Source organism: Urocitellus parryii, chromosome 2, assembly GCF_045843805.1.
Source record: "Urocitellus parryii isolate mUroPar1 chromosome 2, mUroPar1.hap1, whole genome shotgun sequence".
Classification (NCBI taxonomy): domain Eukaryota; kingdom Metazoa; phylum Chordata; class Mammalia; order Rodentia; family Sciuridae; genus Urocitellus; species Urocitellus parryii.
In genome coordinates this window covers 205,203,008-205,779,723 of record NC_135532.1, presented here as the reverse complement: position 1 = coordinate 205,779,723, position 576,716 = coordinate 205,203,008, and the positions used below count along the sequence as shown (strand labels likewise).

Below are 576,716 nucleotides of genomic sequence, written 5' to 3'. Positions count from 1 at the left end.
AGCAGGACCTGAAAAGCTACTCTGCCCTTAGAAGACCACCTACATAATGGGAGGAAAATGATATAAATAATTTGCCCTGTGTAAATAAAACTAAAATACAGCAATACTAAATCTTCTTAATTCCAGTTATTAGGTATCATTGCTCTTAGATTATGGAGCTTTAGTTTTCTGGAATAAATTTAGAATTATACTTGGTATGCAATATCATTTTTGAAATGTGAAATCTTGCTCATTATTCTGTCAAAATGTAGGATTAGTGATTGAATATATATATATATAATCGATTTCTTGCTCTGAGTGAACTTCCACTTTATGAGAACTATGATATCGGCTCAGATTTCTCTTGAAATACAGCGTAAGAAGCTGGGCCAAAATTAATAATCACTCTAATTTGTAACTTCTCCACAGAGCCATCCATCTCATCTATGCATGAAACACACTTTAACGCTGATATTCAAAGTTCAGAAAAGATATATGGGTGTACAAAAAAAGGATTATAGGGGACATAACAGCATGCTGCATTGATGTAGCTTTCTGAATTAAAATTATTTTTATCCTTTTCAATATTATCTTGACATATCCATGCTTATTCCACAAAAGGTGGAGTGTAAGATAAATGAATGAATGTAGAATTTATTTGATGGTTGTATAGTGACCTTATTGACCATATGAATCAGGTAGAAGCAAACTTCCATAGTAAGGTGTTGCTTTCATCAGTACACAGAAAAAAAAAATGTTTTTGTAATACTATTTCCAATTTTCTATGTTTTTCCCTTAGATATGAAATAATAAATCAATAAATTTATAGTTCCCTGGAGAAGGAGTTCTGAAGTTAAATATGGGTGTGATTACAGAATGCATCAATACTTGCTTTTCATAAAAAATTCTTCAGAGTCTTTGAATCCAATTGTTAAAAGAAAGAGCTTAAACATAATTCAAATGTGTCTTGGACAAAAGGGCAGGTTTTTAGTATAATTTATGTACATTTCTTACAAAAAATCTTCATTTGATGAATGACAATTGTCAGTTACTAAGCAGCTGGCTAATGATTCATTCAAAAAAATCAAACACTGAATCCTGAGTATTTAGTCTTTAATTATATGTGAGTGTGCTCAGATCCTAGAAATCAGCAGTCCTTATTGTGTGTCTGTTCTTAAGTTATATTAGAACATGATCTGATCTTTGGCACAAGAAACACTGAAACACCTGTTAATGTTTTGCTGTCAGACTATCTATTTAATGGGCTACTGGGCTAGGAGCAAGATGCTTTGGGACTGAAACAATAGGTACATTTTCACTTAACCTTCTAGTCTCACTACATGTGTAATGCTATCATACAAAGAAGTTGTTTTAAAGATTCTAAAGGACAAAAATATAGATCTGTGTAAAAAAGTTCATCTGTGTGAATGGAGTCTGCCTTTTATTATACATTTAAGAGAACAAAGGCTTTACTTGTGATAGCTTTGCCTTTGATGATCTGATCCTCAGCAAACATTTCCTAACTTGAAAATTAAATCAAGACAGAGGTTGGGCTGGAGATGTGGCTCAGCCGTAGCGCGCTCGCCTGGCATGCGTGCGGCCCGGGTTCGATCCTCAGCACCACCTACAAACAAAGATGTTGTGTCCGCCAAGAAAAGACAGAGGCTTTTTGGTGAGGGAGTGGTTCTGGCATACTGGCATGTGGTTTTCTGATTGAGTTTTCCAGGTCAATGAATTCCCAATCTCCACCATCAGTATGGTAGTCCTTTTTATTTTCTTTCCATCATCAGACACAGTACCTATTTTAACTGTAGTGAGCTAAGCTTCCTTCCTGTAGCTAGAACTCTTCTCACATGCTTCAGAGTCCTGACATTACAGCCCTCATGGTTGTATTGAGGCAGCAATGTTATCCAAACAGGTAAAACTATGGTTTCTTGAATATAAGACATGCTGCCCCAGATTATAATCCAGGTGGATAATTTGATGATGATTGACTTTCAGGAAAATATCTAAAAAATGTTGTCACTGCTGTGGACCGACAAATCTAGGGGGAGGTGCTTTTCACTCACTCTATGAAATTTTTGTTTTCAAAGACAATGTAATTTGTTTCTCCTTTTCATTAGGGCTGATCTAAATTTTCAAAATTTAGATTTCATGTACATTTCTTACAAAAATCTTCATTTGGTGAATGACAATTGTCACTCATCTAAATTTATAAAACTTAGATCTTGCAAAATTTTATTGAATTACTAAAACATTAAATTTGTTAGGAAGGAATTGCTTCCAGACTTCTGCTACTAGGAACTGTAATGCCAGATTCGTGGGACCCCAATAGACTTCCAGGAGCCAAATCCTATGCAATCACACAAGAGTCTTTATTGCAAGCTCAAGCCTGGACTCACAACCTTTCCTGATATAGGGGTCCCAGGGAGTGAGTCCTAGTCCTTTGTCCAGTGAGATTTTATAGGTTTTGGGGGAATACTCTATGCTTCACAACATCACACAGCAAATCATTCCATACCACAGGAAAATCAAACAACTCTTAACATTGATTAGCACATTCACTGGAGGGAACAAGTTGGATAGGGGTGATTGGTTAGTACAAGAGGGGGATTCCTTTGAACTGATTGGTTTAAGCCACGAGAGGTGTACTTGCTAAACTACATGGTTTCCCAACATGCTATCAACCACCATAAACTACTGGGGGGTCATCTGGCATCCCAGGTATTTTCCCTGTCTCATGCTGATTGGTGGTTGCTAGGGGATTGCTATGGGTCCTTACCTAGCCTGAGTCAGGGACACCTGGCACCACAGATCTCTCCTGTTATTTGCAGACAAACAACTCAGCAGGGTAGGTGTGTGCCTAGGAGTGCTCTGTGGGTTTTCCAAGGACAAGGGTCACGCCCCCTTCCTTGGACAGGCTTTGAGGTAGAAGCTGTTTTCAAAAATGGAGTCACATCAGTTTCTCAGAACAAAATTAGCAACCAAGGAAAGAACTTTTGGCTCTATTAAAAAAAAAAAAAGACAAGAGAAATATGATCATGCTTATTTTCATTGTTTGTGCTATTTTAATTCTCCACAATTCCACTTATCCTTTTGAATACAAGGTGTCTGTAGAGAATAAGCCCTGTCTTCTTTTTGGGCATCGTTAAGTGTTTTAGTACATGCTAGATATATGGAGTTCAAGAATTATCAATCCTGCATTTATCATTACCTTCCAAGTCTCAGTTTAGAATCCAGTCTAATGCAAAGAAAGAAACTCATATATCAGAGAACTATGATGATTAAATGATATAACCTAGGTAAAATTCTTAGCTTAGAACCCGGTATATAACAAACAGTAAATGTTAGGTAAATCCTACTTACTGTTAGTACTTATTTTATAATACACATAAAAATTGAAAATTCAATTATTCAGGCTACCAATTAGTTTTTTCTTTATAATATGAAATGATTGGCTCATATTTTTCATGATAAAAAATCATAATTTTAAAATTACTATAATGATTGTTGAAAGATTTTTTCTTTTCATTTCAATTATAATGTTAAAAATCACATCTGTATATTTAGATGTATAACTTGACATATTTAAGACTCATATAGCCAGGTGTTTTGGCAAATGCCTGTAATTCTAGCAACTTGGTAGACTGAGGCAGTGGATTAGAAAGTTCAAGGTTTGCCTGAGAAACTTAGGGGACTCTGACTCAAAACAAAATAATATAGGGCTAAGGAAATAGTTCTGAGGTAGAGTGCCCCTGGGTTCAATCCTCAGTACTCATCCCCTGAGAAAAAGACAGAATATTATGTGTAAAACATCAGAATCTGATCCCTGAAATCAATAAGTGTGTAATTTAATTAAATTCAATCACTAACTTCCACCTTTTACAGACACCCATATAAATGGAGATTTATTTGGCCTTGAGGTGCAGAAAGGCCTGAGATAGGGAAGCTACCTCTTTCTTTAGGAAATGGGCCATGAATCTTTGCTTTTATCATTTCTATGCAACTATCACTTGATGGTAAATATTACAGCTGATGTTTAGAAATTGCCCTAGATGAAAGGAGTTAGGCTGGGCAAGGTGAAAATCAAGAGTTGTGAATACATTACAGGCTGAAAGAATTTTTGGAAACTATTTTCAACTATGTATAATGCACAATTTCTAAAATGAATAAAAGTTTGAAATAAGCTTTAAATAAGATCTTGAAAAGATGTAAGTATAGCTACTTTAATCTTAATCAATGCAACTTGTGATGAGGTAATGAAGAGCAGGCAATCAGTCAGAACCCAATCTACCCAAATGAAGTCTCAAACAACAACAGAAGATAATTTTTTTTTTTTTACTTCAGTTTGTGTTAAGAGAAATGGGCAATGTAAGTGCTATGCAGATTTAATGTGCTAATGAAATCAATTCATCAAGTTTTAAATTATGTAGGAAATTAAAATAAGAAACTGTTCTGTACACAAAAGAGATTATGCCCCAAGAGAATATCAAGCCTTGATAAGGAACAGTCCTAACAAATTTTAGATTAGAATTTAAAAATATTATATGTCAGCTTCTTCCAAAGACACTTTTTTTTTCTTTTTTAAAAAACATTTCCCCAGTGAGTCTCTAGAATTTCGATATGAAAAGGAGCCTGGAAATAGAGAATGGACAGCAAAGAAAACTATTATGAAGCTGTTTACCTAGATAGTGTCTCATTAGTCCTCAGATCAGGGGTCTGCCACCTGGGTTTTGCGTGCCCATTACAATATCTAGATGCACTCATGGGTACCTTAGAACAGATAGTTTCTAATTAAAAGTTTTAGTTTATGCTAAATATTTCATAAAAGTCTTTGATGCAGCTTCAGGTCAACAGTAAAAATTTCAAAACATTTCAAAATATAGTACTTTTTACCTAGTACTAAACTTCATAGGGGAGATTGTCCTGAAAAGTTCAAAACATCCGAGGCATCATGAAAGAACAATCAAAATATTTTTAATTGATTTTGAGAATATAAATTAAAATAAATATAAAAATAAATACATTAAAAAGCCAAGTGGTTTTAAATTGTTAGTTGTAAGCAAAACTAATGGGATTACCTGCTTTAATTATCAGCATATAGATTATCTACAAATCATAATTGTTTTGTAAAATTAGAACAAGACTTTACATAAATCATGAGAAGAGTCCAGATAATTGAGAATAGAATAGAGTAGAATAACATACCTATCCCTATCTAGTTATTTATGTTTAAAAGTTGCTTCAATACCTAGAGTTATAAAGATAAGCAAATAAGTAATAAGAAGAGAATGTATTCCAAAATTTGTCTTAGTCTAACAATCTTGGTTCATTCAACGTAATAGATTTGATATAATTAAATAGTCATGAAGAGATCTTTTAAAATAATTACTCTATGTTTATGAGACTATCTGATAAATTTACATTGTCTACATCAATTACCTTTCAATGATTACAATAATAATTATAGTTATGAATAATTACTGTAGTAATAACTGACTACTGAAATAATTTTTTCAAAATTAATAAGGTTTATGTCTTCAAAAAATAAGCTATATTAATAAAAATAATCCTGTATTAAAGTATATCATATATGATAAAAATTTAATTTGGAGAGTTAGGTAAAATTAGAAAATAAAAAATAAAAATTAAAAATGTCTGACTTGAACCAAACATTGCTGATACTCTTTTAAAAATAGATGGTAATAAATAGCAAGTCATTGTTATATTTTTACTCCATTGCAAATGTTCTAAAAAGTGATGAAGCAACTTTAATTTAAAATAAAATCCACATAGTGCTGAAAATTAATATTTTAACTATTAGAACTCATGATAAAATTGTAGCTAAGGGTTTCTGGTATATATAACTTACTTTAGTCTTACGTGAATTAATCAAATTAAATATTGATTTGTGATGTCTTGAGTATGTCTACAGAAATTTGAAACCTACTAAGCAGTGAATGTTGAAAATTTCCATTTCACAGCTGTGAAGTAGAACTCCCTGTGCATAATGTCTTTATTTACACTATATCTTTCAGTAAAGTCTTTAAAAATTATATACATGCATATCTCTATGCTACTTTTTAAAAATATTTGATTACCATGTGCTTTTCTTGCATTAGCTTATGCAAATGCACAGTAACTCCTTGAGAACAGTACAGTCATCACTGGGTTTGAGATGGAGACAACTAACACTTAGGATGGGTAGTGGAATTTTCTCTAATTATCTACCTTCAAGTGTGTGAGGAGGATTCAGTCTTCCTCCCAATGTGTGTTCTAACCCATTATTACTTTGTGTCTTGATGTTTGCAAATTTCTGAGACAGAAACAGAAAAGAAAAAAAAAATGCCAATTTGGGATGATTAATTTTATGTCTCAAATTCAGTGGGCCATACTATGCTCAAATAAATGATGAAATGTCATTTCTAAATGTGTCTGCAAGGGTATTTCTAGAAGAGGTTTGCATTTGAATTTGTGAACCTACAAATATGATAGTTGTTCTCAACATGACTAGATCACATCTAATTGGTTGATGATCCAAAGATATTAAAAGAGCTAGGGACTTCCAGGAAACTGAAGCAGCCTGAGGAAACTACACACCCAGCCCTCTAATGTTTGTCTGATTCTTCCAATCAAGGCAGAAAGACTTCAGACCTCGCTTAGAGCAGCAAATTGAGTTTGCAGAAGGTGCAGGAAAAGGGAAAGAAGACACTCTAAAAGGAACTAGTGAGTCCTCCTACGAGAGCGACAGTGTACCTCTCCTGTTTTACTGGGAATCCTAGAGAGGTTTCCAGACAGTCCCATCCAAAATAACCGCTTGACTTTTGACTGAGAGCAGAATGACATCAGATTTTTCAGTTCCCACTGCCATGACAAGTCTTAGTCACTTTGGTCCATGCTGACCAGTTCTTATTGGATTCTTAACCATAAAATCTTATAAGACTTTATGATTAGGAAGAATTATCCGTATCTCCATGAGTTTCAGAATCTAGTCTATGAAAGGGTCACAAAAGTCTCTCCCCTCAGGGTAACTTGGGGTCCTCTTATGTACATTATTTCCAGCCTGCATTTTTCCTGAATATAACAGGTAATTTGCTAAGAAATGTAACATATCCTCTCTACTTAAGCCAGGCAGGGCTACAGGTAAATTGCTTCGAGCAAAAAAAAAAAAAAAAAGCATGTGGGGTTCAGCTCTGTGAGCCCATTTTATAGAGTTATTCCCTTAACCTCATATTCCCACCACTTGCATCTCTTTGTCCCTGTCAATGAGAACAAAAAGACAGAGCAAAAGAAAATTCTCTGTCTTTGCCTATCTTCAAGCTAGAACATAAGTCTCTTCTTGTCTTCAGATTCAGGTACAGATGGGCATTTATACCATTGAGTTTCTTAGTTCTCAAGCTTTTGGACTTGGACTGGAACTATATAATTGGCTCTCCTGGGTCTCCATCTGATTTGGTTTTACCTACCTGTAATATATAATAGAATGACTGAACAAGTAAATGTCAGTAGCAACCACACTTCCATTAAGTTACAATAACCCAACTTTCCCATATGTTTGGGAGAAATGAAAATCATGCTCAGTAATTTTATACCTTGAGAGAAAGAAAATATTATTTTCTAAATATTTTAATGTAAATATACTCTTATATAAATAAATTCCCATATTGTAAATTATATTTATATTTAGTCCATAGAGACAATATAAAGAATGATAAAGGTTTAGAGTAAAAAACAAGTGAAAGTATACATATTAAATAAGAAATTTGTTTATGTTCTTTAATCATTTAAACTTCTCTTGAGAATAATCAAAATATATATCAAAATGGAATAATTTATTAAATTTACATGAAATATATATAACATTTCAAAGATATCATTTTATGCAAAATTGTTTTTCAAAGACACATGCAATAACATAAGGTATGTAAATTAGAGTTCACATAGATTTTAGCACTCTGAAATATAAGAAAGGTAATACAAAAAGGAAGGGAACAAAGAATCAAAATGTGTGTGATTTTCAGACTTCAGCTTAATAATTACATGGTCATGACCTGTAATTAACCTCATTTTGTTTTATTAATGTTAGATCTGAAAACAGAATTCTTTACAGCAATGTAGGTGGTCAAATTACAGTCAAATGACTTACGAAAACTAACTTGACAACTTTTTTTCCCAAGGAAATGAATTAAACTCACAATCTCTGACTTGTAGTCTACAACTTTAGTTATCATCAAACATAAAAATTTATGAAGAAATTTATAAACTTTTATCGGGTATAAAAGTTCATAGTCTGTTAAGAGAACGGATTTAAAGGGATGATATTTGACCTGTTCAGAAAACATCAACTGATTTGTCTCTAGAATACATTTCCCAGATGCAGTATATTCTTAGAAAGCACTAGGTCACTGAGGAAGACTAAAAGAAGGAACTTCACTGTCATAACCTAGGATATTATCTAATACATAGGTATATGTGTGTTGTGCATGCAGTATACAGCTATACATGTGTTTATACAGATATACCAATACATATCTTCATGTGTGTACACACATATGCATATACATATAATGGTTAATGAATAGCAAAATGAGTACTGTAATTTTCTGATAAAAATAATACAATAAATATAATCTGGAATAGATCGTTTTAAAATATACTTTTCATTGTTGATAGACTTTTATTTTATTTATTTATTTGCATGTGGTGTTGACAATCGAACCCAGTGCCTCACACATGCCAGGTAAGTGTGCTACTGCTGAGTCAAAGGCTCAGGCCTTGGAATAGATTTTTAACTAAGAAAAGCTGCTCTATTTCCTCTGAATGCTTGGCCTATCACCTCACCATATCCTATTGGCAAACAAGCACAGAACTAAAAATTACTTATGAGTCTAGCTCTCTTTTTCACTTCTATTACCATTTGCTAATCTCAGGCCCTTACTAAACTTCTCTTGAGAGTTTTCCTTGAACAGAGATGTTTCACCATAGTCAGACATCTTTCTAACATAGATACAATAACCAAATTCAACTTTTTATTAACTGACTCACAATGCTTTTGTCCTCACATTTTGTAATATTAACAGCATGTAAGTGTAAGGAAAATTAATTTGAAGGAAGGAAGCAATGATCAGTTTAGAAAAGCTATTTAGTGGGCCACTGCAGTAGTTCAGGCAAGAAGAATAATAGCATGAATCAAGAAAGTAGTGAAACATAGAGAAAGTAGTTAACATATTCTAAATATATTTCATGAGTAAACTGAATAGGACTGGTAATCAGTTTTATAAAGAAACTAAGGAAGAACATGAGAAAAATCTAACTTAAAAAATTGATTATTGAAAAGTTGAAATGCTATCAGGGGAAAATAATACTTGCCACAAAATCTGTAGATGATAATTCATAGAGTATCCTTTGGATGGGTGTAATTCATGGTGCCTCTGGAAAATAAAAACTTGGAGGTGTGAAGTGAGAATCTAAACAAAAGTCTATGAAGAGTAAAGGAGAAGTCAGTGCTTGGAGTCCCAGATGTAAAGGAAGAAAAGGAAGCAGTGGATATGTGGAAATGACCTTAAAAATATGACAGAATAAGCCAATCAATCTTTAGCTATATGAATATTTAAAGTTCAATACAGATGGATGACACCAAACAATAGAAATTAGAGAAGCAAAAGGAACAATGGAAGAATGTGTTAGAAAAGCCAAGGGGAAAGAATCATTTCAATGAGGTATTTCATGAGAATCTAAAATGGGATCCTATCTCCAACAAGTTTGCTGACAAGTCTGTTAATACTTTTTACACAGTGTGTGTGTGGGGGGGGGGCGGGGTTCAAACCATACCTAAAATCAGCATTTGGAATGGAGACAGTGATATGTTTGTGACATCTTATCAACTGTTAGATTTAGATATAGAAGAAAAGAAGATGAAAAAGTAAATAAATACTAATTGTAAAGAACTAGCTTTGGTGATAAGTTGCTCATGATAAAATAAGAAATAAGAGAAATATAAGAAAAATACCTAATAAGCTTTGGGATATAGTACAAATTTCACTTTCTTTTCATGTCACCTCTTTGTAGTGCTGTCTTGGTATTTTAATTGAACATTATATAGTATATCTACATGTTTTTATCATGTATAAGAAAATTTGAAGAAACAGTTGTGGAAGTATTGCTACATAAATGAAAATATTCTAAGCAAATTGAATGTACCAAAGAGTGGATTTTTTTGCATCATTTCTGTAGAATTATGAAAATATGGAGTTAAATCAGATTGGTAATTGAGAACATTTATCTATGTTCCCTACTAGTTCTTAAACTCACCTATTAATTACATATCTGTATGCACACATATATATTTCTTTTATCTATCTATCTACCTATCATCTATCTATATCTATATTTGCTTACTTCCCCAGCAGTGGAAGAGTGAAACAATGAAAGTGATACATAAGCATATTATAAAATAGGTTTCAGTAATGTCTGACATTTATATTCAAGCTTTCATTCTAAATGATTGGTATGTTCTTTGCATAATGTATGCATAGCAGGTGTTTCAACCTCCAAAAAAGAAGCTCCACTGAAGTGGGAATAAAGTAATTGTTCTGCCTCAGCAACTGGGAAATGAGAGAAGAATCATTTTTTGCAACCAAAATAGAAATGAGGAAAGCAATACAGGAACAGTCTGACCAATTATTGATACAGGACCAATGAAGTTAGTTCTCAAAGACCTACAGTTGTAAAAGTCATTTAATGAAATCTTTGCATCAGAAGTTAAAAGACAGATTCTTATTTGAATGTAGCCAAGTATATAAATATGTCAAGTTAAATATAAGAAAATCCAAATGACTGTCTTAATCACTAACTTACTATCTGTGTATCAGCTAGGAGTTTATTTTTAGTGAGGGAGAAGAAAATAAGAGCTTGCCACAATAATTTGAAAATTTTATTTATAGTGTGTATTATTTAACTGAAACTATCACTTGATTATTTCAGATGAATTATGATAGTGAAATGCATTCATATTTGTGAAGGATTAGAGTCAATTAATAATGTTGTATTGGGTAAGTAGCAATCAATATTTTATTCTCAACACTTAAAATGAAGATTTTGGAATTTTTCAAAAAACAGAAATGTTATCAGTGTTCAATTACTTTTACCAGTTAAATAACTTATCAGCTTATTATTTGTGGCTATGGGTTCTGTATTGCTGTAATTACAAATATTCAGATAATAGGACAAAGTTTTAAAATAAACTAATAAAGATGACTTTAAGTCTATGTAAATAGTAACATTGTTCATAAGAATAAAACAGATCTTCATTTTAACAAAAACCTTGGAGCATTTCTTCTTGTGTTCCATAAAAGAGAATAAGCATAAATTAAAATAAAACAACTTGGGTATCTTGAATCATAGAATTACAATAAAAATTAAGTGCAGACAATCCATTGATCCAATTCCAACTTGAAATGGTAAATCCACACCATACCTTCCATTCCAAAGTTTTCAAATTGGAACAGGCAAACATTGAGTTAATATGTAAATGCACTTTTCTCAATATTCACAGTATTTTTGTCTTGTAAAGTCACCATGGACACTAATGTAGGGAATACTGATCTATTGCTTCTAGGGAAGATCCAGGTTTAGGTTGTTGGGAGTCTCCAGTCAAAATATTTTATTAATTTTGTACATAGCCTTATTTTATGTATATTTTTGCTTAAAGGAAGTTTAATATATGTTGCTGATTCAAATACATTGACCTCACAGCCAACTTGTGCCTGAAATAAGCTTTTCCTACACATGTATTTTTTCCACAAGGCACATTACATCTTTCTTGAGCTCAGAAACACTGACGGGGCTTCAGCATTGTACTTAGTAACATTTGAAAGAGAGAATTCAACAGCAAAAAGCACAAGAATGCAGGAAACATGGCATTAAGGAGTCCACAAAAGACAAAAATTTTCTAGTATGTGAGTTGAAAAAAGAAGACTAAAAATAGTACTGTTGGAAATTAGATAAGGACCTAACCTAATATCCTTTTTTTTTTTTCCTGCTCTAGCTATATATGTGAATGATAATGAAAGCTCTGGGAATATTGATTTGGAGGTAAGACATGAATTGCAGCAAGTTGGTGTATTTGCAAATATTGAATCTGTACACTATATGACACTAATCCCTGAAAATGAATCTCCAATGAGCATGGCCAGCTGGAATTCATAAAAATATTGGAAAGAGTCAAAGGAAACAGCAAAAGAAATGCAAATTTAGAGTAAATTATTCAGACCACTTTAATTTACTAAAGACATAAAGACCACAGTTAAGAATTAAATATTGAGCTGTACTTGTTGGTACACACCTATAATCCCAGTGGCCCAGGAAGCAGAGGCAGGAGAATGGGGAGTTCAAAGCCAGCCTCAGCAAAAGAGAGGCAGTAAGAAATTCATCAAGACCCTGTCTCTAAACAAAATACAAAATCGGGCTGTGGATGTGGCTCAGTGGTTAAGTGCTCCTGAGTTCAATCCCTGGTACCCCCACTCAAAAAACAAGAATTAAAAATTGATATGCTACCTATAAACTTTTTTCTTCTGTTCAGTTAGGCCTGAGCAGGTTTTGTTCTGTCTTTTTTTTTTTTTTTTTTAACTGTGAGGAACACACAGAATTTAAAGGGGAATTTGGGAGAAATGTGTAAAAAGATTGAACTAAAACTTGCATACCTAGCTCAGGCAAATTGTGTGGGTGAAATCAACTGCTCTTTTATGGAATCTGGCCTGCCATCTCTTGCTGATTGCCAATAGATTTATTTGGTGAAGTGGGGCATCAGAAAGACTGCAAAAAGCTCTGGAACTTATTGTTCTTGGAGTTTTATGTTTCAAACTGTTAACTGGTAAAGTTACAATGTGACACAGCCTTTTGGGTTGAGTGTTTCCTAAGAGCAAATGATTTGATTAACTTACCAGGATTCCTGTGTGTACTTGCAGACCACTGATTTTAAGGAGATTCTTAAAAGTATAGGAATTATTCTGAAATCAGTTTTGAAAGTGATTGATGTATCCTTGACTCTAAAGAATGTCAGAGATATTACTAAACGCTGTTAACAGAAGCTTGGGGGCTCAAAAATCATTCAAAGTTATTTATAAAAATAGGGAATGCAAGAACTCTGGGAATACTAAATGGTAGATTTAAGGAACAGAAAATGAGTTACTTTAGGGACAACATCAAATACCAAGAAGAGTGTTAAAAAAAAGAATATTTTTAAAAATTAAAAGATTTTTCATATACTAAGGAAAATATACAACATATCAACTACATATTTCTCAATCATTTATTTATGTGACTATAATTTAAAATTTCAATTCAGACATCTATTCTTTTCCTATCAAGGTAATTGGAGACACTAACATTCAGAGATAAAAGTATACTTTCTAAAAACATAAGAAATTAAAGTGAGTAGTAGAAATTTTCAGACAATCTTAGTGGCTGAATCACATGTCACTATCTTTCTCCTATTCAAAATTAAAATGCAAATAAAAGGTTTAAGAAAATAAAAGTCAATATATACAAACCTTAATATGACTTCAATGGGTTTTTGGAAAAAAAGTCAGCATATAGAGATTTAGTAGCTGACTTAGTAAAGAAGACAGCAATAACCCAAGAGAGAACTCACACCATTGAAGCCCAGTAAGTTTCAGAATATGAGGCATTATGTAACCTGAAAACAAAACTGAAGGTGGAAGTTTAAAATTGAGATAGTGAGCTTTAGAAAGATCAAGAAATAAAGCTAAAATTGACAAATTACCTGATTCATTTGAGCATTTGGAAAACAATATTTCTAAAAATTATTTGTCAAGTTTGATGCAGCAAAGGAGTAAAACCTATTTGATTACAAATGAGTCACAATCATGCCCCCTCCTTTTTTTAGTCATGCATGAATCATTGGGAGATTATTAACATAGTCTAAATATTTACATAATCCAAGTAAATACTTATTCATTATTTTACCCAAAATCAATATTCTATTTAAGGGGAAACAGAAGTAGGTGGTTAGTGTCTCCAATTAACTTGATAGGAAAAGAATAGATGTCTGAATTGAAATTTTAAATTATAGACACATAAATAAAAGATTGAGAAATATGTAGTTGATATACAAAGGAGGTATTAACAGCCTCAAGATTCTTCCTCTCTTGTAATGCAATTGGGAATGAGGAGAGGTGAAAGGGGACCAGGCAGGAAAATAGCTTGTTTTTATTATAAGCTTTTGTATCATTTAGGTTTTTTTTTTCTCTTTCTTTTTCTTAAATACATAATGATGTCAGCAAAATGGTTTACTAGACATTTGGGTTTGCAAGTAAAGGTTCCCCCCAAAGATCACAAGTGAGACAATGCAAGAAGATTTAGAGGAGAAATGATTGGGTGAGTGCCCAATCAGTGAGTTGATCCCTGATGGGATTAACTGAATTGGTAGGGTGTGGCTGCAGGAGTGGTCTTGGTGTATATATTTATTTCTGGCAAGTAAAACCGCTGTCTGCTTCTTGATCACTATGATGTAAGCTGCTTCTCTCTGCTACTCCCTCCTGCCATGATATTCACCCTTACCTGAAACTGAGGAATGAAACCTGCATTCTATGGATTAAGACCTCTGAAACCATGAGCCCTTGAATAAACCCTTTCTCCTCTCTAATTGTGATGGTCTTGTCCTTTAGTCACACAGTGAAAAGGCTAACTAAAACACTAGAAATGGCTGAAATGCTTTCACCCACAAAAAAAAAAAAAAAAATGAAAAGCCAATAGTTATTCCCATGGAATATTTGAGAAAGAGCCCCAAAATGCAGCAGGGATATGGCAGAAATCAGAGAACTGAGACACACAGTAGTGGCCTTAAAAGGAAAGGAACTCAGCACTTTGCAACTATCATCTTGTTTCTTTAGTTGGTATTAACCATGAATCAAGAGGAACTTTGTCTAGCACAGAAAGGGTGAGCAGGAACCCCTCTCTTGTACTCCCTCCCCATCGTCCCTGTTAATGCCATAGACACCTGAAATATTTGCTGCTAGAAAACCCTGAATGCTTCATTTCCCTTACTCCAGTTTGGGGAGCTCTCAAGAATCCATAAGACTACATTGCCCTGATTAAAAAAAAAAAAAAAGCCTAGTCTCCATTGTACCCAAACTCACCCAGGATCTTTGTGCCTGCTGTCATCTTAAGACTTAGCCTATCCAGGGTCCTATGAAGAGGCAGAGTAGTTGCCCCCAGAAGCTCTGCACGTACAATCTTGCAAAGCAGCTAAGCAGCCCTGCCTATCCACGGTATCTCCAAAAGCTGTCAGGAGGTTTGACTTCATTGTCCCTGGTGGCACTCTGCTCAGTCTTCTTTAGTCCTAGAAAGAGCCAGGCAACCTGAATTAAGTGACTTAGTCTGCTGAAGCTATAGGAAGCAGCTGGGTGTCTACACTTCCCAAAGAAGCTTAGCAGCCCACTCTGAGTGCATTGGTCTGCTGATGCTTCCAAGAAGAATTCACATAGCATGTCTGCCTATCCTTAGACATAAAACCCTTTGGAGAGCCACTCTTAGCATCCTGGTCTCAAAAGGCTTATGAAGGAACTCACTCTGTCCTTGGACAGTGATAAGACCTACCTGGCTCCCAGACGTAGCTTGGTACCTAGCCAGCCCTCAGACACTGTTGAGCATATCTGACCTTGTCTCCTGGGTCCACGTTAGTGACTTTGAAGCCAGATAGGCAAGGGTCAGATCCAGAGAATGGAGGAATTGAACTGTTAATGCCTTCAGAGCCCTTCCTCTGCCTTTATCAAGTACCTCTCCCTGCTCCAACCTGCTGCTAAGGTAACCTGTGCCAGTAATTACCCCTCCCTAGAGGGAGTTATAAACTTGTTAATTAATGTGTCCTCAGCTGCTTCACCCTGCCCTTCCCCTTCAGCCCACTGTTTCCCATCTTTTGGCCATCCCACCTAGCATCTCCTGAGCCTAGTCACCTATAGAGGAAGGAGAGAGACAAGGGGGAAGAGAGCAGGAGATCAAAGGAAGCCTAGGACATATATAAAAAGGCAAAACAACCTCACTTCTTGGGATACCAGGATACCAGCTATGGCCCCCTTTTCCCTCCTGGGAGAAGTCTATGTTAGCCTTTTTAAATAAACCCTGCTTTATATGATTGCCTAAGCATGCTTCACTAATGTTATACTTCAACATGTGAGGGAGCAGAACTGGTCACCAGTAATGGCAGTATCAACAACACCTATCCATGGCCTTTGAAAACTCACAGGCACAACAGCCTCACTGCCATACCAGTCACGTTTACATGCTCAGGCATAGTATAATAGCCCTATCAGACATGTGACTCATGGAAACTGAGGGGTGTCTCATACCCACATCCAAATGGGTCATGACCTGGGATAACAGCAAACTCACCCACTTAGAAGAGGCGCATCCCAGCTACATCCATCTATCAGATAAATCCCATAAAGACATCAGAAGGCATAACTAAAATCGACTACAGTTTAAGAAACTAAACAGATAGTACACTGCTGTACTCACCTGAAGCCAAAGTCCATGTAGCCTATACAGACAATTCCTTTAATGTGAAGTCAGCCTTATAAAGTTAACAGAGGCAAAGAATAATCCAGTTGAGCACATCTCAACAAAGAAACACAAAAAGCCTGAAGAAGCAAGATAGTGTCTGTCCCCAAAGGAACATAACTCATAGAAATTGAATACTAAAGATAAAGGAAATTAACAAATTGTGTGAAAAAAGAATTAAAAATAATAATTTGGGGGTAGTCAATAAATATTAGTCAATAAATATTCAATCTGAAGAACTCAATAAGTAAAGAAAAACATTTAATAGCATTTATGGCAGACTAGATCCAGCAGAAGAAAAAATTTCTGAGCTTAAAAACAGATCTTTTGAAATAAAAGAGACCAAAAGAAAAAGAATTAAAAAGAAAAGTAAAGCTTACAAGATCTGTGGCACAATAAAGCCAACAAGTAATTACATTATGAATGTTTCAGAAGAAAAAAGAGTAAAAAGACATAAACCAATTTAGCAAAAAATTTTTTGAAAAATGTCCAAATTTAGGGAAAAAAAATGGGAATTCAGTTCCCCAATTCAGTTCCCCAAAAGCTCAAAGGACCCTGAACATATTCCAACACATTGTCTAAAATATAGGGAGAGAGCAAATTTTCAAACAACTAGAGAAACTGTTAAGTTACCTTAGGGGACCCCCATTAAACTCACAGCAGATATTTCTAAGCAGAAAATTTATAGGTGAGGAAAGTACGGGATAAGATACTCAAAGCCCTGAAAAAAAGAAGACAAACAAAAAAATCTGGCAACCAAGAATACTATACCTGACAAAGCTAAAGAGAAAACAAGCAAAAGTTGAGAGAATTTATTACTATCAGACTGGCCTTTCAAGACATAATTAAAGATACCTTAAACTAAAAGTAAAATGGCATAACTATCTTCATGGAAATATGAAAAATATAAAACTAACTAGGTAACCATATACATAAAAATAAAGAAAAAATAATAAAACCTTACCAATACAGAAAACCACCAAGTCACAAAGATGAACATCAACAGAGGAAGAGAGGAAAAGAGGATATATAGAACAACCAGAAAAACATTAACAAAACCATAGGATTATGTCCTTTTTTCATTAGTAATGCCGTTGAATGTCGATGGAATAAGTTCCTAAACTAACAGATGTAGCCTGATTCAGTGGGTAGGGAAACAAATGATATGATGCTTATGAGAAACACACTTGTACAGAAAGATAAACATAGATTGAAACTGAAGAGATGGAAATAGATATTCCCTGCAAATGGAAATAAAGGCGGGCCTGTGTAGCTGTACTCACATCAGATATGACAGACTTTTAAGTCAAAAACTGTCAAAAGTGGCAAAGAAGACCACCATACAATTGTTTAAAATTTATTCAAATAAGAAGAAATAACTTTTATAAATATATATGCATCCAGTACTAGAATACCCAATTACATAATGCAAACTTCGTTAGACACACAAGGATAGTCTATAATATAATAATATCTGAGGACTTAAATACCTATTTTAATGGACAGATCATCCAAATAAAAAATTAACAAGTAAACATCAGATTTGAACTTTACTATAGACCAAATGAACCTAACAGAAATTTATAGAACATTTTTCCCAACAGCTTCAGAATATAAATTCTTATCAACCCATAAAATACTCTCCAGGATGAATTGTGTGGTAGCCACAAATCAAGTCTCAAAGCCATAGTACCTATGTTGAAGTCATATTACTTATCTTCTCTGATGACAATGGACTAAAAACTAAATAAACAACAAAAAGAAATTTAGAAATTATACAGATACATAGAAATTAAGCAATATTGCTCTTGAATAATGAGCGGACAAAGGAATAGATAGAAGAAAAATTTAAAATTTCCATCTTTATGTATACTTACAGAGCATCAATTAAAAATAATTTATAGGTCAGTTTGATGTAGTAGCACACTCCCAGCAAACTGGGAAGCTGAGGGAGGAGGATTGCAAGTTCTAAGCCAGACTCAGCAATGTAGGCCCTAATCAACTTAGCAAGATCCTATCTCAAAAGAAAAATTAAAACAAACAAAAAGAAAAAGCTGGGGATGCAGTTCAGTGTAAATTGCCCCTGGATTCAAAAAATAAAAATAATATTTAAATAATAATAATAAATAAATAAATAGAAGGAAGATTAGTAGAACCGAGAAAAGGGAACTTTAGGAGGGAGGAGTGAGGGAAATTGTAAGTATTTGGGATTGAAATGGACAAATTATATTCAATGCATACATGAATAGGTCATAATGAACTCCATTATTACATGTAACTATAATGTACTAATAAGAACATCAAAAATTTACTGGGAAAACTTGATATCTATACACAGCAGGATGATATTAGCTCTCTATTTCTCACTATATATAAAATTGAAATCAAATTGAATCTAAGACCTAAATGCATGATCTTAAAATTTGAAATTAATTGATAAAAAAGAAGGAGAAACACTTAAGGACATCATTCCATGCAATGGTGTTTTCTATAATGCCACCCAAACATGGGTAGCTACATAAGAATAGACAATTAAGATTGAGAGATGTTTTGGCACAGCAAAAGACACAGCCAAGAAAGAGTGATGAAACAACCTAAAGAATAGGAGAAGATATTTCCAAACTATTTAGCTGACATAGGATTAATATTTACAATATACAAAAAACTCAAAACAATTGAACAGCAAAAAGAGCAAACAATCTGATTTAAAAATGGGTAAATACTCTCAACAGACATTTGTCAATAAAAGATGGAGAAAGGGACAACAAGTATTTGAAAATGTTCAACTTCATGAATTATCAGGTTAATGCAAAAAAAAAAAAAAAACAGGATGATATGTCTCACTCAAGTTCCCATGGCTAAAATCAAAATGACAAAAAAAAAATGACAAATACTAGTAGGTGTGAAGAAAAGGGCACTTCTTATACACACTTGCTGGAAATGTCTAGTAGTAAAGTTAATTCAGAGAACAATACAAAGTTTCCTCAAAAAAAAAGGTAAAAATTAAGCTACCATATAATTTAGTGATCTAATTGCCAACTATATATCTAAAAAGGAAAGGAAATCAGTGTGTAGAACACATACCCACACTACTATGTGTATCACAGCAATATTCACAACAGTTTGGATTAGAATCAACTTAATGAGTACAAGATACAGAATTGTTAGGCAAATATCATTGGGCAAATAGATAAAGAAAATGTGATATATGTCCTCTATGGAAAATTATGAATCCATAAAATGAATGGAATCTGTCTTTTGGGGAAACTGGAGCAAATTGTTTTAACTGAAATAAGGAAGACACAAAAGAAGACAGAAATGGCAAATCTTGCGTGTTCTTATTTATCTGTGGATGCTACAGATGTTAATTTCTTAGAAATAGACAGCACACTAGTGGTTAGTAGAGGCCAGAAATTGTGGAAAAGGGTAATAGAGTATGGATAATGAGTACAAAAATGACTCTTATGTTGGAAGAATAAGTTTTAATGTTCTTTAGTGCATGAGTGTGACTTAACAATAATTATAATGTATTTTATAAAATATATGATGGAACCATATTTTATGAAAAATTAGAATTTCAATGATTCTTAACACAAAGAAATGATGTTTACTTAAAGATAAAGGCTAATTATCATGATTCATCATTATACGTCATATACATGTATCAAATTATCACACTATACCCCATAAATATCTATAATATTATGTTAAGTTTAAAAATGAAAGAAACTGCTAAGAAGAAAATGTTCAATTCCTAAAAGAAAATTTACTTGAATGTGTTACTTCTGTATAATAGATATCAAAAACAGAAAGTAATGTTGAGAGTGGTTTGGGCAATTGCTTATCAATCTTTTAGGCCAGTGGCATGAATGACAAAAATTCATATCTTTGCCATACAAACCACATAGGTGAATAGATGCATAGACATAGACAAGATAGATCATTTTAAAATCACTTTATTAGTTACTTGGTTTCTTGTAGGCTGTTTATATTAATTTCTTTTCTATATTTCATTGCTTGTTTGTGAGAATCTCAATAACCATCTACAAACTGAAATTTTTTGTAAACTCAAGCTCATTTTCTTTTTGTACAACTTTAAATCTATTTCCATATATGAAGTCTATATTATAATAGATAGGGCTTTAAATTTTCTACTTGTATTTCTCTCTGTGTTAGTCCTATATTGAAAACACGTTTTTCATTGCTCCCTCTTGAGTTTTATGTTTTAAATATATTTGGCCTAAGGGGACCTCCATATGCAGAGTCCCTTATAAAATGAACTACAACCTAACTCTGTATATAAATTAACTGTAAGCCTTACTAAGGAGTATACTTTAGTTACAAACAGCTGAGCCTCAGTCAATCACAGTCACCACACTTCAGTCAATCACAGGTAGCCAACTGATTAGGCCACATTCAAATAAAGGAATCACTGAGCTATAACCAATCAAGCTGTTTCTATAGCTCGTTACCGTTTTCTGTGTATTAATGCTGCCTTAGCACTTCACAGAAAGGAGCTATCTGAACCTTTTCTGGTTCTGAGGGATACCTTATTAGTGACTTGTTCTTTGCTCAAATAAACTTTGCTGAATTTAATTTGTCTAAAGTTTTTTCTTTGCCCAGTCTTAAATAGCACTCTGGATTCTGCTCAAATAATTCCTAGAAACCATCTTGGACCAGTGTAATCCTCCAATTTCTGTGTAAACAATTGAACAAAGACCCTCTAAGTTTGGTCACCTCTAAGTGGCTAGTGCCACTGGCTCAATTTCTACCTGCTTAAGAATAACAGGGATTTATCAATTCACAGACCCGGAGAAGACTAAAATGGACAAGACTCTAGACATAGTGAGATCAGGAATTTCTCCCTCTCCATCTCTCAGTCCTGCTTTCTTTGGTTTTTGGCTGTGTTCTCAGAAGGCTCTTATACTTGTGCAGCAAGGACTACCATGAGAATTTAAATGACTTCATCTTAAAACACGTACCTACACAAAAATAATTGCCTCTCTCTTGTTCTAGAAAATCTGCAAGTAGTTTTGAAATCTGGCCCAGCTTTGAAACAGTCTAGATAGTGGGAATGGGTATGCTAATTAACCTGAGAGGAGTCACATAAACACCACTAGCCTGGAGAATTCAGTTTACTCTTACCAGATGGTCTAGGTGGGGAGAGGTATATTAACAAAGGAAAACTGTGCTGACAATAGGCAAATTTTCACCATAGATTCCCTCCTATTCTCTGTATCTATGGTTTCTATCAACTGACATTTATTATTTATCTAATATCACTGCAGTTACAAATCATCTGTCAACATATACTTATGGATATATGTGCTGTTTTTCCATCTAGATCATAAGTTCTTTTAGGAGGTTACATTTTATAGTTTCTTTTATACCTAGCAACTATTACAGTGATCTGTGCTTAGTAAGGGGTCAATAAATAATATAGAATTGTGAGGAAGGATATTCAGTAATTAATCAATTATATCTTATGCTATCTTGCCCATGAAAGCCTGTGATAGGGAGGTGTTTTAGTAAATAGCACATCACTCAACTTAAGGATCCATTATGAAAAAATGTTATGTACAGGAGAGTCCAGTCTATTAACTGTATTGCTATTCTCCTAAAGACCAAACATTGATTTAGTTGGTAAAGTTGCATATAAACAGGCAGAAAATAATTCTGACCTTATGCAACAACAGAGAATGGTATTTATGAAACCAAAAGTTTTAAAGAAACATATCATCTAATAAACAGGAAATAGTGGTGACATTTTATAGCTTAAATGTGAAATGAAAGGGCATTTAATCGACATTCACGATGTTCTAAAAACAAAGGAAATTACATTCTATAAACTGCATTTTGCAGCCAACTTCTGTTTCTCTACATTGTTGATTATTCATAAGCATCTGGATGCGTCTCAGCTGGCGGATGTACTGACCTGCCTGGTTCAACTGACCTGCCTGGTTCAACCCCCTACCCTGCTCTGTGGCTTCTACTCATTCAGTCATATTCAAGCATCCACTTTGTCCTCCAGGTTGTCCTGGGTCACATCTGGGGCTTCTGAGGTTAAAGTTCTCTGACTCTTACCCAGCTGAGACCTGAGCTGCTGCTTCTCATCTTAGGGCTGTGGGACTCTGCTGTTGGCAAATGGAATTGCGAGTTGGATACGAGCAGAGAACTTTAACATGGTACATGGTACGTTGCAGTTCCCAAAATGTATTCTTGGGAACTTTGTATGTTTCAAGACTGTTCCATGGCATATAAGAAGTAAAACATCTGGGCTGGGATGTGGCTCAAGCGGTAACACGCTCACCTGGCATGCATGCCGCCCGGTTTCGCTCCTCAGCACCACATACAAACAAAGATGGTGTGTCCACTGAGAACTAAAAAATAAATATTAAAAAAAAAATTTTCTCTCTCTCTCACTCTCTCTTTAAAAAAAAGAAGTAAAACATCTATTCTTATAACAATACTAAAATGTTATTCACCTTTTTTTCAGTTTTATTTTCTCAAAAATATATGTATGTTAGGTGTTAAAATTGAGTTCCATGCCCTGGGCCCATTTGGTAAGTGTTAGAAGGTAAAGGTAATCCCCTCCATTTTTCTCCTACCCTGGTTGGTGTGCTTGAGATAATTCTATTTCATACTTTCTGCTCTAGCTTTTGTTCTGACAGAGAATCTGACAAATCATCTGTCAGATGATCTTCACTTTGGGTGAAGTAGTCTGATTAGTGGTGGCATGAAAATAAGCCATGGCAGTTTGGATAGAACTAATTTTCCAGCTCAAGCAAAGTCTGCTATTGACATATGAGATGCATTCATAATGAGGAAAGATAACAGGTGATTAAAGATCACCATGGCAGGTAATAGTCTATCTTTTCCTGGCACTTTCCCATGCAACATACCTGAGGCCTCCTTTTTAAAGCGGCATGCAATGCACTCACGTATAAATTGTCTAAGAAAATCGTACCAGATAGAGTTTAAGTAGGCAAAGAGGACATTATTCAAGAGTTTTGCGATATGGAACCAAATTCACACCTTGGTATCAAACTCTACTTCCTGGTACACTTCAAACTGGCTTTGAGTGTGTTTGCAAGATAGATGATCTATGCTTTCAGTTTATTTTTTTGATATTGGGGCCTCAGCTACCCGGTTCATTTCAATCACTTTTAGTTAAACAGATACCCTTTCATTCCTAATTCTTAGTTATATTTTTAAAGATATCAAACATTGTATGCTTTTGTTGACAAAAAAGTGGAATGAGGAGTTCTAGCATAACAAAAATGAGGAACCACTTCTTCCCTGAGCTAGATGAGACTCTTATCTACTTTATTTGTCAAGTAGTGTTCTTCTAAATGATCTATCAGGTATAGTTTTTATCTAGGAGACAGTATCTTGTTGGTCAGCAATTGCTCATATGGTCAAAAATATTGAGGCATTGAAAATCCCTGAAGTTGGCTTAGGAAAACTGATACAATTGCTATCGTTTCTGTCATTCAAGAAGTGCATCCAGTAGACTCAGGCGTGGCTGATTCTTGGGATACAACTTTAAAAACATCATAATTTGAAAAGGGCAATGAGTCTCCTGGGAAACAGATTTGAGAGATCATCAAAATGTCAAACCTGTAGATAGTAAATCAACTGTAAAATGTGTCCTTGAATCCACTTCAGTTTCTTTTGGAGAGTTTTTTTTTCTGTATAAAAATGCATTTTAAAAATTTATACTCAAGTACTAATTTAATGAGCACAGGTAGTACTGAAATATGACTTTGATAACCAAGCTAATAATCATATTGGAAAAGGGTCATTGTATTTGTTTTGCTAAAAAAAATGTACATTTAGAATATTGATTAGCAACATTATTAAAACATCTCTCCACCTCTCTCTTTTGGAACTATAACTCTAGTCTCCTGACTGCAAGCAGTAATGAGAACTTCCAAGAGATCTGTATTATTGCTTTTCTATATACCTTTGTCAGTTTAGTTCTGCTTGACATGGCTTCACCACATAAAATTCATGCTTTGTGCTCATGTGATAAGGTGGTGAGCCTATAGCTCAATTTGGATACTGAGCAATGTTTACCAATATTCTAAGATTATTCATGAGAATAGACCATTGAGCTCCTGTTAACTGCATTGTGTTTGAGACATTTCTAATTCTGATCAAGTGAAACAGGTTTTTATTTTGCACCTAGATCTAATCAAAGTTGTTTACACAATCAAGCAAGAGACCAATAATCAACCAATATTCTGAAACCTGACATTAAGATATGTCTCACATTTCCTTGATAAATTAAGAGCTACCATAACAATGTTTTAGAGACTGTATGTCAAATAATTGTAGCTTTTACAATATGTTCTACTATATATTTAGATGAAAATATCGAGGTACCTGAAGCTTAACATTCTAATATTCACTTGATTGTTGGCCTCTGAAAATTTGCTGTTTTACTTATGTTTTTATATTAAGCACATAAGAACAGTCCAGTTTCTAATCCTTGTGTCATTCAGGTTGAAATGCAGGGTTTGTAAATATTGATAAGCTTGTACTTAATTGCAATTATTCCATTATCCTTAGCCTCCATTGTGATTTTGAAAACTGCATTTTGTCTCATATCAGTTATCTTTAATGTTGGTTCAGTACCCCAATGACTTCCCCATATCTTGGCTAAGAGAAAAGTGCACTCTTGTTCTCTCTCAACCACACTTGAGCTAGATCAGCTCTAATTTTAATGGTTTCAAAGGCTGGACATCTGTATAACCTTTCATTATAACAATGAAAAAAAAGGAGGTTGTTTTTTGTTACTAATACAAAAATCTGCAATATAATTTTATAGATCTAGATCATAGTCTGTGAAAGTCTAATTCAAGGACTTGGAAAAATAGAAACTTTATCAAATTGGTTTCTACTGGTCACTTTTACAATCCTAAACTTCATAACTCTCTCTAAGCCATGAAATTAGAGAGAGTACATAATGTTAATGTAAGGTCCCTTATTCAAAATTACTAGAAGTTCGAAAGAGTGACAGAGAATATAAAACCATACGTTACTAAGCATAGGGACCTGTGAAGTTGCATATGTTGCAGGCCAAATAAGCCTGCCGACACTGACCACAGGAAGAAAGTCTATATATTGGTATTCTAAATTATAGTTATTTGAAACTCTTTAAAACAGTCTTTTCCTACTTTGATGAATTATAAAAGTGATAGTCTTTAGTAAACAAATAAAATAAGCCATTCAGTTGCAATTCTTTATTGAGAGCTATACCCCTGAAACTCATGCAGAAAGACATGAACCACATCATGTATCTTGGAGTGCCAGCACAGCACTGTATTGACAATAAACTTGAAGGAGAATGAGGTAATTTATCAACCAGCTTTGGCAAATTGTCTCTTTAAAATTCTTACTTCCTTAACTGCAATAAATATCCAACTTTCCAATCTCTAGACCTGTAAAAGAGAGTTGTGGTCCACTGGAGGTATGAACAATAGATATTCCTAACAGGAATAAAAACCCAGCCACTGAAATAAGGGCAATGGCCACTTCTTGTTCCACAGGATCAACTTATATTTTGAAAGCAGTTGTGTCAATAGGAACTTTAATTAAGTTCATGTTATTTCTATTTTAGTGGATGTCCAGCTAGAGAAATGACTACCACCAAAAAGACTCCAAATGCATTTAATACCAGGGAAGAGTATAAGAAGCATTTTTTTTCTGCATAGGTATATTTTATACATTTATTTTCTATATAATGGTCATAATAAATAAGACATTCCACGTGGATTATTTATTTATATGAAATAAATATAAAGCATGACATACTTAAGTAAATACTTCTTTATTGTTCAATTAAATCATATCTACATGAAGTAATATTAAAATACAGTTATGATGAAGCTGGATTCAAACCCAAGACACTTTTTCCTTAGCAGTTAATTAATATTGTAGAATACTCAATTCAATTAACTCAACCCTTTTTATACAAAACTATCATTTTATGTTCAAGGCAGTTTGCAATTTCAAAGGAGATACAAAACTGCTAATGTTATGGTCTCTGAACTTAAGCAGATAATACTTTATTAGGTGAGGAATGATATAAACCCCATAGATTATGAGTCAATCTATGGGGTTTATATCATTGTATGTTGCAATTTATAATGCACACAATGTTATATACCTAATACTATTGGAAAAATATGGAAGCAATGAATTATTGTGAATAGGAAAATCAGTAAAGGATCAACAATGTTGGTGGCTTATCATGTAGGTATTAAAACTTAGCAGAATTTAGATACCAAAAGAAAAAAAAAAGTAAATTTTAAACATAGAGAATAGCTAAACAAAGGCATAGGCCACAAAAATAGTTTGACATCTATAGAAATACACACAGCTTCAAGGATTCAGACACTTTTGCTACGGCAAGGTATACATTGTTGAAGATTTCCTTCTCCCTTACTCCTTTCTTAATTTCTCATAGTAATTATATAATTCATTGTGTATGAAAATACAAAAATGAATATAAGGTGCAAAAATAAATATTATCAATCAGTTCATAAAATGGATGGCTTTGAGATGAGCATGTGAATTTCTAAATCAATTTACATTCTTTACACCCGAATCTCCCTTTATCAGATGCCTAAGGGGTAAAGTCATAAAGTGAAGTAGTTAGCTACAATGAAATTTTAAATTATTTATTAATTGGACTATTTAAAATCAGCTCTTTAGTAGTTTTATGGTTTCATAAAATCTTATAAAATCTTATTGTCTCTATATCCACTGTCCAATGTAATTTTAAAATAATATAATGGGAAACAAACTTTACAATGAATAATTTAAAACTTCAAACACACTGCCTTTGGATGGCTTTTTTTGTTTGTTTATTTGTTTTATTTTCCTAATTGTTTTTTAGGGGCAAGTTCTGATATCTAAGGGATTTGAAATGCCAGTGAAAGTTTTAAACACTAAGCATCCTTTCATTATTCAAGTGTGAATTTTGGACTCAAATTTTACACAGTTTTAGTAACATATTATTATTCAACTTGCTTGTGCCTTAGCAATTCAAATTAATACTTATTTGTGGTGAGTAAATCTTTTCTATAATGCAAGCACATTACATCTTTTGCCTTTAATCAATAAGACCCGTTAGGACTGCAATTCCCTGATATGGGGACTTGAGCTATTTCAACATCAATTCAATTTAGGATGTGTAGCAAAGAAAAGATATTAGGATTTTAGCTTGAGAAACTCATGAGAATATCAGTAATAGAGATAAGAAAAATAAATGGGGAGTGGACTGGATGTACAGAGAATGAGGTTACAATGACCGCATTGAATTTAAGTTTCTTGGAAACATCCAATTGGAAATATGAAAGAGATTCAGTTAAATTGGATTTTCTGTGAATATTTCTCAATGATTATAAGAATATCAATGGATGAGTAAATTAATAATTATAACTTTTATCTCAAAGTAGAATTTATAAAATTCCATCTTCATTCTGTTTTAAACTGTAGTATTATCTAATTTGGTGAATCATAAAAAGAAAAATAAAGACCAACAAAGATGGACCTGAAAAATATGAACAGATTTATTTTAGTTAGTGAGAGAAGGAAGAATCAGCAATCAGTTTTCAGAACAAATAGCCACAAAGTAAGAAGTATAGAGTGATTCAGAAGCCAAGGGACACCAAGTAAAATAAGAATACAAAAAAGGTTCACTAAGAATAGGCCTTGTTAAATACATGATGTATCTCAGTGTTGAAATACTGGGGAAAATTATCATTTTTTGTGGAGGGATATTTATTCATACTTATGTGGAAAGGTTAAAATATATATATATATATATATATATATATATATATTTAACTCAAAATTGTTTCAAGTTTTTATTTGGTTTGTTCTAATTATATCTCACTCCATCCTCCTCCACCTTTGTTAACCCCCCCCCCCAAAAAAAAAAACACATTATTCCAATTGCCTGTGTGTTGTTACCCTGGTCCAAATATAAAAGCTGACTTTTAGATAGAATTGAGCAGGGACATTGGGGAATTTATAGTGCCTATCTTTGAGTGGATGTAGGCAACCAGAACTTAATTTGAAACCACCATAACCAATATTCATGCTGCCATAACTTATTAAGGGTCCAGGAAGACTGAGAGGATTGTGTAATAAATGGTTACGGCCCTTGGATATACCCTATGCCTGTTGTCATGAGAAAGGTCAGAAAAGTTTTGATTAAATATTTTAGTCCATAACTTGAAACATACAATCCAATTAGAAAATGCTGTTGGAATATGTGCTGACAAGCACAAACCACACAATATATATGCTCAAGTTTTCAGTTCATAATTTTAAAGTTATGTAGATTATTTGTCTCCAAACCTAAACTCCCTGTTATGTGACACAGTGATGATAGCACCTTCCCCTCTTATTGCTGAAAAATAAAATATGTAGTTTTATTTCAGTATACTGTGAAATTCTCTTGCATACAAAGAGTCTAACAAATTTAAATCTGCATATACTGGATATCATTCAAATTTAATTTATTTGTAAAGTACAAACTAAATTATACTACATATCACAATATTGCAATTTTCCATTTTAGGCTAAAAGTCATTTAGACTGCCCTGCTTAGAAGTTTCATGTGCAGGGCACAATGATCAAGAAGCTCTAAGCCCTCATTTCTCCAGTGAAATATTTTTAAATAACCAAAAATTGTCTGGACGAACTTCCTAAGAATTTTGGAAAATAGTTAAATGTCTATAACATACAAGCCAATGTTTACTGAAGAAAAAGACACTTTTTAAGTGCTAAGAAAATTTATGATATATTTAATTGCTCTTATTCAGTGATACTTGTATATCAATGCTCATATCATCATCATTCACAGCAGTAAAAGTGTAAAAAAATTCTGCTATGGTTTGAATGTCTCCTTCAAGTTCAGGTGTTGGCAACTTAATCCCCACATTCAACCATGTTGGCAGTTGGAGCCCACAGGAGGTGTTCAGGTCATGGGTGCTTCTCCATCATGAGTGGATTAATGGCAAGTATAGAAGTGATTGAAGATGTGTCCTTGAATTCTTGCTCTCTTCTCCCTTCCCCTATTTTCTTTTTGCTCCAACAGGGTATGACATGACAAGAAAGTCCTTACCAAATGCTGACCCCTTAACTTAGGTTTTCCAGTCTCTAGAATCCTGAGGCAGTACATTCTGTTCATCATAAATTACTCAACCTGCATTACTCTGTAATAGCAGCATGAATGAAGACACAGCTCTGATGTCCATCAATGGATGAAAGTGCCCGGTTTATACTTACACTAGAATATAATTTAGCCTTAAAAAGAAATGAAATTCTCTTACATGTTACAGCTTGGATGAAACTTGAAAACATGTTATGTGTAATAAATCAGGCACAAAATGAAAAATATTGTGTGGTTCAATCTGTATGAGATATAAAGAATAATCAAATTCATAGAGACCAAAAGTACAACTGGGGTTTCTAGAAGTCTCAGGGAGGAGGGAATGAAAAGTTGTTTTTGTTTTTAGGATTTGTTTGTCTTTTTCTTTTAATGGCCACAGAGTTTCAGTCTGGCATGATAGAGAAATTCTAGAGAGAGATAGTAGTGAATGTTGTAGAGTAATACAAGTGCACTTAACGAGACCGAATAGCCTATTTAAAGATGATTAGAATGGTACATTTTCTGTTATGTATATTTTATGATAATATTTTAAAAAGCCTTTCTAGCACTCTTTTTTCTTCTGAGGTATCATTGCTCTCTCACACAATAGTATAGGCTTATTCTTGTGACCCTATCAATAATCAGAAAAAATTTTAAAAAGAGCTGCCAATCATTCTAAATTAGTTATTTCTCCTGGAAGTGAGTTTGAGATTTCAGTTTTATTTTGTTTTAATAACATCAAAGTGTAGTTTTCAATGTTTAAAATGGTATTACAGTGTTACCCATTAGCTTTACAAATTAACAATCATAAATTTTGTCAACAGAAAAACTCAGCTCATTCAGTCTTTTAAGTTCAACCTAGAAATTTTGTCCTATTTATAAACTTGACATGTTTAATATTTTACCTATTTCCAAATTTTAGAAACATTTCCTTAAAAATAGAAACTGAATTCTTAATATAAGTGAAAATGAAAGTAGCAATCTCAAGTAGAATCAAATCATGCTAATTGTGTAAACAATTATTTTTAAGGTTACAACAGTGGCCAAATAGGAACCATGGATCTCATTTGATTACATAAAATTTTAAAACTTAATAATTAAGTATTAACATAAATTTATTAATAATTTTAAATATATTGCTACTTTTAGTTGATTCACATTTATTTAAACAAATTTTAGGAGTAGAACATTCATTTCAATAGACTTGTTTTGGAAAATCATTTAGGCTGAGAGTAGTATTAAAATGTCATGAAAATATTGTTATTACAGTTATAACTGATAGAGGTACATTTAATAAAGTAACTTGGAAAGATTATGACAAATAAAAACTTGCAAATATTTTTCTGGTGATTAAAAGCTACCATTATATGGAAATCATATATTGTAAGAACTTTATTTTAATGAATTCATTATTTCCATCAATTTATTTTCAACCAAATTGCTTACTACAAATTTATTTTCCATTATTTCTTTTGGATCTAGACAGTTCAGAAGTATTTAGGTATTTTAGAAACCAATTTTGGTGGGGTCCTTGGAATTGAGATATTTCATAACTCAGTTTTTATTTTCTATTGAAGACATCTTCAGGTTTATCGTCTGTGATGGGCTGAGAGTGAAGAAAGTGGTTTCAGTGAACTTAAAAGCAATTTGAAAGCACCTTCCTATGAGTTAGAACCAAACAAAAGGAAAAAAGGTAAGTCAACTCAGATTTGAGAGCATAAACTTGTCAGCAGTACATTTATATAATACTGTGAACATACTAGTGAGTCTTATAACCTAAACCCATGATCCAGAGGGCTCTAGTTTGGGTGTTCTTCTTCCTTTCTATCCTCTTCAGACTTACCTGAGGTTACTAAGTTCTTTGTATAATGCATGTACCTTAAATTTATTATCATTGAAGAACGGCTATGGCTTTTCTCAAATTCCAGGTTTTGTTTTAAGCCAAGGCTGGTTTCCCCTCCATCCTTTTCTCCCCTCTCCATCTGATTCTCAATTTTCCTCCTCTTCTTCCACATCTAACCTCCACCACCCCCTTCTCATTCTCTTCCTCTTTTCTCTTTTCCCTCTTCCTCTGTCTCAAAATTCCTCTTCTCAGTGCCCTACTGTATTTCCTGTCGAATCCAAGGACCACTGAAGAGAAGGATTTATCTCCGTATTTGCAATAGAAATATAGGATTTTATTGTGAATCACTTCATCTAAATAGACTGTGGATAACAAAAGAACCCGGGAAATTTCTAGAAAACAGAATTCGCCAAAGTTACAGAGGTTATGAAAAGTATCAGCATAGATAGGTATAACCTGCAGACTTTTGAGACCTTAATCTATTCTATTCATACTGCTTTTTTGTTGCCTTCTCTTTGAAAGAGATGCCTATTTTTTGTTTGTTAGTTGCTGTTATTTTTTTCTTTTGTTTCCACTCTCTGTTTACATAGTTGAAACACTCACTTGCCCTTCAAACCATCTTTCCTCTTGGTTTTCCACTCCTGATGGATCAACAGCTTCCAGTGTTTCCATGGCACCTTGCATCTCTAAGGATCTTTAGACTTTTAATTGATGACACCTAGGATAAAAATAGTCTCCTACTATTTCCCCAAGAATCTTTTCAGTTATGAGATTTTCTTGGGAGTTAAGGATGTTCACATTTACATATTTGTATCCTCCAAGAGCATGCATGTTTTTATTTCTCAAATATTTATCAAGATAAAATATTTGCCAAGACATGTCTATGTAAAAATGTTTGTTGTTTGGAACGGTTGTTTTTATTTTCTCTTAATTCTAGTCATTGTTTTGTAAACTAGTTGTGTCCATGTACTTTTGGGATTATCTAGTGAGTGTTAAATATAAAGACTATTAAAATTTATAATTTGTAATTCCAGTTCAATATTTGAGAATCTGTGGCTCAGGTAAAGTTATTCGTAAATGATTTTAAATTTTGAAGTATATCTTTCCTGAATTCAAATTCACATTTAAATTAAAGTATAGGTATGTGTGTGTGTGATTGTTTAACATAAATGCAAATTTATAAACTCATATTCTGGACAACTGATTTCCTGTTTTTGTGCAATGAAATCTTTTTGGAGGAAACCTCTAGAATACTGTGAGAATAATATGATAAGTGGCTTTAGAAAATTTAAAAAGCATGAAGATACCAAATTGAATTTTCAAATCAAGCAAATTTCAACTTTGGATACAACCAGTAGCGTTTTCCAGGAAAATCTTTCCAAGACATTTAAATGGGCAAGTAAAATTACTGTTATTATTATTATTTTTTTCATGGCAGTTCAAAACAGTATAGTGAACCTTGAAAGGTGATACAATTTTAGGTGTGTTTCCACTGTTTATTGTCTTTATGTTACTAGATAACTTTAAAATCCACTGGTTTAGAATCTAACTTATAAAAATGGGACATAATTGAAATCATTCTTATTGATGACAATGAAAATTATTTCTTTCTCATGGAAATACAAGAGGTTCCTGCTCTGAAAAAATATATGACCCCAACTACTGCATTTTATTTCCATCTAAATTATTAAACAATTTTTCATCTATTAGAAAATTTGTTTCAGAATTATTAAATATATCTGTGTACATACACACACTCTGTCCTTCAAAGTCTTCTTTTTACAATTTTGACATTTTACTAGTTTCTACATTAGTGAATAAAAACTTTTGACCCATGTTAATTTTACATTTGTATGAGTATCATATTTTATGTCTTGTATAATTATAATGTAGCAGGATTAATAAGTCACAAATAAGTCAGAGATAAGAGTTTTCTTGATATTTCTTTTGCAAGCTCTAAAAGCGATTCAGAATGTAAGCATTGGTCACTGGTCATAATTTTAGGCAACTTGTAGTGAACTGTGGTGGTTACCATTAGAACTGCATTAGAGCTATACTTGCCATAGAAGCAGAAGTAGCTTGTGGAAATCAAGAGTAGCTCTGCACTGTCACTACTGTTATTTGTTCAGGAAGGAGCTTTAAATTCTGATCACTAAGAGTCTGGGATCCTGAGTAATTTATTAAAATTGAATGGTACATCATGAGCTTCAGTTGGTGATATCAGAAACAATAAAATGTAAAGTTCAGTTTTGGTATCCCTTGGACAAGTTTTTCTCTCAAAGGAAAAATTCACATTGAAAAGTTCTGATTTTCTCATAAGCTGCATTTTTTAAGTTAAAAAATATTATGTTATCAAGTTTTATCTGTTCAATAATTCCTGTTTTATACTTTTAACAAACTGCAGAACTGGTTAAGACTTAATTATTTTTTCTTTTGCTTATAATTTCTAAATTTTACTATCTTTTATCTATTCTGGTCTTTGAATTTAAAAAAACATATTTTCTTTATTCTAATATTCATGCCATAATTAACTTATTTTTGATATATGTAGTTTTTCGACAAATATCACATATTTTGTTACTCTTTTATGACACAGAGAAAAGTATCTTTTGTTATGTCCCATGTTCTTCTGAACTCGACTCATTTTAAACAAAATTATAGAATATAGTTATTCCTTCAAAATAATGACTTTCATAATACAGAATCAGGATGGCTGATTAAAGCTCTTTATATTATGAATAAATCCCAATGATACTCTCAAGTTTTTACCCAAAAGAACACTAGGAAGACTTTTATTTATTAATATCATTGGATGGAATAGTAATATGAAAGACAAGCTGAACTTATGAGAAAAAAAAACATGCAATATTCACATTTTAATATAAAATGAATTTGAGTGTTTTAATATATATTTTATCTGATTTTAGATTCTAATATAGTAAATCTCTAAATATACAGTGATTTACAAAATATTGTGTGTAGAAATTAATTATTTAAAAAATAAAATTTCAACAGAGCAAATAATAATATGGTAGTTTTAAGCAATGACATAACCTTGATGAAAACAAACTTTAAACACAAAAATTTCTTTTGGCTTCTAGGCAGTTATTTTTAATTAATCCATAAAAAATGGAAAATACAGCTATTGAATTTAATTTATATTAACAAAAACATTGAAGAACTACGATGAAAGTAAAGAACAGAAATATATTGGCATTCAAATTTAAATGGCTTGTTTAAAGAATAAGGAAAACATTGAAGAGGTATCCTGTATTGGTGGGGGGTTAAAATAATTTTTCATTTATTTTTCTAGTCAAAAACGTGATTATTAAAAAGATAAATGAAAGCATCAAACGAGACTCATAATTTCCCACAGTCATTTAATTATTTGAAATATAATTCTATAAAATTTTAATTTAAAATTATAATCAATTAATAGCAATAATTATAATAGCAATGATATTGTATTTTATGATGCAATGTGAATTAAATGTGCAGTATTTAAAAGTACAATTTTAGAGATCATGAAATATGAACTTGGTCACTAGTTCTGAATCTTTCTTGTCATTATCTTTGTATATAGGTCACCAGAGAAGATGTCAATTAAGCCTAAAACATGCATTTAAATTATCAGATGTATTTGAGCTGGACTGGAATAAAATTCTTTATTTTGACCCTGTGATTTCCACAAAATCCTGTATTTTTGCCAATTCTAGTTACCTTTTTGAAAATAATGACACTCTGTGCATTTCATGAACTAGAGACTACTTTAAAACACATGCTGAAAAGCCACTCAGGGACTATAGCCACACAGTTGAGCTTGAAGTGCAATTATTCAAACTGGCCCTTCATGTTGCCTTTTGACTCTATACTGCACACCACTCGGGTTCTTCATAGCTCTGTTTTATATGCAGAGAAAACATGGTAAGCTATCTTTTTCATGTAAATGTTTGAAAATATAACAATACAAAAAGTATGAATTAGGGCCAATGTAAATCCCTGGGAAAGCCACTCATGAGAACTCTTGTTTTAAGTTTTCACTGAATACATCTGCTTCATGGTTTGCTTGTTTGTTCGCTTATTTATTTATTTATTTTTCATTCATTCATTCATTCATTCATTCGTTCATTCTTTGTCTCAGTTCAAAAAACTGTTAGACTTAGCACCCAGCTCATTCTTTTAGTCTCCTGTACTCCAGTGAGTTTTGTAGTATTGCCAGAAGTGTACAACATTTTCACATGTAGTTCTGAAAGCCAGAAAGCTCTGAAGACTAAAATGTTTTTTGTTAAGTCATTTTAAAGCAAAACCTGACTTCAGTTGACCAGACATAAATTTTAGAGTTTTTATTTGTTGAACTTACTGTGAATATCCATTTGTTTTGTTTCAGAATAATATATCATGAGCCATTATCCTAGAACTTGTCAATGATTGCTACGAAATATATACTCTAATACCTTTATAAAATCTAAAAAATTCTATACTCTAAACATATCTTGGCTTGGAATAATGGCTTGGATAAAAGTTTGCAGAACTACATGGCTATTCCCTGATATTTTACCTCTTAGTAAATGTTTAAGTTAATGCTTAATAATCCATTAGCCTCTGTTACTCCATTTTAGATTGAACTTTCTTTGTACCCCACTGATAGCCACCCCCATATGAACTCTTCCTGTGGTGTACATCTCTTCCTCCATAAATGTTGGCTAACTCTGCAAAACTCAGGGGTTTAAAGCAGGAACAATTTATCGTTATTCTTACATCTGCAAGTTCACTTGGTGCTCAGTGGCCATTGACTAGCCTTTCACAGCAGCAGTGTGGGAGGCTAAGGTAGCAGAGGATGGGGACACTCAATTCCAAGTGTCTCTTCTTCCCAAAAACAAGTTAACTAGACCATGCTGTTTCTATGGTGACACACAAGTGCAAAGGAGCAAAGATTTAATAAAGCCAGGGGAATAGAAAAAGTGGGAGTACAGAGGAAATAAAAGTGATGGGAGGTAATGGCTGTATCTGATAGATTTTTAAAACACAATATTTCTGCTAGTTTACCCTCCCATCTATCACTATATCTCACAATAGTCTATATGGTCATTTGTGATGGGAATTTGAACACTGAAAATTGCAACATAAATAAAAAACTAAGTAATAAATGATCATATTTCATTATAACCAATACTCCTTTTGGAAATGAGAAAATAGAGATTTGTACCATTTAAAAAATACTTCACAACATGATCCTTGCATGCATGACCCTCAGGATAACACACTATAAATGCATTCTTATTAAAATTTTTCTAAGGGAAAAATATTTATTGATCCTGTTTTGAGAGTCAAATTTGTATATTATAAAAAATTTGATGAAGATTACAGTCACTAAACATATGAAAAATACCTATTTTATTTTAAATATTCATTATAGTTTTACATGATTGAGGTATTCATTTTGACATATTCATGAATGCATACATCATAATTTGCTCTATTTCAATCCCTCCCCCACTTCCTTCCCCTGAATTCCTATTGCTACCCTATTGATATTTCTTTTACTATTTTATTTTTTAATTAGTACATTATAATTATACTTAAAAGTGGAATCCCTTGTGATATATTCATACACACACACTGCATACTTTGATCAATTTTATTCTGAGGTTCCTCCCATTCCCCATTCCTCCTCCCTCCTGCTAAGTCCCTTTCCTCTACTCCACTCTTCTTCTTTATGTTTAAAACATGAGATAATGTGTTTTTTAAAATGTTATTTATCTCTAAGTTCCACATGAGAGAAAACATTCAACCATTGGCATTATGAGTCTGTCTTATTTTACTTGGCATGATGTTTCTTAGTCAGTTCCATCCATTTACCCACAAAATACATAATTGCATTCTTCTCTTTGGCTGTAATAAGGAAAGTAAAACTCCAATATGTATACATATATATTTTCTTTATCCATCTATCTTTTGAAGGATACCTAGGCTGGTTTCATAGCATGGCTATTATGAATTGCATTGCCATAAACATTGATATGCGTGTATCACTATAATATGCTGACTTTAGATCTTTTTTTTTTTTTTTTTTTTTGGCTCCATGCAAAGGGATTTATTGGGATCCATTCCAGTGCGCTGAGGCCCCATGCTCAATCAAGAAGGGAGAGCAGCCAGGAGCCTGACTTTAGATCTTTTAAATAAATGCCAAGGAATGGGATGACTGGGTTAAATGAAGGATCCATTTCTAGTCTTTTGAGGAATCTCCATACTCCTTTCCAACATGATTGTACTAATTTGCTGTCCTACCAATAATTCACTAGTTTACCTTTTCCCCTACAACCTATCCAGCATTTATTATTATTTGTATTATTGCCATTCCAACAGAAATGAGATGAAATCTCAGTGCTATTTCATTTGCATTTCTTTGTTCACTAAAGATGTTGAACATTTTTTTTTTCAAATATTTGTTGGCCAGTTGCATTTTTTTCTTTTGAGAAATGCCTGTCTAGTTCATTTGTCACTTTATTGCTTGAGCTATTTGTTTTTCTGGTATTATATTTCTGAGTTCTTTGTATATTCTGGGTATAAATCTTGTGTGAGAAGAGTAACTGGCAGATTTTCTCTCATTCTGTAGGCTCACTCTTCATGCTGTTACTTGTTTCCTCTGCTGCGCAGAAGCTTTTTAATTTGAAGTCATCACACTTATTGATTCTTGTTTGTTTTTCTTGAGCTTTATAAGTTCCATTAAGGAAGTTGGTGCTTGAGCCAATATGTAGGACTGTTGATTCTGTGATTTCTTCTAACAGTTGCAATGTTTCTTGTCTAATTCCTCAATTTTTGATCCTTTTTGAGTTTATTTTTGTGCAACGTGAGAGATAGGATATAACTTTGTTCTCTTATGTATGGATATCCAGTTTTCTCAGCTCCATGTTTTAAAAAGGGCTATCATTTCTCCTAAGTAGGTGCTTTTGGCACCTTTTTCAAGGATCGGAGGAATTGTTTCTGTGTCTGCTATTATATACCATTGGTCTTCATGTCTGTTTTGATACCAATGTCATGCTGTATTTGTTACTACAGTTCTATGGTGCAACTGTGGTACCTCCAGCATCAGTGTTCTTGATTAGGATAGCTTTGATTATTCTGGTTCTTTTATTCTTCCATATAAATTTTTAACAATTTTATTTTAGTTCTGCAAATAATGACATTGCTATTTTAATAGAGATTGCCTTGAAATCTCTACATTGCTTTTGGTAATATAGCCATTTGACACTATTAATTTGGCCTACCCAAGAACATGGAAGAAGATAATTTTATTTTAAATGAGTTTTTTTAAAATTCCACATTTGATGCATTGGAGCATTTTATTTACATGTATGCTGCTCAAAAATTAGTAATTTTTGGAAAGCCTATGAAATTCAATCTTCATATTGAAAAGTGTCAACTAATAAGATGGAGGTAACAAAGTTGCTTAGAAAACATTGGCATATATTTCAAGTAATGGAAAAGATACTTCTTTATGTTTTGAAAAATAAAGTTTTAATTTCTACTCACTAGATTTAATATAAATGTGTTTCTCTTGATGCAATTCGCAATAACAACAGGATGAGACTTTGGTTGAAAGAGTAGGTTCCCAGTCTCTTTTGTTCCTTCTTCACTGGGTATTCTAATGGTGGGACTAAGTGTTCTGTCTTTTTCTGAGCATTCTAGCAACTCTTAATCATATCAGTATTTAATGTCTCAGGGAGCTTTAAATCCAATGTAGTTTCAGTTAACACCACATATTTGCTGGTTAAACAAGTGCATCATTGATGTTTCAATAGAAAACAAATGCTAATTAAATCAAGGAAAGATTGCATTATGGTTCATGTGAATAAAAATCACATTTCCTCAAAAATATTTATAATTTTAATAAGAAGAAATGAAAGTTGAGTAATAAATTCTAACATCAACCATGCCTACAAAACTTGTTTGTCTTTCAGAAATAATTTTGTTTTAGTTGACTTCATCTAATGTCACTTGGCCAGAATATAAAGACTAATTAAAATCATGTAAGGAAAAAATAAAATATTGACTTTATCTAGACAAATATAGTAAGATAATGTGCTGGAACTCCTTTAGAACAAACAGATTAGTTATTCCCATACTAGTAGAAAAATAATTAAGAGTAATTGCATAAGGAAAATCTTAAAACAAGTGTCTAACCTACAGAATAATCTTAGGGTCAACTATGAATTATGCTTTCTGCTGTAAGGATAATTACAATGAACTTTGACCACCCATCTTTGTTTTTACCGTCTAATAAGAGAAAAATAAAGGAGTAATTCCCTCACAGCCCCCGTTCTCATTTTCTTTTCCACTTCCAAAAGCAAAAAATTACTCTCAAAAACTCTTTAATAAATGTCAGATGTGACAATAAAATTTTATGATCAATTTTTAGACTACTAATGTCATTGTGCACAAATGCATTATGTATTCAGGCACTTATTATTAGAAGTGCCAAATAAATATATAATAATAACAAATTCAGAATATCCATTGTAACCATTGCTGAATTCTATATTAAACATTATAACGTCTACTGTCTTGTAAGAGTTGTACTCTTAGATGGACATCTGAATCCATATTTCCTCTGGTCCCTCCTGAGTAATTACCTTCTCTCTTCACTTAACTCCTTCTCCCAAGGCTGAATCTATGGATATTCTATGTTATTGTCAGTTTTTCCACTGCTGTGACCAAAAGACCTGATGAGAAAAATTTTAGAGGAAGAAAAGCTTATTTGGGACTCCTGGTTTCAGAGGTCTGAGTCTACAGATAGCTAACCCCCATGCTCTGGGCCCCAGATGAGGTAGAATATCATGACAGAAGACTATGGCAAAAGAATACATGCTAGGACACAGTTCCAGGAAGCAGAGTTCCCTTCACAGGACAAAATATAAACCTGAGAGCATGCCAACAATCAGAGTTATACTTTCATTTAGATTTAAAGTGTAAAACATACCACATTGAACCAGAATTTAATGTTCTTGAGATGCAGCTGCTATCCTGTAAAACAATGGGCACATGCTTGAATGTGACAAAGTTAAGTAACATGAGGTAAATGCAACCTATAATATACCTCTTCATTTAAGCAGAGTGATGGAAGAAAAGGTACTCATTGTCAGTGCAAAAAAGACAAGGAGGAACACAGACTTCACAATCAGCTCACCGCTTTTATTCAGGAATACAGTTTCACACAGGAACAGGGAATGCAAAGACGAAATGACCCGGTGGTACCCCCCTTTCTTGGTGGAATATGTGTCCCCTAAAAAAAAAGGGACTGGGCTTATGTCGGTTATCCTGAGAGGTTATTTAAGAGGGTTCGGGATTAACAGTCAGTGGGTCAGATGGAGGGTCTGGGGACAGTGGTTAGTATTCATCTCTTTCCCTCCGAGGTCTCATTGTTCACAAGCCAGAATTATACAGGCAGATAGACAAGAGTCAGATCCAGAGAATGGAGGGATTAAAATGTTAATTCCTTCAGAGCCCTTCCTCCACCATAATCAAGATAACCTGCCCCTGCTCCAACCTGTTGCTAAGGTAACCTGTCCCAGGGATTGTCGTTTAGCAGGGGAGTTGTTAATTATGCCCTGCCTTCCCTGCCTTCCGCTTCTGCCCAGATCACTCCAACTTGGCTCCTCCAGCCCATCTGCTTCTTACAGTTTGGCCATCCCACCTGAGCATCTCCTGGGCCTAATATGCAGGAAGGAGAGAGATAAGAGGAAGAGAGCAGGAATCCCACTTCTTGGGATACCAGGATACCAGGGAAACTTTTTTTTCCTCCCAGGAAAAGTCTATGTTACCCCTTTTTGAATAAACTCTGCTTTATATGCTTGCCTTGGCGTGATTCTCTAATCTTATACTTCAACATGTAAGGGAGCAAAGCTTGGCACCCACCGGTAACTAGCGGTATCAATTGTACTGTCAATGAGAAAGTACTCATTTTGGGAAGGGTTAATACACTGATTTCTTCCTAGAGATCTTTAGTCTCATCTTGAATCTCATCTTTCCTCCCCAGGGCTTCTCTTGTCACTGGAAAAGAATGTACTGGGAAAGGATCAATTCTACCTGTGTATGGCTTTCTTTTGCTCTCCTTTTTCCCAGGCCTCATTCACTACTTAGGGAATTTTTATTTTCTATATCTAATACTCATTGATTAGCCTGTGTGATTCCTCCTACTCTTGCTAATGAAACTTGTGGTGGTAGAGACTTGTGGGAATTTTTCTCGGGATAAAATATTGGGAACTAAATATTCAACAGTTCACCTTTTTAGGATATTTGTGCCAAAAACTCAGGTCCTTGTCCCCAATACCAATCCAACAATGAGGACATGGTTTTGAGAAAAAGGACAAAGAAGGTATATTGCTTTGCTAGCAAAGGAGAAACACAGGGGACTCCTAAAGGCTGTGATTATGCCCAATAGGAGGAAGTGGGGGTTAAAGAGGTGATTCAAAGAGGTGTCTGTTGGAGTTGTAATTCACTTGTTAATTTGGGAGATAATCTGAGATAATCTGAGATCTGGTATCATCCCCACAGTCTTCATTCCTATGGTGGGTGTGTACTTAAGGACAGAAAATCTACCTAAAATGGGGAACAGAAGTAATTCTGTTTCCCCTGAGATTAAAGAGAGGGAGAGAGGAATAGAAAAACATGTCCATTTAAAAAACAAATTACAGGTGCAGAGCAGCAAGGGCTATATTCAAAGAATAAAGTGGACCATGGTTACAATATAAGCAACAATTATAAATGAGTTTTTAACAAGTTTGTAAAATTTCTTATGCTTTGAATTTTATTGTGTTAATTATTGCTTTATTCCTTACATTTCTATAATAATTCACAGAAATGCTTTAAATGGATCATTCTGGAGGGTTATATCCTTTAATAGCAGCAAACACTAGTTAGAAGTCTTGAGCCTGAAAGGACACTGAGACCTGGACAAAGGGAAATGGGAAAAAAATGAGCTTTAGGGTCCTCATGAAAAGACACAGTGAATCTACAGGCAATAGCTTGAGCCTAAGACGGAGTCTGGTCCTGAGGCTCAGAGAATCCTGTGAATTGCTCCTGCCATTCATGATAGATTCATTTGGTATGTTTACAACATTATCTCTAGGATTTTACACTTTGAGCATTCTTTGTCTCCTTTCAATTCTAGTGCTAGCACTGTCCATAACTAGCTATAGATAAGAGACTTACCCATTTCACATGTTCATTTACTCCTCTGTGATATATGGTTTACAGATCAAACCTTGCAGATCACCAGAGTCACTCAGAGTCCTAGTTAGCAATCTGAATTCCTTGAGTCCTTCACACATCTTAGTGTTCTTGAATCCAGAGAAGCTGGGGACCTTTAAATTTTTATTTAGATGTAAGTCATATTTCTTAGGCAGCTACATCAGAATCCTAGATTTTAAATGGCTACCTGATGTAGACCTCAGATCTATGTGATATTGATCTTGAAGTGATACCAAGTCAATCTTTACCAACTGTTCCAAGTAATTCCAATAAAGACTGTTATGAAAACCTGAGATGGATATCCTCCCATGAAGTAAAAAAATAATTTCTATAACATTTAATACTGTGATGAGGATGAGGGACAAAAAGATAGTCAATGTAAGTAATAATGATTGGGTCAGAAAGATGGAGGCTGATTCAGGGGAAATGAAATACTAATACCTCCGGAGCCCTTCCTCTACTGCAAACTGTTGTCAAAGTGACCATCCTCCAGGGAATTGTCCTCCCTACAAGGGGCTTTTAATGAATGCCTCTGGGGCTGCTCCCTTCCTGTCTGGACCCCTGAGAAGCTTTGGTCTGCGCTTGGCCCAACTTTTGGTCAAGAGTCACTTTGGTCACAGTCAGAATACAGGATGGGAGGTGGAATATGGGAACAGAGAAATTCTAAAATGTATAGAAAAGCAGCAGGATGCCCACACTTCATCAGACACCCAGTTCCAGGATCCCCTTGTTTGTAGAGAAGTTTATCACTATTTTATCCTTTAAATAAAACTTGCTTTCTACACTTGCCTCAGCATTTCTCGGATGTTCAATCTTCACATTTGGGGATCAGAACTTCGCCATGATTGATTCTCATTGCTGGAGGTATCAATGATTTAGAAAGGCAATGGTATTTAGTAAAGAACAATGAAACTCTCAGAGATTAGCCAGCATTTTCAATAGCTAAACTGTGTCACACCAGATGAGAATAACTTGACCCATTTTCCCTCCTCCGCAATTCATGGAAGACATATTTAAAGGAGTCTGGGGAGAAGAAAAGAATAACTAGAATTATGTGAGGTCAGTTAGATGGTCATTACTGTTATTTCAAATACTTCTGATTCTCCTTCTGGAACATGGGAGAATTGCACTTTTCTGTCTCATTGAAAGTAGGCAGGGCAATATGAATTTCTTTAGACAAAGATGGAATCAAAACTGTATGTGCCCTCTGAGCTGAGAATTTATGACTATTATTTTTTTTTAAATTCTTAAATGAAGTAAGGTGACTATGCCCTGACTAATACTTTCTGTTTGTATTACTAGAAAAAAAAAATGACTGTGTGTTTCTCTAGAGCAGAGAATTTCTTATGCAATTTCACATGTATTGTGTTTCGGATCTTTGGTACCCTACTTGGTAATTCTATAGTGAATTCATACATTAATATGTATGACTGAGCAAATTAAACTCTATGAACTAGAAGAACCACAAAAAAACAAAGAAGAAATATTTATATGTACTTAATGTCTTCCATAAGAAATTTCCCAGAGTGAGAATGAGATAATATTTGAAAATTTACTCTCCTCTCATTTATTTGTGGCTTTATTCCATGAATAATGACTGAATGCCACATATCAATAAATATTTTGGATAATTGTTGAACCCAATAAAGCTTCTCCCCTGCCTTGGAAAGCTTATGTTCTAGAGGAGGGAGATGCATTATAAATAATAAACCTTAATAAGTGAAATAAGTGACATGTTAAAATTGACAAGTGTTGTTGAAAATGGAAGAAGTGCAGCAGAATAAGGAGAATCAAATGCAGAATGATTGATTGGACCCCAAGTTACAGCATTACATTCAGTGCCTTAGGCAAAGATCCTTGAGAAAGGGTGATCTGAGAAGACAGAAAGGAGATGAAAGGATTAACTGAGCAACACTTCCTTGGACATAGTCTCCCAAACATAACATATGTTTGGAACATATATCCAAAGGTATTTTCTGACATTTTGGATCAGTAGATTACTAGAATATAAGGTCAGAAATTTACTGATGGTTTTGCAGCCATTGTGTGATATGTAGTTTCTGTGGGACTACTAAAATGGGAATTAATTCCAAGTTTTCAAGAAATAAAAGAGACAGAATCTGACCTAAATATTTGAGTAACTGATGGTAATTTTCAAAATAAAATAGACAATATGAGGGGAAAAAAGAAAATAGGGATGGCATTTAGCATGCAATAGCAATACTGTAGAAAAGCATTTGTGGTACCATAAGAAAGTAACAGTGAAATGACATTAGGCACACTTTATGTTGTCCTCTCCTCTCCTCTCCTCTCCTCTCCTCTCCTCTCCTCTCCTCTCCTCTCCTCTCCTCTCCTCTCCTCTCCTCTCCTCTCCTCTCCTCTCCTCTCCTCTCCTCTCCTCTCTTCTCTCTTCCCTTCCCTTCCCTTCTCTTTTTTCTTTCTCTTCTTTCAGTGGTACTAGTACTAGGAATTGAAGGAAACCAGGGACACTCTACCACTGAGCGATATCTCTAGCCATTTCATTTATTTATTTATGATTTTTAAATTTTGAGACAGTTCTTGCTATGTTCTCCAGGCTGTCCCAGGACTTGTGATCTTATTGCCTTAGCCTGAGTCACTGAGAATATAGGTGTATGCCACCATACCCAGCTGTTTCTTATATTTCATGAGAAAAATTAAAGATCAGATAATAAAATAGAAATTACATATATGAAAAAATGATTTAAGTTTAATTATGAAAGTATTTCTGAGATAGAATGATGCAGAAAAAAAGCAGAATCCTTGTGAACACACTTGTAAACTAGGAACGGTTTCCAAACTGTTGGAGAAATAGCAATTTATACTACTTAAAATGCATCTATAAACCCAGCATAAGCTTCATTTGATGATGTTTAGATTGTGTATAAATGGTTTCCTACTACATAGAGTAGGATAGAGTAGAAAGTAGGCTAGATAGATTCCACTACACCTTTTTAAATACAAATTTTAATTTTTAAGATTTATCCATGTTTATAATTGCTCTAGTTCACTTATTTTAATTATAGTTTCATTCCTTTGTATTAGTAAAATTTATCCACTCTTATGATCATGGATATTTTGGAAATGTCATGGTATTTAGGGAAATGCAAATTAAAATCACAATAAAGTACCTGAATTTTGTTCAGGGTTTTCCAGAGAAAATAAGAATCTGTGTATCTGTCTGTTTATTTATCTAATCTATCTATCTATCTATCTATCTATCTATCTATCTATCTATTATGAAGACATATATTGAAAGGTACTGGATACTACCTCACAAGATTTTCAAGCCTGGAAATTTTCAGAAATCTGAGGACCTGATTGCTACTGAGCTGATGGTGTAAATTCCAGGCAATGTCTGAAGGCCTGAAAACCAGGACTGCCTAGGGAAGACGGTAGACCTTCCAGCTCAGACGTTCAGAGAAAGAATTCAACCTTTCTCTATCATTTTGTTCTATTCGGTTTTTCAAGAATTGGATGATGATGCCACCGACATTGGAGAGGGCCACCTACTTTAGTCAGTTCACCATTTCAACCTGTTTGAACCTGTTTTGAAAACATTCTCACAGATACACCTAGATATATGGACAGTCTTTGGCCTAAAGTTGAAGTTGACACAGAAATGAACCATTATCTTTGGTATGGCATGTTGTAAAAGGTTTTAGCACATAGATGTTGAAAAACTTTAGCAATAATTAAAATTAAAATATGACAATTTCAAGCATTGGATATGGAGCTTGGGAATTAGCATTAATGTTGAGTGCAGTATAAATTTGAATTTCTTAGGACCAAATTTGGCATGATATGTAAAATTGAGGATTTATACACTAAAATTCCATATAATGCACGTGTGTGTGTGTGTGTGTGTAATGGAACCATTGCTTGTATACACATGAAGACAGACAAGATTGTCCCCTGCAGTTATTTTTAATAGCAATATTAGAACTCTTCCAAAGAACATTGGCGGAGAGTATCATTACCATTGCTATACAGTTGAACTTTGTGGAAAAAGCAGCAAGGGAGATCTATTATGAGCAAAGACATAGTGAGCAAAGGCATAGAACTATCAAACTGCAGGCACACATTAGAAAAAAACCCAATTCAGTTAAAATGTGTGATTTGTAAAGAATAAAATAATATATCTAAAAAGACTGGTAAACATCAATTTATGGGAAGCTTCAGATAACATGAAAAGAAATATTAACTTTATGCTATGGACAAAGAATAATAAAAGTGTGGGTTCTCCCCCCAAAATCAAAATCACATATATACATACACACACACACACACACACACATATGTGATTGTATACATATAAACATACACACACATATATAATATATGTATATATACATTTACATATATTTTATAAAGCGAATATATGTATTTATTAATACATTTTAAAATAATACATTTTAAAGTAAAGAGTAATAACAAATAGCACACAATTTGCACTGTGTATATTTGCATTATAGAGGCACACCGAAAGCAGTAGATATCATGAAAATGAGTAACAACTAAATTGTATTGGAAAAACGAGCACATGGTCAGTCTAATTTCTGAGCCTATACAGTTTCTGAAAGCAGCAGGTGAAATTATGAAGCTGCTGATTATAAGATTAGCACAATATTCCTATTGTGGGAATGTCTCTGTGACTTGATCATTAGCTTAGAAAGAAGTGAAAACTCACAAATCAAAGACATATGCTAAAATCATAAACACCTTGTTTCCAAAAACCAATAACAGGAAAATCATGGCATCCTTGGCTGTTATTGCATTGTATAATTAGAAAATAATATCAGATTTCATGGGAAATCAAAAAAACAAGGGTAGCATAAAATACCAAATGAAAATCCTCAATAAAGAGTGATGTTAGCATAATTGATCTCATCTTCTTTCTTTTTTTTTTAAATCAATAACAAAAGGGTCAAAATTGGAGAAGTAGATACAGTTTTTATATACCTAGGAGCAAAGCAGTTAAATTTGAATTAAAATATTATATAAACATTAAGCTTCACCGTAACAATATTAAACACTGAGAAACATGTGTTAAGACATTCCCAGTACATTTTTAAATATTTTCCTTGACATTTGGCCAAATATGTCTTTCTCTTTTTTGCTATTTTTTGTATGCTGGATAAGAGCCAATATTAATAAAGTGAACAAATACATCCCCATATGTTTTTCAAAGGGATATATTTCTTTAGTAGAATGTAAGATAAATTATATTAAAAACAACTTAAGAAGGTATAAACCATTGACATGACTATTGTTAAAATTCATTTAATAAATTTTTATCTACATAGTGCTTTCCTGTTTTCTGAGTAAAGAGATTTTTTTTAAAGAAAGAACAACAACAAAAAAACAAAAATCAACAAGGAAACAAAAAAAGAGAAATTCTCTGGCAAAAAAAAAATATATATATATATATGTAAGAGTAATGAATATAACCATTATTGAATGTGAGTGACTTTACAGTTAATTAAACTTAAACCTCATTGTCTTCCTCTGATTTTGATACCCTTCTGTTTTTTGTCAAAAATTAAAACTATACTTTGGAAGACAGTGACATCTTGGCCAGTACAATTAGTGTTGGATTCAAATACATGCCACTTTGCCCCATAATCCTGATGCTCTATGCAAATGTCAAAAGATATTAATCTAGAGATACTTGAATCTATCTGTTTTTGGCTCTAAAATATCAATCATTCAATTGTTCCCACTTCTAAAATTTTGAAAAGGTATCTTCCAAGGTACATTCCCTTCACTTTCCCAAATTACATTCTAGAAATGGTTGTTACACACAAAGATAACTGAGAAAAATATCAAACTTTTTCTTTGGTAGATACTAGAATAGAGCAAGCAATTTGGCATATCAGGCCCTGGTAGTTGACACCAATGCTGGTAACCTAAGAGTCTCACTTTGGAAAACACAATTGTTTCTAAGAAGCATTATTTGATCACTGATAAGCCTGACAAAGTTGCACCTTCTGTGTTTTCACATAATTGCTGATTTGAGTATTTATTTACAATTCTAACCACACTGTTGTTGCGATTGTCCACTTCCTCAGCAAGCCCCTTGACCTGATTTAGGTATTTCTGAGACAAAGCTCTATTATCAGTCTTTCCCTACACCAAACCCAGTTCATGGTATATAGTGAATGCTGAGTAAGGGTATGAATGAATGGCTTACTGTTTGAATGATAAATCCCATTTGAAAATGCCATCCAGAAAAGACAATGAAAGGATTTTTTTAAAATCAATTTTATCAATCAGATTTTTCATTCACAACAATAGAATCTATTCTTAATGCTTGAAGCAGAAACATAGTTTAAAAAGTACATTCGATAGCACAGAGAATCATTAGGAGGCCCAGACACACAGGATTGAGGCTTATCTCCTATCAAAATAAAGCAAAGAAATGCCAACTAAGTAAAGAATGTTGAACTTTGAATGAAAATACTTTTCAATTGTTACTGCTCCCACCCATTACTTAAAGCTAGGGACTTTGCAGCTCTGCAACCACTACTACTGCCACACAGGGGTGGCACTTCTGAGTTAAGACCTCGACCTTGAACTACCACTGTACCCAGCATCAGACACCTCCACATGCTTATTTCAGAAAACAGATGGCTTGATGTAAATTTGTGTTCTCATGTTGTTTATTTAAATCCAAGTTTCATGTACAACCTATCAGGGGAACATAGGTCGTATGACTACAGACTGTGGGATGACAGAATTTAGTTTTTTTCTCTCCTATGTCAAATGACATGGAAGCACAAACACACATCAAGTATATGATGTTGGGCAGATAAATTAAGTATCCCAGTCAAATATTTTTCTGCACCTCTTATGTGTGATATATTGAGTCATCTAGTTTGGGTTTGGGGCAGGGGATTCTCTTTTCATTTCAAAAGCTTAGGATCCACTCAGCTGAATAATTACAATGGTTTTTATCTGGTCTCAGTGGAACTGAATTTTTAGAACACCTGGATGTTACTGAATTGACACATTTGGATAATCATAAGAGAAAATAAATCCTCCAAAACTTTTTGATTAGCTGTAGGAAATAAATTTGAGTGGCACATTGGTATATAAGGGTAAAGCTCTTTCTGTCTCCTGATAGTATTAATAAAAAGGTGAAAATAAAAACTTGGAGAGACTGACAATAAAATTTTATGACTAGAATGAACTTATTGGTACGGAAATGAAAGTCAGGTGAAAGTTATTTAAAATGAGAAAAGTAGAATACCAGATCTTTACAAGAACATGAAAATGCCTAAACCCTGACACACAGAGCATGCAAAACTTTCTCAATGCTTTCCTGAATAAAATTCAAAATGCAGCTGCAACAGCATTTAGTTCATATTTTAGTTCACAACACATCGATGCGTTATACATGAAATTGATATAGAATACATTACTAAATATCCATGGCAGTTTTCATGAATTCATTCAGGTAAAATTTTCAATATTTTTTCTAATATTACTTTGTGGTCAAATATATTTAACACAAAATTGGCATTTTGACTATTTTTAAGTATAAAGTTCAGAAGTATTGCTATATTTATATTTTTATGGAATCACATCTAAAAAATGTGTTTATCTTCTTTAGCTGAAACCTTATACTCATTAGATAGTAATTCATCATTGCACCTTCCTGTAGCTCCTGTTAACCACCATTCTATTTTCCAATTTCCTATAACTCCTGCAAATAGCATCAAACAATTGGGCTTTTGTCACTGGCTTTTTTCACTTATCATAATGTCTTTACTGTGAGCCATGTTGTAGCATAGGTTCTGAGTTGAATTGTTGCTATATATTAACATTCTGCTTTTCTTAGGAATCTGGGAAATATTCACAATAAAATATGTTTTACATTCAACATCAAAGGCTACAACCCATCCTGGACATCTCCGGTTATGAAACTACCACACACACTTTGTATCGTTCTACTTCCCAACAATGTGGTCCCAAATTAGCACATACCCAAGTCAATGAAATATCTTCTATGCTCCTATAACTTTCCTACTTTGTTTGTTCATTTCCAATCCCTCAATTGTCACCATGTAACAGCCATAGTATTCTTTTAAAAACAAATTGTATCTCATTTCTCAGCTTAAAAGCTGTCTCAGTGATTCTCACTGCCTTTAGAATAAATCTGAGTTCTTTACCTTGATCTTCAAGGATTTCTGTGAAGTGGATTCATCCACCCTTCCTGAATTTATCTCTTGGCAGCCTTAGATTCAATTACTACCCTCCAGCAGCACCTAAGCATTCCAATCCAATTCAACTTGAGAACTTTGATCTTTGATTTACTTGGTGTTCTTGCCTTTCAGTTCTGTAGAAATCTATACTCTTTTTGTTTTCCTATAGAGTACTGGCTTATTTTCCACAATGGCATTTATTACAACTTTAAATTTTATACTTGTGTGTTTATTTGTTAAAAGCTGTATCTTCTACTACATTACAAACCCATGAGAACAAGCACAATGTGGATTTTTTTTTTTTTTTTTTACTATGTGTGAAATAGAAAGTTCAGTTTTTCCATTTTCAGAATAGAGTATTTGGACTTAAATGTAAAACTGTGAAGATCCAATCAGAGCCATTTTGAACTTCACAACCTCTATCTAATCATAGCCATAATTTTAAAACTAGGCAATGTGTGAATTGTAACCCTGAGCTCCTGCTATCAGAGCAAGGGCCAGTGCTGCATTAGGGAGTAGATACAAGCAGACTGCCCACCCAAGTGTGTTTACTTCCCTGATTTTGTTCAGTAGCACACACTTATGCAGCAGAAGTAAAGTTTGTCTTGCAGGGTAACTTTTGAGCATATGCCTGATTTCTTGTGGCACTCTGATACCTCTAACATTACCATATAGTCAGAATTGGAAAGAATCAGATATTCCTAAATGCTGATTCAAAAGATTAAAGAATAATGTTATGCTATGCAGTGGAAGAATAATTATGCTCTAGCACATATATCAACTATGAGTGATTAAAATCTTAAATAGAGTCAAAGTCAGACTGCAAACCCCAGGATGTGCACAACTCATGATCTTTGCCTTAAAAAAGTCTTTTGTAATCATGGGTAACGACTTCCTTACTGCCCATAAAGTTGCTGCCGCTAGAAATCGGGATTAGAAGTTCCTCTGCCTGCAAATAAAACCATGCAACAAGTAATCGAGTCTTTAATAGTAGAAGAAAAAGAGAAAGAAGTAGATATATGAAAATTCATTTTTTTAAAAAATTGGTTAAATAAAAAATGTCTTTCTCAGAAAAGTGCAATGATTTTTAAATAAGATTTGGTTCCAATATTGATTCTTCACTTCTTTGTGAGATGTAATATATTAATTATTTGAGATTTTGCTAATTCCAATATTAAATAAAATTAGCAATTCTTGCCAGAGCTACATTCTTGGATTGTTGACATTGTAGCATTTTGTACTATTTAGAGTGCTTTCCAAATATGTTATATTAATATGTCTTTGCATAAGGTTAAGTATTGAGGTTTTATAGGATCTTGAGTTTAATTCAAAATATACTTAAATCATAATTGCTTTATGGTTAATAGTTAGAAAAGTTACAGAAAGAATGAGTACATTTTGATTTTTAAGAGCAACACTGTAAAATAATGGAATCCTAACAGGTTTGTTAAAGGGAGAAATAGGTCAATTCATTGATTTTGCTGTTGAATTATTCCAGAGATAGTAGCTGAGAGCAACGGCCACATTCTGTTTGACATGCTCTATTTCACAACATAATTCCCAGTTTTCCACTTCTACTGAGACTTATGCAGACTGTTTTTCATTAAAACTATGGCATATTTTGATTTTCCCCCAAAGTTATCCTAGGGAGAGAACATCTCTGAGACCAGTCATTTGTGCTCAATTCCCCTTGAGAAGTGCCACTATTAATTGGAACAAAAATGTTTGAATAGCAAATGTCACTGAATCTCTCAGGATGTTTGAAGCCTCTGCAGCTATGAGAAAACACAAAGCAATCACCACTACATTATCTGAATGAGTGAAGGAAACAAGAGAAAACTTAAATTGTACCTCCGTGCTACAAGAAGCCTGAAAAGTTTGAATAAATTCACCAGTGAATAGCAATTCACTACATGTCTATTATGTGTGAGGCATTTAACCTGGTTATAAGGTTACAAAGATGAGCAGAAAATGACTTCCATCTCCACTGGATATAAGATCCACAGAGGACAAGTGGCAATATCAAGTCTTAGAAAAATGTAGAAAGTAGTAAATGTAGAATGCATGGCTGTTGGCATAGCATGAGGAAGGAATCTGCCTTGGGAAACTAGGATGCGTGGACTAGTTAGGACTCCAGAATGTAGTACCTTAACAAGCATTTTGTTACTTCTCAAAACTGCAGCACAGTTCGAAAACCAGTATTGCTTATGTGTCTGTGGTTGAATATGCTGAATCTGACTGGGCAATGGTAAGTCTGTCTTCAACTAAGAAATTAAGCTGACTCAGTTTTTACCTCTGTCATCGCTCATCCATTAGCATGTCAGCCCAGACTGGTTCACATGGCAGGCACAGAGGACAAAGTGAGAATATAAAGATGGGAAAGGACTATTGAAACCTAGACATGGAACTGGCATTTTGTCAGGTCTGCTGCATCCTATTATTCAAAACAATTTACAGGTTCTGCTCAGTTTCAGGGGGTAGAAAAGTTGGCTTGCTTTCTTGTTGGGAAGAGCTGCAAAGAATGTTGTGAAGGGGCAGGGAGAGAGGAAAGGGAATAATTGTGGCCATATATATATATATTTTTTTTTTTTTTTGGTAAATGATCTACTAGCACAGAGGGAAAAAAATGATTGTGATCTCTTTGTGAAAGTTTGCCAAAATTATAGGAGAGAAGGGCAATTTTTAATAAAACCAAATAAGAACAGGGATGACTCTGAATTGAAGGTATGTAATAAATGCTTTAATTTAACCCTTACACCAACACTATTTATAGAAAATTAAAATTTATCATTACAAAAATTGAAACAGTGAAAATAAGTTGCTCCAGGAAAGCTGAAGAGATAGTAAGTGGTAAGTAATAAATTGGTCCTACTTGTTTTGACTCTGAAGTGACAATGTTTAAATGTTACTGTACCATCTGTTTATAAACAATATAGGAAATCTCCAAAGATACCTATAATATGTCTCATATAGTTTGTTCTGAACCTTTTGTGCTACTTTTCATTTATTTTTAATAATGTATTCATTCCTTAGTCATATTTTCTACATATATGTTATATATTTGTCTATTATTTTTGCATTGGATATGTTCATTGAAAAGGAAAAATGATTGCTTACTTCAAATCATTTTTTCCATTTTCTTTCTTTTTTCTTCTATAATGAAAATCTAACTTTTTTACTTATTGACATCATAACCCATATGATTCAGGACATCTATCCTTAATAATAAGTCAACTAATGTATAATATTTTGATGACAAACTTCCTTAGTCCAAAGGCAGGGATTTGACTTAAATTGAACAGATCTTGCTGAAGGCAATTACTTCAGTAACTTGTTTATCACTTAGGACAATGGGATGTGCAGTTACAATACAAGCATCTAGCTGCAAAAGAAAGGATAGCAGACAGAGAAAATTGCTCATTATGGGACAAAAACAGGAGTGGAAATGACCTGATTTTTTATGATGTCACTAAGCAACTGATCTCGCTTATACTCTATCTCTGGATATCATAAGATGTAATACTTTTTTTTAAAAATCAGTTTTTGATGCTTTTGTAATTGTTGTTGTTGGTGGCACTGCACTTATTAGTTGTAGCTTCATTCATGATCTGATGACTATACTTTGTAATGTCCTCAGTACCATCTCCAAATTAGACCTTAATCATCAAATCTTTTACTGTTTTGTTCTAAAAGTGACTCCCCTTATTCATTCCTGAAAGAGTACAGCACCAAAGCAAATGTTGGCTCCTCTGCAAAAACACTTTCCTAGTTTTTAAAAAGCAAATTTCTTAAAAATCTCCCAAAGAAGGCAAATGATCAGAGTACATACATATGAACATGTAATATTTATATAACATAAATAGTTTTCTCTATGTATACATACACAATATGACTTTGCCAACAACTATTAAAAAACAAAGCCTGTAGGTAGGAAAAATAAAATAGACACTAAGTAGCTAAAAAGGTAGATGGCAATAGGTGACTTCATATTATTTCTTAACCCTTCAATCTTAGAGACTTTTTTTAACACATAAATCAACCAAGATACCTCCAATCATCTCCTGCCTTCTCCAGTCATTTTAGGATTCACATGAGAAGGAGGCTTTTGACTCATAAATACACAAAACTTAAAAGGATTAGCTAATAATATACATTTGAAAATGATTGACATGTGTAGTTCTAAAACAATAGGAGCACAAGGAAATGAAGTGAATCTGTATGAATTTTTAAAAGATATGTGTATATATATGCATATATATATTTTAAAAACAGCAAAAAAGGTCAAATACATACTTGAAAATATAAATATATCTTCTAAAAACTAGGCTGTTGAATAAATATATCTTATATCTATCAAAAAATAAGTGAAGCTATGTGTTAAAAATAAGTAGAATCACAGTTGTTCAGAAGAGTAGAGGAAAGGTTGAAAATTAGGGAAAAAATCAGAACATTTTGTTCAGTAGAAATTTAAAATGTATCTGTGACATAAACTTGCATTTATTGTTCGAGAGTTCAAAATTATTTACTTTCTCTCCTTTGTGGATATTTCAACCCACATATTTACAGCATGTGTTCTTTAGTATGTAATATCTTTATAAGGCATATGAATTATTTATCACTGTGTAAAAAAATTACCACAAAATTATGTGAGTTAAAACAACAAAAAATATTATCACTTAGTTTCTGTGTATAAAGAAGCTGAATGCCTCTGATCAGGGATCTTTACAAGGCTCAAAGAAGATGTCAGACAAGACTGAATTCATCTTAAGGGTTGACTAGACCAAGATCCCCTCTGAGTTCACTGACATGGTCTCTGGCCAGAAACACTTTCTAACCTTGTACACCTGTCAAAAGGTGGAACATTACTTTCATTATAGGAATCTGAAAGACAAGAGAGTGAGAGGAAAGGAGTGGAGAAGATTGTCATTCTATCATGATCTGGATGTCTAATATCACAATATATGCAGTAACTTCTGCCTTACTACATTCATTAGAGGGATTCTCAAAATTCAACCCAGGATTAAGAAAAAAAAAAAAACTACTAAAAGTCAGTGATCATTGAGGAACATCTTTTAGGCTGCATATTGCATGAGAATTGTAATTGCTGAATATGAAAATTACTTGAAGATAAATATTGTCAAAGTTAGGAAAGGATGGTCTATGTATTGGACAGAATTACACAAATAAAAACATGATTGTAAGTACTATATCAGATTCCATTGATTTCTTAGTGTATTTGGCTTGAATTATTCTGTTGCTGTTAAGTAAAACTTTGGCTGTAAACTCACGTTTCTGCAAAAAAGGGAACAAAAACAGAAACGATTCTTAACAAAGACTAGAGGTGTTGGAAGCATCTGTGCCTGCTCATACTGACATATATGATGTGACCCACAGTCAATTAAACTGGGCTTGCATAATTATCACTACAGTTGGAGAGTCTCTATCTCTCTCTATTTCCTCTTATCTATTTTTAACCAACTTACATGATTTATGTTTGAGGCATAAATCCTGGATCCATCTTTGAGACCCATGTGGAATGTGTTAAATTCTATTTATAGTCATTCTGTGAATTCATTCATAACTCCAAGAGTGAAAGTTTCAATGTGACACTTCTATTTAACTAAGATATTACAAATAACTCTTCTAGCAGAAGACTATAGTTCTAAACCAAGTTAATACCTCAGTGTTTTTCTACTTTTAAGATTAACACTTTTATCTTGAAAAGATCCTACTACTTGTAATTTTTCCCACAGTCTTATTGAGATAAATGTCACATAATATAAAATTGATCCACTCAAAGGGTATAATTCAATGACTTTTAGTCACAGATTTGTATATTTATAATGAAAATCTTATCTGAGAAAACACTTGTCACCTCAACAAGAAGGAACATTTTCACTAGCAGTTGTTCACACTTTCCAACCCTTTTCCAAATCCCATGTCTTTGGCAATCACAGTCTAATTTCTGTTTTATACATTTAACTATATTGGACATTTCAGGTAATTGGAATTATATAATATGGTCTTTTGTGACTATGTTTTTCCCTTAGCAAAATATTCTAAACCTTCATCCACATTATGTTAATATTAGAATTTTTTGATGGGCAGATAACATCTTATTGTATAGATGTAATACATTAGATTTATCCATTTTTAAATTTAATAGAGATTTGGGATGCTTCAATTTTTTGGTTATTATGAATAATGTTACTATAAATATTCATGTTTAGGTTGTTGAGTGGATTTATACTTTCAGGTTTCTTAGATTTACTTGAGAGTTGAATTGCTTAGTTATAGGATAAGTGTTTAACAATTCAAGGAACTTAGATGTTTACCTAAGCTATTTTACATTCCTACATTCCAAATCTATGTATCCATTTGTAATCTGTTTTTGATTATAGCTATCTTAGGAGGGGCAAATAGTCATATACCACTGTGGCTTTAATTTGGATTTCTCCATTGGCTAATAATTGCGAGCAGTTCTTCAAGTGTTTATTGGCTATTTATGAGTCTTCCTTGGAAAAGTTTTATTCGGTCACTTTGCCCATTTAAAGGGGTTGTTTATGTAAGTACTGGTTACATGTTCTCAACACAAATCCCTCATTAAATGGATGATTTTCATATACTTCCTCTCAATTTGCTTGCTGCCTTTTCAATTCCTTGATGCTATAATCTGCAGTACAAAATGTATTACTATGATGAAGGACGGTTTGTTTCATGTTTTCTTTTGTCAGTTATGCTTTTGGTTTCATATCCCAAAAGACATTACTTAATTCAAAACTATACTTTCCTAAGTTATTTTCTAAAAGTTTCATAATTTAAGTTTTTCCATTTAAGTGTACAATATATGAATAGTTAATGTTGGTATATGGTCTAAAGGAGGACTTCAAAAATCATAATTTCAAGTGTGCATTTCCAGTCATCCAAGCATCACTTATTGAAAAGGAAATTCTCCTACTGAACTTATTTAGGCCCCTTTGGAAAAAAAAAATGAACCATAAATATGAGGGCTTATTTTTGTACTTTTAAACAATTCCATTGATCTACATGTCTATTCTATTCCAGTATCACATTATCTTGATTACTATAGCTTTTTATTTTTTTTTATTGTTTGTTGTTCAAAACATTACATAGTTCTTGATATATCATATTTCACACTTTGATTCAAGTGGGTTATGAACTCCCATTTTTACCCCATATACAGATTGCAGAATCACATCAGTTACACTTCCATTGATTTACATATTGACATACTCAAGTCTGTTGTATTCTGCTGCCTTTCCTATCCTCTACTATCCCCCCTCCCCTCCCCTCCCCTCCCCTCTTCTCTCTCTACCCCCTCTACTGTAATTCATTCCTCCCCCTTGTATTATTTTTCCCTTTCCCCTCACTTCCTCTTGTATGTAATTTTGTATAACCCTGTGGGTCTCCTTCCATTTCCATGCAATTTCCCTTCTCTCTCCCTTTCCCTCCCACCTCTCATCCTTGTTTAATGTTAGTCTTCTTCTCATGCTCTTCTTCCCTAGTCTGTTCTTAGTTACTCTCCTTATATCAAAGAAGACATTTGGCATTTGTTTTTTAGGGCTTGGCTAGCTGCACTTAGCATAATCTGCTCTAATGCCATCCATTTCCCTCCAAATTCTATGATTTTGTCATGTTTTAATGCAGAGTAACACTCCATTGTGTATAAATGCCACATTTTTTTTTATCCATTCATCTATTGAAGGGCATCTAGGTTGCTTCCACAGTCTTGCTATTGTGAATTGTGCTGCTATGAACATCGATGTAGCAGTGTCCCTGTAGCATGCTCTTTTTAGGTCTTTAGGGAATAGACCGAGAAGGGCAATAGCTGGGTCAAATGGTGGTTCCATTCCCAGCTTTCCAAGAAATCTCCATACTGCTTTCCAAATTGGCTGCACCAATTTGCAGTCCCACCAACAATGTGCAAGTGTACCCTTTTCCCCACATCCTCGCCAGCACTTGTTTTTGTTTGACTTCATAATGGCTGCCAATCTTACTGGAGTGAGATGGTATCTTAGGGTGATTTTGATTTTCATTTCTCTGACTGCTAGCGATGGTGAGCATTTTTTCATGTACGTGTTGATTGATTGTATGTCCTCCTTTGAAGTCTGGTATCGCTATACCGCTTGATTCACACTTCCTGCTTAGTATTGTTTTTGCTATTCTGGGTCTTTTATTATTCCATATGAATTTCATGATTCTTTTATCGATTTCTATAAGATATGCTGTTGGGATTTTGATTGGCATTGCATTGAACTTATATAGGACTTTTGGTAATATCGCCATTTTGATGATGTTAGTTCTGCCTATCCATGAGCAGGGTATATTTTTCCATCTTCTAAGGTCTTCTTCTATGTCTTTCTTTAGGGTTCTGTAATTTTCATTGTATAAATCTTTCACCTCTTTTGTTAGGTTGATTCCCAAGTATTTTATTTTTTGGGGGGATATTGTGAATGGAGTAGTTGTCCTCATTTCCGTTTCAGAGGATTTGTTGCTGATATACAGGAATGCCTTTGATTTATGCATGTTGATCTTATATCCTGCCACTTTGCTGAATTCATTTATTAGCTCTAATAGTTTCTTTGTAGACCCTTTTGGGTCTGCTAGGTATAGAATCATGTCATCTGCAAATAGTGATAATTTAAGTTCTTCTTTTCCTATTTTTATGCCTTTAATTTCTTTTGTCTGTCTAATTGTTCTGGCCAGTGTTTCAAGAACTATGTTGAACAGAAGTGGTGAGAGAGGGCATCCCTGTCTTGTACCAGATTTTAGAGGGAATGCCTTCAATTTTTCTCCATTCAGAATGATGCTAGCCTGAGGCTTAGCATAGTTTGCTTTTACAGTGTTGAGGTATGTTCCTGTTATCCCTAGTTTTTCTAGAGTTTTGAACATAAAGGGATGCTGTACTTTGTTGAATGCTTTTTCCGCATCTATTGAGATGATCATATGGTTCTTATTTTTAAGTCTATTGATGTGGTGAATAACATTTATTGATTTCCGTATATTGAACCAGCCTTGCATCCCAGGGATGAATCCTACTTGATCATGTTGCACAATGTTTTTGATGTGTTTTTGTATCCGATTCGCCAGAATTTTATTGAGGATTTTTGCATCTAGGTTCCTTAGAGATATTGGTCTGTAGTTTTCTTTCTTTGAAGTATCTTTGTCTGGTTTAGGAATCAGGGTGATGTGATTACTATAGCTTTGTAGTAACTTATTAAATAAGGAAATTTGATATTTTCAAATTTCTATTCTTTTTTTTTAATTACAATTTTTTTAAAACTTTTTATTCTAATTTGTTATATATATATGATAGAAGAATTTTTTGTCAAAATTTTCAGTTGTTTCTTTTGTTTCAATTTCATTGATTTCAGCTCTGATTTTAATTATATTCTCTATTCTACTGTTTTAGTGTTGATTTGTTCTTCTTTTTCTAGGACTTGAGATATAATGTTAGGTCATTTATTTGTTGACTTTTTCTTAAAGAATGAACTTCATGCAACAATGAACTTTCCTCTTAGTACTGCCCTCATAGTGTCCCAGAGTTTTCAATGTGTAGTTTCAGTGTTCTCATTTACCTCTAAGAGTCTTCTCATCTCCTCCTTGATGTCTTTTGCAACCCATTTTTTATTCAGTAGCCTATTATTTAGTCTCCAGATGTTGGAGTAGATTTTATTTTTTATTTTATCATTGATTTTTAATTTCATTCCATTGTGATCTAATAGAATGCAGCATAGTAGCTCTACTTTTTTTTTTACTTGTTAAGAATTGCTTTGTTTCTCTAAAATATGGTCTATTATAGAGACGGATCCATGTGTTGCTGAGAAGAAAGTGTATTCAGTCATTAAAGAATGAAATATTATGTGTATATATATATATATATATATATATATATATATCAGTTAAGTCTAAGTTATTGATTGTATTATTGAGTTCTATTTTTTTTTTGTTGTTGTTCAGCTTTTGTTTGCAAGATCTACATAGTGGCGAAACAGGTGTGTTAAAGCCACCCAGAATTATTGTCTTGTGGTCAATTTGACTCTTGAACTTGAGAAGAGTTTGTTTGATAAACATAGATGCTCCTTTGTTTGGAGCATATATATTTATAATTGTTATGTCTTATTGCTGTATGGTTCAGTTGAGTAGTATGAAATGTCCTTCTTTATCCCTGTTGATTAATTTTAGCTTAAAGTCTATTTTATTTGATATAAGGATGGAAACCTCTGCTTGCTTCTGAAGTCCATGTGAGTGGTATGATTTTTCCCAACCTTTCACTTTCAGTCTGTGGATGTCTTTTCCTATGAGATGAGTCTTCTGGATGCAGCATATTGTTGGGCCTTTTTTTTTTTTTATCCAATCAGCTAGCTTATATCTTTTCATTAGGGAGTTTAGGCCATTGACATGATTTGTATTCCTGGCCATATTTGTTTATTTTTGTTATTTAACTCAACTTGGTTTCTCCTTTGATTAGTTTTTCCTTTAGTGTAATCCCTCTGTTGATTTTTATTGCTGCTTTTCATTTCCTCTTCATGGAATATTTTGCCAAGGATGTTCTGTCATGCAGGTTTTCTAGCTATAAATTCTTTTAACTTTTGTTTATAATGGAAGGTTTTTATTTTATCATTAAATCAAAAGCTTACTTTTGCTGGATACAGATTCTTGTTTGGCATCCATTTTCTTTCAAAGCTTGATATATGTTGTTCCAGGATCTTCTAGCTTTCAGGGTCTGGTTTGAAAAATCTGCACATAACTTAATTGTTTTCCCCCTATATGTAATCTAATGTCTTTTACTAGTGGCTTTTAATATTCTCCTTAATCAGTATGTCAGACGTTTTCATTATAATGTGCCTTGGTATGGATCTATTGAGATTTTGTACATTTGGTGTCCTTTAAGCCTCTTGAATTTGGTTTTCCAAATTGTTCTTCATGTTTGAAACTTTTTCTGATATTATTTATTGAATAGATTGTTCATTCCTTTTGTTTGGAACTCTATGCCTTACTTTATCCCAATAACACTTAAATTTGGTCTTTTTATGCTATCCCTTATTTCTTGTGAATGTTCTGCTCATGGTTGAAATAATCCTTTGCTTTGTGAAAGAGAAATCTAAAGAAAAAGGTCAGTAGCAGGAGAATAGAGAGAAAGTTATTTTGGGTAGACAACTAAGAGGAAAGACAGTAGAGTACATAAAACAAACATGCATATATATTAAGAAAAGTTAAAAAATATGTTAAAATAATAAAAATTGGAGAAAAAAGAAAAATAACAAAAACAAAAAAATGAATATACAACACAACTGTAATATACTATTCTGTTGTCTCAGACCTCAATGTCCTAATTCATCCAAAGTACCTGGTTTCACATATGTTGGGAATGTAACAGTGGGAGAATAGAGAGGGAAAAGAAAGAAAAAAAGAAAAAAAAATCTGGAAATGAGAAACAAGGATTGTTTTGGTTGGAGATCAGTATCTTTCCTACTTCCCTTCTCATTCAATAGGTGGGATCATCTGTTGTTAGCCTGTTCTTGTTGTGTGAGCTCCAGGTCTTATCATCTATCCCACCTGAAGACCTCCGAGTTCCTTATCACCTATCCCACCTGAAGACCTCAGAGTTCCTGGTCTCTGTTAGTCTCTAAATTGTCTCACACTCACCCTCTCCCTTACTGCTTCCAAATAAGGGACTGTTCTCTCTGGGGCTCTTGTGTGCAGCACTTTGGGTGCTCTGCACCTGCCCCACTGAGAGCTATTCTTTTTGTTGTTGTTGTTGTTGTTGACTACTCACTGTGCTGGGTTAGCGGCTACTGGGGAGACTGGGGAATTAGAAACTGGGTACCTGTCCAGCCAGAGTTCCAAACTGGGAGTTGCCCCCCCCCCCACTGAAGATGATGATGAAGGTGACCCAAGATGGAGGCATTTGCTTTTAGGGATGGGGTTTCCGGTTGGGTGGAGTGAACCTGGTGATGGTGCTGGATGATGAGTTCAGAGCCTGGGTCTGTGGCCTGCAGCTTGTGGCTGTGGCTGTCTTCAGAGCCAGTGTGAAGTTCTCTGGTGCAAGCTGGCTATGGCACATGTAGGGGACTGACTATCTTTGCTGCTGCAGAGTTACAAGATGGAGGTGACCAGGGGAGACCCACATTGGTTGATGGGGGTCCACACAGGAGTCCAGATGGAGACCCTGCAAGTGGGTAGCTTTCAGGTGTACTGTGTGAGAGCTGTGTCTGGGATTTCTGCTCCAGTGGGTGGCTGAAAGTTTTGGGCCGGTGCTGATGCCTATGGTTCTGCTTGGGCATCTGGTAGTCCTGTGTGGGCAAGTAGTTGGGAGACCTACACTGACACTGAGGCCTAGAGCCCTCAACTTTTATTCTTTTTCCAGATAGTTTAGTTTAGTTATTGTATGTCGTTTGTGGATCAATTTTCTCGTGTTGTATTACCGAAGCACCATGAACTGAGTCATTTAAACAACAGATAATTTTTTTTCCAACACTATAGGCTACAAATCTAAAATCAAGGTTTTTGAAGTATTATTTTTTTTTTATGAGATTTCATTCTTTGACTTGTAGATAGCCAAATTCTTCTTGTTTCTTCACATGATCTTCACTTTCTGTCTCTGTTCCATTGAGGCCAATGTGGGGCTGGTGAGCCTCAGTTTTCTTGAATGCTTTACTGGAAAATAGTTAGGTGGTATAAAAGGTCCTGGTGTCCTGAGTTGAAACTGTAGTCCTAGATGGCGACAAAAGCTATGGGGAGAAGGAGTCTATGTTTTTGGTCATACTAAAGTAGAGTAGATCTCCATCATATTATTCTGCAGTTGGAGTAAGAAAGTCATGATCCAAAGCTTCAGACACTGTTTTAGATCTCAAGACATATTTGAGTAAACATTTCTCCATTTGATGTAGGCCTAGCAAGGTTTCCTGGGACTGCAAATAGTTGCTTACGATTCTTTATGTTTATGCTTGTTTAGCTGGAGAATGTCTACCAAGCTCTTTATACTTCCATTCTGGAAATGTGCCCCTTAAAAAAAATGTAATTTTAATTTCCTTTGAGCCTAACACAGAGCTTCCTCATATTTAGTTGACTGAAACTTTTAAAACAATTGATAGAAATGCATTCCATCTGCTTCATCTTCATTACTACACTTGGTCAATATTTTATGTCTTTCATTATGGACTCCTAATTTTTCACATTCAGTATAAATTGGACAGATTAATTTGATATTATTTTTATCTAAAATTGTCTTTACTTGTGTAGTATGATTCTCTGCTAAGTTAGTTTCTGGGTCTTTTACATGAACCAATTGAATTTGAAAGACGATTTGTTTTTTTGACAGAGCAATGCATTTCAGGGTTACCTTAAACCTTTCAGTTTCAAACATCAACTGCTTCTCCAAGGATCTGAGATTCCATTTAGTGGAAAACAGTATTGGAGACAAGAATCTAGATGCCTGACTGAATCATAGGATTGAAATTACTCCTGGGAAATTTCAATGGATATAGCTAGAAAAATATTGAATTTAATTTTATTTTATGATATTATATTGACATTTACACTGGAGGCAATAGGGCGCTGTTTTGCTTAAATTCTTGATTTTTTCATTGTATTTCTTCTCCAAGTCAATTTTAAAAATAGATGTGGGAAAGCAAGAGGAAGCTTTTGCTGTGTATGTTTATTAAGCAAAATCATTTCTTTATGATGTTGAGACTCTGCAGTCTTATTCCAGTAAAAGTCACAAAAATAAAGGGCAGAAAGAAGAGCTTGGGAAGTAGCAGATTCCTTATGAGAATGACAAAACACACAAAAGGATAAGGATGAATTCTTATCAGAATTCATGTCCTTTTTGCTGTTTCCATCTCTCAAATCTCTGCTTGAATTGAGATACACAGATGCCTCCTTCAGACTTCAATTTTTGGAACCTCAATATCTCTGTCTCTAATAGAAGCAAGAGAAAGGTAACACAATGAAACCTGCAGATGCCTATTCTCTGCTTCCAGATGGGCCAAGGTCAAACTGAGTCTTTGTCACCTTTCAACTATGTGATTTGGGGAAATGTCTCAACAGGCTTGGCCAGTTTCAACACTTGTGAAAGGGAAAAAATGATGATAACTCCCATTTCAGACTATTGTTTTGAGAATATATGGATTTTAAATTCATAGTATTCAATGAATTAGTATTTATAAAACACAAGAATATCTGGCATAGGTAGTTAAATAAATTCATCATCATCATTACAGATATCTTCCTAAAATAAGAATTACTAACTGACTGTTTTTCTTTGTGATTGTACAATTTTGTCAAATTTGTTTTTGAGTTTTGGAAGCTTTTTCTAAGAAAACATGACTAAAATTATGAATGAATTTTTTAAAAAGAAAATACTGTGCAAACACCAAACACACAGATAAAATATTTGGCAAAAAGGTCAGTCGTAAGTATGTATGACCAGAATATTGTATTTTAAATCAAGAAACTTTATGATTTGGGAAGACAACACTTGAAAAATTTAAACTGTGTGTCTACTTACACTGACTATTTATGAAAATATATATTGCTTTAAGGGAAAATTTACACCAGCGTGAGAAATTAACATGAAGGTGAATGCTTTTTCTTCTATTTGTATTTTATAATGGGAATTGGCTCAATTGTTGTCTCTGATAGAGGCTTTACCAGATGTACTCTTGATGGTTCCTAAAACATATGAGGTTCCCGGGGGTTAATCTCTGCTTCCATGGAAACTACCCTGGTGTGCCCCAGTTTTAAATGACTTCCTGCAGGCTGACACCTGGAGGCACCTGCACAAAAAACATCTTTCTTAGGGCTGAAGCAACACACGGAAATTAAAAAAAAAAAAAAAAAGAAGTTCTGTGTCACTGTCCCTTGCATAAAATCTATCAGCATTTTCAGTTTTTAGGGAATCATTTCATTGGAATACTCTTAACTATGACTTTGTTTCTTAAGTTGTTCACTTAAGTGCTTAGCTGTGCTGGAAATTTAAGGACATTTGTTGTTACATGTAATAATGTGATGCTATCATTCTTACATGTAATAGTGTGATGCTATCATAAGAGATTCATCAACTGGTCATTTTTTTATTCATTCATTCATTCATTCATTCATTCATCAGAAGAGTATGATGAAAGATTGGCTGTGTAGGAAAAGTACCAATTAATAGTACCTTTTCTATTAAGTCCCTGGCATTTCCAACTGAGATAGCCAGTATTGCACATGGTAAAACAAAGATGCCTGTGATTTACCCAGGTAGAGGTGAACCGCAGGAATCCCTGTATCTGATTCTGAATGAAGGGGAAATCACCGAGCTAGACACAGAATCTTGGGACCCATAATATTTAAGCAGTTAATAAATTCAAGCAATGGCTAGTTACTCAGTTGTTAAAATAGGCAAAAACTGTCACAATCCAAGAAATTGGAGACATATTCATGCTGTCTCACCTTATTTATAGTAAGTATAAAGAGAAAAGCCACTTCTAAAACTTTTGATGAAGATGTATAGAATAACTGAGTGGTCAAACAAGATTTGGGATTATCCTAGTTTATAAAAGTATATATACCATTCACATGAAAATCAAAAGTCTTTCATTCTTCATTCTATCAGTAATCCTAATTCCAGAAGTGACTTATAATAATAGAATTGGTTTTCATTATTCCTTATGCGTAGATTGACAGCCTTTTTTTCTATTTCTTACTACATAACTTCCAATCAGTATGCATTAACTCCTCCCTACAAAAGCTAAGTTAATCTTACTTTTTAATCTTTTTTATATTTCTAATTTTTATGCTTATATTATTTCTAAAACAGCAATCAATTAAACTTATATTCTTAACTTGTTCTAACATTACAATGTACCTCTGGCATTAATAATACAGCAATTAAGTACTTATAACTCCAGAATCAAACTGTAGGATTGAACACATACTAAAAGAAAATAATCTTTGAACTTACATTTGTATCACTTAAAGAAAAACATTAAAGACAGTTTTAAACAGGCATTGAGCCAAAAGCTTTCTATGAGTTAAGGAAGGGGTGGTTGAAACTAGAATCCTCAGTATAATTTTTTGCTTGTTTTTTTTTTTGTTGTTGTTTGTTTTGTTTTGTTTTGTTTCGGTACCAGGGGTTGAACTCAGGGGCACTTAACCACTGAGCCATATTCCCAGTCCTTTTATATATTATATTTAGAAACAGGGTCTCTCTGAGTTGCTTAGGGCCTAAATTGCTGAGGCTGGCCTTGTACTCCTGCCTCAGCTGCCTCAATACAATTTTTAATCAGTCACTTTTCTTATTTTCTCATGTCATATTCCTGCTTTTAAAATATTTACTCTGCATTTGTACTTTTTTGTTTCTACCTTACAAGAATTGTTCTTTCTTTGATGTTCTATATAGCAGTTGATGTATCAATCTGATCCCAGTTCATTTCCATTTTCCCAAATATTCAAAATATGTAGTTCAGCTCCCTGTGGCACATTTGAAAGACTGACCCATTAAACACAGAAGCCAGTATTTTTCTGCAAAGCCCCATGTGCTGCACCATTGGGAGCTGTGAATGAATAGTGGGCATGTCTGAGCCATCTCTAAGTGGAGGTTAGCCCCTCGCAGAACTTTTGGTATTATTTCACCAATCTGAGACTGCCCTGTTGCCTTGGCAAACTTTCTGCTTAAAGAGAATTTTGTGGTACAGCAGAATTTATTGGCTTAGACAGCCCTAAGTTCAAACATAACTCCCCTGAGGTGGAAAGAGATAGCAGTGTACCCAACTAGCCTGGTGGTTCCAGATGCCTGGAGGAGGAAGAATCACTGCTCAAGTGATAAGTCCCCAAACAGGCCAACTTCCCCTCAGTCTCTTGCTTCGTATTTACCTTGAAGAACCCCTCCTAACAATAAATTCCTTTGGTGTGTATCACTATAAATAAAGCATTCCTTGGCTTTTACCTTTTGTTAGGATCAGATCCATCAGGTCTTTATAAGCAGCAATCCCTTGATTTAAATACTTTTCTTGTGTCTTTTGTTTTTCTTTCTTTCTTTCTTTCTTTCTTTCTTTCTTTCTTTCTTTCTTTCTTTCTTTCTTTCTTTCTTTCTGTCTTTCTTTCTTTCTTTCTTTCTTTCTTTGTTATTTTAAAGATGACCTTTTAAATTTTTTTATTTGTTCTAATTAGTTATACATAACAGCAGAATGCATTTCGATTCATTGTACACAAATGGAGCACAACTTTTCATTTCTCTGGTTTTACAGGATGTAGAGATGCACCAGAAGTGCAGTCATACATGTACCTAGGGTAATGATATTTATCTCATTTCACCATCCTTCCTGCTCCCATACCCCTTCCCTTCCCCTTCCCTCCCTTCCCTTTGCCCAATCAAAGTTCCTTCATCCTCCCCATGCCCCCCCTGACCATTATGGATCAGAGAGAATATTTAGCCTTTGTTTTGGGGGGATTGGCTTACTTTGCTTAGCATGATATTCTCCAACTACTTCCATTTACCTGCAAATGCCATAATTTTATTCTCTTTTAATGCTAAGTAATATTGCATTGGGTATATATACCACACTTTCTTTATCCATTCATCTGTTGAAGGGCATCTAAGTTGGTTCCTTCTTATTATTACTTGTTCAGCCTTTAATTTCCAGCTGGCCCTCACCTCTAAGGAATATTTATTCCCTTGCCATGCAGGTAGGGGTGAGACTGAAGAGGCTAGAAAGTTCAAAACAAAACAAAACCCTCCATTTTCTAAGTTTTCTTTCTGCTTACATTCTAGAACACTGAATGAACACACACAAGATCAGCCAGATGCCAGAGCTATTGTTTTTGCTGATGATTCAATTTCAATTTTAGTTGTCATATGGGAGGTCCAATAAAGTCTGCTTTTCTATACTTTCCTTCTTCTTCATGATAACCAAATTTCCTCTATTAAGTCCATTGTGTACAAATTATTTAACATGATATTTTGTTACCTGAAAATAACCTTTGTTCAACATATATCCCTTATTTTATAAAGCTGTAATTCTCAGTATGAATATTTATAGAGGGTCATCTTTTCTGAATTTTAGAAATTCTGAATTTAAATAAGATAGTAGGACAGTAATCAAATATTTTTACTGTTTCACATCTACTCATATTGTCGAATGTCTAATTTATTTCTATTAATAATCATCAAACATATACAAATCAAAGAATACATATCAGAATAAAAAATATATCTTGTCTTCCTAGATGCTTTGCATTATATGGACTTATATATTTCCTATTGTAATCTATGTTTTATGTACTTATCTCAGTAAAATAGCTATTAAATTGTGCTAGAATTTGAAAGGTAAATATTAACCTCATAAACACCCACTTTGGGACTAATGATTTACACTTCTTTATAAATTTGACACTCCTATTTATGAAGAGTATGTGTTCATTGTCATTTGCTCATCATTTCAGTGCAGTATCTTGACAGTTGCTGGAGACATATGTGTTACCATGGACTGTCTTGATTAAATGCTAATGAGCAATTTTTGCCTTGAAACTTAGGTCAAATAGACTGCTTTAAAAGGCATATTTTGCTGGATGCATCATTGGATACCATGAATGCCATTCTTACAAATGTTTCACACTCATTATGTTGCATATATATATATATATATATATATATATATATAATGAAAATTAGGATCAAAGTAGATAAATCAATCGAAAATCCTGCCAATTAGGAAGAAAAGAAATTAGGATTTCTTGGATTATACCTCATTTCACAGTTAATAGTCATTTTGAGACAGAGATGCACCAACATAACAACAAGTTTTCTAAGTAGTAACAAGGAAACTATGGATATAATATTTGATTTTAAAACTTGAAATATTAGTCAATTCTTTTAAATGATTTTCTCTTATGCTCAGTGCCTCAGATGTAAGATTTAAGATAACAAGTTGATTATATAGGACTGACAAGTTAATGAAGCCCCTGTATAGGCGCGCGCGCACACACACACACACACACACACACACACTAGTGTGGCACCTAGGAGGCTCAAGTTTCTATCTAAATAAAATTAAGTGCTTTCTATTAAAATTGCGTTTACTAAATTGAATGGAATTACAATTTACAATGATATGTTGGACACATTGCTTCAAAAATATTACTAACATCCAAGTTGATTAGGTAAAGACATTGTGACATCTGTGTCATACCTGGAGTCATATATACACATTTTAAAATTTATTTCTTTCTCAATTTGAATATCATGAGAACTACAGAGCAGCTTGTCTGAAATGGGTTTGTTAGTGACAGGATACTTTAGTTAATTGTGATATTTCTGCATTAGACTTTGCTTATTTTTTTCTGTTTTTCCTAGTTTTATTTATTTTTTATTGGTGCATTACAGTTGTACATAATGTTGTGATTTGTTTTTGTATATCCAGAAAGAGTTACCCGTGTGTATGTGTGTGTGTGTGTGTGTGTGTGTGTTGGACTCAAATACTTACCAGAAAACAATGGTATCTTCCACATGAGGACACTAAAACATGCCTACTTCTGTTGTGTCTAAAAGAGACGTGGCATTGGTGAAGCATCTGAGTTTCAAGAGATAGGATGAGCTTTTCTGTTTTATTTTTATTTTTAAATATCTTCTAGTTATACATGGCGCAATATCTTTATTTTGTTTATTCATTTTTTTTATGTGGTGCTGTGGACAAAACCAGTGCCTCACATGTGCAAGTAAGCCACAAGCCCAGACCTCTGTTTTATTCTTTCTAGGCTATTCATATGAAGGAATGCATGTGAGTTGAACCATCTCTAAAATGAAGAATACAAATCAAGAAGCTTCATTTTATTGACTACTATTATGAAAATGATTATACTCAATTAAATAAAAAACACACAATATTTTATTTTCAAAATCATGAAAAGAAGCCATTTCTGAAGTAATACAAATGTAAGGGTCACAGATCTTCTTAAATAAAAGTGCATAGTTTAAATCTTCCTGAAAGCAGCTGCAATTTGCCCTCTAGTAAGATAAATACAGTTTGATATTTGAATTTAAAGTTGAGTCAAATATTCATGTCACATGCTACTCTCCATTAAATCTTCCCACCCAAATTACTTACATTCGACATTCCTGAAAACATTTCATAGTTCTATTTTTCAGGGTGTTTTGGATTTAATCAATTTTTACTGAAAGAGAGAAAGAGAATTATTTTACCAATAGTTTTCATTTTTGAATTTTCAAAATTCTTCCATATATATTTCCATGTTAATTTAGCTACCCAGGACTAGGTAATAAATGCGTTGTGTCAACACATACACTAAAATATTTATTATATTTCATATTTCCTGTATTTTTAACACTGAATAATCTTCCCAAGACATTAGGAAAGAATTGCAAAGTTAGTACCAAGTGAAATACAAAGCAGTTAATGTTCGGGTGCATTTAAACTGATAACCAAAGTAGAAAACTTAGCATCAAGAATAAGCAATGATCCAAAGGAGTAATAAGATAGCATTTCTTGAGCATCTATGAAAAGCAAGATTTTGGAGGAAGGAATTAACATGGAATTATCCACTTTAGTCCTTGCAGTATTTCTATGCTATCAATTTTAAAACCTATGTTGAAGCAACCGGAACTCAGAAAGCCTGAGGTGTCCATGAGCATACAAGTAATACATAGAGTCATTATGATAATGTCTGTTCACCATATCAGCTATCTATTTTTCTGGCGAAATCTTTAAGCCTTCCTAAAGATTTTGGTGTTCATTGTAAATATCCTGATTAACAGACTATGAGGAAAGTGGCATTCACTTTTGTTGAGAGTCTGTTGAGAGGCTATTAGTTTTCTACATTTTCTTTTTCATTGATGCTGCTTGTCACTGAGACCATAAAATGATTTAGCATAGGAGTGAGATAGAATTAGTCTCTATCTCTGTGCTTTTGAAAAAATAATTGTATTGTCTCAAAATTCACATATTCTAATCTCAAAAAGATGGCTTTAGACAGTAGACCTTTGGGAGGTAATGAGGTCATGAAGTGTTAGGGTCTGTAAACAAGTCAGGATGGCGCCTAGCAAATGTTAGAGTCTGTAAACAAGTCTGGATGGCGCCTGGCATTTTGCCAGAGGGAGTGGTTTGTAAAGTAACTCCAGGGAGCCATTAAGTGTGGAGGTTCCTTATTGGTTGACTGCTGTATCCAGTTTATGTTAATTAAGATAAGCTGTGTGGAATGTATAAATATCTCTGTTGTCCTACAATAAAAGGCTCCCACTCCTGCTGTATCAATCTACACAAGTTGTTTTTCACCCCCTGCTTATTTTGCTGCAGCCGGAGTACAGTAATGAAGGGAAATTACTCATGAATGATATTAGTGCTCTTATAAAGGAGGATCAAGAGAGATTCCTCATCTTATCCACCATAAAAGTATACAATGAGGTTTCATCTCTGAACCAGGAAATGGACTCTGTCCCTGACCATAATTAGATGTGGACAGTTTAGCCTTGTTCTTGGAATTTCCAGGCTCTAGAAATGTGAAAAAAAATATTCTATTGTGATTAATCTACCCAATGTATGGTATTTTGCTATAGTATTCCAAAGGTACAAAAGCACCGAATCATATTGCTTTCTGAGCACATCCACCAAATAGCTTTCAACTTAGAATGATAGAGACCAAAATTGTCTGTTTTAAGTCAATGGGATTTTAGGTTAAGCTGATTAATTGAACAGACTAGACTATCTTTACTAAAATATAAAAAGAAAAATATTATCCTTTCCTGGTATCATTGTATAGCAAGCTGGAATTATATTTAACAAACTAGAGTAAGTATATTTTAAGTAGAACATACTGCACTGGATAATATGGTAGCAACTAGTCCTATGCATCAATTTAATTAGAATTACAAAATTAAAAATCTATATAATTATCTCTGTTGGTCAAAAGTGCTCAATAGACAAATCTTGCTAGTGGCTACTAAATAAACACTCAGAAGATTTCTAATACCATAGCTTTTTCTTGACTAGAGATGATATAGAGTATCACTAGGGCATGATTCCTGAGCCCCTCTTTTTGTATTCAAGGTACTGGTATCACCCCAGTATTAACAGGACATTGAAACAGACAGCTTCCAAAATTCCCTTGAATTATGAAATATTTTGAGAAAAGACTACACCTTAAATAATATAGAATAACTCAAAAAACTTTATATTGCACTCTTTAAAAATGAAAAATATGGGCATAATGATTAGCCTCAAGGAAATCAACATGGCAAGATGAATACTCAAAAGTTTATGATAAGCAATTATTTTCTTTCCAAATTCAAACTCTTCCTCCCCTCTTTTTCTGCTTTGTGAGGAATTCAAAACTTTGCTAATTACATGTCTCCAAATATAGATTTGAATGACCATTTTTTTTTTCTTTATCTCTGGCCTTATTTTGGAGTTCAGTTCAAAGGAAACTAAGGAATGCTGTGAGTACTGTGAGTCTCCAAGAGAAGAAAATGACTGAAGCAGCACTATTGAGTTAAATAAAAAATATATTTATCTTTAACTTGGGGAAGTTACTACAAAAATATAGTAGCTTTTGAACAATTTTTGATCAGTTTTATCTTAGGAATCTGATAGTATTCCTTCATGTAGTAGTACTATATAATAACGATATTTTATGGTATGTGCATAATTCTTTCCTGCTGTATTAAAGTATAATATAAAATTTAATTAGTATATATTAAATGACAGGAGAAACTGATCAGCAAATCATAGCAACTGAGAGAATAAGCACATTGGAATTCAAGAGAACAAAATTTAAATTTAAATTTACAGTGTATTACTGCATTTGTTATTACATATTCAACTTATCCAAATCTTTATTTCATTATCTGTAAAGTGAGGGTGTCACTAATTGCTTCATAGGACACTATTGAGGATTTAATTCATAAATGTACATAAAGTGCCACTTACAGGTTTCTATAGAACATTTTAAGTTCTAAAAATTCCTAGTATATTTTTAGTTCTTGGTTCTAAATTATGTGTTAATACTGAGAACAATCAATTTTAACATTCTAAATCAACTAGCTATAAACTTCATCAACAAACATGGCTATTTGATATTTTTAAATATATTTACTGTTGTGGTTATGATCCTTTGTGTAACCAGTTAAAGTAAAATCGTGCTGTGGTTCAGAGATTGCATCATGGTTTGAATTCAGAAAAAAAATGGAAGAGGTAGAAGAGCTTAATTATCCAAAGTGCAAATTAATATAGACACACTGAACTAAAATGAAATAAAACAAATGAAATAATAGACAGTATTTACATTTTAATTAGAATATTATCTGACCGCACTCCGCTTACTAACTTGTAACTTTCTTAAGAAGTACTGAGTAGTATAAGATTTCTATATTTGATGGGAGCATTAGTGAATGGATTGGTTCTTTAAAATGATGAGAATACATAAAAATGTTTTAAAGGATATACCTCATAGTAATAATGAACACATCTTGGATTAAAATGTACTTTGTTTTCAATAGCTTGAATCAAGAAGAAAATGGAAAACTTGCACTTTACTTCCAAACCCAACCCATTGATTTAACAGTTTGAATAAAAAAGCATAGTCCATTATATTTATTTAATGTTTTGGGGAAAAATCAAATAAATTAAATAGAAATAACCTACCTCATTTTCCTTGGATTATCCTTCCAATCATTCATTAATTTCAAAAGAAATGTTAGAAGGTAAATTGTCAGCTTTTATTTTAAAATGTCACGAAGTATATAGTAAAATTACAATTTATTATTTTCTTCACCATTGCTAATTCATGCCAGCAATTCCAAACAATATATTTGGGACTAGGGATAGTTTAAGTATCATGGCCATGTTCTTATCAAGTTAAATACAATATTATGGTAAAGTTTGATCTTTTTGGAAATGTTATTCAAGCAAATCCTAAATGGGGAAAACAGATTCCTCTTATATTCCTGGATATTCATCTTTCCTTTAAGCTATGGCCATCAATTTTATTGCATATTGGGCTCATTGGAGAAACTGACTGATAAAATAATTTTTCTGTATATCCATTTAAGTTCAAATACACAGGATTTTGAAAAATTCCCCAAACTCCACAAATGCTGTTTATTTTCTGTTTAAGCCTTAATAGGAATCTTCCCAGTACAATAATCTTGGAACCATTTTTACTTCACTGCATTATTAAAGAAATATTTCTAGTAAAAAAATGGGTAAAAAACTAGATTATGCCAAGTGAAAAAAAATCACTTCTTGTCCACATCTGTTTGTTTTAGCAATCAGAAGAAAATAAATATAATTATGGATGAGTTGTTATGAGAGTAGAAAGAAAGAAGTGACTGAGGCAGGAAAGGAAGTGAATGAAAACTAAATTAAAGAACCCAATGGAAAGTAACATGACAGAGAAGAGTGAAGGTCATCTGGATCATATGAAATACCATGGGAAGGTCATGAAGGCAATATGAATAGTGATTTCCTTCTGAGAGGATCATATATAGACTGAGTTAGTGAATGGGGAAAAAGGTTGGGCAGTTGTAACAAGTTTGCATGTATCAGACTATGGCATATGGAACTAGACATGTAAACCTCTATGAAATGGGATAGAACAAAGTAAGTTATTGTCCTTGACATGGAATTGAATCTTTTCCAAATGATCTCTCTGCTGGCAATAAAGATAATGTACTTGGCTTTCCATTGAGCACTTCTGCAAGATAACCACTAAGGAAAATGTGAGTGGAATCATTTAGTTACTCCATGGAATAAAATCCTGCCACTCAGTTTGACACTGCTATAACTGTGTGGCAATACAAAGATACATAAATTTTAAGAATAAATCAGTTATTAGGTTTTATTGATGACCTATCCAGTAATCTACAAGCAATAGCAATTTGAAATTATGTAATTGGGGCCAGACTACAGGTATAGGATAGTTTTTAAAACATCACTTAATTACTTTAAAATTGCAAATCTGGAAAGGCCAAGAATTTAAGCAGCATAATTATCTTTTAAATGTTTCAATTTTTATATAATTTATGTTGTTGAAACAAGTTTTTATGGATCATAATACAAGTGTATTCTCCCTAAAGTTCATTCCCATCTGGGATATCCTTTACTTAGAGTAAAATTTTAATAGCGAAACCTTAATGACATATTCATGTTCATAATCACTTATGGCCATTATAGCATAGGTCACTCTGTTATTTTCAAACCATTAAAGACTCTGCTGGGGCCTCTCATTGTTATTTGCTTGACATCCTCTTAATATTTACCAATGGGAACATCACAGATGGCCCAGTTTTCTTCTAATCTTTTTAATGAAGAGTAATCACTATTTTCATGGGTCCTTCTAGGATACCCTATTTCTAAGTAAGTAGCTACTGAGAAAGGGAGAAATCATATTTTAAAAGCTATCACCAATTCATACCCATTTAAAAAAATTGCACAGTACTTTGGATTAAAGCTTTCAAACTTTAATTCACCAGGAAAACGTAAAAAAAACATGAATTAAATATGAAGGCACATTATAATTTTTCTATTGCTTATGAATATTTAGGATACAAATATAAAAGATATCTTACTTATTTATACTTCTTAACCTAGGAAACGTATCATCTCTATAATTGAACATTCCATAGAAAGGGGTGACTCCTGGCATAGTATATTTTTGAAGTTCAAGTAATATCATGAAATTTGGTTTCTCTCCATCACTTGGTGCCTCTATGTCATTTCATTTTCACAAGGAAAATATGTGTGGTTTTGCAAGATCACCTACATTTGTAGGAGATTTGCCCTGGTATCACTGTTGAAATCTGTGTGTTGCTTTGAGTTGGATTGTATTTTATGCCCAGCCATGAACATACAGTATTAATTTAGATATTGTGAAAACTGATTATTTCATTCATGTCCAACAGTCTTTATGTGTGTTTAAAAGATGAGAAAATGGAGAACAGACCCCTAGTTTTGCAATGAAGCTAAAGTAACAAATTACCAGAATAATAAAATACAGTTTGAAAAAATTGATGATTGACCTTAGTAGTAGAAATTTAAGGCAAATGAAGTTAAAGATAATTAGTGCATAATGCATGAATCGTAAGTATATATATGTATATATTATTTATTTTGAATTTAAAACTTATTAGTATTTACATTTTATACCTGTCTTCTTGTGAAAACCCAAGGCAACTCTTAAACTATGTTGCAAATGATTGTTTTTATTTCCTAAAGCACACCCATGTACATATTCTTTCTCCATTTTCATTTTTTAAATATAGTGCATGGATTTAAAAATATTGGCAAAATAATTCAATTTCACAATTCTCTTTTTTTTGACAAATTTTCTGCCAGTTTTAAAGTAGTTTTTCGCACATCTGTGCATACACTGAATTTTTTAGACACTCATAGTGTTACAAGGTTGTCTTCTTTTCCTAAAATACATGAAGTACCTATTCTTAGATTTCTATTTTATTCCTTCAAATGGTGAAAAACTTCTTTTCTAGACAAAATGGTAGAGAGCTGTTTCTCTCTGTTGGTCCCTGCTCCTCTGCACTAAGTTAAACTATACACTCTAGAACTAACTATTGAGATAACAAAAGAACTCTAAATGGTAGTGAGGAGAATGGGTAGAAGCCAAGAGTGGAAGAAAACACAGAGGCATGTACACACAAACACACACACAAACACACACACACACACACACACACACACACACACACATACGCACACAGACTTTTTCAGTCTCCAACCCAGAAACAGAAGGCAGCCTAGGTTAATTCCTTTCCAGAGAATCCAAAGTTCTTTCTTACACCAGGAGGGGGAACATCTATAAGAAGCCCCACAAACTTCCTGTCAAATATAGCTGTATTCAAGGAACAGAGGAAGCCCCAATCTAAACCTGATTCTGATACTTCCTTTCATTTTCCAGAGAGATATTCAAACATTTACTGTAGGAGGAAGTAGTGGTTATTCCTGGCATATCACCATACCTCTCTACTGCAAACCTCATTCTGGGGAAACTTTCTTTGCCCCCTCAAGCTGCAGAGGAAAGCAGAGTGCCAGCTGCAACAGATAAACCAAGCAGCCTGCTATGCTCTGAATGTTGGTCTTTTCCAAATTCATGATAAAACTGAATCCCCTTTATGATAGTTTACAAAAATGGGGCCCCAGAGGGGCTTCTTGACGTCTTCCATCATGTGTGGACATAGAAGACCATGTGTGGACAACAAAACAAAACAAAACAAAACAATCAAAAGAGAACCCCCACCATACGGCAGCATCTTGATCTTGTACTTCTGAGCCTCTAGAACCAAGGCAATGCCTTTCTGTTATGTAAAATCCACTCAGTTCAGGGTGTAGATTTAACTTATCTGTAGCATTAAAGTAAACCTTGAAAATAAAATTATCTAAAAAAAAATTAGTGAAACATAATAATTCTGCACAATGTTTGCCTAGATCACTTCAGTTCTGTATTCAACTACCACTTTTATTTATGATCAGCAATTATTGAATATTAATGAGAACTTACTAAATGATGTTATTTTGTATTCTTTCTCTTTGGTTAAATTCCTTTATCTTCCTCACTTCCCTCCCTTCCTTTCTTGTAATGTTCTTCTTGCTTTTCTTCATTCATTCTTAATAGTGTGACAAAACTAATTTATTTTGCTTCTTTTTTTCTCCACTTGAAGTTTTAGGCTATGATGCAAGATTTCATAACCATAATTTTTTAAATATAACTTTTAAGTTACAACTTCTATTAATTTTAATGTTCATTTTCTAGAAAAAAATACATTAAAATATTTCCAAAAGTCAAAACAAATGCCCAACATCATTTAGAAAGAAACTCAATTTTCTTCACTTTTCAGTACCTCATTATAAAGAAAAGACAGCTTATTTTGTTTGTGATCAGGCAATTCTAATAATTGTGCATCAGTTCTCTGTAACTTGTCTCCGATATACATTGAGATAAATTTTGAATTTGAAGAATGGCCAATTTACACTTTAAAAAGTTAACCCAATTTTACTTCAGTGCCACAGATTTGTTATCTGAATTCCTGGTTGTCTTTTTCACCATATTCTATTCATCATTGAAAAGTCAAGTTTCTAAAATGACTTTAAATAACTTAAAAATGTATATTTGGACTGTTTGGAGCTCAAGAAAATCTTTTAAAGAATACAGAATGTGAAATTTTTTAATTTATTATCAATATTGTCAATAACATAACCTTTGACAAATAAAAAATATCAAAGCAAGAGAACTTAGACTAAATTGAGCAAATACTTTAAAGTATATTTCATCAATTATCCTTCTGCTGTTTTGATTCCTCCATAGGCAAATTGAAAGTCTTTACTTGGCTTTTAAAAATATCTTCAATTTAAATGTCTTTTCTTTGGAGGGGAATGACAATTTGACCTTATCAATTGTTCACAGAACTGATTTTGTTATATTTTGATAAGATATATAAGAATGTGTATTCTAATTAAATAGCGTCCTATCGCATCTGATAGACAATAAACTGAATGCTTATCTACAAAATAAGACCAGTTTTGTGAAATGTACACACATGTGAAAAGATAAAACCAATAAAGATAATGAATGCATCTTTTACCTCCACAAGTTTTTTGTAACACTTTGTAATCTTTCCTATCTTACCTCATTTTCCCCAGAAATTCACTGATCTTCTTTTTCATTTTGGATTTTTTCATATAATATATAGTATCATATAGCATTTTGTGTTTGTTTTTGTTGTTTCTTTTGTTTCTGGCTTTTCTTTACTCAGCCAAATAATTTTGAGAATCATCTATATTTTTTTGTATAAACATTTCTGTCATCGGTAGCTAGTATCATGACTATTTTACTAAACAAAAAAAAATTCCTTTCAGAGGAAAGCATATAATCAGGAATAAATAGGATTTTTAAAATCATATTAAAAGCAATCATTCATCCAGAGGATACAACAACCATAATAAAAAAATTTCAAAGTAAAAGAATTAAGAAGTGATAGGACTGCAAGGAGAAAAACAAATTAACAGCTAAAGATCCCAATTTTTATAACATTCTCTGAATAAGGGATAGAACCATGAGACAGAAAATCATTCAGGGTACAGAACACTTTGAACAGCATTATTCATCACCCTGACATAATTGACATTCACAGAATACTTAACCCAACTGAAACAGAAAACACTTTCTTTTCAAGTTAACATGGAACCCTCATCAATATAAATGGTGTTCTTAGACATAAAGCAAGTTTCAATAAATTTAAATATACTCAAGATATACAAAGTGTTCTCTCTGGACATGATTTGTTAGCTTATTCACTTATTAATGTGCAATGGAAAAATCACAAATATTTTTTGATTTATAAGAATGTTTTAAGGTCTGTATGATCTGTAAAAAGACTAATTTGGAATCCCCGGAAGCATATTCTAAATGTGGTTATTTTCGTCAATGATCTATGAACAACTTCTTGTCAGTAGCCGGAGATAGAAGAGAGATTGGAAACAAAGTGTGCATTTCTCGCTTTATAGAAATTACTGATTTTCTACTTTAAAGGAATGAGTTTCCCACACACTGTTTGACTAAAGAATTAGACTTTTAAAGTTCCTGAACATGCTGGGGTGAAAAAAAGTAGGCAATTATCCAAATCAAGTTTTTGAGGTAGACTATTTTTCCTTGAATATTGTTTACCAATGCTTTAAAACATAGTCTATATAAAGTTGTTCTTTATTTTTTATACTATATGAATTTTTCTTATACTTAAATATGCAATAATAAAGCATATTTTTAAAACTATGTACCTGATTAGATGTCACTGTCTTACAATCTAAAATATAAATAAAGATTATAACTAAAGATCTATCTATAATCATCCATTTCTATTTATAAGGTTTCTAATGCTTTGGAAAACACTAATACAAATTTTGGTACCAAGATTAGTTCTAACGGAACAAAATATTAAGGATGAGATTTTTGAATTGGTTCTATGGTTTTTGAAACTTATTGACTGATATGATTAGTTTTAAATGTATTTAATTCTTTATTTCCAACAATAAAGAAAACACTGATAGTACATGTTGTGGATTATTCATAGAAATATGCAAAATATCTGGGTTGTAAACTGCTAATGAATCAGGTACCAGAAGTAAGTAGTAGATGACTCTATATGCTAACTTCAAAAATAATGACTGATTAGTTGTTCCCAATGATACTGGGAAAGTGGAAGAAGACAAAGATAAGATTAAGCATATGAATTCTCAGCTCAGGCATCATACATGTTTTCAAATGGCTTTTTGGTTTACTGTGGTGAGCCGTTTCTGTGAACTGTGGCCGCCATTACAAGATGGCGCTGGTTTCCCCTGTAGTCTGTGACAAACAACTCCTTATCAGAATGAGTTGGCACGCTGTGACTTGGCACCCTGTGAGAAAAGTCCACGTGGCAGCTTCGCATTGGGGCTTGAGGTGATTTATTAAGGCTGGGAGGGGCATCCGGGGGAGAGAAGAAAAAGTATCAAGGACCTGAATAAACTGCTGAGAGAAGATTCCCGAGTTGCGTCTTCCTTGCGGGCAAGGGGTCGCGACAAGTGGTGCCGAGACCCGGGAACCAGAACTCTCAGTCAGTCAGGGGTGGTGCACAGGTTAGTCCCAGGTAAGTGGGATCTGCGATGAAAGCAGGGATAGTCCCAGTAAGTGGGATCCGCGTCCAAAGCGGGGTCAGCTCCTCTACAAAGAAAGAGAGAGCCTCATATTTATTGCAGCTGCACTGTGTACTTTCACTTTTGTTTTCTGTGTTTCTTTTGTTGTGTCATCTCGTTTTTGTTTTTTGTGGTATCTCTTGTTGTTTTTTGTGCGTCTTTTGTTGTTGTGTCATGGGTGTCGCATCTTCAAGTCCGCTCCTCCTGGCTCTAGATGACCTGTTACGTTCCAAGGGCCTGGAAGTGAAACGTAGTACTTTAGAGAGATTTTTACAGAAGACAGATATTGCTGCGCCGTGGTTTGCATTTTCGGGCAGCCTTACTATACCTAGTTGGGACAAATTAGGGAAAGATCTGGATTTCGCTTACAAACAAGGAACTTTAAGGGGCAGTACCATTCCGCTTTGGAAATTAGTGAGGGGGTGTATAATGGATGGTAAATGCCAGAAAGCTGTGAGCGAGGGCCAGGCTGTTCTTGAGCAATTGCATGAAGAAAAATCAGAGGGGTCACATAGCGAGGTAGCAGAAAGTCTTAGGAGTAAGAGTGGTGAACAGATAAGGGAGTCTGAAGTTAAACAGAGGAGAAGGCTCTATCCGGACTTGACTGAGTTAAAAACTCCCAAGGACACAAGTAGCTCGGACAGTTCTGAGGAATTAGATCCACCCTAGCCGCTCTCAACCCCGCCTTCTCATCTTCCCCCTCCCTATCAGGCCCACAGAAAAGTCTTATTTGACCTTCTCCAGAATATTCACCATGGCTTATTTTAGGACTTTCAGCAAAAGAATCTCTACAAAAAGGTTTAATGTAGATAAACTTCCTATTTTCATGTTGCCCTGTTTTATTTGGCTACTGTCTGAAAAAATCAGCATTCCAGGCACTGGACACTCCCTTACTAGTTTTTCACAAAAATATGTAACAAGGCCTCTGGCCTTGAGCTGGGCTTCACAGTGCTGACTACATTTCTAAGATAAGGGAGTTACTAACTGGGCTCCAGGGTAACAGCTGGCAGGAGGAAAAACTGGAAAGGGAGATAGAGGAACTGGAGGGTCGATTGTAAAAGTCAAGATTTAAAGCACCTACAGCCCCGATCGCTGTCACGCTCCCTCCTTATGACCCCGATTGGGACAAGGACAACCCCAGAAGGCTGGGGGGTGTTCAGTGGCAGCCTAAGACGGCCCAAACTTCCCAGTAATTGAAAACTTGGATGCCGATGGACAGCCGGCCAGAGTACATGTTCCTTTAGCCTTTAAGGATATTAAACAACTAAAGGAGGCAGTTACTAATTACGGATCCCATGCCCCCTTTACATTGACTCTCTTCGAGTCTTTCTCTGCCAATCAGCTGACACCTAGTGACTGGCAACAGCTTTGCATGGCTGTGTTGTCCGGAGGGGATTTTTTGTTGTGGAAAAGTGAAAATCAAGAGAGGTGTCGCGAGCTAGCCCGAGTCAATCAGGACGCCGGCTTCCCACGGCATAACCTTGAAATGTTAACAGGCTTGGGACTATATGCTATCATAAATCAACAAATTAATTATAATCCTGGGGTCTATGCTCAGATAGCTACAGCAGCCATTTAGGCTTGGAAGGCTCTACCTATTTCAAATGCTAAAACAAAAATTTCAAAAATTGCTCAAGGACCCTCTGAGCCTTATTCTGACTTCCTTGCCTGATTGATACAGGTAGCAGAAAAAATATTCCCTAACTTGGAACAAGCCATGCCGGTCATTAAGCAATTGGCTCTTAAATATGCAAATTCCTATTGCCAAAATGCCATTAAATCTACCAGAGCAAAGAGTGTTGATGACATGATTCGAGCTTGTAAGGATATTGATGGAGCTCATATTACAGGACAGGTTCTGGCCGCTGCCCTCAAAACGGAAACAGGGGCCCGGCCCGGGCCCCGGAAGCCTAGGTGTATGGGGCAATCCAGGGACGGAATGGTACCCCGGGGAGTGGGCGACTTCGTCACCTCCCAGGGACCAACCCCTTTCTATCTGTAGACTCCCTAGGGGAATGCCAGGAAGTACAGGATGTACAACTGCAACCGCAGGTCGCAGAGACAGAACAAGCTGCTACCGCAGTAAGATCTTGGCCAGGCGGGGGAAAATGCAGACAAAATCAAACAAAATACAATCGGCTAAGAAAACTCGGAGAACTTTTGCCCTGAAAATGGGCACCAGACTCCATGTTGTTTGCATCACCATGGTAACCATGGGGTGCCTGGCCGGCATAGCTGCTTCCTGGTCCCACCTCCCACACTTTTGCGGGCTTCTGATTGGTTCTTCCACAGTCACTCAGACAGGACTTCTAGTCCCGCTTTCCAGCCACTAACCTGTACTGCTGTGTTTCAGGTTTCTACCGGAGCTGCTCAGAGCCTGTATTTTTTTTACAACAAAATGCCTACCTGTAAATGCTAATGAAAGATATCTTTTTCAGACAAAATTTAATTCCACAGGTTTCTAGGTTACAGTCCTAAATTTAAGCTAATTCTAAGTTAAATAACCTGACTTTTTCTCTATAGTTGTGTTACTGAATAATGTTCTATTGATGAGAGATATCAAATATGCTTCTTTATATTTTACTTTTAATTTTGAAGGTTATGAGGATGCATTTGCTTGCCACAGGAACAAGCCGGCAAAGTTCCTGTGATGACCAAAAAATCCTTATTTTCATTGCTAACTATAAAAATAAAAATGTATACTCAAGGATCTTATTTCAGTTACATCAAGTGACGTCACATAGAAGAGTGCACTCCTAGTTAAAAAATAAATTTAAATGGATCCAAATATTTTAAGACCACGTGGTTACATAAAGTTAATACAATTATAAGTCATGTTCTTATTCTTAATATATATATATATATATATATATATATTTTAGATATTTAGATAACCTATATTTGTTAATCTATAAATTAATTAGCACATGCCTAATTGATTAGTTAATATATATTTGCCTAATTGTTTTTCTTCAACAGAAAACCTATAATTTAAGTTTTATATTTACATTTATCAGATACTCTGTTTTTTCAGTTACAGATATTTGAGATAAATGTGTTTAGTATAAATTTGCTTTTAAGTAAAAATACAATCAAGTAATTTCTAAATCTCAAAGCAGAATTAATCAACACATTTTATCTGGGATTTTGGCTGCTAATCAAAGGATAGAGTTACTTCAAGCTCAAGTTGAGGAATTGTCTGACCTAGTACATTTGGGTTGTATTGATCAACGAGCACATTTATGTATAACCTCTGTCAGATTTTATGATTCCAGAAATGCCTCATGCATCATCGGAGAATATCTATCCGGAACCTGGTCCATGGAAGCAGAAAACTTGATCCAGTCTCAACTAACTCAGATTGCTGTTTTGAATAACACCCATGTCAATCCAGTGACCTTGGGTCAATTTACCAATTGGTTGTCATCTGCCTTTTCCTTTTTTAAGGAGTGGGTGGGAATAGGCATTTTTGATGCAATGTGTTGCTTTGGTATGTTTCTCTGCTTGTGGTTTCTCTGTCGCCTCAAGGCCCGCAGTGCTCACGATAAGGCTATGATCATACAAGCTCTTGCAGCTTTAGAAAATGGCAATTCACCTCAAGTCTGGCTTGCGCATCTTAAACAGTAAATCTTTGACATGGTCGTTGCACCCCAAGTTGTTATAACATTGCACTGGGATCGACATGTCTTTCCTCGCTATTCTCTTAGTGTTGGAAAGTCCTTGCACTCTGCCGGTCTTGCTGCCATTGCACGCAGATGGGTTTCCACACTAGTGCTTCTCTATCGCTTTAAAGTCCGTGCCTTTCTTTCAGGGTGCTGTCAACTTGTTTGTCGTTGTAAACAGCCACAGTTCAGCCTCAGCTATCCCCCTCCGTCCACCATCGTCACGATACAGGATGCGAGGCAAGGCACTGCACTTGAGTGATCCTTGGAGTGGACCTCAAGGAGAGCATGTCCTATTGCATGCGGGTTTGACGTCCTTCCTTACCCCACCTTATCCACGCCCCGCCCCACGAAAAAAGGCGTCGGCTGATATGGCCTCAGATCTGGGGAAGGGCCCTCCTTAGGGCTGAGCCATACTATGCAGCCACTTCTGCACAGTGGGATAGGACCTCTACTCTCGCCTGTATTGTCATACAAAAACAAAAAAGGGGGAACTGTGGTGAGCCGTTTCTGTGAACTGTGGCCGCCATTACAAGATGGCGCTGGTTTCCCCTGTAGTCTGTGACAAACAACTCCTTATCAGAATGAGTTGGCACGCTGTGACTTGGCACCCTGTGAGAAAAGTCCACGTGGCAGCTTCGCATTGGGGCTTGAGGTGATTTATTAAGGCTGGGAGGGGCATCCGGGGGAGAGAAGAAAAAGTATCAAGGACCTGAATAAACTGCTGAGAGAAGATTCCCGAGTTGCGTCTTCCTTGCGGGCAAGGGGTCGCGACAGTTTACCTTTAATAAAACCTATCTACTACAGATACAGGGATGAAATTGTGAAAAATCTAACTCAAAACCTGAACCTATGATTTGCTGATTTACAAAGCAAGTTGAACTCACAATGTTGCAGGATGTCTACTGTTAAAATGAGAACACTTATGGTATAAAGATCAAGTAAAAGTTATTAATTCTGCATGTTCTTTGGAAAATAATAAATCAAAAGGATTGGAAAAATCCCAGAGATTAGTGCCAACATCAAGGTTGTAAAGGATTTGGGGTAGCATCATTCAGCTCACCACCTTGAACTCTGCAGATGAAAAATGGGCCTTGGAAAACGAGACTGGATTACCATATGCATAACCAGATAGACACTTGGTATAGCTGCTGCTATACCAGATGTTGTTCCATTGCTAGAGCAAATTAACTATCCCTGGTATCTGGTTTATACCTATCAATCTGGAAAATGCCTTTTATTCCATAACTGTCTTTAGAGTCCCCCAGAAGCAATTTGGTTTTAATTGGTAAAGCCAGCATTACACCATCATTGTCCTACCTCAATAGTATATCAAAGCTCCAGCCCTAGGTTATAATTTAGTTTACATGGATATTGATTAATATTTCTTTCCACAGGATATCACTCTGGCCCATACTTTTATAACCTTATGAAGATTGACCAATGAACAAGAAATGTCAACTACTATAGACTTATGGGTAAGACATTTGCATGTTAGAATGTAAGAGACAAATCTTAGTAAAATTCAAGGATTGTCTACCTAAGTTAAATGTGTAGGCATCCAGGGTATGAGTCATACCAAGATATACCTTCTAAGGTGAAAGATAAATTACTCTGGCCCTTCACATAACCAAAGAAAAGGCACAATACCTTGTAGGTTTTCTTGAAATTTGGAGGCAAGTTATTCATCATGATTACTCTAGAATATTTACCAAGTTATCCCAAAAGTTGTAATTTTGAATACGGCTCAGAACAAAGGAAGGTGATACAGAAAGACTAGGCTGCTATACAAACTTTTGTGCTGCTTGGGTCAATTAATCCAAAAGGTATAATGGTGTTTAAAGTGCTAATGGCAGATAGGGACTTTGCAGGTGAATCTCAGCACGAGGTTTCAGTGTTTTAGAATAAGGTCCTGCTGTCATTTAAACATAACTATTTTCCTTTTCAGAAATATCTTTCTGTATCTGTAGCACCAGAATATTCAACCATGATCCACCAAATTACCATGAAAATTAAGTTGCCAATCATAATTGGGAAGTCAACTGATCATTAGTTGGGTATGCACAGCAACATCATCGAATGGGAATGGTACATACAAGATCAGGCTTAAGTATGCCCTAAAGCCACAAGTAAATTAACTAAAGAATTACCCCAAATGTCCATGTTTCTGCTCTTGATCCACTGCTTCCTCTTTTCCAAACTGTTCGAATGACCTCATGGGAAATTCCCTAAATTTGACCAGGCAAAAAGATTTAAACCTGGGTCATAGATGGTTTTGCATGGTTCACAGGTACAGCCACAGAACTATAGTGCCCCTCTGGGACATCCACGAATGTTAATGAAGGAAATTCTCCCAGTGGGACAGAACTTCCAGCAGTGCACCTAATTACTCACTCTGTTGGAAAGGAGAACTGGCCTAACATACTACTGTATATTGATTCTTGGGCATGGCCAAAGTTGGTTGTCATGGACTTGGATGAAACTTGACTGCAGTATTGATGACAAAATAATTTGTGATAAAGATATGTAAATACATTTCTTTGAGCTGGCAAAAACGTAAAGTTATTTGTGTTTAATGTAAATGTTTAATAAAAAGTAATCTTAATAAAAGAGGATTTTAGCTAGTGGTCAGGACAACTCTTTCTGTGGATACAAGGGAGCATCTGATCTTAACTACCCCTATCATGAATCTATGGTCTCATGAACAAAGAACCTGGGGTGAAACAGAAGAAGGTAGTAAATATGGTTAACATCATGGACTTCCACTTACCAAAGCCAACTTGACTATGGCCACAATTGAGTGACCAACTTGTCAATACCAGAGAATAACACTGAGTTCCTGATATGACACGTTGCCTGGAAGCATCAGCAGCTCCCTGGCAAGGAGATTAATTATGTTGGACAGTTTCCATCATGGAAACAGAGTATTCTTACTGGAACAGATGCTTACTCCATACCTAGATTTTCTTTCCCTACTCATAATGCTTCCATCAAAACTACTATCTCATGGAATTATCGAATGCCTTATCCCCCATTAAGGGATTTCATACAGCATTGCTTCTGACCAAGGAATTTTTTTCACAGCAAAAAGTATAGCAGTGTACCCATGTTTGTGGAATTTGTTGATCTTACCATGTTCATTGACTGAATTCCACCACTGCATCTTCTGAACCCCCAAATTCATGAGATTTGAAGACTCCATAATCTCAAAGAAAGGATGTATAAAGACTGAATACATACATGTAACTATATATATATATATTTAATATATATATATACATACATATATATATATAAGTACATGTATTGAATACATATATATTTATGTACCCGTGTGAGTGTGAGTGTGTATGTATGCACTTTTTTCCTCTGGAGAACTTTTATTAATACATCAATATGTTGACAGCCCCCAACATACCAGGAGGGAAGAACAAGGCATAAGTTGAGACAAGTGAATTCTCAAAATCACGAGAAAAATATGTAGTTGTCTTATGTTAGTTTCATAGATGAAGAATCAAGTGTAAATTTTTATGTAAAGTGCTCAAGTACACTTTATTATGTAGGTTATAGAATTGGTGTGTGAACCTAGGTTTATGCTAATTGCATACCTGGGTTATGTGTTTCCAATATTACTTCAAGAATCTCAGTTCTATCCACTTTTCATCCTCTTTACAAAAGTGTGAAAAACATTTTCCTTATTTTTTTTTTCTGGTGAATAAAGGTGTAAATATCTTGGGTTTCTAGTTGACAGGAATTTCATGAATACTTTTCTGATGCTGTTTTCCCTTAAAACCTGTAGAAGTTCATCTATTTCTAACTTCCACAACTCCATTTGAGTAAACCTATGTGTTTTTCTGACAGGTTCACATTGATTCCTTTGCTTACAAATAAGATGCCTTTTGACTTCTCCGCAGACAATGCCTCCAATTGTAAAGAAAATTGTAATTTTCTTTTAAAACACTCCATTTTAAAATTACTCTCTCAGGATATTAAGTAATTGCATGATATCTAGATGTGATAGTATACAAACATTTTGGACTCATTTTTTAAATTATTCTCTCTTCTATATAACAATCTTTTCAACTCAGTTTCACATAGGAAAACAGGAAAATGAGGGAATTAGGAAGTGGAAACTAGAGGTGAAAGAGAAGGTATCAGAATGAATTAAATAATCAAATTAATCTTTTTCAACTATTGGGACATCTGAACATGAGTAATATCTGTGTTTATAGCATGCTGTATTAATAAAAAGTTAGCACGTTAAATTTTGTTGAATTTGTAATTATTCTAGTATAGTGTCCTCTGCCCTGTCAAAGATATAAATAAGGAAAACACTGTTTCAGAAAGATGATTTAAATTATTCAAAAAGAGTTAAATTCAGAAAAGCTAAAATGCACAAATGTTCTTTTTCTTTGCAAGCAGAGTTATGCCACAAAATAAGTGTATAAAAAATCACGTAAAATAGAAAATATTTGTATTTGGATAATATTTGTATTATTTGTATTTGGATAATATTCTTCCTTGTATATTTAAAATTTGTTAAGAAAAATAGGTATTTAGAATGCTGAGTACATAAATGAATGACATCAATCTTAGCACACATATGTGTGTTGCTTATATTACAAGTAAAAAATATATTATGCAATGTTTTGGAAAAATAGAATTTATTAAAATATCAACATGGTTTATTTCCAAAAACAATTTGGAGACTTAGTTTTAGCTTCTTTCTCATGGTACCCTTTTTCATTTCATTATAACTAACCTTTGAATAAATATTGAATACTGGAAGAACATGTAAATGTCCTCTTGTTCATTCTTCAAAGCACTTTTAATGTTATTTTTATTCAGTATGTGTAGATGCTTTGTGTAATTTGTAAAGATTATATTAGAAATCATCCCTTTGTTAAAAATGACACATATTATCATTAATTGTAAAGAATGAATCACATTTTACACTGGCTTTTTAAAAAATGAAAACACTTCATTCAGTGATGTGAAGAATGATTAGCTTCTCTACTTTTAAAACGCATATCTATAAGGTGGTAAAATGTATAATAATGGGAAATTAAATTCAATCATGAAGTAGAAGTTATTACTAGGTTACTATTCAAAATTTGCATAATATGTCTTTTTAACTGTTTTAATATTTCTTTTTAAGCCTTCATTTTTTTGGGGGGGCTCATATGTTTATTAGTGTTCTGGCTTCAAAATTGAATCAGTTTTGAGTAGCACATTATAATTTTATTATTTCTCCAATACTGTTTTTTAAGTGCATGGTTTTGCAGAATATGGTGTTTGGGGGCATACAATGTTGTAGTAAAGCATCATCTCCTATACTTAGTGTTGTCTAGCATTTATAAGTTGACAAATTTGGCAATTGAAAAAATATGTGCTTCACATCCAGTGAATTTAGGATTTAATGTGCATCAGAGTAACAAGAAAGACTTTGAGTCTTGATTCATCCAGTCTCTTTTGAGGTCCAGAAATTTAGACATCTACCAATTTCCTAGATAATGCTATATGCTGCTTGTCTACAAGCATCTTAAGGGATAATGCCTTAAAAGGTTTATTAATCTCTCTGAGCTGGGGACAGAGAATATGTCAAAAGATTGTGACTCAGGGTGATGTAAGATGGCAAAAATCATTTTTTTTCTTATGGATATCTAGAGATATGTTTGAAAAAAAAGTAAACCTAAAACTATTTGTCAAGTCATAAGCTCACTCTTTACAAAGGTATTATTTGAAATAAACATAAAATTCAACACTTTATTAAAGTAAAAGTATCTTTACTATTAATATACAAATGGTGAAGAGTGACAATTTTGATATACCATAAGCCATACTTTCAATGTCTCTCATAAATACAAAACTTCAACATTTGCAGTATAATTTTTACAGTTTAGACATATATATACAGCATTTCATAGGGACATACTATATTGAAACAATAAGAAAATCTCATGGTAGCTAACATAAGAATATAGAATTTGAATGGAATATATAAGATAAAGAAAATAAAATGTAGTATGTTTTAATGCATACTGTACACAGCATAGAATTCACATACCCAAAAAATTATTTCTAAGAAGTTCATCTATTTCTAACAAGGGTTAGAAGCAAATGCTAATCCATGAACATTTCTTTAAGAGCTGGAACAACTATGTTTGCTCTTAACAATACTATTTATTTTATAGTACGCATTGTTTTGTAAAAAATTTGTAGATTGAATCATAGGTTCTATCTCTGTTAACTTTCTCTTATGGATTTCAGTAGATTTTTCTCCTTACTATCAGTATTATTGGCCTTAACTTTCATGTATGCAATGTCTGTACTCCCTGGCCCAGCATTTCTCACAGCTAGGCCCTTCTTACTATTCCAAATGTAGAAGTTCAGTTTGCCTTTCTGGATCCTTTCATTTCATTTGCCCTCTACTCTCCTGTTTGCTTGTGACTGAAATGCTCCAATAGTTGTTGCTTTATTTATTCTCTTCCATGGAAAGCTAAATCTAGATGTCAAAGGAAATGTATTTTCATGTCAGAAAACAAAGATTAGGGGCTGGGATTGTGGCTCAGCAGTAGAGCACTCTCCTAGCACGGGCGGAACCCGGGTTTGATCCTCAGCACCATATAAAAAAAAAATAAATAAAGGCATTGTGTTGTGTCTATCTACTCTTAAAAAAAACTATCATTAAAAAAAAGAGAACAAAAATTAGAGTTGCAATATTTAAATGCATATGGACAATTTTTATAATAAAAATTAGAAATATTGTGTGGCCAGAAACGTGAAAATTTCCAAAAAAGAAAATTTAAAGAGATGATACCAATTAATAGTTTGCTAGTGAAATCCTATAGTGAATAATGAACTTTATCTAAGAATATTGTTATTAAATAAATATTTACCACTGTATATAATATAAAAGCCTCTGACTTTTTATAAGAAAGGAAATAATTAATCTTTTAACATTCTTGTATAACATCTTCAAATAGCTGCTTATATATGGGTAAATGCAATTTTTAAAAAAGAAAGGGTGGAACCTGGAAGAAAATTACATCTACTCAGCAACTACTATGGCTAGGCTGTTTTATCACTTTCTAATTGACACACATAATTGTTTCATCTTGGAACATCATTAAGACCATGCATAGAATGATTTCTTCAAAGATTTCAATTTGAGTATTAGAGCATTTCATTTATTTGACTTTCCACAATTTAAATTTACTATGTGTCAATATATCCATATGCAATTTCAATTTGAGAGACTATGTAAGACTGCTCCACAGAGTTAAGAATAAGATGTCAATATTTCTCTTTAGGCATAAATAATGCTAATAATATCATTTAAAAAATATTTTCATTTGCTCTTAAATTTTGTTGAATAAGCACTCTGAATATAATTTTGTAAAAGATTTCCATGAGGAATTCAAATTGAAATTGATGTTATTCTCCATGAAAAAGAACACTGCTGATTTCATAAATAATTATGTTATGCCAATATTTCCTAAATTAATAAATGAAAGAATATTCCTACCATTTCATTTGTAGATAGTTTCATCAGTGATTATCTTATCATCACAAGGATGATTTATGATTCCCAAATCAAATATATATCAACAGGAGTAATGAAGACCCAACTGACACCACCATAATTTTCCCTATTTTAAAAAATCAATTGCTGCCTTTGTCTTACAACTGTCTAGTGACTCAGTTCCAACAATATCCAGAATGTATTTATTGTCTAAAAGGATAGTGCAGAACACATTAAAAATATGTTTTGTACATATAAAAAGAATTTTCAGAAGTGCAAATGAATTAAAGAGCATAATTTAGATTTTATCTTCAAGGCAAATGAGTTTTAATTGAGATAATTCATTTAATGTAACTAAGTATAATGCCAGTGTCATAAGTGTAAGCAAAATATATCTGTAATGATGGCAGTTTTAGTTGTTCTTTTGATAAAGGAGAATATCATGCTAATTCAAAGGCACAAATACATATTAATTATTTAAAATACAAAGAATAAAATGAAGATATGATTAAAAATTTATAATTAATTATTGGCACTAAAATAAATAATTTGATTAATAACATCTATTTCTATAAATGTTTAATTCAAATACTAACACATATGAATTTTTCTGAATTAAATAGCCTTTGAAAAAATGACTTTGTAGGTATTAATATTAAAAATAAAGTAAAACATAGACAGTACATTGTTAGATATTAGTATTAATAAAATGGTAATATGTCTTATCCCACAAAAATAATAAATAAATCTGTAAAAATCACAATTTCTAATTAAATTCATTTGCAAATCATTGTTAAACAAGTTGACACATTAATTTGTGTCAATTTTTAAACAAAATAGTTATTAAAATTCTTATATTACTGTTTCCTTCTATAGGTTGTCATTATTTAAATGATTATAACCTACTTAGAAATATCAATGTTTTCAGTGACATTTTTGCTTCGGGGTTTAAAATAGCATAGGATTCAGATACCTTAACAGTACTTATATTCAGTCAACTCTTAACATTTTATACGAACATTTAAGAGTACTCCAGACAATAAAAATAACATACACACAGTTATATGGATGTATTTAGTCTAGAATAAGAATGAAAAATAAAAATAAGAAATAGGTTATTTCAGTTCTATTCAAATTTTGCAATTTACTACAAGCCATTTCTTATTTGGAAACTTACAATTAATGTAACTCAGAGCATTCCATTGAAATGTCAAAAAAGTAAAAGTTTTTCACAGTAATACCTTGTTTCTGCATGGCATGGATTTCAAGGACAAGGTGTAAGGATCATTCAGACAACTGAAATAGTGCACTTGAAACAGTCTGTTCACAATTATTTCCAAATTATCTATGAATTTCATATAATTTCTCCACGAGTGACAAGAAATTTAACAGCATATATATATATATAAAGAAATATGTAAGTCAATTGCTTCACATGGAAAGTCCAAAGAAAAAAACAGAACTTTCAAAATTGAGAAAACACAAAAATATTTTGCTCTAGATTATGATTTCTCTGTTCTTGCAGTGTAGCACAAACATAACAATAGTAAACATGCGAAATTGTTTTCGGTCGTGGAATTCTTTCAGTATCCTTAGTGTAAAATTGAGTGGCCCTATCCATGACAAATCATCATTCATGGCTATTACTTCATAAGCATTTTACTAAGCTTGCCACTTTACACAAACAAACTAATTCAAGTATTTTGACTAGTTTTAGCACATTGGTACAAATAAAACACAGAAAAATAAAACAAAACAAATGTTTAGACAAACATAAACACCAACCATCATTCTGTCAAAAACCACTGGATAATCTCTGTTTCTTCTGAATATGCCAGAATGGGTAGCAAGGAGAGATTCCTGCATAAAAACCTCGCATTTTATGGCAATGCTTTAATATGCAGATGATCATAGTATTCTGCTATCAGCCAGCAAAGTAAGGAACAGTATAAAATTACTTACTTGTCTCTCCTTGGTTGACAGTTTCAAGCACTTTGTAAATAAAAATATTCATGAGTGGAACTAATATTATATTTAATCTTCATGAAATCATCTCTATAAAAGTGACATTCTTAAAGTGGGTCCCTCTGCACTGTTAAAATTTTCTCCAATGTTCTATTGGAATATGTTCTCATATCAGGCAATATTTGAGCTATTCAGTCCATACCTGAAAAACCAAAGGTAACCAATGTGATGGGGTAAAAAAAAACCTTTGGCTGGTTAACTTAAAAGATAATCTAAAACCTGCTCCCAACGGTTATATATCTTCATAGCAATACATTTTTCCTTATATGTAAGTTAAATCATGTTTTAGACTTTTACCTCTGGGAGCTTGCATAGCTTGGAAGTTAATTTGTATTTTTATTCTGGTATAGGCCCTACCAAGTGATATTAGAAAGTTTATGTTGAATAATCCAGGAGTTTTGTCAACCAAAATTGTTTACCAAAATCTTAAAATGAATTCTAGCTACCACATTCAGCATAAAAATACAGTGGCAATTCAATTGTTGATCACTGACACTTTATGGCACATTTAAATGTTAAGTAACTTTTCTTCAACTAACATTTGTTTTTAATTTCCATTACCCAATTTCATTTAATGAAGGACCAAAAACTTTAAGAAAGACAACATATTTATATTGTTTCCATTTCAATTTATTTTATTTGAAGCTGAGGGCAAAAATAAATATTATTTTTACTTGTAATACACTTACTTTTTGTGTAATCCAATATGAATGAATATGGCATATATAAAGACACAGATTCAGGGAGTCTTTCTAATCTAATTTTGCACACAACTAAGATTCTTTCAAGTGGGTAACAATTTTGATCTGATACTTCAATCTATCAAAATCAATGTTGAAAATGTACTGTAATCATTAGTTGAAAGTGTTCTCCAAAGATTCCTTGATTTTTAATATCTGCTAAAGATTACTGGCTCCTTCAAGCCTGGGTTCCCTGAAATTCCCCTGATAAAAAGTGTAACCTCTATTACGTGCCTTCATCTTAAGCTGAAAGCCACTTTATAAATCCATTGGCCCAAAATAAGTTTCATAAACATGCAGGGCTTTCTTATACATTTAGATCAGAAAGCTTTTGTTTTCTTTTGATTTTCATCACACCCTCATGTGCTAGAGAGTTTGAAATATGTTTGTTGGTTATAAGACAAAGTTCTTAAGAAATAGAGCACTTTAGCCATATGAATAATTGCAGTATTTCAATCATAGAATCAAATTGAAACCCAAGAGTTGGTGTCAATCAAGTCTCTGTACTGAAATTCTTAACAAAAAGAACAATCACGACAACAACAACGAAAGGAAATGGACCATGGGCAGGAGTATATGATCATATGTATATGTGTACAAGCTATTCCAAGCTAGAATTTTCCAAAGAAATTAAGGTCAGTGGAATAGTTTTGGTCATAGGGTCACTGCAATCCAAATGCTCTTTTGTAGTGTGCGTCAAGCCTCGGTAATATTGTTATGCTTTGCTGTCATCTTCTTTTGATTGGATGATGTCATTAGAAACTTTGATTTCTATAGCTTCTGGATTTAGGACTTCTTTCCCATTTTCTTCTTTTAATGGTAATTTTCTGGTAGGAAATAGAAATATAAATATAATTTTTAAGGCATTGTTAGAGATATTCCTCAACATTTAAGTGAATGTTATATAAAGAATAAAACAATATTGTCTATTGTAAAAACTGTAATGTGTATTTAAAAAGATGTAGGAAAAAATGTATACATGGATTTAGATGAGTGAAATTATTCAATATAGGATAGCTTAGATTTGATAACTATTTGATACTAAAATATAACTTTTAAATTTTAAAGAAGCTTTTTTATATATTAAGTACATGAGTTATTCTCTCAAACTTTTCAAGTCAAACAGTTAATAGTTGCTGTATGAAACAGCAATAGTACTTGTAACTCAATGCAGATGAACATATTTTAGAACTTTTTTGTTTATTATGTGTTTCTTTGGCCTCTTTTCACTATTACATTTTTCTTATCATTTTTATACCATTTTTGAGAGTTGTTTCTAATAATAACCTAGAAAACAATAAAAGTCTTTGTCTATTAATATTGATAGTTTCACAAATGTTCCTGTGATCATATGCATATTCCAAGTAAGCCCCATGGGTCTCTGCAATCCAAATATTCTTTGCAATTTTGATAAAGCTACTGTAATATTGACTCAAGGTTTCCTTTTTTCCACTGTTCTAGCACTCACTAGTTTATCATTACATCTTTTGCATAAGACTTTTTTTGGGGGTAAAATTTCTTTCCTTGACAAAGTGTTTCTTTCCACATTGAGAGAATTAAATATGTTTACAAATCTTGTTCTAATTCCCCATTATTTTATAGCAGAGTTAACCCTCTATGCTAGCTGGTATTTGTAATTTATTTTATATTTTTGAATAAGGAGGATAAACAATTACTTTATGACAACCAAAGCTTTCACGTGAAAAGTAACCAATCAAAGGTAAGTTATAGGCAAAAAATTAAGATCTATTATTGGGAATGAGGTAGCATCTACTTTGTATTTAATGTGGGCTGTTCTTTTATGTGTGTTATTTAAAGTGCATTCATAATTTATTTTTTTCTCTCTTTTCAATGTGACGAAACTATGAAAAATATGAAATAGTGAAGCAAATAGGCCATTTCTGGCATAAAAATATTTAGAAATTTAGAGCTCAATATTACCATAATGTTTAATATATTGTTTTACATACAGAAGTCTGTATTTATTTTTTTAGTGAATAAATGTATTCAACTAATTGGTGGGTGGTATATTTCTGTATAATTTTTTTTACTTCATAGGTTTACATTAAATATTTTTAAAAGATTACAGCTAATTATATTATTTTTATGTTGAATATTCCTTTTCTATTAATTAAGATCTAGTGTGTGCTAAATTATAGTCTAGTTGCATGTAAAGGCATTTTGTTAAATAGACTGCACACATCAATATAAGTTTGTGTTAATAGGGTTTCGTGAGTGTGTGTGTGTGTGTGTGTGTGTATGTGTGTCTGTGAGTGTGTGTGATATTTTTCTTCATTAAAAAGACTTCTGATTTCTGAAAGGGAGATTATAAAACCTTGATAATCTCTCAGATAGTTAGCTTCAATTGAGAAAGTAATAAGCTCTAAATGCAATCACTAATATTGGCCTGGACATTTATATTGAAATATGAGCTATAGAATAGTACTTTCTAGTTTTCTACATATTACTACAGGCCATTGAGAGCAAGAAGCAGGGACTTCCATTCCTTCCCTTCCCTTTGTTTCCCTTTCCTTCCCTTCTCTCTCTCTTTCCCTCCCTCCCTCCTTCCTTCCTTTCTCTTTTCTTCTTTCTTTTTCCATACTGGGATGTGACCTAGGGGTGCTTTAACCTTGAGATACATCCTTAGAACTTTTTATTCATTTTGAGACAGAATCTCACTAAATTGCCCAGGCTGGCCTCAAATTTGTGATCTTCCTTCCTCAGCCTCCTGAGTCACTGGGGTTACAGGTTTGCACCACCATGCAGGCAACAAACAGAGGGAATATCTGGGAGAAAAATCAGTTTCTTCAGCTGTGAAAACAAAAAAGCCTATAATTGGAGATAAGAATGCCACATCAGGTTATACTATAAGGGAATGGAAGCTGGTAGGAAAAAAAAAAGAGAGAGTGATACTAATTTGAAGAATCAATGAAATTTAAAAGTCAGTTTTGTGAGTAGCAGAGTATGATAATCTTGCTATTGTTATCAGCAGCTGCATTCAAAAGAATACTACCATTACTTAATAATGCCTCTGATTTTAATCAATGTTATGTGCATGAATAAATGCACACGTTTACCTTTGCAAGTTTAATTAGAATATCTATTATAGTTGTAATGGCGCTATGAGGGTGCAAACATAAATACATGAGGGTTATAAATTATAACTTATAATGATGGGGTTTAATAGTAGAGTTTCTCTGACAGGGAGGCCAAGTTTTCATGAAAAATATCTCAAGAGGAAATCAACTTTTGATACACACAACCACTTCCATTAAAAAGAAATAATACAGTTCTTTCATAAACAATGATATGTGTAAATACATATAACAAATTATGCAAATGATCCATCATTTTGCTAATATTTGTTTGAAAACAAGTAACTATTTCATCTACATACTCAGGTTCTGTTAGTGGTGTGGTTTCATTTGGCTCATTTACTGGGCTCCCATCTTCATGATTGGTAATTCTTTCATCTTCTGTTCTCATCTCCACTATTGGTTCTTTTGATCCATCTTTCCTGAAAAAAAAAAGAGAGAGAGAAGAAAAGAAAAAGATCTTGACATATGAATGTAAAAATAGATGCAAGATAGAACACAGTTTAAAACCTGTACTTAATGCTACCTTCTTTGAATAAATCCAAAATGTTTGGGGTCAGAATACCAGCGAGATTTTTTTTCCATCTGAATTCATTTCATCAGATATTTTCATGCAGAATAAATTGCAATCGCTATTCACCCAAAAATTGTGGAGGTTTTTGCAGAAGTATTTTATATTTTAAAATCTATTACACAATAACTTTTGGAGATAAATGTATTTCTTAAATAAGATTTATAACATGAAGCATTTCTCCCCCAAACATATTTTCCAATATAAAAATATTTTTAAATGTTTAAGGAATATTGATTAATATTTTAAATATATCATCAGAAATATTGCTTATATTTTAAAATATGGAAGATTAAACATGTATTATACACTTCATTTTTAAAATATCTTTATTAATTTATATGAAAGATTTTAAATATGTGATCAATGACTTTTGTTATATTCATATTTTTCAAGATGATAATTTTTAAATAATCATTACATGATGTATATATAGAGAAAGATGTGTTTTATTATTCAAATATTAATCATATTTTTTAAATGAGTGGCATTTTTGCTAGGAGCCACAGCAAAAGTATTGATACATGGTACCTTTGGTTTAGGTGACTGCCAGCTAGCCATTGAGATGATATGATTATGTTAAGCTTTACATTCATATGGTAATTGGACTCCTGCTGTTCACCTGGGCCTGTTACGGGACTCAGGTTACTCATGTCACTCATGTAATGGGAGAGTTCCCATTGGTTGGGGAAGGATAGTAGGAGGGAACTTCCTGGGGGAGGTCCGGGTGCCGGTTCCGGTGACACACGTGGGTCCACCGGCTTGCTAGCAGGACTCACACTGGACGCTGGCGGCTTTTTTAAATAAAGCTTTGTTCCCCGCTTGAACGGTTCGTGTTTCTGTGCCCAGCTGGGTTGCGGTGGTGGCTCGTGCTTCTGTGCACAGCCGGGTTGCGGCACATTTTTAATAATTGGTGGAAACTAGAAAACTTACTGCCTCAAAAATGAACAAAAGAAAGGACAAAAAGGAAGTTATTTGGTGATTTTATAGGGAATTTCAACTACTTAGGACACAGTCTTATTACACAAATAATTATGATGTTACATAATGCAGTTAATTGAAAATTTACATCCATACCTGTATTCATAATCACCCAAATTTGAAAACAAAAAATTCTCCTAATAAGTCAATAAATAAATAAACTGATTAACATCTATATTTGGATATTAATCGTATAAATAAATTCACTATAACCTAAGCCAGTTTGAAAAGGCTATGTAAATATGTCTTAGCAACTATATGTCATTCTGGAAAAAGTAGAATATAGGGCCAATAATATGGTCAGTGGCTATCAGGGCTCAAGGGAAGGAAGAAATGAAAATATAAATCACAGGAAACATTAAGGGTAGCTTAAAATAATCTCTTTAATACTGTAATGATGGACAAATGACATTGAAATGAATGCTTAAAAACCATAGTAGATTACAAACAAAACAGAAAACAAACGGAAAAGCAACAATGACCCAAAGATCAACAGGCTACACAAATGCTGAGATTTTCATGATGATAAAATACATTTAATCAGTGGCAGGTTTGATATTGTTGCTCTAGTCTGGGCATGGCACATACACATGCATTGGAATGCAAAGTATAGGCAGAATAGGCATTGGTGAAAATTTTTTAAAAATCTAGATGTTAGTAACAAAGAAACTTATGATTTTTTTTTTCAGTGTTGGGGATAAAAACCCAGGTTTTTACACATGCTAGGCAAGCCATCCACCAGTCATCTGTATCTGAAGTCTTTTTTTTTTTTTTAATTAAGAAGCAGGGTTGTACTAATTTGTTCAAGCTGGCTTTGAACTTGTGATCCTCCTGCCTTAGCTTGCTGAGTAGCTGAGATTGTAGATATTTATCACCACACACTGTTAAAAACTTTCCACTTCTTAAAATCAAATGCCTGTGGGAAGTGATGAGTGCATGTTAACCACATTGTCTGACCAGGGGATTCAAGTAAATAAAATCTAGCACAATAATGAAGATTACTGAAGAGCTCATTCCCATGAGATATAAATTTTATTTTGTTCTTCATTCTGTGTCCATGATTTTCTGGCTAGTATTTAGGTAGCGCTGGCCTCACTGAATCAGCTAGGAAGTATTTTATTTGCTTCTAAGACAGACTGTGGAGGACTAATGCAATTTCTTCCTAAAGTGTTTTGTACAATTTACTGTAAAGCATTTGGGCTTGGAATTTTCTGTTTATAAATGTTATTAATTATAGTTTAAATACATTCACTAGATATGGGTTAATTCAGATATTCTATTCTTTGTTTTCATAAGGAATTTATGTATTTAATTGAGGTTATACATATGTAGTAATCAAGTTGTTTACCTATTTCTTCATTATCCTATCAATCATTGTGTACTGTTTTGTGGATGTTCTCTGGCTTATTTATGATATAAATTTGTGTCCTATCTTTATCTTGTTTTGACTGAGTTACCCTAAGTAGGAGCTCAGCAATTCTATTGATCTTTTCAAAGAACTACATTTTAGTTTTACTGTTTCTGTGATTTCATCTTTCAAATTCATTTATTTGTGCTATAATCTTTGTGATTTGTTTTCTTCTGCTTACTCTATTAATTTGCTCTTCTTTCCAATTATTTAGAAATTTAATTAATTCATTTTAGATTTTTTTAAATTTTCTAATATGTGAATCAATAATATAGATTTCTTTCTAATGATTACTTTTATCTATTTCACAGATTGTGATAAGTCCTGATTCATTTTCATTTACATCAAAATAATTCTAAATTATTTATTTATTTGGAAGTATGATGTTGAATATTGAAGCACATGAGGTATTTTTAGCTATCTTTCTTTTATTGATCTATAGCTTAATTCCATTATGGTCTCTAAGCAAATATTTTGTGATTTCTATTTTAAATTGTTTAAGGTGTGTCTTGTGGTTCAACACAAAAGCTGAGATTTTCATGATTAAAAATAAGTTAATGTAAATTTAACTTTTAATCAGTGGCAGGTTTGATATTGTTGCTCTATTCTGGCATGGCACATACACAAGCATAGGAATGCAAAGAACAGGTGTTGGTAAAAATTAAAGAAAATCTAGATGATAGTAACAAAGAACCTTTTGATCAACAATAGCATATGATAACACATTGTGTGCTGGCATTATGAGGTTATTTTGTCACTAGGTTATATGAATGTTTCAGTTCTAACATAATTTTATTGGACTACCATCTTATAGTCTGTCACTGATTGAAATATCATTACACAGTGTGCATTAGTATATTTGGCTATTGATTTTTATCTACTACACTTTTAATGATCTATTTCGACCACTGGTGTTTAAACAGATAATTGATGCAGTTGAATTAATACCTACTGTATTTGCTACCATTTTTCTATATCTTGCCCTTCCTCTTTATGACTATTTTTGTTTTTTATTAAATTTATGTCTTTTATAGTTCAAATTGATCATTTTATATAATTGTTTTCTCTAATTTCTGAGCATATTAGTTGTATCTCCTATTTTTCTTCTTTTGTTTTTACTTTTTAAAATTGTTGCTCTAGAGTTTACAAATAAGACAACTCTGCTCTCACATAACACTACACTGCCTCATGGGTAGTAGAAAAATACTTTATAATGGTAAGTTACTCTTCATTCTTCCCTTCCATCCTTTGTATCATTGTCACCATTCATTTCACATGTAAATATATTACATGAATATAAACTTAATGAAATACAATATTCTAACTAGTATCAGTTAGTTCAATTATGAAAAGGAAAAAGTTAAATTTACATTAACTTATTTCTTCTCTGATGCTCTTCCTTTCTTTATGCGGATTTGTATTTGTGACTGATATCATTTTCCTTTTTTCTAAATAACTTTTCTTACATTTTTTACAAAGGCCTTCCACTGGCATTTTTGTTTATATGACAGAGTCTTTATGTTTTCTTTATTTTGAAAGGGTAATTTACCAAAGCAGAGAATTCTAGATTGATGAAGGATTTTGTCCTTTGAGATATCTTATAGCTCAGAAATTCTTTTTTCAGCTCTGTCTAGCCTACTAATAAGCCCATCAAAACCAATTTTTTTCATTACTGTTTTTTTTTACTTTAGTACTTTTTGATTCTTTCTTAGATCCTTTCTTTTCTTCTACTGCCGATCTTTAGATACATGTTGTTTACTTTATCCATTAGAGTTCTTAACATCTGAATCATAATTGTTTTTACATTCTCAGTCTGTTATTTCTAGCATCCCAACCATTTATGATGTATGCTGTATCTCTTCAGACTGTACCATTTGCCTTTTAATATGCCTTATAATTTTACCTAGTCATCCATGATGTAATGATTAAAAGTAACTATTATAAACTAGCCTTTAATAATGCAATCCTGGAAAGTGTGGAAAGCGATTATAGTTTTATGATAAGATGTCTGTCTCTAGTGAGTGCTTCTCCAGCTTTCATCCCATTTAGTGGAACAAGATGGTCATAGATAGTCAGAATTAAGTATTTCCTTTCCCCCAGATTGAAGTCTATAGAGTAAGATGAAATTGTTTTCTTGTCCCTCTATTCAGTTAAGTTCAAATAAACTTCAAGAGATTAGGCTCTGTTTAAATAGTTTCTTCTGAATAAAGATATATTTAAGAACAGAATGCTTGTTGTATTTCAAAATACTTAAAATACCTGTCTCTCCAGAAATATGAAAGGATTTTTTACTATTACTTATTGTGGCAATATGGTTAAGCTCCTAGAGATAACATTTTTAAAATTTTGAGAGTCCATATAACTGGCTCCTCCCCTGGAGTTTTTATCTTTCAGATTGGTCCATACTGAGTCTACAGAAATTTATCAATTACATTTTATGTTTTTTTACCACCACAGTGGTTCCCAAAGAGGTATCTGCTGGTAGATATCTGCTTTACCAAGTTGTGAGTCTCTGTATATGCTTGTGTGTCCTTTCAATATGGAGGGGCAGTAGTTTATACAGAAAACTTATTTTTCTTATGGATCTAACAATGGCTGTTAATTTTTTTAGTTTGTTTAGTTTTTGACTTCTTAGGAAAAAGTGGCAACTTCCAAACTCCTTACATGTTAGGCTGGAAACAGAAGTACCAATTGGTTTTATCCATCAGCATTACCCAGAATATACATATTTGACATTTGAAATGTAATTCCTCAGTTCTTTTAGCAAGACATGCTTACTCTTATAACAAACTCCCCTGAACAGTTTACTTCCTATTTGAAAGGTTTTTTTCGCATCTTTCCCTGCAAACACACACATACACTCACACTTAAGTTGTTCTCTTCTTTCGTATTTTGGGTTTTTTATAACCTTCTCAGGGTAAACCTGACCGATAAGTCATTTCTTTTTTGTTTATTTTTTACAGAACATTTAAAATTATTAATTCATTCAGTTGTTTTACGTAGGACATCTCCTACCTAAATAAAAGCTCGCTGGTGGCAGAGATTGAGTCTTCTTTCCATCCCAGTTGTATTCCCAGGACTGAGAATGTTATGTAGATCTTAATTAATATTTAATGAAGTTAAATAAAGGCTTGGATAAGTAAAAGAATATTTTGATAAAATAGAATCGGCAGCCATTTTAAGATTAATCCTAATAATGCATGATAAAAGAATAATCTGATGAGAACTCAATAATGACATTCTCCAGAATTTTACACTAATGCTATTCTAGTAGCAAAATTAGATATCAATTTGTACTTGCTCTAATGTCATGAGTGACTAATCATGTAATTAATCTGTTGTATATGCAATTCACATTGTCTTATGCCTTTTGATATTATGAATGGGCTAATATCTAAATGCTTGGGGTCATGCTAATATCAATTAATATGATTAACCTGTAAATCAAACTTGTTATAGTTTATTTCCCGGAGATATTTTATATATCTTTTATGCTTACTGCAATTTTATTTTGTTCCACATTTTTATTGGTGTGTTATAGTTGTATATAATGGTTGGATTTGTTGTTACATATTCCTGCATGCACACAACATAACAATATAACTTGGCCAACATCATTCCCCACTGACTGCGTTTTTAAAAAGAGTTGAAAGTTATTTTTCCAAAGAAGAAGAAATTGTTACCTAAAATTGTGTGATTAATAATAAGCATGGGATTAACCACGTGTTTTCATTTTCCCAATTCTTTAAGGTTAATTAAACTCAGCAGGATTTATAAACAGAAGTGTTCATGGACAAATTAACACTTTGTAAAGTCAAATAAGAATAAAAAGCGGAACTCGCATTTCATCTTGTTGTTTCATACATGGTTACCATCATCCTTCCGGTTATTTAAAACAAAAACATGAAAGCATTTTTTGACTTCTTTCTTCCCTTTGCCTTAAATTAGAATCAATCAACAAGTAGTTGACATGACTTGAATGCTATCTAGAATATATATACTGGTTTATATATATTATAATGATACCTCAAATCAGAAAAATAAAGTATAAGATTTCTTCTGGAGTATTGTAAGATATTCCTATCCCAAGAATGTCCTCTAGGCGCTGGGGATGTGGCTCAAGTGGTAGCGCGCTCGCCTGGCATGCGTGGGACCTGGGTTCGATCCTCAGCACCACATACAAACAAATGTTGTGTCCGCCGAAAACTAAAAAATAAATATTAAAATTCTCTCTCTCTCTCTCTTTAAAAAAAAAAAAAAGAATGTCCTCTAAACCTTCCAATGCTTAGTAATCCATTCTTCTACAGTAGCTAAAGTAATTTTTATAAAAACCTTCTGGTAGTTTTCTAGTTCAAGTCAAATTCAGATTCCTTACTTTGATCAAAGACAATTTGGGGACCTTAAGTTATTCTCCATATGACATGTGTACCAATCTGTCTCAGCTGTACATCACTCATGTTCATTTGTCCTTGAACAGAGCAAACTGTTTTGCACCTCAAGACCTACATATTACTGTTGCACCTGAAAGAATGTTTTCCCCCTGATTGTTATATTGTAAAATTAATAATTCAGTCAATATAGCATTCTAATGAATAACTCTTCATTGGAGTAAGAGGTTGTCCTTAAGGTTTGCACAGAGTTACTGCACAAGCTAAGGGTCACCCTGGCACTGTAATCCACATGTCTGGATTTGTTCAGAACACCATTTACCTGGATGTATGCAGCTGCCTGAAAGGCCTAAATGTGAAATAATAAAGTTAGTTTTGAAATTCACTGCATAAGAAATCTGGATTTTTTAAAAGTCATATACTTTACTGTTTTGCAGCTTGAAATACTTTATATTGCAACAATATTGACCATACCCCAATAAATCTGGGTAATAAATAAATAAATCACTACAGCCCCAATGAAAATTTTAGTAGATTTTGTGTATGTGTATGTGTGTGTGTGGAGTAATTACAAGATGATTTAAATAGAAAGGCAAGATTTGAGAATAGCAAAACAATCTTAAAGTCCAACAAAGGCAGAGGATGCATGCTATTAGCTATCAGGGAGTATTTTAAAGCTTTAGTGTTAATAGCTCAGTATTGGTGAAAGGATAAAGTCAGCAAAGCAACAGAAAGCAAACATAGAAATAGACCTATTCTTTCCTTTGTAACCCATGTGAAATATGACAAAAATGACACTCCTGACAGTGAATAAAGCATGCCATTTTCAGTCAATGCTTCTATTGTCAAAACAAAGATTTTTAAAAAGCCAACTGAAAAGTGCCTGGACTCCAACCTCAGGTGGACTGCAGTTCTAAATGTGTAAAAAAAAAATTGCAAAGATTCTCATAAAAAATTTTCCAAAGTCTATGTATGAAGACATGAATTGGTGTGAATATATATGTATACAACCAGAGATATGAAAATTTGTGTTCTATATATGTAATAAGAATTGTAACCCATTCCACTGTCATATATAAATTTTAAAAAAAGAGGAAAAGTGCCTTAGTGACTTGGTATAGTCATAGATTTGTAAAATAGAACTTAAAAGTGGAAATTAAATATTGTATTACACTGAAATTAAACACTTCTCTTCAAAAGAAGCCACGTTTTGACCTATCAAAAGATATCAGAGCATTGAATGAGATCATATCTAATTGTATTAACTATACAAAATTTATAATATGAGCATTATGATATTCATATAGGATATAATGAGTAATATGAATTTAAAATAATCACATACACACACACACACACACACACACAGGGCCATGTATACAAAGTGTAGCATATTGAAAAACAGCTTCACAGCAGATCGGGAAGAAGACAGCCTAATGTAAAATGACTAAAATACTTGAATGAAGACCTCAATAAAAGATCATATCTAAGTATTTTAAAAGTAAGAGAAAAATCAATTTTACTAGTGCATATATATTGTCAATTTAAATCAATATGACCAACTACTACATACCCAGCAGAATCAAAGAAACAAAAATATGAAAAAGACTACTAGAGTGCCAATCAACCAAAATTCTCACTCTGGAGTAGTTAGAACTGACAATACCTTGGAACATCATTTAGATACCATACAAAAGCAGAATACATGTACATGTGGTGTATATCCCAGCAATTCCACACTAGGTTAAATACTAAAATCATATACATTTTGGAAACTACCAAAATCAATATCAATAACTGAATGGGGAAAGAAATTTTAGTATATTTATATCATGAGTTATTACACAGAGACTTGAATGATGATTATTTGCCAATAAAAAATAGCATGGATTGATTCTAGAATGGAATCGACTAAATGGAATGGACTAATAGGAAAAGAAGATGCATCAACAGTTTTTATAATACACAAACACAAGCTATAGTGTTAAACATCACATTATTGTTTAGTTTGAGATTAAAGAGGAAAGGGAAAGGAGCTTTAAATGGTAAAATTATTTTTCTTGATGTGATCCTTGAACACAGCATGTTCAATTTTTTTAGTAATTTTTAAGCTCTGTGCTTATGATGACTATACTTTAAATAATAATTTGCTTCTATAAGAATAAAAACATTAAAAGGGAACATTAGCAGACTATGTGCTTTCTGAACTTCTTGCATTGAGCCTATTGTATTTTTGTAAATCTACTATATATGATATCTTTTCTATTTTGTTGTATCTATTCAGTTAATAAAAACTGTTTTAGCCAAGAGGATGAGGCAGAAGAATCCCAAGTTTGATGTCAGCCTAAGCTACTTAGAGAGATACTCAGCAAATTTGGGAGACCCAAACTCATTAAAAAAGAGGCAGGGGTAGTACTGGGATATAGCTCAGTGATAAAAACCCCTGAGTTGTTCAGATGGGGTGGTAGCTCAGTGACAAATTCCCTGAGTTAGTCAATCCCAGTACCAAAACAATAAAAACAAAAGCAAGAAAATCAAGCTATAAAATAGGATGACTCCTGACATAGATAAATACATGCATAAGAAAAAATAATAGTAATTAGTCCACAATGAAAAGGAATTAAATCTTGATATTTAGAAAATGAATAAATCTTAAAACATGATGAATGAAGGATACCATATTTAAAAAAAATAGTACACATTGAAGTAAGTTCATTTACATGAAGCTCATTATCAGGTAAAAATTTTATGTGGTAAAAACCATCAGAATAGTAGTACACTGAAATTTAGGGAAGATGGGTTGGGTTTACTAGATAGTAACATAAAAGAACGTTTGACAAATGACGATTGAGGTTATGAGGTTATGCATAGCTGTAATGTATTAATAAAACATTTAAAAGTTTATGAATTTTGAAGAGTTTTGCATTACACAGATGTAAGCATCTGTCAGGACTCATCAAATAGAGTATTTGTGTATTTCAACGTATGTAGCTTTATTTAAAGAAAACACTAGAAATATTGAACTTCATGTAATGATATGGAAACCTTATGCAATAGCTATCTATACTGACTTTTTGAAATTTAAAAATATAATGCAGTGTGATGTATAAGATGTGTTATAAAGGAAATAAAATAAAATTTTAATTGTAAAAACCAACTGGTTGGAAAATACGTGTTTATTTGTTGTAAAATTCCTCTCTCTAAAAAACAAATGCCAAATGTCTTCTTTGATATAAGGAGGGCAACTCAAAACAGAGTAGGGAGGAAGAGCATGAGAAGAAGATTACCATTAAACAGGGACGAGAGGTGGGAGAGAAAGGGAGAGAGAAGGGAAATTGCATGGAAATGGAAGGAGATCCTCAATGTTATACAAAATTACACATAAGAGGAGGTGAGGGGAAAGGGGAAAAAAAGAGAGAGAGAAATGAATTACAGTAGATGGGGTAGAGAGAGAAGAGATTATTTTTTGAATAGAGGGTTCTCAAAGCCATTTGGCTCTTCAGGGTGTTATACTGAAGGCAATATAGACTTAATTCATAGACCAGGCAGTGAAGTGCTCAGTCTTTACAGTTAATTTCCCCTTGGAAATCCAAGTCCCCAGCTAAAGCACTCAGGTTTAACTGTGGTATTTGGTTAAAGTGACATGGTACAGATGCCTTATACTCACAGATATGCAGCTTTCCCTTCTTCCAGTTCTTTACTTTTGCCACTGGAGCCACTTTTCTTCCCACACATTCTCCTGGTGATGCACATCAGTAACCCACATTGTCGAATAAAGAAGCAGCTGACATCTGTTACCACAAGTATTAGCAAAAGTGCAGCAACTCCCAGGCCAATGACTGCTCCAAGTCCAAGACCATTAAAAAGTGTGTCTTAAAAATAAAGAAAACAATTTCATTAAATATTCTAATTAAAAAGCCTAAACAACCAGTTTAAAAATTAATCCTAACAAGGTACATATTCAAATAAAAAGGAAAAAAAGTCATAGTAACTGGCAGACTTCAACTTCATGATTGTTAGGACCTATTATCTGGCTTTCAAACCATATTTTAAGCATGACAAGTTAATGACTAAAATTTTTTCAAACTTTCTTTTCTTAAAAAAATTCTAAGTAACTCTTTTCAATATACTTCTAGATTCCCTGTGGGGAAGATTATGAATATTATCATATTCCAAACTGAAATTTATCAGAAAGTCAATGTCATTATAGATCATTATGATGTTAAAAGGAAAATATAGTCAAAGATCCTGTAAGAGAGATGTTACATAAATGTTCTTTATGGAAATATTTTAGTTTTAAGACTTAAACTTACAAAGGGATGGCTCTAAGCACTTTGACAGATAATACATTTTAAAATACTGATGAATATTTTAAAAATTATCATTTTAGAATAAATGGTTTGCTTGTATTTTTCAGTAAGTATTTTAACAAACAGATTCTATTAGAGGCTATTTTTACCAAGTCATGGTACTGAAGACCATGAAAGGTCATATCATGAAAACTCATAGAGAAGGAGTGTCAATTTTCCAAAACATATGGCTGCAGGAAATTCCCAATGATATGCATAAAATATTCACAAACAAGAGGACTGGGAATAGAAAGGAATATGCTGATTGACAAAATGGAAATTATAAGGAGGAAGCTAGTAGTAAAATAAATCATTACATGTCTGTACTTGAACACAAGGGAGGACCACACAACTATAACAATATAAACACTTGATAGTGTGTTATCTAAAAAAAGATGATAATGTAAGATAATTTTATAGACACTCAAAATTATTAACATATATATGTTAAAAAATTTATTTATACATTATAAAATTGTGATTATTCCTTTGGGTAATGAAATATATTCATTATCAACCATGATAATGGCATGCTCTTTTTATCAGATATGGAACAGAAATGACAGATACAGGTAGATATATAAATTTGGGTTTTAAGAAAATGACTCATAAATATATATATAACAACATTTTTCTGTCTTATTTTTAAATTTAGATTGCTTATTTTAATAATGACTAGAGAAACAGTGACTCGAAATCAGAAGAAATGTTTCTATCCTTAGTCTACCATTTGCAGATCTACTTTGAATACATTTTTCTTGCAGAAGGAGTTTCATATCCACATTTATTTTACTTTTCCCAGGAAATAAATATAACTCATTAATACTTTAAACACTCTTGGAGTTAAAAAATAATATTGCTGTTTTTGAATTGCTGGCCTGGCTTATTATTCACTTCCAAATAGAAATGATTGTCTTATGAATCTATTGTTTAATAATGAATATAATTCAGCTAAGAAATATGGTTGATTACATGTAAAGCTAAAATATTTTCAAAATATTTTAGATTTGGCTGGTTAGTTTTCAAATGATAAATATTTTATTTGTGACCTTTTAAGAATTAAATATATTGATCTGCTTCATTTCTAGCTTTAGAAAACTGACTTTGTAAAGCATCTTATAGTAAAGGAATATTGATGCTAAAAAAAATCTTTTATTCTTTTCTAGAGAAACATAAAATTTTTTAAATTGGCAATAAAATTTTGAAGGTTATTTGAATTTTATATTTATGTAAAAGTATATATATATCTGTGCCATTGCAGAGGATAGGGGTAAGCATCCAATAAATCTAAGCATCAAATCAGTCTCTCTCTCTCTCTCTCTCTCTCTATATATATATATATATATATATATATATATATATATATATATAATTTTAAAAAATATGTCTTTCATTCTTAAAATTCATATGAAAGAATAGCTAAAGCAATTCTGAACAAGAAAAGAGAAAAAGGAGGCATCACAAATCCTCACTCAAATTATATTACAGAACTGTAGTAACAAAAACAGCATGATATTGGCATCAAAATAGACATGAAGATCAATGAAAAAGAATGGAAGACACAGAGACAAACTCTGGAAACTATTGAAAACAGACAGCATTTTTAATAAATCGTGAAGGAAAAACTGGATATCCACATGTACTAATGAATTTTGATCATTATTTTCTACCTCTCCCCAAAGTCTAATCAAAAGGGATCAAAGATGTAGAAATAAAATGAGAAACTTTGAAACTGCTGGCAGAACACATAGGGTCAACTCTCCATCATATAGGTATATTCACTGACTTCCTTAACAAGACCCCCTAAGCTCAAGAAATAAAATAAAGAATCAATAAGTAGAATGGCATCAAAATATAAAGTTTCTGCAGTGCAAAGGAAACGATTAAAAGAGTGAACACAGGACTTTTGGAATGGGAGAAAATCTTTGTCATCTACTCCTCTGACAGGAGATTTATATTCAAATATAAAAAGAATGTAAAAAAAACTCACTGTGAAAAAAATAGTACAATTTAATAAATGGGCAAAATAACGAACAGAATCTTCTCAAAAGAAGAAACAGAAATGACCAAGAAAGATATGAAAAAATGATCAGCATCTCTAGCAATTAGGAAAAGGAAAACCAAAACTGCATTAAGATTTCATCTCACTCCATTCAGAATGGCAATTTTCAAGAACAATAAAAATAATAAATGCTGGCTAGAATGTGGTGAAAAAGCTACACTCTTTCATTGTTGAGTGGACTGAAAGTTAGTGCAACAACTCTAGAAAGCAGTGTAGATAGTCCTCAGAAAACTAGGAATGGAACTACCATATGAATAATGTATCCCACTCTCAGATATTTATCTAAAAGATCTAAAATCAGGTTACTGTGGCAATGTAGCCACTTCAATGTACAATTAACAATAGCCAAATTATGGAATCAACCAGATACCTGTGAATAGATGAATGAATTAAGAGAACATGGTATATATACACAATGGAGTTTTACTCAGCCATAAAGAATGAAAGTATAATATTTGCTGGTAAATGGATAGAACTGAAGCATATAACGCTAAATGAAATAATGCCTTTGTGGGTAAATGGAGAAAAATCATCCTAAGTACAATAAGCCAGACTCAGAAAATTAAGGGTTGAGTGTTTTCTCTTATACGTGAAAGCTAGAACAAAAGAAAATCAATGGAGTAGAAATAAGATAATGATAGGGAGGGAAGAAGAAAGGAGAAGAAGAAGAAATATGGAATGAATTTAACAAAATTATGTTCCTATATAAAGGTACCAAAGAAAATTTTACATTTATATAAGTGTAGAAAAAAAAAGAAGTTTAGTAAAGTAGATGAGGGAGAATAGGGGGAGGGAGGAGAGAGGAAATGTGTAGGGGGAATTTAATTGAAATGACTTTCACAAAATGAACCCAAAATACTGTTTAATTATAATGCTCTAATAAAGAAAAAATATAAAAAGTAGTTTTTATATTTAAAAAATAGCTTAAAAATATACTCAAATGTTTATATTTGTCCTATCCTATAAGGTAGACTATAATATTTATAAAAGCTAAATTTTTATTTTTTTCTCCACAAATTTACTGTTATGAAAATTTTATTTAAAATATTGATTTTTCAAAAGTATAGCCACCTATAAAATGATAGTAGTATAATGTGAGGACTAGCAGTGACTTTTTTTTAGAGACAAATTTTCTTCATTTGTAATTTAATTGTGCCTTAATTGTGGCTTAAATGTTCAATAAATTGGAATTGAGTATAAGTAAACATTAAGTACTTTAAAATTACTTTAAATTAATTTTTTTTCTTTTTCAGGTTTTTCAGAATATTTACAAAAGTTTTTTATACCATAATTTGTATGACACACTATTACCTAAAAAATAACAGTATTATCAGGTCTTCTTTACAGATGGGAACACTGAGGTCCAGAAATGTCAGTACCCTAAATCATATAATAAACCTTAAAATTGGAACTGTTGAAATGAAAGACTATTTAACTCCAGGTCCTATATTTTTATGTATCTGTTGTAGTCAATATTTTATATTGGATACTCACCATGAAATAGTAAAATATAGGAATATATTTTGGTAGATATGGTGAAATTTGTAATATTATTATACAATTTGTATCCATTCACCTTTTTTGTTAATCAAATAATAATTAACAACCATTTAATGAGATACCAGAATATCAATTATATAACTTGTGTTTCTGCTTCCAGCTTTTTGATATCATTTAAAACCGTTCTCATGAAACATGGACTTTACACAGGAATTGAATAAAAATAAATAATTTAGGAATCAAACAGCTTAGATATCTATCTTTGCCTCATATTTTAGTATTGAAATAAAAAATGACGAAGGGAAACGAAGAGAAGGGAGAAAGGGTAGGATTGGGAAGACAATGGAATGAATCTGACCTAACTTTCCTATGTACATATATGAATACTCTCCAGTGAGTCTCAACATCATCTACATCCACAAGACTGGGCTCCTAATTAGAATGAGATATTCCCCATGTTTGTATAAATATGCCAAAATAGAATCCACTGTCATTTATAACTAAAAAGAATAAATAAAAATATATAAAGAGAGCAAACATGAGGATCAGTCTGAGTTTATTTAACTTTTTGCTCACTGCATCATTCAAACTTCATTTCATTTGGCAATTAACTACCTCAATTGATCTAGTTTCTCAGATCTTTATGTCATTGTACTCTAGTTTCTATTTTTAAAAAGTATTAAATTCAGAAAACTAAGTTAATCAAATTTGTTAAATATATACATTTTCTTTTTTCTGTTATAAAATTCTCTACTGAAATGCTGAATGCATTTTAATGAAATTAATTGTATTTGACCATACCTGTATGACCATTTAGTAATAAAGTCATTAAACTCAGCCTTAACTAGGTGCCATGGTACTTGCCTATAATCCAAATCACTCAGGAGGCTGAGGCAGGAGGATTGAAAGTTCAAGGCCAGTCTCAGCATTTTAGGAGGGCTCTAAGCAACTTAGTCTCAAAATCTTAAAATGGCAGAGGGCAAAGTATGTGGCTCTGTGGTGAAGTGCCCTGGGTTCAATCCCCAATACAAAAAAAAAAAAAAAATCTTCCATTTTGACTCCTTAAATAACTACCATTTTCTTAAACTGTTTCTGTTTTTGTACATATAATCTCAAAGTAGACTGAAAATGAATTTCAGAATATGGAGTCACCATTAGACAAGGAGAAAAACTTAAAAGAGATCTAAGATAAAGATTGGTTGTTGCTCCTAGAAGAGTCGTAACTGTTTTGAGGAGCAATATTGCTCAATGTAGCAAGCCACTAGATTAAAAGTGTGAAAGACAAAGAGAACACCTTTTTCAAAAAGTTCCTATTTGTCCCTCATCATGACATTACATACTATATAATCTATAATGTGGAAAGATACATTGTATAGTATACAGGAAAATAGAGATGAGCCCATTTGTGTCTTACATACATGTTCATGGTTCATCCTTCTAGGGGTAGCTACAAAACATCAGATGGAAAATACATGTACAAATCTACACAAAAATAGGTATGTGAACGTATGTGGAAAGATCAAATTAATGAGACACAAAACTCTGCATCTCACTGCAATTCTATCTAGTGAATTATAATGACATAGAATATTTTGGGTTGTTTGTAAAGAGCAACAATATTGCTGAACAATCCTATAAAATAAATTTATTTAGATTCAGCAAACATGACAAATTATTCTTAGAACTTGCATCATTTAAAGAGTGCAGAGTTCATTCTTCAATTGAACAAATTCGATGCTTTTATAGAACATAATAAAGATACTACATAACTGTTTTGAGAGTTCTTAAAAATATATTTATATATTATATGTTATAAAACATACCCCAAAACATCATCTTTGAGACACTATGAAAAATCCAGTTTTAACAGCTTCAGTTGAAAATATTAGGAAATGTGTAAGATGCCAAAATGTTTATTGAAAACATTAAATGTACTGAAAAAATAAACACATAATAAATAGGCAATTTTTACTCATAAAATACTTAAAGTACTGGAAATCTTTTTCTTCAGGGTATATTTTCTTTACGATTTGGAAAAGACCTAAATATTTTCATTTATGGATATCTAGGAATTTTATTTTCATTGTTGAATTTCATAGTGATACCTAATGTATTTTCCAATCCTTTGGAAGTGTGTAAAGGGATATCTAATGTTACTTACAGGGATGATCATATCCTACTAAAAATATACTTAATTATTGAATAGTTTTAATTAGTTAAAAATTACATATGTTTGGACTTCAGTAATTTTCTTAATTAAACAAATGGAGGATGATAAATGTGTATAAATCCACATAAAAACCACATATATTTTTGTAATACATTTTAAGTGGTTAGGAAAAATTTTTCCAAAATTATCTACTTTTATTGGTGCATTTCAATTATACAGAATAATGGGTTTCATTATGACCTAATACACATATATAAAAACAAAGTTTGATCAATTTCACTCTCCAACACCCAATTCTATGTATTTGAAACATGATATTTAGACCTTATTTTCAGATTGTAATCACAAATAGAAAAAAAAAAGAAAAAAATTTGATTCACTGGGGTTATAAAATTCATTTGAATTTTATATGAAATCACTGACATTAGTAAACTGTGAATGATGTGTCACCATTTTCATTTATCTAAACACTACAATTCCCTTCTGTAACATGGGGAGGTTCTTCCAACATTTATGCTGTTCAATGTGCACCTCTAAATGGATGGGTACATTGAAATTTGATTTGTATTTAATTTCCCTGTATGAAAAAAAATGTTTGAACATCTGACGCTTTCAATGTCAACACTCATTATATCAATTAGAGAGAAGAAAATCATGGCAAATTGCGTGAGCAAGGATGATGTAAAATATGATACTCCTTTTATTCAAAATTAAATTAGCTACAAACTCTACAGCAACTATGATTGGATTTTAAAGTTTTGGGCTTTTCTAGGCTACTTTAAAAAATACTTCCTATATACATTTAGAGATAGATTAAGTGTACCTTCCCAACTACATTTTAATTTTTAGTGTAAACAGGTAATATAAAGTATTTATATGCATAAAAATGCAGTGCACTTTAAAAATATCAAAATTAACTTAGAAAGATGATATATACATGACTATATTTCTAATATCTTTGTTTTTTTACACAGTAGATTGTGTTTTTACCTATCAGCAACCCATGCATTATCTGTGAAAATATCTAAATAAAATCATTATTTTATCCTTGATTTTACTATTGATAAAATATCAATTTCAATACTCATGCATTCTAAAAAAAAAGCTCCTTTAAACTCATGTATGAAAGCTTTCTGAGAATTAGTAAGCTTTACATAAATGTCATTATTTATTTGCCATATCTATTATTACAGACATTTTTATTTGTAGTACCTTCTTGTTATTGTTTATAGTAGTTTTAAAATAGATATCTCTATTTTTACCTAAACAGTTATAAAATGTAAATCCATATTTTACAACTTCTAATTAAACTTAATTACTTTTCTTTTTTTTCTCTTTTCTTTTTTAATTTATTTTTTCACTGCTGGGTGCTGCACATTTTAAGTGCATGCTCTACTCTAAACTATACCGCCAGTCCAGAAAAAATTTGAAATACAGTTGTTTTTGATAAACTCTTTTTAAGGTCTACATCTTAGGATCATTTCCATTTTTTTTTTTTTTTTTTTTTTTTTTTACTTTTAGATACACATTATGGAGTAGACCAAGGGGAATGAAATAAAGGAAGGGACAGGTGGGACAGGGAAAGGCACTGAAATGAATCTGTCCTAACTTTCCTATGTACATATATGAGTAAACCAGAGTGAATCTCATCATCATTCACATCCATAAGACACTGATTTAAAACAAACAAAAACCCACCACCACCACCACCAACAACAACAACAAAAATCATATAATTAAATATCAGAAAGATCATTTGAAAAGAAGATGGGGATAGGGAAAGGAAAAGGAGAGGGGGAATGGAAGTACTGTGGACTGAATTAGAACAAATTATATTCCATTATTCTATAATTATGTCAAAACGAATCCTATCACTATGTATAACTAAAAAAAAAACCCAGAAAGATATTTCTTAAAAAGAGCATTAAGTATTAGAACCACCTTACAAATTGTTCATAAAAATGTATTTTTTTAACTCAAATAAAGAAAATAATTAAATTTTTAAAATATGATTCTTTTATAAATTTATTTATTTTATTTACAGTGTAAATTTTCTTTTTGGTAATTCTCTTACACTTAAATACCATTTAAAAGACATTCTTGATCTTTGTACAACCAAACTAAAAATAAATGACTGCCATATGATTATTAGACATATTTATTGTTGCTCAAATGTGATGTTGACTTTTGTTCAGTACGGGGATAGATGTATTTTTTTGTATACTTTTTAATTATAATACATTTTGTCTTCCTAGTGCACATTATTATTTTGTTATTGTCACAGTTATATTTATTTTACTGTTTTTTCAGACATATGCTTCTTCAAAAAGTAGAAAATAAGATACAAGCTATCAAAAGGTAATACAAAATGGATCAAATTTGCCTCCCTAAAATAAAGATATGTTTCTTTTATGTCCTCATCTTTTAATCTGCCATATCTTGGAACGTCATATCATTCATTAGATTCTTAAAAGAGTATTTATGTCTTTCAGTTTCCTCATGAAATAGACTTAGTAGCAAGTTTTTTAAGTTCACTGAAGTTTATGCTATTCAGATATAAAAGGACAGAGAATTCACTGAAAACTGTGTGGGCAGAACATGTCTTGTGCAATTTTCAATGAATATTTTAAAGGTAAAAATATGCAATGGTAATAAAATCTGTAATCATTGTTAAAAGAATGTTGTTATCCTAAAAAAAGCTACAGAAATCTTAATAAATTATATTCTGAGAAAAAAGTTTTTAAGTATAATTTTTTTTAAATTAAAAAAATAAATTTACATCATAATAATGAGTAAAGTTCATATTGGTATGAAATTAAAACAGCTTAGTCTGAGAATTTTTAGTTTTTAATATTTTTGCAAAATAATTTGTTCTATTTTCAAATGATCATATATATAGTTCATAGAGTTTTATTAATGGGTCTAGAAATAAATTGTAAAGTTCATGTGAAACATTAATACATTTAAATTGAAATCTATTTCTTATAAATTTTTAGTTTTCTTAATTCTTTTATAATAGTATTAGCAGTGTCCACATATTATTTGAGAGATTTGAAAACTTCAGATTTTAAATATTATAGGTAAAATTTACTAATAATGTTTTCAATGAACTTTCTTTCTTTTTTTTAAAGAGAGAGAGAGAGAGAGAATTTTTAATATTTATTTTTTTAGTTTTCGGCAGACACAACATCTTTGTTTGTATGTGGTGCTGAGGATCGAACCCGAGCCACACACATGCCAGGCGAGCATGCTACCCCTTGGGGCACATCCCCAGCCCATGAACTTTCATAATGAATTTATTAAACACATTTTTCTAAAAGAATACGTTTTAAAATTAATGTACCATTATATAATAAGGATTGATTGTTGCAGAACATTCTCAAAATATTTACTGAGCAATGACTATGTATGAGAACAATTGGTAATTGCTAATATTATATAAAACTAAATAATGCAGAATCTTTGTCCTAATGGTGCTCAGTAACAAAAGAGAAGGTAGGACTATGAATAAACTGATAAAGGAACAATCTGGTGAATCCCTTTCAGGGGTAAGCAGTTTCACACCCTATGAAGATCATGTAATAGAGAGATTGACTGCCTAGAATACCTAGGGATGTTTCATTAAGCAGGTGAAATCTGAACTGGTCTGAAGTTCTCATCAGAGAAGGGAATAAAGGCTCTTCTAAGAGAAGCAAGTGGTGTGTGCAAAGATAAAGGGAGTGAGGAGGTATTTTTTGGAGTACAGTGAGGAGATCACTGCAGGGGGAAGTGCTGCCTACACATAGGGTGAGTAGAGTGGTAGTGGAGGACTTAAAAGATACAACATCATATTATTTTATATTTTAAGTATGACAGGGTCAGGAATTTCTTTTATGGGAAAGAGTAGCATGATCTAACTTGTGTTCGAGGAGGGAGTATTCCAGAACTGTACAAGGTGGTCAAGATGCATGTGAAGCAGGAAGAGAAGCTGATCATGGCCCTTCAGGCCAAGTGGAGCCTGCATCAGGAACTGGAGTTCCTGCCTGTAGACAAGGAGAAGCTTCGAGCTGCGGGAAGCTAACCATAATGTTTTAACAGAACTTGATTATATTTGGTAAAGTAATGTGGTTATCCATGTATATTTTAAATCCTCAGGCTGCTTTCAGTACATTTTTATAAAGTATTCTTGTCTTTTATATGGACTTATTTATGTGCACTCAGATGAATAGGCTCATAAATTGTAAGCTCTTGATACAGACAACCCATGGCTTATTACCAAAATTTATTTTCTCACACCCCTGCTTTTAAGGGGCATAAAGACTATATTTTCATCACTTATTCTTCTCCATGGTGTCTCTATTCTCCAGTATTCCTGAGGGCTCATCATAATGCTCTGTTACATGTATCACTACTTATTTTACATATAAATAGCAGCCCAAACCTGTATTTCAAATCACTTTGTACTACTTGGAGATAGTATTTTGTAGGAAGAAGGATTAAAAAGGGAACAATGATCAACCAAACTATTTTTATCCCCTTTAATATCTGTTTCAAGGCAAGAAAATGTGTCTTACAGAGGACATTTGATTTAGTAATGTATACTGTTTCAATAGCATTTACATATTGTTTAAATAGCATTTATATTTAAAATTATATACTTTTCCCCATAACACTTTATCTTCCTATATATGGTTGTATACTACAGGAGAATTATAAACTAAATACACTTTCAAAGTATCTTTTGCATTATCATATTTTCTCATCCAGTGATAAATTAGTTAAAAAGTTTGTACTCATCATTTAATTCATCACAATGGTTATTTGAAAGCTCAAATAAGAACTAGACTGATGACTTTCTTCTATGGGAGATCATCATGTATTGGAAGTTGTAAGACACACAATTTAGAATGTAGTGTGATTCATTGCTTTCCTATTGGCAAAAACAAACAAAACAAAACACAAATCAGAACAAAAACTTGGGATAAGTATAAAGTTCATGGCTGGTGGTAACAAAGCAAGATAGAGAATACAATTGAGAAAGTTTTGAAGAGTGAGAAGAAACCTTCCATTTTATGGCAGAATTCAATTTCTATCACAAAACAGCATGAATTTAAAAAAAAGTATAAAAATATATGATATACTTGTGATTAGCAGGTATGTACAGATATTAAGGATGGGATATGGGAGATGAATGGTGGGAGCTGGGCTTCATTAAGTGACGAATGTGGAGATTAAGGAGAATGAGTTTGAAATTTAATATGTAATCAAATAAGTAAAAAAAATCACAAAGTAGCAATGCCAACAACAACAACAAAATTTAGAAAGTGTGATCATTTTCAAAAAAATGGTTGGAGGTCATTAAATGTGCTCAGCACAGGAAACAGAATCAGCTGCAATTTTAAGAACAGTTAGTAGAGGTCTGTGCTACAGCAGTGGCTGTAGAACGCAACTACTCTTAACTTCTCTCTTATCCATGCCCATTTCTTTTCCATAGTCTATACAGGCATGCCAATTCTCTAACTTATGTTTGGTTTGAAAGGTGAGGAAGCAGTTAGATCCAGCCTCTTATATGTGATCAGAGATTGAAAAAACAATAATAATTAATTGCCATTAAAATAGTTTAAAATGCACTGAATACCAGAGTCTTAATATTATAAAATTATATTACATGTATGTGTGATTATGTATAACTATTTTGCATACTTTTACTTGGAATGACATTTTAAGTGGTCCACCATGTTAACACTGCTATTTAAATATCTTCCCAATATGCCTTAAGGTTTTAGTGTTTCTTTTAAATAACTCTGTATAAAAAGCAAAAAATCTAAAATATAAATAAATACCCTCTCTAGAAATTTCTATGCAAATCTTCAAATTATTGATATCATTTGATGTGAGAAAATAAGAACCAAAATTAAAGAAAATAAATTGCTAATTTGGGGGGGGGAAGCATGGCTGAAGACAAAAGAGTAGAAAACAGATTTCTTGTGGTAAACATTTCAAATTACTGAAAACTTTAGAAATTATATTTTAGAGGTTATTTTAACAAATCTGGAGCAATAATAAACCACAAGAAATTTTGGAATATGTGAAGTCCTTGAACAATAAAATACTTATTACCTTATCTACATTGAATATCACATAATTAAACATGTGACAAAACTTCTCCTTTAAAAAAAAGGAATAAAGAGCATACAAAATATTTCCTATATCTTTCTCTCTCTCTTTTTTTGAGGGGGTGGGAGTACTCGGGATCCAATCCATGGGTGCTTTACCACTGAGCCACATCCCCAATCCTTTTTAATTTTGAGACAGGGTCTTGATGAGTTGCTGAGGTTTTTATCAAATCTGTGATAAACCCACCTCAGCCTCCAGAGTTTCTGGGAGAGTAGAAGTGCTGCACCACACCTGGCAATAAAGTTGGGCTGTTTTGTTTTTGTTTAGGTACTGGAGATTGAACCTAGGGCTTTATGCATGTTATGCAAGCACTCTATCACTGAGCTAGATCTCTTAATTATATAGTCAAATTCCTACTTTTGAAGTTTATTCCTACACTGGGTATTGTTTTCTCCGAGTAGTCTTCATATCTGATGATATGTATTGGAATGCATGTTAGATGTGTCTTATTCCCCATATGAAAAATGTAGTATTTATTGGCTAGTAGGAAGGGGAGGGAGCTTTGTAAATCTGAATGACTTGATCTGAAGAATACTGGCCAAATTGGTTAAAGAACTGAATAATTTAAATGTTCTTTTCTTAACCATTACCTGATCCAGTTCATTTTTCTGTTACTATAAATTTTTGCATTTTTTAATCATATAAGACTATAAATGCAAAATAGAGAAAAATACATGGATGGTTTATACTCTTATTCTCTTCGGAATTTCTGATAACAAAATTTTTAGTTTTAGATATTAACTGTAGTGTGTCTTAGGGACTTCAAATTTCTAGAGTTATGCCAAGAGGAAAAAATGCCTACATAATTAAAACTACATGTTTTAAACATGTTAGTTCATTTATAATGTCTCTTATTATATGGTTCATATTAATTAGTACATTTTATACTATCAATTATAAAATAGAAGTATAGATTTTCAATTTACTTCAAAATCTATTATGGCAAGTAACCAAGATATCCCTTAGTAGGTAAATGGATAAATAAATGAAGGTACATGAAATACTATTTATGAAGAAAAAATCTTATTAAACCATAAAAATACATGGACCCTAAATAGATATTACCTTATATAAATATTACTAAATGAAAAACTAAAAGCTTATTGAAAAGGGTGCATACCTTCTGATTTCAACTCATGAAATTCTACAAATAGCAAAAGTCACAACCAGCAAAATGATGCCTGCTTACCAAGGGTTAGAAGGGGAGTTAGGGTGAGTAGACAGCACTAAAGAGAGTACCCTAATGGTTGGTACATGTCATTATATATTTGTCCAAACTCAGAAATGTGAAATAGCAAGAATGAATCTTGGTGGAAATTGTGGATTCTGGGTGATAGGTTCCATTGCCAAAAATGTATTAATGTGGTGTTTGATACAGAAAACAGTAAAGCAGGAGTAACGTCAAGAGATCTGTGGAAATCACCTTCCTTTCAATTGTTTCTGTGACACTAAACAGTTCTAAAAATTAAAGTCTATTTAAAAGTACAAAAAATATTATGATGCTTGAGTGACTTTAAGGGAATGACTTTCATGCATGTGTTGATTGAGAATTCTGTAAAAACTAGGTTCATTCTTTCATGTCCTCTAGTAACTAAAACACGGTTATGTATTAATAATAAACATGTATGTCTTAAATGCTTTTAGCCTTGCTATTTTATATGATGGAACTCATCAGAAATCTATATCATACTTTTCTTTAGGGAAATATTTTCTATTCCCTCAAATAAACTTCATGACAGAGCTGGTCAATCACAGATCAGTATATTAAAATCCTAAACAACATTTTAACTGTTTTCTACCAAAAAGAACAGTGAAGCAGAAAAGTTTTCTTGTCATTATTTAAGAAACTCAGATAATTTTACATTTAACATTCCACACAGTATACATATCTAATTCAGCCTCTGTAAAAATAAGAGAAATAATAACCCCTTTAAGATTTAGTTCATGGATTACTGAAAGCAAATGTCAGTTTGAGAAAATAATTTTTATTTCTACTTTAACAATATGGAAATGAAAATATTCTTCTATTTTAAATATTTTATAAACATTTTCTCTTTGCAATTTTAAATAAGAAATGAATAAAGAAACTTTTATAAAAAATTATGAGTGTTTACGCTATATATTTTGACTTCTTAAAATAGAAATAATAGATACTGAAGTAGAAACACCTGATTTTTTAGATGATACTAAGTAAAAAATATCATTTTATAAAACTAGTATAAAATTACTTATTTCTACCAATAATATAAGTTCACTCTTTTAAAATGTTACCATAAAATGGATAAAAATAAGAAAAAATTATTAAAATTTATTGGATTCCACAGATATAGTGTATATTTGTTCACACTGATTATGGGAAATTAATGTATATAATTGTTTAAGTCAAAAAGATAACATTTATCTAATAGAAACAAATTGATTATACATGGTTTTTCCTCCAACACATAGTGTTTTCCACAGGCCAATTAAGAAAATAGCAAAGAAACAAGGTAAAGACACAAGACCATATAATTTATAGACTACAGATATACATATGCCAAGTTTAAATTATTTAATCTGATAAATATATGAGGAAGATATCCCAAGTTATTTAACTATGTCAGTGACTTGTTATTTGACTTCTCTTATTTTCAGGTTTTGATTTAATAGAGTTTATAAAAATAATACTTCTATCTTTCCACAAATCTCCTCTGAGTTTCTTCACATACAGCTCAAAATAACAGTTATAACAATTTAATAAAGGAATAAAATGCTTAACAGTTATCAAATTATTCCCATTTGATATTGCTTTGTAATGCACCGCCAGTAAAAATAAAAGTAATAAGAAAGAAAAACAACTGTTTTTCTCTAGGTGCAGTAAACTTTGATCAGTATTCAAAAGTATACATATCAATATCAAATACAGGTTGTACATTGAAATTTCAGTATGAAATGCATACAAATATTTTTAAACAAGTCTTAGATAGATAGATGATACATGACAGATAGACTGGAGTGGGCTGTTTTGGAATAAGAGATGAAGCATTTTTTAGAAGTCACTTCTAGAATAATTCAAATCCTGCAAACAAACATTTCCTTTTGTAATTTTTGCACTAATTTGTCAATCTTTGTCTAGCAATGAAACAATTGATTGTGTCTGCATGTGATTATAAATTAGTTTTCAATTCATGTCTATGATTTTTTCACTATTAAAAGTATTTGAAGAATTTCTGTAGTGAAAAGTAACAATTAGTATCTAGATCGGTACTCTTAAGAAAATGTTGGAAATGGGTTCAAATGATACATCTGTAACATGTAAACTGTTCATCTTTCTATGCCTTGCCATTCTCCTCTCAAACATGAGAGAAATACTACTTCCAATATATCTTATGAAGAATGAATGATATATTTCATTTAAGGCATTTCCAGTGTAGGATATAGTTGCTGTTCAAAATACAAACTGCTCATAATTTTATAATTCTTATTATATTTCAGACTTCCAAAGCCATTATTTTTGTTTCATACTTTAGCAGTAGATGAGTAGAGAATCTTAGTGATTTTTACAACTACATTATCATGCTGCCCAAAGTAAAAGAAATTATCATGCATGAATCAAAGTAATAGGAGAAAAATCACTTTAGGCATTTATGTCTGGTTTTATGAACTTTTGCCAACAATGGGTATTACTCAACAATCTTTACATTACTGCATTTATTCACTATGTTCATGTGCTTTATTAAAATGTTATCTGATTATTTTGGCCTTCCAGTGTGATTACATTTTTTGAAGATAACCTATAACCAGGATCCTATAAACAACACTGGGTATGTTTCTAAACTTTTTCACGAGATGATAATTATAAAAGTCAGAGGGCATATTTGTTGTCTAAAATTTGAAATCATTCAATGAGTATATGTTTATTACTATTTCCTGGCTATGTAAATAATTGTTGAGCTGTTGATTTTTATCAAGTTAGAAATGAAAACACACAAGGACAAAAAAGGTTGTACCAGTAATAAAGAAAACACATATAACAAAGTTTTTCCTCAGTTTTCTTTATTACAACATGGAGACACAGAGGTACAGAAAATAAAATGACATTTAATATACTATGAAACACATGCATTGGATTACACATAGTGCTGGATATTATGTTGGGGGTTTTAAATAAGGATGATACTGAGGACAGTACACTTATAACATGTACATTTTTTTTCAAAATAATCTGTGATGAAAACAAATGCAGTTAAAGTGATCAAAAATAGTCATTTTAAACAGAAGTGTTATACATAAAATCAACATAAGATATGATAAAAAACTTCTTAAAATAAGATTATGAATTGTGTATGTTATTTCAAACAGTAGTTTTCAATGTATTACTTTTAGAGAAAAAAAAGACCAAGAATTATTTCATAGCAGCTACTTAATACATACATGAAATGAAAGTGAACTCATTAAAGTGATGCTGTTTTATATTATGCAATTTCTGCAATGTGTAACATTATAATTTATTACGTAAATGGGATAATAAAGATTAAGTGAACTTAATTTGAGCATATACATAGTTTTTTCAGAAAGTTAGCAATATACCTAGATTTGTTACAACCAACATAAAATTAATTCACACTTAAAATGAAATTAATTCTATTTGAATTAATATATATTTACAAAGTAGATAAAAAGTCTATCAACAAAGGACATCAGATATAGTTTTCATTGTCTCAGATATACCAAAAGAACATGAAAAGCATGCACTTTTTATTTTCTTGGATAATGGCACTTTGTAACTAGTACATTGGCATCATAAAACAATTCTGCTTTATTTGGAGCGTTTTAGTGACAGAAAGTTTTGACTTAAAAATTAGTTAAAAGCCAGGGGACATGGAGACTTACAACATTGCTACCATCCTCATCAGGTTCATAGTCTTAGACAAAATGACAAAACTAAAAGAATTTGGAAAATAAAGTACCAAAGTCAAACACATTTAGTGTAATTTCAGAGCGATTAAATTAGATTTAAACTAAATGTATGATTCCTTAGATAAAATTCAGATTATTGATGTGTTCATCAAGGTTTTAAATAATATAGACTAAGAAAAGAGCATACCATAACTTTGTATTTAAGAACTTAAAAAACATCTTTGTATTTAAAAAATTAAAAAATGCGAACTCCAGAAAACTCTAATTTTGATGGTAATTTGAAGCAGAATTTATTAACATGTTAGAAAGATTATTTTTCTTTAGTTAACTTCAATAATTTAAATAGTAATGTTTTATGAAAATTCAGATTAACTATAAAGTATTAATACTTAAGTAGCTTGTCTATGACAACAGATTTGGAAATGGACTTGTAACCAATTTCAATTAATTTTGTAATCATTGCAAGAGTTCCTTGTATAGCATTTATATATTCATTTACTTGAAATATGTAAAGTTGAGCTACTTGCAAAATATATTAGACTTGTTGAAGATTTTATAACATATTTCTGTACCATTATTGGGCTAAGACTTTAAATTTTACCAATGATTATTAGAAAAAAATAATTGTAAAACTAAATCTTATTTATTCCTGGTCAGAAAATAGAAACACATACAGAGAATGACAGGAAAGGGAGAGAGGAAATAGAGAAATAGAAAAAATAGAAAAGAAAAAAAAATTAAAAAGAAGGCTCACTTTATTAGGACTAATTTAAAGATTGTTTAAAGGATGTTATATTATACCTAATAAATATGAACCCCATAATAAAACACACAAAATCTGACCTGTGTCTTTATTCAATCAGGGAAATTATAAGATATCAAATGGTAATATTTAATCTAAGTAATGTCATAGTTGATTTATTTCAAATTAATAATGCTACTGATAGTATAACCGAAACTACCAATTTTGCTTGTTTCAAATTTTTTTGTAAAAAAATTTCAAAATGTTACAACAATCTTAAATTATCAGAAATATTATTAATTTACTACAAAGTGAAAGTATTACCACACATAATATTGGCTGTTATTTTTCAAAACTAGACCCAAACATACTGATTATATTGATGTCATAAATTTCTGTCTCAAATTGCTAAAATATTTGTTAATTAAAATGTTATTTTCTGTTCTTAAGTAAGTATATTATATTAATAATTAGAATACTTTTAATTGATCTAAATGTGTTCATCAATATTCAAAATTATGTGGCTGAATTCTTTCATGCACATTATATCTTGCTGAATAGAAAATAAGCAAAGATCTGATTATACATAATTGGAACTAGCTGGAATTTTTCTTAAGTTTTAATTTAAGGCAAACATAAAAAATGGGTATTCTTATATGAAATACATTTGAATTAAAGGATTATATTTTTTCCAATTAAATCAAACAATATACCTTGTATACTATTATGCATACTATTAACTTTAATTACTAATTTAAGAAGAAATTGTGAATATTTTAAAAGTCTAATTTATATTCAAAAAATGTTTTCTATATGTTTGTTATATCTATATATAAAATTGAAATATGCACATATAAAAAGGTAATCCAATGTTCAATACATTTATGTATACTTAAATTCTTTAAATATTTGAGATATGTTAGGAAAAGTGAGAATAAAAGGAAAGAAATTAATAAATGGATTAAGCCATTGGATATTTCAACCTTTTTCATATCTACCAGTAACATATATATGTGCATCTACATGATGTTTTTGAACAGACTCTGAATACATAAAATTATACTTACTCCTAATGACCAATAGTATGGGGATAGAAAGTATTGAAACTGGCAGTTTATTTGAGGTCTTTTCATGTAAGAAAAAATTGCATAAGGAAGAAAAATATACAGCTACCTCCTGGAGATATTGTGTTAGCACTATTGAAGCATCATGGTGAATATTTGAACCTTATAATGATCTGATAAATAATTTTAGTTTTGATAGGGAATGAGGGACCATTAAGATAGATAGAGTAAAGGAGAGTATAGGAAAAGTTTGGGAGTCAAAAAAAGGAGATATTCTGAAATATGTAAAATAGATATCCTGATATTCCACATACTAATAATAGCAATTATTATTATCTCATGCAAAAGTAAATTAGTTTAGCTCTATAACTAGTATATATGATAAGAGAAATGATTTAAAATATTTTAACATTGGAAGATATGATAAAAAATCATTAGACATAGATACATATTTCTGATTACATATAATTAACTCTATACTTACCTTAATACACTAGTTCATATTTATACAAATTAAGACACTAAATTGTATTCAAGAATCCATTGAATGGAAAAACATCATTGCTTTAAATTATAGATATACTTAAAATAATTTTTAATTTTTATGTATTGTTTATGAATAATCACATTAATCCAGTCAGATACTTATAAAATAAACTGTCAAATTTCATGGTTGCATGAAGGAAAGGTAAAGTCCATGTAATAAAAAAAAATAATTCAGAAATGCTTATGTTATTAATAGTTTGAAATAATCATACAACTTATAATTTCTAAGGTCTCATTTATTGAAATGCAGTAAGTTCATTATTTACAGTTTTATGCTCTCTGATTTCTCATGAAAATGAAGTCAAGCACAATTCTGTTATTTTTAGATATCGGAATTTTTTTCAAGGAATTTATGCATATCTCAGAGACGAAAAATAAGCATTCACCTAGACTATACATTTCTCCAAAGGACATATTGTTTATTTATGTCTGAATTTAAAAAGATATATTCTTTGATCTTCAAAAATTCTACATGCACATACCCCTTAATAAATTATTCTAAGATGACATTTTTTAAAAATTATTTAATGTTCTTTTCCAAACTGTAAATGTTACAGTGCATTTCTATGCAAATCTGACCTTGAATTTTCTTTGTGTCACCATTGGTGACCTTGATTGGCGAAATGTCAAATTTCAAAATAAATCATCTTGTCTTAAATTATTAGGTGCATATCCCATGTACATCAAAAATAATATTTTGAGATCCTAATTCAAAATAATTTCCATGTGACTTTCTCAAGATCTTTCTCATGAAAATATTTGTAAGTTATTGAAAGTTCAAGTTAGATTATAATGAATAACGAAAAAACTCCTGGAAGTTTTATTAAAATTCCTTTCTTTTGCAACATTTATACATATTAATAATGAACATATCTTCTATAATCTCAAATATCAGAAAATATGATGTAATTATAAGTAGTTATCTGGTCAACAAAACATAAGCTGTAGTTATTTGAAACAAAACATCCCAGAAAATGATTAGATTTCCTTTCTGAATAAATTGGAAATCCTTTGGGGCAGAAAAAAAATGCATATATATATTTGAAAACAGGGAGAATATATTTGCGTTAAAAATACTGCCCTTGATAAATGAATTTCAAGGCCAGATCCCAATCATTTGATTCATCAAGTAAGTTATGGTCTCTTTGACAAATATGTAAATCCTGTTGCTTCTAATTCTCCTAAATGAGTAGTAAAAATAATTTGCTATGATGGAGTTGCAAGTAAAAAGATAAACACTATTCTCATTTTAAAATTATGAAAATCATTTTTTATGGTACTTACTTAAATTTAGTTCCACTTTAAAATTAAAATCTAGTATCACCATCTTCTTGAAAACAGTGACTGAAATATTTTTTTTTCTTCTTGATTCTTACAAGGACACTCACTGACTCCCAGGTGTCCAGGGAAATGCAATAACTAACTACACATGTTGTTAGAACAGAAGAACTTCATACTGGCTGAACATATAATCTGAATCCATTGAATCAAGGTCATCCTTTTAAACATATTCAAACTTAATGTATTTACTCTGGGGCAATTACAAAGAAATATTTTCACTTAATGAAAAAATTATTTGGTATTAAATTTTAAAAAGAAGCCCTATTCATATTTATTCCTTCTGATATTTTATATCAATAAAGAGAAAATATTTACAAAATAAAGATACATATATGATAAGATACCATGTTTATGTTTTGTATAAATGGTGGACACTATGAAATTTTAGAAATGTTCATTTAGTTAGAAGTTTACATTTAACAATAACAAACATCAATAGAAATGACTCACAATTATATCAACCAAATTATGACTTATATGATTATGGCCATGGATATTAAGTTGCATTTGCAAAGTAATCAAATGAAAAAAGACTAGATACAACACATAAAGTTTAAGTTCTAAGTACAAGTGACATGATACTTAACAAGGTCAACTTTAGAAATGCATGTTATTCCATGAAACTGGTACTAGAAGAAACAATTCTGTCTGAATTTCCTTCAGTGCTTTCTGATAAATTACCCTCACAAAATGTTGACAATTTGGGTAAGAGGAAAAGGTCTAATTGCTCCTGTGTTAACATACATGCATGATTAAAAGGAGTTTCGAAAATCTTTGATTTTTTTTTAGATTAGGCTTTTTAGTACTATTTTGTTTTTACTTTGAAGGACACAAAAGGAGATATCATATAACATAACAACAACATTAAAATATGCAAGACAAACTTATGGCTATAATGAAAGAAAACCCAGCAGCATTCAGCTGCCATGACTGGCTTCCATTTTCACTTTTATTCGCTTCACAGCATTTATCTGCATGATGAAGATTGTGTTTGAAGGTAGAAAAAGAATAAAATAATTAAGAAAAAAAGAATAAAGTTACAAATATGAAAATAAAGGAAGAGAAAAATATGACAGTAGGAAAGAAAAAAAGAGAAAATAATTAATGCAACATTAACACACAGCCATCAACAACTACTAAGATTAAATAACTTTGATACAAGAAGAAAATGATTAAATTGTTTACAAAATGTTTCTAAATTGTTGTAACCTATTAAAAACATAGATAGGGTCAATATCAGTAAGGTCTATTTCAGGTTATCCAGACACTAGTTCTATCATTGATTCTTTAAATGTAAACTCACATTTATAAGTTGAAAATACAAATTATAAGGGACAATTTACTAAGTTATTTCCTCTGCTACTGGAAAATTCACAGCCCTGTCGTAAGTAGGAACTAATAGATTCTGCAAGATTTGAGGTGACTTTTCTACCACAATATCTTAGAATGCATATTAAATAATTTCAGTTACATTTAAATAATATATTAATTACCAAAAAATATAAGTGCAAATTACCAATTCACATAATGAATATTTATTTGTAAAAAAATAGAATATAGGAGAATTCATTTAATTAATCATGTGCATATTGTGAACAGATATCATTGAACCTCTTCTACAATAATTTTGAAATCAATGGCATTAAAGTAATTTATAAACTTATTTTTTCACTATGTATTAGAGCAATGAAATATTATTGTGGATGTGGCACCAATTCTTGATGGACGATTCTAGAGAGTTAAAATAAATTTCTCCATGGTTAATCAGATTTTAATTTCAATATTGCTAAAGTCTTTATTTTATACTAAAATGTAAATTTCATATAAAGATCTGAGTTATTCACTCATGAAAGATTAGTGTTGTTTTGAAATAGTGAAGGTCACCAAAATTATTTTACTTTATAGTTCATTAGAAGTACAACTAAAAAGTCCATTAAAATACCAATTATCAATATTTGTTAGCAATTGACTTCTTAGTGGTAATTCATGTAATTTCTTTTTTAGCTTGTCAATTTTGAAGAACTAGTATATATTTATCACATGTCTCCAGATGATAGAATTATTTTACCAACAGAAATTGATAATGTATGAACTGAACTGTCCCCAAATTATATGAATAGTCTAAATTATACATCTTTTCAGTAACAGCAAGAGTAGAAGGAAGCAGTTACTAAAAGGTACTAAGTGCTTTCCTTGGTTAAATACAAACAATATCAAACATTGTAATCCAATAGAAATGATGGGACATTATTTCAAAATAAATTTATCTCTGAGAATTCCTTAAAGTATTAAATTAAGTCCAAGCTAGCAATTTAATAGAACTTTTAGTCATTAAAATTGTAAAACTAATAAATAGATACCATTTTGTCAATGTCTTTTTTCACAGATAAATTTGCAATCATTTATCTAATAATTTGCCATCTCAGTATTTGTAAAATACAATAAAATAGTTATGCTATATGAATTTTACAAAAGACAACATAATTGATTTTACATGTTCTATTTCTATGTTAATGAAGACACATATTTCAAAATATATACATATTAAATAAGAAGTAAAAATGTAAATATATTTACAATGATAAAATAATTTTAAAATTAAAAGTAAAGACAAAGGGAAAATGTAACCATTAATATGTACACATGGATAGAAACATTTTTAATAGAATATATAAATTTATAAGTGAATGTGAGAAGACCTAAAAAATGGTACTTTAATCCAACAAATTAATGTATTCTAGATTCAGCCTATTGTTTAAAAGAAGTTAAATATGTGTAAACACATATGACTAATGGCTTTTTAAATTCAGGATATGCATAAAACTCATTTGGATGGTATAAAATGTATGCTATATAAAAACAAATTAAAATCAAACTAACTTGTATTTTTTCCAATTTAAATGAAAAGATAGAATATCTGCTGTTTACCATAGATAACTAATTTAAGATAGGAGTTTAACACATATTTTATTTAAAAATGGAAAAAAACAAACCACATGCCTATCAGAGTAGCTTTAATTAAAACATATGGAGATCATTTTTCATATTATACAAATATATAATGTTAACTATATAGTATTCTGTTGATTTAAGGGCTCCAACTTCCCTATCATGGACTCAACAGTTGCCTCAAGGAAGCTACATCTAAATTGAACAATTCTGCATCTATTAGGATATATCTTGGATGTCTTGTAGTGAGGCCTTTACAACCAGTGGATTCAGTTAGTAAATTCAATAATATTTTTGCATTATTATAAATAAAGTATTTTATTTTCCCCTTTTCCAATAGGTTGTATAGAGGTTTTATCATGGCATGGTTTAGAGAGGATAGATTCCATCTGTTAGCTTCTAGGATTTCTTTATCTATGTGCATGTGTGACTTCCCTTGACTACGTGAATGATTTCATCAGACATGAACTACACTCTGTCATCAGCCTTTCTAATTCTGGCTCTTTTGTTTTCTGCTGCTCATCTTCAACTTCTTAAAAGCATCAAGTAAACAAGGTATCTAAATCTTTTAATCTCACATCCATCCTCAACTTACTACTTTCTCACTAAATCTCTTTAGCAAAGCTGCACACAGCAATGAAACTTCATATCACTTTGGTTGAGATCCTGTGAGCAGCATTTGACATATGACAATTTTTTTGTGTGTGTCTTGAGAAAAAATTATTCCCTGCTTCACATCCAAGACACTATACTCTTTTATTTTTTTACCCCAATAACTCTATAACATTTTAGTATCTTTAGCAGTGGAGTATTTTCATCTTCCAGTATGACAGTTCCTTGGGACTTAGTTCTTGACCTTCTACGTAAGTCACTCAGAAGCACTCCTTGAATATCTATACTGTACCAGTCACCCTCTTGTGTTGAGAAAATATCAATGAGTGAATAGACAGCAATCCTTCTTCAGAGCTTAGGCTCTGTTTGTTGAGTGGGTTTATCTTCACCCAGGTTTCATACACTTTTCACTTGGTAAGACTCACAGCCTCACACTGTGTGTCCAAGACAGCTATCTTCTCATCTCTATACCGGACACCTCAAACCAATTATTTTATGTTTCAAAGTTAATACTAAACTGGTCTTATGGTTGGTCTTCATTCAAGATTGTTCCTCCTATCCAGTTCTTCACTTAAGGAATGACATCAATAGAACTTCAGTTGCTGAAGCAAGAAAACTTAAAATCATCATTATCCAATCTATTAAGGAGGCAGTGTTAGTCTTCCTCTATAATGTGTCTGAAATGTATTCACTTTTCTTTAAGCATTCCTGTTCTTCCATCACTTGCACTTACTCATATGAATAAGAGTACTTTATAATGCCTATCAATTTACATAACTTCACTACTTAAAATTACTGAGGATTTGTATTAAACTTATTTACACGAATTTTAGAAGTCCTTGTATTCATTTGAAATGTAGATCTCTTTTCAGTAACTAAACTCCACATTCTTTCTCAAATATACTTTTTCTAATTGTTGAAGGAGATCAAGTATTTTCTTGATCATAGATTTCTTCATATAGCATACATCCTCTGAAAGGTTCATTCTTATGTTTCATTTAGGGAAAAAAAAAAACTTTTTTGAGGAGACAACCCTGCTTAATCCTAACTCTATCACAAAATTCAATACACTTGCCAAATGCACTCATGGCAGACACTGCATGGGCACATCTAATAGTTGTGAGCATTCATTGGTATTCTAAGTTATGATGAAATATCTGTCTTCTAGTGTGTGAACATTTTGATGCCAGGAAAAAGTCGTATTCTTCTCATAAATTTATCCTTTGTATTCATCTCAGCATTTGTCACAAAACAGGACTTCATGAACTAATTGTAATGAATAAGTGAATGGATTTTGACAGGGCAGAGCCAGAAGAAAATAAACCATAATTATGTGCATTCTTCTCCTAGGTCTTGTCTATGAAGTCCTGCCCCACAAGTTTCTCAAACTGATACAAATCATGTTTTTAGAGTTAATACATTACAATTCATCCTGGCCATTCATATGCATATATATGACATATGTATATATGTACATATGTATATGCATATATATGCAGGATCTATATCACTTATACCTGTAAGCGGCTTTTGTTTTCAATAGTTTCTTATAAAAATAGCAGGGATTCTAGGTTTGTTAACAATAAGATGTCAAAAATCTGTTTTTTGTGTTTTATCTATGAATTGTTAATAAAATTTACCCTCTAGTTCATAGAATACCAATTTTCATTTACTATATAATATTGGTATATATTATGGAGTACTGTGTAATATGAGGATACACATATACATTGTAGGATAATCTATCATTGTAAGTAACTTTTCTATCTCCAAAACAATTAGCATTTCTTTGTGTAGGGAACATTCAAAATTCTCTGTTATAGTTCTCTATAAAATACATAATAAATTGTTATGGACTATAGTCACTCTACTGTGCTATAGAATATTAGAACTAATTTCTTCTATGTAATTGTATTTTGATATCTGATAATAAAAATTCATAATTTCCTCCAAGTATTAACTAAGTTAAACACTCAGGAGGAGGGAATACACTATTGCCAGCCTCCTTTTGATACACTGACTTTGCTTGAAAGAGACTTTACATAGAGTATCATTATTATAAACATAATGCATTTAAATTGTAGAGACAGTTATTATATTTAAAAGTCATGAAGGAAAATATGTGGATAAATGATATCACATTCAACCACTGTTATTTAGGTAGATAATATCATAAGGCCATTAAATTTGTCATAGGACCTAAAGTAGCCTTTAGCATAAACAGATCATTTAACCTCTTAAAATCTTATTTGTAAAATGAGTGTCTCTTCCTTGTCTAACTCATAAACAAGAAAGAACTGAGACAATGAATGCAGAAATCCTCTGTAAATTAAAAAGAAATTGTCATCATAATATAAGATATCTGCATTATTTCTAGAGGCCTCTCAGTTTCCAATTTCATATTAGGATTTTTAGCATTTATTAATATTAGCAATTATTTTTAAATCCACAGTGTCAATTATTTTTAAACCTTATAATCAACAGTAATTATTTTTAATCAAAATATTAATTGTATAAAACTATTTTAAATTTTATAAACCCAATGTGTGATATAACAAATATATAAAAAATGAGATTAAAGTTGATTTGAAATTAGAAAAAGAATAAATAATATGACTGTACTGACAAGTTTTACTCGTATTCTATTTTCAAACAATTATGGACTAATGGTGGTACTCTATGATAATTAGACATAAACAAACCATGATTTCATGAATTAATATGCTGCTGTTATCTTTATATGTATACATAAAGAGATTAGACATACAGGCACACCCACATACACAGGCTCCATAAAATTTAATGCCATTTAAATGTGATAATTAAGAGAAAAATTTTAATGTATGGTCAATATGTCAACTAAAACTTAAATATTATTTTGAAGCAGGATATATTCTTGTAACATGACCTCTATAGTATGTAACTGAAACGAATTTTAATATTCTTCCTGTGGACTTTGATAATAGAAATAAAATATAATATGTAAAGATGGATGTAAGCACTACTACCTATCAAAGGCAGAATCCACTAACTTCAAACTTTAGCTATATATCTTTATGTTATATTTGTGACTATTTTTGCATTGCTCTGTGAAATTTAGAAAGGGGAGTTCATAACCCACTTGAATCTAATGTATGAAATATGATATGTCAAGAGCTTTGTAATGTTTTGAACAACCAATAAAAAAACATTGGACAGGGAGAGGTGAGCTCATCTTTATCTTTGGAAAAATTGAATCATAATTGGCATATCTCTCACAAGATTGAAAGAGAGGAGAGATTTTTCTTAAAAAAGCTCTTTATTTTTTCTTTTTTTCGGTCAACAGAAATTTTTCATATTGATTTTCTTCACTCATTCTCACCCTCCACCTTCTCCCTATGCTCATTTTTCTCCTCTTCATTTAATTGCTAAATCTGTGAAACAAAATAACCAACATCCTATGACAAGAGTAACTAAAACCACGTGAATGTGATGTCATAATAAGAATGAAAGAACATAGAATTTATATTATCATTTATAAAATCATATTTTGTTTATTGAGAAAAACCAGATGGGTCATAAAAAGATGATATCATACTTGCATTAAGAAAAGATATGGTTTTGCTTACCTTTAATAATGTTGGGCTTTGGTGGCATGCTGAACTCATAAACTGTCGGTTCAGAATATCCTAATCTGTTGGCAGCTGTAATTTGAACTTCATATCCCATTGTCCACTGTAGATGCTCCAAAATAATGTGATCTTTATTTCCCTGCACTTTCTTCTCTAACCACTGGTCTTCCTTATCTTTCTGTGAAGGAAATAAAAGTATATTTTGTAAATATTAATAAAATTGTGATTTTTTTAAACAATTAATTTTAATATGAAAAAAGTGGACACATTTCCTTATGCAGATGGATATATGAAGTTGCTATGTCAATGAAGTCAGTATTATTTTTATCACCTATCTACATAAAATGTTATGCCTATAGTACCCAAGTAATAATTTTATAATTAATGTTTGATAATTCAGTAGTTTTTCATTCATTGACATTATTTTTATTTTAAGTTTGTATATATTAGTTGAGTTTTAGTTCACTTGGATGATTATTAAGAATACTGTGAACTGGACATATGAAACAAAATATACCAAAAAATCTTATATGATCCTTAAAATATTCACTAGAGACTATTAAACTTTTGGGAGAGGAGTCTTGAAATTAAACTCTGGATATCATTATAGATTATATTACCACTGTTTTTTTTTAAGAGAGAGAGAGAGAATTTAAATATTTATTTTTTTAGTTTTTGGCAGATACAACATCTTTGTTTGTATGTGGTGCTGAGGATCGAACCCAGGCCACACGCCTACCGCTTGAGCCACATCCCCAGCCCACCACTGTTTTCTTAATGCTATGATATTTTATGATTCAGAATGAGACAGCTTAGAAGAAAAAATTAGCATAATAAAATTAAAGAAAGTTATTTCTATTTTTAAAGAAATGTATACATAGTTCTATTTGATTCATTTTCTAAAATAAGAGTTTTAGATCGTACACTATTTGAATTGCTAGTTACTTTTCACAAATATAAAAAACAATAACATGACTTCTACAATTAACACAGAAAAACAAACTGGTATATCAATATAATTTTATCAATTAATATTAAAATTAATTTATCAATTAATAATTAAAATGAGGAAAACCTAATAAACTGGGTATTCTATGACCTTAAGAATCAAAACCATTAAAAATGGTAGCCAATATTAATAAATCACCTCTTTTCATAATAACTATATACCAAATCAGGCAACTGGCAATGCTCATGGCATAGTCCAATTTTTATTGGAATTTTCCATGGAATGTTCTTATTACATCAAATTCATGTAAGGTGAAACTTTGATACTTTTTTATTTTCAAATTACAGCAAATTCCAAGTTAATGTTCAAATCATTTTTATACTTACATAAAAATTGGTAAATTAGAGTGTAAATATTTAGACAGGTATTTACTAGAAAGATTGATGATCTTAAGGATTGTTTTCAGTCTAATTACAAATACTTAACAAGTTGACTCAAGTTTTTAAAATTGTAAACCATATTTTCATTTTAAATCTATCAGAGTCAGTTCTTTGGAATTTCCTCCATATTCAACCTTTACAGTTGATGATGCCAGAACACAATAGTGAACAAGAAGTGTAAAATATACTTATCTTACTGTTTATAAACCAACACAGAAGAAAGCTACAAATTCTCTGAATAATCAAGCAAGGGAATTCTTGACAGGGAGATGTAATAGAGTCAGGAATCAGACAGGTCTCCTAAGAACATAATGTCACTCTTACTAGAAAAATAAACCCATGTGCCATTTTCTTTTCATTTTTTCCTAATCTAATAACAAAGGTGTAAGTCCTTTATAGTGCATAAAAACAATGATTTTATATCTTATAAAGATTCATAACCACTAGGGGATATAAAAGACACTGTAGACTAATTTTTTTTCAAGTAGATTAAAAATTACTAGAGGCTATAACGACAAGGGCCACCCAAGGCAGCAGAGCTGTTCATGCCCCTGTGGCTTCGGCATTACCCCAATATTTTCTGTATATTCTTTGTAATTATAAAGCATTTTGTATAATCTGTGAGAATCTGCATAGTCAAATTTTGTTTTGGATTTAAGTGTAGATTTGGGTGAGTCAGAAAATAAATCAATAGCAGATCTTTATTACCCAAGGATAACATTTATTCTTCAGAGAAATGGATAGGTTTCATGTCCTTCAAATAATCCTCCAAAAATATAATTTCTGAGACTTGAGCATTTGAGATGAAACTTCTTGACAAGTACAAGACACACAGGTAGTCTCCTCTGATTTAACAGTCATTTAACTCTTAATTGTGGAAGCCCTTAACGTGGTAAATTTAAATCCTCTCAATTATTTTAGACTGATGGTAAAAGGAACCAAAGGGAGATCTAATATTTCTTCAATATAAATCAATTTCATTTCCATTCAACATTAGACAATGAGGTATTTTAATCCCTTAATTGCTATTCCTAGGGAATAGGAAAAAAAAAATTAAAGTGGGGTGTTACCAAATACTCCCCTAGGCATGAAAATCTCAATTAGGCATTTGTAGAGTGCCTAATTTACAGAAAATTCCCAGGGAACAATTTAAGATAACTAGTTGCAAAACGTTCCCCTAGGTAAGTTAATGAGATGATTTGCTGAATGGGGCTATTATTAATAAGCCAATTACATGTTGAAGGGCAGCTACTGAAAAAAAATGGTCATTTTACTTTGATATATCTCTTATTAAGCAATCCTTTTTGTCAGAAAATAGATAGCAGGGCCATATGTGAATTGGACACTTCTTAGTAGTAATTATGAAGTCATAACATCATAGAGACAGATTTGCTATCCTCCATATAGGTAGGGGGTCAGAGGAAAGGTAGAAGGAGTCATAACATTTTTTAATTTGTAGAAGCTTCCTCATTGTGTTTATTCAGAACAAGCAGTAGTCCATTAACTTGCTTTACAGGTTTCATGGGATGTACAGCCAAACAAATCATTAATAAAAACTGAATAATTATAAAATCAGTGGACAATAAAGAAGATGAATTCATTATAGGTAGACTGATTTTAGGTTCTTCTGACTCTTTTGATGTATGATTTCCAATTTTCTATGGACATAAAGCATTTTCTAGGTTTCTGGATTTCCAGGCAGCATGGTTCAGTTGATATTTGTATGACTTTGTAAAAGGATACAGGATTCTGCAAATTCAGATTGCTACTGTGACTATAAGACAGGTGATTTAACAACCAGGATAACTCACATATATATAAATATTTATATATACATGTATTTTATATATATAAGCATATATTTATATGAAAATAAAAACATGTATGAAACATAATTTCTCATGAGATTTGGGAACATTAGAGTTTGGACAATTTTAGCACAAACCTTTTAAATTGTTATTTATTTTTTCAATTATGATAAGTAACTCAAATTGCCTTTGTTCCATGTCCTGAAATTTGGTAAAATTTTGAAAGATGAGTCCTATATAATATGTCTGTAAACCTTTATCACCCACTTACTACTCAAGGGAATAAAAATATAATTTTTTTTCTGGTCATTACATTCTGTGTTCTCACATCCATTAAAACCTTGCATATAGCAAAGCATCTTCTTCACAACTGATTTTTAAACTTTATTCTTTTTGCATTCATTATTTCTCATATTTATGAATCTATTATAAGACTATATATAATTGCATAACATGAATTGATTGATTCCCTGATGCACGTATTCCTTCTGACAACAAATACTCTATTTTATACTATCAATACAAACACGAACAAAACCATCCCCTTATTTTACAACAAAGAACCTCCAATAAAGCACTTCATACTTTTTAATGCTCAAAGTTATTCATGTTTAAAAATATTTCAAAACTGAGGCCAATAGCTTTAAATATATTTCAATGTGCACATTAAAATATTATTAACTAAGAAGTTCACTCAACAAAAGCTCAACTTTATTATTTATCATTTTAATGCCCTTTTTAAACTTATCTCTTCTTTCTGTTCCAATTGAGATATTATACAACCTCCCAGACTCCAAATGACTTAAGAAGGTCAATTAAGACATAAAAACATATGTTATAACCATTGTTGTTGGTCCCTAAGGCACACTCCTCATAATTGATTTTAACTTACCAATTTTCCTGAGCCTTTCTTAGCTCAAGAAAACTATTTAATGTGCCCCACTAAGTGATGGTTATGATCCCATAGCTATCATCAAATTAGAAGAAAAATTGTGAAAAACTCATGGAGTTTTAATTAATTTATTAAATTATGTGGAGTTATATTGACAGTTCAAGTACAAAATATATGTGAATATTCTGTATTAAAACAACTTCTGCATTTTTCTAAATACTTCATTTGGTTAATACCTTTGTCTTTACCTCCAAATACATGATTTAATCTTACTACCCTATAGTTAGAGGTGTTAATTTTCATGAAGGATCCAGAGAGACATCTCATTCAGATCTTATTATTCTAATTCTATTCTAACAAATTCTGTTGTCTTGATGTGTGAGTGAAGGAACCCATGTGCTTTATTTCAGGGTAACATAGGAAAACATGTGCTTCCTGATTCACAATCTACAGAAATTTACATACTATCTATCTGTATTTGTAAATGGGAAGTCCAGTGTTTTTCCCTTAACATATTAAATGCTTATACTTAGTGTGTGCTAGAAATCAAGAATCATATAAGGAGCATATTGTCTCTGTTATATTGCTCAGAATACAAAACATACTCTTGTGTACAATAGATTTGAAAGAAGAAATCTTGTGAAAATCTTAGGGGTGTTAATTATTTTCCAGATTCTCTGATTTTTTTTCCATAGAGGTTATCTAGTTAAAAATTGAATTTCTTACCTCTCAATCATTTTTCACATTATTAAATTGGAACTTTGCTCACTATGAAATTCATGAGGGTTTAGAAACTAATAGATGAAGTGGTTTTGAACATACCAAAAGAACAGATGCTAAAGTAAATCATTTCAATGCAAGGAAGAATATCAAGTCAAATGCCATTTTAAACACTTAGTGCCAAATGCTCTTGGAAAAAAAACCACATTTTTAAATGTCAAGAAAAATGTGAATAAAATTGTCCCTTTGTAAGATTAGCTATTTGCTTAAACACATTAATATAACTTCTTATTTAATCATAGTACCTTGAATGGGACCTTCAAAGCAAGAAACTTGTAGATGAGAGAGATAGAAAATATAAGATGGACAAAATATAAGAGTATGTAGAATAGTTTAACACATTGAAGTGGAAGGCATACTACTAAACAATATGCTAAGAGGAAAGTGTTCCAGAATGGCTGTATTTGGAAGCACAGGACCTGAGCAGCTAAGGTTAAATGAGGTGGTGGCTGAGGTGTTGATGTAATTTCACAGGCAGATGTTTATGTGGATACTATGCCTGCAAACTGTGTTAAGTTTGTATAGTCTTATCTTCTGTTATCTGCACCTTCTCTTCACCAAGTCACCCAAATTTTCTGTTTCAGTTTGTCCTTCAAAAATGTGAAAAGTTATCATTTATATTTGATTATAAAATACAACATTTACAAGAGTGAGCAATACTTTTCTTGTAAGTCAAAACAACATAGAAAACTTACCTTTTCAAAACTTTTTATAGGTGCCAAAAATTCTGTTATTAAAACAGTATTCACTATTAAAGTGCTAGTGGCTCAGGGACAAGTGATATAGTAATAGATTATCAGTTAATTTGGTCATTTTTAAATTAATGCAATAAATCATTTCCATTATAATATTGAAAACTGAGCCTTCAGTATTTTTTGGAATTTGAAAGGGTGGAAATTGGTAATGAAGAGGAGGGGAAGAGGAAAGAAGGAACTGGGTAGGAACAAATATTTTGGGGATAAACAAAATTGTTGGATAAATAGCAAGAAAAATAAGATATTATTGGAAGATAGACATTTACTTAAGATAAAATTGGTAACTGTTAAATTTTAAGCTAAGGCTCAGCCATATCAAGTTAATTCTGTGGTATCAACTATGTGAAAGTTACATGTATTGATAACCATTATGTAAACTTGCATCTTTCTTACTTTGCTAATTTCATTATGATTAACAACGTAATTATTTGGATCTAGATGTGTTTCATACAACCTTTTCAGAAAAGCTAAATTGTAACCCACATTTAAAGAAATCAAATAAGTGCAAAGTCAACTTTAAATATTAATTTGTTTTAAAATAAACTATATTTATATACACACACACACACACACACACACACACACACACACACCACACATATTCCTGAATGTCTGAAATGTCATTATTTACATTTTGTGACTATAACTGGCTACAAATCCGAGTAGGAAATTGCCTGGGGCTACTACCAGCAGTGCAGTGAATGGGAGGCAGTGATGTGAAATATTCTGCCTTGGTTGATAGTGCTTTAGATCCTCAAAATGAAACCTCCCCAAATGCCACTTCTGTGCCTTTCAGATACGCATTATCAGTGACAACCATTAAAATGATAAAAATGATCACGTTAACAGCTCAATCCTCACATTAGTAACACTTTATTTAAAAAGGTCATCCGATAGATTTCTATATGATGAGAAAAAATTTTCATTTGCTTGGTGGTATTTTACTAAAAGATTCACTATGTTGCTAAAACAGGAGAAGGATTCAGCTAACTGGCTTATCCCTTCTTTTGTTGTTTCAAGTCTCTTCACATTGGGAATATGTACTAAAGCCACCTTTTTAGGAACATCCTCTATATGGGGATAAAGGCCAACACACTAAGAATAAAAGAGTATGAACAAAAATAGCTTGGATTCCTGATCATATTTCTAAGCTACTATCCTAAGTCTGCATTATCTAACAAATATACTTATTTAATTCAAAAAAAACCCAAAATCATCTTAATTTAATTTAGTAACTTCAATTAATTATGTTTTCTATTGCCTGAAACCCAAATGTACATTATATCAAATAAACAGTCTATATCAACTTGAAGAGTAAAATTTACATAAAATCCACTTTCCAGGAATGAGATATCCCTTAAGTTTTGGGTAAATATGTAATAGTATTTCTTGAATTTGTATTAAATGGAGAACAATGCATACTGTGTGCTGTAGTATTCTTAGTTACTGAAGTATACTTTTAGATAACTGAAAATGTGAACAAAGATGAAAAAAGTTAATCCAACAGAAAAAATCACAGCATTTGTAAATTATGCCTGATTTCTTAATAAAAGGCACTAATAAAAGAAATGAAGAAAAGATACAGTGTAAAATAATAAATATTTTCTATCATCTTCAATTGAAATTAACAAGTCTGGTTTCACTGAATTTGTGCTATTTTCTACTATCAACTTATTAGAAAAGATAATCAAATATAGCTTTAATTTTAAATAAAAATTATATACATAAAATATATGACATATCCTCACAACTAGTTATTGCATTTTTTAAAAATATTATTATTGTAGATGGACACAACATCTTTGTTTATTTTTATGTGGTGCTGAGGATCAAACCCAGGGCCTCACGTGTGTGAGGCAAGCGTTCCACTGAGCTACAACTCCAGCCCTAGTTATTACATTTTAATGTTCTCTAGTGGATGTGACTGGAGTTCTTTACACATTGTCAGAATATACCTGTATATTATACCATCAGTTCTTCCAGGTGTAATTGTAGGTTGGCTATAACCTGCATGGAAGGCCTCTTGTTCCAGTACAATTCATCAATTTAATGCAAGCCAATGTGCCTTTGAGAGAGAATCTCTGCCTTCCATATAACATCCAGATGAACAAAAGAGAATGTTCAAGGGACTTGGCCTAAGTAGCAAGACACTCTCACACCCCCGAGAGACCAATAGTGCTTTCAGAGCTGTCTTGTTGTCAAGGAATGAAGCCTGCACAGCAGAGTAAGCAACAGACTCATGGCTGCCCATCACTGTCAGCAGGAAATCTGGACCAAAGAATTGTCTTGTGAAGGGAACATTTATAATAAATTGGAAAGACTGAAATGAAATGTAAAAGTAAACATGGAAGCAAGGCATTCACAATCAAATTCCCCTTTTATCACTTTTCAAAACCTAGGTGTTTAAATGTAGAAGAGCAATATTATAATTTAGAATATTGCGGATTGTAGGAAAATATTGATATTTTTTCCACATGCTATTAAGAAGCACACTTTATAACCCATTTATAGCAGACACAATCAATGTTACTTACGGAAAAGGTTTAAATGGTTTTTGGTATCATTGTCAGCTAAGGAGGTAAAGTCCATGGGGACACTTGTTTCTTGGCACTCCATAGCCAGCAAATCTTAGGCTTCCCCCATGTCTGTCAACAGTACTCGTGAAGCTCTGGACTTCATTTATTAACTACAGCTAACTAAACTTGAGGAAAATGAATCCCATTTCCTAAAGTTTATTGTGCTCATTCTTTGCTAAATGTTAAGGACAAAGTAATCTAATTATTTGATTATAATAACTTATTCTGAGGTGTGATTTGCTAATAATTCTACCCAAAGTATAAATAATGCACAAGAGGATATTGCCCGAAGTTACTAATATCAAGTGTAATGGAAAGTTAAAATGCACTGGGAAACTTGTCAGAAAAATAAGAAAAATGGTATGTTCTTTCTGACATGTTGCCAATTAATATTTCACACCAAGAAATTAGAATATGCAATCCAAGAGATTATTTTGAAGCTCCATTTTTACATTTCACCAAAGGGGGAAAAATAATAATTTATAATAATGAATATCAGGATTGAATATACATTTTCCTGATCTATTAAAGTAGTGTGACTCAGTGTCAGTAGAATTTGAAACATCTGATACAAAATAATAATAAATAAGGTACTTACACTTCTGTATTTCACTATGTATTCCAAAATAGGGGCCCCTCCATCATCCTGTTTGGTGATACTGAGTTTAAAACTCTTCCCACTGCTTGGCTGTCCGTGTATGGATGGAGGACTTGGTTCACCTAGATACGCAATACAACATTTCTTCATTTGCACACATGTCACATACCTAGAGAAACTGCATTTTAATAAGAGGAACAAGGTCATATTATCAAATATATATTTTCCTGGATTCTATACTTGATATTTGCTCTTTGTTATGAAGTGACCTCAGGTCTGATTTACTTATCCGAGAATCTTCAACATTCAGAAATCTGGAAGTATCATGCCAAAATTGTGGTGAGACATATTATTTATATTGATGTGCAAATACTCGAGGACAGTATTGATTATTCAAATGTAAAACTTTATTTCTCTTCTTATAAATAGTATATAATCCTAAGTAACTTATTAATGTAAATTTACATTGCAAAATTTGTTACCTGCTTTCATCAGCATTGTGTTCCATAGATATAAATTCGAACAGTTTGTAGTTTCCAATTCTTTGGACTGTTTTTTTTTTCCTTTTTTTTCAGTATTGTACTATTTTTAGTTTCATCATATATTTGCCTTTGATACTATTCTTTGTGAACACTTGACATAATAGAGATGCTAATAAATTTTGAATAAAACAAGGATTCACTTATGTGTAAAACTTTTCTAAGGAGGGATACCATTACTGCTTGGTGACTTGGAATGGGGACTCTCTGCTGTGTGTCACTGATTTGATATGCTTGGCATGCTCTGGCATCTATCTCTGTTTCCTACAGTTCCCTAAGGATATCGTTATGGCTATGAGTATGGTTACAGAAAGGGTAAGATTAAGGCTAAAACAAAACTTTAGTTTTCAGTGTTTCAGAACACTGTCATTACCCAGTTCACCCAGAGGAATGTAAAGGCAGACAAACAAGCACAACAATGAGAAGAGGACTGCATGCTGCTGGTCTGCAAAAACTTGGTTCTGTTTGATTAGTTTTGTTTTCTCAGCAAGTTATCTTTATTTCTAATGTGGTATTTATAACCTTTAGTAAGTAAGTAAATTCTTTTAGAAAAGGTTATGTCACAGCTGGGCATGGTGGCTCAAACCTGTAATCCCAGCAACTTGGGAGGCTAAGACAGGAGGATAGCAAGTTCAAGACCAGCCTCAGCAACTTCGTGAAACACTAAGCAATGAGCAATTTAGCAACACTCTGCTTCAAAATAAATAAAATAAAATACAAAGGTCTAAGAAGTGTTTCAGTGCCGTCATGTTCAATCCCCAGTGCCAAATAAATAAATAAATAAATAAACAAAAACAAAAAAAGTAGGTTACTAAAGCAATATGACAATGAGATTTGTTGGCATATAGATAAGAAAATAAGTAGAAAAATAGATCCACATGTTATAGCTATATTGAAATAGAATCAAGGAATTGTAGAATAAATTTCCAAAAAGTCAATTAAATTAGCACATGGGTGTAATAATCCAACATAATTTGTATGTAAGAAATAGAATAATATTTTGGCTAAGTGAATTGAAACTTCTGTAAAGAGTGCAATAATTTATTAAAAGTAGTTAGTTATCAGGGGAAAACAAAGTATTTAAAATGAATTATAAATCTCAGGTGGTTTCATATAATTTCTAAATCAGAACTGAGAATTTCCATGTTGTATATTACAAATTTATTTAATAGCATGACTATAATAATTTTAATAATAATATTTGAAATGTTATGAAGCAGAAACTATATTTTCAGAAGTGAATGCTTTACAAATATATTTTAAATATTGATGCATACATTTAACTGTTAAATAGATCCACTGTTGATGTTGATAAATCAAATTATTATTTCATTTCAATTGATATTTCCTTTGAAAAATAAAATTCAGAACAAATGTAATATTGGTTCTACTGGAATTAAACATACTGAACTAATAGTTTTTGTCTTTTATTACAATAGAATGTTTATGCAAAAGTAATAATATCAATAATAATCACTGACTATATATTAAGTACTTTTCATTTATATTTTTTCATTTTTACTTCAAAAAATCCTGAGAAGCAACTAAATACATACTGATTTTTTTAAAGATCCAATGTACCAGCTTTCAAATTATTCATGGTATTTGGAAGAGATATGTGCCCAAATGTAAAATTGGAGAGATCATCCAGACTTGAATGGAAGAGAACATGTTTTCATTGTAAACTGATTTACAGTGACCCTGGGTTTCACCAGAAGTAAAGAAATCAAAACAGACTGCAGAGTTTTATAGAGAAAGGAAACATCCTTTCTCTTATTCAACCTCCAGATGGAGAGGGCTTTGGGGCAGCAGTGGAGGATGAGTGAGGCAGAGGCCAGGCAATGCTGTATCTGGAGGGAAAGTGGGTAGGTAGGAAGGTGAAGGTATGGTTGAAAATTTTAAGAAGAATCAATAGAAACTTCTTGGTCAAAATTAAGAATTTAGTTAGGCCAATTTGGCTAATGTTTGTATCTGATAGGTGATTGTATGCACTTATTTTATAAGTCTTCTGCCATATTCATTTTGGTTTCTCATATAACTTCACATAAACTAAATACCTCAGAACAGCATAGTTACAAAGAAAAAGGTTACACAGTTTGTTTTCTCTTGCAGTCACTTTTGTAACTAATTAACTGAATGTTTCCTTTTTTGTGTCACTTAAGGGATAAAGGGAACAGTCATGGCTCAACAAAAGAACAGAATATTGGTTATATTAAATAAACATTTTCCACTATCTCACATCATAAAGTTTGAATTCTAAAATCCAAATAATTAGCTGGTGAATAGAAAATTTCCTGATAGCAAATTTTAGGCTATGCATTTCACTGCTCCTTTCCTTTTTTGCCTACCTTTAAAGCAATGTTATATTAATAACACAAAGATGCCACCATCTTTAGAAATCACTTTAAGAGAGGCATGATTTATTTTCCCAAAGTGTTAAAACATACTCCTGTATTTAAAGATTCCACTAAAATTGCCAATGAAGAAAAGGGCAATACAGAGCAAAACACAGATGATTACTTACGAACTGGCAATGTTTGGAAGATTTCTATTTTACTGTAGTCCCCTTGCCCTTTTCCATTTACAGCTGCAACCCTGATTTCATAAGTTGTATTTGGTTCCAGGTTGCTCAAAACAACCATTGCTGAAAGAAAAAAAGAAAATATATATATAAATATGTGAATATAAACCTATGTTTAATGTGTTTCAATAAGGAAAACAGATTAGCTTGTTACAATGTTGAATATATAATTTCACTGTAAATATTTCTGTGAACTACCTGAAAAAAAAGGATGGTCACATTAGAAAATAATAATCTATAAAATTCTCCTCTTCACTTCTATTTTAGCTTTCTGATCCCAAATAATAACATTCAAAGAAAAAAAATTTTAAGTTCCTTTTTGCGATACATATTCTTAGATAATATAAAATAAAATATGTTCTCTCATTTTTATATTGTCCAAGAAATAGGAATGTGGTAAATAATCTTTTCTGTATGTATCCCATAAGAGATGGCAAGTAGGATTAGGATTCTAAGTCAATTATTTCTACAGAATTTAATAGAGACATGCAATTCAACATACAGATTACTGGCCACTGATGTGAGGTGCTTCAGTTATGTTAAAGAAGTGTCACAAAATCAAATATACAGTAAAAGTGGATCATTTATTTTAGAATCTCAAATGAAATCAAACTACTTTTAATACTAGTTTAAAGTATTCTTTCCTCATTCTCACAGTATCTTTCCTCTGAATTTCTTCTCAAAACAGAATAGTTATGAGAAAAAAAAAGTTAGAGTGATTTTTCCCTGCAGTCAGGAAACAAAATGTATGTGCCCAAATGTATGAAGAAAAATAAAACTGGAAAGGTTATAGGTCAAATGGCAGAGATCATGTTTTTATTGCAACAGATTAACTTTATATAGATATAATATATAGTAAACTACCCTACTAGTTCTGGATTCAACATGACAAATAAAAAGGAAGAACCTGAAAAGATACAATGAAGTAAAGGTGATTTGACAATGTTGAATGCAAGTGTGAATTTCAAAATATTATACCTTCACAAGTTCTCTGATGAAATTTATAAACTTACATAGATGTCTTTATCTTTAGTCTCTTTGGATAAAGAGCAATAATTTTATGAGTTTAAATGGACATGTCTTAATGACAATAAAAAGGAAATCATGTCTGCTTTACATAACAGAAACAAGTCAAATGATAAATTAATAATAGAAGATATAATCAATCACAAAATAAAATATAGAATTATATAAGTAATCAGGACCATATTTTCAATGCTATTGAGTTTTTAAACTGTGGGTGAAAAATGATTGACATTTAACAAAATACCAAAGTAATAATACATTTTTCAGATGATTACATTGTCATATATATTCACTAGATGACATTTTCATTTTTACAATGTCTGAGGACACTTAATAAATTTGTTTTGGTACTTCTGTTCCATTCTTTCCCCAAATATTCCTTATCATTGTATTTGTTTAGTTTTTCATATTGGTAATTACTACATCTTCACTGAATTATTCATTAAGCTCTATAAAAGAAAAATAATTTGTTGAATGTACTGTAGAGATCTTTTCTTCACCTAAAATACGAAATTAAATATGTAAATTATGGAACTCCAGATAAATATTACTTAAGAGCAGAGTCTATATATCAACCAGAACTGATTTTTAATTCTTAATTTGTTTTATTGAAACAATATGCATATTTTAGGGGCACCATACTTTATTTTGACACATATACACACTGTTTAATGTTCAATAAAGAAAACCATGTTTATATCCTCAAATACTTACCATTAATTTGTGGTGAAAATATTTCAAATAGTTTCTTCTAATTTTAACCAGATTTTATGTAATCACATAGAGATGTTTTAAAATTGGCAGAAAGAATAAATTTCCAACTGAAAAATTCAGGTCTGTATATCTCTATTTCTTTAACTTACCAGGAAATTAAAATTGCTCTTGAGAGAGTGAATCACCTGTTAAGTCTCAGATTATAACACAAAATGTCATATTGAAGGGAGAGAAATTAGGGAAAACTGATTCACAGAGACATTTGATTGGTGGGAAGCTGAAAGGATAAATAGGAAAATAATGGCTTGAACACAATGATTCCTATTAGATTTTTCAGGAAAGCCAACTCCAGTTCATGATCAGGAATCAATTAATATATAATATGAGCTCCAGAAAAAAAATGTAGTTACAATGCAGAGAAGATGATTGCTTGCATGGGTCTTCTTATGGAAAACAAGAAAGAATCTAAATTAGATTTGTATCTTAAATGCTAAGAAGTTGGAATTCTGACATTTATAGGGAAAGCTTCTACTCAAAGCCAGCATAACCAAGAATTCACAAGTAACAGTGCTATCCCACTCCTCTGTTTATAACCAAAAGATTTTAAATCGGCATATGACAGTGATACAGCCCTATCAATGCTTATAGCAGCTCAACTCACAATAGCCACACTACGGAGCCAAACAGGTACCCTTCAACAGGTGAATGGATAAAGAAAATATGGTATATATACACACAGTGGAATATCAGTCAGCCATAAAGAAAGATGAAATATAGTATTTGCAGGTAAATGGATGGGGCTCAATAATATCATGCTAAGTAAAATAAGACAATCCCCCCCAAACCAAAGGCTGAATGTTTTCTCTGATATACAGATGCTAATTCACAATGGGGCCAGGGCTAGGGAAGAATAGAGATTCTTTGGATTTGACCGAGAGGAGTGAAAGAAGGGGAGGAATATAGGGGTAGAAAGAATAGTAGAATGAACTGGATATTATTACCTTATGTGCACATGTGACTACACAATTGGTGTAATTCCACAACATGTACAAACAGAAGAATGAGAAGTTATACTTCATTTGTTTATGTGTCGAAATGCATTCTATTGTCCTGTATAACTAATTAGAACAAAATTTTTTAAAAAGTTAATCTTATTTTGTCAATTTAATTGGTAACAAGCATAAGTAAAACTAAAAGCAAAGGGAATAACATCTGCTGTTCTTCAAAGACAGATTTTATAAGAATGTGTTTATTCTTCAATGCATAAAGCAAAAAGTATTCTTGTGGATAAACAGTCTGACATCATGGTGCTGTCAGTATTCGATGATATACTTCTTTCCCCCAGGGAAGCATGACTTGATGTAGCATGGACACATTAGGAGAGAAGACTCCAGGATCTCTGACTGCAATGACTTCTGAAGTAAGACACAGCAGTATGATGCATGACTTCTGAAAGAAGTCATGGAGCTTTGGGCCTGGTCTCATCATTGACTGGATCCAAGCAAGTCTTATAGCCAAGTTGGCCTATCAATTTTTAAATAGACTTTCATATTAAATGTCATGAACAAAGGCATAAAACCAAATTTAAAAAAGATGTAGATAAAATGATTTATAGTTGGTGAAAAAACCACCACCATGCCTCCTTTACCTATGAAAATGGGAATATTATCTGCTGTCTGTGAGATAATACAAAATCATATGTAGCTCCAAAGTGATTCATGTTTTACTATATGTCTGATGACTAAAAACTATGTATAACTGCTAAATATGCTTATAGTAATATTCACTTAAAATATTAATCACCATTTACATGGATAATCTACAGAGTATTAGAGTATTTGCTACATAAGAATATATGAGAGTTTACTGTTGCTAACAGCATCAATATTTCATGTTTCTCCAGATTTTTGTAATGTACAGTTGTAGCTGTGATCGTCATTGTAAGGGCATGCAGTAAATTGTTTCATAGCTACATCAATCAGGGCAATTGGAAATGTTCATACTCAATGATTCACCTTGAAAACAATTCAACTGGAAAACAACAGAATTTGAAGCACACGATTTTAATTGCAAACAAAATTCCTCATAAATCAGAAGTGTGGAGATCACATACTAGGTGTTGGCTAAAAATAGAAAATAACAGATCCATTAAAGTATCAGAACATATTTAATCAGAGGAAAATCAAGTTTGTACTTCCTTTAACAATAATAACACCCACCCCTCAATTTTTTTTTCACATTTTACTTGAATTATCTGCTTATTTCAGGCAAAAGTTCTTTCTAGCCAGCTGGTCAGCATTCTCCTTTTTCAAACATTTCATAGGGGCTATGACAAGTCTAGAGTGTCCCACAAGGGCTACCAAAGGAAACTACTTTTTTATTTACATTGTGATCAGATCAGAGTGAATTTGATTGTTTCCTCACCTTCTATTCTCCACATCAAGGTTTCCCTGTTACTAAGTTTCACAGCAAAGTAATTGGCAGGGGAGAGGAGCAAAATGGGTAAAAATAAAGGTTAACCTGTTATAACAGTGGGCTAAAACACTTAACCTTACACTGAATGAGGGGAGGGCGTATGGATGATCTTCAAAATTACAGGGGAAAGGCTTGAAAGTAAACCTCTTGATGCAAGTTTTACAAAGATCATGTATGAGATGTCAGTTTGGTTTTGAGTTCTGAATTTAAAGGTTTTAGTATAATAGCCCTTATTTGCGGCTTATTAACATTCTGTGAAAATAAAGATCATTGTATGAAATAGAAAGACTGCCATAAATGGACTAAATTAAAGAGAGGACAAGGAAAAAATTCCAGGGAGGCCAACCTGGAACTGTAATTTGCCTTGACTTTCTTAAATAAGAGGATATATACATAAATCATCCATAATTTACTGGCATATTACCAAACACAGGGTTTCTGAACATGTTCAAGCTAGGGCTTGAAAGCAAACCACCACTTGAAATACAAAAGGCTGTGTACTCTATAATAGAATCTTGCCTCAAATTACCAAGCTTGTTAATGGAACACATTTTTTTCCCTTAAATGTGACCATACAATAGAACAATGGAACTACAAACTGAGGTGTAGGGTGGGTGCTTTCCCTATAATTTATTAGAAATTCAAACTAAGAATTTAGGTGGAAGTAGAACTGGATTATAAAATAGTAAAAGTTCTGTATGGTCAAATTTTGTAAATTAATACACATTATAGCTATATTAAGCTAGCATGATTTAGAAATCATAGTGCAATTCTTCTGAAATTTATAGTCAACTAGATTTCATTGTTATGGCACAGGTATGAACTCTGCAAAGCAGCTGGTTTTCCTAATTAATTTAATGTTTTTCTTTGATTTAAATATTACTGAGTTTTATAAATATCCTTCGGGTATAAATGCAAAATGTATAATAAATAAATGATAAAAACAAGGCAATACAATTTTTAATTTTATTAAATTGGAAGGAAATGTTCCCTCCTGCAAGAAATTGGAACAGGCTTAAATAATAATAAAGCACTTTATACTGTTTCTATCCATAGTGTTGAATTTTTAAAATATTTTTATTCCAGTTACACATGAAAAAAATGACTACAGGAATAATCCATTGATATAGAAAGTGTCTTAAGATTTCTTTTAAGATTTTATGTATGTTAATATCTCTGTTCAATGTTTTTTCATTTACGTTAGAAATTTAAATTTTCACATTTGTACAAATTAGAGTGTATTTCAAATTTCCAATAGTTTTATTCATAAGAATATGATCCTTCATTTTAAAAGTACTTTCAAGACTTGTATGAGTCATATAATATTGTATGAGATACACCTTGATATAAATAGCCTTTATAGATGTATCCTCCATTATAATAAATTATATAAGTATATGTTAATAAATAATAGAAATAAATTAATAATTGTGTTATTTTTGTGAGGTTTTTATTTTTAAAATTGTTGATGACAATAAAATCACAGGTTAGAACTTCTAAATATCCAGTACTTACTTATTGTACTGTTTTAATGTTATTTTCCATCACAAGTATGTGTAAAATAAACAATTTAACAACTGAGTTTTAACTAAGGTGACATTTTTACACAAGGTACATATTACTTCTTGAAGTGAAATGGCTCTAGCTGAAATATACAAACTTCATCTATATGAAAAGTATGACTTGAAAACACTTTAATAGAACCAAATATGTTTTATAAAAATCATATATGTTGAGAGATTTTTTTTCCATTTCAAATGGGATACTTTTTAAGGTATATAACATTGTGTAACCAGGAAGAGTTCAATTGATAAATTTTTTTAAGATCCAGTATGTATGTAGTATATAGTTGATTACATTTCCTTTCATAGTCTAAAACAGTAGGTTCTTAAAAGTTCTTAGGACATTTATGGATGATTGATTACAAATCGAAAATTACTTTTCACTCATATACCATGAAGCCTTTTTGCTGAAATAAATCGATTTTTACTTTGGCAGATGGGCAGATTTAAGTTAGGCATTTGTAATACAATATCCCTTTTCTTCTGTGCCTATAAAAGATCTGAACATACTTTTAGTTATTAAACTTCCTAATAAACTATATGCATCACTTTTTCCTGACTTATTGATCATATTCTATCATTGCATTTGGCTATCTTTGAGAAGCTTTTTATTATAAAGATCATATGAAAATATGAATTGTATGTAAATATTGTTGCCAGCCTTCATGTAGTCTGTGCACTTTATGTGTAAAATATTAATTCAGTAAAGATTTTTTTTAATCTATCAAAAAAAACAGTGCTTTTAAAGAAATTGGCTAAAGGGCACATTTGTTAAAACTGTTGTCTATTATCACTCATTCACATTATTATTTTCCTGCTGAACATTTCAAGCACATTTTACTTCTCTAAGTAAAAATTATCTGGGGGAAACAAAGCCCACTATTTAAATCTCATTTCAAAGTGCTTCTTTTTATTGGAGCATATTAATTATACAGAATGTTAAATTCCATAGTGGAATATTCGAACATACATAAAACTGTAATTTGATCAATTTCACTCTTTGGAACCTGTCAAACACACTTCCCCTCCCTTTCCCTGATCCCCTTCTACTACCTGATAGTCTTCTTTATACTTTCATGGTGTCCATTTTTTTAATTCCCTCTATATTTACACATTTGATACAAAACTTAAAGAAATTCCCTGTGTTTGGCTTATTTCACTCAAAATTATGGTCTCCAGTTCCATCAATTTGTAGAAAATGACATAATTTCATTCTCCTTTGTGGACAAATACATTTCCATTAAGTATATATACCACATTTTCTTTATCCATTCATCTGTTGATAGACACCTACGCTAATTCCATAACTTGGTTGTTGTGAATTATGCTGCTATAAAAATAGGTATTCACATATCTCTAAGATATGCTGACTTGAATTCTTATGGATAAATATCAAGGAGTGGTAGAGGTGGATCATATGGTGATTTCATTTCTAGTCTTCTGAAGTTTGTCCATACTCACTTTCATATTGGTTGTACAAATGTACAGTCCCAGGAACAGTGTATGAATTCCTTTTTCCCTGAATCCTACCCAGTATTTATTGTTATTTGCATTCTTCATGATTGCCACTCTAATTAGAATAAGATGAAATCTCAGTTTTGATTTGCATTTCCTTGTCAGCTAAATATATTGAATATTTTTTTCATATAATTGTTGGTCATTTATACACATTCTTTTGAGATGTTAGCTAAGTCCATTTGTCTATTCATTGATGGGGTTGTTTTAATAATGCTGAGATTTTGAGTTCTTCATATATTCTAGATATTAATTCTCTGTTGGAAGGGAAGCTGGCAAAATTTTTCTCTCATTCCATAAGATTTCTCTTCCTTCTATTAAATTTTCCCTTTGCTGTACAGAATCATTTAAATTTTATGCCAACCCATTTAATGATTCTGTAATTTCCAAACCACCATGGATCCTATTCAGACCTATATACTAAGTGCATGCCTTATTTTTCTTCAACAATTGCAAGTATCTGGTCTGATACTTGGGTCTTTGATTCATTTTGAGTTGATTTTTGTGTAGTCTGAGAGAGAGGGATATAGTTTTATTTTTCAACATTTGAATATCCAGTTTGCCTAGGACCATTTGTTAAAGTAGCTGTCTCCCCCTCCGCCCCCCGCCTTTAATGTATGTTTTCAGCACCTTTGTCAAGAATCTGATCATTTTAAGTATTTGGTCTTGTCTCTGTGTCATCTATTCTATGTGTCTTCTATGGGTTTGTTTACATGCCATTAGCATGCTGTTTTTTTGTTACTATGACTCTAGTATAATTTGAAGGAAGGTATTGTGATGCCACTTAAGATGACTTTAGCTATTCTGGTTCTTTTCTTCCATATAAATTTTTAGATACATTGTTGTTGTTGTTTTCTAGTTGTGAGAAGAATAACATTGGTATTTTGATGAGAATAGCATTAAATCTGTAGATCACTTTTTATAGTGAGGCCATTTTAACAATGATCAATTCTGCCTATTCATAAACAAAGGAGGTCTTTTCAGCTTTGGGTGTCTTCTTTGATTTCTTTTTCTTTTCTTTCTTCTTTTTCTTCTTCTGCTCCCCCTTCTTCTTTTCTTTTCTTTTCCTGCATTTTGTAATTATAGAGTCTTTTCACCTCTTTAGTTAGTTAGAATTATTTCCAAGTATTCTAGTTTCTTTTTTGTTTACACTATTTTAAATAGCATTGCTCTCCTGAGTTCTTTCTCAAGAGATTAATTATTGGTGTATAGAAAAGCAATTGATATTTGAATGTTACTTTTGCATCCTGTTACTGCTAAATTTGTTTATTAGTTCTAGAAATCTGGTGAAGTTTTAAGGATCTTCTTACTATTCTATTGTAGCCAGAATTAGACAGGCAGTCAGTATAGACAGGTAAATCAAGTCAGGTCCTATCAAGGAGGCCAATTTTGAATGAGTCTGGGAAGTTGGAGACTTTCCCCTGAGGGATTGAAAAGCTAATTCCTTCAGAGTCCTTCCTCCATCCTTTTCAAGAACCTGCCCCTGCTCCAACCTGTTGCCAAGGTAACCTGTCCCAGGAATTGCCCCTCCCTACAGGTAGCTGTAAGGTTGTGAAGGTGTCCTGGGCTACTCCATCCTGCCCTTCCCCATTCAGCCCACCTGTTTCCCACCTTTTGGCTATCCCACCAAGCATTCCTGGGCCTAGTCCTGGGCCTAGTCTCCAATGCTGGAAGGAGAAAAATAAGGGGAAAAGGTAGGAGAACAAAGGAAGCCTAGGACACATAAAAAAAAGGCAGAACACCTTACTTCTGGGGACACCAGGATGCCAGCTATAGCCCACTTCTCCCTGGAGGGAAAAGTTTATGTTACTCCTTTTTAAATAAACCCTGCTTTATATGCTTGCCTCAGTGTTCTTCTCTAATGTTCAAACTTCAACAATTGAGGGAGCAGGTAACCATTGGTATCACTGTCATCTATACCACAGGGAAAATTTGACTTCATCTCCTATTGTTATCCCTTTAAATTCTTCTCTTGCCTAATTGTTCTGTTTAAAGTTTCAAGGACTTTATTGAATAGGAGTCATGAAAGTGGACATTTTCATTTTCTTTTTTGATTTTATAGTAAATGCTCTCAGTTTTTGCCCATTCAGTGTGATAATGACCTTAGGTTTGTCACACAGAGTCTTTAAGATAATTAGTTAAGTTCTCCTATCCCTGCTTTCCTAAGAGTTTTTATCATGAGGGAATGTTGAATTTTGTCAAAGGCTATTTCTGCATCCAGTTTATCGTGCAATTTTTGTCCTTGATTCTATTTATGTGGCATATTATTTTTATTAATTTGCATATGTTAAACTATTCTTATATCACTGAAATTAAACCAAATTGATAATGGTGTATGAACTTTCTAAGGCATTCTTAAATTCAATTTCTAATATTTAATAAGCATTTTGCATTTATGTTCATAAAGGACATTGATTTCTTTCAGTGAAGAGTCCTTATTGTATTTTGGAATCATGATGATACTAGTTTCATATAATGGGTTTAGAAGTTTTCCTTCCCTTTGAATTTCATAGAATAATTGAGGACCATTGGCATTAGTTTTAAAGATCTGGTAGAATTTATCAAGGAATCCTTATGTCCTGGGTATTTCTTTATCAGAGGTTTTTTTTATTACTAGTTTAGTTTCATTGCTTGTTATTCTTCTGTTTAGGTTTTCCATATCTTCTTGGTCTAATTATATGAGGTCATATGTGTTAGAAGTTGAGCCACTTCTGATTTTATAATTTTCCTAATATAAGTTTCAAAACAGTTCCTAATGATTACCTGGATTTCAGTGATGACTCTTGTAATATTTCCTTTTTCAACTTCAATTTTATTAATTTGGGTCTTTTTCCTCTTCTATTACTTACTTGTGTTTATTTTTGGGGTATCTTTTTAAATAGTCAACTCTGTTTCATGAATCCTTTGTATTGTTCTTTTATTCTATATTTTATTAGTTTCAGCTATGTTCTTTTTCTATTCTTTTTTTATACTGGTTTTGAGATTCATCATTTTGGATCTTCCTCATTTTTTTTTAATGTAGGCCCTCATGGATACTCTTTAAAACTGTTTTCACTTTATCCCAATTCAAGCATGTTATATTTATATTCTCATTTGATGATAATAATTATTCAATTTGTCTCTGATTTCTTTGATCACTCATCATTAAAAAATGTTATTAAATTCCCTTGTTTTTTTAGATAGTTTTTGCACATTTATCATGTTCTTGATTTATAAATTTGTTCCATTATGATCCAATGAGACATAAGAAATCATTTCAACATTTTTTTAAGAGAGAGAGAGAGAGAGAGAGAGAGAGAGAGAGAACATTTTAAATATTTATTTGTTAGATTTTGGTGGACACAACATCTTTATTTTTATGTGGTACTGAGGATCAAACCCAGGGCCCTGCACATGACAGGCGAGCACACTACTGCTTGGGCCACATCCCCAGCCCTCAACATTTTTGTTTTTGCTAAGACTTGTTTTGGGGCCCAATAAATGATCTATTTTGGAGAAAGTTCCATTAGCAACTAAAAAGAAAATATATTCAATTCTTATTAGATGTTAATAGTCTATAGATGAGTTCTTTTGACCTATAGTGTATTTTAACTCTCTAGTAACTTTGCTGATTTGATATCTGGATGAATTATTAGGGAGAGAAGTGTATTGAAGTTACCTGCTGATATTGTATTGGGGTCAAACTGAAGCTTTTTGTGTAGCAGTATTTATTTTATGAAATGAGGTACATCAAAGTTTAGGTGAAAATTATTTACAATTATTATATCTTGCATTTTCCGTTTTTCAAAATCTGCTAAACTTCTATGTTACTTCTGACTAATATGTCTTGAAGTCTGCTTTGTAGGATATGACAGTAGCTACTCTTTCTTGCTTTTATATTACATTTGCATGGAATATTATTTTCTATACTTTAACATTCATTGTATTGATATCTTTTCCAATGATGCTATTTCTTTCAGGAAACATAAAATTTGGCATTTTTAAAAAATCCAGTCTGATACTCTTCTAATGAGATTCATCTTTTCCAGAGTTTTTTATTGTTTTCTTTTTTAAACATGTTTTTTAGTTGTAGATGGATACAATACCTATATTTATATGTTTACTTATTTTTATGTGGCTTTGGGGATTGAACCCAGTGCCTCATACATGCTAGGCAAGCACTCTACCACAAAGCCACAGCTCTTCAGTGTTTTCGTCCTCTTGTCTTTGTTTAATTCCTTTAAGTCATTATTTTCTTTAGTTTATGCTTTTTTTTTTTTGAAAGGTTTTATTTTTCCTTCAGTTCTGGAGGATATCATCCTGGATGTAGTAATCTATGTTTGCAGAAATTCTCTTCCAGGATTTGAAATATATCCTCCGTGCCCTCTGGGTCTTTAGGGTTTCTGCTAATATGCGCTATTATTCCAAATTTGTAAGTGACTTGGGGTTTCTCTCTTGTACATTTTCAATTTTTTTTCTATGTTCTGTATTTTTGGCATTTTATCTATAATGTGTGTAGTGAACACGTTCCTTTCTGTTCTTGTCTATTTGGGGTTTGAAATGTCCCCAGTATCCGAAAATCCATCTTATTCCCAAGGTCTGGTTAAATTTCTGCCATTCCTTTCAGTATATGAGCCTGTATTTTTGCTCCTTTCTTAATCTCTATGAGCTTTAATTTGGCCTCTTAATTTTGTGCCAGACAAAGTTCTTATATATTTTGATCAATCATAGTTTATTAGTTTTTTTCTTTGTTATTAGCTGAATGTATAAGTTCATCAATTTTGTCTTCAAGCTCTGAAATTCTGTTTTCTAGTCTGCTTTTGATCTTGTCTACTCGAGAGACTTACAACAAGTTTTTTTTTAATATTTATTTTTTTAGTTGTCAATGGACCTTTGTTTTTATTTACTTATATGTGGTGTTGAGAATCGAACCCATTGCTTCACACATGCTAGGCAAGCCCTCTACCACTGAGGCACAACCCCAGCTCCAACAAAATTTTTATTTGACTTACTGTGTCCTTCATTTCCAAGATTTCTGTTTGTTTGTCTCAGAATCTCTGTTTCTTTATTGAAATGTTCTTTAATATCCTAAATGTCCCCTTCAATTCCTTCCTTAGTTCTTCTTTTGATTCATGAATCATTTTAACACCCAGCTTTTAAAATTATTTCTCTAGCATTTCCTTCTCTTCAGTATTCATGGAATTAGTTACTGGGGAGTTATGTATTTCTGGAAGTTTCTTATTACCATATTTACTCATGTTGCCTATATCCCTATGTTGACATTTTTACATCTGATAGGATGTCTGTCTCACTGTTGTGTGAGAACCCATCTGAAAGTAAAAGATAAATGGGAATTCAAGACTGCAAAGGCCAAGATTAAGGGCTTTGGGTGCAAAGAGATATGGTATGTTGTGATAGCTTTTGTCCTCTTTTATTGAAAGAAACAGTACAGCACTTTTCTTTCTTTTTTATAAATGTCCTACTCCCTTTCATAAAGGCTCTGTCCTCATCAGCTAATCATATCCCAAAGGCCCCACGTATAAATGCCATAATTCTGAGAATTAGATTTCAACATGTGAACTTTGGAGGAACACAAAAATGCAATCTGTACCAATTTTCTTCTAGAAGTTTTATGGATTTATGGTTCAGTTATGACCTTTAAATCTTTAGTGGACTTTGAATTTATATTTGCATACAGTATGAGGTACTTTTAAAAAAGAATTCAAATTATTAGAAAATATGATGCCCTTCTTGGAATACTTTATTTAATTATGTGTTTCTAAATTCTCATTAGACTAAACAATGTAAATGCATGGTGATGATTTTAATGAATTCCTAGCACTCTAAAATGAAAGTAGTTCAGTGATTTTCCTTATAGTTCACAGAAGCATATTATAAGCATAGTTAAAACTCAAGATGGGAGACTCAGAACAAAGACACATCAGACTGATTAATAAGAGACCTGAATCTTAGGCCTCTTGTAGAAAAGAGGCACTTACCAGCCATTCTGCCCTTTGTACATTTTGTAAAATTTATTCTGTCTTTTCTTTCAAAGTGCTGAATAAATCAATTTCATATATTTCATTGAAAATTCTCAAATATATTTCCAAAGAATTAGGCATAAACAATTCTTGCTTTATAATTTATATTCATTACTATAGAACTTACCAAATTACACAGAGAACCCTCCAAATATTTTTAGAATATTATCTTCATAATCAGTACATCAATGCTAAACTGGGCATGGCTATGTTTTGTGTCTTTATTTTAGTGTCTCTAAAAAAATTATCTTTATTTTTTATTAAAGTTATATGAATATTATTTTATAAAGTATCATAATAATTAAATTTCTTTCTATAAATATCTATCTCTATAGCTAGTCAAAGCATCTCCAATAGTTCTAATATATTTCTTATTATTTTTCAATAAAATTCTGGACACATAAATATACTACTCTTTCTAATTATTCAGAAATATGTAAACTCTCTTCTAACTTGTTACTGAATACAGGTTTATTTAATTTTCAATCTGAATTCAATTGTTTCAACTGAATTAATATAAATGGTTACCAAGATATTTACATACCACTAAAAATTGAAAAAAACATTTGTAAATAATTGTTCAAACATTTTATGAAAATATTATATTATATGTCTGGCTATTTTGAAAGGTTATAAATTATTTGGAACATGAACATTTTAAGATATGTCTTTGGAGAATTCAAATTATGAGGATGATAATTCAATAGCTAAACAATTGTAGGCATAGTTTGTTTTCTTTTGAACACTTCACACAAACTGAAGACACTTGTTTGAATGACACCTGAGACTCCCTCTGAAGTTTAAAAATATAGCCTGAACCTTGTGTTTTAATGCTCAAGTAATTAATGTTCATAAATTAGAGTTTCAATTGATTGGAACAAAAATTGATTGTGAACAAAAAATGAGAAATAGTGAAAACATCCAACTTCAGTAACTTTTGGCTTGGGATTGTCTGTGTATATTCAGTCATCAAATAGTAGAAATAAAATAAGAATTTTTCTTGAAAAGAAAACTTATTCTCTTTAAAGAGACATTGAGTGAGTAGAAGACTGTGGAATTTGGTTGAGGAGATCATATGATCTAATTTGTTGTACAAATTTATAATGCTGTGTATAAAAAGAATTAAAATATTCCCTCTTGACATTCACTTGTATTTAGTAAATCCTAATAAAATGCAAAGGAGAATGAATTACTAATCCTAATTGCTATCCTTAGGCAAATTTGTGATAATTTTTCCATGTATATAGAGTAGCAAAATGTGCATCAGGCCTATAAAAATGCAAATTAATGGTACTAACCACCTGCTTTATTAGAAGGGCAAGTACAACCTGGTTCTGTTATATAATTCCTTTCCTATTTATTAAGAAATTTGAATACTTGATATCTGCTACAAAACCACAGATCAGGTGTTTTGTCTTTAATGACTTGCTGTTTTTTAAGGCTTCTTGCTTTTGAATGATTGAATAGGCTAAAACTTATAGTAAGCCAGATTCTTTTTCAGAACACAACTTTTGAGACTATTTTGAAAATTCTTTAACTAAATATGACAAAGAACAAATTTAATAAAAGTTTATCATTTGAAACTAGAACAAGAGAGTTTATCATTTGAAAATATAATACCTATTCTTTTGAACACAATCATATATGAAATGCAAGGCAGGTGTTCATAGTTAGTAGCTACACCAATTTGTAAGGTGGGGATAGTAGCAACTGAAAGAATAAAACCACATCTCAAACTCACTGAGAGGAAAATAGAAAAATAAAAACTATGGAATACTGAGTGAATTTATGTGATTAAAATTAATTAGCACAAAATCAGGAAAAATAATTTTATAATATGCATACACACATAGAGATTACACTAAAGCAATTTAAGAAAGAAGATTATAGAGAAGGATTATTTTCTCATGCTCTCAGTGCCACAAACTCTGCTCAATGTATGGTAGACATTAATTGTTTAATGAAAGAAAGTCATCATATAATTTATAATTAGCAATGATACTGTGTGATTTTTGTGCATGTATCTGAGTATATGTGTGTATGTTTCCATAAAGTCAGATCAATAAATTTTCACAATGTGTTAAGTAGGTATCTTAGGCTAGGATGATTTCCTAGCCTAGGATACCTACTTAATCATGACTTACCATTACAATTCAGCTATTCCAAAAGAACATGCACAGGATGTTGGATTATTGACACTGTCAGTATTTCAAGAATCAGAACATTCTAATAGTACACAAGTAAACAAAAAAGCAATAACCATAAACATCATTTTATAAAGATTAATTCTAGAATATACAGAACCGAAAAGCAAATTTCAATAACTATCAAAAAAAAGGAAATTTCAAAGATACCATGGAAGTATTTATTTAGTTGAAAAAGAAAGACAACATATATGAAATGCTGCAATACACTAAGAGCTCTTCATCTCTACTACTAGCTGCATTTGTTTTTATAACACCATAATTTTGCTTCAAGTAATAAAGGAGAATTTGAAAAGGTCTACGTCAGTCACAAGATCACGTTTTATTCATATCAGTACTAAAAAATAACCTCACTGATTATGCCTGAGAGGATTACTTTTGAGACTGGCAATGCCTGTCCAGGAATCAGGAAGATTTAAAGTCATCCCATGATCTACAAGACCCTGCTGGACCTGAGGTTTGGCCATTGTGCTATTCATACTTCCTTCACTTCTACTCCTTCATTATGCCACTACAACCTGAGTTTCTTTCCTGCTGACCTCTTCCCAGGACAGGTTTCTTCCCAATTGTGTGATGCCCTGACTTCTTAACTGGCCCTGCCTAACTGTCACCTCCTCAGAGACTCCTATCCTGACTACCACTTACTAAATTGGTCCCCACTCCTACCTCTATTTTACATACCATTTTCTTGCTCTGTTTGAGTTCCCTTCATACTACATAGTACTACCTAATTTTTAAATGGACATTTTCATATATTAAATTTATTGTTATGCATATCAAATTGATATTTTTATCTGTAATTCATAAATATATTTTCTCCTCTTCATTATTTCTAGTCCTAAAAATCTTAAAATCTGCCTAGACAGATTAGGTATTTTCAAAATTTTTGTTAAATTAATCAGCATATATTATTTAACTTTAAATAATCAAGTAGGGAATCATTTTTTATCATATATAGGAATACACACATATATGTATATATACAAAACATGTTACATATGTACTATTACATATATAAATACTATATATATATTACACTGACATATGTAATGATATGCATGATTATATATATCACACACAGAGTTTCTTAGTTCTTTTGCAATTCTTATAATCTAATACCAGAGGATGTGTAATTTTAAAGAATGATGGTTCTAATGTCCTCATCTAGTGAGGTGTTTTGTTGTTGTTGTTGTTTTTGTTTTTGCTAATGCAAACTCTACAAATCACTGTGCAGTGTAGGGTATCACATAGTAAGACCAAGACAACTTAGTTTACGTCTCATCTCTTCTTATAAAGCCATAGTTTCTGGTTTTAATTCTTTGCACCAATAAAGAAGAGACAAAAGAAAAAAAAATCCACAAGCTCATTGTATTCAGGACCCAGGCTTATGGGTTTTAACTTTAGTTGTGTCTCAAAAGGTCCCATCTCCTATTACCATAATCAGGTTAGGTTTCCAATGTTTTAATAACTTAAATGGGGATAAATGCCAATGTTTGTTATGGCAGATTGTGTTCTCTCTCTCTCTCTCTCTCTCTCTCTCTCTCTCTCTCTCTGTCTCCATTTCATATTAGTTCATTTCATATGTACTACTCTAAATTACATGCCATAAGTGATGAGGTCACTACTAAATTATTTCCTAAGATGAAGAAACAGGAACATTCATTATTCTTAATTTGAGCATGAAGAAATTGAAGAGACATGACATATGTTTGTAGTATCAAGGGAGAATCACGGTTAAGCCAGGCAGGTGAAGAGATAGAATGTAGGATGAATAAATCCACCAAAAGATGGAGGCATAGGACAGAACTACCCTAAGCTGAATATCACATGCCTCTAGACTCAAATCCAAAGTTCTTGCTATGTGTTTCTTTGTCACAACAACACCCAATTGGGAATAAAGACCTCTGTCTTGGAGTTTCAAGTTGAAATAGATTCACAGAACATAATCATTGTTGTGTGATGTAAGACATACTATTTCCATGTCTAGGCAGTCAAACTGTGCAAATTACCAAAACTTGTCCTGTCACTAAAGGAGATTTCCTTCTTTCTTTAACAAGCCAATAGCAGCAGACATGCTACTTAATGGTTACTGCAGTTTTTGGCCTAAAGAGTGGGATTAAGATTGCATTTTAGGGGAAGAAAAACTGCTATCACTGTTTTACTACTGAGTGTATTTATGTGTAGCCTGGATTTTTTTTTAACCTTGACAGATATAATGTTTTATTTTTATGTCTTAGAGTTAGTTTTGGAGATCTACTAATTACAAAATATAAATTCCCAGAAGAGTTTGTGGATTTCATTTCTAGAAAGTAAAGTAAAATAAACAAAATTTTATTTTCTGGATGGTTTAGTTAAATTTGACCTAGACATGGTGAAAATTTATGTGTTCAGAAAGAGTTAATAATTGTTTACTTGAAAACAAAATCAAGTTATCCATTCAAGCATATAAACTAATGTAGAAGACTAAAAGATCCACACAATAAAGCTCTCTGGTGTGTCTTCAAGGTATGGAGATGTGGTTCCTCTGATTTATTAAGAGGAAAGTAACCAGGATGGTGGCACACAACTTGGGAGCCTTAGGTAGGAGGATCGTGATTTCAAAGCAAGCCTCAGTAAAAGCAAGGCACTAAGCAACTCAGTGAGACCATGTCTCTAAATTAAAAAATACAAAATAGGTCTGGGGATGTGTCCCTGAGTTCAATCCCCGATAGCTTTTCAAATAGTATATAAGCAATACTTACTAAAGAGTTGCAAAGAAGGGTAAAAATACACTACTAAAAATAATTTAGTCAAGGTCACATAAAAGCTAGAATTTATATTGGAGAGTGAAAGGAGTATTTAAGTAGCATGGGAGAAGGAATAGCATAAACTTAAGAAAAGCCATAAGAAAGTAAATTGCATTTGACATCTTAAGTTGTCCAGCTTGGATGTGCCAAGTGATAGTGTAGAGTGGCTTGAGATGAGACAGAAAAGAAAGGTTAAGATATTAAGATACATGAGGCACACAGATACCTGTGTATACAAATGCATATGCATATGAAAAGAGCATATACATCCATAGGTATGCAAATATATACAATGCTGTCAGCCAGATTTTATTGTGATTAAGATAATTTTACTAAAGAAATGGAAAACATTTTCTAGATTATCTTTATGTACTCTAATGGTTTGTCCTTTCGCACACTTGGGAATACATGTATCCTATTTTAGGCATTGCTGTTATTAGTGGTTCTCAAAAACGGCAGTGATAAAACCAAGGCAGTAGTAAGAGGTCAGTAATACAGTTATCAGACATTAATATTTGGACAAATAAAGAATTTATGAGACGGCAACAGTAAGAAAAGGTAACAGTATTTTCTTTATGGTACAACCATGAAGTAAAGTGATATAAGCTTCTCTAGAGTCAGAGGACCCTGTAAGATATGTCTTCAACTCCTACCACACTCTTTCATATTCAATTTCTCTCTACACTGTGACCTTGTTTCCAATCTTCAAATACAATGAGCTTGACCTTTTTGGTAATATTTTCCTTGGCTTTCCACTTAATCTCTCAAAACTGAGACTTTTTAATTAAAGTGTTGAGAACCAGTATGGGGTCAGTCTCTTATACCACTTCTGATCCTGAAGGTTCTTAGTGTTCACTCTTCCCTGTGACGGTACTAAATGAAAGAAGACATTAGAACCTTCCCAGTATACATACTCAGTAATAGTGGAAAGGTTCTATCCTCTTCCTTAGCTTTTGAGTATATTTATATACTACAGTAGAGGAAATAATTGATGCTCATAGTAATTCTAAAAATCAAATATCAAATAGTGTTTAAAGTATACAGACCATGATTTCAAAACTTTACATTTATAAAATTTAAATGTGTCTTCTAAAGTGTACTATCAGTAAAACTCACCATGGAAATAACCATGATGTTCAACCTATAGGGATTCTTAAATTCAGTTAAGAATGTGCATGCTAAATTCTATAAAATACATTTATGCTGACTTTGACTTTTAGTGTGCAGAAGTATGTATATGAGATAAACTCTTCTTTTTAAGTTTTGAAAACTGTGAATATTTTTATCCTCCTGCTGATTAAATTCCTATAACTCATGGAAGTCTTTTTTCTCTCATAAACATCTTTCCTACCTACATTAGTATCATTTCTATGTAATATTTTTCTGATTAATAAAATTATAAGCAGCATATAGAATTATGTATAAATGTTTGGTTTCATCTTGAGATATGTGGAGAAATTTCTAACAGATAAGTAATTTTACTTAAAACTGTTATTTATGTTAAATTTCCTCTTAGGTTAGTGTGGGTGTACTTTGAACTGCATAGTTAAAATTCATTAAGTTTGGAATTATATAAAATATTCTAATTTAGCTGAGTTTCTCTTTATGGGTACAATGAAAACAGTCCAAAATATTCTTGTTTTGAATGTTAACATACAGAAACCTTTCTACTACATGCAAATTTTAACAAATTTTCTTTCACTGAAAATATAGAATTAGTGTGGATTATGTTTTTTTCCTTTTCTTTGCAATTCATAAGAGTTTATTGCACTTGCATTTAACATATGCAGATGATATTTTACAGCCAATTTCTCCTTTACCATATGAAATATAGCCATTTAGAAATGATAGCCTTTTTTCTTCAGGCACATTTATGTTGGTAATAGTGTAATCATAGAAGATATTTCTTATAGAAAAATTTTAAAAGCAGTGAAACTCATTAAGATTTTAAAATCTGTAGTGGTTTAACACTAAACACTGATTATTTTAAATTGTTTCTATAGTAGTGAAATTGAACAGTATGATGGAAGGACCATTTTCACTCAGGCAACTATAAACAACCTGGATTAAAAGAAACACTGCAGAGTACATCTGGAACCATAACTTGTAAGAATGTTTCGATAACTTTTAGTTATTTGGAAATGAAGTTAAATCCATAGTTTTTCTATAGAAAAACCATCCTAGTATCATGGAAAAAAGGTTATTTCTCACTTATTACTTAAAAATAAAAATTTAGACATTCCTGAGGAGTCTTGCTAGGTACTTGTGTGCTATATAGCATTTTAAAAATGTAAAAGCAATCAATGCTTCATGTCATTTTACCATATGAATCTTTTACTCCTTGTTTTAAAAAGTTTCCTGCTAATATATTATAAAAAGAACATTCAGAGTAATATAATTTTTTTTTTTTAACAACACAAGCAGATAGACAAATGTCAGATCCAGAGAATGGAGGGACTGAATTGTAAATTCCTTCAGAGCCCTTCCTCTATCCTTATCAAGATAACCTGCCCCTGCTCCAACCTGTTGCTAAGGTAACCTGTCCCAGGGATTGTCCCTCCCTACAGGGAGTTGTTAATTACACCCCCTTCCTGCCCAGGAGTGCCACTCCTCCAGCCCATCTGCTTCTCACCTTTTGGCCAATCCACCTTTTGGCCATTCCTGAGCCTAGTCACATATGCAGGAAGGGAAGAGATAAGGGCAAGAGAGCAGGAGGACAAAGGAAACCTAGGAAATATACAAGGGAGAACACCCCCACTTTTCTTGGGATACCAGAATACCTGAAAAAGTCAATGTTACCCCTTTTTAAATAAACCCTGCTATATACACTTGCCTCAGTGTGCTTTTCTAATATTATATACTTCAACATGTGAGGAAGTCGAACTCATTACCAATAACCAGCGGTAATCATTTAGGTCTCCCATTCCACCAGTAGAAGTCTGTTCTGTTATCCTTTAATAGAGCATCTTACTTTGTACTTCATGCTTCCTTCTGTGTGCTTCTCTGGTGTTACACTCACCATTTGAGGAAGTAGGACTTGTCAAGGTAACTGGTGACAGGCAGTATCATTGCAGTGAACATGGGAGTATGGGTGACTCTTCAAGATGCCACTTGTATATCATATAGATGCTTACTCAGAGGTGATTTTTGGATCATATGATAGTTCTATTTCTCATTATTTGAAGAATTTCCACACTGTTTTTGATAATGGCTGCAGTAATTTACATTCTCATCAGTAATGTACAAGTTTCCCCCTTTTCTGTGTCTTCACCAGCATTTGTTGTCTTTTGTGTTTTTGACAGTAGCCATTCTTACTCAGGTGAGGTGATATAGCACAGTGGTTTTAATTTGCATTTCCATAATCATTACTAATGGTGAACATGCTTTTTGTATACCTATTTTCCACATGTATGTCTTTTTTGGTAAATGTGTATGTAAGCCTATTGCTTATTTTTAAGTTAGGTTATTTGGTGGTTGTTTTCTGTTTTTTTTTTTTAACTTTTTTTTTCAGAGTTTATTTATTTATTTATTCTGAGTTTGATAATAGTCATTGTAATAGATGTGAAATGAGAGCTTACGGTTTTCAGTTACGTTTCCCTAACAATTAGCGAAACAAGTCTCTACATAGTTCAAAAGATTTCTGCATAGGTTGCACCCAAGAAAGCTTTAAGAAAATCAAGTGAGTGGTGTTTGGAGCCCTAGGAGAACACTGTCACAATTCAAGGTGGAAACAACACAAAATATGGAAGTAGCTAGATTTTGTAACAATGGTGTGTGGTAGGATATTCCATACATAGTAATAAAATAAACTTTTCATAGATGGCTAGCGTGTACTTTGGGGAGTCCAAATGAAGAAGATGTTTTAATTCCAAGAGGGCTCCTAAGGCCAACAAATTTTGAAATAAAATTTGGGATGAAGGGAAACAGGAGGAAGAAGTGTCTCCTAAGTTGTAGCAATCATTTCCTCTATTTGAGATTCATCATTGCTGGCTAAATGAGGTAACTCAGAAACATGTAACAGTAATCTCAGCTATGCCTACAGCATTATTTTTGCCAATTATCATACCTAGACCCAGTCTTTCAGACTGATTTTTTTCTGACCTAAGTCAAGGTTCATCTTTGTTATATATCAAAACACAAAGAGTTCTAGAACTGAAAACTCTCTTTGAATTCCCAGAGAACAAATGTCACTTACATTAGAAGAACTGGGAATCAAGGTGACACAGACTTCTCAATCACATCTAAAACAATTAGAATGTAAGGGGAAAATGGTTTTTACAACATACTTTTGTATCTAAACTATCAGAAAATTAAGAGAGGAAAGAATTCAACATCTCACACATTAACATCATCCATATTTTTTATTCCTTCCTTTTCTTTTGAGGAAACTCCTGAGGAGATGATCACAACAAAAGTTACCCTAAATATGAACTGCAGTGTTCTCGTAGGGCTCCTAAGGCAAAAGAAAATCAAGATATAATGTTTTGAGTATTTCTTAAGAATTAGTGCCAATATTAAAAAATATGTAGAAGTTATCAAATAAAAGATTAAGTATTTATAAGGGGAAAAATTAACAATAAACCACCAGAACATTGAATGATATTTTATAAAATAATTTTTTTAATGATTTTACTATTTGTGGGCCTGTGACTACTTCTGAGCCAAAGGTCTTCTGGTTCCTTGCATTGTTAGGCTCCCTACAGGGATAAGCAGCTAACATGCAGGTAAACACAAAAAAGTGGTTAGCACAAGAGGGCAGAAGTGACCTTTTCCTTACTCACTCACATAAATGTTTCCAGATTAAGAAACCATTACTTTCTGTGAGTTTTGTCCAAATATTATGATATGAACCAAGTTTTAAGAATCTTAAAAGGCAGCATCATCTAAATATTCTAATTAATGTGTAAACTAAAAGTTTCCGTCTCATGCATGGGCCTTTTCTTTTTCTCCTCTACATCTATTCAATTGTTGACTTCACAATATTATGATGTAAAACATTTAAATGCCAGTGATTTATACTTGTATTCTACATCTATCTTCAGCCATTCTTTCACTGCCTATGAGGGAACTCTAATTGAACTAAGACATCTAAAGTCTTAAATAATAAGGGTCACTTTAGCAAACAAGATCCAGCTGTATTTTTTTCCTCCTTTCAGAAATTTTGAGGCCAGAATTAAAAGAAGCAGTCAGTATAGAAAGGTAAACCAAGTCAGATCTGATCAAGGAGGCCAACTTCAGCCTGGGCAGTTGGAGAGGAATGGAAATGTTAAGGCACTCAGAGCCTTTCCTCTACCCTTATCAAGATAACCTGTAGGGCTGGTAGAGTGCTTGCCTAGCATGAACAAGGCCCAGAGTTCAATCCCCAGTACCAAAAAAAAAAAAGAAAAAAAAAAGATAACCTGCCCCTGCTCCAACCTGTTGCTAAGTAAACTGTCCCAGGGACTGTCCCTCCCCATGAGGAGTTATAAAATTTGTTAATTAGTGCATCCTGGGCCCCCTTCTGGCTTGGCCCCTCAGCTTATCTGCTTCTCATCTTTGGACACCCCACCAAAACATCTCCTGGGCCTACTCACTTATGCAGGAAGGAGAGAGATAAGGGCAAGAGAGCAAAAGAACAAAGGACACATAAAAAGGCAGAGAGCTGTCACTTCTTGGGATACCAGCATACCAGTCTATGTTATCCTTTTTTAAATAAACCTTGCTTCATAAGCTTGCCTCAGCCTGCTTCTCTAATGTTATATTTTAACATGTGAGAAAACAGTACTTGTTGCTGGTAACTGGAGGTATCACTTTTAGTTGCTCAGGTATAAAATATTAGAGTTAAATTCAACTTATTATTTTTTTTATAAATTCCCCCCATATGTTCTATCCTTTGTGTTCCTTACACATTTAAGGGGGTCTTCTTGGTGCTATCTTTTAAAATATGCATAGAATCCCACCACTTCTCCCTATGCTCCTGACCTGCCTAGCCTAAGTGCTATGTACCTTTTGTTTAGAAGATGACCATTGCCTTTTGAGCTCATCTCCCTACTTATAGTCTTTTATCAAGAAAAAGCTGGAGCTGGAGTTGTGGCTCAGTGGTAGGGCACTTGGCCTGGAATGTGTGAGGCCCTGGGTTTGATCCTCAGCACCATATAAATAAATAAATAAATAATCAATTTATTTAAAAATAAATAGTATTTTTAAATAAATATTTAAAAAAGAAAAAGCTAAAATTATCCTAAAATATTTTAAGTCCTATACTGTATAAACACCAAAATGAGTTCCTATTTTACCCAAGAAAATGTTCAAGTCCTATGCTACTCTCCAATGTATTATATTAGTATTTTCAATGTTTAAAGTATCTACTCTCATGCATAACAAAAAGAACCAATAAAAAAATATAAAATACTAAAAAAATCCATAGAAGTTCTAATGGGCTAGTTCCACAGTAGAATGGCTATTGATAAAGATGTATGACATCTTCTTAAAAATAGAAGAAAAAATATTGAATATTTTCAGATAAAATAAATGAAAAAATGCTTTAGATATGTATTCAACCTGATTTAAACATTAAAATTTAAATGTCACCAAAAAAATTAATGCATATGTGAATACCTGAATCTTGTTAAAATAAGCAGGTTACTTAAATAGGTTTGAGAAAAGATTCAGGAGTCTGAATTTCTAATCTCTCAGGTCACATCAACACTGCTAGTTCACATCACTACATTACATACTGCCTCCCACTCCTCCTACCTCTCTGATTGCATCTTTTCAATCAATCAATCAATTTATTTATTTATGTCTCCAATCCAACCATGCTGAGCTGATCTCCATTTTCCTTAAGCAAATATGTCTACTCCAGCCCAGACTTTCCTCCCAGGCAATCACCCTCACATCTGTCAAGAATCTGCTGAAAAGTTATTTTTCCCATAAAACATACCATGACCACCTTATTTAAAATTAATAGTATCTCTTATTTATATATTTTCAATGCTTTTCTTTCTCCAATTGCTCTCTTATAAGAGCAACTTATAAAACAACACAGCATTTATCATTCTCAATGAATATTTTTAGTATCCAAATCCAAAGGTTAGAAATCAAGTTCCTAGTTTATTTTAAAGCAATATGTATTTTGCTCTCTATAACCAAAATAGTTCTAAAATATAATCACCATTTAGAAGTTATGAAATGTGTCATTTTAAAGTGGCTCATAAATGATTAAAATCATAACATTTTGAAGATTATTGACTAATTTGTGTATCATACGTGTGTGCATGCAAGCATTCATACATCCACAAAATAAATACTGAATAATTACTTTTTGCTAGATTTTGTTCTAGGTAATTGGGATATGGTAACAAGCAGAAAGCAACTAGAATGTCATTTAAAAGTGCTTATATTTGATATTTTATGCTTTTTTATTTATTTATAAATAAATAAATAAAAGTCTCTGTTTTAAGAGACTTATGAGGCACTGGATAGAACCCAGTGCCTCATTAGTGCTAGGCAAGTGCTATATCAATGAGCTACTACCCCAGCCTAGATTTGTCATTAAAAATTGCATTGTTTGTCTAGTACCTATGTAAAGAATTACTTCTGCAGAGAAAAAAAGTGGAATTTCATGGACCTATAAATTGGGAATGTAGCTTGGTGAGTGGGAAGAAGAATCATGTTTGAAATTTTTGATTTGGAGGGAACCGAATCATTATGAATTTAGTTAATTTTGATTTTAAACTCTGCTAATTCAAGTCATTTAAACAAATCTGATTATTAACACTGACTTATACTTCTACATAAATATAATTTTAAACATGCAGAAAATGATATTAATGTGTTTATTTAATTAGATGAGTAAACCATTTTTTACATGTTGAATAAAAATTTTGAAATTTTTAACAAGCACAAATTATTACAGAATGTTTCCTTATGTTTGCATTCTGAGCAATGTATTTGTTTTCAATAAAAGAATGCTACATTAAATAAAAACTATTTTGAAATAACATTTTATCATGAAATATGTAGTTTAATTAATATTGACATATGCATTATGATTTATTAATTTTGATAAAGTTACCATGTCATATTACAAAGAGGAGAGACTGAGTGAAGGGTGTATATATGAGTTCTCATTTTACTATCTTTGAAGTCTTCTGTAAAACTAAACATACCTATAAATGAAAATCTTGATGATAATGACAGTCAATGTCTTAATTGTCAAGTTATAAGATTTTTTTTTTAGTCTAGACCTCTACATCTACTAAACTGAGTTGAGCCAGAGGTGCTCAGAGAAACCTTATTACCTCAGCCTTGACTAAAGCATAGCATTGTTATCACACAATTATGAGAGTAGGAGTTACACATATTTTTTGGTTCAATTCATCTGTTTTAAGAGGCTTGGGAAATTTTTATTTGCTACATCTTACTTTTAACTAATTAAACTAATGACTAAATAGATGAACATGAATATTTGCTGTATTCAAATACACAAATATATTTTATTTATTTCCTGCTTTTTTATAGGAATGAAAGTCCTTTCCTATTCTATCTATAGATATTTTTACTTTTTTATTTAAAGAGATAGAGCAAATTTATTTCCTTGAATATTAGTTGTATTAATTGCTTGTATTTTACAATTTGCACCTAAGGTCTCAATATTTGACCTACTATTCTTTATTCTAATTCAGGATTCTATTCAAAATATATTTGTTGACTTACTGGGAAAAGGCTTCACATTACATGTCTAAATCTACACTTCAAAATAATCTCAGAAAAAAAATGTGGATTTAAAATGAGAAAGCACTGCTTTTCCACAAAACTTAAAATGGCTTTACCACATAAATTGATTGTTGTATTAGATTTTTATTAGAGTAAGAATTTTTGTTGAAACTAAAATCTGACAAAAAGTTTGGAATTACAATAATGTGACATGTATCTAACTTTAATTGTATTTTACTAACTTATAAAAAATAACATTATAGTTTCCATATATGGATTCAAATATACTACAATTACTTCCTATAAAATCCTACAGAAATTTCAGTGGACAAATAAGCTAAAATAAAACTGAAAAATCTAGCAGTTCAGTTATTTCCCAATTGCATTATTTAATTAGGAAAAATGGTAAGAATTTGAAACACAAAAAGTTGTCAATGAAAATTCTCCTTAGAAAATGAAATTATTTTCAAATGAAAACTATTATTTTTTTTTTAGGAACAAAAATAATTTTTAGTATAACCTTAGCCCTAAAGAAAGTAGAACACATAAAATTTTGGTTGAGACTAAAAGAGTTTCTAAATGCAATTCCAGTTGCCTAAGTATTTCACAAATAAAAAAAAAATAGATCATACTATTTGAATTGTTTAATGTTCCCTAAAATTATGTTTTACAATAATATTTTTCCTTCATTTTGTTTTGGAGACTGAGAAAAGAGTAGCTGTTTTGCAAGATCATTATTTTTTCTTCATTAACTACCCAATGAACTAAACAGAACACACAAAGTGCTATGGCAATAAATATTGCCATATATCTCCCTTTAACCAAAAAAGTCCAGTTACATCTGTGCTACATGTTTCTCACTTGACATTAAATGTCACGTTGATGTATGATCCATATGTGAGTAGTTCAAGATGTTGCTACTTGATTTGTTCACAATTTATTTTGAGACTAGTTGGATATCATATTGGAGATTGAGAAGATCAGTAGGGTTTCAGCTAAACTTTGAAGAACATAATAATAATTCAGGGCTCCATTGTAACCCTAAAACTAGGACTAGGAGAGAGTGAGCAGGTGCAATTTATAGGTACTTAGTTAATGTGTTATAGAGAATTGAAATCTACTAATAGAAAATTCTACAAAAAAAAACTTGCCTGCTAAGCAGCAGTGCAGCTAAACAAGAAGTGAATATATATGAAGTCAGCAATTAGAAGTAGAAACCTGAACTGAATAGTAATAAGATGCAGGAAAGGCAACTGACTGTCACATAAATTAAGATTAATAAATAAAGCCACTCTCAGGGCCAAAAACAGCTGAAATGTTCATGAATCTAAACACCTGTATTTTTTATTCAGAAACCTAAAATTTCCTTCTCCAAAATGCTTCAAAGTTGATTAGTATAATTGTATTTGCATAAACCTCTTAAACATTATGGTAAATATTAAAACAACCTAAATTTTATAAAATAAGGATTTCTTCACTATTTTGAAAATATACATGTGCTTTGAAACATGACTTCAGATTTTCAGCCATCTGTTCATGTACATATCCAGAAAAAGAAGCATATACTACATAAGTACACCACCAAGTAAAATGTACCATTTTCACAATATTTTTAAATGCACAGATTACCTCAAATAAAAGGAAGATATACTCTGCAGCATCAAAAATGAAGTGGAGCAGAGGAGAGACCTGAAGCTAGAAGTGCTGCCATATAATTATTTTTCTATTGGTTATAGAAATTCTGTTGAAAATATCACTTGGACACTCAGAAGTTTTGCACAGAATCTTGATAAAGAAGATTGCAGTTCAATGACCTCCATGAGGAGAGAAGAATTGTGATGGGGAGTTGAAGCTGGTACTATTGCATTAGGTCAAGACCCTCACAATTATTGAAAGAAATAAAAGGGTGGAGTAGAAAACACATATACACACACACATCTGCCTGCTGGTAACAAAAAATCATCTGGCTTTGTCATGAACCCATTCCTTGATAGATAGAGGGTGTAGTAAATACTTATTTGAAAATTAGTAAGCTTACACATACTTTCATAAAAGTGTCAAATAACAGAATTTAATTGAGTGGTCTCTGATGCTTCATCCTTTCCAATGTCCCAGGGCAACTATCAGAAACAAAAGAATATCTTCTATGTAGTAATGTGCCCCGAATTTGGGCTATGCATTATTTGTGGCAAATAGATAAACAAAATACAACATAATACAACAATACAACAATCAAAACATATGCAAGAAAATTAACCACTATTAGATTTAGCTGAAATAAATGAACAAATCCAGCAAATAATCCAAACACTAATATTTAAGCGTTTACAACTTCACGAACTTCAATAATCAAAATCCACACTTAAAGTGTTTAAAACTTTTTTTAAAATCAAAACTGGCAAAATTTACAATATGCCCAGCTAACTTGGAAAAGAAGTGAAAAGCAGGTGGATTAAAAAATGTGCTTATTAAATAAAAAACTGAATAGGAACAGTAGATTAAATATAAGTGAAAAAAGAGTAGTATGGAATATTGAGCTGAATAAATTCTCATAAAGTCATAACAAAGATGAATAGAATAAGACATAATAAAATATATGTAAATACATATGATAACTCAAGTTTCCCATAGAAAATTCAGTATACAGCTTGGATTTCAGAGTGAAAGTTTTGCAAGAACAGGGGAGAGAAAATATTCATAAAAGTAATGTTGTAACATTGTCCAGAATTAATTCAAGACATGAATCTTCGATGTATAAATCGCAGACTCTTAAGCAGGTTAAATAATAAACAGATATACTAAGTTATCGTTAAACCTCAATATCAGAGTTTAAGTTGATGTCATAAAAGCAGCCCAAAATAAGAGGGTAACAATATCTACAAAGAAATGACCCCTCCAAAACAGTAACAATGGAAACCAGAAGAGAATAAAATATTGGAATCTGATTGCTCAATGAAAACCAATATCAAATTTTATTATACAGCTAAAATAAAAATATTATTAAGATAAATCTTTTTTGAGATATTAATGAAAGCCATGGACCTCCTTCTTCAAAAAATTTATAATTGCAAATTCACTTTTAACTTTCTCACAGTAGCTAAAACCTGTCCTCTGCTGTAGATAATCAACTTTTACCCCTAAAGCAAGCTTCATCAGAGACCTGTGTACTGGGGCAAACTTCTTGAGATCTCTTATAGTAATGCTATTATTAAATTACCCTAATTCTCAAAGCTTTTTCCGATGCTCAAACACAATGAAAATAAGCAACTGTGTAATTATTTTCCTCCCAATTGTGATTACTTTGAAAACACCAAGTACAGACAACATACAAACCTATGTACATTCAGACAATATTTGTCATGCATGTTCTCTAAATAAGAGTAACTTGTATTCAATTTTCTCAAATCTTAATTGAATAGAGGATTTAAATTGTGGAATACTAAATAGCACAGGCTTTAGAATCAGACTTCTTGGTTTCAATTTCAATTTCACTATTATTTTTCTAGGTAATCTATGGAGAAGTTGCTAAACATCATAGTCTCTATATTCTCAATATGGATTACTCTCAATTTTGTAGTCAAGATCTATTATTTTGATCTACTTTCAATACTTAACACTGTGACAAAATATAATAAATATTTATAAAATGTTAGCAATAATTAAAATGCTAATAGCCAGATCATTTTTATTTTGCCTCAACAAGGAAGAATATGGTCACTTTAGAAGATTACCAATATAGCCTATGTGTGGAGTAAAACGTTTTTAGAGTAATTTAACTCTCAAGGCATATGGGTAGACCACAGGAGCTGAGAGCAGCCCTAGCAAGAGGTTGTAAATTTCAGTTTCACAGCAGCAAGAAACTATCTAAGCAACAAGGACGAGATCTTAGAAATATTTTTTTCAAAAGAAAACTCAAAAAATTAATACATTCCTGCCAATATTGTTATTTTTGCTGTGTAAAATCTGATGAAAAAAACTACTCACACCATGCTTGAATTTCTGACCTAAATAAGTGCAAACTAACAAATAGGTATTGTTTAAAAAAAGCAATTGAAAAGAGTAATTCATATCAGAACACAACACCTGACAAGTAAATTTCATGTGTTAAATGAGAAATTTGTTCACTTATTAATATGTGCCAATTTTGGTTTTTTGGATCAACTAAAAGTTGGCTTGGAAAATATTCATGAAATTTTTGTTTTGGCATTAAAGTGAAGGAGTAATGCTAAATCAAGGAAGATTGATTCTGTGGTCTATATATTCACCTTTTTAGCAATGCATAGACACATACATTGCAGAACCTTTTATTATTAACAGATATAATTCCAACAAAATTTCAAGATCTTAAATTTTTTAATTTACATTAAACATGGACTTAAAAATATACTATGTCACACGTAGAGATTTCAGCCTAAATATATTAAGGTCTTTCTCAGTGCAGAGAGCTGAATTGATTAGTTATACCTCTCCCAGAGAAGCCTGCATCTAGGAAAATGAGTGGACAGCAGTACAAAAGGACTATGCAGTTTTCCTGGGATAGACATTCCATAGGCAAACCTCATGCCACAGTTGATAAGGACAACCAGTGGACAGATCAACTTTCTTCTTTTAATCTAGATTATGCTTCCTTTTGTGAGATACTTGAAGTCCTAACAGTATCTCTACATCAGTTACTGTATAATAATACACAGAGCAATTGATAACAGAAGGAGTATATACCAAGGACGCCTAAGGAAGCCGGTTGTAAAATATGCACTAGTGAAGGTGACAAGTAAGACTTTTGTCATGTATGGAGGAAAGAGTAGATCATTCACTAAGTGGTACAAAATCTCATCATATTAGCTTTGAAATAGGAGAGCAGAAGGAAAGGGCTCTGAAGCAAGAATAATCTGTGGATCCAGCAGCGCTGCCACTTGCACTGTATGATGGATTTGGTGAGACTGCTGCTCTTTGATATATTAGAAGTGGGAAGAAATATATGGCATTTGTGCAAGCCTCAATGGGGGAATTGCAGTATGGTTCTTTACTCTCTTAGTCACAGGTAATGCCATATGTGGTGCAGGACTGTAGGCTCAAAAAAAAAAATCCAAAAAACCAAAAACAACTACTAATATTCTACTGAGCATTTGTAAGGAAGGAATGACTTGACCAAGGGATCCTAATTGGACCGTGTAGGTATGTGATCAGAACTATCCATCACAATCTGGCTCCTGACCAACTAAAGCATAATGTCTTGCTGCTCAATAACAACCTATCAAATGAAGTGGTGCATCTAAGATGGATAATGTTGTCTGCAGTTCTGCATTTAGTTGGGTGAGGATTTCTAGAGCCTGCAATGGAGCTTAACTATTTCATTTGCTCATTTCTGCTTCCTCCTCACCCTTTTCACAAGTATTGATCCCTAATATACACTTTAAATCTTACTCTTCATTTAAAATTTATTTTTGTACACATGAGTTTTAAATTCTTCACTTAAAATTTATTTTTGTATACACATACCTCCCAAGCCTCTAGGGTTACAGGCATGTGCCACTTGTGCCTGGTGAATTATCACTTTAAAGGACTTATTGACTCAATGAAATCATATTATTAACTTATCTTATGAAAAATTCAATCAGAAAGTCCTAAAATTAATATTTTCTATCCTCCTATCCCACTAAATTTCAAAATTCCCTCCACTGTAATATACTACTGACACTTGACATATTGAGATTGTTATGGTATCCTTGTTCTTCTTGTTGAGTTCTGATGCTAAGAGTGAAGCTAGATCAGAAAATTCTAATGGGTGCAATATTGATTAGACATGACATGAAAATAAATATATATACTGTATAGTATAAAGCAAGAAATATGGTATTGCTTCCTTGTCACTCATCCTAGGGAAATGGAATTTTAGTGTGAGATTACTTCCAAGAAGGAATGGAAGTAAAAGCACATTCTGGAAGATTCAGAATAAAAGAGCAATATCTGCCAGTGTTGAATGGCCGTAAGCCTTCCCGATGAGAAATATGTGATGAAAGTTGAATTATCTCCCCCTTTCTTTTTTTTTTTTTTTTTGTACCTGGGATTGAACTCATGAACTCAGGACACTCTAACACTGTGCCACATGCCCAACCCTATTTTTAATTTTATTCAGAGACAGAGTATCACCGAGTTTCTTAGCACCTCACTTTTGTTGAGGCTGGCTTTGAACTTTGGATCCTCCTGCTTCAGCCTGCCAAGCCGCTGGGGTTATAGGTTTGTGCCACTATGCCTGATGAATTATCTCTTTAAAGAACATACTGACTCAATGAAATCACCATCACTCAATGAAAATATGTGTGCTTAACGGAGAAAGTTCCATTAAAACTATGTTACACATTCTAACAATCAAATCATTGCTGTCAATTTATAGTAAACATAATTATAAATATTTACATTGCATTTCATATTTGTATAAACTAAATAAACTGTTATTCTAATGAATGTATTTACTATATATATAAAGAGATGATACATATTTTTAGTTAAGGAAGAGTAATGCCACATACATATCCTTCAATATTAGGAGCAGTTCAAATCGAGCTAGTTACAAAGCTGTATCCTTACTATCCATTAAATTTGTGTGTCCCTTTGGGTCACATATTTGTATCTATGCCTAATATCCAAACAGGAGAACTATACTAAAGAATGCTTAAAAATATGGTTCTCTTTAAAACATGGGATTTTATATATATAATGAGATCATAATGCTATTATAATATGTAAATTTGGCATTAAATAAATAAGATTGCAAAGGTTACTTAATCCAATTTTGGGAGAGAGCATCTGCTCAGCAATAGGTAGCTGTATAGGAAATGGAATGGATGTAAGAGAAGATGTAAGTGCTAAATTCTATATTTTAAGTCTGTGGTATGCAGGACTCAACTGAATTATTTTTATACCTACAGACAACAAAAAATCTATAATATCTGCCAAATATACTGCTAAATAATGAAATAAAAAAATCAAAAAACAAGGCTTAGAGCAGTAATCAAAAATATTTGTGCTACACTGAGTTGAAATTACACAATGATTTGATTACATTGTTTTTATGACCTTAATCTGGTTTAAGTTACTTGATAACATATCAGTGAAAGAAGAGCTGACTATAGAAACAGAAAAAAAAGAAAAGAGAAAGTATCAATGCAAATATTTTCCTCAAGTGAAAGTGAAAAAACTCATGGGTCAGGATTTTGAAGTCTCATTGAGAAGCTTTAAGCAATCTTAATCTGAGACTGTTAAACATCCTGTTCATGCTGTAATGTCCTTTGCTCATGCTTTAGATTCATCAAGCAAGTTTTAGTCATATTTTCTTTCCTATATTTTACAAGAAAAGAAAATGAATGTAACTATATAGAACTGAATGTCCTAATTTCTGGTATAGTGATTTCTCATTATAAATTAACAAATGTGCTTTGTTATTATATATCCGTCTCATAAGCATAGAAATCTGCTTCCAACAATTACCTGGGGTTCAAAGTCACATTTTGAACTTGGTGAAATTGGCTACAGTAAACCATTATAAATTGTCCATGAGGTTGTCACTTTGTAAGTTCAGGGAGAGTCGATTCACCTTCTATCCAGCCATGTTTAATTCCAGGAATATTCAGACTTAACATTACTTTTCTTTATGGTTATACTTGAGAACTCTACTGTATAAGAATTAATTTATTTTCTCTGTCACTCACCTAATATGTGCTATATTTTCTCTATCTTGAAAAATTAAATATATTTAAAAAAACATCATTCTTGAATCCAAGTTATTTTTTTTCTCTTTTACTAATGTCCTTGATTTCACTCACACTTTCCATTTTGGGCATAATACTATTATTGTTTTTATAATAAATCTTCTCTGCTGAGACACATTAGGTATGCACAAAGAATGTTAACTATCCAAAAATTTCATAATTAAAAGAAATAATAAGGATTCACCTGTTTGTGGGTATTGTTTGAAGTGTGTGGTAAATGAGTGATGATCAATTCATTAATATTTCTCATATTTTTATGAAAAACCTTGAAGTTGAATTCAGTTGAAACTGAAAAAACAAGTAAACACTGGTGGCCCTTGAGCTATTACATTTACTCTTCTTCATGTTCTCTAACATGGTTCCCTCTGTTCTTCTCAGAAGGGCTCAGACCTGACACTGAAACCCTATACTACACATGTGAGAGCCAAGGCAGAGTCCTCAAAGGAAGGACAGTATGCAGTATTAATTTCCTCAACATTTTATGCTATTCTTTTGGATGACTCAATGTACCTCTGTGTCCTAATCAATAGAATCCAATACTGGAAATTTCTTATTATTTCTTAATATAGTTTCTTCTTCTAAAGAACTGACAAATCACATTTTCACAATTCTACATAAGTGAATAGAAGTTTCACAAATTGTTTTGACATTTCAGAATCAGTGAATTCTATCATTTAAAAATGATATGGCTTGTAATAAAAAATTTAATTGTATAAAATTTTCAAAACACATTTTTGAAATAAATTTTTGTAGATGATTTTTTATAGATGTCTTCATGAATGGATACATATATTGCCTATATTTTATATTAAGAATTTACATGTATTTGTTGAGATCCACAGCCGAAGGGGCCCTAGCAAACTTCCAGCTGCCAGCTGATGATTGGCTCACAGTGGCCCCAGCAAACTTCTAGCTGCCAACTGATTGGCTCTTCTGCGGTGATGCTCATTGGGCTGTTTCCCCGCCCTTTCAGACCACAGAGCTGCTCATTGGGGGACTTTTTTTGGCTGTGCCCACACGACCCAGCCAATGGCCTCAAGAGCAAGAGGAGTGGGGGAGGTTGAGAGGCTTGTGGGAAGCTGGTGGTGGCAGTTGGGCTCTGAGGGTTTTTCCTGAGGAGCTGTGTGGTGTGGTGTGTGTGTTCTAAAAATAAAGTTCGTTTCTTTAGACAAGTGGCTCCTGAATTGTGCCCAGCCAGACTGAGGCATGTATTTGTGAAAAATCATTAGTAATAAAAAGCATACATTCACTCAGCAAATCTAACATGTTAGCAATTGTCTTTTCACAGGGAAAGTTTTAAAAAGGATAATTTCTCCAAGAATAAAACTTTGGTGATTCTGTAAAACCTTTTCATTTGTAATAATGGCAATTTGGGGTGTAGCTCTGAGGTGGATCACTTGCCTAGCATGTGCTGACACCTGAGTTCAATGCATAATACTTCAAAGCACAAGTGGAAAAATAAATAAATGGTAAAAACTTTCTACTCTATTTTAAGTTATTCTTAAGAAAATATGTCACTGGAAATGTCCTTCCAATCCCACTGCATTTCAATTAAAATATGGAAAATGAAAGGTTAATCACATAGATACACTGAATATCAGCATGATTTAATCAACATATTTTGTAACCATTGACTCACTTTGAACTCCATGGGAGCGTACTATTTTCCAGGTTTCTGATGCCACTTCCTTGACATCCACTTGATAGTGATGAATAGGCACACCTCCATGGGAGTCCGGCTTGCTGAAAGAAAGTTTGGCTGTGGTCTGTGACAGCTCTATAATCTTTACTCCATAGGGACTGGATGGCACATCTGTGAAGGAAAAAACACAATAGACACATAACCTAGGTTAACGTAGATGGACTTTATTAAGTCTTGCAGTGTCATGAGAATTAAGAGTGAAGGAAAATTGCTGAATATATCACTGAGTGTGTTTAAATTCCAATGTCCACTTAAACACTCCAATTGGCTCTTAATAGCAAGAAAATTACACAAGTGCATTTCTATTACCACAGCAAATAACAATCAAACATTCAGCAAATGAACTAAAATATTCACTTATTCAGAAAATATTTTATTTCCATAGTTTTATGTAAGAACAAGATTTTTTTTGATGTCAAGGAAAAGAAGTTTGTGCGTTATTATTAAAACAAGTTTGTGTGGGTGTTAGTCTGTGTGTGTATGTTTGAGAGAAATACTGACACAAATAAAGAGAGACAGATATCAGAGGTAAAGGGGAATAAGTAAAATGTAAAAATAAATCTATTATTTGATCAGTACAAATATTTTTTTGTGAAATGATTTAATTTTAGAGAAAATGTTAATATGTTTATTTTTAATGTTTTATTTACATTTTAATCAGTGCATTATAATCATACACAATGCTGGGATTGGATATTATGTATTCATACATGCACACAATACAGTATGATTTGGACAAGATCATTTCCTGACATAATCCCTTTTCTCCTTTTCTGCCTCCACTTGGTCCCTTTCCTCTATTTTATTGATCTCCCTTCCATTTTCATGAGATCACCATCAGAATTCTTTCCATTTTACCTCTCTAGCTTCCACATGTGAGGGAAAACATGACCTTTAACTTTTTGAATTACAGATTATAAGTTATATCATCATTTATAATGCACTTAATTAAAGGAAATTTTTAGTTGAGTTATTAAGGCTTTTTTTTTTTTCTTTTTTTCCTACCAGGGATTGAATCCAGGGGTGCTTCAGTACTGAGCCACATTCCCAGCCCCTTTTTTATATTTTATTTAGAGACAGGGTCTTGCTGATTTGCTTAGGGCCTTGCTATATTGCTGAGGCTGACTTTGAACATAGGATCCTCCTGCCTCTGCCTCCTGAACTACTGGGATTATAGGCATGTGCCATCATACTTGGTTTAGTTACTGAGTTCTTAATCCATTTTAAAGAACTTCTAATAATATTTCTTGAATGTATAACTCCATTGGTTACATTATTTCACATTTAATAAGATATACTAGGTGGAAAAATATTTTAGCTTCTAATGTACAAAACTTCCTTGGAAAGAGTTCTCTCAAAGGCAGAACAAGTAGAAAAAAATGAGAAAAAAAAGTCTCAATAAGGAAATTATTGAAAGTTATGCTCTAGAAACATCAAAATATGGAGTAACTTAAATCATTAAAGGGATTTCTCTCTTAATTCTTTTCTCTCTTTTCTATATTATGTCTGAAATAAACTTTGGAAAAAGAAGCAGATATAGATATTTTCAGAAAGAATCTATACACACAGATATTTGGTCAATGTACGTTTCTACCCTGATATCAATTAGGTATTCATGTAAAAATTGCTAAAGCAGTCAAAAGTCAAATGAGCCATGTTTGCAAGAGTTAGGAAAGTGCACACCAGAACACATCCAATTACGTCTTATCATGGTTCTAGGCAAAAGCTAGGAGTGCAGGATTATGGCCTTTTGGACCAATATTACAAAAAAAAAAGCCTCACTGTATAGTTTAACTGAAAGTTACTTAGAGATGCTATGAAGTACATTTTGTTATATCTATAATGTTCAAATGTAGATGTGTTGAATAATGATGGCTCCAAAGTCACAGTACTATTACAATCTTGCCTATAAATACAAAATTCAAGTCTAGATAATAATGTATTAAGCTGTCAGACATAAAATATTTTCTCAGTTTTCATATTTTTTAATGTCTAGGTTAAACTACAAATATTTTCGTATGTAGCTTTGATCTAAAATGAGCAGGAAATCAAACAAACATGGAATGCCCTTAGAAGACGAATGATACTTCAAACCATACTGAGCAACTGTCCTACATCCACTAGGTCTAAATTGGCATCCTGGCAATTAGCATAATCCCTCAATTCAGAGACATGTGTCAAAAGTGAAGGTAGTAGACTCTGGGGGATGAAGCAGAAACGTTTTACTTCTGACATTGGCAGAATATACATGATCTTAGTATGCACCACTCAAGAAGAGATGAACCCTGATGTGGTGCAACCGGAGAAAAATAAAGCCTCCACTCTTTTAAGCACAAAGTGAGCATCACTCAATATTGGCCATAGGCGTTCCTTTTCTAGTTATGTAGTCTATTTTCAGATTTATTGACTCTTGACCTAGATTTTTGAAATGTATACTACCTTTTTGTGCTCTTCTCTTATCACATTAAAAATGAAAGAATTCTTATATCATGCAGATCTTGTCTCTTTTTACTTTTTTCTTTTTACATTCTGAGTATATATGTTCTATTACTTACTGACTACTGAATTATGTTTCTTCCAGAAAGTAACAAAGCTTTTATACATAAACATATATTTATACATACATCTATATATATACAATAAACATTGAGCAAAATAACTAAACTAAGTCGTCAGAAAACATTTGATAAATGAAAAGTCAGAAATTAAAAATTATATGCAAAGTATGTGAGGTGTACAAACTATGTGAGACACTACATTTGTTACTCAGGTAAATTCAACCATTTCACATTGTGTGCATACTTCAAGACTTCATGAGTTATGTGGTAAGTGCATACAATTTGTCAACCCTGAAAGTAAAGAAAAAAATAATATAGATACAGAACATGTCCAAGTGTCTTGAATCAATATTTTGAATTTTTTTCTTCACTTTCTTAATTATCTAGTGATCACCTTAATCCTATTTTATGCATATAATAGTTATTCACCACATTATTTTAATAATATCTACATTAATCCTTGTAACTATCTTGTCCTCATTTCTAACACTCACCCCCAAACTTTGGACCTACCTGCCTCTGTCTATAATGACATTTAGCTTCCTTTTCTATTGGATTAACCACAAAAACTTCAATACGCATGGCATGCAAATGCAATGTTAGTTTTCCAAAGAATCACTCTAATTGCTGCCCTGAAGGGGACATTCAGGCATTTCATTCTCATTATAACATCAATCTTAGCCTTTTCTATCTTTCTCTCAATACCCTAGATCATCTAACATGCGGAATGTATGCAAACAGAAGACTACTGTGGAAAAGCTATCAACATAGTCCATTATGGGACTTAGTGACATTCAAAACCACACACAGTACTTCAGCCATTGTTAGCATGTATTTTTAAACCTCTTTCTAGCATCTTTTATCTCAATGATTAATGAATGCTATCCCACTGAATGAATGAATGATCACTCTTTCTTTTCAATTCTACTGGTACTGGCATAGCATTAGACTAAGAGATTGGATATGGGATCAGAATTTATGGGTCCAAAATGTGGCTTTGCCAAATTATCAATGGCAATCTTTAACTAATCCCTTAATCTTGCATTATTCTCTTTAAAATAGAAATTTGAATAATATCTATTACTAGAATTGGGGGGGGGTGTCAAGTAACAGAATGTGTAAAACAGAAACTGGAATACACTAAGCATTTGGTGGATATCACTTACTATAATTTCTGCTCTCTCCTGATAACTATCTGCCTTCTATTGCATCTCTCTCATCAATTTACAACCATCAACATTTCCATGAAATTGTAAATAATTGGTACAATACCAAGATTTGATATAGAAAATTTTTCTTTGCCTAATAGTAGAGAGATAGTGTCATGATCTGGGTTTCAGACAGAAACAATCTCTGAAGGCCCTGTAGGACCCTGGGCACATGACACATATTGTGTATTTATTTCCTAATGAGCAAAAGAGCAACAATAATATTAATATTAAAGCTGTGATAGTAAGTTGATGGTTATAAATCACTCTGCATTCACAAATGTAATTTTTCCTCATCTTCTTCTAAAAAAGTTATCTATATATAAATAATATTGGTAAACATTTTCATATTTACACTTATGTCTGGTACCATATATTGATTGAAGTATAAATGTGACAATATAAAAAAAAATCTGCCTTGTTGATAAGGTAACTTCATAAAATAAAGAGAAAAGGTGGGGGGAGTTTTTTTCCCATATTTGATAAAATAAAGGAATTCAATAAATAAAGAAGAATTAATAGGTGAAATGAAAGTATATGCAGGGCAATAATGTCTGGAAACAGATTTAAAAGAGCACATTGAGTGTGTATTCCCTGCTTAACAAGAAAGCATCTCAAAATGATGGTAACAAAATAAAGCAAAATATTAAAACCATACATTTGAATATACTATTGGTGTGGACAAAGAGACATGCAGCAGAGGAGATCTGAATGAGCACATTTTTAAAATGACACTTCTGTTTTACTCAATACCACTTTGGCTACCTGGAATCTTTTGAGTTTTTATATGAATTTTAGGATTTTTTTTCTATTTATGTTAGGTGCACCACTGATATTTTATTTTGACAGAGATGATAATGAATCTCTAAAATGCTTTGGGTATTATGAACATTTTAGAAGCATTAGTTTTTCTAGTCCATGAACAGGGAATATATTTCCACTTACTTGTGTCTTCTTCAATGCCTTTCATCAGTGTTTCATAGTTTATGTGACAAAGATATTTAAACTTCTTTATTGAGTGATTACTAGAAAAATAATTATATTTTTGTAGCTTTTACAGATAGGATTGCTATCTTGATTGCTTTTTTTAAGATACTTGCCTTTTTATATAGAAATGCTATTAAATTTTGTATGTTGATTTTATGTTAAGTGATTTACTGAATTCATTTATTATTTCTGACAGTGTTTGGGTAGAATCTTTATAATTATCTATACATAAGATCCTGTCACCTTAGAAGAAGGACAGTTTGACTCACTCTTTTCAAATTTGGAAGTCTTCTTTATTTTTAATTGTTTCCCAAGTGCTCTGACTCACAGTTCCAATATTATGTTGAAGAAAGCAGTGGAAGAAACATGCTTTTCTTATTTTGGATCTTAGAGGAAAAACTTTCAACTGATCCCCATTCAATGTGATATTAGTTTTGGGTTTGTTATAGATAATGTTTCCTGTGTCAAAAGGGTTTGCATCAAAGCCATAAATAGAGTATTACCTGACTTCAAAATGTAATGCAAAGCTATGATGACCAAAACTACACGGTAATGCCAGAAAAAGAGATGTATGGATGGAGAAACAAAAATACATGTGCACATGTAGACCCTTCTCTCTCACCAGATACAAAAACAACTCAAAATCCATCAAAGAGTTAAATATAATACCTGAAACTCGGAAACTACTATAAGAAAACAGGGAGATGTTTTATGATATTTGGGGGGCAAAGATTTTTCTTTTTTTAAATATGAACTAAAAACATAGGAAACAAAAGCAAAACAAACAAGTACTATAAAGTGTTAAAAACTTTTAAAATTAAGACATCAGATGAGATTAATATAGAGAATATATAAGAAAATCCCAAAACTTAACAGCAAACAAATAAAAATACCAAATTACAAACTGGGCAAAATGCATAACTAGATATATTAGAAAAGATAACATGCAATTAGCCAAAGTGCATAAATAAACATGGACAGCGTCACTAATTATCAGAGGAATGCAAGTCAAGACCGCAATGGGCTAGAATATCACATAACACAAAGAACAAGCATGATAAGGAATGTAAATTAGTATAACTATTATGTAAAACAATATGGAAGTTCTCCCCAAAATTAAAAATAGAATTACTATGTGATCCAGAAATATACTACTGAGTATATGTCTGAAAGAAATGAAATAAATTTCTACAATAGACATTTGCACTCTCAGGTTTATTGTAGAACTTGTCATAATAGCCAAAATAAGGAATAGATCTAATTGTCCATCAACTGATGAATGAATAAGGAAGCATGGCACATTTCCCCAATGGAATACTCTTCAGTCATAAAAACTAATGAAACTATACCATTTGCCACAGCATGAATGAAACTGGAAGATCTATATTAAACAAAATAATCCAACCACAGAAAGATAAATAATGTATGATCTCAATCATATGTGCAAGCTAAAGCAGTTGACTTCATAGAAGTAAAGTGAAGGCATTTTCTAGAAATTTGGGTGGTTAGGGAGGAGAAAGGGATAGGGAAATATTGGTCAAGGGACATATAATTACAGATTGAAGGGAGAAATAAATTTCAGGACTTATATAGTAAAGCAAAGTGAGTTCAGTTAGTTATGATGTATATTCTTGAACAATATAATGAAGGGTTGGGATGTAGCAAAGCAAGAGAGCACTTGCCTTTTATGAGCAAGACCTTGAGTCCTGAGTTTAATTCCCAGCACTGATAAAACACAGTGTGTATTTTATATGCTCTCACCACAAAAATGATAACTATGCGAGGTAATGCATGCATTTGTTAGGTAGGATTAAACATTCTACTGACTATATATACTAAATATTATATATTTCTATATATGTATATGTATATAATATATGTGCTTTAAAACATCATATGCACACAATAAAAGCACACAATGCTATTGCTCAATTAAGATAAATATATGAAATAATACTTTTAAAATGAACTAAGTTATAAAATTAGAAAACAAAATTTCCTAGACTTTACAATCAAGTAAAATTACAAAATGGTGGAGATTCAAAAGCCAGAAAGATTAGTTGTGTTTGTGTATGTGCATGTGTGTGTGAGTGAATGTGTATTATAGCTCTTCCTTGACTACTTTCTCAATTCTCAGCAAATAAGTGGATCTTAACATCAAAAGTTAAGATCCACTTATTTGAAGTGAATTGAACCCCATGACCTCTTCCAATTTTATAGAGATATAATTTGCTAATAAAATTTTATATATCTCAGATGTATAATTTTACTTTTGCACATGAAAATTTGATTTTTGCTGTGAAATAATCACCATAATCAAGCTAGTCAATATATCTATCATTTATATTTTTATTTTATGTGTGTGTTTGTATGTAAGTGTGTGGTAAGGACATTTAAAATCTACCTTCTTTTGCAAATTTTACTATAAAATACAATATTGTTAAAAAGAGATATACGTGAACATCATATCTCCAGAATTTATTCATCTTGCATTCCTGAAATTTTCTAGTCTTAGACCAACATATATTCATATCCTTGTCTAGCTCCTGGCCACTACCACTCTACTCTCTGCTACTCTGAGATCAACTTTTTTAGAATTCCATATGTATCTGAGTTCATGTCATATTTGTTTTTCTGGGTCTGGATTATTTTGCTTAGCATAATGTTGTTTGGGGTTCATGCATGTTGTCATAAGTGATAGGATTTATTTTTAAAGCTGAATTTTATACTCACATATACACATACATACACATTCTTGTAAATATTTTATTTATCCATTCATCTGTCTCTTAAGTTATTTGAGTAGATTTTAAGTTGAAATAGATTATTCCGTATTTCTTTCCCATTATCTTTACTTCTGGGAACATGGTTTTCTAGAATGCTGGGAAGCTGGTGCTGAAGGTATGGTGGTAAGACAGTGAGTCAGCTCTTACTCCACAGATAAGGTCTTGGTGTTGCTAACCTTAGATCAATAAATCTGAAGTGTTTGATTGTTGTAAACCTTCTTTAAAAAAAATGAGTGCTTAGGGGAATATTCTCCCAGAGCTGTGTCTCCAACCTTATGGTAGATATTTTCTATTAAACTTCCACATCAATTTTTATAATTAATTCAACTTCCCTTTCCATTTAAGGAACTAAATTCTAAGATGTTAATGACCCAGACTCTTTCTCTGTAGTTCATGCATATAGGCAATTAGTATGAGTGGCACATGTGTACAGTTGAGGATGCTGGAGGAATGTGGATGCCATCCCCATTTTCTTGACAGGTGAAAGTGGAGAAGAGCACCTGAAGAGGTGAATAAGGGCTTGGCTCCCCACTAAATGTTTATTCTCATGTTCCTGATACAGGTGGAAGTGATATCAACAGAAGGTAGCTTGGCAGCAAGAATTGATGACCTTTATGTAGAGCTGTTGACCTGAGCTTGTTTGTGCTGTATTCTGACCTAAAAGCTGGAAGACTCATAAATGCCTGTTGTCTTTCCTATTCTCTACATTTCCAGTGATTGTATAACAAACTAATTCTATTATAATATTTTCTGCTTTCCTTATTCTTCAATCTGTGTCTAATAAAAATCCAATAAATTACTGTTGGTCGATAAAGAATTGAATTTTCTAGATTTGGTAGGACTGCATCACACAGTATGTCACTAACAACTATTTGCCTCTCAAGAACACTATGCTAAGATGGGTCCCATCTGCTTCTGTTTTCAGTGAGCACTTTATTTCCAATAAGGTGTATATATTTTTAACTATTTCAAAAGATATGTGCTCTGAATATTGATTCCCCTCAAAATTTGTACATTTACAATTAAGCACCAATGTGATATTTTTAACAATCAGGGTTTTGGGGAATGTAGGCAAAGGCCTAATGATGAAAAAATGTTCATCATCTCTAGCAACTAGAGAAATAAAAATCAAAACTACTCTAAGATTTCATCACAATCCTGTCAGAATGGCAGCAATTATGAATACAAATAACAATAAGTGTTGGTGAGGATGTGGGGAAAAAGATAACTCATACATTGGTAGTGGGACTGCAAATTGGTGCAGCCAATATGAAAAGGAGTATGGAGATTCCTTGGAAAATTGGGAATGGTGGGCTGGGGATGTGGCTCAAGTGGTAGTGCGCTCGCCTGGAATGCGTGCGGCCCGGGTTCGATCCTCAGCACCACATACCAACAAAGATGTTGTGTCCGCCGAGAACTAAAAAATAAATATTAAAAATTCTCTCTCTCTCTCTCTCTCTCTCTCTCTCTCTCTCTCTCTCTCTCTCCTCTCTCACTCTCTCTTTAAAAAAAAAATTGGGAATGGAACTACCATTTGATCCAGCTATCCCTCTCCTCAGTCTATATACAAAAGACTTAAAAATAGTATACTACAGGGACACAGCCACATCAATGTTTATAGCAGCACAATTCACAATAACTAAACAGTGGAACCAACCTAGATGCCCTTCAATAGATGAATGGATAAAAAACTGTGGCATATATATACACAATGGAATATTACTCAGCAATAAAAGAGAATAAAATCATGGTATTTGCAGGTAAATGGATGGAGTTGGAGAACATAAGCATGTTAGAACATAAGTACTAACTGAAGTTAGCCAGTCCCCCCAAAACAAATGCCAAGTGTTTTCTCTGATATAAGGAAGTTTTGATTCATAATGAGATAGGAAGGGGGGCAGGGGTGGGGGAGCAGTGGAAGAATAGACCAACTCTAGATAGAGCAGAGGGTTGGGAGGGGAAGAGAGGGGCCAGGGGGTTAAAAATGTTGGTGGAATGTTATCCAAAGTACATGTATAAAATATGAATTGGTGTGAATACACTTTGTATACAACCAGAGATATGAAAAATTGTGCTTTATATGTATAATAAGAATTGTAATGCATTCTACTATCATATACATATATATCATATATATGAAAGAGCTAAAGCAGGCATAGAAAAGGGTATGTGTGAGAAGGTTTCATCAGACACCAAATTTTACCAATGCCTTGTCCTTAGACTTTCCAGTCTCTAGACTATGCTGGGCAAGTTTATGTTAATTATTAGTTTCAGATTCAAGGCATTTTTTATAGCAGCCAGAATGGTGCAATGCAAGTTGTCAGCCTTCTCTGATATTATGGTCAATTAGCAACACATCTAGAACCCTGTAAATTCTTTTAAATTTCATCTTTCTTTTGGTTTACCTTGATTGCCAAATACAGATCATAATTATATTGATCTTTTCATAGCCTTTGAACACTTATGTGTATATTTTCTCATCACAAGTACTTATACTAACTCTGAATAATTCTTTTTGTCTTTATTTATTCATATACTTTTAAATTTACTGATCAAACTTAAGTAGTCCAGGAATCTTTTCTTGATTTTCCCATTTCTACTTTTACTATTCTCCAAAGAAGTGTTTATTCACTTCTAAAATATCAATGGAAAATATTTCCTTCAAACTTACCCAGTTCATGATACTTCTTACAAGTCCCAGAAACCTAGATCCCATTATTAACTGGGTAATTCAACCATATCTCATAAGCTAATAACACAACACAGCAAACCCTTCATACATTCACCAAATGCATCTAAAACAACTACAATAGTCTTATATATACATATTTGGGAGATTATATATATATCATATATATATATTTTATATATATATATCAAACATCCTAAAGTAATGTCCACTTGTTGCAATGAATGGTAATATATTTAAATAACAATACTATATTAAATAATAGTATAAAATAATATGTAATTATGTATATATTTCCTTTTTGCAAGAGTGGATACTACTTTAGATGTTTGTATATTTACAAAACTGGGCTATTTGGAAAAATACAGAAAGTGACCTTTTCCCCATATCTAATGTTATGTTAAAAATCAGTCTCTGGAATATTGGCAGGGCACTTGAATGGATTAAGTTGCTTTATGGCTAAAATAAATCTAAAGTTTACTTTCCATAACAGGCAGAACATAAGCATGTTTTTAAGAATATCCATAATTAGATCTCTCACTACCTCTCTATTCATGGCACCCACCATGGGACCCATCACACAATACACTCCAAGTTTCCACTCTGTGCCTCCTTTCTTTGTATTGTCCACCCTGCCATAGCATTATGCTTTTTGTACAAGTGTCATCTTGATCCTTTCAGTATTTCCTGTCTTCTTTTTACACCTGTTTCTACTGACTTATTATTGTCCAGTTGCAAAGCTAATCCATATCTGAAGCTTCCCCCAGGAGCTTCAGTGAGAATTCAATTTTGGGTTCTCAGGACTTTGATTTACACTTCTGCTACAACCCTTAATTTTGAACTGCAGCTGCTTTATATATTATTCATCTTCAGATTCCCAAGATCTAGAACAGTGTCTGGAGCTTAATAAAACTCACTAATATATTTTTTTCTGTTAGTATGAATATCACTGTTCATCTCGTGATTTCTGGGAAATTTTTTAAAAATGAACAAGATGTAGAGTTTTCTAGGATAGATCATTTCAGAGAAACATGGCTTTATATTCAGGCGAAGAGAATGTATTTTCAAAAGAGCTAATGTTAACCTGCTTCTGAATAAGATACCATCTTAGTACAAGGACCAGTACATTGACTGTAGTTCCCTATCTATAGAATTTTGGTCAATTGATCAAGTTTAACCTATAAGCAGGTCTCTGTTCTCAAAAGTGACTTTTATAGCCTTTTTCATGACTTAACTGAAAGTACAGATGACTGCTTCATGATATTTGTGAATTAAGTCAATCTTGGAAAGAAACCTAAAATATTGGATTTGACAGGGTCTTAGTAGGTTAAAAGATGAGTCAAAACTGTCAAGCTGAGATTTAATAGGTATAAGTATCATGTCCTGAGTTAAGGTTAAAAACAAAATCAATTCTCAAGCACCCTCAGTAGTGGGAAAAAATATGTAGAACAAGGAATTAGAAGGGAAAAAAATAAAATGGAGATTATATTAATTAATAGAAACACACTGCCCAGAATAAGCAAGACTTAATTTCATTTTATTACTCATTGGTATAAGATGTCTAGATCTTTGTATTACAACTAAAAAGAGATCAACATACTATATGTACGTAAAAGCAAATGATACAAACTAAAATTTGGCCATAATAACAGTCAATTAATATTTTGTGGGTATTTGCCATATACTGGATATTTCAAACATATTAACTCACATAGCCATTACAACATTTTCATCAGGTAGATCTCAGAGTACTTGCTATGGAACATGGCACAGAAACCACAAAGGACTGAGGTATGTACTCCCAGCCACCGTGTGTAGTACCTGATGGCAGTTCATAGATGAGGCCCTCCCACAAAATTGCCCAGGAGAAGGTGACATTATCACAAAAGTGTGTTAATTATGCAAAAATGGGATCATTGTTCTAAGGTTAAGGTAGGAGTATTTCAATATTTAAAACTGAAATACAGCACAAAAATTAAAATAAGATTTTTAAATAAATGAATGACATTATTTGATAATAAGTTTTAAAAGCTTAGAATACTGTTTTTTTAAAAAATAATTGAAAGAGCATCTTGTCAAAAGATCACAATCTTTAGTAGGTAGAAAAATATAAGGAAGGAATAACACTATGTAGGTAAAATTTTATTTCTAATGTGTTCTACAACCATAATTCATGATCATGGATATAAATATACATACAAGATATGCATGTGAGCACTAAAAGAAAGTATAGCCTCTAGTTAGAAAATAGGAATATGGCCTAGAAGACCTGTTTATGAAACATTTCATGGGGAAATCTTTAGAATATGTATCGCTGTATTTCTTGTTATATTCTAATATTTGGATTAAGAAGTTAAATATTATTAAGTATATATTATCATCTTTCCATAGAATCATAGAAATTTTTTTAAAATTTCAACTGACAGGACAAAAATTAAACGAGTCTGAATCAATTGTTGCTCAAGGAATATAAAGCCAGGGTTTAATAGATAATGTTTAAAAATTTTTTGATATTAATACAAGTGTGTGTGTGTGTTCGTGCACGCGCGCGCGCGTGTAATAAATATATATATATATATAGAGAGAGAGAGAGAGAGGGAGGGAGGGAGGGAGATAGATTATTTTTAAAAATTAATTTGAGAAAAACAATAATTGCTTGTTGGAATTATTTTGCAAGAATGTAAAAGTAATAGGATGAAAAAGTAAAAAAAATTTTCTACTATTTCACAATCCAGTGAGGTGTTTTAGTTTACATAAATTTATTACATATTTTCTTTTTTATGTTTTTCATTAATTTGTCCTTTGTTGTTCTTTCTCATATACATGATCCTAGAATTCATTTTGACATATCATACATACATGGAGTATAATTTCCCATTCTTGTGGTTGTAAATGATATGGAGATACACAGGTTGTGTATTTATATAAGAACATATGTAAGTTATGCCCAATTCATTCTACTATCTTTCCCATTCCCCAAACCCGCTTCCTTCCCTTCATTCTCCTCTGCCCAATTAAGTGGTCCTCTACTCCTCCTTGTCCCAGCCTCTTCCCTATTATGAGTCAGCATCCACATATCAGAGAAAATATTTGACTATTGATTTTTCGGGATTGGCTTATTTTACTTAGCATGATAGCCTCCAGTTCTGTCCATTTACCAGCAAGTGCCATAATCTCATTCTTTTCTATGGGTGAGTAATATTCCATTATGTATATATACTACTTTTTCTTTATCCATTCATTTTTGGGCACCCAGGCTGGTTCCACAGGTTAGCTATTATGAATTGAGCTGCTATGAACATTGATGTGGCTGTGTGACTATAGTAAGCTTATTTTAAGTCTTTTAGATATATGCCAAGGAGTGGGATAACATGGTCAAATGGTGGTACTATTCCAAGTTTTCCCAGGAATCTCCATACTGCTTTCCAGAATGTTTGTACCAATTTGCAGTCCCACCAGCAATGTATGAGCATACAATTTTCCTCACATCTTCTCCAACAATTATTGTTACTTGTTTTTTTTTAATTTTTAATTTTTTTAAAAAATATTTGTTACTTGGATTCTTGATAATTGCCATTCTGACAGGAGTTAAATGAAATCTCAGTGTAGCTTTAATTTTCATTTTTATAATTGCTAATATTGAACATTTTTTCATAGATTTATTAACCATTTGTATTTCTTCTTTTGTGATGTGACTGTTTGGTTTCTTTGGCCATTTATTGATTTTTTTTGAGCTAAGTTTTTTGAGTTCTATATATATTTTGGAGATTAATGCTCTATCTGAGGTGCAGGTGGCAAAAATTTTCACCCATTCTGAAAGCTCGCTGTTCACATTTTTGATTTATTCCTTTGCTGTGAAGAAGCTTTTTTAGTTTGACACAATCCATTTTATTGATTATTTATTTTCCTTCTTGTGCTTTAAGAGTTTTATTGAGGAATTTTTTTTCCTAAAATGACATTTTGGAGATTGGAGCCTACTTTTCTTTCTAGTAGGCATAGGGTCTCTGTACTAATGCCTAGGTCCTTGATCCACTTTGAGATGACTTTTGTGCAGGGTGATATATAGGGATATAAGTTCATTCTACTACATATGGATTCCCAGTTTTCCCAGCATCATTTCTGAAGAGACTATCTTTTCTCCTATGTATGTTTATGGTGCCTTTGTCTCATATGAGACAACTGTGTTTATGTGGGTTTGTCTCTGTTTCTTCGTTTCTTCCATTCTCTACTACTAGTGCATGTGTCTATTTTGGAGCCAATACCATGCTATTTTTGTTACTATAGCTCTGTAGTATAATTTAAGATCTAGTATTGTGATTCCTCCTGCTTTACTTTTCCTGCTGAGTATTGCTTTGGCTATTCTGTGTATCATATTTTTTGAAATGAACTTCATAGTTGCTTTTTCTATTTCTATGAAGAATGTCATTAGGATTTTAAAGTGGACTGCATTAAATATGTAAAATGATTTTAGTAGTATGGCCATTTTGACAATATTAATTCTGCCCATCCAAGAGCATGGGAGATCGTCCCATCCTATAAGGTCTTATTCTGGTTTTTTGTTTTGTTTTTTTTTTAGTGTTTTGTAGTTTTCATTGTAGAGATTATTCACTTCTTTTGTTAAATCAATTCCCAAATATTTTTTTGAGTATATGGTGAATGGGATGGTTTTCCTAATTTCTTTTTCAGTGGATTCATCACTGATGTACAAAAGAACAGTTGATTTTTATATCCTGCTACATTGTTGAATCCATTTATTGGTTTGAGAATATCTCTAGTGGAACTTTTTGGATCTTCTAAATATAGAATCGTGTCATTAGCGAATAGGGATATTTGAGATCTTCTTTTCCTATTTGTTTCCTTTTAATTTCTGTCTTCTGTTTAATTGCTCTGGCTAGAGTTTCAAGTATGATGTTGAATAGAAGTGGTGAAAGAGGGAATCTCTGTGCTTGTTCCAGTTTTAGAGGGAATACTTTCACTTTTTCTACATTTAGAATAATGTTGCCCTTTGGTTTAGCATATATAGCTTTTATATGATGAAGTATGTTCTTACTATTCATAGTTTTTCTAGGGTTTTGAGCATGAAGGGGTGCTGATTTTGGCAAATTCTTTTTCTGCATCTGTTGTAATGATCATTATGATTTTTGTCTTTAAGCCTATTGATGTGATGAAATATGTTTATTGATTTCTGTATGTTAAAACAACCTTACATCCTTGGGAAAAACCCCACTTGATCAAAGTGAACTATCTTTTAAATTTTTTATGTGATTTGTTGGTGTTCTATTTAGAATTTTTGCATCTATGTTCATTAGGGACATTGGTCTTAAATTTTGTTTCCTTGATGTGTCTTTGTCTGTATCAGGGTGACACTTATTTCATAGAATGATTTTGAAAGAGTTCCCTCTTTTTCTATATCATAAAACAATTTGAGGAGTATAGGTGTCATACATTGATAAAGATGCTGCACATCAGTGCAACCACTACGGAAAGCAGCATCAGCCTTAAAGGGATATATTACTCAGCCTTAAAGAAGAATAAAAGCCTTAAAGAAGAATAAAGGATATTACTCAGCCTTAAAGAAGAATAAAATTATGGCATGGCAGGTAAATGGATAGAACTGGACAATATTATGCTAAGTGAAATAAGCCAATCCCAAAGAACCAAAGGCCAAATATTTTCTCTGGTATATGAATGATAATTCACAATAAGGTGGAGGGGGAGAAGAAAGAATAAAGGTACTTTTGATTAAAAAAGGGGACTGAAGAGAGAAAAGGGAATATGAGGGAAGGAAGGAGAGTAAAATGAATTGGACATTATTAACCTATGTGCCATATGATTACACTACTGGTATAATTCTATCTGTTGCACAATCAGAAGAATGAGAAGTTATGCTTCATTTATGTACGATATGTCAAAATACATCCTACTGTAATGTATAACTAATCGGTTCTAATTAATAATTAAAAATAACACCCAAAATAAAATAAAATAAACAAATTGAAAGGAAACAAAAAAGTTCACATGTGAGTAATGGTATAACAAAATGATATGTCTTCAAGCTGACTCTGCTCAAGGAATTCCCTGATGTAGTCAGTATTAATAACACCAGATGTAATAACAATAAACTATATATATGTTATCCCATAATGTATGAACCTGTGTTCTCTATCTGTTAGATTGATATAAATACCTCATGTGTTTCCTTAAGGTATTAGAATTTTGATGACAACTATGCATGATTCGATTTAGTAGATAATGCCTTTCAATCTTACTATACTTTATCAAGTTGCTCCTCTTGATACAGATAATGGCAAACTGGAGTGAGGTATGAAATATTGAGCTCATGAATATATGATGCCCAAGTTTGTATGTCTGATTTCCACAATATAATTGTACTGATATGAATTAAGGATTATCTCTTCATTGTTATAGTAAATGCTGTCAGTATATTTATTTAAAGATTTCATCTAGGAATTGTTATATATTAGAATAAAATGTATATCCACATATTGGAAAGTATTTGTTGTCTTTGACTAAATTATAATATAATATAAAAATATTCCTTATAATATATTACTATCATCTGTAAAGTCACATATCATTCTATGTATACACACACAAAAAGATGTAGATTAGTTTTATCAATATAGGTAAGTATTTTTAGGTAGCCTGTTCCACAAATGGTGATGGGAAAACTGGAAATACAAATGTAGCAGAATGAAATTGAACTCTATTTCTCACTCTGCACAAAACTCAAAACAAAGTGCATCAAAGACCTGGGCATTAGACCAGAAACCCTGCACTTACTGAAAGAAAATGTAGGCCCAATCCTCCAACATGTTAACTTAGGAACCAAATTCCTCAACAAGACTCCTTATACAAAAGAAGTAAAATCAAGAATCAATAAATGGGAAAATATCAAATGAAAAATATTATTCAAAATCAAAGTGTGAAGAGATAGCTCACAGAATAGGAGAAAATCTTTGCCAACTGCATCTCAGATATAATGTTAATATCTAGGATATATAAAGAACTTAAAAACCATATAACCCAATCAATAAATGACCAAAGAACTGAACAGACACTTCATGGAAGAAGAAATATGAATGATCATCAAATATTGAAAAAGTATGCAATACCGCTAGCAATTAGAGAAATTCAAAATAAATCTACATCGAGATTTTATCTCACTCCAGTCAGAATGGAAATTATCAAGAATACAAGCAACAATAAATGTTGGTGAGGATGTTGGGAGAAAGTACACTCATACATTGCTGGTGGGACAGCAAATTGGTGCAACCACTCTGGAAAGCAGTGTGAAGATTCTTCAAAAACTGGGACTGGAACCACCATTTGACCTGATTATACCACTCCTAGGTACATATCCAAGGGAATTAAAACCAGCATACTAGAGTGACATAGCCACATCAATGTCTATAGCAGCTCAATTCAAAAATAGCTAAGCTATGAAAATAACCTTGGTGCCCTTCAATAGATAAATGGATAAAGAAAATGTGATATACACACATATACACACAATGAAATATTACTCAGAAACAGAAATGAATGACTTTATAACATCTACTGGTAAATGATGGGACTGGAGCCTATCTGGCTAAGTAAAATAAGCCAATCCCCCCAAACCAAATGTGTAATGTTTTCTCTGATATGTCGATGCTAAAACATCATAAGGATTGGGATGAGGGGAATATAAATTCAGTAGATTTGGCAAAAGGGAATAAAGGGAAGGAAGAGGGGAGAGAAATAGAAAGACTGTGAATGAATCTAACATGTTCAATGAATCTCTACATCATGTACAATCCCAAGATTGGGATGTTAATTAAAATAAAGGCACTTCATGTTTGTATAAATATGTCAGAATATATTCTACTGTCATGTATAACTAAAGAGAAAAAATAAAATAAAAGAATGCTATCTATTATTACAATTATTTTGCTTTTATAAAGCTTCTCTATCCATGCATGTTTGTGTAATGGTCTTAGATTTCTTCAATTATCAGTTTGCTTTTGAATAAATATAATTTTATTGAAAATTTTCATAACGTACATAATAATGTATTTATAAAATCTGAACAATTTAGAGTAGGGCATGATGCCAACTTCACTGTGTATTTACTACCAAAAACATACCAATATATAAACTCCATAAAATTATTAAGCTGTCATCTATCCATAGACTATAATCAAAATTTATTCATCACACCTTTAACATTCTTTAAAGCAAAATGATATAGTTTAGAACCTTGCATGACATGTATTTGTCAGTTCTCTAAAACATTTCTTCTGAGAATTCTCTAAGGAGTCCTTATTTTTCATGTAAGATATTCTGAAGTGTAGTTATTCAGTAGTAGATGGTTCCTCAATTTGAATTTGTTACAAATATCCTCAAATTGAATTCTAATTATGTTCTTTGGGAGCAGCATCACAGAAATTATTCTTAGTTTTTTGGATGCCTGCTAGTACAAAAGTATAATTTTCTCATTAGTAGTGATATTAATTTTGATCACTTTGCCAATTTGTTACCTATTAGGTTAATCAACTATAATGTTACTATATTTATTTTCATAATAAAATTTTAATTTAAAGATAGGTACTTTGAACTATTTCCACTTACTGTTTTCCACTTGACGTTCACAAGTTTACTTTAGGAACCACTGAAGCTTCTTGGATGAGTTAATGAATAATATTATGTTTTCTATTATGAATGTTATGTATTTAATTTGCTTTTGTTTTAAGGCACTACAAGGTTTTCCAAATTTATCTTTTATTATCTCTTTTCCAGTGTGGAAGCAGCCCTTCCTACAAGGATCCCTAGTTACTCTGAGTATGATGCTTAAGGAAAGAGATCTGACTTTTAGGAGTGTTACATCTTCTATGTTCTCTCTGGATAGAGCTACCTCAGAAACTGCTTTCTAATGGTAATCCCAGAACTGAGAAGCTCTTTGTAGGAATGTTTGAAAACAATACATAGATATGCACACAAACTCTTCTACTTATTTTCTCATTTCATGTACATTCCATGTACATGAAAATGAGATGTCACTTATACGTTCAATACCAATTCATTAGCACAGGATCATTTAGTTTGTTGCTCTTTCTTATTAAAAATTATTTTTCCCCAAAGTAAGAAAATGATGCTATATATATATTATATATATATATATATATATATATAATATATATATATATATATATATGGATGTACACACACACTAATAAGACATATATTAATATGTATATATACAATAATAAGATATACACTATGTTTTATATATATATATATATATAATTTAATTAATGTTTTTGGAAACAGTAATTCTTTACATCTGACAGCTTATGTAGACTTCTTGTAACCTTGATCAGGCTCCAGCAGTCCTTTCTACCCTGCCTGGGTCCTGCTTGCCATAGGCCCTCAGATGAGCACTTTGTGAACAGTTACAAGGTTACATTTTGATACATTTATTCAGCCAGGCCCTCTTACCATGAAACAATGGAGCCAGATTACCATAACTGAAACATATGAAAATGTGAGATGAAATAATTTTTTTCTTAAGTGTTTCTTCATAGTGATAAAAACTTACTAAAATAACTTAAATATAAGAACTTAGAAAATGATTTAAAACTTCTTTACAGAAGATAAAATTCTATTAAAGCTTAAAATTAAAGTTATTTGCTGATATTTTGTATCTAATATTGAAAGGCATTTTTCTATTTGAGCTTTGACAAACTATACTTGAAAATGGTATTTCCAGATTTCTAATCAGTCTTGTCAAATCTAATAAATTCTATAAATACATAACTCAATAAGATCATAGCCTAATTACCAGTTAAAATTAATTTTTATTCTTTGTTTTATTATTTCTATATATTTAAGTATTAGAAGCACAACAGGCATATTTTATGCACATTAACTATAATGTTTTCAACAAAAGTTATGTAACTTTATATTTTTTGTTAAAAATTATTTCATTTTTTATTTTAATGACCAAAAGTTAAAAATATATAAATCATACTTTATTTTCTTCCATTTTTTAATTTTTAAATTACTTTGACTAAATTTTTACTTTATTTGAAGTATAATATGATTTCATAAAGCATATGTTGTATAATTCATTCACAAATATCTCATTTATACATTTGGGCAAATTAGATTGAAAATTTAAAAAACCGTGATCAGTAAATATTGTTCAAGTCTTCACTGTATACCACTGCTTCAGACTTTCAGGTAACAGCTATGATTTATGAAAATGTTAAACATTTGTTGATATTTAAAATTAAATGATGCCATTTTATCAGTTTAAAATTTCATTTCTTAGAGAAATATTTTGTGAAATCTCAAAAAATTATTATGCCAGACTTACCAGCTAATGCTAGAATATATTCTTGAAATCTTGTTCCTATACGGTTAGTGGCTGTGCAGTTATATCTCCCAAAGTCATTGTCTGATGTAGGTGCAATCTAAAATAATAAATTGTAAAAGATTCAATACTGAAACATCAAAGAAGTTAAAAGAGACTTTAGTATGCTTACCCCTTGCATATATGTTCAATCATTTACTTCCTTGCACTTTTCTTAATCAAGTATTCATACATATTATTAATTCTTTTAAATGTAATCTGTGAAACTGCACTATCCATAGGACTAGGTAAATCATGGTTTACCTAATAATTCATTAACTGGATGAATGTTACCATTTTGATACATCTATCAATAGCAAAATCATTAAAATTTGCTATAGGTAAAACATAAAAAAATGACCAAAATAAAGGTTGCAACCAATATGGGTGTGAACTTGAAAATAGGAAGTTTGCACCAAAGCAGTGTTAACTTTGTTTTCTGTTTTAACCTCAGACCAGGCTAATTTAAAGTCCAAAAAAGGCTAAAAATATCTAAGATTTTTTCTTGTTTCTTGAGTCTATGAACAAAAATACTGACATTAGATGAGGAATCATTCTCAAAAAGTCTTTCCAGGAAACTATTTTGCAAAAAAAAAATATTATTCTTGTGCAAATATCTGTAGACAGGCATTTTTTCTTCATATTTAATAACAGTATCTTGCTTCCTTATCCATTCAATTCCTATCATTCTCTTTTAGTTTAGGTGGAAAATAGCTGACCTTGATCTTTACACATTTGAAATCCATAATTAAGTTAACCTTTGGGGGTTCTACTGGTGAAGAGTGGGACCAACCCTGTATTTCTAATGTACAGAAATTCTGAAGTATCAATTCAGGAAAGAGATTTGATGATGATAATAGATATAATTTTCAATTTCAGTAACTATTTTTAAGATAGAATATGCTTACAATAAGAGAGGCTGTTAATTTCAACTTTATCCCAAAAGAGAGAAAAATGATTTTGTGGTAATGGGAGGCTATTAACTAAGAGAGCAATTTTGAGGTCCATTGAAGATGATGATTCTGAGCAAGTACAAAAAAGCTGTGTCATTCATTCTTCTAGTCAGCTGTCTATATAGGAACAAATCAGGCTAAAGGCCCAGAAGTTTTAACAGCTCTTACGTAAGTACTTCTAAGTGATTCAAATATGGATTTTTCTTATATGTAGCATTTAATAAAACAGGCTATTTTAACTCTAAAGTAATTCTACGATCTTTCATATTCTCCAGTCATATGAAAAAGATTTGAATATTCCATAAAGCAGAATGTTATTTATTGAATCAATACAAAGCAGAGGCAGGGTGGCCACAACAAAGAATTGTGCCACCTGCATAGCCCCTTAAGATAAATAATTTAAATATAGACTTTTACATTGAAACCATTCTTAAAAAGGCTCAGTTCACTTTTTTCCCTCCAGGGAGTTCAATTGCCAACAGGCAAAAAGCTTTACAACTGTACCCTAAATAAGGTAATTCCTTTATCATATTGTATTGTTAACAAATACAGAAAATACCCATCATAGCAAAGCATAGCTCTAGATTTAACCTGGAACATATTTGATGTATTCTAAGGAATATAATATGAAACTGAAGTCCAGTGTTTTGATATGCAAACTTAGCATTCTAAAATATTAAAAAATTATCAGAATATAATCCACATATCTGTGTTTATTATAAAGTAATAAGTAAAAAATATTCACATATGTAAAATGTGCAGTCTTGATAATATTTATTAAGAAAGTACTAGGAATATCTACTCATAAAACTTTTTAAAATTTTTTAAAAAATATACAGTTCAAATACAATTAATTTATGCTGTTAGCATTTGACCTAATACAGTTAAAAATTACTCTTGAACATCAAAATAAAAGTTGTAACCCAATATTAATATTAATATAGGGAGTTGGCTTACTCTTCCTAAGTCTGTACAAACTGATTTATTCTTTCTATGTATTGTATGGTTATAAAATCTTATATAAAATAGTCAGAATCTTTTACTGAGGACATGATGCAGATGATCTAAAACTGAATATTATTCCAAACAACTTATTAGAAATTGCCTTCTATTGATTTTGGCTGTAAATCTGTTGAGCACCTCAGGATATGTTTGCATAAAAAAAAACTTAAAAAATGTATAACCTTTACAGGTGTATTTTTTGGCAATAACCCAAATGACTCATATGGTCATATGTAAAAATTCACTCATTTAAAAGGTTAAGTGTATGCAACTTTAGAAGAAAAGGAAAAATTAAAAAATCAAGAGGTCTATTATTGACCAATTATTATTAAGTTTAAAATTGATTTACTTTTCTATATTTTATTATATATTTTTTAAAATCAGCACTTACATGGCTACTGTAATCATTATAAAGTAAAGATTATGAAAGGTATTATCCCAAGCAACTATGTATGCTAACAACTAAAAATTAATGATGTATTTTGTTCCTCTTTCTTTTGGGTTATTGTTATATTTTCCTTTCAAACTGTGAAAGTTGCACATCTGTATTTTTTTTTAATTCAAGATTTACATTTAATTTGTGTACACAGTATACACATAAATCAATGTTTGTTCAAAGCCAGTGCTTTAACTGAAAGCTCCCTGGCTGAATGTAAAAAAATAATTACATTATTTTTTTCACTTTGTGCTGGGGATAAAAACCATTTAGACAGAATTTTAAATAGCATGACATCTTTACATAAATAAAATAATTAAATGTTGTATTTATAAAATGTTTCTTGATTTTAGCAATGGAAATTTATGAGGTGCCTCCAGAAACTCAATGTGTCAAAATGACTAAAACAGAAATTAAACAACAGCCTGTCATTAAGAATGAACTTAAATCTCTCTGCTGTGGACTTGAAAGAGTTAAAGAGATACTATCACAAAATATGCAAAATTGGTATATTGATTATTTCAAGCTGAAACCACTTGAGGAAGTGTAACTTTAGGAAGAGCCATATACATGTATTTTTGCACATGCAGGAAGCCATAAAGATTTTTTGAGGAGAAATGACCTTCAATATCAAGAATGGAAAATAGCCTTAATCACCAGAGACTGGTAAATGAACCTGAATATATAAACTATTCAAAGTATTTTTTATCTTTCGATAGCTTCTGTTTCTCCATATATCTTCAGTTACATTGACAGAATTAATTACCTAGTCCACTGTCGTGCCACCTTCACAAAATTATTATTATTATTTTTTTTTTTTGCAAGCAGAGAGAAGGAGTGGAGAGAATGAAGTGAAGTGGTGAAGAAAAAGTGCAGAAGTGAAGTCTATTGTTCTTTCTCTAAATTTATAAAAGTAGTTCCATACTTCAGAAGCTTGTGAAGATCCACATATACATGTAAAATTAATAAAACTTTTACATTTATCCCTTGCTAATCTACTCATGTATGGGTTGGGTTCTGAGAGTCTTCCAAAGAGCCCACATAAGAACTAAGGGCTACAAGTAAAGGGGATCTCTCTCTCCCCTACAGAGTGCATGTGCTCCCCTCAACTTCATGTCTACTGAATCCCTAATTCCCAGTGTGACTAAATTTGGATATAAAGACTATAGGGAGGTAATTTAGGTTAATATGGTCATAAGGTTGGGGCTTAATCTAATAGGACTGGTATTCTGATGAGAGGAATAGGCAGCAGAAAGATCTCTATTTCTCTGTGCCTGTCTGTCTTCCTTCCTCTTTCTGTGTGTATATGAGGAAGAAAGACAAAGTGAGGACATGGCAGAAAAATAGCAGCTACAGGTTAAAGAGTGAGTCCTCTCCAGAAACCATTCCTGTGGACATTGATCTTGGACTTCCAGCTTCCAGATACAAGAAAATGCATTTCTGTTGTTTTGTCATCCAATCTGTGATATTATATTGCGACAGAGGAGAAAACAAATCTTCTACCCCAAACTGAAGTTAATTTAACCTGTTTAGAATTTAAAAAAATCCCTGTTCAAAAGTCTTTGTGAAATTACTATCCACATCAATTCACCAAAAGCTAGTTCTTCTAATACAATTTTAAAGAAACCGATCTAAATTGAATTAGCTTATACAAATAGATTTATTATCAGTTTACTTTTCCAAATATATGAAGATGTGATGGTCAAATCATTCTAGCAACCAAACATTTTATTAAATCCAGCTACCAGGTAGAAGAGATACTCTGGGGTACCAATGAGAACACCATAAGTTACAACAGTATGTATATCAGGTATTAAAATGTACATTAAAAAGGTGCATTTCTTTTAATTTATGTAAACCGAATTAGTGGAAAATGTATCAGTTTTCATCTGAATAAGTTTTTAACAAGATTACCAATTTTTCCAGCAGCATCATAAATTAGAAAGGATGATAATCATTGTCATAGACTTGTAGAAGCATTAGGCATTAATACATACACACACAAATCTGTAATTACTAAATAAAAAGACTATGATTCAAACAGTTCTTAAAATCCAGTCACCTGCCATTATAAAAGAGTTCTTTCAAATCAGAAATACTAAATGACATAAAATAAGTAAACTTGGATTATTCAGGAACCTATATCAGAATTATAAATATACAGCTATCAGATAATAGATATACTAGTCAGAAAAGAGCACAATTACTGAAACAAGAATAAGTGAAAGCATAAAAACTAAGGCTGAACTCCTGCCCTTGAAAATTGTCAAATTATTAATTTTTTCTGATATTTTTCCTAATAATGTTTTTCTCTCCAAAAATAAATCCATGAAAGATAGGTATTTGCAATATAAACATATTTCTATACAAGTAAATGTTAAAATAGTCATAATAAACACATCATTATCCAAATATATAAAATTTACCTTTAATAAATAAAAATGTGAAATATACAAATGATGATGTCATTATATGTGTAAATATATTTAAAATAATAGACACATGCTAAAATAACATAGGTTACTGATGTTCGCAGTAAGACTTACCTCTAAGATCATCTTTCTTCCTGCACTATATGTCTTTAAATTAGTGGTATTTCTAGCTGGTAAGACTAACTTCTCTTTCCGCCAATGGATTGATGCTGGTGGATTTGAGTTCACGTCACAACTTATATTGATTGGATTTCCTTCCCAAGAGTAATAAATTGTTTGGTTTGATATAAACTTAGGAGCATCTGTAAAATAAAACAAATATAGATTTGTTTCCTTTAAGATAATCTCTAAATTAGTATAAATATTAGCAAAGTTTATTTGATTACAAAACAGCCATAACTCTAATTTTATATACTTAATACATGACATTGGAACTCATGAAAACATATAATATTTGAATATTTCACCACACAATTTTCATATTATGAATGTGACCAATATCTTGGCCAATTATTAAAACATTAAACAATAGAGTTGAATTCCCTCTTACCAATTTAGTAAGAATATTTATTAATGAAATTAATAACTACCTACATAGAAAGTGTTTCTGGAGCAATGCATAGTATAAAGAGCAAGTTTAGGATAAATTTAATAAAACCAATGGTTACTGCATCATTATTTAATCATATCTTCTTCATAACAATCTTTCTATAAAACATTGTGAAGTAAGTATGAAATCCTTTGACTACAATACAAGTGAACTTATGAATGAAGACACGAATTGGTGTGAATATACTATGTATACAACCAGAGATATGAAAAATCGTCTTCTATATATGTAATAAGAATGGTAATACATTCTGCTGTTATATATAAATTTAAAAAGTAAAAAAAAACAAGTGAACAAATATTATTTTTTAAAGTATCATATATTTAATTTTTATTGAAATTAATATTCTAAATAAATTCATGATAATTAATTAAAATTAACCAGTCCCTATAATTTCCCATATTTTGTATGACAGAAGTTAAGGGAAAACAGACACTATATGGGAGTATTTTAGAAATGCTCTCTCAAAATATTCCCAAGGGCTATACTGATGTCACATGAGGAAGTTACTGCAGGAAGGATCATCTTACTTGTCTCTCTACAAGAAGCAAGTCACCAAGATTTTTTCAGGGGAGATACCTCTGCATACCAAGGTTGGAAAATAATCTAAATTACCACAGTGTAGTGATTGTGGCTGCAATTAACTTAAATAATAAAACTGTGAAGAACCCTTTATTCTATGAGTTTCTAATCTGGAACTTTCCAGGCTATATCAGATAGCCATTCATTCTGTCATTCCTTCACAAATTTATTGTATTTTGACTACTATATATAAAAACATCATGCTTTAAAACTTCATTATTTAAAATTTGTTATTTTATGAAGAACCCCATGTACATGTAAATTAACAAAACTTTTATGTTTCTATCATGTTAATCAGCTATTCTATAAATTGAGTTCCTAGATTAATGAAAGAGCCCACAAAAGATTTAAGAAAGATAGAGGGTCTCTCTCTCTCTCTCTCTCTCTCTCTCTCTCTCTCTCTCTCTCTCTCTCTTCGACTATAATTTTACATCATTTTATTGCAAGATCCTAATTTTGAAGATACACAAATAGAGTAACCTCTTTGATTCTTAATTTACTGACTGTATAGTTATCTGAGAGGAATAATTATTTATTTCAAAATAAAAACATAATTCCAATTTAGGTTGTAGTTTAAATTGTATGTAAATACTTATTACTGTTAGCAATACTAGCTCTTAGAACTTAACAATCCATCATAAATTATTGATTTTCATTGTTCTACCTTTGAGCATTTTGTTTACTGCCCATCTATATTCTGTTTTGTTAAATTTGCTTATTATATTTCAGATATGTAATATAAGAATTATAACCTATAGTACAAATCCACTTTCAGAATCCATCACATTCCTTTTTAAAATTTAGATAATTTTATATTAAAATTTATTAGTAAAAACATAAAATATTATGTATGAATAAGTACTATATGATGCTTTAATAAATGTGAATATTCTATGATGTTGAAATCATGTCATTCATATATATATATAATATCTATTATTCCTTTATGGTGGAAACAGTCAAACTTTTTCTTCCAGCTTTCTGAAATATACACTACCTTAATTGTTACCAATAATCATCCTAGTTTGTAATGACACATTGGAATTTCTTAATCCTACTTAATTGTAACTCAGTTACCAAATGATCAAGCTTTTCAAGTTCCTTCCTCTACCCACCCTCTCTAATTTCTTGTAACCACCATTCTACTCTCAAGTTTTACGACAGAAACTGTTTTAGATTCCTCATATGAGTGATATTATGTTTTACTTTTCTGTTCCTAGACCATTTCACTTAACAAACTGACCATCAGTTTATCCGTGTTTTAGAAACTGAGATTTCATCCATATTTAGGCCTAAGACTATTCACTGTGTATATTTACCATATTTTCTTTATCTTCTTATCAGTTAATATACAGCTTGGTTGTTCCAATTCCCTCTTTGTTGTGAATAATGCTACAATGAACATGAGAATATAAATGTTTATTTACTGAATTGATTTTCATTAGGTAGTAGAACTGCTGGATCATATGGTAGGTATTAAAAAAATTTGTAGACTACCCTTACTATTTTCCATAATGGATATGCTAATTTACATTCCCACCAAAAATTGTGTAAAGATTACTATTTCTCCATATTCTCAATACCACTTTTGTAAGTTTTAAAACAACCACTCTTATTGAAATGAGGTGATATCTTAGTCTGGTTTTGATATGAATTTCCCTGATGATTAGTGATGGGCAGAAAGTTTTCCATGCTGTGCAGAAACTTTTTAGTTTGATGTAATCCCATTTGTCTGCTTTTGCTATGGTTTAGAATCTTTTACCAAAAAACCTAATGTTCCCATTTCAATGTCCTGAAGCATTTTTTTTCTATATTTTTTTCTAGTAATTTCATAGTTTTGGATCTTACATATAGGTCTTTTGTTCATTTAGATTTGACTTTTATAAAAAATAATTGAGATTCAGTTTCATTATTTGGCATATTTATATCAATGTTTCCCAATATGCTAAATTCAAAACACTGTATTGGCTAATGAGTATTCTTAGTACCTTTATAAAAAGCAGTTGGCTGTCATGTGTGGGTGGATTTCTAGGCTCCTTTTCTGTGACATTTATCTATATCTGATTTTACACAATGCCATGTTGTTCTGACTACTGCAGTAATGTAATATACTTTGAAGTAAGGTAATATACTGTCCGTCATTTTCTTCTTTTTTCTTAAAATTGTTTTGGTTCACACACACACACACACACACACACACACACACACACATACACACACGTTTAAACGTGTGTGTGTGTGTGTGTGTTTCTATAAATTTTTTTAAAAAACTCTGTGAATAATGATATTTTTATTTTAATGGGCATTTTGCTGAACCTGTAAATAATTTAGGGTACTATAAATGTTTTTAACACCATTGATTCTTCAAACCATGATCATGAAATGTTTTCCATATATTTATGTCTTTTGTGATTTAATTCTTCATTGTAAATATTTTACTTTTTAGTTAAATTGATTTCTAGGTAGTTTTATAGCTATCACAACAGACTGCTTTTTTCAAACTTAAAACCAGATATTAATTGTTAGTACATAGCAGCACTACTGAATTTTGTATGCAGATTTGTATTCTAAAATTTTTCTGTATTTATCTATTAATTCATAAGCTTTTTGGTAAAGTCTCTGGTGTTTCCTATCATTTAAACATAAATAAAAAGATCATCTTAAAGATTCATGATAACCACAAAGCAAAAGTCTGTGATAGTCAAATAACAAAATAGTGAACAAGGAAACAAAACACTCTATTAGAATAAATCACTTAACCACAAAGAAGATTGCTAAGGAAGGACAAAGAAAAAGAATACAATGGAAAAATAAAATAGGTTTCAAAATGCTTACAGTAAGTTCTTAAATATTGATATATTACCTTCAAAGCTAATTGGTTAAATTATCCACTTAAAATGACTAAGTTGATTTTAAAAATAGTGTCAACTGTATGTTTCTTGTCAACAAGAAACACATTTCATTTTTTTTTAAATCTTTATTTTATTTATTTATTTTTATGTGGTGCTGAGGATTGAACCCAGTGCCTCATACATGCTAGGTGAGTGCTCTACCGCTGAGCTACAATCCCAGCCCAAACCCATTTCATTTCTAAGGATAGAATCTGAAAATGAAAGGATGGAATAAGGTAATTCATGATAATGGAATGAAAATGAAAAAAAAAAAAAACTAGTAGCTATACCTAGATAAAACAGACTGTAAATCAAAAGCAGTAAAAAGAGAGGGAGGGCCATTATATAATGATAAAGGGCCACCTTAGAAGAGATAACAATTCTAAATATGTATGTATCCAATATAAGAACGCAAAATCTATACAGCAAGGAATAGACATAATGGGACAGATAAACTCTAGTATAATAATAGGTGATTTAACATCTAATTTTAGCAATGGACAGAACAGCCAAACAGAAAATCATAAACAGTAGACTCCCACACTCCCAGAAAGTCTCAAGCACCAAGCAAACAGAGCAACAAAAGGACAGACAGGCCCCAGTATAACTCAGCCCTCACCTCCAGGGATATATATTGACTCTTCCATCAATCAACTGGTATGATGGAGTGCACTGCACTGTTTAGGCTACTTCTTTCTCAGCCTGGCCACAGATCTACTTCTGGATCCATTTTTTGGGGAATGGAACATAGCAGTTCAAAGGAAGCCACACTATCAAGGTAGCTTCAAAAGACTAAATCAAAACAGAAATTCACTACCAATAAATTGAGTCTACAAAGCTGAGATGAAAAAAGGACATTTTCACTTGAAAAAGGTGATCTGAGTACTGGGAATAATTGCTGGCTAACACTGTGGAGGTGGTACACTGAGACAAGTTAAATTTTGATCAAATCTGGTGTACCCTTAGTCATTTATTCCAAGCCTAGAAAGGACTGAAGAATAGGCTAATACATTCCACTATCCACACCGTGGCACATGATCTGTGACTCCAGAAAGAGAGAGCATCACAGATGTCCAACCAAGAATGGAATGAAACCCTGCAGTGAAAGTATGCTTACAGACTTCCTAAAAGTTTGACCATTTTGGTTTAGAGCTCAGGATAAATGAACTGCACAATAACTAAAAACTCTCCCTAGGAAAAAAAAAAAAAAACACCCTACATCAAAATCATGACCAAGAAAAATAGATTAGTAGGCTGCTCAAAATCATTGTTAATAACTTTTAAATGATTTATTAGTATGAGGCATTGCTGTGAAATGGCTGTAATTACTGGAATATTAGTATCACCTCTCAACCTCTTGTTAGATACTAGACATGGTAAACTTTTCAAATTGAGTGAAAATGTTGACACTAAGACATTTTCCCAGCCCAGGAAACAAAGTAAAGAAAAAGCAGCTCACTACAAAGTTTCCTTATATAAAAGGAGAAGAAATAATTATTCAGAAGAAGGTTATAAATCCTAACAATATGAGCTGGGCATGGTGGTGCACACCTAGCAGCTTGAGAGGCTAAGGCAAGAGGATCACAAGTTCAAAGCCAGCCTCGGGAACTTAGCAAGGTCCTAAGCAACTGACTGAGATCCTGTTTCTAAATAAAATACAAAATTAAATAAATAAATAAATAAAAAGAAAAGGGGTTGGGGATGTGGCTCAGTGCAGAACCACCCCTGGATTCAATCCCTGTTATCAAAATAAAATAAAATACTAGCAATATGTAAAATCAAGGGAATCAGCCACCCCAATAGCTCACAACACAACTGACCCCAATACACCACAGTGGAGAAAATGTTAAAATAATTATTTATAAAGTGGATAATTAAATGTTCAATGAATTAAAAGAAGATCTAAGAAATGAACTGAGAGTGAATGTACAGAAAAATGAAAAAAACACTTTAATAAAAAAGATAGAGATTATAAAAACAAAACACAGAAATTCCGGAAATGAATAACTCAATAAATTTTTAAAAATAAGTTCAAAGCATCAACATTAGATTACACCACATTGAAGATAGGTTTTCATATATCAAATCAAAGTATTTAATCTTGAAAATAGAGTCAATAATAAAGAATACATGTTTAGAGACTATGACCAGAATATTCAATAAATCTGGGTAACATTAGGAGACCAAACATAAGAATCATTGACTCTGAAGGAGGCAGTGAAATAAAAATTAAAAGAAGGAAAACCTTTTCAATAAAATGATACAAGAAAAATTACCAAATCTTAAAGGCTGAAATGGAAATCCAAATAGAAGAGACATCTAGAATCCCAAATAAACAAGATTGAAAATGATCCTCTCCAAAACATATTATGACAAAATTCCTAATATACTGAAAAAGAATATAATTCTAAAAGGTATAAGAGAAAATCAACAGGTCACATTTAGAGGTAAGTCAATTAAAATTACTACTGATTTCTCATTTCATACCCTCAAATCCAGGATCGGTTGAAATAATATATACAGGCTCCTGAAAGATAATGTGTTTCAACCAAAATTGTCATATCCAAAAAGACTATCCTTCATAATTGGAGATAAAATTTTAAAAATTCTAGGATAAATCAGCATGACAAAACATAATTAATGAGATATTTCATAGAGAATAAATGGAAAATAAATATCAGAACCAATGCATGGATGAACATAACCAGTAAAATTATTAAAGGGGAATCAAATCTGAATTAAGCATCAGAAACAAACCAAAACTATAGGAATAAAAATGATCTCTCTACAATAGCACTGAATGTCAGTGGTCAAAACTTGCCAATCAAAATACTTAGGTTGGCACAATGGATCAAACAAAATGACCCAACCATTTGTTGCTTACAAGTGACTCATCTTACAGACTATGACAAAAGGCAGAAGGTGAAAGGTTTAAAAACATATACTATGAAAAAGAAGATGAAAAGCAATCAGTTGTAGCTATTCTATCTGTGTACTTTAAGCCAAAATTAATCTGAAGAGACAAAGAAGTTTGCTTAATATTGGTTAAGGGAATAATCCAGTAAGACAAAATCACTGAAAATATTTATGTTCCTAACATTGGTGCACCGTGTACATAAAACAAATCCTACTCAATATAAAGAATCAAATAGACCAAAGATATAAACTTTTTTTTTTTGAAAATAAGAAAGACAAATGACCAACATCAATAGCAATCAGGCAAATTAAAATCACATTGAGAACGTCAATCACAGCCAGAATGTCAATCAAGAACACATATTAATGTTGGCAAGGATGTGGGGAAAAGGTACACTCATTGTTGGTGGGACTGCCAATTATAACAATCCTCCAAAGATTCCTCCAAAAACTAGGAATAGAACCACCATATGACCCAGTTATCCCACACCTTGTTATTTATCCCACCCAAACCCTGAAATTAGCATACTATTGTGATGCAACCACTTAAATGTTTATAGCAGTGTAATTCACAATGGCCAAGTTATGGAACCAGTAAAGGTGCCTCCTAACAGATGAAAGGATTTATAAATGTGCATAGATACACAATGGAATTTGATTCAGCCCCCCAAAATAATGAAATTATGGCATTTTCTGATTAATAAATGGAACTGAGGAAGATCATACTAAGTGTAAAAATCCAGACTCAGAAAGAAAAGGTCAATTATTTTCTCTCATGGGAAGAAACTAGAGGATAATAAAGAAAACAAGAAAGGATGGGCACCATGAATATAAAAGGGGAAGCAATGGAATAAAGGGAGATGATTAAGGGGGAAGAAGGAGGATAGGAGAAGGGAGGAATTGTGGAATGAAATTGTCCAAATAATGCTGTGTGTGTGTGTGTGTGTGTGTGTGTGTGTAAATATACCACAGTGGATCTCACCTTTATGCATACATGTAAAGCATCAATTAAAAAATAGAAGAAAGACCAATAGAGTAGTTTAAGGGGAGTAGGGACAGAGAGGAGTGAAGGGAAAGAGGAGTTACTTGGGGCTGAAATGAAGCAAATTATATCCCATGCATGTATGATTATGTAAAAATAAATATCATATTATGTATAATTATAATGCTCAAATGTGAGCATTAAAAACCCAGAAGATTTAAATTTTATCCTAGACAAAATGGATCTAATATTACATCTATAGGACCTTCTCTGTAACAATTTCAGAATCACACATTCCTGCCAAACACACATGAATATTCTCTGGGATACATTATAAAAATGTCTCAAAACTAGTGTCAGCCAGGTATAAGGCACACACCTGTAATCCTGGCAACTTTGAAAGCTGAGGCAAGAAAATCACAAGTTCAAGGCCAGTCTCAGCAACTTAGCAGGGCTCTAAGCAACTTAGTGAGACCCTGTTTCTAAATAAAATTTAAAAAGTACTGAAGATATATCTCAGTGGTAAAGCACCTCTTGAATTCATCACCCAATACTCTGTCTCCAAAAAAGTATGCATTAAAAATAATAAAAAATATTTTGAGAATTTTTTCTGAAATTTCTTGAAATAAATGAAAATGGAAACAGAACATTCCAAACCTATGGAATGAAGCAAAAACACTTTTAAGAAAAATGTTTATGGCATTCAATGTCTATATCAAAAAAAATGGAGAGATTTCACACTACCTATAACTACACCTCAAGAAACTAGAGAAACAAGAGAAAATCAAAATTAGTAGGAGAAAAGAAATACAAACCTTTGATAGTTTAACCAAGACAATGAAAGAAGATTAAATATAATTAGAAATAAAAAGGGAGATATCACAACGGACACTACAGAAATACAAAGGATCCTTAGAGATTACTGGGAACCACTATGCAACAACAAATTTGATTACCTAGAAGAAATAGACAAATTCCTGGATCATACAACCTACCAAGATGGAATTCTGAGGAAATATAAAACTTGAACTGACCAATAATGTGTAACAAGACTATTATATAATTTTAATGCCAAATTTATATGGAGGTATAAAATACTTATTAAATGGTTTCTATATGACAGCAAGTTTATATATTTTATTATATTGAATATTTATTTTGATAATCTTTTGAACAGGTAATCTTTGATAAATGAGGGATTATGTTTAAGAGATGTCTAGTTCATTCTACTACTATGTTGTAGGGATGGATAATAATTTAGGACTATTTTAACCAACATCCACAAATTCCCAATTGAACCCCCAAATAAAAATTTAATATTATAGAATAAAATGTTAAATATTAATATTTTATTTAAAATATTAAATTTTTTAATTAAATATTAAAGAGTAGGAACATTTGGTGATGGGGACTCTATCATATAACAGTGAGGGAAATATAATTGGGATAATACTTCAGGAAGATAAAGAATCTTAAAAAGCTTAATAATCTTGATTCTGCAATCATGCCTTCCTTATCCAGTGGAAATAATAAAAAAATATTATCCAATTTCCACACAAGAAAACTTATTAATTTTATTTAAATAATAAAACTCAAAGCAACTTAATATTTCACAGGTGAAAACTTAATGGTATATGTCTTTAATTATGTATGCTAAATATCATACACCCATATTTGTCTATGGTTTTCCATAAGCATGGCAAGTGTTGTCCTTCCCTTTTTATAACTGCCTTTAATACTAGTCTCTACACATTCTGATCAAAGTCTTTCCACATACTTGTCTTTTCAGTGAGGTTCTCTGTTTTGTATTTTCATAGCATTGTGTATTCTCCTCAATTATGGTCATAACAATTTGGAAGGATCTCTTAGATTGTTTCTTCAGCAAATGATCTGCCTTTGCAGATTACTCTGTGACTCAGTGAAGCATTTATATAATGGATTGCATTGCATTTTTAAAGTAAAAAACTATACATTGAACTAACTGGAAATTAAAGTCAATTATATATTTCAAACCAGCTTTTCAGTCAAATTGAAAGCAAGTTATTTCTAAAAGTAAAAAGAAGTAAAAATTTTTTTTCAAGGGCCAGAGGTAAAAAATCTAATATTTAACTAATAAAGAAGCAACTATAAAAGCTATGATTTTTGACATTAGAAGTGAAGTGTCTATATATAACTATAAATGTTTTATTACTTCTATCTATCTATCTATCTATCTATCTATATATATAATTTTGTTTAGCATTATATTATTTTAGGAAAAATATACAGATAATTTACACATAGATATATGTAGAAAATAGTTACACATCCTAATGAAACTACTGAAAGCTGTCATAGTCATATTCTCTGATATGGTTGATATGGTTATCTATATGTATATTGTATAATTTTAATTAAACTATAATATAGTGGTAAATTTGTTTTTTTGTATGAAGTAGAGCAATTGCCACTAACTGCTTGCCTGATGATCTCAGTGGGAACTGAATTCAAAACCAATGGTGCTGAATTATGTATGCACCATGTGCCACAGGCAATACATGCTCTACTGAAAGCCACACTGAAAATGTATTTATGGTGTGAGGCAAGAAGGCATTTAAAACCCCTGAACTCAATAAAATAGAGTATTTTTAAAACATCAAAATGGAAGCAAGGCAGCGATTTTCACTGACACAATGTTAGCATGCTAATGAAACTGAAGAATTGGGTTTGAGCCATGATGTAAAGAAGGCCATGACTCTGGCAGAGCAACATGTGAGGAGGCTAAAAAGTGTTCTATAATTTATAGAGATAAAAGAGGAATTATAATTATCTTTATCTCATGAAAGGCTTCAAATATTATGAGAAGAAATAAACATTGATGATTTAAAAAAAATCAGAAGGAGGGCAAAAAGACAAAAATAGGCAGAAGCCAAGATGGAAAGAAATAAATTTACCACTGAAGTTATATTTTCTGCCTAATTCTTTTGTCCCATATTTTGTACATAAAAAAAAGTTATCCCCTAACTACAGGGAATATAAATTTATGTTAACATCTTTTAAGGGATTAAGTATTCTTCAAATCCTATGAAAGTTCATATTAAAATATCATTCTAAAAACTACAACATATAGAAATAACATTATTGGAAGAACAATTTTTTTTTAATTTGGGCAGTGCAGTGAAGAAAAATCTGAATATTGAAAAGATGCCAATATTTCATTAATTGGATGAAGAGGGAAAATTTTTATTTCAGAAAACCTCTGCTATCCAAGAGAAACTTTTGAAAAGTGTCAAAGATTCCCTTTTTTATTTTTATTTTTGGTACTGGGCATGGAATTCAGGGGCACTTAATCACTCACCCACATTCCCAGCCCTATTTTATTTTTTATCTTGAGACAGGGTCTCACTAAATTGCTTAGGTCCTTGCTAAGTTGCTAAGGCTGGCTTTGAACTTTTGATCCTTCTGCCTCAGCCTCCAAAGCCTTTGGGATTACAGGTGTGTGCCACAAAGCCCAGCCCCAAAACATCCTCTACAAACTTTAGTGAGGCTCTTCAAAACCCATTTCTCCATTACGCCTTCTCTTTGGCCTTTCTCTGGCTTGCCTTAGCAAAGCATCCTGCTAAATTCAAGCAGACGGAACTCCCTCATTCTTTTTTTTTCCTTTCTTTTTAAAAATTTTTTATTTTTATTTTATTTTTTATTTATTTCTTACATACATGACAATAGTGTTCTTGATTACTCTCACCCTGGATGTTTTCCCAAGTTCATCATTGACTACTACCAGGGTTGAAGTTTGTGGTCCTATTTTATCAGAAGAATACTGTTAAGATAGTTTAGCAAGAATGCAGCCACCCTTGAAGTTTAATTTCTAAGTATTTTCCATCTCCTGACCCAATCCTTCAAATTCACACACTGCTAATTGACTATAAATTCCAATTTTCCCTTTCTTTTTGGAGTTGAGCTCACCCTTTCCCCTATTGTGAAAGTTCTGAGCACTATTTGCTGCAGTTTTAAGTAATGTCTTCCTTACAATTTTAATGTGTCAGAATAATTTCTATTTTGTAAGAGATGATTTCCCCAAGAAAAGGAATTAGGTAAAAACCTTTTTCTCACTTTCATAGACAATGACAGAAATAGACCTGAGCCAAATATGGCAATGATAAGAAATGATGGATCATTTTCTATAAATTTTATAAATTTGAAATGTAAGAATTAAAATAGAACCCTAAAAGTCTATTTAAGAATGTGATCAAATCAGTGCATTCATTTTGTTATTTTAAGAAAATCAAAGACAATTCTCTGGGTTCAGTGTAAGACTATAAAATACCCTCCATTTTGAATTAACAGAAAATGTGAGGCCAGTGTAGAAAAGTTTTTCATTATTACTTACGTAAAAAATTTAGATTTATAAGGTAAATTCAAAAATGTATTTTCTAGTCCTCATGTGATTAATTTTGAATAACCTAACTCTGAAATTTTGATCTTGACCATGAAAAGTAATTTCTGCATTAAATAAAATTGCCTAAAACACTGTAAGATACCACTTTATATTTATGGAACATACACTAATGTTTTAAAATACAATAATTGTTTACAATAATTGTAAACAATTTTTAAAGTTACTTATGTGAACATACATAAGGAATTCACAGTTAGGACATTTATGAAGAAATTAAATTGTTATATTAGTATGAACATTAAAAGAGGTGACAATATGCTTGCAGCAAAAAAAAAAAAAAGATGTTTAAGCTGAATTTTTATTCTGATTTTGAAACTCTGGGGAAGGCAGTCACTCCCAATTCATTGTCCAAAATTGTCAATAATCATCTATTTCATGCTTATCACTGTTTTAATATGAGGGATTCATATTCATCTATAAGAATAAGTTTCTAACAGAAAATAAGTTTATTATTACATAACTAACTGAATAAAAAGTATCCTACAAGAGCATGTACTTCAATTTCTAACACATTTTCATGACTTAAAATGTGTCACACAATGTAAGTGCTTCCCATGGATTGTCATTTTAGTAAGTTTTTATGATAAGAATCTTGTGACATTTCAAGATCAAGACAATGAATAGCCTGGTTTAAAAAATGGACAAAAGGTCAAAATAGATATATCTCAAAAGCAGACAAACTTTCAATAGATAAATTTAAAAATTCTCAATATCCCATATTACTGAAATAATGCAAATTAATTCCACAATGAAATATCACCTCAAACCTGTTAAAATGGCTATTATCAAAAGAAACAAGGTAAGTGATGGTGAGGTTATGGAAAAATGTGAATCCTTATATACTGTTGGTGAGAATATAAGTACAGTGTTCATTCGGAACTTTATGGAGGGTCTCCCAGAAAATTAAAAGTTAAATAATGTACAATCTTACAATCCTATTCTTAGACATCTATCCAAAGAAACTGAAATGAATATTATAAAATTTATTGGCATTTCCATGTTTATTTCAGCATTATTTACAAGCCAAGATATGGAATCAACCTAAATATCCTTAGGAAGGTGAATAAAAATAAAAATAAAAATGTGGCAGGGCTGGAGTTGTGGCTCAGCGGTAGAGCACTCGTGGGGCCCTGGGTTCAATCCTCAGCACCACATAAAAGTAAATAAATAAATAAAATAAAGGTATTATGTCCAACTACAACTTAAAAATGAATATTTTTAAAAATGTGGCATATATACATAATGGAATATTATTTAGCCATTAAAAAGAAAACTCTGTCATCTGTGATGAAAATGGAATGCATTATGATAAGTGAAATAAGCAATGCATGGAGAGACAGTGTATGATCTCGCTCATACATAGAATCTAGAATTGTGAAACTGAAGGAAAAGAGCAATAGGATGTTAGTTACCCAAGGCTGTAGTGGGAGTAAGGGGAACAAGATCTAATGGAGTTCAAAGGGCAAATGGGTTCAAAGATTCACTTAGACAACATAATAAATTTTTGGTATCTGTTATGATTTAGATGTTGTGGCCACTGAAAGCTCACATGTGAGACAATGCAAGAACATTTGGAGTAGAAAAGATTGGGTTGTAAGAGTCTTAACCCAATCAGTAAATTAATCCCTTGATAGGGATTAACGGAGTGGTAACTGAAGTTGTAGGGTGTGGCTGCAGGATGTGGGAATTAGGTGTGGCTGTGGGGTAGATATTTGTATCTGCAGAGTGGAGTTCCTCTGATCTTCTGCCACACTCTTCCACCAAGATGTACTGCCTCATCTTGAGCCCCAAGAGTCCTCCCCAAAAAGTCTTCTTTCTTTACAGTTTTTCTGGTTGGATCTTTCAGTCACAGGAGTGAAAAAGCTAACTAAAAGAGTCTATGACACATCATGGTGACTATAGTTAATAATCATGTGTCATATGTATATCCCAATTGCTATAAAAGCTAATTTAAAATGTTCTCACCAAAAAGCTGATAAGTACATGATATCATATATATGTTAATTGGTTTGATTAAATCATCTCACACTCTTTTCCATATAGCAAAAGATCATATTGTGCCAGAGAGCTCACAACAGCCCACACTCAGATCCAGGATTTCAGGAGGCCGGGTTCATCCCTCCCCCTGCAGGGCAGACACTGCCAGAGCCTAGCCTTTGGCACAAGACTGCCCCTTCCTCCCCAGACTACCTTGGGAGGTCAAGCCCAGCAGCCCAGATGCGCCACACCGGCCTCTACAGGGCCCAAGTGCACAGCAGGCCAGGTCAACCCCTATCCCAGTGGGGCATACACTTGCCAAAGCCTACTGTCTTGTGCAGGACCACCCCTTCTGACCAGTGCACTACTGGGAGAGCCGAGATCCAGCCTAGATGGATCACAACAGCCCATACAGGATGCAGGATTTCACTAGGCCCAGTCCCCCCCCCACCCCCCTGGTGGGGCGGACACTACCAGAGCCTAGCCTTTGGTGCAGGACCACCCCTTCCTACCAGCAAACTACTGTGGGAGGTCAAGCCCAGTGGTCCAGACCCAACCACTCCAACTTACTCAGGTCCCATACAGGATGCAGTAGCATCCATTGAGGGACACCAGCAGGGTCTGGAAGCCCAACAGCAAGGTGAGTTACAGCAATCTGCACAGGTACTACAAGAATATAGGGAAGAAACTGTAATATTTCAGATCCACACTGCAAGAAGGGAAGACACATAGATAACATAAAAAAGCAAGGGAGGAAAGTGCCTCAAACAAACCAGGGCACTATAATAACAGAACCCATGGACAGTGAAGTTGATGAAATGTCAGAGAAGGAGTTCAGAAGGTTAATTATTAAAATGATCTGTGAGTTAAAGAATGACCTAAATCAGCAAATGCAAGCAAAAATCGATCACTCCAACAATGAGATAAGAGAGCAAATACAGGTAGCAAAAGATTACTTCAAATGAGATAGAGACCCTGAAAGAAAAAAAGCCAGTCAGAAATCCTTGAAATGAAAGATACAATATATCAAATAAAAAACTCAATAGAAAGCATATAGCATAACAAACAGACTAGATCACTTGGAGGAAAAACATCAGATAATGCAGACAAAGTATACAAGCTGGAAAATAAAGTTGATCACAAAGTGAAGAATGTTAGAAACCATGAACAGAACATCCAAGAATTATGGGACAGCATCAAAAGACCAAATCTAAAAGTTATTGGGATACAGGAAGCACAGAGTTTCAAACCAAAGGAAGGCACAGTCTCTTCAATGACATAATATCAGAAAATTTCCCAAGCATGAAGAATGAATTGGAAAACCAAAGACAAGAGGTTTATAGGACACCAAATGTACAAAATTACAACAGAACTACACCAATACCCATTATAATGAAAATGCCTAGCATACAGAATAAGAATAGAATCTTAAAAGCCCAAGAGAGAGAAATCAGATCACACATATAGGGGGAGACCAATTTGTGTCTCAGAAGATATTTCAACCCAGACCCTCAAAGCCAGGAGATTGTGAAATAACATATACCAAGCTCTGAAAGAAAATGGATGCCAACCAAGAATCTTATACCCAGCAAAACTAAGTTTAGATTTGATGATGAAATAAAAACCTTCCATGATAAAAAAAAAGTTAAAAGAATTTAAAATGAGAAAGCCTGCATGATAGAACATCCTCAGCAAAATATTCCAAAAAGAGAAAATGAAAAACAATGATAAAAATCAGCAGAGGGAGGGATTACACTAAAGGAAAATCTAATCAGAGGAGAAACCAAGTCACATTAAATACCAAAAATTAACAAAAATGGCTGGGGATACAAATCATGTCTCAATAATAACCCTGAATGTTAATGGCCTAAATTCACCAATCAAAAGACATAGACTAGCAGATTGATTAAAAAAAAAAAGAGAGAGACACAGAAATATGTTGTCTCCAAGAGACACCTCTCATAGAAAAAGACATACTCAGACTGAAGGTAAAATCATACCACTCACATGGACTGTGGAAGCAAGCAGGGGTTTCCATCCTCATATCAAATAAAGTATACTTCAAACTAAAATTAATCAAAAAGGATAAAAAAGGACACTACATACTGATCAAGGGAACCATACACCAACAATATTTAATAATTATAAATATATATGCCCCAAACAATGGAGTAGTTATGTTCATCAAACAAATTCTTCTCAAGTCCAAGAGTCAAATAAACCACAACACAATAATTTTGGGTAATTTTAACAAACCTCTTTCATCACTAGATAGATCTTCCAAAAAAAGCTGAACAAAGAAACTATAGAACTCAATAATACAATCAACAACTTAGACTTAACTGACATATATAGAATATTCCAACCTTCAACGAGAGAATATACTTTTTTCTCAGCAGCACATGGATCCTTCTCTAAAATAGACCATATGTTATGCCACAAAGCAACTGTTAGCAAATATAAAAAAGTAAGGATACTACCCTGCATTTTATCAGATCATAATGGAATGAAATTAGAAATCAATGATAAAATAAGAAATAAAATCCACTCCAATACCTGGAGATTAAATAATATGCTACTGAATAAACAATGGGCTACAGAAGACATCAAGGAGGAGATTAAAAAGTTTTTAGAGGTGAATGAGAAAACAGATACAACATATTGAAATCTCTGGGACACTATGAAAGCAGTCCATTGCATGGAGTTCATTCCTTAAAAGAAGAAAAAGTCAACACAATAAATGACTTAAGACTACATCTCAAATCTCTAGAAAATGAAGAACAAATCAACACCAAAAGCAACAGAAAACAGGAAATAATTAAAATCAGAGCTGAAATCAATGAAATTGAAACAAAATAAGCAATTGAAAAAATTGACAGAACAAAAAGTTGGTTCTTTGAAAAATTAATAAAATTGACAGATCCTTAGCCAACGGAGAGAAGGAGAAAACTCAAGTCACTAACATATATGATGAGAAACAAAATATCAGAACAGACACTACAGAAATACAGAAGATAATTAGAATTATTTTGAAAACCTGCACTATAATAAAACAGAAAATATCAAGCATATAATTTGCCCAAATTGAATCAGGATGATATACACAATTTAAACAGAGGAAATGATGAAATAGCAGGCGCCATCAAAAGTCTACCAGCCAAGAAAAGCCCAGGACAGGATAGATACACAGGTCAGTTCTACAAGACCTTTAAAGAAGAACTAATAGCAATAATATCCAATTTATTTTAGGAAATAGAAAAAGAGGGAGCATTTCTAAATTCATTCTCTGAAGCCAATATCACTCTGATTCCAAAACCAGTCAAAGACACATCAAAAAAGAAAACTTCAGACCAACATCTCTAATGAATATAGATGCAAAAATTCTCAATAAAATTCTGGCAAATTGAGTACAAAAACATGTCAAAAAGATAGTGCACCATGATCAAGTGGGATTCATCCCAGGGATGCAAGGTTGGTTCAACATGCAGAAATCAATAAATGTAATTCATCTCATCAATAGACTTAAAGATAAGAATCATATGATCATCTCAATAGATGCAGAAAAAGCATTTGACAAAATACAACTCCCCTTTATGTTCAAAACAACAGAAAAGCTAGGGATAAGAGGAATATATCCCAACATCATAAAGGCTATCTAAGATAAGGCCCAGGCCAACATCATTCCAAATGGAGAAAAATTGAAGGCATTCCCTCTAAAAACTGGAACAAGACAGAGATGCCCTATTTCACCACTCCTGTTTAACATAGTTCTTGAAACACTGGCCAGAGCAATTAGATGAAAGAAATTAAAGGGACGCACATAGGAAAAGAAAAACTCAAATTGGCACTATTTGCTGATAATATAATTCTATACCTGGAAGGCCCTAAAAGTTCCACCAGAAAACTCTTAGAATTAGTAAATGAATTTAGCAAAGTAGCAGGATATAAAATCAACACCCAGAAATCAAAGACATTTCTGTATATCAGTGACAAATCCTTAGAAAGGGAAATGAAGAAAACTGCCCAATCTCAATAGCCTCAAAACAAAAATGAAATACTTGGGAATCAACTTAACAAAATAAGTGAAAGGTCTATATAATGAAAATTACAGAAACCTAAAGAAAGAAATCAAAGAAGACCTTAGAGTATGGAAAGATCTACCTTGCTCTTGGATAGGCAGAATTAATATTATCAAAATTACCATATATCCAAAAGCACTATATAGACTTAATGCACTTCTGATTAAAATTCCAAAGACATTTCTCATAGAAACATAAAAAGCAATCATGAATTTCATCTGGAAAAATAAGAGACCCAGAATAGCTAAAGTAATCCTTAGCAGGAATTGAAGCAGGTTTCATCACCATACCAGATTTTTAACTATACTGCAGAGCAATAGTAACAAAAAGCATAGTATTGTTGCCCAAACAGAGTAGTAAACCAATGGTACAGAATAGAGGACACAGAGACTAACCCACAGAACTACAGTTATCTTATATTAGACAAAGGTGCCAAGAACATGCACTGGAGAAAAGATAGGTTCTTCAAAAAATGGCGTGGGTAAAACTGGAAATCCATATGCAACAAAATGAAATTAAACTCCTATATCTCACCATGCACAAAACTCAACTCAAAGTGGATCAAGGACTTAAGAATACAACCAGAGACCCTGCATCTAATAGAAGAAAAAGTAGGCCCTAATCTCCAACACGTGGGATTAGGCCACAACTTCCTTAATTAGACTCCTATGTACAAGAATTAAAATCAACAATCAACAAATGGGATGGACTCAAACTTAAAAGCTTCTTCTCAGCAAAAGAAACAATCTGTGAAGTGAATATAGAGCCTAAATCTTGGGAGCAAATCTTTACCCTTCACACATCAGATAGAACACTAATCACTAGCATATATAAAGAACTCAAAAAGCTAAACACCAAAAAAAAAAACCCAAATAATCCAATCAATAAATGGGCCAAGGACCAAAAAAGACACTTCTCAGAAGATGATATACAATCAATCAACAAATTCATGAAAAGATGTTCATCATCACTATCAACTAGAGAGATGCAAATTAAAACCACTCTAAGATTTGCAGTAATGGCAGTTATTATGCATACAAACAACAATAAGTGTTGGTGAGGATGTGGGAAAAAGGTACACTCATACAATGCTGGTGGGACTGCAATATGCAGCCAATATGGAAAGTAGTATGGAGATTTCTTGGAAAACTGGGGATGGAACCACCATTTGACCCAGCTGTCCCTCTTCTGGGTCTATACCCAAAGGATTTAAAAACAGCATACTACAGGGACACAGCCACATCAATGTTTATAGCAGCACAATTCACAGTAGCTAAGCTGTGGAATCAACCATAGATGGCCTTCAATAGATGAATGGATAAAAGGCCCCTGCCCCTTCCCCATCTGATGTGACTCGAGCTTGAGGCACACAGGGTTGGAGATGCTGCAGGTCCTCAACCTGGAGCATCAGAGGTGGTGATTATAGCTCTTCAAGTCTGCAATTTTAAAAATGGCCTCCAATAAGACCACATTGCAAAAAATGGGAAAGAAACAGAATGAAAAGAGTAAAAAAGTTGAAGAGGCAGAGCCTGAAGAATTTGTGGTAGAAAAAGTCCTAGACCGATGTGTAGTAAATGGAAAGGTGGAATACTTTCTGAAGTGGAAGGGATTTACAGGTGCTGACAATACTTGGGAACCTGAAGAAAATTTAGATTGTCCAGAGTGAATTGAAGCATTTCTTAATTCTCAAAAAGCTGGTAAATAAAAAGATGGTACCAAAAGAAAAATCTTTATCTGACAGTGAATCTGATGATAGCAAGTTAAAGAAGAAAAGAGATGCTGCTGACAAACCAAGAGGCTTTGCCAGAGGCCTTGATCCTGAACGAATAATTGGTGCCACAGACAGCAGTGGAGAATTGATGTTTCTTATGAAATGGAAAGATTCACATGAGGCAGACTTGGTGCTGGTAAAAGAAGCAAATATGAAGTGTCCTCAAATTGTAATTGCTTTTTATGAAGAGAGACTAACTTGGCATTCTTGTCCAGAAGATGAAGCTGAAGCTCAATAACTATTTGCATTGATATATATAGGTTACTTTGAACAAATAAAAGCTTTCCGTATTTGCTTTCTTCATCAGAAAAGAGCATTTGATAAGATGGTATATTTCCTGTGCTTTTCTAAAACTTGGAGAAATTTCCGTAGTTATTACTCAGAACTTGTTTTTAACTCATATGCCTAAGGACCATTCTGGGGGTTTTGTTTATTTGTGTGTGTGTGTGTGTGTGTGTGTGTGTGTATGTGTGCATGTGTACATAAAATACTTACATAATGGTTTTGGTTTTTTAAACATTCACCAACACAAAAAACAATGAGTAGTAAACCCATGTTCCTGAGATGCCATCATCCTCTGCAACCTAAGAAATGTCACTTCAAGTTAAATTGAAATTTTCCCTAAACTTAACCTTTCAGATTAAATAAGTGATTCTGTAGTTAATTGGACACTTTAAATTAGATAATTAAAAGCACATTAAATTTATATCTGTCATCACATAAATGCAACAGTTTTATTTGCAAAATCCTGAAAGGAAAAATACTATCACTATACAACTTCTGCACCCGGGCAAGTAAACTAGACAAATCCTAGTTTGTCTTAAAATTATTGAAGAATGAAGTAAGCATGTTAATAGTTCTTCTAGTTAGCCATTCCTTTTTTAAAAGTTGAAATCTGCATACTAAAAGGTCATAATTCATGGAATGTCTTAATATTTGGCTCATGGAAACCTGATCAGATGGCTAGAGATGTTGGCAATTTATAGCCTGCTCACATAAATTGGTGAGGGAATTTTTACAGTCTTAACTATTGATGTGTTTTCGTCACCCCAGTTCATCCTTAACATGCAGGCTCGATCTTTTCAGTATTTGGATTACTGGTTCAACACAAGCTAGGAAAATAACTTTATAGTAATCAGAAAGTTACCCAACTGTATATTGTTTACTTTATTATAAATACTGGTGAACAATGGTCAATAAATAGTTTTATATTCCTTTAAAAAATGAATGGGTAAAAAAATGTGGCATATATACTCAAAGGAACATTACTCAGCAATATCAGAGAATAAAATCATGGCATTTGCAGGTAAATGGATGGAGTTAGAGAAGATAATGCTAAGTGAAGTTAGCAAATCCTCAAAAAACAAATGCAGAATATATTTTTTGATATAAGGAGGCTGATTCATAGTGGGTTAGGGAGCAGGAGCATGGGAGGAATAGATAAACTCTAGATAGGGCAGAGGGGATAGAGGGAAAAGGAGGGGGGGATGCTGTAGTTAATGCTGGTGGAATGTGATGATCATTACTATCCAAAGTATGAAGACAGGAATTTGTGTGAATATACTATGTATACAACTAGAGATATGAAAAATTGTGCTCTATATGTGTAATAAGAATTATAATGCATTCTGTTGTCATATATAAATTAAAAAATATATTAAAAAAAGATCACACTTTACCTCATATGAGACTTCAAAAAATAAAAGAGAGAGGGAATCTGGCCACATGCATATACTTATGTACATACACACACTGACAGAATAGCAGATGTAAACAATGTAAAAGAATTTTGCAGTTGTCAAGACCTTGATGTTCTGTAGCAGTTTGGATGTTCTCTTTTGTTTTCTTTCTTTCTTTTTTCTTTTCTTTTTTTTTTTTTTAAGAATTAAGTTGAACTTGATAATTGGTTTCTAAATTCCTTAAACTCTAAGATAATTTAGGAAAGGACACAGGAATTTGAGTTTTATATTTTATATTTAAATATAATTTCTACCACTTATAAAATGCATCAGACCATATAAAATGTGACATTCGTTTTTGGCAAAATTGTATAAATTTTTTGGGACAGTGCTATTTATTCCATGTATAGGAAAGCCTCTTTACAAACAGGGATTCTATAAGGAAAAATACTATAGTAGTTCTTGGTGGTAAAAATATTGATTTATTTTTAGTCCCAAATCTTCTTGATGATTAAATGTTAATAAAATTGTATGAGTTACAGCTTAAACTGTAAGAATAAGGATATTTCAAAGAGGAAATAATACAAATGCAGACTTTAAAAAAATTCAAGGAACCATGTTTCTTTCACCTACTATTGCCGTGAAATGTTCCCTAAGGAGAAATTATTTAGATTTAATTAAACGGCAGCTGTACAAGCAGAAGGCTGAGATAGAACATTTAAACAATTCTTATGTCCATGACCTTGACTGAATTTCTGATTTAGAGTTACCAGAATCATAGGAGACAGTGAGGTTTGCCTGTGTCTGAATCTGTCACCTTCTTCAATGTTGTGTTCAGAACAAACTTTTCCCATGCCCAACCCTGTTAATATCTGGAAATACAAAAGAAACTTCCAAGTCTGATCTCAGAGTTGGTAACTAGTTGTACCTGTTTTGATAAATATCACCTTTTGTTTTCTTTTTTATTCTTTCTTGCTGAGATGTAGATCTGGACTTATAGCTGCTATTCATTACTGCATTCTGTCATTGTTTGAGATTTTCTGACTTGATTACTTGCTTAATGCAAACCATACTCTTTCTCTTGTCATTTCTGCTCAGGCTTTGAAATCTATCTTCTGAACATGATTTATTTGCAGTTTGTATGTGTGACCTAAGCACAGTCTTAGTGCTTCCTGTATTCTGACCTTTACCTGAATTCTGCCAGCTCAAAAGCAAGCTAAAGGTGATAACAACCACACCACTGGCTCTGGGAATTGAAATATGAAATCTTTGACCTAAATCTGCCATAGGTCATGAATAATATTATCAGACAATTCACCACAGGAACTTGAGCTCTCCACTTACTGAATCAAATAGAAAAGGTATTATTTGAAAAATGAATGAAAACCAATGAAAAATAAATTTAAGTCTTTTAAAATCACATTGATGATATCATGTGTTTTATCCTGTAAACAACACTGAGGATGAGAGCAAGGCTCTTTACTGGGCTTGATGCTCTGTGAAGTGCAGTTCTCAAATTTGTTTCTTTAGCATTTTAACAACCACAAATAATAGTAACAGATTTTGTAATGTGTAATGGAGGTTTTATTTTTCAAGTTTTGCCATTCATTTCTCACTACTGAAACACAATCTAAAGGAACATCTTTCCCTTTTCTCAGTATCTACTCTTAGCTCTCCTATCTAGGTCATGGTCACTACCAGGTCTATTTTAGAAGCCCCTTACTAGTTTACAGACCTACTTGTTTCTACATTAAGCTAATGTTAGTACCCAACTTTTATTATGGTTTCAGAGATGAATATAAATTGACCAATGCCTATCTTTGTGACTTTTTCTCCAGTTAGCTTAACTGTGCTCCTTAAATCCTAGCTACCCATAAACCTTTCCTCCTTTTAATCATTTGCTCCGTCCCATTTTGAGAAAATTATAATATCTACTTAGTGAATCAAATGAAAGGATATTATAAAATAAATGAAAATGAATTTAAGTATTTTAAAATCACAAAGATAATATATGTATTGTCCTGTACAACATAACTACAGGACATAATTGTATTTTAGTTAAATACAGACCTTTTATACAATGGTGGTCATGTAGGATTTTATGCCTAGTGACATTTTAGCCTCTTTATTTGATCTACAGACACTGTGTGATGTTCACATAATGATGGAATCACCTAATGAGGCATTTATTAGAAGCATCATATAAATAATCAGATAGTTTCATGTTCTGTCTCCTTAATTGAAGGGTGGGTACTTTCCTTGTAGTTCTATATACAGCAACTGAATTTATACTTGACACACAATAGGTGCTCCATAAATAATTATAAAATTAGTGACTGGAGTATAAGTATATATTCTAACTGTTGTCAATTATTTAGCAGAAGAGGAAAAATATATCTTCATTTGTATTATGTTTCAAAAGTTTGGACTCCATTCTAGGTTTTATTTATTTATTTTTCTATTGTAATACATTATCATTTTAAAACTCTGCCTATCTTGTGAAGATGTTAGCTCCTTAAATTAGTTGAGAATTAACTGCAATAAAAAATTGAAACACCTTATCATTTTTTTTCCAAGCGTTTGAATTTTCTGATTTAACTACCAAGGGAGTAAAAGCTAATATATCCTTTGGCACATTTAGAGGATAATTCAATTAATGATTTCATAGATCCAGTACTGTATGTTCAGTCATATGCAGAATCAGCTATGGCAATTAACTGGATTCAGTCCATGTACCATGGGAATTCAAATGGCCACATGGAATACTAAATTAGATGAATGCTTATTGCCAATTAGCTGTAACACTTGATGTGCATTTTTTGTATTAAATTTCAACAACCAAGTTATGCATAAATCTTGGCATATTTTATGACCCTCAAGTCAAATCATATTAAGAAATGCCTGTGTATGACTTCTTAGAATATACCAGGTTTCCCTTTAATTTAATGTTTATTAATGATATAATAATTCTGACCATAATAGAAGATTTGTTATAAGCAAGGTGACTTATTCATCTTACTAATATTAATCTTTCTATTTATCAAATATGTCTTTCCTCATATGACACATGAAGTACAATAACATTATGTTGTAATAGCCATTTTTACCTTTATATAATTTTCCATAAATAACTGTTATTATTAGGCATAATTTCATGTAGATATTTAGATTTCAGATATTAATCTCCATAAAAATGTCTAAGTTATCAAAGAAAGAATGATTGCTTTTGTAGACATATAGAAGTGTTAAAGTTGTTTTATTAATAAAAAAAGTCAGTTTCCTTAGAAATGATATGCATTTATTCAAATGAAATTATAAATTTGCTTATTAATATACGACCAGAAATGTTTATATATACAATGCTTATTATATAAATGAAATTTTTGAAACAAGTAAAATAAGCAGTCATAAAATTAAATGTTGGTCAGGGTAAGAAAAAATGCATATAACTCCTGTTTTAGCATTAATAAATGAAGAGCAATTGAGACAAAAATCAATCATTTTACTAAGTCTGAAAAAAATCACAGAGATAAAATAAAATATAAAGTTTTATAAAAGTCTTTTTGACATTGAGTAGACCACACCAATAGTTACTCTTATAATCTTAGAAAAATTTTATCTAGATACAAAAAATCAGATTGTCTAAACAAAAAGAAATGTCTTCAAATGCCTTGTATGTAATAAATAATATTATCTATCTATTTATTTATTTATTTATTTATTTATTGCAGTGCTGAGGACTGAACCCAACCTCATGCACGTTGAGCAAACATTTTACTGCTGAGTTTGTTCCCAAGATTTATTTATAATTAAATAAAGATTTAATTATTGCTGCATGTTAAAGCATTTTAAGATTCATGAGTGTTAAAAGCAGTCCTTGGGAGAAGTGAATTTCTCTCATCAAAACTTCATCTCCATCCCAAGGACGTAGATGGTTTATTGTGTCCATAATATTAGAACATAGAAAGGTAACACTTGATGTACATTTTTTGTATTAAATAATTTTTTGTATTGAAATAAATGGATTAATGTGAATATATGCTGTCCTATCAGTCACTGTATTTTCACTATACAGATTCCATATTATATTTTTCTTAGTTTCTACATCTTTAAAAACTGTGACGATTTTACTTCTTAAAGATTTTTACACTTGCTGTTCACTTTTGTACTCTATGAGACATGCAATTATAAGTACATTAAATTATATGTTATTGTATAATACTTTCTAAGCTGATCTAGTAAGTAGACTCTCACTCCTGATACTTGGTGCAATATTTGCTTTCAATCATTTGCATGTTTGAAAAGCACTGATGCTACTCTACTTATAGTTATAAGATAAAAATAGTAAACTGAATAATTATAATTAAAGGTTTTTAAAGAAAGATACAGAAATCCCATTTACTCCTTTAATCAATTTAAAACAACTTATTGACAAATATGTTTTTTCTCATTCAATATGTAATGATTATTCAAGCATGTTGAATCCACTTAGAGAAAATATAAATATGCATATTTTCACAAACCTAAATAGTATACTAAAACTAAGCAATATTACCCTTTTGACCATATAATTAGAAAAAACGTCCAATTTTACATTACAATTAGGAATGTAATATCCCTATATCCCTGTAATTCATATTTTTTCTTGCAATGTTGCACTGCATATATTCCTTAAGAATATGGCTAGCACAATTTCTTAACACAAAATCATGAAAATCATTTGAGATAAGCTAAGACAAACACAACACACATACAATAATTTAATACTAAATTCAGTTTCAGGTTTTATATAATCTATAAAAATTGCTGCATGTTGAATATGCCATTTATTCTTTCTTATAAAGGATATGCCCTGATACTTATATAAGTGTATGTTGAAGTGATGTCAATAAATTAAAATCACACCATAAAATTAGCTTCATTTATTTCAATACTGGTCCCCCTGTTTCCACTTTTATATCCCTTTCAACCTATTCTTAATACCACATCCAGGGGCATTTCTGCAAACTTTAGTGTGGGCAGTTTATTCTCTGATCAAAACCCTTAGGTAGCTTCCCATAATTTCTAAAGAACTCCTTAAGATTATGAACCTCTATACAGTGCTGTCCATTGCAAGTGCAATTTTCTTTGATGCATGGACAACCACAGATTAGATGTCCAATGTATATTTTTCTAAGAGCTATATTAAAAATGAATAGGTCCATTTAATTGTGATAATGCATTTTAAACCAATATACTACTCTGGACAAGGTGCATCTGCATTATCCATAAATCCAAAAACATCCTGAGGAGGAAGAAGAAAGAATGGGGGTAACAAGCAATGTGTCACATATGCTACATGTGTCTTATTGTGTCAAAAGGCTAAATATCAGGGAAGTCAGTGAAGTCCAAAATGTGTATGTTACAACCCCAATTCTTACTATGATGGAATGTGGAAGTGAGGCACTGGGATATACTAAGATTTTTTTGAAGTCACAGGGTGGAATTGTTAAAATGGGATTAATGCTCTTGTAAAAAGAGACAATAAATTTGTGTGTGCATTCACCAAGGAAAGGCCATGTGAAGACATAAGGAGGAACTGCATCCTCACAAAGCACCCCCACCATGCTCCCATCCTGATCTCACACTTCCAGACATGAAAACTGCAAGATGAAATGTCTGTTGTTTAAATCACTCTGTCAATGACACCTCACTACAGAACCCTAACCTGAAATACACCTTGACTGTCCTAATGACAACTGGAATCCTTATGGCAAGGTGTTCATTCCTGAGTAAGAACAGAAAGCTAAACCAAGGTGGAGGTAAGGTTTAGTGTTTTTCTGTTAGAGTTGGAATAGGTGTCACAACACAGTGAGGAATCTAGTAGTTATACAAAATCTTGATTCCAGTTGTTTGTTTGGTGTTCATTCATTTCCAAGGTTTAGCCTTTCAAGAATTGGATGTTTTTTAAAATACTAAAAACATCTCACCACTTAATCTCTGAAATACATTTTAACAACAAGTTTTGATCTGAATTAGTATATTTCAGAGAGAGACAAATTGTAATAAAAGTAGAATAAGCAACAGAATCTGTGCACAGGAGAGAGAGAGAGAGAGAGAGAGAGAGAGAGAGAGAGAGAGAGAGAGAGAGATTGATTTGATATTTGACATTTCCCCAGGAAGTTCATGCAAGGATTGGGTTAAAAAATACTGTTGAGCAATTAAAGGCTTTTCATGTTTCTTTTAAAATGTTCTCTTTTAATCATCTGCATGAAGAGATGTTTTACATTCTCTTTTTCTGTCCTTGAAATTACCATACTTGGTATAAAATCTAAATAGTTGCAGACAGAGGAACCAAGTTTTATCTGCAAATGAGACATTCTCTTTAAAGTTTTAAACATCCTAAATATATTATGGTGTGTATAAAAGTCAGGATCATAAGACAAGATTTTAGTCACAGATATAAAATGTGTATCTGCTGTGACCAAGGAATTTTTGCAATTTCTAAAAGCTTACTAAATTTTCATTTAATGTTAAATTCATGTTCCCATATTATCTACCTTATAAGGTAGAATCACGATTATATTGAGAGACTTTAAAACTTGCATAAAGAATTATTGGACAAAGCACACATCCATTAATTCTATTGAATGCTTGTAAATATGGAAGAAACATGAATCAGTATCACAAGATTAGTTAGTATTCCCAAAACCTTAGTATATATTTGATATTACTAAGTACCTCTTTTATATTACAGAGAAAGCACATTTACAAGTTGCTATTATGTCTAATATTAATTAAAAATCAGCTGCAGCAAACTCAATTAGAAAAAAATGTAAGTGAAAAAATTCAATATTTCTTAACATGCATTGTTACCATGTTACTGTTAAATTAAATTTATCACATAAAATAATTAAGTCTAATTAATAGTTAATATGTAATGACTACCTACTCACAAAACTTAATGATATTCTAATTATAATCAAACATACTGTGTAATTGGTGCTTATTGCATTAAACTACCTATCACATGCCTGTTATCTCTTTGTTTTCTAAATTGGAACTTTAGTTCAACTCCTGCTTCTTAGTAAGGTAACACCTTTGAAACAGTGAAAATGAACTGGCAATATGCCAAGGAATCTGCTTAAGCTGAACAACAAAAGAAGTTTGGAGCAAAAAGGCTTAATCTTTTAACACTTTAAATTTAGTATTATTATAGTAAATGAGGCTGCTATCAAGTTATAAATGGTTTGATTCTTTCCCACTAACTCTTAGCAACATTATAGTGTAGTTGCTCAGTTCAGGTGGTAAAAATTCTTAGAATAAGAGGTTTTGTGACACCATGTAATGTGTGTTTAATTTTTATAGCTTTATAAATGGTTTTTGATAAGAAAAATGCATAATAAAATTATTTTAGGCATATCTAATATGTATGTGTTTAATTACAATAATAGCTTTCCATTGTTTTTCATGTAATGTACTAAGAAGTACATCACTATTATACATTTCTAAATATCTTATTTAATGTAAATTAGGTTTCAATTGCCAAAAGGAAGGTTATTAAATAGCTTCCATACATATTATGATTATTTAGTTGTAATAGAAGACTAAATTAATTAACAGATGCAAATCCTAAAATGACCAAGAGGATGAATTTATCTCTCAGTAGATTTAGAGCAGAGATTTTAGAATTCATTATCCATGGTTCATGGGGTAAAGAAATGAATGAAAAGCATAAATTGTGAGCAAAGAGACAGAAGACCCAAAACACAAAAAATTGAAACTTTAAAACTAAAACATAATAATTTCTGAATTAAAACACTTATTCTATAGGCCCAATTGCAGAAAATAGACGATGCAGTAAAGAGTTACAGGGAAACAACAAAAATGATGTGGTGTCAAAAGCACTGGGACATGAGTCTATGAGATGTCTCTCTACCTCTGAGATAATCTTGAAAGGTCTCATGTATAAGTAAAGTCAAAGTGTGATGAAAAGATTAGAGAGAAAAAAAAATATTTGAAGAAATAATGACCCCAAACTGTCCAAGTGTATTGACAAACATGAATCTACAGCTTGAAGAAACTCAGCATACACTGAACAGAAACATTTAAAGAAAATCATATCTAGACACATTATCATTAAACTGGAAAATAACAAAGATAAATAAAATAGCTTGAAACAGCTAGATAAAAATGATACATGACACAGAAATGAAAAACAATACAAATTACATAGATTTCTCTTAGAAAAAAAAACTTACAAGAATGTGAAAACAAATCTAAAGAAATGTCAACCCAGAACTCTTACCAATAAAAATTTCATAAATAAAATGGTTCAGGAGTTGATCTTTCTACATGAAAAAAAAAAATCTAATTCACTTTATTCCAAGGAAATCTGCTGTACAAGAAATAAAGAAATTTTGGGGGGTTAATAGAAAATTTAGGTTTTCAAGGAAAATGGAAAAGCAAAAGAAATGGTATTTAAATGAATAAATACAAAAAATTTTTCTCTCCAGTTTTTAAAAATCTTCATAACTATGTGAAACTAGTGTTATTATTATTTTCAGTTAGATTGTGGATGGATATGGATGCAATATATAATGACGTTAATAATAAAAAGGTCAGTTGATAAGAGTGACTGTAAAGGGACACATGTGATAACAAGAATGCAGCACATCATAATTTGCTAAACACAAATAAAGCAAAGTTCAGCAGGACAGGTGAGTTTTACATGACTTGTTAAAAACATATGAAATACCTAAAATAAATTCCCTAAGAGTTCACATTAAAAATTCATAAATAAAGAGAAAAGTGAATGCAAAACATATAAGAGACAGGAAATAAAGAAAGCAAAACAGAAAATGTCAAACTAGAACACAGATAAATGATGGAAATTATAAATTTTAAAAAACTAAAAGCTAAAACTTGGAACAGATCAATAATTTCGGCAAATGCCTAGCTAGATAAAGTAAGATATTTTATCAAAATGTGGTGCAATATCTACTAGATATATAAATGGAAATATAATAAACAAATCCAAAAAATGGACTCAAAATAGACTTAGAAGACCTTAATGTAAAACTTAAGTCCACAAAGTTTAAAATGCAAGCATATGCAGAAGTCTCCCAGACCTTTTACTAGGTAATGGTTTCTTAAAAAGAATATAAGCTGTATGACCTTAAAAGTCCAAATTTATGTATTTGATAAACTGGAATTAGTGAAAACTTCAAACTTTACCTTTTCAAATTCTACATTAAGATGCCACAGAAATCAGGCATTGTGGGAGGCCAACCTTACCGGTGACTGAGTTACATTCCCCAGCTGGGTGCTGAGGCGCTCAGTCACAGAAATGGGTGTGTCTTGCTACAGCCCCATGGGTGAAGCTATGCTCACCTGTTCCTTTGTAATATAACCCCTTGCCCTGTTTAGGACAGAATCTTCCTTGGAAGTGCCTTGTGTGTGTCCCCTCCTCTTACTGTGCCCTTGGGTGTGGCCTACCCAGGTGTCAGTCAACCTGCTGACAGTGGACATCATGAAGATAGACTCAGCCCCCTGATACCTGACCCCTTGCCTCATTTGAATAGCTTCTCCTCAATAAAAGGGGTCAGCGCATGCTCTCTCTCTCTCTCTCTCTTTCTGTGGACCTTTAAGGTCAGAGGAGCCGTCACAGCAACCCCAAAGAAAAAGGTATTTGTATCTCTTGTGTAGTTATTTTGTGCAGCCCAGTTAGCCCAGTTCAACTGGAGTAACCCCTGAGCCTTTTAGTCATGGGAACAGAAACCCGGCAAGGTATGGTGGTGGCTTGGGAGGCTGGGGCAGGAGGATCACAAGTTCAATGTCAGCTTCAGCAATTTAGCTAGGCCCTAGGCAACTCAGTGAGACTCTATCTCTAAATAAAATATTAAAAAAGGACTGGGATGTTGCTCAGTGGTTAAGAACCCCTGGGTTCAATCCCTGGTATTAAAAAAAAAAAAAGCCAAAGAAAATTGAAAGTGGGCATGACTGCACATGTCTGTAATCCTAGCTGCTTGGGAGGCTGAGACAGGAGAATTTCTCAAGCTCAAGGCCAGTTGAACAGTTAAACAAGACCCTGTCTCAAAACAAACAAATAAACAAACAAAAACCCCCAAAGAAACAACAAAACAAGACAAAACAACAATACCACAAAACCCAAAGGGCTGCAGAGATAGTATTTCCACTAGGTATAAAATAAATAAATAAATAAATAAATAAATAGACTAGAAAAAATGTTTAAAATATTTATTTTCATGAAGCAGAAAGCATATGCCCACATGATTCTCAAAAAATATTCATGTTTTGCATAATATCCAATATCTGAAAACAAAAAAATGGCCACCAACATACCAGAAAACTTCTATGATCTGTGTATAATAGAATAAAAGAAAGAAACATAATAAATTATTGATATACAGATATATGTGTCAATGAATATTAAATGAAAGAGCTCAGCAAAGATAAATAATGGAATGGGAGAAAATATTATAAAATAATACACTTGCCAAAGAATTAATATTCAATACACACAAGGAACTGAATTCAATAGCAAGAAAAGGCATTATGTAATTTTAAAATGGTCAAAGGACTTGAACTTACCTTTCTCAAAAGAAGATACTTAACTGGACAATACATGAAAAAATATATAGCTTCACTAATTAGAAAAATGCAAACTAAATCCATATTAAGGTATCATCTCATACCTGTTAAAATAGTTTATATTAAGGAGATGACAGATAAGTATTGAAGAGGATGCAGAGAAAAGGAAACAAGCTTTTATAGTATGCCGTAAGTTGAAAAGTAAATTAGTGTTGCCTCCATGGAAAACTGCATGGAGGTTCCTCAAGGGAAAATAACAACAATAACAACAACAAAAAGCACCATATGATCCAGTAATCCTTGTGGGCACATTACTAAGTGGAAATAAAATTAGCAGCCTCTAGAGAATCTGTACACCCATATTCACTGTAGCATTATTCACAATAGTCAAGATATGCAATAAATATTAATGCCCATCCAGGATACAAGCATAAAGAAAATGTGGTATGTACACCCAAAGACTTACTTTTCAATTGTAACATGGATGAATATGGAAGGCATTACAGTAAGTGAAACAAGTCAGGCACAGAGAGAAAAATATTGTATGAGCTCACTTGTTCATGGGATTTAATAAAATTGAGTTCATACTTTATAGAGTTCAATGATAGTTACCAAAGCCTGGAGGGGTGAAAAGGAAGGAGAAGGGAAGCTGCTGAACACAGGATGCAAAGTTTCAAATAGTTAGGAGATATAGGTTTGGAAGTCTATTGCATAGCCAGATGGCTATCATCAATAATAATGTATTGCATATTTAAAATAACTAAGAGGGCAAATTTTAAATGTCTCACCATAAAATAAATTGGTAATATATATTAATATACAAATATGTTAGTCATTTTAATTTAATTGTTGAATACTGTATAAATACATCAAAACATCCTATTGTATCCCATAAATATATATAATTATAATTTGCCAATCAAGAATAATATAAATAATACATTTTTCAAAAACACCTTATTTATATACCATAAATACAGAAAAATGTTTACAATATGCCCCTAATGAATGTAAAAGAAATATTTTAAAATATGAAATAAAAATAATAGTACATGATTATTTGCATATGAATTATAAAATATACAAGGAAACTATATAATTTTATTTTGAACTTTAGGATAAACACTTATCTCAACATACATAAGCTGAAAATAATTAATATTTAAGCCTATAAAGGAGAAATGAATTTGTGATCAAAAGAAAATAGTGCTTTGTTAGAAATCAGTCCTTGAAAAATAGATATCCTAAAATAGATATAGATAAACTAGGTATCCTAAGTATTTTTATATTAAATTATTCATTTTACTAAAATATTACAATAGCAAAGAATTCACATTGTAATATAACATCACTTTTATCATTTTCTACATAGTTAAAATCGGTGACAACTAAAAATATCATATCATTATATATTAGAATTTCACATTATCTCCAAGTTTTTCTCCACCTATCCCTTTCACATATGAATATGTGTTAAGTTTGATTTAATCTTGTTAGTCCTGGTGTTCCAATAAAGGAGGATCTGTTTTATTCTTCTGTGTGTCTGCTTTCACTCATCACAGAACCTGAATCTTAAGGTAGATACAATTGGCTTTTATATGTTTTTTCATGAGGTTTTAGAATAGAGAAATTACATATCATAGTCTAGGTTTTTATTTATGTCATACAGACACCTATGCAGTCATTCATGGATGATAATGCAGAAGTCCTAAGGTATCTTTTATGGATATGGCTATGCTTGAGGAAAAGCACTTTTTAATGGTTTGAGTATAAAGATGCCACAAAAATAAACCTTTTATTCCATAAAGAAAGAATCTGAGATCCCAAGAATGCAAGTTATACTGCTGAATAGCACCAACCTTAGAACGAGCATATTAGTTAATCTTAACAGTCTAGTGTCATGAGCCATTCTGCCTTACCCTGTCTTGGAAATATCAACTATGTACATTTTTCAAAAGCTCCCCTTTTGTAATTACTTGCAACAGGGATTTAATAATAGTCTTACAATATGTTAAATAACTTTTAATTTATTTTTAAAAGACAAAATAAGTCCTAAATATTGTTTTCTTAGAGTAAGTTGCCTAGCCCTTGTTTGAATAGTTGGAAGAAGCCAGTAGTATTCAAAGGTCTTGTCTTAAAAATTGTTGGGCACCTTCAAATGTTAATCATATATTAAGACCTTAGGTTTACTTTTATTTATATAAATATTAAACAAAGACAAAAATGTAAAGAAAATTTTGTTCTAAATAAACATATTTCAAATTACAAAATATAAACAGGTGGAAGTTTGAGGAATATTTTCATTTTTCCCATTGATGACCTGAGGAAGGAATGTACAATAATGATGATGAAAAAATAGCTGCACATAATATGAGGGGAGAAAAAGCATATGAAGTAATTTAATATTATCACTTCCTCCTTTGTACATTCTCCACAATATCAGGGCTATTTGTCTATCTGTTCGGTTTTTAAGACATGTGATGAAAATAAAATGACTTTCTTGGAAGTCACCTAATATTAGCAAAGTGAATAAATATGTAAAATAACATACTTAACTTATGTCAATTCTTGAAAAAGTGTTTTCTTTCTAAAGGGATTCTCAATAGAAAATGTGTCTTTTTTTTTCACAGTTACTGTTGCTTTCTATCAATATAAATGTACCAGAAATATGCCCATAGAAATGTTTTGTCAACAAGAGTTATCTCAAACATTTCTACTAACACAGCTATGTTCCTTCAAGCATCAGAGAGTTTCTAACACTGATGGTTCATAAATATTTATTGAGAATGATGCTAAATTTCTTCCTTTTTAAATAACATATATAGCATCTTACTTTAAAATTCTATTCAATGACTTAAAGTGAACTGTGAAAGCCCAGCTTGCATTAGCCTTCTTGCTTCCCAATCTCATAGTCATGAACACTTTTTTTTTTTCAAATTTACTCTAAAAACTGGCCTAGTAATTGTCCTATTTTCAAGACAGACAACAAACACAATCTGGATAAAATAGAAGTACTGATGCATTTCACTGTATTTATGATAGTGTTTCATATCTTAAGAAGATGCAAAATAATTTAACAAAAGAATAAGAAATGAAAAGAGTCTTTGCATATGTGAGGCACAGAATCATGATATATTTTTAAAAGCACATGTAAAAGTCTAAGGAGTCATTGATCATTTTTGATAAGTGATATGATTTAGCTAACGCTCAGTTTGGGGTTAAATATTATAAAAACGAAAGTCATCATTCCAGGATGGGCCATTAAATATGCAGCTCTGTGAAATGTCCCATTACCTCCACTAGATGTCTCTAATAACTGACTTTGAATGGCTACATTCCTTCTAAATGCTATTCATTAAACACTGAAACAGGAATTGCACATGTATTTTGATTTTCTTTTAAAAATCATATTTTTCAAGGCAGATGAATTTGCTTTAATAAACATACAAATTGAAAGTAACTTACATTCAATATCAAGGTACATGCTCTTTTGATGTCCTCCAATTCTACTTGCTGCTTCACAGTCGTACCTCCCTGAATCTGACAGCTTTACATCTTTAATATGCAGTGATGAGCTTCCATGTTGCCCTTTGACTTCAATGCGGCCGTCTGGGCTCTGTTTACATTGATTCAGGAAAAAGAAAGATTTTATGCTTGTTTGTCTAAAACAATGATCATACTCATGATGCTTATTAAATATGCATACAAATGAAAATAACCTCACATCAGCATTTTAAAAAATTTCAAAAGTACTGTTTCTGCATTTTTTACTTATTGTTCTTTATCTTATCCACTTCACTTGCTGCCTTTCTTACAGGGACACTGACATGTAGTGACCATTTGGATATATATTTTATCAATCACTCATATTTAGTATGCTTTTTGCTTTTTAAAAAGTTTTCATGTTCTTCTTGGAAGGATTTTGTTGGTTTCCAATTATATTCACTGCGAATACAAATGCTGTCTAAAAACTACCAATGAAAATCATATTTCTGCTATATTTTGGTTAGGTATTTTGTCTTATTCATTTTTGAATGGTAAAATAGTATCACACATAAGCAAAATTTACACCATATTCATCACAGATAAATTATTAAACACATAGTAATCACTACTTAACTTGTTCTTAGGAAGTCATTAGAAACAATATAGAAATGATTAATCATTTATTTCAGGGATATTGATTCAAATAAAGGAATTGCTTACAATTGAATATTGTATAGATTATATTTCCAATGAGAATTCTTGTTGCAATTTAACTAGCATACCACATAAAATTTTTTTTCAATCACATAAATACCTTCATAACACTCACACATAAACAAAGCTAGTATATTGATTGAATTTTACTTCAAATAGAAAAGATAGCAAACTTTTAACAATTTATAATTCATTAGAAAAAGTAATTTACTGTTTTTAATAGATTATTTTCAGTATTTGAGGTTTCAGTGCCTCAATGAATTATTATATACTATACATGTATGTTTAAAATGTCTATCTTACAAAAATGATCAATTTTATATGTGACCAAAATTCACATAAATTTTAGTACATGTGAAAATTGTTTCATAAAAACTTTGATTATGATTATCATCAAATTATTTTTTATTCATATCAAAGACTATTTCACAGATGTTTCTTAATCATAATATTGATTTAAGGGCACAGGAGAATTACTTTCTTGTCATAACTTTATTTATTAATGTAGTTATTAGATAATCTTAAATCTAATTTAAATTGATTAAATTATCCAGTCACTCATATTTTGTTTACTATCAGAAAGGTGGTGTTCAAAACCAAGCAACTTAGAATAGGATTGCTATGCCCAAAATACGTTCACCAAAATCTAAATATTGTTAAAATAAAAAGTAAAGTGAGATATTCTAATTTTTAAGATGTTCAGCTGCCAAATTGATTTAATTAATTGAGAGAAAAGGACAAAAAATGAAAAATTGACAGAAGTTTAAAATCAGAATTAGTAAACCCAAAAGCCAAATCACCAATTTCTTCCTAAAATGACTGGAGGATTTTCATAATCTCACGCCCTTGAGCCAGGCTTCTCTTTTTAAGCACTGACTCTGCTGGCTCTCAGGACATCCACCTGCCCAGTGTGCTCCCAGTGTGCTTCTCTGACTACCTCTTGGTCTCTGCTGCAGATTTCTCTCACCATAGAGGAACCTTGGATTCCTCCCTGGATATTATTCTCTTTTCAGTGCACACACTCCAGTTAGGCCCTCTCTTGCCTGCCCACAGCTAAACTGATGCCCTCCCATGAATCTTTCTCCTGTCAGAATCCGTCTTTCCTTGGAGATGTGGAGTCAGATATCTTAGTTCCAGAGCATGACCCTTTGAGACCTGCCTTAAATCACAATGCACAGGTCTAAAATCATCATTCTCCACCACCAGCACAATCTGTTCTTTTTTTCAATGAATGATTGTAATTATTTTCCAAGACCCATGCTATATACTATGTGCTCACTCTCGGATCAGTTTCTAAAATTTAATTTACTTATTTTCCAATTGCTAAAAGATGTGAGTCTGTCAACTTTCTCAACGTTATCCTTTTCTATTTTCAGAAACAATATTTTCTTCAACCTATCTGCTGTCCACCTCACCTGTTCACAGTCTCTGGTTGCACTTCTTTGAGTATAAAGACAGGGGTCTTTGGATTTTAGAGAGAACAATTATACCTTTAGGTTGATCCTGACCCAGAAGGACTCCCATACTCTGTGAAAGCCACTGAAATGATATTGCCTATATTTCTTTGACACAAAGTCATTACAGCTGAAGACAGTATTTTTTGTGTAGCTGTGAATAATTTTAAAATGCAACTGATCTTATTTTAATTCTCATGGCAACTTCATGAATATTTCTTCTTCCCCATCTCTATTGTTGTAAATATCATCACTGTACAAAAATCAGTATGATATTAGTAATAATATTGGTACTTCAAAGTTATTATCCATATATATGAAATTGTTAACAGAAATTTTGGAGAAATACAGTTTCTTTTCCTTAAATGAATCAAACAATGTGTGATTGACTGGGAAATTATTATTTTCAGAGTTAACATTGCATTCATAGAGAGATTCTATGTGCTTTTAACTCAAATACTTACACTGGAAGACCAAAGTCATTCCTTCACATATCTGACATTCTAAAGGACATCTCTCTCTTTGTGCTATAAAGAGACATTGCACATATCTGAAAGAAATTTCATTTATATCTTGGCTTTGATTCAATACCTAAAGAAGATTCATTTAATACATCTGATATTTGATTGAGACAGGTTAATGGACATTTTAGCTGTCTACCTAGTGTTTCCAGGTTCTATCACTGAATTAAGTAAGATGATTAGAAAGCAAATTGTCTGACTGCACATTATTATTCTTACCCTTCATAGAAATGCACACTCTGAAATTTGATTTGCTGTTATATTCTTTGCCTTTCTAGAAGGTCAGTTTAAAAACTTCTTATTTGAATAGTATTTCAATATTTTATAAATTAATTAAGCTTAAAGTTTTCTGTCCTTTTAAGTATTACTTAATCAAATATCTTGATTTAGTTCCATCTTTAAAAATTCTGTTGGCAATTTTAATTGTAGCAAAATTGTAAATATACAAAGTGCCATGTTCATAGGCTTTTTCTTGAGTGAACAGAGATAGGCCAGCAGACACCCAGGAGGAAGTAAAGGGATATGGGGTCTCATGATGTAAAACAGGTGAGTAGAGACTGCATGCAGAACCCAAGACAAATGTAGACTAACAAAAAACTCCATCTAATTTTGTACCTGTGAATTATATATCATGTACTTTCTTCCTAATGGCATTATATCTCTACCTATAGTCAATTAAACCCAACTTCACACACTTAAAAGAGAAAGCATAACTGCTGAATATGCAAAAGGAAAGTAGTCTACAGTTTACCATTATTTATCCAAATTTCTCAAAATTGTGTTAGTATTTCATTGAACAATTCCTGCAGTCATCAAATAATTTTAAATGGAAGGCTTTTCTTTCCTCCTTATAAGATTCTTGTATTAGCTATTAGCATCAATTTTCTTCCTTCTGGGCTTGCTCCCAGATTCCTAATTCTCTATCTTGACTTCATGAACTAAACTTTTGTACAATTACCCTTTCTCCTAGCAGTATAAGTCAGTATAATAAAAATTAATATGTGCAATAAAAGTTCTGGTTATTTTATACCAGGTAGTAGTGCTATTTTCTTTCTCTTTCACATATAATCAAAAATTTATTCAACAAATAATAATTTAGTATAATAATTTTAATAGGTAACATGATGGATAAATGGTAACTGTTTTTCAGAATTTTAATTTTTCTCCACTTATTATTTAAATGAATCCCATAATTCTACCATGGGATTAGAACTAGTAGCCTCATTTTCAGAAGAAGACATTATGGCACAGAACATTAAATGACCTATGCAGGACTCAGAGTCTATAGCTTATAACTGATAGTAGCTACCTGCCCAGCTAGTCTGACCCTAGAATTTTTGATCTGAAATACATTTTCTATACGCCTAACCACCTGAGGCTAAATTGTGATGTTGAACTGCATATTGTACCACAGCTAGTGGTATACAGGCACTGGACTAGATTCTGAGGGTAGAAAAATTGATAAGAAAGGCAAGCTATTGGTAAATCAAGTAAACATGCTTATAATAGAAAATGACAAATTATAATTAATTATGGTATAGATTCAGGAAGAATATCAAATATGATCTACAGAAGTGAGGAACAGTTTCTTGTACGTATTTCTAAACAGAAGGACAAGTAATAATAATAATACAGGTAATAGTATGACTACAAATTTTCAGGCCCACAGAAAAAAAAATAAATGTGATTTCTCGTTTAAAATGTATTAAAATTTCAAGATGAGAACAAGTAATAATAAGCATTGGGTGCTCCTGAGTGTGGATCTGTATTCAATCACACCTGTTGTATGTGCATAAAGTAAGCCTTGGCAAGCAAATCAGGGCAAAGTGGAAAGGAAATGGGAAGTATGTAGGCCTACACTTGAGAGAAAAAAATTCAAAGAATTGAAAGGAGTTCACTCAAGCTGCCAAATTCAAAATAATAAGGAGAATGTTTAAGTTGGAGAAGTTAGATAAATAAAATAAACTATGATAAAGAATCTCAAAAGCCTTGGGAAAACTAAAAACAAACAAACAAAACAACATGAAAAGAGGTACAACATCATTAGTCCTTAGGGAAATAGAGATCATAACCATCATACTACTTTCTTCAAACTGGAGTGACTTAAAACCTAATAACAAATGCTTGAGTGAATGGATGCAGAGAAGTTGGAATCTTTATACACACCATGTGGGCATGTAAAATGGTGCAGGTTTATTGAGAAAAGTCTGATAGTGTCTCCAAATGGTAAACCTTGAGTTACCAAACAAATTAGCAATTATATTCTCAAGAGAAATGAAGATATATATCCACACAAAAACTTGTACATGAATACTCATAATAGTATTATGAATAAAACCTGACATTTAAAACAGAAACAAATGTTCATCCACTGATGCATGGTTTTAAAATTCATATAAAGAAATATTTAGCAAAAAAAATGTTATTAAGTGTTTGCATGTACTTCAACTTGGAGGAATCTTGAAAATATTTTTCTAAGTAGAAAAAGCCTGTAATAAAAGCCAAATATTGAATGATTCCATTTATTTCAAATTTCCAAGAGAGGTAAATCTATACAAATAAGATGCAGGAGTGGTTAATCAGGACTGGCAGGGGAATGGGAGATGGTAGTAAGATGACTGAGAGTGAGAGATGGAAATGTTCTAACACTGATCAGTCTGATGATTCCACAATTGTAGGAATACAGTAAAAGATTTTTACTTGTATATGTAATGGGTCAATTGTATGCAATGTAAATTAGGTTTAAATGGCACTCCTAAAATATAAAGACAAGGGAAGGGAAGGAGTTTCAGTGATTTACCAACAATTGGAAAAGGATGTGGAAAGTTTCAGGAAGAAGAGAAAGGTGTATGAATTTGTAATTTAAAAAGATCTCACACTGCAAGGTGAAGGATAAATTAGAAAGGGTGATGGGTTGGGGATGTGGCTGAAGCGCGCTCGCCTGGAATGTGTGAGGCCCGGGTTCAATCCTCAGCACCACATACAAAGATGCTGTGTCCACTGGAAAAAAACTAAAAAATATATATTAAAAAATTCTCTCTCTCTCTCCTCTTAAAAAAAAAAAAGAAAGAAAGGGTGTTATAGTTAGGAGATGGCAGCTTTGGTAGGTAATTACTTCATGATAAAGCACTCTTTACAGTATTAATGTCTTGGTTACCAAAAAATCAAGCCAGTGACTTTTAGCAAATGCGGAAAGGGACATAAGAAATCTATGCCTCATGAAAAGTGGCCTCAATCAACACCAAATCCTCCCTGCCAGCCCTATGATCTTGGATTTTCTGGTTTCTACAACTATGAGAAATAAATTTCCCTGTTTAAGTCACTGAATTTATGGTCCTTTGGTATGGCAGTCTAAATATACCAAGACAGTGTGGCAAGGAGATCCACTGGAAAACTTCAGTGATAATGTTCTGGAGAAATGCAGAATTAGTGGACATGGAGAGAACTGAGTAGATTCCACAAATAGATCCTGGTGAAATCAACAGTGTTTAGTCAATGATTAGATGGAAAAGAAAGGAAGAAAGAAATACATATAGTTTTCTGTCAAAGAACTCTAGATGGAAAATATCTTAGTAGATTCTTATATGTATAGCAAGTAATACATATATATATGTATAATATATAAGTATATTACTTATATATAAGTAATACATATATATGCATACTTTAACATAATCAAGGATATTTTCATAATCTGCTTGCATTTCATCTCATATTATGAATTTGATATTTTAAAACCAATATCTAAAATTAAATACCGTAAGAAGTAAAAAATAGAATAAAACATTCAGAGATTTTATTTTAAAACTTAGACTAGGTGCATTCCAACTGACAAATATCAGAATGTTGTTTTTCATGTGACCAGAATATTTTATATGGCTGCTTGGATGTTCTATCTATTTAATATATTAGTTGTGGCTATCCACTGCAAGAACAAATTGTTCAGAGTAATATACTGGCTGTGTTTCCTGAAAGCATAATGGGAAATTAGTACTTAGACTCTGATCCTGGAGATAACTACTAAACTTAACTGTATCTCAATCTCTCTCTATATAATTCACAAATAAGAGTACAAATGTCATATGATTGCTATGCAGATTTTAAATCAGTGAATATTCATAAAGAGTTCAGCATCTGTTGAGTCCTTTATAAACTGGTACAAAAATCTGATATCTAGACTTAAGCAATAAGTACATGGGTCTTATGCAACTGTCCATTCTATTTCATTTTCTAAAATTATTCTACATATATTCTACCCCCTAAACAAATAATAATTCTCCTATCCTCTACTTAATTAACAGTATATTATTGTTGCTGGACTTGTCTCCTAATCCCAGGAATAGCATGCATATTATTTTTATTCTTTATATTCCATGGGCAAAATGTGACATATTCAGTAAAAAGCAAAATCATAACCAGCGTAAAGGACTTCTTCAAGGCAGGAAAATCACTTTTATAGTTTAGATATGATGTATCTCCTAAAAGCCCATGTGTAAGACAATTTAGAGGGAAATAATTAAATTATGAGAGGTTTAACTTAATCAGTTAATTAATCCCCTAAAAGGGATTAACTTGCTGCTAACTATAGGTAGGTAGGGTGTGGTTGGAGTCAGAGCTCTCTCTGCTTTCTGGTGCCATGTCTTGACCTGCTTTCCTCTGCCATATCTTTTCTGCCATGATGTTCTACCTTACTTTGGGCCCTGAGGAATGGAGTTGGCTATCTATAGACTGAGACCTCTGAGACCACAAGCCCCTTAATGAAATTTCCCTCCTCTGATTGTTCTTGTCAGGTCTTTTGGTCACAGCAGCAAAATGCTGACTAAAGCAATCACTCCTAGTAAGTGATAAAGCACATCACATAATCCCATTTGTTTGCTACCATAATTACTTATTATGGTTATTAATAATGGTTGGAATACTAAAGAAGTAAATTAGAAAAAGGAACATGTGAATGTAATGTGTGTGAATACAATTTTGCCATACTTGTTGGTTTCCCTGACAAAATATGTTTAGGTTGTGTCTATCCATGTATAATTTTAACTGAATGAGAAAGTAAATATTTGATACTGTCATTATTTAGAAAATTTAGTACATGTGAATTGGAGATATAAGTATGGTGCTGGAGTAGAAAATCAGCACTTAGAAACTCCTACTGAGTCCAGGTATCCATCTATGCAACATTTCATTGTTTACTCCAATGTTAAGAAGTATGGAAAAATAGGATAATTTTGGGGTTCCATTTTTTAATGTATTGTTTATAATTGAGAAGAAAGTATGAACAAGCATCAATAAGGGATAAAGAGGTCAAGAAAATACTCAGCTCTCAAAATTACATCTCTTCTAAGGTGAAATTTAGTTTCATGTCATACAACAATGAAAATATTAGAAAAATATCTGAAGGAATGTAACAAATTGTATTCTGAAACTTTTTTTGTTCAGCATGTTTTATAGCATGGCCAGATATAGTGTGATGATTTATGCCATACATTTGAACTCAACACAAAGACACTGATATCATTTTATTAAACCATACTGTGTTTGAAGTAATGTAAGAACTCCTAAAAACTGTATTGTTTCAAGGCCTTGAAGAAGCCATAAGTCCTATGCTTCAATATTATTTAACCCAAAATTTAGAAATTTTTACTATTTAACCCAATGATCAAAGTTTCTTATTGGAAAACAGAAAAATACAAAAATTCCTAGAATTAGAATGCAAAGCATTGGTAGTTACTGAAGCTTGGTGATATATATATATATATATATATATATATATATATATATATATATATATATATATATCTCCTTGTACTGTTCTGTGTTGTGCCTTGTTTTCAAATTGCATTTTGCATTTTACCATGGAAATTTTCAAACAGCACATAACAGATGAAATCTATTCCTGCAGCCTTTTTCCTGAATCAACAGAACATGTGCAGCATATCAGAAACCAGATTCAATTCCAGAGCTTGATGCTACAGCCCAATTACCAACCCAGAAGTTTTGTATTGAAAAATACTGAGATTTTGTTGATATTTGTACTAACATAGTTTGAGTAATACACAGTATTTAACTCTTGTTTCTTTTACCTACTTATAATAAAAAGTAAATGAGGCTCTGTACTAGGTATATAGTAACTATAATGATACTCAGTGATACATATAGTGACCAATGTCTAAGCAGCAGCAGTCATATAATTAAAATTATAGACAAATGTTATTTAAAAATGAAACAAAAGAAACACAATACCCACCAGAATGTTGATCAATAATGTCATGTTAAGTGCTTACAAAATGCCTGATATATAGAATATCTTAAATAAAAGTTAATAGAGTCACCATTACATTTGTCCTCTAGTCTGTTTTTATATAAGTCCCATCAATAATTCTATGGGAATTGCATCATTTGTTTTCTTAATGATCAATGTGAGGTTCAACACATTGTAAATTTTGTCTTGTTGTTGCTGATTGTTTAAATTCAGATAATAAACCACACACCTCTTAATACACTGTGACAAGAAAGATAATATCTAAAAAAAATTTTTAAATTATCACTAGTTCCAAAGCCACAGTTAATGTTGGAAAGTGTAATGCATTTGCCATCTAGTGACCACATTTTGTCACAGATATCGAAATTGTTATATTGTAAAAAAAAAAAAAAATCAGTATTTGTTTCATTTCATTAAACTGATGCCACCAAATTGAAACTACATAGCAATACACATACAGTTCCTTTCCTTATGAAAATCATATTATGCTAATTAATGTGTTTAAATATCTATATAAACTAAATTATAAAACATTTTATCTGGTAGATACAAATGCATTATGTGTTGGTAGTATTATAGCAATATATGTTCTTTTTTGAATATGAAGTTTACAATGGTCTCATGTACTATATTTTGGTGTCTTATAACTATATTTGGGGTGGGAAGCCAAGAAGCTGAAGATTATACCCATAGAGCTATGTTTTGAAATCTCCTTAATTTGTCCTCTGGTATATATATTTATATACTTTAGGAAATATTTTCATAAGACATTGATGGAAACACAAAAATTACCACCAATATTAGAAAAATCACAATTTCATGAAATCATTTTTTGTTATACATACATTTCCATATATGTAAAGGAAATGATTACTTAAAAATTAAAACTATAGATAACAAATAGATGTGCTGCTTTGAGATTGTGAGTTTGGTTTCAGTTTTTTTTCTTTAAAGTAAATAACTCTTCATAAACAATTATTAAGTTAGTTTGCAAATATTTTCTCACTTTCTGTAGATTGTCATTTCACTCACAACGTTCAACAGGAAAAGAAAAAAAATGACTCAGTTAAAAAAAAATGGGTGTTAGGACCAAATATACAGGTTTGAAAGAAGACATACAAACGGCAAACAGATTCATGAAAAAATTCTCAACATTATGAATCACCAGGGAAATGCAAGTCAAAACCACAAGTCATTACCTCATTCTAGTAAGCATGGCTATTATCAAATTACTAAAGATAGCAACTGCTGGGGAAGATGTCTAGAAAAGGGAACATTTGTATTTTATCAGTGGAAATGTAAATTAGTACAGCCATAATGAAAAATGGAAAACAATATGGAAGCTCTTCAAAAATTAAAACCAGAAATACCCTTTGAACCAACAACCCCCAAACTGGAAACACATACAAAGTAAGAGAAATCAGTATGGCGGAGAGACATCTCTATTCCCATATTTACTGCATCACTCTTAAAATTAGCCAATAAATGAAAACAATTTACAAGTCCATCAACTGATTAATGGATAAATAAAATGTATTACATACACACAAACACATAGCATTTTCACTATGGTGAACTAAACACCTGACAAGAACAATGTAAAGGAGGAAAAGCTTATTTGGTGCTAAGGGTTTCAGAGGTCTCTGTCCACAGACCAACAACTCCATTGCTCTGGGTCAGAGGAGAGGAAGAAGATCATGGCAGAAAGATATGGCAGAAGAAAGCAGCTCAGAACACGGCACCAGGAAACAGGGAGAGAGCTCCACTCACCACGGAAAAAATATAAACCCTAAAAGCATGCCCGCAATAACCCAGCTCTTTCAGTCACAACCTACCTGCCTACAATTAATGCCCATTTAAGCCCTATTAACAGATCAGTCCACTTATTAGATTGAGGTTCTCATAATCCACATATTTCACCTTCAAACTTTCGTACATTGTCTCAAACATGAGCTTTTAGGGGTACCTAATATCTAAACAATAACACACACACACACACAATACTATTCAGACACAAATAGAATGAAATCTGATAATTTGTTACTCATGTGTGGAACTGATGATCATTATGTTAAATGAAATAAACCAGTCAGCAAAAGAAAGGTACTATATGATCTCCTTATATATTAAATTTAAAAAAAGTTTATTTCATGGAGGTTGGAAATATAATGGTGGTTAATAGAGGTTGAAAAAGTAGGTTAAGATAGGATCAGGAAGAGGTTGAGCAATAGGTTAAAATTATAGTTAGATAGCAGATATTCTGGTGTACTATTGACAGTTGGATGACTGCTGGTAATAATAATATACTGCATATTTCAAGAATCAGAAGGAAAGATTTAAAGAATTGATAAAGGCTTGAAGAGATAAATTTATTTATCCTGATTTAAATATAACACAATGTATATATGCATAAAAAAGTCATATGTATCTTATAAATATGAAATTTTTTTTCTTTTATGTATTATTTAATAGAAACAAATTTATAATAAAGATTATTTGAAAACAAGAAAGTTAAAAATATACTAACCAAACTTCTTAAAATTGTTAAAAAATAATTAAAAGAGAAGGAACACTTCAGATAGCATATAATAGAATTTATTAAAATAACAATGTATAGGAGAAACAGGGTTGGAAACATTAATGAGGTATGATATACATATATTTAAACAAAATTAGAAGATTTATTAAGATACTTCCCCTGTGTGGAATAAATAAATCTATAATATGACCCTAAACATAGGGTAAGATAGAGAATGGACTTTGTAAAATATAATAAGAGCATATAAAATATTCTATGTTACATCCCTTTCTCTAAAATAATTTTAAAACAATTATAGACCAGAGAGTTTGTGATAAATCTTTACAGGAAGTTTTATCAATCACTAGATGATAAAAATGAATTATGAACATTATCATTAAAGAAAAGTCTGATGACATGGACTCTAGAGACCCATGAAACTTACATAATCTGGAAAATCATTACTAGCTTTGGTACAAGACATACAATCATGAGAAACAGTCCTCATCAAGCTTCTAATTATGTGTTGGTTTATGCAGACATAAGAAGGATTTGAGTAATTAGATGACATGGCATACTGCTGAAAATTTTGTAAGAGGATATTAAAAAGTATACTACTTGGTGGTAAAAGTATGTCATGTGCTATCACAGTGCTGTCCAAAACAGCAAGTTAGAAACATTTCCTATAATTCAGGAAGATGTGAGTAAAGACACAATGAACCCCCAACATCTTATCCTGTATTGTGTACAACAAAATCCTGCAGTTCTAGTGTCTGTTAATCTCCTGCTTTTCTCAAATTTTGTATGAGAGTTATCATTTGTCCTTAAAGGAGCTTTCAATTTATAGATAAATTATTAATTTGTAAAGCATCAGATTATATTTACTTTTTCAAATATTTATCAATGGGTATATGGGTATTCTATAACTTCAATGTTATCAGAGTTCAAAAAACAAACAAATAAATAAATATTATCAGAGTTCATAACATTCCTGGGTGTGGTGAACATTGAAATTAAACGCAAATATATGTTTAAACAACTATGGCATTTCATGTACAGTTAAAATATTTTCTCACTTTAGAAGTTAAATAACTGTACTGCACATTATCCTTAACTTACTTAAGAACCTATTAATCAATCTGAAGATATTCAGAACTAATAATACTGGTTAAAATCAGTTGCTTTTCATATTGATTTCAGTTTCACATTTTAAAGAATCTTGGCCACTCAAAACATAATTAGAAACTATAGTAATTACATCCAAGTTTTGAGAAAGTTTTAATTGCACTCATGACTAAATGTGTACTCAGTGTTCTGGATGAGAAAAGTATATATGACATTCAAAAAATTACAACATGCATGGATTGGTGGAGGAAGTGTTAAATTTCATTTAGTTAAAATGAATTGATTTTTATGGTAGAATGTGAGTAAGCAGAGTGCCATGCAGGTTGCCAACTAATTTTGAATCACATATGAGTATATAGAAACTTTCTAGATAGAATATATTCTGTGAGTTATATTCTTTTTAAATAGTCATTATTTAATGAGATTAGGGTGCTAAAGATTAAAGGATAAGTGAGTGGATGAGAAACTGTACAAAGCTCTTCTGGACATTTAAAACTTTGAGATATTTGCTTATTGTCCAAACAAAGATGTTTGGTTGGACAGAGAGGACTGAAGTTCAGTGGAGAGAAGGCCTATTACCAAAATCCGTAGCTTCCGAAATCAATTCAGTCAGGACACTAAACAAGAAGCCCAAGGAAGTGAGCACAGATAGAGAAATCCAAGAATGAACTCCAAATTAGGTCCTTTGGTTATTTAGAGTTTAATAAGAATGACAAAAAGTGATTTATAGGCATGAACAGTATAGTAAGAAAAAATCCAGGTGTGTGTACTAGAAACCAAATAACATGCTTCATAGAGGACATAACTGGGTCATTGCTGCTGCAGACTAGAAAAAAAGATAAGCACCAATAATTTACCATTAGGTTTAATAAAGTGAAGATCGTTGGTAAATTTGCCAGAGAGTTTCTGTGGAGTGATGAGGTCAAAATCTAATTGGAATGCATTTAAGAAATAATTGGAAAAAAACCAAAGAGAGTAATATTCAACATTTTCAAGGGAGTTTGCTGTAAAGAGGAGTAGTATCAGACTTTGGTATCTGTTTTTGGCTTCTATGTATATACACACATAAAAATACACAGGAGTACGAAGGACATGTGTATGTTTACTGAGAGAAATAAGAACATTTTTTCAATGTTGATGGGAATGAACAATGAGGTAGGTAGTACAAAAAGTATTGGGGATTAAGAGATGAATTTTTGTACTGATGATATTTATGATATATTACAGAGGATGAAATGTAATATCTACATAAAAACACAAAGAGATCTCAATTATGGTGATATATAGGTTCAGCTACTGTATGAGTACAGATGTAAAAGTCTTGGTTTAGTCAAGCTTTTTACTGATTGCTTTCTAGTTAATTAGTAAAAGAGGAAGTGAGTTATTAGCTGAGCCTTTGGGGGATAGAGGAAGTTTGTAAATTTAAGCATAGAGGAAATTATATGAAGTAGTTTCTAAAACTTTTGCCCAAAAATTGGATCAGGATTTGCATTTCCCTGATGGCTAATGTTACAGTTTAGATATAAAGTATCCCCCAAAACATCATGTATGAGGCAATGCAAGAATGTTCAGAGATTAAATGATTAGATTGTGAGAGGTGTAATCTAATCAGTGGGTTAATCCACTGGTATAGACTGACTGGGTGGTAACTATAGGCAGGTGGGGTGTGGCTGGAAGAAGTAGGTCACTAGGATTATGCCTTTGGGGTTTATGTTTTTCCCCTGTTAAATGAAGCTCTTTCTCCATGTGCTTCCTGTTTGCCATGTTCTCAGCAGTTTTCCTTCAGCATGACCCTCTGCCATAATGTTATACCTCACCTTTGGAGCTGTGAAGTAAGCTGACCATGGACTGAACTTCTGGAACCATGAGCCAAAATAAACTTTTCATCCTCTGTGTTGGTCTTATCAGTAATATTGGTCACAACAACACAAAGGTAACTTAAGCAGTTAATAGTGTTGAGCATTTTACACATACTTGTTAACAATTGATATTCTATTTTTGATATATGCCTATTCATACCATTTGCCCATGTTTAATTATATTACTTCTTTTGTTACTAAGTTATTTTAGTTCAATGTGCACTCTGGCTATTAACCCTGTGCTGATAAGTAGTTAGTAATATTTTCTTCCATTCTGTATGTCATCTCTTTACTCTGTTGAATGTTTCCTTTGTAGAAAGTTTTTAATTTGATATAATCCTATTCATCTATCTTTGCTTTTATTTCCTGTGTTTTGGAGAATATTTACCACAGTTAGTATGACCATTACAAAATTTAAAAAAAATTAACAAATGCTTGAAAGAATGTGGAAAAAAACCCCATTAGTGTACACTGTTGTTAGGAATGTAAATTAGTATAGCCACTTAAGACAATAGTATTAAATTTCTCAAAAAATTAAAAATAGACATACATTATGATCCAAATGTTTCACTTCTGATTGTATATCCAAAGGAAGAAGAACCATAAAACCAAGGAGATATGTAACCTACCATGTTTATTGTTACATTATTCATATTTATTTTGATATGAAATCATTGTGCATTGACAAATAAATGAATAAAAAATATGGCATAAATTCACAATGGAATATTCAGCTGTTAAGATGAATGAAATTCTGACATTTGTAATAAACTGGATAGAGCCAGAGGAAATAATTTTAAGTGAAATAAAGCGAGACAAACACAAATACCTCATATTCTGTCTCACATATGGAAACTGAAGAATCTTGCCTTAAATGTGCCATAGTTTCTACTACAGGATGAAGAGGGTGGAGGAGAGGAAGAGAGATGAAGCAGGATAGATAACAGGTACAAACACGAATTACACAGAAAGAATAAGTGTTGGTGTTCAACTGTATTTATGAAAATTTACTATATAGTTTATGAACATCTACAAGAGAGGAACTCAAATGCTTCAAACAAAAGTAAGTGACTATACAAGAGAATTCCTAATTATCTTGATTTGATCAGTGCTTGCTATAAACATATGTTGAAGTCTCACACTGTATTCCATTAATAAATTAAGTTAATACATGCTAGTAAAAGAATAAAATTTAATAAAAAAAGAAAAGAAAAGAAGCCAAGAAAGAGTAGGATGACAGGCAGTACAAATAACAGTAAGTTACGGGTCACAATGTTAGAGAGACCATTAAGAATGACTGTGGGTTTTTCTCCTGGTAAATTCAGCTGTGCTACTTTACCTGAAAAATGAGCAGGAAGCTAAATTTAACCATAACTTGGAAAACAAAAAAATATTGAGGAATGTATATGAGGTGTTATTATTACAACAGACAATGACCCAAGAATTAAAAGAAATAATCAAGGTGGATGATAGAGGTCAGGAAAAAATAGTAGTATCCATAAATATTAGGATTATATTGTTCTGTCTATATGATAGGCTATAAAATATGTATGCTTACATATAGATGTACATGAAATATTCAAATGAAAACATCTGACACCCAAGAATGAAAAACCTAGAAAGTATGATAACAATATCTTTATATCACAAAACTGAAGCAATGATGATCTCATAGTGTTGATCACAATAATATAACATTATAACCACAAAGATTTTCCTGGAAGAGTTGATTTTTCCTAAATAAGGATGAGCTACAAAATAAAAGGCTAAATATTGATAACTGAAGATCTTGCTTAATATATCTTATTTAAGTTTTTTGTATGATGAGGCAAGTCAAAAGCAATGAATATATGATAATTACTATTTAGGGTAATTATCACTGCAATAATTTCAATTTTATTCCTTAATTGTCATGTTAATTCCATGCATATATTTTTGTTGCATGCTTAACCTTGACAATGGAGTTTATCAAATGTATTGTTTTGCTGCAATAATTTTTTACAAATACTTACTCAAATATTTTCATAGGTATTATGTATTTACTTATATGGCATATTATTCAAACTTATTTTTGTACCCAAATGTCTACATTGCTATACATGCATTATTTTAAAATTTATTTCACTTTATTGCTTAAGTTTAGCTGACATTACTCACTAAAATAACACATATCTAATTCAAAGTTACTTTTACTGAATAATTCCTAATTTTGTTAATTCTGTTAATATTAATTTTAGCTGGAATATTTTATATTTTCTTAAATAGTAGGAGTAGATTACTTCTTAAGCAGAATACAAACACAATTCTGTATGTAGGACTATATTAAAAAAGAAAAATAATATATTTTCTGTTGTGAATCCATATTAAAATCCCTTTCCTTATATCAATAACATTTTCCCCAAAGCAATTATTGTATAATTCTAAAACACTATCATACTATCTTAAAAGCTAGATCACAGTTTTTTAAAAATGAAAATTCTTACAACAGATTTCAAAATAATGCTTTAGTAAATGATGTTTTCAGAAAAGAACAATGCCATTTTCATTTTTAAAATATTTCATCAAATTCTGTCAAAAATAGGATGTGTTTAACGTACGACTAGACTTCTTTGATAATCTTTATTCAAGCTGTGGGCTGGAAAAGATTCCTGGAAGCTGTAAATGATCGAAACCCCACCTCTCAGCAAGCTCAGAAGCATCAAGGAAGATTTCCAGCACAGCTAATTATATTCTACCACCTACATCAGATGGGGAACAGAGGTATCCATTTTGCCTATTGCCCAGCAGGGACCTATATTATTGCTCTCAGAGTACTAGCATGAGAAAAAAAATGCATTAGGTAGATCTTAAAAATGTCATTCAAATAAAAAAAAAATCCTTCAGAAAAGCCCATTATCTCTGGAAAGAAAAAAAATACATGTGTTAAAATCTACAGGTGCCAGGAGTTGTTGGTATGCTCTTTAGCATTCTTCTCTACAGTCAGAAATTGACTCTTTTTTTCCAATTTAAAAAAGTACTAACATAATCTTACTTTTCATACTTGTTGAGTTACATGGAAAAGCTAAGTAGAATAAGAAAAGTAGAAGAAACATGGTAAGTGATTAGAAGATCATGAACTGAAAAACTAATAAATATTTACATTTTATGAATTTATATCTTGTAGCTTATGTTTACTGAAAAAACTGAGAGACTTACTGGACAAGTAAATATTAGAAATTGTAGAGAACTTGTAAACCATGAGCCTCAAAAATACAGCAATTTACCTCAGGTCATGGAGAAGATAAATTGATGCTGCAATTGATATGAACAAGTAATTAATTAAGTCCTATTATGTAAATTTGGAATTCCAAAGATAACATTAGTAGAAAGCCATGGGATATTTGAATTAACTTCCTTCATATAATATTATAGTTATAGCAGTGTGTGCAATATGTGTGTTTATAATGGCAGTAATAGTAATCTCCTACACTGAGGATATCTACAGAGCATAAACATAAGTATCATATCTGATTATTTTGAAAGTATAGCTCATTTTTCTCCTTAAATTGATTAACATATAACTGTGCATTTCTGTGGTAGAGTATATTAATGCAATACATGTGTGCAATATGTATTGCTCAAATCAGAGCAATTGATATTTACAGTTATTTATTACTTTGTGTTTGGAGACTCTGAGTTCCTCTCTTCTATTTATTCATTGTGAACTATCATCCCCAAATGCTCTTTAATCCCTATCAAAAATTCAGCATATCAGATCTAAAGAGTAATATTCAGTCAGATCTCACATCTCAGGAAATAAAGTTCATGTGGGTCTATGTATATACAGCTGTTCACAAGGTTGTCATGTACAGACATGGTACATCCACACATTTGAGAGAAAATATTCCACTTGTCTCTTTGAATCTTATTGCATTTAGCATGATATTTTCCAGTTCTATCCATTTCCCAGCAAATGGTATAACTTCACTCTTCTGAGTTTACGCCTGATTAAAACTCCATTATCTATAAATACCACATTTTATTTATCTCTTCTCCTATTGATGGAAACCTAGGCTGTTTCCATTACTTGGTAGTTGTGATTTACTCTGCTCTACACATTGCTATGCATGCATCACTGTAGTATGCTCTTTTTAGTTCTTTTGGATAAATACCAAAGAGAGGGATAGCTGGGTCACATGGTTGCTCCATTCTTAAACTTTTAGGACACTCCATATTACTTTTCAAAATGGATGTACTAAGTTGCAGTCTCCCACAAAATCTATAAGAGTATGATTTCCCCTACATTCTTACCATAATTATTGTTATTTGTATTCTTGATGATTGCCATACTAACTGAAGTAAGATGAAATCTCAGTGAAGTTTTGATTTTTGTTTTCTTGATAGATGAAGTTATTGAACATTTTTGTATGTTTCTTGGCTATTTGTATTTCTTCTTTTGAGAAATGTCTGTTTAGATCATTTATTTTATTATGATTGATTGGATATTTGGGTTTTCATTATTTTCTTTCCTTATTTTTTTTGGGGGGGGTTGTGTGCTTTAAGATCTATATATATCCCGTATTTCAATTCCCTATTTGAAAACTAGCTGACAAAGATTTTGTCCCTTTATATACACTTTTCTTATCACACTCTTAATACCTTCCTTTAATATGTAGAAGTTTTTTTTAATTTATAGCCATCCATTTACTGATTCTTTGTTTTATTTCTTGAGCTTTAGGTGTCTTATTAAAGAAGTAGATGCCTCCACCAATATGTTGGAGTGTTGATCCTATTTTTCTTTAGGTAGTTACAGTGTTTCTGATTTATTTCCTAGGTCTTTGAACCAAAGTTTGAGTTGATATTTTTTCCAGGATGAGGCATAGGAATCTAATTTCATTCTCCTACATATAGATATTCAGATATTCAGTTTTCCCAGCACCTTTTATTAAAAAGCCTCTTTTCTGAAGGTTTTGGCATCTTTGTCAAGGATCAGCTGATTTTATGCATGTGGATTAATTTCTATGAATTCTATTTTATTCCATTGGTCATTATGTTTGTTTTATGCTAACACCATGCTGAATTTGTTATCATAACTCTGTCGTAAAAATTGAGGTCAGGTATTTTGATGTTCCCAGAATTGATTACTCTTCCTCCTCAGGATTGCTTTGGATCTTCTAGGTTTTTGTTCTTTCTTATGAATTTTTAAGACTGTTTTTTCTAGTTTTGTGAAGAATGTCATTGGTATTTTGATTGGGATTGTATTGAGTTTGCAGATTTATGAAACATTTTTGTTTATTTTCTTTTTTGCATTAGTATTCTCTCCTTAATCTTTTTGGCTTTCTTGTTTCTTTCCATTTTATTCTCTATTTTATTATTCACAAAATCAGCCTCTAAAAATTACCAATGACTGCATCAAAAAAGACACTAGTAGCAATCAGTAAAGTGATACAAATACTCCTCAAGAATATAATAAAACACATGTGTTTGAAATTGGCCTAGATAGTATTTTTAATGATAAATAGAACATACATATATACTGTTCTTTATTCTTCATTTTCCTGAAACTATTTTTCACTTTATTTTTTCTTCATTTTTTATTGGTGCACTATAGTTGTACAAATTTGATGTAATTTTTTTGTTACTTATTCACACATGCCCACAATATAACAATATCATGTAGCCAGTATCACTCCCCAGCATTTCCACCTTCCCTACCTCACAACCCTTGGTTCCTTCCTCTACTAATCTCCCTTTGATTTTTAGGAAATGCACCATTGTTTTCTTTTTTCCTCTTCAGCTTCTGCATATGAAAGAAAACACAGGGCCCTTAACCTTCTGAGTTTGACTTATTTTGCTTAACTGTCATTCATTAGTAAAGACAGTGATACAAATATGCCATCATAATTTTCATATTTTAATTACCAATTTTACTTGAGCTTTTTTCAAAAAGTGCAGATATGTGAATCTTTACAGATTCTATTAAATCAAACATTGTGAACATTTTATCTTATTTTGGTGATAATGACTTAAGGAAGAAAAGAATATTAAAAATATTCCCTTCTCCCATAAGGACACTGCCATTAATTATACCATCACTTTTTTTTTCAAACCAGAATACAATCAATTTTTTTGAAGCATGAAACAAATTAAAAGAAGGTATTCCGGTGAGAGTACACATAGCTTCCAACATGCACATTCACAAAAACCTGTTATTCAAGCAAGTTGAACTGGGGCTGTGAAAGCCTGGGGAAATATGCCAAAGCTATTATTGGCCATGTGAAAGTATATTTCCATACTCAAAAGTCATATTTTAATGTGAAAACTGTATATTTCAAAATTATATATTCATAAAGAAAAGCTTGCTAATTTTGAATTTGCTTTGATTCCATTGCACCTCCTAAATTGAATCTGCCATGAATCAGAAAATTTTTATTTTTCTGTATTTGTGGTGGCTAGAGTAGCAAATTTAAATATAACAACTCTCAATATTATTTTTTGAGCATTGTTAAGTTATTTGGGGCAAGTAATAAAGAAAATTTTTGTCACATTGATTCCTATCATCTTAAGATTTTCTTCATTGCTTACATTTTATGAAACTTATCTCAAGTAGTCACATTTGCTTAAGAATGAACAAAATTGATACAGAAAAAAATGGCTGATGTAACTTTCATATGTTAAGTATTAAAAAACTAAGATTTTTTTTTCAGTGGAAATTTTCTTGGGAGTTGAAAATATCATCCTACTAATCTTCTATCTTCAAATAAAGTAGTTTAAGTAAATAATTTTTAAAACATGAGATTTCCCACTTATATAAATAGCAATATTAAATTGGAATAAAGTATTTGTATATACATGTATATAAGAAATAATAATGTCCTTGAGCATAAAAGTATATTATGATAATGAATGCAGTGTGATAATATATATGTATATGCTGATATATTTAATATCTTATAAATTTTAACTGTCTCATTTTTTTCAAGTAATTTTACCTAAGTATTTGCCTTTTTAGTTATAGTTAGAAATCCCTTTTGAATTTTGTCTGTAAAAGTATTTTAAGTACACATCTTCTAGATCACAGTGTCTAAATTCCCAGATAAAATTTTTGCTCACTCTGTCTATATTATAAAAATAGATAGAAACACTTTGGTACAACTAAGACATCTGTATGTAAATGCAAAACTAAGTGTTAACGAAGACTATTTCTACTGTAAAAAGTAATCTTAAGTTTCAATTCAAATATATCACTTTATTTGAAGAAATATTAAAACATACTCAGTATTAAAGTTAATGTTGAGTCAGTAAAGCTTTTTTTAAATACAGAAATATACATTTTTCAAAAGACTATAAAAGAACAGAAAAAAATCCATACCTATAGAAATTTTTGAGGTGATTTAAATTCAGACCAGTCTAGTATTTCAATTTTTACTTTAACCAAAAATGTAGAAGTTGGTTTTGAAGTTTGTTACTCTGCTTTATTAATTCAGTTTATTGGTGTCATTTTGAAAGGGCCATTTCATGTTAAGAACTGAAATAAAATGAGTTTCAGTCAAAATGATTTATGAATAAAGTGTGTGTCCATTAGTGAAGCAAAGCATATTTACTTACTGAAGTTAAATGCTGGGCCCCACCATGGAAGGATGGAGAATGAGTTTTGTCCCCATAGTTGTATGTTTAAATATGCTCCACTCAAAATTTCATAGTTAAATTCTACATCTACATCATATTAATGATAAGTTTAAACTGAAAGTAGTTTTTTCTGAAAGTGTGTCTGGGTACCATTAAGGGAACACACACCAAGTTTAGGTAATATATTGAAACACATTTTATTTTAGTTTCATATTAATTTATGTATAGACATACACACATATCTGACATGCACATCATACTTTTGAGTTCGTTTATTTGTTACACTAAAAATAAATTAAAAATAATTCCATTTAAATTTAAAAATTGAACATATAATAGTGCAGGCAATTCATGGAGATAGAAAAGAGATGAAGCTAGTTTCAAATGACTGAGGTTTGAGAAATGCCACTTTAAAAGAGTTATAATTTATTACAGTACATTTCAAGTAGTTCTTATTAAATGTAGAGTGGGATTGATTTCTAGTGAAAGTAGAACTATAATTTACTAGTAGGACAAATATAACAGGAATAAGGTAATTATAGTTTCTGTATCCTAAGAGTAGATAAATGATACAAAGGAGATGTCATCCATTAGACAATATAATAAGCACTTTATAATTGTTATATTAAACACACTATTCACATGCATAGAATTGCTTACCGTTCTGTTTACAAGTGTATAAGTATTCTAGAGCAAAAATTACTCCCATAGAACTTTTTATTTCATTTAACACTAGAATTATCAAGTAAAAATATTTCTAGAAAAGTGTTTGAAGAGAACATTTTTAGCATGTGGTTATAAAATAATATTTTTTAAAATGTATAAAGAATAAATCATTTTAAGCAGCCTCGCTTATGGGAGCATTGTATGTCCTGTTCCTTTCTACCTTAATGGCCTGTTTGGGTTCTTCCCAGAGAGTGGAATCATCTATTCCCAAATTAGAATTTATCTCTGTGTAATATGGAAGGGACCAAAGGGTGGGGGGAAAGTGACACTTCCTAGAGAGGAAAATTTGAAAGACTGAGAGAAGATGTGAAAGAAAGGAAAGATGATGTTAAAAGAAATTTATACTATAATCTGATTTTGTGTTTTATAAGACAGAAAATACCATCCTTTATGATTGACAGTGGCCTGAAACTCTATCCTCTTTTGAGTCGGGAAGCTAGAGTCCTCATCTGTACTTCACTGAAAATGTGGAGATGGAAGTCAGTCACAAGGAGGAAAACACAAGACCCAAATGCAGACTTCTGACACAGTCAGCTTTTAAAAGGAGTTGCTCCTTTGTATCCTATGAGATGAGTGTATTTTTATGGGTATGAATCTGTCTTCTAATCTGTTACATTGGTCTTTATGTCTGTTTTTGTGCCAATACCATGTTGTTTTTGTTACTACAACTCTGTAGTATATAATTTAAGGTCTGCTATTGTGATGCTTCCTGCATGAATTGTTTTGGCTCTTCTAGGTCTCTTGTTTTTCCAAATAAATTTCATGACTGCTTTTTCTATTTCTATGAAAAAGATCATGGGAGTTTTAATAGGCATTGCATTAAGTTTGTTTAGTACTTTTGGTAGTATAGCCATTTTGACAATATTAATTCTGCCTGTCAAACAACATAGGATTCTTTCCATCTTCCAAAGTCTTCTTTAATTTCTTCTTTTAGTCGTCTATAGTTTTCATTGTAGAGATCTTTAACCTCTTTTGTTAGAATGATTCCCAACTTTTTATTTTATTTTTTTGAGGCTATTGTGAATGGGATAGTTTTCCTGATTTCTCTTTCATTGGTATAGGAATGCAACTGATTTATCAGTGTGAATTTTATATTCTGCTACTTTGATGAATTCATTTATGAGTTCTGGAAGCTTTCTAGTGGTTTTCTTTGGGGGGGGTCTTCTAAATATAGAATCATATCATCTGCAAATTGGGATAGTTTGAGCTCTTCTTTTCCTATTTGTATTCCTTTAATTTCTTTCTTTTGCCTAATTGCTCTGGCTAGGGTTTCAAGGATGATGTTGAATAGGAGCGGTGAAAAAGGACATCTTGGTCCTGATATAGTTTTATAAAGGGAATGCTTTCAATTTTTCTCCATTTAGAATGATGTTGGCTTTAGGTTTAACATATACAGCTTTCAAATATTGAGGTAATTCCTACTGTCCCTAGTTTCTCTAGTGTTTTGAGTAAGAATGTATGCTTACTTTCAAAGCATTTATCAAATGCTTTTTCTGCATCAATTGAGATAATCAGGTGATTCTTGTCCTTAAGTGCCTACTACCATAACATCTATTGATGTTATGAATTCTATTTAGTGATTTTCATATGTTGAACCTTGCATCCCTGGAATGAACTCTGCTTGATCATGATGCACTATCTTTTGAATATGTTTTTGTATGCAATGTGCTGGTGTTTTATTAAGAATTTTTGCATCTATTTTCATTAGGGATATTGGTCTTAAATTATTGCCTTGATGTGTCTTTATCTGGTTTTGTTATCAGGGTGATACTAGCTTCATAGAATGCATTTGAAGAGTTCCCTCCTTTTCTATTTCATGGAATAATTTGAGGAAGATTGTTGTAACTTCTTCTTTGAAGGTCTGGTAGAACTCTGCTGAGAATCCATCTGGTCCTGGGCTTTTCTTTGTTGGTAGGCTTTTGATTGCATCTTCAATCTCATTGCTTGAAATTGATCTGTTTGAAGTTTCTATAGTCTTCCTGGTTTAATTTGAATAGGTTGTATGTAATGTATGTAACTAGAAATTTGTTGACGTTTTCATGATTTTCTATTTCATTGGAGTATAGATTTTCAAAGTTGTTTCTGATGATATTCTATATTTCAGTGGTGTCCTTGGTGATATTTCCTTTTTAATCTCAAATTTGAATAATTTGACATTTCTTTCTCTTTCGCTTCCTTAGCTTGGCTATATGTATATAAATTGTACTTTTCCAAAGAACGAACTTAGTGTTTTTACAATTTTTTAAATTTCTTTCTTGTTTCAATTTTATTGATTTCACCTCTGATTTTAATTACTTCCTGTCTTATATTGCTTTTGTTACTGATTTGTTCTTCTTTTTCTAGGACTTCAAGATATAAAAAGTTGGGTTACTTAAATGGGTACTTTTTATTCTTTTAAAGAATGTGCTTGATGCAATGAACTTTCATTTTAGAAGGGTGCTCATAGTTTCCCAGAGATTCTGATAAGTTGTGTCCCTTTTCTCATTTAGCTATAATTATTTTTTTTATTTTATCCCTGATTTTTCAGCTATCCACTGGTCATTCAATAGTGTATTATTTAGTCTCCAGGTGTTAAAGCATTTTCTATTTTTTAATTTTGTCATTGATTTCTAATTTCATTCCATTATGATCTAATAAAATGCAAGATATTATCTCTGTTTTTTTGTATGTGCTAAGAGTTGCTGGGTGGACTAGGATATGGTCTATTTTAGAGATGGATCCATGTTTACTGAGAAAAAGTATATTTAGTTTTTGATGGATAAAATATTCTATATGTATCTGTTAAGTCTAAAATGTTAATTGAATTTTATAGTTCTATAAGATACTCTTTTTGACAAATGATGCTGGAAAACTGGAAATGTATATGTATTAGAAAGAAATTGGACCCCTATCTCTCACCTTGCAGAAAATTCAACTCAAAGTGGATTAAGGAGTTAGGCATTAGACCAGAGTCTCAGTGCCTACTACCAGAAAAAAGTAGGCCCAACTCTCTATCATGTCAGTTTAAGAAATTACTTCCTCAATAAGACTCCTAAAGTGCAAGAAGTACAACCAAGAATCAATAAATAGAATAGTTTCAAACTGAAATTCTGCATCACATCAAAGAAACAGGCAAGAATGTAAACAGAGAGTCTACTGAATGTGAGAAAATCTTTATCTGCACCTCAGACAGAGCATTATTCTCCAGGATATAAATAGACCTCAAAAAACTTAACACCCAAACAAATAGTCCAACTAATAAATGGGCTAAGAAACTGAACAGGCACTTTACAGAAGAAGAAATATAAATGGTGAACAAAAAAAAAAGAAAAGAAAAAATATTCAACATATCTAGCAATTAGAGAAAGTAAAAACTACAGTGATATTACATCTCCCCCCAGTCAGAATGGCAATTATCAAGAATATAAGCAACAATAAATGTTGGTGAGGATGTGGGGGAAAAGGTACAATTATTCACTGCTGGGAATACAAATTGGAAAGCAGTATGGAGATTACTTAGAAAACTTGGAATGGAAGTACCATTTGACCTTGTTATCCTACTCCTCAGTTTATACCCAAAGGACTTAAAATCAGCATATTACAGTGAAGCAGCCACTTCAATGTTTATTGCAGCTTAATTCATAATAGCCAAGCTATGGAACCAAACTAGGCGCCCTACAACAGACGAATGGATAAAGAAAATGTAATGTATATATTCAGCCATAAATAAGAATGAAATTGTGGTATTTGCCAGTAGATGGATGGCACTGGAGAATATCATGCTAAGTGAAATAAAACAGTCTCAAAAAACCAAAGGCAGACTGTTCTCTCTGATATGTGGATGCTATCCCACATTAAAGGAGGGGAAGATTAGAAGTGCATTAGACTAGAAAAAGGGGAATAAAGGTAATGGAGGGAGTATGGAAATAGAAAAGATAGTAGAATGAATTGGACATATCTTTACTCTCCATATATATGAATATATGACCAATGTAACTCCACATCATGCACAACCACAATAATGGGATTATAACTGGAAAATACTAAACTTATTTTATGTATGTATACTATTTCAAAATATACTCTACACATGTGAAAAATTAAAAAAAATATATAAAAATAAATAAATAAAGAGTTGCAAGACCTAGAATTTTGTGAGACAATTTCATATTTTAAAACTGATTTAATGTTGATAGAGATAGTTTTAGATTAAACTGTATAAATTTGTTAAGGGAACACACTCTACAAATATGTACAGGCAGAAGACTATTATTCTTCTGAATGTCATTCCTTCACAGAGGACCTATAAAGATGCTAATTAAAGCATCTACCTGGTCTCTTTGGGGGGAGCAATCAATGACACAGAATTAACATGATCATTTTTTTCATTTGTGAAAGACTTGAATTCAATCATATGATAAACCTAATTCTAAAAAAAAAAAACCTAGATACCTCCAAAGACAATAGGAAATAAAACTTTTAAGTCGTTCGATTTGTGTTTGAGATATTTTTTTATGTATGATCTCATTTCATGTTGAGAAACCTTTCCAGGAATGTCTTAGGATTTGAGCCACATCCCCAGCCCCAAGATTAACCATCTTTATATATGCAAAAACTGAATTCAGACATAAGTGGCATGGTAAATGAAGTATCAAAATTAAAAAGTCAGGATTAAACTTCAATTTCTGTGAAACTTTCCATGAATTTCATTCATAATTCATCAATATCTGTGTTTTCACTTATAATGACATGTATTGATCAATAAGAATCATAGGCAGGGATGAGTTAAAGAAACTTTGGTTCAGAAATAGTTAAGAGGTATTAATATCGGTGGAAATATACACCGAGTGTTTTTGTTGTTGTTGTTGTTTTTTTGCCAGGGACTATGACTAAATAATTTGGGCACACAAACTCACACATTCCCTTGAAAGAACCAGAGTTTTATTTAATTTTAAAAAAAGCTCTTTAATGCAAAAACTTAAATTTTTATTTGTATATGATTATTTGATCTTCATGTCTCTTTTACATATCATAACAGTATTTTCGGTTTGGTTTTAAGCTTTATTGTATACATTTCACTACTAAAATTAAATATAGATAACATTTTATATATATATATATATATATATATATATATATATAAATGATAGGGTTTCTGATTTTTATATAAATGTATACCTAAAGAAGACTCCATGTATTTTAAAATAGGGCTGTTAAAGTAATGAACTTTTAGATAACCATAGTATATAAATTATATTTTAATAGAAATATCACAAATAAAATTAATTACCACTAAAGTAAATTTCCATGAAACTTAAAACAAACTGATAATTATAAATTAGAGACAGTTAATTTAATAAAATAGGGAGAAAATTTTATCCTCAAATAACAAAGGATATTTGGAAATACTTGTAAAGGAAGTGGATATGCTTTTATAAGTATTTGAAGTTTATCTGAAGACCTCTTGAAATTATATGTATTTAATGTAGTTAAGATGCTTTGGATTCTAAATAAAAGAGTACTTAGTTTAAAAGAGATTTGTTTGTTAGAGCATGGTAGCATGTTACTGTAATCCCAGTGGCTTGCTAGGCTGTGCCAGGAGATTATAAGTTCAAAGCCAGCTTTAGCAATTTAGCAAGGCCCTGAGCAATTTAACAAGATGCTATCTAAAAATGAAAAATAAAAAATGGGCTGGGGATGTGGCTCAGTGGATAAGGGATCCTTGGCTCAATCTCTGGTATCAAAGAATAAACAAATAAATAAAAAGCTAAACATTTGAAAATTTAAAAAATAAAAATATTATATTTCTAAGCACTATTTTGATGATATTTTTAAAGATATTTTCCTACTATGCAAGAATAGTAATATGCATAGTTCAACTGTTCAGTATCTTTCACAAAGCAATAGAGGATTGTTAACATCAGGAACCAGAAAATGGTGGCAAATTTTATAAAAATATCATAACATTTATCTTTCAGTACCATTTGTGTGAAAGAAAGAAGAGGGGTTTAATTCTTCTTATCTTGATTTAGGCTGGCCTTATAATTTGTTTGCAACCATTATAATATAGAAATAGTGGTAAAGCATGATTTCTAAGACTAGCTCAGAAAAGATCATATAGTGTCTGTCTAGAGTGGTATTCTTGCAACATTTCCTCTGGAATAAGATGGCTGACATACATGAGGACAGACTATATTAATACAGTCATACTGGAAAAGCTCCATGTAAGTGTTCCAATTGACAGTTCCAAATGAGCTCACTGTCCACAGGAAGCATTGACAGACACTTAAGTGTGCCTTCTTGACTTTTAAGCTCTGTTGAACCTTCTCAGAACTACAACTGTAGACAACATTTAAGTGCAAGCACATTAGAGAGTTCAAGCGATATTCAAGCATGAATGAAAAACTGGTTGGTTTATGCCACTGTTTCGGGGTCACTTATTGTGCAATAAGAATATTAGAAATTTTTATATAAGGTTTACTATGATTTTTAAAATGTTATTAACAGGATATTGTTGGAGAGTTAACACTTCTGATGGACTAGTAACTTTTTTCCCATAAGAAGAAAGCTCTATCATACCATAATGAGTTTTCACACTGCCTTATTTCTTTCAATTAGAAATAAAGAGATATCTGATGAGTAAATGTGAACATGAAGATTGGAAATTCTTTTCTACCACTACATTTTCTCTTCAGAAAGGAAATCCTGACAGAGACCAATAGATCTCCATTGCTCTCATCTATGGAAGTAACAGTATTTTCTATGCAAGGCCTAATCCATTGAAGACTATGTTGAATATGTTTATCTAATTCTTGTGTTCAGTATAAGAGCACTCAAATTAAGCCACATAATATTTTACCCCCATTTCTTTTGTTTTATCTATTGATTAGTTATAAACTTACACAAGAAAAAGCATGCTATTAATTGATATCCCATTTTAAAGTCTACAAGTAGGAACATATTTGATAAATACAATGGATAAAATTATTAGTTTGAGCCCCATGATACTGAAGATGGTTTATTTGTTTTTATTTTGTTTTATTTTGGTACTAGGGATTAAATGCAAAGATGCTAAACTACTGAGCCACACCCCCAGCTTTTAAAAAATATTTTATTTTGAGACAGGGTCTCACTAAATTGCTGAGGCTTGCTTTGAACTTACAATCCTCTTGCCTCAGCCTCCTATGCCACTGGGAATATAGACATGTGCTACCATGCCTGGAGAAGATGTTTTATTTTTGCAGTTTAATCAAAGCTTTCGACAGGTGTATTCACAATAGTAACTTTAATTTGTGTTGTATCAGGTCCCTATTTGAGGCATAAGTTATTATTAAGAACGTTTTCCTATTAAAAGGATTAGTTGTTAAATTTCACGTTAGCTTATACTAAAGCTTGCCAAAGTATGGCCTGAAAACCATCCATATGATACCAAATGAAGCCACTCATTAAGTATCATTCATAGGCTTTGAGGTACAAACATTAATTAACACTGAGGATGAGAAAGCACAATAGCATCTCTTAATGGTTATTGTGGAAAGTATTATTTCATGTTACTTTCTTTCCTTGATTATTGTAATTATTAGCAAATATTAATTGTACAAAATAATGGGTTTCATGGTGACATATTATTCATGTATAAATACAAACTTTGATCATACCCACCTTCCAAATAGCCCCCTCTTATCCTCTGCCTCCTCACTCTGGTCCTCTTCCCCTTCTCTAGTGGTTTTTCAAGATTCCACATTTGTGAGAAAATATTCCATACTTACCTTTCTTGGACTCACTTATTTAACAAGATGCTCTCTAGTTTCCTCACTTTTCCTGTAAATGAGTACCTTCTTCTTCATGGTGGAGTAATTCTCCAATGTGGTGTGTGTGTGTGTGTGTGTGTGTGTGTGTGTGTGTGTGTGTGTACCTATCCACATATGGGCAACAAGGCTGATTCTGTAACTTGGCTATTATGAATTGTGTCAAGATAAACATGGGTATGTGATGCATGTATCTCCATAGTATGCTTAATTTTAAAAAATTGGGTATGTATCCAGGAGAGTTATGGAAAGATCATAAGGTAGTTCTATTTTTAGGTTTTTGAGGAATCTCCACACTGTTTTTCATAGTGACTTTACTAATTTACATTTCCACCAACAAGGCTTAAAAATGTTCCATTTTTCTTGGATTCTGAAGAGCATTTGTTACTTTTTATTTCCTACACAATAACCAGTCTGACCCAGGTGAGATGGAATCTCAATGCAGGTTTGATTTACATTTCCCTGAAGGCTAAATATGTTAAGCATGATTTCATATATTTATGAAATATATTTGTACTTTTTTAAAATTGAATTATTTGGTTTTTTTCTCAAGTTTTTTTGAGTTCTTTATATATCCTCAATATTATTCCTTTTCCAGATGAATAGTGAGCAAATACTTTTTTTATCATTCCATAGGTAGTCTCTTCATTCTGTTCATTTGCTGTGCAGAAGTTTTTTAGTTTAATGTAATTCCATTTGTAAATTATTATTTCTTGAGATATTTAAGTCCTGTTCAGGAAATCATTGCTTATATCAATGTTTAAAGTGTTTCCCCTATGTTTTCTTATAGTATTTTCAAATTTTTCAAGTCTCATTAAGGTCAGTGATCTACTTAAAATTACTTATTGTATAGTTTGAGAAACAAGGATCTTTTTGCAATTTTCTGCAGAGAGATGTTCAGTTTTACAGAATCATTTGTTAAAGAGGCTATGTTTTCTCCAACATATGTTTTTGAATCCTTTGTTGAGAATCAGATATCTGTAATTGCACAATTTATTTTTTCTGCCATCGGTCAACATTTCTAATTTTATATCAATATCATGATGTTTTTCTTTCTTTCTTTTTTTGCTCTTCTTCATCTTTTTATTTATTTATTTTTTAAACACACAACAGTTGAATGCATTACAATCCTTATTATACATATAGAGCACAATTTTTCATATCTATGTTTATAAAGTATGTTCACGCCAACTTATGCCATTATACATGTACTCTGTTTTTGCATTACAATTCTTAATACACATATATACCACAATTTTTCATATCTCTGTTTTTAAGGTATGTTGGCCCCAAATTCAAATCTTCATACGTGTGTTTTGTATAATGATGACCACCACATTCCACCATCCTTGCTAATCCCCTTCCCCCCCCTTTCCCTTCCACCCCTCTTCCCTATATAGAATTAATCTAATCCTCCATGCTCTCCCTCCCTACTACACTATGAGTCACCCCCCTTATATCAGAGAAAACATTTGGCATTTTTTTTTTAGGTGTTGGCTAACTTCACTTAGCATTATCTTCTCCAACACCATCCATTTACCTGCAAATGCCAATATCATGATGTTTTTCTTATAATGGCTGTATAGTATACTTTTGAAACTGGGTATTAAGATATTTCTAGCATTGTTCTTTATGCCAAGACTGCTTTGGCTATTCAGGGTTTTGTTTAGTTTTTATTTTTGTGATTCCATATTATTTTAGCATTGTTTTTTTCTAGTTCTGTGAAGAATGTCATTGGCATTTTGATGGAGATTGTGATGTATCCATAGATAACTTTCACTAGGAGGACTGTTTTAACAATGTTGATTCTCTCAATCAATAAACAAGGGAAGTCTCTCCATTTTCTGGAGTCTTTTTCAATTTCTTCAGTGTTTTGTAATTTGCATTGCAGAAGGCTTTCAATCCCTTGGTTAGGTGTATTCCTTGGAATTTCCTTCCTCACTTCCTTTCCTCCTTGCTTTCCTTCCCTTTCTTCCCTCTCTTTTTGAAGCCTGTAGGTCTACAAGAAATCCAATGATTTTTGTATGATGATTTTATTTCCTTCTACTTTGATGAATTTATCAATTCTAAGAGACTTGATGGACACTTTAGGGTTTTCTAGCAATGGAATCATTATCTGCAAACAGGGCAATTTGATTTCTTCTTTTCCTGTGCATACCCATTTTATTTCTTTCCCTTGCCTAATAGCTGTGGTTAAAATTTCCAATACTGTGTTAAATGAGAGTGGTAAGAGTAGAAACCCTTGTCTTGTTTCTGATTTCAGAGGAAATGCTTCCAGTCTTCCCCCATTCAGTATGATATTGGCTATGAGTTTGTCAAAGATAGTATTTATCATGTTGAGCTATGATCCTTTTACACCCAATTTATAGTGAAGAGTAGTTGAATTTTATCAAAAGCTTTTTCTCCATCTATTAACATAATCATGTGATTCTTACCCTTGATTCAATTTATATAGTGCATTACATTTATTCTTTTGCATTCCTGCCACTTTTCATCACAAGAATGATATGATATCAGTGCAATCTATGATAGTATTGTTCAATCAAACATTAGGTATTAGAATTTGCATGAACTTTCTGCAAACAGAATTTACACAGAATAAGAGAAACAAGATAGTCTGTGCTTGAACACTATGTAATATGACAAAGATGAAAAATGTGTAATGAATACTTAAGTTGGACATGTGTTTTTGAATATACTCTTCATCATCCTTAAATAAAAGGAAAATAAGAATTATCAATATTTTAGGTGAAGGAAATCAAAGAGTTCAAATACTATTGCCACAGGTAAACCACCATTTAGCAAAGCTGAAATACAAAACTAGATTTGTCTTTCTTAAAAGCTCAGAGCAAGTATTCAATTTTTGAAATTTACTGCTGAAGACAGTAGGAATTTTAGAAGAAAGGAGATTTCTTGGTGTCCAGATATGAAAGTATTTTGGGAGAATTGGGAAGATAGAATGTAAATAGTTGTCATTTCTTCATCCATTGTATCATCTTAGTACAAAAATCATATTTTGGTTTCTATAATTTGTGAAAAATTACCAAATCAAAACATTTTATAGAAATATGTGCTCTCTAATAAAAATAGTTCTTAGCAAACACAAACTGGAATACTGTGTTCACAGACACTATGGAAGAAATTTTTGTGTGTAGTTTCAGGTGATCGAGACCATATTTTATCATGCTGATAAAATATATGAATATAATCTGCTTTCATTCTCAGTGTATACATATGGAAATATAAATTATATGAAAAATAAAACCTGATTTTGAGAAGAGAACTTTTAGTAATTTTTTTTTCAGTAGACCAGAAAACAATTGGAAAGTTTAGCATTACTAACAGGAAGGTACGCTTAATAAGGGACAAAGTGCATGTGTGGATCTAATCCACAGAAATGTGATAAATTGAAATATGAAAGAATCCTCTACAGTTTTTGATATCTGATTATATTTTACTAATTTTATTGAAATTTAACTCATTTTAGACGTGGAAACTCTGCTATAGCAGTATCTGTTATTTTATGTTAAGAAAATATTAAAGCAAACTGTGTACAACCGTGGTTCCAAGAAGACTGCGATCATATTTCCCATTTTATAAATTTGGTTTTCAACTTGAATATATAAAACAAGAATGCCAAAACAGCGCTACTATTACCAAAAAATATACACTCATAAAAAATGCTATCATGAGGAAGAAATGGAACAAATAAAAAGGGTGATGGAAAAGCATCCTTTCAAAAGTTAATAAATGGACAAGAGAGATGCAATTTTTGTCAGTTTATGAAGTTAAATAGATTGTTAAATATAATATAATAAGTTGGAGGGATGGAAAATGTACTGTAGACAAATGTTTTCAAGTCTTTCCACTCCAATATACTAGTAAGTCAGAAGTACTTTTAGGTGTACGTATATTTCAGAAACTAGACATTCTGTAAAAACTAATGAATTTTAACTCTGAGCAAAACCATCTAAAAGCCAAATTACAACATCTTTATTGCTGTGAAATGTCAATTGTACCATGTCATTGCACCACAACATTTTTCTTTTCTATTTTTGTCTATATTTGGAATTGATGAAAAGTAAAATAAAAATCTGTGGAGTATCATGAAACATGCAGTAATGTTTAATTGATTTCTCAGTAACTTGAATGCATTTTGGTGAAAGGTCATCAAAAGGCTAAATTTGTTTACCCATATTTTTCTTTTACAGTGTATAAATTATAGGAAAGCAGAAACCCAGTGACATTTCTAAAGAGTAAATGATAGTCAGAATTTTATATATTTGAATTGCTTTTATGTAAAGAGCAAATGGGGAGGTGAAAATTACCACAGAATATTTAAGATATGCAATGTATAAGAATACCCATTGGAAGCAACCTTAAGAATAATACCCAAAACTAAAATTCTGTAATTTAATGGAAAAAAAATCTTTAAATGTTATACATTGACATTTTTCTCTGATAAACTAAGTTAGTTACCTTTTAAAAAGTTAAGCCATTGGGCTGGGATCTAGGCTCAGTGGTAGAGCATTTGCCTAGCAAGTGCAAGGCCTGGGGTTCAATCCTCAGCACCACATAAAAATAAATAAATAAAAGTATCCTGTCAAACTACAACTAAAAAATAAATAAATAAATATATTTTTAAAAATTTAAGCCACATCTTTGATTTGTACAAGTTCCTTTGTAAGCTAGATACTAACTTGAGATTTGTTAATATTCAAAATTCTGGACAGGACAATGCTATCAGACACCACTACATATTGAGTCTATGTTACCTTATCGCCTTCAGAAAATGTGATGCCATCTACAGCCCTTTTCCAAGTAATCTCTGGGACAGGCTCCCCTTCTGCTTCACAGACGAGTGTGACATGACCATTCTCATATGTAGTCTCATTTTTAAGCTGTATTATGTGAGGCTGTACTGTAAAAAATGTATACATTACTCAATTGATATTGGATGAAGACAATAACTGTTCGAACTTAATATGGGTAATGGGCTCTTTAGTTGATGTTAATACAATACAAGGTGATTAACTACAGCAGTTTACAGTGGCATGCTTTACTTTATAAGAGTACCAGTAGAGTGAAAAAGAGCGGAGAAAGAACAACTCTGGAAGACTCATTTATTATCATTAAAATATTTGAGTAGCTTAGAGACCAACATAAAAATTATAATTCTTTTCAAAAAGTGAACATACTTCATTTCTCTCTTAAAGTCACAAATTTAAATTTCCTCTTTTGAAGCAGTATCTATATGGAGGTATTGCTTTAACAATGTATTGATTATTAAACTAATTATTTCTTTGTATCTACTAAAATATTTTATATTAATTTCAATTCTTAATATTTAAAAATATGCTTCTCTATAAGTATACATAGTATCCAAGACATTTTTTTGAAGTATTATTTCTTATTTTTTTTTCCTTCTTTAGATACAAAATGGATAAAAGCCTAAAAGTCAGTACTTGTTTTTCAGTACAAGAAATATTTTAATATATCTGTCTATAAGCAAAATAAAAAAGAGTTGCTCTTAATCTCAAAAAATAACATTCCTGATACCAGAAATATGTCATATTGAATTTTCAAGAATTCATTATTCTATTGTATGTAATGTATTTAGTTAGTTACTCTTTCCAGATTACTTTGTGTTAAAGGAACACAAACTTATTTAGCGATATTAAAAAAGTGATTACAACCCTGATGTAACGTTTTATTATTTCTTATTTGAAAGGATGAAAACACCAGAAACTTTTTTATCTTTGTATTCTCACTGGTATCCTAATAAAAAAAGAAGCAACAAAATAGTATTTCAGATGAATCCATAGAGGCATCTGAGAATATTATACTTGGGAATTCTGTCATATAGTACCATTTCTAATTATTTTCTTACTGAGTAATATTTATGTAGTGTAGATTTTAAAGAAAAATAACAAAATTGATAAACCCTAGCTAAGCTAATGAAGAAAAAGAGAAAACTCAGATTACTAAAATTCATGATGAAGAGGAAAATATCATCCCAGACACTACTGAAATACAGACAATAATCAGAAACTATTTTGAAAATTTCTATTCCAACAATTTTTTAAGAGGTAAACACTTGGGAACTTTTCATAATTTAAGGACTTCCTATGATTTTGGATAGATTTCTATTTATTTCCTGTTTCCTCTATGTGAGCAATCTCTAGGCTCTTAGTTTTTTCCTCTTTCTCCTCATTAAAGACTTGTTTAACATCACCTTAACATTGCTCTTTATGCTAACTTTCCAACACTCTGATATCCAAAATTATAGTCCTTTTAAAACAATGTTATCCAATTTGTCCAGTTTCATATTCTTTTTGAAGCATCTTATTAGTCAAATTTTATTATTTTATTTTAATATACTTTGGTATGGTTGTTTGTTTCTCCCCAAAAGAATATAAGCGTTCTTGAAATTTTCTCTGGTTTGAAAAGCACTTTTATTATAATGGTGGCACAACTGAGAAGAGAGTGGTCCCCCTGCTAGTATTTATTCAGCGGTATTAAAAAAGTGATTACAACTCTGATGTAACATTTTATCATTTTTGGGGAGTTAATATAAGAGGAACCCTTATACCTGTCAACTGCTAATGCTAGTCATTCTGAATCTTAGAGATTTCACCCTTCTCCAGTTTCCTTTTCTTTATTGTGAAAGCATTTTGATGAGTATTGCCAAAGATGGAGAGATACTAAATGTTAGTAGAGAATGTAATTTTTTTCCACTTTTTAAAGTGAAAAATCATATAACTATCAAATGGCAAATTTTCTTTCTTGTTCAAATATAATAAAAGGTAAATCAAAAGTTTTCTAAAATAGTACTAACTCTCTATGTTCTATCCACTTCCAAGGTAAACATTATATCTCTTGCTAAATATGAAGGATATTTACATATTTTATTTTAGTAAAATGAAAACAGATATTTAATTATAGTTCAATCAATGTTTAGCTCAATGTTTCTAAATCAGAGCCTTCATAATGTAATTTTTTTTTAATACCAGATTTTGAATCTAGGAGAGCTTAACTGCTGAGTCACATCCACAGCCCTTTTTATTTTCTATTTTGAGACAGGTCTCACTAAGTTATGTAGGGCTAATCACTAACTTGCTGAGGCTGGCTATGGATGTGTGATCCTCCTACCTCAGCCTATGGAACTGCTGGGACTCTTGAGGTTTCATGTGGAATTTTTTTTAAGTATAGTGAATGGAAAATAGATCCCAACATGAAATTTAAGACTCATGAAGACTAACCCTCATGGAGATATAAAACATTACAGAATCCATTGAAACAATTTAATTTTTTTTGTTCAGATTCAGTTATGATTCAGCTAATATTCTATAAAAATTTAAAGGGGTGATTTGATGTAATTCTTAAGACAGTTCTATTTGGTAGTTGAAATTTGAAAATACATTTCAGAGGGGAGTAAATTATATAGGACCAAATTTAATTATGGAAATTTAAATGGTTTGCATTAACAGCAGAGTAGAAGTTTTACTCAGGTACCCCTCTAGACATCTAAGACTTAGGCAATATGCTATAATACTTACCAAAGACTTGGAGAAATGCCTGCTTTTCATCTTCTCCTGCCTTATTTGTGGCCCTGCAGACATAAGGCCCTCCATCACTATTGATTATGTTCCTGACAGTGAGTTCTGTATTGCTTCCTTTCAAAAGGTACTTTTCACTTTCTTCAATGAGCTTGCCATTCCTAAAGAAGAAAAAGAAGGTTGTTCTTCATAAATTTGTATTCATAACCCAGGAGATCATAATCAACTTTTTGATCTATAGACATCTATTATTTCATGGTTATTGTCATTGATAGACAGTGATATAGTCCAATCAAAAGTATGTTTTAGTACTCCAGTAATTTAATCTGTAAATAATAAAATTATGCTTAAAATTTGTTTTGACTTTAGAGACAAGAAATCCATTGGGCAATGTTGAAATCTTGACTTTAGTCAGTTTACAAAAGCATATTTGTTCAATTTAAACTTTGATTATTAGCAAAAACCCAGTATTCTTTGGTTATTTTTATTCCCTTCACACATTTTAAGTTGGTGAGCCAACACTTTTTTTTTATGAAATATGCTTATTTTCTAGGTGGGACACATTTCTAAAAATAATTTCTATGGAAAATTTATTTAAATAAATTCCAATGTAAGTACAATAAAAACACATCAAAAATTTTTATTGTATATAAGTACTATCAATACATTAATGAAAAAATCAAGTGAAAGCACAACTAATCAGAAATATTATGCTGGATATAATTTAATTGATGAAGGAAAATAGGAAGTTTTTATGTTTCCTTTTAGACACAAATAGAATCACATTAATCATGCAGTGTTTATGCAATGAAATAGATCTAATTCTGCTCTAAGTGTGGTATATATAACCTTTCAAGTATTTTCTACTAGACTGTATAATAGGAGATATTTTAAATATATTAAAACTCTGAAACATTTCTACAATTGCCCTTATTAATTGAAAAACTTTTTATGTATTCTCTTTGCTTCTTTTTTTTATTATCCTCATTCTCTTTTACCTCATTCTTTTCTTTATTTTTCTTCTTTGCTTCTCTTCCTAGTACAAAAATATAGTGGTTTGAATGTCTGAATTGATCTTAGGACTCACTAACATAAAATGTTTAGGATTTGTATTAGTCAGTGGGAATATTTACTTTTTCATATAAATTAGAAACTAAAAAAACCTAAAAATTTTATTAAAATATTTCCAAAATTAAACAAAACATTTCTATGATATATCATGAATATTTGAAGTAAATTCTGATTACATTTTCCAGTAAAACTGACACATATTCTAATAAAATTCTTATTCTTTTGTGACTCAATAACATCATTTTTCCCAGTTTCTTATGACATCTCTACATATATACTAGGAAGTGTGCATTTCCAAGAGAAGTAGAAATCCTTAAAGTTAAAATAATAATAATGTGTATATAGTATTCTGTAGTTTTATTTGTATTTTCCAAATGTTTAAGTGATAAATAAGCAATGTTATATACAAACTTTATTATGAAATAGAAGAGGAGGAAATACGTCACTGTTCAGCCTATAAGGCCAATATTGCCTTGAGGTGTAACAATTCAAGAATGAGAAAATAATAATATTATATTTCTCATAGTCATTAATTCAACAATTCTTAACATTATCATTATATCTATCACAACGATACATAAAAATATAACATATCTTAAGTGGGTTTTAAACAAGGAATATAAGGGATCCCTAACATTTGAAAATCAATGGAACTTATTAGATTAATGGGCTAACAATAAAAGTGTATAGAGTATTTTCAGTACATAGAAAACAACTATTTGAAGGGAATGAAGGGAGAGATGTAGAATTGCTGCTTTTCCTCTCACTTATTTAAATACCACTTATTTGTTTCTGATTGTATTTGTGAAATATTCTTATAATTTCTCAATTTTTATTCCTTGACTGTATTCTTTACTTCTACCAAATGGCTCTTCTCTCCCAAATTCAAACTTTGATTCCTTAAGTCCTCTAAGTGACTGTATCTGAAGATAGGGCCATTAAGGACATAATTAAGGTTAAATGAGATTACATGGGGCAACTTATCCATGATGGAGCAGGTGCACTTAAAAGAAGAGGAAGATATACTAGAGATCTCTTTCTCAGTCTTTCCAGACAGTGGAGAGAGCATATGACAATAAAGGAGACAATGTATAAGCCACTAAGAGAGAGCTATCAGAAACCAACCCTGCTGGTACTTTGATGTCTGTTTACATCTACAAATAAAAAGCACAAAAATAAAAACTTCCCCTTAAAACTAATGTCATCTCTATAGACTTTATGACCACATACTCCCTTTCTCCTAATACATACTTTATATCCAGAGGCTAAAATGACTATTTACATTTAAAGTAATTATTTTTCCATCCTACTCAATTGAAGAAAATAATGACATATGAAGCTACTAAGATGAAAAATTATAGATATAAGTTACAGTTTATTTTCTCTGACTCTGCCTCCTCTTGTCCCTATGATTATTATTTTTCTGATTAAATATAAGAAAACAATTTTGAATACATATGAAACTTTTTAAAATCTAAGTAAATAAGTTTCTTTGGAAACATTAAATTATTAAAATAATATTCTGTGACAATATTTTTTCATCATAATAGTTGACCTGAAAGGTTTTCTGTGATGCAGTTAGATCTCACATAAGTAAACTGTTAAAGAATAGATTTAGAATATAAATTTTACTCATATGATAGGTTGAACAGTTTTAAAATGACAAATTAAACTCATGAAGTTTTAACTTTGCATAATTACCTTTTATCTACACACAAATAAAATATACAATTAATTACATTATAATAAAAAGTACACTTATAACAATGTGGCCTGCAACACTGGGATGTCTATTTCAAGACACACTAGTTGTAACATTAAAAGGTAGGATTAGTTACAAGATTCCTAGGCCCATTCTAGCCAGAAACATGCCCTCAAAGACAGAATAAGCATCATGAGGGCAGCCTTGGACTCAAAATCAGAGCAGAACACACTGCTTATCTCTTTAGCAATTAACCTCAGGAATTGAACTGAAAACAGTAGCCTTATTAATTTTTAGATAAAATTAAAAACATTGCTTTACTTCTTGACAAAACGATTAAAAATCCAAATAGTATTCCATGAGCCAGACGACACATGCATGCTTAACCTACCTTGACCAGGAGATGGTAGGTTCTGGAGAGCCTGAAGCCCTGCAGGACAATGTCATCTCTTCTCCTCTCTCTGCTGTGGCATTAAATGATTTCTGAGGCATTGTGATTGCTGGTGGCACTGAAAGACAGATAGACATAGAATAAATAGAGACAAAAACGTTTGAACCAACACCATTCTAAGACTTTTTGTCCCCTTTTTTCTAACTGCTAAACATTAAAAATTGATGTTAAATTCTAATTTAATAATAAAAGAATATCAATGTCCATTGCTATGCATTCTTATGTACAATAATTAGAAAATATTTATAATGTTTTTTTATTTTTCTTAATCTATTAAAACAAACAATGAACTATATGTTTTAACAAACACATACACTTTTATAAAATGTCTCACAAGAAGACAATACCATCCTTACTTAATCAATACTGATATTTAATTTAAGCATAAATGGATTTCCTATTTGGTTTCTCATTGCTATATGTAATGCCATAAGCAATCATTCACTGCTTTAAGACAGGGCTTTCAAATTAGGTGTCAAAGCATAATGTTCTTTCTGATTAACTGCACTTAATTTCTTCAAACAACTATAAAACATTTTATGAAGAGAAACTGCTTAAGCCATAGAGAGTATGAAAATAGATTTTCATGAACAATTCAATTTTAAAATTAAGCATCCCCAATTTCTAACTAATTACATTGCAAAAACTGCATATGCTGCAAATTTTGGACAGGTTGAAACTGTTACTGAAATGCACTGTTGGCAATAAACAAGTTACTAACATCCATAACAGAAGCTAAATTTCAAAGTAAAGCATAAATTGTAACTCAGTACACAGTTTCATTTATTAAATTGAATGTGATAAAGTAATATTGGAAATTAATTGTCCTAATAAATGAATTTATTTTTTACATATCCAAACAACATGGCCAGATAGGTACTTATAAGTTTAATTATAATTAAATATCTCTATAATAGCATTATGTTATTTTCAGGTCAGTAACTATCTTTCATTAGCTCACTGATAGTGAGAATAATAAGTTAAATGTATATCAATCATTAAACACAACAAATCAAGTTTCTGAATTTACGATGTAGATATGAGGAACATGATCTGACATGTTATCTCTAAAATAATAATGATGAATGGTATTTAAAAAGATGACTTTTTAATATATTAATTCTTAATTTTAAGTACACTGCTCTTTGACTATCTGTATGTTATTTTTTCTTCCTGGTGATAGTAATAAAAAAACACAATGTAATAAAAATGCATTGATTTGCTTTTTATAATTTATAAAGGTAGTTTGAAGAGCACTGTTACTATTTGTATTATAAAAGTAAAGATTTTCAATACATTAAGGAATTAAAATAAAAGTGAACTTTTAGCAGAAATTCTCTCTAACATCAAATATAAATAGACACTTCCAAATTGATAATGAGGTGCTTCAGTTCTTGTTCTGAGTTGCCATTCACTGGAAAACTTTATTTAATTCTTTAACATCATTTTCTTGTTTATAAACTAAAGTAAGCTAGAAGATCTATAAAAACTGACCACTTCAATAGTTTTAGCCTATGTTATCTTAAATCTTCTAATAAAACTTCTTCTCTTAACTTAGTGTAGGTTAGCAGAACACTACTAATATTTTATGTTCATACAATTTTGTGAAAAGATACTCTCCAAATAGTCAGTAAAATAATAATATCAAAATCTGAGGAGGTTTTTCATCAGTTCTAATGCCAAGGTGTTCAGGGAGTTTAATACCCACTATTTTGGACTATGGAAATCATTTTTATGTATACTTTTATTTTATTGATTATAAATTCCACAGTGGAATTAAGCAATATTAAAAGATATTGCAATTCTATTTCATTCAGTCTTCTTGTTTTCTCATAAATCCTATGCCTCTCTATTTTTACTTTTTAAAAACACTTTACTTCAAATTTGACTGCAACAGAAATATTCTGTTTTAATACACTTATTGATATTTGTATTCTGTATCTGTTAATTTGTCAAAACTTCCTGGAAACAAATCCATTTTTATTCTTTAGTTGCTAGAAATAGGGCAGGTGTTTAGGTAGCCTCATAACTTTCAACAATATGAAGGCTTTGGTTACCTTCAAGTTATCATTGCTCTCGCTGGATGCTTAGGCTCCAGAGATACCACTAATTTAACAGTTTAATTTCCCTTTCTTCAAAAATGGCTCTAGCTATTTCATATGTCTCCCATGTCTTGTAAGCATTTCTCTACCCACTTTTCTTCAAATATTTCTCCGAAGATGGATGTCACCCTAACCAAGGGATACCTAAGTATGTCACAGTTTTAGTAGTTCAGACTAACCAACATCCATTAATTCCCCCAAATTTATTCTGGCTAGCAATAACTAATCTCATTCTGCCACAGGCAGAAAGTTACTATTTATAAGGATTTCTTTTCAGTTCTAAATATATACCAGAGACTAAATTCACACATAGATAGTTTATCTATCTGAGGACCACTAAAAAGTCACCTCACAATTATTTTACATCATTACTCTCTCTTTAAAAATCTTCAGACTATGTAGCTATTAGAAAATCACAAAAATAACTCAGTCCTTTACCAAGAAGAAACATGGACCAGTTTAATAATAAAGTATCTTGTTGCTTTTACTTTTTGTTTTGCCATTCTCAGTCTACATGCAAAGAAAATTAGTTTCTTTTCTTAGGTCTTCCCATAAATTAATTATCACATGATCCCTTCCATTGCATTTAAGTATTGAAGATAAAAAAGTGGAAAAATTCAGAAACCACATTTGTAAAACTAATTTCTATTATTCAATGAACTTACATTTTTTTGCATTTTTCATAAACTCAGTTTCTTATAATATTATGGAATAAAGAATTTTAATATTATGTAGATGCTTTTTTTGTAACGAGGTACTTCCATTATGGAGACCACATTATCATTATTTTGATCAAATAACTCGTACTTTCCAATGGTTATATTAGGCTTTAACATAATTATTGTATCTACATTTTTTGTCTCTCAGTTTCATCTGCTTTGCTTTTTACTACTTTCTAAAATGCTGTAATATAATCTAACACCTCTAAATTTTCATTAATAACAGTTCTGGTTCTTGAAATAATATTCCATTTCTCACTTACAGAGTTGCTTAATTTAAATTTCTATTTAACAGGAATATATTTTCAACTAAAGAAACATAATTTAAGGACTATTAAGTATCAAATTATGGACCAAAAAGTAATTCTACAACTTCAGTTTGAAAGACAGTACATCTCCAAGGTTCAACTAAACATATATAGTTAACCCTTACAGAAAACTGCAGATGAGTTGTTTGTGATTTTGAGTATCAGCAGTTAATAATTTTGTCTTGCAATAGAATTTAATCAATATGTCTTTACATACTTGATTGAGAATGGTAAAAAACACTTTCCAAGTATTAATTGCTAATTTGTGAAAACAGTAAAGTGGTGATATAATGATGATGATATGTTGAGCACTGAGTTTTAAAATCAAATCCATCTGAAGAAAACAGTAAGATCTTTGATGCGACCAGATTACAAGATAATGAAGATCAAGATAACTCATTACATTGATTGAGAAAAAGGAAAAACATTGCATTGGCATTTTAAATTCCATTCTTAGAGATCTACAAGAAGTTGACAATTCAATAAAATAAGTGTTGCTTTCAGTGGACACAAATATAAAAGTAAACACAATGATAACAGATGATCTGTGGCATTTTCATAATCATGATCTGCATTTTACAAATGTTCACTAAATTAATCTGATTTATATGCTCTTCTTTAAAATTGACTTATAAAATAGTTCAACTTCACAGGTTCAAAACAAAGTAAATATTTAAGCAATTTAACCTCTTTCTTCCTTAGTTACTTTTATAACTTGAATTGTTTAGGCAAATATTAATCCAAGTTTTATTCTTCCTTCTTCCTGCTTCAAAATATACCTTTGTCTGTATAATAATCCATGTGAGAGATGATATGTAAAGAACTTCCTCACTTTTTTTCAAACTGTGTAGTATTCCATACCATCTGGAAACACTGTTGGGCATGTTAGGTTACCTTGCTAAACACAGCCAAATACATATATTTTACAACATTTATCTATTTTAGGAAGTTCTGACTTAAGCTATCCAGAAGTGCAATTTGGAGGTCACCTACAGCAGAAAGTCTCAAAGTGTGTTTGAAGAAACCCTAAGGTCTCCAACACCCTTTCAGAGGACTCTGGGGCCCTCTCTTTACCAGTTACGTATCTGTGGGCAGATGAATTTTCTCCTGCAAAAGTTAATTATTGACCTTGCCAATGGAGAAAAAGTTCAATAACTTATTTATCTGAAAGAGCGTTCAGGTTCAAAAGTATATAATGAAATATTGAATTTGGTAGCACATTGCAATGTCTACCTTGTATCTGCTAAGTCACAATTAATTCATATTCAAAACTACATACAATGGTCGAATCTGAGCCATCCTGGCAGTGCCAATGTAGCCTGATCTGTACCCCAAAGTGGATGGTTGCCAAGCATGCCCAGGGGACTGCATAGGGTGGGACACTTGATGTTAGAGGAGCAAAACAAAGATAACAGCCATGTAGTAATTAAAGATTGATCACAAAAGATGGGATTTATTTTTATAGAATTTTTAAATAACAAAGGATAAAATCTTCATAATTTATAATTTTAAAACAGAAAAATATAAATTTTGTATATGAAAGCTAAATAAAGACTCTCTCAAAGGAATTAAGTAGGAAAAGATGTGCACATGAGATGAGAGAAAACAAACTGAAGTAATAGATTTAAACCCTATCCAATGAATATAATAACATATTTAATGTAAATTATATAAATTTGAAAAATGTTCTAATTCAAACTCAGAAAATGTCAGTATACTGACATTTTCTGAGTTTGAATTAGAACATTTTTCATCTATTAAAAAAATAAACCTCATTGTATACTTCTTATGAAAGGTCACTTTAAAAATAAAGAAACATTTAGGTTAAAATTAAATGGAAAGGAATAGACATTCCATGAGACCCCTAATAGGAAAAATGGATGGGTGAAATACAGAAGTATCATTGAAAGATTTTATCAGGAATAAACACAGTCATTTCCTAATGATAAAGAAGTTACCAAAACAAGAACTCATAAAAATTCCAAATGAGTTATCAGTTGGCCCCTTACCTGACGATTAACAAAACTCCAACTAACATAAAAATAATTCACACTCTTTTTAAGTACAAAGAAATACATTTGAAAATATACAGACCAAACAAAATGTATGCTTTGAATCTATTAAAGTGAAATTAGAAATCAATGACAGAATGACAGCTGGAAAATCTCCATATATTTGGAAGTTAAATAATATAATTGTAAATATCCTGCTGGAAAAAAGAATATTCAATAGAAAATTACAAGATATTTTCAAATCAATAGCAAAATACATAACATTATCAAGAGTGGTGGAAAGAAGTTAGTGCAGTACCTACATATAGGCATGCATGCATCAGATGAAAGAGATTTTAAATGAATGTACTCAGTTTAACCCTAAGAAAACAGAAAAAGAATATCAAATTACCCTCCCATCAGTAAAAATAGAACAGTAAAGGTAATATATGAAAAAATAAAAGAGAAAAAAATCAAGAAAGTCAAAATTGGGTTTTCTTTTTTCCTTTTGAGAGAGATCAACATTACTGAAAAAAATCTAACCAGGCTGATCAGAAAAGAGGGAGAGAAGAAGGAAGAGAACAAAAAATGAATGAGAACACAAATAATAATAGTAAGAGAATGAGAACATTAGCTCAACTACAGATCCTAAATATATTGACAAAATAATTTGAAGATACTATAAACAATTTTATGTCAACAATTTTCAGCAGATTAGATAAAGTTGACAAATTCTTAAAAGATATCAACTATCAAATTTCACTTCAAAAATAGCCTAAAAATATTTTTAAAATCAAAGGGTTAAAATAATATTTTATTATATTATCACAGTGTAAAATTTAAATCCAAGTAGGTTTACTGATGAATTCAATTAATTATTTAAAGGAAATATAATTTAAATGAAACACAAACTCTCCCAACAGAAAGAAGGAAAGTTTTTCTAACTTATTCTGTGAGGCCAATTTTCCTTTGAAATTAAAATCAGACAAAGGAATGACAAGAGGAGACAGCTGATGATTGACAGCCTATAAAAAAATACAATTCATAACAAAATTGTAGGGAATTAAATCCAACAATATATAAAAGAATAACATACTGTGATCCAGTGGGAATAGAAAGCTAAGTAACATTCAAAAATCTAAGAAATGAATTAACCAAATCATTGTATTTAAAAATATGCCTCATGATGTCATCTCAGTAGATTCAGAAAAAAAAAATATGGCAAAATTCAAAACCCATTTTTAATAAAAATTCTTGATAATCTAGGAACAAGTTACTTTCTCAGCTTGATTATAAAACAAAAAAAAACAAGCAGAAACTACTAGTGTGCAACTAAGGAGATACATAATATTGTAAGAAAGTATGTTTCCTCCCTTCAAAGTTTAAGGACCAGGCAGGGATAATCACTTATATCACTTTTGTTTAACAAGGTAGTAGAGGTTCCAGTGAAAAGAGGGAAGTAAAGCCATCTAATTAGGAAAAACACAAGTAAGCTATATTTATTCACAGTTGTTGGCATAACTACAGCCATCTTCCTTTCCCTCACCTCCACTTTATGAACACAGTCCGTATTCTTAAGAAATAACTTGCCAGTCCTTGAGGAGTAAAAACTTGTTCGTCTCTATCCTTGAGAAATAGAAAATCACCCATGACAAAATCAGGTGATGGTTATTAAGCCAATTGCAAAGGCTAACCCTGCCCCTAACCCATGGCCATAATCTTGCATATCCAAAGTAATTCTTGAGATAAAGTTGCTGCTCTCTCTCTGCATGAGATAGCTTGTCAGGTTCCTGACAATAAATCTGCTTTTGCCTTTGTCCTTGGTGTGTTTGTGAGATCAGTCCTGTGCCAGTTTTCTGTCAACAGTGATACTGTATGATCATGAAATTCCTTTGGAACCTAATAATAAGCCAACTACAACATAATAAAATCAATAAGTAAATTTAGTAATATTTTATTTAAAATATTTATTTTTTAGTTGTAGATGGACACAATATCTTTATATTATTTATTTATATTTATGTGGTGCTGAGCATGGAATCCAGGGCCTCTCATGTGCTAGGCAAGTACTTTACTGATGAGCCATAACACCAGTCCCAATATTTTAGAACATAATTTTACTACCCCCTCTATATAGATCTTCATCTACCTTTCTAATATCAAAACAATTAAAAATTGAAAATGAAAGACAACAAACACATGTAATTATTTTTTCAGTGCTGAGAGTCAAATAAAGGGATAAAATCAAGCACTGGCTTGATCAGTGTACCAACATTGAGTTACATCCCCAGACCCAAATTATACAGGGTATTTAGAGATAAATATGGCAAAATATGTGCTAGGGCTGTATACAGAACTTTAAGAAGCACTGCTGAGACTAATTGAAGACCCACATATGTAGGTAATTATACTGTATTTGTCAAAAAGAGGCATCCTTATTTACAAGAAAACAATTGTCCCAAAAGTGATATGTAGCTTCAAAACTACTCTACAATATACTTGGCAGTGTATGTTTGTGCATGCATGTGTTGTAAAAATTGATATAATGACTCCAAAATAAACATGAAAATGAAATTAACCTAGAATATTTGATGGCATGTTGAAACTCTTCTGAAAACAATAATGGAATTGAAGAGGTTACAACAAATCATTCCCTTATTATAAATCTGAAGAAACCAAGATAGTTTGGTATTGGGGCAAGAAGACAAACAGATAAACAGAATACAGTCCCTAAAACACATACATTATCAAGTTATTTCAAATCAAGGAAAGGTTTTTGATTGTTACAGTATAGTCATTTCAGCAAATGTGGTGAAAATTGGACATGCAATGCCAAAAAAAAGGAAGAAAAAATGTGTAGAACTAATTCCAAATCAAAAGTTTTAAAACTATCAGAGGAAAACATTGTGGAGTTTTATCATATTTAGTTTAGATAGTGAATTCTCAGATTTAACACAAGCACAATTCATTAAAAAATGGACTTTATCAAGGTAGATTTTTTCCCTTGAAAGTCAGTGATAAGAAAATGAAAAAATAAGGCATGTTTTGGATAAAATATTCCAAAATTGTATATATGATAAAGGAATTCTGTATAAAATACAAAATATACAGGGAATTCTAGAAACTCAAATTTAAGAAAATAACACAAGTAAAAATTGGTTAAATGTTTCAAAAGACATTTTACCATGGTTTGGAGGTTGGCTTAGTGGTATGGCATTTACCAACCATGTGTGAAGCCATGATCCCTAGCACCACAGAAAAAATACAAACGCTACAAATGATTAGTGGTAAAGGTGATCAATGTATTTACTCATTAAAAATTGCAAATTAAACCCACAATATGAAATTACTAAATATTTATTAGTATAAATATACAATTTTTGATTCCATGAAGCTTTGGTGAGAACTTGAAGAAACTGGAATGCCTATACACTTATTCTAGGAACCCTTTCAAAGGGATTCTACAAACACTTTACAAAACATTTTGGCAGCATTTTCAAGTCTATCATGCCATAAGATCCACCATAAAATGTGCCCATGCCTTTCATGGGTATTTTACTCAAGAGAATTGAAGGTATATGTCTGCACAAAGACTTACAGACAAATGGGTATAGTAGCTTCATTTGTGATTCAAAAGCTGAAACCTCTTAAAAAGAATTTTGGTGAATGGACAAGAAATACCAAAATAGTACTAACTTGAACGTTTTGAAGCAATAAAAAAGAATGTATTTTGCTGCTTAGGATAACATGAACAAATCTCAGAATCATCTCAAGTGAGAGAAAAGTGTAAGATTTCACTTAAAGGGGAGTATGTACAGGCTGGGGTTGTGGCTCAGTGGTAGCCTGCTTGCCTAGCACCTGTGAGGCACTGGTTCAATCCTCAGCACCACATATACTTTACATATTTGACAAAATTACATGCAAGATAACTGGAATTGGCTGTGTAAAAGGAAAGATGCCTGGTAGTAAAAGGAAGATGCCTTCCAAATAATAGTAAGATAATGTGAATTATTTCAATAAAAGAGAAATCAATTTAAGTAGCAATGACTGCCAGTCACAATATCTCTATGAGTGGTATGTTCTCATTTTTGCAAAAAATAATTAAAAGCTGAAATATTATTCCTGAAATTACAGGCTACCTTCTCTACACCTATATTGATGATATACCCTGAGGCTATATTACCTTTGTTCTTGAAGAATAAATGAAGTAATCTGTGAAAATAATTTGACACATAAATGGGTCAACTCAAATTGGTGAGAAAGGTACGATGTTAGAGATTTTTAGAGACAGAATTAACAGTTCAGGTAGAAAGATCTATCAATATCTCAGAGATACATTTGGATGCCTAGTATGTGACTTTTGGCCAAGATAAGGGCATTGAAATTTATGATCTATGGAGACATTCTCCTAGTAACCCCTGAAGTCATTTTCTGCACTTATTTTTTTGTACCTGTCCTAAACAATGTTTAAAACCTAACTTGATTACCTTAGGGACCTCCCTGTGAGGTTCACTGAGATACCTCAGTCACCCACACCTTTGTGGCCATAGTTGAAGATACATCACCATGGTGTGTATGTGCAAATTGGGCCCTTCAGAATCTTGCTTGTAAGATTAGCTCTGGAGTGCCCAAAGCTGGCCTACCTTGTTCTCTATACCACATTCTTTCCTTCAAAATGAAACCTCTAAATATATGTACTCTGTGGAATCCGGCAAGTCTTCTGAAATACCTGAACTTAAAAAAAAAAAAAAATTACAGATGCGAACATTGTACTACAAGATATCACAAGGGGAAATTTTGAAATAAGGCAAGCAAAATTAATAATTCTTGCTAGAATTGATGCTTGGACTAAGTCCTATAGAAAAATTCGACTGATCAAAAAGAAAAAGGAAGAAAGAAAAGAGAGGAAAAGAGAGATAGTAAAAGAGAGAGAGGCAAAGAAAGAGATATATAGAGAGACTGTGTCTGCATGAAGGATAAGAATGTTTAAAAGACCATCCAGTAACAGGAACAAGTATTATGCACAATTCGATGGTTATAAACATTTTTTTCTGATTTCAATTAAATATTCTCTGTTTCTTAAATATCTTCACTCTTCTGAACACTCATATTGTTATAATTTGGATATGAGATACAGGACTTTGAGAGGTCAAAGCTCCTGTATTAATACAGAATGTTCAGAGCTAACATTATTAGATTGTGAAAGCTGCAACCTAACCACTTCATACTCCTTTTAATGCACTGACTCAGTGGTAACCATAGGTAAGTGAAGTGTAGCTGGAGGAGGTGGGTCACTAGGGGTGTTCCCTAGAAGGGGACACATTCCCTGTGTTCCTAGTCACTCCCCAAACTCCTTCTAGCTTCCTGACCCCACCATAAACTGAGCAGCTTTTATCCACTGGATCCTTGCCCCATCATGTGCCATCTCATGAAATGCTCAGAGCTAAGAAATTGGCTGTCTATGTGCTGAGACCTCCAAAATAATGAACCCTAAATAAACTTACCCTCCTCTAAATTGTTCTTGATGGGTATTGTGGTCATGGTGATGCAAGAGCTGACTAGAACACATGCTATGGGTACTTACATTGTTAATGAAAGCTATACAATGTGAAAAAACAAAAACTAAAGGGAACAAATACTCATCATAACAACTTTGAATGCGAATATTATTGATGCTGCTTCCCAAGCTGTCCTTTACTGCAGCACACTTTCAGGATTAGGACTCATGAATGTCTCTCTAGAGTAATTTAGACATTGATTGTTCCAAATGTCATTCATCTCCACAATGTCAGATCCTATCTTAATGGTCCTTTTACTTTAGTGATTGATTCTACAAAATGATAAAAATGTGCTTTATTGAAGTATCTTGTGGTCTCTCTGGATTTCTTGAAGCTTCTGTTGTTGTTATCATTGTTGCTTTACCCGTAGATGACAGGGTTCAATTTTGTAATTATCAGCCAAATATTTGATAAGAAAACAACAAACACTAAATCCCTATACGACCAGCAGAAGAATGCCGTCTGGAAGACAGCTGAATTTAGAGTGGGAATCTGATTCAAACGTGAGACAATGCTACCTCCTCTTTTCATTGGTGAATAAAACATCATGTTGAAAATGGATACATGCATTTCTATAGCCATTCTAATACATTAGGCCTCTTTAAAATGTATTAAAAACCTGAATAAAAGGAGACATGGAGAAAAGATTAAGGACTATATGTTATCTCCTCAGATCAATCATTAATGTGGAGGAGAAAATCCCCAAAAGTTGACTTAGATAGAAAATCTCTTCCCCTGTCCCTCTGTCTTCTCATTTAATGTATATAAAATGACAGTTGCTAAAATGAGGATTAAATAAGAGTTAAGGTGAATATATATTTTTATATCTTTACATTCCCAGACTAATACATCAAATTTAATGGAATCACTTTCAATATTAGTGGCATTACAGAAGAAATATATTTGATAAAATATATAAAGTGTGGTTTTCACAAATGCTTACTTATTTATCTTTTTGTAAATTATATTTTGTATTTTACATGTTATTATATGGATTACCCTCATAAGTTACAGTCATTAAAATTACTCAAAATCACTTGTTGTCTACATGTTGGAATCAATTATATTATTAATATGCACAGGGTGAGCTTTTATGCTCACTATTCTTTATGTTATTCCACATTGTGCACAACTTAAAAGGAATTACAAAGTAACTTTTCATTTATTATAAAAAGAAAAATACTTTTCTTCATTACATTGACATTGAAATGATTAAAAATGGGTAGGAATAAAAAACCACTTCCAGAGATCATTGAAATATCAAAATGCAGTACACAGTCAAACACACACTTGCACAAATATCTCTGCCCATTATCATCCACTGTTGATTTTCATGTTCAAGGGAAGGCCAAAGACACAATTGCTTTAAAATTATACAAGTAGATGTTTTTCATTCAACCTCAAATTTCCTGCCCACATGACCCCAAACTTGAACTAGAGGTTATTGGAGCATTCTTTAGAAATTTACAAAAGATTTAGAAAATAATGAATCATTATGCCTGAGAAGAACATTTTATAAAAATAACCCTCTATTGACTTTATTTGAAATTTAAATTATTTCCAGTTCTTTCATGTGTATGAACCTTTAATGAGTTGCTATGGAGTCTAGAAATCAGATGATGGGTGATGTACCTGATAAAAGCAAGAGAGATGATATTGACCTCTTTTAAAATAGTATATCCATGATTTGTGCATAAGTGGGCATGTTTGTGTCTATATAATTTACCTAATATACTTAAAGAGTTCAGGAATTCACACTAAATTTGGCCAGACAATTCAACAAATCTCTCTGTTAATCTGCTTTTGAAAGATTTCAAATAGTGGCTCAAGAGTCAAACCTGACATGATAGTAAAATGAAATCACTCACTGATAGGCTAGAGAAAAAGTTTTAGGTAGGGTATAAAGTTGAAAGTTTAATTGGTGATCCCATAAAAACTTATATAATCACATAAAAACATAGGAATTACTTAGGAAATATCATTGGAAAATAAATATTTGCCACATGAGAGAACCCAGCTGATTATAAATAGAATGATAAAGTCATGTAACAAGATTTCTCTAAATTATTGACCAAAGCCAACTGTGAATCTATCTACAGCCTCACCCATTTTCTACTCATTTCTTCCAGACTCAAAATAAAAGGTATCTTACTTCTATATTTTCATTTTTCATTATATGTTAGTGTATATTTATACTTCAAGTCATTATAATATGGATTTTACACAAGTTACTTAAGTGATACAGTTCAACCTTAATGTCTCTTGTAAGCTCATAATTATCAAATTCAGAATATAGCAAGGTTCATACATATTAAATTTCTGCTAGTATTTGCTACTCTGGAAGCTCAAATTCACATTACAAATCCTGAAATTATCTGTAATTCCTTTTACCTGTGTGTACCGGTATGCCATGATGATTTTACTTCAAACATGACCTAACTATATAGCTCTCCTTTCATTTACTTGTTCTTTCTACCTGCCTCCATCCTTCTGTCCACTTTCTTACTCTCTTGCCAGACTGCTTACTTCTCAATGTCAGCTCAAATTTGTTTTACAGACCAGGCTTTTAATGACACATCCATAGTTCTCCATGTTCTGTCTCCACCTGCTTTAGTATATGGTCCACTAAAACTACACATATTATATTCATATATATCCATCTTTCCCATAAATAATAAGGGACTTCAGTGAAGGTGATTATTTTAAGTTGTTGAGATCAGTTCTAAACAACCTGATGAAACTGATACTACGGTAGGTCTGTTAGTATTACAAGTATAACATAGTGTGAAATATAGCCAAAATTTTGTATGTACCTATTGAATAAATTTATGAATGCAATATAAAACAATTTTGAAATGTCAGTAAACAATCTTAAGTTAAATTTCTAAAGTTTTAATAAGTTGGTACAAAAGACATGATAAAGGGTCAACATCAGGGGAAAGTGAGAGTAGAATTGTCTAGGAAAATTAGTGAAGTAATTTTAGGTGAGACAATGTTTAAATGAATTGTATAAGGAAGAAACAATCCACTGGCATTACATGTGTATAACTTCATAAAATTGCAAACAATGTTAAGATAACAGCACTTAGAAATATGATTTATTTGATACTCAGGTCTGCAACTGCAGGTCAGCTGTGACTCTGTTTCTTATGTCTACAATCTGGTGTCCAGGATTAAATCGTCCCTATTTAAGTCATGTAGTTTCATAGCAGAAGAGAAGAGCAAGAGAGTCTGAAGAAAACATGAAGTGTCATGAAGTCTGAGTTAAGCCACTCTTCATGTTATACTTGCTTAACTGCCATTGGTCAGTCCAAGTCACACAATCAGGAGGAAATGCATGGAACTCCCATTAGAAGCAGTGTACTTACATGGCATTGGACAGTGATATACAATCTTCTTCAAGGGACATGGAGAATTTTTGTGAAAAATTTTACATAGGAATTGAGGAATACAGTAAGAAAATCATAGAGTCAAGACAAAAATAGGATCTACAACATTTAGTAATGCTAGTACTACAGATGCTATGTAATATCTGTTGGATCTAGCAAGGATATCATTTAGCTAACTGCAGTTTACAAAAGATTCTGAATTAAAAAGATGGAACATGAGAGGAAAATGTGAAAAGGACAGACAAAGAAATTAAGAACAGATCTTGCAGAGTCAAAATTTGACAAGGAAGCAGAGGATATAGTCACAGTTGTTTCGAGCATTTGGTCAAGAGGTCAATACACTTGAGGGGGAAGGAGAGTATTGGGAGTACCAGGATAATGTCAAATCTGTAAGGTAAAATTAGTATCAATTTAGTGAGAAAGCTTGGAATATGAATTGAGGGGAAAGTCACAGAACAAGAGTCAAATTTTATAGTTGAAGAAAGATAAACTAACACCAAAAATGTAGTACATTTTACTTATTTACATATTTTGTATCTAAAACTTTACACTGAAAAATCTTCAAGAGGTTTCATGAAAGAAAAATAAGGAAAAAAATCTAAGTAGCCCAATATTTAAAAGGAGTCACTAAGCAGGACAAGAGTCCCTTAGACTGGAATACAATAATTTTCCTGTGGAATCAAGAGGAAATGAAAGAGAAAAGCACAGTTGTCTTTCTGGCATTCATTAATGTGCCCTTGACAGGGTTCCAATGCATCACCCAGAGGGTATCATCAGCTAATGGTGAATTTTTTTTTTCTAATGGTAAATTTTGTGAATATTGTTTTGAAGAAAAGAGTTATAAGGATGCTATTGTATAATAGTTTTTGTCCAAGAGAAAATGTAACTAATTGGCACTGTTCCAGCAAAGAAGGTTAGATTAGAATCTGTGGTTGATTCTGTTAAAATCAGATGAAGAACTGCATTTGGAGGATCAGACGGACAGATAAAACATCACATTATCAATATGACTTTTTCAAGTGGCACAAGAAAAGGCATTCCAGCATTTATCTTATAGATTCTAAAGTACATATATACAAAATATAGAATTAAATAGTCCAGTTTGAATACAGACCATGGTGGACTGGAAGATGTAAACATGGGTTATTCAGATGCACACTGGTACCCAGATGATCATTCCATGAAAATGAAAAAAATCACAAGTACACAACATTCATAGATTAAAGTAGGGAAACAGGTGAGAACACACAATAAATGTATTAAAGTTTTCTAGAAATCATAATATATGAAAGAATAATAAGGAATTAGTGCACTGCCTGCCATATGACATTTCTTTTTAAATATCATACTCAAATTAATGTTTCAGTAGAAAAATCTACACATACACAGTTACAAATACATTTGTGTATGTCATCACATATCATAATCCTTTTATGGTAAATACTTACAACATACTACTTCTTATGAACTTCACATATTTTTTAAAAAACTTCACATATATTAATTTATATTATAATCTTCAAGCTGACAAGAGAACACTGAGTACAAAGACTTACCCATCATGAAAGACACTTACATAAGTTTCCTTTTAGGAACCAGAATATGCTGCATATTTGAATGGATAAGCTAAATAGCTACTGTATGTTATCTTTGTTTATTGTATATAATAAATGTATAAGAAATGTGTATAGAAAATATACATAGATAAAAATACAGATACAGACAGATGCATTCATTTTAAAACTTATCCTCTGTACACTGAAAATCTCCTCCTGCACCATAAGTAAAATTCTCCACTGACTATGACAACCTTAGTATTAGTGGACTCTGCATTCCTAAAAAGACCTCAGAAAAGCTAGATCTTCTCTAAACCCTGGTTTCATATGGCTAAAGTATAGGTTGTTCATGACAGAATATTTAAAGAAGGGGTCAACCACATAAGATTTTCTACACCTCAAAGTCATTTTGATTTTGTCTTAAAGGTATTATGAAGTACTGAAAAATTAATATGGTTGAAAGGAATAAAGTTAGAGAAGAATGCTCAAAGGAGAAGATAACTTCCTGATTTCATAAACTATCTATTAATGTCCATTAATATTTAAAAGTAACCTTATAAATTCAATTAAAGTCAAATAAGATAATATTAGCAATGAGCAATTCATCTAACCGCAAAGTAAAAGCTGATACTTTGTTTCATTTGACATTTTTTGAAACGCTACAAACATTGACAAAAAATAATTAAAGACTCTGAAAAGTGATCTCAGGGTGACAGCATTAAAAACTCAGAGACACGGATCTTAATACTTTTATATGATATAACAGATATTACCAGAGAGGTGGGGGGATTTCTTCTTGACATAGAAGATATTTACTAAGGGACAAGGTGGGTTTTGAGTTTAGTAAGTGTATTGTTAAAATGAACAACAGAATATGTACAAATTATTTACTGCTTACCATTAACAATAACGATGATATCACGGAAGTCAATTTCTCCCCTGGCTTCCACTCTTCCTTCACATCTATATATACCTTCATCACTTTTATTGATGTTGAGAATCTGCAGATTATTGTTAGCTAACATGGCAAAACGACCTGGAGAGTAAGCAAAGGGGAGAAAATGACATTAGTAATTGAAGGCTGAGTCCAGTGTGCTCAAAATTGCTAAGAGTTAAAATATGGCACTGGTCTGACACTATCAAACTTTTCATCAACAAACAAATTCAAATTTGAAAGTAAAATGTAATTTCATAACTTCAATTTTTCCACTCTACATGACTTGTTACACCTTTTTTTTCCCCTGAAATACATTCAAGACTTTATATCCACATAAAATGGTCAGGTTATTATTTTCTCGGTGCTTTGAATGCAGAAATGACATAAAAAAAAGAAAAATGCAGGGAGATTAGATATTGCAGCCTTGAAAACTTTTGACTGCAAATATATAGCAACTTGTGTATAGAAAATGGTGGAAATTTTATTGAACATCCTTCCTCAACAATAATTAAACTAATAATTCTACATATCCTGAGGAGGCAGTTAAGTGATGTAATAATGTTCGAATCACATTAAGTATATGAAAATGCTTGTAACATATATTTATTTAAAGTATTTTTTAGGGAAACACAAGATAATCTTCTTTAGGAATTAATAGATTTGCTTTTATTAATTTTTTAAGATTCCATTTTATGTGTGTGCACATATATATATACAAAAGTAATCTGACATACAACATGCACTAACTGATAGCTTAGAATAACATTTTATAGCAATCTGAGATGCCAAACAGCATCTTAGCTTGACATTATTTTCTAAGTCTAATCTCATTTATAATCATCACAATTTTGTTGCAGTGTTAAAACCTATCCCTTCTTATCGTGTAAAGAATTTTCTTACATCTAGTCATTTTAAAGCACATTGTACAGGAACTATCATAAATTTTAATTAATGCATCCCTATTTATTGTTAAACTCCTTTTTTTTTTGGCCTGGATATAGTAGCTATAGTATTAAAAATACATTGGTTACTGAGATTCAGTCTTTATCTACTTTGAACATTTTGGCCAAGTAGAATTGCCATTATTTTAGGGTACCAGTACCTAGGATGTTTACAGTCTGGAGTTTGCTTTTGTAATGCTGTTCAATTTTACTGCTTTTCCTCTATCTGCTGGTATGATAGAGATTGATATGTTATGGTATGATAGGGACATCTCAAAACCCATTTGTGAAAAAGGTAGAGAGCTTCATCACCTGGATTGCTGACTGGATTCACTTTGTAGAATCTTTCTGCTACTCCTGTTGCCAACTGGACATGCTGTGAGTAAGAAATAGTCTGCTATGGTAGTAGGTCATTCAGATTTTGGGGTTAGTTTGCCAGAGCAATTCCTTGATAAGATGGGAGAAAGTTTAAGCTGGAAGTCACAGAGGGATTCATAAGGCAATAGACAGCCTTAAAGCAGGCAGAAAAGTGGTTAACTCTCTGATAGGGAGTGGAACTCTATAGATTCAGAGGCTGCCACAGAATGAAAATACTGATTACAAAGCCCAGACACATGACTTTCATCCCAGGATTTATAAGCTATTCCCTAATGTCTATTTCTTCTTTAGGTTGACCCTAAGAAGAGAGATAAAAAGGTTTATGTAAACTTTTCCCTGATAAATAAATCACAGACTTGAACTTTTGTCACCACAGGAAAGACTGGGAAGTAAGAAAGGTAATCTGTTAGAAGTTTCAAAGTTTAACACATGAGAAGTTCTGGAGTAACTCAGAATTCATAAAATTTATGAAATTTCAAAAATAATTAAACATTTTTCTATCAAATTTTGTGGTTGGAAGTTAGAAAAATATATTTTAATAATGTTCAGATTAGGAAGGATGTTCTTAATCATACATAGATCATTATAATATTATATTTTAACTTGCTAAAATAAGTATCATCTTTTACCTCTATCCTCTCTAGTTATTATGTGTTATTTGAATTAAGAAAAAAGAGTAAGGGTGAGTATTATTTTAATAAGGAAGGCAGTGTTTATATAAAAAAGAATTAGAATCACATAGTACTCATATTTAATGGCAAAAATGTTTCTTCTAATTGGAAAATTTTAGTCCCAAATGGCCTTTTTAATCCATTACTTTTACTAACTCTAAAAACTTTAGGAAAACAATAATTACCTGGTAAAGCTAAACACTATTATACATGCTTATGTCTACAAATTTTTTTTTAACACTGAAAAAAAGTTATGTGAAGATTGTGTCAAATCCCAAATATATTTCCAAAGCCTCATGATGGTTCTTAGTAAACTAGAGAAACAGTGCATTACTGTTATGTGTTTCCAGAAGATATCTAAAGAAAGCAATGCTTCAGTCACCCCACTAACTATAGGTTTTTGAAATATTTCACTATTACCAATTATGTTTTTATCAGTTACATAGAAACTCAATTATCAATGTGAGAAAGATAAATTGAATAAAATTGATAAATAGAATAAATTGCTTTATACTTCTTTAAACAAGTTATTTCTAAAGCCTTTCTTTCTTACTAAATCTTATTCTATACCTACTCAATGGTTTGTCTCATCTATCCTTATGACCAATCATCATATATATTTTAATGACTTACAGATTTTCTTCAGATTAAAATGTTTCCGTCTTCCATAACTATCTTTTTTTTTGGGGGGGGGATTGTTCGTGAAATTAAGCCCAGGGGTGATTAGCAAACTGAGCCACATCCCCAACACTTTTTATCTTTTATTTTGAGAAAGGGTGGGTCTCACTAAACTGCATAGGGCCTTTCTAAGCTGCTGAAGCTGACCTCAAACTTGTGATCCTCCTGTCTCAGCCTCCCCAGCTGCTAGGATTACAGGCCTTTACAACCTCTATCCATCCAGATGTACTACTTAGAATGGTTATAAGTACAACAATCAGCATATCTGACTTTTAGCTTAGCATCTGTGCCTGCTTTTCTATGTCTTCACATGTCTTTACAATTCCTTTATAGGAAACTAGTTGCTCAAGATAAATTCCATAAGTTATAGAACACTTTGTTCAAGGCAAATTCCAAGTTATCCTTGACATATCCTTAACTCTGCATAATCAAAAATATTCTATATCCTATTATTTATGTCTTTAGTCCAAAATCTTGCTTTCACTTGGCAATTATTTCATTTAATTCTGAGCTGATCTCAGGGCCTGGAATTTTTTTCCTTGAATCCCATCCAACTGAAACACTAATATCCTTTTCAAATACACATTAGATCATGTCATTGCCTTCATTAAAACACTTCAGTTATTTCCCCTTTGAATAAATTCCAAACTCTTTAGCAGTGATGTCAAAACCATATTGACCAGACTTGGCAGTCCTCTCTACCTTTTTTTCTTATTAGTCCTTGATTAACAAATACTGGTTTTAATTATCTACTTGTGCAAATATTCAACTTGTACTTTTTCAAAAGTTCTAGTTATAATAAACTATACCAGTGTCTGAAGTATGTCATCAATGTTGCTTTCACCTCTAGGCTATTGCACATGGTGTTCTCTGTTCATTAAATTCTCATCACCTAAGTGCTATTTATATTTAAAGGTAAATATTTTTCTCCCTGCAAGCATCTTTGACATCTTTCTTTTCCCTAACTCTTTCAGTGTTCTTTTTTTCTCTGTTACCACTTTCCTTCCCATAGACACAATATACTATTTTTCACTGATTTATCTATTTACCCCTTTAAAGACTATTAGTGTTTTGAAGGGAGTAAACTTTTTTATCTTGTTTACTATGAATCAATGCATCTAGAACTCAAGCAGGAATACACAGGGTAATCCATAACTGTTAAATGAATCTTTTATACCAGAAGTAGATTAATATTTTAATGAAGAATATGAGTCTATTAATTATTTGTGATACAGAAAGAATACTTTAACCAAAGACTTTTCAAAGTTTATAAGATCATTTTCACACTGACCTGTGTTCAATAAGCATATGTATCTCTCTCCTTCTGGGTGACAATAAAAGTCAGGTTATTCAACTTTTATAACAAAATGTCACTCTTTTTTCTTACTTGCTTTTCTTCTTTAGCATATATATCTCCCTTCAATGAGTAACATGGACAAACTCCATTCAAATTATTCTGCAAAGTCCTGATTCGGATTATCTACCACATAGCTACTATAAAAGCATGAGGGATAAATTGAACATTTCCCAACTATTTAGTGTCTGATCTCCTACATATAAACTTTACTCTCTATCACATTAAAGATATGGAAAGGAAAGTATTTTTAAAAATACACATTTTTTTTAAATCTAGATAAATTATGTTCAGTGTTATAAACCTAATCATATCCCAGTAGCTATAAAATGAAAGAGACTAAATAAGGTAGTTTTAGTCACTTTTTTGCTACTGTGATCAATGATTTGACAAGAACAATTTTAGTGGAGGAAACATTTATCTGGGGGCTCATGGTTTCAGAGGTCTTAGTCCACAGATGTCCAGCTCCATTGCCTTGGGTCCAAAGTATGACAGAGCACCATGGTAGAAGACAGTAGAGGGGGAAAGATGCTCAGGAAATAGCACCAGGAAGCAAAGAGAGTTTCCCCTCACCATGGACAAAATACATAACCCAAAGAACACACCCCACCTGCCTACAGTTACCAATTAGTTAATCCCTAACAGTGGATTAATTAACTGATTGGTTAAGGCTCTTCTAACCCAATAATTTCTCCTCTGAACCTTCTTGTATATTCACACACGTGATCTTTTGGGGGACACCTTACATCCAAACCATCACAGACTCTCATAACTCAATCATTCCACTTCTAAATCTTCTTGAATTGTCTCACACATGAGCTTCTGAGGGATACCTCATAGGTAAACCATAACAGATACCTCTTGTGAAACCATGATAAATGTACAAATTGTTCAGCAATGAAGTATATGTCAAGATCTTTCATTGTAACAAGGTTAGAAAAGTTTGGCCTTCCTCATACGTTTACTTTCTTTAGTTGCCTGCTATGCACCTTAGCTCATTCATATTTAACTTTAGTCACTCCCCTAAATTGAACTTTCTATTTCAAGTTATAGTCTAATGGCATATAATTTGGGCAAAATTGATTCTAAAAATTGAAAAACTCATTAAGAAGGAATAAGAAAGATAAATAGATAAATTTCATATATTGAGAGACTGGCATCTACCTCAATAGTTTATTCATTTCAATATGACTAATACGTTATTTATAAATTACAATGATTGTTTGAAACAGATATAATACTCCATTTTTGAAAGATGAAGAATGTGATTTCAGAGCACAACAGCTAGAAAAACTTTTCATTATTTCAGGGCCAAGAAAAATAGTAGAACCAAAATGAACTTCCAAGTTTACATCATTCAATTTTGGATTACTGGGAAATAATTATCTGTTCAATCATAGAAATATTACACCTCCATCACCACTACACTTTGTTATTCATCTTTGTTTTGATGTTTTGTTTCAAGTGTCTTCTTTAAAAATATAATTTTTAAAAGAACCTTCTTGTAATTAAAATGTGTAATAAACCAGATGTATATATGAGCAATATTAGATAATGTGAAAATATTTAGATATTATCATTTAGCTATAATAAAATTACTTCCTTTTCTGTATGATTGAGAGGCAGAAAAAAACAAAAATATATCACACACAAGTACTCATATAATTTGTTAATAAAATCTAAAGCAGTTACTCAAATAAAATATGAGATAATTAAGTAGTATTCCTCATTAGCTTATTGTATTAGAAACAATGAGTTTTCATTAATAACTGACTAGTATTGACCATATCAAGGTCTGAAAAATTAAATTTAAAAAAACTGACTATTGTATATGATTATGATATGTTCTATTTACATATTCAAAAATAGAAATTGTCTACCTTCTGTCTTTTATGCTATAGAAATTTCATCTCTTGGAAACACAAAACAGAATCATGCAAGATGAAAAATACTTAAAAAGATTCAATTATTTTGTTCCTCTCTGCAATGCAGGTGCGTTGAAAAATATTCTAAATTGAAAATGCTCCCTATGCACAATGATAAAGGAGCATAATGTAAGCAAATTATGCTTTCAATTACAGATGTCATATCATTCTGGAATTTTAGCTCAATCTGAATCAAAATCATGAAGACAATTTGAGTGAATTTACACTTATTTCTATTATTCTATATGTCTTATCATAGTATTCAGAACTTTTATGCGTCTTTTAAAGAACAGCTCCAGAATAATAAGCAGAATTCACATATAAATTATTATCAGTTTTCTTTGTTTGTTACCAGGGATTGAATTCAGGGGTGCTTATCAACCAAGCCACATCCTGAGCTCTTTTTATCTTTTATTTAGACAAAGTCTCAATGGGCTGTTTAGGGTCTCACTGCTGAAGCTGGCTTTGAACATGTGATCTTCCCGTCTCAGCCTCCTAAATTATTTTAATTTGTTTTGAATTATAAAAAGTTGAATTTATGAATTAGTATCTGTTCGTCATTCATTTCTTAAAAATACATTAAATTTTCCCTGAAAGTAGAAAAAGTGTAAACAAACTTTTTGTTTCATATAGTAACTGCAGAAAGCTTCCTAAGATAAACTAGTTGCCAGACATATTCAACTCTGGGATCAAAGCATCCATAGCAATATGTAATTGTTGGTCATGACTATGTTCCTATAACATGTTATAGAAACAAAAGAAGTATTAAATTTGACCTAAGGTTCATAGTGACCCAAATTACAGTGTATAATTTTAAGGTTTTAAAAAGAGTTGTTTGACATTTAGGGTCAAAAAATACATTTTTAAAATCAGCCACATATATTCAGTAATTTTAAAAACTTGCAATGGTTTTAGAACATATAACTTAGGGAGTTACCAAAATACTAACTGTCGGAAATTGCGGTGACTTCCTCATTATGATACAACCAGGTGACGGCAGGTGCAGGTGAACTGCTAACACGGCAAATGACCTCTGCATCTTCTCCTTGTTTGAATTCTTGAGGAGAAACCACTTCTCTGAAAGTGAGTTTTTCTGAATCAAGAAAATAACACAGATCATAAAAGAATTATCACTTATTTATCCTAAAAAAACATATTCTAAAATAGATGTTAATTGATGCTATGTTGTATGATCCTAGATAAACCTAGGTCTTTTAAAACATCAAGCCAAACTAACAGATTCCTTTCCTAGTAACCTTCCATCTCACTGAGAATTCCAAAGTCCTCTCAGTGCCATAGAAGGTCCTATGTGATCTACAGTCCAATCTACAACTCTGATCCTAATTTCTCCTCTTTCCAGTATTGTGCTCCAGTAACAGTGTCTTCCTTTAACATTCCAGGTTAGCTTTTGAACAGGGCATTTGCCCTCCCCCCAATTCATTAAGAATTCTGACCAAACTCGTTAGTAAAAACAATAGACCTTCCCACATAAACTTTTGCCATCTCTGCCTAATTTATTTTCTATAAAATTGTATAGCAGGTAAATACACCACCTGTAATTTTTAGATGATTTATTATGTAAATAATAGAATTGACTTAGAACAGTACTGGGTAGACTTCAATAAATATGTTTAATGAAAGAATTAAGAAGAATATTTGTGGTTATAGAAGATGATTTTTTACAAAAGCAATGTTTTTTTTTTTTTTAAACATCACAATTGAGTTTTTTACATTCACAATAAAACACTAGGGATCTTCTAGTGTATCATTTAAAATAGTAAAATGATCACTCAATTTCATTGTTTGGTGTGTATTAAATAGTTACCAATAGTGCATCACATAAATAAGGAAGATAACTTTTCTGGAAATGCGTAATGCAAAAGGGGGGCAGGGAGCTAAATCAGGATAAATGAAACCAATAATGTATTAACAAATTTCCCTGGTTACCAAACCAGAAGTCTTACTATGGGAATGATCTGATATTCTTTTACATTTCCTATTTCTAGAATAACAATAATTTAAGTTGGTATAAAGAAGTGAGAGCTTACATAAATTTTTACTCAAAATATTTATATAAGTTTTCACTGGTAAAAAATTCAGTGCCACACATTAATGGTGAAATTGTTCTAAATATTTCATGCAATATCAGTTAATGTAGTCCTCAGAACAACTCTGTGTATGATGTAGGTCCTATTACACATATTTATAGTAGAGGACACTGAAGGCAGAGAAGTTAGGCAATCTGTTCAAGGTCATAAAAGTACTTGATAGAGCTGGTTTCAAATTTAGGGAGTTAACAGGCTTCACAGTGAACCTTAACAGTTTAATGATTTCTAAATATATACAAGAAAAAGGGACAGGACACAATCTATCTTAAGTGTAAAATGAAGTGTAAATACGGAAAATCCTGTTAATGAAAACATCTATTATTCAAGAGTCCTGACAACATATTATTTTCTTCTAGTTGAGTTGTCAGCTCTATCTCTGTCTACTTCTGTTCATTGACTGTCATCCCAGTTCTCACTCTAGAATGGTCAGTGCTATAACTTTCTGCAATGTCCTTGGTTCTAATTGTGACCTTTATTTTAAACTGAAAATTTACAACAAATATATTTCATAACACCAACTAACCACTGTATTTTATTTACCCAATTATTTTCTAGTGTACTGAGATTGTTGAAGCACATTTTAAAATTTAACTAAGATAATTGGAAGCACATTTTAAAATATGATTTAACTAAGATAATTGGCTCCATTTATGTTTATAACTACCTATAAGCCATTATCAATTCTAAGATGCACTAAAGTAAAACACAAATAAGCTGATGTCTACATAGGTTGTAAAACATTGCATAGAATATAGGTTGTTCTTGAGTGTTGGTTTGTATTACTAACATTTTATTTTGCTTGAATTCTTTATAAGTTTTCTATCAACTTAAACTTACAAATACATGACTTACGGTAAATTTCCAAAACTACCGTAGCTTCCTGTGTCTGTCCTTTGGCATCTGCTGCTTGACAGCGATATATCCCTGCATCTTCTATGTTAGCGTTGTAGATGGTTAATCTTGACCTAACGCCTTCTTTCTGCACCACTACCCTCTGGGTTGAAATTATCTTCTCTCCTTGAGGATTATACCAATCTATACTCTCAGGCTCACCAATTGCTGCAAAAAGCCAAGGAGAAGAAGCATTTAGAAATATGTTTTAAATGTTTGTTTTGGCAGTGGCATTTACTATTCTGCATCAGTTTTAACAATTTAGAGAAATGTAAATAGAAAACTGGAAATCTGAGTATTGTACAAAATTGAAAGTAAACACAAATGTTAACACACATGTTCGTTTTTGTTTCTTCAAATTAAAGACTAAATCCTGTTCCAGTAAGCAAAATCTAAAAGTTATGTAGGAAATTTACTATGTAGTATTGAAGCAACGAGATTTGAAATTTTACATTAATGATCTATGGATTATCACTGCACTTAAATATGAAAATTTTATAAGCAAGACATAAACTCCATGTGATAGATAATATTTGATCAGAAATATGAATACTAATAAGATTTTCACATGCTTGACTCTTTTTGCTTAGGGACAGGGGATAGCACTATTTTTCCTGATAAAGCACAAATTAGGAAAATGTAAGTAATTTACAAAACAAATTTTTACCATTGACAATTCTTAATTTGAATAAATTTCTCAAGTTGTTAAACTCATACAGATAAGGCAAATAAACATTTTAAAAACGAAGCCCTTATATCTTTCCCCAACTGATATGAATAGTTTTATCATTTTAATCTGAAATTATTAACTATTAAATTATGATAATTAGAATGTATTGAAGTGATACTTATCCTGCTAGGCAATTACAACCAAATCATTAGTGTGTAAATATTTATTTAAGTTTTCCAATTCAGAATCTAGGTTACTAACCACTTTGTAATATCTAGAAATACCTGCATTTTTTTTAGTCACCAAAAGGATGTATTTCACTCAATTACATAAGAAATAATTTGGGGAAGCAACATACTTTATTAACTCAAAAGTATTGGGAGAAAATGAGTTTAGCTAACTAATATCTTCATGACCTCTTCAAACAAGAAAATTTTTCTTTTTTTTTCTTCCTAAGAAATGATTTTTAAAAAATAGCATCTTTTTTTTAAAATTACAAACTAGATAGGATTTAGTAAAATTTTGAAAATTTAGGTAGAATTTCAAATGGATCAGAGTTTTATTATCTTCACTTTTTATGAATGGAAATACAAATCAAAATAGTTATAGAATAATGAATTTAGGGGTTAATATTTCTTTTCATTCCTTCTTTCATAAAGAATCTAAAATGTAGCCAGGTGCAGTGGTGCACGCCTGTAATCCAAGTGGTCTGGAGGCAGAGGCAGGAGGATCAGGAGTTCAAAGCCAGTCTCAGCAAAAATGAGGTTCAGTGAGATCCTGTCTCTAAATGAAATACAAAACAGGGCTGGGGATGGGCCTCAGTGTTCAAGTGCCCCTGAGTTCAATCCTTGGTATCTGCCCCCACCAAAAAAAGCTAAAAAGGATAATTAAAATGAGCATCACTTTAATTTTAAACAATATACAACTTCATTTTATACTGTAAATTCAACATTAAACATGATCTGCTGAGAAATATTTGAATCTTTCAAAATAATATGGTATAAAATCTCATTATCAGGGGAAGTTTATTATGGATTTTCAGAGGGTAGTCATTAATCTCTTACAAAATCTCTAATACATATTAGTTTTGACCAAAATTTTCTATATTTATAAGAATGGCCTATTAGACAAACTATTAACAAATATAACAAAATGGTTTTGTAGTTTTGAACATGTAGTGATACTATTAATTTTCTGTACAAGACACATTCTATTTAGATCACAGTATATGTCTACCTTCTAGGTTAAATTTAAGATATAAATATTTTATTGGGTTTGAAACATTCATGTTTTTTAAGGTGCCTGGGAAGTTTATTGGCATCTACATAGAAAAAAATATGTAAGTATTCTGGCATACATCATTTTCCATATCACTTTTTGAGATTCTTGTTTTATTACTAAAATTAATTTAAATAAAACCACTTCCATGATTATGGGACCACTCTTGGTAATATACCTTTATGTAAAAGAAAAAAAGATATTCACTTAGTTTGGCTTCATAATAAGAAACTCAATACCACTGAGTAGTATTAATTAATATTTTAATTTAAGTCATCATTTTATCTTATATTATACATAGTCAATTATGTTACATGGTGATGACAGAATATAAAATAATAAAATTTTACTTTATTTTCATCATTCTTTTTTTTAACTATTGTATTATTCTGTTACTATATCATACAATTTAGTATGCATGCATCTGTTTATAGCTATGTACACAAAACAGAATGAGCTGTAGAAACAGGGACCTTATGTACACTTATGTCAAAGTTCTTTTGACACTATTTGCACTGGACAAATTATTGCCCTACTCTTTGATTTTTTTCATTAGTCAATAAACAAAATATGTATTAAAAACATATCAATTTAGACTCCTTGGCATGTAGATATATGAACATACATAGGTTCTATTAGTTTTAGTAAGTCGTGGCAATTTATACACACCGGGTTTAGATATGCTTTATGAATGCTATTTTCATTATGTTTTTACTTTTCATAAATTTAATAATAATTTAAGCATGTCCACAGTTCTCAAGCTAACTTTTCAATGCTTTTTAAATCAAGAATACATACTGTAATCCTGTTGTGACTTGCTTTTGGAACAATCACAAACAGAAACAATTCTAAAACAGTCTTATAAGCAATTTTGACATTACATGAATAGTCAATACTTCATGCTTGTGTACATAAATATGTATATGATAAATCTAAATAGATAAGGAATGTGTGCTTTTGAGAGTTCTATTTTATGTTGAATTAGAATTTGATGTTCAAGTACTTAAATATCTTTTGAAAGAATTCTGAAATCTTCATGATTAAACTGAATGAGGCTTATATTATTTTCTATAGGCATTGTAATACATAATATATTTGTTTAATAGCTACAAAAATCTTTCAGAACTTTTCCTAATTCACTATTTGATATTGAAATAAATATTCACCCTTTAAAAGGTTATTTTTTTCTGAATCATATAATTTTCATTAATGTGAAAGTATAATTCATTATGCTTTTATCTGATTTATTTATTGCTTATTTACAAAAATGAATCAATTATATTTTTGTACTAATCCTTATATTTCTGTTTATTCTACTTAAATTGAAATTTTATGGAAACATTTTATCTCATAAGTTTTTTTAAATGATATAGTTTTAATGTCAAAATTAATAAGCTGAAAATAACAAATAAAATCATTATTTTTAATATTTTCAAAATGTGATTATTATTATTTTATCATAAACCCAATGATAAGGTGTCACTTTTGAGAATTAAGGTTTTCATATTTAAATTTGGCTAATAAATATATTTATACTAATAGTTAAAGCACAAAACATGTTATCTGAAATTATTTAAAGGAATACATACCTGTACATGTGAAGAATTTAGATTCGCCCACACTAAGCTCTACTTTGCTAAGTGAAATTGTCACTTGAAGAAGAGCTGAAAAACATATTTGAGTAACAATTAATAGTGGTTTTAAATATTAATTCTAACAAATGATGTGCAAACCGCAGGTCCAAAAATAGTGATCATTTCCCTTAAGTTTTTATTCCAGAAAATGGGAAATGAAAATTGTGGAAAATATAATCTAATGCCAGACTATATGTTACATTATTATGTATTTCATACCATAGCAAATGTGGTATTTATTCAACTTAATATATCAAAATTCTGTTAAATAAAGAACCTAATTCATATCCATAAAGCTATTTGTCTTTGACAAACTAGCTATATAGAACTAGAGTGCGTGATAACTAAAGAAAATTTTGCCCAATAATTAAACCATTTTAGGAAGGAGCAAATCCTATATTGTTATTACAGTATTAACCAATATAAAAACTAACTACATTTTGACTATCTAGCAAAATATTTCCATGAGAAGAGGCATGCACAGGAAAGGAAGCACTGCACAAGAAAACATAGATGAGCATCTGTATTCACAAGATCAATAGGAACTGAGGTAACAGCAATAAAACAGAGAGGATACTCAGAATATTAAATATAAAATAACTGGATATTCTAGAAATTTATACAATAATCAAAATTTTGTTTTCATACAAAATGATAGATCTATTGCTGATGATATGACAGACAAGAAGTGTGTTCACTCTCCAGACTCAGCCTCACCATCCCTTTTACTCAGAATGAGCTTTTAGTAATGCAATGGATGTGCAGAAAATAAATGGAGAAAAATATGAGCTAGAGTACAATCCTATTTGGGAATTAGCAGATCCAATAACCAAAGACTTATTAAGCTCATCACAGAATGCAAAGATACAGAACCTGGGCTTGTCCAGTATAATGAGGTACTTCAGAAAAGCAGATGATGAAGGGCTGTGATAAAATCTACACTCAATATTCATAGAGAAGAGAACCAGTCACTCTGCTGACAAAGACAGCTGACAAGGAGACTTGTCTTCATTGACCTGGGTAGGAAGAAGCCATCGCCTCTTAGATTAGTCACAATTCTGTCCTTATCCTGGTTTAGGATTTTAATTGCAAACATATTCTCTAGAAAACCCCCACCAAAGAAGCTAAACAAGAATGCAGTCTCTTGTGAGGCTCAAAGCAACGTCTGTAAACATAAATTGATTTGAAGAAAACAATATTATCAACCCAGATTGCCCAATAATTTTATAGACAAAGTTTTCTTTAAACTCACATTCTGATATGAAATGCAAATGATCAAAGAAGGCACTGTAAGCAAGACTACATTGAAACAATTAGTAGGTAAAACAGACCCCTTGAAAATTTCAAAGGATATAAAACTTAGACAAGAAATCTAACATACTATGTTAAAATGCTTAAGGAAACAAACACAGAATCAAAAACATTTTAAATACTAGAAGAAAGTACTTTGAATATTTTCATCATGAAGAAATGAGGACTGTTTGAGGAGACAGGAAAGTTAAATGTAATCTAAATATTACACAATGTATACATGTATGGAAATATCACATGGAACAACACAGATACATAAAATTTTGTTTTTCCATATCAGTTAAAATAGATTTAATTTTAAAGAAAAGTACAAAATACTTTTCAAGAAAGGCCTTGACTTGTATCTTGTTTTAGGTATTTAAGATGTTTTCTAAAATAAAATAAAATGTTCCTTCATACACACCAACTTCCGTTGTTAAATTCCTTTTCCTTTTTCTAGAAACATTTCTGGGAAATTAAGGCTGGGGTGAATTGGCTTTTTCCTCCCCTCTGAACCTTGAGTTCATTTTTATTCATAATTACATAATGCTCAGAGAAAGCTGGGTGCATCTTAGGGGCTCAACCAGTGTTCAAGTAAATTCAGTATTTCAGAGAGAAACAGACCAAGAGAAGCCTACGTCAGAGAGACTACAAAGGAAACTAGTAGAAACAAGGAAAAAGGATGCCTATAAAGCCATTAACAATGCATACTCCATTGAAAATTCATGAAACAATATTTTTCCTCAAAAATGTAGCTATTCTCTTTGATGAAGTTGGATTAAGTGGAATGGGCATCAGCAGTAGCAAATGTCAGAACACAAGAAACTAGAGAATGTCTTCATGAGTAACTTTGTCTTGAGAAGATGGGTAGAGTTATTTGGATCCACAATCTGGGCATTTGACAGGAATTTAATATATTGGAGAAGACTTGAGCAAGTCAATGGATAGAAGGGAAGGAAGGAAAGGAAGCCAGTGTTGAAAGGAAAGGGGAAATTATAATTTCGTGCCTCATTCTCTTTATTTTTTCTACTTATACTTTCTACTATAGACATCTTTTATAATGTGCCATCAACATTTTTATTTTTCAGTATTCATTTTTTTTTACTGAAATCTAATGCTGCACTCTCCAGCCCTCAGCTTTCAGTTGAATGTGTACTAATTCTATTCAATCTGAACACATTCTGCTTCATCCAAACTTTGGTCACTGCTCATTATTTCCTTTTTGGTCCACTGAATCAATTTCCAACTCTTGAAGATAGGAACTCTGTAAATATCACTTGTTTTTTTATACTTTTCTTTTTTTTTCCTTTAAAGAAATATGTTCAATGATTTTAATTCAAAATATTTCATCAGTCACCATATTTTTTTCTGACTTTTATCTAAATAACCTTTCTCTTTAAAAAAGTTTCCTGGCTGATACATGCTCATATTTCTTGTTACAAGTACTCTTACTGAAAACCTTCAAAGTGGATTTATGTCATCCAATGAATCAATTATTATTCAAATTTTAATTGATAAAAACTTACCTTTTTTCCAGTTTATTTCCAGTTACTTCTCTCCAATTTTTCTGTAGCTATAGACACTAGGATTGATTCTCACCCTCTCTCCACTGACTCACAGTTCCTATCACTTCGCATTGGCTCAAATGGTTTTTCTTGCCTTTGTCTCCCTTTTTCACATGTCCACATGGCTAGCTATCTCCTATCTTCAAAATAAAACTAAAACATCAATAACGTTTCAAAACAGCTCTGACAGACCCGTCAGTGGCATCAACAAATATCTTTGATCAATAAGAATTTTTCCTAAACAAATGAGACATTATTGATAATCATATTCCCTTCTCTACCTTCTCTACCTCATTTAAATATAAATTATAGATGCCAGGGCTCATCAATTACACTTTTGTTTCTTCTAAATATAATACAGAGATAAGAGAACAATGGACAAATACATACTATTAGCTTACTATGTGATATGTTCACAACATTGTCAGTGACTTCAAGGCAAATTAATTTAAGGCTATTAGAAAATTTGATCAAATCTGCCAATTATTACTTAAGCAATTTCTATCTCTGACCTTTAGGGTAAATTTGATTGTCTATGGAGATTTATAAAAAAAGATAGAACTTGAAAGATGTAAGCACTTTAAAACTCAAAAGTTCTAGACAATTTTAATACTCATTTCCTGATGGGTACAATAAATAACATACATTCATTGTAATAAAATAAAATTGAGCATGAAATTAATTAGATAATTTATACTACAATACTTGGATAATTTTTCACTCAGTACAAATTATCAATTTTCCCATTAATCAAGACCATATTTTCAGAGACATTATGATAACTGAATACATTGTTATATTTTATTGCTATGTATGTATAAAACTATATAAAGAAAAAAATATCCAGTTTACTATATTTCCTGAAGGCCAGATTGCTCTACTTGACCTCTGCATCTGCAGACATATTAAAACATGTGGATCTCAGTTAAAACCTAGAGCATTAAAATGAGCGGTCATGCTCTGATCATTATTCTAATGATTTAACATCCAGGATTTCTTGTAATCAGTCTTGAGCTATGTCTGCTTACAAGAAATGTCAGAATAAAACTAGGCCATTTCCAAGTCAAAAAGATGTGATTGAACAAAGCTAGAAAGAAATGATACATTTGACATCTATCCATTTTATGTTTCCTCCATCTATAGCATTACAATTTAGATAAGAATAAATGAAGGAGATAATGCTATGTGGTCTTTATTTAAGTTAGAACAAACTATTAGGATAGTTGTTTGAAAAAAAGTTATACTGATAGTAAAGTTTCTAATTTTGATATTGTACTCTGTATTTGACACTGATATAATACCTTTGACTACATGTATTTGACATAGATACAATGCCTTTGAAGAAAATTGTGAAGGATGTAATAATACATGAGCTGCATATAATTTCCATAAATGATTAAATGATTGTATTCATTCTTCTTTATAGCTGAGTAATATTCCATTGTTTATATTTACCACAGTCTCTTTTTCCATTCATCCATTAAAAGACAACTAGGTTGTTTCCATAGTTTGGCTATTGTGACACAGTTAAAAAATGCAGAGAAGTGGTGGTGCTTGCCTGCCTGAAATCTCCACTATTGTGGAGGCAGGATGAGTGCAAGTTCAAGGGCAGTATCAATAACTTAGTGAGACCCTCAACAAGTTAGTAAGACCCTGTCTCAAAATTAAAAAAAAAAGAGGACCTGGTATGTAGCTCAGTGGTAGAACATTGTGGATTCAATACCAGGACCAAAAAAGTAAAAGGTGAAAACATAAAATCCTTCAATAAGAAATATATATGATCAGCAGATTCAAAAATATTTCCTTTCTATGTTCATATATGAATCTTGACCAGTTTAAGTCCACATCATGTACAACCACAGAAAGCAATCCTAATTAGGAAAAGTTACATTCCAGGAATGTATAATATGTCAAAATACACTCTACTGTCATGTATATCTAAAAAGAACAAATAAAAAATTTTTAAAAGATTGCATTCATTATAAATCAATCAGTCATTTTTATCAGAGCTGGGGTTGAAAAATAATAAACAACAGTAAATATTTTCACAGAAGATTTGTATTTAAGGTAAGATGGAGATTTAATCCCAAAGATTGAAAATTGAAGCCTTGATTACTTGTGTTCTGTGAATGATTCTCAAAGAAGTGTATGTAATAACAATCTTAAGTGTAATCTTGGGCATATGACCATGATTGAGTATCTATGGACAACATGCATCTTAAAAATCACTCTTACAGATGCTACAATATGCAAAAAAACTAAGTGACAATTCTCAATGTCAAGGGATTTCCAGTTTATTTGCAAAAATTAAACTACACAAAATTATGAACAATATGATGGTGTATACAAATAGTGGTCATTATGAAATTTATGATCAAGATGTTTTTGCAGAGTGCATTAAAACTTTAAAAAGATCAAGAAGATGTGATAAGTATTATAATATAAAGGACAGAGAGATTGAGGATATTCCATACCAGGTAAGGCAGAAATTTTCAAAGACCATAATAATAATAATAAAAATGAGATTTGTCTCATATAGACTCTTACTGAGATATCATTAGAGAAATAGTTTGGAAAGATTACGGAGGATCTCAAAAGCCATTGTAAAATTTCTGGACTTAAATTTTTGTCTGCTAATGATTTAAAATAGAAAAATTGGCATTTGTAAATATTGGTCTAGAGGTAGAATGACTGATAAAGGGGATAAACCAGCACTGTGGGGTATATTGTGATTAATAAATGAGTTGCCTGGTGGCAAAGAATATGGAGACATTTCAAATGTAACATTTCAAAGTAAGTTATGTTTGGGATGACTTAGCTTAAGGATGAAGAGGAAATATTAAAGATGTTAAGATCTTCTACTTCTGCCAGGGTCACCAAAAGGAGAAAATAATTAAGTATAAATGTTCATATGTGATAGAAAAATGGGAGACAGAATCTTGGACAATTCTATTCCATCAAGTTTGAGGGAAATAGAAGCTAAAATTGATTTCATAAATAAAAATTCCTCAAAATGGACCATAGGCAGCATTATAAAAATGACTTATCAATAAATAAATAAATTGGTATTTATAATTATAGTAAGCACTTAAACAAAATAGTAGCTAAGGAGAATTTCTTAATTTCCAGGAATAAAACATAATCAAGTCATTGGCATTTCTAAATTTCATCAGGACACCAAGAACCCTGTGCAATTTGATAAAACATTTAGCAGTGAAATTTTAAAATGATCATTTTTTCACCTGCAGAGATTTGAAAAAACTGACATTTTAATCAGTCTACTACCTTCTTGAAACAAAACAGACCTGGATTCACTTAGAATTCCAACAGATACACAGAGATAATTTTAGGGCACAGTTTATCTTGGTACAATTATTTGTAACATTTTGCAGGCAAATACCTTTTTTTCCCTAGACCTCTACATCAAATAAGCTAGAAGATCAAGACGTTTATTTAATAATTATAGAAATTTTTCAACAATCTTACATCTACAACATCCTCAAAGATTATTGATTATGCCAAATAAATGACTTTTTTCTTTAAGAACATAGTTTAAAATTGTATTTGTTCTTTTTTTTCATATTAAAAAAGAAGATTTATTTTGAATGTTTAGACTTACAGAAAAATTGGGAAATTTTTAAAAAAATGTCTTTCAGTCCATCCTTCCCAATGTTAATATCTTTTTTATTGATTGTCAACATACTATATATACAACCAGAGATAGAAAAATTGTGCTGCATATGTGTAATAAGAATTGTATTGCATTCTGCTTTCATTTATTTTTAAAAATTTTATTTATTCTGATAATTATGAAAATTTTTATTTATCTTCTCTTGTTTATTATTAAATGTTCTTGGCAATGTATTACAACAGCCCATGTGGATTATTAGTGCTCCAATTTTCAAGAAAATTCAGTACGTTCGAAACATTTAAGAGAGAAAAACTCATCACCTATTTTGAGAAAACTATGAACTTAAATGTTTTATTAAAGTTATTTTCAGGCTGGAGTTGTAGCTCAGTAGTAGAGTGCTTGCCTCGAATGAGTAAGGCACAGGGTTTGATCCTCAGCACCACATAAAAATAAATAAAGGTATTTTGTATATCTACAACTAAATTTTTTAAAAATTATTTTTAATTCTTACATCTAAGTCATGTCTTACATTTACCAATTTCTTTGGGCTCATCCAAAGTTAGGAAAATAAATGCCTCAGGTGCTAGATAATCTGAATTATTTTAAGACAAAATTGGTCTCCTTTATTAATGCTAGTTTCTGTTGACCATTCCTGTAAATCTGTAAACACTGTTTAGTCAGTTTCATCCTCTGCAGTACATAATAAAAACAGAAGCAAATAACAAACAACAAAACTAAGTAAATAAATAATGTATGAAGAAACAACCTTTTCTTTGTTTTTCTCTCAAATCAATAGGCATTTTGTACCTGTGTTCATTAAAAAATACAAAAACTGTAGGATTCCATTGATCATATTTTGTGTTTTTCTTTTTTGTGGTTGTTGTTCTTTCTTTCTTTCTTTTTCTTTTTTTTTTTTTTTTTTTTTTTTGGTGGTACTGAAGATTAAAACCAGGGCTCTGTACATTCTAGGCACTCACTCTGCCAACTGAACCATGTCCCCAGGCCTCCAGGCATTTTTAATTCTGTGCTCTCCATTCTACTAATAAGATTAGCATACTTAAACCAAAATCTTCTAATTTTCTAATTTTTCAAACATAATAACTTTCATCTATAATTTTTATTTGGTTTAATAAAAGATGAGATATCACCTTCTTTCTTCTTTTATTTGTTGTAGTACTGAGGACTTAACCCAGGGGTACTCTACTACTAGCTATATCCCCAGCCCTTTTGGTTGTTTTAGATTGTACAGGGACTTGCTAAATTACGCAGCCTGGCCTCAACTTGTGTATCCTCCTGAGTAGCTGGGAATACAGGCATACATAACTTTGCCTGGTCCACTTTGTAATTTAATCATTCCCTTCTTTGACACATATGCATTTATTCTTTGCTGCACTTTCAGGATTATTCATACATAGGCGTGTTGGGTTATACCTCTTCTTTGACATATCCTGTAAATGTGTGTTTTAGCTCGCTCTTTGTTTGTTTTCCTGGAGTTTTAGGTAACTTCCTCTACTGAAAAATACATGTATGATGTTTTTTTTTATGTGCTGGATATTCTAAAGCAGCATACCTATCATACTTAATTTGCTTTTTACATTATTCCTATTAATGGTCATCTCTAAATTTAAGATGAGAAAGATGAACAAAGGATGGTGTTGTGACTTGCTAATGAGCAGTTCAGCAACTCATGTTAAAACCAGATTTCAATTAGATATTCGCACCCAGTATTTATGCTTTTAATCACTTTACTAAGTGCTTCTCATGTATAATTTTGTTTAGTGTAATTTCACTCATTTTATGCATTCAAAATCAAACTGCCATATGTTCCCTATGTCCATTTCTATATTTTACCTACAGAAGGAGAAAGATAGAGGGAGAAAAAGGAATAATACTATTAATTTTGAAGTCACAAGATATATTTGCTCACATGAAATATACTACTTAGAAAATTGATATTTTTAGAGCAATCATATCAAAATTCATTTTTTTTCAATGTTGGCAATTAGACCCACTTCCTTGTGTATAGAAGTTGGGAGCTCTACTACTTGACTACACCTGTAGATCCTCTTATTTCATTATTTATTCTCTATGTTAAATGATGCTTTTATTAGCTACCAAGTCTTTTTTGCCATAAAATATGAGAAATGTCCAAGATTTCCTTCCCTCCCCTTTTCTTAAATATAAACACCCATCAAATCCCACTTTCAAATGTTTTTGACATATGCCCCTTTTCATCTACACTGCCTTAGTTTTATTGCCCATCATTGCTAGTATGGTCCAATAAATGGTATGCATTGGGTTTAACAGAAACATCTAAGGAAGTTTTTGTGTATAATCACATGTGCACATGTATGAATGGTCATTTGTCTTTATTTTTTCTGATATTTTATATATATATACATTATATATATATGTGTGTATATATATATATATATATATATATTTAAATGTAATGTGTACCTATACCTACTTTTATTTTTCTTTGATTTTGTCCCATTTCTGGAAATTCAGTTTCAAATTATCTGATGTAGCAAGTAGCATTCTCTATTTTTAATTAGCTCATTGGTGCTAAAGATTACTACTCAGAAAGTGGTTCCCAGTCCACTGCCATTGATCTCAACAAGGAACTTCTTTTTATTGTAGATTCTCAAGTCTCAGTTCTAACTGACGGAATCACAATCTGCAGTTTAACAAGTTCCTCCACTTGGACCTATGCACAACAATGTGATCAGCATCTGGTTAGAGTGTAGCAGTCTAATACCTTTATCAATTTCTAGTACAAAATACTACCCATTGTATGTAGATAAGAACCAATCTCCTTCACATTTAACACAATAAAATAGTTAACAATCCAGTCATGATTTGATTTTATGAGACCTTATTTTCAACCAAATCAAAATATAATATACACAATAGTCAACCTATTAAAAAATTCTGGAAATACTCCACACTTCTTTATTTCTTGCCTTTCACATTATATACCTTATTTACTTGAACTCTTTTTATCTAACCAAAGATACAACTGTTATATCACCTAAAATTCTATACTACTATTTTTAGATCATTTAACACATTGCACAAAATTATACTAAAAAGAACTTTATAACTTTTTATATGCAAACACATTTATATATATTTTATCTTAAAGGCATACATTCTCTTATGCAAATTTACATAGTAGTATTTAAGTAAAAATGGTTTGAAGGAAAGGTGTTTGTTTTAGTTTTAATGCTAAGTCTCCAGTAGCATTTAACACATATTTTCCTTCACACATCTTTTTCTTCACTGGATCCAAATTCTTAGAAAATAGAGACTATTATTTATTTAGTTTTCTATAGTTTATTAATTGAGCACATGTTATGGAGGAAAATCCATACTAACATATTTGTGTTGAAATGAGTTAACACCACAATAAAAGGAAAACAACAAACTCTTATCCTATGAAGCGTCTTGAAACTTAAAAATATTCAAATCAATAATAACTAGTTTTGAATCTATTTTATTCTGTTTATTATACGTTTCCTTGCATAACCTACAAATATTGTGAAAATTTAATTAACGATATTGACATTTGAGTACAAATTTCACTCCTATTTGATTATTCAGGAATGGCTGTGTGAATTTGTACATATGTTTCAATTTTGACATATATCTCACATGGGAAAATGTCATCTAAATGATTGGTAATCAAGAATTAATCGATGTTCAAAGAGGTCATTCGAGTGAAAAGAAAAGGTCAATAGGTTTAACCAAAGGAAAGAAAGAATTAAAATTGAAGGTGAAAAAATCTGTAAGGAAAGTCCAAGAAATGACGAGTTTGAGAAGATGATGATGTCAGGAATAGTGTGGCATTATTACCCGTCCTCAGTCATTGAACCATAGCTTGAGCAAAAATCAATTCAGTACCCATTTATTGAGAATCCCCCATATATCATACATATGAATACCTGGACATTCTAAATAATTAAAGTGAAGTATCACACTAAAGAGGAGATATTTATGAAATGAAGTCCATGCTGATTAGAACATATTTTTGCTTTAAAACTAATAGAATGTCCTTTTCTAAAATTCATTTTTAATTTAATAAAATTCAATAAATTCAAGAAGTGAATGTATATGTTGCAACCCCAAATATAACTTAAGTAAACTTCATTGCAGAGCAAGAAAGGGAAGTTTCATTATTAAAGTAAAATTATTTCATGTGGTATGTTTGTGTTTATAAAGTAGGAAGAATAAAGACCATCTGTCTCCTATTTTGGTATTAATGTAAATAAAAGTAGAAATGCTGCTTTCATCTGAGCAGACTGGTGTCTTGTCTGAAGGATGAATGGAGCAATCTGTGTGCTGACATGCTAGCTAGGCCCTGAGTCCATTAGGATATCAGAAATAGGTCACTCATCACTTATTTTGAATGTGACATTTAATTAAAACTAAAAAAAAAAATCTTGAGGAGGGAGATAGTCCAAGTTCTACACTCAATCCAAGTTTATTTCAACAGGCACCACTTAGACATGTAAGTTATTAGCCACCTTGATGAAGCTGGCGTAGGGCATTGTGTAAAAATTTTTCATCACTGCTCATACTGTGGAGTAATCAATTAAATTATGGGAGAGTGTTTACACTAGCCCATTTAAAAGTCTCTGGATGCCCATGTAAGTGCTCCACTTAAAGTCACATGTGTGAAATTTCTCTCCAGAGTAAGGGCAGTATAAACCTTAGTTATAAGCCTGACAAATCAGAAATCAAACATCTGTCACACAACACTCAATCAGCATGTCACCTCCCTTAACCTCTTACATGATATTATAACAGTAGCTACTCAACTGTCAACTACTTTCCAGTGTTCTTTGATATACATGGGAGAGAATGTAAAACTCTGATTAGAGTATAGAAAGCAATACTTCAACAGATGAGTTTTAAAAAAGCAAAACACCTTCTTCAGCTTTGGCAACAAATGTATTTTGAATGAGAAGCACTAAAAAAATAAATCAATAAAAGATTCCACCCTTACTGTGAGTGTATACCAATGTCCTCTGACATTGTATACCATATGAGAGTGTAAATCATGAAATCAATCAAAATAATGAACATTTTACATTATAGGTTCCAAAGTATTTCTATAGAAATATGATTTTTCAAAAGAAACATTTAAAAAAGAATATTACAATGCATGTTTCATTATGTTATTCATTGCCTAGGTAACTAAATAATGCAATGAAATTGGCATTTAAAATTAAAAATATGCAACTATAGACTCATTAATTGAGTTATTTAATAACCACACATGGAATCGCTAAGGAGAGTTTCTGAAGCCTCTAGGTAAGTGTGCATTGTGTTTACACTGGAGAAATATTTCACCATTCTGAAAATGTTTCACTTTTCATAAATCATTTATATGTTTAAGAAGCAGGCAGTATTTCTGTTTTTTAGGCCTCCAAATCAGTTGCATAAGAACTTTATCACAGAGCCAGAGGCATTTATGTTTAGTACCATGATAAAATATTACAAGAAAGACAAAAAAAAATCTTCCATCAGATTTATTCAAACAGTTTCAGAGAAGTATGGTGGAAAAAAGTATAGCACTTTTGAAAGGAAAAATAAACTTGGATGACTAAACAATAGAGAAATTATTTTTGCCTTTGTTTTCACCAAAACAATTTTAGTCACCTTGAATTTTAGATGGTCATAGCTGGAAGACACTGATGGATCTCAGACTCAAGATGTGAGATTAAGAAGAAACCTGGGGCCAGAAGGCTCATCTTTCTGTGAAGGCTTCAGTGAAGTGTATGTGCACCTGTGTTTAGACTAAAGAATTCCAGCATGAACTAACTTTGATTCTTTCAAAATACTTGGTACTATTTTGTTGATAGTGCTAAGGAATTTGAATGAAAGACACAGTGAAGTACCTTCTCAGAATGGAGGGAAGGTTAAATTGAGGGTAATTTCTTCTATATTTGAATCAATCACAGAGAGCCTATCTTTCTCACAAGGAGCAGAGTAAAAAGAAGAGAGTTATGAGTTGCCAGGAGTTGGTCTTGTCTTGTATGCTTTCCCCATGTTGTGCTAAAGTAATTGAAAATTAGAGGTTTCCTTAAGTTGAGAAGGCTGAAAAAGAGAAATTGGAACTGAAATTTTCAGGTGGTGTCTGAGGTTGTGTGTGCCTATGCATATATATGCATGAGAGAGATAATGGTAAAGCAATTGCATGTATGGTGATTCTGCATCAACTTGAAGCAGCAAAGAAAATATTAATTGTGTTACAGTTGGTGCAAAGAAGAGCAGCATCATATCACTCTGTCAACCAGGATGCAATATTGTTGTGGGAGATGCAATATTCCAAAGACCAAACATGCCACATGTAGGGCAAAGTACTTCATTTGAGGGGATTGTTGTGGGGAGTTCCCTGGTGAGATATAAATGAATGGCCTTGAGGCACCTACTAGCCAGAAGTATAATAGAAACTGTAGCTTAACTGTGAGAAGTCATTAGCCTCAACAAGAACTGAACAAGGGCTGAGTATGCTTAAGAGAGATCCATGGCCCTGGTCAAGGCATGGGCACAAACCATATATTCACTAGCAATTTCTGTGAACTCTTCAGTTCAAAAAGCTAGGAAACCACAGGAGCTAACATAACAAAACAAAACAAAAAATTCCAAAGCAAAAAACTGCAGCTGAACCAAGGCCCAGAGGATGCATATGTACCTGTGGGTTCTCCAATAGCCATAGGTTTATATAAGCAGATTTTGCCTCCTTTCCAGATACACAAAAGTTATCTTGGGAAAGTATATTAAGCTAAGAATCTATCTGTAAGCTATTGAGTTAACTGTATAAACTGCAACAAACAAGATTCTGTCTTTCGCATTTTCTTTTATATAATGTGCATATAATAGTACTAGCTCCTTTATATTTGCAAGGTTTTGTATAAAGCATTTACTTAACTCAGTGTCTAGAACACAGTAAATACTCAATAAATATCAACTGCTGAAATAGTAACTCCTTCTCTTATTTAGCTCAAGAGGAGCTCAACAAATTTAATATTCTCTTCTTGCTTCATTTTGCTTCCTTATTTTAAGAGATATACTCCTTATTTGTACATTACTGAGTTGGTATTATCAATTACAATTATATCTTGGCTTATTCCTTCAAATTAACTAGGGAATTCTTTGTTGAATCCAAATATAAATGAAATGTATTCACTTAAAATTTAGTTCATCGGCACTCAGTAGTGTTGATTGACAAGCTTAAGATTTCCAGCCTGGCACAATTGTACATAGGGCTGCAGAATTTTTTGATAGTCCATAAACATTAACAAAAACCCCAGAGACCAATTTGATGATATTCTGTTACCCTGGTGAAAAGTAATAAATGTAGTGCAAAATTTAAATTTTACTCTCATGGACAAAAGCAATATTACTAATTTGTAATCATTTGAAGAAAACTATGGAATAGACAATGCTTAATATAATATGTACACTTGGAATGTACAGATTTCTAAATTGATGCTAAGGCCAATAATAATAGTATAAAATGTAATTCATGTATACCCGAACATGCATGGCAATAAGCATAAAATTCAATATCAACGTTTGCCGTGTGCTTTAAATTCTGTCATGTATAAACATTGCTTCTTCCCCATAGAGAATTGTACTTTATACATTAGGAATCTCACACCTTCTACTCCAACATTCTCTCTGTATACTCTGCTTTTGATTTCATATTCCAGAAAAATTTGTCATATTTTCATGTTTTTTTTCTCTCTCTCTTTTTCCATCTGTCCTATGCATAAGTGCATGTGTGTGTGTGTGTGTGTGTGTGTGCACGTGCGCATGTGTACATGTGTTTCTATGGTTGTTTTAGAAAAAAATACTCTTTCTCAGAACCTGGAATGCTGCAGAAATTCATAATATTTCTTACATAACGATTAAATACATAAATTTGATATATTTTTTTAAAAAAATCAACATATTGAAATCTAAATTTTCCAAATAAATATTTGTAATTCCACTCCTCAATTTTATCCCCAGGAAAAAGAGGGTAATTATTTTACTTATATTTTTTAAAGAGTTTCTCAAATCTAATAATTTTATTTTTATATATCAACTAAAAATGAAGAAAAGAAATATATTTCAATGTAAATTAATTGACTGAATTCAAGTAAAGTTGATTATTACTGTATAAGTAAATTCTGTAATAGGTTTAAAACCCAAAATAACACCCTCACATAATTACTAGTTCTTTTCATTCAAACATTTTTAACAGCACCCACAACTTTTGGTTGTATGAGTGATGAAAATATTTTATACATTAATATTTTATGACTTAGCTGGTACCTAAAGACAAGTGAGGAAAATATTAATAATGCATGTCAAATAGATACATTTTAAAATAGAATACTGGAAGTAAAAAATACACATTGTATAACTTGCAAATAATGTTTAACTCTTTCTGTGTTGCTTTTCAATATAATTGTGAATATATATGTATACATATATTCATATATATATATATACATATATATATGAAATTTTGTCATGAACTTGGCCTTTTAAAGGTTCATCTATTAATCCTTTTAGACCCCTTCAAGTGAAACTAACAAGAAACTAACAAGGCCCTAAGCCAAGAAAAAGGGTTTGAAGCATTTATCTAAGATTTCCTCCAAAAGCTGCAAGTTTACATAAATAGGTCCCTTCATTTCCCATACCTCTGTAAATATAGCTACCTTGTGTAATTTAAAAGTTCCATGCTCATTTTCTTACATCCCTGATTCCCCAAGTTTTATTTCATGTTTTGTACCAATTATTTTTTCTGGTAAAAAATTTAGAATGCACTGATAGATTTCTTACACTCCCGTGGACTCTGTTGACAAGAAAACTGCTGTGGTTATAACAAGAAAGACTCCATATTACCTGGCTTCAAAGTTTCCATAAGCTCCACCTGACAACCAGAGTGGGGGATACAATCATGTGGTTTACTGTATTATCTACTTAATTGATGTTCTGCAGTCCGTTAAGCGAATTTCTATTGATTGACTTTTATTTCTAACCTCGAGAAAAATTTGGCACCATTCAACTCAAACCATCCCTTTATTTTACAAACCAATGCATTTGCAGTTCAATGACAACTTCAGAGATGTGGTTTTATTTGTCCACAGTGTGTTCATCAGAAGACTGGAATAGTATACATATCTCCTCCTGTATAAAGGAAGTTCATAACAATGTTTCCCAGGCCTGGTGTTATGATTTGGATCTGGAATGTCAACACAAAATCTCATAGGTTAAGCAATGTACCAATGTTCAAAGGTGAAAAGATTGGATTTTGAAAGTTATAAATTCACCAGTGGATAAATCCATTTGATGGATTATTAATTTAAATTAACTACTGGGTGGTAACTGCAGGCTGGTGGGTGTGGCTGGAGGAAGTAGGTCACTGGGGGTTTGTACTTAGGACTATATCTTGACCCTGCCTCGTTTCTTTCTGCTTACTTGCTGCCAGAGTTGAGAAGCCTTCCTGTGTCTTGTCCTTTGGCCATGATATTCTGCCTCACTTCAGGCCTGGATCAAGAGAGTTGGCTTACCTTGAACTGAAATGCTGATACTGTGAGCCCCAAATAAGCTTTTCCTATTCTAAGATGTTCTTGCCAGGTATTTTGGTGGACAGTAATGAAAAGCTCACTAACACATAGGGTATTTTGGTCACAGTGATGAAAAGTTATCACAACTGGGCATCCTAAGTCACTTCAGACATTCATCCACTTTAGCAGCTTGATTAAAAAAAATGAGTGTTTTCAGGTCTAATTAGGAAAATCAAAGATTGGAACTCATAATGACTTCTTCAGAGATGCCCCTGTGCTCTTAGAAGAGAACAGAAGACTCTTACTGTTTCAGTTTTATAGAGTACACACTGTTATAATTCACAACTATGTCAGGGATGCTTTATAAATTAGAACTTCCAGTATGTATAGAACATCCTCAAACCTCCTCTGGATGCTGATAATAGGTGGTTCCAACACATAGTAGTGACTCTTCTTGCCCTAGAATTCCATTAACAACATAGTAGTCAAATTCCTAGTCTATAATATATTTGAGGTATTTTGTAAATTGTTCTTTATACTGGAATTTGTGCAAGTTTCTGTCCCATCATTGTGATCTGTGGCACACTTTAAAAATGCATGCAGTTGTAGAAGTAGAACCTTACATAATCAATAATTGAACTCATATTTCAAGAATATGAGAGGATATATTTTGGTTATATATGAATAATACACCATTTTCTATATGGGCTGTGAACACTGGTATATTATGTTTTCCACAGGAGTCCTGGAAATAATAAATACCCCTGCATACTCAACGATCATAGAAGCCCTATCACCCGAATCAACAAATTCACTAAGATGTTCCTTTCATTCTAAAACCATTATACATATTTCATGCATGGCAATCCTTCCTTGGACATATCTTGCTTCACTTAATCTCCTTATGCTATATCTAGATTAGGAAAGCAAAGGTATAAAATGTGTTGCACAGTAAAATAAGGACAACTTCAACAATTAGCATGGTAAGAAGGTTATACGCCAGATGACTCATTTTGCTACAATCTTTAAAGCCAATATTTTCCTACCAGAATGTTTCATAGGAAGATACTGAGGGGAAAGGGTGTCAATTGATCAACATTCCTTTTTCTGGTCACGCACAAAGCTCACCTAGTTGTCAGATAAAAAAATCAAGACACAGATAACAGCTTTCTTATGGGAAACTGGCCTAGATTTCTGAGTCAGGGCTATGAGGGACTAGAAAGTTGGGTTTTGGCATGAGACTTAAGTAAGATATCCTAGCTTTACCATGTTAGCTGTGAAACTTCAGTTTTCTTGATTTCTCACAGTTTCATATGCTTCATCTGCATGGAATCATGTGAATAGACAATATTTCATTGTCTTTCTGATAAGCAAAGTTAATAATAATATATCTAGTTTAGTGTATTGCTTGAAAAAGCAAAAGTAAGAAAGACAAACGAAAATTAAAACTCATAATGAAGATGTGGACTTTTGTGATATTTTCAGCCCAACTCATGTTTTGACAATGGCTTCTAATCAATGTTTTTTGTTGGACAACACTTTATATTCTTGTTTTTATTCTTGGGTTTCACCATCCTACCAGGGCCTTGTAATTTTTGTTTTTGATTTTTTTTTTGTATTGGATAACTTAGAGATGTTCAATGTCAAAACCTGAGCTTATAATCACTATTAACCCTGTTTTAGAAATCTAGGCCAATTGCAGATTAGGCACTAAAAACCCAGTATCAAAGCCAAAGTGTAGGTATTTTAACTTTCAATAGATTTTAGTTATAGAAACACTATAGTTTTCTAAAAGCTGTTTGATTTTAGAAAAATTTAAATAGCATTTTTGTGAAAGATGCTATAATGAAATACTAAAACTGGGTGGTTTATAAAAATAAACATTTATTTCTCAGTGACCAGAAAGTCCAAGATCAAGTTAACAAATATGGCATCAAGCAATGGGGACTATTTTCTCATAAATGGTAGCTACCTGTAGAGCAGAAGGGGGAAGTCAACTTTGCAGATCTTCTCTTATAATGCCACTAATCCTATTCATGAGGGCTCTACGTTCATGACCTAATGACATCCCAAGGACACAACTCATAATACTATTTTGGTAACACAATTAAAAACCAACAAATCAATTTGGGAGATACAAATGTTTAGAGTGTAACAAATAAATGTTATTGATAACTTCCCACATAAAGGAGGAATTGTTCTATGCATGGCTAGGTATCCTAAAACGAACCGGCTTCTGTTCAGTTTGCTTAATCTAATTTAGTAGGGAACATAAGACACACCCACCCATGAATGTAGAAGGAGTATGAGAAGAGAGCAAGAGCCAAGTGTGATAGTGGTGAAGAGGATAAAGTTAATACTGATCAAGCATTGTGCAAAAACTTTAGGGGAAGCTGTGTAGTTCTTTAGCTTTCTAATTATTGAGAAATAAGTATAGGGGAAAAGGGGGAAAAAACCCACTAATCAAGAACACAATCAGAAAAAAAAAAGTTAGTTCACCAGTGGTTATTGCTAAGGTGAAGTTCATCATTTGCAGCCAAATTTTGTCGGTGCTTCTGATGCCTTGAAAATTGGTAAGAGGAACAGGAAAAGGTTAGACCTTTCCAGATGGAGGATAACGATGTCCCTGCAGAAATATGAAATGAAGAAAGAGAAGAGTAGGAAAGAAATAAAAATAAAAACTTGGTGGTGGGAAAAGATAATTTGATTTTTTACTTTAATAGATTTTTGAGTACTAGTTTACCAATTATAATTTCTCATGTATTCAAGAATATGGTAAAAGTGTATGAATGAAAGAATAGATTATTTATTGCTTGATTATTATTGCTTCATTATTCAAAATATCCAGTAACTATATTGTTACTCATAATTTTTATTTGTTTTTAAAAAACCTTTCCTATGAAACTATTTTTGTGTTATTATCTTTTATAATCTAAAAAATCAATTTTCTATAATAGTTTCCTTTCTCTTTAAATGACATATTTAGGTAGCTTTTAAAGCAAAGATAATCTGATTTATTGGTAGGAGTTACCTTGTTAAGAATAATCCTATTTTATGCATGTTAGATAAGAGAGCATTAACTTTCCCTAATAGCATATAATCAAAAAGAAAAATAAACCACAGCACATTTAATCCTTTCCCCTGGAGAAAGAATAGATAAGCCAGGTGTTAAAAAAAATCATGCATTTAAGTTTAATTTATTTCTGTGCTACAGGTGGGGACATATTATCTGATAAATAACAAAAAATTGTGATCATATTAGGGTAGCCAGAGAGACAAATTTATGATCAAAACTGTTTGTCATGAACATAACCAGAACAGAAAGGGTATTTATTGCATAGTTACTCATGAATACCCTGAAATCTTCCTCAGAATTCAACCTGATGAGTTGTAAAATCTTTAAAACATACTCAGAATTAAGGTAAAGTTCAGCATTGAATTTTTCTAAGATTACTAACTAGCACTCTGTGACTATAGTACACAGAGTAGGGTTGTTTTGTTATGCCTGTAATATTGTTTATAAATATGAATTTGAATCCCGTTTGAGAAGTCATTCACATCAGGTTTTTAAATATCTCGGTCTTACTTCTTCACTAATACACATTAATACCTGCAGGGTCTGTGTAATCAGTAAACTTACTGACTCCTGTGTTGTATATGTTTATAATTAGTCTGCTCAATTATTTTTCTTTTATAGGAAAAAATGTTAGAAGTGAAAATGCTTATTATACTTTAACATGTTTCAAACACTCTATGGACTGCAAACTTTAGAAACACATGGTGCATATGATCACATTATGTGAGGCATCACCTGAAAATTTTTTTCCAATTTGCTAATAAGTAATGGGAGAAACCCACAGGCCGAGAAAGCAATTCCCTGGGTAGCATGCACTGAGCAGGACAAAAGTGCCTGCATCCGACATGAAGCAAATACAATTTATTCATAAGATCGAGTTATAGTGTTGGTGACTCCCCATGTACTTTTTTCTTTAGAAGCTTTGTCTTGCCCAATTAGCATTCAATGGTGCTTGAAATTCCCCCTTGAAATGCCTTATGTTGACCTGTCCATTTTAATCAAGTTAAATACTACCTGGGAGGAAGATATATTAGCTATCACTTAGGCACAAATTAGTCTATCTGAACCTATTACTGCACATTGTCAACCAGCACAAAAGTGGGCCTTAGAACAGTGATTCCTGAAATTATTCTAAGGCCAGGCCACAGACCACTTGGTGGAAAACCATGTGATATTCATCCACTGCTCTTAAAACAGTTAAATATATTTTGTGATGCTAAATCAGATGCATTTTATTGCAGTCTAATACGGTAGAAAAAAATTACAGACTTCAAAAACCTTATACAAGAAAAATTAAATCATAAATATTTCTTTCATATGAAATTTTAACAAATGTTATAATATTTATCTGCAGAAAACACCTTTCTTTTTGTAGAAATTATACTTTAGTCTCAATGATAAAAAAATGTAAATCAGTAAGCAGTTTTGATTGCTAAAGAAGGGATTTAATTTTCTTGATTCTAATAAACAAATCACTAATAAGCTCAGTCATCAATTTAGTAAAAATGTACCATGAGACAAAAAATTACTGAATGTACACATTTCCTGTAAGACAATTAAAATCTCAAATATGTGAAAATCTGTTTATGAGATAACTGAAAATATAGTTTGTATTAATGAGCTCCAATTATTTGACTTGCTTTGATAAAGAGAGTTGTGGGCACTGTTTCAGTACCTTGGGATTAATGCATACCTTGAAAAAGAGTCCTGTGTGAAAATAAACCTCTAGAACTCTAAGATAGTGTATGCAATATATTAACTTCATTCATATCAATAAAGAATTGTATTAGTTAGCTACAGCCAATGCTTGAGAAAAATGGCACATTAATTACTCAAATTATTTTCTGTAAAATTTAATCCTCTAGTAGAATTCAAGTGGAACAGACTGGAGTACAGATCTATTAAAGAACGAATTGATTGTGGATAGAGGAAAAAACAACATCCATTTTGATTTATAATTTAGGTAACAATGGTTTATCAATTTGATATTATTCTATTCTTTACTTCATAATTGGATAAGGGAGCCTGAAAATCAGGGAATAATAAAAGTCTGCTTAGAAATCAGCAAAACATGACCTTCAAGATATTTTTCTAACCAATATAGTCAATCAACTCAGTGAATACCTGGACATTTATTTTGCACCCTCCAAATTTTTCCGGGTACAATAAATGCTATTATTTAATAGTAATGGAACTTCATCCAGCCTTATGTTCCTAATTTGGGAGCAAAGCACACTGGTAAATGAGGAAAGTCATAAATCTTAGTTAATTCAATTAATAATGGAGCTCTTAGAGCGTGACAATTTTGTCTTGAAAGCCAACGTTCATTTTACAGTGAAGAACACCAAAAGATTACAAGAGGAAAAGAAGTGTAGTTACTCAATTGTTTAAAGGTAATAAAAATAAAATTCTTTAAATGGTGAAATAATACTAACAACTTACACATTCAATGGATAGAAGGAATAGTCAGAAATCATACTTCCAGTTAGTTTTATATAACTACACAATGTAAAATAGTTCAATGAACAACTAGTCATATGGACAAACAAATCAACTAAACTCTTTCTGAGAATGTATACATATCAAGTGGAAATGACAGTGTCATTTCTCACCTCAGGGAAGAATTCTAAAGCCTCTATGTTATATGTGTGTGTGTGTGTGTGTGTGTGTGTGTGTGTGTGTGTGTGTGTGTGTGTGTGTAAATCAGTTCAAACCCTAATATTATAAAAATGGTGCATGGAAGCGGAGAGAAGGGGATGAGGAAGGAAGGAAGGAAGGAAAGAAGGAGGCAAAGATGGAAGGAAGGCAAGAAGGAGGTAATGAAGGACACAAGCCCAGTCACTGTCCCCTTTCCAGTAGTGAAAGCAGTTTTAGAAAATTTTTCCTGGACCCACCAGTCGCATCTGTCAGAAAACATCACCTTCACCTCTTTTAAGTGAATCCCCAGGTGTTTACTGTGTTTAGTTACCTCCACGTTTTGAAACTATATGCTCCTTTTGCTATTTCCTTAATTGTTCATTCGTTCACTCAGGGAATATTTCTTAGGCATCTTAATGGTTAGGATACAACAGCAAAATAAAGTCCCTACTCTCACGGAGGCAAACAATAAACAAACAAACAAAAAAAAAAAAAAAAAGAAAATTTTTCCCCTAGGTTAGTGAATTGATTCCCATAGTACATGACAAAATCCTACAATATGATAGTATGTACTGAACAATGGAAATGAAGCTAGTGTGAATAGAAATGAACATGTATTTTTCATACTTTTACTTACAATTTCAATACAGTAATTACATGACAATGCGAATTTACATAAAACAGGAACTGCTTTATGTAATGGCAAGGGTCCTTTGGCAAGTTATGGAAGCTAATTCCCACAACAGTAAAAGATTTAAGTGAGAATAAGTGAGGAAGGCTTCATGCCCCGGGCCCCATGCTGGGGTTGAACACAGGGACCTTTCCTACTGAAATACATCCATAGACATTTTCATTGTTTTATTTTGAGACATATTTTCTCTGAGTTGTCCAGACTGGCTTTGAACTTATGATTTTCCTGCCTCAATCTCCCAACTAGCCTGGATTATGAGTACGTGCCACCATTCCTGGCTCAGTACCTTTTATCTAAACAAAAACAGCACACTGTCATTTTAGCTCTAATCTGTTGGGCAAAATTGTGTCATGAAGTATAATCCATACCAAGGGGAGGAAGTAAATCTCTATCCCTTGAAAGACAGATAACAATTAGTTCATGTATTTTTAAACCACAGTGTATACAATTTATATCTAACTAATCTACCTACTTTTCTTCCTTCCTTCTAAATCGGACACAAACCATCTGCCATTTACTTCTTTATCTAAATTTTCCACATCTCATCAACCATGCACCTAATCCCCCCCTGCTTTTTAGAAAGATACAAAGAAAAGAAAAAGTAAGAAGATAAGTGAAGATTTCATGGAAAAAGTATCTGAGAAATGCAAATACAAAATAAATAAATTGTGAGTTCTGGCATTTCCAATGTTTCTGAAGAATGGGCAATATTTAGACATTTTTAAAGAGGCAACTTCTGATAACCTGAGTCCAAGTGAAGAGACAACATGACCCACATTATCTTCATGTCTTCTTGACAATCTAAAGAGCTGTAACATTTAGCCACTTGAGATATATGTCACTATGTGTCTATCTGGGTGATTATACTACATCTTCTCATGTCCATCCAAGAAGGAATACTTGTGCCAAAAGGAAAAGGCAAGCTCATGTTTTCAAAACAGAAGAAAAGAAGTAAGATACAGTGCACCATTCTAACATGCAATGTGATAAAAAAAAGCAAAAGTTCATGAAAGCATGAAGGAGTCAGTTATTGAACATCTCAGGCATGGAGATGGTGAGTGCAATTTTCACTGAAAGGTTCACAGGGTAAGTAACAATTGACCTTGGAGTGAAGAATGAGTGATACTGGGAGAGAGAAGGGACCTAAGCAGAGGAAACAGCAAAAGCTTAGAGGAATGTGTGCACCTGCAATCTGATAGCTGCAAAATATGGCTGTCACACAGGAAAGTGGGGAAGCATGTGAGGAGTGGCCTCAGCTGTCTCTCAACACACTTCCCATCATCCTTGCAGGATGTATCACGTCTGGGTGCTGGCTATTCTCATTCCATTTTAAATGGTGATTTGAACATTTTTTATTTCTTTCAACTCTTCCCATTTTTGAAGAACATATTATTTGCCATAGATTCAATTCATGGGAGTAGCTGGTAAAACCACTGCTCAATGGAGTTCATGGATATCACAATGAAGTATTTTAATAAAGCATATTCTTTTTTTCTATATATAATTTTAGCATTAACATGGGGGATATGTGCTAAATTCAATTTATATACTAAAACATAAAAGGTGATTTTTTCTACAAACTTGGAAGGGATTTTATTGTTTCAAATGGGTAACTGAGGATTTGGGGAGATATGGAAGATAGTCATGTACTTTTTATTGGGTTCTCCACCAACATAAATATGTCTCACTCAGCATAGGTCATCAGACAAATAAATGCTTTCCTAATTAAAAAAAAAACAATGATCATCAATTATCATTGTTAGTTCTCATTGATCAAATTGAAAGGCTTTTAAATTTAGTAATTCTTGGATTCCATCCCAGATCAATTATATTGGCATTTAGGGGAAGAGATGTAGACATTAAAAAACATTTCTCAAGTGATTGTTCCTTAGTGGGGATTGAGGCAAGGTCCTCTTATATCCTAGGAAAGCAATCTACCACTAAGCTTTATCCAGAGCCCTCTCTGATGATTCTTAGGTACATAGTAGAACTACAACCAGTGTCCTCTATCTTACTCCATGGTATATTATTTGCTTGTTTTGGTGCCAGGCATTGAACCTAGGGACTCACACATGCTAGGCAAGCACTCTATCACTGAGCTACATCCCCAGTCCCTATATTATTATTATGTGTCAGATAGACTCTATCTTACTTTCCTTGAATATTATACATCCCTACTTCATTATCTTTCTGTTGCATCTCCTAGGTAAATGCATTGCTATAGGACTTGTTCTAGTAGACAAACTATGGATTTATAAGACATTTATATTTCCATTTTCTAAGCAGCTTTTGAGAACTAGAATGTGGAATGCTCTCAGGTATTCCTTAAGCTAGGTAATCATGTGACTATATGACACCATGTGTGTCCATGTCATGACTAGGAACTGGGACCAAGGCCAAAGCCAGACAACTCCAATAAGGAGAACAGCTTTGAAGACGTATTACTTATAAATATGTCTCAATAAAATAAATTTTCATCAGCCAGTTAGTCAGATAATGTCTTTATTTCTTAAAACCTAAAAAAGGGTAATACAGCACAATACACATTTTAGTCATTAAAAATCGAACCTCTGCTAAGCTTTACGAGCTATGATATTCAACCCTACAAAAAATGATTAAAGAACTTTCTAATTATTTCAAGGTGTGACTCTCAGATGGCTTGGAATGTGTCTATGCATTCTAAATTCTATATTATTTCTTCCTGCAGTTCTAAGACTCTTGCTGTTTATTAATAGAAATATCGAACCTCTGGGACATGGAGTTTTATGCAATCACTGCCTGCACTCACATTATACTGTTTCTTTCATTCGTAACACTTTGAAAGTAAATGCCTTATGGGTTTTCTCTATCACTTTTAAGATTCCCTGTTTCATTTCTCAATTATGTCTATGTATAAAGTATTAATTTAGGTATTTATGATACCTTTGCTGATAGTTCATTTGGTTTATTCTTTCAAATAATAAGGTCTAAAATACACAGGGAACAATTATCTTTCTGTGTACATTTTCTTCAATTATTCTTCTGCTACTTTAATTTCTACTCTGATTTACAAGATTCACTCACTTCTCTGCTTCTTTCTTTTCATTATGATTCTTACTTCCTACTTACATATAAAGAACTAATCATTACAACAAACATTTGCCTATGTAATTCACATATATATAATCTATGAAATTTCATGCAATGTAGTTCCAGAAATTTGATAGATAGTCAAGAATTATGGTGCTTAATGGCCGGCCTGGTGAATTAGTTAATTTCCACTTTTTCTGAACTCAAATTATTTTAATCACTTTTAAATCGTTATTTGATAATATTAGTCTGCAAACTTTCAACCTCAATTTCTAGCTTAAACTTACTATAAAATTAGCTCTATTTTTTTTCTACTTCATTGTAGCATCAATTAGTGTTGAAGATAACCAAATGGCCAAATTTTATTAGTCATGAATACAACACTAAGCACACACTGGCCAACAGGGTGCTTAGAAACATGCAGCATTGTATATAAACTCTAGAGTATGTAATAAATAAATAAATAAATCATAGTCTTGATTTCATTCCTCCCAATTACCTGGAGTAAACCTTTTACAACTTGGCACATGCTTCATATTAATGGAGTTGGCAAGATTTCCCAAACAGCTTGCCATTAGACCCCTTTCCACACCATCTGCCCTACTGAAGTCAGGTAAAAGACATGTAATTTGGACTCAGTAAATCTGGGTGACAGTTTGAAATGCATCATACATTAATTATGAGCTTAACCAAGTTAATTAGCATATATACATTTAATTCCATAATTTATAAAATATAGATAATAAAAGCTATATGCTCTATACTTCCTAAAACTTAGAAATACAATAAACAGTATTCGACTACATAAACACTATATTTTTATCATTGTTTAGAATCAGGAAGACAATTACTTCTCTCATAAAAAAGTAATAGGGAATGACTGATTAATTTTCAGGTCACAGAAATTATTTTTTTAAATATAGCTTTAAAGCATTTTTCATTGTTTCAGTCATCCCTGTTCTAAAATTGTAAAACTTAGATGACTTTTTGTTTTTAATTAAATGTATCTGAGACACATAATGATACAAAGTGTATTTTGAATATAATTTTATTTGTAAGATTTTATAAATAAGAGTAGTACATTTTTCAAACCAATCTTTTGTGTAGTTCGTTTTCATCAAATTACTATGATGTAGTCAGAAAGAAAACTTATACTAACAAGTTTGACTATATCATGATAATGCTAATAGTAATGCTGTTTATAATAACAATAAAAATTAATACATTTTTTCTGGTACTTATTTGTTCTGAAGACTGTTCTAAATATTTTATGAATATTAACTCTATTAATCCTCAAAATGCCATGATGCAGATTTAATTAGTTACATTTTTCAAATGAGAATTGAAACATAGATGAATAATAACCTGCCCAAGTTCACTACACACCCTTAAAATATCATGATGTTTTAATGGGTTGCACTTTCATTTTGAGTACTTTGGGGATTTTCCTGAATACCACACTGGGCTGATACCAGGAAAAAATATGAGATGGTGGATGCAAAATTATACAATTATAAATCATTATAAACATCACTATGCTTAATAAATTGTTACTATAAAGCATGAAAAAACCACAACTGCAATGTAGGTTATGTAAATTACCACAACTCCAGTTTTCTCAGATAATGAAATGGAAATCTGTAGTAACTTTTCCATTGACTGGATATTCAAGAGTCTTATAGAGGAATCAATTTTATTTTAGGAAAGAATTCATACATATGCACACTTAGGTTTCTTAATATCTAAACAAAATGATCTCACATGTTCGACATGAAAACATTGTGTTAGGGCTGGGGCTGGGGCTCAGAGGTAGTACACTTGCCTGGCATGTATGAGGCACTGGGTTCAGTTTTCAGAACCACATAAAAATGAATAAATAAAATAAAGGTCTATTAACAACTAAAAAATTTTTTTTAAAAAGTATTATATAACAGGAAAATATTTTTTTAGTAAAAATATTTTAGGTTTTGCACATTTCTTTTTAAGTAGATATGCCACCACTGATAGGAATAGTGGACAGTCTAATAATGCCCAAAAATATCTGTTGGGCACTTGATATTGTCCTTTTTAAAGCAGTTTTAGTTTTAATCATACTTTAAGTACTTATCTGTAAGAGGCATATATCATCATTAAAATATAAATTAATTTAAATACTACTTTGTCTAGAAGAAACAATGTAGTTGATATTATTATTGTGTAGGTGATGGCATCATTATGTGTGCGCACAAGTGTGTGTATGTGTGTGCACATGTGTGCGCATGTGTGTGCATGAGAGAGAGGGAGGGAGGGAAATAATTTTTTGAAAGTCATTGCAGAAGAGAAAAAACATGCAATATTATATAATATAACTTACGTCTACACCCACACATAGGATTAAAAGTGTCTCTGACTTTAATTTTCCAAATGATATTCCATTGGCAATTAGACTAAATTGCAGTATTTTATATAGTAGGATATTACTATTAAGCCAAAGGAAAGAATGAAACCCTATCATTTGTAACAACATGAATAATTGGATAATTGTTGAAAATGGAAATAATTAGGTTAAGTGAAATTAACCAGGTACAGAAAGATAAGTACCTGTGTCCTCATTCATATGTAGACTCTAAAAATGTTGATTGCATGGGAGTAGAGAGCAGCAGAGCTGTGACCAGAGGTGGGTGGAGGACTGGTGAACATTGATCAATGGGTACCAAGTTACAGTCAGACAGGAGGAAAAAGTTATGCTGTGGAGTTACACAGGGGGTGGCTATGGATAACAGCAACGTACAGTGTATTTAAAAAAAACCTAGAAAAGCAATTTAAATATTTTTATTACAAAGAAAAGTTAAATGATTCAAAAGATAAGTATGTTAAATCTGATTTAAATTTTACTCAGTTTGCATGTTTTAAAACATCACATGGTACGTCATTAACATTTACAGTTTTTATGCATCAGTTCAAAATAAATGAATAAAATAGAAAGCTTTAGATCTTACTAATAGTACTTTAATTTGAAAAAATATCAAAAATCTCAAATAATATCTTTCAAGTGAGATGTTTGTATTAACACTTCCTGGTTGCAAAGCCCAATACCCTATATATAGATTATGGGCAACACTTGCCTACTGTTTTCTCCTTTAACTATCATTTTTTCCCCCTTAAAATTTTCTGCTCCAGATATCTCCAGGGACAAGCATTGCCTTAAGATGGTTGCAATGGCAGGCACTCTCTCCTCTTCCACACAGAATTGTTTTATATTTCTTTAATATAGGTTGCAGATGGCTCAAGGAAAAATTCCTCACTGGCCCTTTTAACATTGGGCAGGCCCAGCATCTGAGTTTATAGTTTGCATAAATATTTAATTTAAAAAATAAACATTCTAGAGACAGGCTAAAGGAGATGAAAGAACTGTATGTATCTCTCTCTTTTATACAATGTCAACCCCCCGGTTTATTGCTCGATAAATGCTGACAACATTATGAAATATTCTCATATGGAGGAAATTGGGAATCTAATTTCATTTAGTCCAATTGTATCTAGAGATTACGAATGTTTCCATTATCCACTGTAATGACCCACTGAGGGGAATAGCTCTGAGAAGATTACACCCTGCGATTGAAGCCTTTATCAGTATTTTAATACATATTTGAGTTGCTACTTTGCAACCCCAGGAAATTGAGGTAAACAACTCTCTGAACTTCCAGTTGATGATGTTGGCAGAAAATGCCCACTTATTACAACTCTTTACAAAAAAAAAGCATCGTTCTAATGTGTGTTACCAGATGACTAAAGATTCATTTTTTGCATGTTTTACCCTCTTGGAAAGTGTTTCCTTAGATGCCTGAGTTAAAAAACACAAATGTTAAACGGAAAAGCAATACTGAAATACCCCATTATATTTAGTTAAGAGCAAAAACTATTTTTAAATTAAGTCTATCACTCAGCTAAAATTTTCATATTTCTTGCCTATGATTTCACTATGATCTGCTTCTTTGGTTTCAAATATAATAATGCATTTGGTTTTCAGTAATATTTATATTCAAAAATATATTCTACTGTATAATTTCAAAGTCAAGTAAGGCAATCTGCCAAACTTCCAATAGCAGTGTTAAATAAATATTATTTAGTTGGAAGAAAAATTTAATTATGTATAATTTTAAAAGAAAATAGTTCAAGTAAAAATAGCTTTCTTACTTTTTTTCTTATTATGAATTCTTATGAAAATTCCTACAGCAAAGGATGGCAAACATTATCTATTTATAAATTTATTGTGAAGATTAGAGTATTAGTTCTAAGGATTAAATAGAGTAGATAAAATGTTAACAAAGGAATAAGAGATCTTTCAAAAATCTCTTCTGTTTTTGTGGAATCAGAAATTCAACATTTAATAATGTCTAAAACTTAACCAATACAGAGTATAAATATTGCTTAAGAAGTTCCACTGAAGCCATAATTTCATTGCATGGTTCAAAGACTACTTTTTGCACTGACGCTCTTTACTAAGTAATACAACTGTACAGCAAATTGAATTTACCTATAATAAAAATTTCTTAAAAACAAGACTCAAATTAATGGAAGAGCAGTGAAGCATCAACTGTTCCATAAAACATGTGCTTTCATGATGGTGCTAAAAAATATAAAATATTCTAATCTAGGACAGAAATCACTTAAATAAACTTGGGTCTCTAAAATAATAAAACTTTAGCAGAATTTAGGGGATCTAACTTCTAATTCATAAGGAAATAAAAATTTTGCCTAAGAGTTGAAATGTGAAAAAGAGAAAATGGTACTCACGTTCATTATTACGCCATCAAGTATTGTGAAAATGCCAAAAGCTTTACATCAAGTCTTACCTATTGCCATAGCTAATTGCAGAAAACAGTTGTTAAGTAGAACTTTTCCTCAGATAATGTAATGATATAAAATCTTAAATATTCAAAACCATAGCACTATGTGAACTGATCTTTCTAACTCCCAGCAAGATGAAAAATACTAGTAATTCGGATACCTGACTAATGAAAGCAACAGGGAATTAGGTAGTCATGCCCATTGCAGCTGTATTCTTTCTGTTCATTCTCTTGAAAATACCAAGGATGTACTTCCAGAAATAGGATTAAATATCAATCAGCAATTAATGTTCTAGAAAGTAGAGAAAGCAGGGATAGAATCATAAATAATGAGCAGCATTCTAAGGTCAACAGAAGTGGCCTTAAGGGAAAAAAAAAAGAATAGGAAAGAAAGAAACATTGAAAATAGGTAAACATAACAGAGGCATTGAGCTAAAAGAAAATCTCAAGTTTTCTATTCTAAATCTCCAATTCTGCCAAAGTGCCTAGTCTTAATATTCTGTTGCTCTCAGTGATATTTGTAATTGGGAAAACTTGACACTAAATTTTATTTTGTAAAATGTGTGTGTGTGTGTGCGTGTGTGTGTGTGTATACACACATACACATGGTGATCACCAAGAATATTAATCAAACATGAGTACTTATTTTTGAGAGAGAGAGAGAGAGAGAGAGAGAGAGAGAGAGAGAGAGAGAATTTTAATATTTATTTTTTAGTTTTCGGCGGACACAATATCTTTGTTGGTATGTGGTGCTGAGGATCCAACCCGGGGCCGCACGCATGCCAGGCGAGCATGCTACCGCTTGAGCCACATCCCCAGCCCAAGTACTTTTAATCTATCAATTAATATATTATGTTCCTTGATATGCTAAGGACAAAAACAGTCCTGAATTAAGACTTTTGTAAATATTATGGTGTCACCAGTTTTAATTCAAAGCCCCCAAGCTTACTAAATTTTATTTTGGAAATGCCTTTAACAGTAGGAAGCAATTATCTTTGAGGAGTTGTCAGTAATAATTAGTTTACAAGAAAATTGTACTCATACTTTAACAGTTATAAAGAAATTATTAAGGTCCATTAAAAAGGTTGAAACTATTAACAAATACACAGTTATATTAAGGATTATTTTGAGTGTAGTTTTCTCACTGATCAAAATAAATCTTTTCACATATTATGTAAAAAAAAAAAAAAAAAAAAACTTCCACAAACTATCATATTTTAAAAAAGGACCAGGGTTAAAGTCATAAGGAGTAACTTTCATTATTTATCTTATTGGATTTAATAGCTGCTTAAGTTACATTAAGTTTATAAAGCGAAACCTTCATTTTTTGAATCTTATATGTCTACTAATTTAATTGAGGTATTATCTCCTGTGAAACCAAACCTGCAAAGTTGCCTAAGAATTTATCTAGATGCTTATGAAGTAAAAGACCTCACATGAAAGAACTGAGTATAACTTATCTATCTATCTATCTATCTATCTATCTATCTATCTATCTATCTATTTATTTATTTTTGGTACCAGGGATTGAATTTAGGGGCACTCAACCACTGAGCCACATCCCCAGCCCTATTTTTTGTATTTTATTTAGATATAGGGTCTCATTGAGCTGCTTAGTGCTTCTCTGTTGCTGAGGCTGGCTTTGAATTTGTGATACTCCTATCTTAGCCTCCTGAGCTGCTGGGATTACAGGCGGGCACCACCGTGCCCAACTACTGAGTATAATTTATTTTACTCATACTCACAAATAGATATTTGGACATCATTATATAATAAGAATCAATTTGTTCTTTGTTACAGTCCAACTCTTTTAAAAGTAGGTAGTCCTTTTTGTGTTTTATTTGCACTAAATTGATTAAATATGATATTGTACACCACTGACTGCACAAATCATGTTATAAGTCCTTTTCATATTTGTAAGTAAACAGATAATTACACAATAAGAGGCACTTCCAAATCTCCAGTAAAAGTAGTAATGCATCTTTATTTATTAACTTAATTTTTTATTGATGTGGTACTATCAATACTGTGGTATTGATGTAATTTCTGTGGTAACAAAAAATTGAAGTAAGATTAGCACACATATGAATGATTAGACTTACTGAGCTAAGAAGCATAGAGGCTAGACCAACTTTTTCCAGCAGTTCAAACCCAGGAGAAAATTTGTCCCAAATCCTGCAACTGAGGTTTGCTTGATTATGTCCCATTATATTTATCATCTGTTCTCACAGAACCATCTGTTGTTTCTTCATTTTATTAAATAGTAGTAGTAATAGTAGTAGTAGTAGTAGTTGTAGTAGTAGTAGTAGTAGTAGTAGTAGTAGTAGTAGTAATACGGTTAATAAGATTTATATATTCATTTTTTCCTTTCCTGTCATGTCATTGGTCTATCATATGCACTTAATGAATTAATGAAGTCTTAAATGAAGTTCAACATATAACCCCATACTTGACACATGAAATGACAATGAAAAGATTATGGACAATTTTACTTGTTTTTACTTTGTCTTGGCCTTTTTCCAGTGTTTGTCATTATATCTCTTTACTGAAATTTTACCTTCTACAAGTCAGTGATCATCATAGCAAATAAATAAATAATAAAGAAATATTGTTCACTTCTGGGAAACCATGAAAGATATTCTTTCTCTCTCTTTTGTACTTACCACAGTCATAATGTAATTTCTACTAAATGATAAAGTTTGAAGGGCAAAAATCGTGTCATTTGTCTTTTAGTTTTCTGTAAGAACGAACTCAATGGTACCACATCATCCTAATTACTTGGGGAAGAGATTGCTCGAATTCATGGCATTTTCACTTGATAATTTTACATATTGTTATAGTTTGGATCGTAAATGTTTCCCAAAGTCCTTGTGTCAGAGGCTTGGTGACTAGCCTGTGGCACTACTGTCAGTGGGTGAAACACTTAAGAGGTGGGGTATACTGGAAGGAAGTTACCATATTGGGACGAGCACTTGAAGGGAATATTGGAACACTGGCCTCTTGTTTCCTCTCTTCTCCATCCAGCCACCATTAGGTAAGTAGCTTTGCTCCACCAGAGTTCCCACCATAATGTTCTGGCTCACCATAGGCACAAAGCAAGTGACCATGGACTGAAACTTCCAAAATGGTGAACTGAAAAAAACACTTTCCTTCCTTTAACTTGATTTTATCTGATATTTTGGCACAGTAACACAAAGGAGATGAACACAGATAATTTAAGAGATTTAAGATTAATGAACTTAATAGAAGGAATAGAATTTTTTTAAAAGACTCTATCTATTGATGTATGTATGAGTTTTAAAAATTAGCAAAGTTAACTTACAAATAAAATATAATAGTTTTGATATTATCCAGAAAATAAGTATATAAAGCTAATGATTGAATTTTTTTACAAATTTCATGAAATGTTTGAAAATCAATTGTTTCTTTCTTGTCTAAAATATATAATTTAGAAATAATTAAGTTCATATAAAAATTAAATTGGTAAAAGAGCAAAAAATAAAATCTTTTATATCTTTATTACAAAAGCATGTCAAAATTCATGTTAAAATTTTCATATATGTGTGTGTGTGTTTATTGTTTTGACCTGTATACCTACCACAAGTTTAAAGGTAAATGTATTTGAATAATTAAATTTGATGCCCTGTTTTGACTTCTCCCAGATAGGCAGAAGTTACTAGGAAATACTTTTCCTACAATGTTTCAATTTTAAAGTTGGAAAATGTTACAGAGGCATTATGCCACATAAACGTAGGCACTATAAAAGTAAAAGTGGAGTTAGATTATCCTCCGGTGCAATCTGCTTATTAAAAATATCTATTTGAATTGGAAAAGCATGCATGAACAATTTATTCATCATTCATTTAAATTCTCAGCAAAGTAACAGCAACAATAACCTTTTGGTCAGGCATTTCCTATAAGGTAATGACCATGTGGATCAAGGGTCTTCCACTCTGCTTAAAAGTTCCTGCTTGTCCAGACACTCTTTAACTCTTAGGGGAGCTTGGGTCAAGAGATCATTGATGCTGAGAAGAAAAGTGCATATATGATTCACAAGCTAATGTGCAAATGAAATTTGTCATCATTAAATAAATTTATTATAACATTGAAAATCAGCATCTTGTTTTTAACAGTATTTGAAGAAAAGAAAGTAGGAAGTGAAATAAATCAACTTTAGCATTCCCTGGTGGGAAAAAAAGTTTATTAAAACTCTTAAGTTTCTATAATATCCATACTTCCATTTAAAAGATAAGTTAGTGCCTATAACATTATATTTTCTTACACATAGTCTCCCTGAACCTATCTGGAAACTAAGTTAGATATTTCTATTATATTCTCCAACAGTCCCCTATATTTTCTCTAAAACTGCACTTATTTGCTTATTTTTTTTACTGCTTGTCATTCCTCATAAACTAAAAGTTTCATAAGTATTTTAGTACTATCTTACTTCTAATTATGAAACATTCAGGGAAAAGTATTTGTATAACACATTGTAAATTGTTGATAAATAGATATAATACTTTAAAAAGTCCAACATACATTTTATTCAAACAATACTCAATATTAATGAGTTTTCTTGAGGTGAATATCATCGAAAACTCTCTAAGTATTTTAAATACCCTTTTAAATTTGTTTTTAACAACTGAAGGTGTACAAAAATTAATCATTCATAGATATAGAATGATCCATGCATGCTCTTAAATCCAGAATATATTTACTTACAAATAGACTTTCCACAACATAATATAAAAAAGAGAATATTTTAGAAGTATGTTGAAAATGTTTCTTAGATTTAGTTATACTATTTTATACTAATTACAAACAAAATAAAAGCTAAAGTTGTTATTTTGGGTTGAAATTTGTCAATATCAAAGTGAAAGTATATTATGAACCAAATTACTATTTTCATGGAGAGAGAAAAATACATTGAGTTTCAGCATTCGTTTTAGAGTTTGGTGATGTATAAATTCTTTTGGTTTTCCATGTTATTTTTACCTAAAGCTAGGGATGTGAAAATTTAATTTGTATCAATATTCATTGGAGCTAACAATAAAACTGTCTAAATAGCAATAATTTATATGATCATTTTGATCTAAATGACATAAATGTTGCTTTAACCTGTATGAATTGATCATTTCTGGAATTAATTTGACTAAAATTTCTATATATAGAGAAAATGAGATGCTCTAATTGAAATCCCTTTTTATTAATTCTAAAGAATTTAGAAAATTATGTTTTGACAGTTAAAATAAAAAATTGAAACCATATGGAATGGAAATTAGTAAGAACTACAGTTTAATGAGACTGAGAAGGAATTTAAAATTGGACCCTGTTGTCAATCACAGGTATGGCAGAACACCTTTTAGCATTAGAGAGTTATTTTCACAGCTTTTATTTGGACTGTGCAGAATGAAACCTGGAGATTACCAAAATGGTAATGGAGAGATATTTAAAATTAAACCAAAGAAAGAAACAAATACTTTCCAGATTTTACCCCTCTTCTTCCATCAAGAGTGCAGAGAAAGTAAAACTCAATCTAGAAAAAAGTCACAGACAAAATTCATAACTGCCTCACAAATATACCAAGACCCAAAATAAGGAAACAGGCTAGTATTTTAGGACTAGTATCTAAGTAAGTTTTTCTACCTAAATTTCCTTTTTGGTAGAATTTTAGCAATGTTCAGCAAAATCCAAGAAATCTCAAGGGTATGGAAGTTTCAGGCCTCCAAGAGCTAAAATGTGGAAACCATTTCTTCTTCAATGATGTCATAATACTTCCAGATTATTTTAAGTCTAGGTCAAATATACCATAAGGGTGAATTGATCCTAGGGTTACTTTCAATTTTACCTGAGATCTTAATGTAAAATTGAAACAATTTTACTGTTCTACTATGGAACAATTATTAAAATTAACTCTTTCTTAATAAAGATTTAACTTCACTAATAATCATGGAAGTAATATAGGTTTTCATATAATGGAAAAATTAGTCCTTTTAATAGGTATGATTTTCACTGTAGAAAGTTTAATTTTCCTAAGATCACTGATTATATCTTTAAACCATCTAAATCCCATTTACCAGAAGAGACAAAGTCTCCTCCTGATACCAAAAACATGACTGCCATCAAGTGGCAATTCAAATAATATTCAAACCTCGCTGCACAATTGCAGGTAACAATTATCAACAGATTTCTCTAAAAAGTGATACAGAAGGATGTAGTTCAGAGATTTCACAATTAGTATGGTTAATATTAACTGACATTTAATAAATGTAATACATTTATTTTTCATATGATAAATCACATTTTATTTTCCATTGATAATTAATGTGTGTATAGATATTATAACATATTTTCTATCACTGATTATAATTTGAGTATAAAAATAACCCAATATGTATGAATGGTTTACATTTAAGCCATATTTAAGAGTATGACTTAAGAATATCATATCAAGAATATTACTTGGATGACAGAAATCTAGAATGCTTGATCTTCTGAAAACAGCTTATAATTATCTCTATAAATCAAGTATCATCATAAAGACTACATCTGTTGCCAGATAAGTGGGAAGAAAAGACCAAAAACAATCTTTAAAATAATGCATATGAGGAGAGTGAGGTAGATATTCAAGGAGGTATTGCCAATTAAGAAGCTAAAACACAAATCACTGAAGGAAACAGATTCCACTACAAAGAGAACCTAATTTTTTAAAAAATGGACAAAGTGTTTTTTTTTCATATAAAGTTTGCTACAGAGAGACACCAATTATTTGAAAACAGAACCCCTCAATAGATGAGGAAATGACATATTAAGGTAAAATGTTTTTCATTGGAAACAGTAAACTACTTAGCATCCATAACAACATTTTACTATTATTGTCCCTCACATTAGATAAAATAATTCTGCACAATATTTGATTCATTTGATTCATTTCTTCAAATTTCATATAAAAGTTCATGTCTTAAATGCACTTTTCTAAATTTTTGCTCCCTCAGTAATTTGTAACAATGATTAAACTATGCAAACTATCTCTGTAACATAGTGAAATACATGGTGTCATTAACTAGCAAGAGTCCATAATAATATGCATTAATGCTATAGTATAAAATTATAGTTAAAATAAGCCAAGTCTTCTGGCACTTAGATTTAATTTTATAGTTGGTTACTTTCTCCCAAAGTGCATATCTCATACTGTTTTCCCAGGAAGTATATGATAATGATACATATATTCCTGTAAGTTTTTTGTCAGAACTTTACCTATTAAATTATAAAAGGGAGACCTGCCATATAAATTCCACAGTACTTCAATTTATTAGGTAATATTTTGGATGTCCCATGCACATTTCTGTTTTATGAAAAGTTCTGTTAAATTTACTGCCCTCTCTCCTACTAAATCAGTTCTATGGCTTCCAAAGTTAGGCAATCAGGTATTTTTGGCATTGTGCTTTAAAATTGTTCATAGTACAAATCAATATACCACTTCTAGGTTTTTAGCAATGATTAATCCCCAATTGCTGACCTTCTCATCATACTTAATTGCAAGGCAATTTTGTAAAGATACCAAAATTCTAGCACCCAGCACACACTGAAGTAATATCTTCATATATTTCATAAATGTACTAATTATTATTGCACATCTGCCATATCTCTTTCTGCTTGAAACATTCCACTCACCTAGAACTGAGAGGAGAATGTAGAAAAGCATATTGTGTGTCTAGGCTTTGGACTTCAAGGGAATTTTCAGAAGTGCCTTTACTGAACCATCTAAGTATATTTATTTTATGAACAATTCAGGTGCTTAAATTACAAACTCCCATACAAAACTTGCATGAAAGTTCTTAGTTTGCAATTTCCTGGTTGCAACATCACCTGGGAACATATTTGAGAACAACATGATTCAATTTTGACAAAATTGTTAAAAATAGATATGGCTAAGCAACCTATTGACAACAAAACAATTTGTAAAGATGAATAGGATACATGGTGTTTTTCATCATAATGAGATGAGAGCAACAAAGAGAAGGGATAGAGGAGAAAGAAGAAATATCACAGTATTATATTTATAAATTTTTGCGGGGGGGGGGTACTGGGATTGAACTCAGGGGCACTTAACCACTGAACCACATCCCCAGCTCTTTCTTGTATTTTATTAAGAGACATGGTCTTACTGAGTTGCTAAATTGCTGAGGCTGGATTTGAACTCAAATCCTCCTGTCTCAGGCTCCAGAGCTGTTGGGATTACAGGTGTGTGCCACCATGCCCGGTTATATTTGTACTTTTAAGATAAAAGATTGGAAGAGCATGTTTGAATATCTTGAGGCCTTGGATTTCATGGTCTAGAAAATTGTATAATAGAAGCAAAATAAAGGGTTTGGGAATATACATCAGATTTGCTAAGTCTTATTTTTTTACTAAGAACATTAAAATCAAGCACATCTAAAATTACATTCTATTAGTACAATTATAAAGAAAAAAGTAAGAGACAATCATTTTTAAAATGTGATAAGTTTATGGAATGAAGAATAAAAGTATTTCTACAAATGTATGAATTAATTATTGCTTAATTAAAAAGCAATACCTTTTATTTCCCTTTTAAGTATAAAGCATTTCTGAATGATGAAAGAACTCAATTATCCAAATTTAGCATGTCATAGATGTGAGGCTTTAAACAATTTACTTACAATTTCTACACCTCAGATTATTCATTATTAAAATGGAGATAATCATAATTACCTCATACATGTGTATTTCTCAATAAACCAGTATACTTAAAGGTTTAGAACAGTTCCAGAGCATATAAAATATTTTTAGTAACATTATATAATTTTGTTGTTATTACATAAATGTTAATATTATCTCTAAAATCCTTGATTAAGTAATAATTTAGCTGGGCTTAAAACCTGGGCTTGTAAACATATCTCATATGGCTCCTTTAATTTTTGGAAAATGAAAATCATTGTGTACATATCCCCAACCCAAGAACAATAACTGATACAAAAGTGCATCTTTCATTATTCTTGAACTAGGTATGGAACAAATACATATACAGCATGGAAGAAAAAACAAGAGGGAATTCATTCAAAATGAATGAGATAATGAGATAAAGTGAATATCCCTTAAGAAAAACAGATTTCAAAAAAAAAAGAGGCCACTTTCTGCCTATGTAAACATAAGCAAATTACTTGACAGCCTTAATTCTGTGTTTTCTCATGTGTGAGAGCTGTACCATACAGCTTTGTGAGGATTCAGTAAATACATGTATACATGGTACTTAGAAATGTTCACAGCATGGAGAAACCAACAGAAAAGTATTTATTAATAATATATTGCTTAATACATTGGCAAATATATTAACTTATTTTTAAAATGACATCTTCTTAATTTTCATGTTTCATTGTTTTTTACCAAGAGAATTTCAAATAAAATTTTGACATGTACAAAGTCAACAACCTATACTGGACATGTGTCTGTAACTTCATAATTATTAACTTCTATAGGAAATAAGCTTAAGTAAGATATAGGTTCTTGCTTATTTGTTTTGTTATGTTTGTTTTTTTGGTACTTAGGGTTTGATATTGAACTCGACCACTGAGCCACATCCCCAGCCCTATTTTGTATTTTATTTAGAGACAGGGGCTCACTGACTTATTAAGCACTTCACTGTTGCTGAGGCTGGCTTTGAACTCCTGATCCTCTTGTCTCAGCCTCCCAAGCCACTGGGATTACAGGTATTCGCCACCATGCCTGCCGCCAAGATTTAGATTGTTAAGATATTAAAAAGATAAGCATTTCAGAATGCAATAAAGTACTTCATTAGTTTTTAAAATTTTAATAAATTAAATTCTGCTCAAATACCATATTAATGCCTCTAAGGAATTTCAACGTATATTTTGTGCTGCAAAGGGCAGGAAATGTATTTAAAGAAGCAAATGACTATTACTATTAATACAAGCCACTTTAAAAGAACACAAATATGCAATCACAAAAACATTGTGAAATACAAAAAAGTATAATTTAAATCAAATTTACCATTCACACAAAATAATTTTAAGCATAACATTGATGAATATCTGTTAGTTTAAAATGGCATAAGAAATTGAAAAATATTTAAGGTAATGGATATGCCAATTAACTTTAAGTGAACATTACAATTACACACATGTATCAAATGTCATACTACAGCCCATAAATACATCCAATTATTATGCATCAACTTAAAAATTAAAAAATAATGAAATTCAAAAATAAAGAAAAGTATAGAATAAAATATAGCAAAAAATTATGACCCAGAATTAAGATAAAATATCTGCTAGTTTTTCTCTCGTTTCTTAAAAAACAAACAGAAGCTACTAATATAACATGGAGGTAGTGGGATGTGCTAGTGAACAGCAGCTGCTATGCCAATTGAGATGCAGAAGCTCCCTCAGATGGACCAGAACCAAGCAGTGAAGAGGAATGGGACTGAGGACTCTAAGCAGCATCCCAGATGACCAGCAGCAGCTGATAGAGGGCACTGACAAGTTAGAACCAAAAGAGACAACACCATCTGACAGGAACAACAGTTGGGTAATGAGAGGGTGCCCTACCTGGATTCTGCCCCATGTACCAAAGGCCTTCCTGCCTCAGGAAACCCCAGCAGCCCAAGATGGAGTGTGAGGATGGTGAGAAGACCCCCCAGCCAAAGCATGCTTATAGGTCTAGCCCTGAGAACCAGTCACAGGAAATTGTCTCACTTCCAGAGGCTGATGCTGCAACTACTGGCCAAAAACAAGCCACAGCCCTGGAGAATGCCATTTGATCAACTGTGGTCTGAGCTCCTACCACCACCATGGAAACTAATAGCTTTTGCAAATGATCTGTATCTGACAATGCACTCCATCATTTTCAATAAATCATGATGTTGAAACACCTCTTTTTTTCCCTATTTCTTGACACTCAGGAGGGCAAAAGCAACAGTCTTTTTTTTCTCTATCTCTCTGCCCAACTAGGGTTGAAAGAAAATATCAATCTTTATCGTTCGGTCTATGATCACAAATCAATCTGGTTGTTTTTCTTCCCTAACCCAGTTTCTCTCTCTCTCTCTCTCTCTCTCTCTCTCTCTCTCTCTCTCTCTCTCTCTCTCTCTCTCTGTATTTCTCCTCAATTCTCTGTCTCTGAGGTCATTTAATGAACTGTCACGCGGCACCTGAACCTCACATGGAAACAAAATATGCAAAAATTTTTTAAAGGGGGCAAAAATATACAAATAATATTACATACAAATCTTCTATACAGCAAAGGAAATAGAGTAAAGAGATAACCTACACAAAGGAGAAGATATTTAAATATTTGTATACTAAACATCTGACAAGAAGTTAATTTACAGAATATATAAGAAACTCAATAGTAAATCAAACAACCAAATTAATAATAGCAACAAGAACATAAACCAAATAACTTGATTTAAAAATTGACCAATAGATCTAAATAGACAGTTATCCAAGAACACATAAAAATGACCAACATGAAAAAATGCTCAACAATCAGGAAACTACACATCAAAATTATAAATAGATATCACCCCATCTTGTTAAGTATCACTGTTATAAAAAATATAAAGATAGCAAGTGTTTGTGAGAATAAACCAACTGTGAACTCTGTTGGTAGAAATGTAAATTATTATAGACATTAGGGAAATTATGGGAAAAAAGCCTAGAGGATCTGTACAAAAATTTTTAAAAATGTTCCATATGATCAGCTCTTCTAATTCTGAAGATACATATGCACATATAAAGGAAATGAAATAAGAATGTAGAAAAGCTATATTTATTACCATGTATGTTTCATCAGTATTCCCAATAATCAAACAGAAGGAAATCAACTAACAGTCAATCAGTTGAAGAACGGGCAAAGAAAGTGGAATACATTATACATCATAGAATATTATCTAACCATAAAAAAGAATCAATCCTTTCATTTGTAGTACTGTGGATGGAACTGGAAGTCATGATGTTCAGTGATATAACAGGCATAGAAGAGAAGGTACTACATGATATTCTCATAAATGGAATCTAAAAAATATTGATCTCATAGAAGTTGAGAGGCCAGGGAATGTAGAAAGGATGTAGGTATGGGGAGAAGTTGATCAATGAGTACTAAATTACAGTTATACAGCAGTAAGAAGTTCTGGCGCGCTATTGTACAGTAGAACAGTGTAGATCACAGTTAGGTACTGAGTTTTTCTAAAATCCAAACAAAATGATTTTGAATGTTTTCATCATTAATAAAATGATAAGTACAGGAGGAGATACATATATTAATATCAATTTTAGCAAATAAGCAAACAAACAAGTAAAATATTAAGAAAGAGTCTTTCCTCCTAGGAGTAAAAACAGTGTTAATAGTCTCTAGGAAAGTTTTATATTTTGGCTACATCTTATGTGTGTATACACACACATAAGATATTATCTTGTGAGTTTTATAATTTTGCATAAATTTTATGCTATATAAGATAGGCTTTTGAAATATTCAATATCTTATTATGTCATTCAACAATAGAATTTCAAATCTTTATTCATGATTTTAAAGATGTACTTCTGTCCTTTTCATTGGGATATACCTTGCACTGTAGGATTAAATCACACCTTACCTGTTCTCCTACCAAAGGATACTTAAGTGGATTCCATTTCTCTGCTATAATAGATAGTGCAACAACAAACAATACACATTTAAAAGTTCAAGAATTCCTACAGACTAGATATCAACCAGGAAATTGCTGATATATCTGGAACTTGAATTTTCAAATTCTTAGATTGGATAATTTTTAGGGCTTTTGTTACCATTAATCATGCATAGCAGGTCCCATTGTGTGCCAACCTCTCCAGCATTTAGTGTTATTAGAATAACATCTTTTTGCCAAACTTCTTAGTATAAATGGAATCATTGTTAAAATGTACATTTGTCTGATTACCAGTGATATAATCCTTAGTCACTTAATTTTCTTTTTGTATGACCTCTCTGTTGGCTGTCTTTGTTGATTTTCTATTAGATTTCTGTCCTTTGGTTATTGAGGTATAGGTTTTACATATTTTGTATCTCCATCTTTCATCAGTTTAATAGATTATATTAATCCTCTCTTTGTCTAAAATTCATCTGTTATTTTCTCATAGACATTTTTTAATTTAATGAAATACATTTTATATTATTTATCATGTTTAATTTTCCCTTATTTAGGTAATCTTAAAATTGTAATTTTCTAAGTTCAAAAATTTGTTATAAATTTTTACTTCCTTTAAGAAGGCAGCATTTTAATTTTTTCAGTATAGGAGTCTTATTAAGGAAGTTGGGGTCTAATCTCACATGATGAAGATTAGAGCTTACTTTCTCTTCTATTAGATGCAGAGTCTCTGGTTTAATTCCGACGTCCTTGATCCACTTTGAGTTGAGTTTTGTGCATGGTTAGAGATAAGGCTTTAATTTCATTTTGTGCATGTGGGTTTCCAGTTTTCCCAGCACCATTTGTTGAAGAGGCTATCTTTTCTCCAATGCATGTTCTTGGCATCTTTGTCTAATATAAGATAATTGTAATTTTGTGCACTAGTCTCTGTGTCCTCTCTATGTACCATTGGTCTACCAGTCTGTTGTGGTGCCAGTACCATGCTGTTTTTGTTACTATTGCTCTGTAGTATAGTTTAAGGAATTGTATAGTGATGCCACCTGCTTCACTCTTCCTGCTACAAATTGCTTTAGCTATTCTGGGTCTCTTATTTTTCCAGATGAATTTCATGATTGCTTTTTCTATTTCTAAGAGAAATGCCATTGGGATTCTGATCAGAGTTGCATTAAATCTGTATAGTGTTTTTGGTAGTATGGTCATTTTGATAATATTAATTCGGCCTATCCAAGAGAGCAAGGTAGATCTTTCCACCATCTAAGGTCTTCTTTGATTTCTTTCTTTAGGGTTCTATAGCAACTCCTATAGTGCAAGAATTAAAACCAAGATTCAATAAATGGGATGGACTCAAACTAAAAAGTTTCTTCTCACCAAAAGAAACAATCTGTGAGATAAACAGAGAGCCTACATCCTGGGAGCAAATTTTTACCCCTCACACATCAGATAGAGCACTAATCTCTAGGGTATATGAAGAACTCAAAAAGCTAAGCAACAAAAAACCCCAAATAAATAAATCAATAAATGGGCCAAGGACCTGAACAGACACTTCTCAGAAGAGGATATACAATTAATTAACAAATATATGAAAAATTGTTCATCATCTCTACAATTAGAGAAGTGCAAATCAAAACTATGCTAAGATATCATGTCACTCCCATCAGAATGGCAGCTATTATGAAGACAAATAACAATAATTACTGGCGAGGATGTGGGGGAAAGGTACACTCATATATTACTGGTGGGACTGCAGATTGGGGCAGCCAATATGGAAAGCAATATGGAGATTGCTTGGAAAATTGGGAATGGAACCACCATTTGACCCAGCTATCCTTGTCCTCAGTCTATATCCAAAGGACTTAAAAATAACTACAGGGATACAGCCACATCAATGTTTTTAGCAGCACAATTCACAATAGCTAAACTGTGGAACCAACCTAGATGTCCTTCAGTGGATGAATGGTTAAAAATAATGTGGCATGTATACACACGGGATATTACTCAGCAACAAAAGAGAATAAAATCATGGCATTTGCAGGTAAATGGATAGAGTTAGAGAAGATAATGCTAAGTGAAGTTAGCAAATCCCAAAAGAATAAATGTTAAATGTTTTCTCTAATATAAGGTGACTGACTCATAGTAGGGTATGGAGGGCAAGCATGGGAGGAACAGACAAACTATAAATAGGGCAGAGGGGTGGGAGGGGAAAAGAGGGGTTGGAGGTTAGCAATGATGGTGGATGTGATGGACATCATTATCCAAAATACATGTATGAAGATATGTGAACATACTTTATATATAAACAGAGATATGAAAAATTGTGCTCTATATGTGTAATAAGAATTATAATGCATTCAACTGTCATGAATTTAATAAATAAAATCAATTTAAAAAATAAAAATAAAAAATAAGAAGGTAGGGATTTTATTTTTCCATTCAAGTAGACAATTCTCTTAGAATTATGAACTGAACTATTTTCTTAGAATGATCCAATTAATAAAGCTTTTCATTAGACTTAATATCTGCTAAAATTATTCACCTAACCTGTTTTTTTTCCAAAATAATATTTGTTATTCATGGAAGTTTATATTTCAATTTAATTTTAGATTCATAAGTTCATACTCATGTAAACCATTTTTTTGTAATTTTGTTTGTAATCATATTGGATTTCTTAATTTATGAAATAATTTATCCTTATTGCATTTTTCTGTCAATGAGATGTTTCCATTACTTAGATCTTTGAGGCTTCAATCTATGAAGTATTTTCACATTATTTTTGTTTCTAGTTTGAGGTGTTTAAATCATATTTAACATTCTAATATTAGCTTTCTCTTTGAAATTAAATGTTATTTTTATTGTAAAATAACTGTTTTCTACATTTACTATTTTTCTTGAAATGTAGTTTCAGTGATACAGGTAAGATCTGTAATGGTCTTAATAATTTGCCTGTGGATTCTTTCAGATTTTTCTGTAATCAATTACATCATCTGAATAAGAGCATGCTTTTTTCTTTCCAGTCCTTTCACATTTTTATTTACTTATTCAGCTGTCTTATGAATCAGTACATTTAATTCTAGTCCAACGGAAATATTGTAGACAAACTTTCTTCATTAATTTATTTGCCATAGGTGATAGACCCACTTTATTAGATTAAGAGTATTACTTTTCAGACTTAAAGTCAGCATACTACAGTGATGCAGCCACATCAATGTTTAATTTTTAATTTTTTTTGCACTACAATTCTTATTATACATATATACCACAGTTTTCATATCTCTGTTTGTACATAAACTACATTGACACCCATTTGTGTCTTCATAAATGTACTTTGGATAATGATGTCTATCACATTCCACCATCCTTGCTAATCCTCTGCCCCACTCCCATTCCCTCCCACCCCTCTTTCTTATCTAGAATTCATTTATTCCTCCCATGTTTCCCCTCCCCACCCCACTGTTAGTCAACCTCCTTATATCACAGAAAACATTTGGCATTTTTTTTTTGGGGGGGGGATTGGCTAACTTCACTTAGCATTATCTTCTCCAATGCCATCCATTTACCTGCAAATGCCATGATTTAATTCTCTTTTATTGCTGAGTAAAATTTCATTGTGTATATATGCCACATTTTTTTTATCCATTCATCCATTGAAGGACATCTAGGTTGGCTCCACAGTTTAGCTATTATGAATTGTGCTGCTATAAACATTGATGTGGCTGTGTCCCTGTAGTATGCTGTTTTTTAAGTCCTTTGGGTATAGTCCAAGGAGAGGGATAGCTGGGTCAAATGGTGGTTGCATTCCCAGATTTCTAAGGAATCTCCAAACAAAAGATAGCATCTTCAACAAATGGTGCTGGAAAAACTGGAAATTCATATCCAACAAAATGAAATTAAGCTCCATCTCTCACCATGCACAAAATTTAACTCAAAATGGATCAAGGACCTAGGAATTAAACCAAAAACTCTGTGTCAGAAGAGAAAGTAGGCTCTAATCTTCAGCATATGGGTTTAGGCCCCAACTTCCTTAATAAGACTCCTATAGCACAAGAATTAAAACCAAGAATGAATAAATGGGATGGAATAAAATTAAAAAGTTTCTTCTCAGCAAAAAAACAAAACAAACAAACAAAAAAAAAAAACAATCTGTGAAGTGAACAGAGAGCCTACATCCTGGGAGCAAATTTTTACCCCTCACAAATCAGATAGAGCACTAATCTCTAGGGTATATAAAGAACTCAAAAAGCTAAGCAACAACAACAATAAAAAGCAAACAACCCAATCAACAAATGGGCCAAGGACCTAAACAGACACTTCTCAGAAGAGGATATACAATCAATAAACAAATATATAAAAAATGCTCATCATCTCTAGCAATTAGAGAAATGCAAATCAAAACTACACTAAGGTATCATCTCACTCCAGTCAGAATGGCAGCTATTATGAAGACATACAACAATAATTGCTGGTGAGGATGTGGGAAAAAAAAGGTACATTTATACATTGCTGGTGGGACGACATCAATCTTTATAGCAACTCAATTCACAATAGGCAAACTATGAAATCAACCTAGATTCCCTTCAATAGATGAACAGATAAAATGTGGTATACATACACAATGAATATTACTTAGACTTAAAGAAGAATGAAATCATGGCATTTGCAGGTAAGTGGATGGAGCTAGAGAATATCATGGTAAGCAAAATAAGCCAATCCCCAAAACCCAAATGCTGAATATTTTCTCTGATGTGCAGATGCTAATTCACAATAATAAGGGGGTGCAGGCTTAGGGCAGAATAGAGGTATTTTGAATTATACAGAGGGGAGTGAAGGGAGGAGAAAGGATATGGGTATAGGAAGAATAGTAGAACAAATTGGACATTATTCCCCTATGTGCATATATGATTATTTATCAGTATGATTCTACACCATGTAAAACCAGAAGAATGAGTAGTTATACTCCATTTATGTATGATGTTTCAAAATGCAATCTATTATCATGTATAAGTAATTAGAATAAATAAAGTGTTACCTTTTATTCCCAGCTTGCTAATAGACTTTCTTTAAATGAGTTTAAAATTTAAGCTCATTTTGAATGTGTTTTCAATTCTTCCATTTATTACATCAACTGAGATACTCATGTGTATGCATGTATATATGTGTGTATATATTTTTTCCTCTTTGATCTGTTAAAGCAGTATATTGTACTATTAGCCTTTCTACTCTTAAAGTTATCTTGCTTTCCTAGGTTAAATGTTTTCTGAGGGTCCTCTATAAGAACTCTCTTAAGTGATTTAAGTATACTTTTACAGATTTCCAAATGGTTTACTTATTATTATCCTTACAGAGTGATCTCTCTTGTTTTTAAGCAGTGTGTTCTTTATCATTAACAGTTATTGCATCAAGAACTCCCCCTTGTCTTACATTCACAGTGATGACACAAGGGCATGTTGCCCTCTTACTACCTTGAGGTTGTTGTGCTGTTGATCTTTACTTTTAGAATATGCATGATAGACGTGACAGCATTGAGTCCAGCAGAACTGTCTGTGCTACATTTCACATTTGTAAATATAACTGTACCTGAAAAATGTAAGTGCTATTCTGAATTTCATTTACTAATATTTAAGTATTAATATTTCTAACTGATACTTTCTCATCAGTTTTCCTTTGTGTTCCTTATTTTATTATCCAAGACTAAATATGTTATTTTATCATCCAAGACTAAATAATGTTAACAGAATCAAGGATAACACCCAGAGAATCATATCAATAGATGCAGAAAAAGAATTTGATAAAATTAATCATACTTTCATGATAAAACTGATCAACACTTAAAGCCTAGAAGGAACATATCTCAACAAAAAATGGTATATATGATAAATCTGCAACCAACATCATACTCAATGGAGAAAATCTGAAAGCTTTTCCTATAAGATCCAGAGCAAGAAAAGGATACTGCCACTGGGTAAAAACTCTTCTATTCATTCAAATTTTCTTATGGATTTAATGAAAATTCAAAGTAAAAAATGAAGGCTGTTTAAGGGGTTTCAGGGGTAAAATTGTTTAGTGTCTCTAAAATCATATTTAAATTATATGTTTATGTATCTCTGCAATGACTACAAATATTTTATCTAAGAAAGAAATGCCTTCAAAATTTCCTTGCCAAAGGACATCTGTTTGAAAATATGAGTTGTAGATAGAAGAACAGTATCTTAGCATTTGATTATGTTCTGCCTGGATTGTCTTTAAATATTCTATATATTTAGGGCATAAATAAGACATCTGGAGCAAAGCTAAAATGTAGTAAAGTCCAAAGCAGAACGGAAGGGCCCATTTTCTGCCTCTCAGGGGACATAATACAGCTTTTCTCATTTGTATAAATTCATTTCTTAATCTCAGAGGCATATTATGTAAAAAGCCTTCAAGCCTTCAAAAACTTCACAGTATTTTTCAACACCCTTGAGGAAAATTGTGAAAGATATGTAGTCAATGGACCTTTATTTTAATTATTTATATGTGGTGTTAAGAATTGAACCTAGGGCCTCACACATTCTAGGCAAGCGCTTTACCACTGAGCCACAACCTCAGCCCAGAAATTGTGCTTCTGACATTCCATATTGGCTCACAAATTGCTGCACATTTGTATGGCTGGATTGAAAATTGAGGGGCAGCAGTTTTAAAAATGTAGTTCCAGGGCTTGACTACAGTTATATGCATTCCAGAGAGTCTGAACCTCCCACCCCTACCCAGTTACACACTGTGTTCAGTTATTGCTCGCTCCTTTTTATGAAATATACTTCTCAAATTGTGTTTGAAATGTGATGATTGCAAATACGTTTTCTGCTTCATTTTCTTCTTCTAGATGATGCGTTATTCTTCTTAGGCTTGTCACTTATCTCTGTTTACATTGTATTTAGTCTGGCAGTGTTTTGAGATAAAGCATTGGCTTCTGAATCTCATTAATATAACTGTTTTCTTTTCAATTGTACGTCTCATTCAAACCCTAATCTGAAAGAAACTTTCAAAGCAAGGCTGTTTTCACAGTACTGACAAAATTTGCTGTATATCATATGAGATTGTGTGGCACACTCATTCAAACTTTATGTCTTCCTGTTTTATAATCCTTAAGGGCATTGCATGGCTCACAAAATATCTAATACTAGTGCAGTCTAGCCTGGTTATTACTGCTCTGAAGACAGGCATAGTTGGTTTTAAAGAAAGAATGCTAATATTTTCCTTCCTACTTCTTCACCATTTTCTTCATGTAACTAAAGTTTTAAGTTTATAACAGATTAAAAAAGAAATGTAAAATTTTAAAGAACATAACAGCATGATTGTGATTTTAAAAGCACAGTATTGTTCCTATCTACAGGTTCCCATAGAAAAGATATGATAAACATCAGGAAAACAAGAGTGCATTTTCTAAAAACAATAAATGTTAAATTTAACTAGCACATTTGTTCAGAAATCTATCTAATCTGTCTTTATTGCTGGGGCACCTTTCTGATTCTAGAAAATTGCAGTTTAAGTTCACATTTATAGAAACCAAAATTCTATATGAAATTATAGAAGGGTGATTGAACACAATAAGAAATCTAAACAAGCCAGTTACAGAACAATAAGGGATTTATGGGTGCACATGTCCAGGCACAAAAGTATGCTATGTAAAATAAAATAAGAATGAAGATAATTATTTAGGAAAGTTCAACAGAGTAACCAGAGTAATTAATAAGTAAAAATTAACAAAGGAAGGCATGCTGTCCTTGAAAGGATATTTAACAATTTTAGGTATAGAGAAGCATTTGACTTAGTCTCTTGAGGTTTTGTGCAAAATATTTTAAAAATAACGAATAATTCTCTTTCTCTGCAGGAGAGACATCTATGATTATAAATTAGGAAGCTGGACTCCAGAGGCATTCTCAAATCAATCGCAAATACTTATTTTTATTTTTTATAGATAGTAATGGAGAATCACTGACCATTTGGGGATTCATGTGTTAAGATAAGTTGAACAAATTCATAAGCTATTTTAACAAGAGTACAGAGCTAATACCAAAAAGAATGGAAAAGACCAGAGACTATGTACATAGAAAGGCAGAGATGCACCCAGAGCATAAAAGCAGATTGATTCTAAGTAGGCAATAATTTTTTTAAAAAAATTATAATCATAAGTGTGGATAAAATTTAAAACAGAAATAAAAATAGAAGAAGAATAGGCTTCTGTGGCAAAACTTTAGAAAACTCATGCATCTTGTAGTTATTCTAAAAAAAATGTAATGTACCAAATTTGAAAATGTGATGTGAACTGTTAGGTGTTTTGCAAATATGAACTCTTCAGGCTTGATATTCCTGAGAAATATGTTTCATTCTTATTTCCATGATCTTTGTCCAACTATGGCAGCATAAGACTGCTAGGGAGAAAGGAAGAGAGTAAAAGGTTACAGAATAGCAGACATAAAATAAAGCAAGAAAGAAAGACAGCGGGGAGAGAGACAGAGAGGAGAAAGAGAAAGAGTGAGAGAAGGAAGGAGGGCAGACTGGCTGGCTTTCATAGTATTATTCAGTAGCTTTCTGTTTTGTTTTTTTTATAGCTTTGGATTCGGGGATCTTTCAGATCTTGGCAAGACTTAACTAAATAAATTCAAGAGTGTAGCTGAAGCATCCATCACACAGCAGAGGAACATGTACATTCGATATAGCTGTGGATCCTGATTTCCAGTTGAAGGGATTGGAGTTTCTTAACATCTCTGAACATCAATTATTTATCAATAATGGTATAATCATTATAATTGTTATATTATAAACATATACATATATGTATATAAATATACACATATATATATTACTAAACAAAGATAATTATCAGATGGATTTTTTTATATACTAGGACATGAAGAGGATCCTTTAATGGTCTGAGAAAAAGACATGCATCATCAATGATATAATGCAAATATCACTGGATATTTTTGAATGCAAAAAGATATACAATGTTTTGAATCACGACTGCATAAAATATACTATTTTCCTCATTTTAAAGATTAGCATTCTTAAATCCAGGAGATTAAGTGAATGGCCTGTAATCTCACAGCCAGTTAGTGACAGAAGAAGAACTTAAATTCACATTTACCAGCCTTTTTTTTTTCTTTTTTTCTTGCTTAATCAGCATTGCAACAAGAGCATCAAAACTTAATCAATCTAAAGAGCTCATTGCCAAATGTAGATAGATTGTAGTCAAAAATGTCAGGGAAAAGATAAGAGTATTCATAAATTCAAAAGTCTAACACTGTCTGCCATTTTTCATGATGATATGTAAAATGCCTGGGCTCCTGGCCAGATGTGTAATAATATAAAGTTTTCCTTTAAAAGAATTGTGAAGCTATTCCAATTTTTATTCTTTTAGCTTCATTTTGCTAATGATTTGCATACCAATTAGTTCATTATATTTTCCTTCCAACGTATTCACTCAATTAGTTTTTGTGCAACTGGCATTAATGGAAAGAATTTTAAGATGTTTTTAAATAGGCGTTGCTAGGACCTGAGGAGATTTAATGTTTTAGTGAGTAAAATTACATGAGTGTTCAGACATACTTGTTAACTTGTTCATTGCTACAAAATAAAGTTCAATAAAACTAAAGAGTTAAAAAATGTGAATGATGCCAAAGAAATAAATCTAAATGAGTAAAATCAGCCAAATATATTGGAACAACAATATAAAGTTCAAACAATATGTAGTAAATACTTTAAAAAGGTGATAAAAATAATGATGAATTAGTTGACATTTACTTATGGTTGAACTATGCCAATCATAAGTTATTCTGTAGTCAAATGAATGCAAGATAATGTAATCACACTATTTAAATGAAGAAACAATGGATTAAAAGCTAATTTTCACCCAGTTACCCAGTTATCCCACTCCTCAGTATATGTCCAAAGGATTTATAGTCAGCATACTATAGTGACACAGTCACATCAATGTTTATAGCCTCAAAATCTACAATAGCAAAGCTATGGAACAAACCTGGAGGCCATCAATAGATGAGTGAATAAATAAATTCACTTATTGTGGTATATATACACGATGAGGTATTACTTAGTCATAAAGAAGAATGACTTTATGACATTTGCCATAAATGGATGGATCTGGAGAGTATCATGCTAAGCAAAATAAGCCACTCCTCCAATATTGCCTTCATCACCTTGGAGCCTATCAATTATTTGAGAAATAGGAAGAAAAGTTCTGTAGGGAAAAGTCTGAAGAAATCTGTGATAGCTAATTTGCATTAAAGAAATGTGCATTGAAGTAGCAGGAAGAGACTCACAGCATCTGAGACTGAAATGTCTTAAAGGGAATTGTGGGGGGAAAATACACAGAAAAGAGAGGTTTTCAACAAGTTAGCAATGACTGGTGATCCTCTACAAGACAAAAGTATGAGATGCACATTTAATTTTCAAATTTCTAGTAGCTATGTTAATAAAATAAGTAGTAAAAACTAATTTTAACAATATATTTTATTTAATCCAGTATCCAATCCAAATTATTGTCAATTGAACATGTGATAAATACAAAATTCTAATGAGACATTTTACCTTAGTTTTTCATACAAAGCCTTCAAAATTTAGTACACTTTTGAATTTAAAGAACACCTCTGTCTAAACTATGCATATATCAAGTACTCATTGTTCACATATGGCTACTGGTTACTGTCTTTGAATGTTCAGTTCCAGATCAATGATTATCAACCCTGAACTGAGAGACTAATTTGAAGAGCTTTAAAAAATATACCAATGTTTTAGGCCTACCAAAGAATTCAGCTTCAGTTGGTAGGGAATAAGGATTAACTGCTGGTTTTTAAAAGCCCCCTTGGTGACTGTAAGCTAGGAAAATCTTGGACTGAGAACCAAGCTGTGTTGGAAATTACCTGGAAAAGGTATGAGTAATAAAGAGGAAGAATGGAATGATATACTCTCACCTATTTTGACCATATCTTGAAATTACTGGGAAATCAATGCTAATTATAAACTCCTTGGTAATAATGAGTATAAATGAAAACTTTCTGACTAAAGAAGGGGTGATCTTTTACTTAGTTGTAGTTGCCAAGGTACTCATTTGATTTTTTAAAATACAGATATGTGTATTAATATGGGAATACACACATATATAGCAGGTGGACACAATACCTCTATTTATTTATTTTTATGTAGTGCTGAGGACCAAACCCAGTACCTCACATATGCTAAGCAAGCACTCTATCACTGACCCACAACTCCAGTCCCCTTATTTGATTTTTGTACTCTGTAATGAATTGTACAGAACAACCAGCTAAAAGGTAAAATGAAAGAGAAATGATCATGTCTTCTAAACATCCCTAAAGACTAAGCATTAATCATCATGAGATTTATTTTACAAGCAATTCAGAAAAGTACACATGCTCTTTTTTTTCAATCAGTACTATGGATATTTTGCAGCAGAAAGTTTTGGAGAAATGTGATATAATAATTTTTTTGCTAAATAAAACAAGCACTGTCCATTTTTCAATCCTTTTGAGTATTAGGCCTACTATGATTGTGATATTTTTTGCTTGTTCTCTTAGCAGAGATACTCAATAAATAGAAAGATTTTGACTGTGTATGAGTCCTTACAAAGTTTCAATTTTGCAGCATAGACACAACAAATTAGAGAAATAAAAATGTATCTATATACGCAAATACAGCTTAGGTACCAGAAGTTTGGTCTTCCACATTCTTGTTTTCATATTTTGATCACTAGCATTTGTACACAGAATAGGCCACTGTACCAAATTTATCTGACCATTGATTTTTGCCAAATGTTACATGTAGTGTGATATCTTCCATGCCCTGTTGGCATGTTACTGTTACATTAGGATGACTGTCACTGGATGTCAGATATATTCTTCTCTACTCCATTAATTCTTGCCCATCCATACAATCATATCCTGACAGCAGAAGTTAAGGTTTTTACGCAGAGGTTTTAGCATTTCCTCTGTGCTTTGTGCACACAGTAAACCCTCAAACTTCACATTAATATTTCTTCTAGGTTTGAAATAACAGTCTTTTTTTTTTAGTAGAGGATAGGGATGAGGAAAGAAATAAAATAAAACTGACAAATTATGTTATGTGTGTATATAAATATGTCACAATGAATCTTACTATCGTGTATATAATAATGCACCAATAAAAATTAATTTTAAAAATTAGAAAAAAAAACAGGTTTTATGTTTTAGGAAAGTTTTTCTTGCTAAAGATCATCATTTGTCTTTTGCTTATAGGTAAAATTTTTTTCAAGGTTTCCAAATCAACTCTTTGTACAAGTAGAGGCTTGTCAAAACTTTTAAAAATATTTTTAAAATTGTATTTTAATCTGACTTGGTTCTAGCTTATTGTATCCAGTGTTCTCCTTAATGTACCAAATTGAACAGATCCTGAAGCAATCCTCCTTCATAAACCTAGAAGAAAATAATTTCTATTCCAATTCTTGTCATGGCTGTATTGAAAGAACAAGCCTATCTATCCTTTAAGCTGCCTTTTTGGTTTAAATGTATCTCCAGTAGTACTTGGACTGGAAATGCAATGCCCAGATACATACATCAGTGATATCTGGAAGCACGGTCTTAGAAAGAGAATTTGAAATGAAGTCATGGGATGGGATTCCCATGATGGCATTGGTGTCTTTCTAAAAAGAGGAAGAGAAACGTAGGTAGCAGGATTGCTCTGTCTCTCCTGGGATGCCCTCTGCCATGCTGTGATGCAGCCTGGATACCCTTACCAGAGGCTGAATACATTCTGTTGCCATGCCACTGAATGCACAGTAAACTAAAACTATAAACTAAAGAAATTTCCATTTTATTTTCACAAATTACCCACTCTGGTGTTCAGTTAAAGTAACAAAAAGTAGCCTAAAACATTCCATTATTCACTATAACCAATTGATGAATGGCATGATATAGCTGATAAGCTAGAAAGGAGGGCCTGGGCATGTTTGGCTTAGTCCCTGATTAAACATAACAGGGCATTTGGCGATGTTTGCCAGTTCTACAGTAATGCTGTGTGTCAAGCTTGTAGCTGAAGTTCATCTCAGAGAGCAAGTATTAGAAAGCCAGATTGTAGCACATATCTAGGTCATGTCCTTCAAATCAGTGTAAGTAGTAACAACGCTAAAATTTTGTACTCCATATGTCCAAATCCTTATCTATTTCTCAGTTGGTTTGTAACTCACAGGGAAAGAAAAAAATGTGACTAATTATGACCTCTGATAACCAAGGAGCATCTTACATAGGCTCTGATATTTTATCCGTTAATCTTTTAAATAATCCATTTATTCAGGCTGTGCTTTTCCTACCTCTTTTGTTCTTTGTTTTCCTTTCTTTGACATTATAGACTTCTGATGCCAAACTACTGTTTCTGATTTTTTTAAATTTTCTTGGTATCTAGCACAGTGCCTGACATACGGCCAAAATCCCTCTATTGCCTACCTCTGCTTAAATTGCAAGCAAATATTGCCTTGAGCATAGTAGGCCTAAAAATAAAAAGATAGTACCTGTTTTATTTAGCAAAACAATTATTATATCATACTTCTGCTTCTCTTAATTTTGAATTTTTACTCGTTTTGCCATGTTATTAATATTTCTCCCATACAAGTGTAAAGCATCAGGAAAACAAATTTAAAATTTTTATTTTTCTCCACAAAAAGAAATTTTATCAAATACCTCAAAACCTTGAACATACATACATACATACATACAAACAAACATATACATAATACACACACATACCTCAATATATATCTATATATAGTATATATATATATATATAGATACACACACTACATACATACCCAACTATACGTGCACACACACACACACACACATACATACACATACTATACACACACACTCACAAATTCCTGAAAAGGCTAAATAAATATAAATATATGTTCTCATTTTTATTTATTTATTAGAAAAGCATTTAATAATAATACATAAGATTAGTGAACTGCATTGAAAGTGATCCTTATACATATTCTTCTAACACTTCTTAACAGTGTTACTCCTCTAACATGAGCATATTTGTATGGTTACTTTTAATGCAGTGCTGCCAAAATAATTTTTTGTGAAAGTCTTTTTGATCCAGCATGCATGACTCTTTGCATAATAATGAACACAAGAAAATAAAGAGACTCTTATAATTTCCCTAAATTCATGGAGTGTTTATCTGTTTCTATACAGCTTCCCAATTCTACACCACCATCATAGCTTTTCCAAAGGCTTCTATCATCACAAGTAAAAAGATCAATAAAGCATCAGTACCAGAGCCTCACCTTCAGTGTCTCTTATCCCTAAATGCACACAAGAAAACTGAAATCAGCATATTCCAGGATGACATCATTCCTCCTGCCAAGAGTTACTTTTAGTACTATTTCAAGCTAAAACTAAGTCCTTCTAATAAGCCAATATTAATTTTTCTTTTCTTTACAGAATTCTTTAAAGTATTTGAGGCACTGATAGTTTTGTTACTCTCCTGTAATGTATATATCCAAATATATTTCAAGTTTACAACTTGATAGCAAATACTTCTTCTACTTAATAGTTCTTCCTCTGAGCAAACATAATTTATTTCCTCAGGAAATGACACTTAAGTACTTCACAGAAATAAGATATCATGGAAATAAAATCTGCCTGAATATTTAGAAATACTGACATAACTAAAGAACACCATGTATAGGTAATTGTCATAATTATTTCAACAGCAGGGGCCCACAAACATTTTTCAGAAAATGCTTTATTTGGTAAGACTATAATTCTCAATAACTGGAAAAGTACACAAAAATAAATAAAAAGCACATATACTAAAAAAAAAAAAAAAATCAACCAAAAAAAAAAAAACCCACCCACATAGCACCATGACCTTCAACTCCTACACATTTCAGTATAAGTGAAATCCATTCACAGAATCAAAAAATAAAAAATAAAAGAAACACTTAAAATTTAGATCTGGTATTTCTTAGTAGGTTGAGGTTAAAGTAGAAATTCATTTTCAGATGTTTTCCTCAAAATTAAAACTCAAAGATTTCAAAAGGGTATGCAAATTTATCATCTAGATGTCAATTAAATTGATCTAAGTAGATGAAAAGGTCTTCCAATAGAATATCAGGAATATTCCTTAGGCAATGACTCCTAAATATTGTGTATATTGGGGGAATTATTTTATCTTGTTGTGTTTTTAAGCAAGAGATGAAATATACTCAATTGAAGAACTGGAGTACTCTTTGTCAACTTATTTTCTGCCCGTATGTTTATATAACAGTTTATTCTCATGGGCAGCCATGTTCAAATAAAACCTGAAGCTTCAACAAATGTTTTCCAAGCAGGAATGAGCCTATGGAGAACTGTAGACAGAAGAATAAGATTATTCCTGGGTAAAAAGTATAACTATGTTATAATGGAAGCATATCTCAAGAACAGCATTCCCAATAACATCAAATGGATGCTTTTATTTTGAAAGTTCTTGAAAAAGCATGCATTTCTTTAATTTAAAAATAATGGCAGTTTAGTACATTTGTGACAGATCATGAACTAAATATCATATTTTAAATAAATTAAAAGGAGAATAATTTATTTATATATCAATTGACAACTGGAAAATATCTACCAAAAAATGTGGGTTATTTTAAGCTTTAAGATAGTTTAAACTCTATCCTATGTTTACTTCAAAAAGTGGCAAATTCAGAGCTGAGTCCAAAAGTTAGAGATCAAATATACTAAATCCATGGGATTTATATTAGATGAATGCTGGCCTTTCTTTTTGCTGTAGCTGGTAGGAACTAATCTAATAAGGCTAAAAGTGATGATGGGTCATCACTACACATGTTATAAAGAAAATGAACCCATAGGTTATTCCAGATTCATAGACAGCTAGAAATTGTTAATTGATTGGTTCATTCATTTATTCATTCCTACAATTAATTATCCAGTTATCTACAATTTAATTGCTCTAATCATAGATTCACATGCAGCTATAAGAAGTAATATAGAAACATTTAACTGACAGATTACCGAGTCCCCACAATAAAAACATTTTGCAAAACCCTGGATTGATGCAATCCATCAATCTGTTTCAGTTCTTCTCATTTCTGCTTATACTCATTTGTGTGTAGATGTATGCACACAAATATATATTCTAATTTTGGAATTGTAATTTTGGAATCTCTGAGTTTGGGACATAATTTAAAAAGACAAAATTCTAAAGGCAATAAATCATGAATTTTGAAACCCTGAGAGATCAATATTTAAAAAAAATATTAAATTCATAAATATATGATTTTGGAAAATAATTTTTAAAAATCTTTAAAAGGAAGGGATATATATTTGTATATATTTGAGAAGCATAAAAACCCAACAGAACAACTCACAGACCTATTTGAGGAACAAATATATAAGAATAACATACCAGTTTCACAAGCAGAAATATTAATGACAATTGCACAAATATAGAGTTATGAGAAAACTAATAGTATGCATAAAGAAATATGTCACATTTGAACTAAATCAATACTAATGACAATTGTACAAATATAGAGTTATGAGAAAACTAATGGTATTCATAAAGAAATATGTCACATTTGAACTGTATAAATGTTTATCATCATAATTGGTAATTGTGTGTGTACCATTATTATAACTAAAGTCATCTTAAATTCCTGTTTTTTGATAAGATCAATAAAAAGCTGGAATGAGTCACCATCTTATCTGCAGTCACTCATATATTCAAGAGATTGAAAAAAATTATCTTTCACAAACGCATGAACAAAAAGACATATTTTCACTTATTGAAAGAGATTCAATATTTTTGTGTTAACATACACTGGTTACACAAAAAGTTAACAGTGTGATAATGCACTTTTGGAGAGTTGAATTTGTAAAAAATGCAAAAAACAAACTAGAACTCTCAAAGTATGTACACAGCTGATTCTCAGAGCACTGAAAGTAATACAAAAATAAAAGTTGTGCATAATAAATTGTAAACAAATGCTGACAATTAAAATAGTGAAAATGTTTTTTAAAATAAATGAGAAAAAAATTTAAATTCAATATATGAAAATGTGTTTTTCAGGGAGATATTATGGTAAATTGCCTAATGGTGGCCCATAAAAACTACCTGATTTTCATGATCATTAACTATATTTTAAGTCTCTCAGGGCAAATATTTATTTTTTCATGTAGGGAATAGCTTTTATGAGGGAGCATGCTCTCATTCATGTCTACATGACAGATTTTCCCTACTCGCCTCCTACATTAAGACCTCTAAACACACCATTTTCTTACCCCAAAATATGTTTCACTGGATTTCTAAGTATTTCTTCTGCCTAGCATGATGCAACCATGTTTTGTACACCAAAAACTCACTAATCCCTTCCTTGGAATTTGGCTTTCTAACCATTAGAGAGCACCCCCTACTCTGCTGCTTTTTATTTGAAAGGTACTCTGATTTGGAGTATTCCAGCTTTTGTAATTTTAACATTTGGGATTTAAATATTATAGATTGTGAAATGGGAGATTTTAGAAGTTAGAATTTCAGTCTCTCAGGGTTTCAACACCTGAGATCATGGCATTCAGGATTGTGACTTTGGGGATTACAATTAGCACTGCTGCTAATCCATTCCATCACCAGTCCAGTTAAAATAAATGATCTTTTTCAACCCATCCTGCTCAAGGATAAAAATATTACAGCCCAATCTCAACTATATTCACCTTGTTAAACATAAAAAAGAAAATAAATCAGTTTATCAATTTAAGCATATAATTTTAGGTTGAATCTAAAATGTAAATGAACATGAGACGAATTGATTCAATGAGAAAATTTATGCTGGAAATTTTAAAAATTCAGTAATCACTTATTTTCCTATAGTTATTTTGCCTATAAACTAAGAAGGAACAAGGAAAAACGAAGATATTTTTTCTTAAGATATCCTCTCTAATAATTGCAATCTAGGTAATGCCACTTTTCAAGCTTCATATTAGTTTATAATCAGAATGTGATCTATCATAAAGTATGTCCAATAAATAAGAGCTGAAATTTATAATCATGTATATATTTTATCATGAAGAAACTAAAAGTAAAAGATGCCAACTATTTTATCCAAGGTCATCCTAACATTTTCAAAATAGACTAGGAATAAAACTATGATATTTAGTATATGTATGCTCACCGTGGCTTTTAATATTTCAGTCTTCTAATTGGTATTAATATTACAAGAGAGACATCAAATACATCCTCCCCTGCTGCCTAGCACAGATTACATTTTATTAGTCTGAAGATATTTAAATAGTTCGAAGTAATTAAAATGTTCTTTTAATATGCTCTAATTTATTCATTGTCAATTGATTCAAGGTCATATACCAATGTCCAGTGTTACATTTGACATTTTAAACATTTTTCTACTTCAATTTGTACCTTGAAAATATTTTTCTTTGGTATATTTTCAATATATCTTGGATATTTTTTTTCTGGCAACTAATTGTAATTAACTTCAAAGGGGCTTCTGATCTAATAAAGCATTTCCATTAATTTTATTATTCAAGTTCAGAGTCACAAAAATTTAATAATGTATGAAACAGTTATTTCATAATTCATAGCATACTTCTGCTTATTTAACTTGGAAGAATGACGATCAAACTTTTTAAGCATTAAATAAGATCATTAACAGAGTGTATTATACTTTCTTGTTTAATTATTTTTGACAAGGCACATGAAAAAGAAGAGTCTTAAGCATTTGTATTTCCTTGATAATATGCAGTTTACCCTTAGCTGTCATAATTTAGTAGCAATCAAATTGCTGACGGCATGAGCTATTTGACATTATACCATTTGGGAATGGTCTTTATATTTGAAAGCTTTGTTTCCTCTCTTCACATGCTCTCAGAGTCTCCTTGTGTTGCCTCAACAGGTACCTAGAATGAGACCCAAATAAGCCTACACTTTACTATTTTGCCACTTATTTTAAGTGTACACTTGCAGGCCAGTGTGCGTGCTCCATGAGTTTATGTCCTGTTCCTAGAAATTAGGTTCTTGTTCAGTACCCTCTGGGTAAGCTGTGCCAACAACTTAGTTCAAATGGTCAGGCTCTTGGTTTTGTTTTCTTAGGCTGCAGTCCCTTAATAGTAAATTTTATGGGTAAAAAAAAAAAAAAACAAGCAACAATACATTATTATTTCATTGAATTCCTATTGAGTTAATCAGCAGATTCCTTCTTTTATTTAGTAAACATTACAAAATTATGTGTATTATGTCCAATTTATATACTGAGGAGTCAAATTTCAACCTTAAGATATCCCAGATTTCAAATTGTGACATAATAAGAAAGTTATTAAGCATGCCATTTTATGTTGTAGAAACATATTAGCAACTCCTATAACATGAAGTCATAAATAGGATATCAGTACTTTAGTAATAGATTCTTTTTAAAAATATTTTTATAGTTGTTGACAGGCCTTTTTTTAATTACTATTATTTATGTGCAGTGCTGAGAATCGAACCCGGTGCTTGATAACTGCCAGGCAAGTGTGCTATCCCTGAGCTATAGTCTCAACCCCAGTAACAGATTCTTAATTTTTTTGTGTGTGTGCTACAAACGTTTTTAACAGATGATATTTCTTATGTCACTATGTGTTCAAAATCAGCAGGATTATGTGATATTTCACCTTGCTAAGGAGACTTCCATGAAGTTAGAGCATCATTGCAGAGTATAATTAGCTTACAATAATTAGGTGAATCAACTGTAATAGGTGAATTCACTTTTAAAATGTTCCTTATATAGCTATAATTTAAACACATTGTTGAATACTGGTTTGATATTTAAGTAATAATATAAGTTTCCAAGACCTTTCACAACTTTATGTAATGAAAAACCTATTCAATTTTGATTCAATGAGTTTAATAGACATAAATAAAAATGGAAAACTCTGATGTGGACTTTAAATAATTACTAATTAAAACAATAAAACCCAAGTTAACCATCATTCTGTCACTCACGCTCTTCTTTAAATACTCTTTGTTCATTCAAACAACATTTTCTAATCACCTACAATGTCTATGGAAGCACACTCAATAATTTTGGAGACATAAAATTAGAGAAATTGAAAAGTATATCTGTGTTCTGAATGTTTACCTCCGCCCAAACTCATATGCTGAAATATAATTATTAATGCAAAAATATTAGGAGGTAGGACATTTGGGAACTAATGAGATCATGAGGGCACAGCAGTCATGAATGGGTTCAGTGCTCTTATAAGAGAATCTGGAGGCTGCCTTGTCCATTCCATGAAATAAGGACACAGCTAGAATGTGCCATCTAAGAATCAAGAAATGGGCTTTCATGGGACTTTTAATATGAAAGTATCTTGCTTGGACTTCCCAGCTTCCAGAACTACAAGGAATAACCTCTGAAATTTTTATAGCAGCCCAGATGGAGGAGAGAAATCTTTCTAAAATGTCTTAAAAAGCTAATAGTTTCAGAAATTCATTTTGACATTATTTATATAGGTTATATACAGTGTTGGTCATACGTACTTGCTATTCATTTTAAATGAAAGAAGTTTAGACTAGATATTGAAAATTATTAAAATTGAAACAATGATTAAACCAGAGATAATTTACATTAAGAACTATAAATTTGAAAGATACTGCACATGAGAATTAACAGGCTATATTACAGCAGATTCTGACTCAATTAGTCTGTAGTAGTACCCAGGAAATAATATAATTGAAAATATATTTTTAAAGTGACACAGTTAATTATGACACCCTGACATATGGTTAGCATAAAGCATTGAATACAGGTCTGTGAGAAAACTGTGGTGTGCGTGTGTGTTTGTGTGTGTGTGTGTGTGTGTGTGTGTGTATTGATATGCTGTTTGAGCAGTTAAATATATTTCATTATTTCAGCAAGTGAAGTATAAGACCCACATATTTAATAATAGATTAGGAGAATGACAGTGGAGAAGTTTTACTAATACTCTAGTGTATATAAGTGTAATACATTTACATATACACATCATTCTGTATATAAATGTGTGTATATATATATATATAATAAAATTCCCACCAAATCTTTCACATTTATCATTAAGAGGAATGGCATATATGCCTATAAAAAAGGAAAGTTGTAACTTAAAGGAAGTAAAGGGTGGATGGAATGTAGAAATAAATACTAACAGAGGCTAAATACCATAATTATGTAGAAATTGTAGTTGTGAAATTACAGCAGTTCCTTGCTGTGTTAACACCCCAAAAGACAATTAAGAAAAATATTTGCCATATGGATATAGGCAATATGAATAAATTGGTAATAACCCAATTTTCTAAAATATTTTACTATGTATTAGAGAGTAGTAACGTCACCAGTCTGATAAAGGTTTCTTCAAATAAAATGAGTAGTTTTAATTCAGTCTATGTAAATACTCAGAGCAGAACCTAAAGGGTCTGTGCTCACATGAATGCCAAAGCAATATAACTGTCAGAATATTGGCTGGAACCCAGAACTTATTTCCAATGTGGCCCTCATTCCATCTTTGAAAAGTAATCCAAGTTTGAAAATGTTATTTAAAAAAAAAAAAAGTGAAGAACAAACCAAATTTGTTTTTCTCTAAAGAAATACCTTTGTAATGGTTGATTTATATTGTTTATGCAACACATACAGTATGTTTAATATTAAGTATAATGAAGGCTATGCAAATCCCAAAGGTAAAATATGAACACAAATGAAAATATTCACTTTATATTTTATTACTACTGGGGTATTTTATGAGCAATTCTAAGTTCTGCAGTGCACTCTTATGAAATCTCATATACCACATTCTTATTTTAGTATATGGAGATTATTTTCTCAGATTTCCTAGGTAAAATAGGTAAACAAACATAAATAATAAGGAGTTATACATGTAGTTATTAAACAGAGAGAGAGAAGGAAGCAATAGACTGTATGTATAAGGAGTCAGTTAATTTAAAGGTCAAATTCCTCATCCTTAGGGTATGTAATATTCTGATTTTTAATTTTTAAAAAGTTTTTGTGCTAAGGACTCACTTGACTGACAACTGTCAATCAGAATTACAATATAAATCTATAAAGTAAAAAGTTATACAAATACTAGTAGTGTGTAAGTGGTATTATTAGTAATAAATTCAATCTATGAAAGTAGTATTCTTAGACTCAAGGTTAAAGACTACAGATTTTCGTAGTCCCTGTGAGTTAAAATAAATAACTTATATCAATAATAATTATGAGAGAAGCAAATAATTATATCTGATGTATCCTGATTAAAAAGGTGGGGAAACAAAAATCTTAGAAAATTAATTTTCCTAAATTGATATAGTTAAATATATAGTTATATTTTTTAAATCCATTTGAAACCTTTTAAACAAGGTAAGAGCTTTAGATTTTTTAAACATTTAATCTATAATAACTAAATTGCTTTTAAACTATCATAAAATATAGCCTAGAAAGAGTATACATAAACTACATCATTTAAAATATTCTAATGTTAATAGCTGAAATTTCTTATGTGCCATGCATTATTCAAAGTCCTTTACATTGTGTAGTCCATTTAATAATCACAACTACACTATGAACTACATAGAATCATTACCAGTAGATTTACATTGCAGTACACATTCACAAAACTGGTAAGTGACCTAGGATGAATTTTAACTCAGAGAAGCTGACTCTAAAGCCCAGACTATCTCTTTATACTGATCTAAAACTACTATGTGCTAATGCCACATCTTTTAAAGAAGGTTCTATAAAACTTGTGATGCCCAACCCTCATTTCTACTGGACTCCGAAGAAACTTTTAAAGAATACTAATGTACAGGGCGCCCTGTAGATTCTCATTCTCAAATTTATCAATGTGTATTTAAAGCAGTTATGCTTTGATTCATGTCTTTAATTGGACAAACTGTTCCCTCAAAAATAGAAAATAGCACCACAGTAAGTTAAAAAGCAGTTTTAAAATATGGTTTCATTTTTCAATCTGATTCCCTGTTGCCATAGTGACCAGGAAGTTCCAAGGTCTTGCAAATTGTAACTGACCATTTTATCTGTCACCTATTTGTGTCTTCCTTATTTCTTAAAAGTGAAAAAAAATAATGGTTAGAAAAACAACTAATGAAAGACAAAAGACATTACAATTTTCTTTCTGGTATGGCATATTCTAGTTTGGAATTCTCAGAACCCACTCCTGAGGGTCTATCGACTACATGAGTCATGGGACTTCTGAGAAGCAGCACACAATGTTTCCTGGTATGAGGTAAGTGTTGACATCAAGGCAAGTCCATTTCATTGTTATTCAAAGTAAAGTGCCCCTTTCAAAGTGCACTTTCTCTTTCTCCTTTCATGGCACTATTATTTGAGGTCAAACCAACATTACTTGAAGATAGTTATTGGATCCGTCAGCTAGGTTAGTCCAGTCTCAAGTTCAACTTACTTTCTTATTCTCTTTAGGTCTGCCTCCTTGTGTGAATTTAAAAAAAAAGAAGGTCTGTTTTTTGAGGCCCTCCAATATGGGGGCATTTATCATGTAGTGGCAAAAATATTTTGAACTTATTAATTTAATATGTATAATTACATAATTATGTCCATGGGAATTATCCCAGAGTTTTATTTTCTTTCACTCTCACTTGATACAAGGTATAATCCACTGTGCAAATGCTGCAGTGTATTCAAAAGGCCATGAACCCTGAAAAATTTTGTCTAACATAACTCAGGAGGTACAACCTTAAAAGATTACATCAGAAGCATTTTGTAGGAATTTCAGGCATTACTATAACAGGACCACAATCTTATATAATAAATATTTTACAAACTATGAGAGGCATTAATTTATTATACTAAAAATAATCCATTTAATGTTTTATAGGTATTAATTTTTTATTTATTGTCCCTGTTGTCTATTGAAATCTGGAAGTAAAGTCACCTGAAGTTGATTAGGTTTAATTTCTGAATGAGCTCATTATTCTCAAGGTTAGTCATTCCCATAGTAAGTGTGCTTTAAATAGAATCAGAAGCACAGTGTAGGTGGAGATATGCCCACCTCCCTCCCTTCAGCATTGCTGCCTTGTGCCGAGATGAAAATAACATACCTGTTAGCTGTTCCTTGTTGGTAGAAGATGGCTGATCTTTTCTATGAGCAATACATGAGAAAGGGGTGACTCATTTCATAAGGTGATCATACATGTCCAAATTGGATTGCATTTGAGACTTAAAAGGGGAAGCTATTTTTTATGCTGAGACAATAGGGAAACAGAACATAAGATCATCCTACCTATGAGACCTTAAGACTGGGTCGGACTTTGCCACCCAGATACATGGTACAAAGTTAAATTTTCTGTTTGCATTCCTTTTGTTTCATCTCTGAGATATGAGCAAAACTTTTAAATTTGATGCTTGATTGTGAATTCTGACATTTGTATTCATCAGGAGATTATATAGCAAATGCCTGTTTTTTCCATGTCTATGCTGTTCATTTGAGGGATATATTATACAGAATATAGAGAGGAACACGCAGAAGTTTACATCTATATGGGTAGGAGTCTTAATGAACATATAATGCCTTGCTTTCTGCACGTACATCTTTATACCTAACAGGTATTATTAAAAGACCTGAGTAAAGTGAAACTTAAGTACAGTATCAGAATGGTAAAAATTATTTGTCTGCTATCGCTAGCCTTTGTTGGCCAAGGTTTCATTTTACTAAGTACATTAACATGTTTCCATAGACTTCCAAAGTATTATATTTCATCTTTCCATAAGGTCATAGTCAAGATTTCAAAAAGGTGCTAATTCAATGCATTTTATACTGTCATCCTCCTGATCCAGAAAATACATTCAGACCAAAGTGAAAGAATATATTATTTTTTAGTTGTATTCTTCATGGTTAGTCTACTTATAATAAATAAAAAGTGAAATTTTTACTATCTTTGCATTAAAAAGCAAATAGAATATAGTTAATTTTATTAAAATTTGAGAAAGGACAGATGGCCAAAGGGATAGATGATATACATAACTTGTAGATATTTATTTTTTAGATTTTTCCAGATGCACTACCAAAACATGCACTCGTAATCTAGGAAGCAGCTGGAAAATTCTGACGAATAAATATTTATAAGCAACAAAGTCTTTTCACATATATTGACTCTCATGACCCTCGTAAGAGTATTATGAACTGGGTTAAATAGTAAATATTAACATGAACATACCTTTACAGACCATAAAATGAGTGGAGCACGTATTATGCCTAGTAAGAGTTACTGCAGACACAGCACTACACTGAGCCTTTTGTGACAACATGTGCTATACTTTCCCTTTCACCATTCCTAAGTTGACATTTAATTTCATGTTAACAGAGTTCAGGACTTTCACTTCCACCCTCTTCAGTATTTGCCTGACAAATTCCTCAGTGCAGTCTACAGTAAGTTTCTTATGACCAAAGTCATTTATATACTGCAAATTATTTAGCCAATGGAAAGTTGGAGTTAGAAAGTATGTGGCAAAGCTTTTTCCTCATAGGAATAGGATGAATTTGATCATGGGGAGACCAAATTGAGTTAAAAAATGTAACATGATAATAAGCTATAAGTTTCAGAACCCTTGAGTATTATTTTATTTCCAGACTTCTCCTCACATCATGACTTTATTCTCTGAAGATTCATCAAAAAAGTGTCCTCTTTTTTGTCTCTAAAAATATATTTTTTATCTTTTTTTACCATATTTTATTTCCTTACAGGAGTCTGGGCTATCTAGCCTCCAACATATCACCATCACATTCAATATTATTTAATATTTAAATCGTCCACTCAAGAAGTTACTCACATGGTTGATCTTGTGACTCCAGGGTCTAAATCATAAAATTGTTATGAGTTTCATATATCTTATGTCACATTTTTTATTCTCTGTGAAGCAGATTCTAAGATAAATGTAAACTTCAGGAGTCAAGTTCTTGGAAAAGAAGGTAGAAATGGAGGATATGAGATGTCCCCTCCCCAAAGAAGCTCATGTATAAGTCAATGCTAGAAAAATTAGAGGTGAATTGATTGGGATTATGAGAGTTTTTACCCAGTCAGTGTATTAATCCATTGATAATAGGTTAACTGAACAGTAACTGTAGGCAGGTTGGGAATGATTGGAGGAGGTGCATCACTGGTAGCATGCCTTTGGGGTTTATATTTTATCCCTGGTGAGTGGAGGACTCTCTGTTTCCTGATTGCCATGTCCTGAGCTGCTTTTCCCCTCCATGCCCTTCCACCATGATATTCGGAATCACCTTGGGCACAGAGCAATGGAGTAATTTGTCTTTAGAATGAAACCTCTGAGACTGTGAGCTCCAGACAAAGATTTTCTCCTCTATGTTACTCTTGTCAGATCTTTTGGTCACAGAGATGATAATGCTGAGTAGCTTGTCAATTTTGAGAGTGTTTTGCCTTTGGAAGGATATGATAGAATCTTAGGCATAATAAAAGCAAAAATACAGTGATTTTGAAAAACAAAAATGTACATTCACCTAATTATTCCTATTTTGAAAACTCAATATTAATTGAATCTTTTATATTCTTGTGTATGAAATCTGATGTAGATCTTTAAGAATAAGATAAATACCTAAAGCTTTTTTCCTGCAAAACAATTTTACTAATAAGCCTGAACATATCACACTTTAAATTTTTTTCTTTTTTTCCCATAGATTAGAACACTAAATTGAAGGCTATGTCTTCTATATCTAAATCGTTTTGCACATGAATTTATTTTTTTTCAAGTTCCCTTTCTTCCCCATTGACATATAGCAATGCAAAAGACTGACTAAGGTTTGTTGATGGTCTATATTCCTTTAACCTCACAGTGATTGCTATAAAACTCACTACCTCATCCCAAATTCACAATATCACCTCTACACTTTCATTATCAATTATATACATGAAACTGAAGACTCAGAAAGATAAATGTTGTGTGATTTCACTTGTATGTGGAATCTAAAAAGGTTAAACTCAAAGAACCAGGAAGAACAAAGGTCATTACCAGGTAATAGGTTTAGATGAAAGGTCAGATACATTCTGATAGATGAAGAAGAACAGGGGAATCTAATGTACTAAAAATGGTAAAGGACATATTAATTTGATTGTGGTAATTATTACACAATGTATATGTATATTAAGAACATCACACTATACACCTTGAATATATATAGTGATTATTTATCAATTAAATATCTTCAATAGAAGTAAAATATTTAAATTTATCACATATAATATTTTTTAAAATTTCATAAATTCTCAATACTGTAGCTACCAGTAAGACTTACAACTACTCTTGGTCTTTTCAGAAAGAGTTGAATGTAGAGTAGATTAATTAGGACCACATTGTGTTTGCTCCTTAATAAGTTAATCCTCCTTGAACTAATTAAACTGTCTCTCTGTCTTAATTTTTACATCTCCAAAGTAAGGTTACCTACCCATTACTAGAATTAAATGGGTTAATAGTTGTAAATTGCTTAAGTCAGAACTCAGTAATTCTGACTAAATATGGTGCCATACACAGGGATATATACCTATATTTCAAAGCCATTCTACCTTGGAATGCATTTCTTATAGAGAAATTATCATCCATGTGACAAGAAAAAAAATGTACAAATGATAAGCCATATACTAATTGTAATTTTATTAAAAAAATAAATTAAAACTATTTATTAGTATCATAATATTATTCCTAATATAGGTATAAACAATACATTAGGAAACTATTTGAAATTATAAAATTAAACATGAATTAATTTTTTTTACTTCTGAAAATTATTTGTTGTTTGGTCTTTTCATGTAAATCTGAACATTGTTCATTCCGTTCAGGCAAACACTTTTTAAAATGAATGCTTATGTGTACTGCTTCTGCTTCTCTTTTCTGATTAACCCCAAAAATCTTATTCAGTTTAGTTTTTACCTTACCATTGTAATGAGCAGGTTCTTCCATAGTTCCAACAATGTCCATTTTTTCTTTATCATTCGTGGACTTTATTGCCACCTCTTTTTGGAAACAATATCCTCTAATATTTGTTTGAGAACACTGAAAATTTTCATTCTACCTCAACTGCTTCTTTTTCTCACTCTCATTGATAGCTTCTCCTATCCTTAGTTTTGCCTATAATCCTTTCCTCAATTTCCTCCATGTGATCTAACCCATTATCTATATATGCTAATAAGTTGTGAAATGTAGGAATGTTGATGACCTGACCCTCACTAAGTGACAAACACCATGAGGACAGTGACCTCATTTGCCTTGCTCACATTTCTATTTATAGTTCTGGGCTTCATGCTCATAGTACTGCAGGAACTCAATGAATATTGAGAATATGGAGGGAATTAATGAATAAGATATATAATTGATATATGTATATAAATATAATGTATAATATAAACTATTTAATACACATTGGAATATATAATTATCTAACAGTTGTTTCTGAAAATATTGTTTCATTCATGCATATAGAAAGGTCACTACAGGATTTTCGAGAACATTAAGAAGTCAAGGAAATCCATCATTGGTCTTATAACCTATAATCAGAATATCATTACAAGCCAAATGAGCATAATTTGTCACTTTGAAAATTCTCAGGTTGAAAATCAGGTCATTTCTAATACCAATTTACACAGGGCAAACAGGTCAGGCAGTCCACCTGTTCTGTATATTTCTCCCAAATAACTTTCAAACTGGCTGACTTTCTCTAAACTATTATTCATTGCTAAAGGGACCTCCTGATGTTTCTCTTCACATGGCATCCATTTATAAGCAGCCTTTTCTTCTAAATCTAGTTATTGGTAAGAGCTTTTAGAGGGCAGTTTGGCAGTGTTTAATAAATATGTAAATATGTATAATTTTGATCTAACATTTTCAATAACAAGATAGCCAGCTCACTAGAACTCTCATTTATAATAATAGTAATAATAAATAACTTATAGAATAAATGTTGGGAAATTATAACACTATCATTCCTTACTAGAGTATATCAGGTACGTATTATTATCAAGTACATTTCACATATAAGCAAATTAATGCACCAAGAAATTAAGTAAGGTTCCTGAGGTCACATCATTTATAAATGGCAGAGCTGGAACTTGATCCTAGGTATGATCATTCTAGAATCCATTCTCTCAATTTCCTGCACTAGGCTGACACAAAAACATCAAATTATTTCACTAGGAGATATATAATTTAACTAGGAATGCAGACTTAATTCAATTTCCAAATGAATTGTTAGAACCAGCTGTAAATGCTTATATCATTAACCTAAGCACAGAAGAAACAAGACTCAAAGTCTAATCTGAGCAAATTAATTTTTCTCCCATTGCTTCATTTAACTTATTCCCTGGGAAAATTTCTCCTTTTTTTCCTGAACAAAACCTTGGGTTTTCAAGATGAATGGGTGTAGTTAAGAGAGGTAAAATGACACAAATCTTATTTAATTGTTTACTTCCAACCCTGATCTTGTGCTTCCTGAAACTGAGAGATGATTAGAACTAACTCATCTCATCACAACACACTTTTGATGGTATTTGGAAACCTCTCCTCACGTGCAGTAACCTAGTTGTAGCTTGCTCACATTTTAACACCCAAGATTCCAGTGGTCTCTCCAACTTCTAACTGGTCCATTTTATTGCAAAATTGGATAAAATAAAAACCACTATCCTTATTCCACCTGCATCTGCTATGGTTGGAACATTGAGTAATCCCCAAAGGTAGAGGCTTGTTTTCTTAGAGCAGCTGTGTTGGGAAGTGCTGTGAACTTTTAACAGGTGGAGACTTATGGGATGTTGTTTTAGTCAGATTTTTCCCTGCTGTGACCAAAGAACAGGACCAGCACAACTCTAGAGGAGAAAATTATTATTTGGGAGTTAGTGGTTTCAGAGGCTCCATTCCTTGGGGCTCAAGGTAAGGCTGAGCTCATAACAGAGAAGGTGTGGCAGAGGAATGCTGCTCCCTTGGTGATCAGGTAGCACAGAGAGAGACTCCATTCACCAGATACAAATAAATACCCCAAAGCCATGACCCCAATTAAACACTTCCTCCAACCACACCTCATGTGCTTCCAGTTACCATCCAGTTAATCACATCAAGGATTAATTCACTGATTAGGTCAAGGCTATAACCCAATCATTTCTCCTTCTTGAATTGTCTCACATGTGAGCTTTTGGGGGACACCTCACATCCAAACCATAACTAATACCCTTAGATAATTGGTGGCAAATCCTCAAAAGGTATTGAAAGAACCCACTTGTCCTCTCTCCCTCTAATCCAGTTGACAAAATTGTTTGCTCCTATATGTGATTCTGCCAAGATATTCTAGGATTCACTGCCCTCATCAGATGTAAAATTATTGGAGCTGATAGATCTTCAACTTGAACATAAGAAACTATAAAGTAAATAGTTTTTCTCTTTATAAATTAGCTGCCTCATGTATTTAATTATTCTAATGCAAAGTGGATTAATACAGTATTTCTATGGGGATACTGGGTATTGAACCCAGTGCCTCAAGCATGCTAGGTAAGGGATTTACCACTGAGCTACATGACCAAGCTTTCATCCTGTGTGGTCCATATCTGGAAGTATAAAAGCATATGTGTTCCTCTATTGGACAAATCCAGAAATTAAAACCAATCATAATTTAGCAGCTATTTTATTTTGTTCCATCACTAATATAAATTACTCAGCTCTGTTCCTATAGACTAATCAAGGTCTAGATAGATAGCATTCTGTTGTCTCTCTCTTTCTCTAGACAAAGCGGACATATTTTGAGATCTCTAAGTGGTCTGGTTAAAGAAAGTTGACCAGAGAAAACAAGAGCACAAACCCAAATCATTAACTTTGAGTCAAAATGGAATAAACTACCTGCAGTTTGCTCCAAAGAAATCCACTTCAAAAATAACTTTCTATACTTAATACTTCACAATTCATGACTTTTACAACCTGTATTCAGTGACAATACAAAACCAATCCAAAATTGAATATCAAGTTTAGTGTAACTGATTTTAAATTGTGAAACTTGGTTAACATTGGATTGTTCCTTGATTATTCTAAATTTGTTTCATTCAAGTCCCAAAATCTTAATATTTTGTGAGTAATCTTTGAATCACTCTTTCATAATTGTTAAATCTTTCCTAGAAGTATGTGGTCTTAACTTTTCAGCCACTATTTACTTCAAAGCTAGTGAGACTAGAAAATACTACAATTTTCTTTGTCCCAACATTATGTAATCTAAAATGCACTGTGTCCTGCTGAATGCTTGGGATTCCTGGAAGGTTTTCATATTTTTCTGAGCTGGTTTTCATGACACCTACCCTCTTAAATCAGTCCAGTTCTTATACTTTGTACATGAAGAGGACCTACATCAAATTGCATTTAAAGATATTACTCAGCACTAAAAAATAACAAGATCATGGCATTTGCAGGGAAATGGATGGCATTGGAGCAGATTATGCTAAGTGAAGTTAGCCAATCCCCCAAAAAAACAAATGTCGAATGTCTTCTCTGTTATAAGGGAAGTGACTCAAAATGGGGTAGGGAGGAAGAGCATGGGAAGCAAATTACCTCTAGATAGGGAAGAGAGGTGGGAGGGAAAGGGAGGGAGAATGGGAATTGCATGGAAGAGGGAAGCAGAACGCCTTAGTTATATAGAATACAGGTATGACGATGTGAGGGAAAAAAAAAAGAAATGTGTCACGTTAAATTAGGTAGATAGAAGTGATGGGAGGGGAGGGGCGGGGAAGGGAGGAATGGAAGGACAGCAAAATAAAACAGACATTATTATTGCTGTGGGTACATATGTGACTGCATTTTTATTATCAGTTTTGTGATTCTGCAACCTGTACACTCAGAAAAATGAGAAATTATATCTATCGCATCTGATTCAAATGTATGATATGTCAAGATCTTTGTACTGTCATGTGTAACTAATTAAAACAAATTTTAAAAAAAGAAAATGTTTGGAAGTTTGAACCACTTACTAGTATGATTGACTAGATTATAATTACTATTTTTAACCTAGTGTTCAAGGCACATTGAATTTATCTCACATTATATATGCTAGAGATATATTTTCTTTTGTAAATGAACAAACTATTTACATCTCTAGTCATGAGTTTCTTGTGATCCGCAGGATCCATATGCTGTAAGTGATTATTCCCTCCAATTTACAGAATATAATCTGTTATGCCCTACAATTTACAGGCTTCACTCATTTTTACCACTGGCCATGTGCATGAATGTGAGTATGGAAATTCGTGACTTCAAAATCCAAGAACCCTCATTTATAAGTCACTTGTTTTAATCCAGAGTGCTGATGCACGTCAATGGGCATCTATTAGGAATTAATTCTGCTTTATTTTTAATATCAGCTTCTTGTAGACAATACATTTAAACAAGAATATTGGGATTATTTTAAACCATAACCAGCTATTAACTGTTTTTGTCTTCTATATTAGATAATCCTTTTGATTTTAAATGTATACATTAAAGAACATTTCCTGGGTAGTAATTAAATTATTATATTATATTATTGATTATGAACAGTTAACTTTTCCCTGAAATTTATTTGATTTACATATAGTAGTAAATACTTGCAACACTCCATATGTATTTGTATTCTATTAACTGCTATTTCTGGCTATTAATACATATTTGAATAGTTATTTTTTATATGTTGTGCTGCTTTTTATTATCAGTTTTGTTATCAGTTATTCTGTTGTACTTTCTTATGGGAAATGTTTTTAGATTACTTCAAACACGTGATGCATACACTGCAGGAAAAAAAATGGAAGGCTACTTAAATAACTTGTCATTGGTCTACATAAATTTATAATATATTCATTGTACCCTAAAAACATTTAGAACTAGTCAAGTAAGTGAATATTCTCCAATTTTACAGAAGTGTTTATTCTTGACACATGTATAAAATTAACTTGTTTTAAGTTATGTTGAGGTCATCTAGATATATATTGATTTTATATAAAGTTTATAATATAGAAGTTCAGAAATAGTATTGATCTGACTCCTTTCGGCACAAATTTCCCTATAGATTTAAAGTTTTAAGACAAATTGATGTATTATTTCACTAACATGCTCATTCAATAATGAGTCAGGTTTAATGAATACTCAAGGCACAGCAATTATACAGACTGATGCCATGTAATCCCAAGAAAGTTAGGAAGTCTACATAACTAGCACCACTGGGTCATGACCCTCTATTGGGTTGGTTTACATCATGTAATAGTTATATCTGGAGTAAAATAATTTATTTAATCTTTTATTTTAAAATGACATTATTAAAAATATAGAGAGAAGGATGTTTTCTCCTTTGAAAGCCCTACATTATACATGAATTCCTCCTTTAAAAGTCCTCCATTATACATATTCTTTTGGATAGAATGGGAGTTGGACATATGTAACTGGATTAATTAATATGGAATTTACTTTTTTTGTTTCATATTGGTTTGTTTTGTCAGAGGTGTACAATGAGTCAGAAGTCATATCTCATGAGGAAAATAAATGACATAAACATATGTGGTGGAGCATGACTATTACAAATGATAAGTATAATTTAAAAATTAAGTATTCCTGCTTTAAAACATTCTTAATAAATTCTGGATGTTCAAATCTGTAGTAATAATAGACTCAGGTCTGTAAAACAGAGACAATGTCAAATTGTTTCCCTAATATTATTATAATTATTTTTCAAAAGAAAGTAAATTTGTATTTTTAGCATTAAAACAGTCCAACCTGCATTTTTGTTTCTAGACAGACATTTCACAGGAAATTGCATTTCTGTCCTCTTTTAGAAGTTACTTTAGAAGATACACTAAATCAAATGTCTTATCATTACTCCTAACATAATTTGATATGTCAAAGGACAAAAATAGAAGGGATATTTAAGTATAGCATTTGTTCAGAGAAATCGATATTTGTGCACTTGCTAATAATTCTTTTTATATTATATGCTTCATTTGGTTTTTCAATAGTGATCATATTTGTAAATTACTGACCAAATTGTGGCACAAATTTTAAGTTCATTAGAGAAGAAGTAATATGAAAGAGGCAGAAGAGGAGAAGGAGAAGGAGTTAAGATAAAGAAGACACAAATTTTGGTCCTTTTCCAAACTATTACCCTTGTGGCCTTCAGAAAGTCATTTAGCTCAACCAGTCATAAGTCACTTCTATTTATATTAGACTGATAATAATTTGTTTTGCCAACTCCTTAAAGATACAAGAAACAATGAAGTTTAAGGTCATAAGAGGAAAAATCACAGCAACTTGAAAATTATTAAGCTCACACTATATATCATTCACTATTTATGCCACTGTCCTTAAAGGGAACAGCATTTGAATTTTACAAATACATAATCAGTCATGACTCACACCCACAAATGCATATTATGCATTTTAAAAGTTAAATATGATAGAATGTTTCCTCCTTTTTGAGGCAATTAACAACAAACCTTGTCCTTCCCACCTGATTATACTTATTTATTGATCCAGATATATTCTATAATTCTTAGGTTAATATTAAGAAAATATTATTTAGCTATCACCCATATAAGTTTGATAATTTAAACAATGATGCTAGTATATTTTAAATAGTTAATTCCTACAAACATTTTTGAAGTTATTGTTTTAAAATGAAAAGCAGATTTTGTTAGAAATAGCTTTTAAGAGTACAAGCTAGAACATATTTCATTATTTTATAATAAACATTAAATGCAAAATGTAGTCTACTCACAAAACTTCTAAACAGAAAGAGGGAGTGGAAAATATGATGAATTAAAGTCAACTAGCAACTTGAATGAGCTCAATCATCTTGAAAAAAATGTTTATAACTTTTAAGGATTTCAAGTAAGTAGATGTATCTTAAATGCATATATTTTAATGGTGTTCAAATTTTATTTTAAAATGTTATTTAATACATGTACACACAGAAAGAAACACTTCTAAGACCATTATGTTACTAAATTGTGAAAACAGGCTGAGATAAATTATAATACAGAAACTACTGCACATTTTTTAAGATAATAGAAACAGGTGAAAATCCAGAGAATACTTTGAAAACTTAAGTTTCTAGTGATAATGTGCTTAGTACACTTTAAGATATCTTTTTTATTTGTTCTTAAAAATCACATTCATATAGTATTATGTCTTTTTTATGGTGGGAGATGTACTTGGATTGAACAAGGGGCACTGAACCACTGAAACACATCCCCAGCCCTTTTTTGTATTTTATTTAGGTACTGAATCTCACTGAGATGCTTAGCATCTAGCTTTTGCTGAGGCTGGCTTTGAACCCGTGATCATCCTGCCTCAGTCCCCGGAGCTGCTGGGATTACAGGCCTGCTTCAGTCACTGCGCCTGGCTTGGTACTGTGTCTTTATACAGTTTTCACATGCAAGATACACTTTAGGATGACCTTATTTCTGCACAATTCTGCAGACAAGATATATAAATAAAAATAGGCTATTATGTGAATGCATGCAAAGCAAGTGATCACTACCATTTGAATTAATTAGCATTATTTTTGCTTTTAAAGGACATTAAAAACTACCTTTATAAAATCAAGAACACGCTTATTTTCTTCTATGAATAATTTCTAAATTGTGATAATCCCAATTTCCATTTACTAATTTTTATTATCTCTTTATCATATAGAACATATATTATCTAAATAGGTTACTAAGTAGACAATGAAATCAGGCATTGCATTTTCCCCAAAGAAATCTTGCTGTCTATAATTCCCAATAAATTCCAAGAAGAGTCAGTTTTCTCATTACCAATCACATGAATTTTCATTTTTCCTCCTTTTAAAAACCATATGATTTTCTCCTGGAGGTATTTAAAAACTCATTCATTATGTACATAAATACATAGTTCAAAAGTTTATGAAAACTAGTAGAGAGGAAAAAAGAATAATAGCAGTTCTAAAATAAATCTTAGGTCTCTTTCTGGGACACATAATATCTAAAATTTCTATTGTTAGTTCAAAAAGTAAAATAGCACTTGATTTTTTGACTTAAAAAAAATATTGATGTTTTAACATCTAAAAATATGGTTTGCCCTTTTCAGTAATTACAAATCGCACCCTTTTGTGCGACTATAAGTTACTTTTTAGAAAGTTCTAGAAAAGAAGAAGAAAAAGATCTTTATGTTTGGTATGTTTTCAGTTTCAGCTCACTTTCCAATAACATTTTGAATTTTTCTTTTATTTTATTTAAGACCAATAGTCATGGAAAAAATGTATGCATAGCCAAGGTACCTCTATAAAATTTCCCAAATGAAAAATAACTAGCATCTATGTGAAGAAATAGAACTGTATCAGCATCCAAAATTACATCTCGTAAGGTTTTGTAGTTGTTAACCACTGCAACCAGCTTCCTCACTCTGCCTGGCCCCGCTCTTTAAAATAACACACTACTTTTGGTTCCATTTTCAGTGTATATCAATGGAACTGTATATTATGTGCTTTTTAAATTCTCATCCTTTTTCCATTACATAATTTATCGAAAATTATTAATTACTATACCCTCAACCTTAAACATTAATTCTCACTGCTACATAATAACTTGTGTGAATTTATCACAATGTATTTATTTATTTTAATATTGACAATCACAAATTTTCCAATTTGAAGATAATTGAACTATTGTACCCTATGAATGTGTCTTTTTTTTTTTTTCCTACTAAGAAAACATGTAAGAACTGATATCAAACACAACAAAACTTTGGAAATACTGTCAGTTTTCCAAAGTGGCCATAAGGAAATTTGAAAGCAAATAATAAACTTTAATAATTGTTTTTTTCATGAAGGGTTAATGAGTATAAAAGTTATTTCACAAGTAAAATTAATTCTAGAAGAAAGACTGCAAATTTAAGAGTCAAGAGAGAGATGCTTGAAATTGAGCATCATAAGCAAGTTAGCTAAAGATGAAGTTGATGCAATCCTGATAGAAACAGGCTGCTAACTATTTGCTACATGAGAATGAAGATCCTCCAATGTGGATCTCTAGTTAAATGCCTCTCAAAAGTAACAGAGCATGGAATAAAAGCCAAATCAGGAGCACATTGGGTAAACATATTTAGACAGGCATTCTTATTGACTTAATCTAAACACTTGTAGTGAACATGTCTGTGTGTAAGTATATATTAAATGTTGGAATTCATTTTATAACTATAGAAGATTAAACTGTCATTTTAACTTGCTTTTTGGTAATATGAAATTTCTGGAAAACAAGTTAATCTTTTGCATATGCACATTAGTCTCCTTTTCCTGAGAATGTGGTGCCATTTGACTAGATCAGTGTCCACTCACTCCTCTATCAACCCCAACAGATTCATCTGTAAATGTACTCTCTTTTCAGGTATCCTTCCCAACTCCAAGCTTCTTTTATAAAAACAGACTACTGAAGTGCTAAAGCATAGTATTTTATAAACAGTTTTCAAAATAATACACTTTGTTTTCTCTTCCTAGAAATAATCCAGACTTTTTGACGTTGATTCATTGCATCAGAAGTTCATTGGGACAGAGTGACTTCTTCCAATGGGTATTAATAGAAACGGGGATATGACACGGGGATGTGGTTATCTAGATAACAATAACCCACAAATAACTATCCTGATCTTAATTTGCTACAGAGTCCTGGATTAGTTGTAACCAAAAATGGCTTTGTGTTAGAATCACCTGGGGAGTTTCAAAAAACATTCTTGCCCAGGTCTGTGTTCAGTACCAATTAAATCAATCGGCAGGGGGAGCTCAGGCATCAGATTTTTTAAGCATTCCCATGGTGATTCTAAAAAGGAGCCCATTTTGAGAACCACAGTATGAAGCCATCAACTTTTAAAGTGCCAATATCTACCCTACAGTTAAAGGAGAGTACGTGCTCTTTGAAGTTAGCATAGTATGTTACTTTTCCCTTTTTTCTTTTTTTTTTCTTTTTCAAATTCCAACTTTAAACATTTCTTTATCATTTGAACTCATTAATATTTCCCATGGAAATTGATTTTCTGGGTTTTTTTAATCATTTCTCCACAAATTCCCTAACCTTAACTGTATGATTGTGTTATGCATGTGACCTTAATTGACTTAAATTTTTTTCTTAAAATCATTTTACATAAAACAAACAAAAATCAGACAGTAATAGTAAAACTCTTCCAAAGACTACGTATATCACCAATGTATTACCAATATGTATGTATTAGACAGAAAATGCTTTTCTCCTTTATCATATTTCAATGTTTAGTGAATAAAATTTTGGTAAATTATCATTATGATCATAAACTGATTAGACTATCAACATTCAATCCCACCATTTTACATGTAGCAACTGCTATATCATAAAAAAGAAAATGTGGGCATATGGAGTTGTTTCGATTTTGCTTTTCCAGTTTAATTTCATTGTAGTAAACTAGACATTGTCAACTAAATTTCCTTGGTTACTAAGATCATGGTATTTTTCTTTTTGATAGAGGATATTAAGTATCTAAGGTGGCTTAAAACAAGTATCCTTAGACTCCTCTGCATTTGAACAAGATGAATTTCTCAAGGAGAGTTCTCAGGATTTCACACTTTGATATTTTTAAAAATTTGCTTAGATGTCAAGTTTGATTAATTTATGAGTTTAATCATATTTGTTAAGTGTATTCTACTGCTAAGTACTCTCAGGCCCAGGCTCCTTCCTCATTTCTTCACTTCCTAAAGCTGCTTTAGCCAGTCCTTCCAAATCTTATGACATTTCTTAGTTACCATTTCCATAATATTCCCAAAACAGGGCAGATAGATTTGTTTGTTTGCCACTCTAATAGATGCAGTCTGCAGAGGCTCTGTTATTCACAGTTATGTGGGAGGCAGAATAGCACTGGGATTCAGAGACTGGTTTCTCAAGTCAAACCGCAAGCATATTAATTCTGGCTTCCTAATGTATCAGTTGAGTGACCCAGGAAAAATTTTTAACCTTACTGTCCCTGAGTTTCCTCTTCTGTAAAAAGGAAATAATAAATTCATGCCTACTTAGTAAGGCAATAGTACAGAGTACATTAAATAATTTATTTAATGCCCTTAGCACAGTGCCTATGATATAGTAACTCTCAAGAACTACCATTCTATTTTTAACACCAAGGTGTAATGGAAAATCTATACCTAATTAATACTAGCTGAATGATGCACCATCTGAATTATTTTATTTAGTTCAAACATTATAAAAGTATGTTTTCAAAATTTGGCTCCAAAGATTATAAGAAAATCATCTTACTCTTCCTAAACTACTTATTTTATTCCAAAGAAAAGGAAGTGTTCCATAGTACACTTTGAGTAAGTGACTAAAGTGATTTGGATAAGTCATACGTACAATCGTAGGAATAATACTGCCCAACCTGTCCAGTTCCCATGTGTTAATCACTGTAAAAATCATAACTAAAGTATATTTTGTAAAGATATTGACTTTCTAGTGCACCAGGATATGATAGCAATTGTGTGTGAAGTAACAGTCTAAATTGAACAGCTAAAATAAAATTGGGTTTGGGAAGATGTCTAATATAAATTTTATCAAAGCCAATTCAACTACAGCAAAACACTAATGAAAATGATAAAACAGACACATAACAAAATTTATAGATGTTATTCATGACCACAAAATGCATTAATAGCTAATATAATGGAGATGAATATCAAAGTTGAAGATAATGTCTTCAACCCAAAACTAGAGCAAAACCATATAAATTCATTTCATCAGAAAATATGTACTCTGGGTTTATTGTGAGTATGGTAAGCACATTCAATCTTAAAGAAGACTTTAAAAACATTTTATGCTGTTCAGAGACTTCATACATATAAAATTCATTTGCTTCCTACATTTAATAAGATGTGTCAGTGTGGAAACTCATGCAGACATACCTCATTTAATATGCTTCACTTTATTGTGCTTTGCAGATAATTGCATTTTTTTCCAAACTAAATATTTGTGGCAACCCAGGCATATGCAAAGTCTATTGCCACTATTTTTATAATAGCCTGTGCTCATCTCAAGCCTCTGTGTCACACTTTGGTAATACAATATTTCAAAATTTTTCACTATTGTATGTTACATGATCTGTGATAGGTGATGTCACCATTGTATTGATGCTACTATTGTTTTCATGTTATTATTATAATTTAGGGAGAGACACCACAAATTGCACCCTACAAAACAATGAACTCAATTAATTAAGGTTGTGTGTGTTCTAACCATTCTTCTATGAGCCACTACCCTGTCTCTGTCCCTGTGCTTGGGCCTCTCTATTCCCTGAGACAAAATAATATTGAAATTAGGCCAATTAATAACCCTATTTTGACATTTAAGTGTTCCAATGGTATGAAAAGTCATAGCTCTCATCTTAATTCAAAAGCTAGAAATGATTAAGCTCATTGAAGAAGGCAATGGATCAGCACAAAGTAAATTGAAACATTCTAGAATGGGTTCACCATTCAAAATTCCATTAAGGACATGGTGACTCCTAGGAGGAAGTCAAAAGCTAGAACTCTTGTGCCAAAAAGTTAACCAAGCTGTGAATGCAAATAGTTCTTAAGGGAAATTCAAAGTGTTGCTCCAGTGAAACCACAGACAATTAAATAGTGAAACAGGAGGAGGCAATCCTGTGCCGGAACCTAAATTCCAGAGGCAGAGGTAGATCTGGGCCGGGCCTGAGCTCCACAGCATCTGCTTGTCACTGGAGATGGTCCTGGGCCTGGCCTGAGCTTCTGTGGTGAAGAGGGTGGGGGAAATCTCTCTCTGCCCACCTGCACAGCACCCAAGCCCAGGCCTAGGGTAAGCCTGGGTCCATCCGGCCACTAGCAGACACTGCCAGGAGCTCAAGCTCTGACACTGGACTGCCTCCAGCAACCAGCACACACCCACTGGAGCTCAGTCCGGGCCCAGATCCACCTCTGCCCACCTCCACAGGACACAGGGCTAGGGAAGGACAGGGTCTGTTGCTCCTCCCCCCATCACCTGGGAGCCCAAGCCTAACGCATTTCCTTCTTGGGACACTGTAGACATACCCATACTCTTCCCCACACAGTGCCCTCGACCTTTCAACAACAGACAGGGACTAGAAGCAGCTGCATCTTGGAGCAAGCATCTCAAAGCCTGTTTAAAGCACACCATTTCAGCCCCATCTCTGAAAGACCTTGCATCCATCTTTGGGCTGCTCCACTGCTATCTATAGTTACCTCCCCTATTGCCGCCACCACCTTTAGTTGCAGTAGCATCCATCATGGGACACCAGTAGGGTCCAGAAGCCCAGCATCAAGATGAGGTACAGACTATCTGCACGGGTACTATAAGAATATAGAGTAGAATCTGTAATATCTCAGATCCACACTGCAAGAAAGGAAGATGCATAGACAACGTGAAAAAACAAGGGAGGAAAGTGCCCCAAACAAACCAGGATACTAAAATAACAGATCCCATGGACAGTGAAGTTGATGAAATGTCAGAGAAGGAGTTCAGAATATTCATAATTAAAATGATCTTTGAATTAAACAATGACTTAAATGAGCAAATACAGGCAAAATTGATCATTTCAATAAATAGATAAGAGAACAAATACAGGTAGCAAAAGATTACTTCAAGAAAGATATAGAGATTATGAAAGAAAACCAATCAGAAATCCTTGAAATGAAGGAAATAACAAAACAAATAAAAAAACTCAATAGAAAGCATAACCAACAGACTAGATCACTTTGAAGACTGAATATCAAATAATGAAGACAAAGTATACAATCTAGAAAATAAAGTTAACCATACAGTGACGATAGTAAGAAACCATGAACAGAGCTTCCAAGAATTATGGGATAGTATCAAAAGACCAAATCTAAGAGTTATTGGGCTAGAGAAAGGCACAGAGTTTCAAACCAAAGGAATGCACAATCTCTTCAATGAGATAATATCAGAAAATTTCCCAAATATGAAGAATGAATTGGAAAATCAAATACAAGAGGCTTACAGGACACCAAATTACAATATTACAACAGATATATACCAAGGCACATTATAATGAAAATGTCTAGCACACAAAATAAGGATAAAATATTAAAGGCCACAGAGAGCAGAATTAGATCACACATATAGGAGGAGACCAATTTGCTTATCAGCAGATTTTTCAACCTAGACCCTAAAAGTCAGGAGATCATGGAACAACATATACCAAGCTCTGAAAGAAAATGGACGCCATCCAAGATTCTTATCTCCAGCAAAATTAAGCTTTAGATTTGATGATGAAATGACAAACTTCCATGATAAACAAAAGTTTAAAGAATTTACAACTAGAAAACCTACACTAAGGAACACCCTTGGCAAAATATTCCATGAAGAGAAAATGAAAAACCATGATGAAAATTAGCAGAGGGAGGTATTACACTAAAGGAAAAGCTAATCAAAGGAGAAACTAAGTCAAGTTAGATACCAAAAATAAACAAAATGGCTGGTAATACAAAGCATGTCTCAATAATAACCATGAACATTAATAACCTAAACTTGCCAATCAAAAGACACAGACTAGCGGATTGGGTCAAAAAAAGAAAAAAAAGACTCAACAATATGCTCCCCCCAAAGAGACTCATCTCTTAGGAAAAGACATCCACAGATTGAAGGTGATAGGTTGGGAAAAATCATCTCTCTCACATAGACTGTGGAAGGAAGCAGGGATTTCCAACCTCAAATCAAATAAAGTCAACTTCAAGCTAAAGTTAATCAAAAAAACTAAAGAAGGACACTACATACTGCTCAAAGAAAACATACACTAAAAAGACTAACAATTATAAATATATATGCCCCAAACAATGGAGCATCTATGTTCATCAAACTCTTCTCAAGCTCAAGAGTCAAATAGACCACTACACAATAATTCTGGGTGACTTTAACATACCTCTTTCACCACTGGATAGATCTTCCAAACAAAAGCTGAAAAAAGAAACTATAGAACTCAATAATGCAATCAATAACTTAGACTTAATTGATATATATATATAGACTTTCATCTTTCAACAAGCAAATACTTATTCTTCTCATGTCAGATTAGGCCCTGACTTCCTTAATAAGACTCCTATAGTACAAGAATTAAAATCAAGAATCAATAAATGGGATGGATTCAAACCAAAATGCTTCTTCTCAGCAATAGAAACAATTAACGAGGTGAATAGAGAGCCTACATTTGGGGAACAAATTTTTACTACATGCACTAATTTCTATAATATATATAAAGAACTCAAAAATCTTAACACCAGAAAAAAAAATCAATAAATAAATAACCCAACCAACAAATGGGCAAAGGAATTGAACAGACACTTCCCAGAAGATGACAACCAATCAACAAATATATTAAAAAATGTTCAACATCTCTAGCAATTAGAGAAATACAAATCAAAACTACTCTAAGATTTCATCTCACTCCAGTCAGAATGGCAGCTATTAAGAATACAAACAACAATAAGAATGTGGTAAGAATGTGGGGAGAGACATTCACTCATGCACTGCTGGTGTAACTGCAAATTAGTGTGGCCAATATGGAAAGCAGTATGGAGATTCCTTGTAAAACTGGGAATGGAACCACCATTTGATCCAGCTCTCACACTCCACGGTCTACACCCAAAGGACTTCAAAACAGCATACTACAGGGACACAGCCAAATCAATGTTTATAGCAGCACAATTCACAATAGCTAAACCATGTAACCAACCTAGATTCCCTTAAGCAGATGAATAGATACTGAAAATGTGGTATATATACACAATGCCTGCAGCCAAAGCCTAATCTTGAACCAATCTCCATAATAAAAGTGCAAGGTGAAACCTGTAGAAGCTGCATACAGCAAGTTACAAGTTACACAGAAGATTTTGCTAAGCATGGTTACATAAAACAAAAGGTCTTCAATATAGGTGAAAGAGCCTTATGTTGGAGGAAGGTGCAATCCAGGAATTCAATAGCTAGAGAGAAGTCAGTATCTGGCTTCAGTGCTTCAAAAGATAGCTTGCCTCTCAAAAGAGGCTAATTCAACTAAAATTGCTTTAAGTTGAAGGCAATGCTCATTTACCACTTTCTAAATCCTAGGACTATTTAGAATTATACTAAGTCTACTCTTGCTGTTCTCGATAAATGGAATGTTTGCACAACAGTAATATGTTTATAAAATGGCTTACTGAATATTTTAAGCCTATTGTTGGTAACTGCTACTCAATTTAAATTTTAAGTTTAAATTTAAAAGTCCCCTTTAAAATATGACAGTATATTACAGTTCATTAGCAATGCACCTGGTTTCCCAAGAGATCTGTCAGAGATCTACAATGAGATTAATGATGGTTTCATGCCCGTGACCACAATATCCATTCTGTAATACCTGGATCAAGGTATAATTTTGACTGTCAAGTCTTATTATTTGAGAAATATATTTCAGAAAGGTGTAGCTGCTATAGAAGGTGATTCCTCTGATGGATCAGGACAAAGTAAATTGAAACATTCTGGAATGGATTCACCATTCAAAATGTCATTAGGAACACTGTGATTCCTAGGAGAAAGTCAAAATCTCAATATTAATAGGAGTTCAGAAGAAGGTGACTCCAACTTATGGGTGAATATAAAGGGTCAAAGACTTTAGTGGAGAAAGGAGCTGCAGCTGTGGTGAAAATGGAGAACTAGACTTAGAAATGGAGCTTGAAGATATGACTGAATGGCTGCAATTTCATGGTAAATCTTTAAAAGATGAGGAGCTGCTTCTTGTGAATAAGCAAATGGCTTTTTAAGATGAAATTTACTTCTGGTGAAGATGCTGTAAACATTATTGCAATGACAACAAAGGATTTAAAATATTGCATGAACTTAGTTGATAAAGCAGCAGCATGAATTGAGAGGATTGGCTCCAATTATGAAATGATTTCTACTGTAAAATCCTATAAAAAAGCACTGCATCCCCAGCTCAACCAAAAAAAAAAAAAAAACAACAACAAAAAAAACACTGCAGGATACAGAGAACTCTTTCATGAAATCTTTCATGAATGAGTCAACCAATACAGCATAATTTAGTTTCTCTCACTTGAAGAAATTGCCATAGCCACCCAAACCCTCAGCAAACACCACCCTGATTAGTTAACAACATTAATATCAAGGCAAGTACCTCCACCAATAAAAAGATTATAATGTATTGGTTCACATTTTTTTAGCTATATGTAAGTTTTAGTTAAGGTATTTACATTTTATACCTAATGGTATTGCATGCTTAATAGACCACAATATAATGTGCCATGGAAAACCAAAAAATAATTATTTTATTTATTTATTTTGATTATTTATTTATTTATTGCCTCATTTTATTTTAGTGATCTAGAACCCTAAAATATCTCTAAGGTAAGCTTGTTTATATTGCCTATTGTTAATAGGGAAATAACATTGCCATAAAGTTACTAAATAATTCTCTACAAAAATGAACATGGGAAGATATATATCAATATTTATTAAATATATTTGATAAGTAGTTCATTAATATTGAATTAAATTTCCTCAATAATTATCCTTTTATTTATTCAAAAACATTAGTAAGTGATTGGTGTATCAGCAGCTATTTTAGGTGCTATGGATACAGCATCAAACAATATTAAACTAAAGATGGTTCCCTGTACTCAGAGATTAATTATCATGGGTCAGGGAGACAGAAAACTGATAAATTAACACAATATATGATTCTTCTGATGACAATAAATATTCTGCAGGAAAAAAGAACAGGAAGAGAATTAAGAAGCATTGAAGGACAGAGGTTGCTGTCACAAAGGAGAAATCTTTTCAATAAAGATCTAAGTGAGGTCTGGAGAAGCCAAGTCCTGAAAGTACCCAGAAAAAGGAGTTGTAGTGAGAGTTTCACAAACTATAAAGAACCTGTACAGAAATGGGCCTACTTGATGTCTTACATGGGGTGTGTGGTCATCAGATATTGGCATATTCATAAAATTTATATTTTTAGGAAAATATTTTATGTTTATTATAATGCATGCAGCATCACACAGTAAGTTTTTAGTGAAGGTGAAAACAACATTAGTTACTGCAAACTGTATAATGCTTCCTCAATGTTGTTTATTCTACTTATCATATGAAATCAAACCTAAAGATGTAAAAAATGTAGGTTCTTGCTTTTATAAAATATTAAAAAGATGTACTAAAAACTTGCAATTATGAGAAGAGACAATCAACTACTATTTTTTATAGAGAAAATTTATATAGTGGTGTAACACTGTAAAATATATAAAATCAGAATACAAATAAAAACTATTTTCCTTCTATTAAAATATTACCTCACCTCACTGAAACACAATCATGGGAAGAATATCTAGGGAAAGTCATGTGAAACAGTTTCTTTTTACTAATGTAATTCAACTAAACTCTTTTCTAATGCAAATATGTATAGTTATCCATAAAGTTATGCCATAAAGTTACTAAATAATCCATAGTTATCCATAAAGATATGCCACACTCCAACATTAGAAAGTTGGACTGAGATTATGGCTTGTTTACATCAACTTTGAAAGACATAAGAAAATGATACTTTTATTTTCTTGGAATGTTGCAAAATGTCATTGCATTCTTCTAAAACATGCATGTGCATATACAATTCACACACTTCTGAGAAGTATCACATTGATAAATCTATACCAGAGAACATTATTCCTACATTTACAGCAATGTTAGTACAGTTTAAAGCTTATAACATCAATGCAATATATGGATTTCTCTGCATGGTCCTCTTCCTCTTTCTTAGATGATGGCATTCTGTTTGGGGCTGTTTGTTTCTAATACTATTTTGGAATATTTTATGATAAACCACAATAAAATATTGTGAAATAAGGCAAATAATTAATGAGTAATTAATATTTTTAGTATAACAAGATATTAATATTTATTGAATAAATAAATCCCACTTATTCATAGTCAAAAGGTTTACCTCTTTGACTAACAAACTCTTAACACACTAAATGTGGTCAGAGTGACAATGTGTAACTTCAAGTTCTGGAACTTAAGAGTCTCAAACTTTTCCCTAACAGCACATCTTTCTCAGGCAAAATAAGTCAAGTAGTGATGAGGGGAAGCCAAATGAAGAACAAATGAAAAGCTCCAGCTGATCTCTCAAATGGCAGTGTCACCAAATGTGGGATATTTCTATGAGGCCTTTTGGGAACTTATAAATATTCTACTGTCCCAGATAATAAAGAAGGAAAGGATTCCCAATCAACCAGCAGAACAATGAAGAATAATGAATTATTATTCTTTTAAGCTAAGAAGTTTGGATCCATTTCATTTTACATCAGTAGGAAACTGAAACAACAGATGAGTGTTCCCCCTATGAGGCACAGTGCTGTTTCCTGGGGATATTTCTGAATATAATGAAGTTTATTTTGGAGTCAACCCATGATGTCCTACATCTGCACATGGAAAAATGACTATCAAATAGCTGCGTATTCCTCATGAAAATGACATGAACAACTAGATATAGTTATTTCCATAAAGAAGTAAATACACTTTCTAACTTGAATAACCCCCCACCAGAAACATAGTAATAATCTGGAACTGTGAGGATGGATTTTTGACAAATATAACACAGAAAAAAAGACAATAGCTGTTGGGATAGATTATAGTTAAGAGAAACAGCATTTTTGGAAGACTGTCATTTTAATTTTGACTGGAATTTCTGGTAGGTATTTTTATGCCAATTAAACAATTTCTTAAGGCCAAACCTTTCATAAGGAGAAGAAAAGAGAAATTCAGTTTTTTTCCAGTTATACATGACTTTGCACTGCTTTCAAATATACAGTCTGAAAAAAATTTTTCAGATAAACTATCAGAAAAATTCAATAATAGAACCATAAAATATACTTAATGTTGTTTTCCAAGTACTAATGTATAAAAATCAAATTAAAACTGTTCATGATAACTTTTACTTACCCTAACAAAGGCACTTAATGTTGAACTTATTGGAAGGAAAAGATAATGTTAAGGATTAATTTCATAAAACTATTCCATAAAACCTCAGAGGCAGCTCTGAAATCAGCCACAATTATCAGAATCTGTTTGTGAGTACACCTGGATTGATCAACATTCAACATCACATCCACTCTGAACCTGTCTTCACCAATTCTAGGAGAAGTTGTGAATTTTTGTAAGGAAGACACTCCCTTTATGACAAAATTTTACTCTGATTCATGCAAATAGCAGACACTGATGCATGGGCAAAATGTGGTCTCTTAAGCCTGGGGCCTAATCCAAGAACAATATTTTATTGGTAGTGATAGTAGTTAATCCTTTAAAAAATTTAAATGTAAAAATATATCATTTGAAGAAAATGTGATTATAATATATTATTTTCAGTGATTTCTACCTCTGTTAAATAAGATGAAACTTCAAATAATAAAATGCAAGTGAAGGTAGTTATAAATTCTAACATCCATTAAAATGCAGATTTGGATATCCTAGAATAGGAAGTTGGCAAACATCTCCAAGTCAGCTCTTTCAACATCAGTATCTGGTTCATAGTATAAATTCAATGTATATTGTTGTCTTATCTCAAATTCTGATCTTCTGATCATAAAACATGTTTCTCTCTCTGGAAGAAGTTCAGTAAATTAAATATTTCCTTAATTAAAGGAATAAATTGTAATAACTGAAAACTATGCAGAGAAAGATGGAATAATCATACATTAATTTAATTAATTTAGCAATTCTAAATATTTAGATCGAATTTGAAAGAACACAGTGCTGAATATATTTACCATGAACTGAATTAGTTTTCTTTTTCTATCACAAGAAAAAAATATCAAGGGTAGTAACCAAATTTAAGGTGATAAAGGTGTATCAGAAATTACAACACAGATGGAATCCAGCCTAACTTCTTCTCTAAGAAAAACAATTAGATGATTGCTCTTCATTATAAGAATAAAATAACAATGACGTGTCTCCTATTATATAACTAATTTACGAATATTCTCATGCTTAAATTAATCAGATACAAAGGACTGATTTTCAATTTAGCCTATTAGTTTCAAAATAATGACATTAAAATAATGTCAGAGTTTATTTCTTAGCCTGCCTAAATAAAACATAAACTTATATAAAATGTTTTCATGAGATATATGCCAGATATTTATCAAGCAACATATTTCTCATTTTGTTATAACAACTCACCTATAAGTCATATTATCCCAGGGCAAACACAATGATGGTCACAAGAACAAGGTAGATGGAATGCAGTTCATTTCATCCCAGTGTCCCATTCATGAATTGTTGCAAGGGTTGCAAGGAGGAAGGGTGGTGGAAAGAGAGGGAAAGAAAAAATTGAGAGAAAGAAAATATTGAGAGAAAGAAAGAGAGAGAGAGAGAGAGAGAGAGAGAGAGAGAGAGAGGGAGAGGGAGGGAGGGAGGGAGGGGAACATATGTTAACATAGCCTTACTTGAAACAAAACAAGCTTTATATAAAAATCTAATGTAAATAATGATTCCTTAAACTTTATCATTTTAGATATATGTAATACATGATATGTGGAATAAAAATATGAAATGAAAAAGAGTTCCACAATTAAATTATTATCTGTGCCGCTCACATAAAATGGTAAGGATTTCAATGGCATTCAGTAATCCTAATTTATAAAAATTTCTAAGATTATTTGTATTTTAATGCAGTACATAATAGTAGCTAGTCATTCTGTAAGCCTATTTAGAAAAATTAAGAATAAATATGGATTTTGAGTCAGAGATGTATGATAGGTGAAACTTCAAGCAAGCACATAACTGATAGTTAAGAAGTAGCTATAGTAGCTACAAAGAAAAATAAATAACTAGGACTGATTGTTGCCTAAATTAGTAAATTTAGGGCTCTGCACATGATTTTAATGTAAGTTTCTGCTGGTAAAAAGATGATTCTTTAAAAAAATTGTGTGGGAGATAGCTTTCACAATACAGGCATTGATATGAATACAGGGATAGACTTTTCCATTGAGATGTATATTTTGGTGGTAAAAGACAATGATGTTTGGAGATTTTAATTTCTAGTGTTTGTTGTGGTTATCTTTCCTTTGTCTTTTTATCATTCCATCAACAAAGTACTTTGTAATCTTTAGTCACAAGTAACTATTACAAAATTATCATATATATATATAAATATATATATATATATATATATATATATATGTGTGTGTGTGTGTTGATTGAGTAAAAAAAGTAAAATGTCAATTTTGGAAAAAATTGAGATTTTCTATAATTTTGTGATTGTATGCCACATGGAAAATAAAGATAAAATATATAATATCTTCAATTAGCAAAAAACTTATAAAATAAAACAATAAATATATATTTAATCTATATAATTTTAAAGTTTTCTCATGGAAAGTAATTTTGTCTGAAAAACATTTAAAATTTATTTTACATGGAAACTGTCTTAAATATATTATTATATCATTGTTTTCCTCATCAAAACATTTTTATTTATGTTGTGTTCATTTAAGCAGTCTTTTATATCATCAAAAATGTACCACTTGTCCTTGATATTTTGAAAGAGAAACTCTGGATTCAATATTTTTCTAAAAAACTATATTTATATTAGGCAAGGATTAATTAGAAATTTAAATTAGCAAATGTATGTAAAAGACAGATGCATAATAATGAAATTCAATTTTGATTATCCATTGCTATTAGGAAGATTAAATGTTTGCAATGACACTCTGACTTCTCAGTATTTATGGTAAACAACATGGGATGTGGTGGAATGTGCCTGTAGTCACAAAAATTCAGGAGACGGAGGCAGGAAAATTTTTAAGCTTGGGAGTTTGAGACTAGCCTGGGTCACAAAGTGAGACCCCACTTCTAAAAACAAACACAACTATACATGGCTACAGAACTTATTATTTGAATAGGTTCCTATAAGTTGGAAATGGCACCAGTTTTATCAATATAGATATATATGACTGATTTTCTTTAAAAGTTCAAATCACATTATTCAGAAAAGATAATAGAATAATAAATATAACCTCATTCTTCAAAATCAAATAATTCACAAGTGTTCTCTCATGACTGAGAGAACCTGGATTCTCACAATGAATCCACATCTTATCAATGCTCTTTTTTAAGAAAACCTTGTACTACCTAAATGCATTACATGTTTCCAAAATTTAAAGGAAACCTCACTCTTAGATACTTCTGTTTTAAACCAGATTTTTGAAAGAGAATTAGTCCTGTGGGGGTAAGAGGGGGATAAAACATTTAAACAAATAAAATAAATTGTTTAAAGTCTAAGATGGAAATGTCAGTCTACTCTATTTTAGGACTCAACTTAGAGTACCTCCCAGAGTTCATATCCATCTGTCAGTACTGATCACTATCACTACATTTCACTTCACAAAGCCCTTTTCCCCATGACTCCCTTCTCTGAGCAAACACTATTGCTACTCCCAGTTGGAATGAGTCATACCTCATTCTAGTTTTCTGTCAGACCCAACATCTAAGCTTTAGCAAGTCCTACATGCTTTCATCACAGATGTCAAAGCTAACCATCAACTTACCCAATTCTTGCCATTCTAGTGTTTTCACCTTGCTTTTTCACTTATGATAACATCCTGAACCTGTATTATTATGTTTACATTCTATCTTATTTTGCAACTTATAATGTTGTGTTTTTGCTCTCTATCTTTTGTTAACCAGGCTCATTTTATATATATATATATATATATATATATATATATATATATATATATATATATCTCCAAACGTAATTTTCGTAATTTTTCTGCTTTAAGCCATCAAATTGCTTTCCAATCAAAAGCAGTAGAAGAGGAAGAAGAGGAGGAGAGGGGAAGAAAAAAAAATTAAAAAAATTTTAAAAAAAATAATGTTTTCATCATAAATTGCAAAGACCTATATAATTTTACCGTAAAATTTCCACTGTTTTAGAAACAATTTTGCTATACATGCCATCCAGGCTTTCTTCTAGGGTAGTATGATGAATGCACTCCCGTTTTCCAGAAAGCTATCTCAACCTTCAGTGTAAACTGTATTAGATCATTCTCAAACTGCAGTCCTCAGTTCATCTCCACAACCAGAGGATCCCTTGCCTCCTTATCTCTCATATTGTCCTTTTTTTTTTTAATAACACTATATTTGTAATTGCGGATGTTTTTTTATCTGTCTCCTATTAAACAGTCCTCTCCATGAAGGGAGTTTGTTCACTACAAAGTGCCTAGCAGGATTTCTTGTCTCAAGTGGACATTCAACCTATATTTAAAAGAATTTAATTAAAAATGAGATTTATATTTATTGTCTGCTGGAAATAGAGAATCTGTGGGAAATTCATTATCCCTGAGACAGCAATTTTGTGGCAGAAAGGATGCCCACTGTGGTTGGCCCCTTGATGTCTCAGGATATACTTGCCAGATAAAATACAGGATATTGGATTAAATTTGACATTCAGATAAAAAACTGAAATGTGTTCAAAATATTTCATGGAAGGTACTTATAATAAGATTTTTTTTCACTTTTTATTTGAAATTTAAAGGTAATAGAGCATCCTGCCAGTCATAGAACATGCTCTCAGCATAGAGGTGAATGGCTTACTAATCAATGAAAGTTTTGTTTAAACCTTTAACTTTCAAAATGTATGCTAGCCTTGGTTGGCAACTCTTAAGCCCAAGGATATACTACCTATCAGCCACATGGGACATTTATGTTCCACTTCAATTTATATCGTGATTCTCACTGATAAAAATGATATACATGAGAATAGCTTGAAGAGTATCTGGGATACCTATTTATTTTAGCATACTAATCATTCCAAAGAAAAAAAACAGATTCAAAATTTGCTATGGTTTTATATCCAACAGAGTATACCCTTTACAAAAGAGATTTCATGACTTTACCCTTGTAATCATGCTTCTCACTTACATTAAAAAACTATAAAGAAAAAAATAAGTCCAATTTAGCATGTTTCAGAGATGCCCTTAAGTTCATTCTGCACTGTATCCCTCAATATACAGTAATAAAAGTGCAGACAATAAATTATTCCAACCTCATTTTTGTGACACACTTCTAATTGAATACAAAGCTCACTCCTATTAACAACTTCAGACATTAAAAGAAATAATAAAAAGTCTATTAATATCTCTGTAAGCAAGTTTGTAATGCTTTGAAATGTAGCTACTCTAAAAAATTATACTATATAAAATTCATTTTTGTCATATTTACTTCCATTGAATACTGTCTACTTTCTTCTATCCAATGAATAGCAAAGAATTAGTGACTAAGCAAAAATAATCCCTAAGATGTATTTCCACATCAACAGAGAAAACTTCTTGAATGTTAATAAATATATAAAAATTCCTTAATTTTTTATAATTCTTTGTACAACATTTAATATCCTCTATTTTCCAGTATTGCTTTACACTAATTATTTACATAAGTCTATGCTTTTAATTCCCTTCATAAGAAAGCAGTGAAAATATATTTGACACTGTAACCATTAGTTAAGCTTAGTATTAATAAATTTCATGAATAATATTACAGAGAAAAATCAAAAGCTGTAGAATCAAATAGAAGTAAATTAAGTAAATAAATTTTATTCTTTTATTTCTTCCATATTTCTTCTTCTTTATTAAATATGTATTTGGAAAATAATCCAAGTTATGAATTATATGTGAAAAGAGACTTTTTAATTTCTGTAAAATTTAGGAAAAAATTCAGTCAATAGCAAATGTGATGCAGTTTATAAATATCCAATTTTCAGTTGGATAAATATTTTAAATGCAATATATTCATCTGCTAAAGTATTAATGAATTTCTTGCAAATCTAAATAGAGTTCATGCTGCCACTGAGTATGTCAGAGGAAACACTTGACCCATGTCCATTTTGGAATACTTTTAATCAATGCATTTGTTTCTCCTATGTAATTATGTCTAACTTCATAAATGGTATCCAAGTAATTATATATTTATATATGACTAAGACTGTGCAATATGTAAAGTAGATATAAATTGTGTGTGTGTTTGTGTGTATATATATATATATATATATATATATATATATATGAGAGAGAGAGAGAGAGAGAGAGAGAGAGAGAGAGAGAGAGACACACACGAGATTGAACTCAGGGGCACTGGGCCACTGAACCACATCCCCAGCCTACTTTGTATTTCATTTAGAGACTGGGTCTCACTGAGTTGCTTAGCACCTCACCATTGCTGAGGCTGGCTTTGAACTCTCCATCCTCCTGCCTCGCATCAGCTTCCTTGTCTACTGGGATTACGGGAATGTGCTATGGGGCCTGGCTAAAGTGTATATTAAAGGGAATATTTTAATGTGTCCTTTTAAAGAAGAACTTTGTACATTTATTGACAGGAAATGAACACAAAATGCTAAAAAAAAATGACAAAGCTATTCTTTAAAATCTCCTAAAGAGTGAAACTATGTTAGATCAAAATGACAAAGGTGTGTCTATGAAGAAAATTATTTCATTATTTATGGTTTGTAAGATGATGTCAGATAATATTCTTTAAAAAGTGTGGTATTTGTATCTAAAAATTCTTCTTCTTTTTTTTTTAATTCTTGCCTGAGGCTCCAGCATGTGAAAATCTGTTATTTTTTCCTCCTAATTTACCAAACTGATGACTTTGTCACTACTCTATCAGAAAACAATTGGGAACAAATGCAAGCTTGCTAAAAAGTTTAAATAGGGCACACACTGGGAAAGAATCATCTCTATTTGGTGAAAGAAAAAATAAAAATGCAGAAAACACACATTCTATGTGTGATACACTGATTTTCAACACTATTTGGAAATTAAAAAAAAAACATAAGAGTTATTCATTTGCTTATAGTAATTAGCTTTTTAAATAGTATAAGAATCAGAGTTCTTGTAGTCTGGAAATACAAATAGTGGATAAGCCATGCTACTAAGTAATATAACACCTCCCATTAACTCTGTATCTATGAAGACAAAAAAATCTTTGGATTTCATAAATCAGATAATTTATGATGTTTTCATTTAATCAACTGTACTCCACTACCTTTAAACTACAGAAAATATATCTGAGGTAGTACTTGTTTTGTTGCTATTTCCCCATCAATCTTCTAAGATGGCTACTGAACTAGATAGAAATCAGGAGTATCAAATATTTTCATAGAACTCAGTGCTCTAGCCATCCTGGCAGTGGCAATCAAGAGTGGCTAAGAGACAGGACAGGGTGAAGTGGGAAACAGTATGGCAAAACTGCTACCAAGTACACTCAAGAAGCAATATTATTTGACACCTCAATCCAATGCTTTCTATGTTGTTACTTTGAGCAATTTGCTTTATCTCTGAGTACCTTAGTTTTCTGAATGCCCAAATAAGTGAAAATCTACCTTTTTACATAGAAGAAATTAAAGGATTAAACAAGATTATGCATGCAATGTCTCTTATAGAAAGTGCAGGGCACACATAGACTGTTTATAAGAGGTCAGTTTTCTTAAAATTTTCTCCTAAATTCCATATGCTTCATTGCCAAAGTCCAGCCCTGGCGGGGGGAGTGAGGGTCCAGGGGATCCTGAAGGAGGAGTGGAGTCGGCGAAAGAAAAAGAGTCGTGACAACAGGTTGCAAGTTAAGAGCATCCTGCAGAAGAAATCTCTGCTGACTCTGGAGGGATCTTTATTTTTATACCTTTTTTACAGGTGTTTTTTCAGGTAGTTAATGGATAGCTTCAAAGCCCCAAACTTTTTTTTGATTTACATAACTCTCAAGAGTGACAATCTTTTCTGGCATACAATGATTACCTAAGATATTGAGTATATTTTTCAAAATATTTTTCTGTAACCTTAGTCAATCATGATTAAGCTTTTAGGTTTTTACCTCAATCACTAGGTGCTAGGCGACGCAACTAGACTACATGACTCCTGACCTATTATTCACTTCTAACTTTAAAGCATACCTATAATTATTTCATTAACCTTTAACTTTAAAGCATACTTATGATTATTTGTAAGCTTTCTTACTTCTAAACTAAAATCCCAGTAAAACACACTTCAAGTAGTGAAAGTCTATTATTTAAAAGCCTACTACTCTGAAGTGCCTCTAAAATATATCTATGCTAATTTTACATTATTCTATTTTAATTTCCAAGATAATTTCTTTGCTTCATATGGCCTTTGCTGCACAGGTATTTGTAATTTCTAATATTTCCTTAAGAAAACATCCTGCAAGTTTTAGTCATCATTCAGTTTAGAATCTATTTAAATAGTAATAATTCCATAATCATTTTCATGTACAGTTTCTCAGCCAATTTTGTTTTATACTTATTGTTTAGTTGTAGTTGGACACAATCCCTTTATTTTATTTATTTTTATGTGGTGATTAGGATTGAACCCATGGCCTCTCACATGCTAGATAAACATACTACCACTGAGCCACAACCCCAGCCCTCAGCCAATGTTTAATGCATGGTAATTAATCACACCAGTGGTTGCAAGTGTCACATTATAAATGTATTACCGAACCCTTGTCTAAGTGACCATATAATTTATTGCTACATCAAAATCGAAAGCTGAAATGTGTTTCCAAATGCCCTCAAAATGGAAATCTGAACTGTGCAACCAATCTATTACAATTTTAATACCATAAATTTAATTTTATGAATAGTTTTAAGTTCACACAAAAATTACCAGAAAATAATACATTCCCATGTATGCCCTATCCTTACTTATGCACAGCCTCCCAATTATCAACATCATGCAACAGAGCGGAACATTTCTTAAAACCAGTTAATCAATACCAACTCATCATAATAACCCTAGGTGCATGGTTTAATTTAGGGATGACTCTTGGTGCTCTGCATTCCATAGATTTTGAGAAACATGAAAGATACAAAAGATTCATTTGGAATAGTTTCACTGCCCTAAAAATCCCAGTGCTCTCCCAATTCATCTCCCTCCCCCATACCCAAGGGCAATCTCTAATCTCCCCATAGTTTTGCCACTTCCAGAATGCTGTATAGTTTTAAGTTACAGTAGGTGGATTTTTCAGGTTGACTTCTTTCACTAATTAATATACATTTACATTTTCATCATGCCTTTTCATTGCTTGATACCTCATTTCCTTTAATCAATAAATAATATTTAATTGTCCAAATGTACCACACATTAAATAATGTTCACCTACTGATGAACATTGTCATTTTCAATTTTTGACAACTATAAGTAAAGCTGCCATAACATCTTTGTGCAGAATTTTATATGGATATAGGTTTGTACTCATTTGGGTAAACACTAAGAAATGAGATTGTTGGATCATATGGTAAGAATGTGTAGCTTTGTAAGAAAGTGACAAACTCTTTCAAAGTGGTTGTACCATCTTTCATTCCCGCAAGAAATGAATAAGAGCTCCTATTATTTCAAATACGAACCAATATTTTTTTCAGTGTTTTAGATTATCATCACTCTAATAAGCATGGAGTGGTGTTTACTTGTTTTAATTTGCAGTACTGTAGTGACATATGATATTGAGTATCTTCCATATGTTCACTTACCACCTGCATATCTTATTTATTGAGGTGTTTGTTTAGTTTTTTTTTTCCCTGTTGTAATCAGTTTGTTCTTTTTCTTATTGGTGAATGTTAAGAGAGAATAGTATATTTTGAATCATACTTTAACAGAGATATATTTTGCAAATTTTTCTCCCAGTCTTATCTTCTTACTCTCATGATATTATCTTTTACAGAGCATAAGCTTTTTTTTTTTTTTTTTTTTTTTTTTGGTACCAGATACTGAACTAAGGGGCACTGGGCCACTGAGCCACATCCCCAGCCCTATTTTGTATTTTATTTAGAGACAGGTTCTCACTGAGTTGCTTAGTACCTCGCTTTTGCTGAGGGTTCCTTTGAACTTGTGATCCTCCTGTCTCAGCGTCCTGAGCTGCTGGAATTACAGGTGTGCGCCACCATACCCAGCCAGATCATAAGCTTTTTAATTTTAATTAACTACAGGTAATTAATCTTCTTCTTTCATAGAACATACTTTCAGGGTTATATCAAAAAATCATCACCCTATGGAAGGTCATCTTTAGTTTATGCCATGTTATTTTCCAGGAATTTTATATTATTGCATTTTCACATACATCTAATATCTACTTTTTTTTGCACTGGGAATTGAACCCAGGGGTACTTAACTACTAAGCCAAATCCTATCTATGATCCATTTTGAATTAATTTCTGTGGAAACTGTGAAGTCTGGGTCTAGATTCAATATTTTGCATGTGGGTATCTAGTTGCTCCAAAATTATATGTTGAACTTACTATCTTTATTCCATTGTGATGCTGTTATTATTTATCAAAGCTCATTTTTCTGAAATGAGAGCCAAAATATTAAGTTTATTTCTCCAAAGTATCTTTTCACGGTGACAAAATTGGAAACAGTCCTCCAACTATTCTCCTTTGACATTGAGATAGCCATTCTCTGTCTTTCACATCTTATACAAATGCTAAAATCAGTTTGCATGTCAAATGTTAGAATTAGTTTTTAGCTCCCTTAAATGATTTGCTGGGATTTGATTGTGATTTTGCTGAATCTACAGGTCAGTTTGGGAAAATTGATCTTTTTTTCTCCATAATACTAGAGACTGAACCCAGGGGCACTTAACTACCAACCTATATCCCATTCCTTTTTTAGGGACAGTATCTTGCTAAATTGCTGAGGTTCTTATTACATTGTTAAGGCTGTCCTTGAATTTGCCATCCTCTTGCTTCAGCCTCCTGAGTTGTTGAGATTATGGGCATGCTCTACCATGCCCAGGTGAAAGGAAAACTTTTATCTTGAAAATCCTGAGTCTTCCACTCCATGAGCTGGGACTCCATTTCATTCTTCTTTGTCATCTTTCATCCCATTTTCCCCTCCCTCCCTCCCTCCCTCCCTCCCTCCCTCCCTTCCTTCCTTCCTTCCTTCCTTCCTTCCTTCCTTCCTTCCTTCCTTCCTTTCAGATGGATTCTTGATAAGTTGCCCAGACTGGTATGGAACTTGGCAATTATCCTGCCTCAGTTGCCTAGTAGTTGGGATTACAGGGAGCACCACCATGCTCAGCTTCTATATTTTAGAAGACATTACTGAAAACAGGCATATTTTCATTCTTAAATGTTTCACATATCTCACCAGTGAACTCATATGGTATTGCTGCTTATGTAATATATTATGTAATATAGACTTACTCGGGTTATTTATTTCTTAATTTGAGGGTTTTAGTAGATTTTGTCTTTCTAGAAATTGTTTCATTTCATGTAGGTGATCAAATTTTTAAGAATGAATTTTTTATAACATTTCTTTGCTATCCATTTAATGTCCATAAGATATGTAGTAATGCCCCTATTTTCATTTCCATTTAAGTTACTTTTGTCTACTTTCTTTTTCCTTAGGTAGCCTAATCACAGTTTATTATCCTTACTTATATTTTAAAAGAAACCACTTTATTGGTTTTCTTTATTTACTTCCTATTTTCAATTTCATTGATGTGTGTTTTAATTTGTATCTCTTTTCTTGTACTTAATTGGACAAATCTTTTTTTCCTGAGTCCTAGGGTTCAACCTCAGACAATTTTTAGAACAGTGTTATAAACATGACATCTTTCTTTTATATTATTAAAACTAAAATGAAGATTTGTTTGTTATGGGAAATTGAATACACTCTTTTGTTTTCAAGATCTTTACCTAAATATGGTTGAATTTTTTATGATCTGATAATCTTTCAAGTAGAGAAGAAAAAAGAGAATGCTATTTCTCTTTTAAGTAAAGCTTTTTTTGGAAATTGGATAAGAATGTTCACTTTAATTTCTACCCACTCATTCACTAGTAACCACTCTTCTTTACTCCCAACAAGTAAACAAACAAAATATTGGAAAACATTTCTATGAAGGTTAGTCACAAATGAGAAAGAGAGAAAGAGAAAAAAAGTAAATAATATCAGTTTGATTTAATGATTATACCAAGGTAGTTAAGGATATGGTAAAATATTTAAAAAATTTTACACATTATTGATACAATTTTATGAAATGAATTCAAGTCTGAGTACTGTAACTGACAAGAAAGATTCTATTCTACTAAACAAACATTTGAGGAAGAAATGCAGTATGGTGAAGGGTCAAATAGTGTGTGGAATTTGATGAAGCAGTAACAGAATTGTTTTATTTGAACCTGAGGAGTTCAAATAAAGCCTTGTATACCTTAGTGGAATCATGCTTGATAACAGTTTGGTCATAAAATATGATGATGATCTGAATTAACTACTCATGTATGAGTGAAAATGTAGTAATATGTGGGTCTTTTGACTCTTATTCTTCTGGTTATATCTACTACAAAGGACATTATTCAATAAAATATTTCCAGAAACTATTCCAACGAGGCCATCAAACAATGAGGTTGAATATAACTCTGGGAGGTTAATCACTATATACCTACATAAACTTGATTATCAAATGCTTAGAAGAATCTGTGGTTATCATGGGCAACACAGATAGCAGTATACTTCAAAAGTCAAATTGTGTTATACACAAATACATACTGCCTTGTTTTAGTTGATGGAACGCCATGAATATTGGGTTTCTCATAGGAAGAAAACAATCGGCATATAAAATGGGTTCAAATTCCCTTAGGGAATGGCCAGAAATTTAGACAAAGAAAATTATGGGAGGTCTTATGACATAGTCAAACTAAATTGCAGGCTTCATTTCCACTACCCAGACTCAGTATAAGCTTGTTACCAAGAGCAGCAATGCTTGGCTTTGTCTGCAACTGACTTGGGACCCAGAGACATCCGGTTTATTTCCTATCTGAATGATTCCTGTTCACAGTATCAGCTGCATGTAAAAGGGCCAGTTTTGTTGGAAAGGCATAGCACATACATGTGTAAATCTTTTTTATTTTCTTTTATGTGATGAAAATAAATGCTATAATAAATGTAAATGCTGAAGAAAATGACTGTTTTACTATAAAAGAAATCAGGCTGGGAAGCAGAGAGATGAACTGAGATGGAAAAGATATGTCATCAGGCTTAGGTAACTCCAACTGTGAATACTCCAAAGAAAGAATTTGGTTGGCTCTAGGGAAAAACCTTATAACCTGTATGGTTTTGATGTGAGGTGTCCCACAAAAGCTCATGGGTGAGACAATAAAAGAGGGTTTAGAGGAGAAATGAGTGGGTTATAGCCTTAACCTAATCAGTGAATTAATTCCCTGAAAGGGATTAACTGAGTGGTAACTGAAGTGGTAGAAATAGTTTTCTTAGAATATCTAAAGAGAAGTTAAGACCTCTGAAACTGTGAGCTCTCAAATAAACCTTTCCTCCTCTACAATTATTCTGGTTGGTCTTTTAGTCACAGCAGCAAATTAAAAAAAAAAAAAAAACCTGACTAAAACATAACCCTTGAGAAATTCTACCTGATAAAAGTGTTTTTGTATGCTCAAGGCCTTCAGCCATACTGAATTTATGTTGAACACCAATCCTTACACCTGAGGATTTTGGTCACAGGGTAACTTACTAGTTTCATGGAACCATATAAATTGTGGTGAATGGTGAATGTTTTTGCTCTAGGAGGGGGCCGATTTCTGAGTAGTTAAGTAAAAGGGGGTAGTGAATGCCTATGAAAATGGCCTCTATAAAAATAGTGAATACCAATCCTCAAGAGTGGACTTCTCTACTTGACAGCATTTTCATGCTTCTGTGTCAAGCATCAATCATTTCTAGGGGAAGTAAGTGTCTTGTGCTAATTTCACAATAGGAGACTTATGCTAGATTTCCTGGACATGGCCGCTTGTGCCATTTCCATTTCCTGATTTTGGTCAGTATTCTTTCCCTATAATGAAAAGTAACCATATGTATTAAAGCTTTTCTGAGTCCACCAAGTCTTTCTAGTGAATTATCAAAACTGAAGATAGTTTGGTAGTCCCATATTTTAAATTTAACAAAGTTGTTTCAAGTATCAAATAAATTATGCTTGAAGTGTTCTTAAGGCGATGCCTAGCATGTGAGAAAAACTCAGTAATTTTACTGTCAATATTCTTAATTTCATTCCTTATCTGGTGAATTCAGAGAATTAACTAAATTGATTATCATGGTTTTTATTTATCTGTGGATTTTCTGTTCTTCACAATAGAAACTAAATCTCACATAGGTAAAAGATGGGCTTTTACCTATCTAGCTTACCATTTGATGTCTAACATCCAGGCAGGGAATAATCACTAAATAAAAATTTCTTCAATGATAAAATTAATAAATACAAATGTGACTAAGATCCTGAGGAGCTGCAATGAATAATTTGGAAAATACCACTCAAAAACAATCATCATAGTTTTCTTAGAATATTTGAAGAGAAATTAAGATTCAAAGGCTTCATTTGGAATTATAATGTTTCCAAGATTAGATCAATAACAGTAATGAAAATGTCATTAAAATACACATGTTGGCCTGGGGTGGTGTCTCACACCTGTAATCCCAGCAGCTTTTGAGGCTGAGACAGGAAAATTGCAAGTTCAAGGCCAGCCTCAGCCATTTAGTGAGGCCCTAAGCAACTTAGTGACACCCACTCTCAAAAAAAAAAAAAAAAAAAAAAAAGTGGGGGTGTATCTCAGTGGTTAAGTCAACCTCCCCTACCAAAAAATACAAATGTTGGTCCAGATAATGACTTATCTTTTTCTGATTACAATCTATCCAAGATGGCACAGGAAGTCTCTCAGGGACATGGTACTTAACAGAGAAGTTCAGGCATTATCATATCTCTTTGCTGAGATCCTGGGAAGAAAACTCAGTCATTCCATGAGTCTAAAATTAATGGATTTCCAGTTTTTTTGCTAACCTTATATTGCTTTCAAAGGCTAAATATCTATAACTTTCCTTAAAGGTATGTGTAATCATCCATAAAATTTTAATATTCTCCTTTTAGAATTTTCTTTTCAATTCAAATCAAAATACCAAAAACTCCATTAGAACAAGATAAATGTATTCCAAAAAAAACTCAATACTGTAAATCACAGAGCTGCAAAATGTAACATTGAGCATGCTAAACCAAGAACAGTCCAGGATAACAGCTACATTCATCTTTTTTTTTTTTTTTTTTTTTTTCTTTTTAATTGTATTTGGTGCCACCTGGTGGCAGCTGCTCACTGTGGCTTAAATATAAATGGAGATATTTCTGGGTCCTGGGTTATTGGCTGAGACTTTCTATATATCAACAGTAATTGCAGGAATGGTTATTAGTTTTCATTCATTGCATTGGTCCAATCCAATGTTGAGCCAGGAGAAAATTGGAGCCATGAGAACTCAATCTAGTTCCAGTGCAATAAATAAGAACTAGAATCAAATATGTTCCGTATTATAGTCCCACCTCTTATTAGAAGTAAAACGTTTATATTTACTTAATTTCTCTCAACTTATTTATCTTAAAATAATAATAATAATAATAATAATAATAATAATTTATCCTCATTTTTTGTAATAATTAAATGGACAATTTCTGTAAGATTTTAGTAGTTTTCCTGATAACTCAGCAAACAAACAAAAACAAACCAAAACCCATTAGTATTATGTCATATTAGCAACAATATAAAAAGCTACACTCTACAGACCAAATGCATTCAAGCTTATAAATTTATATCACACACTCAAACACAGCAAAGAAAAACAGCACACTGATTAAGAGTTTTGAATGTAACAATGAATAATAGTCTAAGCAAAGAAAGAAATATGCTAAAATTTGTGATGATATTTGGTTTGTGATTTACATATTTTATGTTACCTACAGGTGTATGTTGATATCATATTTTTGAGAATGTGTTTGTGTAAGAAAAAGGAATAGACCCTTTAGAATGTCATTTTCAAAACAAAATGACTTCAAGAGGAAAGAGTGCTGATTAATCAAAAACATAGAGCATAGCAAAGAAGGGAGGCAGATAGACTAGATGCACTCCTGACAGTAACAGAGCTTTTAATCTCCTTTCCACCTTCCTGTATCCCTCTGGAGTCTCTTCTCTTTTAGTAAACTGCCTTTGAAGTACTTCAATCATCCTCTCTCCTACAGGTAATCACTGACCTCTATTTTGGCTGTCACCACCAAAAGCAATGCATTTATCTTTATTTTAACTGGAGTGTAAGCTCCTTCAGGGAAATTGATGAGTTTATTTCTTAGTCTGTATCCCTGACATCATTAATTCAATGCCATGCATCAAGGACAGAAATACATGATTAGATGAACATCCCTTTTTGCTTCAATATTACTATTTAGGAAAGGGATGAAAGAATATGCTAATTGGACACTTCATTATTTTAAGCACAGGGACTGAGTAAGCAATTGGGACTTCCCTTTTTAATCTATTCATGAAAGCAGTTCAGTCTCCTCATAGGAGCTGCCAAATTTCTTCCAAGAGATGAACTTAAACTAGTGTTCATGATGTTTTTTGACAGAATAAATGTCTATGTGGTTTCTTCACCATGTGTGTGTGTGTGTGGTGGGGGTATTTGCTTTGAAAAGTTTTGAGATATCCGACAGATTTTTTAAGACATTTATATCTTAGTATTTGACAATCATTTTTAAGAACCTTACTTTTTTTTTGCCTGCAATCATTTAATCACATCTATGCATATGTCAAATGTAAGATTGAAATATAAAATAATGCAAAGTTTGGACTTTTTTTCCAAGTGCGAAGAGAAAAAGTGTATGAACTTGAGAGAACCTTTATTTTTCAAACAGAATTTCTGCTGATTTAAATATATTCCTATTCCCTTAACAGCCCATAGTCCTATGTAAATTGTGGTATTTTATGCTAGTAATTTGCTTAACTGGTATTTACACAAAGTTTTAAGCACAACTGCTCATGAAAATTTACAATCTGGTGAATCAGCAAACATTCATCTCCACATTTTATGTGCATTTTTCAGACTCATGACACATTTTATTTTTCTATTTCATAGAAATGAAAAAAAAAATTTCATAGGAATGAAATTTTCTCAACTTACACAGAGTTGTCTTTAATTTTAGAAATAGTTCTGAAATCATGTGTTAGAAATTATTTGTGGAAATATAAATTATATTTCAACTATATTACAGATTAAAATTTTATGAAGTAAAAAGTTCTTGTAATTTGTTTTTGCAATGGTGTTGTCATAATAAAGAAGAAAAGAATGGCATATTAGAATTTTATTAGAATGGCATAAGCTACATCTAATATGTACATACTAATACTATATTAAGTATCTGTGTTAGCCTTTCATTGCTGTGACCAAAAAACCTAACAAGAAACACTTAAAGGTGGAGAAGTTTATTTTGGCTCCTGGTTTCAGAGCTTTAGTCTTTGACAGGCTGACTCCATTATTCTAGGCCCAAGATGAGGCAGAACATGATGGAGTAAGGGCCTGGTGCAGGAAAACTGCTCAATTCATGATGGCAATAAAGCAGAGAGAGTAAAAACTCCATATGCACACACCCAATGACCTAAATTTCTCCAGATATACCCAACCTACCTACCATTACCATCCAGTTAGGCCATTCAAAGTTTTAAGCCATCCAAAGGGTTAATCCATTCAATCAGTTACAACTCTCATAATCTAATAATTTCACTTCCTGAATCAACACAAGAGTATTTGTGGGGATACTTCATATCCAAACTTTAACAGTATCTCTAAATATAATTTAAAACAATAAGAAACATCATAACATTCTAGTAATAGTATTTTTTTCTATTACAGTCCTTGTTTTTATTATAATAAGAAAAAAAATAAGAATAAATTTAAAAAATGATAGTTAAAATTCTTATATTCCTAATTTCTTATGAATGAAATTATTCCAAAATTGTGTATGTTACACCCAATAAGATATTATCAACCCTCATAGATATGACTTTGAATTCCAATATGACAGAAGGATGGTTGCTATACAGTGAAGAAATTTACTGTCCTTTGTCCCTGGTTCTTGGAAGGAAAAACTTGGATCCTTGAATTTCCCAAATAATAGGAGCCTCACTGTAACTCATGAGCTCCTCCAATGACAATCTCTTTTGCGTGCTACAAAATGACACATGGTGGGCTCCTAGAAAGCTTCAGGATGGGAAAAATCACACCAAGAAAACCAACCATGTGATTAGAGAATTAGAACTTTCAACTAGTCCAACCTCCAGGGAGACTTGGGATCTAAAACTCAAGTACAGTCATGTAGATAAAGATTTTACCAACCATGCCTAAGTAAAAGAACCCCAGAGAAGACTCTGCACCTTGGGCTTAGTAGAGCTTCTTGGTTGGTGGATACATTGATCTGCAAGGATGGTGATGCATACTTATTCCCCAAAGTGAGGACACCAAAGATTTGTTCCTCCCAGAACATACGAAATGTGTGAGGTGTCTCTTCATTGAGCTCATCCTGAGTTGAATCTTTCAACATGAGTCTGAAACCTTAAGTATAGTGCTTTCCTGAATTTTGAGAGTTAGGTTAGCAAACTATTGAATCTGAGGGTCATGGGAACCATGAATTTGTATCTAGTCAGTAAGAAGTTTAGGTGTCCTGGGAGTATTATTTGCAGTAGGTGTCTGAAGGGAGGGTAGTTTTCTGATCACCTCTGAGGTCTGTCTTAATTCCAGGTGGATAGATTCAGAATTAAAAGATAGATTCAGAATTAAAATGCAGTACATAAGCTCGTATGAAACAAAGAGTAGTCAGTGATTTCAACTCATATATGTTAAACAATATTTCAGTAAGTAATTTAAATTTATTCCCAAACTTACAATAAAATGATATATTAATATTTGTTGTTTTATTCTTTTTTAATGTAAAATTTTAACTGGTGTGTAAAATATAAAAATTTTACATATTTAAGGGACATTATATGACTTTTTGACACAGGTATACATTGTATAATGTTTAAATCAGGTAAACATACAAATCTTAAAGAAAAAACATTCTCATGTGTACCCAAAGCTCACTAACTGGGTAGAAATTCTTCAAGCCAATATTAACTCACAATAATATATAGATATATTTTTTAAAGTACAAAACTAATATAACTAAAGATACTATTAGAAAAACACTTTTTGTTTACCATTTAGATCTATAATATTGTTCAATGCCACTATTACAAAATTTCTATTCATTTGACTTTCCCTTAGCCTAAGTACACCAATTACTAATTATTCACTGGGTGTTCCTCTAGTTTTATGACTTTTCTGATTAATCTATGCACCTTTTCTGATTAGTCTATTCACTATATGGGATATTGCTGAGGCTGGCTTTGAACCTGTCATCTTCCTTCCACAGGCTTCAGAGCAGCTGGGATTACAGTAACACTAATCTATCTATCTGTATATGTGTGTATACATATATACACATATATGCATACAAATACATGCATATAACAACTATGATCCTATATTAACTGGCACAATATATATTAATATTTATAATCTCTTTAATATTACACTAGATAATAGTGTATGATACATTAACATGTATTAATACACTGCAGACATATGACATCTATGTAGAGATATTTATCTCATGTAAATGTAACTCTTAGAGATTATAATCATATATACCACATATAATAAGATCTTGGCAATCTCTCAAATCACTCAATATTTCTTGACTATGAGATTGTTGTTAAGCTCCACAGAGTGGACTATCATCTGAAATAATAATTTTAGTAATTATACAGTGAATATAACAAAGACAGCTGTAAATCCTAATAAGTTACTTAAAATTTGGCACACAGTATGCACTTAGTTCTTAATTGTTGACATAAATAAAAACTATATAAATAAATAAAAAGCAGTAAATGCTTTCTAGACATTGAATTCCTAGTATAGTTCTTTCTGTGTTTTGATTCTAGATTTCCGCCCCACCCCCCACCATGAGCAAGGTAAGTCATTCCTTCTTTTTTTTTGGTACTGGGGATTGAACCCAGGTGGCTTAACTACTGATCCATAAGTCTAGCCCTTTTTATTTAAAGACAGGGTCTCATTCAGTTGCTGAGGCTGGCTTTGAGCATGCAACCCTCAGGCCTCATCCTCCCAAGCCACTGAGATTACAGGCATGAGCAACCATACCCAACCCTTCATTCTTTTTCTATAAAGACTGATACATTTTTCCTATCTGAAGATTTGTGAATAATAACCATGTGTTACAATATTTTATGCTCTACACTCTGCTGGTCTAAATTAATTCATAAGAAAAATTATTTGTGATGGAGATGTTATAGAAAGAGAGAGAGAGAGAGAGAGAGAGAGAGAGAGAGAGGGAAAGCAAGCAATCTTCATATTCAATAACCTTAACTGAATTAAAATTTTTCCAATATTTTTCAGTGCTTCAGGAAACAATCAAATATATGTCAAGAACAATTAAATGAATTATAGAAGTAAAATATCGTTGTAAATAAAAACTTAAAATATGATATGGCCTTGTTTTCAATACTTCACGGTATAAAAGATAACACAGTATTGTTCTTATTTTACCTTCAAGTTTTCCACAATCCCCAAGAAATTTTACCTTATTCATCATTGTTTATATGCATAATATCATGGAATAGAATTTAAATTTAAAAGAAATTATTTCAAAGACAATATTTATTCAGTTTCACTGATAAAAGGATGAGGCATATTCCATAAATCTTTCATCTTTACATTTTGTTCAATTAATTTTAGTATTTCTCAAATTCAAGTATAAAATAGTAGTCATCTGTTTTAGCCACTGAAATACAAACAGTTGCTAGAAAACTAATTGGGTAAAATTTTTGTTTGCAATGAACATGAATAAAAAACTTATGCTATAAGAATAAAATATTTATATGTTTATATCGTACAAGCATATGAATCAGTGATATTACTAAGTAAACTATTTCCCTAGGTTTATTTAAAATCTCTAATCAATAGTTTTCTTTTCTCTTTTCCCATGATGAAATGGATGGCATTAGAGCAGATTATGCTAAGTGAAGCTAGTCAATCTTTAAAAAACAAATACCAAATGACTCCTTTGATATAAGGGGTGTAAACAAGGACAGGGTAGGGACGAAGAGCTTGAGAAGAATATTTACAGTAAACAGGGATGAGAGGTGGGAGGGAAAGGGAGTGAGAAGGGAAATTGCATGGAAATGGAAGGCGATCCTCAGGGTTATACAAAATGTCATATAAGAGGTAAGGAGGGGTAAGTCAAGAGAATACAAATGGAAGACATGATTTACAGTAGAAGGGGTAGAGAGAGAAAAGGGGAGGGGAGGGGAGGGGAGGGGAGGGGGGATAGTAGACAATAGGACAGACAGCAGAATACATCAGACACTAGAAAGGCAATATGTCAATCAATGGAAGGGTAACTGATGTGGTACAGCAATTTGTATACGGGGTAAAAGCGGGAGTTCATAATCCACTTGAATCAAACCGTGTAATATGATGTATTAAGAACTATGTAATGTTATGAACGACCAATAAAAAAAAAAAAAAAAAAAAAATTAAAATACAAAGTAAAAAAAAAAAAAAAAAAAAAAAAAAAAAATTTAAATTTCATATATTCACAATTGTTCCCCCAAAGCTCATGTGTGAAACCATGCAAGATCATTCAGAGGTGAAATGATTGGGTTATGAAAGGCTTAAGCCAATTAGTGAATTAATCCCCTGAAAAGGGTTAACTGAGTGGTAACTGTAGGCAGTTAGGGTGTGGCTTGAAGAGGTGGGTCATTGGGGGTGTGTCTTTGGAGTATACATCTGGTGAGTTGAGCTTAGTCTCCTTCTTCTACTTTTCTGATCATCATGTGGGCATTACCTCCACAACATCATTCAACCATGATATTCGGGCTTCACATTGCAGCCAGCTGTCTAGGGACTGAGACCTCTGAAACTGTGAGCCAACAAAATAAATTTTTTCTCCTCTAAAATGTGTTCTCATCAGGTCTTTTATTCAAAGCATCGAAAAACCTCACTAAAGCACCATCTGAGAACATTTTAAATACAAAGGAATGTTTCTCTGTTGTTCCCTAATTTAGTTAATAATAACAAATTTCTATCTTTTAGGAACTCTTTCCTTCCTTGTACATAACATTTATCCAATCAGTGCTGAAGATGAATGTATTCTAATATTTTTTACATTATTATACAAATATTTACACTTTTAAAATGTAATAGAATGTAATAGCATACACCTATGTATTCATTGTATACATGCACATATTTTAATGTATGTAAAAGACTGAAAATAAATTGTTTTAAAGTATAATTCATTGTAGATGAATGCAGAAAAGAAAAAATAATTATATTCAGTATTATTTATATTCCATATAGAATGTTCATTGTCATAAATTATTGTATTGAATTCTTAATAAGCCAAGAAGGTTGTTTCATGTATTTTATCCATATGTCTAGCATAACTGAGTAAAATATTTGAGAGTAGTGAACATGGCAAAGTTTAACTGGGATTAAAATTCCAAAAAATTTCATGGATAAATTTCAGATATGAAATTCATACTTGAGCTCATAGGTCAAACAAAGAATTTCATTTAAATGCTATTAAGTACTGATATCTTCTATATCAGAGAGAATGAGGACTATACTTCAACTAGAGAAGTTTTCAAAAAGGATGTTCAGTCTGGCTAAATTAATACAATAAGAACACCAACAGTTTCGAATATGTCCCCATTTTACCTACAATAGGTCCTTCTCAACTTTACCTGCATCACACAAATAGAAACTGTGTACTACAATATTTCTGTCTTGCAGCTGCAAGTACTGGCAGCTGTTCTTTGCATGTTTTATAAACATTCTTCTTAAAAACACAGATGATTCCATTAAAAGAAGTTCTACTCCAGAAACTGTATAACAGGGAACACATAAAATGTTAATTCACTTAATTCACCCCTTGATTTACTTGATAATACACAAATATGGTAATATACAATTACTTTCTATAATGTTAAATATGTCATTGATCTACAATACATGCCCATCTTCAAAACTTCCCACTATCTTGCTTCCCAAATAATTCATGAAGGTTCAAGATCAGAATTTTTTCCAATCTGTAAACTACTGCAATCTATAACATTGTATGCAAGATGCTGTAAGACTAAAATCCAAAATGCAGAAGCCAAGGGAAAATGTTCAATACTATTGCCTAGGACAGAACAAGGTGTTTATACTTCTCCCCAGTATAGAAGCTAATTTTAGCTCAGTTTCAAGCAACAAACTACTCTTTCTGCCAAAATTCAGGGCAGGGTATAATTCCTTTCTACTCATGCAGCAGTGAGTAACATATCAGTTTAGTGAAAGATAAAGCCATGAGTCCACAGATGAATAGAGAAGCACTCCTCAGGAAGAAGGAACGTGTGGCGGGCATCTTACAGAGTCTATTAGAGAAAAGTGAAAAATAAAAAATCTATAAGAATACAGTTTGTTCCTCTGTGTTGAATTGAAAGCCTGTGGGTTTCAGGAAATTTCTACCAATAATAATTCCAGTGTTGATAAAATGAAGGCCACTGTATGAGATGAGAGAATTTATATAATGAATACTGGGATCTTAAGCTCTTCTTAGAACATATGACATCTTTTTTAGACAACCTGGGTCAGATGTTCCCCAGGTGCCTTCATTATGAAATGTATTGCAACTGCATCATGTTCATAGCTCTGTATCCATTTCAAATTGTTCTCCAGTAGAAATTCTTCCTTTTATAAAAAATAATAATTTTAATTGTTTTCATTTCATTGTTGTTTCCAGAAAACATTAAGAATATCATTTGGCATTCTAGTATAGGTGTGTGAAATGAATCTAAAATAATGGTCATCTCTGCAAAATTTATATATCCATTTAGCTGCAACTAACTTCCACATTTATCATTTGATGCTACCAATAACCACAGAAATACACTAAAAACTTACATAATTTTCATAGGATGACCAAGTAGAAATTTTCCTGACTATGTATCCTACAGTTGTATTGTGATGTACACTTCATATATTTAGGCTACATATGTAGGGCAAACATCTATTATAAAATGATTTAATGTCAGAAATAGTGTTGCTCTTGCTGAATTATTTCTGTCTTATTATAAATGGTGTTTCAGTGTATCCAGAATTAATTTACTCATATGGAATTCAAACACAGATAATTTGAAATCTACCTTGTTTTTTTTTTTGTTTGTTTGTTTTTTGCTGTTCACCAAAAGCAAGACATTTTATTCTTTTTAATGAGAGACAGTAATATTACAGAATAAAGCTTCCATAGTGACAATTCAATTTTTATTTTGGCATTCTTGGATATGAAATAATTGGTGGAGGTTGCAAATGCGTAGGGATCATCTCCAAATATTTTTCAGATATGGAGTACAGATAAAGGCAGGAAGTTGAGAGTAGTGATTGCTACACACTTCCAATGAAGACTTAAATAAAGTAAGAAGGACCTCCCTACAGATGGACACAGGATTATGATAATAAATACACCACATTCATTTATGTTTCCTTAAGATATGTCTTATTAATGGCAAACTATATTTTAATGTCATAGAAATATGAATCACACAGAAGTAGAACAGTGTAGGACAATGCCTTTCTATGCACTTGATTTCAGGCCAAATTAAATGACACTAACTATTTATAAGTCGCTTTGAAATATTTTAGAGTCCAACCCTAAATATTTGCCAGCAACTTAAGCATCTTCACAAGCAATGGAAACATGTTAAAAAATCTTATAAAAAAATGTTTCCATGCCTATATAGAAGCAGTACCTGATTTAATTTGGCAAGACATTAACTTAATGACAGTATTTTTAAATTAAAAAAGACTCATGTGTAGATGATCTGAATTGCTCTGTATATTTTATTACCAACATTCTGTTAATTTTTTAATTATAGTCCTCATTTCAAAAAATTGCATATTACATATTAAAACTGACATTAACTCCAAGATTGAACTATAACACTATGAAATCATGTATTTAACCAAGAATTAAAAAGAAGAGTAAAATGCCCTATGATAATCAAAGTGATGTGATGAATAATTATAAGTAACTAAAACAATTCCAGACTGGCATTTATTAAGTTTTTAAAAAGAAAAAGAACAGATGAATGATCTATAAACATAGACACATAGAAGTAAGTTTAATATTCTTAAGTTCTATTATAATAAGAACATTTACATAAATACAATTTTAAACATATTTAAGTCAAAACATATCAATAGTGACATTAGCCAGACTTGAAATTCATTGTGCATGAAGAGATAATGAGATGCCACTCACTTTGGTGAGATCTCATATGGCCCAGCTTTTCCGAAGTGCATCTTCTCTAATATACATTACAATTAGGACACATAAATTATATTTTCTCCTAAGGCTGCACTCCTTTTTCTATCCATCATTTGGTTGGTGGCAATACTGTTCACCCTTCCTGTTGTCCAAGTCCAAAATCTTTACTTTAAAACTGAATTTATTCTCTCTCTGTTCCCAACCTGAAAAAGTTGAGAACTCTTAATTTTACTAAATTATGGTGTCTTGCATCTTTCGTAACTTTAATTTTCACTATCATGATCAAATTCCCCCACCCGTCCTTTCTATTCCTTTCCTAGATGATTGTATGAATTCCTTAGCACCTAATGTTTTTCTGAATACCTTCATTAGTAGCGGGTCCAAGATGTCTGCTTTTGACCTTCTTCTTCCATACTCATTCCATAGTAATTTTATATATAATTTGTAATTTAAAGTATCATATACATGCATGCACACACATTCACATACATACATGAATATGTATATGTATCTCTAAGACTTATGGATAGTGAACTCTATTTTTTAATGTCATAGAAATACCAAAATATGCAGAAGTACTGAAATGTGGTGCAATATATTTGTATGTACCTTTCATCATCTTGGTACAAGAATGTTCATTTTTTAACCTCTATTTATTTGTTTTTATGTGGTGCTGAGAATTGAACCCAAGGCCTCACCCATGCTAGGCAAGCACTTTATTACTGAGCTATACCCTCAACCTGGAAAAATGTTCTTTTTTTTTGTTTTTGTTGTTATGTATGGTAACACATACATATCTCAGGCATGTGTGTTTGGCGTGGGGTATGTCTGGTAAGTATGTTTCTTTGTTACCAAATCTTAAATCAATCATAGATATCATACACAATTTTATTTATAAGTTAACTATTTCTCTTTACCTAATATAGACTGTTTTTAGTGAGACCAATTATGAATACTTTGCAATTAATTAAATAAAATTATTTCCTTTCTTAATAACATATGCGATGCCATCCACATTTAATATCCCTGAATTTTCCAAAATGTTTTATACTTTGCTTGTGGAAATCAAAAGGGACATTAAAGTATTACACTGAGTTTTAAAACTTATACACACTTTTATATTAAACAAAATAATCTTCCCTTTATTTTCTCATATGACTGATGTGTTAGGTAAAATGGGTCATTTTATCTTTATAACTCTCCATATGAATTTGGCTCATTGTTGTTTTATGGTCTTGTCTCACTTGTTATTCTATTCCCTGTACTTTCTGTGAACTGAAGATTCCAACTGCAAACACCAGTTAGACATATATACTTAAAATTGCAGCAGGTATCTCCAAACTTACATGCTAAAATAATAAAATCTTTCTCCCAATATTTTTATTCATCATCTATTCTCTCGTTCAATTAAAAGAAGAACTATACATGCACCCTAGAAAAAGAAAAACCAAGATTAGAATTCAACTAGTTTTCCTCATTGTCTCCTACACTCTGTCATCATATCTTGACCTAGCTATTCTAAATTCTTCCCACGTAAGTCTGTCACCTCTAATGTATACCACTATCTGAATTATATGAACTCAGGAGAAAACGTGTGAATAACAATATAGTTTTTCAATCATCAATTTATCATTAGTTTTCTTTATACTTTGCCCCATCTTAGTATTAACATTTAAACTTTCACTTCCATATTTTAAAAATTTTCAAATTCATGTGCCTTTGGTCCAATTAGACTACAATGTGACTACATTTGGCCATATCTTACAAGAGCCATGATGCTGTGGCTTAAACTTAAAACTAATTCTCCTTCAAATTTATATTTAATTATTCACATTCATGGTACTATATATTTCATAATTTTCTATCATAATTCCTTTGTGTATATCCATACTTCTTTTGTGTGTACAATTCAGTTATGATAATCATAAGTCAATTAGAAAACAAGTATTGTGGAATATAGTATAAGAAGATATATAGAAAGCAGAAAACAATGTGACAGCAAACAAATGGTCATTTACAAACAGTTCAAAGAGTTTCCTGAGGGAAAAAAAGGTGATATTTACCAAAGATCTAAAGAAGTGAAAATAATAAGGGAATTTTGTTCCAGGTAGAAACATAAGGTATTCTAATGAGGTATATATTTTTATAAAGAAAGAAATAAAGATTTCCGTTGGTAACCATGATAGTCTAAAATCATACCAGACGTCTTTTCTCATCTGAACAATTAAAAAAGAAAAAAAATAGGAAAAATGTATTTTTTGGAAAACTATTTTCACATCTGGGAAATAGGTAGTACAGAACATTGATGCCGGAGGGAAAGGAAAAAATAGATAAAACCTAAGATCAGCCCGTTTCTGCCAGGAGGCTTTTACTAGACACACAGATAAGAGTACAGTGGTTTATATGAGCCAATTTTAGAGAAACTAAAATTTATGTAGGAGTATAGTGGAAGAGGAAGCTGCTTATTGGAGGGATGAACCTAGAAACCACTACAAGGGCCCTTTTGAGTCTTCTGTTGAATCCTAGGCTAATCTTGAAGAGAAAAAGAACAACTACTGGGGAGCTATAAGCACAAAAGTCACCAGAACCCCAAGTCTGAGAAATTTTGAGTTCGATTAGGATAAAAAGAATTATTTTTTGAGTTAACTGGCACAATCTGTAGGGACCATAAAACACCAAGACTTGGAAGTGAGGCTGCTTTTAAGTACCTGCTCTTTAAAATTTACCCTAAAAAATGCTAAAATACAGGGATTCAACTTCTAATCCTCAATTATACCACTGTATTTTCCAATAAAGCAAATCTGTCCTGAAACAAAAAACTGTAACTTATTGAGGTGATGATCATATCAACCAGCATATGAAAACAACAACAAAATCAGACTGACAAAGGGTCACAAAATGTGACACATAAGCAGAAGAGAAATGTATCAAGAGAACTGGATGCATATGATGAACATAATGGAATTAGCAGATATATCCAAGAATTTTAAGGAAAATATTAATTAAGATAAAGAGAAAATGACATAGAAAAAGGAAAGAACATGGTCTATAGTGCTACAATTATAATATCTAAAATTATATATTCACAGGCTGTGCTCAAACAGATGAAAAGAAAAATAAAAGACTAGGGAATTTGAAAATATGGTAATAAAATTTATCCAAATTGAATCATCAAGAGAAAAAAGTAAATACATAAGGAAAGTATAGGTTGTTGCATAACATGGATCAGTATAAGGAACTTGGGGTTAGAGTCTCAGAAAAGGGGGCATAAAGTACGTGAAGAAAGGCAAATTGAAAAATTTCCAGCAGCTATGAATAAATACAAACCCATCATTTCCAAGAGCTCAATAAATTATAATTAAAATAAACATAAAACAATCATACCAACAGACAAAATGACATTACTGAAAATCATACCAACAGGTAAAGACATTGGGAAATGTCTCGAGAAAGAAAAGTGTCTTAATTCACAATGGATTTAATATGAGAACAATATTGATACTGCATCAGAAACAAAGCAAGTCAGAGAAGAGTGAAGAACATATTTACAAACCTCAGCATAGGAAAATATACTGCACAAATGTTAATCACAAGACATCAGGGAAGCTGTATTAGTACCAGGAGCCAAGTTTCTTACAACACAATTTAAAAAGAGAATAATGCCAAAAACTAAAGGAGAAATTTCACAAGGAAGGCATAAAAATCACATGTGTGTATGCAACTAACAACAGAGCTTCGAAATACATGAAAAACTGAAAGTACACATGATAGAAAGTAGCAAATCAACAACTGTAGTTAGAAATTTCAGTAATCCATTCTGAGCAATTAAGTAGTCAAATATGTAAGAACTTAGAGGACATGAATGATATTATTAACAGACTTTACCTAATAAATATAAAAAATATATTACAATGGCAATTACTGAATAATTTTTTTTAGAAATACGTTTTTATTTTTAATGGCATACTGTCATTATATATACTTATAGTGTACAGTGTGATATTTTAATACATCTAAAGAATGCACAATGATCAGATCAAGTTTGCTGGCATGTCTCTCCATATCCCCTTTCCTCATATTCTACACAGGGTCCAATAATCATTATTCTTTTCTCTACTTCTGTGACACGAACATTTTAGCCTTCACATAGAAGTGAGAATATGCAATACCTGTCTTTCTGTTCTTATTCTCTTAGTATAATATTCTGCATATTTCTACATTTTGTTGCAACAGACTCAATTCTATTCTGAACATATGTCTCATTTATTCATGCTTTTATCTGTCAATGTACACACTGGTTGATTCCATTCGTTGACTACTGTGACTAATGCTGCAATAAACAAGGGAGCACAGATGTCTCTGTTACATACTAATCTCAATCCTTTTGTATATATACCCAGTAGTGAGATTGTTGGATCATACTGTAATTCTATTTCTAATTTTTGAGGAATGCCCACACTGTTTTTCATGACTAGATGTTCTTTTTGAACACATGTTGACTATAATCCAAGATATATGACTTTTGGAGCTCTAAAAGAAGCCTTACTAAGTTTAATATAACAAAACTACACTGAATATGTTCTCTAAATCTAAAGGAATCAAATTTTAAAAATATTTGGATATTTCCAAATATTTTGAAACTAAACATGCACTTATAAATAATCCATACATCCACAAAGGTCACAAGAAAAATATTAAGCTTAACGAAATTATATAAAAATTTGTCAGAGACAAAAGTGTTTTGAAAAAAAAACAGTTTAAATGATAATATTATAAAATAAAAATATAAGTTTATGATCCTACTTTTCTTGAAAATCAAAACCTACCAAAACTAACATAAATAGAATGAATTAAATAAACATATATTTATTAAAGAAATAAAAATGAAATGGCTAAAATCTTTTCTATACAGAAAACCATCACAAGTTAAATTTTGCTAGAACATTTTATTAACCATGAAAGAAAGATGTAATATAGAACATCCATAAGTCTTTCAGAAAACCAACATAAAGAGAGAATTTCCTATTAATTTTTTTAAAAAATAGTATTACACTCATACAAAATGCAAAAAAAAATATATTACTACAAAATCCATAATATTGTTGTAAACATAGAGCACTCAGGAAGAAAATATAAGCTAATTCAACTTAACAGTATGTGAAACAGAAATACATGATCATGTTGTATTTATTCCAGGAATGGAAATTAAACAATATAAGTCATCACACTTATAAATTAGAAGATAACAACAATATCCTCATCAGTATGGGTGCCAAAATCAATGTGACAAAATTTAATGCATAAGTAAAAAATATCTCAACAAATTAGTCATAGAACACTCCCTGAATATGATGAATTATATGTATAAAGCATCTAATGGTGAAAATATGATTATACAGGAGGAAGAAAGGATATTTGTTCTCACCACCTCTATTCAATATTGTCCTAGAATCCCTAAGCAGTAGAAAGGGCAAGAAAACAAACAAACAAAAAAGCAAATTATAAAGATGGGTAAAAATCATACTACCTAACAGATGACTTACAGGAAACAGCATTATAAACTCTGAGAATAAGTACATGTATTTGTGGAGACCAGGTCAATATGCAAAATTTTTAGATGTGAACAAAAAAATCTTTGCTATAAGGAGAATAATTCTTATAGTAATAGAAACATGAAATATTTAGAGTAGAAATTTATAAAATACATGTAATGTAAGTACTTGAGAATTAGAAAAAAAAATCCTAAATCTCAATAAAAGGGAAAATGTTGTATGACCTAGGATTGGAAGAAAAATAATGTTAATTCTATCCAAATTGTTCTACAAATTTAATGTAATACCCCCAATTTCTCTACAAATCTTTTAAGAAAATTTCCAGAAATTTTAAAAATTTACATAGAAAATAAAGACCCAGAATACCCAAAACAATTCTGATGAAGAAACAATGTTAGAAAATATGCATTTCCTGATTTAAAAACTCTATATAAACCTATAGGAATCAGAAAGTCAGAGCTTAGAAAACTGATAGAATCATAGATTAATAAAATATAATATAGTCCATATATTTGTCAGTTGAATTATAGATTAATAAAACATAATATAGTCCATATATTTGTCAGTTGATCTTATAAAAGGTCCTATGATCATTAAATGTAGGAAGATATACTTTAGTAAATGTTGCTGGAAGAACTGGACATCCTTTTGAGGAAAAATGTAGCTACAGAACATTACTAGCAAGATAAATAATTTCAAGAAATGCTGCATAAGATACACAGCTTTAGAATCATACTTTATTTCTATCTTAGAATTATTTGCAGATTAGAAAATAAGTTCAGGTCAACTTTTAAGCAAAGATTTGAGTATTAACTGAATATACTGGGAAATCTAAGAGAAGTTCTCAGAACTATTAATAACTATGACAACTTAAGCACATATGAATACTTTTCACTGCAGTTACTAAAAAAAGCTTCCACAAAGAAAACGCCACATTCATGATTCTTCTCTACTTTTAAAGATTCTACAGGAAAGTTAAAGACTAAGATGTCAATTCCTAAGGTCGTAGGAGTTAAATGTTGTATATTTCCCTCTTTAAGATGTGCTTTAAAATTTCCAATTCAGCTATATCTTCCTGTACTTAAGGGAAAATAAAAACTTCCAGAAAGTCTGGCTGGTTAAATAGCAGTCAAAGAACAGAGAAACTAACACTAACTTGTGAAGCATCTCCCAGTAGCAGCTATTCAGTTATCTGCTTTCTTGCAAAGCCAGGACGCACATCAGTGCTTCTTCCACAATAGTGACAATAGACAAGGCCTTAATTCCTAAGTTGTAAAATCTAAATACAGACTGTCTCTAATGCTTAGTTTTATGTGCCAACATGACTGGACATATGATACCTTGATGGATCAAACATTATTTCTGAGTATGTCTGTGAAGTTATATCTAGAAGAGATTTGCATTTCATTGCTATATTTATCAAATCAAATGATGCTACCCAATGTGTTTGGGCATTCTCCAATCCACTGAGGGGTGAATAGGAGATAATGACAGGAAGATAGGATTTACCTTCTCTTTGTTTCTCTGACCTAGAACATTGATCACAACCTGCCTCCTGTATTCCTGGTTCAGAGATCTTTGAATTCAGATTGGAATCTACACCATTGGATCTCCAACCTTCTATCTATATAACAAACTTCCCTTGGTCTTCAAATTATATAGAGGATCATGGGAATTTTTAGCCTTTATAATCAGATGAGTTGATACCTTATAATAATCATTAATGTCTTTAAACACACACACACGTACACATATACATGTACACACACACGATATAATGACATAAAGATGTATAGAGATAATTAATACATATACATACATGTATCTCCTTATCCTTACTGTCTAAATGCCAGCAATTTTAAAAACTCAGTATATATACACATACTTGCACACACATATATACATATATATGTGTATCCTATTGGTATATACCTATATAATCAAATATCCTAGATTATTATATATTATATATTACATACATTTTATTATATATCCCTTTTTATATATAAATGTATATGTGCATTTTTTAAATACTATTTTAGTCAAATTTTTTACTGCTGTGACCCAAAGACCTGACAAAATAACATAGAGGAGAAAAAGTTTTTTCAGTGCTTTCAGTTTCAATTCTCAGTCCATAGATGGCTGACTCCATTGCTCTGTGCTCAAGGTGAGGCATAACATCATGGAAGAAGGTCATGGAAGAGGACAACAGTTCAGGACATGGCAATCAGGAAGCAGAGAGCGTGCTCTGCTCTCTACAGGAAAAAGAGCATAAACTTAAAGCCATGCTCTCAGTGACCCACCTCTGCCAGCCACTCCTCTTCTTCCTAAAGTTACTGCCCACTTAATCCATATCAGTGGGTTCATGCACTAATTAGGTTAAAGTTCTCATAACCCAATCATTTCATCTCTGAACACTGTCTTGCACATGAGCTTTTGGGGACATCTTACACCTAAACTATAACACAGACATATATCTTCTTTAAATTTTTTAAAAATATATTTCTTTAGGGAACCCTGTCTAGTTCAAACTCCAAGCAATTTCAGAGCATATAGGGTATGTAAGCATCAATACAGAAGGTGTGAATATTTTACTCAGAAGAATCAGATCAAAATTCATATTGGAAACACAAATTTTGCTTTTCAATGTTTCATTACCAGTGAAAATCAAAACAAAGAAAAACCACAATAAGAACTGACAACAAAGTAAGGCTGTAAGAATATCCCTAAAAAGAGTTTATCTTCTTAAAATAAAGTATAATATTTAATTTTTTTATTAATCAAAAATTCATACTTTATATAATCAGGTATTCTAAACTCTTACATTTAAAAATATTTTATAATAGCATATTTTGACAAAAATCATGCAATCCATTTTCATATCTTATCCATTATTGCTTTTGAACACTTTAGGAAAATCTTTTATATCTCAAAAGTTTCCAGGAAGAGATGCTATTTAAAGATATTGTCCTTCTTACTGTTTATATGCCAGCAACTCTGGGAAGGCCTACTGCCCTCCTGCTTCCCTCAGGCCAATTAAATCACATTTTTCACTCTTTTACCAAGCTCCATAAGTATGTGCTGTTGTTAAATGTAGTACATTGCACTTCAGTTATTGCCTATTTTTCCTACAAAACTGTTAGACCCCTGGTTAAAAAAAAAAATTGTGAATCATGCTAGCTAGAGCCTCAAAGATTTCCATTCTGCTTTTGCTTCATCATTATTAAAAGTTCTTTTGAATTTCAATGATGAAATTCAATGATTTTTAGCTATTATAAAATAAAATGAATTTTATAGAATAGTAACATAAGTGTCAATAAAATTATTCAATTACCCATGATCATTCTTTCTTTCAACATCATATACTGGTTTTCTTTATTATATGCATGTGATCCCTCACTGTTCAAAGATAAGTTCTACTAATGTTGGCATGCTTTCCTGCTTGTGTTAATTTTGTATGTTAGTCAGAGAAAGAAAGAAGGGAAGGGCATTTGGGAGCAGAAGTACTGAATCTGAACTGGAGTAGGTTTCCCTATTTTTATGACAAAGGAAAGTCTAAGGTGTCTCATAAATACAAATCTTAAATTAAATAATAAAGGGAAATTGTGATTGAATGACATGTATACATCAATTTGGGAAGATGTGTAAATCTTCTAATTTGTGATCACTGTTTGCATTTCCATGTGTTTAGGTTTTGTTTCTCTCAGAAATGTTTTGAGGATGCAGTGTATAAGAGATTAAAATGTAGAATTCATTGGTTAAGTATACCATTTTAAGTTAAATACCATTTCTATTTTGTTTTTTAAATTTATACTTGATTTTGATGTTTAATTGTACAATGCTAGAATATGCTAAAAATGTTTGAATTTGAAATGGTGAATAAAATATCATAAAGAGACACAGGAATAGAATTAGACTTGATGAACTGTAAAACAAATGCCTCTGGAAAGGAAGACTGCATGATAAAGATGTGAGTTCACTAAAAATTAATGTAAGTATCTTCAGTAATGATAAAAAAAGAAATCACAATTCTCTTTTCCCTTGGACATGAATAATTTTTTTTTAAATTTTGAAGCGATAAATAAATACAAGTAATTACTAGTCCCCCCATGCAAAATAACAACAACAACAACAAAACCTAAAAAAAAAATGAGCTAATAGGAGAAAAGAACTACAAGATAAAATACAAATTTTAAACATTATCAAAAGATGCTTTGGGTACATGAACAGATGAAATAAATAAGAGGCTAAAGTAGAAAAATGACATAGAACAACAATTAGGAATTATTGAGGAAAGTGCTTTTAAATATCTGATATTGTGATCATTAGAGGCCATATGGAAAAGAGATAAAAACTGACCAATTAATTATAAAATGCATCTGGATATATTCCCAAATGGCCAGGGATTAAAATGTAAATGGATAAAACCATACACATGATGGAGGAAAACTTGGTTTCCTTTTCAATAAGTAGTAGAGGAAAAACTTTTTAAAACTTAAAGCTCAAAATTCAGAAGCAATATAAAATAATAGATGTAATTTATTAAATTAAAAAAGGTGCATGACAAGAAAAGACAAGAAGTAAAGTAAATAAATATCAAACTAAGAAAAAATAATTGAAATCTGAAATATTGAAAAATTAATACACTTAATAAGGAATATCTGAAATTGGACAAATCTTTTCAGCAATTCTACAAAAATACAGAAATGAACATACACTTCAGAGAAAAAGAATTAAATAATCCAGAAACATGCCACATTCTCACCTATTACAATGACAAAATCAAAAAGTTTAACAACATACTTGGCTAATGAAGGAGTAGCTAAACACTAACCTTCAGAAGTTGCTAGTGGGATGAAAAAATGCTAAATCTCTATGAAAAGTAAATTGGCTTATATGACCACATTATTTAATCACTTACCCTTTGACCTAGCAATATAACCTCTTGGAATATATCTTAAACATATACTGAAAAATATTTTGATAAAGTATCCTGCCAAGGCTAAAAATTGCAAAACTCTATGTAATGGAAAGGTGATCCAAAATTCTAGTAAACACAGACAATACAAACAATCCATCAATACAACCTAGTTGAATACAGCATGCTACATAGACTCTAAAAAGTAGTGAGGATTACTTTATATACAACTATGATAAATTCCCATGTACACTATGGGAAAAGTGCAGAGAAATGTATATGTTTAGGTATACATCTATATTATATGGACTTTCTCTACCATTTTTTTAACCAAGGAACTAAGCAAAACATTTTATGAAACTACATTAAAATTTTAAAATAAAATTTAGAAATAATATATCCATTTATTATAAACACACAAGAAATCATTACTGGTGACTTTAAGTCAAAGTAGTTTAAATATGTGTTTATAGCAACATAGAAGGAAACAAAAAACTCTCAGAAATGTCTTAAAGTGTTCAGAGTACTCACATTATTAGCTGTTGTTTGATTTTGCTATCTGCGGGTGTTTGATGGGCTTGATGAAACAAAGAAAATATCGACTCAATTCAATAATTTTCAATATTGTTGAAAACTATAAGTAAAGAAGATTAAACAAAACAGATTTTACAAAACCCCTTAAAGACTTAATTTGAATTGGAACACTCACATGAACTCTTCATTAACATCCATCCATCCATCTACCTACCTACCTAGTTATCTATAATTTATATTTATCATAGGTATATCTCTATTATCTTTCTTTTACCTGTTATTTTCCTGGCTCTGCTCTCAGAAATGTCTAGAAAAATGGATCAATCCTGTATCAATGAGCCGACCTAGGTCTCAGATTATGATATACTCATGTGATGCCCCAATAAAAGCAATCAGTTCACTTTGGAGAAATTTCTGATTCTTGGTCTAGGGCATGAACTATAGGACTTAGGCATAGAACACATTAACATGCCAGGTGGCATGGAACCTACCAAATGTGACTACAACTTCATCAAAAAGAATAACTGCAGAGGCTGGCATGAGTGAAAGTAGATGTAATATGGGAATCAATAAGGAGACTATCTTGAGCAAAATTAAATATTATTTCTGTTAATATTCATGTTAAGAAAAACTACCAACTACTCACCAATGAAAGTGCTAGAGAAACAAAATTTTGTTTTGGAAGTTAACAACTGATAAGAATGACACATTTACCCCATCTTTCTTATCTTTTATTGGTAAACAAATACTTAATTAGCAGGATGTTTTCTTTATGAAAATTTTTGCTAATAAGTGAGAAAAATCATAGAATTACAATATAGCTATTTCCATTTGTTGGTGAACCAGTGGATCTACACAAGACTCACCCACAGCTGTGAACATCATTTTAAAAAAAAAATTTAAAAAACCTCCAAGATATCTACCTCTGGATGAAATTTAAAAATGTACAGGAAATTGAAATGGGTTAAAGTATATCATTTGAAGATTATGTGCACACACACACAACACTTTTAAAAAGTTGTATAAAACACTTGAAAAGCATATTTACCTAAGTATGTAAGTTTGGAAATAGTGAAATGTTTCGACCTCTATGTTTTTCCAAATTAAAAAAAAAAAACAAAAAAACAAGGCTACAAAAATATACAAAGCAGAAAAGGTATTTATCACTTAGAACATTACATCTCCCTTAATGCAGAAAATCTTTACCTTATGCGGAATGGACAAACAGACCACTTTACCAGTTAGAGATCTTTGAGAGAGAATGTATTTCAGAACAGGGATACATCAAGAAATTTGTTTGTTCTTGTTGCTCGCTAAGGCATTCCCTAAACCCCATTGCAATATGCAGAGTTTCCTCAATGAATTAATCAAACTCCTTAAATTTCATTAGAATTTATTCTTGAAAGTTTTAGGAATTAGGAATTTTATCCCGATAAAATTATTAGGATTTAGGAATTTTATCCTGATAAAATTATTAATAAATAGCTTAATCCTTTAAGAGTTCTTTTTTGTTTGTTTATTTTGTTTTTGTTTTTTGTTTGTTTTCATTATGGTTTAAAAAGAGCAAGAAAAGAGAACCAAGTTCTTCCAGGGTCTGAGTAAAATAACACCTGGAATTCTGAGTAAAAAATTCTAATACCACTAAGAAGTACTAATGAGGTATAGATGGAAGGAAAAAAACTCTGACAAACTCTGGTGAAATTTTAAGTTTACTTTTCTTTCATATTTTATTATAATATGCCTCATTTTGCTAACTTTAGTCATATATATTACTGGGGGCTAGAAGGAAAATATAAGGTTTCTGTTAATAATTTTTGTCACCAAGAATCATTTATTGATGGTATGGCTTATTGGACAAATCTGCTGTGCCCAAAGGGCTCAGTATAATTTTAGATGTTCTTTCCAACATTACTGAAATTGAAATGTTTAGTTTCAATGCCCAAGAGGATGGAATGATTTGTCTTTATATCCCACAAAACTGTGATTAAATTTCCCATACCATTTATTTTTCAGTACTATTCATTCCTTAGGCTTATTACTCTTTGCCTTCTAAAATTAAAACAAAGCAATATCATTTTAATTATAATGATTTAAAAATGCATTTCAATATTATTTTCCCACTTTCTAGAGGGACACCTGAAAACTTATCTAGCCATAGGAAAATAATCTTGAAACAGAAACTGGATAAATCTTAGAAATCATACTACTGTTTTGTGTCCTAAATTTTTGGAGATAGCATTCTTCATCTCTAAGCACATTATACAATTATTCACAATATGTTTTTAATCACAGAAGTTACCCATATATGTCCAACAAATCAAGTATTTATATACATGCATTTATGAAGAAAGTTTTGATTTAATTATACTAGAGGAGTACATTTTGAAAATTAACTATTTAGCAAATTGACATTAATAAACAAGGGTATCTAGTATTTTCAAACACACACACACATTATTTCCCATTTTTTGTATATTTGCAGGATAGACTTGTCTTGAAATATATATATATTTTTTTTTTCAAATGATTTATTCATTTTTTAGTAACTGGGAATACTAAAATTAAGAGTGTTATAAATCTACCTGAATATTTATACCATATCACAAATAAGAGAATGAAAGTGAAATAAAACATCCATAGATAGGTTCAAATAGATCGTTTTTACTCTGTATATTTGATTTCCTTGCTATATCCTATAAAGAAAATAAATGCATCAAGAATGTTTGTGGAAAATCATGCTACATTTTCAGGAATAGGTTCCAAGAAGCAGAGTCATTAACCCAGCTTTCTGACACCTGTATAATCACCTCTAATTTGGGGGCTTAAAACAACAAAAGTGTATCTCCCAGAGTTTACAAAGGCTAGGACTCTGACATTTGGCAAGGCCATATTCCCTGTAGAGCTCTAGGGGAGAATGTGTTCCTTGCTTCAGACAACCTTGGTGGATCTCAGCATGTTACTATTTGTGGATTCAATTCTGAAGACTCTGTCTTTGTGGTCACATTGCTCCTCTTCTACGTCAAACTCCCCTTGCCTTTTTCTTATGAAGATACTTCTCACTGGACTTAGGGTCCACCAGAGGATCCAACATTCTTTCTTCATATTAAAATCCTTAATTCAATTACATACATGAAGATTATTTTTTCTAAAGAAGGTAACATTCACAGGTTCAGAGAATTAAGATGTAGACATATCTTTTGAGAAGGGCACCTTTCATCTGACTATATTGTCTACAGTTGTTGTTATGGTATCCTAGGATGCAAAAAGTATTGAACAATTAAGAGAAACTCACTTCAATGATTGGAGTGTAGCTTTAGTTTGCCTGACCTAAATTATCTAACATGAAGTCAAATAAGTGGTCAGCAAAATACTAAAATAAGATAGATATTTTGGGTATGAAAATGTTTAGTTATAGCATTGTCGTTTAATCGTTGTTGAGTATTCTTCAACATTATCCAAATCAACATATATTAATTAGTTAATATCAATATGTTACAGCTAGAAACACTTATTTAGTAGAAACTAATGGTAGTGTGCAGTTACCCTTGGTATCATGGGGGATTGGTATCAAGAGCCCGAAAGTATAACAAAATTCTAATTTCCTTAAATGAAACAGTATAATATTTGCATATAACCTATGCACATCCTTCTGTATACATTAAATCCTCCCTGGATTATTTACAATACCTAATAGAATGTAGATAGATATAATAGTTTTTATAATTATTTAGGGAATAATGACAAGAATAAAATTTTTATACATTTAATAATAACATAAAACAAATGCAATTCTGATTCCCATGTAGTTCATGAAATGGAAGAAGAGACTAGTCAATAGATACAATATCATTAATCAATCCTGATATATAGTAGGCAAATAAAGATACTAAGTATTTTGATTTGTGCATGTTATTATTACTATAAATTTACATATATGAAAATGAAGCATAAAAATGACTAAATGCCTATTTGTGTCTTTGTCTCCCCTACTTTATCACCAATATTTGAAAAGTGCCACAGTGACATTTTGCTGAGAAGATTAGAGAGAATTCCTGGGTCAGCTCAGTGCATACTAGGAGAGTAAATTTTGCTTCTGTGTTTCAGCTCCACAGTGAATGAAGTGATCTGTGCATCTTGACACTTAGGAAATATGAAATGCAGCTGTTTCCAAGGTACGGCATTAGAACAAGGTAGAACTTGGGTTTTGAAAGACTCTGATCAAAGCTTGACAACAGCACAATAGATGTGCATTTCTCACTTATTGATTCTTGGTGTTATTTCTTGCACTTGAGGAGTCTTGTTAAGGAAGTCAACACCTGTGCCAATATGTTGAAGTGCTGAGTCTACATTTTCTTCTAGTGATTGCAGTGTTCGGTTGGGTCTTGATCCACCAAGAGTTGGCTTTTGTGCAGGATGAGAAATAGAAATCAAGTTTTATTCTTCTATATATGTATATCCAGCAACATTTATTTAAAATGCAATCTTTTCTTCAATATATATTTTTGGCACCTTTGTGGAGCATCAGAGGAAACTGTATCTATGTGGATTTGCCTCAGGGTCTTCTGTTCTATTCCATTGGTCTTTATATATGGTTTGGTACCAATATTAGACAATCTTTGTTACTACATCTCTGTAGCATAAAATTTTAGGTCCATTATCATGAAGCTTCCTGCACTGCTTTTCTTACACAGTATTTCTTTGGCTATTCTGGGTGCCTTATTCTTCCAAATGAATTGTAGAACTGTTTATTTTAGTTCTATGAAGAATGCTATTGGTATTTTGATTGAATTGCATTGAATTTGTATAATGTTTTTGGAAGTATGGTAATTTTGATACTATTTTAATTCTGCCTATCCAAGAACATGCAGTTTTTCCCATCTTCTAAAGTCTTCTTCAGGTTTCTTATTTCATTGTTCTATAGTTTTCATTGTAGAGGTCTTCACTTCCATTGTTAGATTTATGCCTAAGTATTTTATTTTTGAGTAATTATGAATGGAATAGTTCTCCTAATTTATTTTTAAGCAGATTATTGGAGTATTGGAAAATGACTGATTTATTTATCTTGACATTGTATCCTGCTACTTTACTAAATTATCAGCCCTAGAAATCTTCTGGAAGAGTTTTATTTTTTGAGTCTTCTAAATATGGGATCATGCCATCAGAAGACTTCTTATCTTCCTACTAGTATCCCTTTAATTTCTCTTCCTTGCCTGATTGCAAAGGAATCAATTAAGAAAATGGAGAGCCTACAGAGAGAAGAGCTTTTTTTCCACCTGCTCCTCAGATAGATAATTAATATATAGTTATATAAAGAACTCAAAAAACTTAACAAATGGGCAAAAGACCTAAAAAGATACTTCTCGAAAGAAAAATACAAATAGCCAATAAATATACAAAAAATGTTCACCATGTCTAGGAATCAGGAAGATGCAAATCAGAACTACATTGAGATTTAATCTTACTTAAGTCACAAGGGCAATTATCAAGAATACAAATAAAAATAAATGTTAGAGTGGATGTGGGGTAAATGTACAGTTATTCTTTGGTGGTGGTACTACTGCCAATTAGTAAAACCACTCTGGAAAGCAGTATAAATTTTCCTCAATAAACTAGGAATGGAAGTACCATATGATCCAGGTATCCTCCTCCTTGATTTATATCCCAATGCTCTAAAATCAGCATATTGGAGGATACAGCCACCTCACTAATAATAGCATCATAATTCATAATAGCCAGATTATCACACTACCCTAGGTACCCTTCAACTAATGAATAGATAAAGAAAATGTGGTATATATACCAAATGAAGTTTTACTCACTCCTAAAGAAGAATGAAATTATGGCATTTGCTTCTGTGTTTCAGCTCCACAATGGAGCTGAAGAATCCATGGAACTGGAGAACAATATGCTAAGTGAAATAAGCCACACCTAGCAAGTAAAAAGTCCAATGTTTTCTCTCTCATATGTGGAATTTAGACAAAAATAATGAAAAAAAAAAGAGAGAGAAAACACAGATGGATTCCATAAACACAGAAAAGAGATCAGGGAATAGAGAAAGTGAAAGAGGAAGGCTAGGAAAAGGTAAGAATGGTGGACTGAATCTGACCCTAGGAATATACCACAGTGAATTTCACTGTTGTGTATATCCAATATATAAACATATTATGTATATATAATCTAGATGAAAAGGGAACAGTAGAAGGAAGGAGGTAAGGGAAAGTGGAAATAATGTGCTTCATTGGAACAAACTATACTCCAAGCTTGTATAATTATGTCAAAATGAACACCAATATTATGTATGAAGAAAATGAACTAGTAAAAACTAAGTTTTTTCTGTTCTAGAATATAGACAATACAAGAGATGTTAATAAACTAGTGTCTGGAGTGAGCTACATTTAATGAAGTGCTGTTGCAAATGGTCTGACCAAGTACACTAATTCAGAGTGCCACTCTCCTGTTAATATCCTAACTAGGTAAAGAAAAAGACAGAAGTCATCACAGAGCTTACTAAGGAGAGTCACAGCATCAAGAAAAATATAACTGTCTTAAAAGCATATCCACTGGGTTTCGAAGCAAATAAAATTCATACTTACATGGTCAACATATTTTCTAAACAATATTAAATGCCACAAAGACTCTCACCAGATTTAAAATGATTTGTAGATTTTTTAATACTAGCCTTTGAAAAAAAGTGTGATGTATCGTGAAATTCCACAACATACAAACACATTTTGTTTTTAATTTCTACTTTGTTAATATTTTATTTTAAATGAAATGATTTTATATAATAGTCTAGCATAAGCAATTATATCTTTAAAATATTAGCAGTACAATTTTCTTTCTTTTAAATTTGACAATACACAAAATGTGTTAAAATGTGTTTTATTATGTCTTCATAGAAGTTTTAGCTTGTTAATTGCATTTTTCAATATTGTTGTTATCTATTTAATAATGTGGTTTTTAATATTACACCTTTGGGCTTGGGAGTAATTTTTGCAGGTTGGTGATCATTTTAGTTATATTTTAAGACAAAGAAATTCTCCAAACCACCATTTCACACATCACTCACACCTCTTCGAGATGTCCTATTAACACTGAAAACATTGTGCTCAAAAAAGAAAAGGTGTGTACAAATGTGAAGCCTAAAGAATTTCTTCCCTTAATGCAGGCACTAAAATTTATCACTATATAAAAAATATTTCTCTTAACAAGTGCAACATATTTTAGAAATGGCTAAGGAGTACAAAACATATTGTACCCTCAGATATTACTTTTAAAAGTAGTGTTAAAAAAGAGCAAACCAAGATGAGAGGAAGAAAATAATATCTAATAAGAATGATAATTTACCATGTTACCCTAAGGTGCTTTATATTTTCTGAAAATAACTACTGATATTCTATCACCTACAACAGATGACTATGCTGAAGTGAATTTGAATATGCATAAATCAGAGTCTATTTTAATAGTTCTTAGTCCATAGAATTACATTAAAAACTGTCATAAGGTAGACAATTACAATGTTCTTCCAAATCTAAATGTTTCAATATTTATAATATCTACAAATATTCAGAAATGGTTGATGAGAATAACTATACTAAACAATGATATTTATAAATATGACAGGAAGATTTTCAAAGCAAGCAAAATTAATAGAGAATATGTAGAAAAACACCATGTGTTCCCAACATAATATTTTGAACAATGATACAATGTTTTGGACACTGACACAGTCAATAATGGCTGTCTCAGACACAACTGTCTTAATAAAAGTAGAACTGTGAAAGAAAGAGAATTTACAGAACTTCAAATGAAATCATTAAACAAAGGTGGAATCTAAAAGAATCTACTATTTTATCTTAGATTGTCATCAGAAGTCACTGAATCTCAGATTGTCACCAGAAAACAACCCTCTGTGAAATGGCCCCATCACTATTCATTCTTGGTGTTAGGATTAATTCTGAAAATTATCCATTTTTTTGCCACTGTCTACCACATTGTTTTTTCCTTTAACAAATCTATACTATACCTTCAAACACATAAGAGAAATCAATCATCTACTACCAAATGCCATTCAACATGCTATTTGAGGAATAACTGCTTAACTTTTCCTTTGCTTTGCATTGGCATTGATAATAGGAAGAAGTATTATTACACTGTAGCTCCTTTCCTAGATAGAATATTATAAAGAGAAAAATTAGTACAGTGTTCATTCAGACATCATAAGTAGAGAAATATATATGAGGAATTTTTAAATTCTGTTATTGCTTGTGGGATGCTATAGCATTGTTCAGCAGGTTTTTCAATTGGATACCTGACAGGACTACATACCACTCTTAACTTAGTTATGGCTATATGACTTCCTATAGCTATTTACATGCAAATGGATGCAGGAAGAAGGAAATGTGTCAGCAGGAAATGTTATAAAGTAGTAAAGATTTTTTCCATATTCTTTATTTTCCTCTGCCACAGTAACCTATACTGCACAGATAATGTCTATTTGAATAGTTTAAGCCACAGTATAAACAGAAAAAAAAATCTCCCAAATCCACAGCGGACATGTAATAAGAGTAATATATATTTATTGATAGGTTAATAAGATTTGAAGGTTCTTTGTAACTACAGCATAATCAATCCTATCACATCAGAAATTACCACCTAGAAATCAAATGCTACCACAACAACATTTTTATAGATTGGACGGTGACTTAGGGGTTATGAATAGTTTGTTAAGGAAATTTCTAGGAAAATATAATCCATGATGCATGTTGCGAACTATCAGGTGCAACTGTAACTTGTAATAATACTGAAGACAAATGAATGTATTTAGTGAACCTTGTGTCCCAGTAAAAATAATTGGGGAAAAAATTAAGAGCATCTATTAGTTCCTGTCCATTGATTTTGTTGTGAGATATGGCAACAGACAAGATCAGAAAGTAATTAGTAAGTTAGCATGCAGAAAAAGTAGAGAATAGTGAGAGTATGAGCATTGCAATGAATGGCATGGTTAGAAAAGGAAATACGTATAAAATATGTAAAACTGAGATGTGCCTCAAGTGACATCAATTGTACTTAGACTTGTAATAAGAATAGGATGAAGGAGAAGACTGTAACATCCACTGTAAGCAACTAAAACTTTATAGAGTTGTCTCACAGAAAAATACAAATAATCTACATGACATCTACCAATTTTTCCCCCCTGGATTAAATGTCACACAGGAAAGTGAATAAAATTGACTCTGACTAAAGCCCCCCCAAATGTAATACAAACTATGACTAAATTGCAGAAAGTGGAAAAATGAAAAGCAAACAAATAAGTTCAAAGACAATATTTTATTAGCCCATGAAAAAAACTGGAATAAAAATAATAAAAAGACTACAAAATGTTACAATCTTCCACTATCAAATAAAACTTTATCCAGTACTACATAGTCTGTGGCCATTCAAGGTTTAATTGGTGTTTGGACTCTCTACCTCCTCCAGGCAAAAAAACGTCTTTGCATCACAAAAATTACATCACAGTAATTGGTCAATCAAGGTATATTCTCCAAGGATACTAAGGAGACTTCTGCTTAGCATTACTTTGGAATTGATGTGCACCAGTATAATCTGAACTTTTAATACTTTCTGGTGCAATATCATCATATGTTTATCCTGCCCCTTTTCTTCCAATGGATGTTGTCTAAGAGGTTCAGGGTAGTTCACATAATTTTTGTTTCATAAGTTTCCACATCAGGTGATCTGGATTGAGGTGGCAATGACCATGCATTATGAACTAATGATGGAAATACCACCATTCATTCTGGCATCTTTGACTTTAAGCATAATTCTATGACTAAAGTGCTCCTTAGGATTGGCTCCATCAGGGAGACTGAGAGTATTTGTGAGCAGAAAGTACAGTGAATTGAATATATGATGGCTAATATTCCAGTTGTCAAACTGATTAGTACAGTTTGCTATATATTTACAGGTCTTTTCCCTCCAGATACACTGTATGATTATAATTTCCACTCCTTGAAATTAGATATGGGCCTTGCAACTTACTGTGGCTGATGGATTAGGAGCAGAAGTGACCCAAGTCTGTTCTGGGCAGAAACTTTAACAGACAAAACAGAATCATTTACTAATTACCTTTGCCAGAGAAAAAGTCAGTATTTCAGTTACGGTTCTTGCTTTACAAGGTGGTAAAGACCATTGAGAACAGACTGATAATGGATGTGTAGTAACACAGCAAAGTTGCATGTTGTTTTAAGTGAAAAAGTTTGGAATTTTTACCACCATATGTTCAACCCTGAACAGTTTTTTCAAGTATCATAAAATTCAGTACTCTTTTCATTGCTTTTATTCCATTTTTTTCATGTTAGTAGAAAGTGGTCGGTTGTTTTTAAAATTTTTGATATTTCTTGCTTTTAATTTTTTATTGTATATTTTACAACTTACAGTTTTGTTGCATTTTGATGAGAGAGCCACAATTTTAGTCACTTTTTCTTTGTGACATGTAATCCAACAGAAAATATTTAATAGGTACCAAGTAGGGTATTTGTGGTTTTGCTCAGAAATAACTAATAAAAATTGAGCTGAGCACTGAGAACTAAGTCAACACCTGGATTATAGTCTTTTATGTTTCATTTAAAATATCTAACATCCAGAACTATAATAACATGATAAGTATGTGTTACTTTAAGCCACTGTGATGCATACAATATACTTTATTACAATATAAACAGTAAGTTAAGATACCTTCTTAGCTATTTATGTAAATTCATATTAATCACTTCTATATATTCAAAATCTTTCTCAGATAAATAAATGAAAAATAAAAAAGACAATGTGTATCAAGGCCTGAGAAAAGAGTAAAAATATAGGTAAAATTATTGTAGAAGGTATGTTATAAAATAATCCTTGATAATATTTTAAGTGATAATATTATTAAATGTAATTTCATTAAAAACATTTTAGTGAAGTATGAACATAAAATTTAATAGATGTAAAATTTTCAATCACTACTGTAATGTAGATATTGTCACATGTATAGTTATCTACATGTAAAATTTTAGTAAATGAGAGCTTTCTATTTAGAGAAAAATTGGGTATTATATTATATGTATATGTGAGTACATGAATTTTTAAAAAGTGAAGCAAGAGGCCAATTTGGTTATATGAATCTTGTCCCAAAGAAAGTTATTAAAAAGTTTTTGCTTCTACTCATGTTATTGAATGATGATACCTGTCCCATGACCTCCACAATTACATCAATGATCAATTAAGTGTCTATTTTTGTTCCAATTTTCACAGGTTTTAATCTTGAAATCTTTAGATGAGGATTTCAAACTTACTTAAATGCATTTGCTGATAGTTTTCATTATGATGTAATTTTTTCCATATGTGTAATTTAGATGCAAGTGAATATATTTTAAATGTTTCAGAAGATAATTTTTAAAAATTTTCTGGTTTTGTCTAATATGAACAATAATCATGTTAAATCCAATTTGACTAAACATCCTTTTCTGCATAGCCAATTTTCATCAATATGTATTAAATGTTACTAAATGTCCTTGTGTTTTTAGACATATGATCTACCATTTTTAACATTCAACTAAAACATAAGCTAAACTAGTTTGATTTAATAAGTTATTTTTTTAAAGAGAGAGAGAGAGGAGAGAGAGAGAGAGAGGGAGGGAGAGGGAGTGAGAGAGAGAATTTCTTTTTAATATTTATTTTTCAGTTTTCAGTGGACACAACATCTTTATTTTATTTTATGTGGTGCTCAGGATCGAACCCAGCGCCCCCTGCATACAAGGCGAGCACGTTACCGCTTCAGCCATATCCCCAGCCCAATAAGTTAATATTTTAATTACAAAATCAATTTGGAAGTTTACATAGAGACAAACATTATAACATAGAGTAGAAAAATAAATTTACAAAGATATGAATAGTATTCAATGTCAAGAATATTTAAAAACATCAAATGAACATAATTTCACCACATTATATATATATATATATATATATATATATATGTACATATGGTTCTTTTTATTATATTTTGTTTAAGCTTCTATATTAAATATTACAAAAAGGATATTACATAGCCTAAGAGTTTGTTGCATGAAGTAACGCATTATTCAACATCTTTGAAGGCTGTCAATATTGACTAAAAATACTTAAAAAAGAGGCTTCCAATAAATATTTTATTAAGTATCATTATTAAAATGCTACTGACAATATCTGTTTCCTGAGAACAGGGTAACTTTTCCATAATTTGTACTTGTAAAAAGCCTTGCATTACAAACTGCCAAATAATGTCCAATTAGAATGTTAACACTGTTCTATAGAGCAGAAAATTGTAACAAATTATCCAAAAAGATTTCATGAATGATTTCATTTAAAATATGTTAGGCCATATCCTACTTGATTTTATTTTGTGTGTTTATTTTATGAATTTTCCATATTTAAAGTATTTACAAGTTGTATATGTGACAATATAATTTAGAATAAGAAAAAAGTACATATCTAATCCAGGCATAGAGTGCACATCTGTACTCCCAGTGGCTGGGGAGGCTAAGACAGGAGGATTGTGAGTTCAAAGCCACCCTCAGCAATGGCAGGCACTAAGCAACTCAGTGAGACCCTGTCTATAAATAAAATACAAAATAGGGCTGGGGATGTGGCTCAGTGGTTGAGTGTCCTTGAGTTCAATCCCTGGTACCTAGAAAAAAAGTACATATCTAGTACAACATATTCATTGTTTTCAGGACATGGGTTCCATATTCCTATTTAAATGCAGCGATGCTCCTTCAGGGCCATATCCAAGGCAGAGGCCATATATTCTGGTTCCATACAAATTCTACCTTACATATTCCCAACTTCCTACCACTAGAGACTGAATAACCAGACACTTCTAATAATATACAGATTCATCATTTAATGAACTTACCATAGTTAGTGTCATTTCTTATGTTGAATTTTTGCTATGAACTGAATGTTCATGTCCTTCCAATGGAACATACCACCCCCCAATGTGTTAATATTACAAGTGAAAGCCTTTGAGAGGTGATCAGCACTGGTAAAATCTTCCTGGTGAGATTAGTTCCCTTACAAAAAAGGGCTCAGACAGCTAGCCAATCCCATCCATCATGGGAAGACAAAAGAAGTCTCTATTTATGAGCCAGAAAACTAGCCTTTACCAGACACTGAATCTACTGTGCCTTGATCATTGCCTTCTCAGTCTTCAAAAAACGTGACAAATGAATTTTCATTCTTTATAAACCACCCTGTTTATTGTATTTTATTACAGTAGCCCAAATCGGCTGATAATATTTACTGCTCATAATTTGCAAGAAATCTAAAAACCAGAATTTCTAGTTGCATTGTTATTTGACCATTCTTTTTTAATTTGTGTTAATTAAATTAATAAGATGTTAGATGTGTTCATTAATTTGATTGTGGTGATCATTTCAAAAATGTATAGGTATATTAAATCATCAAATATTTACAATGAATACATACAATTTTAAACTGTCAAATATTTTCTTAAAAATATAAAAGGAGGGGGGTTAGGGGAAATTTCTGTAGTAACTAATTATTCTTTAAAATTATTTTTTAGTTGTAGTTGGACACAATACTTTTATTTTATTTATTTTTATGTGGTGCTAAGGATCAAACCCAGAGCTTCGCACATGCTAGGCGACCGCTCTAATACTAAGCCAAAACCCCATCTCCTAAGTATTTTTAATCTATTAATTTTAGAATGTTGTTAAAAATGTGATATGGTACATTAATATGACAAATTTGTCACAGCATACACATGTATATTCTTATAGGTTTTAAAATTTATTTGCCCGCAAAGCAGATAACAGCTTTTTAATAATCAGTTTAAAGAATAATTAAAATTTAATGATATTTGTTGCACTTGTCTATGGTATTTGTTTGCATATATCTGAATTAATTCTATTCACATTTCTTTATACATTTTTCCATTGGCATTTCCCAAGTATTTTTAATAGTTTGTCTTCATCTGAGATTATCTTACATTTTCTTATACTGTTCCTCATAAAATTATGATTTGATTTTATACAATAATCATATTCTTTATTATTTCAAATGTAGATTTAATCTAGTTATTGGTCATTTATTACGTTGTTATGTCAAAATAATTTTTATCTCAAAATGTTTTTCAACATTTTTTACTTGCCCTATAAAGTTCAAACCTTTTATATTTTACACTTACATTTTATTTTATAATTCTCTTAGAATCAAAGTAAATGCCTTTCAAAAAGATCAATAAATCATTATTTCATGCTACTTTTGCTCTTTTCAACAGGATCTATAAATCTAAAATTTGTGTAGTAGTATAAAATGTTCAATTTTGATATTGCTCATACTTTTTCACTTAAGTCTTAAATAAGAAGATATCTTAATATTGTCATTACATATTGTATGAAGAACTTTTTATATAAATTATCCTGTTTGACCATTTACATACTGATCAAGTTCCCCTATTAGATGTGAAGTTGGAAGTCAAAGTGACATGTAAAACCTTTAGACAAATTTCCTGAATACCAGGAATCACATATTTTAATACTAAAGTAAAGGGAATTCACTAGGTTGCAGAAGTTCCAAAGAAAAGCTCCTCTGTAAACTCTTTTGGTGTTCTTAAAATGTAAGGGGGAAAAAGTTATCCCTGCACAAATCTCATTTATTGTTATTTCTTCTCTGACCAGAAAACAACCGCAAACAGAGAACCTACATAGTACTAATCATAGTTCACCACTCAGAGCATATTTTCTGTTTGATTGCATCTTTGTTAAGACTCACATTCCAGAGATAATATGCAATACTTTCCCTCTTGGAATTCAGTTCTTTCTTTTAAATGAAGAGGAAATGATAGTAGTAATGTGGGGTTCAGAGTGTCAAATGGGCTTCACAAATAAGTCCCACCAGCAAAAGGGTGCTAGCAGAGGCCCCAGCCTGCTTGATATCTGTGTTCATTAGGGAGACTGGGAAGCTTGATGGCTATGTTCAGAGGGTTAAAGGTAAAAATATGAATATATTTAAATAAAATATAGTGAATTTTTAGTCTATGCTTACAAATGTTTCATTCCAGCATTTTTCTTCAGGAAACTATATTTCAGGATATTTACTTTATATATAATAGATAGATACATAGAGATACATATGTATTCATTTTATACCTGTACTCAATTTCTTTTCATACTAATTGCTAAATGATTATCTAAAAACGACTTATAAATAAGGTTCTGAAGATATTATAAACTGAGATTTATAAGATAAATTTCTCTTTTTAGTAATAAAAATATATATAATGAACATACAGGATAAAGATTTATAAGCATCCATTATTTATGAAAATTCTCATTATAGAAGCACTCAAAAAAGTAAACTTTAGATGAAGTGTTTCTTTTTTCTATTTTCATGTGCATGTGTGTGTAGAGCACCACTTTCTTGTTTAGCTTTACGTATTTAATGTTAACATATTTATAACTCATAAAAATAACAAAAAACTATGAAATTTTACATATTTATCTCTTAAAAGAATTAATAGTATATATGAACAGGTCATTTTGTCTTTCAGTATTATTATTAAACCAGCTGAAATTTCACTTGATTTCTAATATTTCTATTTAAAGGTAATTATTTTTCATAAAATATACATTTTCTTTTCTGTGTGTTAAGATTAGCTTCTCCTTCCAAAGAAGCTTCCACTGGAATTTCACTTTCATTTTAAATTATAATGTGTATTTAAATAAGTATATAAAATATATAGTTTTTCACCAATCTTAACCACAGTACACATACACACATACACAAAGGAACAGGTATGCAAATGGGGTTGATATTCAAGATGTTTTACAATATGTTGATGAGCTAGGGGTGTTGGTCAGTGGTATAGTATTTGTTAGGATACACAAGGCCCTGGGTTTGATCATCAACACAGCAAAATAAAACATCAATAATAATATGTTGGTTGTAATTATGTTACCATAACACAAATACAAATATATATATATATATATATATATATATATATATATATATATATCAAGACAGCATAACATCTTCTTTACTTTAATATATATATATATATATATATATATATATATATATATATATATATATATATATTTGAGCATATGAACATTTATCCCACCAAACAAGTGAACTTGTTTGCAAGCACTTCATCTTTCTGTGCAATATGAGAATTGGAACACAGTAATTTAAAGAATATTTTCACTAGTATACCAGGCACAATGATGCATGCCTGGAATCCAAGCAACTCAGGAGGCTGAGGAAGGAGAATTGCAAGTTCAAGACCAGCCTCAGTAATGTAGCAAGGCCCTAAGCAACTTAGTGAGACTCTGTATCCAAATAAAAAATTAAAAGGGCTTGGAATGTGACTCAGTGGTTAAGCACCTCTGAATTCAATCCCTAGTATTAAAAAACAAACAAACAAAAATCACAAAGTTGCAGTATTCTTAAAAAAAACTTTCTCTGTGATTTGTTTTTTGTTTTGTTTTGTTTTTGCACAAACCAGTGAATTATAGTTGTACACAATGTTTGGATTTGTTGTTACATATTCACACATGTACACAATATAAACAATATAATTGGGGCAATATCACTCCACAGCATTTCCCCCCCTCCCTTCCCTTCCCTTCCCACCTCACACTGGTTGATCCCTTTACTCTACTGATCATTGTTTGATTTTTAGGACATCCACCACCACTTTTGTTTTCTTTTTTTCTCTCTAGCTTGTTCATATGAGAGAATACATGTAACCCTTAACTTTCTGAGTGTGACTTATTTCACTTAACATATGCTCTTTAGTCCTATCCATTTTCCTGCAAATGCCATAATTTCATTTTTCTTCATGGATGAACAAAACTCCATTGTGTATACTTACCGCAATTTCTTTATCCTTTCATCCACTGACGTGCACCTAGGCTGGTTCCATACTTTGACTACTGTGAATTGTGCTGCTATAAACATGTGTATGCATTTACCACTGTAGTAAGATGACTTAATTCTTCAGGCTAATTACTAAAGAATTTATAGCTAGGATATTTGGTAGTTGTAGGTTTAGTCTTTTGAGAAGACTATACTGATTTTCATAGTGGTTCTACTAATTTTCAATTCTACAACTGTGTAAAAGTGTTTCTTTTTCTCCATATCCTCTCCTGCATTTACCATTATATTTGTATTCTTTATTATTGCCATTCTGACAGGTGTGAGATGAAATTTCATAATTTCCTAATTGCGTATTTTTTGGCCATTTTTATTTCTTCTTTTGAGAAGTGTCTATGTAATTAATTTGTTCATTTATTAATTTTTTTAATTTTTTTGTGAAAAGCATTTTGAGCTCTTATACATTCTAGATATTAATCCTCTGTCAGAAGAGTAGCTAGCAAATATTTATCCCTACTGTGAATTCTCTCTTCACATTCCTAATTATTTCCTTTGCTGCACAGAGGAAGCTTTCTAATTTGATGCTGTCATTTATTAACTCTTGGCATTGCTTCCTGAGCTACAGAGGTCATATATAGAAAGTCTTTCCCTGGGCCTAAAAGCTGGAGTGTTGACCCTGTTTTCTTCTAGGAGCTGCATACTTTGTAGTCTTTGATCCGCTTTGAGTTGATTTTGGTGTAGAATGAGGAGTAAGGGTCTAGTTTCATTCTTCTTCTTATGGATAATCAGTTGTCCCAGTACTGTTTCCTAAAAAGACTGTCTTTTCCCCAATGTATATTTTGGACACCTTTGTCAAGGATCAAATGACTGTTGATATATGGGTTTGGCTCTGTGTCTTCTTTTGTGTGCCAGTACCATGAAGTTTTTGTTACTATACCTCTATAGTATAATTTGAAGTCAGGTATTGTGATGCCTCCAGCATTGCTTATTTTGGTTAAAAGTTGCTTTACCTATTCTGGGTCTTTGATTCTTCCAAATGAATATTAGGCCCCAATTTTTCTAATTCTGAGAAGAATGTCTTTACTAATTTTGAGGGGTGTTGCACTGTATGTGTATATTGTTTTCGGTAGTATTGTCATTTTAACAATATTAATTCTCCTATCCATGAAAATGGGAAGTCTTTCTATCTTTTGAGGTCTTTTTTAATTTGTTTCTTCAATGTTCTACAGTTTTCATTTTAGAGGTCTTTTACCTCCTCAGTTAGATTTATTCCTATGTATTTTATTTTATTTTTTATTGAATATATTGTGAACAGAATTGTTTTCCTGATTTCTTTCTCAGCAGATTCATTGTTGGTATATAGGAAAGCTACTGATTTTTGTATGTTGATTTAGGAACTTGCTGAACCTGCTGCTTTGCCAAATTTGTTCATTAGATCTAGCAATCTTTTGATGGAGTTCTTGGATCTTCTAGGCATAGTACTATATTATCTGCAAACAGTGATAATTTGACTTCTGTGTTCCATAATACAAAAGAAAGTGAAAGTCAAATCTGCCTTCATCTTCTTATGACACCTATCCAATAAAAGTTCCCTCCCCACACTCTATCAAAAACAATTATTCCTTATGTTCTGCTAAGGAAAAAAATGTTCCTCAATGAAAATAATATAAAATCTTCAAGAGGAAACATAGTTTATTGCAACCAATTTTTGAAATCCTATTAGATAAATTTTGCAATATTAATATAGGCTGAGGAATTCTCTAGCATAAACAGAATAAATATTATAAAGAAATAATTGCATAGATATTTTTAAAATAAATTTGATACACTGGTGATGAAAGGGATTAGATAGTTGCTTAACATTATTTTCATCATTTCTTCCAATCAGATCTGAAAATGAATGGAAAATGAAGTTTATTTAAGTTCAATTTAGAGTCAATTTTACTGTGTTGATTTCATTCTAGTTGAACAATTTTTCTGAACAATTTATATTTGAAGTTTAAGTTTTTCACCAAAAAATAAACATGTGGTTTCAATTCTCCTGGAAGTCTTCAATTTTTTTTTTTTTTTAATTTTGAAACACAGTATCATCTTCTGGCAAAAATTTCAAAACAGATTTCCAAGAAGCAGTTGGAGGAAGTAAATACCATATCAAAGTTATGAAACAGTTTAAAAAATTCCATTAAGAGAAACAGTGAGAATTTGTTTAGAAAAAAATTGCATGATAATTCCCACCACAGAAATTATAAACTAGTCATGAACATGACATTGCTGAATGTGGTATTCAAAAGAGATGTGGACTAATGCAGATTTACATAGTATTATTACTTATATATACATAATAGATGTTAAAAACCTGAAGAATTAGATAATGGACTTATATATTAAAATAATTAGAGTGTGTTGGGTTTTTAGTAATGATTACTTTTTCTTTTAATATAGTATAGTAATCTAATAATTAATCATATAATCTAGTACCTAATAATGTCTATATTTAACAATTAGTTCACAAATTTCCTAAAAATTTAAAAATCAGGTTTTTTTACAACTTGTTACAAAAATGCTCCAGCATAGCCCCACTTTCTAATTTTATATATTTCACTGTTTTTCTGAGGGTAAAAATGGTGACATAAATGTCTTGTTTGGGACCATGCATAAGAGAAGATAGTATGAGTATTTCTCTTGGTTGTTTAAGTAGCACTGGGGTAGACACGGAGAAAGTGTAAAAGGGAATGTCATTGTAGGATAAGAGAGTCTTGAGAAATAAAAATATGGATATTTAAAGTAATTACACTATGACTCAAACCATAAATTACTTCACAGGTTTGTACCTGCTTTAAAAATTCAGGATAGTGAGTTTGTGTTTCTTTCAAATTCTTTCTGAGCATAAATTATTCCCCTCATTCTATATCTTCCCCATATTTCTCCCTATTTTTGTTCATTTAATTAAGAAAGTATTCCTGAAAATAGGACATTAGTTAATATTTTAACTACTGAGAATTTAAAAATATTTCATGTGATTAACAAAAGCTACTCTGACATTGCCTTATTATGTGAACCAGACAAAATTTAAGTTGTCTGATCACTGAAATATATATGGACATTTGTAAATAGAGCTATAATAAATTAAAAGAATGCATTATAATTTCATTGGGAATATTTATTTTTGTGGAGAACAGCAATAGTTTGGGCAAAATCACTCTGTCCAACCCCATGTTGATTAATCTTCAAAATGTTCCTTGCTTTTGGCAAAGATAATCAACTAAAGTGTCATTAGAAAAGATTCAAAATTAATTTAAATATGATCTATTCCCCATATCTCCATGTCATCATCTGTAAAATGGGGACTAAAATAACACCTAAATCATTCAGTTGTAAAGAATAGTCTAGGTTATTAATATAGATGCTTAATGTATAATAGCTCTTCTAATCACTTATTTCCTGAAATAATCACAGTGAAATGCATTAGCTTAAGTGCCTATCATTATATATTTGTTGAAGGTATAAGAAAATAGAAGTAAAATATTATAAGACTTTGGTGACATCTCACATCATTGCAGGATGACTTTATCAAACATTGTTACTATGCCATACCATGCAGATGTCATTTACACAAAAGAAATGTAGAAGCTAGGAAGTGGTATTAAAGGAGACAACTGTAGATAGCTTTTAATTTTCAATTTTTTGTATTGTTTGCATTGTACATTGCAGAATTTTAAATAATATGTCCTCAATAAACATTCTTTCATTTGATTATATTTGTATAATTTTGTTGCTATGGACCATATACAGCCTGGTTAGAGCTGTGCTTATTTGAATAGATTGTTGTTTCATTTAGGAAAGAGTCATGTCAGGAAAATTCACTCAGGGCCTTAGTTGATTTGCTGTTCACAGGTATACAAAAGAGTGCAGTAAATGGTTTGCAATGCTGCTTTGAGAGTCTCCTAAAGAATTATAGTCTATTTATGTTTTAATTCTAATCTAGCATGAATTGAGTTGAAATCAATATGCCTGTTCTGATCTCAAGACTCAGTAGGTCTTGCATTCTTCCAAAAACTCTTAAATTCCTCTGATATAAAGAAACTACTAGGTACAGAAATAGAGTAAATTATATTCCATTCATGTATGTTTATGTCAAAATGAACCCCCAAATTATGTATAACTATGATGCACTAATAAAAGCATTAAAAACTGAATACAAATTTACCTTGCTGGAAGACTCAAAACCATATGAAGGAGTACTGTATAGACTAAGCTATGACCCAGGCAACTACTATTCAACCTATTAACAAACTAAAAATGCCTGAATAAGTCAAGTCCAGATAAGTTAGCATGGTTCCACATCAAAAAAACTACCTGGCCAACCTACAAAATTATTTAAATAGCTGTTGCTTTATGCCAGTAATTATTAGGCTAGCTTTTTGCAAAGCATTATTGCAGAAATGCACACTTAATATGAGAGAAATAACAAATTATGAGAAAATGAATTAAAAACAATCTTTCTTGGGCTTAAAATTGAATGTTTTCATGAAACTCAGATTACATATGGTAGATGGAGTTCCTGAAGTTTTTGCCATATTAAACCATGTATCATTCCATGTAATCAGCTTATCAGGTCATGTTAAGAGGTTAAATTAGTACATAATAAAATGTAGCACCATGCATTAAATTATTAAATTATGCATGGACAATCACAGAAGAAATTCAGGCTTAAAGATTTATTCTCATTTCTATTCCTAGGTTGACAACATTTGAGTTTTTGATGTCTAACTTCATAATTTCTAAGCATTTCCAGAATATCAGAATTAACATTAATTTATTTTAGTTTCATGTAATTTTGTGAGACAAATCCTCATCAAAACACACTACCTATTGTGTCTCTAAAGCCCAAACACCCACATTTCACAGTTGTTCCTGAAAATATAACACTTTTGGATTCAGCTCAACAAACTGTCTTTTTCACTTCAACCTGTCTCATGACTTCTGAAGAAATATAGGTTTGGATCCCAAGCAGTTGTATTAGCTTCTGACTTAATCTAAACCCATCATGGCATAAGCAGCAGATCCATCCATGGGCCACTTGAATAGCATGATTCTGGCAAGAATTCCTGAAATCTCAGACTACTTTTCCATTCACCCTCAAACACTTTGGTGCACAAGCTGTAATCCATTATGTATACCTATCTGCTTAAACTGGCTAAAAATAAATTCTCTGTTCCTTTATTAAGAGATCTAAACTTAAAGAAGGAACATGAATACTTTGTATCTTTGATCATGGGTTGAGTAATAGTAATTGCTTAATAAGTATGGCAGGATAAATAAAATCTCATAGCTTTACAATTCATAATTAGAAATGAATTAAAAGTTACTCATTTTTTCAGCATGAAATGCACATGAAAATAAAGTTATGACACAAAATGGTTCTTCAATTACTTGGAGCATATTATATGTCAAATAGCAAAAATTAAATAGAACTGATGATTTTATCCAATCTATTTTTGACATCAATTAATATACTCAAAAGATATGGGACTATCTTAAGTAAACCTTAAAAAAATGTTCCTAATGAAGAATCTTGAGACATGATAGCATGAAGGACAAGGAAAAGGAGGAAGAATCTGTGGTATTCACTGTTATCATTAGAAGATGTGGAATTAATATTTCAGAGCATTATCCTTCACCCTTTTATGATAAAAACTTCTGACATATTTGGTAGAAAAAATATGCAACATTGAAAACAGAAATATAACTAATGATCTCATGAAATAAAGAGAAATCCAACAGGGATGTAAAAAATAAACTCAGTAAAGTCTTTAATATTGTACAAATAAATGATTTCTTTTAAAACTATCATTGTCTTTAAAAATGTCTCAGTAATTTTCTTCTTTGTTTGGACCACGCTGGGCTTATTCCCATTCTAGCAAATGCAAGCTCTTTTGTTATCATAAGGGCTCTGCAGAAACAGCTTCATACACCTGTAAACACGCACACCCTTCCTCTCCTACTTATATCTCATGTTTCCAATATCAGTTGAAAATCATGCTTTAGGAAGGAACACATACAGTTATACACAATGCCCCTTCAGAAATCCATTTTCCATTTCTTTATTAATGTTATTTTCTTCCTCATTAAAAATCACTTCAAGTTTTAGTCATGACTACCAATAGTCAAGTGATATTATTTTCTTTTCCAATTATATATTTTAAATAAAATTCTGTGATTTCCTGAATTTATGTGTCATTATCCTTGCAAACCACTGATAAAGTTGTTAATTCTAACAAACCCTATATTTAGAAAATATATCATCCTTCAATCTAAGAAACCAAGAAACCTGAGAAAGTAATTCTCATCCTATACCACATACAAAGAAAAAGTTAAACTGAAAAAAATATACCAACTACACAGAGCAGTAGATAAAGAAATTGTAAAACAGTGATGAATCTGTAATATGATCCCAATTACTAAATGTACAATAAGTCAAACACTGGGGTGCTTAGGGAGCATTGAAGTGTAAGATCACAGTGAGATTTTACAAAAGTTTGAAACAAAGAAGGCAGGTTATAATTGAACACAAATAACAGAGTTTATTTTCATATTCAATTTGATATTAATATGTTAAGATTCGAGATTTTCAGAGGAATAATGTAAAACTATTGATTCTATATTTATATTTGGAATTATATTTTTTCCAAAAGTTTAGAAGTACTATTAACATGCCTCTAGAGAATTTTGTTTTCTTTTGTTCTTAGATAATACTATCAAAGGAAAAAAAAACTGAGTTTATAAATATTCTTAAGGCTCCTAAGAAAATTGCATTACTTCCTATATTGCTTCATCAAATAAAATGATAATAAAATAGTTATATCTGATTAGTTTTATACATTTTCTGCCATTTTATATACCATGAATGATTCTAGCAATTATAAAAATATATTAGCTGCACAGCAATTATTGCTTAATATACAACTTAAGCCCTTAAAGCAATACTACAATTCTTTTAAAATCAAACACCTAATGGAATAAGAAGAAAATCCTTCATTAAAACACTAATTTTTTTCTTATTGATGAGGACTGAGTATAGCCGTATGACTATCATAACCACCAGAAATCTGAACTTATAGTCAGCTAATTTAAGAAACGAGATATGAAATTAGTACCCTGGGGCTGAAAACAAGCACTTAGAATTGAGATGTGACATTAATTAAAGTAAGGAAAGAACTATAATATTACTGTGAAGTAATCATTATGCTAAGATGAACATATAAAAGAGAATTATAACTGAAAGAAAATGCTCAATTATCTAGACTCTGGAGTTCAAATGTATTATCATGATCTCCCAAATGAAAAATTACAGTTGAACTTTTGAAGAACAATGCAAGATGTACATAAAAGAAAGTAAAATGGAAAGCAAGCAAACAAAGAAAACAAGCTATAAACATAGAGGAACAGTGGTGAGAAAGAATATAGATACCTTTCTATTAGTGTTCATTTATACCAAAGTGAGGCATGGACACAAAATTAAAACCTTGGTATTTAATATATATATATATATATATATATAAACACACACACACACACACACACGTATATATATTTTTCTTTTATCCTTGCTAAAACACTCATATAGACACACTGGGGAGAATGAGAATTATTTTAGTTTTTACTATATTGGAGGGGAGAGCAAATGAACTTTCCCAGATATCTTAATTCACTTGTGTAAGAGTGTGTGTGCTCAGGGTGCAGGGGGGAAGGGACTATTAACTGGAAATGGTGAGGAAGAAAGAATAAAAATGGGATGGGAGAATGAGAAAGTTAAAAAGAGAAGAAAAAGAAGAAACAAATTAAAGAAAAAAATGGAAAAGGATAGAGAAGAGCAAAAAAAAAAAAAAGCCATAGCCTTCCTTTTAGGATTACTCAAATCTGTCTGACTGCTGATCTGTTCAGATAATGTACAGTAATTTAATATGGGACATTCTATATGGACTTCTCCCTATCTACCATGCCATCCATATTAGCTTATCAAAATTGGCTGATCTGTCAGGAGCTGATGATTAATCTTGCAGGAAGATAGGAAGTATTTCCTGAAATACTTAAAAGCATTTTTGTTGTTGTTGTTTTGTTTTGCTTATTTTGAGATTTGATCATAATTTTCTTCCTCTAAGTTTTGGTGACTGTATGTAAATTGTTAAAATACATAAGCATATGATTACACACATGCATGATGATCTCAACTACTGGCCCTAGTTTATTGCTGATGCACTGATCCATATAACCAGTGCTGATCCACATAACCAATCAAGGATATTAAGCAAAAGAAGGTGGTGAATTCTCATTATGAAGAGCATCCAAAGTAAAAAATATAACTTCAGTTTATTTATCTACTAGAAGATAAGTAAATAATCTGTAAGAAAAGTGTTGACCTATCCATTAAAACCAGAATGAACTTCATATACTGCTAAGGTTTTAATGTTTCAATTAAGTAATTTCTGTAGAATTCGTACCTTGAATCTCCATTTTAAGGTACACAATATGGATGTTAAATGGTATTGGGGCTGGAACAGTGAGTAAAGGGCAGGACCATCAGCAAAGTGAGGATTAATAAAACCAAAATAATAGATTTTATTAATATTAATATTGACATATTCTCAATCAAATGTAAAATTAAACCAGATTAAATATGACTAACTAATGTAGTTTTACATTAGTAAAATGTAAATAAATGACTGACTAAATATAACTGACTAATGTAGTTTTACACTGTTTCACATAGAAAAGTTTGTATTAAAATGTGGTATACACAATGGAATGTTACTCAGCAAAAAAAGAGAATAAACTCATGGCATTTGCAGGTAAATGGATGGAGCTGGATAATATAATGCTAAGTGAAGTAGCCAATTCTCAAAAATCAAATGGCATATGTTTTCTCTGATATAAGAAAGCTGATTCATAGTGGGGTTGAGACGGGGAGCATGGGAGGATTAGGAGAACTCTGAATAGGTCAAAGGGGTGAAAGGGGAAAGAAGGTGCATGGGGATAAAAAAGATGGTGGAATGAGATAGATATCATTACCCTAAGTACATGTATAACAACACAAATGGTGTGAATATACATACAACCAGAGATATGAAAAATTGTGTTCTATATGTATAATATGAATTGTAATGCATTCTACTGTCATATATAACAAATCAGAATAAAAAATTAATTAATTAATTAATTTTAAAAAGAAAAAATGCCAGTGATAGACAAAATGAGTATACCATGTGTGTGTGTGTGTGTGTGTGTGTGTGTGTGTTGCAGGGAGCAGGGTTAAGCAGAGCTATCCAGGGTAAAGGGAGGAAATCCTAGGCTCTTTAAATCTTCCATTTAGCCCCATCTCAGCTTGGGAAGACACTGCTCAGGGGTTCATTGTAACCTTCTAATAAACTGCTTTCTAGTATTCTTGGCATTATCTAAAGAGCCTACCCTATATCTTCTGCCACAATCTTTTCAGTTTTAAGAAACAATTTCTGGCACAAATCACCACTCCACCCTTGTTACTAAGCTGTTCCTATGGCAGAGCATTAACACCGACCCTTGTAAACTAAGGGTTATATCCCAGGAGGTCCATTAGTCATAATTACATGTGTATTCCCAAACAATTTTAGAAAAACGTTCACACAAAACCCATTGCAATTTACAAATGATGTTTTCAAATAGATCATTTGTCATAGGAAAATAAATTATTGCTTATAATAGCCACATTCCTGTTTGAAAAAATGGGTTTTGTCATAGAACAAAGACCTGTAAAAAACAATAACAGAAGGAAAATAAGATATCAGATGGTTGCTTTCACATATGTATGTACCTGGAGATTCTCATGGGAAGCTTGCCACACTCTTCCACCAACAGTTGGAGGATATTTGGATTCTAGTGGCTTAGGTATATTCCAAAAGTCATACTCAAAACATTTGTCATTTTTTATAAAGTCTATAAAAAAACACATTGCAGTTTTTTTCTTGGTTCAAGGGTATAAACAGTCCATTAAGAAAAATTACAGAGGCACAGAATGGAAGAGGAAGAGAGATGAGGGCTAAGCAATCCATAGCAAAACTATGTAACTCATGTGACCAATTATAACTAAATGATGAAGGAAGAATGACATGAAAACTTCTTAACCACCATAAACACTAAAGCAATCAGTATGAATTTGTATATCAATGCTATACAAATTGAAATGAAAACTAATAATATTATGACAGTAAGTACTGTCAGTGTTTCTGTGAAGGGACAGGGCCATGTGGTGCATTTAAAAATGCTCTATTACTAAGCCTAAATAATCATGACATCTCAATTTTTCCAATAGTAATAATAATACATACATATATGTATATATACATATATATATATATATACATGTTATATATATAACATATATAGGTTAGCATGTCACTTAAATAATCCATACTTGCTACTTCCTCAAGGTAATTATATTATTGTTTGCAACTGATATTTTATAGAAATCTGAATTTTGTCACACTGAATAATGAAAAGATGTGTATGTAAGTGTTGAGATGGAAATCAATATTATGTGTTTGTGCTTCTTGAAAGACACTCTTCTATGAAATTAGTTTTGATCACTAATGAAAATATCACAGACTGAAAAATCCCAATTAGTGTCTTAGCATTATTACAGAAAGAGTATGGGGTTTTATTGTCTTTAACCTCACAAATCACCTGAAAGTTATTTTCCATGAACCTGGATGATATTTTCACTTTGAGAGCCAGTGACATACGCCTTAAATTCTAAAAGACCAAATATATCTAATTATAATGGTAACTTATCATAGCCCTTAATGAAGACGAAATGTTGTTAAAAATAATCAGGTGCAGAAAAGAAACACATATATTCTACATTCAGGATCACATGCAGGAAAGGAACACTTTATTTTTATTCCTATGAAACCAACTTGTGGTTTAAAGGGACTTAGATATGCCCTTGCTAAAAACTGCCATTGATTCAAGAGTGAAAAGAGAGGAATCCTGTGCAACTTGTTCTATCTCGCCGGCCAATCTCCTGCACTGATCTGCTTTGGGGCATTCTTTATGATCTGCACTGTTCCTTTAGCTTGACCACTTGCTTGTGGGTGATAAGGCCTGATGGTAACACACTGATAAAAGCTTTCTCTTCTTATATTTCTTAAATGGAGTTATCAGGACTGATAACATCTGGCAATCAGTATGTCATAAAATGACTTCCAGAGAGCAGTGACGGCTGCCCTTGAAGTATGAGAAGGAACTGAGACATTTCGATTCATTTTGAGGTGTATTTAAAGTACACTGAGGCCACCAGATATGGTTCAACTTTATTTCAAATAAGAAATTGACACTGTTGAAAGAAGGAGCAATAGAAATGGGTAAGTACATGAAAATAGGTCAGATCTAGAAAAATAGCCATATTTTTTTTTCTGGTTTCTCTGTTCTCCCTAGACAAACAGTAGTTTGAAATGCAAAATCCAAAACTCAGAGCAAAATCTAAGAAAATATAAAAAGCAAAATGTGGTTTAGAAAAAAAGAAAAGAAGTAAAGAGGTAGGTAAAAACAAATGAGTCACTATAGAATACTATGCCCTTAAAGGAAGAAAAAAAAATTAAAAACAATTTCAAATACTCAAAATACAGAATTTCTTTTAAAAAAGAGGAAAGTAACTATTTGTATGAAAGAGAACTATAAATAAAATAATGGAATGCCTATGCTAAATTAAAACTATATAACTATACAAAATATTAATAAAACTGGCTTCAATGCAACTCTTATGTGATACATTATATGAATGGCTCAATAATTTACACCACAAACAGTTATCAACTGTGCATAACACCAGGTACATATTTTACACTCTAAGAAACACAGAAAAAGTGTTTGTTTTAAAAACAAGCAAGCCAATGAAAGAACAGAAATTTTCCCTATTTGACTTGATCTCCCAGTCACCTAGTGGAGTACAGCCTGCCTGCCTGGTGTTCTTCAAACCCCAAATGTGGTTTCCCATATGTTCCCATTTGGAAAAAAAAATGCTTCTAATTTTGTTAAACAGACAAATAGGAAAAATTAAAAGGGAACTTTAAATGTTCTTCTTCCAGCAAATCTTCCAAGCATCTTGCCTCTGTACACATTTACTTTGCTTTCTTCAAGTTATAGTGAATGAAGATCCCCTGCTCTCTATCTTATTGTCCCTGCTCTGTAGCATGTGACAGAGTAGACTTGTTCATTCTTGAACTTTCTACTTTGGACTTCTAGAGCAGTTCTCTCTTGTTGTCCTTCATCTTAGTCTTCTTGTGGAATAACCTCATCATTCAGACTTTCAAATAATGTATATCTCAGAGCTTAGCCTAGAATCCTTGTACCATCCACTTTCCTTCCCTAAAATAGCATATAAAATCTTTTCATATGGTTTTTATTGGCACATTATAATTATATACAACAGTGGGAATTACTGTGACATTTCCATACTACACATAATTTGCTTCATCTCACTCCTTTCCTTCCTCCCTATTCATGATTGCCTTCATCTATTCTACTGGTCTCCCTTCTATTATTACTTTTTTGATTAGTGCATTATAATTGTACATATTATATACACATACATACAAAAATGTGTGTATTTATGATTGTTGTGGTGTATTTGTACATAGATACAGCATAATTTGCTCAATTTTGTTCCCTTGTGTTTCCCCATGCCTTACCCTCTTACCTTCCTCTTGATCCCCTTCCTTTACTCCATTGGTCTCTCTTCAATTTTCATTAGATGCTTTTTTTCTCTCTCTCTCTGCCCTGCCTGTTGTCCTCATATGAGAGAAAACATCCAACTCATGGGTTTTGAAGTCTGGCTTATTTCACATAGCATGACATTCTCCAGTTCCACCCATTAATCAGAAAATTACATAATTTCATTCTTCTTTATGGTTCCGTAAGACTCCATTGTGTATATATGCCACATTTTCTTTGCCCATTTATCTGATGGCAGATACCTAGGCTGGTTCCATAACTGGCTATTTTGAATTGTGCTGCAATTCAACACTCGCCTGGTGCACATGAGGCACTGGATTCAGTCCTCAGTAAACATTGGTATGCATGTATCACTATGGTATTCTAGTGTCAGTTTTACCAAGGACTGGAACACAGAGTTAAATGGTATCTCTGTTCTTTCCATTCTCAATGCACAGCTATCATCAAGATCTCTTTATTGAATTATGGATCAATATTTAAAAAGAGCAGCAGGGGATGCACAGTGAAATAAAATTAGAATAACAAAAATGTAGAAGTTATGGTCAATGTAATTTATTAATAGGATTTTCTTGAAAATGTAGATAGATTTATTAGAAAAGAAAACAGTAGACTACATTTTTTTTCCAAATAAAAGTAAACATAATGCTTTTTTGAAAAAATAATTATTTTGCCTGGAGCTGTATTCCATGAAGAATTAATGTTGCTGCCTTTTAAATAAAGAACACTTAACAACAAATGTACCAATTCTGAAATAATATTTGATCATTTTATTTCTGTGCAGCATTTGATGTACCTCTTTAGTCAGCTATTGTTATTGAACACATACCTTTTTCCAGGTATTTTTCCACTCATTAAGTTTTTGATAAACTACTAATTCTGTGATCATTATCTGCATTTAACTGAGAAGCTAAAACTCCTAGTTTAAGGGAACAAGTGTGCTTTCTTCAAAAAGTGGTAGGGCTGTTACTAGTCGCATGGTCCTTGCCTTCTCATAAAGCATAATTTTTAATAATAGTTTTGTAGTAAGAAAAATGCAGTATCCAAATAAATGCTTCACCAAAATCATAAGACAGAACATTAAAAGAAAGAATTCATATAAGGTATTCTCTGGTATTTTCATGACAAAATCCCAATTCATTTTGGTGTGTTAATGAGATGTACCATCAAGTTTATAAAATACAGAGAATATTGTATCTTGAGTCCTTAGGGTCCACCAGTTTCCTAGGCTTTATTTCTTGTGATGGCCTGGAAATTCGAGCTTCCTGACCATTCTATGATCAGCTGCATGCCTGCCCTACAGGCTTGGATCCAAGCCTAGGAAGAAACAGTCCAAGGCCAGGATGAAGTTGTTTTGTTGATCCAATCCTTGGAGGATCAAGCATGTTGGTAAACTCTCAATCTGGGCCCTGAGCCAAATTCCCAAAACCCTCATATATATTCCATAACCCATGCCTCTTATTAGAGACATTTCTGGATAGAACTCCTCTTGCCACCATCTGCCATGGTAGCAAGCACTATAATTTGAATTGTAGAGATAAAACATAGAGATACTTACACTGAGTCTCCTTTGTATAACCCAACAGACATTTTGTGTTTAAGGTATCTTTTTCTTGGAATACTAAATGAGCTTCTTCCATATGACAAACATGTCTTAACAAGGAGTAAGAAATTAATTAGAAACAATTTATACACTTAAAAATTTAATAGTAAGAGCTGGGTTGTTGCTCAGTGGTAGAACGCTCACCTAGTGCACATGAGGCACTGGGTTCAGTCCTCAGCACCACATAAAAATAAATAAAGGTATTGTGTCTACCTACAACTAAAAAAATACATTTAAAAAAGTTAATAGTAAACAAAAATAAAACAGTATTCCCATCGAGCTAACAATTTCATTATATATTTGCCTGAGAAGTATGGAATAAACTCAATATATTTTCATAATCTTACAGCAACATAAAAATTGAAATGAAAGAAATATTTCAATAAAAAAGGTATCTTTAATAACCATTATTTGAGCTTTAGCAACCAATTGACCACTCATATCATTGTTCTTAAACAACACCTTACTCATAACAGGCTTATTCTTAGAAAGGCATTTTAAAGACAAGAAGTTTCCTCCCAATAAAATTTAAAAGTATTTTCCAGTCACTACAAAAAGTAATAACAATCTTTTCATAGCAGCAGTGACACTGGCAACTAAACAATTTTGTATATGATAAGATATTTTTATAATAATTTCGACATAAGAAAAAATATCTATATTACTAGATATCTAGTTGTGGGAGGCAGTATATTTGTAGTTTGGACATAACTGTAATGGAAGACAAATATGGGTTCCCTCTACCTCTGGTTATACCTGACATGCTCTATATAATGAAGTTGATTTATTCTGTTTTTCAACATATGATCTGACTTAGAAGCATATTTATATGAATTATAAGTTTGACTGAAAATTCCTTACATTTTTATATTTTGGATGCTGGAAACTATCACAATACAACAGAGAAAGGGTAGATTTATGAGTTTTGCCAGCAGAGGTATAGTCCTCATTCCTGAATTACTAAAGTAGAGATAGTAAGAAAACAGAGAGTCTCCTCTCCTGGATATAATTATTCACAACAAATAAGAAATTGAAAAATCCATCTACTACTGTAGGATTTTCAAATTGTCTCACTCTCACAATTTAATAATTTAATATAACTTAAAATCCATGTTTTAAATAGAGTTCTAACATACGCCTGATAAAATTCAGTATTCAATTTCATAGCAAAAACTTTGCAATTAGTAAACACATTTTGACAGCAGTATGGATGGTAGTGTGACAGCTTCAGTATAGCTTCAAAACTGAAAGTACAATCAATGGCCAAGCATATTCTAGATTGCTGTTTTTCAACTTTTACAACACAAATCAAATTTTAAATAAGATTCAGTTTTATTAAAATATGGTCTACCTCTGCAGATTTTTTGGATGATTCTTAAGCTTACCAATAGTATGTTTTAATAACTTTTTATTGAAGACTCAAGAATTCATGAGCCAAATTACATTTTAAAATATTTTTATTAAGATTGGATTGAACAAGTTGGCTTATCAAATATGAGATTTTTTTTCCTGGTATACATATGTACAGAAACACACAACAAAATTAAGGTATAGGATCTAAACAATTAAACTACAAGGTGATTCATATTCCAGCTTTTTTTTACCTTAAGGGGAATATATTTCTATTTATGATCTGGAATTTTGTTATTTTAATCTTTATAATATACAATAAGAGCATTCAAATGTCTGTTAAAATATTAATAAACTGTGGAAATTACCAGATAACATCCCAGTGGCACAATATGTATAAACTCATGAAGTTGCCAGGAGAAAAGAAAAATAAATAAAACTGTTCTTCCACAAACTCCATTTTACATCTTAACAATGACATCAAGGTTGAAGTAAAGTCAGTTCTTAATGACATTCGCTATCAGTGATGAAGGACTAAGACTCAAATTGTCAATAATGAATGCACTTTACTTTATTACCAGTTTCTCTATCATATTGTTCAATGTTTTTTACAAAATTCTATACCCCCTGAATTACCTTAGAGTTCCATTGGGACTACTGTCTTACTTTAAATGCTTACATGTGGTAAATATAATACAGGAAGAATTTTCAGAAGTTACCTTGAAAGGGACTTAATGGCATGACTATCCTCAATTAGAATACACATACACACACACACACACACACACACACACACACAGAGAGAGAGAGGAAGACTATATACTGGGGCTGGGAAATATAGGCTGGAAAATTGGGTTGATATGAAATGTTCATACCCCCAAATTACCAGTCCCCACTCAACAGTGAATCAAAATGGAACATTTTGAAAGCTGAATGAATCAGTCAACAGACCTTGTGGTGGGGAAAAAATATCTAGTTTACTTTTTGAAGAAATGATTTCATTATGGTAGTTCTAGACTCATTTTCTTGCCATACCCCATACTAACTTTGTAATACTGGAGAAGGCATTTAATTCCTCTAAGTCTTAGTTGTTTTATCTTTCATGTGGAAGCCATTAAATAAAGATATTTCATGTGATAAGGGCAGAAGTGCAACAATAAATGGGAAACAAATATAAGCCTAATAATTATATAAATAATACAATACTATTATGAATACTACTACTATCATGGCTGTTATTGTTATATTTTGAGTCCTCCAGTAAACCCTAAATAGGTAGATTTTTATTAAAAATATAAAATGAAGGAATTTCTTAATAATTTTGTATTTGATATTAGGTTTGTCTCCAAGTAGCAAGCCATAGGGCAACAATTGAAAGAATAAAATTTTAGTGATTCTACATCATGTGCAACCAGAAGAATGAGAAACTATATTACATTTATGTATGATGTGTCAAAAGTGCATGCAACTTTCATGTATAACTAATTAGAACAAAGAAAAAAAAATTATCATTATTACCTTAGACTTTCAATAAGAATGAACAAAATAATATTTTAAGGAATAATTTTATACAAATAAATTGTTTTCCTATTTTTGACACAGAATACAAGCATAATTTTATTAATACCTAAAATATCTGTTAATGACATGAATGGCCTCTATTATAAAAACCAGAGGATTTGATCTCTCTAATCAATCTATAGTGTTTATATGTTGTATGTTTTCATCTCTTTTTGATTACCACCTCTTCAGGGTTTTTTTTACATTAATGATCAACCAATACTATTTCCTTTTCTAATCATTTTACCATAATTTTTCTTCAGCTGAGAACTTTGAAGACTAGTTTGAGGCCAGGGTTCCACTTCAAGAACACTGACATAGCTGCTGGTATTAGTCGTTAGTCCATCTTCTGAGCCTCATCATTATGCTGCTCACAACACAGTTCCCCCAAGGGCAAGTGACCCAAGAGAAAGAAAAAAATGGTGACCAAGAGAGCACAACAGTGTCTTTCATAACTTAATCTCAGAAGTAACATACAGTCATTTTGGTTGTAGTCTATTGGTCACATAAACCAATCCCAGCGAAGTTCAGAAACAGACTACAGAAGGCAGTGACTATCAATGGCTCCTTAGCAGGCTTCATCACAACTTGCCCACTATATTTAAGCCACACCCTTCTATTTCTTATGTATTTGAAGTTCCTTTTCATCCAGGAAGCTGTGCATTTGCTGTTCTCTTTGTTTATAACCCTTTCTCCCAGATTGTAGTATGATTTATGCTTTTGTATTGATAAGTTCTCAGTTCAAATGCAAACTCCTTGCCAAACTTCTAAGGACTTTAATTATTTTTTACTTAACTTTCTCATTATCTCTTCTTCATTCTAATATATGTTCCACAAGAGCAAAGAATCTCTCTACCTTCTTCATTCTATGTATAAAACTAATGCATGGTAAACGATAGATATCTTTAAAAGTTAAAGTTGTTAAAAATGCAAAAATTAGTGGAAAATATTTTAATGTAACATACAGTAAAATCTCCTTGCTTTTATATCCTATCTATTTTTCATTTTAACACGGAGATGTATATAATATATGAAAGCACTCGTGTGTGTGTGTGCAATGTGTTCATATTATTACAACTATTTGAAAAGCAATTATATCTCAATGAAAAGGGAGACTAGAGAAAAGTAATGTTTATTTGCTAAACTTAAGATTATTTTTCACAAAAAAAGAAAATGTTTCCAAACAATCCTGAAGTAATCATTCTATGTGTATTTATTTATGTGAGGAAAATGAGTTTCAGAGAGATTAATTAACTTCTCCAAAATCACAGCAGTAATACTGAAAAAGCCACCATTGAAGACATACATCCGCTGGCCAAGACATTCCTCTTTGTTGTTACATTCCACAGTGGCAATCCTGAGCCAATATGCTGAAAATCCCTCAGGCATATTTGTTTTCTCCGTTGTCATTTTTTTGTGGTCAGATAAATGATCCTAAAACATTTCATTTTTCATTCTTAAAGCTAGCATGTTTCCATCAATATGCATCAATAAAAAAGCATTAAAAACACACATAGATGACTAATATTGGTCATTGCTCTTCTAATTAACAAATATGTTTCTTATATCAAATACATGCCCATCTTTCACAGAAGCTTGATAGGATAAAACACATGCACATATTTCTAAAACTAGATTCTATTTTATTACTCTGAGCATCCAGAAGAAACATAACCAGCAAACTGAGCATACTAGCCACTCATAAAAGCAGAAGCATCATATTTTTTTTTCTATTGAAATCAATTCTGAAGCTCATTTAGTGAAAGCTTTTAATTTCAGAGAAAGAAATTGGCTATTTCAAGTATTGTTAATTTTTAAATTTTTTATTTTGGAATACATATTTTCCCATTATGTTATGTTTATCCTAATTAACCACAATTATATTGCCTCATTAATTATTCTTTTAGTACTTTCTAGATTTTTATTTTTACAGTTTTTGTTGTATGACCATTTCCTTCCAATAAGCAGCCTTTTGTTAAGTTTCCTGAGTTTAACTCCAGTTTCTCACAGATCAAGAAATGGAAAGCATCCAGATCTGGTATTGTTCATTTCCTGTTTTCTGCTTGTTACAAGTAACTACCATAAATACTATGAAAATACTCCTTAGAGGAAATATAAAAATAAGGTGAGATTGCAGAGAAAAATTCCCTGGAAGATTTTACCCCCAATAATAGCTGTTTTGTAAAACTTGGAATTTCTACAGCTGTTGAATTTTCGAGTTTCCTAGGAGACTGTAAGCTAGCGTCACTTTCTTAAAAAGGATGAAAGCTCTCTTTAGTCTGTGTCTAAGCCTCGTTGATTCACAAGAATGAATCCTTTGATAAAAAGACTAGACAAGAATGCTTGCATTGGATGATGGAACTTAAAACTACTTATGATAGACCTTAGAGAGAACTTAAAAATCCCAAAGTATGATAAGGCATTAGATTATATTACATAATTATATATGAAGATTTTTTAGCTCATCTTAAAAAACTTTCAGAAAAATGAAAACATACAGAGAATGGTGTCTTTTTTTTCCTTCCCTTTCCCCCCTTATTTTTCATTTCCTTCCTTTCTTCCTACACTGATTGATTAAATAATTCCAAATCCAGAGACAAGATGATTCACAGAAAGTCTGTTTCAATCTCTTTAATAACACATTGATAGTATTTTTCATTTGGAAGTTTTATAACTGAGTATCATCAAGTTAAAAAAACAATTTTATGTAAATAATGACATTTCAAGTATTTTCATTTATTTTATTCCCTCAAAAATATATCAGTGTTTTTACATAATTGGTGATTAAAAATGTTTCAGCATTTAATTAATTTGGACTGCATTTTTTTGTTTATATTCATATAATAGTTAAATGCCAAAAAATCTCATTAAATGTCCAATTTCCCCCACTCAAACATAACATTATTCTTAAAGTTTTCTGTTGGATGTTGAAACTTAATAAAAAGCTACACTCTTAATGTAATATTATCTGAGAAGTACTATATTTAGAAGAATTAAGCAAATAAATTGTGAATGGTTCTCAACAACTATTTCAACTGAGAATTACAATGTTTCTAATGAAAGTTTCATTATATTAAATGCTGTATTTTACCTATACTTTATAATTTGGAAAGTAAAAGTCAAACATAAACAATGATCCAAAATCTAAACAAACCTTGTAATGGACAGTTTGGATTATGGTGCAGTTACTTCCACCTCAAATGGTCATATATCAACTAATTGTGCTTTGGTTTTTGCTGTATTTCCTGATAAATTCGGCAGGGGGCACTCTTGTCATGGTGACATAGACTCAGAAGGATTGCCCCTTCACCTCACCTCACACAATCATTGGAGCTCTGCAAATGTCTTCAGCCAAGCAGTGCCACCTGCCACTGCAGCTCACACTCCATTGGCTGAAGCTTGTCATGTGCCATGCCTAATTTCAAAGACAAACAAATAAAATCATAGTACATACCCCAATGTTGTGAGAGCTGGAAATGTCTCATGAACACCATTAAAAATTATGAAAACTATGGTTTAGAATAGCAGTGGTCTTTTGTAAACATCATAAAAAGTAAAAGCACAATTGTAAGACATATAGCATTTAAATTACTGTTATTTTTTCCTTTATTTTTTTGTGCACGAATCTATATATAATTTTGCTTCCTTTTGCTTCTGTTCTCATTACCTCAAAAATCAGAAAAGAACACTCTACACACTATTGTGACCTTCTTTGTTTGTTGTTGTTTTTTTGTTTTGTTTTGTTTGGTACCAGGGATTGAACTGAGGGACACTTGACCACTAAGCCACATCCCTGGCCTTATTTTGTGTTTTATTTACAGGCAGGGTCTGAATTGCTTAATGCCTCGCTTTTGCTGAGGCTGCCTTTAAACTTACAATCTCCCTGCCTCAGCCTCCCAAGCCACTGGGATTACAGGTGTGCACAGTGTACCAGGCCTATTGTGATTTTTTTTAAAAAACTGATTATATTTTAATATGTAATGTATCCATATTAGTAAACCACAGATACCTTGCTGCTTTAAGCTGTTCAACAACTATGTCATGTTTATTCTGCTAGATCAAAATTATGGATTTAACACGAAAATTATAAAGTTACTAGGATGATCAATAATTGGACATAACTTTCCTATGTTCATATATGAATATACCACAGTGAATCTCTACATCATGTACAACCACAAGAATGGGATCCTAATTTGAGGAAGATATACTCTATGTATTTATTATATGTCAAAATATACTCTACTATCATGCATATCTAAAAAGAATAAATTAAAAATTAAAAAAGAATAATAAAGTGACAATTACTTAAAACTTACTAGTTCTTTCAAAATGTGCCATTTAATTCTACCAACACTAGAAACAGATATGGCTGTCATTTTGTCCATAAAGAAATAGAGGTTTATAGAAACTCAGTGACTTGCTCATCAAGTCAAAAAGCCTATAAATAGTGAAAAAGTCATTCATATATAAGAAGTCTGACTCCAGAGTCAGAAAAATGGAAGAATTATTTTTATTCTCCCATAATTCTTATGAGAGTATGTATGAGTCAGTATACATGGGGTAGCAAGCATTGCTTAAACTTCCAAAGATAAAAACAATATCTAAGCAATCGTAATCTGAAATACACAAAAGAAATAAAATATTCCAATTTTATAATTACCTGTGATTGTACGTTTGTTTTATAATATGTTGTATATTGCATACTGTCTCTGTATTGTATAAGAATAAAACTAATGTTTCCAAACATTTAGTTAAATAATTATAAGGTTAAATGAGGTAATGCATGTGAAAATACTTTTTAAAGAGTAAATATATTTACATAGAATAAAAATTATTTTCATTGCAACATGTCACAACATAGTAAAATTATCTTTACATATAAAGTGCATCCCCAAATACCATCATGTCACTTAGATTTCATTGGCAGGTACAGCTGGGGACATTTAAGGCATAATCAGCCAATTAACTGATCAAATTCACTGGAATCTTTGAGAGAAAATGGATAACAGGGACGTATCTGATGTTAGGAAAGATGAAGTCACACAGACATCCTAAAAGAAGAATGCTCCCACAAAAATGGGTATGTATCTATATGTGCAGGTCCTGCATAGTGAGGAAGAGGACAGAGCAGAGAGCATAAATATTAGGGAAACTAAATAGAAAGGGGGAATGAGGTCAGTTAAAGAAGAAGAAAAGCCTAGATATATCAAAAAGCAGTATTCAAGGGAACCAGACTCAGGTATGAAAACACAAACATATTTACTACTAAACTTATTCTCCTGTGCAAGTCATTATGAACTATAACAAGAAACTCGATATTGGTAAACACAGGTAAAACCAGTCCCTTGTAAGTTCCTGTATTTAGATCATATCAAAATGTGAACTCTGATGTTCACATCACCTTGGGACCCAATTTAATTCTATTTCTACATGCCATCTTATTGTTTGGTGTAAGCTTCTTATTCTTCTGTCTTTGTCTCTCAAGACTCAATCCACCTAGATAATCCTTGCTGTGGTTCTGGAGATCACTGATATATGTCCCTTTGCCTCTACTGACAGGCATAAGCTCTATACAATTTGTGAGTGAATGTATTCTACAAACCTTGATTCCTCTGACACATTTATGTGTAAATTTCTACAGGACTTCCCTTTTGTTGATTAATATATAATAATACATAGACTTTCCTTCTCTAAAAAAGATAGCCTCAGTATTCAAAAATCTTCTAAAACTTTCATTTCTGCCATAAAATATTTTGAAATGTTTTTAATCTTATTTGAAACTTGAAAGAAAACAACTTGATATATTTTATCTATCTATCTATCTATCTTGATTGATTGATTGCATTTGGCTATGCAGGCTCTATCTGCAGTGAAAACCATGGTCAGTTTTGATGCTGAAAAGCCTTAAGTGTGAAAAAGGATGGAGAAATAAAATGCAGGATGGAGAAAAAAATGGAAGGGAGGGAGACATGGAAGAAAGACTAGTAATTAAAACTATGATAAACAACAAATAACTCAATTCTTTAATCTGTGTTCATCAGCAGAAAGAAAAGGAAAAGAAAGCATAAACAGATAAAAAAAAAAGGTGTCATGACTAAGTGATGGCCAGTCAGAGCTGAAGTAAAGACAGTAGAGCAGGGTGATGTGTTGATTTTGGATAGCTACTAGAAATTTTTGTTTAGAGAAAGAAAGAAATTGAAGAGATACTGTTACCCCTGTTTCTGGCATTTGAAAAACAGCTACAGCTAGCAACCTTCATCCTTTTCTTAAAGCCAGTCTTTAGTGTAGCTTGCCAGAGCCACATTATCCCTAAATTGATAATTTACAAAGGCAAAATAGACATGTTTTGGCACCATGCAAGGTATCACTCAGAATTCACCTTGCTATGTTCTAAAGTTGTTTGATTATTGATCCTCAGCTTTGACATTTTTACTTTGTTTCATTTCCTATTGCCTTTTTCTTCACCTTGGACCATTCATTGGACAATGTCTAACATTTTTAAGTGTACAGAAGCTCATCAATAAACACCCATTGACACATGAGTGAATGAATGTTCACATTCATTGTGAACTCTGATGTTCACATCACCTTGGGACCCAATTTGATGCTTAGCTTTCTTAATTGCTTTCAACCAAACTCATAACTAGCTCATCCTATGCCTAGCCATTTTAGGCAGGATGCTTTTTAGTAATCAGTCTTAAAATTGATGGCCTGGCTGATATCTGAGGACTTTATTTCAACAATTGCCTCAAAAATTGCTTCATAATCAATTGGAACTTTCTAAAGCAATTCTTCTTGTGCTCATCTTCATGTCTCAGCCTAGAACAGTTAATTAACATTCAAAGAAATTTATGAAACACATTCCTTCATATTTCAATGCACATCATAAAAAATACTCCAGCTATGGAATTAAATGGAACTAATTTCACAGCATGATATACTGAGCCTTAATTTACTTGTCTTTAAAATGTGGATGTCAATATCTCCCTAATATAGCTAATGTGAACACTAAATATGGCATATCAGGTCCAAAGCCTGGTGTATAGAAATACATTATGAATGCACGGTGTCCATTCAGTTTCAGATTCTATTTGAGTATCATTAGTATAATACCAGGTGTCAGTAAAAAATAGTAGGACTGGGTTTCTAATGATTCACACAAAAGTGTATCACGTTACAAGTTGGGTCTATTGTGAAGATCAATACTAAAAGAGCTAAGAAGCCTTTATATAATTGGGAAATACAGTGATGAGACAATTGAAATTATGTGATGAAATATCTTTGAATTACTCAATTATATAATAAAACTAATGCAGATAAATAAACCAAAAGGTCTCCACTAGGCATGGAGGCACACACTTGTAATGCAGCCATTCAGGAGGCTGAGACAGGAAGATTACAAGCTCAAGGCCAGCCCCAGCAAATTAAAAAAAAAAAAAAAAAAAAAAAAAAGACCATACAAAAGGATGAGGATGTAACATAATGGTAAAACATCCCTGAGTTCAATCCCTATTACCAAACACACACACACACACACACACACACACACACACACATACACACACGGTTTCTAAAAACTTACAATTAACTAAAGAAACTTGAAAGTGCCAAAAACTTCATAATAAAAAATCAAGCCATTTTTTGCTACAGTCATAAACTGCTTAAATTTTAATTATCTGAAAAAACACAGTGAACTGGATTCAATCTTTCCATTGCATTTTGCCACAGAATTAAGGAAACCTATAGTGACTTATTGTCTTATTGCTATGGTTGATATATGAAGTAGCTCCAAAAGCTTTTATGTGAAAGGAAAGTCTGGAAGTGAAACTATTGTATTATGAAAGCTGCAACCTTAAAAGTCCATCCTAATTTGAAAGAACTGAGTGGTAACTATAGGCAGGTTAAAAATGGTTGGAGGAGGTGGGTGGATGGGGGCCTGCACTGCAAGAATTCATCTTCCCCATGACCCCCTTCCCCTTTTCCTCCTCTCTCTGCCTCCCTGCCACCAGGTAGTGAGCAGCACCACACCCTTCCACCATGATGTTCTGCCTCACCTTGAGCTCAGAGCAATGGGGTCAGCCCATTTATGGACTGAATCTCTGGAACTGTGAACAAAAATAAGCTTTTCTTATTTAAGCGGTTCTTTTTTAAAAATATTTTTTCTAGTAGATAGACACAATCCCTTTATTTTATTTTTATGTAGTGCCAAGGATCAAACCCAGGGCCTCACATGTGCCAGGCAAGCACTCTGCCAACTGAACCACAACCCCAGTCCCCTTAAGTGGTTCTTGTAGGGTATTTTTGGTCACAGACAAGCAAAAGCTGATTAGCAGGCTTATATAATATTGACTAGTTTTGTCATTCTAAAAAATTAGATTTGAACATGTTACAATTGTTAAATATAATAATATGTGCATAAATTTTGTAAATTACATTTTTACTATAACTATTTTCATGCTAATGGGATATAGGTTTATGTGGACCAACTATTATTGACAAGAAGATTGACATTTGGATTAGGAAAAAAAGTAAGTTACGATTCCAATCAAGACAAATATATTTTATTCTTATTCATTAAAATCCTTGTATCCTTTAAATATTTACTGCCACCTGCAAAATGATGGAAAATTTGAAGATTTCAGTATTGTCAGGGGAAAACAATTTTTATATTGCATGTATGGTATTTCATTAAGAATTCCTTTTAATTTATATTTGAAAATATAACAATTACACAAAATTGTGTTCTTTATGAAAATAAATTAAAATGGCAGTAAGAATTTGTATTTGAATAAAAATACATTTGTATGCCCTTTTTTATTTCTAAGGCCATACCTTTTTTACATCTCATTACTGGCACCTGTAAAACAATACAGGTTTAATAGATATTTTGAATCTTATTTAAAGGGAGATGCTATTTTCTGTGCTATTAATTATCTCCTTGTCACAAAGCTAAATAATGGTCACATAAAATAATATTTAGATAAATACTTATGTGTCATTTGCCTAATAAGTGATGAATGCTTTAGTTATTTTCTTAACTTTTGGTTTAGGTACATTTTAAGATTTTCTAAAATTGCATTCATTCCCATTGCTTCTAGACTCAATTTTAAAATCATGGATGAAATGCCTTGTTCCTGTGATTGATTATGTTACTTCCCTATTTGGATAAATGTTAATACAGACATTCTCATTTCCTTTGTTCAAACAATTAAAAATGGAAAATATTCTGAAAATAATATGTTGCATTGCATTTTCAACCTTGAAAAAAAAGTACTTAACAATCATTCCTCACATATTTGTTGATTATAATAACTTAGAGTTTAAAGACATAGCTAAGATTAAATCCTTTTTGAAAAATTCAGATATAACAATTAATAACCTCCATTGAAATAAAAATGTATTGTTCTATTATTTGATAGAACATTATTAGTTAATTAAATGGATACTTAAACCACAGAATGTGCTATAAAACTAACAATAGAAGAAGAATCAAGAGTGACAAGGTTAATATCTACTGTAGAATTATATCCATGGAAACATATTTAGGAAGCATGGTAAATGCACACCTGGTAAAGCATAATTTGATTAATTAGAGTTAGCATGAATTTAGGCAAGAGAGGTCATGCTTAACAAACCTACTACAATACTTTGAAGTTATTACTGTGAAAAACATTGAATTTCAATTTATAAAGTATAGTTAGACATTAGAAAAGCTCTGTATAATGATTATCCCATAAAGTCAATAAATTAAACAGCATGTAATAGGAAATAACATGAATAAAGATAGGAGAATATCTTATGAGAATTAGGCAAAAGCATTAAATTCAAAACAGATTAAAAAAATAAAAAATCTCATATCCTCATTAACCACAGTAAAAAATAATGTGTTTAGCTATGAAATAATATATTGTTATGACTATAAAATATGACACTGAGGAAAACATAAGGATATAAAAGCAAAACTGTAGTATTGTGTAATTTAAAGCCTATATATTTTGAGAAAGTTATTTTGGATTATGATTTTTTTCAAGTTGTAAGAAAAATTTACATTACATAAAATTCAAAGAAGAAATAGAAATACATAGCTCATCATTTATGCTGAAGAAATGCAAATTTTTGTTACAGATAGCTAAAATATGTTTTTCAAGGTACTCAGAGAAGCACTTACATAAAGCAGAAACAAATTGACTGATATAATTTATTAGCAGAAGTCTAGATCATCTAGTTAAATATTAAATGCATTTAAATGTATTTTAAAGTATATCTAAAAGTTATATATCTTAGTCTATTAACTCATAATGGAATGTAGAACTCCTATCTTATACTTGGCATTTCAATATATATGTTAGAACAAATACTTTTATAAACCTAAAGTCTCTCAAAATTTCACTTAATAATTATTCATAACTTCTTATTTAAATGTAAATTCTATGTTACCTTTGACACTAACTAATAAAAGGACGTATTTCTTAGTTGGCTAAGGAAACAGCTTCCTTAATTTGGCCATACTCAAAACACCCAACCTTTAAAAATGAACATACAAATAATTAAAATGCATGGTTACACACAAATATGCACACACACTTGAACACAGGTACATATACAATATAAATATTAGCCATTTTTATGGAAGTAAACAAAACAAAAAAGTAATGTGTAAACTAATTCATGGTGGAGGATCAACACGCTGGTGATAAAAGGGCTGGTGTAACATTTGATCAGCAGGCCTGGGTGTACTCCTAGGAAAACATGTCTCCATTTGGCTGATGTAAGGAAAGTGTAACCTGGCCCAATTATACAGCAATGTCTGGAAAAAGCAAATGATGCTGGTTGAAAGAAAACAAAATATATTTTTAAGAGCTTAAGGGAAAGTATCTGAATAGTGTATGTCATATATTGGTCAACATGTGGCAATAATAAGTAACACAAAGTGTTTGAACAAATGTCAGACAAATATCTAAAAAATGTATATTAATTATTAACTAAAATTTAAATCATTATCTCTCATATTTGACAGATAAGGAAAATAAGCAGTTTAAACACTAGGCCCAATGCCATACAGCAAGGAGTGAAGCCGAGATCTGAACCAAAACACTGTGGCTGTTAAACAATGCTGCCTGATAATACAATGTGAGCCACGTGTGCAATTTTAACTTTTTTTATGGCAATATTTTAAAAATTAAAAAGATGAAATAAATTGTAGTTACATATTTTGTTTAAACCGATATACCAAATAATATAATTTCTTCATGAGGGAAGAAAAGTCTTGGTTTGCATTGCCTCTGTCTCCCATGATAAATTCACATGGTGATAAGAAAAAAAAAAAAAAGCAGATAATGAAAGAAGGACTTAGCTGACAAAAATGAAAGTTCAGTGAACAAACTAGAAGTAATAACACAGTAAATGGAATTCACATCAAAGGCAAGCGGACTTGCAGAAGAAATAACTGACTGGGGATGTTGACACCATGGGAAGCCAGAGGGACTTAGTTACCTCAGACATTGACTTAAATGAGGAAATTGGTTGGAACAAAAAGGGTGAAGTTAGTACAAAAGAAGAGACACCAACAAAATAAAACAAAAGCTTCATTTTATCAGAACTCTTGGAGCTATTTCACCATGTTGAAAGAAAAGACTAACATTCTGAAAACTGACACAAACGTAGAAAAGAAATATGACACTGACATCATCTAGGAAGGATACTTTTTTCCAAAACTGTTAATAATAAATTATACAAAGAAGAAGTGATGCACTCCTTTAACTATTCTTCATAAAAATAATAAAAATATTAGCAAGAAATAAAACATGTTATATCTCTATACCTCCAATATTTAAACTATAATAAATAAACATTAAATTACTAGTTCCTTTTCTCTGTATATTTATAACCAAGAATAAGAAAGGTATTATTTTTGAGAAAAAAATTAAGTATCACAGAACACTCATAATTTTTCTACTGACTTGTTTGCAATTTCAACTTGTATTATCATTTTAATGATACTCCACTACTATGTAAAGTGACAGCTATCTACATGCACTTTAAAAGATCATTGATAATAGATCCAGTGAAAATGTTAAAAAAAAGAAAGAAATTCACTTTAAGCACACTTAGGAATGTAAGAAGGAAGAAATCATATGAAGCCAACATCTTACCTATTTTGAGATAAAGAAAATTGGAACAATGTGTCAAGGTTACCCTTTATGCTAAGAATTTGTAACATTCTCTAATGCATGAACTAAAATTCAAAATAATAGGGGTTTTCAGTAAGAGAAAGATAAAATACAAGGTGAAATATGAATCACTATGGATGCTCCCTCCCATTGGATAATGAAGGATTTTTCTGTTTCTTATAGACGAATGTTCCGCTCTTATTCCCGTTGAGATAGATAGATGATATGGATGATATGGATATATAGATATAGACATATAGATATAGATGACATGCCTTCTTACCCCTCACTTTCAATTCATTTGAAATATTGTGATGGTCTATTTCAACAAGCAATGATTAATATCTAAACCTTAATAAGTTCCCCTGTATGCCAGGTACTGGGCAGGATTAGCAACATAAAAACAAAGGGAAATAAAATCATAGCCTTCTGAGAAATATTTTGAAAGAGCCAATACTTGCAGCAAATCTGCAACAAAAGTTAAAATTAATGTGCTTTTCTGTATTAGATGATACTCAAATATGAGTTTTAAAATATTTTTTCATAATATTCATGTACTATTGCTTTCAGTTATTTTTTCAGGTGTCACCATATTCATTCTTTATAGAATTAGCCATAGTTTGTTTCTTTTGTCTTATTTTGTTTCTGATGTGCTTTCTTTTTTAACTAGTACATGATAATTTTATAAACCAGTGTCATTGGGGCAAATTCATACAGACATATCTCATAATTTAATCTATTTTACTCCACAAAACCTGCTCTTCCCTTCCCTCCTCCCTCCACCTGTTCTTCTTTCTTTGCATTAAGAAGGAAGAAGAGTTAAAAAAAATAAAATAAAATGAAAAGAGGACATCATGAAAGCAGAAGAGGGGTGCAGTCCGCCTCTTATCACCTTTCTCCCTGGAGAACTTTCTGTGCCTCACTTAATTATTTTCTCCCAGACTGAGTTTTTGGACATATACTTCTGGGCTATATTCTTCCTACTGTCTTTACTTTTTCTTTTTTAAAGGTAAAGCTACCAGTGATTGATAAATAGTAGATCAAGACACAACTTTAAAGTTGTTTTAACCTTTTCTACATTTAGCATGATGAATAACTAATGGATTACACTAGTGTGTTCATTTTACTATCAACCATCTTCTTGTATATGTGTGTATATTTTTTTTCCTGTGATCAATGTTACATATTTGATTTGAACAGAAAATGTGTGCCTCAAATTAGAAGATTAGGGCTGGGGTTGTGGCTCAGCGGTAGAGTGCTTGCCTAGCACATGTGAGGCCCTGGTTTCAATCGTCAGCACTACATAAAAATAAACAAATAAAATAAAGGTATTGTGTCCAACTACAACTAAAAAATAAATATAAAAAATTAGAAGATTAAATTGGAGGATATGTGCTTTGCACGAATGAATTTGCTGATTTATTAACAAGTTGTTCTCTCATTTTAGCCCCAGTCCACACTTTACTAGTGTAAAATGTAAGAACTAACCTGAATTAATTCTTCATTTCTCAAGTCACTGAAATACAAAAGAACTACTTCTGAGAAAGTGATACTATAGAACTAATCAACTACTAATTAATAAATCTCTACAAAGAAAGCTAATGAACTAATTCCATTCAATGATGAATATCAATATTCAGAGTAACCCAGAACTCTTAAAAGTCAACAATTAAGCCTCTAATATACACCAATATTCTTCATTATGCACTGATTGTGATTAAACGTCCCAATGGAAATTTCTCTAATTAGAAGTATTTAATTTGAATTTTCTTAAATCTTTAAAGGTAATTTATCTTTCTAGAATTAAGTCTTTAAACATGACCTATTTATAGCTGTATATAAGTCTTCCAACTTAATGCTTGCAAAAATGCTGCCTTGTGATATACATGAGTTTTAAAGTTCAATACAAAAAATATACTCAGTTTGAGAACACTTAGAAAACTTCAAATGAATAAAATTCATAAAACCATATTAAATATCTTTAAAAAAGCAAATCTCAAGTTCTTCATTTGCACTTAAATTTCTAAATAACAGTTTATTTAGAAAAGTTATACTAATGATGTCTAAGTATATTCTAAGTTTTCAAATGCTGATGTTATCATATACATAGCCACACTGGGTGTTGTGATGTATGCCTGCAATCTCAGTGACTCCAGAGGCTGAGATAGGAAGATTGCAAGTTTGAGGTCAACTTCAACAACGCAGTGAGGCCCTAAGCAACTTAGCAAGACTCTATCTCAAAATAAAAATATAAAGAGGGCTGGGGATGTGGCTTAGTGGTAAATCCCCTGGGTTTAATACCTAGTGCCCCCCACCAATGAAACATTAAGTCCTAACAGTATAGCATAAAGTGTATCAAACATATAATCAAGACAAATTATAGAATACATTGCAACATGAGGCTCTAGATCTTATTTCATGGAGTTAACAGAGGGAATACAAACATATCTGAAAGCTAAACAAATAAGAATTTGCAACTTTGATGAGAGATACAAAGGATGCATGCAGAAGAGGTATTTGACCCACTGAGAAAAGTTTGCTTAAGGAAAAGTTTTCCTTGAGAAATGGATAGAAGTAACTTACTTCAACTTCATAAAGACAATATATGACAAATGCAGAGGTAACATCATACTGAATTGAGAAAACTTGAAAACATTATGCTGAGAACAAGATGAAAATGTCCACTTTCACTACTCCTATTTAATATGCTCCTTGAAACTAGCCAGAGCAATTAGTCAACCAAAAGGAATAAAAGGTGTACAAATAGTTAATGAAGAAGTCAATTGTCCCTATTTGCAGAGGAAGTAATCCTGTACTTAGAAGATCCTAAAAATCATGACCAGAAGACACTTACAACTGATAAAAAAATTAATCAAGTAGCAGGATAAAAATCAATATACAAAAATTAATGGTTTTGCTATACACCAGTAATAAACATGCTAAGAAAAAAATAAAGGAAGCAATTTATAGAATAGCTTAAAAGCAAAAGAAAATTCTTAGGAAAAAAGAGATGAAAGACCACCATTGGGAGAATTATAGAATGCTGAAAAAGAAACTGAAGAACACAACAGATATGGAAAGACAGCCAAAGTTCAAGGACAGTCAGAATTAATATTGTTAAAATGGCTATACTACAAAAAAAGCAATCTACAGATTCAATGCAACCCTCATCACAATCCAATAATATTCTTCTTGTCACTAGGAAATAAATCCTAAAATGTATATGGAAGAACAAAAGACCCAGAATAACCAAAGCAATTCTGAGCAAAGAGAGTAAAGCTGGAGGCATTCAAATTACAATACAAAGCCACAGCAACAAAAACAATTTGGAACTGGCATAAAAATAGACATGTAGACCAATGGAACAGAAGAGAAGACACAGACCAATCCATACAGCTGCATTTATCTAATTCTTGACAAAGGTGCCAAAAACTCATGGTAGAGAAAAAAAAATATTCTCTTTAACAAATGGTACAAGATTGAAACATCAAAAGATTGTAAGATATGTAAAAGATTGAAACTAGGTCCCTCTGAAACTAGGTCCCTCTCACTCTGCACTAAAGTCAACTCAAAATGGATCCAAGACTTAAGAATAAGACAAAAAATTGTGCAAATGCTAGAAGAGGACATGAGGGAAACACTCCATAACACAGCAAAGGAAGTGACCTCCTCAATAGGACTCCGATAGCTCACCAAATAATATCAAGAATCAACAGATGGCTTCAAATTAAAAAGTTTCTGCACAGTTAAGGAAACAAAAGCATGAAGAGAGAATCTACAAAATGGGACAGAATCTTTCCAGCTACTCTTCCAAGATAGCATTAATATCAGCCAATTTGGAAAGCAGTATGGAGATTTCTTGGAAAGCTGGGAATGGAACCACCATTTGACCCAGCTATTCCCCTTCTCGGTCTATTCCCTAAAGACCTAAAAAGAGCATGCTACAGGGATACTGCTACATCGATGTTCATAGCAGCACAATTCACAATAGCAAGACTGTGGAAGCAACCTAGATGCCCTTCAATAGACGAATGGATAAAAAAAATGTGGCATTTATACACAATGGAGTATTACTCTGCATTAAAAAATGACAAAATCATAGAATTTGGAGGGAAATGGATGGCATTAGAGCAGATTATGCTAAGTGAAGCTAGCCAAGCCCTAAAAAACAAATGTCAAATGTCTTCTTTGATATAAGGAGAGTAATTAAGAACAGACTAGGGAAGAAGAGCACGAGAAGAAGACCAACATTAAACAAGGATGAGAGGTGGGAGGGAAAGGGAGAGAGAAGGGAAATTGCATGGAAATGGAAGGAGACCCTCAGGGTTATACAAAATTACATACAAGAGGAAGTGAGGGGAAAGGGAAAAATAACACAAGGGGGAGGAATGAATTACAGTAGAGGGGGTAGAGAGAGAAGAGGGAAGGGGAGGGGAGGGGAGGGGGGATAGTGGAGGATAGGAAAGGCAGCAGAATACAACAGACATGAGTATGTCAATATGTAAATCAATGGAAGTGTAACTGATGTGATTCTGCAATCTGTATATGGGATAAAAATGGGAGTTCATAACCCCACTTGAATCAAAGTGTGAAATATGATATATCAAGAACTATGTAAGGTTTTGAACAACCAACAATAAAAAAAATGAAAAAAAAAACAAAAAAAGAAAAGAAAAAAATATATATATAAAAAAACTCAAAACATGCATCAAACCACATAACATAATAAATAAATCACAAATGAACTAAGAAGACAATTCTCAAGAGAAGACAGTTATATGAAAAAAAATTCAATATTTCCACCATCAAGGAAATGCAAAGCAAAACTACAATTAGATTTGATCTTATTTCAGTTAGCCTGCAATCATTGAGACTACAACAATAAAGCTGGTGAGGTTGTAGGTAAACAAAACTCCTACACTCTGTTAGTGGGAATGAAAATTAATACAGCCTCTATGAGAATCTGTATGGAGAGTCTTCAAAAGACTATAAATGACAATACCATATGACCCAGTTATACAGTTCCTTAGTATTTATCCAGAAGAATTAAGGTCCTCATACTATAGAGATATGTATTTATCCATGTTTATACTAGTCCAATTCACAACAGCAAAGTCATGGAACCAGCCTTGGTGCCTATCAACAAATAAATGAATAAGATAACAAGGTATATATGCACATGTACAATGGAATGAAAAAGAATGAAATTATGCCATTTGTTGCTAAATGGATAGAACTGGAATGCATCATGTAAAGCTAAATGAGTCAGACTCAGAAAATCAAGGGTCATATGTTTTCTTTCTTAGGTGAAAGCTAGAGAGAGAGAGAGAAAAAAAAGGTGGTTGGGGGGAGAACAGAAAATAGTAGGGAGAACAGCAGATTACAGGAAGGGAGGAGGAAAGAAGGACAGCGAGTTACTGGGGATTGAAAGTATTCTAATTGTTATGTGCTTATATGAATATGTCTTCATGAAATATTCTGCCTAACTATTATGCACCAATACAATATAAAAAGAATAAGTACATTCTAGACAAAGGAAGTAGAAATGATGGAAGTACAAAGGACTGAAATAAAGACAGCAGTTTGGAACTTTGAATGTTCATCACACGGGAAGGATTCTGCCAAGTTGGAGGTGGAGAAGAAGCAATGTAAATGTAGGCCATCAAGAGAATCATCACTAGATTAAGGTATTTAGACTTCACCACAAGATTAATGAGAAGACATTAATTTATTTTTAAGCAGAAAAAAAAGCTGGTATAATTACACCTGCAATCCAAAAAGGATACTCTTTCTGGAAGAGGGACAGGATGGATATGAAGAATTATGAGGCTATTATAACAAGGTGTCTTGGACCACGATAAAGATTTTAAAGATGAAAACAAGTGGATGACAGCCAATGATAATTTTAATTGAGAAATCAAATCTGCATGATTTGTTAATGGGTTATTTATGAGCGGCTGATGTCAAGAATGATGCCAAGATGTCTGTTTGGGTAATGAGTGAATGGTAATGCTATCCACAGACAAATATTTCATTAGGGGATGGAAATATTTTGAGTTCTGGACTCTGAACCATCTGACAAACAGAAACCATACTGGAGTCAGAGAACAAGGACAAGCCTTGGAAAGCATACCTCCACTAGAAAAGAAAAAAGTGGGTTCCCGATGTGTTCCTGCACACAGGAGGGGCCCACAAACCCCTCTCCTAGAAATTTTATGTTTCCACTTGACACCTCAGATTACCAAGATTTGGAACACAGCTTGGACGTGGTTCTGTGAGCTAGGACCAGGGTGGAAATGGGTCTCACTTTCATTCATAGCACTTCTCTCCTTATTTGAAGGGTTGTTCAAATGCCATTAAAAGTTCTCAAACTCATATCTGTGGGATCTTGCAGGGACCATTGGTATAGCTGGATTTAGGAAGGTTCCCTGGTGAGCAGATCAATCTTGCTAGCCAGTGTGGGATTTCTTTTGTAAAATAGTATGAGATGAAAACTTGGAATGGAACCACCATTTGACCCAGCTATTCCACTCCTCAGTTTTTACCCAAAGGACTTAAAATCAGTGTATTATAGTGATGCAGCCACATCAATGTTTACAGCAGCTCAACTCATAATAGCTGAAGTATGGAACCAACCTTGGTGCCCTTAAGCAGATGAATGGATAAAAAAAAATGTGGTATTGTGTATTGTGTTCTTCCTCAGTGTCTTAAATGGTGGGCTCTGTATGGCCCACTTTAATATATACTCTGACTTCAAACAGCACTTGTACAAGCTGTTCTTGCCATAGAAGATATTTTATAACTCCAGCTAGGAATTAAAGAATGCACCAAGTTTCTAAGCAAGAATTACTGACTCCTATAATCACATTATTGGAAAGGCAATGATAAGGTGGGGAATAATCTGATAGGAACTTGCACACCCTTGGGAATTTTATTGTCCTTTTTCTTACTTTCTTTAAAAAGCTAAAGCTCCTCTTGCCAAATACAAAACCCTTCAGTTGCACAATCTAGTAGACCATGATCCAAAAAGGAACATGCCCTTCCCTGTCTGCTTCTCTTCAAAATATCCTTAACAATATTTCAGTGAGTGAGTAACACATGTCAATTTTTGGACTGATCACAGTGTACTATAGCATTCATAATTGGATGATGAAAGTAGAAAAGATAGAAAGGCAGTTCCCCAAAAAAGATTTATTCTATTTTTAGGGTGAAGACACAAAACAAGAAGTCTCCCCTTCTTGGCACAATCCCAGCCTACCTTCTTATCAGTTCACCTCTGTGTCTGGTCTTAGCAACATTTCATTGAAAACTTGATCCAACTTATTAACCCCTTTTAATTGATTTTCTTGGTCATAATTAATTGTCTTACTGATCTTTCTCTGAACTCTGCATATCTCTGATTTCATTGAACTTGTGAAAGTTATGAGAAAGTTATAAAAGCTAAAGGTAATGTTAGTCATTGAAATTCTACTTCTTGTTACAAAAAATCTTAGAAATATTTGATAATTCAGATATTTATTTTTAATGTTAAATTATAGCAAATGTTACTGAATAAATCACTACCATAATCACCTAATTATAAAGGGGAAAAATAAATTTTTCTTTGTATGCTAGTTTAATCATGTAAGCAATTCAATATCTTTGGAACACATATATGATACATAATTATATATTATATCTATATACTTGCCTGATTAGGAATCAAGAGACTCAATTTCTTATCCCAGATATCCCAATTTATTTCAACCCTTTGCCTTCGTATTTTGTTTTCTACTTTAAAATAGCAATATTATGTCAACTGACTTGATGTTTAATTGGTATAATATCTCTGTTAATATACTAAAGAATGTTACTTATTTGTGTGGCTTCTACAATCAAAGCAAGTGACTATTATGAATTATGTACAAAATAAAAAACAACTATACATGCTAATGGATATTTCTGCAATAATTCGAAAATAAAATTGGTTATGTTATTTGTGGAATAAATTCTTGATTAGTGACAGTTTGTAGTATACAGGGTCAAAATTTGAAATTATTTTTAATATTTGAATTAAAATCCAATCCAAATGATGTTACTATAAGAAATCCCCTAAATCTCCTAGGTATTAAAGAAGATTAAATATTTCAAAATATTCTTCCCCTTAATGTTTTGTGTCTACAACAACGGAATCTTTTAACAGTGTTGCAGACAGTATATTTAAGTAATTCTTATTTAATAGTTCTCCTAGTCAACCACCTATCCCAGTTCATGCAGAGACCATAAATAAAGAGATGCTTCCTAGTAGAAGCAATTTCCTCACCTATCACTGAAATTCAGAGCAAGGACTTACCCTTCTATACATAAATAAATTATGCTTAACGTATCTTCTTTTATTTATTCATTCATTACTTCCTTATCAAATATTTATTGAATATTTTATTTGTTTGGCCTTGGTTTAAGTACTAAAAACAGAGGTGTCTAAAGAATTACCTAATCAATGGAGAGCACACATATAAACATTAGCTTTCAAATGCTCCTGTTCACATTTTCATAGAATTTTATCAAAAGAAAAAAAAGGAATTAAAAGAGACTATTTTTTAATATTTCTCAAACATTGAGACTTAATTTTAGGCACTTTAAGATATTCTATCTAGAAAGCAATATTTCAATGTTTAATTATTGTCAGGCTAACTACTACACTTGAGAAAAGGAATTTCCAATCTCCTTCTTAGGATGATAACTGAATAGTACTTGGAGTTTTATTCATTATTCTCAGTAAGATGCAAAATCACATATATTGCCATTTCTGAATTACGGGAAAAAATCTTTGCTAAGAATAGCAATATTTGATTAATTAAAATGGGTTTGAATTTTTAGTTTTAGTTGCGTTTTGTTCAAACCTGGTAAAAATGTATGGCTGAATTGTTCAATTTTAGAATAAAGTTGATAATTCATAGTTAAAAATTACATTTTAAAATAATAATATTAAATATGTTATATGTACTCTTAATAAAGATATATTATAGGCACATTTGGAAGTAAGGCAGTATAACATTAAATTTTCCAGGATCACAAAAAAGTAAATAATCCACAGATGTGTATTATATCTGAATCCTGAACAAAATAAAATTTGCCATAAATTATAGCTGACTACATACTTCCATTACAAAATCAACTTTAACTATGTATTATTACAAAATATTTTAAAGCCCAGAAATCAAAATTAATTAGTGACATGCAGTTATTTAAAGCCAGGGCATAAGCCATTCATGTTACATCTAGCATTATAAACCTCCATGTATGGGCCAAGCATGGTACTTGGCCTGAAAATACATTTTGAACAAAAGAGCCAAGGTTCCTTCTGCCTAAGACCTAATATTCTAGTGGTGAGTCAACATAAAACTATGAAATGACACCACACACACACTTCAAAAGTGGTGAATGCTCTGGAGAAAATTCATTAAGTGGATGTGAGGATGGGGTGAGGAGCAATTGATTTACAATTTTCATCAGGGAAGGTCTCACAGCAAAATTTATATTTCAGAAATGACTGAAATAGGTGACAAAGCAAGCCACGCACAGCATGAGGACAGAGCCCTGGAGCAGAGTTTGGCTAGCAGGCTAAAAAAATAGCCAGTGTTAGGGGTTGTTGGACACAAAATTTACAAAGAAAAAATGGAGTTAGATACTTTCAAAAACGTTGCAAGGCACTGACTTTTCCTGAGTAAAACAGAAGCAATTGGAGAAGCTGATACTTTTGAGTTACGTTTTAAGAGTCACAGTGAATGTGCTGTGCCGAGGGCAGGCAGCTTTATAGGTAAAGAGACAAGTACAATTAAGAACTAAAAAAGGCTTGGTGTAGCTCCTGATTACAATGAATGCTTGTTTTTGTTTCTGTTTGTTGTTTTATTTTTAACTCTAGACAATTTAGCTTAGACATTCAGATGTCACTATTTCCAGGAAATAAATAAAGCTACCTACATTCACTCTTTGACATCACATATTTTAGAACAGAGTTTGCAAATTGGTTCTCCCCTGTAACTAGTGAAATTTTCAGTGTGTTTTATTCTTCCCATGAATATTATTAAATGATAAAAACTGAATTAGAAAGGAAGATTTTTAAATTAAGACTTTTGCATTAAAGATTCACCTACCTTCAGTATTTTAAAAGATAGCATCTCTGACACACTAGATAGAAAGACACAAAGAATGAGAAAAGGAAGAGAAATGCCATGTTTGTAAATCTTTAATGTACACACACATCACTTGGAGAAATTGTGATAGACATATTACTTTTCTAATTGTAGCAGATGCATCTTTATTCCTGAGAATGCATACCATCACCAGAGATACTCTTTTAACAAATGGGTCAGGAAAAAAATGAGATAAATCTGCAAACTATTGAATATACTTGCCAATTATTGAATTTTGGGGTGAGACCTGAGATTTTGCATTTCTAACAATTCTCCAGCTGCTGAAGCTGCAGGTCCTTGGATGGCACTCTGAATAGAAAGGTGGTAGGGGACTGCAGCCATTTCAAACTCCCTTCTCCAGCCCTCATATCCTTACCCATTTGTTGTAGATGTTGATGGTATTATTGCATTGATATTAGCCTTTGCATTTGTGCTGCATTTCAGAATATGGTCTCCTGATTAAAGTAAGTGAATAGAGTGACCATTTTTAAACCAGAAATTGCTAGTGAATGCATACAATGGATGTACCTATAAATGCAGATGAAGTAATATTATCATATATAATCATTCAAATATAGTCAGATACTTTTCAGAAATATACAGCCAGAAAGGTGAAATTCACACTATAAAGAGCAATGGCAGATCTCAAAAAAGGTTGAGAAGAAGGACAATGTGGCTCAATAACTGAACCATGTAAAGGTAAAGAAAGAAAAGGCAGTTTCACTGGATGTCAGGCAGAGTCAGCTTCAAATCCCAGGTTCTGAAAAGTCATTCTGGCCTAGCATTTTGTTTCCACTTGAAATGAATGTTCAGAGAAATGTTCAGCTTTCATGTGTCAATATCTGAGGTGAGAGAAGCTCAGAGAACTAACAGGGGAAAAAAAAACAGTATTTTAATTTGATTTCTTAGTGTGCATTCGATTGCCCCCAATAGCCAGCAGATGGGATAGACACATTAGAAAGAGGAAAAAACTCATACAAATTTTCTGGCCAAAATGAGCAGTTATACTCAAAATTGCTTTGAGAATAGCAAAATTCCCTAGGAGAAATTTTTTTCAGTAAAATAAAATAATTATTAAAGAATGATTTTTTTATTAACAGTCATTGTTCCAAAATACTTTTGGGATAATTTTATACTTATGTTTTCAAACATAGCTCAATTTTTATTGAAATGCTTCTCTGTTTCCAAAATCCTCATACTGAGAGAAATGTTTAGAATGTTTAGTCTTTTTTTTTTGCCACAAAGCAAAATAAAACAGACAAAAATTTGAAAAGATTGCCAAATAAAGCTATGAAAGAGAACTTCTGATCTGTGAAACTTAGAAAGCACTACCCAACATTGCCTGTTTTTGTAACAGAATGTACTTAATTAACACTGCCAAATACTGTCAAAGTCAACAACCCCCCCCCAAAAAAAATTGGTAATAGAGCAAAACATAAAAATAATAATCAGAAAATGAACTTCAGGAATACAACAACATCCAAAATTTGTCTGTACACATACACATGATTGACTATATCAGTTGTTACATGCAATTTGGAGATTTGGAGATTCCCCCTCATGTAAAAGTTTCAGGTAAAAATATTAACATGCTGTTTCAATTTGTTCTCATAAGACATGAAGTATTTCAAAACAAACTTGTTCTTAGTACTGTGGCTGTGGCTCAGTGGTAGAGTGCTTGTCTAGCACGTGTGAGGCACTGAGTTCAATCCTCAGCTCCACATAAAAAATAAATAAATAAAATATGTGTCTATCTACAACTAAAACTTTTTTAAAAAATCTTTTTATTGAAATCTAGCCTTCCACTAATCTCTTTCATATAATTTAAATATAGTTCTTGATGATTATTTTATTTGATGTTATGTGCAGTGGTAGTACAATAAACACTTCAATATGAAGTATAATTATAGCATAAACTAATATCTATTACTTGTCTTTGCATTATTTAAATTTTTCCCAAGATGTATTCAGCTTGAAGAAGATGTAATTCTCCTCTAAGGAGATCTAGGTAATGTACTTCAATTATATTCACATTGATTCATAATCCAATTCATATTTAACTATTTGAAAGCTATTAATTTTATATACATTTTAAAGTATTTTATTATTACATAATATAGCATCATATACTTGCCATATATGATTGTAGTATCACTTTCCAGAATTTAAATATGTAAAATATGAGGAAATATTTATTTCAAGGTACACTGAGAGAGCTTACATTTATTTGAATGCTGAGGCTCAGGTAGTATGAGCAAATTCATTTACATTACTTACTTAGACTGATTTCCCTATGCGATAACACAGTTGTTGATGACATACCATATCAGATTTTCCAGAGATAATATTAATCAAACTTTATCATATCATACTTCCAGTGGCCAACTGACATTGCCAATCAGAAGATTCTGGTCTGAATTTCAAGAAATGACCCCTGTGGGATGTATCTTTTGTGCCTTATGCAATAGTCTTACAATTTATTGTCTCATTGCATGCCTAATCCTGTCTGTGACCCAGAATGCCCAATACACCCAAGGTCCCAACATGAAACAGATGGCACATTCAAATTGAGATAACACCTTATTTACAAAGGGACTAATTACAAAGCTGTGAGAGAGATACAGGGGAACCAATAGCAAGAGGACAGACACTAGGGCTAACTTCAAAAAAGCTGTGGCTGCTCCTTGGTCTAAAGGAACATGGGGAGAAGAAATTAAGGGAACCCAGGAGGAAAGAGTGGTGTCAACTGAGCCATACCGGGGGGAGTAGTGTCATCAGGTGAAGACAGCCTCAAAAACAGACAATAATTAACACTCAGATTTCTTTCTTCTCCTCAGTGTCTTAATTTGGCTCCACATTGGGCAATCCCACTTGGCTAAAATACAAGTAAGTTGCCTGGAACAGGAGCAGAGTACAAAAGAGAGTAGAGCAGGGCAAATGGAAAATAATCAACATAAATCCTAAGCATAATATAGAAATTCAACTTGACTCTTTGACAATTCCTTTCTAATACTAGTTATTATCTGGAAAGGACTTAAGGAAAGTCACACATGCTTAATCTTAGAGACAATGTTAAACCTCATGTAATTCTTGTTGCTTTTCTGGAAAGGCTTGTTACAATGTCAGATATGTCCACAAAATGACAAATACCATTACCAAAAGTATACACTAATTTTGCATTGGATATAAAGGATGAAATTATTTCATTAAAATTAAAAAACATGGCTTACATACACTGAATTAAATTGTAAAGTTAAAGAACAGGATGAAAATCTCTCTCTCACACACACACACACACACACACAGGCAAATTCATACTTTAAATTGGAAACTTCTTGAAAAATAAACTATGCAGGTTCTAACACAAATAAAGCTTCTCTGTTCACATTCTGGTTAAATTAATTATCTATTTCCTTTAGAACTCATATTTCAGCACCACCACACTCACTCTGATTAATTTTTTGAAATTCTAATTACAGTTTCTGATTTTACATTTTGCTACACTGAAGTAAGCTTCATTTTTCTTCATGATTCTGATCCCTGCACCCTGCAGTACCTAAAAATCAACACTATGGGTATAGCAAGCCTTATGCTATACAAATGAAGTCTTGTAGGAAAATGAGGTAACCCTGCCCTAACCAGTTCTTTTGAAGAACTGTCTACCCTTTACATGTAACATAAAATCTGGAGACTTCTTGATCAACTTCCAGAACTATGACAAAGTTCTGTTATATAAGCCACATTCCACAATAATTTTGTTGTAGCAGCCCAAATGGACTAATCATTTTCCCTTCCCAACAGGCACACAAATGAGTACAAGTGAAATTGGAAATATTTGAATCAGTGTAATGTGTCAATATCAACATTGTAATTATGACATTATATTACAGTTTTGCATGTTATCACTAAGAGAAATAGGCAAAGTGTATGAGGAATATATCTATGTAACTTCTAAAGACTATATGCAAATCTATAATAACCTCAATAAAAATGGAATTAAAACATGGAGAATGGATTTCAGGGTACAACCAGGCTCTCAACTTTAAGTTCAGTTTTCTTCTCTGTTAAACTGAATAGAAAATAACTACCACAAAGCTACTACTTTATTCCTTCACTCATTCATCAGTCCAACTATCAGACATGGAATGTGTTTCATGTATTATGCTAAAAAACTGGGAATCCAAACATTACTTGTCTTATTGTCGCCATTGCTTGCACATTCACCCTTACTACTATTCCTGCTATGGTTACTATTACAGCTATTAAATATAATAGACTCTAGACCTCAGTGGATGCATAGAAAGAAGAACACCCAAGTTTAAAGAATCATTATGTTTTGAAAAAGACCAAAGTATAAGTAAAGACTGCTAAAGGAGGAATTTATATACCTGAATGCTTTAATAAAGTGACTGACACAGTTTTAAAACAAATGATGTTTACAGAAGAAACAAAGATGGGAATGACATGTTTCCAACTGACAGAGCAATAAAGATCTTTAAAAGAGAAAACCAGACAAAGCAAAATGTGCATCAAGGAAAATAGTAAAAGAAATAAAATTAAATGGCTCTAATTTTCTAACAATTTTTTGCAAGTTAAAGTCTAAAATAATTGCTTAGCAAAGCATTTAAAGGGATGAGAAAAGAAACCTTTTGTTTAAATTTTTGTTTTAGTAAATTATAAGGGTCCAAGTTTCATTATGTTTTGCATTAGATGCAGAGTCAGCTTAAACAAATCCCATAAAAGTACTATAAAGAAATGTTTTCAATTCATTTTCTTTGTAATACAAATTGTACTTCTATCAAACTTCTTTTGAAAATGCTGATCCTCATTGTTATATTCTAAAATTACATCATCACAAACAATGAATTTTTACTTTTTAATGTAAGTTTCTCAATTTCTCTTTAAAGAGGATTTTATCTTCTTAAAATTGTTTCTTTCATTTTATAGTACTATATTGAATTATGTTTGCTTTTGAGTACTTGGGTCATAACCCATTTGGGTTTACATATTGAAATCAGAAGCCCCGACTTGATAGCATCAGGAGGTAGAGACCCTTGGGAGATAGTTATGTAATGAAGGTAGAGATTTCATGAGTGGAATTAGTACCTTATAAGAAGACTTATGAAAGACTGCTTTTTTCTTTTTGTTCCTTCATGGAACACAAAATAAGGAGGTGATTATCAGCAAGCTAGGAAGACAGACTTCACCAGAATCTAACTATGCTGCCCACCTGATCTCAACTGGGAGCCTCCAGAACTGAGAGAAAATAATTTCTGTTGTTTAAGCCACTTGGTTTATGGCGTTTTTTATAGCAGCTCAAACTGATTGAGATAATGTTCAAATGAGATTTAAAAGTTGAATAACCTACCTAATAAAATAAAAATGAACAGGTATTATGTCCTTGGAACAAAGTAAAAGTTTACTTGAATCTCAAGTTTAGATTCATAAAATAGCCATATATATCTACTAAAACCTCTCTATCCTACAGCAAAGAAAGGCTTATCTGTGCATCTCTAATGTCACTTAGGAATTAATATACATAGGTCAATATAAAAGCCTTAAACTGGAAGTCAATTATAATTCAAAGAAAGCTGCACTTCAATCAGACCTCAATTTATTCTTCTTGCCAGGATGGCTGCTACATAATCATTGTGTCTCCTAGGCTTTTTACCTATCCACATAATCCTGGAGAGTGCCTATCTCTGTTAATTGGATTCTACCAATAATATATTGCTGCCACAAATACTTATGATTCTCTCTATCTCAACAAGCAATGGCAAAACTGAACTTGTGATTATAGAGTACAGATTATAGTGGATGATGAATTTGTTCCCAGCATTGGCATGCCACAGATTAAGAAAATATGGGTCTACTGGCAATTGTTAAAAAGAGAACTAAGTCTAACCTATGTACTGTTCATAGAGAAAACCAGCCTCACCACCATTAACAGAGACATGATGCTAATGATTTCCCTGCATTGATTCTGTCACAAACGTCTCTAATATGATTTTTTTAATGTCAAAATGGATAGAAATAAAAGAAAAGAAATGAGAAAAAGCAAGTGTTCACTGACTCTGTATAATTTTAGGGATTGCTCCAGGTTCTCCAGAAGCAAAATGGAAACTCCAGTTTTTATCTCCTCACCTGTCATCAGATCCTGATCCTTGTTTCATCTGGAACAATCCATCCTGCTGACCTGGACTCTTAAGATTAAGTCAGATAGGACCACTTTCCACCTGATACTGAATATTAAAGCAGATCTTCTACTGTGCCTATCATTTTTCTTATAATTTCATTTTATTTGATAAAATCTATCCTTTTTATTTAATTTAATGTAACACTCAAAATAACATTAAATTTCCTCTAATCATTAATTTGATGACAATTCTATTTCTTCATATAACTATATCATGTACAAGAATATAGCATATTTAGACATTTTTTTTCAAAGCAAATAAATGTGGTTTTCATGTGATACTTTTATTCAAATTATGGGAGTTGATTATATCAAATAATGTCTAAAGGCACAAACTTATAAGAAAAAATTAGAAACTATCAAGAATATTGTATCACAGAAAAAAAAAACAGTGAGTCGATCAGAATATCTTAGTTTTATTCTGAGTTCTAATAGAAATTTTTTACCATCAACTATTTGTATAAGTCCTTAGTCAAATCTTGGTTCCTCTTCTGTAACATACGGGCAATAGATCTTACCTAACCAATACTATGGTTGAATTTTTGATTAATCAACCTATAAATTTTATGCAATTGACAGAGTAGGAGAAAATTACTATAAAATAGCTCATCGCTCCTTATTGTCAGAGTTGTGAGGGAATTGTTGAGTGATCATTTTTGAAACTTGAATGGACCATGTGGTTGAATGGAATGGACCTCAAGTTTCCAGATTTGAACTCCCTTAATTATTCCTTTAAAGAAGGTATACACAGTGCAGTGGAGACACAACCCTGTAGCAGATAACACAGCACATGCAGGATCATATGGAAATGCTGGGTTAATTAATGGAACATTTTCATTACAATTTCTCTAGACACACAGAATGAGGTATTATGATTGAAGAACAAGATACTGGATGTCATACGTGCTGTAATGTACTGTCATTGACGTTGAAACTTTATATTCATCTTGTAACTTTATGATGGGCCCTCTCCAGTTAATGTGCTAAAGAAAAATACTTAAATATTTGGATGTGTATCTTAAATTTGCATTATGTTTCAGATATGGATTTATAACATTTTACCATTGATCATAAAACTACCTAAAAATCTTCATAGCTATGATATCTACAGTAATAGGTGTTAAAACTATATGAAATTTAAAAAGAAAGCTTAGTGAATAGCCTTTATGAATGTATCCATCAAGAGATGAATGGACAAACAAATTGCAGTATGTATCCACAATGGAAGATCATCCAGATCAAAGGAAGCATTGACACATGCTCTAACAAGGATGGATTTTGAAGAAATGAGGTGAAATAATCCAGCAGAAAAGTACAAATACTGTTTGATTCCACTTATATGAGTTATATAAAGCAGTGGAGTTCATGGATACCCAAAGTGCTATGATGCTTTCTGGGAACTGGGGGCAGGAGAGAGTTCAAAGTTATTGTTTAGTGGATATGGAGTTTTAGTTTAAAAAATGAAAATGATCTGGAAATGTACAGGGGTGATGATCATCTAACAAATGAATGCACTTAGTGTCACAGAACCACACACTTAAAAATATTTAAAATGGTAAGTTTTATGTAATAAACATTTTGTCACAATTAAAAATTATATATAAATAAACCTATAAACATCTTTATAACTGTTTTTACATTCAATAAAATGAAATAAAAATCAGAATACAAAAATAAATAAAAAACAGTAAATTTCATACAACTTAAACTTGTACTAATTGTTTTTTAAGAATTTGAATTATTTTAATAATGTACACAGGATTTCTATATATGGGAATTTTAGTGCAACATTTTCAGATTCGTTTTCGTTTGATGATGGTAATGTTCACACCACCAGAAAGTCTTATTATTTATCAAGATGGTCCTTCATAAAACTTTTGCAATGGTGATGACTGAACCCAGGGGTTTTCTACCACTGATCTACATTCTCTGCCCTTTTTATTTTATTTATTTTTTTATTTTGAGACAGGCCTTGCTAAATTGCTGAGGCCGGCCTCGAACTTGCAATCCCCCTGCTTCAGCTTACAAGGTAGCTGGGATTACAAAACTGAACTGCCATTCCTGGCTCTCCATACAACTTTTAAATGATATTTTATATTATCACAGTGTCCATAAATGTTCCCCACTTCTGTTATTCTGGTTTATATCAGAGACATAGAATGATTTCGATATTGTTATTTTTGTAAAGCTTCAAGAAAGCTTTTTTTTTTTTGGATTTGTTTCTAAATACAAATCTTAGATTTCTTCATAAAAGGCTTTGTATTTTTGATATGAGAACAATTTTAGATCAGTATTACCTGCCCTTTGTTTCATTTACAACACATTATTGTGAAAGAAACATGGGTTATGCTGTTTCTGGTGATTCTACTTCCATGCAAAATACCAAAAATGATGATATTTGGTATTCTCATGTTCTTGATTTCAAAAATATGACAAATAACGGCATGGCATTCTTTTTCATTATTCAACTAACATTTTTTATTGATTGAAATATTGAAATATTTATTTTATATTTTAATCATTCCATCTTAGAGTAATTTTGTCAAGTTCCTCAACTATTTGAAAAGACAGAAGGAAAAGATAAAATATTAAAAGTACTCTTTCCTGCTCCCTATCCCTGTAAAATACCACTTCTTCAGGAATTACTCTCCCTCTCATATTTGTTTATGGCATTCTGATAGTTATTAAAGGCTTTTTTGTCCTGTTGAATACTTCATCAGTTTATATATTTTATCTTAATCAGGATTTTCAAAAATTGATTTTATATATGCTTATTAATGTATCAGAATATACATATAATATGCAGTAGATTATATGTCATCTCCATATTCTCATATTCCTGGTAGCTTTTATCACAGAATATTTTATGTGGCAATTGTTCATTATTAGCAGTACTATGAATTGCAAATAGAGAACAATTTTGACAATTGGTAAAATTGTTTCTGAAGTAAATAGAGACCAAGAAGGGTTAATCCATAAAATATCAAGAGGTAAAACAATTCCCCAGTTTTAGTACTAGTGACAATTTACAGTTTAAAAAGATGCTTTCCCTTGCATACTGGTTTTACCTTCCTCAAACAAATGAGTATCAAAATTTTATAAACCGGCTGTTCATTTTCTGTTTCATAGTTTATATTTGGCCTTCTTAGGAATATGTGTGGGACTTGATTTTTATAATTCTATCAGGTTCAAAGAAATTGAATGTTACCATATTTTCTCATACTAGCCAATAACTACATTACCTTTCACACTGTCATTTAGATTTTGTAAATTATTTTAGCATGCAAAGAACCTATTTTTGCTCCTTAATATACATGCACATTCTCTCTCATAATCTCTCTCTCTCTCTCTCTCTCTCTCTCTCTCTCTCTCTCTCTCTCTCTCTCTCCCTATTCTGCACTTTTCTAAATTGCAAGTTTATAATTTTGTGAAAATAACTGCTGATTGATATTGTTTTTGTGAGTGGCAGGGATTGAACCCAGGGTCACTAAACCACTGAGCCACATCCCCAGCTCTTTTTATTTTTATTTTTTTTGATACACAGTCTTGCTGAATTGCTTAGTGGCTTGCTACATTGCTAAGCAGGCTTTGAACTTGCAATCCTCCTGCCTCAGCCTCCCAAGCCACTGGGATTGCGGGCTTGTGCTGCCACCATGCCCAGCTTAGACTGATATGTTTTAAGAATAACAACAGAAAAATTAGAAATGTATAAGACACCATAAAAAAAGATGTGGTGAACTAAGTCCTGTAATGTCAGTGAAAGTCTCTAAAAGATAATTTAGAATTATCATCAGAACACAGAGGTTACCTGTATCAAAGAGAATGCATTCTCTTTTCATTTTTAATAAAGTTAAATAATTAAAGTGGGTAAATATCTAAGTTAAAAAGAAGAAAACATTGATAAAATACTTCAAAGTGTCTTTCTATAATTTTCAAGGTTGAATTAATACTTTATTCATATATAATTTATATTCTCCCTGCTTCTAGAAAGTGGTGACACAACACATCCTAGAAGCCATCAGTGTCAATTAAGTATTAATAAATCTTGCAAATTTCTTTTTAGATATGAATTAGTGAATTAAAGTGGTTTCAGGTTGCAATTTGAACATGGGGACACAGCACGTAAAGTTTGAACAATTCTCTTGAGATTTGATGAGTTTCTAAATATTCTCTATACTGAATATAATTATACTTTCATCAAAATTATATTATAATCATATGAAAACTACTTAAAATACATGTCATCTAGTGAAATCAGTTTTTGAAATCAGATAAAATTACATTCTTTTGAAATGACAAATATTGATTTAGCAGAGTAATTCTGGGATGGCTTTTGGCCATGGAAATACGATAGTACTTTTGTATTTAAATGATGAGCTACAGTGTTAAACTAGTTCTGAGGAAAATGTCAATGAGTATATAAAAACAGAAATGTTTTAGAAATCATAGTTACTTTCCCACACTGAAATATTAATAATGTTAAGGAAAAATCTTCATAACACTCATTTCCTAAAATAATGATACAACAGAAGAATGCAATTAAAATGTCATTGATCAGGGCTAAGGATGTTGCTCAGTGGTAGAGTTCTTGGCCCAGCATGTGAGAGGACATGGGTTCAGTCCCCAGTACCACAAACACACACACACACACACACACAAAAAAATGATAATTTTATTAGGATATGATACTATGATTATCCCTTGATGTTCTTCAGTTATTATTTTGGAATTAAATAGTTATTCAATCTTTATGTGGTTATTTTATTTTTTCCTAGTTTTGTGTGCCTTCGTGAAACAAACTGTGTCCTCTTCCCCCTTGCAACTCACCTTGGATCATGATATGCTGCACCATGACTGTCATGAATTTATTTACATGAAAACTGTAAATAAATTCACATTTGTGATGTCAAGGTGAAAACATCTCAAATATTAAGAATATTTTAGATGACTGGGCTTTAAATAATAACTGAATCAATCACTTTCTCTTTCCCATATCTTTATCTTTGTATTTATCTTTATGACAAATCTACAACTATGTTTTTCTACAACAAGAGTTAAATTGTACAGAATACATATAGCTTTTCAATCTAAAATTTTATAATATGGGTTCTAGTTCTGGTAAAAATAGCTAAAAGTTATAGATGAGGTCATTTAAATTGAAAATAGGTAGACATGCAGGCCAATAAAAACCTTATATTTTTCTTTGGATATTTCTCGTACACCTACTCTGGTTTGGTATTACTTTTCCTTTCATTATACAGATAATTAAATGACTATTTTTCAGCATATATTATGTCAAACAAATAATTCAGGATCAGAGAGTGCAATATATGCTTTTGTTAAGTAATTGATTTGATCAGATTCTTTCATTATATAGCAGGTAGCAATCACCTTAATTACCTTCAAAACAGGTCAGTTTAAAACCTGTTTTAAAAAATTGAAGTAAAATAAACGATATTTGTTATAATCAGTCATTTTTACTTATTTTAACAAGGAAATGTTTTGGAATAAGAAGTCACAAATCTAAATTATTTCTCCCAAGACTGAAAGCATTGGCTGACAAACTCCCAGCTACTTCCTTTCATGCCTTCCCAACTTTTATCAATATTGGTGATTCTTGGTTCAAACAAAAACTCATTTAGAGGTTTTAATATTTTTACTGGTACAAATACTCCAAAAAGGGATAATAAAATAAAATTATAAATGTAATTATAAATACATCATTAAATATACAATTTAACTAAAAGTAAAATGGGAAAAATATATTTCTTGTAACATCAAAATTTGACTATGCCCTCTTCATCATAGTAATCACAGAAAGTGAATCTCACTATTTGTCTAGGTGTTCATATAGTTAAAATTATAATTAATAGATATTTCATGGATTAATCAATAGTACCTTCTATTGGAAGTAAGGTAATTGTGCTGATAAATTTACCAAGAGACATTGTATAGTATTTTATATTGATTGTAAATATCAGATAATTTATGATCTCATAGGAAGGTTATTATATATTAATGTATGCAGGAAAGAATAGAAAATTAAACTATGACTTTTGTCACTCATAACTTGATCACAAATGCATACTACATTTAAATCTTGAAGTAGAAGCACAATATGCTGTTGATGGAAATACCCATTTTTATATTGCTATAATTTACTCAAGAAACTTATGTTGATTTTTTTTTAACCAGGATGATAATGGTGGTGGAAGGTTTCTGAATATGAATATACATAGACATTTGTGGAAACTCATTACATCTTAAAGAGTTAAAGGAAATTATGATTATGAAAACCAAGTTCCTCCATATGAAAATCATTTCTTCATCAAGAAAGTGGGCTTTACAAATGTAATATTTTTGCATACAAAAAATTAAGTTTTTCTTAACATGTTTGTTGTGCTTAGGATATGAGATGACCCCAAAAGTTCATATCTATCAATGCAAGCATGTTCAGAGGTGAAATGATTAGATCAGGTAAGCTGCAACCTCATCACTGAATTAATCCATTTGATGGATTAATATTCTGAATCAATTATTGGGTAGTAACTATAGGCTGGTGGAGTGTGACTGGAAGAAATAGGTCACTTGGAGCATCCTAGTGTAATATATCTGTCCTTGGCACCTCACCCTCTTCACCCCCCAACCCCACTTTCTGGCTGCCAAGAGCTGATAAGCTTGCCTCTACCACATCTTTCCACCAGGACATTTCTTCCCTGGAGTCTGACATCCAAGGACTGAATTTCTGAAATTGTGTTCCCCAAATAAATGTCCTCCTCTAAGTTGTTCTTTTCAGGTATTTTGGTCACAGTGACAAAAAGATGACTGACACAATATTCTTGATCTAGTCCATCTTTGCCCCAATATACCTAATCCTACCTCTATATTATAACTGTTGAGTGTGCTATGTTGCACGTATCCATTTATTAAATGAAGATATATAAACAGATACCAACCCATTTACTGATTATAAGTTCATGTAAAGAGAATTGCCTTGCAAATACAATAATGTCACTTAAGTATTTCTGTTATATAATAATCATGTTCTTAGAACAATTTATGCAGGTATACTTTTGTCTTTCAACAATCTAAGTTAATCTATATAATTAAAATGAATAGGAAAAGTATGTGAGATGCATATAAGTATGGCTAGATCAGTATTTGAGGAGTGACTTATAGAAAAGAGGTATTATGCAAAGGAATATATAAAAGATTTTGGATTTTGAAGGTGTGATAGTGTCAAAATTGTATGAAAATTGAATTTCAAGTTGTGAGAAATTATATCAGGATTTTAAGTTTCTGAAAGTTCCATACATATAGAAAATACTGAGTGAAATACTAGATAATACCCATTCCTAAGATAATTCATTAAACCCATATAAAAGAGATATTCCACGCTTTACTCCAATATTCCATTATTCTTTGCTACATAAATCACAAGCATATTATAAAATTTATACTCATCATGTTCACTAATGTTGTTAATATATTTTGTATGGAAACACTGTGCAAAGTATCCTTTTTAATACATGATTACAAAGAGCTTATCTTTTCCTATTAAAGAGCATTTTAGTAACATATTTAATTGAAGTGTTTCTCTTCCACTCATGCCCATTTTTAAGATAGATAATTAGATCAGATGACTAAATATTACATGTCCTGTAGTAAAATTTTATCATGTTTAAATAATTTGAGTTTATAATATATTATAAAACTTAATAAGTTGTTCATGAAGATAAATTCTTTCTTAGTAGTTCACACTCCAGCAGGGCTTAGTGGCACATGCCTGTAATCCTAAATGCTCAGGAGACTAAGGCAGGAGGATCAATAGTTCAAAACTAGCCTCAGCAAAAGCAACACAGTGACACCCTGACTCTAAATAAAATACAAAATAAGTCTGGGGAAGTAGCTAAGTGGTTGAGCATCCCTGATTTCAATCCCTGGTAGTAATAATAATAATAAATATTGTTATTATTATCATTATCATTATTATTAATACTCCCACTATGTAAAAATCTATTTTACAGATGTACAAGTTTTTAAAAATTTCCAATAGCAAGCTAATATTTGTATAACATTAATATAATATCCTCAATTAAATGGGTATAGGTAATATTTACTGCAGTTACATTGTGGTTCTCTAAAATTAGTACTTTCAATTAGTAAAAGAGTAACTTGCTATTTCCATAGAAATCTTAAGAAACTTTTCTTCAAATTGCTTAACAATGCTATGAGTACATTAAACAATTGTCCTAAAATGCAAACATATATTTTCTACATTTGATATAGTTTTAAATATGAATATAATACTTTTAATTTGTAATTCTGGTTCCAAACTAATCTCAAGGATTTTTTGAACTTTAAGGGGGAAAAAAAACAACCTTGGGCTGCGGTTGTGGCTTAGCAGTAGAGAGCTTGCCTCACACGTGCAGGACCCTGGGTTCAATTCTCAGCACCACATAAAAATAAATAAATGAAATAGAGGTATTGTGTCCAACTACAACTAAAAAATAAATATTAAAAAGGGAGTTTAAAGAAAAAACAGAAATATACAAAAGACAGAAACATAAAATATGCCATCAGAAAATAAATTTTACAATTTTACTTCATATCTATATTGAATCTTTCTGAATGTTGAGGTACTATCAGTAGTATGTAAAAAAAATCAAGCATTTATTTAATGGCTACATTAATTTCAAGCCAACTATACCTTAAAATACCAATAGTAACAGCAAAACAACCACCACAATAACAGCAAACATTGGTTCACATTAAATACCTTGAAGATATACACATGTTATGAAAAATAACACACTCATACTCATGAATATGTATCCTTTTAATGTTTATTTTACAGAACTTAAAGTTGAACCAAGTGGTATTTTAACACTGAGCTATACTCCAGCCCTATTTTATTTTTTGTTTTTTATTTTAAGACAGGGTCTCACCAAGTTGCCCACACTAGCATTGAACTTATAATTCTCCTGCCTCAGCCTTCCCAATAGCTGGGAATACAGGTGTGTGCCCTTGCGCACTCAGGTATTATTTTAAATGTTAATACTTATCAAAAATTATCTTATAGATCAATCCCCAAAGCCTGACAAAGATATGCTAATGAAAAATCATATTCAAAGACTAAAGTCTGAGGATAAAATCAAGTATTCATTGACTCATAAAAATATATTTAAATTTTATAAGAGTATGGATATATATTCATATTTTACAATAACAAATTCATCAGCAAAAGAGGAATCATGTTTAACATTTTAATTTCTGTCAAAAAGCATAAAAACTTCATAAAAAAAGAAATGTACATATTATAAGAGAATATCCCATGAGAAAATGCCGTCCTTGTGTTCCTCATTTGAAATTCATTCACTGATTATGGGGACACTAAAACAAGGACACTCCCTGCTCAGTAAATCTGGAGACAGGTCATAAAGGCATCTGTTCTCCATATACTTATTTAATGAGGTCATTTGGTACACATACCATGCTTTGGGGAGTGCTTAATTTTTAGTAGGACTATTAATCTAGCCAAGAGTTAGTGAATTAAAATTATCTTTGAATTTAAATAGAGAATTTCTTTGTCTAATTTGCTTAAATTTATTGACACAAACTCTTACATATAAACTATTCTGTAAATACTTAAGAATAAATATATTAGTTGAAGTATGTAGTCCCTTCAAAATAACTAAGCAATTTTGTGACCTTGAAAAGTAATGAGAATTCAACAGATTTTAAACTACAGATACTGAATTGCCTGGTACTAGCCATTCTCAATGATCTGGGACTCTGGAAACCCTGTTTTATATTGATTATAGGAATAACCTTTCAAGCAGTCATTCACTGCTGATAACAAGAGATACTTACATGAGAAGACACACTTTTTAAAGAGGGCTCAACTACTCAAAACTTGGGAGAATAAAATGCGTTCTCAGAATGCCACATAATTTATAGTTATGATGTTTTGCTATTGTTTTAGGTAGTTATCTTGATTCAGAGACCAAATATAAACATAAAAATAACATTTGAGTTCTTTAAGGCTGGTGCTCACCTGATTTTTAAAAAACAGAAAACAACTAGCAAAGTCATATGGCTTGGACTTTTCATAATTTTATATTAAATGGAACTCAAGGAAAAGAGGCACCATTGGTCTACAATGCCTATAATTTTCCATTATTCAGAAATGTGACTTTTGAGCTCAGAAAATAATTAACAATAGCCAGCTGTGATGGCTCAATCCTGTAAGCCAGTGGCTGGGGAAGCTGAGGCAGGAGTATCTTGAGATCAAAGCCAGGCTCAGCAAAAGTGAGGTGCTAAGCAACTCAGTGAGACCCTGTCTCTAAATAAAATACAAAATAGGGCTGGGGATGTGGATCAGTGGTTGAATGCTCCTTAGTTCAATCCTTAGTACCCCTCCCCCCAGAAAAAGAATTAATGATGGAATAAGGAAGCCAATCCACATCTAAACAAAGTTATGATAAGCTAAAATGAATATATATGCATATATATGTATATATGTGTGGAGATATATATATTTCTTGAGACATGACATTAATGTTTCTCAGTTTTATGCAGCATCATGCAGGATTTTCATACCAGAAAATTTCCATATGAACTTCTAGTACAAAAAGCAAAGTGACAGTAAATCTACACTTCTCAGAAAGTGATGAGCCCAAAGGGGCATGGAGACTCTTGGACCTACAGTGATTCCTAGAATGACTGGCATACCTGGTAACCACTTGCAAATGAAAGGCAGGATGCTTTTGGTAGAGAAAAAGGAAATAAATGACAAAAAAAAAAAGTATCAGGGGACTCATCACACCATCAATATTAGAGATAAAAGTACAATTCTCAGAGTGCTAAGACTGAGACACTTTAAAGCAAAAACATCTAAGAGGCTTTCTGCAAAGTACCTTCCATAAAACTCATAGGCTAGTCCTTTCAAGAATACTCACAATAAATATTAATATTATTTTTCAAGACAGACTGAGTCTCCTTTAAGTTCCCTCAAAATGAAGAAGAGTTTTCAGTCTTTGGATTAAAGGCACAATTCTTCTTTTTTATATTTGTATTACTTGTTGATGGATATGTATTTTATTTATTCATTGATATGTGGTGCTTAGAATTGAACCCAGTGATTCACACATGCTATGCAAGTGCTCTACCACTGAGCCACAATCCCAGCCCTAAAGGCCTAATTCTTAATATGTCTTTCAAGGGCTGGTGTAATCATGCCCCTTCTTGTTCCCCCAGTTTCCATGTTCATTTTGCTATGGCCACACAGACCAACTATTTCCAACATGCACAAAAATTTCACATCTCTGAACATTCACACATCTGTTTTTTTCTACTGAGATTTGTATCCTCCTAATTGTTCTCCACTAATCTACTAGTATCTCTTAGGTCAAAAACAGCATGTTTCACCCCAGATCTCCAACACAAACAATTACCCTCATTATAACCTTCCATCTTTCTTTCTCTTTGTCATTATTAAAATATAATTATGTGTGCTAATAACTCATGCCCATAACAAGATCAGAACTTCATTAATGTAAGAAATATTTGTTTTATCATTTACTCCCAGAACTTAGCAATTTAACAATAAATTAGAAGAAAAATAACAAAAAGTAGCACTTTACTTGGTAAAATATGCTAAAATATAGTTAATTAAATAGTATAAAGCAGAAAGAGAGAACTGGCTGTGTAACCAGAAGAAAAATCTAAGATGGAATTCTATTTTTTATTAGCCTAACAATTTAGGCAAAATGAATTTCTCAGTCTTAAGTTTCCATGTAAGGAAAATAAGAACACTAACATCATCTCTGCTCCTTCTTATCACAGTGCTATACCTATTTGTGTATTTGTTTATAACCTTCCAGTTCCCTTTCTATTTAACAAGTCCTACTGGGGCAAATGACGTTACTGCCTTCCAAGCATATAGTGGATGCCTAATATTTGCTAGGAGCACGCCTCATTGAAATATGTGAAACTGTGTATGAGACATAATTTACATCAAATGTCACTGTTGTATTGCATTATTGTGATTAAAATTGAAATTCTATACTCATGACATTCTTGATGGGGAGGATGATTTCTTTATGCAATAAAGCAACAAAACACAATTTGCCATTAGCCTTTTGCAGACAGAGTTAATTGTATGTACACCCATCATCTTTATCTTTATGTACATACATACTTATACTTAAAAAAACAAAACACTTTCTCCTTCAAAATACTTATCTCACTTAAATCAAAGCCTTCCTCCTTACAAATTAGATGTTTAAAATTTACATTTGACCATTTTTAATAAATAAGGAAGTATAAGAGTGATATTTTACCACTCAAGTGAGGAGAGCTGAGATATCTGGATGAGAGATGTGAAGACAACCTACATTATGAAAGCTATTTCTACTCTATCTTATCTAATACACCTGCTTTACTTGTAATATCAGGAATATTACTAGTTTTCTTTCTTTACAGAAAAAAATGATATGATGATACCCATTATTACAGTGCAATACTGGTAATATTCCTGATATTACAATGTAGAAAACATGATATGATGATACCCATTATTATTTATTTATTTATTTTGTGAGAGAGAGAGAGAGAGAGAGAGAGAGAGAGAGAGAGAGAACTTTAATATTTACTATTTACTTTTTAGTTTTCGGCAGACACAACATCTTTGATTGTATGTGGTGCTAAGGATCGAACCCGGGCCACACGCATGCCAGGCGAGCGCCCTACCACTGCTTGAGCCACATCCCCAGCCCGATGATACCCATTAATATAGTGAAATACTAGTAATATTCCTGATATTACAATGAGTGAAAATATATATAGAGAGAGATTATTTATATTATGTATAATATATATTATTTATATTATATATATTTATATTATATATAGATAGATTATGTATATACATATATATTATTTTTAAAACCTATCATGAATGTTTAATAGTAGTTTAACAGATTTAAGTAAATCAAAAGTTCAAACACAAATAGAAGATTATAAATAGACATGCCACTATGACATATATGTGTCAAACCAAATAGCTTAAACATTACATCACTCCTAAAAGCTATTTAATTCATATTATTTTGTTACAGTACATATTTCAAAAATAAGAAAGGTTTCAAATAGAATATATGATTAAAACATAAGTATAAGGTTTTCTTTAACTCATTTCTAAAAAGATTATTTAAATGTTTCCATTCATATTATAGATGGATAGATTCAACTTTTTTTAATGTGGAAAGTTCTGTTGTCTTAAACTCAGGTAAGAATGACATATGAATGTTAATCTAGGCAAAGAGTTTAAAATACATCTTAATTTACACAGTCTGATAGCATAACACTAGAATAAAAAATAGTAAAAAAACTTACACTAGAATAAAAGTTGTATGTTTTAGTATCTATAATTGTGGTTTTTTACAGTGGTCAAACTAGTCATCCCAGTAAACCTAGGAACAGCTTTAAATGACACTAACTCAATTGTTAAGAACACTTTGAAAGGGACTATGTTTAAATATGAACTAACTCTCGAACAGAATTATCATCGTAGATGCGGAAAATGGAGACTGGCCTATTCAGCTGAACTCTTCAGACTACCAGCTCATCTCTGTGGGTAGAATCTTTGCTGTGAATAGCTACTCTGAAGCTTCCCTTTCTAACCTGATATTAATCTCCCTCTCTTTCCACCTTAGCACCCTTACCTTAGTGAGAACAGATATCATCTAGGAAGCTCCCTTCAATATGAACTTAACTCAGGCCCAGCTGCACTTGGCAGCTTCACTTTTCCTGTAGGACTTTTGAGTTGCATGGCTTGTATTAGGATACAAGCTCTAGATGGACCTCACATTACCTGTCCACTGTTCATGAGCGTTTTTCAACAACCAGTTCTCCATTGTATATCTCCACTTCTTCCCTTCCAAATGCTCTAACCTCATTTTTTTCACATTAAAATAAACCAACAAATAGCCTTTAAAAGCTTCCCTTTAACAAAAATACTGTGAGTGTGTGTCTGTGTGTGTGTGTATTTTTCCCATTTTTCTATTATACTATTGAAAAGGAAACATATTTCAATATCCCAGTTTTGTCAATTTCTCTTCTGACTTAATACGGCAGGATAGAATTATAACTCTTCATGATAGATAATTTTTATAGGTGTTAAACACTGTTAACATTACCTCTTCAAATAATTATTTCTGTTAATGTTTTAAATTCTGAAATTGTTGCTTACCACAAAATTAAAATAACAGTACAGAAAATTCAAAGCAATAATGAAAAAATGAATGCATATCAACTGACTCATTTTCCTTTAGAAAAAAATATTTTTACTTATACATGTCCAGAAGATTTAAAGAAAGAAAATATACAAAAGCAGATTCATAAATATGCTTATGTATTTATAAAATAATACATTAATATATTAATGAATGCTAGAATAGGAATTAGTATACATTGACTGTTGATAGCTCTTTTCATAATGATATGATATTTTATTGTTTTTCAATGATGTTCTAAATGGAAATGCATCAAAATATCACTGTTTTAAATGGATCATTATGCATAAGAAATCAAATTAAATTTAGTAACAATGGATAAAATATGCGTTTTTTGGTGTAGCTATAACACACTCATTTACAAATTTTATGTCAAATGTGTCCAAACAGAACCCCCACCTTATTATAAGATTAGTTCAGACATTTGAATGGTTTATTTTTCATAATTAATTACATTTAATCTAGAGTTGGGAATTTCTCTATCTGAAAAAAACATATTGCCTAAAGCAATTATTCCAACATGACGACCTTCTAACTTCTACAGTAGAATTTCTCCAGCTCAGTACTATTAACTTGCTGCACTGCATAAGTCTTTATTGAGACAGGTGGTGCTGTGCATGTAGGATACTTAGCTTCTTAGTCTTTATACACTGGATACTTGTAGCATTTCTGATACTTACACGTATAATAACTAAATCTCTCCAGACATTCCCTACTATCTTTTGCAGGAGGAAAAAAAAAACACTAAAAACCACTATTGTAGAGAATATAGATGCCTGTTAATCTAAAATTAAAGAGGACACTGTGCAAAACCATTTTGAACTTGTCAATGAAATGTGGCTTTCTATACAAATGCTTTGTAAAAGATAAATGTACTTTGATACACACAATAAATTACTATATTCTAAATATAAAGAGAATCTTATGATAAATATCCCTTAAATAGTTTTGGTCATTTAATCCATTGTTCCTATTTATAAAAGAGTATTGACATAAACAACTCAGTAGCTACAGTCTAGAGCCAAATATTAATTTCATTTAAATGATGCTAATCAAAGTTCTGAAACACTCTTTTGCACTATTTTTTTTTCCAACACTCTTCCTCATTAATGTTCCCACAACTATATATTTAGCTTCAAAACATGGCTTTACTCATTCTCTTCTGGATCAAGTGACACAGTTTAAAGTTACTTCTCTGGCTTGGATCCAACCCTCTGTTGGTTTGCAGGTATTTCTCTTTATATTTTAAATATTGTATATTGTATTAAAAATACAAAAATGCAAAGAAATTGACATATATAAGATTTATCAAATAAAGGGAATTTCATTTCATAAAAAATGACTCAAAAGTGATATGGTTGATGAAAGACTTATAAAACTAAAATTTCTATATGAGAAATAATGTCTATTTTATGCCAAATAAAAAAGAGAGCCTAACCCATTGACACAAAAGTCTGGAATATTCAATTCAGTCCTGAGTGCCAAATTTTAAACAAATATAAGAAGCTTATAAGCATGTTTGATAGACTGCCACAGAGCCCCAGTACAGTCTAATACAAATTAATATGAGGTATTTTGCTACCCATTGTAAATAAAGGCAATGAAGACTGTTTTTTGTTGTTGTTGTTGGTGGTGGTGGTATTTTTGTTGTTGTTGTTGCTGCTGCTTTGTTTTTTTTGGTACTGGGGATTGAATTCAGGGGCACCCAACCACTGAACTACTCCCCAGTCCTATTTTGTATTTTATTTAGAGACAGGGTCTCATAGAGTGCTTAGCATCTCGCTTTTGCTGAGGCTGAATTGAACTTGAGATCCTCTTGCCTCAGCCTCCCGAACCACAGGGATTACAGGTGTGTGCCACTGAGCCTGATGCAATGAAGGTGGGAATAGAAAAAAAAAATTCAGTGAAGAATGAAACAATAGTTTAAAAGAAAAACCTATTACATTTTTACTTATTGTTCCATATGAAAATACATGACCCAATGTGTCAAGGAAAAAGTTAAATGAAAAGTAATAAATAAAAAGAAAAAAACCTCTATAAATTTAAATGTTAAGTCAACATCTACAAATACCTGAAAGTATGGCTGAAAGAATGTGTTTCAATACTATGTAAATCTTATGTTTGAAATAACACCTTTTTGACTCTATAGTCAAGAGTTTGGTTTCTTTTTTTTTTCTATGAGTGCTTTGACTGATACATGTGCAGTGGTGTCTTTAATTCACATTAATACATATGAACAAATTGAAATATTATTTGCTATATTATTAAATAAACAGGCATTCAAAATTTCTCCAACATAGTCAATATGAAGCTATTTCTAGTTATCCACAATAGTTATGGTTCGGAGGTGAGGTGTCCCTGAAAAGTTCACATGTGAGATAATGCAAGAAGGAGCAGAAGAGAGATGATTGGGTTGTGAGGGTCCTAGATTGGTCCATGAATTAATCCCCTGATTAGACTAACTGAATGGCAATTGAAGTCAGATAGGGTATGGCTGGAGGAGGTTGGTCCTTGGTAGCATACCTTTGGGTTATGTATTTTGTATGTGGTGAGTGGAGTCTCTTTAGTCTGATTATCATGTGAGCTACTGCTCTCCATCACACTCTTTTTCCATGACCTTCTGCCTCACCTTGAGTAGAGGCATGGAGCCAGCTGTCTATGGACTGAGACCTCTGAAACTGTGAGCCCCCAAATAAACTTTTCCTCTTCTCCAATTGTGTTTGTCAAGACTTTAAGTTATAACAGCAAAAAAAGACCTGACTACAACAGTGATTACAATGTAATAGGAGTACAACACACGTGTGCACGCACACACAATAACTAGGTCTCAGTATTTCTGAAATTTACACAACTGAAAGTGGGGAAAAATGGTGTTTTCAATATTTTTTTTTCTTATGCCTTTGGTTCTAAGTGTAGAAGTCTATAAGTTTGTTTTTTATGAAGTTTCTTGGGGAATACTTCAGTACATTCTCTTTCAATCCGCCTGGGCATGAGCAATCACTGGAGCAAGTGGCTCATGATGAAGTATAAGGCATTACGTTTAAATACAGTAGTCTTCTCCTTATCCATGAGAGACACATTCCAAGACCCCTCTGGATGCCTGAAACCAGAGATAGCACCAAACTCTATATATACTATTTTTTTCTATTTATATATACTTATGAGGAATTTTAATTTAGAAATTAGGAATAGTAAGAGATTAACAACTAATAATAGCAAAGAACAATTAAACAATATAATAACATTTTATGTGAATGTGGCCTCTCCCTCTAAAATGTCATTATACTATATGTAGATCTTAGCACTCTCAACATGCAGCATTTTTCTTTCCTCTTGATGTTGAGAACTTTCCACTTTTCATTTAAAATAAGCCCTGTACAGTTTCTCTTCATCAAGTATGAACAGTCAGCATCACTACTCTTGGTCTTTAGCTCCATTTAATAAAATAAGGGTTACTTCAACACAAGCACTGATATTCTGTAACAGTCCATATGATAATCAAGATGGTCTGTAGGTGACTGAAGAGCAAATTTACTGTCCTAAGTGGGATGGAATATGATACCATGAGATTCCATCCTGCTGTTGACAGTAGGTATCTGTTTTAGTCAGCTTTTTTTGCTGCTGTTATCAAAAGACCTGATAAGAACAATTAGAGGAGGAAAAGTTTATTTGTGAGCTCATAGTTTCAGAGATGGCCAACTCCGTTCCAGAGGGGCCAAGACGTGGCAGAACATCATTGTAACACAGTATAGTAGAGGACAACAGGTCAGAACATGACCACAAGAAGGAGAGAGACAAAGAGAGAGAGAGAATGTGTGTGTGCATTAACCACCATGGACAAAATATGAACCCCAAGGTTATACTATTAATGCCCAGATCAGGTTCAGGCTCTCATAACCCAATTATTTCACCACTAAGATTTCTTGCATTGTCTCACACATGAGCTTTCGGGGACACCCAAAATGTAAACCATAATAGTATCTAAACTAGAGAAAAATGAAATCCTTGATAAGTGGTGAGTTCTCAACATAGAAGTTATTTATTTATTTATTTGAGAGAGAGAGAGAATTTTTTTAATATTTATTTTTATTAGTTTTCGATGGACACAACATCTTTATTTTACTTTTATGTGGTGCTGAGGATCGAACCCAGCACCCCGCGCATGCCAGGCGAGTGCGCTACCGCTTGCGCCACATCCCTAGCCCTAGAAGTTATTTTAATTGGAAGTGGAAAATTCTTGCCAGAAATTATTTCATGGTCCTCTATTGTCAGTTTAAAAGGCCTGAAGAATATACAACTTGGAATCTGTATGGCATAGTAAGATTAACTCTTGAGAAGCATCCACAGAGAAGACAGAATTTGAGGAAATAACAGTTAAAGGTCTCCTAGGGAAAGGGAGAGTCCTGAAGCCTTCAGGAGCACTGGTAATTGATAGTTCTAACTAGTCAATGTTACCTAACTAGTCTATATTATCTACAATCCTTAGGAAAGTATTTTAAAATGTAAGAGCTTTCAAAATATTTGGATTGAACTTAAAAATGACAACTGCATGTAGAAGTTCCTGAGAAGATTAGTTGTATCCAAAGGGAGGTACAAGCAAAAGTCAGATGAAGGATAACAACAGCTGTCAGGAGGAATCTGTAGAATGTGTGAGCACTGTTTGGGCAGGGATCAACAATATTTGTGGAACAACAATATTTGTGGAACATAAGTGCTTATTGGGATAATAAAAGTAGGGGATACTCCTCTAAAGTCTCAAAACCTTGAAAATATATGCATAATATTATCCAAATGGTTTTTATAGTCAAATGGTTTCCCATACAATGATGGTTCCATCTCAAGTTATGAAATGGCTGGGTTTACTCATTCGCAGATAACTGCACTCTTTATTATATCTCAATAATTCATTTATACTTCTTGCAAGCAGTCTTCTTCTTAGTAATCGTTCCTAACTTCATGTAACTATTTTTGTGAATTTTTAAAGTATTTTCATCAATGTATATATGGTAAAGTTTGAAGTGATTACAAAGGTAGCACCTTAACTTCTTATAGAAATGAGCATTTAAATCTGTTTTAGTAGACCCAGGATTTTTCTTTCAATACTATAGTGGTTTAGCCCTTAAAGATCTGGAGGGAAATAACTTAAAATATGTCATTTCAACCTATTAGTTTAGAGGCTATATATAGCCAAATAAATCAAGAAAAAGAACAAAATCACAGAATAATGAGTTTGGTTTCTTTACTGTTATATGATTCCAGCTCTTAATTATGAAAAGGTACCATTCTTAAATCTCCAGGACATCCCTGACCTTCTCATCATGATATCTTTATCTATCTTTGTTTATTCTCAGTTTTAAAATGTTTAAAGTCACAAAATTTCACCATGAGTTTCTATGAGTAGCAACAATCCCATGGTTCAATTCTGTGGCCAAAGAATTAAGAGCATTTCTGTCTTTCAGATCATTTTACAACTTCCAGAGATCCAGGCCACACTTAAATTTTTTTTTTCCTTAAAGAGAAGTAACAATAGGTCTTTTGTGATCAGAAACAACAAATATCTCTGTTACTTGTTCTCTACTGGCAATTTTCCATTTATTTTAGTGTGCCTCTGCAGGAATTTCTACAACTTCACAAAGGAGTCAGATGAATTGGCAACATAACCTTACAAATATAAAATAAAATCACACTGTGCAAAAAAAAAAAGAGTCAAATAAAATCTATTCCCTCATTACTGCCAACTGGATTTCCACAACATCTCTGACCCTTTCCCTCAAAATTATTTGCAGTATATGCTGTTGATCAAATTGCATGCTACTACATTTTGCAAGAGTATATGAGCCTCCCTGACTCACTCCATGTTTAGACTTGAAAGTGAATCTCATCAGTGCTTGTAGCATTTCTAAGGTACAAAAACAGGCTTTCTTCCTTTAGTTGGGGACAGCAGTTAATTCTGTGCAAATAAAAATGTTTAAGCCAAAATTTCTCTCTCTGAAAAGAAAACTGTTTAGTAGCCATAAAGACATTACTAAAATTAGGTACTTTAAGAACAGGTGTACTATTTAATCTTTCATTCATCCTCATGTATTTCTATTCCCTTAGAATATATAATATGCATTTAGGGAGATATAATTGTAATAATAATGGGGTTAAGAACTACTAATTATGGAATAGGGGTTGTGTCAGCATTGTATTCTTATGGATTTTCTCATAACTCTTACATCATGTCCATGAGTTAGGCTTAATTTTTTATGATGATTTTACAAATGAGAAAATTATAGGGTAGAAAATGGAAATAACAACTACTAAGTGATGAGGTAATTAGTCTAATTCCAAATCCCACATGGTGTCCCTGAGCTTTCTCCTAACTATCAAGCATGACGAAACTTCCTCTAGTAATTTTCATTTTTTGATGAGTCCATACACATGACTAAGGAACTGTTTATCTCCTTAGATTCATTATGCTTCATACAAATTATTAAGTTAGACTGAGAACATAGGGTAAAGCAAAACTATTCAGGTAGCCCATCAAAAAAGTATCTTAATAATACATTAAAACTTATTTTAGTGAAGGAAATGGTCAACATAGTTTTCTGTTTGTGGTAGACTAGATAATAACAAAGACTATTCATTATATAGGAATGACCTCTGCTTATCATGCTTATTTTTATTAAAATTATCCTTTCTAATTATTGAGTCAAACCAGTAAAAAAGTCACAACTTTTAAATGTTTGTTTGGTGTTATTAATGACTGAGTGTTTCTAAAAATTACCTGCCAAATCTACATGAAAATAAAAACTGAGATTTCAAATTACACAAAGAACAAATAGTTTAAGCCCAAACCTATGGGGATAAATTAAAGCTGTACTCAGAGGAATTTTCAAATAAAATTTTATTATTAAAAATACATATAAGGGCTGGGGATGTGGCTCAAGCGGTAGCGCGCTCGCCTGGCATGCATGCGGCCCGGGTTCGATCCTCAGCACCACATACCAACAAAGATGTTGTGTCCGCCGAACACTAAGAAATAAAATGTTAAAAATTCTCTCTCTCTCTCTCTCTCTCTCTCAAAAAAAAAATACATATAAGATGTATAATAAGTAGAATAAGTACAGCAAAATAAAACAACATAAGTTTATTGGAGAAGTGAAAGATTAAAAATGAATTTAGCTTAACAGAAAAACAAAGCATATAACTGATTAAAGATCTCTTTTCCTTAAAATGAATATATTCATAAAAGGAAAATTAAAAAGTAGCATAGATTTATATAAGGAGTCATGAACATATTTATAGAAAATTAATAACTGTATAAAACATTATCAATTGTAAATAAAAGGCAAAAACATTTAAAGACTGATAAAATTATTCACAAAGTTGACCTCCAAAATTCTGAAAATCTAAATAGGGAAACATTAAAAATACTGAAAATTATGTGGCATCTGTTCCACATGATTTACAGGTGAGATTTATTTGAATTTTAATAAAAGATAAACATTTTATAATTTAAACAAGTACAGAATAATATATCATATTCATTCAAGAATGTGGATGCAAAATTTCAAAACAAAATGCACATACCATAAAGGAATCAGAAGTTACTAACCATGTTCTGAAACCCCTTCAAATTTTGTAAGGCAACTCTTTTGCACTTTCAACATTTAAATGCACAATTCATCATACATATATATACTACGAAGAAAAGTCAAATTATATTTAAATAATTTAATTTATTAAAACCTATTAACATAATTTTAATTCTATGTAATGATAACTACTTATCAATATTTTCACAATGTAACATAAGCAACCATGTCATTTTTATATATTTTTTGTAACTATTCAATGAAAGGACTGCAAGTAAAAGAAATTACATACACACCCCTTAAAAAGTCAGCAAATGATAAGAAATGGTAAGTGCAGTGCCAAAGCAGAGCAGAATAGAAAAATTAAGTAAATAAAATAAATCCTTAAAATTGACTATGAGAACTTTTGACTGTCCCCTCACCTTGTTTTTAATATCCTTAGCCATGAATTTTGGGATAAATGTCTAATACTATCTACTTTTATTTTTAGTTTTGAGTGAAAATGTAAACAGGATACTACACAATGATTTATCTTTTACTTTACTTTTACTTGCAACCCCTAGACAGAGCTACATTGGGTTCATTATGAACTTGTCTGGTTTGCAGGATTGCTGCACATCACTAGAGGTCAACTTACTCAGCGCTGATATGCTTCTGGGAAAAGAATCTATTCTAAGGAAGATGAAGCCTCCGGGTTTGAGGAGGGGATGATTCTAAATGCTGTGTATTATGGAAAATTTCTTTGATTCTTGTCCATCCTAGGCTCCCTAGAATCTTTACTATATGCTAGAGAAGAAGATTGTACAAGGTACATCTGAAATTGAGTGGGGAATAAAATATCTGCAAAACACTACAGAGAAGGACATGATGAGTTTGAATCCTCATCATGTAGCTCACTAAGATCCCAGTTAAAGGATTCTGTTCTTCTATTAAAGAATATAACCTGATAGCAACAATAATAATGGTGGAGCCATGGATTCTGTGACATCAGAAATCTTAGCCAAGTAAAGCAAGAAATTAGTAACTGTCTTGCAGTTAAGGACATGAGGGTCCTATTACACATTTAAGAAAATGAAAAAAAAAAGAAAGAAAGAAAATAAAAAAGAGTTGGAAGAGGAGTAGGCTATATAAATTGTGAAATAGCCAATAAAATGCCCAGTTCACAGAAATGTCCTATTTTTCACTTGAACCATGATTCTTTCATGGCAGGAGATACTGAGCTAGTTATAGAAGCTACAATGTTGAGAGTCAAAACGCCTATTATGGATAATTTTATCCCCAGCGTAATGTAGCCTAGAAAATCTGAGTGGTGAACATAATTTGGATTCTAAAATTTAGATCTTTGTTTTCTGTTCTTCAGCTAAACTTGATATTCATTTGTCAAGAATTCACTACGTGAAAAGTTGTAGCACTGCATTATTATCTCATTCTGGGTTTCCTGAAAACAGCCTCTGAGGTGGTTAACATTTAAGATGCTTAGTGCTTTGGGCATAAACACATGTAAAAGAGGAGGGAATAACACAGGATCAGGAAGAGATAGAAGTCAGGCTGCAATAGAAACCCCATGACAGCCTTTGCTAATTACATGGGGAGCTCTGGAACTAGAAAGATCTCTAGAATTTTTTTCTGTGATGGTCAGACTTTTATATTCTGCACCATTGGCTGTGGACAAAGCAGAGAAACAGTATGACTTTAGGCATGGGACCTGCTATAGCTGAATCAATTCCTAAAGAGACTGGAATCTGCTGCAGATGAGTCTCGCTAAAGCTGGAACCAACATCTCTTTCATGGAAGGGGTTTTTGTACCACCCATTGGAGTGGACACCAAGTGGGAACTGGTCCTGATTACTTGGTCTGAAAAATGGAAAACTTTAAGTAGCTTGATAAAAAGAAGTCAAGATTCTCATCCTGTCACTAAATATTTAACAATCTCCATAGATAAAATTATTTTTTAATAGTGCTACCAAGGTTTTGGACAAGTTCACCAAAAGAACACCAATGATAACTGACAATGCTTAAGTGCCAGCACAGACTCATTTAACTCAGAACTGCACAGGTGTCTGATACAGAGTTCATTTTCATTTCCCAGATCCAGAGAGTCAGACACTGAGAACTTAACATCCCCAATATAAAAATCTTTTCCAGGCTCCTTATTAGAACAAAGATAGACCCTGTGGGGAATCCACAGAGGAATGAGACACAGGCTCTGATGTTGAGATCTTTCATTCTAGTAGAACAAATGAAAATGTTACATATAAAAAACTAGGCCTAATGAAGTTGACATAATCTAAAATTGGATTAAAAGAGAAAAGAACCAAAAGGGGTCAACTAGGAACACAGCCATATAAATCAGTTCATCTTCATCATTTCAACAAAAATGTTGGTGTTTAAAATATTACAACTTTTTTAACATTCATTAGCACCACCCTTCAAAAAACTAGTCAAGTAAGTGGTTTATAATCTCTGACTTAACTAATGATATGTGCAGGTTTTAGTATCAATATACTACATTATGCAAAACTAGTTTCTCCAGTGCATACTGAAGAAAGTTTAGTCTTTTTCTGTTTTCTGTCTGTGGTACAAATGGGGAGAATGTGTGAAATACAAATTAAAGAGTAGATCATGTCCAAATGCACTCTGAAGAATAAAATGTCTTTGCCTTTTATAATAATCAAGGTGAATTGAGTCAAACATCCAAATATTGAAAGACCAGTCAACTCATGGAGTCATCTGATTAATCACTTGGTCTGAGGCACACTCTAGGAAAACTGTGTTTAAGGGACATGAATCAGGAGGTCTTCAAATGTTCCTTGCTCAGTAATAGGATTACCATGTGCATACTGATGACACTGTCAAATAGCAATTTATATACTGGGTAATATGTAATACTAACAATAATATTAAATAGAAACGTAACACTTTTTCTAAGTTCCTCATAGTAATAGAGCAAGTAGTCGCTGGCTGAATATAATTTTCATGTTTTTATTAGGCAACTAAGAAGTCTGTGCCGTCAGTTATTAATCCTCATGAAAAAGAATCAAACATGTAATTAAAGTCTCATGTAATAATGTTTAATTCATATGAAAATTACATTAGGATATGATCATTATAGAGTATTTAATCAATATAGATTAGGTGTATCAGCATATAAATTAAATATTAAAATAAAGAAAATAAATAAAACTAATATCATATGATTCTACAAATATGAAGATAAATTTTGGAGTGAATTATGATTAAATCAATTCTACTAATCCCAAAATATTTGCCACACTTGAATGGAGAAGGGGAGGTTAATATTCAACTTCATCAACAGGAATGAGATAAAATTTGGAGAAAATCTGATTCACTCTTTCATGAAAACTATAAGAAGGCAAAGTAAAATTAACTTTTCATTTCAAAAATGTAGTGAACAGATGGACCAGTAAAGGGTATTGTTGCAGAGGACTAATAACTCAATTCTTTGAAAATGATCACAGAAGAGACCAAAATTTAGAGTTCTGCACCTGAAAATTAGTTTTAAGTGATAGACCAAAAGACCAAATGGAAGAAACAGTAATTTGGTATGGAAAAAGCACCAAAATGTAGGAATTTCCTCTTTTCCTGAGAGTTGAACTAATGAAATATATTTTTAAATGACTTATTAACAAAAATTTTAATATTAAATGGTAATAGTAAATTAAAAAATGCATAAAATTTTCTAATGCCTTTTTAAAAGTTCTTTGTGATTACTATAGAGGTGCATAATGTATGAAAAATCTTAAGTCAGCATAATTTAACCCAGGATGAAAGAATAAATTCATGAATATATAGATTGAATAAAACAAAATAAAAAGAAAAATCCATAGAACTTCCTACACCTGAAAATGAGTAGAAAAATTGCCATTAGCAATGTAATGAAATACAATGCAAGCCAAAATCATTGTATAATATGCTGAATGAGTCATCTGCATTTGACTCAATAACTTTAAACATTAGTGCCCTTTATGTATTAATTGGATTTTTCTCTAAAATTATGTTAATATTTTTCTGAAAATTTTATGCAAGTTTCCACTTTATATTTAATTCTGTTAACAGAATTTCTTTCCATTAAGTCCCATAAAGTTGAACACTTTTTAGCTATATTTTTTTCGTTTCATCAACACATCTACACCTTTAGTCAGTATGAAGTAAACAAGCAAGAAATAAATACATAAAACCTGTCTATTCATTTCTGTTGCTCATTAAACATCTGCTCATTAGCCACCTCCTGGTTAATGAGTACTTATAATCTAAATGGCAACCCATTAGCAAAACTAGTTTTGTTTACAAGCATATTTTCTATTTTTTGAATAAAATCCATTTTAAAGATATGTTTTTAGCCAAAATTCACTTAATTATGTGGAAGAAATGACAGAAGAATTTTAAGTATTGTCGTAAGTAACCCAGTAAAAATATCAGTTTCTTTAATGTATTTTCACCATACTCATTTTCATTTAAAGCAAACCTAATAAAAATATGTCATTAATAATTGCATTGCTTTTTTAGTTTATACAAATCAAGTAATACCACAACCCTTTTCTGACAAAGGTAAGCTCTTTCTTTAAAAAGCTGTAAATGTGCAGGCAAATTCTTCTATTTAAATGGTGTAGAGGTAATTATACATGTCTTAGTAGCAAATGCTACCTTTATTCTCTTAGAGATAAACTTGATACAATGAAGAAGATAGAGAAATAGAAAAAAAGTTTTAAAAATACCAATTACAGTCAATTTTTTCTTTTTAATAAAATAGTTGTCTTAGATATTTTTGTGCTGGTTTTCTACCTTGTTTTCACTCATTCTCTCTCTTTTTTTTAAATCAACAGAAAACAGAGTTTAGTTTCTTTTCACTTATTATCTTTTTATTAAAATTTAAAAAATACAATAAAGTTTCCTAAACTGCAATAAATATGAAGTCAAACATGTAACTGAGAATTAAGGTACAAGGACTTTTTGATGCTGAAAATAATCCTTACCAAGACATGAAGCAGAAACAGTTGCAAAGGAAAATTTGCACATAAACTGTTTGAAGTATGAGGTAAATAAAGGGTTCATTTTAAAATATGTTTCATACATGCATGATTATGGGGTAAAATAAGAAATTTAAAAGTTCCAATTTGTGAAGCGATACTCCAATAGCATTTTGAAAAAAAAATTAGTCCTGATTATCTGTATAAAAATTTAACTAAATCTGAATACATGTTAATTTACATGAAAGTCTTAAACATAAGAGCCAAAATATTAATCTCTTGCCTTTTGCTTGACACTGAAATAGACTTTAAATATAGAAAATAAACAACATGACATGGAGTTCACCATATCCTACTGAAAGCCTAAACTACTGTCATAACATATCACTATGTACAAAGTAAGTGGTGACATATGTGACCACAGGAAACTGAGTACTTTACATGTCATTACATTTAGTCCATACACCCTTCCTAGAAATCAAATACTATTCTGGTAATACTGGCTTTCTAGGCAAGAAAACTGAGTCCCAGAGAAGATAAGTAATTTGCTCATTAAAAGGTCTAAGAGTAATATTTAATAAGAATAAAAACTGTTCATATTATAGTTTGTCTAAAAATATTTTTGCCTTTAAAACAAAAACTAGGTGCCAAACATGCTGTTTTACAGAATATCCAAACACATACACACATATATTATCTCATTTAATTCTCAAAATAAACTCATGATATAGTACATAGAGGTTTGTATATTGTTCTTACAAATGATTCAATTAGACAGCCTAGATTATACTCTATATTGCTGGAATTCTTTAGTCATCCTGAGTCCAGAGTTACTGTCCTTAGCCTCTGAGCTTTATTTAATATATAAAAACAATCACTGTATGTGTGTGATCATAGCTTAGACTTTAAAGGAAAGTCTTTTGTGTAGGGTATGATGCTGGCTTGATAAGCAAACATTTATTTAGAGATAATTTATACTCATACATTAGGTAAAAAACAGACATTAAAAATAATTCCTCCCATTTCCTTAGCCTAACAATTTAAGAAACATAAATGCCTGAGTAGATCACATCAATCATACATTACAATATAACTGAATAAAGGCATTATGATTTGGATTCCAGATATTTTCTTTTCTTTTGTCTTCTTACAAAGATTTGAAACAGACAAACACAGTATTGTGTCTTATAAGGAAAATAAGTTACCCTATCATTTAAACTTATTGATGGTACTTACACCTATTGCAGAAAATAATATTTAAACAAAGTTTGCATTCCATTTATCAAATCTACCAAAATTTATCAAATCTACCAATGCATACCTTTTATCAAACTACCAAATTCTTTGCCATTCTAGAAACTCTAACCCATTTTAGAAACTCTAACATCAAACTTTATAAATAGATGCTACAGGAAATAAAAGGTCTGAAAATTATAACTTATACCTCATCTTTAGTTGGCAATATTCCTCATATGTATATGGCAAATTCAAGTTCAAATAATTTAAGATACAGGTGAAGGAAAATTTTGGGCGCTTGGCATATTAACATTTACTTCTAAATTTTCTCTGATAAATTAAATTTTACAACAATAAAGAGACTACCTTGGAAAGCAAAGAGACATGATTGTCTATTCACAAAACAGTCTATTAGTATAGAGTCAGACTGACCAATCTCTAAATTTTCCAATTTCATAATCTTAATTCTGCTACATGATCTCAGGGACAAATTCAAGTTTCCATATCTATGGTTTGCTGTATGTACTTTGTAAACAACTAAAAAGTTCACATATTTACAGCAACATCATTCTGTTTTAGCTTCTTCAAGGACTTTATCATAAAATATTCTCACCCAGTTTCAAGTATTACTGTGAAATTTTATTTAGTGAAACAAGGAAGCTGAGAAGCACACAGAATACTGTAGTGTTTCTATAATGGACTTTTCCTTTCGTTTAATACTGTAATGCGAAACAATGTCACAAAGACTCAAAAAGATAGAAATGGTCTTCCAGATCCACAGGTTCCTGCTACCACAGGTCCAATCAAACTCAAATTTTAAAATATTTTTAAAAATTATATATGCACTGTATTATATAGAGACATTTTCTTCTCAGTATTCCTTAAACAATACAGTATAACAACTATTAACATAGCATTTGCATTGTAGTTAGTATTATAAGTAGTCCAAAGATTACATTACACAATAGCATGTGGGTAGGTTTTTCGAAGATACTAGGCCATTTTACGTGAGATATTTGCATATCCTCAGATTTTTATATCCTCATAGTATCCTGGAATCAGTCATGCTTAAATGCTGAGGGGTGACTGAAATATATAATTTTGATATATCACCATTAAAATCATATATTTAAGTAACAATGCATTCAGAGAGACAAAGAGAGGGAAAAGAAATAGGATGCTACCACTGAAACTGTCAGCAAGGTGTCTACTATGTAAGTGAGTGAGTGAAACATCTTCTCTGGGCCAGAGCTTAGTGGGCCCTCAATAATGGAAAGACATCACTTTCTTCAACAGGAGAATGAAGATTCAGATGGGATATCTGCTATAGTTTTTTTTTCCTTCTCTCTAAAATTCTATAACTCTATAAAAATGTACGTGGCTGGCAGCTGTTAGCTGGGTAAGAGGAGTAAATAACTTTGTGGTATGACAGGAATTAAAATGGAGGGCTGTAGAGAGAATTATGACATGCTAGCAAAGGTTGCCCTTAACTGTAATAACTGGCAATGTGTATCCTCCTCACCGGTATGAAATATCTGCAGCTACTCATCCCAGAGTCCCCTCTCTGGGAAGCTGTCAGAATAAAAAACACTCCTAACTGTTTTGAAATATAATAACTCTAGTTAATATGCTTCCCTGATCTGACAAGTGCTGATTTATGACGTTAACTGAGGATTAGGTATCAACAAGCAATCCTAACATTTAGTGCCGCACTTGAGAGGGAATCACATCAGTGACCCTCTGGCAACTTCAGTGATTTGCATATGTCTATGGCACAAAAGTTATGGGAGTGCTGGGAAAATGTTCTCATTTTAATTTTTAATGTTTTCACACCTCAAAAATCAAAATGATTACTCAAATATTCATTTGCATATGCATACATTTGAACATAGCCCTGTTCTTTTCCTCTGAAATTGCATTTTTTTTTTTAGCAAAGCTTGGGGTTCCATCTGAAAAACATATCCCTATTAATCCACTGTTGTCAAAGAGAATGTTTATAACAATGTACCACCTGCATCTATTCTTAATTAACTGCAACACCATGAACTCTAAAGAATGAGTGGCAGAAATATATTTCACTATGGAGATGATTAATGGAAAAAATAAGGCTAGTATTTATGAGGTCTCAGTTTCTCTGACCAAGAAATGAATCTGTTAGTGACATTGTTGGACAGGTGATTGCTCTGGTTAAGATCCCAGGATGATACTTATTGAAAGAAGACCTTCCTGCAGAAGAATGGGATTCTGTTAGGTCAGAGTGTTCTTTCTGCAGAGCCATCCTGATCGAAATCCGGTGAGATTGAAGTGTGCATTCAGTGTAAAGTGGAAATGGTAGCAAGCAAATGAGGGAATTTTCAGAAGTGACAGAAAAACCAGGATCTACATTTTCTTAGAAACAGGCAATGTGGGTTTTTATTTCTTTCATAGAACTAAAACTTCAAATATCTTTTTAGTTGTCAATGGACTTTACTTATTCATAGGTGGTGCTGAGATTCAAACCCAGTGCCTCACACATGCTATGCAAGCACTCTGCCACTGAGCCACGACACCAGCCCACACTTAGCATTCTTATTGGACTTCTTTTTAATCTCTGTATTCTCAGCAGAAGTCTGTCTTTGCAGCTATTAAAACAAATTTAGATATGCATCACACCAGGTGGTAATCTAGCTATAAAAGCAGAAAAATTATCAAAAGAACATGGAAAAGAAAGAAATTAGTTTGCTATATATTTTCTAATATTAAACAAGTAAACATAAAATATCAACTTCAAATATGTGATATACAAAGAACTTGATGTCAAAATAAATTAATTCTGTCAAACTAACATTATTCTCTTCTATCCTTCCCAGATTTAGGTATGAGTATTTAATTAACAAAATCTAAATTCCAATAATATCTCCATAGTTTGCTAGTGGGCTTTGTTTATATAAATTATGAAGCTTTAACAATTAGTCTTAGTTTGCAAATTTGCCAACTAGTGCTTACTAAAGTCTATTATTGAACATGTAGCCTAACATAGAAATTATAAATACTATGAATGCCTGGCAATTTTTATTATTAAAAATTATATAGAACATAAACAGCTGTGAATAATCAGTTCTAAATCATTCAGTCTCACTCTCTGATTTTGAAGAATTTAAATGTCATCCATAAAGTCATTTGTCTTCTTGGAAATCTTTAACTGGCTCAGTAACTTTCAGTAGAGTAACAGCATAAATTTTAACTAGAAAACATGAGCCACCCAGATTAAGTTATATTTCATAGCAAATATCCTTCCATATATAAGAAAGGTATGAACAGTTTTCTGATAACATGACCTTCAGTCACTTCCCAACTTACTGTCCCATGTGCCTAGAAACAATGTTGTGTATATTACAAGTCTTGTAGAAAAACAATAAAAGGCATGCTTCTAGGAATTAAACTTCCTACCAGAAACAAAGCAGAATGGCCTCTTGCCAAGGTGAGTGGATGCATTTCTAAATACATTTTATGAAAAAGGGAGATTTGGATCACACAAAAGTACTGATGAGCTTGTTCCCAGCTACCAATAATCATTTTGCCTTATTAGAGAGAGTGATAATTCTCAATCTGGCTATTCTGTTGTTTGGGTAAATCGATGCATGAGATAATATTTTCTCACACTTTTTCACTGAACTGTAATTATATTCCTGTTTTCAAAAAAGCACTAAAAGCTAATCCATATTTTAGAATCAAGGCATATGAAGAACTGGGACATAAAATATAGAGATGTATTTTGATTTGCGATATCAAAACATGTTTTCCTTTTCTAATTGAAGTAATGTAGACATTAGTATTACTTTGCTGATGGTTCTTCTGACAATTACAATAACATTTGCGGGAGCTAATGTGTTGCCACCCTGTAATTTTCAGACTAGTTTCAGTGGTTTTAGGGAAGGAGCAATTGTTAGTCTACATCACAAAGGAAATATTATGGCAAACTAACTTTAAAATTTTTAAATAGCCATTTTAAATATTAGGCTTCATGAAAACATAAATTGGAACTTAATTTTCTTACTAACAAATTAAAATATTTTCACTTCTGTAGTTTCATTTCTGCTGTTATCAACACTGGTGTATTGTATGCTTGCCACCAGATGAAGATCAATTTCTCGGGAAAGATTATCCCTGGAGTTTTTCAGAACAGATTCAACAAATGCTAGATATTACTCATGAATCTGCATGTTCACCATTCCACTGATATGACATCAAAGACAGTGCCTGACATTTTTGGATTAGATTAAAACACCATTATGACCAAAGGGCATTTGCCTTAGTGTTCTTCTATGAAGCTTGTTATGTGTTAAGATCTCTGTGTAAAAATTTTTTTAAAAAAGGAAGAAAATCTACTTGAACCACAGAAAGGTTATAAGATAATATTCAGCTTGAACTAGTTTTGTTTTAAGATTTTCTGATTCTATTATTATTATTATTATTATTATTATTATTATTATTATTTTGTGGTTCTGGGGATCAAATCCAGGGCCTTGTGCATGAGAAGCAAGCACACTACCAACTAAGCTTTATCCCCTGCCCCAGCTTGAACTTTTACAAATAAATAAATATATGTGTTTGTGTGTGTGTGTGTGTGTGTGTGTGTGTGTGTGTGTTTCTTTTTAAAGAAAGAGAGGGGAGTTTTTTTTTTTTTTAAATAAAGTTAACAAACTTTCAGATGACTTAAAGTTTATATAAGAACTCTAAATATGGCTCTAGTTTGCTTGCCAAACCAAGTGCCATCATTGCCAACTTGCATACCCTCTTCCCAAATCAAAACAATCTAGATCACACCAACAGACAACTATTTACTAAAAATTACTCTGTGACACAAATGGACCTGCACAAGGAATAAAGTCAGAAAGCCCAATAATCTGTCTTAGATGTGGGAGTTGCTTGGGCAGGAGAGTGGTTTCATGCTGGAGTCCAGTAGGTACTAGACAAAGCTCTATCACTGATTAGGTGTATGACTCTGGGATTTACTAAAACTTTTCATGTCTCACTGGATGGTATGCCATCTACTCACTAAAATTATTCACACAGGTTATAATAAACTCAGTATAACATGGCAAATTCTAAACTTAAGATGGTAAAACTAACAATACATGATAGTTACCAGGCCTCAATAGTTGTAATTTAAATTGTCTTTAAAAGTTTTAGTTCTGCTACATTCAAGATTATTATAAAAGTAAAAAGGAATAAACTTTGGCAAATTTTCCAAAAAGATCTACATAGTTAAGAATCATTATTTCTTAACACAGATGTTCTCTCACTCCACAGAACAGGAGACAGAGAAATTGAAAAACTTCCTCAGTTCCCTGTAGTCTTTGTCATTTTCTTTAACTTGTAAAATTCTCAAGTATATTAACATTTGTCAATTAAAATGTTGTAATGAATCCCATGACATTCGTTGTTGTACATTCCACTATGTCTTTTATTTCTGCGTTATCTAACTTGTAAACAATGTTAGTTGCTGAATTTAAATGATATCACTCTTGGATTAATCAAGTAATGTGGAATTGTTCTCTTAAGAGTTGTTTACAGGGGGGAGTAATAATAACATTCTTAAATGCACCTCCCTAATTGCTCTTTCTGAATAGAAGTGCATTGTTAAGAGTTGGTTAGGAGGGTGTATTTGTGTTAGGCAGAAGGATTCCTCCCCCAAAAATGTCCCCTTCCAAATCCCTAGCACCTGTACATGTTGCCTTATATAGCAAAACATTCTTTGTGTAAGTAACTAAGATAGGACTTCTCAGATGAGGATAGTATTTTGAATCATCAAGTTCAGATCAATATAATCACAAGGGTCTTTGTAAAAGAGAGTGAAGCAGGTGATTCAGATGGAGATGTGATGACATAAGAGGAGACAGAAGAAATAAAGGAGGAAGGATGGACTTAAAGATTTGTGCTGATTATCAGGCTCTGAAGATGAAGGAAGAGGTCAGGAGTCAAATAAATGCAGGTGGCCTTTAGGAGCCAGAAAATATAAGAAGATGGATTCTAAGTTAGAGTTTCAAGAAGGAACACTGACCTGCTGACACCTTGATTTTAAACTTCAGAGACTTCTGACCTTTAGATGTTAAGATAATAAATTTGTATTATGTGAGCCACTAAATTTGTGGTCATTTGTTGCAGTAGCAATAAGAAGCTAATACAATAGTGGTCAGACATGCCCTTTAAAGTCAGGCTATTTGTCTAGAAACAGAAGAAATGCTTTCAAGATCTTTAAAATATTTCCATAATAGTATTTACCTGATAAAACGTGTCCAGGCTCAAGTGAGATAATATATGTCTAATGTCTAGCACAGTTTCTGACATAGTGAATGTTCAAGAGACATGGCTATGTTTTCATGAATCATTTCCTAAGTCCTCTTTACAGTTCCTTCCATTCCATCACCAAGAATTACAGGAAATGGGAATGGAAGCTGTAGCCATTGGTACTAAGAGTCAGGGATATGTAGAGTCATGGAGAATGGATTTGGAAAGCAAATAAGCAAAGTTTTTGAATTCTAGATTCTTCATGTAGCCAAAGAACAGTCTTAAACAACTAGCTTACCTTCTATGAAATTTAGCTTCTTTATATAAAATGAATATTTCTCACATATTCATTACTAGGGTTTACTTAAGGTGTCTAACATAATATGGGAATCAAAAGGTGCTATTCTGGAAATGTAAATTTTCTTTCCTCCCATTTCTACTCAGCCAAAATGCTCTGTATACCCTGGGGAATGGAGCAAAAGTAAAGTACATTTCTATAATGAAGACATGGAAGCCCAGAGAAATTGTCAATTGTAGATGTAAACCAAGGAATTCTGTTCTCAGGTAAAGGGGTTTATTCACCAAACCACATTTGGCTAGAATATTAATCTAGCACTCCAAAAAAATGAAAGCAAACAAGGTTACTAGACCTTTATAAGGTTACAGAAGAAGAAGAAGAGTGGGAACTATTAGACATTGAAATACCATGAATAATTATGTAATATGAATTTAACAGATAATGTTTTAATTATACCAACATTAAATGAAATTTATTGATGTTTATATTAAAAACATTGGGCTGTTTAAAATGACAAATTTAATGTTCAGCAAAGAATTAGTGTATGAAGATAATTATTTATTTCCTAATTCTGAAAGTCAACACTCTTGTTAAATATACATTAACTACAAATTCACTGTCCCATGTTCTCCTGCCCCAACATTTATCTCAAACTGACAACCTCAAAAGTTAATAGCAGACATAGATTTGGCAGACATCCCAGCACAGAAAAAAGGATGTATGGATTAAAACTACTTTGCATTCTAGTCACAAACTGCACACTAGCAACATGACAACCAAGAATTTTACATCAGAAAGAATCTATTGTTCTCTGAATTGCATTAAATGCTTGTGATTAAGCCAGAGTACACCTTGACCACTGTCACAGTTTTCATCTGAAAAACTGGAACAATTAAGGTCCAGGGCAATGTAGGAAGTCAAATAGAAGAAAGAAATTTGCAAATATTTGCGTAAAAACACATCTCTATTCATTAACAGTTTATACATTTATTTGTTAAATCAGACACTGGATTTCCATCCATGAGTTACAACTTGACATTGATACATAAGCTAAATCATTTCACTAATTTCATTGTATTTATTAAGTCCATGTTTCAACATTGCCAAAAATCAGCTATATTTTTATTCACATGAGTGGTCTCACAAATTAGTTTGTTCCAAATTGCATTTAAACACTAAAAGCAACTTGAAATACCAACACTTATGAAAAACATGCTATATATCTATGATGGCAACTCACACAATTTTCAAGATTTTACTATAATATAAAACACACACTCTGCCACCCGCACACTTGTTTTGTTTTCCTTGTACTCCAACAGAATGCTAAGTACAATCAGGTAGACTCATGTGAAAACATATATTTTTATTTAACAACATTAGGATATTATAGATAAATCATATTGTATATTAGAAAAAAAATAGAAGACTACATAGGCATCTTGTTGCCAGTTTAATATTTCTGTCTTGCACAATTCTGCATATTGCATTGTGTACTGTCTCATTTTAATTCAGTTAAGGTAGCCTATGCTGCAGTTTTCTGTCCCTGATTATATGCAGGCTGCACACCAAAGTTTTCTGGCAATAACGATGAGATGCTGGAAGATTAAGAACAACGACAACAAAAAAGTGACCTCAAATATGACCTAAAATCATTTGGATTGAAGGTCTGTTTGTGAAATGTGAATCATTGTATTTGGTTTTCTCCCAAAAGAGCTGGTCAGGCCTCATTAAAGAATCTTATAAGTAAATATGTTTCACACAACATAAATTTTTGCATAGGATTATGATTTTAACATTATTTGTTCAATAAAAGAGGGATGCAATGGGGAGATGTGTATCATTTCTAATGAGAACCAAAACAAAGAATTTGGTGCATGTGAAAAAAAGTCAGAATTGTAAAGCAATCAACAAGTCAATAAGCATGAGATATTTTAGCAAAGACTCTATTCATTCCTAAGGTTTAAGGAATAAATATAAATCATAAAGTAAGAAAACTGTACACTATATATTCAGAACTTACTTTGTACTAAATCTAGTGAAATAAGAAAGGAAGTAATATGCATAACACACAGTGGACTCTCTAATTAATTAAAAGGAAGTACAGAGAGCTCAAATAATGTGTCACTGTTAAACATCCGTGATATGAACTTCCTGTGTTAAACTATTATTTTTTAATTCATAGTTCTTCCTTCGATAAAGCAAGCTTGGAATTAAGTTGCAAAGCTTAAAATTAAGCTACAGTCTTATGTTTCAGAACTGATAAAAATCATTATGAATTAAAAATAGGTTAGGTGAATATGATGAAATGGTATATCAATATTATTTCATGATTGTAAATAATTTGCAAGTTTGAGAGTTTGGCTATAATTAGAATATTTTTTGGAGCAATTTGCTGAAGTGTTTTCTCTGAAGGAAACAACATTCCTTGGGGGGAAAAATACAATGTTTTATTCATTTGTACAAATCTAATTTATATCATAAAGTTTATCATATGGACTGAAAAACAGTTGATTCTCCCAAGATGTGTTGAAATGGATAAATAACATAAATGAATTCACCTTATCCAGTAATGAAAACATCTAAACAAAGTAATAACCCAGAATTCTTGTAATCATCTAAAAAATTATAACTCAGTAAGAAATGAGAAGGTTGTTCATGGTTCTAAAACCTTAGGTAAAACTGGGAAAACTGTGCACTTAAAAAACGATACACTCTCTTTAAAAATTGTGAATGCAGAAACATCACAATTTGGGTGTGATGGTGCACGCCTGTAATCCCAGCAGCTCAGGAGGCTGAGGGAAGAGGATCCTTGAGTTCAAAGCCAGCCTCACCAAAAGCAAGACACCAAGAATATTTAAGATCATCATTAAATATACTTATTTAGAGACCCTGTCTCTAAAATAAAATCCAAAACAAAAAAAAATGGGAATTCCTTAGGACTTAAGAAGCTGTGTGGTGATCAAAGGGGATGCTGGATTTTAGTTTTAAAATATGTATATTTCATGATGATCTTAAATATTCTCGCTCTAAGATAATTTTTCCATTCTGAACATTTAAACTAAAAATTTAATTCACCTCCTTCTATGACTTCTTTCTTTTCTCAAATGAATTTTTTGCCAGAGAGCTATTCTTCTATATGCCTTTACCCCAATATGGCAGATGGTCAGCTCCACCACTGCTTATTCCCAAGAGTCATGTCAGTCCCTTTGTTCATTATTTTCACCATATCTCTAAAATAAGTCTATGTTATACCAACACTACCTATGATCTCAACACCACACCAATTTCTTGACTTTAACTTTTTAAATGACCCTAGATAAAACAGGCTTTGATTATTGTCCACTTGACTTCTAATATTCACAATTCAACAAGAAAGTATTGACCAACCTTGAACTCATCCAACTCTATGGTCACATCTGTTGCTCAGAGACATTATTAATTTACTCAACACTTTCAGCCAAGACTTCACATATACCTTTGGGAATACTTTGCAAATCTTTTAGTCTGGGTCTAGTCTCTCCCTCTGATGCATAATAGCTCACATCTCCAGTAAGTCCAACTCAATACCTCCATCCTACCAATTGCACTGCACTCTTTATACTCAGGAGACACTAGCAATTCTTTCAAACATTTTTATTTTAAAATATCTCCCGTTTGTAAGAAAACAAACATTAGTAAAATAGAATAAATTTCTGGGTAATCAAAAATACTGTTTTGATTTCAAATAAAAGTAATACACTTAATTGCAGATGCAGTAAAGACTCTTATCTTTAATAGCACTGATTGCAGCATTTAAAAAGATAAAAAGAAAATTCCTACAATTAATCACAAAATAATAATAAAAAAAAAACAGTGAACACCCAGAACTTTGCAAATGTCCTGTTTTGTGTAGAGAGGGACTACCATTCTTGGGGTGAGAGAGCATATTTAAAAACAATTCTAGTCTAATTTCTAACATTTTTCTCTAGAACAAAAGATTATAATGAGTATTCAAATACAATAATAATGTGGTATCTTTAATACAATTCTAAGTACATATGAATTTGAGGCCTATAAAATATTTTCCCTAAAAAAGAGCTATTGTACACTTTTTGTACTTAAGTCAGAGTTAATTTAGGACTAAGAAGTGTCAACTGCTATCAATGAATAAATGAACAAGTCATTTATTCCTTAAAGGGATTTTTTTTCTACTTGTAAAAATCAGGATATTTCATTAAAACAGTTTGTAAGTTCATGTTTAAATATTTTAGTTTACTCTGTTTTTTTCAGAATTTGCTTGGAAAACAAAACCTAACAATCTCTTTCCTCCACGGGAGAACTACATGATCAAAAATAAAGTGCCTGCCGAAAGCAATAGTGGCATCATAAAGGACCTGCTATGTTATAGGTGACAGCTCAAAAGTGGTTAATTTTCTAGGTCTTTCTAGTGAAAGATTCATTCTTACTGTGTCATTTCAATCACCGTCTCAGTCCTTCATGCACACACCTACAATCAAATACTATTCTCAGACTGGTATCACATCTCATTACTTTTATGGAATTATTACATATTCCTTGAATTACTGCATCTGAACTAAGTGTATTATTACTGAAGCTACTATGCAAAATCCTTGAGAAAATGATCCAGTGTTTATTCATCTTTTTATTATCCCTAGTGGCTACACAAAGTAAGGGTTTGATAAGTAGGAATGAGGGAAGGAAACAGAAAACTAAACCTTCAAAAAATATTTCTAGATTTTTAAAAATTATTCATCAATTACATTATTTTTAACATCTTGCTCTAATGTAAACAATCTAACACCATTGAAATAACTAAAATATTAGAACCAAACAATAAATAATGCTTACGTCATTGTAGCATACTTATTCACATATACCTGTGTATGCATGGGTGTGAAAAGATTTTGTTATAGATAAATGCAATCTGCTGTGCTGTAGACTATCCAAAGATAATTATATAAAACAAAACGTAAAAATGTTCTGAATTTTTTCCACAAACAGTATATTGAAAGCCATCTTTGATGAAGTTATTTAACATATCTAACTTGAAGAATCACATAATAAGTTACTTTAACATTTCTTCTGGATAAGTAGCATAGTTTCCTCATATATAAAAGTATATGTCCCATTTTATTGTCTGTTTCCCAGAAAATTAAGAATTAAATGTCACTTTTAATGAAGTACCAAAGTTAATTTGGATTTTTATGCCCCTTTCTTTTGTTTCCCATGTTGGTACATAGTTTCTAAAGAGCACTCTTGTATATTTGTCTTTCACAGTGTGACCACGAAAAATATTTTCATATTTGTAGACTATGAATCTTAACTCATACTAGAATAAATCACAAAGGCAAGTAATATTTTATGTAAAATCAAATATATTTTTGCAGTGGTTGACGTCTACACAAACATTATTGTTTCTCTGTTATTGATATTTTGATTATCTCATTATTATAAGGTACATTTGAATAAAAAATTCATTTCTGACATTCTTAAATTTAAAACTCAAAAAAAGATTACAGAGTTTAAACATTTGTGTTATCAAAAAAGCATTAAAATAGATTGAATATTAATATTCTATAATGTGAACACAATAGCATTATTTTAAAGAAATTATGCTAAATATTTGTAATTGTTTTTTAACATGTCATATACATGATATTATGATTCTGTTCAGAGATTGTTCAAAAAGAATTAACATGGATGTAAATATTAGGTACCATAATAGTCTCCATAATAAAATAATTAATGTTCACTGGAATAGTGTAAAATTCATGACATAAATTTTATAAATAAAATCAATCTTACTATGTGACATTTACAGCCAGGCAAATATTAAACTAATTTAGGTAGAGAGGACATAAATATAACTAACTAAAGCATTATATGCAAAAATAATTTTCTAGGCTGGGCAAGGTGGCACACACCTGTAATCCCAGAGGCTCAGGAGGCTGAGGCAGGAGGATGACGAATTCAAAGCCAGCTCCAGCAACTTAGCAAGATGCTAAGCAATTCAGTGAGACCCTATCTCTAAATATATATATTTTTAAATCAACCAAAGGTAACCTTCTAGAATTTTTATGATTATATTAATTTGCTGTGTTCTCTTGAGGATTATTGAGTAGAGTTATTGATTTTACTTAAACTCACTTCCTTTTGTTACAGTTTTAAATTCTTTCTTTATTCCAAATATAAATAGCAACATAGGAGCATCATTCATTTAATTTTTTTTGAGGGGTACAAGGGATTGAACTCAGGGACAGTCTACCACTGAGCCACTTCCCCAGCCTTATTTGTATTTTATTTAAAGACAGGGTCTCACTGAGTTGCTTAGCACCTCACTTTTTGCTAGGGCTGGTTTTGAACTTGAAATCCTCCTGCCTCAGCCTCCTGAGCCTTTGGGATTACAGGAATGCGACACCACGCCTGACTCATTCATTTAATTTTTTAAACAACGATTTACTAAGCATTTGCTATGTACATAACATAACATAAAAATGGTATACAGTTACATTCACAAGACTAATGAATTAAAACTCTATAAATAACCCAGGACAATATATTAAGTGCCCAAATAAGCAGGGTCAATCTATTATTCTAATGGTTTATAAGAGACAGAGAAATATGGTTTGAGATAATTAAGAAGGAATTTTATAAATGCCAGAAGATTGGAGCTTGGTATTAGATGATAAACAAAGAGATAAATGGAGAGAGCTCAAAATGCCAGTGTGTAAACGATCTAAGAAGACTCCTCTTAGAAAATATTCTGGAACCTTGAGTAGGGAACAGAGAAATGCTTCTAATTTTTGTAAACACTGTTCTCACTGTTGGCTCCCCTTTGTTTATTTCCACTTTCCTTACTCTACACATTGAGTCTTTAGCACTCTGCAGTTCTCTCAAGTTCTTTTCTCATAGCTTTGCACCCAGAGAAGTTGGTCTTCTATTGCTTGATGGGGACTTCAAAAGGCCAGAGCCAAGAAATTATCATCAGCTTTGATTTTTCAGACAGCACTTTTAAATAGAGCATTGCAGAATGGATAGCCTTTAATGTTAGGCTTTTAAAGTCAAATTCCACACACTCAGGAAAATAGAGTGTCTTCTTAATAAGTCCTTTTAAATATCAATAACTAATGATCCAGAGCAAAGAATTTATTTTTTTTAAAAAAAAGATCCATATAAAAGGAAGAAATCTCCTGCTATAAGAAGAGCCTCCTATTTCTTTTCTTTTTTTAAATGTTTTTATTAGTACATTATCCTTATACATAATGTTGGGGTTCATTGTGACACATTCATACATGCACATAACATAATTTCCTCTATTTAATTCCCAGCACTTCCTATTGAAACCCTTATTCTTCTCTATAGGCTTTCCTTTATGTATTTTTAATTGGTACATTATACATGAAAATGGAATTTATTGTGCTATGTTCATATATGCACATAGCAAAATTTGGTTGATTTTGTTAGTATGACATTGCCTTTCCCTCCCTCCCCTTGATCCCTTCTTGAACTGTTCTGTTTTAATTTCTTGAGAACCCTTTTTATTCCTTTTTCCCCCCTCTAGATTTCATGTATAAAAGGAAACACTGGACTCTGACTTTAAAATGTTCCATATAAAAGGAACAATGTTCCTGCTATATTTCTCTCTCATTAAAAAGGAAGAAGAAAAATGTAACTAGTTGTTGAGGAGAATGAAAACAGTTTTCCCAGTGCATCTTCGCCTGCTACCTTATCTTCTCTTGCATTGTGATTTTTGGTGGGATCCAGAAGTGAACCGGTCATCCCATCCTACTATCTCTATCCCCCATAATTTCACTACAATCACCACTAAAGTTTATGACAGAAAACTGGGCTTTGTCTTTGTTTCCTAAATGCAAGCCCAGAAGGTGCCCTGTGAGGACTGGAAGAGTAGGGTACTAAGGTACAGAATTCTCCTTGGCAACAAAGCACCGAAGTTGCCTTGCTCCTTTAGTCTTTACTGGCATTACTCCAATGTGAACGAGACTTAAATACTGTACATGCAATTTCTTTATTAGGATGAATGTACTAGATGAGAATAAATTGTTATTGGTCTGCTGAGATCACTAACACTCAAACCAGGAAACCAAGTAACGCAGGCATGTGAGGGAACACCACCAACAGGGCCAGGAGAGAGGATGCTAAGCTTCCAACAATGACCAGGGGAGTTGGAGTTGAAGTAGAACATTATCTAGTACTGCGGAAACCACTGTTTGTCGATCATGCTGTGTAAATAACCTTACAAAATGCCAGCAATCCTGACTCTACCAAAGTCCAGGTGAAAACAAAACCTACCCTCGAGTTAAGGATACAGAAATGTGGAAAAAATTAAGCAAGTACAATAAGCTTCCAGCAGAATCCAGACCACAGTCTGAGTGGGGTAAGGGAAGAGAAGGGAAAGTCCTTGAGTGTGGAAGGCAGCTGTGGGAGGGAAATGAACACTATAAGGGATACAGGATTTAGGCAGTTCTGAGCTGCTCAAGTAATAAACTGAATAAAGACCCTCAATTTCATGTTCTGCATCAGATATCAAGCCCTACAATGTGAGGACAGACAACTTACAAAGAATTGCAAATAGCAGATTCTATAAGGTTTCTAAATGTGAATCTTGCCAGTTACAATCATCTCTTAGCAAAGCATAGGAAAACTAAATAGTATCCATTCAAAAGGAAAGTTGTAAATACAGCTTTCCAATTCCAATCATCATCTAATAATAAATATTCTAACAAATTATCAGAGTATTGTTTTACATAGATCCAAATATTCTTTGATAATCTCTCAAGAAAGCTAGGTGATTAAAATATCAAACACAATCTGGTAACAGGTTTTAGAATAAACAATGAGATAACATTAACTGAACACTTACTATGTGACTGTCACTGTTATCCCCACTTTACAAATGTGATTATAAAGAAATAGCCCTTAAAATATTTCTTAATCAGAAGTCAGACATTTATTGATTCCCTTTTTGATTTGAATTTCAATCTCCCAAACTTCAGACTCTGCTCTGAACCTGCAAACAGTTTGTGACTTGGAAAAAACACCTTCAAGGAAAAATAAAATACTTTTCAAGTATAATCATTCAAACTTTTGATTTGATAGCTAAGGGAATAAAAAAGAAAAGATATTTAGGTATTAAAAGAGATCTATGCTCCACAGAGCAGACATTGAATTATTTTTTTAAGACATCAGTTGAGCCACAGTCTCCAAAATCTTCACAGCAAACCACTACGATCTTGTGTATAAGAAAATGCTTCACAAACACTCAGTAGCCATTGGCTTCAGTGTCTGGAACTGCCATGTGCTGGCAGGAATCCACCTAGTATCCAGCCATTCAACCAGAATGCTTCAATGACCAGCCACGTGATGTGAATTCTGAGCACCTCAGAGACAATTTTGACTGGTGTCACCAAACCATAAGGAGTAAAAGAAAATCAAAGAAATATTTCATAATGGGTCCATTCAAGGAAAGCTCCTCTCCAAAAATTATGTTTACTTTCATAAAAATGAACCAGCCAATCATAAAGCTTATAGGAATTAGCAAATTTGAATACTTTTCTGCAAGCAAGTGTACTTATTTGTTTTGAATACCTGCAAACATGAAAATGCTTTATATGAAAAATATAATCAACATATCTCGCAAAAGATATTAACACAAATGAATTTGTTCTCTGCCATTGGAAATAGAAGCAGATTATCCATTTAGTAATTCTCAAAAAGGACTGTAAAATCAACCAGTGAGATACAAGAGAATTTGTACCTAAAGTCTTGACCGAATCTTTATTGTGATATTACAAATGTGCTCAACAATTTGTTCAGCAGCTTTCTAATAAGCAATATTATAATTCAGTTGTTCAGCATGATGTAAAAGAGAGTAAAACACTGTTAGAAAGTTAGCTGCCTTCATCTCTCCAATTATACATTGGGGAAAACGAAATAAAGGATTCAAGCCTGTGCATGCAGTTCAATCACAGCCCCTGAGCTGGAGCCAAGTGTTCACGCTACAAAGGCCAATTTTTTTCGATAGTCACTGAATATGTTTTGATGGAAAACGTCATTAATTATGAATACTTGTGTGTTGGGAGTCTCTTTCTTTTAAAAACTAAGGTGGGAGAACTGTTTAGTTGTTATTTTTGTATAGTAGAGAAACAACAAATTTTGTTTAGTAGTCTGAGAAATTAAACGCTGGCTAATTAGTCAAACAGTTATACAAAGTGTGAATTAAATGTCCAGTGTTTTCTCATGGGGTTTATTTTCTTATCGGAAAAAATAGGCAAAGAGAAAATCACTTAGAACATTCATGAATTCCAGGACTAATGAAAAAATGAAATAAATATAAAAAATTTATTGATACACCATTGAATCATAGAATGGTTTTCCCAAAGTTATTATACACATACAAATATATGTATATACACACATACATACAGAGATACATATATACACACATATATGACTATACGTAGGTATATACATATCACAATTACATTCATATCTAGAAATATACATGTTACATAACATCTTTATATAAATATATATATATTTTTACACAAAATTTTACATATTTGGCCATTGGGAAAAATACCAGTTTGGTGAGATCACCTGGATAAATAAATAAATAACAAAGAGAGATATCAGTGTATGCATACTTTCAAACACCAAGTTCTCGATTTTGAACTACCCTGCTCTTTTAACCACTATGTGCTTATACTCTCACTGCTGAGCCATCCAGAGGCCAGGAACTGGTGCAGCTCTACATTGTTTCCGGCATGCACTAGACTAGAATGCTGATTAGTGAGTCTGCATGATCCACACACACCCATTTTGACATTTAGCCTGTTTCAGCAATCAATTTGAAATCAATATTAATTTTTAGTGTCAACTTGCCCCTCTAAAGATGATCATGGTTTCCATTAATATTTTTTATCTAACATTTCCCCTTCCAGAAACCAAAGGAATACTTTTTCTTTAGCCTTCTTAAACATGAGAATATAATCCTTTGATTGGTCTAAAAAGAAAAGCAATTAAATATATTTTCTTTAAATATTTTAGCTCTTTTCACTTAAAAGCTTCTGGCGGGCTATTTAGGTTTATGCAATTTAGTTTATGCCAAATCTGGTACCCTATCATTGTCGTATGTTGACTACAGGCCCCAAATGTTGTATGGTAGGAGACAGTCAAGCCTTCAATGTCCATGCAAGCCAGGATTCAAATACAATTGTCCACTTAATAGCTATGCAATTAAAGGGAATTTACTTAATCACACTACCCTTTCATTTCCTCAGTTCTCAGATTTTTAAGAAAATACTAAAAGTGGCATGTAGATATAGGTATTATATGAGCTCAATAACTGTAGCTTTCTTAGGTGACAGACTAATTCACAGCCTGTTCACAAAAGAAATTAGTATTTTCACCTTACTTTTTTATTTTTAGAGATTGGGTCTCATTATATTGCCCAAACTTCTGGACTCAAGTGATCCTCTGAGTACTGTAAGTAAATACACGTAACACCACACCCACCTATTACCTTATCATTCTCAAACTTAGCAAGGTAACCTAAAGCAATGTTAATGGTTTCGTTCTCCTAGCATGGAAACAACAAGTCCCTTACTAGTCATCCTGGCTTCAAATTTGCTCTTTGCCACTAGGACTTTATGAGTTTGGCAGGTCATTTATTCTTACAGTTCCTCATTTCCTCATCTATAAAACAGAATCAACTTTCAAAATAAATTTGGGAGATTATGAAATTACACATGTAAACAAAATAAAAATGATACACTGTCACTATTTAATGTTGGCTTTTGACATTCACATTGTTTAGATATTTTCCTTGGAACATTCCTGTCAGACATATTTGACCACTATCTCCCTCGAATTTCCCTCTTTCTCTCTTCTTGGCTGGACACTGAATTTGATTGGTCAATTCTAAGCTCAAGGTGGGCAGATTTCCCCATCCACAACAGGAACAAGTTGTTTAATTACGGAAAATTATCTCAATGCCATTCTCCTCAACATTGATTGGTTTAGGAGCATTCACATGAAACAATTCTAGTCAAGGAGAATGGAAGAAAGTCTGCCAGACCACACATGGGGTTTTTTCCTTCAGACGTATCCAGTGGGGAAAACATATGTACTTCTTTTTTAACTTCAGATATTATTGTATAATCATGTGACATGTGGAGCTGAAGCCAAGTTTCTTCCATTAAGTCAAGCGTAGACACATGAAATCCAAGTCTACCTCTAGATGGTCTTTCATGTGGTATAAAGGATTTTTATTTTTAAACCATTTTAGATTATTCTCCTCTTCCTTGCCTCTAAAAGCATCTTAAACTGATACAATTTCATTATGAAAGTATTCTGGAAGTCAACCACAAGCTGATGACTTACTAAATTATTAATAATTATAGTTTCATAATAACAGAAGCCATTTAAAGATACAACTTACATTTAAATATTAATGTTATGTAGTCCTCAATGAATTATACTAACCTAAATAATCAAGCTGCCCCACCTCGAACCCTACTCTAATATCTTTAAATGCTGCTGGTTCTCTATGCCCATTAATCTTGTATGTCACTAGAAGATTTACTCATGCACTAATTGGCAATCACTAGGCTAAAACCGCTTCTTCAAAAAATAAAATAAAATAAATGAACAAGAGCTGTGGTAGTTATCATCTTTATTCTTTGAGGAATCTCCATAACATTTTCTATAATGGATGTCTTAATTTGTATCCTCCCCAAAGTATGCACAGATTCTCCTGCTCTCCACATCCTCACTGACATTTGTGATGTTTAGTTTTTGGTAGTAGTCATTCTAATTGCTGATAGATGATATCTCAAGGTAGTATTGAATTTGCATTCCCCTGATAAGAATGATACTATTTTTTCAAGTACATCTTGGCCATTTATATGTCTTCTTTAGGAAATACTTATTCAGGTCCTTTGTCCATTTTTAAATTGGTTATTGCTTTTATTTGCATTTGAATTAACTTTCTCCTATAGTTTGGATATAAACCCCTTACTAGAAGTATGATTGCTAAACTTTCCTACTATTTGTACTCTGTTGACAGTTTGCTTTGCTGTACAGAGGCTTTTTTATTTGAGATAATTCTATCTGTCCACTTTGCTTTTGTAATTTGTGCCTTTGGAGTCACATAATTTACCAATCATCTCATTTTGGGTATATAGCCAAAGGGAATGACAACTGTATACCAAAAACATATTTGCATTCCTATGTTTATTACAGCCTTATTTAAAATAGTCTAGATATGGAATCAACCTGAGTGTTCATCTAAGGATGAATGATTAAAGAAAAGGTGCAATAAGTTATGCATAAGTTAAATGATATTTAGCCTCAAAAAAAGAATGATAGGATTTCTCCTATCATTTGCAACAATGTCAAAGACCTTGGAAGACATCATGCCAAGTAAGAGTAGCCAGGTACAGAGAGAGATTTTATGAGCTCACTTACATGTTGAATCTATAAAAGTCAAAACTATAGAAGCAGAAAGTAGAACTATAGTTTCCAAGAGCTAGAGGTTGGGACAAATAAGGAGATGGCTAAAGTATACAAAGCTTCAGTTAGATAGGGTCAATAAGTTTTGGAAACCTATTGCACTGCATGATGACTCTAGTTAATAATAAGGTGGTATTTAATTTAAAATTGCAAAGAGTTAAAATACTAAATGTTCTCAGCACACAAAAAGATAAGTGTGTGAACATGTTCATTTGCTTAGTTAATACCACAATACATACATTCATTAAAACATCACTTGGTTCACTGTAAATGCATATAATTTTTGTCAATTTTAATCCTTTTTAGTACTGGGAGGAGGAGGAAATCATTAGAAATAATGGTAAAAGCTTGAAATTGGAACCACTCCAAGAGATTCCTTTCTCTCTTCAGCAATTCCTTGCTACTTTGAAGGACAATGTTTTAGCCAGTGGAATGAGTGTATATATACATATATATATTTTTTTAATTTATTAGATGCCACATACACATTTCTTTTAAATTTTAAAATTCAATTCTCTCACATGTAAAATATTAGTTCACAACTCCATATGTATTTTGAATCAAGAATGAAGTAATCCCAATTATGATACTCTGTACAATACCTTACAGAATTTCTTGCTTTTTTTTCAGTTAATCCACTAAATACTCATTAAGACATACTGTTCACAGAGGAAGTAAAGTGACTTATCATTCTAAATGTTATTAGACATCTATTTCTCCCCTTTTATGCAGATAACCATGTCCCTTTTAAATCAAGCTCTTCATATATCTGGCACAACCACATCACCTTTCTCTTTTAGATTGTGCTTCCTCCTCCCTGAAACAAAACAGTGATTGATTTTTACAATGATTAGTTGCCTTTCCTTTATCACTCAACCTCAGCTTCCTGCACCTCTCCTTGGAGATTAGACTGTGGAAGTCATAATTAGACTTGTAAAAATTTACTCTTCCCATCAAAACTGCATATCCATGCACAAGGCCTAAGAAATAGAGCCTTTCAGCTGAAGGGCGAGGTGAAAGGATGAGAAACAAATGAGCTGGAAGAGGCAAGGGTAAGTTGAGCAATGAAAAGACTCCTTTTCCACAATACTCAAAAACTTAATCCTTCGATTTTCATAGCAACAGGGAGATATACTATGCTTAAAGAAGTCACTGTTTGCTAAATGCTGTATTAATGCACAGTGTAGGAGGAGGATATTTTTAATGAAATGTTTCATTATAATAGAAATGAAACAGGGACTTGAAAGAAAACATAGATTAGCAACTCAGAGTATTGCATAATATTCAGAAATCTGTACTAAAAAATGTTATTTTGGGAACATGAGAATACTAAAGTTCAATATTGCATATCCATTGTGGATATGGTTGTAAAGATTTTCATGAACCATGTAGGACAGCATAATGCCATTTGATAACTTATGTTGAATTTTGTATTAAATTGCAGACCACCTGCAGTCCCTCCAGAGGTATAATGCATTAACATGGAGCTTTGAGGGAATTTTGAAATAAAATGACTCATCTAGATAACTAATTAAAGGAATTATAAATTATGTAAAATTTGAGGGGGGAAATGAAAGTAAAAAATGAATAAATCAGAAGCAAGAGTAATTTCTTTACTTGAAATTTTCTTCAAGTTAAAAGTGGCATACATAATAATGGTGATGTAAATGAATAAACACTAAGCAGTCAAAAGAGATGATAAAGACATTCCAGAGCATTAGAAAATGTACTCTGTGAAATTAACTTAAATACTTTTCTCATTAAAGTCAGACCTCGAGAACACTGAAATAACATGACAAAAATATGGGTAGCATAAAAGACTATTTTCAAGGTTAAATAAAATTTCATTTTTTAAAAAGTCAAAATCCAAATGCCTGTGATGTAAAAAAATATGGTTAAAAACTAACTCCTCTCTTGCTTCTCTTTTCTTCCTATATATACAGTTTAGAATTGGTTTCCAATAAGCATTGAATGAATAATCAAGTTTTAATTAACCACATGGGATTATCTTGATGTTGAGGACTTTAATTACTTGCTGTATTGACACATCAGACATTTACTATTGACAATATCTTATCTGGTTAATTATACCACCATCAACATCTTCTATGCCCCTTATTTCTATAGCCATATGTAAACTTTTAAAATCTCAACTATATAGCCTCTCCTATGCTTCAGGTGTGACTTTAGTAAAATAAAATCTTCTGGCAAAACTGCTTCCTTGTTTTATTTTTGTGGTGGTAGGGATTAAAACCCAGGGCCTTGAAGATTCTAGGCAAGTATTCTACCACTGAGATGCATCCCCAGCATAAACTTTCAGTTTGTGTTATTCTCAGCTGAATTAATTTTTAATGAGGATATAACATAAGGGATAAACAAAGTCATTTTTGCTATTCCTCCTAAATGAAATAACATTATTGGTTTGTTATAAACATCCACATGTTTATAGAATGTTGCCCATGGACATGGCAAAATGTTTGAAATAAATACTCAGACCTATCTACAATCAAGAATAAATATATTTTAAAATAAGCAATCATTTTGGTTTACTTTTCCTGGGTGATATTTAAATATTCACTCAGCACATATTTGGTAAGCAGCCACTATAATCCAAAGATGCACTACATTTAATGAGGATCCAGTATAGAACTTCTGTCTTGCTCTCAAGTGTTCAGTTGGAAGATCATAACAGAGTACAAGAAGTCTGATATGCAGAATTCAAGTGTATTATCAACTTTCACTGGCTCTCCTGTGCCTTGAACAATAAATGGTTTGAAGTATGCAGTTAATTTGCATTTCTTAGAAGAAGGAAAGTTGTCCTCAGTGATGAGATGCTCAAGCTGAGTCCTGAAGGAAAATAAGAGGAATTTCCCAGGCAAAGAAAGGCAGGAAATATGTAAAAAGACACAGGCTATGTATGCAAGGATTCAAACCTATGAATTCCAGAAATGGGACAAGTATATTGGGTGTGCATAATAACAACCAATAGAGATAAGAAAACAGGGTCGTAAAAATAAATAAAGGCAAAAGTAACAGTCTAAGTAAGGAACTCCTAAGTAATTGAAATGAGAATTGGAACTCTAATTATAATTAATAGCATCTCATAAACTCAGTCCAAAAGAAACTTTGAAGAGCACAGTGATAAAAATATGTTATGTACTAAGAAATTATTTCCAGTCATCACTTTATTCATATATGTAAAAGAAGCAGTTAGGTAAAATCAGATAAATTACAATAGAAAAATGTGATGTATCTAGAGTGAAATATTTATGTCAAGTTCTAGCCATTTTTTAAGTTTTTCTTCTTGGACATATAATTTCATTTCTTTTATATTCATTTTCTTCCATTTAAATTGAGTAACACTGTCAATTTATAACTGTAGGACATCAAATAGCTGAATTGACACTGACCATCATAGCTGTTATCAATAAAATATACTTTAAAATATATGGTATATATATTTTAAATTATTAAAGTTTATGATATAACTCAAACCTTTTGTTAATTCAAAAGTTTTACCTGGTGCAAATTTCTGTGTAGTTTTATTCTCATTAGCACTGAGAAGTTAGAGTGAAGACAATTATTCTATGATTAAAAACTATGAAAAGGAATCTATTTTCAGACCATTGAAAATGTGCTTAATTCCAGTGGGCAAAAGAAAGCTATAAAAGGTTTATCTAAGTTAACAAATGTTAAAAATAAAAAGCATGTAAATATAATAAATTGAAATGTTAATCAATTAAGTGGCATATACCTCCTGTTATAATATTTTAATCTTCATATTATCTGTGTTTAACAGTTTCCTCATACAGGATACAAAGTTATGGCTAGAATGTAAAAATGCAGCTGCTCTTCTCAGGCCATATGTCCCGTGTATGTGATTGGTAGAAAATATTCAGAGAACAGAGAGAAATTAAATGGAACAGTAAACATAAAAATAATCTGGGAACTCAGTATTAGAGATTCTAATAAACCCATGGGAATGGATGTTTCAATAATAGAATAAAGATCCACAAACCCACTCCTTATTACTAAGAACAAAGTAAAAATGTGCCTATTTTCCTAAGTGGAGATGTACTCATACTATATGTCTCAGTCATATTAAATGGTCTTATTTTATGAGTAGAGGCAAGCATATGGTGCTGCAGCTAAGTATTTACATCTCCAGAAAAATTCCTGTGTCTTTAAAATGATGCAATAAAAAGTGTCATGGTTTATGGGAAAAGACAAGACTAGGAAGCCAAACCTACAAAACCTGCAGAAATTTGTTAACTAAGCACTAACCAAAACCATCAGGATCTTAGTTAGAATGCTATGCTAGTAGAGTCTCCACTAGTGTTTGCACCTAGCTTTGCAACTCATATTAAGATGCAAATCCTGAAGAGCTTGCAGTTTAAAATGAAAACTATGGACCATGGTGAAGCCTTTAAAAAACAAAAATAACAAAGAGAACAAACAAACATCACATGGCAAAGTGACTTCCTGGATTCTTCAGTATCATGTACGAACTGCCAGGTACATAATGTAGTGGAAACCATGATGTCCTTAAAACCACTAAACAAGCTAACACTTGTACTAAAGAAAGGCAGCCAAGTTGACTTTTCATATTTTTCTCAATGTCTTCACATATTGCTAAGGCTTTCTCTTTAACTGTGAGAAAGCTTGGTCTTAACCACTTAAAAAATAATGAGCTTTAAAATATCGTGTATGTATCAACACAATTCCTGCATTATGCATTTTTCTACTATTTACCGGCAGCTTATAAACTAAGCTGTTTCAAAGAAACACACACTGTACTTCTTTGAACAACAAGAAAATACTGAAATATATCTTAAAAGTACTTAGTGCTCATTGGCTATAAATTTGGGGTGTCAGCCTACAGGACATATTTAAAAGCTCCAGGCAAACTAGTCATACTCAACCTCAGGAGCAACATCTAGGAAATTTAGTCAGTTTTAAATGAGATAATGTGTGAGTATGCTCCTGCATAATTCCAGCATGAAACAGGTGCTCAAAAAGTCTTAGTTGCTTTCTCTTCTGTTCAACACTAATAAAAAGTTGTTCAAGTATACATATTTTGTACCAAAAATCTTTTTGAGTGTGTTATTTCAGTTTTCAGTTTCGTGCTTTAATTTTCTTTTAATTTGTTCTGTTTTGTTCTTGTCACTCAGGTATAAAAATTAAAACAAATGGATAAAACAGAGAAAGTGATTTAAATGAAAAAATTGTAATACAATCTAATTTTACCTACATGCTTCTGAAATTTTACCCCAAATGTCAGATATATGCTAAACAATATTTAAAGTAGAAATGATGATGAAACAATGAAATAAAGACAGACAGTAAGATTAGAGAAGTGACTCTGAAAAGAAGTGACAATAAATCAATAGTTTGCACTTCCAAATGTATCACTGATGTTTATGCCAAGATGTTCCACAGGTACTTCAAACTGAAAATTTAAAAAAATAACAAATATAAAAATTGCTATAAATGAGTGGTTTCCCTATTCATTTATTTATTTGTCTATATTAAGATACAACCATTTTTTCAGTCAGATGAGAGTAATACTTCAGGAGCCTCCTTCCTATCAATCTTCCAAATTGAATATATTACTAAGACCCATTATTTCTTCCTTAGAAATATATTGTGTCCACCCTTGCATCATTCTCCTCTGGTTCATCTTGCATATGGCCATGATACTTAAAAACTAACCAATTTAAATCATGCTATTGCTGCCAAACACCATCTCCCAAGATGTACACAGCAGTCAAACTTAGCTTGTCCTCAAAGCATTTCTGCCTCCCATTTGCAATAACATCACAGTATTGAGTCCAGCGAGTCACCTTTTCAATCTGTGTAATGAATGCAAACACTTTCATATATCCCTAATCCGGAGTCATTAAACTCTATTATTTGTCTTTTAAACGTTTGTCTCCTTTCCTACAATTGGTTCACTCATTTTTTCCTTCTCTTTGTATCCTTTTCTCCATTGACCTTTTCCACTCTGAAGCTCTCTGCTGGAATGAGTGGAAAGATGGTGCCCTCATTAGAGGCTAGGCTTGGAAATGCCTCAAATACAAATTCTCACTCCCTGCCTGTGCAAAAAAGACAAGTATTTGTATTTTTATATCCATTACCATCACATGAAAAGAGAGCACACTAATAAGATAACAAATTTAGAGGATGGCCACAACTGAGCCTGAGAATTAGTGAATACTCAATGGAGTTTTGTTCATTCTAAGTGCTGGACTTCTAAGGACTTGATTCATTTAATTTTTAATTAATTATCAGATGCCTTTTGTCATTTTACAACATTTTGTTGAACAGCTTACTGGTTTCTCACGTGCTTCTTTGACTTTTTAAATTTATATTTTTGTCCTTTCAAAAACAAACATGAAATCATCTGCACCACTTCTCTACACACATGCAAATTTCCAAACAAAAGTATAAAATATATTTGAAATAACCAGTGAAATAGAAGTAAAAATTAAAATCTACTAATTCCAAATAAACTACTAACTGTAACTAATAGAGACAAAGCAGATAGTTTCTCTCTACCTAAATTTCTTCATCTGTAAACCAAAGATAACAGTCGTTTCGATTCTTGATAAATACCAGGACCTAAGGTGATCCAAAACACTTGGGAAAAGTGGTTTCTACCATTTTAAGGCCTCAACAAGTTTTTATTAATTGACAAAATGACACAATTTAAGCATTTGCTACCTTGACCTGAAGACATCTTAATTTTTTTTTTAGTCTATGCAAAATTTTGGTGTTGGGAGAACTAAATTTAAGAATCTGGAGGCCAGAGCTATAGTTATTTTCTACTTGATTATTAGTATGCTCCTTATCCTAATTGTGTGCCCATCCTGAGCATCTATCTGGTGCCTAATACCAACCATAAGGATTCATGATACGAAAGAGCATCCCAGTCCTCAAGACCTTTTACTGCCATCTGCTGGCAAATGGTGAAAATAATTGAGTCCTAAAGCTATGACTCTAAGTGGCGCCCCCTGGAGTTGTTCATCATACAACCTATGAAACTGTTTTAGCATCACTGCCTAATGAGGTGCCAGGGCAAAGCAGGTGGTTTTGGTTTGATACATTCTACATACATGAGTAAGTGATGAGTGAGTCATGCTCACTGAATAACTCAATATGTTCCTCTAATTATTAGACAGCAGCTTTTGATAATTGTTTTAAATTGTGTAAATGAGACAATTTTTGAACAATAGGTAAGTTTATCTGTATGTCTATTATTAAAATATATAAATATCTGGCATAGTGGAGTTGACATTTTACAAGGTGCCTACACTTTATCTATTATCACAATGACTCCTCATGGCTGAGTATCAAGGTCAGCATTATCATATTACATTTTCAAATGAGCAAAGAGTGATTCTAAGTTCAAATTATTTCTTCAAAGTCAAGACACTGAGTAGTCTGGGTTTTATGATTCCAGAACCATTGCTTTTCCCATTCCCCTTTTTGTTTTATAATAAAAGAGAACCAAGAAAAAATTTGATCAACTGACAGAAAATTCTTTAAACTCTCAACTTTTTGATTGCTATGCTCATAAACATTCTCGAAAGTCTTCATCATGCCTCTTAATTATTTAAATTCAGACAAGTCTGTTTCATTACATCATAGCTTTTAAAATGTTTTCTGGAGTTTAATGAAGTGTCAGTGGTATGAGTAAACACGTGCAACTAAGATATGTGTTGCTCACTATCTGTGATCGGCACTATCATAACTAAATAGTTAGGAGTTGTTACAAATTTGACTTGCGCCATAAAAAATGCTTTTATTTGTTGAACAATTAAAGATAGCTTTGCTCTATGAAGTGCAGGAATATTACAATTAAAATCACAAAGGCACTGCTTGCATCTTAAAGTGATCTCCTATCATGTAATTTTGAAAATTAAATCTCATTTATAATCTCTTAAATAGGCCTACATGCAATATAATTGGATAGTATAAAGGTTCAAGGAATTCAGAATTTAGGTAAATTAAACTTGAGAAACATTCTGCCTTTATAAGAATATTAAAATTATTAGATTAATTTTGCTTACACCAACACCCAGAGGATTACTTTTATTTTGGACAAAAAAAAAATGAAAAGCAATTCAGACTTGTTCTATCACTTATTGAGCACTTTTCTTCATGCTCTCTAAAGTTCACTGCTATGAGAGATGACCCTGAAAACAGATAAGTTAAAATGATTTCCCAAATGTCAAAAGCCAGTGATGCAGCAGGACCAGTTCCAGAACCTTCCGATTGTGGATCTTGTTCCTATGTGCACTACTCCCACACAAGGAAACAGACAAAAGCAAATTACACTGTTCAGCTTAGTTACTACCCTCAATCTAGAGTTCAATTCTCAGTCTCATTAACAACTGGCATTATTTTTGAAAGAAGGCCATTTCATTTACAAAATTATATAAAGTTTGACTTTCTTCTTGTACTAAAGGAGGTTCTTTTGTTCTGTTAATTGCTTCTCTAGAGGATTTTTGCCTCTGGGAGACCATAAGCTGCCCTGAGTCACTGAAGAAACTCATCTGACACTGGGGACACACCAACTTCTCTTCTTGCTTTGTGGGCTCAGAGTTAGCATGAGAAACCAACGTAAGAAAATGGTCTATTTAATTCCTTGGAGATGTTCATTGACAAAAAAAAAAAAAAAAGAAAGAAAGAAATTTATTTACATAGCCTGTCTTCTAAGTGCAAATAAATATGCAGTTGATTCAATAGAAACTTTTGACAAAGACACAGGCATCAAAGAATTAGAGCAGGATAGACATAAAAAGGATATGAAAGGATATAAAAAAGGATATTCAAGGCTGTGAGTGTGTAACAGCTTGGACAGAGGATGAGTTTGGGGAAATATTTCCTATACACCTGAAACTCGTAGACTCACACACCTGTGCTCTAGTTTTAGAAGGTACATTTCTCTAGTAAACAATGATTTATTAGCACTTCCCCAGAAAGAATAACTGTAAGCTGATGCCTGGTTTAACCACTTAAATTGGCAATTCACACAAAAACACACTTATCACATGAGTTTGGCATAAATAAGTGTTCTATGGGTGGTTGAACTAGACTGCAAGGACACGTGAACAGCACTGTTCTCACCTTAGGCTTCAGTACAATGGTGCTTCTATTTTCTACACGTGAACAACCACTTACAGATGTTTATTAGTCATGCCTGAACAATTTTTAAAAGAAGAAGAAAATGATTTTGAACACTGGGAATGTTTAAAAATGTTTGGGAATTTGAATTTACAAATACTACAGCATCAAATCCACTGTGGTCCATCCAAGACTCAAGTTATCACTTGAGAATTAATGACCATGGAGGCTATCACCAAGTTTTGAATAAAAAGCAAAAAATAATTGCAAAAGTTACAGAACTACAAAATCTCCCTTACACGGACAATCAAAATCAAACCTGACAATTAAATTACAACCTTGCTTCATTAGATATTAATCTTGCGGTGGAAATGAGTGGCTTTTAAAGGAGCCTTTCTGCCCCAATAAAAAGCTCTCACTACAGTAGAACAATAAGGTTGCGTTGAAAGTTAGGAGTAGGAAGGACTATTAGGCCTCATTAGCTAATTATGGTATTGGCATCCACTTAAGTTACTCAGTTTTTCACTTGTGTCATTTTCTCATATTCAACTGCTGCGGTTCAAAACGTTTTGACTACTTAAAAGGGAATACATCATCGTTGCCTTTCCCCGGTCTAACTGCACACCACTTTCCAAAGCAATAGCTTCAATCATGCTTCATAAAATCCCCTGCAAGTATATTGTTGGAAACATAAATCAGCAAGCTGGGGTTTTAGTATTTCTAAGGCAAGCCCAGGGATCACTGCCTGGTAGCTTTTCCGTGGCCCTATTTACAAAAGAATAAACAAAATTATGAGTTACACGAGATCCATTTTTTTTTTAAAACAGCTCCCAGTGGCGTGTCTGATACTTGCTCTTGCATCCTTAATTAGAGAACAAAACACTAGCACAGAGGAATTAGTCTCCAAGATGAGGATTTCTATTTCCAAGCATCTCTGATTTCATTAAGACACATGGCACAGAAGCACTACATGTTTGTCCTCACAAAAGCCAGGTTCCTCTGATATGCGTCGATGGTTCTATAAGTCTTATGCATTTTGAAACTGTACCAGATAGAGATCTTCCTTACAATGATGCTCTCCTTCTACCCTGTTTCCTTACAGTGAATATGGGCTCCCCCACAGGCATGCTTCCCTTTCAGAGCCCTTCTTTATAACCACCTTGCATTCTGATTATAAATTAGCAGAATCACAATTTCAAATTCAGGTTCCAGGTATAGACAAAATTATATATGTCTGGGTGTAGTGTTTAAATCTAGATATTAAACGTTCCTAGATTTCCTTGTATCCCCAAATTCCAGCACAGTTAGTGACTGAAATGAAAAATGTACAGACTCCACAACAGAGACATTTTTCTTCTCCAAACCACTCATAATGTAATCATAAGTCTGCATAAACTTGCTTCCTTTAAAGCCCCACATTTTCCCATACTATCTATATTTATTTAATTGCAATTGTATTTTAACTGCAGTTTTAAGTTCTGTTTCTTAGTATTCAGAAATACCAGTCTATATTATAAATGAATAGTTAAACAAAATCAGCTGCTCTCCAAAAAATTAAAGCAGCATTATCTGCAGTGAATAAGTGTATGTTGATATTTGCTATAAGAGTGGTGGAATTAACAGATTGAGCTAATGCTGGTTTCAGATGAACATATCTGCAGTTTTTCTAAGACTGAAATATTACATACTCCATGTTATGGGGAAATGAACAGTATCTTACTAAGACACTTCACAAACTATAAAAATATACATCATTTGCATTCTTATTTCTAAACATAAAATGTGCATCCAATTGTGTTTCATCATCCACCAACACTAAAGCTTTGGGGAGGAGAAGGGCAGAGAAAGGAAGGTTTTCACATCCAAAATGTCAAGCCCCGCTGAAGAATGATAGAAGGACTCTGTGCAAGAGCAGAAGCAACCATTTCAGGGCATAAAATGGAGTTCTACCACCCCCTGCTGGACCAAATGAGCAACACAGAAGAGCCTTAAAATGCTTAGAATTGAACATAGTGAAGATATTTTAAGTTATCTCACAATTTATTATTTTATTAAAAAAGAATTTCATGCTACACTAATAATGTAATATTATCTTCTATTAGTGCCCATTACAAAATTATTGATATTTTTTTTCCTGTAAAGACTTCAACCAATACATGTTTTAGCATTTTGTTTCCCCAATTAAATGTCCAAACTTGTCTGGACAGTTGAAAATGTTTCCATTTATTGTAAATATATTTTATGTGAATGTGCACTATCAAAATAAGTAAGATAAATTTATATTTATTTTTATACAGATTAACAGAGGTAGCTACCACAATTTCTCCCTTAGGTTATTCTACTAGGCTATATTTTTTTTTTCTTTTCTTTCTTTTCCCAAGATATAAAAGCTCCCACCAGTTCTCCACAACCTCCCAAATCCCTTACAGGTGTAATTACAATCTGATGTTATAAAATTCTTCAATTTTGCTGTATTAACAAGGGGGAGGGGAGGGGGTCAAAATGAATGACTGCAACACATCCCTAGTTTTATCCATTTGCTTTCTTACACACAACATCGATGGCCCCTCTCTTAGTTTCCTACATAAATAAGCCATCATCGTTCACTTCATAGCCAGGAATGGGTCTTGGGAAAAGAGTCTCTAATTCCTTGCATACAACAGATATTTTACAAATTAGTTTAATGCTGATAGTTTTTGCTGGTTCTGTAAAATATCACTGTACCCTTTCCTTTCGCAACCTCAGATATTTAACTATGAATACACATCGACATACTCATCCAGTTTTTGAAAATGAAAATCAGAAAGCTAAAAATCCCAGAAAAAAGACGCAGTTTGCCTCGGTCTCCTGCTCACTGATGCCCATCTCCAATTCTGTATTTTCTCTTCTCTTATTTGAGGGTCTCAACAAAATAGACACAATTTTAGGGGCTGCTAAAAGAAGGAGCTAAAATAATAACAACAACAACAATAACTGTAACTTTACTTCTTTCATTTAATTCTTCCTGTGCCTCCCTCTTTGCCTCTCTTGGTTGGGTGGAAGGGGGAGGGAAAGTAAATGCAATAAAGCACCACACTCCTACCTTGCCCGCTACTGACAAGCAACCCGAGCAGGTAGAAGGAGAGGAGGAGGCTCATGTTCAGGACGTGACACTGGTGGACAGTTCCAAAGTTATTAAGTCCAGCCCTGGAGAGAGAACCTTCCGCTGCCACGGCCACCTCTGCTAGACCGCCGCTGCTCCCGGGGTGCCCCAGCCGCCCGCAGCCCGCGCGCTCCTCCTCGCAAAGTGACTGCAAGCTCCGCTCCTTGCCGCACTATATCCAGGCAGCAGCGGCGGCAGCGGCAGCAGCAGCAGCGGCCGCCGCGGCGGCAGCAGAGCCGGGCGGGAGGGAGGCGGGGGCGGAGACGCGGGCGAGGAGGCGCGGCCGAGGCGTATCCCTCCGCGCGGCTCGGCGGACGCGGCACTCGGAGGCGCGCAGCCTCGGGATTCGTCCGCAGTGGAGCTCAAAGCTGCTGGTTCGCTCCCCCGAGTCTCCAAATAGATGTGCTGCTGCTGCGGTGGGCTAGCCAGAGTATAACCGGCGAGTGATGACCCCACACTCAACCTGACAGTCACCCTCACGCGGGGCCACGCCCCTGGGCCAAGAAAGGAGGTGACAAGCAGCCTCCAAGCTCCCTCTCCCCGCTGGCCCCTCGGGGGAAGCTGAACCGGTACCGCTGCTGATGCTGCAGACGGCCTCCTGGTTCAGTGCCTCAGTCGCACCCGGGCTCAGCGGCCCCGGGAGACCGCGGGGCAAGCGATAAATTCCTTGGTCTCATTTCTCCTTAAGCTTGTGCGGAGAGTGGGGAGGAGTTCTCCGTCTCTCCCAGATCGTTCCTCTCTCTCAGACGTGGAGCAGATTGGCACCTTCCCGCGACTGTCCCCTTCCCGTGCTCTCCACTCCGCCACCGCAGAGGGAAAGCAGTTGTCCTCTAGTATCTACAGGGCCGGTCTCCTCTGGAGCTAGAGGACAGGCGGAAAGATGTGCAGTGTTTCTTTACATGTTGCTGCCAAGAACAGGTATCTTAAGGGACATCGAGGCGGGGTGAGTTGTGGGAGGGGCTGCGTTCAACAGGCCTGTGAGTCTTCGCTGCGTCCTTAGATAAGTCTACAGTCTCTCATCGCCACACAGTTGGCTCTGCCTAAGGTCCCTAAAGCACAGCATTGACCAGGTTCCCGCAGGAATGCAAGGGCTGACGTCCTGTAAATGTAAAATGATGAATTGTGCGGAGACCCTATCCCAGGCCAGTCACCCTTACCCCCTCCCACTCACCCGTACACTGCGTGCATGTGCAAGTGTAAATTGAAGTGATGGAATGGTGGCAAGCACCCAGAAGTAACTCTCCTCACCTAAGGTTGAGGCATATCATTATTTCTCCTGGAGGGGTAGGAAAAGATTTGTCACTTTAATGTCAAACCTGTGGAACAAGCGAGGTAAGAGGCACAATCACTGGATGTAGGGCCCTTGTCTCCCTGCCCCTGTGTTAGGGCGGCCAGCTGGAACTGACAACAGGTCCTTTAGTCTGCACTTTTTTTCTGGCTTCTTAGAGTATAATTAATTGCCTCACCTGAGTCTCAGGGAGCACCCAGGTTCTCTCCTTGTCAGTGATGACATAAAAATCGGATGAGATAGAAATATGGAAGGGCTCAGAAATCGAGTGCCCCCCCCCCCATTTCCCCTACCCCATGCAATGACCAGATAGATGTGTCATTGACTTCAGGGAGGCCAAGAGAAGGGCTAAGCAGTAAACACAAGTGAGCATGGATAGGGCAGATACTGGTGATGATTAGTTCTCTCCATGCAGAAGGGTTTATACAGAAGACTCATTTTCTTTGTACCCTAGGATGGGGTTATGCAGAAGAGACAAGGGGAAAAGGAAGTTCTCAACATACATTGTGGCCTTCTAACCAGAAGCACTCTCTGCACCTACAGCTTGAGAACCTCTCCTTCCCTCTTGATATTATGCCAGGCAATATATTTAGGAAGTTCTTTCGTCAAGAGAGCCTCTGTGCAACCTTCACTGGTTCTGGATCACACCAACTGTACTTAAGTTCATGGCCTTTTTGCAGTAAAAGATGAAAACATTGGGTGTTTTAAGTGTGAAAAACAAAAGACTCTTATTTTTACCATTTCTTGATTTCTCTAGGAGATCATGAGAAAACCACACACATAAAATTACAGAAGACAGCTGAAAGAGTACTACCAGTTCCAAATAACTTCTTCACCAGAAAGCTTGTGATTTTTCACCCCAACACAGGGAGTGACTGATGGTGGGTGTACACACATACGTGTGCACACACATGCAAATACACACCAGGCAATCAGGGAAATACAGCTCTGAAAATTGTATTCCTGTTATTAGAAGTAAAATTACTTTTATCTCATGCTAAGAGCTGAACTATGCCAGAGGAGAATAAGGTTTAGACAATGAGTCATCTTACAGAGAGGGGGTAGGAGGAGAGAAGGGATCAATGACCTTTTTCAGATGTTAGTGAAATTTCTGGTTAGATACTTGTATCATAAGACTGTGAAAAATCCCAAATTCCTTTGTGAGTTTGTGCTTGTGTGTTTGTATCTGTGCATGTACATGTGTGTGTGTGGGGGGGGTGGTGACAGAGAGAAAGGGAGAGAGAATATAGTATCAATGTGTATGGAAAAAGCAAATGAGCAGAATCTTATTACTCAGGAAGATAGAAAGGTAACAGGATTTGATCCTGCCCTCAGTTGACTAACCTTCTTATCGAGGAGATCAGACATCAACAAAAGATACAAAATTTGATCATAAGAATCATGTTATAAAATGTCATAACTAAAGATGAACTGATACAGCCATAAAAGAAGGGAACATTTCTGAATGTGGAATGAGAAGAGACTCCAGGAATCCTTGAATATAAGAGAGAAATTAGCCACATAGGTAAAATAGAGAGCAGTTTAAACAAAGCCTGCTTGCCAGGGGAACACATGGCATGTGCAAAACAGAGAGAAGTCTAACTTGAAAAAAATACAGAGTTTGAAACACAAATATGATTGAGTTGGAAAGAAGGTTTATTACCTTGTTATGCTAAGAAGCTTGATATTTGAAACCTCTGATCCAGACATGGATAGTTAGAAAGTAGATGTACAGGGGTAGCAATTTAGCTCAGTGGGAGAGCACTTGCCTAGCCCTAGCATGTGCAAGCTTTGGGTTTTATTCCCAGTGCCACAAAAGATAGACAAAGAAGTGACTGTCTCCATCCCTAGGGCTAAAGGCCAGATTGCAAATTGTAGGCCAACATTATCAAACAAGCCTTTCATGACTTCTGTATCAATTAGCCTAAATTTATTTTGCTGAGTGGTCTCAAGAGCAGGGTATCACATACTCAAAAAAAGAAAAAAAAATCCACTGCTTTTTACACTCACTGCTTTTTAGTCAAAGGTGGAAGTCCTTCTCCAGGGCTCACATCACAAGCACATCCATTTCCCATTGCAGTGACAAAGTGATTTGCCTTCATTTGCGTAGGTCAGTTTCTCTTCTTCTTAGATTGACAGTGGAAGGACAACATGTAGAAAAATTACCTCTGCTCACTGGCCCTTTCCTTACTCCTGCAGCCTGCTTTCCACAACACAGACATTGAGTCCTACTATGATATGTACCAGGTCCATGAATATGACTAAGCCATGTACACTGTGTGTGACATAAAAAAAAATCATAGTCCTTTATGTGACTCATAAATTGCATTTAAGATAATTTATCAACTTCTTCATCTACCTGAGGAAATATTTTGGAGCTTTAGTCAGTGTTTTAGTTATTTCATTTATAAAAATAAAATCAAGTTAAACAGAACTCAGGAATCTATGAAAAGCTGAGTAGTAAGAAATACCAACAGGACTGGATGCATGGTTAAATGAAAGCAGATAAATTTGATTTAGAAGAATCAATAAAATGAACATGAAGGAGTAGCAGAGAGATAGAAAACGATAAGGTGCATTATATGTGGAAATTATCTTCTCAGAGAGATTCTGCCTCTTACATCTGCAATCTGTTCCCACAGAAAGCATGCAGGTATATAATCTGCACATGGATCCTAGACGTGAATGGTGTGCTGTGGGCAGCATTTAAATGTCGTTTTTATTTCCCTATTCCAGTGTTATTTTTGTTTACTTTGTGTGTTGACAGAATTCATGTGCGTTAAGATCACACTATTAGGAAATAGGACATTCCATGTGTTCATTTATATTTTTAAAATGTCACAAACCATTATACCTATTCATTTACTTGTCTAGAAAATTGCCTGTTTTGGCTTTTTTTTTTTATTACCACAAAGGAAGAAAAATATCTACTGCGTATATAGACAGATAGCCGGAAACCTCTATAAATAGATGATCCTGTTACTGCCTTCCTTTCTCCATTAATGCCACTTTTTCTAATGACCATGTCTTTGAAAGTAATTTCTACTTTCTTGATATAACAACATGTTAGATGTTTTACCAAGCTACTTGTGAGTATCTGACAGTAGGTCCTTTAGTGGTAGAATTTAGATTTTAGCACCTTCATTTTTAAATGCCTTCCTTTCTTAACTGTTCTATTTGAAATTAAGAAATAAAAGAGGCAGATTTATGGTACTGAGGCACCCCAATTGTCCACTGATTCTTACTTTTTAATTTCTTTCAAGATACATGGGGTCATTTTCCTTCATGGCTACTTCATGCTCCCTCCGGGCAAATAACGGCTCACTTCGCTCTGAAATTATGCAATAACTGCCTATAATTTGCCACTTGCCAGAATAATATTTTCTTAACTCCAAGGGGATACTATATTTTTCTTCACCAAGACATCCCTGGCAAATGTAATAATGGACAGAGCAGAAAATGTAACAAACCTGCAACACATTGACAAAACAATGATCATCGTGATTTCAAGAACATATTAAGGACAAAGTAAGAAAGAAAAAAGGAATCAAGCAGTGGCTAGCAATGAACCTTTTTGATATGACAAGGATCATGATGTGAAATTCAGGTTACCCAAATATTGATCACAGCACTCAGAAATCACATTTTGTCCATGGGTAGTATTGACCAAGGGGATGTCTACACAAATCCTATCATGCAAAGGGAAGTTATTACATACTAGATAACAAATCCTTCATACTATAGTTCCCACAGAACTATAGGTTTGATAAGACACAGGATATTAATGTATTATGGGCAGCAATAAAGTTAGTAATTAAATTTGAAAATGTCTAATTGCACAGAACCATTTAGTTCTTCCCTTTGTGGAAGTATGTTTCTGTTAATTTTCAAGTTAGATAAACAATTCTATCCATTGCAGATATACTAATGGCAAAAATGGAATTCCTTCCTGTTTATCCACAGACCTTTAGTAGTCCATCTAACAATCAACCAAAGTCCATTATTAGAATACACATATTCTCTTATTTTAGTATTAAATGCTTAAGAAAAAACACCTTTTATTTTACTTTTACATGAGAAGATCCTTACTCATTTTTAAGGAAAATGACACATTCCCTCTGCCACCATTAGTTGTCATGAGTCTTCGGTTTAACTAAATACATATTTAACACCTATTACAGGATTTTAATACTGGCAGTCAAATCCAGTATTAAAACCAAGGAAGCTAACACCCAGGGAAGAAACTGACCTGATTATAAACAGTGTGGCTATGTAAAAAGAATTAGAACAGAAACACAAAACTAAATGTTGTAAATGTTATATTATAAATCAATCTTAATTTCCCCAAATGCTTACATGATACATATGAAAAAAATCAAAAATGCCTATTCTCTATCAATCAGAGTGAATCTCTTGAAACTTTTGGAACATTTTATCCTAATAGTTCATGTTTTCTTGATATAGCTCATGATAATACTATTTGACATCTTTTACTTTGTTTTATAAAGAAACATTTATATTGTCATTAATTTTGTCAATAGGAATTTAATAAATTTATTTGATCCCATGGAATTTGTCCTAGTACTCTTTTAACAATTTTATACCACTAAGATATTAGAGTTTCTATATGCTTTTATAATGAATAAGAATGCAATATGAATCTTTGTCCATAGAGCTTTAAAAACACATTAAAAATTAAATCATTAGACAACTAGGAGTTAAATAACTTGGCCAAAAAATGCATGAATATTTGTAGGTACTCAATTCATATTACCTTATTTTGCAAATCATAATTTTCTGTCTTCTAGAGAAGATGTAAATGTACTCACTTCCATCAATGTTTGCTATTTATTTATTTTATATTTTGTGTATGAAATTCCTGAGAACTTCTGTAATTTCTTCCTTTAGTCAATTGAATTATCAGAATTTATATAAATTTGCATATCCATATTTGTCAAATTTGGGGTATGCCAAAGGACTTCTGCCCCTTAATATCAACATATGTTTAACCCTACTTTTCTGCTCCAAGATCCAGAAACTCCCACTATATTTATTAGGATAAAATGTTAAAAATTTCAGTGAACATGAGGGATCACATATTTACAATTAGTTAACCAGCAATATACTTACTCTTTTAATTGTACACAACATCCACTGCAAATTAAGTTTAAGTATCACAAATTCATTTGCCACTAGGGATATCTGAGGATGGCTGAGGGCCACTGGTATTTTCTACATATAAAGTCAGGTAGGTTTTATCAGTGGCTGCATTTTTGCTCTCCTCTTGAGGATACTGTTTGTATCTTATGACAGACTTCCCGTGGCTCTATCTTTCTGTATCACTTCTCTGGATGTTTGAACACAGCCACATGATTTGAGTCTTCAGGGCTCAAGCAAAGATGTTTAATAAAGCACATTGATAGTATGAGAATAACAAAAACATAATAAAGCATTAAAAAAAAACCTCACTTTAAAAAAGAGATACCTATCCTTTCTTTGAGAGACCATTGCCCATTTCTTTGATTCCCATACAGGATCTCTTAGTGGACTCTTTCCTGGTGCTATGAAAGTTTTAGACATCAATCACCAGCTCAAGAAGAGTTTACCACTGAGGACTGTTTTGTCCCTCGGGAAACATTTAGCAATGTTTGGAGACATCTTTGCTTTGCCAGGATTGGGATTTGGTGCTTCAGGCATCCAGTGGGGAGTCCAGGGGTACTAATAAAAAATTTACATGCACGAGGAGGTTCTAGACAAAAAATAATTATTGATTTCAAAATGTCAATGGAGGAACCCTACTCTGAGTTCTCTTTCCTGTTCTGAACCCAGGGACAATTCCCTGAATCCCAAATAAAGGGAAAAATGAATTTGTTTAACTGAAACCAAAAGTCTATCCCATTTTCTTCTTCTTTTAAAAAAAAATATTTTTTTAATTGTAGTTGGACACAATACCTTTATATTATTTATTTATTTATTTATTTGTGGTGCTAAAGATCGAACCTAGGGCTGTGCATATCCTAGGGAAGCGCTCTACCACTGCGCCAAAACCCCAGCGCTATCTCATTTTCTTCTTATAAATATTTTTTAATGATGTAATCCCATCTTTCAGAGCAAAACTTGACAAAATAGTCACACTTTATTAAACTAAAGACAAAAATATAAGCATATTTCTAGAAAGGTCTGTGTTGCTAATCATTCAAATAGTTCATGGTTCAAAGTAATAACGTTACATTTAAGGTGGAAACAGCTTCAGGGATACCTTCATTAGGTCAGAGGCATTCCAGGAAAATGTATGTGTACATGCTTTTGATCTTCATGTTGGACTCATCAAAGGAATAAGAAAGAAAATTTATCTGACCCAAATTCAAAGATGCAGAAATGGCTAAAATTCTCCAGAAATGGCTTCTTACAAAATTTTAAGAA

General features: G+C 32.1%; 1 protein-coding gene and 1 pseudogene across 1 annotated transcript; one reads left to right on the top strand and one right to left on the bottom strand.

The window, feature by feature from the left end:
* Window positions 1-96,408: 96,408 nt before the first annotated feature.
* On the bottom strand, window positions 96,409-569,013 carry Ncam2 (neural cell adhesion molecule 2). The gene is made up of 18 exons (XM_026411794.2): window positions 568,946-569,013; window positions 318,395-318,469; window positions 314,819-315,025; window positions 312,808-312,951; window positions 305,873-306,010; window positions 289,292-289,409; window positions 286,128-286,288; window positions 283,344-283,489; window positions 247,974-248,124; window positions 212,105-212,292; window positions 207,132-207,228; window positions 186,463-186,636; window positions 149,999-150,118; window positions 146,936-147,057; window positions 138,135-138,315; window positions 109,804-110,008; window positions 99,091-99,210; window positions 96,409-96,520 (listed from the first exon to the last, which is right to left on the bottom strand). The coding sequence occupies exons 1-18, from the start codon at window positions 568,998-569,000 to the stop codon at window positions 96,409-96,411; spliced, it is 2,514 nt and encodes an 837-aa protein (XP_026267579.2). The 5' UTR covers window positions 569,001-569,013.
* LOC113198936 (chromobox protein homolog 3-like) lies at window positions 231,916-232,295 on the top strand (annotated as a pseudogene).
* Window positions 569,014-576,716: the final 7,703 nt, after the last annotated feature.

What these genes read in the sequence shown, in the direction of transcription:
- Ncam2 (XM_026411794.2), bottom strand. Translation starts at nt 569,000, where the DNA reads ATGAGCCTCCTCCTCTCCTTCTACCTGCTCGGGTTGCTTGTCAGTAGC. An exon ending in TATCATCGTTATTGTTAATG is followed by an intron (nt 289,410 to 305,872) that starts GTAAGCAGTAAA and finishes TCTGTCTTTCAG; the next exon opens with TGCCACCAGCAATCACAATG. An exon ending in CATTTTCTGAAGGCGATAAG is followed by an intron (nt 248,125 to 283,343) that starts GTAACATAGACT and finishes CAATGTAAACAG; the next exon opens with AGCCCAGACGGCCGCATTGA.